This window comes from Cinclus cinclus, chromosome 6 (assembly GCF_963662255.1).
Source record: "Cinclus cinclus chromosome 6, bCinCin1.1, whole genome shotgun sequence".
In the NCBI taxonomy this organism is placed as follows: Eukaryota; Metazoa; Chordata; class Aves; order Passeriformes; family Cinclidae; genus Cinclus; species Cinclus cinclus.
The window spans coordinates 29,523,690-30,033,755 of NC_085051.1; the positions used below are offsets into that span (position 1 = coordinate 29,523,690).

A 510,066-nucleotide genomic window follows, 5' to 3' on the forward strand; every position below is an offset into this window, starting at 1 on the left:
ACAGCAGTGTGGCACAGTGCACAGCAGTGTGGTAAAATGCACAGCAGTGTGGTACAGTACACAGCAGTGTGGTACAATGCACAGCAGTGTGGTACAATGCACAGCAGTGTGGCACAGTACACAGCAGTGTGGTACAATGCACAGCAGTGTGGCACAGTGCACAGCAGTGTGGTACAGTACACAGCAGTGTGGTACAATGCACAGCAGTGTGGTACAATGCACAGCAGTGTGGCACAGTGCACAGCAGTGTGGTACAATGCACAGCAGTGTGGTACAGTGCACAGCAGTGTGGTACAGTACACAGCAGTGTGGTACAATGCACAGCAGTGTGGTACAGTACACAGCAGTGTGGCACAGTACACAGCAGTGTGGTACAGTGCACAGCAGTGTGGTACAATGCACAGCAGTGTGGTACAGTACACAGCAGTGTGGTACAATGCACAGCAGTGTGGTACAATGCACAGCAGTGTGGCACAGTACACAGCAGTGTGGTACAGTACACAGCAGTGTGGCACAGTGCACAGCAGTGTGGCACAGTACACAGCAGTGTGGTACAGTGCACAGCAGTGTGGTACAGTGCACAGCAGTGTGGTACAATGCACAGCAGTGTGGTACAGTACACAGCAGTGTGGTACAGTGCACAGCAGTGTGGCACAGTGCACAGCAGTGTGGTACAGTGCACAGCAGTGTGGTAAAATGCACAGCAGTGTGGTACAGTGCACAGCAGTGTGGTACAGTACACAGCAGTGTGGTACAATGCACAGCAGTGTGGTACAGTGCACAGCAGTGTGGTACAGTACACAGCAGTGTGGTACAGTACACAGCAGTTTGGTACAATGCACAGCAGTGTGGTACAGTACACAGCAGTGTGGTACAGTACACAGCAGTGTGGCACAGTACACAGCAGTGTGGTACAGTGCACAGCAGTGTGGTACAGTACACAGCAGTTTGGTACAATGCACAGCAGTGTGGTACAGTACACAGCAGTGTGGCACAGTGCACAGCAGTGTGGTACAATGCACAGCAGTGTGGTACAGTGCACAGCAGTGTGGCACAGTACACAGCAGTGTGGTACAGTGCACAGCAGTGTGGCACAGTACACAGCAGTGTGGCACAGTACACAGCAGTGTGGTACAATGCACAGCAGTGTGGTACAATGCACAGCAGTGTGGTACAGTGCACAGCAGTGTGGCACAGTACACAGCAGTGTGGCACAGTACACAGCAGTGTGGTACAGTACACAGCAGTGTGGCACAGTACACAGCAGTGTGGCACAGTGCACAGCAGTGTGGTACAATGCACAGCAGTGTGGTACAATGCACAGCAGTGTGGTACAGTGCACAGCAGTGTGGCACAGTACACAGCAGTGTGGCACAGTACACAGCAGTGTGGTACAGTACACAGCAGTGTGGCACAGTACACAGCAGTGTGGTACAGTGCACAGCAGTGTGGTACAGTACACAGCAGTGTGGTACAGTGCACGGCAGTGTGGTACAGTACACAGCAGTGTGGTACAGTGCACGGCAGTGTGGTACAGTACACAGCAGTGTGGCACAGTACACAGCAGTGTGGCACAGTGCACAGCAGTGTGGTACAGTGCACAGCAGTGTGGTACAGTGCACAGCAGTGTGGCACACCAGCTGGTGCCTGAGGTCTACACCTGGAGTACAACCACACTTGGATCTGCATCTCAAGGGTGACCAACATCTGATGCATGACTCCCAGCAATGTGAGGCAGCTGGTGCTTGAGGCAGGAGCAGCCATGGTTTGACTTCACTCTCCTCTGTGTATTTCTGCATCAGGCTTGGCTGCTGTCAGCCCTTTCCCATCCATACAAACCCTGTACGTACACAAAGTCTTATTAAGAAAGGATTGGTCTGAATGTTGACACATGTTTTGGGGGAGGGAAACCTTCATTTATCTGAACTCCTTCATCCACCTCTAGTGCCTCCTCTGCCCAAAAGAAAAGGCTGTTCTCATTCACTTCTTTCACTGCAGTTAATTAGTCCGAGCTGGCCGCCCTCTGGAGCTGGTAGTTCCTTTAATCTCTGTGTTGCTAGGGCATACTGACATGCACCACTGGTACCAGTTCCAGTGTGATGTGGGGGATTGTGGAAAGAAAGGGGGAAGGGCTGATCAAACAGAATCTGAGTAAAAAAAAAAGGAGAGAAAAAAAAGAAAGGAGCTCTTTTTTTGATGAGCCTGAGAAGTTTACAATGAGGGAAAGCACACAGTGAATCATAAGGCCTAAAGAAGCTCATTAAATTGAGGCAAGCTGAGCAGAGTTATCTTATTTCATTTTCTCCTGACACCCCCATGATGGAGAATTCTTTTATTGAAGCGGGGGCAGGAAGGCTCATTTCCTTGCAAAATGTTTGATAGAAATCAATGTATAATTGTTTTCCTAGGAGTTTTTTTTTTTTTTTTTTTTAGATCAACTCTTTAAACATCCATAAAGCAAACTGGAGCATCAGTAAAGGGGGGTGCTTGAGAGAAGTGTAGGCTCCAAGTGAAAGTGGTCCCATAGCCCATTACTCTTTCCTCCTCTCAGCTCATCTGCCTTCTGAGAAAGAGCAAGATAAAAGTTTAGTAAGACACATGGACTTCAGGGATATCAGAAGTCAAATATGAATGCAAATGTGAAATGTTTGCCTTGGAAGTAGTTTTGCTTACTTCATTTGATCTGCATTTACAAAACCAGAGCGAGCATGTGATTTGAGAAGATTCATGTATAGAAATAAAGTGCTGCCTGGCTAAACATTACAGTTATTTCTTTGGGATCTCTGGGAAGTGCCTTTCCTCTGACCATGGCCTGTGATCCTGGCTGCCTCAGGAGCAAGGAATTCCACCACAGCATGTCTCAGTGAGTACAGACATATTGAAGAGCTAGGGAATGCAGGAGACTGCAGGCTCATAAGGAAGCTTCCTAGGTCTGTGCTCAGCAGAAGAAACCAGGATAGGGCTTAATCCCTTGCTGGCAACACAGTGGGAGAGTGAAGTGATGGACAGTGCATTTATCCTTTCCATCTGAAAATTAGTCAGATTAGTAACCAGAGCTCCATTTTGAGAGTCCGCATAAAAGATGGACCACAAAACAGAAGTGAGCACCTGCCCCAAGCAGCCTCTTACTCAGAGTCATCAGATGAGCACTCACTTTCTTGTGGGGACAAAAGGGGTGGTGTGAATGCAGCCGTGTCAGCCAGAACAGCTCTGGGCAGTGTGGCAGCAGTGGCAAACAGCATTTTGTCTCTGCAAAACTCCACCAGACCTAGCACACATTTTTAAAGGATTTTTGATGATTTTACTTAGTCCTTTCTTTCATGGACTCTAAAGGAGGCTTTGGAAAGCCACCTCATAGTTCCTATTATAAAACAATCCATTACTGCAAATAAATATTTTAGCTTCCCTTGCCTGGAGGTCTTTCTCACGACCTTAGTACTACCCTCTGGCCAAGAATTCCACTCCTGCTATGCAGGTGATGACATGGACTGCTCACCTGTACTGAAAGGGATACATTTATCTATTTCCAAAGATAAGAGAAGCCTTTAAATGTGCAAATATGTTTTTATTAATATCTCCTTCTACTTTGAATAGTTTCCCCTCCCCTCCAGCCATAGGAGCACACAGGGACCCTTGTTGCATTGGAAAGTGCTGGGTTTTACAAGTGGCAGCTTGGCCTTAGTACAGCTTTACTGGTTTAATCTCCTTCAGGTATCAGTCCATCCTTCTGCAGGCTGTTTTAAGACAATCCTTTTATTTTTGCTGAGGGATTTCTTCTTAAGAGGGATCAGGTGTTCATCATCTAACACATCCCACTCTCCCTTCTTCATCCTCCAGTCTTTTTATCTCAAAAATTTTCAGCAGAACTGTAAAGGTATCACCAAAGGTATGATGAGACATGGTGGGGTGGGATGTCACTGTTATCCTTTACTTTCCCAGGCTGACCCATGTTAGCTAACAAGCTGATTTTGATAATAGAATCTGAGTCAGTAAATGCATTCATTTATGCTCACATAAACACAGGTTCAGCTAATGGGACATACTGGTAAGGAGAAACTTTTTAAGGACCTTTCATTAACGCTGATGTCATATACTCATGTGTATATGGGCACACAAATAGTAGAATGCTGCTCCTTCATTCACCCCACACATCTCCACTCATCTGGGGTCTCATGCAGAGCAGTCAAATACAAGTGCAGAGAGGCTTTGTTTGCTTAAAGGATTTGTAAAATAGAGATGGAAAGATAGGCCATTGTAGGCTTCTGTCAGTCTCATCGATTACACTATAGCACTGTCCGGTTTAATTCACCTTATACTAATTTTGTACCTGGTGTTAGCAGTGGTAACATGTACTGGACAGTGGAAAACTTGACTGTTGTTTGGGTTATTTAATGCCTACCTTTATCAGCTTGACACCCTTCTCTCCCTCCTTTCCAAGCATGGTGGCTTTTTACTTGTTTCTTGACAAATAGTCTCCAACAATCCTTTCTAAGATCTGGAATCATTGCTGTCATTCTCTCTTGCATTTTAGATGTGATTCATTAAGTACCTCTGTGTGTCAGGGTCTTTACACAAGAGTCACACAGGATTTTTGCATAATAATGTGAGGAAGAAGTAAGACAAATCAAAACAATATTCAGTGGCTGAAAGCACAACAAATTCACACCAGTAAGCAAATTAAGGGTGGCTGAACAGGGGATGATGCTGTGCTAATGGTGCAATTTGTCTAGGCTGAGAAGAAGAGGGAATTTTTCTGTCATGGAAAATTGTCATGATAAGATTGGGTAAGAACTCTGATAGAAGAGGGCAACACAGCCCTTATGGTTTGCTACTTCCAGTGTTAACCTGTAACAAAGCATAAATATTGTGCAAGTTTCCATACACTGCAGTTTATCAGCAGGGTGTTCTGTTACTTGATTTATGCTCTAGGTTGCTTTGGTTTAACAGCAGTTGATAGTAGTGAACATGTCCTGCAGTAGGGTCTGGGTGGTGCCTGGGGTCTGAGGCATAACTAAAACCCATGCAAGGCTGTCTTCTCCTCTCTGGCAGCTGGCTGACACTGCAAAACACACAGGAACCCTAAAAACAAAAGCAGCATAATGGGAAGGAAGGCGACTCACAGCTAGGCAAGGGGCCAGCTTTCTCTGCTTTTTCCTCTGAGCCTCACTTCTGGAAGTCCCTGTTTGCATGGCCTTACTATCAACTGATGTCTTAGCTGTTCATTTGTGGTGAATCATAACCAAAGGGAGCTGAAGCACTATCTGAAATTTGCTTTCTCTTGGGCAAGGACCAGATGAGCTCCTTCCCCTTTTGGCTTCTCAGGCTGCTCTTTTGTCAGAGCACCATTATAGAAGGGCAACACTGCTTTATTTACAGAATTGGTGGTACTGCTTCAGCTCCCTTGAGTGGGCACCTTTTGAGTGCATTTACTGGTGAGAAGAATATGTGACAGTGGAAGGTAAGTTAGAAATTCTGTGCAGGCATGACTTCAGTGGCATTACATTACCAGTGAATTCTTAATTTTTCATATGTATGAAAATAAAAACATATTCCCCTCTCCATCAACCTAGTCTATTCTGCCTTCAAACTTGGCAGGCCAGCTGAGGGAAACCAGCAAAAAAAAGTACCCAAATGAGAATATATGATTTTCTAATGAGCAGCTGAGATGAAGCTGAAGAATACTTCTAGCTGTAAACACTTCCAGCATTTGGGACTATGTAAAATTTTGATCTGGGTTAAAAAAATATTGTTATTTACACTCATCACTCATGGCAAGGACAGGAGGTTAAACAATATTTGACTAGCAGAGACTGAATGTTCTCTGGTAGAACTTAACAGTTGGTAAGAGATGGAAACAAGGATCAGGCTTCTGGTCTTTCCTAGACCAAGAAAACCAGTAGTGATTCCATTTAAATCACTTGCTCAGTAACTAAAGGCATGTAATTTTGGACTCTGGGCAAGGAAGAAGCTCTGGTTATGTAAAATGCACCTTGGAGAGAACAGGAATAAGCATCAGCTATCCAAAACCAGGAGAGTTCAGAGGAGATATAACAACAGATCCACTTTGAGAAATCATCCGCTCTGATTTGATCTCAGCCTTGAGGAAATGAGCATGCAGAAGCTGGGCTAGATATATGACAACAAAATCACAAAGGTCATGCAGCAAAATGGGAGCCAATTAGCAAAAGACTTTAAATGACAATTACTTTTCCCATCACTGTTTCAGCAGCACAGAAAGATGTAGGTGACTGAAAACATGCTGCCCATTGGGGAAGAAAGGCTCCAGACAGTTCCTGGCTAGAGTGCCAGGGAGCTTCATACCTTTTTTACATCTATTATCACTTCTGACAAACATTGCAATCAATGCCAATGACAGAGGGGGGGTGAGATCACAAAATTAAAACAAAGGCCAAATCAGAAGATCCTTCAGATAGTGTTGAAGTTGGTTGGGCCAGATGAATTTGATCCTCAGCTAATTGCTACAGCCAGTTAGTTATTTAACCAAAAAAGCTCTAAGTGTAACCTTGCCCAGCTCCTGGGATGTTTTATGGAGCTCAGAGATCATACTTGGAAGCCTGGAAAAGTGCAGACGTAGTTCCGGTCTTTAAAAGGGAAAAAAGGAGGAGCCAGGGATTACAGATTGTTCAGTTTGACTTCAATTCCCGGAAAAATACTGGAACAAACAATTAAACTTTGGTAAGCACCTAAAATAAAACAAAGAGATGAATAATGGCCAGCATAGATTTGTCAAAAACAAATTGTGTAAAACAGGTCAAATTTCCTTTCATGGCAGAATAAAGAACCCTCATTGATAAGGGACAAGCCATAGTATTCCTGCATTTTGATGGTGGTGAGGCTTTTGTCACAGTGTAATATGATACTCCAAAGCAAATTTAATTAGGGGAATCTGTGATAGATGGAGCTGGTCGGGGATGATGGAATGCTGGTTGAAAACTGCATGAAGAGAACTGTTGTTAGTTATACATTTAAAAGGGAAAGATGGATCAAGAAGAGTTGGTGGGAATCTATACTGATTCAGTCTGATTTAAGGGGATTATGAACAGCTTGGACAATGCAATAGAAAATACTACATTCTTGGCTACCACAAATCTGGAAGGGTACTATGGGTAATCTGAAATATAAAGCTACAATTAAAAAAATATTTAGACGAATAGCCTTGAAAATAGGATTAATTTCAGTAAGGACAGTCCCCAGTTTCTATGTTTGGGAATCACCAGGAATAATTAATTCTATTTATATAGGGCAGTGAATTTTTGTGTAAGTACCAACACTGCAGAAAAAGACCTGAGAGATGTTCCAGGTCCCAATCCAAATATGAGCTAATTGCTAATGCTAAAAGGACTAGTGCTTTACTAGGATGTGTGCTTAGAGGTGAACTCTACAAATAATAATTCTGCTCAGTTGTCTGTGAGCATTTGGAGCATAATGTCCATCTCTGGGTGCTGTGCTCAAGACAAGGTCCAGAGGACAAGTGAGGGACAATCAGAGGTCTTGAAAAACAGAGCTAGGAGGGAAGAATGAACAAATTTACTTTCTTAAGTCTAGAGAAGACTGGGGCAAGATAGGGTTGCTGCTGTCAAATATGTGAAAGGTGGGAAGAGTATGGGAAGAAAAGGGGATTAAATTGTTCACCATATAGATGATGGATAGGACAAGTAATGAGCTTAAATTACAGAAAAGAGATTGGGGTTGGATGTTAGAAGATGGCAAGCAGTAAGGATAATTACACACAGAAGTATCTGAGGACTGTGTGGAATTGCCAGCCTCCTTTGAGGAAGAGGTTAGACAAGCATTTGCCAAGTGTGACATAAGTATAATGATCCTGCCCTGGGACATGAATCTGGACTGAGTGATTTTCTGAGATTCCTCTCAGCCATATTCCTCCCAGCCTCTGATTCTCTCCTGGCTGCTGGAGGAAGCAAGGCTGATGTTGTGGAGCATTGCAAGTGCTCCATGTTTGTGGTTTGCAGTGATCTCATTTGTGAGTGAGAACCACGAGCAGGAGCTATGTGTGCTGCTTTCTGGTTCAGAGAAAAAAGGCTGCAGTGACAGGTAAAGTCATCAAAGACTCAGATGTCCTTGGATTGTGAGGATACAGTCCTGTATGTTTGATCTCTCATTTAAATGTCTCTTGTTCCCACCTGGTGATGATATGCGACACTAACCTTGACTGTCAGTACAAAATAGTGTGTTAAGATGAAACTTTGTCACTCTGACTGTTTCTAGGATTGCATGCTATGGCAGCTTCCTGTAGAGCCAACCACAGTAGCCTGTCCTTGATGTAATTCAGGACTCTTGCTTCCATCTTGGCTGGAACCAGAGGCCGGTTCAGCCTGCAGCCCTGCCAGCAGTGACACAGACTGGCATTTGGAGCCCTAAAGCTTCCACAGTGTCAGATGCTGGAGAACAGAAATGTGAGAAACTCTTTTTTTATCTGGAGTCCCTGCAGGCCATTAGGGACAGAGCTTGCTGAAGATGATTTTATGCAAGCATTTACAGAAGTTTATGTTTCTCTATGAACTTAATGGAAGATAAATGGAAAAAGATACAAGAAGGAAGGACACAAATATTTTTTTTTCAGTTTCCAAAGACAGCTTTTACAAATGCTAGTATATAAATAACAAAAAAAGAAAAAAAAAGCTTATTTTAAAGAGTTGGCTAACCCAAAGTTGCCTGAAAAAAATAGCAGAGAGAAAACACAGAAGTCCTTTAACTCTGTGTCATAATTTATAGCAGGTTTCCAATTGTGAAATCTCTCAGTGATGTGGGACAGATGTTATGGTGAGGAAAATAAAACAGACAACGGGATGGGAAATGCAGAGAAGATGAAATGACACCGTGTTGTAATCCTTATGGGAAATCTCTGTATGGCTTTCCAAAATACTGTGCTGGTGAGCAATTAGGAAATAGATGAGCTATATAAACAGAGCCACTAGAGGTCTGTAACTGTTCCATGCAGTTTCCACAGAAACTGTCAGTCTCAAGGGCAGCTTTGGGAGGGGACTATTCTGCCCACCATCTTCTAAATGATCCTTTTAATAATCTGTCCAGACCTATTTGTGTAAGAAATGGACAAAAATTGAAGTTTTCCAGTGCTTGTTCTGGTTCCTATGGCAGTAGATCAAAGGCAATAACAATACAGATTTAATTAATTCAGGAGAAGGAATTCCCACTTGCAGCGGTCTTAACCCAGCAGTGGAGGAAAGCTGTCAATCATAAGGGAAAAAGTGCCAAAACTGGCATGGATATATGGTTTGTTTTGTTTTGTTTTGTTTTGTTTTATTCTTCCTTCACACTAAGCAGACCAGGAGAAGAGTGAAACAGTAAATGTCACCTGAGCTTCAACAAAAGTAGGGGTTCACATATAATCAGTTTATATATAACATATATATAAGCTTTTATATAGTTTATATATAGTTTATATAGATATAGTTTATATATAACATATATATAAACTTGTAACAATTTACAGCTGTGTGTGAACCATCCAACTATAGGACATCTGGACAATAATTGGGCCTGTAGTCTTGTCAAAAGAAGCCTCTCTGAGGGAAATGTATTTCCTTGTCCAGGTCAAGTTTGTAGAATATCCATATCAGCCTTACTCCAAATGCCCATCTTCGTCATCAAAGACCAGCAGTATCCTTAAAGGCAGCAAAACCTGACAAACAAAAAACTGGGGAGGAACTCATCCCCATCTTCCAGCTTGGTGTAAATCACAGGAGCAGAAGGGATGAAATTATTAGAAAGAACCAAGAATAACTGACTTAGCCAAAGAGGAGTGCAGGCAAAAATCCTTGCACAAAGCTAACATCAAAGAAATGAAGAAAGGCCTTTTGGGACACTGAGTAGGGAGCTGGCCACCAGGGCTTTCTAGAATGCCTTAAAGACCAGAAGGAAAGAAGAGAGAGGAAGTTTGTTGATTTTACTTGAGCTAGAAATTAGTATGGTAGTAATCTGATGAAAATCTACAATGGGAGATCTTAAGGAGGCCAGCAGAGAATGGAAAAGTAGAAAGAATTTCTTTCCCATAAAAAAAAATATATTGTCTGAGTGGGAGTAATGTAAGAGAAAGGACCACACAGGGAGAAAAATATTGTATAATTCTGCTGATGTTAAATGAATTAATTTCTTTGAATGATGTTTCTAAAAAGACATTTTTTCTCCGACAAAGGTTCTAAAATAAACTTTCGCTCATACCTGTGACAAAGCTCCTGTTGCTTTCTCCTTTAAACAACTGCAGAATATCAAAGGTGAAGTCAGTTCAAGAACCTCTCCCCTGTGTGCCCCTGGTTTCCTTTGCATGCGCAGCTCATCTAACCTGGCCTGAGTTCCTTTCTCAACATGAGAGAAGTGACCCACATGACCCTTTGTGTGATTTGTGAAACACTGAGCAACAGACAGCACTGAGACAGCACCAGAACCCTGCTGCAGCTGATTTTAGAGCAAACATGTTGTACCCTGTGGCCAGTGTGTAGTTTGCTGCAAGGTGCCAAATACTTCGAGTGTTGTCTGCCTACCTGAAATTGCAATGAGGACATTTTTGCCTTGGGCAAAACAGGGATAGGGGCTCATACCCAGCTAGGGCAATCTGGTGATTTGTCTACCACTCTGTCAAACAGATATTAATTAGAAAAATTAGCTAAATAAAGACTCAGATCCAATTACTTGGTCTGCTGAAGATACCGCAATAGTCTTTACAGAAGTTCCCTGCACAAAATGATTTAGAAATTGTTTCCTACCTGCAGCCTGTTTTATCTTTGAACTCTGCCATCATCCTGGAGAAAAACTTTAGGGCTCTGACATACAAGAAAGGATCTTTACATTACAGCATCTTACAGCCAATCTGGTGGTTTTACCTGGAATCCTGCATGTGATTCCCAGCACTACACACAGTAAAACATTCTTACTACACAGAGACCTATGTGTGTCCATTCATTCAGACACATCATCTGTACCCACACTGGGGCTCTCACCAACCCACGTGTGTGTGTGTGTGTGTGTGTGTGTGTGTGTGTGTGTGTGTGTGTATGCTTTCTTGTCATGTGTGTTTTCACTGAAAAAGTAAGGTGAGGAACAATGGGTCTTTCAATTTCTAGGAAGGCACTGAACCATCATGTTGTATATGAATCTGGAAAAAGGAAGTGCTCCCATTTGGAGGAGAATTTAGGTGCTCTGAAGAGAATGACCTCTTCATGCTAGCACAATTTAATTTATCTGTTTACTGGATATTGCCCCATTAAACCACTTGCAGCACGACCAAGGTTAGGCTATATAAGACCTAATTGCACTCCCTTATGAAACTTGGTAAAAAACACTTCACACCTTTAGACTTTTTTTTTCTTTCAGGTTTATCAGGTATCATATGTTCTTATGTTACCTTGGGAGTTACATTTTTCAAGGTCTTTTGCAGAGTTCAGTCCCTTTGGTAAAACATTAGAGGAGCTTTCTCACACCCTAGTGGGCTAGACCCCAGAAGTGGTCAGTCTGATTTTCCCATTTATCATTCCCTTGTGTTGCAGGGGTTGGCAGAAGACTTGTCAGAGATCATAATAGAGTCAGTGGGTCACACAGAGCCAGTGTGCATGAGAGGACAACATAAAAGCTTCCATCAGGTAGGACCCATGTGCTGTAACAAAGGGTAATGGGGCAAGTTTCAGCCTCAAGGCATTTCCAGAAGGAGGTGAGGTGATGCCTGCTGATGACATGGCTTTTGAAACAGGAGATCTTAAAATTAGTTATTTTAAAAGTGTCATTTTTTTATATTTTATAGCCAGCAGGTTCTTTTGGCACAGAGGAGCCTCATCATTGCACTTTAGATGTTATTAAAATTTGCCACTACAGTTCTAGGGAGAGTCCTTGGGCTATTTGCTTCATAGCTGGAGTTTGGAGCCAGAATACTTACTGTAACCTGAGATTTAAAGGTTTTGCATGTTATTAAGAGAGCAAGCTGCAGCCTGCCCTCATCTCCATCCTTTCTTCAAGGTGGCTAAAGTACTGCATATACGACACATGCACACTGCCTTTTAGCTGACTTCACAAAAACATATCTACAATAGTGTGAATTTTATGTCAGTAACATGCGTGAAAAGAATGTCTGAAGCCCACGAAAGTATGCAGAGACTCATGCTAGTTCTGTGTTTAATGATAGTGAGATATGAGGCTGCCATATCACACTGAGGTGTGCAAAGTTCTGGGTCTCTGAGCCAGCCTTTAAGAAGAAGGCTGAAAAGCATTTGCCTCCTCTGTGCCATTTGTATTTTCAGGAATGTGCTAAAACCAAATCCCTGTATACTGGTAGGGATGACTGGAGCAGGCCCAGTCTCCATGTGAGTGAGATGAAGGCATTCTGCTTTTTCTGGTCCCTGATAATGTGGAAGTTTGTTATGGATGGCTTGGTTTTTTTTCTCGGGGATATAGTTGGGAAGAGCCAGCTGATACCTACATGTGAACTTCCATGTACATTAAAACATCAGGAATTCCTTTGATTTACCTTAAATTTGAATTTTCTGGGGAGGAAAAGAATAAAGGGTCCTGTTATAATTGTATTCTTAATGCATAAGTGCAGTATTTCAAGAAGCATTTTCCCCTGTAAGATAGTGATTAACTCTCAGGTAGAGAGTTCTTCAATTTAGAATATCTTTTCTTGAAATCAGTGCTTTTCCTCTGCCCTTACCATCCTCCTTTGCAACCCCAAAAAATGAAGGCTGGTACATTCCTGAAGGCTGCTCCAAAACAAACATCCAGCAATTGCCAACTTCTGCCTCAGCTGCGTTAGTGAACCCCTTTAAACCACCAGTGCAATGCAGTAGGTGATTATGAGAATGATATTCTACCATGGTCTGTGCTCCAGATACGGGGCTGGTTGTAAAGCAGGCAAATTTCCAAAGCTGGGATAGCGTTCCTGTTACCACTTTCCATGCCAGCTGTCTCAAGGAGTTGCTACAAGAGGTGCTAATCGGGTGCTTGAGAACAGCATTCAGTCCCTCCTTCCCCTCGAAGTGCTCTGGACATTGCTCCCAATGAGGAAAATGCTATTACAGTATGAGGTCATCTCGTTGCTTCCTGTTTTCTTGACTGATTCTCCTGTAGCTTGCTCTGCTGATTCTCAGGTCCCAGTGCACTGGGGTTATGGCTGTGTACAAAATAAAGGCAGAGGAATGAGTGGCTGCATCACAAAAGCGTATGACTGGATATTTTATTTTGCAAGACTGGTGAGACAATATGAATCACACTGTTCCTCCCACACAGAAATCCCCTTCTGCTATAGTTATGCCTTGCATACCTAATAGCTTAGTAACTGGCATAAAGAAACTTCTCTGCAAAGCTGGGAAAACCGTATCTCCCATGTGGCCAAATGCTACCCTCCTCAGCTTTGGTCTAATACTGACATCTCAGATATTGACAATGTGATAATCATTATGAGAAGTGCCATCAATGCAAAAAGTGCAATTACATCTCCCTTTGGCAGCAGTAAGTGGAATGTCCTTTAATATTTTGGTTACTCCACATGCTTACGCGTGAACCTGGCTGGTAGAACGGCAGCAACGTAACAAATGCAGAAGAGCTCGTAGGATTGTTCAAACCCCCCGGTGCTCCTTATGGGCTTGTTTGACCAGAGTGGCTCAGTACAGCTCCACTGTAGCTCATGCCTGACATTCACATTGATCTTTGCAGGTGAGTGAAGGCTTTCTGAAGCAGCCCAGGTGCTGGGAGGCTCAGAGTCCTCATGTCCCCCAAGCGCGTTCAAGGCACACAAAACGAGCACCATTTTGTTTAATGCCTGGTGGAGGCTTTCCAGAGTCCACATGCCATCAGTCACATGTGAAACCCTGGCACAGGCCATCACTTTGGGCAAATGCCTGGCAGGGAATGGGGCAGTGTGAACTGAGGAGAAGTCAGTGGTATCAGATGGGTGGGCAGCCAGGATCTGCCAGTCACTTTGTCCATGACTCATATCATGTGTTACAGTGTGCAGCAGAAGTTTCAGGTGCTGGTCAGCAGGGCAATATGGAACAAAGAAGGAAATTCAGCCAGCATATGGGAGAGATTTAGGCTGTAGGCAGGTAGGAAGACCTGTCTCAGGAAATTTCTTGTATGCAAGCTACTACAATGGGAAACTGCCACCCTTTCTCTTGTGTGTCTGGGAATACAGGGGCTGTGCATCCTGTAGTTCAAGTTTACAAGTTTAAAACACTGAATTCAATGCATTTTCATAGGGAAAGTCTTGCCCAGCAACTTCCAGGATGGTTTAACTGGGCCCAAGGCACTCATGAAGAACAGGAGGAACATTTCCAACAGCTCCTTGAAGGTAGGTAAAGCGGTGAGGTTGGTGTGGCCACAGCCTCAGGTATCGAACATGCTGGGGCTGCATGGGGACCGGTGGGAAGGGTGGCTGGTGGGGATGTTGCACATGTCTGTCCAGACTCGGTGAATTTTCTTTCCCTGGCTCCTGGTATCAGCTGTGTTCTGCCATTGCCATCCTGGCTCGCTGTCCCTGAACTGCAGGCCCTGCTGCCAGCCCACCCCCATCCTGCCCTGGGAGCACCCGCCCGGCACCCACCACTCCCAGCAGCGCCCGCCAGCTGCATCGTTTATTTTGGAAGCCCACAGCCATTCCCTCCTCCCTCATGCCCCTCCATTTACAGTACTGAGCCGCTTCCAGCCTGCCATAGCGCGGTGGCCGCCAGGTGACCCTGGCTCAGTGTAAATATTTTGCTTTCGCTGGAAGGAAATGTGACATACATTTGGGGTGGAAGTTATCCAGAGGCTGTGGCCTCAGGAGCCGAGCTGCTGGGAAGCCCCTGCCACAGCTCTCAAGGTACCATCAGTGTCAAACACACGAGGCGTGGGGACTGTGCACCAGCAAGGGCCAAACAGGTTTGCTTCTCAGTGGCACAGCAAGGGCAGCCAGGGGTCAGCGAGGAGTGAGGGTGGGTGCCCATGATGCCCAGGCACAGCATAGTAAGGCACAGCATGGCCTGTGTGCCCTGGCACAGCTCCCCATGGGCAGCTGAGCACTGCTATGGAAGAAGGGCATGGCAGAGGGAGACGAGCAGAGGCGCTTTCCAAACATCCATGTGAGTTTGGAGCAAAGGCGCCATAAAAAATGAAAGCATTACATGATGATTTGTGTTTCTTAAACCATGCGGCCATGTAAGCAGCCATGGGCAATGGGGCAGGTCCCAGACTCCTGCTAATAGGCTTTGTTCTACACTGAGGACAGCCCAGTTTAAGGCCTGGATGGGTTTCAAAAGCTGCCTCCAGCTGAGGGGTGTTTGCTACTGGTGACCCTTGAGATCACCTGCCTCAGCCTGACTGTCTGTAGATATGCTTAAAAAGGAATAGTAGTGCAATGCTTAACGGCATATTGTACCAAGTAGCTAGTGTCACATTTTACATCTGATAAATATTAATTAATGGCATTTCAAAGTACAAAAGGTGATGGGAACTCATGCATTGGCTGGATTGAAATAGATCTCCCATATTTAACTATAAGCTTGCTGAATTATACATTTGATTTGGCATAGCTGGTTACCCTGGAGTGGTGTCTGCTTGTTTGGCATCCCTCCCTGGCATACCAAGGTGCTGACTTCCCACAGGACAGCCCAGCAGCCTCCCCAGGGAATCAAAGAGCCAGATTATCCAGAATGGGCAAGCTGCACCAAGTCAAGGGTTTGGTTTTGGTAAGTATCCAGAAATTAAGGCTGTAACGTGTTGAGGTTTTAGGCCTAGCCTGGGCCCCATCTTTATCAACTGCTGTGAGCTTAATTACCAACCTTTGTTTCTCTAGACAGTCAAATTTGTTATGGAGAAAATGCATGTGTGTTCGATTCACTTGTGAAAGGCTTGATAGTAGATAATTTAAAATCAAATTACAGTCTGCCATTAAAACAAACCCAGAAAGTTCCATTTCACAGGACAATGCTCCTCATGCACTAAAATAAAAGCTGAAACAACTGCATGGTAATGCTCAGCTAACCCACAAAACAGTAGGGAGGTTCATTGACTTTTTAGGAAGATCCCCAGTGAATATTAAGCAGACCCTGATGTTCCTAGCACCGCTGCCTGAGATCAGCACTTCATTGCCCACTGTGTGCAGAGACATTTAAACAACTCTTGCAGCAACCACTGACACCATCATACTGAATCCTGCCTGGGAGACCTTAGAAATGAGTCATAGAGAGGAATTACCCTCTCTATTATCCCACTGCCAGCATGCTTAGCTGAAGAGCAGTGGAGAAGGAAGGAAATTAAATAAAAATTTTCAGAATTGGAAATTTTCATTGTGTCATTTCATAATTAGAAATGAACACATACATATACACACACATGCGTGTGTGTATGCATACAGCTACATATACATGCAGGCCAAAGAAAGCACTAGGAGAATGTTGCAACCAAAGCATGTGCCACACAATTCTAAGTAGGACGTTCTGTTCATAGTAGAACATAATGTAGCTCATGGAAGCTCAAGGATGAAGCAATAAAAGTTGTGTACTAGCCAGTTCAAGGTTACACAAAAATATTAAGCTCCTTCTTGTTTAGAAGACAGTGAAATGTGATACATGAACAAAAAAGAAGTAATGTCTTTGAATCTTAAAAAATAATAGCTGTTTTACTCTGTAGGGATCTATGGGATCCTCCACTCTGAGTGAAATAGAAGACCTTTTTCCCATCTGGAAGGAGGGACTCATTTTAGGTGGAAGCAGTATGCATGTGATATTCCTCATGTAGTAAATTAAGGGTAGGCTGGCCAGTCTATGGGCTGCTCGCCATCTCTGTTTAACATTCGGAGCTGTGCTGTAGCACTGAGCACTGAGGCTGTGGGACATCATGGGCACTCAAGCACTTTAGTGTGGGTCAGGCTACTCTTCCATCTCTATATTCAGACTGAGAACTGAAAGTCATGCCAGAGCTCTTGCCTCACGACTTCAGCTGACCTCCTAGCTCTTTGAAATCACCACCAGCAGCAGGTTAGCCACTGTTAGTGTCCTGCAAGGCACTTCTGTGCTTGTGTGAAACAGGACAGCAATGGAAAGGGATTTTTGGGTACCGCAGCCTTCGGGGGGTACTGTGCTACGTAGTGCATGTGCTGTGAGCTGCTGCTTCTCCTTAGAGCAGCCAGAAGAAAGGGGTCTGAGAGACAGTCCATGCCAGGCCAGCAAGGTGTTAGTCCATGAACTCGCTGCCACTATGGATATGAAATGCTGGGAAAGGGCAAAGGAGCTCCCAGTCATTACAGACAGGCTCGGTTCCCTGCCTGGACAATTACAGACCAATCTCCCATCACAGACTCTGTTTAACAACAGATTAACTGAATTCTTTTGAGCTTTTCTTGCGCTGAAAGGACATTGCCTAAAGCAGCTGAAAAGACAGCCCACGTATCCAATACTAGCAGCTCTTTTTGATCCACTTTTTCTTTGACATTGCCTGGGGTGCCCTCCCCCCACAGCCCTGCAATGTAAATTCACTTTTTACTGCAGTTGGCTTGGATTTGTGAGGAAAGTGCATACCCAGCCACCTAAAAGGCCAGTCAGAAGAACTGCCATCAAAAAGACCAGCTGGCAGAGAAGTGATTTAACCTGGTAAAAAAAAAGTGTTGAGACTAGTTTGATTATTTTGGGGGTGGAGGATGAGGGGAGGTGGTGGTGTTGGCACAAAGAAAGAGCTCTGGATGTGGTAGAAAGAACTAATTCAGCCAGGCACCAAAACTGGTGCCAGCTCTAGATAAACTTTGGTGTTCCTCTTGCAGTTTTAATCCAGACTTGTCCCAGTCAGCAGCTGGAACTGCCGACGGGTGCATCTCATCAATAAAAGCAGACGAGAAGAGACTTGTGATATGTTTCCTGTGTGTTTGCCTTGAACAAGGATGTATCTCAGACCCAGAGTCCCACTTTGCCGTGCCAGTTCCAAGAGCTGGCTTGGTATTTACACCATCCTAAATGGGAGCAGGGGCAGCCATCAGTCTGAGCAGCAGGAGGAAACCTCTCCGTTGTTCACAAGTGTTTACATCTGGGGTTTAGACTCATTATAGATGGTGCAGTAGGGTGTGCAGGGTGTGTGGGGTGTGTGGGGTATGTGTTGTCCTGGGAATTGAAGCTCTGGATGCAGCTTTCAGTGGTCACCTCCACTGCTGTGTAAACACCTGGGATGAAGCACATGGTCCATTTTCCATGCACAAAGCTGTCCCATAGAGAGATGTATTTCAAGAAGAGAAGAAAAAGATATATGCAGCATGTGCTTCTCAGCTAGAAAACATGAAAAGTTATGCCCAGCTAGAAAACATGAAAAGTTATGCCCAACAAGAAAACACAACTGAGAGGTAGCTGGGAGGGCTCTGTCCTTTCAATTTCTGTGTCTGTCAACAGAAGAGGTGCTTGAAAATTGCACCCATCATTTTCTTTTGCAGAGTAATAAGCAAGTAGGTTTTAGCCTGTTGCCTGCAGGGAAATGGTTTTGTAATGGAAGGAGCACTCTGAACTAAATCAACAAACAAGAGAATGGCTGTGTTTGTTTTTCCATGTATTGGAGGTGAGGGCTCAACCATGCTCGGATTTCTTTCACATCCTCTCCACTTGACACAGAGCAGGGGACAGGCACAGACACATGAAGAGCTGCACTTCTACACGGAGGGAGCACTGGAACAACAAAACTTGTGGTCTCTGCCTTCCCCCCCACATGTGCTATGCCCTTCCTGTCAGTGGAGTGGGAGATGTGGGTCTCTTGGCATGCCTGATGCTCTCCCTCTGGCTCTATTTTCATGAAAGTTTTAAGCCACCACTTGCCACTGACATGGGAGCTGCCTGGATGTCTCACTGCCCCTGGCTACTTGCTTCCTCCCCTCAGCTCTTGTGCAATCACACTGAAGTCCATCGGTGAGTTCAGCTGGACCACTACCAATCAATGACTACAAAAAGGATGCATGTTTTTAAATCCAGTGGCTCCCCACTCCACTCTCCTGCACTGGAAGTGAACCTCGTGTGCCTCTTCTGGCAGTGACGCTGATTTATTGGGAGAGACATTCGTGGCCCTCTGGCCTGGGGCAAGGGATGACCTGGGTGGGGAGGGCCCTGCTGGCCCCAGGGCAGCCCTGCCTGCCCGTGTGGGTGGCAGGAGAACTCAGCAAGTAAGCTGAACTAATCAACTAGAAGCTTCCATAGTGGTGGAAGTATCCTAGTTCACATGCATACATATACTCATAGAAATGCACTTTACTACAGCCAATTTCACATGAGACAGGTATTTTTGCTAATTGATTATGAATCCAGAACCACCAGTGTAGTCTTTTCCATGCTACATATGCTTTGTTGGTATGTCTGAGGGACGTGTGCCCAGCACAGGCATAGGCTAAGCATTAAGTTGGGAAAAGAGAGTTACCTAGCCAGACAGAGGCATTTTTTCCTCCTTTCAACTGCATTTCAAAGACAGACAATTATTTGGAAGTATCTTGTGTGTTTAATCAGTGCACTGGAAGCATTTGCAAAGGCAAGGGCAGCAGTGAGTGTATGCTTTTAATCCTGCCTCAGACAGAGCATTCCCCTTATTCATCTATTCCCAGCATTTCAACTGTTAGCTCAAAGGCAGGCCTACAGCTGGAATGAATAGCTTAAGATAGCCCTCTCCATGTCTAGGCCACTGGATGCCCATATGGCTTTATGTTTTGACTGTATATTCCCCATTGTCCCTCTTTTCTCCTAGCAGGTGAGAGATGTATTTCTGTGTGCTTCAGTGTCTTGTATGTGCCAGGCCAGGCAGTCCTGTGCCTGTACAAGTGCTTGTACGCACAAGCAGATATCGATGTGCCCATACAGACCCAGATGTGCCCAGACAGACCCACATTGCTACTCACGTTTACATCTGTCTATATCCATGCCTATTCTGCCTTGCAATCAACATAGACACAAGTTTGTTGAAACACGCCAATTTTTTTTTCTGTCCTGAATTGCCAAATGCTGGAAGCCGCAGGCTAGCTATTGTGGTTACCCTGATTACCAGGTTTCTCCTGCAGTTGGCAAGTAAGCAGCACTGCAAGTTTCCTAACAACTGGGATGAAGTTTTGTGTAAATCACCTTCCAGGCGTTAGACTTTTCCCAGCAAAAGAGGGGGTGGGTATTTGGAGGAGGGAGAATTGCTCTCTTTGATGTGGGGATTAGTTCACATGTCAGCATTATCCCTTTTTTTTTAATATGCTGTGATTTATAGAAGGGCAGCTATGAGAGATAGCCAAGGGGACACCCCACGTGGGGCTGACAGACATCACCTCCCAGAAAATACCTACAACTAAAGCAGCTGGCATCAACAGAAAGACTCCAACTGCAAAAAAAATGAAAGCATCATAAAAAAGCCCTATTTTGCCTAACAAATGCTTTTTAGAAATTAGGAGGTGCTTTACTGCTTATTGAGCAGAAACTGGTTTTCCCAGCAGCAGAGGGGGAGTCTTTCTGCACATCCATAAGAAAAAAAATATAAATGCTTTTTTTCTTCTTAAAAAAAAAAGTTTGTTTTGTATTCTCCCCTTAGAGCACACATCACTAGTGAGAATGAGTGCAGTTTCAAAAATGACTATGCTCGCTTGAAACATATTTAGCAATGTGACTGCTCCAGTCAGAGTTTCCACATTCTCCTGCATGAATATTTTATCAGTGCTTTAGAAAAACTTCACTTTTTGGTCAAAAGTTATGTGGTTGTTCTGCAATCCAATCTTAAGTCTATTAGTGTTGAAGGAAACTTTCCTGGTGTTTTTCATGGGAACTGGATAAGACTCTGACTTATTAGGCTATAAGCCATATTCAGAATAGCTTTGCTTAGCATATCTGAATTATTTGGGCTTACTGCTTTGTGGAGTGTATGACTGAGGGGCTGGCAAATGAGATAGTGGTAGACACAGTAAAACATTTAACTAACTTTTATAGTTCGTGTCAGTATTTTTTCACATTTCTGTCTGTTTTGGCCCTTTTCAGTTCTTAGTATTTTTATTTTTCCAGTTCTCTTGAATGAAACTTTGAGACATTCTAGTAAATCAAACTTTTATTTTGTAATTAAAAAACACAGTTTCATTTCCAGACGGATTTGTGGCTGGTCTTGTGTTGAAGGCAATGGAGGCGACAAGGTTGTGGCAGCCCAGACTTCCGAGTGAGCTGCTGCAAAACTCTACCCTAAATAAGCAGCTTTACCATATTTTTACCACAGAGATACCATGGGGGTCTTCCTTGGGTGTTTCTTTAAGTCCTCTCCCACCCAGAAACCCAAAGCCCTGCATTTATTTACCCTTGATGCTGCTTTGCCCGTGCTCCTTCCAGCACAGCAGAGGCAGCTCAGCGACTGCCTGGGCACCTTACCTTGAGGGACAGACAAAAGCCAAACCACTTCTTTGCTGCTGTTTCCAATGGTCTCCCGCAATTCTCTCCACTATTCTTTTAAGCATAAAGAGGTTATTGTGTCACCCCCCAGCAACCCATGACTGCCACTGACAACCAAAATGTGACGCGCGATGGGACGCGCCCCACACAAGCAGGCTTTGTACCCGGGGCGCTGCAGTGAAGTGGCCACGTTCAAGTGTGGCCTCACAGTGTGACTTCTCCCACCCCAGCTAGGGCTGCTCCATGTGCTCTGACCCAAATGCTAATCGAACTACTTAAACCCGCAGTGAAAGCACAGACAAAAGCTCCTCTGGCATTTCCCCAAGCGCAGCGCCCTGGCCCAGGGTTCCTGTGAAGGTGTGCTGCAGCACGCTCACAGACCAGCCTGGCTCTGGTGGAGAGAGATGCAGCTTTGGCTCTCAGGTGCCTATGCATGCCCCACCTCGGCTTGCTGCTCCTCTTTAGTGCTACTGTGAAGTGACTGCAAACACAAGCCTTCTAAAACGTGAACAGAATAATGTGTTATGTGCATATGCACCCCCTCCTCACAAACAGGTAAGAGCAGAGCAATTCAGAGCAATGGTTCCTTTCACCCCAGCCCGATGTGGGGATGGGGATGGTGTGTGGAGAGAGAAGGGGGACTTGGTGGACTGGAAATGATAACTGTTCCCATAGCCTGGGCAGCACACTGCATATGTCGCTGGCAAACAAGGGTATTTAAGAGACAGGGCACATGCTGCGCTACTTATTCTTCTTCACAAATGGCCCACTGGAGCCAAAAATCAAAACCATTTCCTCCTTATTTGTTCAAATTGTCAAAATATTTGACTGAATGAATATCAAGCGGTATCCTGAAGACAATACTTCATAGAAGGAAAGAGAATTTGGAGATTGCTGTGTTCTCGTATTTCATTACACTTTCCAGAAATGGAAAATCCTCCTTGCTGGTCTCCTGGCTGTTGTGGGGCAGGGTGGACAATGCCAGCTGTTTATAGCCACAGACATCACCAACTCACACGTTTTCTACATATGTTACCAGTTGGGTGCTCAGACCTGTCTCCATTGTCATTGGTAGTTAGAATCTCTCCCGAAGGGTTAAATAAGATTTCCTTTAAATAAAGAGACAGCACCAGCTGATTAAACCCCAGTACTTATGCATGTATTTTGCTAATGCTTTTGAGGGAAAAAAGTAATTCCTATATGATTCAGACATGCTCTCATCTAGGAAAAGCAGGATTTCTAAACTCCTGTTTGGACTGAGTTGGGAATACACAATTTAAGCAAATTTTGCTAAATGCCATATACACTAAGAAGTTAGACAAACCTTTTCAGTAGTTATGTTTGAGTGCAATTGAGACTAGAACTAATATTTTATGATTTTGATGGCTTGCAGTTAAGAATGAAACAATGTAATACAAAACAATAATCAAACAGCCAGTCAGCCAAAGCAGGACAGGCTTACACTTTTGAATACATGATAAAGCAGAGAATTAGAAAAACACTATCAGTCTGGGGGCTTTTTTTGTTTGTTTTTGAAAGTTATGTTGATAATGACAGAGCTTAGAACAATATAAACAGACTGCAACTTAAAACTTTTACCTGTTTTTTTCACTTAAACCCACAAAAACACAAGTATAGGCTGGAGTTCATAACAAGCTGGACCCTTCTCCTTCAAAAACAAAAACAAAAGAACCAAAACTGAAATCAAATGCTCAGCTTGATTATCCAACTGTTTGCCTCAAAAGTGCAACTGGCTTGTGTTTCTGTGGTCTGTACGAAACCCAGAACATTGGGCCCTGACTTCCAGACACAACTCCCATGCTTCCAAAAGCTGAGCATGAGTCATACACCACCATGTGTGAAATCCTACATGGAAACATCAGGTGGAGAACAAGAACTCTTCCCGCAGGAGATACTTGCCCTCCCTCATGTAACACTGATAGCAGGAAACTACTGTAACTGCTGATATGTCAGAAATATTCCCTTGAATATTTCTGCCTTTTATCCACATATAATAAAAGATCACTTCCATTTGAGATTCTCCAAAAGCAGATGTTTTTTTCTGATATGTCACATATAAGGGTGACACAAAAGTAAATATGTTACCACTTTCACAAGCTGTGTGATGAACTAAATACTTGCATCATCTAGAATTCGGTAATGGAAGGGCTGCATTTTCTTTTTGGTTCCCTAGTAACAGACATATTGTCAATGTCCAGAGAAAGTTAAAATTCTACTGGACCATAGCTGTGTACCTTGTATGCAGGCTTTGAGAAGCGATTTCCATACATGCTGAAGAAATTAGCCATTAGTACAGCAGTTAGGATAGAGCAAGTGAGCTGACTGAAACGTGCTTTTGGTAGGAAAGCAGCTCCAGGTCTAAATGGCAGCCTTGGCAGACATTCACCTGGTTCCACTGCTTGTATTTACAGCTCGGAGAGAGCTCAAAGACTCTGGAAATGCTGCAGCTAAATAGTCACCTTCTTATGACCCTGCTCAGTGCATAGCTTCCCCGGCACCCGATTTGGAAAACACTGCAGGGGATTCACAGGAACAGGGGCTGGGGTCAGGAGAAATCATTAAACCTTTGCGTGTAACTTTTCATGTGACTGGGCTGGCGGGCCAGTGACTGTGGGCTCCATTGGCAGGCAGTGGCTTGCGGAGACCTGGGAATTATTATATAGGATTGGGAGAGAATGCCAGCAATGCACATAGAGCACAGGGGGGAGGATGAAAGGCAAACGCCACGCAATGAATGAATTCAGAAATATGCATGCAATTTCTGAATGACTTCTTTCCCTTTGCTGAACTTGCACACCAGTTTCTACAGCCACCAGGGAAAGCCACATGTCTCATGGTTGGGAAGATCTGTGCCAACCCCCTCGGGTCTGCCAGCCCTTGTGCTGCTCTCCAGCACCTGCTGCTGCATGGGCACAGGCCACCTATGCTGTCAGCAGCAAGAAGAGCACGGTGTTGGTGTGCCACGAGTGAAGGTCCTTGCCAAGACACCAGTGAACCCCTAAACTCAGCTGCCCTCAGGTGGAAAGCGGGGTGTGGCTCTTCTGAATGTGGCAGCTCCCACTGGTGGTGGCAGCATTGTGGGGCCATGGTGAAACCCATAGCTGATGGCAAGGGGGAAAAATTCAGTGTTGCAGCTCCAGCAATCTGAACCAAGCAGTGCCACAACAGTCCATTGGCTGGGGGCAGAGCTCAGCTGGTGCCTCCTCCATTGTCACCATGGTGGTTGGGGACCCACCTGTCTTGTGGCTGGCCTTCCCAGGTGGCTGCAGTCAGATGGGGTCTGCAGGCACCGCCTTAGAAAGCACACTTAGGAACAGTAACTTGTTGCTTCCCCAAAGTGTATAATTTTGGAAAGATGGGAGGAGGGCCAGCTAGAAATGGTATCCCTGCAGCTCCTCACTTGGCATGGTAGAACCATCTTTTATTATCCTTTGGGGCTACAGCTGAAAACAAAAAATGCTTTCATTTCAGTTTGGCAGGAGCTCTGGTTGTGTGTGCTCTGGCTGCTTCCTTAATTACAGTGGTTGTTGACAACTTCTGATAGAGACCCTCTCTTTGAGCAGTCCCCCTACTCCCCCATTTTTTCTGCAGTCTGAACACATAACAAACCAGGACAACGTTCTGTAAAAATAAGCTCACTGTAACTCAGTGATTCCCATGCCACAGTTATGCTCTCTTCTGTCCTCTCAGTTTGTGCTGCTGCTGTTTATTTCCTCTTTCTGGCTATAAGACGTTTTATTTATTAGTGCTGGATTTCCTGTTGCCTGCAGCTGCCCGTTCTTTACTCTCCCCAGTGCATTTTGCCACTGGAAGCTGTCTGTAGGTTTGTTGTCCCACTGACTGAGGTACTCCTATCAAGTTTAGTTGGTTGTATTAAACAACACTTGACAGAAGGGGCTTGCATGGCAGCCTGAGCATACAAACAGCCCCCTTCTCCCCTCCCAAAATAAGCCAAAGGCTGGCATGGTAGAAGTCTCAGAGACAGAGGAAGGGTCCCTTTTTTATGACTTACTGATGCAGAGATTATGCTTTTTCAGATGGCAGGAACACTTCTTGTTTTGCTTGCACACACTGTACCACACAGTGGAAGTCAGCTCTTTGAGTGCATGTCTGCAGGGCAGACTGACAAGAAGTTAGGGGTTTGAAATTATTTTATTTCATGATGTGGGCCACATCATGGTAGAAACATCATGCAGATTTTACACACATGAGGTTCATGAATGAACCTCCCTGATCTTTTGTGGACATTCAACATCCTTGTCGTAAACAGAAAAACTGCTTATACAGAAAGTGAGATCATGAAGAGGAAAAAATGTTTTGCTGCTTTGAACATGATTTCCCTGCTGGAAGGAAGACAGCAGCAAAAACTCTTCATGCTCTGTGTATTTCCAACCAGCAAAGCCAGTTGGAAAAACTTATTCATCTACACTGGGGGGAAGTGCTTCATCTAAACTCTCTGCTATCCAATAGCTATCTGGTATTATTTCAAATGGCAGAGCATTGAAACAGCACCTAATGGTAATATTCTCCCTCTTGAGTTTTCTGTGTAAGGTTTAATTTTACTTCTCTTTCTGTTTGGAAAGGATTTGGGGCCCAAAAACTGAGTAATGAGTGTTAGGGGTGAAGTGAACCCCAAGGCATGGAGGTGCTTTTTATAACAGTGCAGCCGTGGTCCTGTCAGGATGTGATCCTTTCAGCTGTTGTTCATGGTGGGCAATTGCTGGCAGAGAAGCTCTGCAGGTGCAGTACTATTTAGACACTTTTTCCTTTGTGTCAGATGTTTGAGAGCTGCCCATGACCATTAAATAGGGAACAGTCCTCTGACATCTTCCAGGTAAAATGGAAATGGGAGATTCTGAGCATTTGAATTATGAAAGATCCCAGTGTGTTACCTGTAAGCCAGTGTTTTAATCCCAGTGTCTTGGCCAAATTCCAGCTCTGCTAATTACATCCTGCCCATGTGAAAATTCCCCTGCATTTGTACACTGCTTTCTTCCTTGCTTGTTTTCAGCAGCTGTGTGGAGTTGCCAGGTGCGGCAAAGTGCTTGCCATGTTCCACCTCAGGCCTGGCTGCCTTTCAGCAGGGAATGAAATGAGCACTGTGCACAGCATTTGCACTGAGTCTGGGCTCTCTGTAAGGAAGAGTGCTAGAGATGCAGTCAACCCAAGACCAGTGCTGGAGCCTTGTCACAAAAGGTAACAGTGTTAAGAGGCCAAAGGTTCTAGGGCTGGGGTACATCGTAAGGTCACAGGAGAGACAGGAGGACTGATTTTCCTCCCAATAACTCTCATCTACAAGGGCTGGAATATCTGGTACATACTGATCTGGTTTTGGTAGCTGACTGACTTCAGGTTTGTTTGCACAGTGGGAGAAGCTCTCAGTCCTGCTTACACTGATCACTGTCAATATACATTCAACTTTGCATGTCTGGTTATCTATCAGTGTGAACAAGGGAAGTTAAGGCGAAAATAATTTAAGAACTTAAAATCTATACATTTGTTTCCTTCACTTCCACTTCATAACTCAGGTGTACATTGCTTTTTGCTTGACCCTGACGGGAACAACACTCGTCAACTGACCATTAATCCCTCTGGTAAAACCTCACTCATACCATTGAAGAAGAACTGGCTGATGGATTACCCCTCTCTTCTGAAGAGGTGAAAGACATGTCTGCAGCTGTAGTTACAGGATGCTAATAATAAGAAGCAGTAGGAAATGCAGGTCACATACAGAAGGATAATGAAATTACATATAATCAATGCAGGAGTGACTTATTGGCTCATTTGTCCAATTTTCTTGTCAGCTGAGCTCTCTTGTTGATTATGGCATTTTTACCACAGTTCTGCCTGAATTTTATATGGAAGTACATACAAATGTCTTTGAGGTTTCTCCCAAAAGAACACTAACTCCACTGGCAGCAGTGGAGGCAGAACATGCCCAAGGCAGATAGAGCAGTGACTTGTTTTTTTTTATTCTCACTTCACATTCCTCTTTGATCTTTTCAACATCTTAATTCCACGGGACAGCAGTTGTGAGCAAGGGGGAAAAGCCAAGGTTGTCTCAAGGTGTGATGCCTGCATGTTTTCACTATATCCTAGGAAGGGAAACAGAGCAAGCCTTGGAAAGGGAGAGAATATGTGTTGTTCGTGGTATAAGACAGAAAGCTGTGACCCAAAAGACCCAAGTTCTCTTACCCTGCTGCCCCTGTGACTTCAGCAAAGCACAACTATTTTGGTTTCAGTAGCCCTGTCTTTAAACTGTACTTGCTTTATGGGGATGAAAAGAAGGTGATTAAGCTTTAATTCACTAATGTTTGTAAAACATTTTAGAACTTGATGGAAATTTTCCAGGTAGTGCAGAGAGCATTAAAAAGCTTATCTCCCTCTCCAACTCCAAATGGCTCTGCAATATGAGAGAAATGAGTAGAAACAGTGCTTGCATTCTGGTGTTTATAATAATGAAACCCTCCAGCTTCCCCTCTCAATCCTTCCATGTTGTTTTTTGAAACAGGGAGAGACAGCAATGAGAAATTTTAGTCTAAACAGAGTGCAGTTGCTCCCTGGAGACTTGAATGCAGCTCAGTGGAATTTTCCCTGCCTTCAGTCTTTTGTACTTCTTAAAGGTCCTGGAACCAGGCATGTGACTGTAAGAGCAAAAAACACTTCTCTGTCTGAGTGCTCTACCAAATATTTACAAGATACTCAGATAAAATGGCTACAAGCAAGTTCAGCAGGGTTTGAGTGGCTGGTAGTGCAGCACTGTCAAGAAAAAAATCTAAATCTTAGCTAAAACAAAATTAAAATTACACATTACAAAGGTCTCTTCAAAGCACAAAACTGGCTAACACTGAAGCCGGAAAACTGGTCTTCCCCAAGGTGAAATGTGTTACTTTTAGAAGTAGCTTATTGAAATGCAGTAGCTTCCCTGTTGTGATGAAAACTTCTTTGTTAAAGGAGAGCCCAAAGTTGTGTGAGCAGGTGCTCAGCAGCTGCAGAGATGCCCTCTCCATGCCATCCTCTCTGGCAGCTGGGAGTGATGCAACATCAGCTTCTACATCTCTGGCACTTCCACACTTAAGGTTGTGCAGTACTTTTTAGTAGGGTCCACGTGCTCCCAGAAACTCTCTCATCACCCCCAGACTGCCCAGCAAACAGGAGATGGTAACCTGCCTGCCTGGCTGCCTGAGGTGGCCTCACTGCAGCTCATTTCCTTGCTGGGTTACCTACAGCCATTCAGCAGTACTCCAGACTATTTCTGTACAGGTTACTCTGCTTTCCAAGAAGGTGCTCATGGAGGCTTTCCCTGTGGCAGTAGAGGACAGAACCAGCTTCTCTCAGGCCAATGGTGATGGTGCAGCTGGCACTAACTGAACCCATGTTCAAGTGTCCTAGCTTTCCTGTAGGCTTGAGAGCTGGGAACAACCAGATCCTGATCATAGCCAGTGATGCTTTGAGCGGCCTTGGGCAGGTCATACATTCTCTACGTCTGTAAGATGAGTAAATAGTTCTGTGGCTTGCAGTCATGTTGTGAATACTTTAAAAGTGCTTTGATGACAGAGAAGGCTGAGCAGCTGTAATACATCAATCTTCCTGCTGTTTAGATTGCTACCTGTTCTCCTAACATTCTGAACAGCCAGAGCCAAGCTATTTGTAACTCTTACAGCATCTCTGATGATTTCCAAGTGAGTTACTGGAATAAGTACTTACTGTACTATTGCTTCGTAATCAAGCCACTGATTATCATTCTTTAAAAAAAAAAAGAAGTGAACATTTCACTGTGTTTTGGGCTGTGGACACTCCTGTGCTTGGCCATTGGTTCCTCCAAATTGATGAGGTGGTGAGGTGAATTAGGAAGGCACGTGTGGCCTATGCTTCTACAGTAGCATGTATGCTGTTCAGAGGCTTTTATTATTAAGTCACTTAGATTAACTTAAACAAAAGACAGGTTTTTTGTAAGTTCAGAGTTAAGTATGGCCCCATACATACAAAGAACTGCACTTGGTTTTAAAGTTAGTCTTTGAAGGGACAAAAGAAGAAGAATGCTCAAGAAAATCTGCTTCACTGGATTTTTGAAGACCAATGTCATAATTCATTCAAGTCTTTGGGGAGTTTTCGTTTGTCCTTTCTATAGATTTGATGCATTTCTTGAAGTCTCACCAGTAGTGCTGGGTAAAGCAGCATCATGTAAAGTATCCTTCAAGGCAGTGTTCCTCACTCGTATGGGCTGCAGGGCAGGATTGGTTCCTTCCCAAACTAAATTTGTTGGATCCTTTCGGTCTGAAACACACAATAAAAACAAGACACTTCAATCACAGAATTTCTGAATGAGATTACAAAGTTGCCATTTCCTCCAGCAGACAACCACTTGGAAACCCATTTAATACACAAAAACAAATCAAGGTAATAAGTACACTATGAACTAATTTTACAGATTTGGTGAAAATGGATTGACATGCATGTAATGGTCCTCTTTTTTCTGCCTGTCTGGTTGTCCTTCTACTTACCAGTGTCCAAACTCCCCTTCTCATTGTGGCTAGAAAATTTTCCGATGTGCTCTAGAGCCAAACTTCTGACTAGTTGAGGGCCCTTTACCATTCTTTGCCAGAGCTCTCCAAAGGCCAGCATGTATTTGCTGAGAATACTGTACTTGCTAGGGTACTTTGCACCACACTAATTTTCCAATAAAACTTATTTTTGGTAGCTAGTACCTATGAACAGAGAATGGCAAAGTGCAAGAAGATGGACATTCAGCTCATACAGCTCATGTTCAACAATTTCTAGAGTCAAACAAAACATATCTTACAGCAATATATTTTCTAACTAACAGCAAATTGTCTTGGATTCAGAGAGAATATTATGGCTTCACTTTATATGCTTTATTAACACCTGGGCTGAGATCAGAGCCTGCTTCTCAATCAGTATAAGCTGCTCCTCTTCTAGTCCTAGTCCTCTGTCAATGCCAGGCTGTAAAGTGCTTTGGGATTAAGTTCTCTATGTAAATAAAGGACTGTGATTAGACACTTCATGTAGAAAATGGACTGTTGTTTGTGGGAGGAAATATTTAAAACCACAATGAAAGCCTTCCTAAGCAACCTGCAAGCTGATGAACACAAGCTGAAGAAACACACAGTTACCAGGTACTAATCATCAGTCATGTCACGTCCTCAGGTTTGTTGCTATTAACTGTGTGCAAGGCATTCCAGGCCTATTCAAATACGTATTTGTTTTCCAGTCTCTACAGCTGACCCACTGAAAGAAACTCCATCATAGCACAAAGAGCCCTCAGGTGCCTGAAGGACTCTGCAGAACAGCCAACTCATACTGGTCTGATTCCTACTGTGCTGTACCAAACCTTTGAAGAAAGTCAATAAACCTGAAAGGAGGAAAGTGAAAGGAAGGATATCTCACACTAACAAGCCATGATTAACAGAGGGGATATTGCAGAAGAAACCCAAGGCTTATTACACAGGTTGTCAGAGTAAGCTGTGTCTCAGTTTTCCTCTTCCTCTTTAGCCCTGTTTGTTAACTATACAAAAAGAAACTACACTAGAAAAGAGTTGCCCATGTAGCTGTCCTGGTATAACCATACTGACAATGAGGAAAACTCTCATTTCCCATATTCCTCAAGGGAAATATGCTACATTGACAAAACCACCTCTAAGATTGTTTAGAACAGCTTTGGTATTTACTGCAAGGCATCTACAGCATTACCCAACTGTACTTAATATTAATATAGAGCTGGCTTGACAACCTAAAAATGTAAAGGAAGTCCTTCTGTGAATTTACTGGGAGAGAATAAGTGAAGTTGTCTATAGTCCATCTAGCTTTGGGAGAGGGCTGACAGGAAATGTATCTGAAAACGTATTTCAATAAAAAGATAGGAAAGAGTAAGCAAGCAATTCTTTCCAAAGAAACAACTCAGAGTTGTTCACAACTCTGAAAAGTCTGTATTCTCATCCTATTAAAACAAACAAACAAACAAACAAACAAACAAATTCCCAAGCCCCACTCTCTAAGCAAGAGAACAGAAAGTACTACCTGTCTTCAAGAAGAATCCAGGCATTCCATAGTCATGATGTACTAGGCTTATGAACATTGTCATTCTCAGTGCATAAAAGATAATGAAAAATAGTTTTGTAGTGTCATATTAGCCAACTACATTTTTGAGCTTTAGATAACCCAGTAAATGTGCTTTTTCAATATGCTGTCTCTTCCGGCTTACTTGTTTGTTTCTGTTAAACCGTGATGTTTAAAACAAATCACGGGAATCTTGGAAGTTGGTTAACACCATTGCTTTTTGAACAGCATCACTCAGGAATTCCAGGCCAAATGACTCTCAGATTTTGTAAAGTCGATGACCATACTTTTTAACGACAAGAATACCATAGCTTTTTCCTAGTTTTCAGTAAGGTCCATTTTCTACCAAACAGGGTTTGTATAGGAAGCTATGTATGATACCACCCATCCACAATCACAAATTATAAAACATAACATAGGTTTTTTTCCACACTGTTTTTCTAGAATAAGTGCTGGTTATGAACAATTCTTGAACAGTTCCCATAGATTTTGTGTGGAATAGCAATACCCAGTTGTACCTGCACCTGAAGCAGGCCTATGCACTACATAAAACTGCTTAGATTTCTATACAGGCTCTGATTTGATCTTTTCTAATTTTCTCCGAGTGACTCAACTTAAGAGAACTGTCCTGATTATATACTCTTAAGTAAGGATATATAACACTTTTGTGGGGCAAGAACCATTGCAAAGTTTTTTTGTACTGTATGTATGCAAATCAGCTTCAGTTTGAGGTAGTCTAGGAGAAGTTTGAGGGGGATTTCCCTGCTTTATGTAATCATTGTTGCTTCTTAGCTTCCTCTATTCACATGGGCAGGATACACTGCTGGTAGTTTCTCAAACTCAATTTGAAAGCACAGGTAATGTGCTCAGTGACCTACAGCACTCTTGTGGCTTTCGGTAAATCCTCAGATGATGGTGCAATGATATCTGGAATGAAGGAGGCCTGAAGGAGCAGTATGGGAATAATGTTACAGACTTCACTTGCTGGCATACTTTGACAATGGTCAGCAGCCAGGAGGATCAGTGTGCTATCCCTCAGCTCCAGCTCTGGCCCACCCAGAGCCCTGATTTCTCAATTCTCAACCCACACAGAGCCATGCACCTCGTATGTGATGAGCGCTGTCAGTTCACTCCCCAGAGTGTGGGGCAGCTACAATGCCCCTGCACACCAGACTGCAAGCACACAGAATTAGCTGCCCTTACCTCCACATGTGGAAGTGAGCAACAACACTCATCTTACCACCTGCTCAGGTGTTTCCAGTCCCAACAAAGATATTCACTGAAATGACAAGATGGACAGGTAGAAGCTTCAAGGCAAGTAAGAGAAACCCTCTATCTCTTAGCAGCCCACAGAGAGCTCTGTGCTGCTCAGGTCACTCTGCTTCTGACAGCCAGCTAAGCCTGCTCAGGGCTCAGCTGAGTATGGCTCCCTACCCAGGGTATCATGCTGCACACATTGTGGTGTTATTATTCTAAACTGGAAGATTTATAATTCAGCAACTACCCAGATTCTGAGAAACATACTTACTGAAAACCACTGAGCTAAGGGAAATACAACAGGTGAAGTAAGCATGGTAGCACTGAGGAGGAAGGAAATCTCCCTGCAGCGTGCTGATAAGAGCATGCTTGATATATGCTGTGTTCAATCTGCACAATCCACAACTGGGAAAACACAGACTAGCTGAAGGAAATTCAGCTCGGGGGCCCTAGGGACTGAATTAGTCTGTTAAAATGCTTTGTTGCTTTTATTTATCACAACTTAATTAGGATGCTTGACCAACACACTGGAAAGATAGTAACTGTTAAATATTCAACAAGCTGACCTTTCAGTTACAATATTGCAATTCTGAATAAAGTTCATGGAAAGTTTGTCCTTCCTCGGTACTCCAACAAAGCCAAAGGGAACTAGACTAGGCCAAAAAAATAAAAAAGTAAGGAAAAAGTAGGGCAGTACTGTGGAGACCTGCTTAAAAATCCAAGTCTCACTATGGGCTCATTGAATGATCTCAGGCAAGTTGTTTCCTGCCCTGTGCTTCAATTTTTCCCATCTGTAAAAAGAGTACAACAATGTTGATCTTCCTTGTAAATCGCTGAGATTAATGGCTAAAAAAGCAGTAATATATTACCAATTACTTACTATTATTTCTGAGGAAGAAAAAGCAAAGAGAAGAAGTTACTGATTTTTCAGGGTCTTCTCAATCCTCATAAAAAATAAGAAAGCACAACAGAACGTGAATTTCACACAACAGAAACTTCTGGCAAATTACTTTTAAGAAGAAATGGTGGGTACACAATTAAAAGAAAGTTTGAAGTGAGCAGACACGCAGGAAAACGCTCCAGATGGTGAAACAAGTTAGGCTGCAGAGCAGGCTCCCACAGGAAGCGATGAAACCCCCATTGTTTGAGACATTTGAAACCAAATCCTTCAAAGTGCTGGTATATACAAATACAAGGAATCAGTCTACACTGTCTCAACGTATAGTGGCACTGTGATGACTTGAGAGAACTGCACCTTCCCTTTCTCCAATTTTAAGAGAGAAATTATTCTTTCTGACTATGGAGAGCTGTAGACTCTTATCAATATAGTACCACCGGTACAACATCTGCTGGGGACTAACTACACTGTTTTTGCAGGAGATGTATTCATCAACCCTTAACAGATATTTCATGTTTGTAATTCTGATGTCTGAACTTTGTATGTCGAAGAGGGGAAAGAAATCCCCTCAATTCTCTGAGAATTACAGTATGTATCCTACTTTTTATGTCCTTTATTACAATCTAAAGAGAAACTGGGTGATTGATTTTTACAGGGAGTGGTTTGCAGAAGGAATACCATTATTTTAATGGGAACCAAATGAGCAATCATTACATAAATGGCATTATGAGACACAGAACTAATGCTGAAATGTTAAATGATTGAAATGTTAAATGTTAAACTGAACTCATCAAGATGGGAACTGCCAGCAGTGTGCTGGAACACAGGGGTTTCTCCACACTCAAGATATGACTTCAAACATTTCCCAGTGCTGTTAATGCTAGTTCAGCTCCTCTGGAGGTAGTTCGGGAGGGCATTTGACTGCTTCTGTTGTTACTGTCTTAAAATCTTAAGACCATTTCTGAAATCGAAATTAAAGAGTTTTGGGCCAGTTCTATTGATAGATCTTGGTTACCTGGTTGGAGTGGGTAGAGCAAGAAAACTTTTTTTTAAAGAAGATGGAATTGGGAGTTTTAATACCTTCATTTCCTCTTGGTCTCATACCTGCTGGTACACAAAAACATGCTGTGAATTTATTCAGTTGGCAGATGAGCACTAGTGATCCTGATTTACTCTATTCATTAGGGCAGGGCAGTCATGGACTGCTCCTGATCCCTTCCCAGCTCCTTGGGCAGGAGAGCTGGTGCAAGGAGCAGCAGGATGTGCACCCCAGCATGCTCTGCCTGCTGCCTCTGCCAAGGAGGGTTGGCACTGCCTGCACTTCCCCCTGTTCCTGGCCAGAGACTCAGCAATTTCCTCAGGAATGAATCACAAACAAAAAACCAAACAACATCTATTTAAGAAGGTTTCGTCTCCCTCTGGAGCTGTCCTGAGCAGTATCATATTCCTGACAGTTTATTCTTCAAGAATTTAGTCATCTAAGGTTACAGTGACTCATGTGATGAACCTTCTGCCCATTTCCTGGAAAGAGTCTTGCGTGGTCCTCTACATCTTCTGCCATTTTCCTTGAGGGTTTCAGTTCTCACTTAATTTTTGCATAGTTCAGCTTTCCTTCAATTTTGGGGTAGAGGAATAAGGCAAAAATATCTTGAGAGCACCCAAATTTACAGTGTAACCAGAAAGCAGTGTGGTGAAAGAAACATTTGGAAAACAGAGATGGACGCTGAACCAGAGAATCTCTTTTGGAATTAGCTGTCTCTTGGGCTAAAATCTGATTAGAATAAAAGAAACTGCTCTATAAAGTGCTGTGTGGTCCAATATAGTCATGAATTTACCAGGGCTGTACCCTGTATAATCAAAATGTGAAAGATTTGAGGGCTCTCTCAGATCATTGCTTTGGTAGGTATGACTCACTCTAGGCAAATGCCACCGATGACAAGCACCCTGACAGAAAATATTGAATGAACTGTGCTGGATAGGAACCAAAGTAATCATTTTACATACTTGGGCCAATCTAAAAGAGACTTCTGTGCAGAAAACAACTGCTTCTTTTCCCTGATGCAAGTTCAAAAGCTGCTCACAAACAGCTTGAAGGATACTTCAGCAAACTCTGATCTAAGTGGGGTGGTGTTATGCCTACAGCAGACAGCTGCCTGGACATCAGTGATGCCCAGACCATCCCTTATAACCCACACACAGAAGTGATACTACTGCATGTTTATATTACAGTTAAAATGGGGAGTGGGAGGTTCATGTTCTTGTTAAAATATCCAGAAACGTGAGAGTGTGAGCACATCAGCTTCATTTCAAAGTGTGGAATAGCTCAGCAGCAGTAGTGCTGGTGCATGCTATAGATAACTCCTTCTGTGCATAAGTTGACAGATCCTGACTTACACTACTTTGCAGCAGAGATAGTTAAGGAATTTGCAGATCTGTCTGACAGGACCAACATGTCCAGTGTTCTTACAGGATGATTTAAGTGCTCAGTTATACCAGTGTAACTGGTATATACCAGTGTGTGTGTGTGTGTGTGTGTGTGTATATTTTTATATATATATATATATATATATACACACACATATACATATACATATACATATACATATACATATACATATACATATACATATACATATACATATACATATACATATGTCAGTACACATACACTGACATGCAGCAGAAGTCTGTTCCCTCTAAAGGGATATAGTACCAGACCAAAGCTGGCCTGACATTCTTCTTTTTTTAACAAAAGTAAACTTCTAAAAGTCCTGATTCAAACAGAAATGCTTCCATGATTTATTTTAAGAAAAGAACATTCCCCTGCAGTGCTCACCGCAACCCAAACATTGCAGCACTGTGCAAGAGCATGAGAATCAGAGAGGAAACTTAAGAATCTATTTTCACTGCTTCAGAAGAGAAATAAAAAGAGTAAACGAACAGGAAAAGCAGTGACAAATACATTTTGTTTTAGTAGTGGCTGTAGTGTTACCTGCTGTATAACTAAGGAGAGTAGATTTGAAGAGTGCAGGCTTTTCTAGTGATTTCTGCAAGACATGACTAAGTGTGTGACAGGCTCTTGTGGGAGCCATCTACACTCTAAGAAAGAGATTTATTTTTCTTTGGTTCACCCTGCCTTCTCCTCACACCTTGCCTTTCACATCTGAGAAACTGAACAGCAGACTAGAAGAAATTGCCTCACTGTTTTCAAATCTGGAAAATAATTGAAGCATGGGCAAGCTATGCAGAGAACAAATTTCTCATTGGTGGAAGAGCACTTAGGTACTTGAAAGTAATGGAAAGATCCCATTCCTCTAAATACCTGGAGCCCTCTGTTCTATAGAAAAAGGCACCAGCCCTCAGTGCTACTGTTTGTTTCTTTGCTCAAATTGGCAAAACCCAGCAAGCATTAGAAGGAAAAACAGGGGCATATGTTAAGAGAAAGAACTAATGAGCAAGTACAGTTTCCTGTCATAACTACTGACTGCAAGCACACACATGTGCATGCAGGTATGCACACACAGCACACCGTGCCTCAGTCTGAATGACCTGTGTACTGAAGACAGAAAAAAAAGGTGAGTGAAGCCTGACCAAAAGTGACCATAAAGACTGATCTTGTGGAAGATTAGTGGAAGCTGTAAACAGGAAATGGTTAAGTAAAAACAGGTGGAGCATGCTGATTGCAGGAACAATGCAGGAAATTGCTGAGCATCTGAATGGATGCAAAAAAAACTCTCCGAGCTCTTTTGCTCAGGACTTGGCAGTCACTGTACGCCCACTCCACCTTCTCCTGGTCCTCCCTCTCTACCTTTTTCTCCCCAAGCTATGGTCTTAAGGTCTGCAAACACCTTTGGCTTGAGTAATCTGCTCTCCTTGAATTTTGGAACCATTTCAGGAGAGTTAGGAGGTTCTGCTTGGAAGGCAAGAAACAAGAGGGACTCACCTAGTTCAACAAGAATGAGTCAGAAGTGCCCAGGAGTACCCACTGCCTGCCAGGAGTTTCAGGTCCGAGAAGCCAGAACAGCATCTCTGGCTACTGCCCCAAGTGCAGAATTCCCAAGTGTACTTAGCAGAATAGTCAATCAGAGAAACATTACTCCTATGGCCCGTTCCATTCAAGGGGGCTCCCAAGTTGCTAAACTGTAGGGATCATTCTCCATCTCCACTGAATCACAGTCCCTTCTGGGAAAGAGCACTGCAGCTGTTTAATAGCTCACAGCAACAGCACACAAGAAGATGGAAAAGAAAGTGAAATGTGCAAGAGGGATTTTTTCCACTTTCCTTCTACCTTTTCCTCTCTCCTCCTTGTCCACAGCTGTTTGTCCCAGTTCCAAAGTACTCCAGATGTGTCACCAGTCTGCAGAGGCTTGGCTCTGGAGACAGGGATCTGCTTGCCAATGTGCAGCCTTCTCAGTGCTTTCAGACCCAAGGGTCAAGTTCCTGCTGCTACACTCTCATCCCTGGCTGTGCTGCCAGATGTGCTGCAGGATGAAGGGCAAACATGCTGGTAAGGAACAATTCTGCTTTCTTATAGATGAGTATGGTGTTGATATAAAATTGCTTAACATAGGCAAGACACTCATACCTTCAAAGTATACTAAAAGTCACATTAATGCTGTGAGAAAACTTAAGGAAGTACATAAATTAGTTTGAATCATTTTGATCTTATCTGCATCTTAAGTATTGGATTGTAAAGCTCTATTGGCAAACTCTCTCCTAGATATTTCTTCTCCTCTCCTACACATACATTAAAAAAAACCCCAAACTGTTTCTTCTTACATTCTGAGCAAAGAATGACAAATGAACTACCATGGAGTTACAACTGCACAAACAAAAAGTTTTTTCCAGCAGAGAAATCTTGCAAGGAAATCCTGCTCTTTTTTGACATTGTTATTTTGGCAAAACTTACCAGGTGTTACTGGGAGTTCAAACTTTTACTGCCTTTTCTGTATCTTTTAAAACAGAGAGTTACTCTATACAACCTAACTCTTTTTAAGTTCAAACTCTTAAATCCTAGTCTAGACAGGGCCTTTGGGAGTAAGGTTTAAATTCACCCTGAGCAATCTCCCATATCCCACACTTATACTTTCCTGGGAGTGTCCTGAGAACAGCTGTGATCAGAGACCAGCTCTCTATATTGCTGCACCCATGGGAGGAAAGAGGTGGCACTGACAAGGAAAGGCTGGTATGACACCTTCTGCAAGTGCCACCCCACTTGTCTGAGATGCCATGGGATGTGAGTGGACAGAGCGGATGTGTGCCATCAGCTTCAGGTGGATGGCAGGCCAACTTCAGGTAGTTATACCTTGGCACTGACTTCTAGGAAACAGTCTGTGATTCATACAAATTTAAGAAACTGAGAGAAAATAATTGGAATGAGCTGAACAAAAATAAACAGGTGCCTCTTTCCTGCTCCTTTCACAGTTTCAGCATTCCTGCACCCTTACTCACTTTTTTTTTTTTTTGCACTTAAGTTGTTGAGAAAAATAGCAGGAATGAGGTTCCTGGTGTAATTACAGCTTGTTGAGAAAATCACAGCCCGCAGCAGTGATTCCTTTACTGCTAGAGATAGATGTTGCTGAAGTCTAATCACATTTTTCCCAGTAAGCAGGCCCTGAGTCTAATCTGTCATCAGCTGAGAGGCCGCTGGCTCCTGCCATGCGTGTGAACCCAAGCTGCTCAGTTTGTTCCTCACCCCTCATCCAGAGCCAGGCAGTGCCAGAAGGAGGAGAATGTTTCCATTCACTCCTTGCCCTCAGTTACAGTGATACCACAACTTCAATGTGCTGCTTATCTCTCCTCCATGCCTAGTATCAAAGCCTCGCTGGAAAGGGCTCAAGTAGTTGTTTTCAACTTACAGTGCCTAGTGACTGCAGCTCAAAAATATAATTTGAGATAAGCCAAAGGAGAGGCTTAGTAAGAATAGCCTGTAGCTAATTCGTCCTTCCAAAAGTATGGTATTTTCTGCTTCCTAAGAGGATAAGGCTGCACTCAGTGATGGGTCACATAACCTCCAGATGTTAATAACAGCAAGACCCAAAAGTGGATGAATGCTGATGAGCACAGAAGTAGGAGGAAGAGAGCAAAGCAGAGCTGGGCATATTGAGAAAAAAAAAAAGGAAAGAGCATACATGCAAGAGGGGACTGAACAAATCTCTCCTACTTGTTACACACAGATGACATTGCCACTAAATGTTTTGCGTCTGACATTCTAATAGCATTGGGTCACTAAGACAGCCAGGCCACATCTTGGAACTTCTCTGTTCTGGTGAATGAATCTCAAGAATCAGCCAACCCTATTAGTTCAGAAGTGCCCCTGTGCAGGCAAAAGTCACTGTGGTACTGGATTAATGTCTTTAGATTGGATTCTGCTCATGGAAGGAAATGGGCTGAAGGAGTCTGTTTCACAGACACATTACTGCAGTATACAGAATCAGTGAGAACTGGGAAAGTCCTTAAGCTGGGAAGGACTTTCAGCATCTGTAAATTTAGCAAGTGTCTTGAAGAAACAGGGGAGGTGCTAGGTGGGGAGGCATAGAATAAACAGCTGTGTTTTGCATAAGGAGCTCTTAAGCAAGGCATAAGGGAACTGAATTGGTCATCATTTCTAGTCAGAAGCAAAAGTGTATTAAATGAGCTGACTTTCTGAAGCAGCAACTCAGTTTCTTTGTATTTAGCTTTTTCTGAATCTGTACACGGTAGCTGGGTGCACACTACAATACTCACCAGTTCTCTGCAGTCAGGTGTGAAGAACAGCATTTCAGCCACTGACAGATCGAGGGAAACAAAGTGAAGCATAGTGTGTCAGAAAGGGGGAAGAAGTGATTCATATGGGAAGGAAAACAAGGCAAAGATGAACATAGAGCATAAGAGAAGTGGCAGACTGTTGGCTGTAAATCAGTTTTCTTCCACTCAGAAGGGTGGGTATTACAGTGAGAGAAGCTGTACTTGACAGTAATGGAAGTCCAAGGAAGTTTGATTAAGATTAAATGGCAGTCACATGCCAACACAGAAAAGAGGCTTTAAGACTAAAATCAAAGACAGGAAGTGATTAAGTAGGCCAGAAGCTGTGGGTAGTGAGCTGCATAGATTAAGTGGGACTTGGAGCAATTGAGTTAGGTCTGCTAAGTGATAATACAATGTCACCAAGTTTAACAAATCTGACTCTGAGATCACCTTCAAGGCCTTGATAGCAAATCAGAGATTGCTGAGTCCTAGCTGTATCTACATCAGGGCAGATACTGCATGCGTTTTAACAAGAGATCGGTTTTACAGTCACTTTTTGACCCTGCCAAGCTTCCTGTAAATAGAGTGCTGTTTTGTCTGAACAGGATTTCTTCTTGAGGAGCTGGGAAAAATGAACTGACTAATAGGAACCGTGAGACCGAGAAGGGCTGCTACTGCAGGCTGAAAAGACAAATGCAATGGAAAAACTTCTTTCCACTCCTCAATTCAGCAGTTCTTTGATTTGAGAGCTTTGTTTACATCCAGGGCAGCCGGAAGAGAACAGTCACCTTGCATTTTTGTACCTGATGAGAAAACTTCAGATTGTATGTGTGCATTGGGACAGTTCAATGTGTGTCTGTTCCAACTTCAAAGAGGCTTTCAGTGCTCTTTGAGATGTAGGGTGTGAGGAAGGGTGAGAACTGCTAAAGCTAGCCCCACTCTCATTAAATCTTTGCCCTCTCTGGAGCAAGCATGCAAGTGGAGAGAATAGATGATATGCATGAGCAACTGAGCATCTGTGATCTCATGACCTTTGACTGTTGTATTATGGGAAATGTATTCTCTGGTTGCTATGCTTTTCTAATTCATTTGTATTTTCCTTCAGTGACTCCCTTGTATTTTCTTGGTGCTCCTGTGTAATGGTTTCAAGGAACCACAGATATCTCCAAGTTAAGCATGCATACAATAGCTTTAATTAAATGTTTGTGGGTATCCCACAGTAAAGCAAGGGAAAGGGAAAGCAAACAGTTCTGTACTTACTCATACCTATCCCTTCTGAGGCTTGGGTGGAGGCATCTGCACCATTGCCATTCAAGCCTATTTCTAAGCTATTGTGAAATGAAGGGCATCAGGTCCTGCTGCTCTGCATGCAAGCACTTCAGGCATTTCACTCTCATTAAAAAGTTACAGGTCACCTGTGAAAGGTACAATGCTAAGATGCTTGAGACTAGGCTAGAAGACATAAAAAATAAACTAGGGGAGACACTTCTTTGCTCCACTTACAAAAATTGAAGACTAAGATTAAAAATATCCTTAATCATTTCTTTAAAAACACTAAGATGCTATTGGAAGAGTAGCACAAAAGCAAAGATTTTGGTCTTCTTCGAGATTCTGATATTAATATTTTCTGTTCTCTGTGCCATTGGTACAATCTCACTCTTGATGCCACCCTCCAGATTAAAATTATTATTATTATTATTATTATTATTATTATTGTCATTGTGATTATTTTATTTGGGAATCTTAGCTTCTTTTAAAAGTAGTTAACTACATTTTTATTATGTATAGAATAAAGCTGTGAAGAAATCTTTTTCCATTTCAGGCATTTAAAATAAATATACATGAGGCAAATGAAATTTGGAAGGGGAACTTTCATCATGCAAAGATGAAGGAATAAGAGACAGGATATAAAGGTTATTGATTCTTTCTTTGAGTCAAATACAACACAATTTTACAGCACATAATGTGCTTAGAGGAAGATTCTTTCTTTTAACACTGATTTTGGTTACTTCCCCACACTGAGACCAGAGGCATTGCCAGTTTTTGCAGTCTGACATGCTGGATTTGGGCAGAAGTTGAATAGAGCAGGGGCTGGGTTAGGTTTGCTAGATCTAGAGCTGCAGTGACTTTTTAGGAGTGAACAGAAAGCACGGGTTGTTTCCCTCATGTAGCAAGGCACAAACAACAACAGGGTTATCTGAGAAGGCTGAGAACTGCTGACATTAGAAACAGGAACTGGCATCTGCAAAGAGGAGTAGGAGTGGGATGAAAGCAGTCCTACAAAGCAAAGGAGGAAATGAGAAGATCTAAATGGGAAAGAAATGGGAAGATCTAAAATTGTGAGCAGCCAACAAATGCTGACAAATACTTCTTTCCTCAAGGGTATGATCCCTGAGCACATTCAGGCCAACTTGAAGATTCTTACCAGCATTTTTGAGATACTCTTAGTGAAGATTTCTACTCCTTGCCTCTCTCTTAAGCTGCAGTCTGCTTCCACTGCATCTTCAAAAATCTCTCAAAAATACACCTAGTTTTGATGATGATTGAGGTTACAAAAAATTTATTCTGAAAGTTGTATGAAAAAAGATCTACACTTCCCCTTCCTTCATCTCTGCCATGTATGTCTGATGCCTGTACTTCAGCCTGTCAGTTTGTATGGCCAGTGACTGTAGCAAGGATTCAGGGCAGTGGTGCATAGAAGGCACACAGCCTGGCCTTTTTTGGGTTTCCTAGTCTGACAATGGAGGGGTTTAATTTTCGTTGTTCAGTATTCTGAATTATTTACTCAAGCTGTCCTGAGCCCTCTACTCCATCTAAAACAAGACCTGGCAGGTTCTCAGATTTATTAGCTTCACTACTAATAAATTAGCTTAGTTTTTATTAATTGCCTTAGACTTTTCTGTATGCCACTTATATTTTTTGCTCAGTACTGTTTATGTCTCACCTGTCAGTCTTCACTGTTGCTTCTCTGTTTCCTACTATACTGTAGCTGCAAAACTCTCACATCAAAACCCAAGTTTCTCTTTTGTTTTCCATCCTATCAGGTACTCCAAGTACTACTTCTGCCCTTCTTCTGAAGTAGTAACAGCTTATTTGCATCAACAAGGCTAAGGCCAGGAAAATCGATGTCTGATTTTCTCCCAGCACCAAGTTTTTATGGACAGTAATTAGTTACTGCTTTTACCACACAGGTCCCAAGAATACCCATGCTAATTAAGGCCCTTAGGGATGTTGGCGCAGTAATTTTGGGCTATCGTGAGTACATTTAGTCTTCTCTGATTCATCAGGTCCTATTTCCATTTAGAAAGTTGTATCAACATTAATTCACCAAATAAGAGAAGAACTTGAAGTTAAAGATCAAAGTTCAGTGCAATCCCTCTACTCTGTGACCTAAGCGGTGCAGTTTACTGACAAATGCTCCTGCAAATTATTAGCGATAAGGAAAGGGAATTGAAAGATAAGAAAATAGTGACTGGTGATTTCTTTAGAACTTCTTTTAATTAGTTTATTTTAAACCAAACCAAAGTAGTTTGGTTCCCCCAACACACACAAAAAAAATCCTATCCCTGGCATAAAGCAGCTGTAAATGATGTAGCAGAGCTATCTGAATGCCGTGCTCACAATACCTGTCAGCCCATCAACACTGCAAACAGACTGGGAAGGAAGAGGAAAGGTTGCAAAATGAGTATAAATTCTCTGCATGGAGCCAGTAAGCAAAGTCACAGTGATGGAAAGGAGAATGTCAAAAGTTAATCCCAGGTGTAATACCTCAGAAGTCAGATGCACGTTGTGAGAAGTGTTATTCAGTTAACATTTATGTTTTGTTTTCACTCTGTGAACTTTAAGGCAGGCTTTAGCCAATGAAAGCTGAATTCTCTGTAGATGCCTTGCACTACCTGTTGTTGTCTTTCCAAGGTTCTTATTCAACAGCATGTTTTTTTCCCTTGTTTTCAAATGCTTGCTGGAATCTTAAGACATTTTAAACCTAACAATAAAACACCTGCATTTTATTAAGACTTGACTCTTAAGTTCCACCTCCCTCAATTTTACTGAAGTATTGCCATTAGTAAAGTTAACCCTTTCATAGTCAGTTTTGCTGTCAAAAAGAAGAAGTTACATGTCTGCTTCATATAGCCAAATTCCACATTACTAAACTATATTTGGAGGAAAAGAAACACAGCCCTGAGACACACCCAGAGAGCTCCAACCTGTGCTTTCTGGAAAAGGGTGCAGAACCTCTAAACCACAGCTGCAGAGGCTATGCTCTCCATAGAAGCACGAGAGCCCTGGAATAACATGTCTGCTGATAAAATTAAAAACTAAAATGTTCTTACCAACCATTTCGGTTTCAAGAGATTTTTGAGTTGTGTCACAGAAACTTCATTCAACTAAATGGGAAAACTTATGCTCTCTGTGTCCCTTCCCTTTCCTCATGCCAATGTCTTAAAGGAGAAACAGCAGCACTATACAGTGATTTTTGTGCCTGTATGTCCAAGAATGTTATTATTCCTATATTAAATTAGAAAAATGGCAGCATGTGAAGTAATTGCCTGAATTCATGCAGCAGTTTAGTAGAAGGGCTGATAAATTCAATTGTCATTGCACTGAGGAATTGTGTTGCTACCCAATTAATTTAACTTTCTGATAAGCAGTTATTTCTAAGTCCACACACATCACAGAAGCACTGCTGCACTGCAAGGAGCAACAACTCCTGGCTATTTTACCAAATATGATCAGTTCACTGAAGGCAGGAGAGAGCGTAACTTAATGCAACCAGACAGGAACTGAGGATCTGTACATCATGAGTTCTGATTCCATTTCTGTTGCTATTTATGTGTTTATGGGCATGTAACTTAAGTTCTTTATGACTCAGCTTCCCATCTATGCAAGAGGGAGAGTAACTCTCTACAGCCAGCAGGTGAATCAAGAGGTCATAGACTTCTGAGATGATTCTGAGTCAGTCATCTTAGGACTTCAGTGGCACACCTATGCAGGGCTAATTGTACTAATATGCATCAGACCTGCATGGAGATAACAGGTACATCACAGATTCAGAGGTTTGGAGATACTCAAATACCATGGCTACAGAGTCATACAAATTTCTAGGATAACCAGGTTAGTAAAGAGAAAATTATTAGTTGCTACCCTGTATATTTACCAGTATAATTCATTTAATTGGGGGTTATTATTTACACCATCTGATGTATTAGAAACTGTTCTGATTGATACCAATACATCCCTACAACACAGGTATAGTAAATATTATCACATACCTTGGCAGTCGTAAAGAGAAAAGTACAAAGTTTATGCTGACCTTGTAAACAAATAATTTCAATTCATTCATACCTACCAGTATATGATTTCAAGTCTGTGTAGGTATCATAAATCACTGGAAACGGCCTTTATCATCATGGCAGAGATAGTTTTAGGACAAAAGCCTATTGCTATTGAATAGAATGTCATATGATGTGGGGATCCAGTAGACTGGCACATGCAGCAGTGTGACATGAAAGTCATGTGCTGTGAGTGTAGCAGACAGCCCTATGCCCTCATGCTAGCTCTGACCATAGACCAGGAGAGTACACTTGTGCTCCCATTGAGGAGCACACCTTGCCTTGCCTTCTACTAGGGAAGACAAAGGCTGAGCATAACTTATAAAGGTAATCTAGATTGGAATTTTTCACATTTGAGTCATGACTCAGAAGATTTATACTTTTTCATTCAGTGTAAACATACATATATAATAATTCTGAATTGCTTTTAAATGTAGAGGTAAACAGCCTTTCAAAGTCTCTCTTAAACCAAATTGGTGTAAATCTCACATTTGTTTGAGTTTACACCCTTTAACTAGCATTAGGAAGCTGTGATTTATATTGCTGTGTAAATCACATCTGCTCATAAGCTGTGGTTTGAAAACACTGCACATCTGTGGTACCAAATGTGTGCAAATTAGAGAATTATATGACATTACCAGTCACTCACATGCAAATGTAAGCTTCATTTTTTTGTGTAGCATTTGAAGTCCTAGCATAAACTACAATTATCTACTCTCTACTTAGTCAGTAATCCAAACGGAAATTTGCAGTCCCTTTGCAATAATTTTCACAGAGCCATATATGCAGATACCCCATCACGAATGTAAGTTACAAACTGTTATGTGCCCTGAAGCATGCTTATGGCCCTTCTTTACAGGTGGCCTGGTCACCATACTCATTACTTTTGAGTAAATTAAGGACAGGGTTTCATATTTTGTAGTTGTGCTTGTTGACAAAAGGATCAGCAATCTGGGAAAACAGAAGTTTTTTGGCTTTACTTCTGTTGTGTAGTTGTGACTTTTTTTAGAAGTTACTACCATATTGACCACAGCCAGCACTTTCTAATCCCAGATCTAGAGGCAGCGGTGGGGAGCTGGTATAATCAATCTCTTTCAACACTGCGAAAGGGGCTGTCCCCTGTGCTGTATTTTTCTTCCTCTGTGTGTCTCAAAAGGCAGCATCAGCAAGATTTTCCTCCTTCTATTTAATAGAATTGCTCCTATTTTCACCTCTTTTTATGTAAGTAGCTTTAAAATCTAGTAATAGCAATGTTCAGCTTTAAATTACAAGTTTATTTCTTTTCAGTCTAGACTGCATTTTTCTTCAGAAAAATGCTTCTACAAAACTTTCATCAGGGATCTTAACATTACTTATAAGCGCCATTAATGAAGTCAAAGAAAACAATTATGCAAAAGTTGTTATCATCTTCATGTTTCATAATAAATCAGAGATAACTGAATACATGACTCAATCAAGGTCACACCGTGAATCAATGATAGCAGTTGGAAATGCAGCCTAGGAACTTTGACACCCACACTTCTGCTGAAACTATATGCCCTGAAAACACCAGGACTGTCTCAGACTCATTGTGCCCTACCAACATTTCTCTCATAAACTGAAACCTTTTTAGGCTTCAATGTGAAAATTAAAGAAAAGGAAAAAAAAGTAAATCAGTGACTGATAATACATTGTTTTCCTCTCTGAAACTAAAGGACTTTTTCTTGGTCTCTTTTTTTTCTTGCAGTAGATATTGGCAGGCTGAAAGTTGAAATAAAATAAGAAAAAATAACAAGCATATTTTGAGTGATTACTCAACTGGGGTCCTTTGTGACAGGAAATGCAGCTGCGTGACTAATGGGCCTGACTTTCTCTTGGCTTCCTTCCCCCTTCAAAGATCTTGTTTATTGCCCCAGCCAATTTTTTTTTTATATTGCTAGAAGCTAGAATTTTCCAGGAAAAAAAAAAAAATCCTTGCAAGAGGCAAAGGCAGTAAATCTTAAAAAGATCAAGGGCTGCAGAGCTCTCCCTCATCTACTCCTTTTAGCCTTCCAGGCTCTTGAGTCACGTCATATCTTCCCCTGTTCTGCTCCGAACATGTGTCTAGCAGATCTTTCTGCTTTGGTGAGGGGAGGGAGCATGTGAATCACATTTATAGCATTTAACCCTGGAATTCATAAAGGAAGGACTAATTCCATTTAGGAAACCAGGGGCCTCCTTAGCCTTTTGCATTTTGTCTTTTTTATTATTTTTCCTCGCTCTCTCCTTAGCAGTTGTGTGCCCATACTCCATAATGACATGGCTATTAAGTGTGAGCTATTGAGATTTGACACAGCACAGTCCCATTAGTAAGGGGCCATGGAGTTTTAAATGTTGTTTGCATTTGGCCTGCTTTGTAAGTCTGCTTTGTTGAGCTCCCTAGGTAACAGCAGATAGGCCAGGACCTGAACCTCCCCTGAACTGGAAGAGGACCTGTGTATCCAAGCTCCATGGCAGGCCCTTAACCCAGTAACTCAGTGCAAAGGCACCCTGAGCTCTGTCAGTACTGGATGATGCTGGGCACATGGCTGATAGAGTATCTCTGGGAGCAGGGTCCTGTCATCCTTTGGAGATGCCTACCCTGCAGAACAGTGGTACTGAGCCCTGGGGAGGGCACAATGGGCAAGCTGAGCTGTCTGAGCTGTGAAGTGCCCCCAGTTCCAATAAAACAAACATGGCACTTACTGGCCTGAGGGTGGGCACTGATACAGGACTCTGTGTGCTGGCAGCTGCAGTGCCAGCACCAGCCCTGCCACACGGGCAACAGGGAAAACTTCAGACTAGTAAGTGGTGGGTTTATTCCTGCTAAGAGGTTAAAACTCAACCAGACAGGTAAACAATAGCCTCAAAGAACATGATCTACAAGAAATGGGAGCCATTCTTTAGCCTTCTCTAAAGGCCCTTTTCTTTGGAAAGCTGGGGTATCAAGTCATTGAAGGAGAGTTTGAGGGCTGCTGTGTAATCTGCAGTGCTGGCATGGTTTCCTGTGCCTGTAGCAGAAGCTAAAAAAAGGAGGTGAATATACTCATTACCATAAACTGCACAGAGGAACCATGAGAATGGGTATGATTAAAAAAAGAGATGGAACCTTTGGTTATGAACAGACCTAAAAGAATTGAATACATGTGTACAGAGAGATCATTTTCCACTACCTACATGAGGAAAAATCTCTGGGGAAGTGGCTGATGCCAAATATTTTCTTATGCTTCATGTGTCAGCAAGGTCTGGCAGAATCCCTTCAAAAACAGAGCATGCATTTTGTGCAAATGGAGAATCACAATCCTAGTGATTTAGATTGTTTCACCAAACTAGAGACATTTTTCCAAAAATACAGCAGATGTTTGATGGTGTACCAAGTTTTCAGCATTTGCACAGATCAGATGATGTTAAGATCAGCAGAAAAAACCTAACAGAATAACACAGTAAAAGTCTTCAGATCTGTCCTGAAAAAAACGTAAACTAGGTTAGACAGAAAAAAAGTTAATTTATCACAACAGCTCTAAAATCCTGGCCAAGCTATACAGCAAAGTTACAGAGGAGGTAGACTGGGAGCTGAAATGGTGGTCACCAGGATTCATCGGAATGGGAGATGTGTGTGAAACCTGGCTTCACGACCTGAGAACGCCAAGGCACTACTGCAAAAATACTGGCAGTAGACTTTGACTTCAAAGTTTAACAATTCCAGGGACTGAAGGACAAAGGGGATGCAGCCCTGAGGTATCTTAAAATTACATGAGCTGTAATTGTAAGAGCTGTCCCCAAAAAAGAACTAGACTAACCCTCTTGAAACTATATGGTCAAAACTGGAGATCACTAATTTTTGTGCAATGAATGTTAACAAAAGCTGAGTGTCAGTGCATTCTGATAAAAAAGAAGAACTTAACACTTGTCCATAAACGTAAAAAGTTTCCTGTCCCCCTCTTAGGTCATTTATGAGAAGACTGTTTTAGAAAACTGACCATAACCCACTTATTGCAATTGCCAAAATGGCCTGACAGAGTCCCCTTTCCTCATGAATACATGGATTTATTTGCTTCAGTTATAAATTTATGATTTGCAGACTGGAAGGGATTTGGTATGTTCAAACCTAATCCCTTGACCATTTGATGAAAAAGCAATGATGCAAAGTCCAGAGCTAGATTTTGTATGTGATGATTTGCTTAAAAATATTTGCTTGTGATGGTGATAAGACCCAGTGGAAAGTATATGAACCTGTCACACAATATTCTCAGCCTTGTTGCTGACTTGTATGACTACTGTATCCTGGCTAGGAAAAAAAATTATATAACCTCTCTTGATGCTTATTTGTACTTTCCTGAGGTAATCTTACTACAACATAGTACAACTAAACAGGTGGCAGGATACACCAAGCTTATCACTACTACATATCCTGTACCTGCTAAGGTAAACAATATCTGACAATACAGCAGGAATAAGTGTGACATGTCTTAAGAAAAATGAAATTTAGCTCTACCACTCTAGTTCTATTACTCCTAATCAATGAGATAGTAGGAAGTAGTGCCAAAAAAGAAAGTGTAGAATTAGACTGTGTTCTGATTTTAGGTCTATTTTATTAATGTATCAAGGTGGAACATATGAAGTCAGTCAATCACTGACATTTTGCTAGACAAAAAAAACAAAACAAAACAAAAATGTAAACTATTTTCATTCTTTCAGCCTTTCAAGTCCCTGGCTTTTTCAAGGGTGTCATCCAAAATCATGTGGATCTTGAAGAAGAGTAAAGAAACAGCCAAGGCACAAAAAACTTAGAATAACATAACTTGCCTCCCTGACAACTGTAGCTGTGATATTCCAGTTCCAGAGATGTAAGAAAATTGCCCAGTCCTCAGGATTCACCAAGCATAGTTCTTGGGACGTTGGTTTTAACTGCTTGTAAGTGCATATCAGCACAACTTGCCTGAACTTTGGGAAGATTTAGTGACTTCAGGACTTCTGACACTAACAACTGCCCCTTCCAGTCCGAGAATCTGACTGAGGTGCTACAAAGTTCTCATTTTATTATGAACAGCTGGATGAAAACAGATGCGCAATAAAGCAAATCCTTCATAGCCAGCCTAAGCACTGGATGTGCAATGATGACAACTGCATTTCAGCCCAGAGGTGGCTGCATTTGAGCCATGGGGATATAATCAATTAATTAACAAACTTCTCAAGCACTTTGAGATGAAAACACTACACAGAATCAATTTAATTTTCTCTACTTATGTGACAAACTCATGTTATTCATGTCATTGTTTTCCTGGTTTTGCTATGCCAATCATACTGCAATTCCAAACGTCATCACTCTGTGCTAGAACAGCAGTCTGACATGTTCAAAAAAACTTGCAGAATAAAAAAAACTTATGATGGAAATTGCTCCCGTGTGTGCAGCCTTCTGATGCTAAGAAAGTGTTCATGTTCCATTTCTCTTTGTCTAGTCACCAAGTCACACAAGTATGGTTTTGAATTCTGGGTGTACTTTACCCATTAGTAACCTGCCTAGGCACTTTGTTCTGTAGCATGACAGTTGCCTTGCATTCACACTCCCAGCTGTCTTCATTTTCTGCTCTGATGCTCTCCTGACTCTGGAAAATCTCACCTCATCAGCAGAAACAACCAAACTATATCTCAACAGCTTCAAATTATGAGACAGTTTGGAGATTTTCTCTCCCCTTTTGTTGAATCCTGCAAAAATAACTAAAAGGAATGTGTTACCTAGGAGAACAAAAGGACTGGACTATCTTTGACCTGGGGAGTCTTAATGAAACTAGATGTCAGATGAGGTCTAAATTAAGCATCTGTTAACTGCATGATGTAGCTTCACCCAAAATGTAACTGTTGTTACATGCCGACCACATGGCCTCCTGTGCCTTTGTTTCTTCACCTGTAACATGCAGACAGAAGCACTCAGCCAGTGCAGTAAAGAGTATTTAGAGTTCATTGGCATTCCTGAAGACTTTGGAGATTCTTAGATAATAAACAGTGCAGTCTGAACAGAAACCAGGTGATACTGTATCTTTCTCTTGGTGACTCCCCCCTGCTGCTGGTATTGCGCTATCACATTCCTGAGTCAAGCTTTCTTGCAGGATTTGATTTTTATTGGACTTGAAATCTTCATCTCGTTCCTCAGAGAGGATGCCATAATACATGGTAAAGCACAGCAAATCTCACATATCTAGAAACTTCTCTCTCAAGGCCCCTGCTAACCACTTCCACCTGACCTTCCCCACTTTTTAAAATTTACTCAGCCAAGGATAGTGAGAACAATGTAATACATGCATGTTTTGCACACCCTGCAACCCTGTGCATTTTGAAGGTCAGACAGAGCATTCTCTGCCACCTCAAACGATTGTGTGTAGATGAGAAGCTTTGCTTTATAGAAAAGAACCTGTTACTGTGTGCCCATGTGTTTGCAGATTTACAAGAAAAAGCAGAATTTCTCTTGAAATTTTCTTGAGCTCTTGATAGTGAGGTATAGTCCCAAGCCTGGATACACATTTTGCTTCAGGAGCTCTATATCTATGTGCCTTCAAGAGGCCTTGTAAGTACAACATCATCTTTGTTCCTCTATCTCTAAAACTGGGATTATAATAATGTCCCATAATAGAGGGACTTAGAAATGTTAATTTCTAGAAGTTTTAACAAATATTAAATATCAGGTGTTTTGATTCTACTCCATTACAAAGAAGCCCTGCAATTCTTTCATCTTCTCCTGTTAAAAAGATTGACTTCTCTTGCAGCCTTTATATTGTTTAATTGAATTGTACAGGGAAGTTGCGTGAGCCAACCTCTTTTATATAACTCCTTTTTGTTGTTACAGAGTGAAGGAAGATGGGTATTAGACAGCAAGTAACTGTTTTGTGAGTAAAAGTGAGGGACATGCTGACAAAAAGTTTCTATAAATAACTCTTTGCCCTCTGTGCTCTCAGAGCAGCTTTGTCTGTGGTAGCTCCTCAACAGTGTGTCTAGCACAGAACAACTCACACTCAAAAAGTATCAGCAGGTGTGAAAAGCAAACCCACACAAGTGTCAGGTCCTCAAGCATAATCCATGTAGCTGTTGAATTTCCCACTTTGCAGCAATGATTCACCTTGGTGATGGCATTGTGAATGGCTCAGGAGAAGAATGACAGTAATACCAGTATTTGTAGCAGCAGGTCATTAATGATGACATTAATGAACATTTGCATTAAGGCGGCAAGTTTCAGGTCTAGTCTGTGGTTTTCCATAAGGATCTCTGTGCTAGAGCACCTCCTACACAGGGCACAGAACTTGAGGCTGGAGGATGGGGATATTTCTTGTGGAGTGGGGACTCAAAATGAGGCCAATGTACATCAGGCAGTGTCCAGAAGCTGAGGGCAGCTGGGAAGCCCCACTGGCTGCAGTAGCAAGAACTGGGGTCTGAGTTTGGCTGGAGGCATGGGCTTGTCCTGACAGCTTTGTCCTTCATCTGTCCCCTTGAAAGTCACACTCAGCCCACACATTACAGCTACTCAGAGAGACAGCATTTCCCTTCAACACACATGCTCACACATAGCTAATGGAACTGGAATTATGGCAGCAGTTTGGAAAAGGGAAAATGTATAATGCCAGGCTGGATAAAACATTAAGACACTGTCAGCTTGATGCGGGCAGAACTCGTGCCAGATGAAGCATTTGCACCTGGAAATCCATGAGGCAGAAGACTGGTGCTGGAGCATTTGTGTTGCTCTCGGTGATGCAGCAGCTCACTCACACGTACTCAGACTCCCAGGAGGCTGGGACTCAGGGCTCCTCAAGGAGGTCAGTTTTTTTATATAGTAAAGCAAACAGTTGAGCTAATCAAGAATTTCTTTTCTTTTCTTTTCTGAGGCTCTTGGCATCCAGCCCTGTTACTTGCAATCTTTAATTTGTACTGTGGCTTCCTTTTCCCTGCTGCCTTCTCACTCAGTCCAATTTTCCCACACACTTATTTCCTAACTCTACCTCTACCGATGTCTTCATTTAGTTTGGACCCAAATTTATCTCAATCCTACACAAAGTTGATGTTACCTCACCATTTATTTCTGCAAATGACTGTCATCAGAAATTCATAAGCCTGAAAAGTTTATGAAAAATACCAAAGCCATTTTCTGTGTTGTTATTTATAAAGTAACTTTATTAATATGCATTGATAGAAATGGATTGTGGATCAATTTAGACCTTCTTTTTGATTATACAGCTGAGCCTTAAAATTGGGGTTTTTAAAGGATCTGGGTATGTCCATTATAGGGGTGGGCTGAAATTTACACACACCACTCATAAACTGGCCATGAAAAACACTCTTACCAGAGGCCATGAAAAAGCTTCCACTATAAAGGAGCAGATTCTGATGAAACAAAGTAATATTTTGGCAGATTCTCCCTCCCACTTCAATAATACTATGAAAAGAATGAAATAGATAAAGGCATTTTTCTGTTTAGCACAGCAACACAGTCCAGAACACGTTATGTCATTTGTGTAACAAACCCATGAAGGTGACATCAGTGCAAATAAACATCTCAAGTAAAACCACAGCAAAACCCCAGTAAAAATATACAGCCATCTAGTTCTCAATCGGCATGGCAGAGGCTATGTTGTGCGAACAGCTGATGAGAGATGTAGAAATATGAACAAGAGTGGCTCACCTCATCACTAGGTTCTACCTCATGAAATCACCTTTGAATGGTCTGCTCTGAACAGCTGCACAGAACCCAAAGTGTTCCTTCAGTTTGCACACACTCTAGGAGCTGCAAGAGCACCATGTTGTAACAAAAGCACAGCCTGCACCACACATGTAGATCCAGCCAATCTCATATCATTTGAGGTAAATACTTTTCCTCCATCCTTGGTTGTTTTCAAACCCATTTCTACAGAACTCCTCTGCCTCTGAATGGAGCACAAGTTGGCAGGACAGGACTTTCTTAATTGTGATGCAAGCTGCAAACAGCTAACAAAGCCTGATGCACATTCCCCATATTTTCACTGTGACTGTTCTTCACAGCCACTTCCATGTGAGCATGGAAGGGTTTTTAATGAATTGCAGTGAAGAAGAGTCTAAAAGCACTGTGAGACACTGAGCTAGCAGGCAGTGGATGGGCTGTGTGTCCATCTTCCGCAACACAGTGGATCACAGGCCAGGGCCAGCAGACAGGACACAACAGGCATCGTTACTCACTGGCACCCCTCACAAAGAGGTCCCCCAGGCTGAGCAGAGCCACATATTAGAAAGCAGATGCTGACAAGTTGTGCACTGTGCACAGGCTGTGAGGCAGTTTGTTCAATGCTTCTCATTAATTTCAGAATCCACTACTGAAGAAAACTCTTTATAAGGTGGGACATGTTTTAAAAGAACAGTTGGTGCAGATTCAACTTGTATAAAGCTGCACAGCTCTATTAAATACCAAGTGGTGTTGCTGATTTATACCAGCTGAGAAGTTGGCCAATATCCTTTTGAAGCCATCAACTCCCCCATTGGTAAATGCCAGTAGAAACACTGGGAAATACAAGAAGAAATGAAAAATGGAGCACATTCATGTGAAAAACCTTCGATGCAAAACAAATGTCTGCTCACTGCACAAAAGCTGAAATAATACAGTTGGTATTGGAACTGTGCTACAGTAAAACAAGCTGGATGAGTCAACCAGAAGTGCATCTAATCTCCACTGGCTGCCTTTCTGGTCCCCAAGCTCTCCATCTATTTTTATCTCTGCTTTCTTCAATACGATTTTTGGTTTACAAGCAATAAATCTACAGCTCTTGGGTCCCCGGTGTGCACTCTTTTCGGCAGGCCACTCGGCATTTAGGATTTTACCCAGAGCATTTCAGTTATAAGATCACAGAATATGGAGGCTACAATTAAGATTCAAAAGCCACTGTGGCCCAGAGAGCACAGCAGAAGCATGGGGCATCACAAAGTTTTCTGCACTGAAGTAAGCAGGCACCATGCAGGGCCATCTGAGAAGCTTTAGCATGGACTTGCTTCCAGACTTGATGAAACACACACACACTGGGGTAGTGCTTTATTCAAGCTCCATGATGCAGCACAGGGCACATACAGAGCACGAGATGTGCTCAACGCAACAGCTAGAGGAAAAGCTAACACTAAAATGGCACTGGCAATCAGTGTTTGTTCCTGTGCCTATACAAAGAAAAATGTCATTCCCTCTTTTTCCATAGGTGGGTGAAATTTTTAGTGAAGCTGTTTGCAGCTGGTCTACCTTAGGACCCTACACATTACCCATTACAGAACATAATGTTTGGAAGATGAGAAAAGGATAAACCTGATTTCAGAATCATTGGGCAGGTGATGGGAACTGTGTTCATGAAGCAAAACTACTGTTTCGTGTTGGCTGGGTGTGGTAGCCCTTCCTTGAGACAAGTGTAGGTGAAATTTTGGAATCACAATACTCCTGCTTCATTTTTCTCTGGCAACCACATTATGATCCTGGAAACAGAGCAATTATTTTTCTAATTTTTCTCTGTTCTCTTTAATGGTTTCACTACAAAGACATTCAGCTAGTCACCTTGAGCTAATACATGCTGAGAAACACCTGAGAATTGAATGTTAAGATAGCCAGAGTGTAATAATGGATAGAAACTACTGGAATATGATGCTTGCTCAAAGCCTTCCCTTTCATTTCAAGAGTACGTGCTTCAGGGAACAAGGGAGAAGAGTATATGAATTTAATTTCAGACATTCACGTTTTAGGTGGCCCCAAGGGATGTACCCATTTCCTATATAAGGTTTGGTCTGTTTGCAATTAAGATCTCTTCTCTGCATATTTCCGGATAGATTAAAAATAGCAATCTCAGCTTATTCTTGGACTTCTGGAGATAAACAAAGCCACTGCTTCCAGGGCCTTTAAAGCACTGATCAGACTCAGATCCTGAAGGCCAAATTTGTCTGTGAATTTGGAATTTTTTTATGCTGGAAAAACTAGCAATTCCAAAGATAAGAGAAAAGGTAGGAGCACATTTCTACAAGTGGAGGCCTTTCAAAATAACTTAGCTTTTGCAGCCTTTCTTTTTAAACAAAGCTTGATGTTGATAAAGAGTTAAGTTGAATACTCTTTTTACGGAAAGCTCAAGACTGGCTCAAACCTCTCCCACCATTCTCACAACCAATGGATCAATTCCAGAGCTGAGAGGCTTGCTGAGCTCTGATTACAGTTTTCCTCTTATTCTTTTTCTGTTGGGATTACCATCATCAATCCATTTAATCCAAAATGTAAAGCTGTTTTTTGTGATGCATTCATCCATTCTCAAGGACCTTTACAGAAACAACTCATTTATAATGGTGCCTAAATTGCTATCAGATGGGATTGATTCCCATACATCCCTAACAGCCTGAGGTTGGACACATGATAGTGATCTGCAACTGATAATTTCTTCCCTACTAATGTTTAGCTTTGGTATTTGCAGAAATTACCTGGAACAGGGGCCATTTCCCAAAGAAGTGTCTGAACACCATATTGTGAATTTAAATCTCCTGGCAGTGTTTTTGTGTTTTTGTTTATCTTTTGTAGACTGCTTAGAAGTCAGTGGAGCCCTGATGGGACCATGGACAATGGGATTAAAATCACTAATATCGTGGTATTAACATTAGTTATTCCCACTCTTGTGTGCTGGCAACAAAACAAGGATTCAATCAAATATAACCAAAATTATTTGTTAGCTTTCCTAAAGACTAGAAAACACTTAGGACTACATTCAGCTCAGTAGTGGAAATAACTCCCACTGTCTTTCTAGGAACTATGCTAATTTCTTCTTGATTTTAATTTTACTACCAGTCTGAATTAAAGACTTAGATCAGCATTGAACTCTTTATCTTGAAAATTCGATCATGCCACACATGCACCTAATAATTATAATCTCTAATTCTGGTTGTGTTTGAGCTTCCTTATCCAAATAATCTGACCACTTCCCTACAATCAAATCTTTAGTGACTTCTAGTGCTTCTTACATTGTGAACACACAAGGGTAAAAAGCCAGTGAGAAAGTCCGTGATTCTGAAACAGTTTATTCTGACCTAAACTGTGACTACATCAACTCTTACCTCCTAAAGCTCCTGAATCACAGTCCTTCATCTCTTTTCCTGTGGTCCACTGGTGCTCATCCAGCCTTGCAAAAAATTCATCCAGGGGATGGTGAAAACTTACTTTTTGCAGTGTTAACTTTCAATCAGTTTAGCTCCCTGTACTATGCTATTCCAGGGTCAGATACAAACCATTGCTTGTATTCAGGAAACACTGGAGCATGGCTGGGCAATAGGTTAGTTAGAATGGATGTCAAATTGTACTTTAACTACTCTGTGGGCAGTGTTGTTTAAAACATTTGGGGCGACTTAACAAAAAGCTGCTTGCAGCAGTTCATTAGAGATTCTATTTCCAAAGCAGAACTTCCAGACCAGTAGTCAGTACAAGTAATTGTCAAATTCAGGGGATATTTTTAGAGCATCAGGTAAGGGTCTGACTGATGAAGGACTTGACAGTCTGACAGGGTAAATTGCATGGAGATTCTGGCAGGTATTTAGGCCTAGAAACAAGGACTGGGCACCAGTAGATTCAGGAAAGTGTGTGGAATGGGTACCAGCCTGATAGAGCACAAGGACTGGACAAACAAGTATACTGCAGCCTGGAACCAGGTTACATGAGTAGCAAAGCTGAGAACTCCAGACTGTAAGAGCAAGTCTAGCTAAGTCTGAGACAAACTGGTAGAACTACATTGTGGATGCTGCTCAGAGCCTGTCCATGCAATGCCTGGCTCTTACATGCCTTCTAGGCCCTCATTTTCCAAGTATGGCACTGCCCCAACAAAAATGAAGAATGATATTGAAACTGATGGTGCAGGAAGAAGAGAAGATTACAGCACCACAATAGCCACGAAAACAAGGAACACATTTACTGTTGAGTAGTACATACTTTGGAAAAATCCACATGACCATTAGTAGAGGGAAGGAAAGAGACATAATTAAGCAAGGTACTAATAAAGTGGTCCATACTATCAGGCTGCACTTTGTTCTTCTGCTGTGCAGTGGCATGGGAAAGACTGGTGGCCCATTCCATGCCTCCTGTGATGGCAGGAAGGTTCTTCCCTACCACATTTGAGTTCTAGGGCTCCACAAGGAGCAGTACTCAATACCACAAGTCCTTACAGACACAAACAGCCTTAAAGAAGTCAACAGGACTATTCACGAGAACTAATTATAAGAGCTCATATTGCAAAATGAGCCCCCTATTTTGGTAAAGAGAAACACAGTAATGTGTCCTATAGTTCTAGCAACATAAACACTATTCCTGAGGACCTAATAAAGTTTCTGCTGTGTGACAAGTGTCTGTGTCACAAACAGACCTTACAAAATAATACAGACCTTTGTAAAAGCAGGACAAAATGTGTAAAGTTTTTAAAATATATTTTTCAAAATGAAAGTGCTCTTGATCCACTGTGGCTCCCAGCAACATTAAGGACATGAGATCTTTCTGGTACCACAGCCTATAAAGACTCAAATCCCTGAGCTCATAAATGTGCTTCTGCATATTTCCAGGACATTTGTTAAAAAAAAAAAATAAAAATCCCAAACAACAGAATAACCTTCTGTCCATCAAGCAAGATTTCACAACAATTACAGTACCAGGCACAGAGAACTCTGCCTGTCTGGCCCACAGCCACACCGCGGGCAGCAAACTTTCTAGCTCTCACAAAGTAATTAGGCTTAGGTCAGGTATGTGACTGAGAGAACTCCAGGGAGAGTGGAGGGAGAAGCAGGAAGCAGTGCTGATGATTCAACCAGGGATCATCTTGAGAACAATTTTAAAGTTCTTCAGAAATAAGTTTTGGACGTGAAAGAAAAGTGATTTTATTTCTAAGAATACAGAAAGGGAAAACATTCTGGTACAAAAATGAAAGTGAGGACTCCTTTTAGTAAGTAAAGAAGCAATGGATGCATTAGTTAAAATTTTTATGGTGACAATTTATGGTGTCTAACAATGGAGTGGGACAGGTGACAAGAAGGCAAAGCCACTTTCATTTGCTATTATCAGCTCTCAAGATGATCTTTCTAGTAAGAAATTAGAGCTGCAAGGGAAATAATTTTGAAATGCCAGCAAAGCTTTCTGCACACATAAAGACAGTACACGAGTCTAATGTCTGCACATGCAATCAGAGGAATGAAAAAGACGCACTGCTGGGTTTTGTATTAGATGCTGCAAACTTTAGTAGTAGACATAACCTAGGGCTATGCAGGACTGCTTTGTACCATTCTACACTGTGAGGAGTGGCTGACATTTAGCACCTTTCTCCCAAAGCCATGAAATTACAAACTAAGGTTCACAGCAGCTACAAGCAATATGAGTACTGTTCCATCCAAACCCTCCCTATGGCTCCTCAAAAAGGCTGCTGCCAAGTTAAGGTAGTGCAGTGCCAAAGTACTCTCATATTCTCTATTTCTTAACATCCTCAAATCATAGCTTTGTGGGAATTCCCTAGGTCAAGTATAGGGCATTATGTTTAAAGCAGAGTGACCAGAGAAGAGTGTGTGGTTAGTGTTACACAGGTTCAGTAGTGTGTCTTTTCAATAATGTAATTCTGCCATCAGTAGATGGAAAAAATGTCGAAGTGAACAACATTCTATCTGGATAGAGCTCATCAGCCTTCAGGCGCAGTTTTTAGTTGACTGTTTGCTACATGACATGTAGCTGTAATGACTGGTGAAAGCAGCAACAGAAGCAACATGGCAGAGGTATGTCTTATTCCACCTGTGGATCTTACAGATATGTCAATATAAGCATGGAGAATCTCCTACTGTTTGCACTGAGCATCAGAATAAACCTTTTCACTTTCCAGCTGTACAGGGCTGGAATGGGTTACTCAAAGAAGTTGTGCAATCCCTATCCTTGCATGGTTTCATGACTTGGCTAGACAAAATCACAGCTGACCTGTTAAGTTCTGTCAACAGTTCTGCTTTTATCAAGATGTTGGAATAGATATCTCCAGAGGTCCCTCCTTAATCTACATTTCTATGATGCTACATCTCTTGGATCCCAGAGCTGAGCTGACAAACTATGTTTTGAAAGAACCTTGTAGGGTGAGAGGCCATGGCTGGTAACATCTACCAAGCTGGAATGGTTGGAATGGTTTATGTGGAGCAAACTAAGTGTCTGAGTGGAGGCCTCCCACACCTACATGTAAAGCCTCCTTTTGAACAGAGGCTGAATGGCAGAGATACTGTGAAATACTGCTTATGAGGTGGCAGTAATTACAGAACAGTGATGCTGCTCAATTTCCTTATGCAACCAAGGCTTCAGCCAAGAAAAGGTGTTAAGTCTCCTGCAGTGTTCTTGCTCCACTCTTTTGTAGCAGTGGTGAGAGAGCAATTGTGCTAGTGTTTGTTCACTGGCATGCTGAGGTGCTTCTCAGAGAGGGTAGGTTTGTGGCTGAGTTACAGGCTGGCATATGCCTCAACATTTTGTTTCCCGCTTTCAAGACAATTATATTTAGCTGCTTCTGACACTAAATAGACCAGAAGAGTCTGCACTCTTCCATTACATAGGGAGACAGATCTCAGACTGGACTGGCTGCAGGAACATGCTGAAGTAATGGAAAAGCTGATAATTCAGTGGGGACATTTCTCTACAGGCTAGCAGACATAGCAGAAATATGCACAGAACAGACAAAATCCTTTCCACAAAAACACCATTTGCACAGTTCTGCCACACTTTGTTCATCCATAGCTCTTTGCTGGTTTGTTCCTGGCACACACCTTTCTTCCCCCCAGTTCAGAACCAGCTCACTGACTGCTTCAATACCCTTATCTCTGCCATCCCTTTAATCCTTCTCGTAATCTCTGTACATTCCCTGCTTTTAGCACAGAGATGATGGAACCCAAGAAGTGCATGTACTAGCTGGACATAAGGAGAGCCAGGAGTATGCTGGCCCCAGGCAAGAGCTTCTCCATTAGCAAACACAAACTGAGATGTCTCTGAACTAATTATGTTCTCTAAAAACTGCCAGAACAACTGAACTTGAAGTGAACAAATGGAGCTTGGTCTAAGAATCACGGCATATCACCTGGAGCTACCAATGTGCTAAAGAAATTATTTTCCTTGAAAAAAACCCCTAACCACAGTTTATGTCAGTGTGACATGTACTGATGTGGACTTCCAAATGACTACAAATAACATTTCAGAGATTATTTTCTCTTGTATATTAGCTTGAATAAATATTGGGCAGCTGAGAAAGAGTCTGAATCTTAACATGAGGCCTTACACAGGCACAGAGAAATATTTAAAGAATGAGATAATTTTGAAAAATGCTGTGATGTTTTTAACAGGGGCTGTTTCTCAGAAACTTTGGTTGATATAGCCCTAACACCCGGACTACTAGTGAGTTCTGGGACCTCCATGAAACATGAACCAACTTCACCCCCCTTTAAGATGGCAGGATGCTTGAGAGTATCTAGAGCAGTACATCTTGGGATGTGCTATACACAATAATTATATTTATCTCCAATATGTTTGATAATCATAAATATATTAATCTCAGTTTTCTCCATAAAAAAACATAAATATATTTAGGAGATCTAAACAATGGAACTATGATGACAGTTAAATCACAGTCACACAAAACAGCAGGATGTATGCTCAAAAGGCCTCTTCATGCCAAGTCAATAGAGAGTAAAAGCTTCTCACACCCTACAAATACAAATAAAGATCTTTATCTACTTCCTAATAACAACATAGGGATAAACTCTGTTCACTCTTGAATATATATATAAGAAACCTCTCCATACAGCTCCTATGCAGGGGACTAGCTTCAGTTACAGTCTTTTGCACCCCTGTTCTGCTTCCTCCAAAACTGTCCATTCCATATTAATGCCTGTCTGCCAAATCATATTAATTCCACAGTTGTATCCCTGTCATAAACCATTAGTTCCACAGTCTTACTACACATAATACATACATTCCACATTCTTTTCCTTAATATGCAAACCATGGTCTCCTTTGTTTTGGTGTGTCTCAACCTACTGGAATATGTAGGAGGGCTCACAACCCACCAGAATACGTAGGAGGGCTCACAAACTGATCCTCTGGGATATACTCAAACACAACCAATATGTTCTTTGTGATTCATATGTAACAATGGGAGAGGTTTTGAAGTTCCCTCCCAACCTTCAATTGCTTAAGTATTGCCTGGATTCCTGATGCCTTTCATCTGCACCAGGTGGTTTACACTGGTCATTATGAATTTCCTTTCAAGGCTGCTAAGAGCTAAATTTGTTTACAGTAAAAAACTTTTCCAGTGGCTCAAAATAGTATTTTGAGTCAACAGCAAGGCTTAGATGAACAGCCACATTACTGCCACCATCTCCTGCTGTCAGAATCTCATCAGGACCTTACAGGACTCATGGCTGTGTATTGCATTCAATCAGTTAGAAATACTGTTTTAGGAAGAGTATCTCCTTGTTTTCATGCAAGTTGTCAGTCCTAACCAATCTTGCCTTTATTTTGTCCAACTCAATTCCCTTCAAAATCTGCAGCACTAACCTATTAAACAGTCATCAGAACATTTTAATTGGTCAGAAGTAAAGCAGAATAGAATAAGTGACATTGTGCCTTGACAAAATTCAGGATGTTTCACTTGCTTCAGCAAATTCTTTTGCATGATAAGGTTGAGGAACTCAAGACCTATACTCTGTTCCATTGACACAGCTGTAGAGAACAGATTCTTGGAACTGGGAAAATCCATGATAAAACTCTGAAGTTCTGGACACTACTAACAGTACAATTTCAGCCCTGGGGTGTGAAGCCAGATTTTGCCATTCATTTGGTATAAGGTACAAAGGAATTCTTCCAACAATTTTACCTATTCTCCTAGTTGTAATGGCTGGCACCATCTCCCTCTGAGCAGGGAGATGGCTGAGGAACAGCTGAGAACTTGGTCTTACCAGCCAGATTTATCATTACTCTTAATTTGCACACATGCTATGGTGACGTGTGCGTTACATATGCTTAGACTGCATGGCTGAATGCTCGCGCTGTATCAAGCTGTGGGTGATTTCAGAGCTGGCTCTGCTCCTTGAGCAGTGGGAGCAGCTCTTGTGCATTTCTGAAAGGCAAACTACAGCCAAGTAGCTGGAGCTGTAATTCTCCAGCCTGATCTCTCCCATCCCAACTACGGTGACTCCCTTGTGCCCTGACATTCTTTGCTGCTTTGTTTATGCTGTAGAAAACATCTGTGAGGGTATATGGCCAAGGTGAAAGATTTTGGCAAACAATTATTTTTCATAGCTCAGATTAAAGGGAAAATATGAAGACTGCCCCTCCTTCTCAGAGAAGAGGAAGGGTGGGGTTGAGAAATGAGATCCGACTGCAGCCGGGCCAAATAGCAGACTTGCTGTCCCACTAGCCCCTTTAAAGGAAAAGGGAATTGTTTTTTCAGTAGAATGAACTATGCTGCAGAAGAGAAAAGGTTTAACTGAAATAAACTGGATTAATTTTTAGAGTAATCATTTAGATAAATGTATCAGGAAAACTTTCAAAATGTTGGGATGTGTTAGGCTAAGTATAATATTTCCAGAAAATGCGTAAATCATGCTTCAGGGGTCATTCATAACCAGGCTGACATAACAGTAAAAATCTGTAGTAGAGAACACCCCCACACTACTAGGAGATGGACTCAATTACACTGCAGGTCTTTTTCAATGTTTGACTTCTATGACTCCTTATAGAATTGGGGCCCTGTAAGGGGAAGGAGAAAAAACGTTGGCTTATTACCTTTGTTGATTAACAGATCAACTTTCTGAAGCATTAAAGTACTTTATAAGCCTACAAAGTACAGACTGTAGGCAGAGAATTGCAGATTTCCCTGACAAGGTGTAGCTCATTACTGATATTCTGCAGTGGACCGGAGATGACAGCACATGCCACTTTCATTTACCTGCCTTTCTCAGGATGGCTTTGGAAGACTGGGAAGGAGAGATGAAAATTCCTGCTGGGAAATGAAGGACTTGTGGGATGACAAAGAGATTACAGATTTGCTTTAAGGACCTGTAAACAGGAAGGCACGCTTCAGTCCTCTGTGAATTGCAGCCACTTCTAGGTGAAACAGCAAAACTCATTACAAAACACAGGGACGTTTAGGATAGGAGGTGAGGAATGGTGTTTTATTGCTTAAAAGGAAATTGGAACAAAAAGTCAGGAATCACTCAGAACTACTGTGCTGCAATGATAAATGAAACGGTCCACCTGGAACTTAAGTCCTGCTCTGTCCCCAGTCACACTGAGGATATTCCTCTCTCTCACCATGAAGTCAGTCCCTGCTCACATACAAGGAAGCTCAGCTACTGCCAGATACACCCACTGGGACACAGTAGCTCCATTACCTCCAGGAGAGAGACAAACAAAGCTATCTCAGAGCTTGGAGCAGAAAGATGACACAGGCTGAGTACTTGGGATCCATCTATGATCTGTCATGAGCAGTTGCACAGCTGACCAGTGAGAGAGGGCACTGCTAGTGGGAGCATGCAGCCATGCAAGCAGCCACTGCCTCCTCCACCCACCTCTCCCTCTGTCTGCCCTTCATCCAAATCTACATAGGCTCCAAGTTAATTTTACAACCTGGAATGCTGTTAACACTATCAAATTACGGAATAAAAGCTCATCTTGAGAGAAGGCAAAAATCTTCATCAAAAATCCCCTCTCTGTCTCACAGCTGTCCCCTCCTCCTCACCATGTGTTCCTGAAACTTGGGGCTGTTCCAAGCACTAAATGCACTGGAAAGCATATCCTTGGGCCAGCTGTGATCTGATCATGGCACACTGGCTGCCGGTGAATAAGAAACCAACTGATAGGCCCAGGAACAATGCAGCCCCTTGTTAGGCTCCGAGAACAGCCATTGCCTTCAGCCTCTCCCATCCCTTCCGCAGCCAATCTTCAGCAGAGCGGGATGCCAGGACAGCTTCTGTAACATGTCCTGCATGATTCTTTCCCACCAACCCTGTGCTGAACTGCAGACTATTTTCTGGTTTGAATGAGACACTCCTGTGTTGTGAGAGACTCTGAGTAGGGACTTCTGCAGCCTCTTTGAAAGTGGGTGCACAGCAAGTGACAGGCTGACACTAATATTTATGCGCAAGCTGCCATGGGGCAGCCCCAGCAGCAGCACCTGGACCATGGTTCCCCTGGAATCCCAAGGGCTGGAAACCTCCAGAGAAGCTGCTTCTCATCACCCCATAGAGCACTCACTGGATTGCACAGATCCCAGGAGCCAGATTTTATCTGGCCTCACAACTTTGCCGATGTTTTGTAGGCTTTGTATGTTTATGACATTAAGTAAGCATTATGGAAATGAAGCAATGGCACAGAGCCAGAGCTCTCTGGTTCCCAGCCCTCCTCACAGCTAGGCTGTTGCAATTCTCAGGAGCAGATGCTGCAGGAAGGAGGTTAGTGGTGGGACAGGGCTCAGTCTTCTCCAAGGCAATATTCTGAGGGGGAACAGAGTGCTGTCTGGAGGGAGAATAAGTCATGACCAACACAGATTTGAGGCAGTTCACAAAAGAAGGCAGAGAAATTTAACCATGGTGCATTACCAAATCTCACATGTAATAGTTCCTTGCATTTTTATTGAATTACTGTGCCAAAGCACCAACCAGGATTGCCCAATGTTTGGCAGTACAGCCCCATCTTCAGGGTAAATATGCTTTGCCAATCAATTCCCACTGCAATTTTGATTAGGCACAATAATTTCCTTGCTTCCTGCCCTAAACACTTGCTATGTTGTACCACAGCTGCATTTCAACGGCACATAAAAGATCCAAATACATTGGTTCTAGCAAATTTCAGTGTAAATCTGGACCTGAAATTGGGATCTTTCCAATGAAAAAATACTGCACTAGTGCAAGACATTACTAATTGTTGATAAATTAAAAGTGCACTTTTGTCCTGTGTCTTTTGCCAGTCCCAACTGCTTTATAAGCTAAGAATACTACATAGCCTATATGGGAACTACTTATCATTACCAAAACAGTCATTTGCCTGCTGGGAAGCCCTTATGAGCATACCAGCACCAGCTCATGAAAGAAATACAGCAGAAAGTTAATTCTCCTGAAAATTGGTGTTGACTTGGACAGCTGTAATAAGTTTCTAATCACATCCAAACTGATTCTGCAGCTGTGGTTCAAATTTGTACATACTTTCCCACCCTACTGACTTTTGCTGTGGAACTTCTGCATTTTAGGCCAAAACACCCCTGAATCTGATCCTGATAAACCAGTGTACTACAGCTGCACCAGAAGTGAAATGTGCCTGGCTAGATCAGACCTTAATAATTGAAATGCACAGTGAGATGTGTACAGAGATTCAATATTTTATGAAATATGTAAGTCAGCAAGAACCATATATTGAGCCCTCACACCAATGAATATGGGGTACCGCAACTGAGTATAAAGCCAGCAAAAAATTAACATGAATAATATTTACTAAAGCTTAATCTGAATTCTACAAAGAAAACTATCAGGATTTTCTTGATACATTGAACTCAATAAATTGGGTTTGAATAGCTGTCTGTGAGTGTGACACAGAGAGAATTAGTCTGGAATGCTTTAAGGACATCAGCCAAGCTCCCAGCATCTGGAAAGCAGAAAGCAGAACTATATTTAGTGCACAATGACTTGCAATAATTTGGGGAGGGAGCATAGAGGAACAGAAAAGAACAAGAGAAAAGAACAAAAGTTGGCAGTTTTAGACAATTAAATTAATTATAAAGAGAAAAGAACAATGAGGCTGGGAGAAGGATAAATGAAACCCTGGGGTATATGTTATTATAAGAGCTTCTACAAGCAGAAATGTTGTATAGAGTTAGCAGACATATTTATAAACATGCTATAGATAATGCATACAACAGTATAAATGCCACCTCTAAGAATTTCTGTCACAGAACAGTTAGGACACTAACCTCTGCTATACATTAATTTCCTTTATGTGGCTGAAATAGCCTAAATATATTCCTTAGTTAGGCCTGGGAAATTTTTTCCATATGGTAACTGCATCTGCAAGAGTACTCCATGGTGTAACTGTACTCAGTTATGAATGTGTTATGAACTCTTTGCAAAGCATGTAGAGGTTACTATGTGTTCCCCTACACCTACTTGTGAACAGAACAAGCACCAAGTAAAAGGCTTACTTACACTGCTGCAGTACATTCAAAATAAAAATGATGTGACACTTTCTATGTTCCTTATTGCTATAATAAAAAACAAGGTCCTGAACAGTCACATTCTCCTTCTATCACTTACATAGTTTTTGTTTTATCGTTCATTTGACTTAAACATTCCATACAATACCTCTTCAGTATTACTCGTTTCCTGGCACTTTCTCAGACCTGAGATGCCACAATTCCAGAGCCTCCACCTTCAGCACTTTAAAGGAAATCTCAAATAACAAACAACCTGTTAAAACTAAGACACACACATCTCAGGCACACTGATGCTGTTTAAAGGATAACTAAGATGAAAGTAAACAGTATTACTGACAAAACAGTAAAAAGATGATTATATTCATAAATGTCAAAGTATTTTCTGGTGTTCAAACTAATCTAGCTTTCAGCTTCTAGGAAGCAATGTGCTGCCAAAAGATGATGCGTGGTCAAGAGAGAGATACCAAAAGTGCTGAGCAGAAGAGAGAGCAGAGTGTACCTTTGCACAGGCAGCAATTCCCTAACCTTGGTGAAAGACAGCAGAGATTTGGGGCCTGTGAGCTGACAGAAGAAGCTGGGTCTTGCCTGCAGCACTAGGCAAAGAGCAGAATATTGCCTTTGAAGCACAGTCCAGAGCAGCAGACATTTTGAGAAGAAGCAAGGAGTGCTTCTGTGGTTTGGCTGCTTTAGCCATCAGTCTGTACTTCACTTGTATTTACAAATAACAGCCAAAAAAAGAAAAAGGACTTCTTTCTGAAACAGGCAGTTTGGGAGAAAGTCAAAAACCAGCAGCCATTTTCCATCTGGCTTCAGGATCAGTTAACATTTGTAGGGACCTGTACAGCTTCTTATTTGTAAACTTCAAGTTGTGTGTCTCTCTAGATTAGTGCTCTCATGTGTCTTGTGTACAGGTACAGGCTGCTTTTGCGATATACTCTTGCCAGGTCTCCATGTATTACACGGCTTTATTACTTATATGTCCTACTGTGCCGTCCCTAAGGATAAAAGGAGAGACCTGCTCCTTGTTGTACTAAATATGTAGTTTCTAGACTAGACGCTGCTAATTAACGTACCAGCATTTGTGATATATGTGCATATGAGCTGGAGCTAGACCAAACCTACCCACAGGAACTGCAGAGCTGTAACTGAGGTACCTATTCTGCAGTCTCACATGATCTTCACCAGTTATACAATATACACGCATAATTTAAAACAATGAACAGCTTTTCAGTACAGTACAAGGGATGACACCAGCATTGTACCTCTTTTTAGACCCACAGATACCCAGCAACAGAAAGGATGTGGAGTAGGTACCTTTACTGCTTCGGAAGCAGAGTGGAAACAGGATAATGTAAGAGATATAAGCAGTATAAGGGATTCACAAAATAAGGAGACAAGGATGCTGAATAAAAAGAGGTGAGGATTGAGATAACTACAGAGAAACTGCAGCAATGCCTATAATACCATCTGCAAGGGCAATGTTAGAAACAGTAATGTAAATGATTGTATCAGTCCTTCAGTTGATATAGGAACTGGGGAAATAAGGACACTTAACTGGACAATGCAGACACTGGAGCACAGCTCTGTGATGGGATTTGACTTGTCCTACTAGGTGAGATCCCTAAGGAAAAAGACAAGAAAGCACTGCTGCTGTATCATCTGACATGGCATGGAGCTTTCTTTTCCTCACATTCCTCTCAAGCAGGGCACTCACACATCCTGTTTTCAAGGAAAAACATGTTTGGAGTATTATACATGAAAGCTGCTAAAGAAAACTGCTATTACAAATGAGTAGATTTTGATACGTGTTTTACATTCTTTGGGGTCTGAGATCCCACTGGAACCAGAACTGCTGTCTGCAAACACCCTGCTGAAGTCAGCAGAAGATGAGGATTTACTGTAATCACCACAGCACTTGGCAGCGAGCTAGGCTCATTCCTGAACAGTTTCCTAAGAGATGTTAACAGCCTCAGCTGGGTGCTCTTTGTAGTTCTGGCAGAGGTCAGCTCTGTCTCTAAGCTCAAATCAGAAAAGTAAATCTAGTCTAAACAATTCTCTGTACTGTTCCAGAAGCAATTAAAGGCACTTTGCTTTGTGTATTTCCCCCAGGTGTGAGCAGACACTTCCCACAGACAGTTTGCACAGCAAAGGCTCAGAAAGCATAAACTCTTTGCAGAGGAAAAGGCAAAAAACCCTCCTGCTTTATGCATGTAAGTCTGTACTGGACAAAACAGTGCAGGATTAGCTTATCCAGGCACTGCCTATGACCTGTACTTGGAGAAAAGTAATGGTAAAACAATTCCAGTTCAACTCTTCTAATTCCATTAGGCTCTTTATTAGCAAGGTTAATACCAACAGATTAAGTATTCGCTTCTCAATTTGGTATTATTTAGCTAGGAATGAAAATGTAATATGCTCCATCAACATGTCACCTACATTCATGACAGAGATAGTAGCACTCATGAAGCTAAAAATATCACTCATCCATGAGTTTTATAAAACCAGCAATGATGTGAAAAGTGTAGAAACAAGTGAGTACAAAGTTAACTCTCAGACATTTTAAAATTGCTAATTATAAATATTTAAATTATTATGTAACACTTCGTTAAAGTGTATTTGGCTGGTTCCTTATTCATGATTCTCCAAAAATGGAACAATAAATACAATTACTAATAAGTATTCATATAATATTAGGTATACTCACTATACCTAAAAATTCTCACTGGTTTTGCTAAAAGCTGGGACCAGCAGTCCCAGGAATTTAACACACTGTGTATGAATCTCCTGTGTATTATCACTGGCATAGTTATTTTTTTCAAAATAGAAATCTACCCACGTAACTGACATCATGATAGAAGGGATGAAACATGAGTAGCTTATGGAGTAAATATTTTTACATTTATTCTTTTATATTCCTTTTGAAAAAATCATAATTGGCACATTCATGCATGGTATACCTCTCCAGCCTTGATGCAGCACAGCTTTTATTCATCGCTGTGGCAGTGAATAAAAGAAACAAATTAATTCAGGGGTAGTTTGATTAGACAAAACCCATCCAAACCCCTACTGTTCCCAGACGTGGCTCACATCAGGATCACACAGATGTATGATTATAGCTTACACAGCAAAGTACCCAGGCAGAGGAGCAGGCAGAGCAGCAGTAACTGTAACAGTACAGCATGATGGAAATGTAACCTGAAATCCTGGCCTCAGCCCGCAGCTACAAACTTTATACCTGCTGATATTGACACAGCACCTTCTAACTGCACAAAATTCCCTGAAACAAACTCCCAAGGCACATATTTATAGTATTGATGGTGACTGGCAGAAAGCAGGAGTGGAGTACCCTTACTCTGGCACAGCTGACACCGTCTGCAGGCCAGGAAGCAAACCTGCTATTGTTAGGGGATGCCAGTAGCATGTGCTGGCACCAGACAGGATTTTGCTGTAGCCTTGCAGATTTCTGCTTCTGGTTTCTGAGCAGTGCCAAACACTGCTTGTCCCAGTCTACCCTTGAATGGAAAACCTTTTCACCAGTGGCTCATCTACACCCATTCCTAATTTTCACCAGCAACAGCCAGAGAGCTTCCTAATATGCAGAAGGTACAGAAGCATAAAAGGGGACAGTACTTTTATACTTGCAGAGATAACATTTTTTTACTGTTATTTGATGCTGCTGATCACTACTAGCACCAAAGAGTCCAACTTCATGGAGAGAAATATACATCTGGCAAGAGAAAGGAGAAACGCCTGTTGTTGTACCAAGAGGTTTGCATTAATCACTTCACCTTCTCAGTAAATTCTAAAATAAAAATCTCAGTGGTTTTGCATAGAAAGAAGCAAGTCCAGCTAGGGGCCTGGACTCGGTGAGGCTGCAGAGTAGGTTGTAGTCAAAGAGCTGAAGATACCAATCTAGAATGCTTTCAAAAAGCAAACCAAAACTTTTTTCCTCTGTCAGTGTCCCCTAGAACACCAGGCAACTCTCAATTCCATTGTCAGGCAGGTGATTTTACCATTTGATTACCTTTATTCATCATGGGAAACTAAGTGCACCCATTTAATTTGATGCAAACAATCTGCTCTGGGACGTCTGGAACCTGAAAGAAAGGTGTCATCCTTTCTTTATAAGGTGCAATAAAAGGAATTTCTGGCACATGAATTCAGACAGTATTCATATTCTAAGAAACAATGCACGCTGCAGCCCAAATTCCTCCCTGTGGATTATACCAGTGAAGAAGAGGGTCCCTAGATTCTATGATAGCATAATATCAGATTCTGGATCTATGTGGAACTGGCATGAGCTCTGTAATAACAGAGATTATTCAAATGTTTTTACTACAGTAAAAATGCCTTCTCTACTCTCTCTGACAGTGGGTTACAGGAGATTCTAGAGCACACAAAGACAAGCTATTTGCAGATATTTGCCCCTGAGGTTCCAAGCTACCCTTCATAACATGACTACCACAGAGTATTAATCCAGCAGAAGACAAAGCATACCTAGATTTATTTCAAATTGTTTTCTTACATACAACTACAAGGGAGGGGACGGGCAGGCGTCTGTTCTCATCAATGAAACCCTAAGCAGGAAGAATTCTTTACTAGGTAGCTGACTGTCCTAAGGCCATTTTAATCTTTCACATAGCTTAATAGACCTGAGAATTAGAATTGTTGGGGTTTCTTCAGCTAACAAATACTAAGTATTTTGGTTTCATTAACAGTATCCTTTTGAAGCTGTGAAAAGTCGTTTATGTATTTATGTATTGATTTCCATTCAGAATCCCAGCTGAAATGAAAGTCATGAAGGATCATGTTTACCTTCAGCTGCTATCATAAAATAATTGCAGAACACTGTTTAATTAACCCCTATTTTCAATAGCATTTAAAAATACATCCTGGCCTTGCCTGTCTTGACTAAACTTGAGGTGATCCAGCAGTCCTATGTGGGATTGCACACTAAAATTATCCAAATGTGTGCAGGCAGACTGAAGGTGCTTTGATTATGAGATTCAGGACCAAAAGCACAGGCAGGAGCTGCACCTTTGTTGTGAAATAGTAGGAACAGAGCTGTGAGGAAAAGTTTGCAGTGTACCTGGGAGTGTTACAGCTGCCTGGAGCTGGCACTCCCAGTTTTTCACTTTTCTGCCCACCAGACATGTCTAAATATCTTGAGAAAACAAGAAACAAAACAATAGGTGACTGTAGTGTGAATTATAAAAGCCTGGCTTCCCTGTTGGAACCTGACTGCTGCTCCTAAACTGCCCCAGCTGTGCTTTCACAGTCCAGGTTGTCAGCACAACACCTCCAATGAATCACTGCCTTGTGTTTCCTCACAAGGGCCATCTACAGCACCACTTTATATGCTGCATTGTAAAACTGGGGCAGGTTTCTGAGCCAGAAGGTCTGCACGACTGCCTCTCTACTCCAGAAAGATAGGTTCACTATGATACTATACCAGCAACAGCAAAAAGCCCCAGCAAACCAACCCGAGATGAAAATAATACTGCATATGGAATGCACTGAGTTGTCAGTAGTGTAGTGTTTTGTTCCCAGCAGGAACAGGTAGAGCAGACATTTGAACTACTCACTGACAGATCCTGAGGGATTCTCTGGCAGAGCAAAAAGTTTTCTAAATATATGATACACTGTGTGACTCTACGAGCTGACACAGAGGCAAGGGCCAAATTAGAAACTACATGGATTTCAGGCAGCTCCCGAAAACGAACGAGTCCCTACAATGAATGAAGTTTTTCTTTCACTATCAGCAGCCCTCATCTGTCTAAATAATTCCAAGATAATATTGGACTTTACTTACTGTGTGTTTTGATTTTTTTGAGAAGATGAAGAGCTACCATGCAACCATCTTAAGTAGTTTCTTTTGTAACTGCAGTCAGTTCTTCAAATGCTGGTGTGCTGTCCTGTTGCCAACTACAACAGCATAATCTTTGCTTTCCTCCTCTTGTTTCCAGTGACAGAAGAGCAAATCATGAGCCAGATGTGGCTGCTCCAGACTGTGTCTCAGTAGGTATCAGCTATCTGAAAAGGCATACCCTTCCCTTCGTGTCAGTGCAGTGTCCCCCAGTTACTACTTATCTTGGTTTTGGAATAGAAGAGTGAAATCACTACAGTACTTTTCATCAGGTTCAAATCTACTCAAAAATAGATACAGAAGGAAAAAGAAAAGATATATTCTTTGTTGATTTATCTATGAGTACTGGAGAGCAGTTGTATCACTGATGTTTTGGAGAAGGATCAGACACCTTTGTAGTCAAACAGCACCATCCAACATATGGCAGCAGATGAAGGCTGCATTTTGCCTCTCATATTCACTCTGAATCCTTCTAAATCACCCCTGCCAACACAATACAATCTTTTAAGATCATTAACAATCGTCAGAAGAGCAAATTCTCATTTATGTAATAGGTTAGGTTGCACCAAACAGCAGGTATGAAAAGTTTCCTGGGGGAAGACACCTGCAGAGTCTGTTCCTTGACCTTCAGCTCCACTGCTCCTACAGATGAATGATGTTTGATTCAGCACTGCATTAACAGTACGTATGCAAAGTATGTCTCAGGAACAAAACATCAGCTCTTTTGAAAAGGATCAATCTTATAATTTCATTTGTCACGTGATGCTTCCTTCCAATTTTGATCAAATGCAAAGCAATCCTGGTTAAAGTAAGAAACAATAAAATGCATTCCCCAACTCATTCTCTGTGTGAAAACACGTATCTTGGAGAGCAAAGCATTTAAACACAGATTGTTGTTGGAAGAATTTTTCTGTAAGAGGCCCTCAAACATTTAAACACATAAAAATATTCTATTAATGAGCTGAGGTTCCCTTAGCAGGGTCTAGAGCACACTGTATGTAACTCACATGTCACTGGTAAAACTCTTTTTTTTTTCTGACAGCAGTATATATTTCAGGTAAATGTAAACAGAATCAATGTAAAACTTACACCTAAATTTCTTTCTGATTTCCCAAACAAACAAATATGTGAATTCCCAAGGGAATATATACATATGGACTTTCTCACAAGCACAGAAAGATATTTAGTTCTTTAAAGAGAAATAAAAAGGAAGAAGCAGATGAGGAATTTCTAGTCTGTGTCAGGTAAAATGTTTGCCTGCTATAGAAGGAAGAAGTAGGCTATTGACGCCTGTATAGTAGCTCTCCTCACGTCCTTCAAGGTCCATCTGCTCAGTGTTATCAGGCACTGCTGTTATCCTTGGAGATACAGAGGCTGACTTGCCAACAAAGTGGAGAAAAGCCACTTGAAATCTTCTTATTCCTCATTATAGTACAGTCATACTGTCACAGAAAACAAATATTTACACAGTGCAACTCCCAAGTATGTATTTTCACTGGAAAGAAGTGAAGGATCTTTTACCTTTAAATAGTGCAGGGAAATTTTTCTTCTGCAGGCTCATTGTTGGGATGTACTTTGTTGGAGCACTGAGGTGCTATTTCATTACATGTAGATATTAGAAATTTTTAATTAATTTGCTCTTCTTCCAACCCACAGTTCATTTTCAACCAGTTCATAAAAGATCTGTTCTCGGTATTTGGAGAAAAGACAAGAGAGAGCCTGGCTGTGCTCACATTATGCACTGACTGATTTAAGTGGGAACTCATGGGACTGAAGGATTTGGCTCAAATATCCAGTAGTTCACAAGAAAATCCAAGATGTTAGGTGCCAGAAGATTTGGAACATGAGATACCTAGTTACTAGAGCATCTGCCGCTGCAGCAGGTGAAATCTGAAAGCAAAGAGGGAGGTTCTAGTTTGGAAGGAAGCAGATGGCACTGCATTATCAGTACAGTAGTAGACAGATACAGCTGGATTTCATCTGGATTGCAACTTTCTATGAATGCCAAGAAGAAGCTGTTTACAGACACAGCCACATCAGAGAGGGAAGAAAAACCCACATTATATTCAACCAGCCTGAGAGTAAATGGGATCTGTACTCTTGCTGTGGGAAAGCAGAGTCCTCACTAGGAGTAGAAAGAGAACTTCTACATGTAGTGATAACCCCTTGCTCAGCTCAAATCACCTTGAGTCAAGAATCCCTCTTGACTTTCCTAGTTACTCTGCCTCTGCATTCATTGTTTAACTCATTACTCTTGAGTTAAGGCCCAAATGTATTTTGTGAGTGAGCATATATATTTAATCTCTCCCAAATGTTCCATCTCAAAGTAACGGCATAATACCTGGCTCATTCTTTCAGCTCCACCAAACAATAACTGCCAGGAAAACAGCTTACTTCAGTCATTCCTAACAAAACACAGTTAGGTCTTTAACACACAGCCTTCTCTTTACTTGGGCTGCTGCTTTTTTCATGCAGTTCTTTGTAAATTCCTTTGGTTAATGCCAGCTGCATTCCTCCTCCAGAGAGCAACTTGTTTCTTGTAGAAACAAATACATTTACATTTGGAGAATTTTACAGCTGAAGCATTTCCTGTCCTTCCACATCTGACATTACCTTTATTCCTGACAGTCTGCAAGGCATCACCTGAAGGCAAGGTACTGGTCTTAGCTTTGTCTCTCAAAACTTTGACTTTTTGTGATGTCTTCAAGTGAATGTTAAAGTTGGAAAAGCCAAACAACTCTCTCTCTATGCTAAAATGGTGAAACTTGCCATACAAGCATACTTAAAATGGACTCAGAAACCAAACGACAGTAAATGACAGATTGTACTTCCCTGCCAGGTATGCTAGAGCACCACTATGGAAAGAGCTCAGTGGGCAGTATGTACATGCAAGGGCTTTGAAGCAGGAGGCTGAGGAGAAGCAGTTAGTGACACACAGAGACGTGGAAAGAGGGAGGAAAAGGTCTGAAAAATCCTTAAAAAAAGAATCTAGTGCACAAAGAAAAAGATTTCTCTAGCGCCAATCCTTCTTGGACCTTTTGTTCATTTAACTGTGGTGAACTGACTGTGGTGACTAAGACCCAGTGGATTCTGCCCAAGGACTATCTCTGCAATATGACAGCAAAGAGGCCATGGCAAGGAAAGGAAGCAAGAATCCATTGGAAGTATCATAAAAGGCTAACTGATTCCCCTTCATATAGTAGTTTCCACCAGACTCTGGGAGAACATTTGAAAAGCCCCACAGTATTTTCTTCTTCCTTAGAAGGGACCTGAACACTGTTTGTAGTCCCTCCTACAGACTTAAAAGTGAGACACTCACTGTCTGGTCACTTTCTGCCCAATGAAACAGGGTCTTTGTGAACTCTCCTGGGGCACTGTATGTGACAGGAGATAGTATACAACATGAGAGCCAACAGTTTACTGAATAAGACTGGATCATACAACATGTGGATTCAATTTCTGACTCTGGTACTGACTTCTGTAAGAGAAGATTTCACCAAGATACTCCTTCAATGATTTTGTTACATCCCTTCTGAGTAAGATAACAATAACACCCTCTCACCATGTATGAATACTTTACCATAGAGATATTAATTCCTATTTGTACTCAGTCCTGTACTAGGGAAGCAAACATGGCAAAGACAAGAATGTCTGCACCTGCACAGCTTAAGGAGACTGCAAGTCCCCTGAAGAATTCTGATATGCAATCCATTACACAATTATGCAATTGCTTTAGTGGCAAATACAGCCTTTCAAGGCTTCTGCAGTGTTGTAAACCTTACTTTCAGTGATCTTAGCTTTTACAGATTTTAAGTGATTAAGCAAAAGTGTTACAATGCACCTTCAAGTGGCCCTTAATAAATAGGTTTTGCTTTAGAAAGGGTTTGTTACTGAGTCTACCATGAAATATTTGCATGTGAAATTAAGAAATTTGAATTAAAACTGGTTTGTTTATTTTAGAACACACTAGAGCCACCCACTGCACAGCTGAGTTTCCAGCACACCAGCACTAAATGCCAAGGAGCTTCAGGGAAACAAGTAACAGAATGGGAAACTGAGCAGCTTAGTTTATTTTCACATTAGTTGCCAAAAGTGGGCAGCACCACTGAAATAATATTGTATAAAATCTCCTGTTAACTCAAGAAGCTTATTGTTTATTTCCTATCCAGTGCATAGGTCTGTGCATAGAAAACCCAAAGCATTGCTAACACTAATGCTAATTGCTAACATTACTAACGCAGAAAACAATACTAACTCTATGTTTATCCAGCAAACCAGAGGTATTCTTCATGAAAAGAATTAGTAGGTTTAGAATTAAGAAGAAGATGCGTATTATTATTGTACATCTTCATGTACTCCAGCAACATTTTTTTCTTGGAATGAAAAAGCAGCTCTTGAACAGCATGAGCATCGATGTAGCAATTAAAACAATACCATGCATATGTCTTGTACAGAAAGCTAGATCATCATCTTTCTACCTCAAATATAAGTAAAAGCCTTATGAAAAAGCATCCTTAACAAGCATGAGGAGATGAGGCCCTGGCTTAACACATCATCTGATGTAAGAGGCTGTGTGCTGCTGTGTTAACATCCTTCCAGGGAAGTGCTTTAATTCCAAATCAAGAAAGAACATCACCATCTCTTGAGTCATCAGCATCACTTCCTGCCTTTCAGTGTGCATGTTCATAGGAAATCTTTCATCTAATTTTTTTTTCAAAGCCAAATCCTACTTGGCTAGCAAGCTCAGGCAAGATCCAGCCAAAAACAGTATAGGCACAGCAAGTTTCAACAAAAATATTTGTTGCAAGAACACTCTTTGATTCATTTGCTCTTCCTTGGCTGAACCTGGACTACACCCATCCTGATGCACATTTGCGGAGCGCTGCTGCTATGTCAGAAGATCCAAGTTCAATTTCTGCATACCCTAGTGATTTCTTCTAGCTTTGAACACTATCCAGGTGGCTGCACAAGGGGCTACAGAAATTACAGGGAGATGGCAGAGTTGGTGAGAGTACTTGCCTGAGAAGCAAAGAAAGGGGAGATACCCACATTCTACCAGCCTGTCCCCATCCAATCTGCCCACAATATGCTGCTGTAAAGAGTTTGCAGTGAAGCTGGGGATTTGGCACTAACATGGTGTGGAATAATCATCAGATATTTAAAACAGAGCTGAGAGAACAAAGAAGGGCTTTGTAATGCAAGGCAGCACTGAAAACCCTGAACCTCTGCCAGCCGGCTTGCATGGAGTGTTTGCTAATGTACACAGTGGAGTGCATTCCTCGCATTTGATTACATGACAGTTTTATATACCAGGTACATGCAGAGGGTTTTTCTTAACTCTTTAAGTCCTCCCTCATTTATAAATTCTAAAGGCACTCACAGCTGTTTCACTTCTGCTGTCTTGTACATGCATGCAACTTCAGTCATGTGCTGTGAGCAACTGCTTGTCAATGTGTAACTACACTTACTGCTGTTGCTGTGAAGAGTAGAAGTTATTAAGCATGAAAGAATTAGAAAACTCGTTCTCTCCTTACTCATGCTATAGTCTTCTGCATCTCCCTTGATTTAAGCAGTGAGTATAAAGGGGCTTGTTTAAAGGACCACTACCATTGCCTGTCCATATTGTAAAATGGAGGATGCAGAGACTGCTATTAAAGCTCCCCCTTGTTAGACCAGGGAGAAGGGAGCCAGGAACCCCTGGCTGGCTAACGCTACATTCCACTATGTACTGTATTACATGGTGTCTACCATACAACGAGGATCATTGTATGTGCTCTTCTTGGTGAAGTTCTTTGAGAGCTCTGGCTAAAATGTGTTGCCTGTAACCAGGCAATGCTCCACACATTCAGGCAAAAGAACCTCTCATTTGTATGATGTGAGGAATACAGATGGAGTAAAGGACCAAGGCCTAAACTGCAGGGCTTGGATGCTTTATTGCCAAGTGGTTGAGAAGGGCAAAGTATAGCTACTTTCCTGTTCTGCTAATGCACAAAGTAAATTTTTTGTAATTTTAATAATACACAATTATATTTTCAGAAGATTTACTGTGGTGTCGTTCATAAACTCTAAGCTGCAGAACTATTAAGTTATAAAGTTAGAACATTAATGTCTGTTAATTAAGTTAAAAGAAAAAGTGAGGCACTGAAAGAGATATTTGTGGTTAAACTCTCCAGCACCCATACTGTTGCCTGTATTTTTAATGTTAGTAGCTCATAGGCAAGCATCTGATTAAACCCACAATCAACCAGAAATTATTTTTTCTGCTTAGTCACACAGGGAAACAATCAAGAGACGAATGTTAAAGCATCTTGACCAATATTTGGGTGTGAGGCTTATTACTCATGAAATTTCTACTCCCATACTTCAACTACTTAAAAACGCAGAATTTGTCTTGTAGGTGGACAGGAAGTGCTTGGTGTCTGGAATTAGATGGGCAGAGAGAAAGGAAAGTAAAAGGTGAAGGTTATTGCAATGGTGGGGAAAGTGTATACAATGGCAGATAAAGCTGGGGCAAGATGAGGGAGAATTAGGCCAGAATAAAGGGCAAACTAAGCTACCGACCTAAGTCTCTGTAAGTCATTTAAAGGTTCTTACCATAGTGAGAATGATTCCAAAATAGATCCTGAAATGGATGGGTATAAATAAAGGACTTACAACAGTGATGGGAGTACTACATTTTGTACACATGAGCAGGCAGACTCTTGCTGGAATATTTGTATGTGCAAATCAAAAACTGCATGATTAGATACCACAAGCACAGAGACACAGGCAAGATATCCTGTTTCCAAACTATAGGTATCTTCACTAAGTAATTACAGTAAAATTGCCATATTGGCAGAATTAGCTTACAAAAGGAAAGCACTTTTTGAAGTTTCCACTTAAACACTGATAGGTCTTTTAAACTATTATTAGCTGTGAGATCCTCATTTGGACAGCAGAAGAAAATGTTACATTTTTAAGGATAGAAGGGAACTGGAAGCATCACAGAAGTTCTTACGGGAAAGTCAATGTTTCATAAAGTATACTGCAGATGATACATTCAGACAAATATCTGCATCCAATTTATGAAACAGGACTGTTTCTGTGTTATTCATAACTACTTTTTCCTACTGTTAGATTGTGCAACTTGGAAATAATGTGACATTTATGGAAGAGAAATATTTTTTTTTCATATGGAAATTTATTTTTCACTAGGAGGACAGGGGTGGAAAGTACTCAGATAATAGCCTTTCTCAGCAATCTAGCTGTAATGATCACAAAATGCTGCGGCCTCTCTTTAACACTTAGCTGCACGTGAATGTAAAAGACCAAGACTCATCTCGCATTCCTTCTCCTCCCAAAGGGTCATGATACACTAACACACTTCTGCAACCACAGAGGCCCACATGGCTCAGTTATCTTTTCCACCTTACCATAAGACGTGTATAAATGTGTGACAGAAGCCACCCTTGGATGTCAGGGTGAGCATTTCTGACACCTAACTACATACTGCCTCCGCTTTACAACAGATAGCACTGTATCCCAGACATCAGGATTCCTCAGCTCAGAAAAAAAAAGCCAAAGAAAAACCCTGTTGCTTAGTCAACCATATAAAAACAGAGGTGATGTTGCCAGAAGAGGTGAAATTTATCCACACCAGCAATTATCATGCTCAAAGAACAGACTTCTGTCACAGTGGCACAGAACATCAAGATCTCATGATGTAGGATATGGAAACAACCATGACAGTCAAAAAACGCTGGTCTACACAGTGACTTAAGAAACATGGCCCCACTGTAGTCAAGACTGTAGACAAATGAGTGTACAGCACTGCGGACTGGAATCACAGTGTGATGGGCACTTTTATGGCCTCAAGTTTTACTTTCAGTAGGTACTGCATTTTCCCAAATGATATGAAGAGTTTTGATTTCACTTGCTATGCAGCATCTTGGTTAGCTAATCACAAGCCACCTCTTTTGGCACAAGTGACCTGTTCAGTTTAAGGCCTTCAGATTTTTTCAGGGAGATAATTATAAGAAATTTGACATTTAAAAGGGATGAATCTTCAAAACTCCCTCAGGAGAAGAGATAACAGTGGCCATAAATTTCAGTAGCTTCAGGAAACTCCTTTTCAATCCTCTACAATGCTTTTTATACAATAATAATATGGAAAATACAAAGCTGTACAGCTATCTCAAAGGAAAAAGAAGAAATTTGAATGAAAAATTAATTTGATTATTAAAATAGTGTGCTTTATATTGAGTCCAGAAAGAGAGACAGAACAGAGAAAAATGACCCTTGTGTAACATAATGTTACTTTATCAAGTTCACAGAGTATTAATAAGGGAATATAATGATTTTTCAAGCATATTCTACAGTTAAATATTAAACCTCCAGACCCATCCTGCACATGGCTGCAATTAACACATACAGCCTTCCTATAAAATAGCCTTCCTCTAACGTCACATGTGGCTTACACAACACTGAATCCTGCCAAAACGTCCCTGGTTATGCATCAATAAAGTAATGAATGCACAACTCTGGGAATGGTATTGGTTACGTTCTACATGAGAATCAGTAGAGGGAACAAATAACACTGTGGCTTTCTGTGTTCCACGAAATAATAGAAATGGCATCTATTTTCCCCTCTTCTCAGTGGAGTAATGGAACAGTAGATCAACTGTGAAAAACCACAGCTAAATATTTAGAACCCACAAAGAGAAAGTCCTTTGAACAAGTCAAGCTATTTCACTTGCAGACTGGAAAGGAAAAGAGAGATAGAAGGCTTGTTATTATTATTTCAGTTTTTAAATATGTATGAGATGCTCAGATACTACTATTTTGATAAGAGCTACATAGGCATCAAAAGACAGAAGGATAGGATTTTTTTCCATTGTGTTCTTATATTTTTATAATGGCAATCCAAGCTTCAGCCGTTAGCAGCACCTTTTCCAATCAAGACATCTGGAAATGCCTCAAAACCATTTCAAAAATCAGTGGAAATACTGCAATATAAAACATGACCTTCAGGCCATCTGGAGTTATGATGGGTATTCGGAATTCCCAGGGATTTCCTCCAAAATGACTATGTTCAGTATCTGCTCCTTGCCCACCATCACACAGCTGATGTTTTTCTTTGAGAATGCTCAAAGGCTCACAAGAAAAGTTTCTTAGAAGTTTTGAAGGATGTTTGAGTTAATTATGTAATTATTTTTTTTAATACTCTGTACCTCACTTTTCCCACCTTGAAAAGATTTTACTGTTAAAAGGCATCTACTTATCTCAGAGGATTATTAAGAAGCTAATGAGTATTTTAGAAATATTTATAGAAGGCTAAAGAAAAGCATGGAAAAAATGTGATTTGAAATAAAAAATATAAAAGGACAATGAGAAACATAAAGGGAAGGAATTGAAGGTTATCTATACATAACAGGACAGAAACTGGCAACATAGTATACACACAAATCCTGAATCTTATTCTTCATTATGCTTTGAAGTAAAACCCCCACAGATGAAGTGCATCTACAGTGAGAATGAGTACTTTCAATCAAGAGTGTTGCTCTTGATTTCATATTGATGAAGCCAATTCTGTAAGAAATTTAGTGTCCCCTCCTAAGAAGAAAAAAACCTATTTCTCAGAGATCCCAGGAGTTAAAGTGATAATCTAAATCACATTTTAAAAAAAGTATTTTAAAATACACTGCAAAAGAAGCAAAGATAATCAAGCCAGACATAAATGAAGATAAATCCCCTCAGTTCAGTGCCTGTGAGGACTAGACAGGTTGTCTTCATGCCTCAATGATAAGTCTATTAACCAGTGAGCATATACTCAGGCTTGCAGCTGAAAAATAATAAAATCTTTCCTAAATATTAATTCATTTACATTTCACAGTCCACCAATAAGATTTAACCACAACATTCTCCAGAAAAACTTTCATTGCTCACTTCCTCCAGTCACACCTCACTACAAATGCCTCAGTAGGGACTCAAGACACCTTGAAGTCTTCATCTGTTTTGGATCCAGCCTACTGCCTAGAACATAAATTTCTGTAAAACATGAGGAAGATGAATAAAAAAAAATAAAAGGACATTTTTGAAGTACTTCCTCCTGCATCTGGAAGCAGCTTTGCTCAGAAATGAGATTTGAAACAGTCCCACCACTTTGTGTTTAAGTATCTTTCACTGTGAGGTCTTTTTTACTTAGCTGACTGAGCTTTTAAACAACACTCAGGATTGTATCCCTGATCCTGTTTCATGCCCAGATATGTTCAGACAGAATGTACAATGAGTTAGCTGATTTTTGGGGGTTTATATAAAAAAAACACACTGGGATGAGGATTCAGGAGCCCTGCCTCCCACCCTGGCACCACCATGTGCACCACTAGCCAGCCACCATTCAGGGCTCTGGTGCTAGCTTAGCTTGTCTGGCCCAGTCATAATGAAAGGAAGAAAGGATTTTTCACTAGGAATTTGGAGTATTTTCTCATTATAACCAACCAGCATGACCAGAAAAAAAAGACTCCTGATGCAATCCGTGGGCCTAGTTCTCACTCCCCCGCTGGCAAGGCCTGAAAGACCGCTGGGGCCACAAGCCCCACTCCTCCAGGAGAGGGGAGGGAGAATGGGCTAAAACCAGATCCTGTCCGTCAGGTCTTGAATCCTTCCTTCAGCACTGCCCAGAGCTTCACGGTTCAGGGAAAAGCAAACAAACAAACAAAAAATCCCCGCTGCTTCCCCCTTCCAGCACCCGTGGCCTGCGGTGCGGTAACCAAGGAAGCGGCTCGTCCCATTACTGGCAGCCAGCCCTTCCAGGGATGAGGACTGGGCAAGGATAAACTCCAGCTGAAATCCCAACTCCACTCTTGTTCTTCAGACCAAAACTAGAAAATAGGGCAGGATGGGCAGAATTTGGTATCATAAGGGCCCTCATGGCTGGAAACAAGGGGCAGCTGAGCATGCTGTGGGGGGAAACCAGTGGCCTGGGGGAGGTCAGTGTACAGAGGGGTAACAGTGCTTTTCCAATGGCACTTCAGCAGGGTGCCCAGGGTGTTGATTTCTGCCCACCACAAAAGCAAGTCATTGGAGGGGGATTTTCTTCCCTCTCTCATAGTCACCCTTGACACTACAGCAGCAGCTGAGGGGTCATCTCCCGGAGAAGGCACGGCAGGAATAATCCCACAGGTCGAGAGGCAAGGGCAGAGACCGGAGGGCAGGGAAGGTGAGCACTAGGCTGGCATGTGGAGCTGATGTGGAGTTGCTGAAGCAGGCAGCAGATCTGTTTCTGGGTCCTCCAAACCCGGCTGCCAGAAACTTAAGATGCACTTTGGGAGAGCCAGGGCCAAGGCTCATGGTAACCTGCAGTAACAGACAGCTGATGGCATCTGTCCCAGGAGCAAGAGCAGGAGCGGGGAAAGGAAAGAGGTCAGCACTTTGTCCCTGCTGCTGGGACTGTGTGTTGTTCTGTTTGCAGCAGTGCAGCCTCAACGCACTCATGGTTTCTCGTGCAATGAGAGAGGGTGCAGAGAGAGAAAGAGAGAGAGAGAGAGAGAGAGAGAGAGAGAGAGAGAGAGAGGGTAGCTGCCAGCTGACGCAGTGCAAGGGACGTGAGAACGCTGTTCAGGCTTTGCTCACTGCAAAGTGTGGCTGCACCTTTTCCAATACAGATGAAAGAAATAATGCAATGCCACGCCACAACACAAATTTGAACCATGCCATTGGATGTCCTCAGCTGTGCGCTCTGCTCCTGCTCTGGACGTTCTTGGCTTAACACCTCTTTCACACACAGTCACAAGTCAGAGTGAATCTTCTGCTGTTGATGGAGTCACAGTCCTGTACAATGGTCACAAGAGACAACCAGACCTACTGTGTGACTCTGAGTCTCAGGTCTTACTGCTCCTGTAACAGAGATAAAGACCACCATGCTTGTCCACTCAGGCTGAAGGTGTGCTTCTGGCTCTCCTTGAGGCTTGTTGTGACCCTGAGAAGGTGCTGGGGGAACTAGTGGGGTCTGAGTGGTTTGTACCATCCTATACACAAACCAAGGCCTCAGACAGAAATAACCTATATTCTGCTTTCAACTCCAGTCCAACAAGTGGAATTTTCTCCTCTCTGTCACCAGATTTTCTTTTTCCTTTTCACTGAAACACAAATAACTGGAATTTAATTTTCCTGCATGGAATTTTTGTGATTACATGAGGTTGTGCAGAATAAGCACATAGCAGATTCCTTCCTCTCCCCTACCACCTATTCCTTCCATCAGGCTCATTCTTTGGCTTTGTCATCACTCTGGCATAGAATCTGCCTTTCACAATCTTGTGAGACTTTGGTCACAGTGAGACATGAGGCCTTCCTTACAGCTCCTACACAAGCCCATTATTGCTAGTAACTGAGCACAAGACAGTGGAGGCAGGCAGCATTTTAACTAAAGTCATGTAGGATCCACCCAGGAAGAGGGGCCAGGCAGACAATAACACAGGCTTCTTGTACCAGATCCTGCCAGTAGTCTGTTTCCTGCAAAAGTCAACTCATTCAGAAGAAAACAAGCAAATGTACTTAGCCAGTTGCAAAGCGAGTGTAAAGAAATATTCCCCTCTTTCCTTCCCTGGCAGGGCAGCCAAAGAAACATTTTAACATTGAGAATTTTTTTGCCTCCTTTTCCCCCCATATGATTTCATTTATCTCACCATGCTTTCTGGCTAGTAGCAGAAACAAGAATTTAATTTAAATATGTTTGAATCTGGAACCAAACTTTCTTAGAAAACAGGAATGTTTTGGTGAGTGCATTTTGATTTAACCCATTATTTTGCTGCATTAATCCAATTAGAAATCTGAATGTGTCTGACACTCACAGAAGTCAAAGCTCTGAATCTGTTGCTTCATCTTTTGCATAAAGACAAACAGAAACAAAATAAAAACAAGGATATGGGAATTAAAAAGGAAGTTGACAGAACACTTTTCTGAAGTCAACTGCTAAATTTCACAAATATGTGCTACCTGCAGATTTGGAATATCACCTTTCCACTTGAGATACTACAGGTCCTGGTTACCAGAGTGCTAATTTTCAGGATGCAAAACTGGCACTTAACAACTTCATTCCAAATATGCCACGCACACTGGGATTTTTCCTTATGATTTTTATCATCCTAAGAGAGAGAAATTCTCCTTCTTTCTGAAATTAACTCTTTGCCTCTGGTAAGGAAGTCCAAAGAAGCAAGTTGGCTGTAGAGGACTCAGAGGCTGCACAGACTGAAAGAAAAAAACATTAAGCACTATTTTTTCCTCCAAATGGGCACAGGCACTGCTTTTTTTGGGCATGGGTGATTTACGATTTGAAGCTATTTGCTGGCACGTATTTAATTGCTATGCTTTTTGCTAACTTCTCTGCATGATGGATGACGGGGTTTTTTTTGTTGAAATGAGGTCACTATGTTTTACCTTTTCCTCCCATGCTGGGACTGTTTGCTGTGTCAATTCATGTAGCTTAGCAAAACATATGCACATCCTCTGAGCTGCATCCTGGCACCATAAAGCAAAGCCAGTTTTGGCTTCTTTCACGTGGCAGTAGTGGAAGCTGGGAGCCTTTAGGTGCACAGATTGCCCTCCACTGTGCATGGACCTCTCCCAGGTCACAGGGGACATTGGGCAACTTTGGCCTTGAAAGTATGGGGTAATGACGTGCCTTGCCAGGACTGGCCTCTCAGACAGCCATCCCACACTGGGGAGTAAGAAGGAGCCTGGGCTCATCTCTCCTGTGCAATTTCAGGGAGAGGTTCTGGCCCTCTGCCTCTTATCATCACCACATGACAAACCCACTGCTCTTGTCATTTCTGTCATTCCTGCCACCCTCCATTGAGGAGTTATGCATGTGTGCTGAAAGCTACACTTACTGACCTCCTCTTTCCTTCCAGTTCTCCTCATCCTCTGCACAAATAACTCTACTGTTTCAACAGCAGTTCAAGTGAAACTAAGAATTTCAAGAGAGGGTGGACATTGTTGGTATACACCTGGCCCAAAACATGTCTGCCAAACTCTAGACCTATGAGCCAGCTGGTCTGGGTGGACAGGGAAGGAGTCCTATGCCAGTACACTGCCCAAATTTGATTCAGGAGAAAAAAGACTTTAATGTGACAACACACACAGGGCACCACTTCCCAGTTGCACACAACCAATGTCCCTGGACAGCTTTGATTCGTACGCTGTCTGGAATGTGTAAGGTTCAGTATATAGTGACTTCCGTCACTCAGCCTCCCAAGTCAGCTGTGGAAAAAAGGAGAAAACAAATGTAGCCAATTGCTCCTTTCCCCAGTTTGAACTTGAAACAGTTTACAGCTTTCCCCAAAGATGGACTGCTCTCTCGTCCCTGACCTTTGCTGCAAACTCTAGCATTGTCATTACCTTCATTAGAACCTTCTGAGTCGGTTCTATTGCCCTCTGAGCCTGGCACTGGCTAAGGACACACCAGACAGCACTCTGTTTACATGCAGGCTCTTTTCACATGGCAGAGACCCAACAACTCATCCACCTCCTTAAAAGCCATGAGAAGATACGGGAAGCAAGCAGAACAATGTTTATTCTGACCCCAAACCACTCTGGTTCCACAACAGCAACATGGTGAAGACATTTGATTAAAAAGTGGACTTCATTAAAGTAACTCATGTCCTTGCCAAACACTAATCTCAGTCCCTTTGGAAGGCTCTCCCTGGCGTTCCATAGTCATACTTGGACAAGTAGGATGTTCCACAGCTGAGTACTCTCTGTGCCTTGTCCTTGTGCTCTCCAGTCCCTTGCTTTTTGGGAATTAGAGCCTGGGGAGGTCAGAAGCCCCAATCACATCAAATGGAGCTGTGGCAGACAGCCCTAAATTATTAATGTCTTGAAATACTAAGTGCACTTGGGAACCAATTCAGCCTCCAGCACACAGGCTGTGCACCAACATGGTCCCAAAGGGCCACAGGAAAAAACCTCACTAAGGATTGTGAAGCAGCAGTTCTGTTTGCTTCGACACATTTGTCTCTCCCCTGGACAGAAGATACACACAGTCATGAATCACTCCATTTGTACCCATGTCCACACTTCTCTTGCTATTTCAGCCACTCCTAGTCCCTGGGAGACATACAGCAGTCCTAACCAAAGCTCCATTTTACTTACATCCAAGAAGGTAGTCTTGCAAGCTGCAAGATGACCTTTCAGTCATATAGCAAGAGATTCATACCTCCACATCTACAATTTTACTTGATTCTGTCACTGGAAAGACAGCAATTCATTAATGCATCTCTGCTATGCACAGTTTGATATTTCTGTTTAACCATGTCCCTTTAAAACTGACCTTATTAACAATTTACTTCTGTAAACTTCCATTTTGGTTTTGTTTTAACTTAATCCCCTTATGACATCCAACCTCTGGTACCTCACTACTACCACAACTGGTCTGCAGATAACAACTCTGACTTGGATTTTGTGTTTATTAACAGTTTGCTGTTTTCATGCAGTTTTAATTGTGTTTCAAGAGAAACTGATGCTGATTTTTACTCCTGTTTCAACATTTGGTAAATGCATGAAATTCTGCGTGTTGCAGGAAACAGGAAGAAAGCTTTCACTTCAACTGTTTAGAATGCACATGCACAAACAACACAATCAAAGTACATGTTCCTCCTGTTTACCTCCTCCACACCTCAATATTTCTGTTCTCTTTCTCAGCCCTTCTGGGAATGTATCTCTTTCACTTCTGCTCATCTCTCTCCCACACCCACAGGCATGCACTGATTTGTTATTGCTGGGTCACTTGTGATTAAAGCTCTGGATACACAAGTTTATTGCAGGGTTGTCCCTGGCTTCACAGGCTGTTTGCTGTTTTGTTATTATAGTGCTGAAGCCTCATTCTTGCAGTTTGCTGCCTTTCACACACACACAGACACGCACACACACACCCCCACCCCACCACCACAATTTATTTTGTTTGAAATGGCCAACACAAAAATTGACTCGGGGTTTGCAAACAGTTTGAAAGGAAAAGGGGGTTATAGATTCTGGAAATGCAGCCTCCCTGCCCCGCCTGACTTCTCTGAGTGTTTGCCATTTTTTTCTGTGGTACTGGAATAAAAAGCTTCAAGTGCCACAAAAGCTGCATGACTGTTTGCTTTGCTTGGCTGCAGAAACTCAGGCACAGCATATTCATCTAGGAAGCTGCTAGCTGGGGTTGGGGAAAAACGCTGGCCCTTTTGGCTATACAGACTTTGACAATAGCTTCAACAAGTTGGATTTGGCTTTCCCAGCAACAAGCAAGCAACACAAAGAACTGAAAACCTTTAAAAATTATTATGGATGTATTTACACTTATCAAATATTAGACCAAGCCCCTCTTCCTGAAACACGTTTCAGGCCCCTTTCAAAAAAAAAGGGGGGATTTCAGAAGCAAAGCTCATAGGAGACAGAATCTCCGTTCCATTTTGAAAAGCCCTGTGTATACCCCTACTACATTCCTCTTCTTCCCCCTCCCACAAAAAAAAAAAACCAAAACAAAACAAAAAACTTCTGGGCATAGCTTAAAAGCCACAAAACCTCTTCCATGTGTGTATTCTCCAGCTCCACTGCAGATACTTGGAGTTACATAAAACTGGGAAACTGGGCAGTTAGTGATTCTGGCAGCTGAAAAATTACAACGTTCAGGGGCTGAGGAGGGCGTGGGCCAAGTTGAAGTTTTCCAGAGAGCTGTACCAGATGGAGCAGAGAAAAAAATGCTTCTCTTTCGGCTCAGGAAGGTGGAGTTAAAAGCTCTGAACCTTAAACAAATTTCAGGGGATTTCTCGATTCCCTGTTCCCTGTGAACACTGGTATTGGTAGTGCTGGTTATCAAGGACGATTTTGACCAAAAAGCAATGAATGCCTTTCTGCACGTGGCAGTGAAATGCCTGTACAGTGACACAGCAGAGAATGATGTGCTCCAGTTAACCCCCTGTTAGCCAGAGCTGTGCAAGCCTTCTCCCTTATGAACCAGCAACATTTCCATTTCCAACTGGATGGTTAACACACAAAGAAGAAATCGAAGTGCATCATGTAATAAACTGTACTAGCTACGTGCTCCAAGTCAGCACATTTACACTAGAATATGGTTTTATGTTAGAACATATGTTTACTGGGATGATGCTAAATTTAACTGTTACATTTAAATTTTAATAACTCCTCAGATTTAGATTTAAAACTATCCAGGTAGGAAGAGTCATGCTTCTGATCTAAGTGCTAAATAGTGTGTTAGCTAGCACATGTTGCAAGATGTTGGAATTTTTCAGTGTGAGTAGTCCCAACTGCGTTTTAAAACAGCCTGGTGAGTCAGGCTTAATTTTCTACCTCTGGACACGGTTTTAAAATACTCTTTCAACTGTGACCAGCTGTGATCACACTAAGGGCAAAATAGCCTTTAACCAGCTGTTAGTCAACAAAGACTGGGATATTGTGTCCAGCTCACTGCATACACTGCAAGACAGACATTTGCAAGCTGAAGTGAAGTCCAGTGGGAGGACCCTAAAATGGTTATAGGGGCTGGTATATAAGAAAGGCTGGGAGAGCTCAAATTCTTCAGCCAAGAGAGGGCTAAGGCAGAAGAATTTGTATAAGAAAACAGAGTATTTGAACATTATTATTTTAATGAAAATTATTATTAGGAAGCAAAATTTAGATGCTTTTCAGATGATAATTTGTCTACTAGGGTCTGGAATAACTCACCTCATATTGAATGAAAACCAGTCATTTGATTTTTGATTATTTTTTCTTATATGCAAACCAGCCCAAATGACCTGGAGAGGAGACACTGTATATAACACATTACCAATTATGACAAGGAGCTGGTTCACATAGTATTAACAATGGAAATTTGTTTTAAAGACTGAATTTTCTGCTCGGTGTCATCAATTCTCAGTGAAATAGGCATGGCAAGGTCAACTCTGTTTACCTATTAACTATGAACTCAAAAGACAAACTTCTCTAGCTCAGCATGGAATCAGTCAGCTAACTAAATAAAGTAACTGCTTATGTGCAATGTGGTCTTGGTCAAGTCACTCAAAAGCTTACCACTGGAGATTATGGTTCTGCTGCAGTTGAAATTAAAATAACAGTTGGCTTATGTGGTACAGCTCTGGCTGTACATTCCCATTCCTCCCTTACACTCAACACTACACCTTTTACCAAGCTGTCTCCCTGATCTTGGTCAACCTAAAGCTCACCTAACAAAAACTAACATGGTCTTTGGTACTAAACAGGATCATAATAACAGCTAAAGCTATAGGCAAGAAATATTTCCCATTTCATTTTAGACAGCTGCAATTTTCCTCAGATTTGAGAGTTGCGGGGATTGTGACGCTTTGGAAGATTCAATAAAGTGATCGTTTTATATGCAAAATGAAATTTCAACATGCATTCTCTGTTACTGCCAGTTTACACTCCTTAGAAAATGCTCAAGTGAAAATTAATGAAATTCAGTGAATGTCTGCTGGAAAATGTTTTCTTTATAATGAAAATATAGGCATGACATAACAATACTTAGAACGGAATACACAAAGCATTTCAACTATTTTTTATAGTTTTAGAGAACATTATGTAATTTGTTACTTAGATGCCATTAAGCTAAAAAAGGGGAAAAAAAAAAGACTAGACATACCAAATAAAGATTAAAAATCCCCTTTCCCCCCCTTGTAGGATCCAGGGTTCTGACCCTGCTAAGACCCTCAGTCTGGCAAGTAACTATTGCAAGTTCCAGCTGCATTCTCCCTCTATGGTGGAGTCCCCTTGCGGGCTACAGAGATCTGTACAAGCCAATTTTTTTCCTCTCTGTCTGGGATCTGGCAATGGCCCCCTGCAACTTAACTGCTCTCCCCACCAGCCTTTTCTCCAGGCTCTGTGTTGACCTGGCAAATGCTCCTAGCTGTAAGGAGACGAAAATAAGGTAAGGAAAAAATGGGAAAAAAAGTGCAAGCCCTGCAGATGAAAGTCTGAGGCAGTGTTTTCCTTTCCAAAGTGCTGCTACATTCCCATAAGCTTGTGGTTTCCTGCATTCTGTTAGAGGGTTTTTTTTTTCTTTTTCTTTTTCCTTTTTTTTTAAAATCCTTCTGGTGATATCTGAAGAGGGAAAATGTCCAGCACTAACAGGAGGCCTTTTGTTCTATTCGTTTCTAAGTGGACTTTAACCCAGTTACTACAGACTGAGTCACTGTAGTAACAAATAAAATAAAAGCTCTCTGTTTTGTCCCTCTGGACAGGTCAGGGACATGTTAAGTTCTGTTCTCCCTTTCCTACTTTTTGGAAGCAGTACTAGACCTGGCATTGCGCTGCAATAATAATAAACCTAATTTATGGCTGTTCTTTTTTATATGTCCTGGCAACCCCTACAGAGCTGATATTCCAATAAAACTAGCATTTCATTAACAAAATAAACACACAAGGGGCATATCTTTGGGTAATGAAATGAAATTAAACAAGAGAAAGGCTGGCTACCAGGAACTGGTAAGATATGAGTAAGTGTGACACATATAGGTGCATATCTGAGCTATTTTGGTACTCTGTCAGATCTCAAATTTGTAATGACTCACAGCAAATAACTGCTTGTTTCTGACCATGACTGTAAGATTCACTCACTCTCAGGCTGAATTTTAAGCTGAATCTGAGGGTTGAATTTTAGTCATTTGTTGCAGTTGTGATTGCTATGACAAGTTATATCCTGTTACCATACATCAGTTCTAGGGTAAATCATTATCTATTTAGATTCCAACCACCTAAATTAAAGCATCTAAAAGAAAAGCATCCTAGGGCTTACTGATCTCTGGAGGCTGGGGAAAATCTGTGCACAGGAGCATTGCTCCTCCTCTTTTCCCCTTCTCTCATCAGCTGGCTTTCCCTGCAAATCTTTTTAACTCCTTAGTGTCCTCTTATTTATGAGCTCTTAGCTTCAGCCAAACACCTGCCTGTTGTGGATGGCAACTGCAGAAGCTGGAGATAAGCTTGCTTTCACCCCTCTTTTGTGCCCTTGCTACAGCTGGTTACACAGTTGCTTATCTAAAACCACAGTTTTTTTCCAACAGCCCTCTTACTGGTCCAGTTTGTTTTTAAAGTAGGGAAGTTTTATGCTGGGGAGAAGTTAGTAGGAGAAAGAAGTACTAGTAGGAAGTACTTAGTAGCAGTAGAAATATGTTTTTCAGATGGGCAATGGGTTGTCATGCAAAGCTAGGACAGAGAGAAACTGCAGCACTTAAGAGAGACGATTTTGTACAAGAACATGACCATGCAGTGCTGCACGGAGAAACAAACACAGGCAAAACCAAGACTGTTCTGGGCCATGGGTGTGAGTCAGTCGTTTCACATGTGGCTGGTATTGTACTAGGCATGGGACAGGGAGCACAGGGTCAGAGGACTGTACTGATGTCAGAACTGGGGTGCAGAGTCAGGACAGAGCTCAGTACCATGCCAGGCTTCCTGCTGCCCCCTTTTATCTCTTCTATTTCCCAGCAAAACTGTCATCTTACAGTCACAGAACTCTACCTGGCACAAATGGCATCTGTTCCCACACCTGCTCAGACCTGTGTGGAAATACTGCCCTAGGTGCTGAGGTTTGCTGGAGATGTACTTTGGTCATGCCTCCTTCTCCTGGTTTGATTTCTTGTGCCAGTTTTGATGTTCCTCAACTCTGAAACACTCCAGAAATGGTTGGTGAGCCTCTTGTGCTGTGCCAGAAGAGAGCTTATTTTAGCTTTTCACTCTTATTGAAAGAGTAAAATGCAAAGCAAATGAAAACTGAATTATGAAATGCTATGCTATTGACTTCTTAACACACTGCATTCTGTCTGCAGGAACTTACCAGTCTGCACAAGCCACAGCAAGAGCTCAGCAAGGCTCTGTGATCATGGTGCTACTTAATATCATTATTCTTACCTAACTTATCTTTTGATATATTTTGCAACAGCCATAAGAGACCAGAATATGGTCCAGTTTAGCACAATTTGGGAGTGCAGGTTGCTGCATTACTCTTTCCTTGTTAGAGTAAGAGCAAGGGAAACACAAATGGACTCTTCCTTTACCTTTTTTCTTCCTACTACACTATCAGCGTTTCACTGGGTTAGTCCTCACATCACTTGGGCTGATAGAAAAAATGCAGAAGAGATTCCAACCCAACTACAGATCTGGATGGGTTTCAGGGCTTGTCAAGAGCAAGTAAAGCAGCAGAACATTCTAAAGTTCACATAGCAGATTCTTTGGAACAGTTTCCAAGCAAATTTATGTTTATTTCTTGGCTAAATACTTGGCTAAATACTACTTGAAACAGAACCTAGAATGGTGAACATGGGGAGAAATTTGTGATCAGCAGAAGTGAAACATCTGTTTTACCAGAGACAACTGAGCTCCAGATGCTGTCAAAATCACATAATTCTAGAAGTGCCAATCTCTTTGTGGGCTGCTCTGAGAAAGGTCATGTCACTGAACTCTTGGTGACTGAATGGCTTTTGTCCTGGAAAATTCACTCCCAAATGTGCAGTGCATGCTGGAGTTTGATGCAATTTGCTTTGTTAACTTAGGCAGAGGAAGAAAGATATCATAAGGAGATACCCTACTTTATGAGAGTAAGCTAGTCTCATAGACCCTGCATGACTTGTGCTTGTTTTCATTCCTACTGAAACCTGTTGGACATGCTCACCGCTATAGGATGTTGTCTCAAGCTGTCAGTAAGATAATCAAATACCTTTACCTCAGCCTGGTCGGTTCACAGGAATGACACTCTTCAATATAGGTCCAGGTTAGAAATCAAAGTAAATGCTTACACTGTCTTTACGTTCCTCTGGAGGACATCATGCTGAGAGAAGTACTGACCTAGGTTGGTGTCAGAGCATTAGTCCATGCCAGCAAATAGCATAGACAGATGGAAAACATTTGAACCTCTTTTCAGTATAGAGTTCTTTCCCAGCTCTGGGCAGGAACAATAGGGGCTCCTCAGTCATTCTTTTGCCTCTTAACCTTTGAGTCCTTGACACCAACAAAATGCTGACCATCAATGTTATAAGTACTGTAATGCTCTCATCACTTGTCATTTGTTTCCCTTCTCTGTTTCACACATAGAGTCTGTAGGCTGTGTTTGTGCATGTGACAGAGGGAGGAGAGATAAATGACACATGATCCGGGGGTTACAGAGAGACTGCTATGTGCATATGCTTGGGGACACAACAGCATGGCACAAACGAGTGCAGTGACATGGAGGTACATGGCTGTGCATACCCACTGGGCAGCTCTGTGAAGATATCAGTGGAACTGATTTTTTTTTTTGTAAGAGCTGTTCTCCCTGACATATTTTTATTTTTTTGGTCAGAACTCTACTATTACTTTGCAGCATGATAAGAAATGAAATCTCAATGAAAGCTCTTTTCTTGACACTAGAGATACTAGGAGAGCCGAAGAATTTTCTGATGCGGAGTCAAAATGCACAGCAGTGACATGCAGCACATTATATATAAATTGATTAGAAAATGTGTTTAAGCAATAGAATAATATAACTTGCACCCATCTGTCATTCAAGAAGGGATACACAAAAGAGTCTGTCACTTAATTCAGCAGGGTGATCAGTGGGTCTGCCTGGGAACGTACTTATTTACAAAAGGACATATTATGGCTTTAGAGCTTGTTGGAGTGAAGCAGGCTTAAATGTGAGTGTGCATATGAATTGTTCTATTTTATAACTTGTAAATTCCTCTTTCTGATGTACTCCACCCTCCAGTGACCTTCTGCTCAGAAATTAACCTAATCCTCACAGAAACTGAGCTTCCCTGATTCATCACTATCACAACAGCTGTTTTCTACCTATTTGTCCTGAGCACAAAACATCAGTTACCCTTTTATTTTTATAGCTACTGAAGTCAGTTTATGATGAGTTTTACCAGTTGCTTACAGCAGGTTGCACTGCTTTTATTTAGTAGGTCATATGGTCAGGTACGAGGTCTAAAAAAATTTTGCAACAACAAGCAAAATAATAAAAAAGTACAGAAAGCAATTTGAGCAGAAGACTGAATTTCTGCTAAGACCTTTGACAGTAGATTCATTGGCTTCCAGCTGATGAGACAGACTTTCAGCTCCTTGCTGGCTTTATTCTCACGTGATCTGAAGGCATTTGGATAGTGCATTTTAAACCAATTGGTTGTTTTCTCAGAGTCCACACAGAGGTCGAGGAGAAAGGAGAGTATCTTTCTTGCTAATGTTAGCCAGACAATGGCAGCTTAACTGTAAAGCCCCCTAAAAGAGAATAAGCCTATTGTGTCCCCAGTGTGTTTCCCACATTTCAAAGGCCACTAAGTAGCACCAGCATCTTTGCCTCTGGGTTACTGAGAAGACAGACTCCTATGCTTATTAAATGATGTCTTTCCCTAATGATTTGAAACAAAAAAGGCACACATACAAAACCAGAGATGTGCACATTTAAGGCTTCTCCTGCCATAAGGTCAAACACATGAAAAGACACAAATAAGAGTTTGGCCCCAAGATATCAGAGTGGATCCACTTGCCCATCTCTCCCACACTGGCCCTTACTCTATTTTCTGCTGCGAGAGCCCCCGATTGCTGAACAATTAAGTGCGGCACCAATGGCATTTCTGCTGCTGCTCCTTCCACTTGGCTTCACTGCTGAGAAAGGAGCTTGTTCGGCGGGGAGGCGGGCACTGCTGCCTGAACAGTCTCTGAAGCATTCATTATCTCCTGCCTAATTACATGGCCCGGCATAGTGGTGGTGTTGTGGGAACATTGCATCACATTAATCAGCAAGGGGATGTGCCAAGATGAAAGGGTCCCCTTGTGTCTGCTCTCTGCTGTGGAAAATGGGCAGGAGGGTGGGGGAAGGAGCGGGGTATTTATCAAGTGGCAAGTAGGGAAGGCACAGCGGGTGCACCCCAGCTTGGCCTGGCCAGGCCGCCATCTTCCCAGGTCAGTGCTTTTGTAGCAAATACACCTTTTGTGTTCATGCATGTTGATTGATCAATAGCTCCAGAAGCTAAAATCCTTCACCACAGCACAAGTATGAGCAAGAGCTGTGAGGTAAGACACCACTTAGTTGCTCCAGGACAGAGTGAGAGCTGGTCCTCCATGGCCTGTCCTGCCCTTCGCCCACTGATTAAAACTGGATCACCTGTTTGAACAGCCTCAGATTCAGCAGTAGCTTGGCCACAAGGCTTCACAGAAAGTCACTGTCCCTCAAAACACTCTCCAAATGCATTTGTCTCCAACAGTCTCCAGATCAAATGTTAAATAGTAGCTGTGATGGGGCTCCTGAATTAAAGTTAAGCTGGTATACAAAAGCAAAAATTTCATTTCCCAAAGCCGGCTGGTGAGAAACCCAGTTCACCCATACAGTATAAAATTTAAATGGACTCTTGAAATCTGAGAAGAGATCTCATTTCCTCCTATCTTTGTCCCACTTGCAGGACATTTGAAAGGCTTTGTAAGGCTTTGCATAGATGCTCCTCTGTGTGTTGGGGCTGGGGGGAAGGGTTGAGGCATCCACACTGTGGTTGTTTGGCACCCTGCAAAATACTGGGTCAGACTAGAATACAAAATGACAGTCCTTGGCTGAGCTGCTTATTGCTGTGAGATGGAATAGCAGTGCTCTAGAGAGAATAAGGAAAGGTAATGGAAAATGAAGCGATTACAAGTGCAGTTCTTTGCATTCGTTAACCTCTCCCATTCCTTTGTGATTCAACCAGTTCACATCAACCCTCCTTAAAATCCTCCAAGGACAGGCAGCAGCTCATGCTCTACACTCTTCCCATTTGGCTTCCTGCAGGCCTTCTGTCCGTCACAGCTTTTCTACACTTGAACTGTGCTTCAGGTTGAATTCAATTGCTTGGAATGGAAGTGACTTGCCACCAAATCCCATTGTTTTTGTAATGCATCTGGGTTACTAACGCAGGCTATTAAAGCCACTTTGGAAGCAGATTTACTGAGATGCAGATAAGTTTATCTGCCACAAAGTAGGTGTGAATGCCAGTTACTCCTGCAGTGACTGTTGCCAAGTCCTTCCACTGGTATCTCATGCTGTTTTGTGGACAATTGGGGCAGCCTGCTTATCTGTGTGCCACCTGTTGTGCTGGAGTCGCCCTGACCCAGTGCCACCTTTCTATTCAAATACTGTTGCCTAGTCAGGTGGTGCTCTTGAGTTTCAGCACACAGGGGGCATCACTTATGTAATGCCAGGCCGACCTATACTAACAGATTTGACTTCATTGCCCTCTGGTGAGAGGAGCATATACAACAGGGCCTATATTATTTTCTTTAAGTTATTTTTTAAGGACAACAAATGGGACCTGCCTTGGTTACAAGTGACAGTCAAACTGAGGAAGGGGAAATTTCTGGTTATCTTGTCATGTATAACATCAACTGAGTTTATGGAGTAGGAGGGAACATTTAATACAGCTCAGATGCAGGTATCATCTCTCTGTCTTGGCCTTTTAATAATTACAGCATTAGTCTGGTTTCCCTCTGCTTCTTGATCTTTGAGCACAAGAAAAAAAGAATGTACACTCTGATACTTTAAATCCAGCATAGGGACTCCATGATCAAGGAGCTCACTTAGTTCCAACCACAATTCCTGTTAGACTCTGGTTTCAGTGCTGGAGACCATAGTAGCTAGAAGCATCTCAGCATAGTTTTCAGGTTTTGCCAGGTTTCAACAGAATCCTTCCTCTGCCATTTGGGCATAACATCCTTTAAACAAATGAAATTAGTGTATATTTACTTTCTAGCTTCTCTCCTCTGTTAAGTCTTTGATTGACCGCTCTGCTTTGATCACAAGACTCTTCATACTTAATCTTTTCCTCAAGTCACCAGGACAGTTGTGCCCTAGCTATCTCCTTCCCAACAGAGAGACAAAAATTCCATAAAATGGAGAACATTTTTCCAGACCCACACTCATTAAAGATTGATAAAAACCATAGCACTGGAATTCCAACCTCAAGACAAAGCACAGTTCTACCCCCAAGGGTATCAAGGCTACTATCTGAACAACAACTAGCTGTCCCTTTCATCTCACATTTGCCTGACAAAAGTGAGATACTAAACTTTGATCACTGCAATGTATCCTGCACTAAAACCGGCCAGTTTACATTGGAGGAAAAGAGCTTGAGAGATAACGTAGTGCAAAACTCAAGTCTCTAATCCAACAGACAGATAAAAAGACAGAAGCAGGGGGAAGAAATCCTACAACATGATACAAGGGAGATAATGACAGAGAAATGTGTCAGACTTTATAATTACTGTTAATGAGGTTAATCTAAGGGCAACTAATCCTGCAGGAGAATATGGTGGCTTTGTGATTAAGGCCTTTTCTGAAATACAAGAGTCTTCTGCAGTCCTCAATCCTAATGCCTTTCCCCTTCTAGGACACCCACTGTCCCCCAGCACAGAAATGTCTCCTTTTCTCATGGAGCCACCCCAGCGGTGTGCAGTTGTCAAGCCTACCCACAAAGGCAGAGGTTTATCACTGGCAACTTGCACCCCAAGCAAGGAACAGGTTTGTCCCCTGCTTGCGTTAGCTCCTGACCACACAGGCAGGAGCTTGTGTGTGCACTGCAGTTTGATTTGAAAAGTGCCTTTTGACTTGTGTTTTACCACCACTGCCAGTTATTCCAGGACTTGAGTCAAACCATGGGGAAGGCCAAATGCAGATGTAGCAGGTGAAGAGCCCTAGAAGAGGCCTAGAGTAAAAGCCAGTTCAGTTTCCATCTCCTGCTCTTTTTCATGTGCCCCACTCACTGCCATATTTATTGTGGCTATGCAGGACATTCCTACAGCAACTTCTGTGTAGTAAACACTGAGCAAATCATGGTGTTTATACCACTCTTGGGAACATAACTTTGAAACCACTCTTTTTCCTAGAGGCAGCAGAAAGGTGATGGTACAAAACAAACATGGGAACTGGTTGCTTTGACACAAAATTTCATTGGTTCTGAAGAGGAAAATTAACATCACAACCATTCCCCCTTCCAGCAGAGCGAAGGAAAATGGGACCAGTGAAATGTACGTCTGTCCAGAGGTTTACAGGTCGCTGGGACACATCTGCAAAGCCACAGCAAATTCCAACACAGTTAAGTTCTGTTTCACAGTTTCACCTCCACTCTTCATGTGACAGCTTTCTTTACAATCCCACAGTACCTCTTTCTCACCTGGAAACATAATCTCTGGCTGGTTTTTTTCCCCTTTGTCCTGGTCTCTAGTTTCCAATGGACTGTTAACTGAGAACCTCTTTTCTTCCTTGTATCTACCTTCCTGTTAACCCTGCTTTACAAATTCTATGACAAAAAATAAAATCAAACTTCAGCTGCATAAAAAAAGGACTCAAGCAATTTGATGGTAACTGCAGCATTTGTGCCTATCTCTCACGGGTGCCAAAGGTGATTGGAATATTAGCAATCCAACAGATAGATATGTGAGGTTATTTGATTTAGTATTTGGCTGTATCATGTCTCTAAAATACTCTGCAACTAAAAAATGTAAAGACCATGTGATATGCTTCTTCAGGGTGAATGAAACAACTACTTCCAAAGCAACATGCTCACTGCAGGTGTAATTATCATATTTTTAGCACTTTGCTGCGAGTTCCATTTAAACACAGTTCCTATCCAACAACTCTGTGGTGATTTCTAAGTAATTCCCCTCCCTCCACATGCCCACATTAATACCAACAGGGTTTACAAGGAAATCCCAACAGGCAGACTGTTATTCAGTGTATTTCTGCATTTCTAAGGCTCATCGACCTTTCTTTTGCCAGATAAAAGCTTCCCATCTCTTTAAGCCCTTCATTCTCGAAATAGTCCCACAGAAAAGTTGACATCCTTGGCAAGGAGAGTGAAAAGCAGATTGTCCTCCCTTCCCAATAGGCCAGGCTGGAGTTGTTTTAGCCTGTTTAAATCTCTCCCCTATTTATATGCTAATGCTCTGGTATCAGCAGAAAGTATAAACAGTGTTGTTTACAGCTCCCTATAGCATGTGAGCACTAAGCTGCCAGGAGAATACTGTGTACTAGGCAAAGAAATATATTTATCAAAATTAAAATGGCCACTTCTAAGACCATAAGAAATAAAACTGCAATACTGTAAAAATTCAGTGTCAGCCAATAATGTAACATACAAAACAGGACTGGCAAAAAGCCATTAGCCAGAGGGTTGGCCATAGGCTCTGGGGAGCTAAGAGGTTTCATATCTAACAGGGAGAGACCTGAGAACTTCAGCACAGAGACCTCCAAGAAAAGAGAGCAAGTTCCTTGGCAAGGCAGCTTACATGCTCCATTTGCTATTACTGCAGATTTTTGTTAGTGGATAATGGCTCAAAGTTTGGCTCATAGGTCTCCTAGATCCTGAAATTAATTAAACACTCCTAAGGAATACAGCATGGTCTAAAGCAGCAAGCACAGGAATTCTTGAGTTTAGATCTTGTCTCTTTAGTTTGTGGTGACTCTTCACCAGCAGAGCCCTGGGTCTTAACAGTAACAGCAAAACCAGGCAACAGTTAGGATGTATAACAAAGATGTTTGCGCAATGTCAAGCTCTCTGAACATTAGGGCACGGAGCTTGTGTCTTATTTACATTAGTCAACAAAATGTTGACAATTGCAATGACACTCCCTGTTAAAATCCAGGGAAATACCTGCTCCGATTAGCAATTCTTTATCTTCCATTAAATCAACATTTTAATTCTTTAAAAAAATCCTTGTTTTCCATAATGCCTGCTGTATGCAATTCTCACAGAAATGCAATTACTGAAAAAAGACACCAAACTGGTTGACCTCACAGCCTTATTGTATGGTTTTCTACTGAAAGTCAGAAAAAGATGTAGCAATTTAACTCATATTCTCCTACTGTATACATTTCAGTTTTCACCATGTGAGATCTAGCACTCTACTCTCAGGAGGAAAAATGCAGGGTACTTCAGTGAGGGCTTTTGTGAGTCCAGGCCACATGGGCCAGCCGAGACACATCCAGTGCGTGCTCTCTTTAGAGCGGGACTCCAGTGCCTGGACAACCAGTCCTACTTGTCTCTGTGATCCAAAGCCACATCACATCCACCAGTACCACTCACTCTCCAGCTGGGCTGTCTCAGACAAGGTACCAAGACAGGACTGAGTCTTTTTTTAGCCCTCACAGTCCTGCAAAATCAGTGCAGAGGCACCTGGGTAGGACAACATGTAACTGCTTGGCTGTTACTCCAGAAGTATTCATATACTGCAGATAAAAGGAAGACCTCTACTCAATAACTTTACAACAGCACCACTAGATTGCTGAAAGCGTAAAATGCCAAGAGGACCACTTGCAATGGCATTGTGCCTTGTCAGAGCAGCACCATCACATAAAGAGTTTCAGGTGGTGAACAATGAGAGTATTACACTGGAAAAGATGTGCTTTTCTTCCAGTGGGAATTCAGTTGCTAAGTGCATCAAGAAGATTTTCAGCAACTCTTTGCTGTAATAACTAAACATAGGCCTGCATGAAAATCCCACATTTGGCTATGGCACACTGGCTAAACTACTCTGTCTCCTTCTAGTTGTGTGTTCCCAAAGAAGGAAACAGTTCATTTCTGCTACTACAGTACATCTGAAATTAAGTAGTAGCCTGCCAAATTTTCCAAAGCAGAAAATTTCTCTGTCTTCTGAGTTAAAGTAATCTCCATGTGGTCTTGCACATATTACTTACGTCATCTTTTAAAGAAACTTAATCTAGCCAGTTTTGAGCTTTGAAGTTTTGCTGTACAATGGTAAAGGGTTAAGACTACCAGCCTACATCAGGTGCCCTGCACACATTATTTTGCAGGATTACAAGTGCTTATTAACAGCGCAAGTAAACCAGCTCAGTGCTTTTATTCTACTCAAGACTGTCTGAAATGTGTTCCTTTCTAATAACCAACAGCTAAGCCACTAGACTAGGTAGGGATGATGCTTGTTGGAGCCATTTTGAGCTCCAGCAGCGGTTTCTAAATTTTCTTCCATTACTTATTATTAATTACTCTTTGCTAAGTACCAGCAGTGAGACACAAATTCAGGCAGCTCCACAGCAAGGGGTTAACTTTTAAGTAAAAGGCGTGCTAGATTAAACCACAGTATGAACAGTGAGAGACATCTTAAATCTGAAGCCATGAGCAGAGATTGTATTTTTGGCATCTGCCTCTGAAAGATGACAAAAAGGCACATAAGTGTTTTTAAGAGTAGCTGGGTGTTTGGTCAAAGAGAAAGCTGACACATCTAAAACTAGGCAGAAGGAGCTGTAGCTGTACTTCTTAGAGATGCATCTACAGAAATAATAATAAAGAAGAGGCTAGAACATAGTCTTACATAATTCATTGCTGCTTGGACATGGGCTGGGAGGGAAGAATGGAAAAAACAGTCCATAAAGATGCCAATAGTTTCTAAGCAGAAACATCTGTTGAGTGCTTAAAAATGGTCAGGCTTGCAGCAAGCTCAGCAACAGGAAAGTCTGCAGTTGATCACTCCTACCCTCATCAGTCCCATGAGCTCCCACCCCTGGGACTGGATCGGAGCTTGGAAGATAGCTGACACCATGAATCAAACACAGCTCCTTTCTTAAAGGGGAAAAGGGGAGGAACAGAGAACCAGGATGGGTGTCTGGGGAAAACAAATTATTATTTGGAATGAAGAGTTACAAAAAAGTAAGGGAATGTGCAAAGGGAGACCCAGTAGCTTATCCACTCTGTCCCATGGGGTGCTCATACACTGAATTTCCATTGCTCTGTCCAGTCTAATTTTAAATGTCTCAAGTAAAAGGCCTCACTCCCCTTGGGAGGCGATTGCAAAATCTCACAAATCATCTTTGCCTTTTACATGACTACCTCTTCCTTTGCAATAGTTCATTTAACGTTGTTTTCCCTTGATATTCAACAGTGCCCCTAGACATACTAGTTCCAAACAGCAATTTCTTCTTCCTGAAAGCATTTGTCCCCCTTTGCAGTCTTCTCTCAAGAAAGAATTTATCTTTAAAAAATCTGTGGAGACTGTACTTTGTTCATTTCTGCAGGATCTGCATCTGCCAACAGGAAGGGAGCATGGTTCTGCTGGATCTTACAAGAATCAATAACTGGGGGCCTCAACTGCTACATTACAGGAGAAGTACACATTGGCAAAAGTTCTTATAAAGCAGGATTTGGAGCATTCTCTTTCCCATCTCTAATAATTTCAGAAGCCAATTCTGACTAATTGCTCATGCTAAAGCTTCTTACAGAATGTAAACATTTATTGACCAAGAAGGCCAAACTTCAATCAATGACAATAGAAGTTTTAACTACTGATCCTTAGGTGGAGGTTCCATTTTTGCTACAAATGCAAAAATCCATCAGCCTGCCATATCCATGGGAGTGGGCAGTAACCTAGCAGTGAACTTCTGAGTTTGCAAAGGATTCTACTTTAGAGTTAGTGGTGACTGAAATACCATGCAACCTATACTTAACTTCTCAAAAAAAAGAGTAGTATTTGAGTGCTTAGTACTCTGGAAGTATTGATGTTGTGCTTTTGAAAATCCAAGAAAAATCCTTATGCCCACTTAAACAAATCCCTAACATTTTCTATATAAGTTTAGACTGAAGGTTCAACATATGGCTTACTCTGGAACTCTTGCTGTGAAACTACCCATGCAGTCCACAACTAGCACCTCCTTAACAATAACAGAAATGAGCAGAGTAGTGGTCAAAGTGTTCAGACGTTCAAAAACAAACTCTGCAGTTCTCAGTATTCATCACTTTTCAGATTTTGACCTGCTCTAGACCTGCACTCCAAAATGGCACACTATGATTTGCTTCCCAGTGCCAAAGTTCCCAAGTTCTTACCACAGAACATCAAAGAAAGCTTGCTGCTGAAGGAATGTCTTCCAGCCTACCTGGCTCCCTGCTCTTCTTCCCCGCCTTTTGCCTTTTTTTCATTAGATTAGCAGCTTTGAACAAGAAACTATGGCACTATCTAAAGCTCCAAGGATCCATTTAATAATCTGTAAGATATTCTCCACCTTCATACTTGTTTTCTGGCTATGTCCATAAACATTGTATTAGGGGAGGACTTTGTGATAGTGAACTTGTTCATATTTCTAGCTGTGAAGTCAGCTGGATAACTTCTGTTAATGGTGGGACAAATAACATTACTAGAAGTAGTGGTGTTAAAGTTTTTCATGTCATGCAGCTCAAAATTACTGATCAAAAATCCTTATCAGTAGCTTGGCCTTCCTTTCAGGTGTGGAGCAAAGTTGTCACACTGCATGTGAGGCACTGGATGACTTCAAAGACTGAGAAACAAAAAGGCTTAGAAAGCGTCTTGCATCCCGCTATTGCTCCTGCAGATTTCTAACCAGTCTCAACCAGCTGCCTACATCCAACCTGGTCTCATGAAGCCCCAATTCCCTGCAGGTCCTCTGGCAGCACACAAGAAGGGAATGGTCTCCAACAATGCAGGAGTAAAAGGAACTTTTAACTCAATGTTAAGCCTCTTAAAAAATGAGCTGAGGTTCCTCTGAGATTTTATTAAATCTGCCAGCCTGTGAAATACTGCCCATTGGATCAAAGACACAATGCAGCCTTTCTTAGCTCGTGTTGAGCTCTTCATGGATCTCCAAAGGGCAGTAGGGCTGCAATGTCTCGTTAGGTCAGTCATTAAATACAAGGAACTGAAAAATTCACCAGAGACCAAGAGTCAGGATGGGAGTCTGCCATCCCTTCAGGAGCACAACGTCTGACCCTTTTAATTCATCTTCCCTCCCTTCTCCCCCAGTACACTGGGAACTTCTCACTGTTGCTGATGTATAAAACCCAGCCACGACAACTACTAAAAAAGGCAGCTCCATGCTGGCATTGATCCTGCCTTCATCTCACTGCATTCTTTGTCTAAGAGAACAGAGGCAGGATTAGAAGGCGGTTTAGAGTGCAACCAGGCAGTAAGATTAATAACTGCTCTTAGTTTCATTCATGATCAATTGAGTGTATGTGAATCTGAAGAGGACCTTCTCCAAACAATCAGTAGGGATGGTAGTGACAGTCATAGAACCAGAAATCCAAAGCAAATTTCAGTGACATAGCATTTCTTTAGAGAATAATTTTTTGCTATCTCTCGATCACTGAACACTGCTCTGCTTGTGTAGGTCTGCTAGTACTTACTCCCAAATCTGTTGTGCCCCCTATCATACTCCCTAGTCCCTAGAAAGTCTACTGACTCCAGTGGGCATACAGACAAGTCTTCTGTGAGGGAAAGTTTGCAATCAGGAGTGCTTTCAGCCACGCATTTGAAATCTGTCAGCTACTCTTTAAACAAATCAACCACCTTGAAGCCTAAAGGATAAAATGTTTGACCTCATTTACCAAAACTTGATCTCCCACAAGTAATGCAGATAAATCACATGATCTGGCTCCTTTTTTTTTGAAGGGGTTAGCACTTTCTTTATGAATATGTGAATACAAGATACAGCATGCACAGTGGTCAGAGAGGTGACCATCGAATGTGGCCAACACGTGATCAAAATTCATAGTTACTAGTGTAAAAGCAAAAGTGTAGTCACATGTGAATGAAAGGCGGCCATCTTTTACATCTATTATGCAATTCCATTAACATTACCAAACAAAGTATTTTTGTAGCACTTTGATCACTTGCTAAGACATGCAGTATACAGAGTGTCTCCAGACAGCGTGTGCACGCAAGGCACAGTGTGTGCTCCCACCACTCTGGTGGGAGCAAAACCCTGTGGGAAAGGCACGTGTAGGGGTTTGATTTCAGAATAGTGAACATCAGATAACTTTTTTTTTCAGACGCCCCTAATTTTAATCTGTACATCACTTTTTAATCTAAAAAATATCAACGTAGAGAGGCCCAAGCTACACAAAGGAATGCCTACATCCACAACTGAAATGGAGCTGTAGGCAGCAGTTAACCACATGGACAGCACTACACAACAGTTTAGGAAAAACATAAAAGTAAGTTTGCCTTTCTAATGGCCAGCAATACCTTGCAGGCATGTCTTTACTGACTTGGAATGCCTGGAGCCAGGTTTCAAAAATGTGGTACTGTCTAGGCATTTTGCTTGGCCTGACAAAGGGAAGGAAGGAGGGCACATGGTAGTTTTGCCCTTACTACACTTCCTAACACATCCTATAACATGTCCTGAAGGGCCAAAATTCTTACTCCAAATAATGGAGCGTTACCTGAATAGTCATCCCACAGTCTGCACACAGCAGCTGGCTGTATTCCCAAGCATTTAGAAATTTGCCATCCTTATTTAATTGAAACAGCAGGAGAATTTATGGAAGCACAATTGAATTCCCCTAACTGAGAGCTGAAAGATTAACTTCTGGAGGGAATGCCTTGAGATTTTCAATGACCACATATGATTAGGACATTGGCTTAATATATCATCTATCCACACTGTACTGACTAAAACAGAGTTGTGGCAGAAAAAAAAGAAGAAAATGAAAAAGAAAGAACATAGGCTGCTGCCATCTTAAATATGGTACAGAGAGGTCACAACTGCCCAAGGAGTTTCTTATTGATTAACAGCTCATACTGGCATCAGTGAGAAAGAGTTCAGGCAAAACAAAGCTGTGCCAGTGTGTTTTAAAACCAAAACAAAACAAAACAAAACAAAACAAAACAAAATACCACATCCCCTCCAAAGGCCCTTGTTTTTACTAGGCCAAGTGCCACTGACTTCTGCAGACCTCAACCAAGATCATTAGCTGTCAAATTTGGACTATATGGGACCACCATATGAGCCTTGTATTCACTCTGCACAGTATTTTTAAATTTTGTCTCCAATTCACAGTAACCTCTTACCTCCCCAGAAGCATTCATGAAAAATAAACACTGGCATTGAAGGGAGACTTTACATCCAATGTGATATACTGCAGCAGGGGATGGTGAAATCTCAAAATGGGCAGTGCAGTGAGGCTCTGCTTCTGCAGGTTCCCTTGCCCAGTCCACAGACACAAGATAGCTCAGTGTTTTTTCATGACAGGACTATATTACTCCACTGGATTATTTAGAATTAGATCCTGTTAAATGATGGCTCTTTGGCAGTTTTAGCCTAGAACTGAGCATGGAAATATCCTTTTTTGCTCATGTGAAAGGACTTTGCCTTAGGATTGAGGCACACAAGCCACAGCAGTAATGAGAACATGGAGCAAGCAGTAAACATCAGTCTTCAATGCTGTCATACCAACATTAAACTCACTTAAAAAAAAACAGTTGGGAGAGACAGATGGTAAGATATCTAAGAATGCTGACACTTCTGAGAAGGGGAGCAAGACATGGGTCATTTGTAAAAATAGCAGAAACCCTGTCTGTAAATTCAGCAACGTTCAATTTCTGTATTTAAAAGAGTCCTCTGAGGCTGCAGCTTTCACGCACATACCCTGGCTTTCACAGGGAGCATGGGAAAATCAGTTCATTGTGTCAGAAGGCCTTGAAAGGGAAAGAAGGCTTGCAGCAGGATGGGAGAAGGGGAGGAGCTATAGCACAGCTTGAAAACGCATGGAGAGAAATGGAAAACAAACATGTACCTACCCCCAACATGCACACGCAGACACATGCAAGCCCTAAACTCTGACTGAACTCTGAAATCAGAGACCGAGCTGCTTTGCAGGCCACTGCTAAATTTTCTTCTTATTTCCTTTTTTTCATTTGCTTTATTTTGGGTTTGGTTTGGGAGGTGGGGTTTTATTTTCTACCTTTCTAAGGAGGAAAAGAAAATCAGCAAATGTGTGTGCATGTGTGTATGTGTGTGTGTTGTTTCCTGGGTAGCTCAGGAAGAGCCAAGTTGTCGAAAGTCCACTCCAGCATCTTTCTTTCTTGCTCCTGGTGAGGATTTCATAAATATTTGGGAGGTTGCATGGGGCAGGGAGGGATAGCTGGGGGGAGTGCAGGCTGCAGGAGGGAGGCTAGATATCTTTTGGGCCCACATGGCACAGAAGTTTTGAAAGCCTGCTTTTCATTAGCATTGCCTAGCAACCAACTCATCTGCTGCAAATCTCATCACGCCCCTGCAAAGCATCTACGGCATGCTAATCTTTTCATTTAATAGAAAAGCTGCTGTAATCTTTCTTCCTTTTCCCTTCTAAAAAAGCAGACAATAATAATAATAAAAAAAATAATAATGATAAGAAAAGATTCCGTCCCTGGTCCTCCTGCTGCCCTGCACCCCCACCAGTGCTCTTGTTGATCCAACACTTTGCTGAGCTCCCATGGATGACCTACATGTGTGTGTTCTGGCTGATAGGTCCCAGCTGCAAAGGCAAGCTTGGGTCGGTTTTTGCTTTCTGTGCTGTGTGTGCTGGAAAGGGAGGGTGGCAAGGGGGAGTATTTTTCTGGCTGGGAGCTGAGAGAGGAAGGAGACAGGCAAGGCTACAGCACTCAAGAGTCCGAATGGGTCCAAATGGCTTAAATGAAATCTCTGGCTTCAGATACTGTAACTGAAACATCCCCAGCAGACAGGGAAGAACTGGTTTGTTCTGGTGTGTGCCTGCACAAATCCAAGTTCTCCCCATATCCGCAGGAGAAGAGCGAGTCTTGCTTTGTTGCTGATGAATTCCATGTCCAGCCAGCTGCAAACAAGCCGTGCTCTGGAATCTCCCTGGGCTCTGCCTGTCCTTTCACTCTGAAAATATCGCGCCTAAGGGTAGGGGAAGTGGTTTGGACAAAATAAGACTTAACCTAAGCATCTGCCCAGAACTGAAACCAAACGTCTGTCTCCCTGAATTTTTGGCTTTTCATAAAGCTCATATAATTTCTCTTGCCACCTGCCCATCTTCAAGCATGTCCGCGCTTTATGGTTCCACATGGAAACACTAATCTATCATGAAACAGGCCATGCATGCAGCTTCTGAGCTGGTGAGAAGCAGGAACCTGAAAACCTGCAGACAAACACATTCTCAAATATCCAGCCCTATTTTTACAGACACATACCCCCATGAGCAAGATGTGTGCCACCTTTCTCTTTGCTCTTTCCTCAGTCTCCTTCCCCTCTTTCTACTCTTTGTATTTCCTCTACCTTATTTGTACTTTTATGTGCTCCTGAGGATGTCTTGTCCTCCCCACTCAAGAAGTAGTCAACTCCTCCAGGGTGCAACCCTGGGGCCATTTCACATTCTGCTTAACAATCTGGGTCCTCTAACCTGTGAACCTTGAACACGATACACCTCACTTCTACCCACATGTGATGACTGAGAGTAGACTCCTTTACAAAGATGTTTCCTCTTCTCTACACATCCTGCTGGAAGCCAATAGAGAGGTGCTATAAAGATGACTGCAAGATCACAAGGCCCTAAAGCAAGTTAAGTCACTCTGGCCAATAACGTTATCACACCTGAGGAGTTGACAACGTGGCCATTGTGCAAGGGATCAGGTAGAGATAAGATACTTTGAATTTCCTAAGAAATCCATCCTCAAACTAGAGCAATATGAGGCCTGCAAAGCAGTAAATCTTATGTAAAGTTGGAAAGGATATCACGACTGTGGAAGATGTCATGCTGGTTTGCAATTTTCAGCAATACATGGTGAACAGTAATTTCCAGACCTACCCTCACAAAGTCCTAAAGGATAGATAGGCCCAGTAACAAAACTTCTGACAGTGTACCTGAAGGAATGACTCTAAGACCAGTGATCAGGACAGCAAGAAAGTTCAACCAATCTCAGCTTCAACTTCTGGCAACCATTTCAAAGGGTTTCACGGAGCAGAGTGTCCACAAGACGATGAAATGAGACCAGTCATGAACCATTTACTGCACTGGACTGGGAAGAATTGCCAGCTTTTGAAAAACACATCCACCTCCTCTCTCTTATCTTCTAAACAGCTCCAGTACTCTGCGGTACTCTACTCCAGCTTCAGCACTCTGTGCTGCAAAGCACTTCCAGAGTCATCAATCAGGTGAAAACCCTTTCCCCTATGCACACACTGGGCTTGAAACCATTATGGGCTGGCTCCGCTCCCACAGCCAGCTGGAGACAGAGGTGCTTCAAATGCATTCGACGGGAAAAGAAATAAAACCCCCACCTTTGCTGGCTTTTAATTAAAAAAGAAATCTCAAGCCTCATTGGTTCTCAGGAAAACATAGAGTTGGCTCATGTTTAAAGTGATAGTATGGAAATAAAATTAGTATTTTAACATATTCCATTCCCTATGTTAGCAAGACCTTTAACAAAAAGGCTGTTCAGGCTGTTCAAGACCTTTAATCAAAATCAGACTTTTTGGTCGCTGGAAGGCAGATACTTTAGAGTCAAAAGAACTCTACTAGAAGAAGCTACAAATTGCCTACTCTTTGGAATTTAGACCTATCTTTTCACAGACCTGCATTTCTTTGAAATCAATTCTAGGCCATTCCAGGGATGGTGAGCTCTGTTAGGCTGGATGAGAAGTAACAGATAGCAAAGCAATAGCACCAGATGGCAGAAGGAAGCAAGCGAGGAACCGAATGCCACTTACCCACATGGCAGATCATTTGCTGTGAACTACCATCACTGTTGTTATGGAAAAGGATAGATTCTTGTGAGTAGAAAATGAACTGGAATGGAGACAAGATTCCTTGGATCAGGTGCAAATGGTGATGATAATTTTTTTTTTTTGTAGCATCCCAGAGAGTAAAAATTAAATATGTGACAAGTCTCAGGCCTCTCTTGTCCTTGGTACCTATAGACACATTTCAAATACCCCAGCCTAACTAGCATTCTCATTATCAGAATGAGCTGAGAAGCCAAGAATTGAATGAACATCCTTCATGTCCCCAGATGATGAGGAAGGACTTAAAGGTTGGGGTTTTTTGATCAACCTAAAGGTAAGGAAACTATTTCAAGCTCCTCTTGTTAACACTTAATTCGAGTCTATGTGGATGTATGATCCTCATGTCCTCTGCTGGAGAAAAAAAATCTTAACCAAACAAAGAGCAGCAGCAAGTTATCTCAAATGATCCACTCTTGGGAAAGACTCAGGCCTAAGCAAACAGTAGATCTTTATAAGCATCAACCTTTTTTTTAATTTATTTTTTTAAAATTTTAGCAAGTTTTAACAGCTTCTTTCTAAGATATACTCTTGTTTTAGAGCAGTCATGTTCTTACAGCATTAATAAAATGACAGCTCCCAATGAATAGTGCATAGAAGACTTACAGTATTAGACAAGGCTGAGAAATGCTGGCTTTCATGGTGTTCTGCAGTTCAAAGTGAGGAAAGTTTGTCACTTTGGCAGAATATTAGCTGAGGGAAAGAAAAACGTGTGAAGGCAGTTAAATAAGGTTACACAGGTGCTGCTACTTCAGACTGGAAAAAAAACAAATTATAATACATGTGAAAGAAAATAATCTCTCTAACATTTGAGTCTTCTTACTGCAGGGATAAAACCACAAGTCTGCTTTAGGAGTGCTGCCCTCCTTAAACTCGTCAAACATCACACTGACATTCTTTAGTGACTTGTGGTTTGGAGAGACAGCCATATGTAAAACTGAGGTCTACATACTTCTTAGAACTAGAAACTATTTGAGCATGTTCTGTTAAACTTCAAGATGCAATCAAGCCAATTTTACATAGAACTCCATCTCATCATAAATGTTATAGTCTCTTAAAACAATTTTATCATTTAGGCCACTCCTTACCCCTCACAAATCAAGAGAGAGTTTCCAGTTTTGGGGAGGAAATGAGAAGGGCTTAAATGCTGTCAGTATCAAAACAGAGCATGTTCAGAACAGCCAGAGTTTTGAAGCAAGTTCTGTGACTGCTAGAAATAGGTCAAACTCAAATTACATTCACAAGCACTCCGGAAGTTTAAAGAAACTTAGGGAAAGAAAGTAAAAACTATGTCCTCACCATGAACTCATTTGTACTGAAGAAATAGCTAAAATTTCACCAAAGAGATTGTTAAAAATTCAAATTGTTATTTAGATAGAACTCTTGCCTTGTAGCTCAGCAAAAGTCCTGCTGGCTCTGGACAGAACTACTGAACTGCTTTCTTCAGAGGATTCATAAATGAGATGCCTTTAATGTTTTCACAGAGTGGATATCAGTGTTTGGACCTGTTGCCATATGTGGCATTTTGCCCCAAAATTTACTGAGTTTCAGTTGTATTAGACATCAAATCCTGGAGCAAAAATATCAGGTTTTGGTTTAGTGTTGTCAAACACTTATTAATTTAAAATGTCAAATTGCACTCCATTAGAGAAAAATGCTGGTGTTCCAGGGTTCAGGTAGCTTTAGATCAAAGGTGTACATTATTAACTGCACACACAAATAGGAAGCACACTGCTCTTTCTAAAGGTAAGAGGGAAATGAAGCAAATATCTTGTCAGCCAATGTGCTATGCAACAGAGAAATACAGCAAGATTCAAAACCCTCAGCATATATTTAAGGACTGAGAGTTCCTTTAAGCTATACCTTCCTACATGGATGTCCTCTTAAGCCACACCAATTTCAAGCCTCATCGTAGCTGTTACTTCCAGAGTCTCCTGCTTCAACAGGTTCCCAGCTCATCACTGCTATGATTCTAATGCTCTCTGCGTTCCATTCTGGTTCCTTCAAGACACCCAGATGGGTACTGTGAAACTGGAGACACATCTTGATTTCCTGTGTCCTAATACTGCCTTATAGTGATTCAAGAGTTCTTAAAGGTTAGAAAAAAGAATTTTCAAAGAAAATGGACTAAACCTTTTGCTGGAGCATACCTAGACTATGACTATTTGTGGTAAATTTTCATGTGAAAATAAAACTCCTCCCCTTTTTGTTCTCCTAATACCCCATTTGTCCATCAAAAATGTGCAATCTATGGCCAAAAATGGAGGCCATAGAGCTTCCTAAAAAAGAAGAATTGCTTTCAATCATTGTAAAACAACCACTTTCTTCATAACTCAATACAAACTTTTGGAATAAACTTTCTATCAAAACCATTCAGAAACAAGTCCCTCTTATTAGCCTTTTTGGCTCAAATGTTATAGTAAATTACAATTAGATGAAAGCAGGATTTTACAATGGAAGGTCTAAGACAACTGCAACAATCACAGGGTGACTAGCTCTGCCTGTCCACCAAAAATAAGGTGACAGCAATTCCAAATGTCCACATGACCAAACATTCAAAAATGAGCTTTAACTCCTTAACAGATCACTTAGGACACATTGATACACTGATACACCCAGAAGCTTCCTGCTCCCTAGATAACAGGGGCAATTCCATGCCTAGTTCTGCACTAGTCTTAATCCATGTACTTCCTTTGGAGGTCACTGCCTGGGCTTCCATGTGTCTGAACTTGTTGTAGGTGCTTTCTGGTACTGCAGGTGTAGTGGTGTGTGCTTCTGTGCTCACAAACATGGACATCCACTAACTCCTTATCACCCTCCTATGCCAGAGATTACTCAATAGATACAGAAAACAGAGTGAAAACAAACCAGGACTGCATGATCAAAGTTTTTTATTCTGTTCTGCCTGCAAATTAGTGTTGCTCAAAAATAAAAAGCCCAAAGAATGCTGGGATCTAACTACAAAACATATGTGAGAGACATGACCAGCAGCACAAGCTTCCCCACTGTCTGATCCTGCATGGTCACTCAGGCAGAAGAAGACTAAGGACAGGAATGATGTATTGCCTCTGACCATTCACTCTGGGACTTTTCTGCTGACATCAGTGACAAAGGTCTCAGGTGGTCTTCCCTAATTAACCTCAAGTTGGACCTCTGACCCGTATCGGAAAGACCAAAGAAGAAGGAGTATAGGTCGAGGTGCCATCCTAGATGTGCATGCTGCTCTGCAGTCCTGTATGTCAACATGGAGTAAGGATCCCTTATGGAGTGAATCAAGGTGATCAATTGCTGTCTCTTGGGAGGGAAAAGAGAAGATACTACAGCAATGAGAATTCTAATCCCTACTCTTACTAGAGACTTCTTCTGAAAGGCAAATGCCTTCAAACTGTCAGTTTACTGTTAGAGACAAAGTAGGCCCAATCTTATAAAATATCTCATATAAATCTGGAGACTTACACTATCCTATTGAAACCGAACTCTTCATGATGTTAAAGAGCCTATACAGCAATTAACTTAGTACTATTTTTTCAGTGGTTTTAAGGATACATATTAGTACATTTTTATGGAAGGTCCTGGCTGCATGAAGAGTTGCATTTGTAAGTCAGCTGTGAAACACAGGCCACCAAATTCAGAAACTGTCCTGGAAACAGCACCAGCTAGTGCTGTCTTATCTAACTGGAAAGCTTAGAGGAACCGATAAACGATTATCTAAAGATGCCATTCCACGACACCTTCAACCAATCTCAGCTGAGTGGCCTAAAAAATCCCCCAGATTGTTTTTCAGCAAGTTTAAGCCAGTTTGAGCAACTACTCAAGTCAGGAAAGTGCCAGAGCCAGAGGAAGAGGAGGGAGGTGGGAACTGAATGAGTAGGAGCACAGCAGGTTGAGCACTTTAAATTGCTATGAAGCTGAATCATTAAACTCTTTGATCTACTTTTCAGTCGCTACTGAATATAGCACATGAGCTCCTACCTCTTAATGCTAAAGCACTTTTTCAGATATTTATAAAAGACCTTCCCTGATTATCATAGAGGTAACTGGACCCTGCAGTACTTCCACTGAAGGCAGTGGAAAGAAAACAGGCTGCTTTCAGTCAACAATGGCAAACCAAGCAAGGAGTGAAACTGAAAAGCAGCTGTGCAAAAATATTCTACAATTAGAATTACAGACAGTAAAGAAACCCTGAAGAGAAATGGCAAGTGAAGCCCCTTTGGATTTTGAACTGAAATCTTCTCTCTTGAATATTCTGCACTAACTGGGAAATGCAAATGATTTAGAGCAGACAAATCTCTTGATGTCACACAGCTCAAATGTAGTGGATAGAAGTGGCACAGCAGTGAGTCAATGCTCCTTGACTCATAAATTCAATCAACTGTGAAGTCTTTAGTAAAGTGTGAATAAGCTGGTTGAAGGGACCCTAGCTTGTGTGGAAATTAGCTGATGGGGAGATGCTCACTCCCCAGCTACAGCTGTCCTAGTCTGAGAGACTTCTGCCCTCCAGCTCAGGGCTGCTGTCTGCCCAGCAGCTGGCAAAGGCACCCGCATGAGTGCTTCCAGGCAGGATTCATCACATCAATTTAAATGAGTGGTTTGAGCTAATGCACCTTTACCCGACACCCCAAAACATACTGGGGAGCACACACACAAACGCTGTCCACAGCTGAGCAGTTGGCAGTGGCCAACAGAGGACTGTGGTAAGTAACTGAGCTCAGCAACGCCTTCCAGCTGCATCCGGAGGAAGGGGCTTGTCCATCGGTTTTGACTTCACTCTTGTTTACATAGGGAAATTACACTGCTTTAAGTCAATGCAGTTTATATCCAATTCACCTGAACTATTGCAAACCCTTGTGCAAGCACTTAGTGAAATGCAGCTTAAACAGAGGAGGAACATGGGTGTGGCACAAGTTCCAGTAAACCTATTAAACTTACTTAAATAAAATCAGTGGGAATGCCCTGTGTTAACAAATCTTTTGCAACTCCGTAAGGGTAAATTCTCCATCATGTCTATATCCATGCAGGAATAAACATGTAAGCAGTAGGACTAAATAATTTCAGAATTTGGTTCTGCACTAAGCCCAGACCAAGTTTTGGATTGTAACCAATCCCAAGCACCAAATCACAGTAAACCTTGTATTCCTTTACTATCACATTCAGGGCAAACGCACTATGTGAAATGCTGGGAATATGAAGTTTTCCATCCTCATGATCCCTTTACCTGTTTTCCTTAGGCTCAGCTTTGTAAAGAAATGAGAAAGAGCCATGGTATCACAGTACATCAAAGACCAGAGGCCTTGTAAATCTTAATATCCTGCCTGCTCTGAAGAATGGAGCAGAGCTGGGTTTGAGTATGGGGGAGGAGAAAGGAAGTGCTCATAGGCCTGAATGCGACCAGCACATACAGTAGGTCTAATTCTTGTCCTATCAGCCTTGACGCAATGTGTCCTTTTCCTTCAGCTACTTTAGATAAACAGGAAAGGAAAAGAAAAAAAAAAATCAGTGCTGGAAAAAATACAAGTCACACTGGAAAGAAAACATTATTGTCAAATGTTCTAATAGCAATTTCAAACAATAGTGAGTACAGTATGTCATATGAAAAACAGGGCTATTGCTATGATAGTCAATCATACCAGAAACAGAAAAAACAGACTTAAAAAAAAATGGCGTTACAATAAGAACAGCTAGCGATTTGGATCATAAAGCACTACAGCTTATGAGCAACAAAGCCTGAAAAGTGATAATATTTTTACACCCATTTTTCTGACAGGGAAGGCTCTTTACAAATAGTTAAAGTGGTTTGTTGTGGTTTGCAAACAATTCCTGAGTGTACCTAGGCTGCTGCCTAGCAAAACCCTGAATAGCACTACCCTCCTCTAACCATTAAACTGTTCCAAGAAGTATTCTTTCACTAATGCCTTCGTACACAAAAACAGGTGAAAACTGGTTACACAGTAGGAGTAATCTGGTTTGGCACTCAATACTATTTCCAGAAGCCAAGTCAACTTTCTGGTATAACTGCAGGACCATTAATACCTCTGAAAGGGTTTAGTCTACAACCTAAGACTATAAAATATACTTGCACAATGATTTGGTACCTCTGGTGAAGAAATCCCTAATGAAAATAGACATAGGTTATGCCACTAGACCCTCTCACTTGGCAAGCTCTGTATTTATAAATTTTTCTTATAAAGACATTAGAACTACTAAAGAAAAACTTATACATGGGCATAGCTTCATGTCAATCAGTGTAAACTCAGTGATGTGATGGAAAAATTTGATTCAATCAGTTTAATCTGTTATTGGTGGGTTTTTATCATTTGCAGCATGGATATGAGGGGATCTGATGAGACACATTCATCTGCTTAGTTAATTTAACAGATCTCTTTTACACCATGCAGTATGATGCACTGCCACCATAACAGTGCATGGAAATAGGGAAATACGGAAATTGGTTATCTTAAAAATACTTTGCAGCTGCTTATTAATTATTCCATGTATTTTCACAAAGCAGTTCAATATTGCTAACTACTAGCTGAAACTCTTCACCAGTGTTATCCATTGTCCCTCAACAAGTCCAGAGCTGAGCAAACATTAGAATGGAGATCCTAGTTTCCAACAACACCTTTACCCATTAGACTATGCTGATTACTCACATTCTGAAGGAGTTGGCTGGGAGTAAGAATTGATGGCTATTTTTATCTCACTTACTGATCAAAAACCCCTTTATTCAGTGAATAGGCTGTATGGCATGGGCTTCTATTCTGGTTCTTATAGAATGTCTGTTCATAACACAAAAAACACCCTTGTTAAAACTACCCTTCAACAAGTCTCTAGAAGTGTTACGGATGGACTGGCCAGTGCTGACAATACTCTCCTTTGACCCCATTGTAGTTCTTCTGTGGAAGGGACTGTAACACATTATTAAAGCTAAGAGAAGAAAGATGCTCTGAAAGACATTTCTGGAGGATGCAGAGTTGCTGATGTAGGGTATGCCCTGGTCAGGTGACATGGTTCCAGCTCTCCAATCATTCAGCTCCTGCACTCCCTGTGATACTGTACATGACTCAGTCATGCTCTGCCGGCTGCCTGGGGTTGTTTTGTTCATCCATCTGTTCAAAAGTCAGGAGTCAATCAACACTTTCACCTTCCTCATGCTCTACTATAATACAACCACTGCTGGAATTCTTGACTCTCCCCCATATACCAGGGCATGATAGTTGATTTTTTCTACTTGCTGCCTCCTACTGACATTTTTCTCACGTACTTCTTGTTCTGCTTCTTCTTTCTTTTCTTTCTTTCTTTCTTTCTTTCCTTAAACCCAGCTGACAAGACTACCTTTTTAGGATGTGCCCTTTGACTGCAGGAGTAGTGAACTGTATTTCTAAAAAGAAGCCTCAAGCCCTAAAATGCAGGTCAAGTAAGTTAGCACTTCTGTGAACTAAGTATTCTCTTTTTATAATATTTTAAAAAGAGAACTTTTTCACAGAAGAACAAAGCACCAGAATGGTTTATAACTCCTAATAGAAACCATCTGCTTGAACATAAAGCTGAGAATGTATTGGTATTTTCAATTCAGGCTCAGGAGAGCTGGGAAAAAGAGCACTTATCTTTCTGTTAATGAAACAGTTTTTGCAAGACAAGTGTTACCATATCCTTAAAAAAAAACAAACAAAAAAATCAGAAAACCCCAGCATACTCTTTTATGAAGCTGAACATTTCTCTGTCACACTGCAGAGAAAAAGGACATGCAGCAACTCCACACAAAATACTGCTTGCCATTATAAATCAGAGGGAAAAGTTTAATCTGTAGTGGTTCTTTATTATGAATTTTTAACTGAAGTTATTTATTTAAATATCCAACACTGATATTCTACAAAACATCAACCCAACAAAACTCAAGCCTGTGAATTTTGACCATTGTGGGAATCTTTACTTCTCCCCTCTTGAAAATAACATGACCCATGGCCTATTTTTCAAGCCAGATTTCAATCCTCTCTAGCCAGCTGTCAGGAAACCACAGAAGGTGCTTGAAAGAGCACAAGAAATGGCTGGTTCTAATCTGAAGGGAAAAAAAAGTTGAGGAACAAGGCAGCTACTTGTGGCAGAATGTTATTTTTTCTTCAGTCTCTGCCTGCATATTTTCCCAACATGTGTACTCTGTTACCCCATCACTTCCATCTTTTCCTTGGGTAAATATCTCTGCTTTGGAATAAAAGAAGGCCCAGGGGTGCTACTTGTAAGGACCGCGCTGGCCTTGATATGTTGTTTTTGAACTGAACACATACAATGGGCACATTTCAAACTTGGACCTTTGCCATCATACATGTTGCTTTTAGTTTAACCTTCTCAGATGATGGGAGAAGGCTGGTAAGGAAGAGGCTGAGAGCGGGGTCATATACTCTATCCTTTACCAGATGTGGGATCTCATGGGAGCCAAGTGTAATAGCCCACACAAACCCCTCTAAGCACTCAACATAATGGAGAGAGAGAGAGAAATGCAAACTGACCCTCTCCAAGTGCCAATTCCTTGCAAAATCAAATCCAGAGGGTGACTAGGCCAGACCTTTGCCATCTAATTGCTTAGATAAAAAGGCTAGCATGATTATAATTTTTTTAAAAAAAGAATTATCTGTGTACAAGTTCTATGTGAGTAAGAGAATCAACTAAAATGAGATTTCTCCCCATTTTCATCCTGTAAACTGCATGCCCTACTAAATGACTGTGTTTCATGTATGTGATTCAACATGCCATTTGTAATCCAACAAATGGACTGAAGTAGATTAGACATCTGTTCTGGAGAAGAATCAGATATAGAATTTGGACCTAAGAAATTCTGGATTATACTGGCTCAAAGACTACCCTACACTCAAATACTAACCCAGCTCAGAACACTGGGCAAGACTCACTTTTCACCACCATTCTCATGCATCAAATGACAATGCAGTAACAGCTAGGGCAAGGACAAGAGTTGGCAATGTTACATGTGTAACTCATGCCAGGTTACTTCCAAGCCACATGTGAATGAAGCCTGAAGCCCTGGAAGTTGCCATGTGTACTAAGCAACTTGGAGATGGGACGAGCTGCCAGGGGGGATGAGGGTAGTGCTGAAGCAAAGCTAATTTGGAAACCAAACAAAGTATTGAGTAGTTGCTGGAAGGTGCTAGGGAGGTCACAAAGAGTTAAGAATTCTCTGTACTACACAGTATTGAGTCCAGTTCTGCAAAGTATTCTTGAATATGTATTTTACGTGCATGTACTCATTTAATTCAATAATATACCCAACCTAATTTGATCTCAAACCCAGCAACAGATCACCTGAAGAATCATACTTACATGTTTGGTCTGTAAAACTCATCTCTTCCTCCCTGGTCGCTCCGATTATCCTAATCTGATTCCTTCCTCATCTTCCAAAAATAATATCCCTACTAAGGTCTTACTTCCCCATCATTACATTGTAACTTCTTTCCCACAACTTCCCTTTTGAATGAATTATTTTCACCTTGATGTCCCTTACATATTTCACTAACCCAACACATAATTTCCCTGTCTACTTACTCACTCACTCACTGTGGGGCTCTCCTTTCTTTAGCCCTACAGCTCTTTGGAGTAACCAACCGCTTGTACAGAGCACAGATAAATCAGAAACCTTATGGCTGCACACATGGGTACTTTTCTCCCAGCAAATCCCATTCAAAGAATCATTTCTCTCTCTAAACCAGCAAGTAATTTGCCAACATGCAAACAAAAAGATTGGGCAGATATTTAATTTTGTATTTGCATCTTATGGGTGTGCTTCCATAGTCTTGGTATTAGATATCTGTAACTTTGATAACCACTAAAGATCCTTGAAAACTACATTGGCACACAGTAATTCTCATGTCACGTTCTAATCCTTTTCCAAACAGTGCACCTTGTCTAGAGCACGAGCAGTGACAGATAGTCAAGTGAGAAGTGTTGCAAGAAATGATATAAATGGGCATACACTGGAGCAATCACTACCCTGTAATATGTATACAGAGATTGAGCCAGTCTCTTGAATAGTCCTTAGATAAGAGGAATTAAAATCATCTTCATCATTTGCTTTTTACAGTGTAGAGGGATTTAGTGGACATACTCTAGTTTTTGTGCATCAAAACAGAAGTGAAAATAGAAAATCCAGTTGTTTGAGGAATCATTGTTTTTCTTGCTGCTCTGCTAAAAAAACCACAGAAATGAAAATAGCCCATAACCGGGAATCTATCAAGCTCTAGAGCATTTTACAGCCCAGAACCCTGGAAGTCCAAAATAGCTCCACAATGAACAATGTTTTACAGAAGTTGTGGATTTTTTAATATATACCCAACCCATCTGTGAAAACTCCAAGACAGTTTATTAATACAATAAACTTAAAATTTCTTTAGCTGCTTTACTAAACAACTGAACTAACTACATAATTTTTGTGTCAGGTTTTCATCTGCTAATATGCATACAAATGTGGAGCAAAACACAGCAGTCCTTTGTAGGAACCAAGCAGTGTTACACAGTGGCAAAAAACATCTAAAGAAATCTAGTAACATTACAGGTGGAGGATTTAGGTAAAGCAACACATAAGGTAAAGGAACATTAGATACTCTTTGGCATGGAAGGGCTAATGGGGTTTTCACCTACACCTGCTGTCTTGCCAGTGATACAGGAGACAGCTCTGTGCTGTGACAAATGGCTTTTCTCAGTCTAGTGAAACATAAGTCTTCTGTCCCACTGTGTACTCTTGGGAAAAGAAAGGAGTTACTATGGAAAGGCACAGAAAGCTGCCCAGAGTATGGGCAATTCAATCAGTATCCCTGCACAGTTGGCATCCTCTGGCACACACTGGACAGCTTATCAGGTGAAATGACAGCAGGCCCAAGGCTCCATTTCAGATGCTGCTGCTGCTCAGCCCAGAAGCTGGGTAGCAGTCTGAGTACTGCTAATTCTTCAGTGGAAAACTAAGTCTAAAAGGCTATGTAAGAAATGAAAAGGTGTAAGAATGGTCAAATCGCTAAACCTTGTAACATGATACAGCAATGGTATATGTGCAAGAAAACAGAGCAACACCATAGACAGATAAAAAAAAAGTGTTGCCATGACCTGGTAACTTCAGATAAAATTTTACAGGCTCTGCTGCTGCGTGCCCTGTAAAGAAAGAAGGGGCTCACATGTGCAACTCTTTACTAGATCCTTCCTCACTTTTACAGTTTTGACTCAAGTAACGTCACCCTGCAAAGCGGCAGAACTCCAAAGTCACCTAATGAACCTCTGAAATCCACCACTGCTTAACAAGGGGCCAAGATTTCAAGACATTCAAGGTAAAATGATTCCCAGTAGGTCCCCTAAGAACATCTTAATGTGTCTGTACTGAGTGGTATTTTCACACTGTTCCCTTCCTCTCTCCTTTGACTGGATAAAGAGCTCAGAGGAGAAAAAACCAAAAAACCTATGAATACAGATGTGCAGGGAACCCTCGTAAATTCACTTCCCGTGAGTCCAAGAAATGAGCTTCCCCTGAGAATTCATGAGAGAGAGCCTTCTCACAACAGCCTGATTATCAAAAGTCTGTTCTCTTGTTAAATACTCTAACCTCACAGGGAAAAGTAACATAATAATATGACAGTATCATAATAGCTTGAGCAGTATAAATTACTTCTGTAACTTGGGACGTGTGGGGCACATTTCCGGCAGGTTGTTTCCCAGTGATGCTGTTTGCCTCTCCATATCATTTGAGAATTATCCCAAGCATGAAAGATTTATGTGCTGTAAAAATTCAGTTTCAGAATAGAAATGCAATTCTCTACATATCAGATTTCAGGTGGTCACTGCATCCATCACAATTTTAGCAAGCTGGCTTTATCACTGCCTTGTTCTCCTCAGAAATATAATGTATATTACCTGCTACAGTCCTATCCAGTATCTCAAAAATGTTTTAGAAATAAGATGCTCATTGATTTTGTTCTTCAGGGCCTGCCATAAGTCTACAGTACTTGAGTACTGATGACATTTCTGTCAGTTTCCAGATTTGCCTTTCACAGTTTGTCTTGGATCTTTTCCATTTTTGCAGTTTTCAGATCTGTCCATGTTTTGCAGCTATTTGGGTGTGAAGGCATCCTACATAATAATCTGAGGAGTTACCTCCTGCGTTTGCTTTATTTCTTACCAGTCTCCCTAGAGTTTCTGAGGCAGTGCTTTTGCATGTCTGTACACTAAGATACCCTCATATTTATCCTTCTCCTAACCCTAAAAAAGAGACTGCTTTTACAGCCATGTTTCATTTCAGTTGTATCCGTAAAACCCCAAAGCCTGAGAAACCAGAATGAACTAGTGTAAATCAAACAGTGCTCTTACCACTTAGACCCGCCCTGCAACCCTTTCCAATCAGGGAATCTAAAATTACCATATTTACAGCATCTGCAGCAGAGCCAAGTACAAAACAAGATGAATAGCTGTGACGCACGAGGCAGAGTGTGGAAGTATGCAGCTGGGCCTGCAAACAATATAGGCACTCGGCAGTGAAGTCCATCTAATGCTTTTCACAGAGCAGAGTGACTAAAAGGGGAAGGAGGGGGAGGGAGAAGAAGAGAAATTCCAGGAAGATGAGTGAAAACACAGCAGAAATCCCAGGCTGCTTCACTAATGGGTAATTGAAATGACTCACAAAAGGTCTAGTAGGGAATTCAATTAATTAGGGACGTGACTGGGCAGAGAGGAGGAGGGAAAGAAAAGAATGCCGGTGATACAAGGAAATCACTCCTCTCCATTCACTTAGGAAAAGGCCTAGAAGAAAACCTCAAGGAAAGAAAAAGCCAAGTTTTTCAAGACAGGGCCTCTACCCCTTCTTATGCACAGAAAAGGACAAATAAGCACACCCCTATCGCTTGTCCTCCTTCCCCCAGATTTCTAATGAAAAGGAAGAAAAGAAAAAGAAATGCAATATATTAAATACATCAAGGCAACTGCGAAGGAGAAACTGTGAGGTCAAGACAGAGGAATGATGTAGAATAGATCAACTGGAGTGCTACTAATAGCACCCCCCTTTTCATACCACCACTGCTTATTCCATGTGACAATGAGGGGAGGGAGATAGGAAGCAGTAGGAAGATGAGTAATTAAAAATATGTGGGGATGTTTGAAGGAAAAAATATAATGCAGGAAATGGAGAGTAGGAAGAATAGGGGTATGTCAGAGTACTGGAATTGACAAGAGAAGAAGAGAAAAATGGAAAAGGAGTGGATGGAGGGAAGGTGGAGGGAAATAGCAAAGGTCATGGGTGAGAGAAACAGCAGGGAGAAAATCTGAAAAGGAGGAGAAGAGCAGATGCAAGGGTCAGGGAAGGAATGCTAAGTTTCACAATCAGTCAACAGTTAGGACTTGCCGCGATGGGTACTTGAGAACATCCATGTTGATCCAGAGACCATTTATTGACAAATACTGCTTCTGACCAAGCCTCAGAGACTAAATTTACACTAGTGCTAGTTTAGAAACTTCAAGAATGTGTGATCTAAACTTTCCAGGCCCACAACTGGTCATTCCTGCTAGTCGAACAACAGTAACGATACAGTCAATACAATGAGCAGGGGCAAGTGCTCATTCACGGGATGGAAAGTGGGATCTGCAGGCTTTCCTAATAAAGTTACCATAGCTTGAAACTCAGCTCTTGTTAATTCTGACTCAGAACTGTTATTGCCAGGCTGGCTGCTCAATAGCTTTACAAATAAAACTCAGGGTCATTTTTACCTTTGTGAATCATGAAGAGAGCTAACAAAATGTACTTCTTAGGCCTTATTGGGTTCAGCACTGAATGCCCTCTGAAGGCTCTCACACTCAAGGATCAAGATACTATCGGTGTAAAAGGCTGGCACAGTTTGCAATATGCTGCATGTTTGGGCAATTAGTTGAGTATTTCTGTTCCCAAGGCTGTCAGTCTGACATCTTAGCAAGAAAACATATAAATCAAACCATATACCTCTGCCAGTGAAGTGACCATTAACGTCAGCTCCACTAACAAATCACTTACAGAAAAACAAAGAGATTTTCATAAGCTTTTTATTTTCTGTGATAGAGCAAAGAAGATACAAAACTGCCCAATAAAACACTTAGTAGGCAGTTAAGACATACTGCATCAGAAGGAAAAATATACTATTTAGGTAACAAGAACCAGTATGAATGATACTAGTATCTTTTACTACTGCAAATACACTAGTGTCTAGACACAGAGATTGCACTACTGCAATTAAATCCAGGCTTCCACATTGTTTTAAATTACATTGATGAAAAAATGAATATGCAGAAATTGCCGGCTGATTCTGAACTGACCTTCCAACATGACATTAAAGAGTATTATGCTGTTGCAGGAATCATCTTTCAGAAGAGGTATAAAGTGGAAATTCATATTCCAGTGGGCTGGTCCAAAAAAAAAAAAAAACAACCAAAAACTCCTAGAAATTTTGCAAAGATATTATTGTTGGTGCTCTGGACAAATGCAAACATACTTCAACCAGCTGGGCTGGTATTTTCTATGGAAAAGGATTTCAAAGTGGGCATTCAGTGCCTAGGTACCTGTGCAACAATGTGATTGTCATACAAGAATTACAATACAGCTATAAAATGTCAGTAAAGTCAGGCAGCCCTCCAAAAACAATTTGAGCCGGGCAGCCAGAGCACTGCTTAACACAGTACTTTTTCCAGCTTCAAAGCTCCCTTCTTTCCAATTCTCTAACATGTCTGCTGAAACAGAGCAACGTGTTCTGAAGGTCCTCAGTTTCTAAACAGAGCACCTCCAAAATTTATCAGACCCTCGATTTCACGGCCAATATAATTTTGTCTTTTTACTGAGTCTTCATCAAGTTAAATTCATGAGAACTGCAGGCTCAGTCAACACATATCTCAAGGCTATCTGGATTCTGTTAAGTCAGGCTGACGCATTTTGTCCAGACCCTCCCCTCCTTCTCTTCAAAACACTCAACAGAAAATAAAAAAAAAATCTCCTATTTTGTACATAACTAAAATAATTAAAATAAATTCTTTTAATCTGTCTAATGAAGTACTATCCTGTATTTAGTCATTTGACAGCACCAAAGAATGATTTTTCTGTATTCCACAATGTCATCCCTCCTCCCTGGATCTATTCAAAGCCTCTTGTACATATTTAATCACTCCTAGCCAGGCCTAGCTAATGAAATGCAGGGCCTTGCCCTGACCTGACCTTGCTATTTCTATTTTGGCTCAGCACATCCTCTGCTAGTTGAGTAAAAAAAAAAAAAGTTGTTTCTTTCTCTTGGTCTTAAAGGTCCTGTTGCTGGGGGGGATGGGGGGAGGGGGGTATGGTCAAGGACACTGCTGAAAACACAACAAATGACTGCAGAAACTGCTTTGCAAAACTACTGCAAATCAAAAATGGACCACAGCAACCTAAGTGCAAAGTCTTTTCCCTCTTTTTCTTTGGTTGGCAAACACTGGTGGGCACTATTCATCTTCTGGGAATAGCTTATGACTAGATAACTGTAAGAAAAATGGACTGCTCAAGTTGTTTGCAGCAGTCATAATGCACTGGTATTTGTTTTGGGCACTTACTGCAACTAAATGTGTTGTTCTTGGTTTTCCCTACCTGTCCTTCCTATTTGCCAATATGGCAATTAAAAATATATTTTCCATTTCTGAGAGCATGTAAAGAAGCGTGATCCCATTTATGAGCATTTTGGAATCCTGGATGTTAGGTTATCCCTTTGTCACGTGATGTTGGTTGCAGGAATTTATCAACAGGCCAACAAAAGTCTGAAATGTTTTCAGTGTAAAACAGGACAACATTTACATGGCGATCCATGTGGACTTTTTAAGCTGCTCTTTGTTTTCAAGTGCTTTGTGAGTTTGTTGACCATTAGTCTTGGTGCTCAGTTTGACCCAGCAAGTTGCTGGATGAACCATAAACCATATTTGAAGTCAGCAAGGGCAAGGGCCATTATTTTATTCTTTGTGAGTGCACACTGCCTTACATTGTGGAGCTTTGGATGCTCAATAGGGGTCACAGATGCTATCACAAAACAACCAGTAACAGCATAAGGACCTTTAGGTACTCTGACTGTCAGAAAAATCAGGCTGAGCGGTTCAATCCACCATTGTTCCTCAATTACCTCTCAGTTGAGGCACATCAGAGAAAATGGTCCTGAATAGGATGAAGATGCCTTAACTAGCTGCCCCAAACTAATGTCCTACATCCCATGGAGTACTGTGAGCCTTAAAAGCTGCCTAAGGACCATGGATGTAGACCATATTTCTAACAGCCAAAGTCAGTTTAACACTTCCCTATTAGTCCTTCTGCATTTGCTGGAACAGATATAAGAAGAGTTAGACAAGCCCAGTCTTTTCTCAGGTCAAGCAAAACCAAACAGATTCAAGATGCAACCTTCAGATGAATTGAAACAGTAGGACATTTGACATTGCTTGAAGGAAGAAATGAGAAAATCGTGTTTGCAATCACTAAAGTCAAACAACACAGTTCTATCATTTTCCTTCCAATACTGTTTACCAGGTTCTTTTTTAGTCTGATTTTCTACACAGACAACACTTTTGCAATTGCATTCTGCACCCCACTAGCTTTTATCCCTGTAACTTTTTCAACCAAGTCTGACAAAGGATAGGCATTCTCAAACATAAGTGAGATTATAGAAATTCAGTGAAAAGCGATGAGCAGCTGTAAATATCCCTGGCTGGCTCATTAAGTTACCCATTATTAGATTCTATTAAATCCACAAAGAGGACTTCTGAGTACCAACCACAGGAAAGACTTGTAGATACAGTCAACCAACCACAAGGTACAGATCTGTACCAAGCCACATTTTATTAGTTTTTCCTACACTTATAGGTTTGCCACAGTTTACAAAAAAACCTTGAAGTTGCCTATTTCATAGGAAAAAGTGGAAACATACAGCTTTGTTGGGATTCTGCTATTAGTCTTTTCCATCACTGCAATGCAGCACCTGCAGCTGAGGGTATACTGTCCTGAAACAAGTAGCTTTACTTCATTGTCCCACATGGTTTGATACTGGAGCCAAATTGCTCTAACTGTGAATGGTTAACAGAAGACATGGCCCCATCTCTCTTTCCATGTCCTCCATCTCTCTCTCACCAGCCTTACCTGATTCCCTCACACTAGTGTTCATCTTACTCCACAAGAAATCAGTACAGGCAGCAAAGGTGGCAAAAGGCTAACCCACAAGTACAAAGCAAACAGATCACTTAGCTCCCACAGACAACTCACTGAGGGGCTTGTTGAGTACCAGAAGTGATACAGAAGTTGGTCTTGGTTTGGACACCTGTTGATGACCAGGAGATGAGAGATCAGCATTACTGCAACCTGAATCCTGGCTGTGGTCTCATGTGGGAGGTCACAGTCAAATATCTGCATCTGGTGACCCTCACTCAGAATGATTCCCTTGGGAAGAGAGCACGCAGTGCCACTCTGAGTGAGAAACAGATCTTTGTGAAAGTAAAGGCAAAGGCAACATTCAGATACTTTTCTTCCCTCTTCAAGCAGGACTGTGACCCACCTTGAGCCCCAGGGCCACTGCAGGTGTATAAAACAGAGCCAACCCTGCTGTGTAGAGCAAACACATTCACACTGACTGTGTGTGTCTTTGATTCCTTTGTGTCATAGTCTTCTGCAGGTGTTTTGTTGTAACTTTATACTACAGACATTAAGAGCATTGAGGGCTGAATCTCCCTTGCTTATGCTGTTCCTGATATTTGGCAGAGCTGGAGAATGCTACCTTGGGGTGCTCCTTCCCTCAGAGATCTGGTGGGATGTTGCAGTTAAGCCACATCCCCACAGTTTAAACCACAGAATGTAAAAACAGCTGTGAAATCCAACTGTCTGAGCTGCCTTGGTGTTTGGCTGGCTTCTGTGGGGCCAATTTTTTTTGGACTCAAAGTAAAAATAAGGTTTAGCATAATTCACAAGACTAGGCAAAAACATTTTTGGGAGGTTTGTTCCAACCTACTTGTAACAAACAAATTTGGGCAACCACCTATACATGCCAGAAAAAATGTTTATCCAGCTTAGCCAAAATTGAGCAAAATAGATTTGTTGGCACCATGGACAAAGCTTTAGGCTTTTTTTAAGGTCCCTTCCTAATTTCAATTTTCCATTCCCCACCCTTCAGAGTTTCTTAGATGATCCTTTCTCCTCAATGGCTTTTCAGTTTGGGCACTTTCCTTTAAATTTTTCAGCCTTATGGTTCTTTTATTTCCCTTAGTCTTCTTTTGCATTTGTTTTCTTTCTGTCCTTTCTCATGGAAACGTATTTTAAAAACCTCCTATCTCTAACATTCCTACCTTTTCTTTGCCCAGCTATTTTTCCCTGGCCAAAGATACATTCTTTGATATTCCTTGATTAAACTTCCAGTGAATTAAATGACAGAGAAACAGGAATCTTAACAGTTGCATAAGACCACTATTCCAAAAAAGAGAAGGAATTTTTATTTACATGCGTCTAACTAATGCAGATACTTAAATATAGATATATATATTTTAACATTCTTGCCAGCTCCTCAGAAAGTAGCACAGGGAAGATGTATGTAAGGAAAAATGGACTAAAGGAGAACTTTTGAGCAAGACAACTTCAGAAAGAGAGGAAAAATAGACAAATTCAATAGCTTAACATGGAAAATTGGAGTCTATGACTTCCAGGCACACCAGTCTTCCTTCTGAAATTACAAACTTCATACATTTCCCATGGAGTGGACCTCAAAACTCCTACTTTTTAGCATTAACTGCTTGAACCATTTATAAGATGGCCAAAAAAACAACAGAAAAATTCTCAGCATTCCAGTTAGAACTTTCTTTTAATTTTATTTGAATTTTTTAAATTGAAAGTCAGACTGAGTCTCCCTATTGTTCACAGTAAGCATCGCATAGTTTTGTGTGCATTCCCAAGGCTACTCAGACTAACCTATAAAAGCCTGAGTATTTTCTGCTGGATATGTTTCCTAAAAATTGTCTCACTATCTCCAGAGACTTGACATCACAATGGTAACCAGTTGTCTTGGGCATGACAAGAAGCAATTCTGCACAGGCAGTTATTCAAGAGAGCCTCCCCAGTGGATTCTTCTGAGAGTTAATATCTTCATGTTTTAGTAAGAGCCTCCAACCATTGCCTCAGACTCACTTTTTGGAACATATGAGCACTTGAAATTAGTTCATGCTAAACTTTCCAAGGGCTGATTTTATCACTTTTTAATTTAAAGCATCTCACTAAAAAAACAATTGCCGATGCTGAGGATGCAAAAGACTTGGGATGGATATGACAAGTCTTTCAAGCAACACTCAGTGTTCAAATGATGCTTAAAGGCTCAAAACACAATGCTACCCAGAAGAAGAGAAACTCTGCTTAGGCAGCCTTTAAGCATACTTCCCAGTCATGTCAGGACTGGCTCCCAAATAAAAAATACATGCACATGCCATGCTAGTAACCTATCAGTGTTTATCATTAGTCATCACAGGCTTAGAAAATAGAATGAAAAGCCAAATTACAACTAAAACCTTTTAATTCTCATGATCAATTGATCAACAGTTCAAGAAAGAAGACTGTTTCATTCTGATTTTTAGGAGTCCCACCAGAATCACTGATAGCATCTTCAGCAACAGCAAAGGTATTGTGTTGGACATGTATCCATAGCAGCTCTTGGCAGGTTCAGACAAGAAACAGGAAGACTGATATCACTTTGTTGCTGCATATGTTACTGTGAGATCCAAGTCCTTGCTGGGTCAGAATTCACATGGTGTACTAAGTGCTTAAGATTAATTATGGAGACTTAAACTCCTGTTTTGACCATTCATGATAAGCCATGGATTGAAATGTGCTACAGAAAAAATAAGTTTGATTATTCTGGGCATGGAGTAATAGAACTTCTTAATCAAGGAAAAAAGAATTAATTAATTTCAGTGGTAGATGTGCTTTCAGCATCCTTGTCAAGTAAGTCACATCATTACCTTGTTTCAGGAATCTGACAAAAAAAGGACAATATTAGGTATTTTATACTAAAGGAGAGTCTCTGCAGGGTTCTGTGTAATTCCATTTGTGTTGACAACTTCTACATTAATAGGCCAGGAATAATCTCCTCAATTAAAGAATGGAATGAAATACCTCTCTTAGGTTGGTTAGCAGTTCTTTTTTTTCTTCTTTCTGATGTAGCCCATATCTTAATGTAAACTGACTGTTAGGTGAGAACTCTGGTGTCCATTACCAATCAACATGTTTTCATCTTTGTATAGCCAATACAAACATATTTTTCCACTCAGGATAAAAAGTAGTAAATGCCAAAGTAATGTCCAAACCAATCCCCAGCTTTCAGAAAACTACACAATATGCATATGATCTCCTATACTCAGGTAATATCTTTTTCTAGTTGATCAGTGAGGACAGATTTCATATGTAGGGATGTAGGGATGCAATTTCAACATCAAATACATTCCAACTCCCTTATCTAATCTAACAAGCCATTTAACAGTTTATCTATCAGATCAAGTCTTTGAATCAGTTTTGTACCATGGGAATAAAAGTAATATTTCTTATTTAAATAGCCAGCTTTTTTGACAAAGGTGAACTTGATCGGTAATAAAGATTGTTTCCAATCAATGATCTTCAAAAGATCTCTTCCATTTCTTTCCAGATGACTATACAAAACATCATAGTACATAAAATACCTTGGTCAAATCCCCTGCCACTTATTTTCCTCTTTGTCATTATTTCTTAAGCTTTATGAAGTACTTTTGTAAATGTTTTGGACCTAGCGAAGGCATGCTCTTGCTTTTGTATAGAAACTGTAAGCGCTGTCACCCCTCCACTGCCAGAAGACACACATGCACACAGCTGGCACATTCTTCTAATCACAAAAGTAAAGGGAAAAAAAAAACAGCTGCAATATTAATAGCAAATATATTCTGGTTCATGTCTAGTTACACTCAGGTGAACACTGATAAGTCATGTGTGAGGTTCTCATATATAGCTCTGGCACTGCAACACCAATCCTAACATGCCTCCAGGCTCTCTTTAACATTGCTGTAGAGCACAAGTCTTGAAGAGATTCTTGCTGATCCACTTCTCTCCAGGGTTGATTTATTAAGAGTTGGCCATAGTTGGTCTTTACTTTTTATAGAAAAATAAATATATGGGCCTTCATCTTTCCTTAGAATCTGAGACTTCAGATAGGCAAGTAGGCCAAATTCTGTGGCAACACTTCCTCTAAATGACAATTTTCAGACATCATTCCTGAATGTTTACAGAATACATGACGAAAAATATCTGTCCTAGTTAAGCTGGTTCATGTGTCCTTGCAAATGCTTAACAAGTGTTCCAACAATGTATATAAAAATAAAATTAAAGTGCCACGTTAAAAAAAAACTGTCTATATCACGCAAATGTGTTCAAGATTAAAGTAGAGAGCTCTATAAGCACCATCTAGGCCACCTTGGGTCACACATAACCTGCCTGATTTCTGGCTGACCTGTATTGCATTTATAATGGGCAAATTGCTGTGGAAGGAACCCTGGTGCCATTTTTCAAATGCAGACAAGGTTTGCCCTTAATGCAATAACGCTGGGGCAAATTCCATTACTTTCCTTTCCAGCAGCCTTAGTATAACAGTTCTTCACTACTTGCAACACTCAGTGTTTATGGAAAGTCACTGAATACCTTGAAGAAGCAGGTGTCTTACCTACCCACAGCACTCACCTCCAAATGTGTGGTATTCCTGGCACAAAGCTAAATACTGGGACTAGCATGCCATGGCACTCACAGCAGGGCTTCACAGCACACTCACACAGCCCAGCACAACGTACCAAGAACAAAACAGTTCAGCAAGAAACACTGAAGAGCCCTGAGCAAATGGCGTGGTATCTTTGGACTGCCACCAAATCATCAGGTCTTCATAAAACAAAGTGATATGCATAAATAGAGCTTAACATAAACAGTAGGGATGGAAAAGCATTGCCAGACATTAATGAAATGCTAACTTTCCTAGCTTGGGAAAATTCATTCATCACTACAAAGACATTGCTTTGTAGCTTGGTTCAACAGCAGAGAAGGATGCCTATAGAATTATTTCTAGGTTGTAAGAATTTTATAGATTCTTTATACAAAAAAGTAATTTTTAAGCATATGAGGTTCAAGTCTAATGTGCAGCCCTATGAATGTCTAATCAGTTTTGCTTTCTTCTTCTTCTCACTTTCAAATTCTGGTCTCCTGGACAACCACACAGCAACAGAAAAAATTTCCAGCAGTTCAGGACATTTTTGCAATTACTTAAGTTGGCTTAAATGACATTATGGTAACATTATCATATATAATAATCAGCAACAGGGAAAAAGCTTTGGCCTTAATGATCAATATGCTTTCAAAAAGAATGAAGGAGATTGCTGTTTTTAAATGTCATCACTGTACAGACCTGTTTTAACTTTCTCTTCCCTGACCTGAGAGGGACTACATGAAATAAAAGGGCACAGCACAGCAGAACTGTGCTGCGAGATCTCATTCTTCCTCTAGGGTAATTAGGCTGCATCATGTCCTGTAACCCAGTACCTGTGATCAGGGCTTACAAGGGAAGCACACAGAGCAAGAGACAGCAGTGGGAATGCTATGCTATGCAACTCCCGACATATAAGTCAAGCTGAATTATAGAGACAGAATTGCAGACACTTAAAGATCCCCCAGATTCAGGGTTCACTCTTCTTACAGTACACATTAATGACTTAAAAGGATGCAGCTGCCTTCCCACATGCTACCATGGACCAAAATCAGCTGCCCATCCCAATGTGAGCAACAAAACTCAGGTACTTTGCCTCTGTTCCAGGCCCCTGTAACATGAGCAGTCTATGAGGGGATGGGGCACCACACTGGATGCTGCACTCAAAATACCTGTCCTCTCCTTCTGGCACAGAGAGAACCACTGTTCCTTTTAAAAAGCCCCTGCTCTTAGCAAGGTTTGTTTTTCTAACTGGTTCCCAGAAATCTCTAGGGCGTTCCAAGCCCAGGAAAGTAATTACTGCATTACTTTGGCCACAGACACAATATCAACCTTGTTAGACTTGGCCTGTGGAGAGAGCCAAACACCTGCTGCTGCAACACTTATTTGATAAGCTTCATGGTTCACTAACATAAACCTGATCCTGCTGACCTGCAGGAGGATGAAAAGAAGTCAGGGGGAAAGGGTGGGGCAGGTAGGCAATCTCACGGCCCTCTGGCCCAGCAGCTTACAGCCCTCTCTCCCAGCAAGTTCCCATTTCTCTTTGCTTTCTTGTTTCCTGGTGAGAGCTTCAGAGAATTGGTTTTCCCCCTGCAGTTATGCAGGCAGATGTGGATAGGGCTAGGATTCCCATGCCTTATGACGGATTAACTGACAAGTGCAGGATCAATACGGGAATTGTTCTAGCTCTGGCTGCATCTGCAGGCTTCCAAAGCAGACAGGATAGCTGCACACACTCTGGTTGGCATGGTGGTGCGTGCACTGAAAGGCTGGCTTAACACCAAAGTCCATTAGTTATCAGCAAGGAGGCTGGGGAAGAAGGGCTGCAAATCAGTCAAATCAATAGATGAAAGGTTGGAGAGAAAATCAGATATAGAAATAGAAAATTGATTTTTATTCTTCAAATGACATAGTTTTCTAGTCTAGTATTAAAAAGAAAAATAAATAGGAGTGTGAGGGAGAATAAATAAGGTTTTATCCCAAACAGAATAATTTCTTCCAGCAGCTACTGCCAAGCAATATCTGAGGAAAAAAACCACATGCCATGGGACTCAGCAGGAAGGAGAAAATAACCTTCCTGACTAGGTGCTCAGTATCAGGAAAGAAACTTATTCCATCTTTTTCTAGGCAGAGGAAATACAAAACAGACAATCTAGAACTAAGAAAGGACAATTCCATGTATTTGCTAGTTGTCACTTACATGGAAAAGTTTGACCTCAGGACAGTATGTTGTCTAGTGCACTTTATCATTCTTTACCTGAATGACACCTCTATCAGTGTATGTTGATAGTTCATCTTGGAGATACAAAGTGTGATTCACCCTCTTGGGAGACAATGGGAAGCAGATGAATCACTGTGGATTATATCAGAGCCAGACCAAACTTTTATATGAAACTTGGCAAAAATCTCAAGACTAATCCTCTGAACAAACGTGAAGTTCTCTACATGACCATCTTCCATCTTGTTTCACCTTCTTCCGTTGGCTCAGAGCTTCAGGAAATTTATTTCCTGGTGGATAACAAGACCTGCAAAAATTCAAATAATATGCCACAAGACATTTTCTGGATAGATCCCACCCAAATTAGAGCAAAAACCCCAAAAGAAAACTTCTCTTATGGAACCTCAAGCACAGTTTTACAGTTATGTGAAATTCAGATAATGAATGGTAAAGTTTTGGACTAGTACCAATATTCTACTTTTGTATTTATCCTTCACAGGCAGAAGGTACAGGACATACAGCAGTAAAGTAAAATGCTAACTAGACTCAGAAAACCATTGTGACTGGATTCTCAAAGCTCTACTCAAAACACTCAACTGTTCTTCAATTTCTGTTTTTATTGACTACACTGTTTCTCTCAGAACAGTATGAGAAAGATTTTTTAGAACTTGTAATTCAGGAAAAGAAACAAATAATCTGATACAACTGGAATACTTTTGTGGAAAGTGCTGCACAAAAGAAGACAGGAAGTGTAAGAGAATTTGAACTACACTGGGAAGCCCATATTACTTGGAAGTCTGAGTGTACCAAAGATCCACAAAGTAAGTGCTGTCCATTATGAAAATCTTGAAAGCAATGTACAGTACATCCAATTCATGGAAAATGCACCAGACTGAGCTATCTGAGTTTTGTTAAAAACTGATGATGACCAAAGCAAATAACTTCATTCTTCCTCCACCATTTTGCTTTAGGCTGTATGCCAATGTCCCCCAACACACTAAAAGCAAAATGAAAGAACTCCAAATGCATTGTTCACCCACCAGGCAGAAGTAATAAGGAAGAACCTGTGGCCTGTTCCTCAACAGGTGCTAGAGAAACCAGAAGCAAAACTCCCAAGCGAAGAACAATTTTATTTCTTGGAGCTCTCTAAACATAAATAAAGCCATCTCATTTCAGAAACTATTAAAGAGGATCCCAGTATGGCAATGACTACAAATATCCTCCAAATGGAATTTCTGTAAAAGCCCTATCATATTACAGGATGCTGATGTATATTATTCTGCCTTTTATTCTAAAGTTTAGTTTCAGACTGTGAGCGCGTGTACACTTTGTATAGCAGCTTCTGCCCATAGCTTCTCCAGATTACCACAGATGCAGAAGCTCCCCAGAGAATATACGTTTCATGGGAAAATACTAGTAGACTGTTACACTAGCAGGAATATTTTAAAGAAATTTGAACAGTTTGACAGGAGCCAGGGTGAACTACTCCTGGTTATCTGGGAAGTGGAAACCAAGGAGCTTGATCTGACACATCAGCAGAGTACTCTGAGACCATACTAAGTTTGGAGCCCAGCAGGGCAACGAGAAACAATGACAGCCACACAGCTCAAACAAAGCATCCCCAAGAGAGTAGCTCTATGCTTACAATGAACACTGCAGCCAAAAGGAACCAAGATCATACAACAACTTCTTAAAATAAATCGTCCCAGTGGGCCCTGCTTCCTGTCCTGTTACAGCCACCAGAGCAGAAGAGTGAAACTTAGTCTGAGTCATGTAAGTGCACGTGTGCTCGTGTGCACAGGAGCACTAAGCTCTGGGTGCCCTGGCACGTGTAGCTGCCCACATGCTTGTGCAGCCAGCTACAGGACCATGAGAAGAACATGAAAGCAGGATGTCTCTCTCTCCCCCTCTCTCCATTTTCTTCCTCTACGCAGAGAATTTTATGTAGTTGAAAACTGAAAAATATTTGAGATTTTTCATCTCTACAGGTAAAATGTGAGCAAATATTGCAGGCCCTTAACAGTGCACATGTGACTAGAGCTCAGCCTGGTAGTAACACATCATTTCTGCTGGGAGACTCCAGGATCAACACCTTACCAACTCTGTATGACAGCAAAGGATCAAATTGGACAGAGTCAGAGTAGAATATCAAGATAAAACTTTTTTCATGGTAACGGAATATCGTGCTCTCAAATATTTTCTCTCTTTTTCAAAAGTGCATTTCTAGCTTTACGGTTGTGATAACAACTTTTATGTTGGGAATCAAGAGTAAGTAATATAAGTAGCCCAAGTCTGCAAACACACTAAAATAGGTTTCTCAAAATTATGTCGTAGCTTGATGCCTTGAAATGACTGAGCCCCATCCTTCTCATAAGATTTTTGTTTGAACTATCTGGTTTCTTCAGGTTAGAATCAGTGAAAGAAAAATGGCTATGGCTTTTTGTTATGTCTTGGGTTAAAACCTATTGAAACTGGTCGCTCTAGCACTGCATTTCCTTTCAAGCTAAAGAAGGCTACAGTTAAATATTGCTCTGTTTAGTAATTGCTAAAAACAAAAGACTACAAAAAGACACAGGCTGTGTAGGATCTGGACCTCATAAGGCAAAGGGAATCATGGCAACAGATGCCACAAATGGGGAGATTAGGGCAATGAGAAGTGCAGCTCTGCTTCTTAAAGTGTTGGGGATGAATATGGTATCTTTGCTGACAGAGGAAGCATATCCTAGCATCTGAAGCTTACTGTAAGCCAATGTTACTTACACAATTTTTACTATATCAAACTACTGTAATTTTTTAGCTGTCACTCAAAGCATGTGGAATGGTAAAAGCATACAACTGTTTATTTTACTTTTCATTTTTGTTGGGGTGCGTGTTTACATGTAAAGAATACAAAAAACAGGTTTCTTCTTACAGAAGTCATCCAAAGCCATCCAAAATTAAGTTTACTCTCTCAGAATACTATTAGATTACTTCGAGTCTTAAAAAAATCTCTGCCCAAGTCCTAGATAGCTAATTATTCTAGTTATTTCTGAATAAACTTTTAACCACTTCTGTTGGAGTCATCCATATATAACAGGTTGGGGGTGAGGGTAGATCTGTCTGAGCATTAGACAAATAACAGACTTACTTACAGAATAAAAGAGGAAGAGCAAAAAGTAACCAAAATTCAGCAAACCAATTTGCTTCTAGAGGCATTTGAGGAAGGCCAAGGGCAAAAGTACAAAAGTGCATTACACCTTACAGTATCCAAAAGCCTTCAGGTCACTTTATTTCAACTACATCATGCCTTAAGTTTCAGAAAGAAGAAATATAGGCAGGAAATGCTAAGATTTTCAGTACATCAACTCAAACTTGATTTATCCTTAAAAAACTCCAGTCTAATTCCTGAAAGCTTTGCAGCAGCTCTGGCCTGTTCTCAGAGCACTGTGGCACACACGAGGGGAACTGGGTGCTGATGGGAGAGGTACAGTATGTGCTTAGGAAGAGGAAGGACTACAGGAGAATCCCATGGAAAAACCACGTCCTGCTCAACCTAGTCTCCTGATGACCTGTTATAAATGTGAGAAATTATTTGTCAAGCAAAGCATAAGGGATTCTCTCAGTATTTAAACCTTTGCTTGAACTGACTCATAAAGCAGGAAAGCCATGAAAATGCAAAATTCACTTTGGAAAAATACGCCCAGATAAGGACATATAAGGCTTCCTGGACAACTATGCAGTAACTGGATTATATGTATACAAAATGAAACACTAGAAATGGAGCATCATCTCTGTAAATTAGAAGACTAAAAACAGGACATGGTGAAATTCTTTTGTCCATTATTACACAAAACTGGCAAGAATTAGCAGCTGAAGCCAGATATCCCCAGACCTCAATCTTAAAACTGTATTTTCTTTGATGTTAGTCATTCCTAGGGCACACTTAATAGAGCAGCGAACAACTGGTGCTGATTGTTGTGGCTTATTAGCCAGTGACAGATTTGGGGCATGCATATACTCACTTCACATAACAAATATTTGCACATGGGACTGAAGCACTGGGAAGCCATACATGCACAGCTATTGTCTCAAGCCAATCCTTCCTTCTAAGGCCCAGTTCCTCTCCCTCCTCCATCTCAGTCCCTTCATTAATATCCCCATTTGCCTTCTAGTTTTGTTTAGATTACAAGTTATTGTCACTAAATACATGAAAACTGTAACCAAAGACAGTCTGGGCCTAACATAATTAATCAAGTAACTTTCAGCTAATGATTTACTGTTTGCTTCAGTTCTCCACCCACTGTCTGGCTTTTTTAGGGCACAGACATAACTTCTTGGATGTTGCTAGAGGACTACACACAGTAATGGGACTAAGAATGCAATAAAAAAGATTTAATGTCAAAGGGGATGAATAGAATCAATGAGTATTTTCCCTTTAGCAGGGAACAGTACATTGCTACTTCAGTGGCAAAGGCTCCTATGCCCAGAAGAAGCTCAGAACTGCCTTCTGTGAGTGCCATGCCAGTGGAAGCACTTTTGGCTTGACTTGTTTTGGCCCATGTGTCTGCTATTCTGATTCTTCAATGAGACAATTCACTGTCTGTTTCTGGGGACAGAATGAATGGAGAAGTTAGATTAATTATCTGAGAGTCTTCAGGATACACTCTGACAGATGATGAAAGGACTCTAATATGTAATTGAAATACCCTGTACCAAAATACTGGCATTAAACCTTGGCTGATTACACACAGGTCTGAGCTATCTCAGACCTTCAGAACAGGAACTGAGTTGTTTATCAGTGAAAGCCAAACTTCTAAAAAGCTGGCTGCCCACTACAGAGCCTTTGTGTTGGGTAAATTGGCTTCAGGAAGAGAATCAAAATGAATTAAAACCACATGGAGATCCTCTCCCTTTACCCCCCTTTCCCCTTTTCCTCTCGCTATATGAATCCCCTCACCAGGAGACAGAGGCCAGTTCAGTATAATTTAGTCCAGTGTTTTTGTTTCCTCAAGTCTCAGTCTTGGGCTGAGTCCATTAATAGGCTGCATCTGATTTTAATCTAGATGAACTCAAGACTTCTCTCTTCTTTGGTTTTAAAAAGATTACAAATTGTGTGTTATATAAATAGAAGGAAAAGGGAAAAAAGAACCAGAATGAGTAAAAAATCTGCTCTCCATTAGCTGACCTGCTGAACAAGACTGTGATTCAAATAAAGATGAGAAATGAGAGATGTGGGGAGAAAAATACACAACTAAAAGCTCTAGTGATAATGCACCCAGACACAGTGGTAAGAGGAGATGCAGTAATGTCTGAAGGCTATCATTACCATAGTAACAACACAGAAGAGATATTAATGGGACTCCAAAAGCAACAAACCAGATGCCTCAAAGACTGTTCTGATAGTTTGCAGCAACCCCTCCCCATTAAACATAAAATCACTTTGATTAGCAATTATGACCTCTTTGTATCTCAGGTCTCTCTGGTAGCTAGAGTGGAATAAGTTGGTCTCAGACTAGTTCCTTGTAGATACTCTAGAGTGTGAAAGAATGCCATGATACTCACATGGACTGATTCAGGTGGGACTTCAGGGTCAGAGATGCTGACTCTAGAGAAAGTTGTCTCAGATTGGTGCTGACATAATTTTGGGTGGGAATGGGATGGGCTTTTTTTTTTTTATGCCAACTTGAATTCTCTGTCTGCCTAATGTCAGTCTGGAACTCTACACACCGGATAGCTCAAGACTGCACAAATCCATGATTTTAAAAATAACTGCTATTGGCTACAAATATGACACTCATTTTTACTGATGCTCAATCTCTGTGCTGACATGTTCAAAGTCTCCATTTAGAAGACTCTCATGAACAGCTCATAGACAACTGCTCCATTTAAAAATGGCCACTGCAGCTGAGGAGTGAAGCCAAACAGGAAGGCACAATGAACAGCCCTGTAGTAGAATGTTAACTACTCACAGTACCCTACAGACAGGTGTCTCCTGGTAGAGAGCAACAGGATGGCTGCCATTTGGAAAAACAAGAGTTACAGAATTCTCTGTAACAGACTTCCGTTATTTAACTCTAGCTGAAAAGTGTAGGTAAAAGACTGTATTCAATCCACAAGAAAAACAAAATGTTTTTTATAGCCATGAGCAAGATGTTAAGTGAGCTGCATTCACAAAAGAAAGGTCCCAGAGAAGCTGGAGTCTCAACATCCTTATGATAACTTTAAAATCTCAAAGTAACATTTGATTCCACGTATTCCATTTCAGAAGTCCAGAAATGTTTTTCTCTGCTTGTTAATGCTCTCGTTTTGGGAACTGCACACATCTTTTTAACACAAAGAGCGTTTATACCTGTATAAAGTAAAAGTCACAGCTTTGCCATAAGAAGGAAACAAAATAGATGTAGTAAAAGTGCTAGTAAATCAATAGTAAATAGTAGATATGCAGAGAAACAGATGTCCAGATGACATCAGTAAGAGGAATCACATGGTCCTATCAGATTTACCTGAATACAACCCTTCCTACTAAGTTTCAATTGCAATTATAAACGTGCCTAGATTAAACACAGTAATTTTTCATTCCTTGCTAATGGGGCAAATGTAACTTGGAAGGAGTCTGTATGCAATCACTGGAGGTTTTATTTGTATAACTTTTCTGGAGGTTGACTATGACTATATTTGATTGCATGTGGGTGGCTGTGGGACAGGCAGACAGCTGGGTGAAAAACTATGACAAAAGGAATCTTGTCCCATTTCCTGCCTGTGCTTCATTCACTAATGAGCACTGCTCTGGGTCATTCTCAAGATTTCTTCATCTGTTGTTGTCTCGTCTGCAAAAGGGGCACCCCAGCAGTGGAGCTGTTGTCAGCTTGTCTTGAGAGCTTATTCTGCTGCTTCTCACCCTTGCAGCTGTATGGGATTTTAAGTGCCTGGCTGTAAACAACTCCATATTCTGCGCTTCTTTTTGGATCACTTGAAGGCCAATCTAAGGCCAGATGTGCTTGCTGGTGTAATCTGTTTCTCATTTCTTCTGATAAATGCATATCTCAACAACTAATAATAAAGTGAAATTGTGATTTATCTGTTGTCTTCTTCAGTTTGATTTCTATTGGAAAGAAAATGTTAATAAAAAATAGCTAAGTCCTCAGTCTCTCTTTTCTTCCTGGAGTGCTTGAAATGTACACTGAACATATCCCTACAAATAAACAACCAGGCTGGTGAATCTGATGCTATTAGACTCCTTATCTAGCAACCAATATCCCCCTTGCTAGCTTGTGGAAACAAAACTATTTTGCTTCTTTGAAAAACAGTTTTTCACTAGCACTGTATTCTTGTTTCTTTTGTCAGACCTTTATTCTTGTTTCTTTTGTCAGTTCACTTGATTTCTTCCTGGTAACACATTTACTCTTTTGAACAGGATTCTTTTATAAAAGGCTTCTACCTGTGCACAGGCAGGATTCAGCCTTCTCCTACAGCAAACTGTTCTGTTATCAAGTCTAGTCCATTGGTGAGAAAAGTCATCAATGGACTTGAGGAGTCATCTAATTATGTGCCTCAAATTAAAGGAGGCACATAAGGACTGCACCTCTCTCCTCATGTCCAGGGTCCAGTAAGTCTCTATGTAAGGAAAAGGAAGAAATCACACCCAGTTTCATTGTATCAAAGTGTTGTCTTTTGATTTGTTTTGCAAAATGGTATTGTATTAGCCTTCCCCTTCCAAACAGGTATATAAAGGTGAGGCAGTGGGAAGGGGAATGCTGCAACAGTTTAGCCTAGCCCCCTAGGCAAGACATGTATTGCTGCAGTGCAACACAGAACTCTGCTCTGATTTTCCTCTTCTTTCCAGTTAGATCATGGCCTTATGCACTGCTGCCCCTCCTATCTATTATAATGGGACCCTCACTCTCAATTAAAACCACGGCTTAAGTCTGTCAAAGATACTGGTCCAACAAAAAGCAGTTCCATTGGGCATGGCTTTGACAGCAGGCTTCCAATCCTCTTGTATCTGCTACATGGTTTTTTACATCCTCTTCAGGTTGAAATTATTATAGATAGCTACGGATGGTCATAAAAATAGTTTGTATAAAGCAAGTCATAAGGTTGTCCTTTACCCAAGAAGCCTTTAAGGTAAATTTTCTAGGTTCATCCCAAAGGAGTTTTTGCCAAGCCCTCTGGCCCTAAGATGGAAAGGAAACCCTTTCCACAGCGCTAAGCAGTTCTAATTACAGATGCATCAAACCAGCACCTATTTTATTGAAGCTAATTGTTCCCTGACAGTACTCACAAGCTCATCTGTTGTCTTCAACTGCACTAATGAATGGTAGTTACTCACTCAGCCTTGCTAGCTCTGTTCAGCAAAGGGGTCACCAAAAACCTACGTAAATTCTATTTCTTCCATGCTTCTTCAGATTTATTTTATCACCCAAGGACAAAAACTGTAACTGTATACATAAGCCACCATGACTGGCCTAACTGAAGACAACTGTTTAAACTGGCAAAGACACACTTTATTCTATTAAAACCACTCATGATGATATGTGAGAAGGAAAGAAGTCCTTTTAGTTTTTAAGAAACAAATAATTTCTAGGGTTAGTAATTAGAAAAACAAAACAAACACAAAACATTTGTATTTGTAAACTGAGTATACTTGCTGTGGCTTGACTAAAATGTGCTAAATTTAATCTTGGAATTTTTTTTCTTCAAAGAACCACCATACTTCAAGATGCTAGTAATGTAAGAACACTAAATACAGGCAGAGTCATTCCCCCACTGGCCCATCTGGATTTTCAGCATTTTACTGAGCTTTCATATCTATTACATGAAATAAAGACCAACTTGTTTTCAGAAGGCTGCTTTGGTGAGTGGTCTGAATTAATTTTATTTCTTAATTTAATTTCCCAGGACATTCAGAGTCTTTTTTTTCCATTTTCTGTGTTGAACTTAGTGCGTTTACAGAGCCACAATACCAACAATGGTATTTAGTGTGGTATTTATTTCTTCCTTTATCCAGCATAGTTTTACACACAAATTGATCATACCTCAAATACCTAATTTGAGCCTGTCCGTAATTCTCCTGCCTTCAATGGTATATAGTTGATGGTCTATGACACTTTAAATAATATTTCTTACACTTGACCATCTCAGTAGTTTCATGGGATTCTCCCCATTCTCTTTGCATTCTTACCAAATTCTTTTACACTGACAAATCACCAAGCCCTCAGATCACTTGCATTAAACAAAACAAGGCTATTTTATCTAATTAATGTTCCTTCTCTGTCTACAATAATGTTGGTAGAACCATCAAAAAACATACTGTTGTGAGAACAATTAGATTTTGGGAAAATGGAAACATACTCTAACGTCAACGTGTGGAAGTGTCATTTTGTACATCATGCACCGTGATAACCTTGAATTAACAGGACATCAATGCAGGGATGCACCTTGAATGGGAGATAAAGCTAATATGTATTTGTGGGCTTGAAATTTCTGTCCAGAAATTTCACAGCATCATATAAAAGGAATTAATTCTGCATATCAGAATCAAAATATAGACCTACATTTTTCAAACATCCCAACACCATAGCATTGCCTCTAATAGGATGCAAATCTGTTTCTCCAGTATCTCTTGGTATGCAGCTATGCAGTACGTGGACTAGACAAAGCCAGAATAAGACTAACACACAGGCACGCTAAGCAGAATTTAATGATTGCAGGGGTATCTTTAAATTGTAACCTGAGGTTAGCTGATGACACAGTCATTGCCTGATTCATCTGAAAATCTGAAACAATGGCTCTGAGCATGGTAAACTTTATCCCTAATCTGACAGTGTGTCATCCTCATGACTTGAAAGATGGGGAGAGGGACAGCAGGAATTCTGCCACTTCAGCAGACAAACCTATGGGTGGAGAAGGAACAGAAAAGTACAGTAAACCTGACTCAGTCTCTAGCAGACACATTCAACAACATGACTGAACTTTACACTAGGTGCCTGTCACATTCAACAAAGAAATGACACCTCTTACTGCTCCTATGGTGAGCAACAATGCACAGGAAGACTCAAATGGCAGAGAAGCAGCAAAGCAGAAGTAGCAGGGTTTAAAACCAGGTTTTTAAAACCTCACATGACCTAAATAAATACTAGCACTGACATACCTGATTTGGGGCTGTCATGAAAGGGAAGCCTAGTCTTTAGATAAACAGAGTGTCTGTCCTTAACCTCCTGAACTATCAATTCTCCTCATCTAATACTGCAGAAAGGTTATGTTTCAGTGCCCTGTGCTTCCTCACATTTAAAGTCAGGGTAGCCAAGGGCAACAAAGACTCCTTCCTCTCCAGCCTGATAGCAGAGCTCTTCCTTCCTTTTGTTCACATGAAGAACAAACACTGAGTTGAACAATAACAGTGGATGCTTCATTTTGATGCTCTCTTGGGCACCCAGCCCTGGTTAGCATTATCTTGCCCCTTGGTTTTGTTTTAAAGGAAACTGTGAATGGTCTTTTCAATTGCTGGTGTTTCATGATCAACATTACCTCTACTTCCTCTGTTTTCAAGTTTCCTTACTTTACCAACAATATGTGGCACTATGAAAAAAGCAAAAAAAAACAAAAAACAAAAAAAAAAAAAACAAAACAAAAAAAACCAAACAAACAAAAAAAAAAAAAAAAAAAAAAAACCAAACCAAAAAACCCACCCAACGAACTGAGAAAGCTTCCAGTCTGAGGCAAACAGTAACAGAAGGCCAGTTAAGTGAACTTTCCCTGTAAATTAATGCCATGCTGTTGGCTGCAGCCCTCAGTGGGCCAGCTCTCTTACCCTTTCTGCCAGAAGAGGTCCTGAGTTTGCAAATTCAGTTTGTGTATTAAGTCTTCCTGTGTCCTTAAGTGATAGAGCAGCAAATGGTGTCCTTCCTGAGCCCAGGCAGCTGGGACCAGCTCGAGGGACACCTTATTCCCTTTGTGCTCAGAGGTGACAGTGAAATTTAGTTCATTCTACACTAGAGTAATCAGGGCTTGCTCTGACTTTTACCCATTACTTAGGAATTTTTCCTAGGGCATGGCAAGTCTTCCAAATGAAAATCAAACTGTGACTCAGGTGGCTGCCCATCCTTGCTGCTGCTACCTTGTACTGCTAGCCAAATTGGCCCACTTGGCTATGGGTCGGTTGTGTGACCACTCATTCCCCAGTTCAGCCTAACACACATTTGAGAGAAAAAGAGGGAGAAAACCTGTTTCTCAAGGAAAATAAAGTACTCTGGATGAGTAAAAGTCACCTCTGCTAAACACTAATAAAGTCCTATCCAGTGTTACTCAGCCGGAAGGACTGCAGAGATGAAGCAAGGCAACAGAATTGTAGGGGAAGGCAGGCTGAAAGGCAAAGAAGAAACAACATACCTTTGAGCTCTGGTGTGCTCTGTGTGAGGCCCTGCCTCTGCATCAAACATGAAGGTGGCCAGGATCACATAACAGAACTATCAAAGTAATGCTTTAAGCATCCTGGTTTAGTGCTTTTGGCTTTTACTACCACATTAAAATACACTGGCTTGATTTTCAAGATAATGAGCACCTACAGGTCCCACTGCCTTTGGTGACAGCTGTGGCTCTAAAAACCAGTTTAAGATAGTTTGTATATTGAGAAGAACTTACGGAAAATAAAAGGCCTATTGTGTAGATATGAAGAGTTTAAACACTGCTGATTGGTGGTCTATGAGCCCCTTCCCTTTTCAAATGAATTTCACTTCATGTTTTGTTTGGTTTTCCTGTTGATGCATCCTGCACCCTCCAGTGCTAAGCTGGTGGGATCCCACATACTTTTCCTGGCATGTGGTGTTTAAAATAAGAGACCTCAGCAATCGGATATCCTCAGCATTTCCAGCTATTGAACACAATCATGAGTGCTGTGATCCAATTTCAGAGCAGGAGAGGAAAGATATAGAGTAATATTCTCCCTGTGCTGGTATGGGGCAGACAAAAGAAAACTAAACAAACAGGATGTTCTGCTCCTCTGTGGACTTCAGCAAATGCCATGGCAGACAGGATATGGTCTAGCTCACAGCTAGGACTCACAGCTGCAATGTATGTGCCTGGCTGCCCAATACCTTGTTTAGGGTAATTCACTCACAGCACAAATATAGCATAAAGAAAAGTAAAAGATGTGATGTGCAGTTCACACCTGTCTTGCCTCAAGACTGAAGTCCTTCATCAAGCATATGCAGTCCGCAGGAGGAAAGCAGTATTTATATATGCTACTAAGAAAGAATCTCATCCCATCCCTAAATTCACTCAGAACATCTTTACCAATGCAATACCTGGTGCTCACAACTTCTGATTTCAGCCTGCTTATCCACTGAATAGTAAGGCATATCTCAGCTGAGGTCTCCACAATAGCACACAGCACTCTGTTCAGACTATTCAGACTCTAATATTCCCCAGCATTTTCTAGAAACATCATTCCTCATGTCTCAGCTGCTACTTCTGGGAAGTGCACCTTCACAGAGCATTGGATTGTATGGGAGAATGTTTCTGTAGTTTGAAAACTAGGAAGTTTAAATGAAAATGAGATTCAGTGGACAATAAAGTAAAATCTTTTCAACAACATCTTTTGTTGAACTGTTAATTGTAGCATCCTTTGCCTTTGCCTTCTCTTCACCCCTGCAGGCTTGTGCTGCCTTGTCTATGTGCTCTAGACCCTCTAGGGATTTTCAGGTGGCAAACCAAGGAACAGCCTGGGCTGATACACCACACTATAGCAAACTGCTGACTAATCTTGTTGCCTCTCTTATCCCTGTAATGCTTCTTTAACTGAATCTGGCCCTGCAATTTAATCTCAAAAGTTTTTTAGGGGTCTTCACAGAACTGAATGACAAAGGACCAGGTTTGGTTTCCTTACAACATAAACACTGAGGAGCAGTGCTCAAGTTCAAAGGAACATTGCTGAAAATACTTTACAGTAACAGCCCAGTATTATGAATTTTAGGAAATGACTGTAAAGTGAAAAAGCATTTCAAGTAAACCACTATTTGCTGAGAAGTTTTATCACATGTGCCTGTTTCTAAGAAAAGTGCTATATATTCCTATTCCATCTTATCAATATAGATTTAAGATTATACAAGAAGATAATTTAAATCTGTGATGAAGCAAGTCAATACATCAGATGCAGAGATACATGAGGTTGTTTGGGGTGTGTTAATTCTCAAAACATGGAGAAAGTTTCAAAGAAAAGCCTTATTTGTAAAGCGTTATCTCTGTGCTATAAGCTTCTCCTCAGGCAAAGTCTTCTAGTTTAGATGAAGTGCTATTCAAGTGTGCTTGCCTACACAGAATTGCACTCTGGAGACTTCCCGAGTTTAGACTGTAGGTCTCTTGGATCTCCGCAGCAGACAGAACAATAAAATGTCCAGCATTTCTCTTTGGAAAACGGGCTGTGCACTTAGGGATTTTACAAGATTTTAGTAATATATAAATTCCTGTAGCTAAAGAAAAGTTGCATGTATTACCAAAGGTAAGTAATTTGGGTCATAGTCCTCTATTGCTAACTATATTTTCACAAGATCAAATGATAACAGTGATGGCATCACCAAACGTGTTAGTGGTGAAGCCACTACAGACATAAGCTTCTACAGCAAAAGGAACTTAGTTGTGCCTACATGAGAAAAGAAAATATCAGTGAGACTTAACTGTCTTTTAATTTCATATGCTGCAACACAAAAGCATGAGACTTTACTCTGGCTGGAAAACATGTTTTTGAAAAGACATTTATTTGGCTTCCTACTCATGAATGTGTTCACTTAAGAACATTAAGTCCATTTTAGGTACATTTGACCTTATTTTAGAAACCTGTAGCTTGAACAATGTAACATCTACATCAAATCCAGGCCATTACTAGTAAAGCCTTAGTCTTCCATGACAATGTTCAGTTCCCAGAACACTACACTGTCACAAATCACAGACACTACCTCTAATCAACAGACAATTACACTTCTTATGTTAAAAGCCTTTTGGAAAAAAGGCCATTTGCTTTAGCACTATGCTGAAAACCCAGGGGAGCAGTCCACTTTGATCAAGAATTCATTACAGAGAGCCTGGTAAGGTGATTTCTCTGAAGTGAGATCATTTTGTCCCAGGAAGCCTATGCCAGCCTGGAAAAGAGGGGAACAGACTTACACTCTTCAGCTCATTGTTTTGACAACACTGGATTAAAAGAAATTAGTTTTGATTCACACTTGTGTAAATGAGAACAGATTTGGCACACCACTTGCACAAAAGCTTTTTTTTGTATTACATTTAGTAGAACTTCAGACAAATTAAATGCTGGCGCTTCAGTTGAAATCTAGTAAAGCATTTAGGGACATGTTTGGCTTTCAGTGCATGACAGCAGTACTGTATCCTCAGGATCTTTACATGCATCTTCAGAAATAAGCGGGTAATTCAAAACCTTGTGCTAAACTGGATTTATCCAGCACAATATCCTCTCACAAGTTAAGCTCACAGGAAAAAGTATGGCCAGAAATTTTACCCACTGACTATCTACTATGTGAAATGTCATGTTTGCAGAGAGAAACATTTAATTTTATTGAAAAAAATAGTTTATTTGGTTTCTACTGGATCTAAACCCAAGATGCCTTTAGTCTTCCTTCACCATTAAAACATTTTCCTTCCATTCCTCATCATTAACGTTTTTAGTTGGTTTTGCATCTGCACTCTTGTCTCTCTGCCTTTCTTCATTTGACAGCCATGGAGTTTGGCAATTCCAGCAAGGCTTTGTCAGTGCTGCTGCAGAGCAGTAAAGCAATTCCCACAAATCCATCTAATGAGGACACTCTCACCAAAGCAAACACTATTCCCGGGCTAGGTTTAGTAACCCACTCCTCAAAATGCTGTGAATTGCCTGAATAAAAGGACAATTTCATTGACATTAGCTATATCTGCGTGGATCCCGTTTCTGGCACAAGGATGATGGCAGTCTTATTTTTTCTCATGCCTTACTCTCAGGATGGACTTAACATACAAACTGATAGTGCTTCTTCGCTCCCATTATTACAAACCTGTTGGAAATAGCATGAGACTTTCAGTGTCCTGTGGGGAATACAGCAAAAACAGTTCCACCCCACAGAGATCCTAACAATGATCAGTTCATCTTTATCCCTCCAATAGGGATGGAAATCACCAGTGGCACTGCAAATCTTTTACCATCTCAATAGCAATACACAACTCTATTCCCATTAATCTGTCTTCCACCCATTCACACATCAAGTACAACCCTGCTTCATTTTACAGATTATATCCATGTTGCTCCAGACAAAGGTCACTTTATAGTTACAGTTCTTCAATTGAATAAAAGCTTTTGATGCAGTAAATCATTGTCTTTCACTGTTCAAACCCACACAATACAATACAAATAATGCTGCCCTTTCAGAATTCCTTTTCTACCTCACTACTTGTTTCTTTACAAAATAAAATGAGGCACTTTTCACTTGCCTCAGCCATAGAAATTAGTTATAGCACTTTGGAGACAGTTTGCCATGCAGCTACAAACCCAGACTCTATCTGCTATTTTGAGATCAAAATGAGCCTCTTTCATTACCTTAGTGACAAATGAAACATAATGTACCAAGGTTTCCCTAGATTTAGCTGTTACTAGATCTTTTGCCTTACTGCTGTGAAACTTAAGACGCTCTTCCAAGTGCCACATGCTTTTGTTTTTACATATATAACTTATATAATAAGTTACCGGCCTCAATAGGACATTGCATGCAAGGTGAGCACGTTTGTGTTCAGACAGGTTGTGTGCAGTGGAAAAGAGGGCAGCAGAAACAGTGGAGTAATCAACTAATTATCCAGCCATGTGGCACAACCCCCAAACTCCTCCCTTTAGCAATATAAGGTATTCTATTCTTTCTTTGAGTAGTGAGGGGAGCCAGTCTGCAAGAGACAGAAAATTCTGAGGTTAAATTTCCAGGCAGTGATATCTCTCTTTCAAAAAGGAAGAGCAAAGCATAGCAAGATAAATCATAATGCCAAGTACACTCATGAAAAATGGCAAACATTTAACAGCAACACTTAACTGTTTAACACTGTTTAACGCCAAAGGTCATGACAAGAACTGAGGCCAACAGCTGAAGGCAGACAAACTATAATCTGAAATACAGAACAAGGGTTTTGAAAACACTGTCAAGGCAAACCAGGAACTCACGTTTCTTTATGTCTGCAAACAACAGTGATTATTTTTCTAGAAGAAATGATTCAGTGTAACACAGTTATCGGGTACCTGAAGGAAACATGTATGATGTATGGGAGGTTGGTTTGGACGAACTGATAATTCTATATACCTTTAAACCCTATGAAACTGAAAATATATCATTAATTAAAAGCAAGTCCTAGCTCACTAATATAATTTGCCTTATGTTTTCAGTGCTTCTGAGTTTTTTCCATGAAAAGCAATGTTAACCACTTAGTTAAAGCACGCAGTCCCAATAGACTCTTCAGCTAACAAACAGCCACCCTGTCCCTGTCTCTTTTTGCAGCACCATCCTCTTGGTAACAGAAGGCATTTGCTAAAGTAAGATGGAATGAGATTTCCACAAACAGCTGAGCTGTTGGTACGTAACAGCTAAGCTTGTTGCTAGCTTGTATTTACACCCCAGAACACTGCTGCTTTTAAAGCTAGGCTTGGATGATCACCCACAGAATACAGCTTCAAATCAGCTTCATTCAGCCTTTCTTGCATATATGTGTGCTAAATAGCATCTTCTAGTTCAGCTGGCCTAACCCACTGTGTGCTACATTCAACTTCAATGAAACTACAATTCGGCAAGAGCAGCTCAAAATTTCTTCTAACTGTTATACCAGAACAGAATTACCAGCTAGCAATTTCCAGGCAAAACAGAAATTATATCATAGCAATGAGAAAAATCATCTTACAACTTGCACTCTTAATCAAGTAGATCTGGAACTCTTTAAATTTTATTCTTTTTAATGGTATGACTTCACTCACTGCAGCTGGTATATTGAAACAGGGAAGAAACAGCAAGTTCTTAGAACAGCAAACACAAGCTGACAAGTAAAACTTCCAATATTTTACAGTGCTTAGATCCAGGTTTCCGCCTTTTTGTCTAAGATATCTACAAAATAGAGATTGGCTGTCAGACTGGATTCTGCACTGACAATTCATGTTCATCAAAGAATGACACTGTACATCGTGGCAGAACATAACGTGACATTGCATTGCAATGTAAAGGCAACTGAGGGTATTTCTGTGGTTGTAGTCCATTCCCTCTATAGCACAGAGCAATGTGAAGCAATGAAAGGAGGAGGCTGAAGACTTTTCGTGCTAAATTTCTGACTGTCCAATCTTACTTTTCAATCATAACATTTCATTTCTCTAGTCTGAAAGTGGAAATACAAAGAGTGCATAAATGGATTCTCTTCACCCCTGAACACTTCAAGTTTATAAAACCAAAGAAGTTTTCTCCAAGGGACCCTTGGGCAGCCTGGAGATCTCCTCTGACAATAAAAGAGAAGCAGTTCTGCCTTCACTAGGGTCTCCTCCAAAAACTTCTGTGCTTGCACTGTGGCCATGAGATGCAAAGATACCAGGGAAACAGAGCAGCAATTTACATTGACAAAGAGGATTTTGATACACTCCTCCGAATGGGGCAGCATTACCATCTTAATAGCCTTTTGCTCTCAGCCCTCTTCCTGAGGACGCTGGAGATTTTTTGCAAATGGAGAACAGTTCCGCTTTCCATTTTAAGTGCAACAATAGCAGAAGGGCTCCTTAAACTGCATCAAATAGCAGTCTGTGAAATCCCTAACTAGCCGCACTGCCTCTCCTGCCGTTTTATTATCCTCCAGCCCACAGAACAAAGCAGGGGGGGGGAGCTCCTCTTTTTTTTTTTTTTTTTAGCCTATTCCACACATCCTAATCCCTCAGAGGTGGCAATGGAAATTGCTTGTGGAACTGTTAAATCACACTTTCTCTCTGTCTTTCACTCCCCATTCACCCTCGCTAATCAGGGAGCTTCCAGCCACATTTTCTGATATCAATTTGTTTATGGCCTATTGGTTAATGGTCCCGGGATGGGACCCCCTGAGTAAAAAGAAAGAATCCTGGGCACTTCAGCCAGCTGCTGCTTCTCACCAGTTCTCACATCCATCCACTTGTTCCCATCAGCCACCCTGAATGTGCTCACCTCCTGACACCAAGGGAATTAAACAACAAAGCCTGAATGGGAGAGTCGCCTTTGGAATCAGGCTGTGGGACAGACTCCACTTGTTAGCTATGTGATGTCCCTCAAGCAGTCACCGGCTAGTTGCCTTACTGTCATCTTACCTTGCATCCAGCTTCCCTTTGGAAAGAAGCACCAAGAACAACTCTCAGAAAAACTCTAGCCTCTCCTGAACAAGGCAGCCAATTTCTGCATCTTATCCAAACCAGACATTTCCTGGTGATTTGCTCACTTCCTCTTTCCACAGAAATAATGATCACTGAAATGTGGGATGAGACCATGCAATATTTACTTTTACAAATCAGTGAGATGGTTCATCTGTAAGTGCATACAAGTCTCTGTTAAAGAATCTGGAGCCCATTATCAGGGGAACCATGCCCTTCCTTGCTACCCATCTTGGAGAAAAATATCAAAAATAGAAACATAATGATGTAGTCAGAAAGTAATAAAAGGCTCACACAGAGAAGACATCCAAGTTGCCTTTAAAAATGCACAAAGAATGTCTGATATCAAGACATCAATTACTTAAAGAAATCCAAACTGCTATTTTATCTGTTTGTGGCAAAATGGCAAACGATGTTTTAAATGTACACCCCATCAACATATGGGTATAGGGAAAAGAGCAAATGCCACATACAATGATATCCTCCTATCAGAGTGCTGCTCCATCATCATTAAGTGTAACCAGGCCCATTTGTTCTTTAAAGGAATGGTTCAGTCCTGGGAAAGCTATATTCATGGCTCACAGAAAAGAGCTGAAAAAATTAAGCACCTCTGAACAAACACTCCCTGTTTCTGAAATGGGAAAGTTTCAGAAAGTTTCACTACCTTAATGCCTGAGGACAGAGCAGGAAATTGTCTGCCTTTTTTAATAACGACCAGAAACATCTATGTAACTCAAGATATCCAAGATCGAAAAGTAGCTTATCATCTGCCCTATACTGAAATAAAATATGTCAAGACCAACTCTTGCAAGTAACCTCAGTTTAAATTAATAAAAATTGTTTCTAGTTCCTGTAGACTTTTAGAATTACTGACACCAAATAAAGCAGAACAAGTGCCCAAAAGACATTAACTCAACAAAACTGATCTATGAATGTTTGTCAAGAAGTATGTTTGTTGGGATATATAGGAAAAGAAGGGAAGAGTTGAACTTCCCTCTTTGCTCTGTCTAAAAGTCCATGATTCAGGACACAGCCATGAGGAATCCTGGTTCCCTGTCAGCATGGGAAAAACATCCAACTTTTCAGTGTAACACTTCATATCCTAGAGAATCTGAGGATAATTTAAGACCATAGGGCATTAGCATTAAAATGATCACAAAAATAGAAAACAGATATTAATTTCCTGTGTTTTTACTGATGCCAAGCTATTTGCTAAAGAAGAACCATTTATTATAGCAGGTTATTTATGATAGATGGGTATGTTTCCCCTGAAGAAACCTATCCCATAGGACCCCATGTTACCCAAACCATTCCACTTTACCTTAGAGGAAAACAGGGAACCTTTGGTAATAATTTCAGGGCCCATTTCTAGACCCACAGCAATATGCAAGAACTAATTTAATGTAATCTAAGAAAAAACAGGGAGTTCAGCAGACCACTCCCCTTGTTAACCAGAATGTTTAAATATGGGGGGATTTAATTCTGTAAAAACAGCACCATTTTCAACAGTAGTTGTTATCTACATTCAGTCTGCTTAAAAGACTAATTGAAAAGGTAAAACAACCAATGCTGTGGTCTTACCCTGAAGAATCAAGCCCGATTTCTCAATGGTGTAGAAAAAAGTGGAGAATGGAGCAATAGGGGATTTAGCAACCAGGAGCTGCAAAGCAAATGCATAATGTAAGTATGCATCTTTATAACATACTGATCAAAGCTGAAACCTGCAAAAACATCTCACCAGTTTAACTTCCAGAAGTAGCAAAGCATACTTCAGAAATAACATGTAGTTATTGATTGAGTCCTGTCACTTCTAAGTAGTTGAGATCTTCTCATAAACATGTATAGATCATGCTGCAACTTAAAAAGGATTTACAAGTCCCAGAAATGCACTGTCATGAAAGTAGTACATTTTGCTTGTTTTACTGGCATCCTGTTAAGCGTAACCATTCCTGCTGGTTCAGGCTTTTGCACTCAGAGACGATTTTGAACAAAACTGCTACTGCCATACACAGGCAATTTTTAATTGCAATTAGCCATTTCACAGATATGCCCCCTTGGTTTCTCCAAGAACTCCACCCACTGTCTTTATCCAGCCCCTGCAAGCATCATGTCCACTCATGGGTCATACACTGGGGATGGTAACATGCTATTGCAAGTATCTGGATGTTCTCCTCTGCAACACAGGTAAAGACCATGTCAAGCTTTATTCGAGGATCATGTCCTTCAAATATCAAAATAGGAACTGGAATTTCCTCGGGGTGGGTGTATAGCGTAACTGAATTTAGCTTGGCATTAGGGTGACGCCAGAAATAAACCAAGCTCCTTGGCTCCACTATGGTAGAACCATCCTCTGTGGAAGATGAGCTGCAGCAAAACTGCAGAGACAGTAATGGGCTTGTTAGCAGAGTAGGGAATGTGGGACCTACAGGTGGCAAACTCAAACAAATGTGCCAATTTTTATTGCTCGCCTGTTTGATTTTTGCTCATTGCCAAGGACTGTTCCTCCACACTTGCCTAAAATAACCCTCATTCTGTCACCTGCATGAAAGTGACATTTTATTGATGAATTTAATATGCTGTGCCCAAAATGTGATCAGCACAAACCCTGATCTGACAGTGCCCACGTGGCCCTGCAGACGTCATTGACAGCAGTGGCTGAAGCAGAAAGCATGCTGCTGCTCTGCCTCCAGCACAGAGCTGCTGAACAAACATGAAACATGGTTCTTGCTTTACCTCTTCCACAGACAGCAAAGGCTGGAATCTGAAAACCAGCCCTCCTAGTGGTAGCCATGTAGTCTGGGAGAGGCTTCCTGCCTTCCTGTTCCCTGAGGACATGGTTTGGGTGGATGGTTTCCCTTCAGTTCCTGCTGAGCTTCAGCAGGACTGGTCTGGCAGAGCCTGAGCTGTGAGGGCTGAGGACACAGAGCCCTCCTGCCACCTTCCTTTCAGTGCACTGATTCCATCCAAGCCCTCCGTGAGACCTGTCGGGCAGTGTGCTGTGGAACCTCACACACCTCAGTGCCTAAATCCCCAAAGCCCTGTCAGATACTGCACCCTCACAGCCCATGATAGGCAGCCTTCTGTCAGATACATCCAAATACAGATAAAAATCCCATTATTTCCAAAGGCCGTGTCCTAATTCTGTCAAACATTTGAGCACTTATAAGGGTCACTGCATATGAATTCTGGTTGGTGGTGCCTATCAGTCAGTGGGGAAGCAGTAAGCAGATTTTACCAAATCCAAGAGAGACTACGAGGAAAACAAGGACGTTCATGTTCACCAAAACTGCTCACATTTCTCTGCAAAGTCAGACAGTATTGAATAACATATGGGCATACAGAATTGGGACATTTATTCCTAAGTGTAAGAATAGCAGTATCAAGCACCAGAAGTTTGAGCTCTGCAGTGTCTTTGAGTATCCAAAAGATTTGACAGCAAAATCTGCTGCGGCATCAAGGCTCATGTGATTTTCTGTAGCAGTTTAAATGCTAAGGGTGTCTGTAGAGAAGTTAGCTTCATTTGTATTTGTATGTAATCTGCAGACAGGGCCATGCTTAGATGCTTAGTCTTGCGACTCTTCCTCATCTGATTCTGATTGAATTAAAAATGTCCCCATATCTGGTTCTTGAAACATAACCACCATTACCTACAGCTAGCAAACATTTTTATGGGCTTCAGCATTTAAAACAAACATAATCTCCCTTCTTCTTTGAAAGTGAAAAATAAAGGCAGGCACATAAAGACCACAAATACAGTTTGAGAACATCAGACCAGTCCAAATGTCAATATTTTCCTTTCTGTTTTATGAAGCTGGCAAAACCACCTCAGGATATGATACTATGAATACTTTGCAAATACTCCAAGTAGGAAAACTGCTGTAGTAGCACTTTCCCCTCTTCCATGTTAATTACCATTCTCTCTGGGATTATCTTCTGGAGAAAAGAGGGGCAAGTCATGTCCCACATGCCCAATGCACTCTAACAAAACCTGAATTCCCTTGCCTGTCATTATCACAGAATCACAGAATAAGCTGAGCTGGAAGGGATGCACAAGGATCATCGAGCCCAACTCCCAGCTCTGCACAGGACTATCCCCATGAGTCACACCATGTGCCTGAGGGAATTGTCCTGAATGCTTGTTGAACAGGCTTGGTGCTGTGACCATTGCCCTGCTGAGCCTGTTGCAGTGTCCAACCATCCTCTGCATGAAGAACCTTATTCCAATAGGCAACCTAAACCTTCCCTGACACACCTTCAGGCCATTTCCTCAGGTCCTGTCACTGTTTACCACAGAGACTGCAGGAGGAAGAGTGCCAGGAAGAGAAGAGTGAAGAGAAGCTGCCTCCAGGTGCTTTACACACTCCCTCAGCTCAGAAAACACAAGGGAGAGGATGGGGTGGAAAAACTGTGCAAACACTCAGGTAGAGCCTCCCACAGCAGCTAGCTGTTTAATTGGAAAGGCCTGAAGTGAAACAGTTAAAATTCTAACATCTAAGGTCAAATTTTTGGTATTCCATGCACTACTATGCACATAAATACTAACATATATACATGTGCACCAGGCACAGTTATACATGCACATGGATAGATGTTCAAATAACTCTATGTACATTCTGTTATGGCATTTTTATTCAGTTACAATATGCATGTAGCTATGTATAACAATGAAAAAATGTAATAAATCAAATCCTTCCAGCAGCACATTACAGGGCCTCTCTGAAAGGTGGCTGCTGCACAGCTACATCTGAGACTCCGAATTAGTTTCCTTTTCAGTGAAATGGAAACAGCTCAGAATATTCAAAGGTATTGCTCTTCATTTTGAATGTTTGCCCACTGAGAAAAAGAACATTTAAAGCACAACTGCATATTTCACAACCAGATAGAGTACATAGAATTCATTTTTATAATATCAAACTATAGTACTTATCATAACATTAAAAAATAAGTAAATATGTATTTAGATTTGTTTTTCAAGCAAAACAAAACAAAAAAAACCTGTAAAAGTTCATTGCAAACTATCCTCTATCTGGAACAGCCAACATAGAGTAGGTTCTTATATATAGAAAAGGAACCTATAAAGCATGGAAGGAAATACATATCAAAAAAAGAAAATGTTTTGAAGGCCAGGAAATGGAAGTATAAATCACAGATTACCAAAAATCAAGGTAATGTTGACTCTGGAAAGATTATTAACAATAGAAAAAAGGAAATAAAAGTTGAACTTATAATGAAATGACATTGAGATAGTGATTAAATATATTCCTAGATACCAGAGAAAAAATAATCGTTTTTCCTCAAGTAGGACAATACTGAAAAAGAAGAAACGGCAGGTAATAGGAGTTATCCATATCACATTGATGCAGAAATAACAACCATGTGGAATGAAAACTCCAGGAATTTAGCACATTTGGCAGAAGTAGATAATCTCTGTTGGATAACCATTCTAAGAAACAGCATGTGAATTTAGGTCTGATAGCTAATATTTGTCACTTTTCTATGAACTTGAAGATGATGCAACATAACTGAGAAGCAGCAAACTTAGTCCCCCTAAAAGAAGAGAAAAAAAAGGTAAACTAGTGAGTTGATGCTTGTAACCTGATAGTATCATGTTGGGCTTTAGAAGAAATTTTGAAGTGAAGAATATCACAACTTGGACGCAGGACTCAACAGCATAGTAAGTAAATTTTCTGGTGATACTAAATTGTGAGGAGCTGTTGACTCCCTCAGAGACAGGGAGGCCCTACAGAGAAACCTTGAAAATTTAGGGGACTGGGCAATCACCAAATTTAACAGCAGGAAGTGCCGGATTCTGCACCTGGGATGGGCAGCCCTGGATGTGTGGACAGACTGGGGAATGAGAGATTGGAGAGCCGTGCCACAGAAAGGGACCTGGGGGTCCTGGTCTGTGGCAAGTTGAACATGAGCCAGCAGTGCCCTGGCAGCCAGGAGGGCCAAGGGTGTGCTGGGGTTCATCAGGAACAGCATCACAGCCGGGCAAGGGAGGGGATTGTCCTGCTCTGCTCTGAGCTGGGGCAGCCTCACCTCCAGTGCTGGGGACAGGTTGGGGTGCCACAGTGTAAGAAGTATACAGAGCTATGAGAGGGTGCCCAAAGCAGGGCTAAAAGATTGTGAAGCACCTTGAGGGGATTACGTATGAGGAGCAGCTGAGGTCACTTGGTCTGTTCAGCCTGGAGGAGAGAGACTAAGGGGGATCCTCATTGCAGTTTACAACTTCCTCATGAGGGGAAGAGAGGGGCAGGTACCAATCTCTTCCCTCTGGTGACCAATGACAGGATGGAATGGCTGAAGTTGTGTCAGAAGAGGTTTTGGTCAGATATGATAACAAAATTCTCCACAGGGAGTGTGGTTGGGCATTGGAAGAGGCCCTCTAGAGAAGCGGTCACAGCAGCAGCCTGACAGAGAACCTGACAAGAAGCATTTGGGCAACGTTCTCAGGCACAGGGTGTGATCCTTGGGGTGTCCTGTGCAGGGCCATGAGCTGGACTCCATGATCCTTATGAGTTCCTTCCAACTTTCATGAACTAAAGTCTTGGAAAATGGGATAAAAGAAAACATAGATGTCATGCCAGACATACATTACATCCCTCTTTGATGTTTTCAGAAGTCTGATATAAATTTGAACTTATCTCTCTGGATCTCTGTAAAGCTTTTAACACTGCAAAATGGGAACTGGTAATGAAGAAAACAAGGATAGGCCCAGAAACTGTAAGACAAAAGGGGAAACAGTCAGTTATTGAAAGAAAACATTTCCTGAGTGTACCTGAGATATTAGTATCTCACTTAGATTGACCCATAAGGTGATGGAGTTGAGACAGCAGCAGCCTCAGTTGAACAGTGCACCACCACATGCACCTGGTAAAACCAGGGAGTGTTTCTGTACTGGGTGTTTCTGTACAAGAAACCAGCAAGGTTCAATCTGGGAGACCATGTACTGTACAGGTCACTTATGAACCCAAACTGCAAGAGATGGGCTGTATGCTGGCAGGGAGACTGGAGTGCTCATCTGAGATGGCACTAGAAAAACGTTAGTGAATCTGGCAAAAATGAAGGCTGACAGTGCCTGTGTGTGTGTGTAAGAATGGGGAGAGAGGAAATGAGAGAATGAAGCAGGAAGAAAGAGAAGAACTTCTCAGACTGACAACACTGGCAGAACAGATTTGCAGACATGAAGACATTTTAGCTAGATATTTTAAAGTTCATAGCTATCAATAAAGTGAGACTCTGGAAGAGCCTTCAACTCAAAGAGGCAAACTAAGAAGTTAATCTTTGTTTTTAGGATTCAAATTAAAATATTTATGAAAGGGATATGAAGCAGTGCCTAGGGAGCATTTCATGACCTATTAAGTCTCTTCAAGTCCCATGGGCTTCATGACAGCATTCGAAGCCCTGCCAACCCATGTTTTATGCTGACAGAACTGAGAGCTGGAACAACGCATACCAACAACGTCCTTTGATGCCCGACATGCAGCTAAGGATCTTTGTGGTGAATAAACCAAGAAGAAGCTGCTGGTTTTCAAATACAGAATCTGTAATTTAAAGATTTCTCATCTCTACCTTCTGGTGAGCACCTGCTCCTCTCCATAAGACTTCTAACAACCACCTGAGAATGTGGAGAACACATGGGATCTTCCAGAATAACTCAGAAGCAGACAGCACAGGCAGAATAGGAATTTATAAAACTCACATATATTCAAGTATATGTCTTGTTTCAATTCTAAACCACTCCTGTCTGAAAACTGGGGGAGAGTACAGAGATGTATTATCTGAACCTGGATCTGAATTCAGAAGTATTTAGTAACAAGCCAAAACGCAGATCTCTTTCCAGAATCTTACTTTAAAAAACTTAAGATCATGAACCTAAATTTTCAGTCCAACATAAAAGGTTTCCTCAGTTCCTTTTTCACTTCAGGAAAAGAAAGGAAAATAGAACTCCACTAATGTTCCTGATGTATGTAAAGAAATATATTGCACTGTTTCTGAGCCAGGTAAGTGAAAGACACACCTTTAGCGATAAGCTCTATTTAATCATAGAATTAAAAATTAATCTAGGCCCCACCAATTTTTTTTCCAGTAAACATTTCAGCACAGTTAAAATTGCACCAAAACTAGTACACATTTTGAGATGAGTAAACAGTAATGGTAGGTAATAGGCTGAGGAAATTAACAGGCATTTTGGTTACAAAACTTATTTTTAAAGGAGTGAAATTGATAGAAAACAGACATAGAAAAATGATGAAACAGTACTGAGTCTTTCTAATTCATTCTATGATACTTCCGAAATGCTCACCATGAGCTACCCATAAGCTTCTGGAATGGAATGTAAAATCCATCTGCAGTTATTCTTACACTGCTGTCCCTATAGAGTGCAAATGATAGAGATAGATGAGGGACTCAAAAACAAAAGCAATTTCAAGTTTTGCCAAGTCCAACCTCTACAAAATGGTAAAATCTTGGTTTCCTTTCTTTTCTTTCTAACATCACATTTCCCTATCAAGAGGTTTGTAATAAATATTTATTATTTGACAACAATGTAGAATAAATATTAAATGACTGAAAGATCATTTCTGCCATGAGGCATGCTAAGAACACAAATGTACTATGTAAGAGGAAATATATCACCTTGATGAAAAATGAATAGAAAATTGGATAGATGCCATTAGATAAAGGAAGATAAATATGAAGCAGAGCAGTTGAGAAACAAAAGGCTTAGAGAGAATTGATGATGACAGCAGAAATTTTGTATATTAACATTTGTTTTAGTTAAGGAAAACATTTTTAATAATACATTTTATTTTTTATAAGCTTTATGGAAGAGATGAATCACAGAATTGATTGCAGAAGCCCAGCAGAAAATAGTAATTGTTGGGAAAACACCTCCCGTCAATAGCAAAGAAAGTGATGAATTGGAAAATGTATTGGATGAACTTTCAGAAGGATTCTGACAATCAAGCCAATATCTTGATCAAAAAAAAAGGAATAAATATTATGAAGGTGGCAGTCTTATATCAAATTAGTTATCAAAATGCCAGGATGACAAACTACCTAACAGTGAAATAACAAGATGATTTTGACTGAGCTATCAGCTCTCACAACATTGAAAAATTCTGATTTTATAGTGGAAAGTTAATTATTTTAACAAAACTAATGGACTAAGATATTTCAATAAAATACTCGAGAAAATCAGCTGTCTTAACATTTAATCATTTAAATTTAGACTGGAAAGACAACCACTTTTGTCCCTATTTTTATGGAAACTTTTACAAGAAATCAGTTTTTAGCAATGACTGAGGAACATAAATAAAACTATTTGAAGCATCCTTTAGAGTATGTCAGTTTCCTACCACTGAACAAATTCTTCTCTTTTTATTTTATTCTATGTCAAGCTTTTTCTTACACTGCCTTTTCTCCAAGACTCATATTATTCTTGTCTATTGTACTGACAAAATGCATATACAGGCACTAGGGACAGAATGAAAAGCAAATGCACATTTACCGTCAATAAATATTTTGGAATTCAGGTCTACTGACTGAATACCAGAGACCTGTGAAAGGAGTCTGGCTCTCATTACACTTGTGGGCTTTACTGAAACAATGCTGGTTTGCTGGGACATTTTGCTAATTCATGTTGCTGTCCTATTGCAGTGAACAAGCTTTGCTAATAGCTGCTGCATTTCAGAACTCTTCAGTAACACCACATTCACTTGAAAGAGCATGAGAATTGAGAAGTCATCCTACACCACTGACAGGGTCACTCAACAGGGAGAACACTATCTCTCGAGGTTTGATTAGACTCACGTACTAATAAAATCAGTGCTAAGCTAAACAAATCTTTCCCATAATTGTGCCAAATTGACTGTGTGGACAATCTTCATGACAGAATTTCCCTTCTTATTGTAGATCAGGAGGGTTGTTTACTCAGCTGCAATAGAGCCCAGGAAAAAGTCAGGAAGGAAAACAACAAAGTTGACTTTGCATCAGATATCCCAGCAGACTTTGTAACTGTTTTTTCTGCCCTCCCTTCTGCTTCTTCTTAGGCCCAGTGTGCTGGAATTTGATATATTCTAGAAATGAAAGCAGCAGTCCTTATTCTGCAGATTGTTTACTTTTGAGCAGGAACTGCAACCCAGTTCCCAGAGCCAGCTCTGTTTCTCAGCCCCACAGCTCCAACTGCCTCCAGCCCACTGGAAAGGTACCCAAGGAGAGAACCAAGAGTTCCCTAAAGGGCACCGATACCATGGTGGCATTAAGGCTTCATAGAGTTGTTCCTCACTCCCTCTTTACATTGAAGCATCCTTTAGGGCAATGGGATGGCATTTATAACATAAGAGAAAAAACTGTTGTGTTTCCTGCCAGGCCTTACCAAACACCAATGCTTGTTGGACCTTGGAGCTCTCTGAGGCTTCTGTCCCACCATGGGTTCTGATTTGACTTGGGAGATAGCTGTCCCTTGTTGCATTAACAAAGAGTGACCCTAATGCCTTTCCAGTGTTATGGTGAGTAAAAAAAGTAGTTTAGGTCTCCTGCAATCATTTACTAAGCTCACGAGATATACCTATAAACAATAAACTGATGTCTGGTGGCAAATGATTCTTCAGATAACAACACTTTGTGCTTATTTGGTACTTAATCTATAGATTTTAAAAAGGGTGGGGAAAAATAACCCCATTATGCACTTGGGTAAATTGAAGCTCAGAAATTAAATACAGTCCTAAAGATTTTATAGCTGATATCAGTACCAAAATCTGAATAATGTTATTAAATGCTATTGCCTTCGTAATCAGACTTTATCAGGACCTTGCATTTTCTTACGGAAACAATTATGCCTTGTTTTGTATCTTCCTCCAAATCTACTGCCAGCAAAAGCTCTCTATGCACAAATTCTCCCTTTTAAAACAGAAGAAAGCTCAACCACTCTAGCTGTACTGTCTGCACCTGTATGATTGTCAGTAAGAAAGGCTACAGGCTGGGCAGGCTGTGCAATTATTGGGAATAAAGACGTAAACCAAACAGGCTGAGGAAAAAGAGATTTATGCAGCCATTCTTCAGTCTTCCCAAACACCAAGACCCCACACTTGTATTCTCCCTGTTTAGGGGAAAAAAAAAAAAGGTGGATTGAAACAGGGCATGCTTAAGATGTCCTGAGCACTAGACTGGGGCTACAAACATGCCCCAGTACTGGAAGTAGATGTGGAGTCCCTACTGCTTTGAAAAATGCAAAAAAAAAAGAAAAAAAAATTAAAACCAATCATAATTTGGATTAAAATTATTTAATATGAAACTATAATTTTATTTGTACATAGCACCTGGGAGATGTGGTTCTCTGAAGTCCAGCTGTTTGAAAAAACTTTCATCAAGGCCAGGTTAATGGGCCACAACTCAATAAAATTCTTTATAGAGCAGTTTAAATGGATTGTCTCTCCTCTTTCCCCACAAGAAAATCCCACCCAGAGGAAACTGTTTAGGACCAAGTTTCCTTTCTAGTACTTTATGGAAAAGCAACAATGGCAACTAGAAAGAGTTTATGAGAGGCATTCCATAAATCCAAACCAATTAGTGCAAGAAAAGTAGGCAAACAGAGTTTGTGTACATCCTAAAAATGTCCATTAGCACACATCTGGAAAAAACAGCAGAGTGAATGGACTCAAAAGGCAACTGACCATCCTGTTAACAGCAGAGTTAATGGACTCAAAAGGCAACTGACCATCCTGTTGTCATCTCAATCCCTCAAAATGCAGCAGAACATCTGTTTATTTTCTTTTATTACAATGCATACACATTTCATATATTAAAAACATCACTAAGAGTGCAAAGCCAAGAATTCCCTATTTATCATCTTAAGAAAAAGTGAGGGAGGGAGAAATGCAGATGCACTTAAGTTATTTTTACAGGGAAAACAGCAACCATGAGTGCTGATTTGAGTAAGAAAATTAATGAAGAGAAAGTCTTCAAAAGCTCAAGGAAAAACATGAAATGGATTCAGCATGACAGCAAGAACTCAAAGAAATCTCTATCCTGAAATAGCAGCATGACACTTACATTAACAAATGTAAATTAATATCAAAGAGATAAAACTTTCTCAGCCAAATTCCAACAGATTACATTTAATTATAAGAGCCAGTGCTAGTGCAAAGCAGAGCTTTTGAAATATTTAAAACAAATCTCTAGAAATCATGAAGCTATGTAAGAACAACTGAATTTCTGATAAATCACTTCTTGTCTTTTTGTTTCATCTTAGCAAAAACTTCTAGGATATGATCAAATACTCTTTTGCGTAAGCCTAGGCAGACCACTTTCCTCTCTGTGCTCCACTCTCAAAAGTGGTTAATTAATAAAAATTAATTCTACCTCTGTATTTCTTATGTGAAATTATTTAGGCTGCTTATATACCTATGTTCCAGCTTACATTTATTTATTTTAAGCATATGTTCCTAATTCAACTACCAATAGTTTTATTATTTATGCTAGATATTCATCTTAAAGAAGTACCAGGAATTCTGGGACATCATGGTCTTGCCCATGGTAACACAAATATGTGATAATGAAAAAAAAGTGAGGATTACTTATCCAGCGTGAAGGCTAGAAGTGCAAGTGAGATAGAAGCATTTTACAGTACTTTTTACTTGCCTTTTCTGATTCAGCATTTCCCCTCAGCAGACCTGGATTGGTGATGCTCTGGCTGTACACTCTACTATCCTAAAAGCACATAATGGCAGACAGTGACTGTGCTTGCACTTGTTGGAACCACAAATTCTTCCCCAAGCAGAGGTCAGTTGAGTTGCTTAGGTGGCAGAGAGGTGGATAGATGGTTGAAAAGCTGATCTAAGGAGACACCATGCAAAGAAGCTGAGGTGCTGAGATTCTGCTTTGCAACACCAGACACAACAGGACATTCAGGGTACTAGTACTAGTGTCTCAGCTCCCAACTCTCAATATCTTAATGATGGCAGTAGACAGTCTCAATAGGACAAAATAAGACTTTTTACAGAAGAAAAAAAAAGCTCTCAGAGCAGTTTGTTAGTGCAGTTCTTCCTACAGTAATGAATAACAGTCACAGGCAACGACTCCAATAAAAATAAACCATCATTGCATGCACATGTGGCTGGGCTTACTCCCACAGGAGACATTCAATACTTGCAAAGGAAAGAAATGGAAGGAAAACAAACAAAAGAAGGAGATAGAAATGAAAACCAAGAATCTTTTAAGAATAGAGGAGGAACAGAGAGGACAAGTCCAGGAAATAGGACACTGCAAATCTCAAGCCTGCTATACCTGTCTGGCTTCAGGTGTTCCTTATAAAAAACAATATATGTATAGAGCACTAATTCACAGTGCACATTGTCAGGAACTGGGAATCAGGATTCATGAGTATTCTTCCTAATTGTGTCACTGCTTTTTGAGCAACTAGGTGAAAATTGTATATGGACATAAGACATCTGTAGCAACTTTACTGTATTAATTTTCTGCCAGGTAGGCACAGCTCCAGAGGTACCCTACTTTCCTGTACCCAGATGCTACAATCCAGAAGGATCAATAAGCAACAGCTCTGCTATCTTTTTTCAGTGGGGTCAATTCCTCTGCCTCTCATAAAACCAGAACGAAAGCATGTGTTTTGGCTGAGCCTATCCAGGCAGTTGCTAGCAACAGATGACCAGTCTGCAAATTGTTTCAGTATTTGTGGTGTGCCAAACATTATATTTCAAGTGAGAGAGGTCAACATGAAATATGCAGTGCCATTTAGGCATGGTTTTAGCATCAAGCACTATAATGTGGAGCTCTGAGTATCCTTGGACTAAGTAAACATAACTCCAATGGAAGAAAATAATCAAAACCTCAAATGAGTTTCAAAGACAAACAGACAACAAAACCAAAACTTTCCAAGGTGAACTGTCCTGATGTGCTCTAGAGCAACAACTGCCCTGAATGCAATAGGCCAAAGCTAACAAAATGCTGCTTTTCCTTAGCTGTCCTTTCCCAGACTGCCAGCACATTCCTAAGCCCTTATATCCAGAGAGCCTTTTCTTGCCTGATGTACTTAACTTAACAATAACTTTAGTGGCAGGGAACTGCACTGCCCAGGCAAACAGCAAGTTTTAATTGGAAAAGAAAATGAAATCCCACATGTGTATTCAGATGGTGTCTGAACTGCAGCAGCATGGCCAGGGAACTGCACAAACACAGGCTTGCCTCCAGTTTACTTCAGAGACTTCTGGTGGAAGTTCCCCAGGGTAAAATACAGAGAGGGTATGCAGGATAGTCAGCTCCTTTCAGCTCATGAAACACCATATTCTATGAAATTCCTTTCCCCAGAAGCATTTTCTGTCTCTCTGCCACATGCCTTATTCCCTAGTTTGCAAAATGGGTTTTGTCACCTTTTCTGTTTCTGAGTGTCTCCTAATTTTCCCAATGGAGAGTCCACCATAGGCCAGGAAACTTCACAAGAACTTGGCCATGATGATATCCTATGCTATAATACATTTGAGGCTCAAAGCCCTGATAGTTGTCCAGTATGAAGGATAATTCAGGAGAAAATGCTTGTAGCTTTCATTAAGCAGGAAAACAGCCAGCCAGCAAGAGTGTCCTGATGACCACAATAAAACAGTGCCAAGGAAAGGGATCTGAGGATGGTGCTGTGGCTGGATAAAGTAGCTGGGCAACATAAACACAGACTCCTATGGGAATTCTCTTACATGGCAACTTGTGGTCACTCATGAGATTTACTACACCAATAGTGAGAAGAACAGAAAATAGTTTATGTAGCTTTTCAGAGGCTTGCATACTGTCCCATTTCACTCTAGTTCTGCCAATAAGAAAAAAGCTGAAGGATACAACACTTATTTATGACACATACTGGAACATTGCTTTATCCCAGAAATCTTGTGTCCCAAATTGTGAAGGACCCCTAAGGGAGTACCAGTACAATGGCACCAGAGCAGCTTTTTTCAGAATACATGGCTGATTCAACCCTGCCTGCCGACATGACTGGAAGAGATGGGACCAGCAGGGAGCACAGCTTGGAAGCCCAGGAGCTGCACACTTTCTTCTCCAGTGAGCCACAAGTTCAGACAGAGATGCCACTGGCTCCTCTGCCCATGTCACTGCATGGAGCAAATCAGCTCGGTGTAATTCAGCAGCACAACGTGAGGAATGTATGTAATTAGCATGTGAATTGCCATAATGATTTATTACTTTTATTATTCTTCTAATATCTATAATAATTTTACCAACATACTTACCTTCTACAGCTAAAAAAGTATCTGCTGTAAATCCAACTTCAATGCCTGCTTTTACTGTGTCTCAAATCTTTATTTAAGCAATACTCATTCCTTCTTTAAATCTCTTTTGGTTTTCTAAATTACGAAAAACACCATTATTATTTACAAATTGAAAGAAAATGAATCCATTAGCATCAGAAATAGCATCAGAAGTGGGCTCTTCCTGTTCTCCAGTCATAGGTTCTGAACATCAGCAAAAACAAGTGTCTTTCCTTGAGGTAAAGGCATAATCCTAAAATCCAAGACCTGGGCCAAAAAGCTTGGGATTCAACCAAGTTAAAGTCCTAGATCATAGCAAAAGTATTTTTTACCCTCACTAGTGACTGCAAAATGCCTTTGACATGAAACAAACAAAAGCCCTTTCCAACTCTTTTTGTGTGTTCACTTTGTTCTATTCCTAAAAGCAAAGTCCCTGGAGACAAGCTCACACAACACTGCTAATTTCACACGTGAGAGGCAGCAATATTATCTCATGCAAAGCCTCAGCAGAATGTATTTTAGAGTCCACTGGGCATCATGCAACAAGGACAAGAAAAAAAGTCATGCTAACAGACCTGTGAGCTAATATATAAAGATGTAATATGTGTGCTTTTGGAGTACTGTCACACTCTACTGATGTTAAAATAGGTGATAGAGTTAATCTAAAATTTAATTTCAACCTTTCTACAAGTGTCAGATTTTCTCTAGCAAGAACATTATTGGGAAAGAATTTACTAGTTAATTGGAAACCATTGACCTTATTAACATCATCTGTATTGCTGAATGTACAACCGCTAAATAACAAAATTCTAGAAAATTTTTTTTCTAACAAATATGAACTGTTCTAGAAGGCTTCATTGGCATTTCTACAGGGCAGTGGATACCCAAGAAGCCCCAGCAGACAAAGGCAAATATTCTTGTTCCAGTGCATGGCACAGATGCACTAAAGTCAGCCCTTTAAGACCTGAAATATTGCTTTATAACCTATCGGGTCTGCAATTTTTGATGACAACATGCCACAAACAACAATCAGTAGGTTAAGAAATCTTTTTATGTTTGGAGAAGAAACAGAAGCAACGATCATGTGTAATGATCACTGTTTTCACAAAATTGCTGGGATCAGCATTTATAGCTCTTAGATATTCACTTGCATGGGGATCATGCATAGGAAATTCAGACTTTACGGATCCTAGCTATATGTGAACTTCAGAAAAGTTTAGTCATGTTCAAAGGACAAAAATGTAGCTGTTACAAAGAAAATGCAAAACTGTAGGGAAAAAAATCTCAACCTATTCTTTCCTGCAGTGGCACCCAAATGGCAACCTGTAGTACATGTCTTACAGTAAGCTGTTTACCTTTCTTTTATATATTTAATATCAATTAAATATATCTGGTATTATCTTAGTAAGATTAGTAAGAAACTGTTTGATTTTTGTGCATATTTACACTTCTGTTTTCTCTTTTCTGCTTGCTCAGTTATTTCAAATGAGATGGCCATTATAAGATCACAGGCAAGAAGCAAGACAAAAACATATGAAAAAAGGAGAAAAAAGTAGTTTCCTCTTGTTTTTGATATGAATGTACCACATCCAGCTGTAAATATCAACACAAGAGAAGATTAGATGATTTTTTTATCTGTAGCTTGAGGTGACTGTGGGTACAGAGTTTTATATTACTGTTAGATAGATAAAGACTGATGCTAAAAGAAACAAGTTCAGTGACGTACAGTGAAAAACAAACATATCACTTGGACCAGAACCATCAATGTGCTGAAAAAAAGTCAGTGCTGGCTCAGACATGATAAGGTTTCACTGGCTCAGACTCCAACCTTCTCAACCACTGTCAGCTCTGCACAAGGCCAGTTCAAGTGTCCTGAAGTCCATAACTTCCTCTTCAATGCCAAGCAGTATGTAAACACCCTGAACTGCAGAAGATAACTGCACAGACAAATTAAATCCAATAGCATACAAAAATTAGACTGATTATTCACTCAGGACTAGTGCAAGAACTTCGGCCAGAGATTCCGGACTCACTTGTAGGAAATGACTGATAAGAGAGACCATGAACCATCACTGTTACGCAAATGTGAAAGGACCTTGGAAACCCAAGATAAGCCTAATGAGCTCTTTCCAGCGGAGAACTTCAGTAGTGACTCACACACCACTCTACAACATAAGTTTATCACTTTCTTTGACGAGACATGGGGATTTATTAACAAGTGACCTCAGTAGTAATTTCTAAGTTGGTGTTGCTCTAATATGAATACTCAAGGAAGAAGTAATTTATTAACTGAGCTGTACTTTACAGTACTTCTTACCAGTATTCAAAGAGTTGAAGCCACCCATCAATGACAAGTCTGTCAGAAACACTGAACTTCAACATGGATTGAGGAATTTATGGCTTTCTGTTAATATGCAGCCAAAGGACGTATCTCTCCCTAATTAAAGTACCTGTGAGAGCTGGAAGCAGGATGGCTCAGATAGCTGTTCATAATGCCTTTTACCTTTAGTCCCAAGTAGCTTCCAGTGTTTCCACCATGTGGGTAGAATACACTACCACCTCCTGCATACAACCTTTCCATTCCTGATTGAGCAGATATCCCAAACTCCCATGGTATTTTTCCAACAGTTACAACAATCAGTCCAAGGGAAGGTAATATTGTGAAAATTGTATATTTTATTACCTTCTTGATGCATTATGATGGGTAAATATGATAAAGTTGGCCAGGCAGCTCCCATTAAGTCTGCAACATTGGAGATAATCAAAACCCCCTGTGTTTTAAAGTGTAGTCCATCTCAGGCAGTGGTATGTCAAAATGGGTCTTATTCCTTAAAGTGGGTCAGTAGTCTGTATTCAGTTCCTAAGCAGTTAGGGAGGTTTTGTCCTTCTTCTGCCTGTTTTTACATCACAGCTAAAGGCACAGGAACTACAGAGATCAAAGATTAAAAAGTATACGTAGAGCAAACTCCTCTAGATTAATTGAACCTACCCAGGGTAGATATACTGATAAAACTGAACCAAAAAACCCCACATTGTTCTCTCTATAGTAGATTTTTAAAATCATCCACTGTCTGCCATTCTCCTGTGTTGTCAATCTAGAACAGTTAAAACAAGAAACAATTCAATATCCCAGATATACAAACTCCTGATATGACTCTCACCTAATATGTCCACAATCTTCCTTAATAAGTTCCCCTAATCATAAAGGTTCTATGCCTGAACATGAGAATCATGTCTGAACCCTAGCTTTTCACATAAGATGCCATGCATTTTGCCCACTGAAGTAAATATGTCAAAGTTTGTTTGGTTTTAAAACTTTACCTGAGATCTACTTTTTTACCAGTGATAGCTCAAACGTGTTGCTATAAATATATATATATATATATATATATTTACTCATAGTATATGTCAATATATATATTCTATCTAGCACAGACCTTGGCTGGGATGAAAGTAGATAGAGAAGAAAGTAGAAAGAAACTAGAACAAACATTTCCAGGCCACATACAGTATTCTAGAGACATCCCTGGTTCCTTTCCACAAGGGTACAAACTTTTCATTTGAAAACACCTTGCTTGATCTTTTCTAGGATACTCCACACCCTTTTCATGGTTACATTAGAGTGTTAAATTAGTCTTTCTGTGATAAACAAAACCACTCTAGGATTAGCTTCACTTTGAACTTGTCTGCTCCTTAAGTAAAACAGAAACTCATTTGTAATGCCCAATATTATTTTGCAAATTATTTCTATTATTTCTGATCTTATATTCCACTATATTTTCACTACTTGAGGTTGTCCAGTTCACTCACAATTATTTTCTGGTATTTTTGACTATTAAGAATGTCTTTAAGTATACTATATTCCAAGATAGACTCAGCAGAACTTTTCTGAATAATTAACCCTTATAGTTGAGGTAGGAATTGCTTCCCTCTGTTTTCAAATTTAAAAAGAAAAAGAAATTTAAAAAGAGGAAAAATGAGAATCTGGTAGAAGACAGGACGCAAGGGGATTTGCCACGTCATTCCAAGGATAAACAACTTTGGTCATTGCCACTCTTCAGGAGTGATGACATATCAATTATTGATGAGAGAATCTGCCCTAGGCTAATTCCTCTCTGTTTAGAGGGGAAAACTCACACAGAAGTCAAATCAAAATCAGAGAAGTGATTCTGTATAAATAGCATGGGAATTTGCATTAATTCCCTCTATGCAAAGGGACTTAAGCTTACAAACAGAACATTCTTCCAACAATTCAGACCAGAGCCTAAAAGTCCTATCTGATTCTTTCTCTCTCCCATTTTTATGCTGCTTAACTGTAAGCACAGTGTTTGTAAAGGGTGTTGGATTAATAGCAACACAGACAGAAGTTCTCTTTTGTATTCAGAGCAGATTTTGTTACAGTAATATTACACCTCCTATCCTAACCTTTAAGTGGCTCCCAATAAAGAACAGCAGGTATATTTCTGAAAATTTCTGAAAATTTCCATCTGATTAACATGAAGGTGCACAATTATCAATGAGACCAAGGCAAAAGGCCATCTCCTCCGTTACAGAACTGAGATAATATGTAAAATTAAAACAAGAGCTTCTCTGTGACTAAATAAGTTTCATCACGGTAACAATTCTATCTTCTGTGATGTGTTTGAAAGAGGGGAAAAAAAGGTATTGATAATACTAGAAATGCTGTATTAACCACTACTGGAGATAACAGGCCAGACAAGCATTTTAATAATTTAAAAATTTATGTGCTAGCTACCATCTTTGTTGGGTACTTGCAATTTAGAAGTTTTGATGTCTGCAAAGAGGAGAGACAGAGGAATACAAGGTGACTTCTAGAGCTGAGGGTTAGAAGAATCACCTCTGGTATCAACAGAAACTGGAAACAAGGAAATAGAGAAAGAGCTCTGCCATAAAGCTCCAGTCACAGTCCCAGTTTCATTAACCTTTTCTTATGAATAAAAGTTTACGGCATGCTGAGGAGAGAGATTCAAGACTGAACTCAGGGACCCAAGTGAACATCAGTCCAGCAGGTGAGTTAATCTACTGGGCAAGCTGGAGCAGGAAGCAGGAGTACCAGGAGATATAAAGACTTGTAAGTGCCTGAAACAAGGGCAATAAAGGTTAAGCAAGATCAAGCCTATTGGCACTCAATGGCAGTGAAGAGATTCCAGATCTGCTCCCAGCTGCAAAAGATTTACTAAGTCAGTTATGATTCAGTTTCCTCAGTTATGAGCACCTGGCAAGGGTATTGCAGAGATCAGTCTGCAAATGCTTTTGCATAGTAATTTGAAAATATAGCCTAATAGGATATGGTTAACTTGTAACTGGTGTAGGTTAGCAGCAACCAAGGAGCAGCCTCTTCTGAGTGGGCTTGTCTGTCAGTCAAAGATACCTACCAGAAAGAACCCACCTGTGCCACCAGCCTCAGGAGGAAGACTCAGTGTAACTTAATGACTGAATTTGCCTCTCTGCCTCAGACATGTCCCTGCTTCTCTATTTAGAATGCTTTGAACTACAGGTGAATGAGTTTGAAGCTTGTACAGCTGGTCCTACATTTTGTCTATCTGACAGCAGAATAATCGTCATTAGGAAAACTTGTAGTAGTTATTAAAGAAATGACAGAGAAGAGAACAGGATGAAGTATTTCAAGGTTTCTTCTGTTTTTTTTCTATTTGACCTAGAGCCATTTCATTTCTATTTAGATTCCTAGATAATAAATTAATTAGTGTTTTATAAGCACCTGAGTAAATGGATTCTTGTTCAAGAGTGATGGAAACATTTCTCCCTAAAAGTGTCCTGTTAAGAGGAGAGGGCCATAAATCCAGACCCATCTAATAAAGACAGGGCTCCAGGGACTGCTATATTGTATGACCACCTCCCAGAATTTCATTAAGAAGGAGGCTTGCTGCAAAGAGAGATATGAACAAACGCTCAAGTCAGGCAAATAAGTCACCTGGTGATGGTTGAGCTCCAAACACTTGTTAATGAACCATCACTATTTTTCTGTCATCTTTTCATTTGGCACTTTGCTGGATTAAGTCAGTACCGTACTATGTAGATAGCTACCTGCTTATGTTACAGTTGTGCCTTTGTGTCCAATTTCATACTGTTCTCATGCTATTCAAGATTATATTGCTGCTTATGCTTGTATATGATCCACGAATAAGCAAAAGACTTCTGTCACAAGGGTTATCAGTCAACAGCGTTTTAATCAGAAAAAAACCCATAAGCTTATTTAGGTATTTTTAAGGATGTGGTTTGTAAATATGCATGGAAATTTAAAGTCATTAAAACATGGTGTCCTGATTCAAAATATTCAGTCAATAGTTGAAGCGAGGCAAAAGTCTCTGAAGTAAACTGTGCAATCTAGGAAATAACACTTCTTTAAATGGAAGGCTTTACAGAATTTGAATATGTGCTTCTGCAGTCTTTTCATGGCTATTTTTTCAAAAGAAACATAATGGAGAACTGTAAAAAATTAATCTTGCCTGAAAAAAATCTGCTTTCCTGTAAAATTTTGTATTATTTTTTCCCTTGCATGACTCCACACCATCACTTTTATCCTAAAAAAATTTAAAAATATCGCTGTGTTTTTACAGAATTGACTTTCCATAAGAGAAGCATATTATATGAGAAGATGGAACAGAACAGATGTACGCTCTACAACACTTCCAATAGCCATCTCCAGGTGAAGTTACAGCCAAATATCTGTAGATTTTGAAAGAACTACTTTACTAATATGATAAAACATGTAAGGTAAATAATTGCAAATCTCATAAATATAAAACATCATCCTCACTCCCCTTGGCTCTCTTCCAGCCCTTCCCCCATCCAGCAAGTACCAGGGTTATTTCACCACCGTAATTTTGGAATGCTTATTCATATGATAGTAAGCAGAGCAAGATGAAACAGCTGGTCTGTAAACCAGGTCACAACAAAAGTTATGTCTGGCATTAGTCTGAACAAGATAAGAGGGTTTTGTTCTGTTTTGTTTTATTGTGAATGAGTCACCATGTACTTATGCATTTGAAACACACTACCTGCAAAGTTTAACATTTTACCAGGAAAATTCCTGCCCAACAGCTCACTTAGCACAGCTTGAAAGCTTCAGCCCATATCTCAATCCTAAAACCAGTTGTTGTCCAGATACTCAGACCCCTGATGTGGAAGACATGGATGGGGAGCAGAATGATGTCCCCATAACCCAAGGGGAAATGCCCAGTGACCTGCTTTGCCACCTAGACACACACAGGTCTGCAGGGCCATCTGGGATCCACCCGAGGGTACTGAGGGAGCTCAGTATCAGAAGAGCTCACTGAGCCACTGCCCATCAGTTACCTGCAGCCCGGGTCACCTGGGGAGGTCCCAGCTGACAGGAGCCTGGCAAGTGTGGCATCGTCTGCAAGGGCCACAGGAGGATCTGGGAACTACAGGTCTGTCATCCTGACCTTGGTGCTGGGGAAGCTCATGGAGCAGACCATCCTGAGCACCATCACACAACACATGCAGGACAACCAGGGCACCAGGCCCACACAGCATGGGTTTGTGAAAGGCAGGTCTTGCTTAACCATCCTCATTCCCTTCTATGACAAAGTGACCCGCTTTGTGGGTTAGGGAACATCTGTGGATGTCATCTACCTAGACTTTAGTAGAGTTTTCAACACTGTTTCCCACAGCATTCTCATGGAGAAATTGGCTTCCCATGGTGCAGACAGTTGTACTGGTTGCTAGGTGAAACACTGTGGGTGTCCAGGTCCAGAGAGTGGTGGTGAATGGTGCTACGTCCAGTTGGTGACCAGCCACCAGTGGCGCTCCCCAGGTTTCAGTATTAGGGCCAGACCTGTTTCATATCTTCATTAATTGTCTGGACAAGAGGATCAAGCACATCACCAGTCAATTTGCAGGTGACAGCAAGTTGGGCAGGAGTCTTGATCTACTGGAGGGTAGGAATGCTCTGCAAAGGGACCTGGACAGGCTGGATTGATGAATCAGTTAAATGGCATTCAATAAGGTGAAGTTCTGGGTTCTGCACTTGCATCACAACAACCCCAGGCAATGCTACAGAAGGGGAAAAAGTGGCTGGGGATGTTGGTTGACAACTAGCTGAATATGGCCAATGTCATCTTTGCCTGTATTAGGAACAGTGTGGCCAGCAGGACCAGGAAAGTAATCTTTCCTGCCCCCCCCAGCTCAGCATTAGTGAGGCTACACTACAAATCCTGTGTCCTCTTCTGGGCTCCTCTATACAAGAAGGACATTGAGGTGCTGGAGCATGTCCAGAGAAGGGCAACAGAGCTGGTGAAGGGTCTAGAGCACATGTCTGATGAAGAGTGTCTGAGAGAGCTGGACTTGTTCAGCCTGGAGAAAAGAAGATTCAGAGCAGACCCCATTGCTCTCTTCAACTTCCTGAAAGGAGGTTGTAGATGGGTATAGGTCAGCCTCTTCTCCCAGGTAACACATGAGAGAACAAGAGGAAATGGCCTCAAATTGTGCCAAGGGAGATTTAGATTGGGTATCAGGAAAAATGTCTTCACAGAAAGGGTTGTCAAGCATTGGGACAGGCTGCTCAGGGAAGTGATGAAGTTCCCATCCCTGGACATATTTAAAAGACATGTAGATGTGGCACTTGGGGACATGGTTTAGTGGTGGACTTGGCAATCCTGGGTTAATGGTGGCATTCAATGATCATAAAGGTTCCAACCTGTATGATTCTGTGACTCTAAATGCTCTTTCTTGAAAATACTACAGGAAAACACTGCCTTGTTATAAAATAACACTTCTATATGCATTTTTCCTCAGAGAATGTCAGAACACATCACAGAGATTAACACAATACTATGAGTCTCACAAATCCCTTGAAAATTATAAAATAAACCACGCCCATAGAAGTTGCCACAGCAGATCTGGGCAACGTCTCATTTAATCCAGCACCCTGCCTCCAATGGACAAGAACAAAACATTAAATATAGCATGGCAATGTATTTAACCCTACCAAAGACAGCTGAGAACACATTAAAAAAAGTAACTTTAAAGCCTGCTGACTCCAATTCAGGAAAGAAGGATAATTATATACAGAGGGATAACTGAGGAAACGTTTCTAGTGCAGCCCCATTGATTTTGGCCCAAACTCAAAGAGTCTGCATGTTTATGTATGCATTTCAGGAAAATAAATGTCATGGTTAACTACTTATAAGAGTGATTAGGGAGAACAAAGTATCAGCAAAGATAACTCCCTTCATGAAGGTATTTGTGTGAAACAATTAACTTTTCCCATGTTCTCATGCCACTGTGCTGATTTTGAAATTGTACAGCTCAGTCCCACCTCAGTAGCTAAAAGACTCCTGCTGTTGCCCATGCTTGTGGGTTTTGGTGACATAATGAATTTAAATGCAGACTGGAAATCTCTTTTGGCCCTCCCCCCAGTGGTATTGCTTCTGTCCTGGAGGAAACAAAAACCAGAACCCTGGCTTCTAGAAGGAAGCAAAAGAGCAAAGTTCATCTGTTTGTTCAGAAAGCTGCTCCTATCCTAGCAATAAAGCAAACCTAACTGATTTTCAGGCAGGCAGGACATCCCAGAAATTTCATTACTTTGCTGAACTGGCTGCTGTCTTATTAATGTTCACCAGACATAGGAAGGGTGGGGTGGAAAAACAGATAGTTGGCTGGAAAATATCTATTGGAGAAACAAAATAATTTTAAACTTAATATATAAAAAAAGTCCCAACTGTATAGGAATTCTACATTCAGTTTCCTCAGATTTGTTACGTACTTGCTCTGCCATCTGCTGCCCTGGCATTCCCCAAGGTTTCAGAACAGGAACCATGTCCATGAGTTTTCCCAGAAACAAATACTGCATGACTAAGAACAAGCATCTAGCAGCCCAGTGGGCTGTCCAGGAGATACCACAGCTCTAGAAAAATGCTTGCTTGAATCTTCCAGAACAATCACACTACTACTCCATATTTTGAAGGATACCACCCTTGGCCCAGTGCTTCTCAAGAGGTGCTTTTTCTCTTGATGGGTGGGATTCTGCAGCAAGGATTGGCACTCTGGATCTACTACCTTGGAAGTCAAATTAAGCAAGGGAGTCTCTCAGACTGTCACCACCACTCCAGCTTCCCCAGGGAAAGAAAGAGAGAAAGTAGATCCAGAAAGAGAATGTTCTGGAGAGCAAGTGACTGACTAAATAATGAATTCTACCTTTTGAAAACATAAATTACATCCACTGTAGAAGGAAAAGGGAGGTGTATGTCTGCTGGAAGCAAGGTCAGGTGCATGGGAAGAATACAGAAATGCTGTTGGCCATGGTAGGGGGAAAATTTGGGGGGGGTCAAAGCCCAATTGGAGATTAAGCAGGCCAGAACTGTGGGGGACAATAAAAAGAGATTTTTTTCAAATACGTTAATGGCAAAAGGCAGAGTAGAAATAACATCACCCCATTACAGGATTTGGATTGCCAACCACACAAACAGGGACGTAGACAAGGCAGGGGTGTTTAAATGCATTCTTTGCCTCTGTCTTCAACACAGATGACAGGCCACAGTGGCCTCTACCCCTGAGCTAGAGAACCATGACTGCAAGAATAATCAATTCCCAGATGACCCTGTCATGTGTGGGATCTGCTGGGATCTACTGCTTCAGCTATATTCCTAAGATTTATGGGGCCTGATGGGACTCATCTGAAGAGCTAGCTGATGTCACTACAAAGCCTCTCTCAGTGATTTTCAGCAGTCCTGGGAATCCTGAGAGGTCCCACCAGACAGGAAGTGGCAAACATTATCCTTATTTTCAAGAAGGCCAAGGAAGACCTCAGAAACTACAGGCCTGTCAGTCTCAATACAGTGCCTGGTAAAATCATGGAAAAGATTATTCTGGAAAGTACTGAAAAACACCTGGAAGATAATGCAGTCATTATCACAGCCAGCATGGCTCCATATGGGGAAAGTCCTGCTTGTTGAAACTGATTTCTTTCTACAACAGGGTAAACCACCTTAAAGACATAGAAAGCCAGCAAATGTGATCTTCCTGGACTTCTGTGAAGCTTTCAGTATCCTTTTAGACAAATTGTCCAGGCCACAGCTGGATAAACACATTATGTGCTGGGTGAGCAACTGGCTCACAGGTCAGGCACACAGAGTTCTAGTGAATGAAGTGACATCAGAGTGGGGACCTGGCACTAGTGGGGTCCTACAGGGCTCCATGCTTGGCCCTGTGCTCTTCAACATCTTCATTAATGACTGGGACACAGTATTCAAAGGGATATTGAGTAAGTTTGCCAGTGGCCCTAAACTGGGAGGAGCTGTTGACTCCCTCAAAGGCATGGAGGCCCTGCAGAGAGACTGTGATGAACTGGGGAGATGGGCAATCACCAACCATATGAAGTGTCTCCGATTCTATGGAAATGCAGCTTATTCCTTATACAGTATTGATTCTGTAAGGTCACAAATGTACAAAAGCAGGAAAAACTTGGGTTTGAAACTACTTTTCACTCAAATCTCTGGATCAACTGTGTGCTTTCAGTAATTTTGCTGGGGCAAAATTTCACTTTAAAACGAAGACTACAGATAATCATAGGTGGGGTTTTTTGTTTGTTTGGGGTTTTTTTGTTTGTTTGTTTGTTTGTTTCTTGGGGGAGTTTTGGGGGTTTTTTTTGTTGGTTTTGTTGGGTTTTTTTTAAATACAGTATGGTAATTTGTAAATGTGATTACTGACTTGGTAATTTCTGAATCTTCATGTTAAGTTTCCTTTAAAAGTGCTGGCTTTCAAAGCACTGATATCTAATACCTCCTGGCAGAACCACTTTACAGTGACTGAAATGGCATCTCACAAACTGAGGCACCTTTATTCACAGTTCATTTCTGAAAGTGGGTATAAAGCAATTATAAAGGAGCATATGTGTGTAAAATGATAGATCAATAGAGTGCGACAGGTAGGGTAACTCTAGATGCCTTCCTCGAACTGGAAACTGCATGTCTAGCTGAAAGATTTCTATGAATTTAAGAACCAATAATTTATCTGTAAAAGCAACACAGATACCAGCAACAGGAAAATACCTACAGGACATCATGGACATATCCCACTTCAGTCATGGATTTCACAGGTACATCACTATTGATACCGCACTTCTGTTTCTAATTACTTTGGTTTTAATAATATATACTAACATTTACTTTAAGGTTGTTTTTCTTCACTATAGTTTTAGTTCCTTTGCTGAATTAAAACAGAATGAACACACAGCTTCACTTGTAAGGTGATGCATGTGATAAATCCAGTCAGGAAGAGAGGAAGACTCTGCTAAGCAGACCATAATTTCAAAGGCTTGAACACAACTTTTCGTACATTCGTGATCTACTCCTTCTCAAACAAAATTAGGAAAAACTACATGTAATATCTGAATGTTCTTTAGAAAAGCTATCTCCCTTTTTCCACTACCAGAGGAATGTTCTTAATCTGTTTTAGCTGACTTTGTGCATCACGAAGTAGCACAGAGCCCAGTTTCTGCCCTTTACCCTCTGCCAACTCCACCTCTCATGTAACTCTGGAGAGATCCAGGAAATTTATTAAGAGCTTTGTGCTTTGTAGAACTTAGTATTTTTGTAGAAAAGGAGAACACATACAGACCAGAATAAGAACAGCAGTTAATTTCTATGCATAGCCTTTAGAAGTAAGTACAGAAGATGCCTTTTCTACCTGCATTTGACACACTTAACCTTCTACCTCAAAGTCCAGAGGACTACTGCTGCTTTGAAGTGCCCGCTACTTGAAGAAACAGAGGAGTACTACAACTATAATTTCATTTCTAATAAATAATTATCTAATAAAACTGGATGGCTTCCTTTCCTCTGGCTCTAAAGCCTGCAATCTAAAAGCAAAAAACTTTGTGTTGTGACAGTAAACCCAGGAGCACAAATCTGAATGCACATGGCTAGTAATGGTATAGAAGTAAGATGGTACAAATATCACGTAGCAATTTTTCTGACAGCTCTCTACTTTAACTGGCAGAAAATCAATAACATTAAGACTGAGGGTCACAGCCTTTGGAAGGATTTACATCAATGCAAAAACAGAACAGACAAAGCCAAAAGAGATTATAACCACAGATATCCCAAGGGACAGATGAAATCATGCATGATGATACTTTTTTTAAAAAAAGTCATTCCCTCATACCCCAAATGTCTTGTCTCCCAGTTTTTCAGAGGTGAGGTGAGGATTGCAGTAAAAGATGCTACTGTGTTCCACTTAAAAGCATAAAATCTCTCAGTGAAAAGGGTAACAGTTCTCCTACTTGCAGGTAGACTTCTGGGAAATTGGTACCATACTTACTGTTCCATGTTAACATTGCTGTTGCAGGCAGCAAGCTTTTACTCACAAACAGCAGTCAAAGAAAACAGAGTGCTCCCTGTCCTAACAGTCACAGCTGAAATTGTGCACAAGGAGTGGACAACATGACAGCAAAATAATCATGGCAGTGAAAAGACTATGTTTCTACTCCTGTCCTAAAATTCCTGTGCAGGAAAGCATTTCAAGGATTACCTTTCATCTTCACAATGTAAAAAGCACCAAAGGCTTAAGAAACTTGTATGTCTGTACCAACTGTGACTCAGAAAGGCCCATCCTAACACACAGAGGCACTGGAGTGCCGGTCATCCCTTAAAACCAAAGGACACTGACTGACCCCCACTCCAAATAAGCAATTGGGCTCTCAAGTGCCAACACATGTAGTATAACCAGAGAGGCTGAAGGACACAGCTCATCTGACCAAGCACTGCTGGTGTAGCTTTATTTAAATTCTCTTTGCTGTTAAGTTCTCACCTGTCTTGTTGGAAAGTCATAGTACTGTAGGATGAGCCTGGTGTTGACACTGTGACTCCACGTGTTGCCAAGGGCTGCTGTCACACAACCAGAATCCCTCTTTCCACTCACAGAGGATCCTGAAGATAAATAGGATAGAAACTGCATCAGGACTGTGGCACAGCAAAGGGTTCAGCATTGAAACTTCGTCAGTCATCTCAGATTATTCGTTAAACTAGGCAATTACAAATAGCACTTAGGAGATGGCACTGCTGCATTAATTTCCTGCTTTCTGATTTATTTATACAACTAGAGTGTGTTCTCCATCTCACCCTCTGATACCAACAAGAAGTGCCAAGAATTAAGGAGGTGTTGCAAAGTATTACCTACCTTCGGGAAACTTGCCTATTCTTCTTATCTACTATATCCCCATGCAGATCAGCTTTCTCTGGGCACAGAGGAGAGGGAAGCAGGCCAGCTGAGTCACAGTGTATAATGGCATAACAAAAAGGGAATCTAAAGGAGCAGAATGTGCTACCGCAATACACTAACCTAAAAGTCAGAATACTGATTCATGCCATCAGACATCCACACTTTTTCCAAGATTTGCAAAGAGAGCCCCTTAGCTGTAATTACCATTCTGCTGTCTCTGAAATCATCTGAACTTTATAGAACCCTGAAGGAAAATGGACTTTGCTGGAATCAGCAATGACAAAATAAAGAAGTGTTTCCAATAATGCCACATGATGCAGCTTGCTTAACCGCCATTGCACCCGAGCTTGCTTGGACTGAAACCAGAGACCCACACATGCACACATACAAATATACAGGCAGGTAGGTGCCTGAGACCTTCATCTTTACTCATCGTAAATTCTGTGTAAGGTGAACAGATTGATGGGTGACTTGTTTGCATTTCAAATGAAACTTCAAGAACAGAGCAAGACAGACTAACCCCTGAAATTCAGAAACAAAATTCCAGTTATTATGTGGGTATAAATGATCACGTGCAATTTGTAAATTGAACTGTTTGAGGTACACAGCCCATACTGGTACAAAGACATGAGTGAATAAGACACAGTTAGATTTGAAGTCAGGTAGCTTCCTGTCATCCATCAGGCAACAAACAAAATGGCTTTCCCAGGACAGTTGTGAAATCCTTGTCAAATAAGTCAATGAAAGTTAGACCAGACACTGCAATAAAGTGGTCTTACATTTCTGTTAAAAGGATCTGTAATGCAACAGTTAATGTTGAAATCTAAATCATAAGTACTAGCAAAACTGTATTGAGATAACAAAGTCATCTTGTAGCCCAGCAGAACTTCTGGAAGATTCAGGTTCAAAAGACTTCATTACTTTTACATCTGCAAGGAAGTGGGCTTTGTTACTTCCCCCGCTCACCACCTGCCCTTATAACTATTCAGAGCAAAAGCATAGTTTCCTGATTCGCTGAAGCTTTTATTTTGGAAAAATACTCACTAAAGAATAAGACCAAAAATGCTGGCATGTAATGATAATCATTATTTATATTACTGCTGGCAGCTGTAAGCAATGAGAAGGACACTATTAGATTGCATTAGGTGCAGGAGAGCAGCAGGCAGGAGAGAAGTGCCTGGAATGATTGCAGTGCCCTACAGGATTCAGCTGAAGGCCTCAAACCTTCCCCAAGTAATAAAAAGTTCCATTAACATCAACTGGATTTGGCTTAGGTCTTTAAAAGTTTAAGGTCTACAAAAGGAAGGAGTGAAGCACCAGATTCAAGCCAACAGTTTGACAAGAGTTTGGACTCTGTACTTGTCTGAATTACCTCCCACATCATAGGAGCTCACTGGGACTTGCACAGTACCTGCTTCTGCAAAACACTGTTCTAGTCTGATCAGTTGTGCTATCCAGATAGGATGGCTGCTTTTTTTGTACTTAAAGAAATATATTGATAAGCAGCAAACTTTCACCTGAATAACTCACCAGAGAAGCATCTAACTGGAATCTTCAGTATTGGAAATGCTATTCTGTTAATTAGTCTAGACCATCCCTGTTGGAAAGGTGGATGTGCTAACAAGAATAATTTATCTTCATCTATGTCTTGGATTTAATTTTCCAGCTGAAGGAGTGAACATGCTCAAGTGTTAAAACAGGGTGCTGGGAGGTCTGTGTTCCATTCCCTTAAAATGACTCAAAGCAAGTTACTTAAGTTCATTAAGTTCTACAAATTTTTGGGTTTGTGCTAGCACCACAAAAGTAAAATGCGATTACATTACAAACAGGATAATGGAGAATATAAGACACTAAAGCAGCTTTAAAGTTTTGCAAACCTTTCATGTGGAATAAGCTGCAGTCAACACAGCCCTTCTTTCCCCACCTTGTTAGAAATGGGTAAGAATCACAAAATGCAAGTGAGACCAGTAAATGTGAGTTCTGATGGGTGTGGAGGTGTTCCTCTCACAGCTGATGTAACTGTACCCCTGTTTAGAGCTGGGAGCCACCATTCCACACCACCAGCACCCCTGCTTGTGCACCCCTCACTACAAAGGGCCCAGGTGTTCCAGAAGTAGCTGGTGTTGGCATAAAACAGCCACAAAATTCACACCCAAACTTCCCTCAAATCATGTATCTGCTATTAGGTAACAGAAGGAGTAACATCTTGCTGTTGCAATCCTGAGTCAGGTGTTGAAATGGTTAAATGTCTGAAACCTGCTGCTATTACACTGTGGAGATACCACTCCACAGCAGTTCCTAATTCTGCATTCCTTCAGGCCTAAAACCTGTCCCAAAGTGAACAGAAATGGTATATGTGTAAGGTTTGTGGCAGAACGAGCTAGTTACTGCAATTTATTTTATTTTCTCATACAGGAGAAAGCACACTGTACCATACTGTGTCAGCCCCTATCTGAAGAGGGCAAAGCCTCTTCTGTGAAGTTATTAAAATTTATGACTTTGGTGCAAAGTAGTTAGTAAACCTGGACCAAATTTACAGCAAATACTTTTTGCAAGGGGGAAGGGAATGCCCCACTGGAAAGGTTTCCATTTTATAAGGGATCCTCCTGCAAACTGATGCATTAGGCAGATAGAGAGGTAAAGCAAGTGAAACAAACAGGAGGAAGCAGTGTCAGCTCTGCAAAGAAGTTCAAGGGCAGTGTCAACATATGCTTCATTCCTTCTTCTTGCTCTAAACACAAAATGATAGTAAATGTCTCAGAGGAAGGAAAGGGGATGTGTTAAGAAAACAGATTTATGTTGAAACATAGCCTTAAAAAAACCTTGGACTTATCTTTTCTCTTATTTCAACCACTACTTAGACATTAATGAACTGGACAAAGGAAGTGGATAAAAAAACACTGTTCAGAGAGGGCAATTTTTTTTCCAGCATGTATTGCCTTGTGCTTCCAAACCCTGATATTTTCATACTTAGAGATGGGAGTATCACACCAACATTGGCCCAAGAAGAAAACAGACTTATAAGACTTTGGTCTCTGCTCAGAGGTCCCCAGACTCTCCAACCTGAACCACTGCAGAGTGGTATGGAGTGCTTACTCACACTGTGGGGTGGATGCTTCCACAGCACCTGCATTGTGCAGTCACCTGATAGGCAGCAGTCCCAGTGTCTCCAGTGCCCTTAAAGCCTGTTCTTACTCCAGTCACTGCTGGCATCATGGTTTCTGTTCAAGTCACAGGTAATACAGGGTGTGCAGAGATTAGAAAAGGTAAGGAAATACAGCTGACATACAGATGAGAAAAAGGTGACATCTCGGTATATGTATGCAGTAAGGGAGTGGGTGTCCAGAAGCACAGAGATGGGATCCTAGCATAGGCAGGTGAAGGTGAATGTTAGAAGGCTGGAAGAAGATGTCCAGTGATTCCCTGCTTTCTGGATCAGGTTCACCTCTAGTAAAATGGGTGATTTCAAATCCTGTAAACACTCCCTCCTTCCTCACACAAAAAAAAATTGGCATGAAACTAATCTTCAAAGCAGACAGGCCAAGGACTGTGTGAGATTCCTGTTCAACTGTATCCTATGAAACTGAACTTCTCAGAGCACTGGCAGAGACACCAGCAGACACCGTATCTGTTCTGGACTGCAAACACAGAGGAGGAACTGGCTGCTTCACTCTCACTGAACAGCTGTCACAAGTGAAAATAAAGCTGCTTGTGGTCTGAGTCAAATGCAAAGTAAATGCCTCTCCACAACCAGGGAAAAAACAAAGAATAAAGAGTGACTTCAGCTGAGTCCTGCAGTGCTGCTTCCAAGCAGAAGAGGCTTGCTTGCACAGGGCTCTAATGACCAGGAAAGAGCTGTCAGTAGAACTTGGCCACAACACTTGGCCCTGCTTACACATGAGAACTAGATTGTTTCTCCCTATCAGTGTAATCAAAACAAACTTCCTATAAGTAACTTCCCTTTCACTGAGGGAATGACACATATAGGCAGGACAGAAAAAGTGGTTTTATTTTACCTTCCATTTTTCACTGGAGGGAAGAGCAGGATAAAAGCTACCCAGCTCGATACTGCTTCTGGAATTATTTTATTAAGTCCAGCCGGAGCACTGCAAGTACAGACCCAGTCTCCAAGACTTTCTTGTCCTTTGTGTATAAGGTGATACATTTTAGAGACTAAATCCACATGCAAACAAGTCCCAGTTGTTGCAAGTATGTTGGAAGGTGATTTAATCATAAAGACACTTCAGTTCCACTAGTTTCTTATCCCATGAAAGTTTTGGTAACTAGACCAGTATCTTAAATCAAATGAAAGAAACTTCTTAAAACAGGTTTTTTTTTTTTAAATTAAATGCAAGAAGTCCTTGCCAGCAGCAGCTATACTCTCAATTAAAAAACCCAACATGTTCCTTGTTGGTATAACTGCACAGAATAATTAGTTCCACCTTGTCCATATTCTCACATATTGATTTTTTCTTCCCAGATGGACATATCATTGCCTTTGGGCAGGTTCATCCCCAACACTGGGCTCTTTGCAATCTCTATCCCCTGGTAATTTGAAAATATTTTCTCATCAAATGTTAAAAATGGATTGATGAACTAAATGACAACAAAATAACAAAACAGTGAAGCAACAAGCCCCAAGATATTTAAAATCTTAACACCAAGCCATCTTGATAAAAGCCTGGCATATCAAAAAAGGGGGAAAAAACCCTCTGAAAGTACAAATAAAATATTTATAAAGAATTAAACTACTCAGCTTAACAGAAACAGCACACCATGCAATAAGAATGAAAGTACTTTGCCTCTCACTCGGGCTGTGCAGCTTTCCAGTTCACTGGCAGAGCTCAAAGACCACTGCTTTTTACCTGCATTGCATTTAGTCTGTATTTTTGGTGCAGATCTCTAACAATGAGACCAGAAGAAAAAGAAGAGAAGAATCCCCTTCGACCCCTCATCTATTTTTCCATCGTCACCTACTCTGAAAGTACAAGTATTAAAATATGCAATGGTGGAAAAACCCATCGCACAATAAAAAACAGCCCACAGGACAAACTCATCTGTGAAGTAACTAACCACAGCACTCTTCAAACTCCCACTGCTGGCTTCTGCCATTTTCAGCCTTTCTCCTCAGCTTTTTCTTAAGTCAAAAGATTCTTACTCTCTTAACCTACAGTGGTGACCATCTCACTCTCTGCACTGCCCAGCTAAGGTATGTCTCAAAGCACACTATTGACTTCATACAGTCTTTTATTATTTAGGACACATGGCAGGAAAAACAGTTGCTGCTGTAAGAAATCAAGCTCGGCCACAAAACTAGCCATGTGAAAATTCTAACTTCTAAAATGCTTATGCTCTCCCTTTTATTATGAGAGGGACTCTGGCAGTTTTCCTTCTAAAAACCTCCTAGTTCTAAATCTTTGCAAACTACCCCTCCCCTCCACTCCCCCAATTATTCCATCTTACTTCAAGTTTGGTTAAGTAGAATTATTTTATCTGGAAGTTGGAGTTGTTCAGTAATCAATGACATTTAATTTTAGTTTTCCTTTTCTTCATAGCACAGTTCATCAAAATATACTTAGCAAGCAAAGCAATTAAGTGTAAACCCCTACTAATCCCCAGTGAAAAAAAAAATCAAAACAAAACGTGTTATGTGCCCATTTGAGATTACACTAAACAGGCTGTTCAATTCAATGTCATCATCAAGAGACCAAAAAATGCCAGTTGTAGTCTACAGGTGCAAAGTTCTGATGGAGTCAGCAGTGAATGTGATAGAAAGGGAAAGAGGTCACTTCTCATTTTGGACAACAGAGTTTCTTTATTTCATATGTCCCAAGCAGATGAGTTTTCACACTTTTTTTTGTTTATCATATTTATATCTTTATGTGTACACACTCTGGGTGATTTTTACATGGTTAATCTGATATTAGATCAAGATTAAGGCCCTTTTTGCTGTTTTTTTTCCAGTCATTCATTATTTCCATTGCGAAAACTCCTAAAGCTCTCATCTTCAAGATGCAAGCCACTAGACAAATAGAGAACAAAAAGATAATTCCTGACCTAAAGATTTTCTTTTCATGAGAATTGCAGATTACTAGTCTCTTAGCTGCTGCTGATTATTCCCCACTCACAAAGAATCTTCCCTAAGGGATGAAAGAAAATACACCAAAATATGTGACAGGCCAGAAAAACTGTGTATAAATAAGGACTTTGAGTATGAAACATTAGAAGCTTTTTCAAATAAGTAATGTTAACCATTATTCTACCCCCCCAAAAAAAAAAAAAAAATCAGCAGGGGCCTTTATACAGCTCAAAATTTAGGAAGGGTCCGCCAGAGAACTGGTTTACTTTCAATCCCAGACCAGCATGCCTACTGTTACCAGTGTGTTTTACCCCAGAAGATCTCATTCCCTGATTGAACTCATTGCTAAGTTCATGTCGATTCTCTTCCGAGTTGAGAAACACACATATGCTGCCTGATGACCTCAAAAAGGAACTGATATTAAGAAATGAAAAAATGCAGCTGGTCTGATTTCTTGCCAGACAATCTACCCACCATGACCAAAACAATCAGGTCTCAGGAGATCTGTGGAGGTGGGAAGACAGCTGGTGGCTTACAGCACCTGAAACAGGGCCCAAATCAGGGAACTGTGGAGTTGAGAGCCTTGGGAACAGATATTTCTTTTTACTAATGAAAATGTTCTGCCTCTGTCACCTGACACCACATCACAAAGTGATGAGTATTCATCTCTCAATCATTGCTGCAGTGCTACTGCAAATGACAGAACAAGTAGTGATTTGGTAGGAGGGAAGGTGAAGAACAAGTAGAAGCAAGAAGTTAAGTCAATTCCTTTCTGCAACTGAGGATAGACTTTCTACCCCTCAGCTAAACCTCCTTCCCCCAATAGCAGTCTTAAAAATTCCCTCCTTTTCTAAAATCTAAAATTATACTAATTCACACCACTCTCTCGGTATCCAGACTTCTTTCCCACACTGCTCACCATTAAAACTTAAAGCAGCTTCTTCTTTTGAACCTGTCCTATGCAGTCACTTCTTCCTGTCCAAGACTAGAAAATAGAATCACAAACCATTGAGCTAAGGGAGGGGAAAAGCCACCCAAACAACCCAGATCTGGAATTTTGCCTGCCTGCACATAGAAAGGATGCATAGGCTGAAAAACAAAGCTTGCCCAGTCATGGCATCTGGCAATGCTAGGGCCCTGTGATCCAGAAAATGCTTTTAATTATCACTTCACCAATCATGCTACAAGTTATTGCTGTAATATTTTTTTGCTTAAGTTCCCTCAGGGAATTAAACAGATCATGATATTAATCAGAAGGTATGTAGGAGGGAGGGCGCAGAATGCTAGAATTACATGTATGTAGGTCCCATAAGGCTTGAATAAAGAAATGAGATTTAGAATCCCACTGTCAGAACAACTGAAGCCTTGCACGCTGCAAGCCTCAGTCCTCTGACCTACACAGCCATGGCTTTATCATATCTGATTTTCCCAGGATGGCTAATCTCAGCTGTTAAACTTTGTCAGTCTCTGCTAGTGTTTACCCATCATCTGGATTTGCCACTTCCAAACTTTCCAGACCAGAACTGAATAAACCCACTGTCACACTCACCCCTCCAACATAACAGCCTGAAGTCTGGAAGCCTAAATGGCTGAATCCCAGAAAGGCAGAACAAAAGCTAACACAGCTGAGGGGAGGAGAGTGAGATACAGCTCTGAAACTGCAGTGAGTTTCTGAAGGGAGTTCACAGCAATATGGTCCTGTTAGAATGCTGTGGTCTGAGAGGCAGATTATTCCCACAGTCTACTTTTTTTTTTTCATAAAAAGTGTCTTGGTAAAGAAACGGTCATAGCAATTTAGCTCTCATACCCAGGAAACTGTCACAGTGCAGGCAAAAGCAGCAGCAAATGAACCTTAAATTCAGAGTCACGGTGCAGAAGGATGATGGGGGTAGGAGGGAGGGAGAGTCCAGTTTCTGTTGCACAATGAGCTCTCCAGCAAAGTGGCCAATAAAAGCACCAATTAGTACTAATTTACCCAGGGTGTTTCTCACACAGCTGGCTGCCCATCTCCCGAGGAGTGGGCTGATAGTGTGTGCCTACATGGCAGACAGAAAAGGACAGTAGGTATATGCAAGCTAGTTTTCAATGGCACTAACCTATTCCTTGGTAAGTATATTCTGCTAAGAAGCCACAGAAAGCATTGTGCTGCTGCAGTGGGGTCAGTGCTAGCACCTGAGTTTGTTCACTTAACACTAGTGCTGACTGTCAGCCTACAATGGGGTGCATTTTCTCCATATACTCAGCATAAAATATCTATATTAATAACAATTTCTGATCATAGCCTAGTAACATGGCTTTGAACTTGTGAATTAAGTTATAGGTCCTCTCCACTCCTGAGCTCAGGAGTATTTTAGTAGTATCTTTAACAGTTTAACAACTTTTAGCAATTAACAATTTTAACTTTTAACAATTTTTAACTTTTAACAATTAACAACTTTTAACTTTCAACAATTACTTTGCAAGTAATTTTCAAATTTAGTGAGTGACAATTTCTTAACAGAGAGGGCTGAAAAGTGCAATAACTAAACTTCATGGTGATGCTGATAACCACAAGTACTATGTTTAAAAATCAGTGTTAAAAAATACTTCAGGTTGAGATTGCAATTCAAACTGAGCTCTGCATGATGACCATCATAATTTCTTTGAAAATTTAACCTTCTTCGTTCTTAACACTGGTCCCATACATTACAGTTGCAAGAATTCCCTCTAAATAAAAACAACAATCTTAGAGCTGTAAAGCTTGGATCATGAGCCAGAATTTTCAAAACTGAAATTCCAGAAGGAAGCAATCCTCTTTCAGCCTGCAACATGGAAACAGAGGTCAGCCAAACATTTGGGGGCTAGTGATGACTGTTTGCAAATTACAGCTGTTCACATCTGGAGTTCAGATTTGGCCAAATGCTTAATACTATCAATCACAAAAGCTGAACTGGAAGAATGTTTTGGTTGTATGACTAAGAACATAAAAGCTAGAAAATATTAAATTAAAAAAACCGCTATGTGCAATTTCAACCCCGCCTTTCAAACACAGAACAATGGACTCAATTATTTCGCACAATGAGTGTCACCACAGTTGACTGTGGTATTTCTTAACTGGTAATTAACCACAAGTCTGCACTTGCCAATATAGGTTTCTCTGGCTATATCTATTTCTTAGCACAGAGTGGCTCATGACACAAGATGAAGGATGCAACCTCTTCTTTGAGAAAATATCTTTTCTGCTGGCCCAGCAAACCCTACATATAGACATAGCAGACACATCTGAGTACTCAGAGCTCCTTCAAAGCACAGCTTGGAGTATCTTCTGAACATAAATTAATTGGGCACTTTCACTTTTTTTATTGCACAGCCAGTATACCCATGTATAAATGGGTATATTGAAAATGTGTTCCTTCTCACTGTAAGATGTATGACAATACATTTTAGTACACGCAGACACCACAGGGCTCACTGTTCAGAACTGACTCATCTCCAAAGATGAAAATACATACATATTTATGTACTCAGGCATACACACACACACACACACACACACACACAGAGGCAGTAAAAAACTTGCAGGATGTTAAAATGACTGATGAACACAGGGGTCTGGCTTCACTATCTAACTGACGCAGACTCTCCAGGAGTTTCCCAGCTAGTCAGTCCCTCTCTTCAAGCACAGTTGCCCATCCTGAAGCAGAGGAGGTATATGCTTTTTTCCTTCATCTCATTCTCAGAAAGCAATGACTTACTTTATCTGAATTAAGCAAATAAATTCAATTTTGGACAACAACCAAGACCGGAAAATTTCATCCTGATAAGCTTTTCTGAGTGAAGACAGAGGGTTAGAAGGGAAACAGTTATACAGCTAACTACAGGAGGTTTCTTCTGTTCCTGCTATAATGCAAAGTATTCCAAGATGTGCCAAATTTTCACAGTAATCTGCATCAGGCAGCGACAAGACACCAAAGTGCTCTGTGGAGACTAATGCATAAATCCAAAATGATCTTCTGACTGCAGTGACTCTTCTCTCCTGAGATGTATTACATTTTTTAAAGTCAGTGAAAAATAAAAAATTGCAAAAGACCACTTTCAGTCCTTAGACTACAAAATGGTTGAATCCTCCAGAGGCCAGTCAGGGCCAGAAACAATTTTTTTCCCAGATCTGGGGGGCAGGGGGAGGGCAAAGGGAAAGGGAGAGAGCAAAGAGTGGTTAGTTTCAAATAGCAACATTGTCCAAAAGGGTGAAAGGGAACAGATGGCCATGGAGAATGCAGCCTCAAAGCCCTAAAGAAAAGGGCTATTTTGACAGATCTCGCTGTTCCCTATTCAAGCATGAACACTCTGGCATGGAGAGTTAAGACGATACAAGGAACAACCTCTGTTCCCAGCAACTGACTATGGGCAACTGGCCTCTGAAGCTCTCTGAGAAAAACAACATGAGACAGACAAACAGATATGGCAGCAAGCCCAGATCCCAGCCACCAGGAAAGGGGGAAAAACAAAAATAAAAACAAAACAAAAACAAAACAAACAAACAAACAAACCTAAAAACAAAACAAAAAAAAAATCAGAAAGGCTAGAAACAGCTGCCTTTTCCTGGCTCCAGTGCTGAGCATTAGAAAGAGCCTGTCCAGCCTTTCTCATCTTCCTTTTCAGTAAGAACTTCTTGAAGGGGTCACCCTCAAGCTGTTGGTCTTTGCCCTGAGGGAAGGTGAAAAAGAGGACAGACCAGAGCTCAAGTCTGGCTCAATGAAACCTGCTTCCTTTAATCACAAAGACCTCCCTCCAGCAAACTATGAAGAACTCTAAATATAAAAACGCCTAATTAATGCTGGATTTTTGCATGCAAAAAAGCTGAGAAATTTAAAGTTGTGGCTCTCACAGTATCTGTAATTTGTTTGCATATAATACAGCAGAAAGCCATTATACTGAGGGCAGGGCAAATTGTACCTGCTGTGGGAAACACTGCTAATATGTTTCCTGACTTTTCTATTAATCTTACCAAGAGAGTGCATCAACAGCTTTTTCATTCACCAACTCTGGATATGTACTATCACACAGAGATTTCAGTTTTGAAGGACAGCTTCACATCCGCACCCAAAATTTAAAGAGGAACCTGAGCCATTAACTGTAACCAGACTTCACCATTTCCAAGGTCCACAGAACAAGGGATGAATCTCAGCTTGTGAATTTCTCCATGATTTCCTGCATAATTTTTACGCTTAAGGCAGAGCTTGAGGCAGTGCCTGTTTCCCAGCCAGAGCTCACCTATGGGCAGAAGCACTGAGCCATACCTTCCCCTTCCATTGCAGTGGGGACCAGAGCAATGGCAGTTTCATGCTACAGTTGCAGGGAGGGGAGGGGGTATATGGTATAAACATTAACTATCTTCACAATCCTTCCCTGAGGCAGGGAAGTGGCTATCATCTCCATTTTAATATCCTCCTTTTTAAAAATCATTGAAGGAAAAAGATAATAAGAAACCGTGAGTGCTCACATGCCAGAACTCCAAATGAAGAAATGTAAATGCTACATACTGATCCTATCTATGCCTTTGTTCCCTCATCTATGAAATAGCATTTGTTTACTTTAGTCATTAAGTAGTAAAAGTGTAGAAAAACAGACACTGGGAACAAACCACCTCAACACCCTTAGCAATTCAATTATTATTAAACCATAGTTTTCTACAATACGTAAATAATTTGTGGGGTTTTGTTGGTTTCACAAAGGATAGCCAATGCAGTCATTATTAGTTGTAATCATTAATTAGTAACTAAATAGATAGGATCTGACTAGTGGAAGTAGTCAAACAATAAATAAAATACCTTATTTTAGGCTAAATCAGATAAATTCTGTTTCTTTTCTCTTAACCATGAGCTTCCTAGGACTAACTGCTCCAGGCTACACTTATTAAGGGAAATTGAAATGTGGATTATTGGCTAAGTATTAAGAAGTATTTAACTTGTGGATTCTACTTTCTTCCCCATGTTTCCTTGAGTAAAGTCAACCTAGTACCCCAGAGTTTCCATTCCTCTTTACTTTTAATATATGAGTCCTTCTGTTCACTGCAGGAGTAACCAATAATGCTCACAAACTAATTCTGTCTTTCACATTGCAGGACAGGTGGTTCCTCAGTATATTCCCACACATTCCAAATATTTTAAGTGCTCCACATCTGTTGTCTAAAACATTTTTAGTTCCCTGCAAGAACAGTAGGAGATGAAAACAAGAAGTTATATATAACACAGCAACTGACCTTGTATGCCACATAAGCTCTCTGTCATTTCAACAAGATTTTAATTTCAAAAAAGAGCTCAATTTTAATTTGTTCTACTATACTGCTATATTGCAGAGAAGATAACTTGAGAATTAACTTATGACAGCTGTAATAGACCAGATGATAAAACTGAATCTAGAGATTACCTTCTCCCCCCTGCCAAGAATCTGCTGATCTGCAGAAAATTTTTAAAAATTAAAGAATTAAGGTGGTTCACACATTTTCTCACTATACAAACCCCTCTATCTGCTTTTAAAAAATCATCAAAACATCTCCTATATATGTACAAGGAAACTTGGTGGGATTTTTATAGGAGTTTAGTGTTGGCCTACAGCAGGTATGGAAACACTAGATGGGGTTTTTTTCCCCCTACAAGAATGAATCGAATCAATGTACTTTAAAAACATATGGCTGCAAGTATTTCTTCCTGCTAAACAGAGCCACTGGTCAAGATTTGAGGCCAAGAATTTCAAAGCACTAATTGCATCTTAACTCATAGAAGGCAGAAAATAACTGCCTGGGCTGTGCTTGGGAGAGGTGGAGAGGGTTGGCATTTCTGCTGTCACTCAAAGTGCTGTGAGATGGCAGCAGCTACCAGCAGCTGCAAGTCTGGTTTGCATCTTGGGCAGAAGCTGGCACATCTCACTGAACCAGCACTGCAGCTCCACTGGGCACTGGCCCGTTACAGGCTGTAACAGGAGACTGGTCCCTGTTGCAGGGCCAATGTCATTTCCAAAAAGGTAATGACATTCCTTCAAGTGCTTTGGCAGCACAACCACATGTGTCAGTTAGGAAAGCTAATGCCACATCATATGAGATCCTAGCCATACAAACATGACCTCCAAAACCATGCAACAGAAACAAGTGCTGTTGCTGCTGTTTTGTTTTATTTTTTTCAATTAAAAATAAACCTTCTAATCTGAGCTACACTGAAATGTTATAGGAGATCCCTGCGTAACAGACCCCAAGACCCTGCCTCATGGCAAAGGATGCCATTGTGACACCATGTTCAAATACTAGAACACATAGTAGATGTCTTAGAACATCACATGGAGTCAGGACTGAAACTCAGGAATTTAACCAAACTTGCCCCAATTAGCTTTGGAAGAGAGGCTGCCTTTGTCCAGCCCTAAACCAACAATGATGGCAAGGCACAGTTTCTCAAGAGTGCATAATGCCAACATGGTCCTGGTTATGAATGAGGATATAGACACCTTCACCAAAAGCACAACAGTATCTTAGTTACTGGAACAGACCCATGAAGAAGAGGATTTTAGAGGTTTTTGTAAAAGCAAAATACTCACTCATCATAAACTCCACACAGGTTCTGACATCCTCTTATCACTGCAAGAACTGGAAAGACGAGATAAAAGAAAGAGGGACAACTGTGCTGAGGATCATCACTAGATACCACAGCCGAAGCCAGAGAGATGAGAACTGTGGGAGTTTTCACTTAACTTTTAAAACCTACCTTTTGAAAAACATTTCTGAAGCAGAGATCTTAGCATGCTTAACTCTGCAAAACAAGAGGCTGCCAATGGCTGAAAGACCACTGAGAAGTTACAGTAAACTTGCCTTCAAAAGCTGCTGTGTTCATGTAAACAAAAGATTATAAAGATTTGCAGGAAGTACGGTGTCCCACCATCCTAGCCTGGAAATAAACAGTCCTATTGAAAACATAAAAATAGTACCATATGCCACGTTGAGGAAAACAATAGCCTGTTTTTTTACTTTCACCAAGGAATGGCTACTTGGCTGATGACTATGCCCATAGCACCCTGCAAGGACTGTTTCCTATGTTGTGCCACATTTCTATCCTTTCTATACTACTGTTGCTCTGAACTTCTGAATATTCACCCCACTCACAGAATTAGGCATGACTTGCTAAGTTGCACATCCAGTGATATGAAGTATATGTCTGTTCTCTAGCATAACCTAATTGCCAGAAAGTAAAGTAACTTTAGTCATTGACCAATTAGGTAATTCCAGGCATTTCTACTTCGCACCTTTAATCCACCCTCTCCAAAAAGCAGCACTGTGATTTCACTATCTGTCTTGGAATCAATGAAGCCAACTGACTTCTGCTTCTAGAAAGCAACACTATGGGCAAGTTCATTCAGCCTGATATGACAAACGAGAAGACCATCTAGTCCACATAGCAAAACCAAGCAACTGCTGTTTTCCCTTCTGTTCTGGAGCTGCCTATCCTACCTTAGGCATAAACTCCATGATTTGATTACATTACACTTTGAAACAATTCAAATCTCTTCACACTTAGGCTAGGAGTATGTAAAACAAATAACTTGAGTGCTGTGATTGAATACAATCCCTAGGGAATGCCACATGTGTTTTGCAAGCAGAACTTGTACCATGGAGCCCTTGACTTTGAAAAGCAAATGAACAAGAACAGTAATTAAAAAGTAGAATAATTATGAGATCAACTTTGTTGCCAAGTAACAATATGATTAAAGATAATACTCTTGTCATACACAAGAAAGGACTAAATATGGACTAAGCAGTGTGTTAGTGAATGTGGTTGAACAACTTGACCTTCTTGTGAAGCCAACTTTGAATTTTGCCCTTACATAAGCTCTCATAAAAGGTCTGCACTGGTAGAAAGTTTCTGTAACTGACAGAAGGCTACAGGTAGCCTAGGTGAATGGAATGTGAGATTCAGAGCTAACCCACAATAGCAAAGAGTCAATCTCACAGAGCCTTACATCAAAGCTCATGCATGAAATAAAATGTCTACAAAAAGCTGGAGGCCCTGATAATGTGGAAAGACTGTTTTCCCTGCTAAAACAGGGTTTGGCAAAGTGAAAAATCTATTTATTATCTGCACATTTTCAAGACAGGAGAAAAGGACAAAAGCATATGTAGAATTGCTCTTTGAGAATGCTGTTTGACAAAATACAACTAGCTTGACATCAAGGCACAGGAGACCTGGAAAGCACACAGTGACCATGACACTGGATTTGATTAGAAGAAAGCATTTTATAGATGCTGGATGGATGCAGGTTAGTGACAGTTTACAGAGCCTAGTTTGGTATCAGTCAGATATGCCATGAGTGTGCTCTACATATTCATTTGCCCTATGCATTACATAGTCAATTATTCTAAAGGGAACAAGATTCTTCATTTAATTATCATGCTACAATCATGATAAAAAGAAAACAGTTTAGCAAGTAGTAATTAGGAAAGTGCCTCGTGGATACTGTTGATTATCACAATACTCTATAACCTCCCCTACTGTCAATGGGGACGCACATGATGTGAGGCATCTTGCATGTTACTATCTACTTAGACAGGCAAAGCTTTCAGCCAGAAATAAGTAATGTCTAGATATTTGGCACCTACTGGAGACCAGCAATTCTCGAAACTTTTTTATGTTGGTTCAAAGCAATATGCCTTAGTTCTTCCAGCAAAGTAATTACTGGAAGAGATTGCTCAAACTAGGTAGCCAGGCTAGACTGTTCTTTCCCTTCTAACGTTTTTTTCCAGAGAGAAAAACTAATTTTCAAAACAAGTTGTAAAAAATCCTGAATGAAAATGAATCATATGAAATTAAATAATTGGTTCTGTAAAAGAGTAATAGGATTTCCATAATTTATTTTGGAACAATATGCAGGTATAAATGTTGATCTTGCTAGTATCAACTTAGGTAAAATAAAGTTTATAGTATATGGTCAGTTCAAAACTGAGGCCATGTAACTATATCATCATGTAGTTCTGAAGTCAGTCAATATCAAGCTGCTTTGGAAATACAGAAGAATTTGGTCAGAGTTTCACTTTTAAGATATTCACCTTTCCAACTTAGTTAAGCATGGTTGTTAAAATGGCAGCTCATGCACCAGAAGTCAGAAAATGGAAGCGCTCTCCTGTACTTGCTTACTTTTTGAATGCGAGATACTTGGATTCAAAGCTTTGTTACTAACTGCAGACTTATATTACAGATTTCTAATTTCCCCCCTAGGATAGCTACATGCACTCAGCTGCTCCTGCAGGCAGAAGGACTTTGCCACCTTTGGTGGCAAATTTGGGCCTAGTTTTATACCTGTAGTTTCCAGCCTTTGCTGGTGAACTGAAGCACATCTACAGCTTGCAGCCATGGCTAGCCTACATTCATCCCCACTGAATCAAATGAATAGCTTGTATATTCTACACTCCAATGCTGACTATGCTGGCAATATTTCTTGACCAGAGGCAGTAAAAAAAAAAAAATAACACCCCCATCCCAATTTTTAAAATCAATCAATCTGCTAAAGAATAAATGCCTTGTGAAAACCTGTACATGCCAGTAAATCTTCTGATAGACACAGGCCATGCTGATACCTGCCCAGCAGATTTCCTGCTGAACCTTGCTGCTTTCCAGCCCACTCTCTGGCAGCCTGTCCAAACAACAGCTTTGGATACCATGGTCCAAAAGACCTAGGACTGCCAAAGAAACAGCTTAGGCAGTGTAAAAATAGGGCATCCTATTTTTTGCCCCTGTGGAGGGCATCCACGTTCACAACTTTTTCAAAAAATATGTTGTAACTCCAAGTAGACACTTAAATACTTGTCTTTCAAATTAAAAGTATTTTCTGAAAACTCAGGAGTTATTGCACAACAAGGAATATCATTTACTGCCACTCCTATTACAAAGAACAACAGTCTTGATCCTTTACTGGAAAGCAGATCAACAGCCTTTCAATTGCCCTTCCCTTTTCCCTCCCTTCACTCCACTATTCATTCTTAACTGGAGCAGTACTGTAATCTAGGTCATCTGGCCAGTCTCCTACTCTAACATCCTGGTCATTGTTGGCTGGGACAGTGCATAAAGACTGTTCAGACTATAACCAAATTATTTTCAAGAAGGAAGAGGCAATTTGCAAGATCAATTTACATTATCAAAGGTCTGACAGAAATTGGGGAACAGAGGTTCATCTCTGATAAACTATCAACCCTTACATTTGCTTATATGCAGACATAAGGTACCCCTAGAATTCCTTAGGAAGAACTGGTAATTACTACTGATGAACTGGTACCTACTTACATGATACTTAAATGTGGACATAATATGTACATGGTATATGGGGGCAGCTGTGGCTCAAACACATTTGTTGCCATTCAGAGGTTACACTGGCAGAAACAGCATAAAGCTTAGGAAGAGGTGCCCAAATTCATAGGGGTACTAATAAACTTTATCACTTTTCCTGGCATGTCCCTAGTCAATGTTAATATAATCCTTCTCTTAAAGGCAAGCACTGCCAAAGAAAAACAAATTACTTGGCTGAGCTTGCATGATCAGGTTTTTGAATTTAGCCAAGACATGTTATATCCTATCTCTTGTAAGAAGTGCCACAGGAATTTCAATGAGTTCAAATGATGAAAATAACAGACTTGCGCTTCATGTGAAATACAGTGTTTCAGAAAAAAGAGTGCCTCTTTATGTCACTCCAGGTGACTGTCTCAATGCTAACCAAGGAGAAAATAGGATGCTTACTGAACAGTCAGCATTATTATTCTGTGCCCAACAAAAGCTTATCATGACCATTTCAGCCCAATCCTACTTTATTTACAAGACACCGCAAGATAAGAGCTAGAGGCAGCACAGTCATTTGTCTGTTAACACTCACAGCTGGCTATAGGAAAAACACATTCATGAAAAATTGAAATTAGTCATTCTCTATTGGCTTCTCTACACTTGCTTTTCAGATGCAGTGACTTATTTAAGCAATAACAACTGCAACTTTGGTGAAATTACAGAAGGTACAGAAACCGTTTTCAAACACCAGTAACATTTAATTGTATTAGTATGCCCTCCAAAGGGATTACTGTGGGGCTAAACCTACAATGATACAAAATTTTCTGCTTTGAGTTTATTGGTGGTAGTCTCTTCACAGAATGGAGGCTGGAACTGAAAGCCGTGGTCAGTGACAGGAGGCTGCCATCAGTGCAACACAACCCAGCTTCTGTCTTCCCCTTAACAACCAACACAGACCAGGAGTGCTGAGTTTGGCTAACACAGCCGGGTGGTATCTTGTCAGTTCAAACAGAGAGGGAAGAGTAAATAAGGCGCTGTAAAGGAATTTGACACACCATTAAGTGTCTTGTCATATCCAAAGCCAAATTCATGTAGCATATGAATCAGTTTAGAATATATTAAAAACTAAGGTATGTATCAGCTGCAAAAGAGCCAAATTGTTCTCATTCTAGCCATTATACTGTCTGAGCTCTTTTCCCTAGAGGAAAACATCCATGGAAATAAGAAAGAAAAGAAAGAGGCAGAATGTTTCTAGCCCTACCCTCATGCTCCTGGGCCATTGTTTAATTGTCTACAGCTTCAAGCTCATCACCTTCAGGAAGAGGCAAGGAGAAATGAACCCAGGTTCATTTACTGCACAGAACTCTGCAGTGAAATATATATGTAAAATTTTACCCATTCTCTTGTAAAACTGAGTGCTTTTCAGGCCAAATACAGCAACATATCAAACTTAGAACACATCAGTTAGTGCTAATATTTATATCAGTGTTGATAATGACTTCAGAATGGAAGAATTCAGTTCCTTTCCATCCTAAATTTGGTGTTGGCTTAAAAACCATATACATAAATTAGGTACATCAATGGAAAATATCAACTCTTGTTTGCTCCCACAACATAGCACTGGTATTTCCATCAGTGTTCTTGAATCTTAGTAATTATTTTCCAAAAAAGTCAGCCAAAAAACGATGTTTCTCTGTAAATGTGTTAATGTCTTACTGCTTTAAACATTAAGGTTGTTTTCAAATCAATGTCTTTCACAGCTCCATCTTTAATCTCATCTGTAAGCAGATAAATATTTCACATTTTAGGTACTCTGACTCAAACTTTATTTAAGAAAAAGAATTATGAACATAAAGCAAATCTGATCATATTTGCTGGAACAGTCCTTGCATGAAGTTCCTTTACACCCTCTATAGCACACAAGTCACTTCTTTTAATGGCTGTACTTGAGGCTGTCATTCAGTACCTGCTTAGCAGCTCCACAGCTGTACTGCTCAGCAGCTTAGGCTAAGAAGTGAATCAAACTGTATTCAGCAACTCATATCTACAAACCAGAAAAAAACCAGAATATATATATGTGCAGAACAATGTGTGAACTCTGTCCCAAGGGTGAATCATTACACTGAGTACCTATCCTAAAAATCAGCAGAAACTTTGTTATAACAAGACATTTATAACAATACAGAGTGATTATTAGACATCCATTATTAGACATTATTAGACAGGCTGTAACAGTCAGAAGCTTGGAGGGTTTAGGGGGTGAGTTATGTTTGGTTTGGTCTTTCTGGGGTTTGTTTTTGTTTGTTGTTTGTTTTTTGTTGTGCTGGGGTTTGGTGTGTTTTGTTTGTTTGTTTGTTTTATTAAGTGTGTAACTACAATGCAGAGCAATGTACTTGCCCCACAGTGTTGCTGTTTTCTGGATTTCGCTTTCAAAGTTACAGATGCACAACCATCCTGAAAAGCTTAAACCAAAGTTCTTTTCAAAAGTAGTTCCATCCAAATAGAATCATACAAAATAAAGCCATTAAGTCAGAGACTGCTCTAAGTACACTGTAATGAGCTCTCAGATTAACTGAGTCTGCAATGAATTTAAACACACAAATAAATTCTGTGAACCTTTTGGGTTTTCTGGCAACCAGATTGCACAGTCTTGGCTATTACCCATATGGGAGTTTTGCCACAATTATGGAATTAACATGCTGCCTTGTTTTGCTAGCATGAGCTCTTAAATGATTTTAAAGGTTCTTGTATTTCAGTTCTGGTTTCCATGTTAAAGATGGTGTATCTAGCAGCAGTGTGGAGGACATACACCATTTCAGCATTGGCTCAGGGGAATGCATTGCTTGGGATGTACAAGGTCTCCATTTGAGCAACCACCAGAATAAGTAACACTGAAATAAATATTTATCAACTCAGCTATAACTATTTCCTTTTCATACTGGACAGTACTGGACTACAGACAGAATGTTAATGACCTTACTATTCATTCTTTTTATATGCCTCATTTAATTGATTAAAATCACATCAAGTATATGCAGGTGGGACTTGTAAAGTGCGGCCTGCTCCAGCACAGTAAGGAAATCTGTTGCATGTGTTAACCTTCCCAGCAGAACATTACATCCCACCCTCTCTGCAAGATAAAGATCTAAATTTCTTTCAAGAATTATGATTTAGATTCTTTTTCCATAGCTGATTCCCAGAGGTAAATAAATTGCAGTATCAAGGGATCTGAAGCATGACTCTAAATTTTCTGACATTTGTAGTAGTATCTTTCCTCCCCCCCCCCCCCCTTCTGCATTTCTCCCACTCCCACCCAGGACAAGTCTAGTTTTTGTTAGCTTCAGTGAGATTCCACAATAAAGTAACACTTCTCAGCATCTACTAGAGCCCTCTGCTTGGTCCAATCAAACTTCTAATAAATCATCTTCACTATTACACAACAGCACAAGTTCTCTATGACATGGAAAGTAATAATGTGGTGGATATTCCCCTTAAGAGATTTTATCAGTGATGCAGTTTTCTAGTGCAAAACTGCTTCAGACATCTGGGGGAGGGGAGGGAGAGGGGGAGGGCAGGGTGCAAGGGGAGATAAATTGTCTGAGGTCAGCACCAAACCTTGCCTCATCTCCCAAGGGTGATGAATCACACACCCTGCTCAGAATAAACACGTCCTCATTGAAGGGAACTGTTGGATGGATTAAATGGAAAACACCCTAACGGGAGGATTTTGTTTGTGCGTAGATGCATAAATAAAAAAGAAAAATTAAGTTGCTCTCCCAAGTATATCTCAGGCCATCTCACTAAAAACAGGTTCATTTTTCCCCCTTTGTAATCTAGTTTTAAAAGTAGTGAGATTACCATTCAACTTTGCATTGTGAACATCTCATTGCTCTCCAAGGTATAGCTAACAGCCAGTTACTACCTAGGAATTAGTATTTTGCATAAAATTCCTCTTACTTTACTTTTGGATGGCTTAAGGAAGAAGATACACCAGTGGAAAGGGAAGGGAGAAGAGAGAACAAAAATTAGAGTGGGGAGCCAAGACTGAAACAGGGGCAGTGGCAGGAAATGGAGCAGGGTGGGGATGGCTGAGCCTGCGACAGCAGGGAATGGTTAAATGGTGGAGCTGGCAAAGTATCATGAGAAGGAGACAGGACAGCATAAAGCAATGAGCATGCTGCACTCCAGGTCATGTGAGGAAGTCATGGGAAAGACTTGCTAATGCTATTAAAGCAGTGTATTTTAAATATGTGAAAATTGGACTCAGATTGAATATCAGTATTGCAAATAATGAACTGAATACTGATCCACAAGGCATTGTAGCTCTTACCTCTCATCTGCTCAAAGTCCAGAGGTCTCTCAGGTGAGACTGCATAATTTATAGGCAGCTCTAAGCAACTCTAATGGTTTCCTTATGCTTGAATGTCAGCTGAAAAGCACAATAGGTAAAGACTCCACAAGACTCTTTCAAGGAAATTAACAGAGCAAACACATGTTTATGTACTGCACCCGTACTCCATGAACCACACTAATTTTTAAAAAGTTTCTGATAGTTTTTTATTACACTGTGTTGATCATATTCTGTAAAATTCACTGTGGAAGTTTTTGTAGTCTTCCTTCATCAGTTCTGAGTTCTTTAGGAGGATATTTTCACGCTTTAACAGGCATGTGGAGCTCAACTTGAAACACTGTTACTAAGTATCTCCATATTCACAGAAATACCTCTTCATACTAACAGGAGACCCTCGAGTGTCAAGACTTTTCTCCACTTTACCTCAAAAGCAAACAATAAAACCTTTCTCTTCAGACAGAGTGCACAAGACTTTCCACTGAAAGGTAGATGGTATAGCCATAGCAATTTGAAATCCCTATTAGCTGAGCTCTGTAAGTCCAGCTAGTAATGAATTTAAAATAATTGTGGTTTCTTGCCCTTTTTTCCCCACTTTCCTTTACTTCCGTTAGAGAGGTACATGCTTCATGTTCACAAGCAGTTTAATGAATTTCAAAAGTAGTGAAATAACTAGGTCCTTGCAGTGGCAGCATCACTTAGTGAAAGTTACTGTATTTCCATCATATGAAAAAAAAAAGCGCATTAGGTGTTCTGCTCAGGCAAGCAAAAAGGTTAAGTGATATATTCCAAAAGATGATACCTGTTGCACGAAGTTATGCAACAGCATTTGAGCAGTAGAAAGGGACATATTTACAGATATAATGGTGAAATTGGACAAATTACAATTCCATTACTGTGGCATCTTCTTTGCGAGTCCAGGGAAGATGAAAATATCAATGTTTGAAGAACTCAGAAAAATGTTATTTGTCTTAGAGATACCACCTCTCCTCCAGATCAAACTTTCAACTGTTGCACATCATCTACCAAAACTGAAGACATACAAACACATTTGTGCTTAATGCTGCATGCTAATTTCATGTATCCATCAGTGTTCTGTACCTGTCTGAGAGTAACTAATGATGGACACTTTTTATGAGACAGCAGGAAGACACACTTTTTCCAAAGACTGCCCATTCCCTCCTTTACAACAAAACTGTATTTTTCCCTAGAACTCCCTGTATCTCAGAGACCAAACTGTACATTACTGTGGAGTGTCTGCCAGTTGCCAAAGCAGTGCATTGGCCATTAAAATAAACTAAACACTGTGCTGAAGGCAATTTAACACTTGCTCTATCTCATGTATTTGAAAATTTAAAAAAAGTGGTTTATTTTCATCCAGATAGTGATAGAAAATGGATTTGCATACTGACCCCTCAGCTGTCCAGCTTATAAATGCGAAGTAGTCTCAAAGTCCAATTGCCTTGCCTGGAATCGTCTGATTTACTGTTTCTTTGTCTCACATTTTTGAGAAATTGGTTTTGAACTTTGCTCAAAATCATTCAGTGAAATACCTGCCATAGCATAAGATACTTGTTCTGTGAAGAAAAGCATGCAGTCGTGTATAGCTGAAATCTGAGTTTTGCATAACTGTTTCTTAGTGTACTTTGACGTCTTTCCCAGGCTGTGCTATGTTAAACAGATAACCTGAGTAAGCTAAGGAAAGAGAGGACAGGTCTCAGGGTTAAGCAGAAGGTTCACACCATGACCATTACAACATCCAGGGATGCTGGGGTGAAACATGAGGCTGAATGATGTTAAGGAGCCAAGAACTGCAACAGCCAAACAGACAAGTGAAAGATGGACTTTCTTTCCATTGGCTGAAGTAATACTGTACATGAAACACACAAAGCCTTAGCAGACCCAGACTACCAAAGCCATTTCCTAAGATAGGTCTGCACTGAATTTGAACAGGGCATCACAGAGAGCCCTTTGAATCAACTGTAGCAAGAAGCTGTTCTAAGCAAGGGGATGGAGAGTAGGAAAAACTTCATGACCAGCACAAACCTACCTTCCTAATCCAAGAACACAAGGTTTGGACAAGAAAGAACCACTGGAGTGCAAATTTTCTGCTGCATAGAAGACAGCTAAAATTTCCTTTTTCATATAGCAAGAAAGCTCTCCAGACTGAAGAAAGTGGCTCAAAGAGTAGGACTTTAAAGGATCAGGCAGATGACATGGCAGAAATGGTATCTCAATGGTAAAAGGATGGTATCAAAAGTGGTAGAAGGACCACTGCTCCAAACTCCTGCTCATTAAAATTTCATCAGTTTGTTCACTGTTCTTTTCTACTCATTATAGCAGGATAATAGAGAAGAAAAAGGTCTCAAATTTCCCCTCTGCTTGCAGATTCTGTGATGGGACAGTCCACTGCTTTGCCAAGGTGGCTGCTCTCACAGAGCTCTTGCGACATGCTCAGCCAGCAGCCATGCCCAAGCACAGCAACAGGCAGAGCTTGTGTTCAGCACAAGGGAGCTAAAGACAGCTGTCCCCCTCCTCTCCTTGCTTTCTGGGTTCAGTCTTTCTAACAACTGATGTTGACCAGATGGGCCCTAGATTTTAAAAGTTATTTGAAAAGAAGAAGGGATGTCTCCTGATGTGCTTGCACTGAACAGAAAACCCACCTCAGGATGTAACACGCCAAGAGTTGTCCATTCGAAAAACAAAACAAAAAACCTGGTTGCTTTATATTAATGGAAGCTACAGAGTAGTTCACACTGGAACTGTGCATGCACACAAACACACAACAGGCCTCACAGTGCAAATGAAGGGGCTTATTAGAGATGAAAGAAGGCCTCACATCATCCCTTGTAAGGGACCATTGTCTCCCTTTCTGCTACAGTGGTCTGTGAAGCTGTGGGAAACAAATGACCTCCGAGCCACAGCGCTGTGTGCAACTGCAAAAGAAAAGGAAGGGGGAGAGGGAGGGGGTTCCATGGGAGGGCCAGCATCCTCACTCTCCAGCCTTCCAACAACATCCTCACCACACCAGTGCACAGCATGAAGGTGTTTCACATGCCTCCATGCCCAGTCAGCAATAAAACTGAAATCTCAGCAGAGAGAGCAAGACACCCTTCCCCACCAGCACAGGGGGTTTTCCATCCGGCTGCCCCACTGGTTACTCAAGCTTAATGGTTGAAGGTGTGCTTCAGACCTTCTGCTTTTCATTTGTACTTCTTCATACCATTAATAAGGAACAAAATAAAGTCCTGTTTCACTTGGAAAAAGGGTAGACAGGAACAAACAAAAGAGAAACCAACAAGTGAATGAAGCACTGGGAAAAAGAGACAGAAAGAACTGTGTAGAAGACAAGTATCTATAGCCAATGCTTATCCCATGTCTTTTACTGAGTTTTTGATTATGAAAGATACTGGGAGATGCAAAGGTGAGTTATACAGTATGCAAGTACATGCACTCCCCATACTATTCTGAATACAAAACACACTCATTTATTCTTTCTGGTCTTGCTCCTCATAGCCTTTGATCAATCTTTAGTCTTTTACATCTAAACAGAAATCCATCCTCTATCGTCCTCCATTATATTCAACTCTGCTCTAAAGAATAAGACTATTATTTTTGATCAGGATAAATTCTACCAAGATGTGAAGTCCAGCACCTTTGGGAAGTCCAGTGGTCCAGGAATCTAAATTTCTCCTAACTCAGTTTTCCACTCAGCATCTGATTCAAGATTTCTGCCTTGACATTTGGATATCAGTCCACACTATGGCAGTAATCATCTCTGCAGAGCCAAAAGTCAGACCAGGCAGCCAGAGCTAAACAGGATGCTCCTGGCTGCACCATGGATGAAACTACCTCTCCGACAAAGAAATAGCAGCATGGATATAACTGTTCAGAGCTAAAGACAACATTCAACTTAGCTTTCATGGAATTTCTTCAAAACCTCTAACCACAACACCAGAAAGTTCATGGTTTGAAATAACCATCTTCTTTACAGGCTGAAAAAGAAAAGAGTATTATCACTAACCTTATTTCTGTATTTAAAGATTTAGCAGATGCTCAGACACTTGGGTAGTGCAAGGAGAAAAATGCATGTGCCAGGGGCTTCTTTCATAGACAACTATAAAATATATGATATTTATAATTTAAAAGTATACAGCTGCTTTACTGACAGCAACACTAACTGTAACATACTTTAAAAAACATGTTAATACACTTTTCCATGAAAAATTCTCTTTGGCTATTTTTGTTTAATAAAACTCAAGCTGAAGACAGACTTTTAAGCTCAGCACTACACTGTCTGACTTGCAAAGGCATTCAGGAAATACCCAGGGCTAAACAAAACTGTTCTTAATTATTTTAAATTTATAAAAACAGTTCTGTATAAGGTTCTGAATCCCTTTTTAGCTAATAGAACTGCCCCTACAGCTGGAACCTGGACTACAGCTCTAGCCACCTCTCTTTCCGACGTCAACAAAATTTTCCGCTTCTGTCACAAGATTTCGACAGTTCTTACAACATCAATGAATCAAGTCTTGTGGTCTCTCTAGAAAAGCTGCATTATCCACAGTGCACATAAAAGGGGAATCAGCAGAAAGACAGCTTTGGTGTAGTTATAACCCACAGGTTTCACTGCAGACAGAAAAATAGAGATAGGAGAGAAATGCTGCCCTTGTAACAGGTCAACAGCTAAACACATTCAAACCAAAACTTGAATTAAAAGTAGTAAAATGTATCCAGGACACAGAGTCATGTAGCAAGGAAAGTGAAAATCTGGAAGAGCCTTCAACAGCCCTAGCTCACAATCCATCAGGGGAGAGCAGAATCCACAAAGCAGCACAGATTTGTACTGACATTTGTTATTTCCCAGAACAGGATTATGCACTGTCCAATGTAAGTGTGTAAAAAAGCTCCACTTTCAAACTTTGTTTAAATCCTTCAGGAAGTTGATGGCAAAGCCATGTACAGAAGCCAGGTCTCCAGACGCCTAGTCCTGTAACTTCACAATACCTCTGAAAAGACTCGTGTGCATTTGAAAGCAATGCCTATATATAATAAATGCATAAGTGTCACTACATACATGGACTGCATCTGAGAGTTAAGAACGTAACCACAGTACAGAGGTATGAGCTAGCATCTGAGAAATAGGAAGTTAAACCTCTGTAGTAAAACTGGGCTTTACATACTGCTTTTCATGTTCCATATTCTTGGCAAACAACAATTACACAAGTGGTTTTCACTATCCATTCAGAATGAAAGGAAAAAAATCAAAGGAACAGAAAGTAGTGAACTAGTAAATAGGATTAAAAACAGCCTTTAGTAGTCTCAGGGAATTGTCTAATGTTTTCTGTTTATCTTGCTGATGGTCACTTCAATAAACACCTACACATAACGAAGTTAATTAAAATGATTGTGGAATAATATTTGCTAAGCACAGTAGCTACACAATGACATGGGAAAGACAGTCCATAACCTTCAGAATAACTAGTGCCAAAGAACACTAAAAAAGATTAAATATAAACATTGAAACACAGGAGACCACATCCCTGAGTACAGGATATAGTACAGTAGTAGTATACACTACGTATGTACTCTGCAGGTAGAAAAGAATGATAATAAAAATCAACAAAACCAGTCTAAGGAGAATTATTTAAGTGAAGTGAAGCCAGCATAAGGTCCCCAATGTCTTCCTCTTTCCCCAGCCCAAAGCAAACAAACTCACTAAAAAATGGAAAATAGGCAGCATTGACTGATTCCTGTATTTTCAAATCCTGTGAAACAAATTAAGATACTTTTGTTTTGCTCTAAGATTGATGGATCAGCTTGCATAAAAAATAATCAGAACAGAGTGAAGGTGATCTAAATTCATACACATTATATTCAGCATTTATTAACATGCATCCCAATTATTTTTCCCAAAGAAAATATTCCCAAATAGCTAGTAGGTTGTTTAGAATTCTGTCCTACAGCAGAAGTACCAATCTGGCTCTCATTTTTGTGTTCCAGGAAACAGCTGTTTGTGTTTACACTTACCAGCAAACAATTCAGTTTTTAATCAAACAAGAGCTGCTTGGGTGCCCTTGCCCATGGCTATGGGAATCAAATCACTCTGGAAAACAGATCTTTTACAACATTACTAAGAGGCCCTCAGCGGATGCAGGGGATTTGAGAGGCATACTTTTTGAGGAAACCGGATTTATAGTTTGCAGCATTCTCCATCCTGGGTCAATATACTGAGCTCAGTAACAAACTTCAAACTCAAAATGGCCCAGGGATCAGTTTTCTTTCTTCTTCTCTCTCCAAATTATGTTCTGTCTCATGTGCCTACATCCTCTAACTTTCTTCCCCACTGCATTTGCGGAAACATAATAAAATATTAGTTCAGATCACCTATAAAACAAAGTTGTGCATTCCAGAGAGGATGATGTTTTTCCAGCAATAGACTACATTTTTCCAGTATGAACATACAGTATGAACCATTTTTCCGGTATGAATACTTGTATGATGTACCTCTACTTGCTTAGAGGTTGAAGAGGATATGTGAGCTCCTCTCCATACTTCACTTTAACTTTGTAGCAACCTTTCCCTACTGTTGGCCTGCTTGGAGCTGCTCCTCACAACTGCAAGGTACGTACACATGCAATACATGCAATTGTTAGTTTGCCAAGACGAGACCAGTTCCTCATTTCCCTAGAAGTGATTTAAACACAAATACATCAATGGTGTGCTTCATAAGGAGTGAAAAATGAAATGTATACTGGCCAAGATTTCTGTTTCTTGCACTGCTATGTACATCAGCCTTTAAAGGAGAAGCAGGCAAGTTTAAATGCTGCGGCTCTAGACTTGGCAAAAAAGTGTATCTTAGTGAGAAGCAACTACCAAGCAGTTCTTCCTCTCAGTCATTGCCTAGCAGCATACTCACCTGTTGTATTTTGAAACAGAAACCTCTGAGCCACTTCAGCTTTTTTCCTTCACAGAAAGAGACACTTATGATACACTGTGCAATCTTTGCCACTCCTGTCCATAAAGCTTCCCTAAGAAATGGCTATGTAATCTATGAAAACAGAATTCTGACACAAAGTTTTTTCTCTTCTAGGAAAAACCAGTGCTTAAAAGAGATAATACACTAGAAAAACCCACTGGAAGTGATACAGCAGCAGGCATTGGAGACTTTTAGTCGACTTGAAAGGAGCACAGCCTTTTCTCTTGAAGACAGGTAACGTGAGGCAGTTTAGTTAATGAAGTCTTCCTCATTCCACCAGGAATTCCAGGAAAAATTTGAAGATTTATGTCTTCTGAAAAATTTTAGATAGTCTCACAGGCACTTTGCCAAACAAAAGAAAAGAGTGAAGGCCACAAAGGGAATGTAAACAAACTTGTACAGGTCTACAGACTGATGGAGGACACCAATGCAACAAACAAAAAAAATAGTATGACCATGAGCAGCTGGGTGCCAGACTCAAAGATTCCCTATGATTGTCCCACTAACAGGAAGATTCTCCATATTCTGTCATTGCAAGTGGTGCTGCAGATATTAAGAACCACTACAACTTTGTTCACAAGGTTACTTCAAGTAGGCCCCTGCTAAAAGACTCAGCAAGTGGCAACCTGGAGATATTGTGTTTTCATTTTATATGGTATCTGCTTCCTCTGGGATTCCCTAGCCAAGGTACTGCATAATCCTTTTCAATAAAGCAGCACTGTTCAGGCAATTCCCAAAACAGCAGCTAAAGGAAAAAATAATAACCCTTAGCAAAAAATACACAAACAATTACCTGCAATATAAAAGAAAAATCCACTTAGATACATACTAAACAGGAAACCAAAGTGTCTTGAGTTTAAATGAGGGGAAGTTGCAAATGAGTTCCGGCTCTCTAGAGAATAAAAGCATTTCAACCTTATGGCCACTATCAAAAAAAGATCTTTTTTATTCTATCTTCTCAAAACCTCAAGTCTATGATTTCTATCATGTGAGCATGAGGGAAGATTAATTCCCTCTTCGTTAACTTATTGGGTCTTTTGCCTTGAACAGAAGTTGAAAATTGCACACAGCACCCTTATAAAACAAGCAGTCCTTGGGTTTTATAATCTAGGTTATCCTTCCCAGGCAAATACAGTTTATTACATGGAGGAACGCCAAAAGTTAAGTGTGCAAGTTTATACAGACATACCACATTATTTGTATTGGATTGATTAAAAGCCCAGCAAATGAAAACAATAAAGAAAAGAATCTAAGAACAGAGCATTCTTTATATATTCGTAATTTTGGTTTCTAAACAGACACACTTTCAGGAGTTGACTATGTAATTATTTTCAAAACTTACAAAACTTCAAAAATGAGCAGCAATGAGCAAGACAGTTGGATAAAACATTCAAGCTGAACTTTATGTGCAACTTATATTCCATTTTAAATACCTGTCTTCCATGAATTTTTCAAATTTCTCTTACAGGAAAGCATCATAGTGATACTGATGTCAATATTTTGCATCATTGAACTCATAAAGGTTCAATATACAACTTAAATAATTAAAATAACACCACTTCCGTTGAAGTGAAAGTTGCAGTTATTATTGATGTAGAATGAGGAATGCATGACAGCACCTCCTGATCAGGTTCCAGTACATTCAACACTGAACTTTACTGTCCAAATTGCCTTCACCTTAAAAAAATGAAGAAATCCAAGCAACGAGAAGTAAATCTAATCACACTGTAATTACAAAAGTAGAAGAAATTAACCAAAAGAAAACTGATTAATAAAACAACATAGACAGTTTCTCCTTCGAATGTCAGTTATTCTTTCAAAATTACGAAGATGCAAATTCAAGAATTTTGTTCAGTGTCATTAACTAACATCTACAAACAGGAAACACAAACATAGCATGGCTGAGATAATCATAAAGTTAGCCCTCCTCTGAATGTTATTGAAAGGATATGCTCAAAATCAGAAGGATTAAACCACAGAATTAATATGAAGCACAGGTCTTTGAAGGATTTGCAGATATTTTAATGAATAGTTTCTGCATCATCACAAAGGCCTAGATAATTGCCTGCACTGTGAAAGTGTTTTTTCCCACTGAGCAGCTGAGGAAACTGAGACTCATGATCACAGTTCTTAACCAGCATTCTCCTTGTTCAGATGGAGACATATGTGACTTCACTCGGTTCTTTATCTCATCAAGTACTTGTGGCCAACAGTTAGAGATGTACCTGACTTTTTGGTTCCTGGTCCTCTTCATACACATGCTCCCTGTGAAACCCTGCAGATGCCCCACTGGAGCCACCCTAACTTTGGAGCAGCTCCCTCTTTCTCCTGTGGACATTCAGGTGAAGGTGAGGACAAAGGTCTCCAAGGTGAAAGAGAACCCCAAAGCAAACCCAAATGTGTAATAAAAAGAGCATTTAGTAAAGAACCAACTGCCATATCTTGCAGTTAAAAATAATTTCCCCATTATCAGTGGTAATCATTGACTTAGCACTGATGGGAAATTGGTAGATTTCTTTTTCCCCATCATTCTGACAAAAAAGCTTGTCACGCCCATGAAATCCTTCATGTTGTATAACTCTCTCTTTCTTCCATACTGTACTTCATCTACAGGATACAGGACCAAGCTTTAAATGCTCTACTCACAGGTAATCTCTCTGAATGAGCCAAAAAACTTCTGACCTCTATTTGGGTAAGTTGAAATTGAAGCACCTTAAAACCAATGTAAACTCATAAAACTTCCAAAATTATTCAAGTACTGATTATTCATCATAAGCTAAAACTCCTGGTGAGAGAATGAAGAGCAGATAAAGACAAACGATGAATGTGCTGATTCTTGGCTCCCAGACATAAAATTCATTAAGATATGGTCTGAAATGATGAAAAAATGATAATATATAGCTAAAATAAGCCAGTGTTATACTGGTATGTGATCATTCTCTTGCCCAAACATAGAAGAAAGAAAAACTTCAGCTTAGTGATGTGCCTCCAGCGTTCAGTGCTATCTGCTGCTACTTCTCAAGAACAGTGTACAACTTGTCCTCTTTCTTGAACATGTAATTACGCAAAATAGCTTGATGCTAGGTCTAGAGTTACAAAACCCACAACCCATGTTTTCTCCAAGGATGTCCAGCAAGAGCTCCTAACCCAGAAACCTAAACTTACATTGGCTATCATCAGACTTGAACTTTAAAAACAGCCCCCATAAAGTGAAGCCAGAAGCACATCTGAACATCATTGATCATCAGCACAACATGGATATTAGCTACATTAAAAAATTATGCCAGTTCTGGCTCCAGCATGGAACTGCCTGTATTTCTTTATTCTGGTAATATCAGCATGCAATTTGTTGGACAGATTCTGTAATCCACAGATGAAGGCAGTTGTAGGTTTTGATTTTATCCAGCATTAACAGCCCCTAATAGCCTAGTTCAGCATAGACATAACAAATGGAAATGGCTTTAAATTATCCTTCCCTTGAGACGTAATTTCATAAGAGAACAAACTCTATATGCACAAAGAGAGATTTCCAATGTAAACATGTGGTGGAAGCTAAAAGCTTCAGTTAGATTTAGGGCAAAGCAAGGGATTAAATTTCAAAGACACCCATTTCTTTCCAGTTCACAATATATATATTCTTTTCTGCTGACTTTTCTGTCCTTTGTGCTCAGAAGATCGTGTCTATTAAAGAAATCACTTTTTCAGACCTTGCTAAGCTTTGTCTCATTTTCCCCTTCACACAACAACTCTGGATGGAATAGAAAATCTACAGTTGTTATAGTGGGTAAAGCAAAAGCAGAACCAGAATCACTATCAGCATCTGTCTGTGAGCGTTTTAAATTATCCTTTACATTTTCAGGAGATGACTCTAGAATTTTGACTAACTTATTAACTGAACTGCAGCTCTGAAACTGTGAGGAAAAAAAGAAGAGATGTGTAATAACTCCAGTATCGAAGATTCTTCAGGGTTTTTTTCTTTCTCAGGATTAATGTAATATAAGCCCTGCTTTTGTATTTGAAAAGATGCCAAGTGGAGTCAGAAAGAAAAGTGCTTTACAGAGAGAAATCCAATGCTAGTGCTAGAAAAAAACTGTATTTATGAATATAATATTTTTTCCCTCTGACTTCTTAGTCCTCAGTATGAAGACATTATATGGCAACCATTACTATTTGAAGGTTTGACCTTACCACCTCTCATAAAAACACAAGATCAAATCTACATGCAACAGAAAACTTCCAGTCATTTTGCACTGGTTTTGACTTCTTTCAAAACTGAAGTTTAGATCCCTAAAGGTCAATCACTTCTGTTGCTTTGTCTTTTCTTTAAATACACTATTCTTAAACATTGCTAATATTCAGCGCTGAAACAGCATATGAAACAGTGCTGAAACAGAATACATTCATTATCTATTTGAAGATAATATGATATGGTGTTTTTTTGTGATTGCACACACTGAATCTGTTATAATCATACAGAATAAAATTTCTTCCCATCATCTGAGATCTACAGTTTCAGACAATTGTGTTTAAATAGAAAAAATCCAATATCTAAATAGTCCCCACGATAAACAAATTTAAGGATACAAAATTAAACAAAAACCAGGCAGGGGGAAAAAAAGCATGAAAATGGTAAATCTGGGAAGAACAGAGGGGTGCCTATACAAGCTAGTATTTGTATGCAAGCTTTAGGCAGCGTAAAGTGGCAGCAGGGTTATTATTACCAACATTTACAACCCAAGAGAGCAAAGAGTACCCTGCATGTACAAAGGACTAATTTTGTTAGTGATAAAGGTTTGTTTGGGATGCAGCTTTACATCTCTTATTTGAACAGTTTTGTGCTAATGTAATTCCAGCTTTGTCATTAGTCCTGATACTACACAGGGTAGTAAAAACAGACCTAATCATAGCAGAATTTTCCTTTAGAAGGTTTATTTTGATTTGCCTATTATTTAATATTATTTCTTTTTTTTAAAGAGAAGGATTAATACAATAAGGGAAATTATCCACCCTCCTCATATTCCTTAGGGTACACAAGTCACTCCTTCAGCAACATTTACCATGTATAATTTACCACCAACCACAATCTTGACCTTTTACTGTGTTGTGTTTTAGGAGGACACTGTTCCTCACACTTAATCCATAAAAATAAATTTCAAAGTTATCGAGTTTTTTGAGAACCAGGGCCTAGGAAGTTTTTTTATGATCTCAATAGAAAGTTATATGTTTTAATGCTAGAATTGGAAATATCACAAGAGGCAAGATGTGAAGTGTATGATGTGTTCAGCTAAAGAATTGATAGTGACTGAAATTTCCTAATTGACAACACTTACATACGCAAAATGTTTTACACATATTCTCACAGAATTATGACTAGCGTCTCCATCTTCAAATTCTGTCTTGGACAAATGCACCTGAAGCAACTGGTGCTTAGTTTTTGGCTCTAAAGACCATTTTGAGGTTTTCTGTGGTTTTGCTGGGTGTTTTGTTGTTGTTGTTTTAAATCAATGAGTGGTTGACCACAGACTAGTCTGTAATTTCCCAGAATTAAGTATTTCACTATTAGATGGAAAAAGATTTGATAATCATAACAATTCCAAAGAAAAACATAAAAGGAAATGACCATTCATCCAAATTGCCCCAATAGATCAACTGTAAAAGACTTAGTTTGCAGAGGTCTGTGTGGTTATCAAGTAATCTATCTACATGTGTATACAGATGCACAGGCACATAGATATCTCTCTCTTCTATTATATACTAAACCAGCTTTGTGTTTATTTAGGAGAGTTTGGTGGAATGTGAAAGTCACAACTGGATCAGACACTCATCTCCTGAAGAATATGCATTCTGAAAGGAAAGTATGCAGTAGTTTCTACTGTTTCTACAAACAATTCTAACTACAATTAGAATCTGATACTCCTGTCTTTTGAAGAACCCTAGTTTGAGCAAGTATGGAAATGGAATTTAAAATGTTTTTTAGATCAGCCAAAGCAGCTAAATAACAGGGCTTTACAAATGTAACTGAGAGTTTCCTTTAATTTTACTAAATAACTTCCCTATCCTTTTTTCTTTTTATTCTTCAACAGCCCCAGAACAGCAACAAAAAAAAATCATATTTGGAGAAACTATGTCTACTAAGCATTTTCTCTGAAAGTACATTAATATATTGTTCTGTGCTGCACGGCTTCATTCTCTGCAACTTCATCTCCTTGACTTCCTGAACAGATCCCTCAGGACAAAGATGATGGTTAATTCCTATACGGAATTTTGTTTACAGCAGGATCAGGTATAAACAAAGGTGAAATAATAATAGAACTGGACAGCACTTGCACTGCAGTCTGTAACCCAGTCAAGCTAGTAACTGAACATTTTAAACTATCCTTACAGACATGATGGAGAACACAGCATGCATTGGGAAACAATTCACCAATTTCAGTAATAACTGTGAAGATGAGCATGGAGTGCAGCAGTCAAATAGAACAGAAAGATACACTATCCTTTCAGTTGGAACTCAGTCAAAAGGAGGTTGAAACCACCACTTCACTATGAGATACTCAGGAGAGACAGTTATTTCTAAGGAAGTGAAGTTACACAAGAGCTCTGACAGATAACAGGAAGCCAATCGAAAAAATGAGATGCTAATTCACAGTAAGACACAAGCAACAGTCTCTGTTTGCTGACTCTCCTGCTTTCTTGCCAGATGTAGCAAGAACATGCCATTTGCAAGACAGATAACTTCTTTCTGATCACACAAACATCACAAAGCAAGGTCACTTTTAATCTAAATCCCATTTCCAAATATAGCAGGGTTTGGGTATGTTGGGGAAAGGAGTGCTGAGAAAGAAGTACCCAGTTCCTCTTCAGTGGACAGAGGAGAACTCCATCTCTTCTCATTTGTGATCCTTTAATTCTTCCTACCTGAGTAGGCTTGATCTAGAGTCTGAAGTATGAAGTACTTATCGGGAAAAAAAGAACAACCCACAATACCATAAGGCTTGATAAATAAGAAACTTGCCTCCCCAAAATCTTCATTCACAGAACATTTAAAAGATTACAATATTGTAGCTGTTTTTTGGTTCAGAAAATAAAAAAAAATACTCAAGCAGAAAGCTGTTCTTACACAAGTTAGAATGTACAAACACCTGTGCAGAGACCATAAGGACTTAGCTGAGCTTTCTGAGTAAACTGAATGAAGCAGCTTCAAAAATTTCCAGTCCTTTTTAGTACCTTCCATTAGGCACTATCTCATTAATCCAAACACATGAAATTTGGTGACCCAAAGGAAAGCCAAATCCAGAGGGTCTCTCCTGTGGTTTATCCTTGCCATCTTTTAATTTAGGGACTTCAGTGCTTCATTTGAAATTTTCACTTCTGTAATAGTCTTAGCTAAAGTTTTTATGAGCTATGGATTGCCAAGTGAGATCCTGAATACTCCTTCAGCTAATAAACCAGGATTCAAGGTTCATTTCTGTTGCTTTCAAAGGTTCCATGGTAAAAACATTTCTTGTCCTAACTTGACATAATATGGGAGAACACACAGATTTCTATTAGATACCTCCAAATTCCATCAAATGTCTTCATCCAGAAACCAACCTAATGTTCTACTTTTAAACAACCACAGCCAAGTCCTAAATGGAAACTTCAAAGAATAGGCCAATTTGTGAAATGTAGCACAACACATTCATCTATAGGTGTAAACCAGAGTTTATGTGTTCTGAGAGAAGTCTGAGCATTTGGGCTGTGTTCTCTGACTAGAAGGGCTTCACTTAGACCTAATGCTTTTCACCTTAAGCAGGGAACCTACAGTCCTTTGAGTACATACTGGTCAAGTTGCTTCCTCTTCTTCACCAGTTTACAATGTAGTTACTCTGTAGGCCACTGAGAGAACTTGGCCTACACAGGCAATTCCACAAACCACCATTCCTGGCATCAACAGGTCTTCCATCTATCCTCTGTCCATAACATAGTAAAGTAACTGGATATTACTTTACCATGTTAAAAATAGGGTTTTTTTTCCCCTGAATATCAACTTCCAGGCTGCCAGTTGACCATACTAGGGCACTGGGGACTCACACACCAGTAAATATTTCAAGAGCCATGGCTACAACAGCTGTTTTCTTCATCACTGCTTTTATTGTCAAGATATTTACAGCAACAACAATTTCTGCAAAGAAAAAATGATCTTGTCTTCTATAGGGAAGCCCAGACTATATATTCTTTGTCCTTCTGCTCCTGTAACTGATCAGGCTCTTGAGACTGATGAGGGATGCTGGACCATGCTCATAATTCACAAAATATCTACTGACATAGTTCTGTGATATGTAATGTGAGAGAAAATAATAAAATCCCACTTTATGTAAGTGGCTAATCTCATCAGGACCTGTTTCTGTACTGGATCATCACTTTTCACACCAATAATCTACATCTACCTATAGAGAAAACTATACAGAACAAGACAGCAAAGGGAAACTCACTTATAACTTGTGGAAGTCATTGATGGCCTCAGTACAATTCAGAAATCCTACTTGGTTGGAGGCAGGTATTTTTTGGACATATTTTTCATGCCTATAGATCACAAATGAACAGCTTTTATAATGGCAGTGACAGCAATCAACCACTTGAATATTCCCCTTAAAACAGGGCAGCAGTCACACCTTTACCACACATCTTGCAAATCTGACCTGTGGTTTTCATCTGAGCCCTCTGCATCCAGCACACTGGCAAACATTCAGAGCTTCCTGAAACATCCAGCATCTCAGTGAATGATTGTTTGTTTTGTAAATATTACTGGAGACAGCTCAAAGGAGCTTTTCTATGCTTTTGATCTCCACTACAAACACAAAGGACTGAGCAGCATGTGGCCAGGAAAAGCTGCATCCAGCAAGAGGCTATGAAAACTTCTGCCTGGAGAGTCAGTAAAAAAAAGAAGGGAATATCTTCCACAACAACTACTTATACAAAATTTCAACTTTATATATTCAGAAACTGTAATTTGCACCCATCCATCCTTTCTCAGAAACCGAGAAGTTCCATGAGTGTAAGTTTCAAAAGAACACATGGTTTGTGCACCTCACCAAGCTCACATGTCACTGCATGCAGAAACTAACAGTATACACACATGCTATCAGTGAGAAGGAATAAGTTACTCCTTAGGCATAATGCCTAGAAAAATGAAAGAAGAGTTTTCCATGAAAATATTCTATAAAAACTTCTAGAAAAATATATAAATATTATTAGTGAAGTGCAGAGTTACAAGCATGAACTTTACTTTATGCCTTAGGATGATTTCAGATCTTCATTTCTTCCACAGATGCATTTCTTTGCCAGGTTCTGACAAAACAGTTCAGAAACCCAATGATTACACTGCAAGAAAAGTTTTATGCATTCATCTATAAAATATAACAAATAGACTGCATTCAGCTGGTCTTTCATTTTCCAGTCTCATTTTCCCTGCCCCTTTCATGGGTGCACATATAGTCAGCAGAGTTTCCTGTGAGCATCTACCCTAGTCTAAACCTCAAAAAGATGGGTTGAGGACTCTTCCTATACAGATGTTCCATGTGGTCTCAAACGTATCAATAACTTGCATGTCAGCTTCACAGGTGAGCTGCTCCAAAGCTGTCACCCATACTGCTAGGAAGCTGTGTCATTCTAAGGCTGAAGTTTTACCACTTGTTCCAGCCACTGCATATTCATACACATGTGCTCACACAAGCAAGAAGACTGAACTGCCAAATAACAATTCCAAGCATAAGTACCACTGTACTCTCACACTGCCACCAGACTCCTAAAGCCTTTTATGCAAAAGACTTCTACAACTGGGTTGGGTTGGACAAGACACCTACAATGGCCTGTTTTTTTGTGGTCTCCTGCAGTAACTCTATATCCTGCTTAAATTCTGAGAATCAAAATAGAACACAAATTCCAGCAGAATTCTACCAGTCCTGGGTACAGAAATAAACAGCATTCCTCCTTTCTATTTGGAAATCGTGTTAAAGCATATCAGGAACCCATCAAGGAGCTCTTGGCCAGACCTGATTAGAAAGACAGCTTCTGCTGAGGAAGTTTCAACTCTTTTCCGACCCTGGGATAATCTCTGGATCATGGTTTAAGGCTGTTTCTTATGCTGTATGCACAAACTTGCATTCCTTCCCCTGATTTACACTGCCTTTACTTGGCTATAGTAGAGCTACACAGAATGATGGCTAATCTTGAAAAAGGAGGTAAAAACAAGACAAGGAGAGAAACTGAATAACCTATTAAATCATGAACATGTCCTATAAAAGTTGTGTGCAAGTATGCTGTGAGTCAAATAGGGGAAAGCCTTCTGTCCCATTGTCTATCTTGGAAATTGCCTGGGGAATCATCACATTGATGGAATGGATTTGGCAGCATTCCACAGAATTAAATTCACAACTGAAAAGTAATCTTCAAAATAGCTACTAGTTGCTGCTGGCATTTAGGAGGAAAGTGTCACTTCATTCTAGCATCCCAGCGCTCTTGTATGCACTATTATCTCCAATATTTTGGATATTTTGGGGAAAATGGACACACCCATTTTATTAACTGATTTTAGTCATATGCATTTACAGTAGTCTTCAGTACAGACTGAAACTTTCATTTTAGGGCAACAGATTGTATTCTGAAATGAAAACAGTCAAGAAGAGTGTAACACACGGACCTACCCTCTATGCTCTATCAGGTATTTATCTGTAAAGCCCAAGGGCCAAAGGCCAAACTTTAAGAACTATGTTACATTATCTTTTATTTGTTTCATTTTGCAACATTTGTTGCACAAGCATGAAGGTATAAACAGCATGATGCTTCCTTATCAGTGACCTGTCTCCCCCAAGATTTATCCAGAGGCCAGAAGTAGGTTCCCCAGCATCATCACTGACTGACCTTGCAGATACTGGATCACCCTATCAGTAAGCCTTCTGGGACAACAGTCTGGACAGGGAACAAAAGCCTTTGCTTACATACACATTCCTTCTTCACTACCAAGGAAATAACTCAAACTAATATAAGTATCAAGATTGCTTGCTATCAACACACCCATGCACACCTATATAAATCTATACACACACACACATACACACATATCATACACAGGCCCTTAAGCCTAGAACCACAGGGAACCTGCTCATGGAAAATGTTAGTAAGAGACAGTCAGAAAATCAGGTCTATCTGCCATTTTATGGCTGCAACTTCTCCGAGCTTTCTGTGCCCAAGTGCTTGAAGTTGAAAAAACTGTGGCCTATCAACTCTAGTTATCAGAATTTGTGACTCCGTCTTTGGCCATGGAATGAAATACAGGTCTCACTGCTGGGTCATTAGTTTGACCCAAGTCAAGAAAATAACTGGCTGTAGGAGAAATGTTTCACCTTTAGGTCACTGCTTTGCATCCATTTCAGGTCAGTAGTAGCTGAATGTCATAACCATCAGACAGTTGTTTACAATCTGATGCAAAATGAATTTGCCAACTTACCAGTTTCACTGCATACTGCAAGATCTACACCATCAATGACCTTCACAACAACTTTAGACATTCAGCAAAGGACTAAATGAGAGCCTGAGCTTCCATGCTAAGTGATGAGATGTGGAGCCTCCAAATTAAAGCTGAAATACACTGATAAGCCAGAACAGCTTGTGTCACCACTGCTTGTGTTCAACAGTCCAAGGAGAAGAGGAAAGAAACTGTGGTTTGCAGAGAGCTCAGCTTAGTGCTTTACAGTAACACTAAAATCTATTAAAAAGTACAGTCTGTTTTCAGCAAATATTTTCCTAACTACAGATGTAAGTAGAAGGCATAGTTGTTTTTGTCAATACTCTGAAAGTACCAAAATTCTTTTCATCTAGCCTATATTAGGTGCTAGGAAAATGTTAATGTTGACCACAAGGCGTGATTTAAAAGAGTCTCTTTAAACACACCTTGGTTACATCTGGTTAGTTACAGTAAGTTCATTGCTGATGTTACACCCAGTTACTTTTTCAAGGAATGTCAACGTTTGAGGGCTGTAACTTACTGGCAGTTTAGTGTTATCCTGGGATTAATATGAGAGGAGACAAGTGGGCTGTGAGTTACAAGAGTACTGCAAGACATTTGGCAGGCCAGAGCTCTCATTAGTCCAAAATTAGGGATGTCCTAGGTCTGTCTGTATGTTATTTATCACTACCTGGGGCTTACCAACAAAAGTAGTTTTTCCATTTAAAAATTCATTGCTCATTTCAAAAGGAAAAGAATTATCTTATCTGCAGAGTTCAAATTTGGGGAAAAACCACCAGAATTTCTTTAAGTTCTCTTAAAAAGATTCTAAAATCAGACAGGAGGCTTCAAAAGAGAAAGTAATTTTCTGCTCCTGTTTTCAAGCAGCACTATTCCATCTCAAAATTTACCAAGTATTTACTAACCTGAGTTGACAGAAAAGATAATCTTCCAACTATCAGCACATTCAACAGCATCAAAGTAAGTATAATTTTAATTAGGGAATTAGCTATTAGGAGAATTAAGATTCCTGTCTTTCGAAAGAGTCACAGTAAATGGATCTAGTATATATCAGAGATTTGTCAAAATGTGTAACCTTGTATATAAATCAATAAATAGGTACAACAAACAGCACAACAGAGAAGAGCATATATAGAAAATTACAGTAATAAAGAAAAGTACAGAACAGAAAAAAGTGTAGCATCATAAGCTCCAAGAATATTTCCAGCAGAAGAGACCTCAGGTCTCTCATCCCACCTCCTGTATCTGGGACAGCTATCTCACACCAGCTTACTCAGGTCTTTACCCATCCAGATTTTGAAACCCACTGATGATACAGACAGTACAACTACTCTGTGTAGTCCGTAGTGTTCAGAGTGTAAATAGAAGGAAAGAAACAGGCAGTCCAAAAAATGCAGTAGGAAACACAAAAGAACCTCAAAGTGATGGTAGGACTGCCATAGACAGAAAAAAGAAGGGTAAGGGAAGAAAGCACAGTTATTTTAAAAATAAGAAAACAAGTACAGGAAAACATTTTTAGTACTTCAATTTATCCAGAAGCTTAATGTGAAGGGTCTGATTCTTTAATCCTTGATTCTGCAAAATAAAATATCAATCCAAAAACAAAACAAAACAGAAAATGTTTAAGCCATCTCAGCATAGACTCCAGAACCTTAGGTATCTCAAATTTCCAGCTGCTTTCAAACAGGTAGGCTGCAGCAATCCTGCTGAGCTGTGTTTGATGTATTTCTGCCCAAACCTTGAGGATAAACAATGGATGATACTACTTTGTACATTGAACTTTGCAGTTCCAGCAGATACGAAGCTGGTCGTGAGCCCTCCAACTAAACACATTTACTATATGGCTGGTTTAATGTTTCCCATTTCAAGGAACTGGGAAATGGCAGGAAAGCATGGCAGGGCCATTTTTAGGGCTGGTGAATTGAGAGATTTAGATTAACATTTTAAGTTTTGTTTCCTGGCCTATTTGTTCTGTTTTCACAATTCTGATCATAGAACCTTCAAGCACAAGACAGCTTTAATGTTGTTGGAAATAGGGAAGAGGAAGATTACTTGCTATCAACAGGGAACAGGAATAATACTTGCTATCAACTCTGTTGTCACTAAATGGTAAGCCAGATAAAGACAAAAATAGAAGAACAAAATTACCACCACCTGGTCTATTAACTAATAGTAATGAGACACTCGGGGCTATTACAGCTCAGACACTGAAGGCATGAGGCCCTGGCTGGAAGAGTTTAAACTGACCACAACCAGTCAGGGCATCACAGGATTCTGTGAGACTAGGGGGTAAAAAATATTTTCTGTTCAGACCCTCCTACATTTTTTTTACTGGCATGACTTGATATCACTAAGTCATGATGTCTTGATTTAATGTTTGAAAGATCTGTGTGTCAGTAAGAGTGTGACTGCCTCAATAGTTGAATCAATATAGAATTGTGTCCCTGTAGATGGAGAATAGTCTGGAAAGGCAGCAGAGGCAGCTAATGAGACAAATAAGAGGTTTTCTTCTGAGGTTAACTATGAGGGAGTATATGCCATGTAATGTTTTGATTATCTCCATGCTATCTCCACAACAGACAGCACACCGAGATAACTGTAAAATCTATGCCTGTCCTCTTCTTAAGGTTCAGACAGTAATACCAAAGGCAGCAAGATTATTTTAGCATTCAAAGTAAGTAGTCAGGTGATGACAGGAAGCCACATCTGAGTGTCTGAACTAAGAAAACCCCACAGAGCTCCAAGCGCCCATGACGCAGTCTTTTCCAGTTGAGTGCAAATAGGACATGTCACCTCACCCAACACCCTGGTCCACAGTGTTTTGAAGGTAGCAAAGGAGGAAACCACACTGCAAAGAGGAAGCAACAAATGCAGTTTTAAAAAGCATGCAGGTTTAAACCAACTCTATCATAACCAGAAACAGCTATTAAATTCTGAAGCAGTAACACGTCATTAGTAATTAAACTGCTGGAACAGGAGAGCAATCTCTCAAGCATTTTCAATGGCACCATTGAGTATAGGAATTGCTCACCACTACATGCAAGGCAACCACTGGCAGTGTACTGCTTATCAGAGTGATTAGAATATGGCACACCACTACCACAGGTACCTGTGCAAAATGCAAGACAAACACAACATAATTTCATATGGAACTAAGAAGTGGGGACGACCAGGGAACAGTTTTGGTTTTGGTTTATTCTTCACTGGTTTAGCTGAAGTAAAACCTTTCAAAACAACCTATTTTTTAGTTTGAAGGGTGCAAGAATGGTGAGAGAAAAAAAAGAAACATCCAGAAAATAACCCAGATGTCATTTTGTGTAACATGTCTCTAGTTACAATCAAGAACCTCTGATTTGTCTGCTTTTTGTGTTCAATATTTTTATTTTACCAGCAAAAAACACATTTCCACAGAACATGCTACCGCCGATAAAACACCTTTTTGTTTTCATTCATATCACAGTTGTCACAAAAATTTTTAGCGCAATCAAAATAATTACTTTATCGTGTTGAAATCTGCTGAAAATCCACTATTTTACAGACACAGGACGTTGCAATCATAACTTTATTTATTTGTTTAAAATGCTTTCGATTCAAAACTGCACCATACCAAAATGCAGGTGACCTCCTACCACCTTAGAACCACCAAATCCTGGGGTGTAGATATAATAAAGTCAAAGTTGCCCTATATTGATGCATGGGCACATATTGCATACCACCAAACTTGCTTTCAATTACTGTTCAGCCTACAGAACACAAATACCTTGTTAGAGCAAGGGAGGAAAGAAAACAAGGTATCCCTAAGGAAAATCCACAGCTCATTAAAATAAGTAAGTTTTCCAAGTTCTTTACACTGTCAGAATGGCACTAAGGTGATAGAACCTCTTCTCACCCATAGGATCTTCTCATCCATGCGTTTCATTCTAGAAAAGGCAGATTCGTCTCATGTTCACTGTGTGTGGTAAATACTAGAAAGATTATGCTGTGCTGACCTCTCTGCCTCTGTGACTCATCTGCTGCTGGAACCCTCTGGATCCCAGCAGCTCATTTCACGCTAGCTCACATGACCACCACAGAGCTGACTAAGAAGCAGATGCACCCTCTGGAAAAGCAGAACTGGGCAGTTTTGGACAGTAAACCAAGACAACGACTTGGCCAAAAGCCAATAAGGACTTGACTTGTTGATTCCATGCTGGTCAGAGTTACCTCGTAATAACCTGGAGGAAAATAGTGTCACTAGTCTTTGCTAGTTTGCATGAGCCTCGTGCACAGTCAAAAGAACAAACTAAAGGCTCCATAAGGTTTTTGGCATTTTCAGCTGAATCCACGGTGAACTCTTCCTCTTGAGATTCAGATTCGGTCACTGACAGGCACTCTATTTGCTTAAAGGCACTAAAGTTTGTCCTAAACTTCATTCCTACCAAACATTAACAAAAAAAGATTTACAGAGTTCTGAAGCTCAAAAAACCCCTGCAGGCCCATCTTAGTCACTCATCCTTCAGTGGGTAGTAGTTTTCAGTGGGTAGCATAACTCTCAAACATGACAGGCCTTGTTTCAAGTCTTAAAACAAAACATCAACATTATCAGTTTGAAGTTAAAACAGAGGGGGCAGCAAGGGAGAAGTGAGTTGGATGGTATTTATGAAAGATCATTCAGCAGCAGATGCTGATGATGACTGGACCCAAGAATTTGCGACTTGAGGCAAATGTTTACTGCCACTGAGATGTGACTGTAGGCTAAAGGGAGAAAAAATGTCGTATTTCGTAGCATAAACAGCAGTAAATGAAAGACATGGAAGCTCAGGCTTCAGCACAAATAAGCTTGTCACATCCCATCAGCTAAGATTTGAACTGTTACCCTGCTGAAATGCCCAGTGATCAAGTATTACCTGAGCTCAGTAACCACAAGTCAGGCAACAGGCAAAACAGCTTATTATTAAAACCTCCCACTGATCTTTGGAAGTGGTCTATATTGCCTGACTCACACAAAAAAATGCAAGAGAAAACATTTCATATTTTTGTTTAAGAACCAAGTCCCCATTAGCGAGTAATTTGACACAGCAGTATCAGACACGCAAAAGAGTTGGTGTTGATCTCCCTCTAACTACCCTGTGAGTGCATCACTGTTCTGTTCCAAACTTTCTTGCTCTGTTCCCTGTGAGAATGTCCCTACTTTGGCTGTGGCTTGATGTCCAGCAACTGGCTTATATTCTTCTGCCTTTAGGATGGCTTTGAGTACTACTGGATAGCACAGAGCTAGTTAGCACCAAAATTTCTGGTTTAATTTCTTACAAAAGTTCTCTAGCTGGTGCATATCAAAGCAACCCCATGTAATGAACAAGCATGCAGCAAGCAAAGATCATTGAGGACTTGTTTCAAAACATCAGTGAAAATCTTCCACTGCAGATGCAGCCTGGAAGAAATTTGAGATACAAAACAAATCTTACTGGAGGAGCTGGTTGAACATAGGAGTTTTAATATTTTCAGTTTACTTGAAAAAATATAGGACCTCCTATACAGTACACATTTCCAGAATGCCTTAGAGCCAAAAACTTCAAACACTTGAAATAGAATTCTACATTCAGGTTGCTTATAATAAATTTTAATTATGCACCAACCTGCATAATTTACAGTTTTTTCATAGATCCAAATTACAAAATCCTGCCTTCTGTTTCGCTAAGCAAAACAAATAAACAATGAAATCTGACAAGTCAAAAATCTACTATTAAAAAAAAAGAAAGAAAATTGAAAGATAAGCAAGGGAAGCAAAAAAAAAAAATAATGGATGGAATCAGATATTTTAACAACTCAAGAATTGATTTATTTTGTGTGTAAGACATCAAAATTTTTTCCCCATTCCCTCAAAGCTACAGAAGCATAGTTGTTGAAGCCTGAAATTGTAGTTCTATACCCTTTTGCTTTTAAATTAAACAAATGATCTAAGTTATTGGAGCAGTTTTTGACTCCAGGGAAACTATGCTATAAAGAGAGTGCCAGAAACACATCTAATTGATGCGTGTCCCAAGAACAGCTCAAAAGAGGGCAGACATACCACATATAGATTTCAAGGAAATTACTGAAAAGCCACAGAGCTTCAACAGAATGTGATATGTGAAACATAGCATATGAAAGACTCACTATCAAAAGGGTAAATTCAGTTCGAGAGATATTAATCTGATTACGTAAGAGGTACTATGAATTGGATATGCTCCTTTGTGCACCAAATCCAACCTGGACAGATGGAGGAGACTTCATGCTCCATTTTCTGACATGCAATTAGTGTTTAATGGATGATCAAGTAACAGACACAAAGTTTCAAATAATTTTTTCTTTTTTACAGTGCATGTACAGTGAGATTTTCTGACCATTTACTTGAGTGGTTTACACAGTCCACAACTTGACTTTGCTGTTCGCATTTTCAGGCTAATGTTTTCTATGCACCCGCCTGGCAGAAAATCAGTCCAGCAACATTCTTAAACAAAGCACTCTGCATAGAGCTCTGAAACTAGACTTGTGCAGACTGAATTCTGGGCTAATTTTATGCAATGCAGGTTTTAATCCAAATCACAGGCAATTTTAATCTTTTTCTGCACCATACTCTCCTCTTCCCTTCTTGCCATCATTGGCAACTTTCAGAATCTGTTGACAAAATTGTAAGTAAAAATAAATCACCTGTTGCTGGCTCCTCCCCTTGTTGGATTTACAGAAAAATGCTACTGTCAAATTTCCATGCCTGCAAATTATTGAATCAATGGCCCTGGACTATCAGTTAGCTATTTAAATATTACTATTTTTCATTATGGTAATGAATGCTTTCAAAAAAACAAATTTAAAATCTATTTTTTATTTTGTTTATAAATGCCACTTAAAACTGTGGCAGAATATGGCTTAAAGATCAGATATCTAATTAGGGCAACTGTCTGTAACTAACTGTAACTGTCTGTAACTTGTCACTTTATGCTAAAAAGGCTGTTTGCATAGCTTATCAATCCCTTAGCCTTTGCAGGCTACACCTGCCATCACACAAGGCTCCCTTCTGTTTCTTCATCAGCATCCTACATCCATAAGACTGTGCTCATATGCACAGGTATATGAATAATAGAATTAGCTTCACAACATATAGGAGAAGGTTTACCCCGCCTCCACTAGCACTGCCCTATACAGCTTTTAATTACTTCAAACATAACATTTAATTATTTCAGCAGAGAGAGACAGACATCAATCCTTTCATCAAGGCAAGGAGCATTCAGGGAGAACGGTTTTGGAAAGGGTGGCTGGCGGCAGAAGTTGCAGCTGGTACCCATCCAGCAGCCGTGGCCGAGTCAGCGCGCCACGAGGGCGCCAGGGCTCGCTGCCAGCCAACTGACAGGGAAGTAAGATGGAGAAGAGAGTTCATGAAGAAAGACTGTGGCAGCGTGGGAGGACTATGACCTTTTGATCTCCGAGATGCTCCTGATGTACCAAAGTGACATGTCAGCTCTAATAAGCTGCACTCTCAGACTGGTGGCAGGGGCCTACAAATTGCTCTGAGATCTGAAGGCATTTGTTGTGATGATCCTGGCCTGGATGGGGCATATCAGCGCTCCCCCAGCAGGACTATCTGGCAGTCGACCCCAACCATTCCCAACCCGGAGGTTGTAACCTCCAGCGGGGTCACAGCCGCACAGAGTGGGGTCGCAAGTCTGACAGAGATGTGATTGTTTATGTTAGTCTTCAGGGTCGCAAGCTTGGCTGGGGTGAGTTCGCCACCAAAAACAGAGGCACAAACCCAAACCATTTGGGAACAGCTGGCCTAACAGATTTCGCACTCAGAAACAACTTCCGGATATTCAGCTAAAACGTGCCCAAACTACTGCCTTGTATATCCATGTGCCAGCCTGAAACAAGAACTCCCCTGCCAGGTATCAGACAGGCTCAAATTACTCCTAAAGAATCATGGCTGCATACTCAGTACGAGCATCTGGTTTGCTTTCTTTGTGACAAATTTTCTATTGTTAACAGTTCTGCTATTCATACTTGAGCCATTGTCTTTTCTACCCTTCCTGGTGTAAGTTAGGCATCAGCTCATGCAGGAATATTCTGTAGGCTGCCTGAGGGACTGGAGCCAACAGCAGGGCATTTTAGGAGAGCAGAAATTAGTAAAAACATAGCCTTCCTTTAGTCAAGTTCCAGGCTTTTCCTCTTTCTACCATTTCTTCACCCATCTTCCTGCACTGCACTGTGACCACTAGGGTTGCTCTCCTCTGAATGCTTCTTTTTTTATTATTTAGTGTAACTGATACTATGAGAAGGCTAGTAGAGTCTTGACTAGATTGATTTTGTTCATGTGAAGCATGCAAAATCCACTCATGCTCTCTTTTTTAATTAAATTCATAAATAAGGCACCAACTGAATACTGTCTTTCATTGTGTTATGTTTGGGTTTCAATGTAACATTTTAGGAGCAGACTGTCACTGCAAAGAAGTTCATTCGCATGACAGAGCACCCTGCTTCAATCTCCAAAAAAGACTAACAGGTTATAAACTTCCATCATTTAAGACAATAAATCATTATTGCAATAATAAAGCAGGAAATAGACACAAATTAAGCAGAAACACCAATGTGCTCTTTTTATGATTAAGGGGAAGCATCAATCATAGAAACTGCCTGAGATTAACAAGGAGCCACTTTTTTCAAACATCCTGCAGTAAACCCAGAGGAAACCCAGCTGGAACTGGAACTACAATATAAGCATGAGACTCTAAAATTATCATCTGTCACCTCACCCTAGCCTTCCCTTTTGATATAGCATTTGCACCTCAGGTCACTCTTAACTGCTTCAAGTTCTGCAGGTGAACTGTATGTTTCATGTAATGCCACAAGCCAAATGTAATTCCTATAGTGATGTTTTCCAGTGCATCAAAATCCTTCTGGTCCCTTCCAACTCCAACAGAAGAAAGATCCAGTGATGGTACTATAATGGAACCAAATGCTACTGATTGCTGAATATTTTTTCCCCAGTCTCTGTACAGATTTAAGGAAAACTCACAGTGAGTTAAGACACAATTTAATTGGCTAATGTGCACAGGGACAAGTGGTGTTTAGCTCTTTCCTACCCTTGAATTCATTTTTTTTAGAATGCAATTTGAAAGGTAAGTTCCACCAACACTGAGGTGCAACGTGTAGGGCTGCAGAAGGAACTCAAACCAAGCCAGGCCTCATGTTCCTGATTTAAACCACTGATTTGCAGGAACAGTAAAAAGTTCTATGTTCACCCACACTGAAATATGAGTTAATCTTACTTTTAAACATTTTTAGGGCATCAGGAAACGACCAATTGCAAATTCTTACAATACTTTACAGCTACATGCCATCAACTGAAATTCAGTGACTGACCCATGCATGCTCTCAAGCTTAATGCAGTTACTGGAACATGGGAGTAAGCTGATCTGTGCAGCAGGATTCATGGAAACCCATTCTACTTTGCATTGGAAGGTACAGCATGTACTTAGCTGCACTTTTTCTCAGTGGAGGTAAGATACTTAGCACTGAGAGGCAGCAACTTCTATCCACTCAACTATGACTGCAATCACTTCTGTTACTGTGCTTCTCATTATATAGATGAATGACTCCCAGCAAATTTACCTGAAGGGTTTTTGGATTACAAATCATTGATTAATGATTCTAAGTCACATCACATCTTCAGAAATAAACCACAACAAAGCAGTAGAACTTTGTATGCTCTCATCATAGCAATTAGGACTTGAGGAATGGAGATTCTGTTAAACTGATATACAGAGGTCTTTGAATGCTCCTGCTGACAATTTTCAACCTTTCTGTAGTTCCGATCAAGTAATTATGCATATGTCATTCAGCTTGGAACTTTCACAGACACATACAGTCTCTGCAACACTGTTTTACTGAGAGATTTATCTTTTGATTAAAAAGCCGTTAAAATTTGGCTGGATGTTATTATGTCACTACTTCCCACTTGGTGAAATACAGCATCAAAATTAGTACAGGCAAATATGGCAACGGTTATCATGAAATCTAACCACACCATACACCACCACAACCCTGCCTCATGCAGAAACAATCACAGTATCATTTCCCCTAATGGTTAATACAATTTGTTCCAAGCCCTGTAATGATGGTACACTTCCTTGCACTGTTCTCTACAACCAGAAGGGCTTTTTTCCTTCCACTGAAGAACAAGAGTGCAGACTCCACTACTGTTAAGAGCACAAGTTACAAGAAATATGAATATAGAGCAAACACAAGAATGAAATTCTATTTTGAGAAGGCTTGTTTCTCCCTACAGCATGTATTAATGACTTTTATCTAGGCTGTTCCTCTTTTTGGTGCCCTCTGTTTACCTACCCTGAAGTGGATATACTATGCTGTCTTCCAGCAGGTTAAGGAACATGAGCTCCTTCTCACCTTTGAGAGTATGTAAGGCTAATGATCTCTCATGAAAACTGGAGAAGTAACTCAAAGACAGAACAGACTGAAGGAATAAAAAGCTTCCCACAGAAATGTTAGCTGGTGAAGAAGATTACAGGGTCTCTGCTGGAGCAGATTCTTAAAATGCAGACAAGACATGAAGTCCAGCAGCAAAATAAAGAATTAAAAAGAAATTCCAGCTGTTTCATTACTGAGCTCACATGAACCAGTGACTTAAGCAACTCTCTCAGCTCTGAGACTGAAGTCAAAGATGCCCAAGGCTAAGACCTGGAGGCAAAATCCTGTGGCTCACTGAGCTCTCTTGTCCCATCATGGAAAGCTTTTTGATGTTTGGCCTAAATGCCAATCAAACTATCAGGTGAGAATAGTAATTCATATCAAAGCAAACACAGAGGCAAATCTCACTATGCTTCCCTATATCATCATGACTGTAGCAAAATCATGCAGCAAAAGCTATACTGCAGCACTTCCCTATCTCCATAAGCCATAAACCAAGAAGAGAACTTCATTAGAGAACCACAGAATCACAGAATGGGTAAGGCTGGAAGGGTCCACAGTGGATAATCTGGTCCAGCCTCCCTGCTCAAGTAGGGTCATGCTAGAGCACATGGCATAGGATTGCTTCCAGATACTTCCTCAATATCTCCAGTGAGGGAGACTCCACAATTTCTCTGGGCAATTTGTTCCAGTGCATGCTCACTCACACAATAAAGAAGCTCTTCCTCATGCTCAGGTGGAACTTTCTGTGTATCAGTTTCTGCCCACTGCCTCTTGTCCTGTTACGTGGCACCACCAATAAGAGCCTGACTCCATCCTCTTGGTACTCTCCCTTCAGATATTTATATACACTGATATGGTCCCCTCTTTACCTTTAGAGGAATAAGCTTTAATTTTTAGGGCCCACACCTGCACATTAGTCTCAGTTGGGAAATTTACTCTTCATTATGCACAGACATGGCCTAATTGTTGGAATTCACCTTCCTAACAATATGGAAATACCATCTGTGTTATTTGTACTCATTGCCTGTTTGTATATTTAAAATGCATTAAGTTTCACAGGGTCCATGTAGGGAGTAACAATCAAAAGACCTTTCTTACATCATGCCAGAAGGTTCTTGAGTTTCAACATGCTAGTAACCTCCATACAGGTTATACCACGATGGTAGAAAAATAAAGGGAGTTTAGTAACTATTCCCAAATACTTGGGTCTCAGAAAATCAGCGTGAATTAATATTTAAATGATATTATATTAATTTATAAACTGTTCTAGTAAAAAATGTATTATAATTAACTAACATACTGCTTCTATGATCCAATACAAACTAGCTTCTCTTTCAATCAATATGGTGTAAACCAGACTGCAATCAGTTTACAGAGCATTCACCTAAAATACTAAAGGCCTAAAACAGGCCAAACTGTTACGATATTTTCCAATGCATTTAAATTCCTGTCATTCTGGACAACTTCACAAAGACATGAAGTATTCTCCATTAGCTTTAAAACTACATGGAGGAAGTGTTTTTAGAAACTTGACTAACAGCTGCTTGATTCATAAGCTCACAGTTCCTGCAAAACAGCTATGTTTATGCTTCACAGAATATATTTTTTTTTATTTTAATTAAGTCACCTGTGGGTCCAACCCTAAGCATTAAGTATACACATAAATCAATAAATAAACAAACCTAAACCAACCAACAGCCTCTGATCTGTGGGGCCTCCTTGATAATTCCTTCAGTGTTTTCACTCCATTTGGCACCAGGACTGAAAAATGGAGATTTGAAGGGAGAGAAGTAATAACTATATAACTGATCTTACTGAGGTGAAGAGAAGGTCAATCCATTACTTCCCCCATAGGAATATCTTAAAATATTAGAAAAAGAAGTTGCAGAATAAAAATAAAGCCCCAAATTTTAGAGAAAGGTAAACTGAGACTGAAAGAATAAAACAATTTAACCACAATACATCAAGGGATCAAGGGCAAAGCAAGGAAGAAAAGCTGAATATTCCAGCTTCAAACTTTCTGCTCCTAAACTAAAGTAGGAAAATCCTGTGGGTGGGAGATATGGTAGCTTAGTGTTCTCCAGTCTCCACAACACAAAAGCCTACTTCTGCTCAACAGCTTAAAAGAATTCAAGATCAGAGCAACAAAGATGAAAAGGTCAGACTAAACTCATTGCTCACACTGTGCACTAAAAATATACAATGCTATGACAAACCACTTGATGAATACAAATGGCAGAAGACTGAGCACTGGCCTCCCCAGATCTAGTGCAAGTTTAGAGACAATTTTAAATACAAAATAATTCTGACTTTTTCAAACAAATACTTGAAAGTACTAGCTGAGACTGAAGAAGCCCAAGACAGCATTCCTTTTCTTTGCTTGACACTTTGTGCAGGCTGGGAGGAGGATACTGTCTTTGTTATACCAACACACCCCTGAATTTTTTCCAAAAAAATGGAGTTTGGCTTTGATGTCTGTGAGAGGAATTTAGAGCTTGCAGCTGGCAAATACATTAATAGCATAGGTACTGGTAGACTAGAAGGGACCTCAAGTAGGTCACCTTATCCTATCTCTTTGCAGCACACAAATGAAATACAAGTTTCCCTGTTCATGTAGTGCTAAAATACATAGGCTTAGAGTTACTTTCTAAAGACTTTTTATCTTAGGTAGAATTTAGTCATGTGAACTTTACAAAAATAGTACAGTCACAGACACAGGTAACTTGTATAAAAAAAATTATCAGTAATAAAAAATATTTCTACTGTTCATGAAGCCTAATGGAGCTTGAACTTTTTTTTTTCTCTTAATAAGATATTATTTTAATTGGGTAAGAACTATATTTTATATTTAAATGATAAAGCACTAGTTCTTAGTGTACTTCTGGGCTTGTCTGACCACCCCTGCAATGTAAAATAACTTTAGGTTTCTCCAAGGTGCCTTTGACTGAAATAACTAAACAGGCCATTCCACAAAGCAAGGATGGAAGTGAAACAGCAGTGTCCACCATCATCCTCCAGACTATCTCCTCTGATGACACCATTTCAGAGATGGCTATATAAAAATTGTGAGGAGCAAAATGAGTTTGGTTCCTAAGGAAGAAGTGACAGCATTACATGTCTGAGAATTTTAGAGGTAGAGAAAAGTATTATTAGTCCTAACTCCTTCAGTTGAAAATCTGACATGTACGTAAAGGCCAGATGAACTCAAGGTCTCAGACTATAAGTAGAGAAACTTTGGTATTTTATTCATCACTTAAATTTCTGGCAAACTCTGCAATTCTTCTGTCTATCTGGAAGCAGAAGTATGCACAGATCTGGGAATTCAGCTGGACATAACCATTTCCTACAAGAAATACCAACAAACAGTTCATGAATTCTTACACTGATACATAAGTGGTGGAATTTTACAGCCAGCACTGCTTTTATAAATCCACTGATGTTCTCATAAAAATCTAAGATATTTTTAGGGCACAAGTTTTCATGCACTAGATTACAACTTTACAGAAGACAAGCTCTGAGCCTGAAACAGCTTGACAATGTCCTTTCAGCTTGTTCATCAGATTAACTTTCTGTCACACATCAGATGAACAGCTCCCTCGGTTTCTTGCCTAATCCAACACATAACCCAAGCAATTCTCTTCTCAAGCACAATCAGAAGCAAAGACAAAGGACACTATAACATTCCACTTCTTTTGAATAGCACATTTAGTTTGAAATTTTCATTTCTACCTCTATCTAAGAAAGATTACCCTTTTAGCAAGCCATTTATAATGAAGGGACTCTGATTTCAGATAGGATTAAAGCAACATATTAAACATATACAAACCAAGCAGTCTGAGTTGCCGAGGACTAATAATGTGTTATGGGTCCTTTCACATCTAGGTCACTGGTTCAAATTCAGCTTTAGTTGGTGATGAGTGACAAGGAACAATGAGGTAAGAACCCAGCCACAAATCTGGCCTCTTATCCCTGACTCTGCAACATATACTCTTTATGCACATGGGCTACTCATCTAACTCCACTTTCCTGTAAATTCTACAACTGTAAAAGAGTAGTAAGTATTATTACTATCATACTAACTCTAGAAGACTAATTAATTTAGGGTTCTGGAAGTAAGAAAGATTATCAGAAGTTTATTGCTGCTTTCAGGCTGTTTAAGAGCTAACATCCAAATAAATTAAGGGGGAACTTTCTCAGGACAGGTCAATACCGTGATATTAAAAAGAACCCATCAAAACACACTGGCCACACCTGTGTCTTTTGATAGGAAGATAAACATGGAAATCAGATGCTGAATGAGCCTGAAATTCCACATTTGCTCACAGATACACAGCAGGGGTTAAAAAGTGATCAAAAATAGAAATCCAGAAGCAGCAGTTTCACAATTAAGATACGGGGGGGGGGGAAAGTATGTGGTGCGGAGACGCCCAGTGTTCTTCCATTATACAACACAGTAAGCAAATGACATATCAATGTTAGTCAAGAAAGGAGGGAAGGGAGAGAAGGAAAGGAGTTTATCAGCCCTAGATCCCTTGATAAAACTTGAATTTCCAAAAGAGCCTGCACTGTTGATGTCTGTACTGTTCTTGTCCTGTGGCAAGACAAACATTTCCATTTTCAACAAGTGTGATGCTGGCACATTTTACTACTTCAGATCTTTAATTGAAAACAAGGAATGAGAACAATAAAGGAATAAAACACAGAGCACCAATAAATTTAAACTCAAATTAAAAGGTGAAAAGCAGTGGCAGTAGTTTAGGAGCAACATGACAGATTCATTAATAACCTGTAACTGCTAGAAAAATCATTATGCCATCTCTTGTGTAGCCCTGATTTGAGAATATTCTTGAACTACAGCTCATACACAGCACTGAGAATCTTTTATATGTGCTGGGAAATTTAGAGACATTTCAACTATCCCATGTATTTTTCCTAAGTATCTTCAAATATTTTAACCACAGGAAAAAATATGTTTTACTGAAAACATATTTTTTATTACTCCTACTTCAGAGTCAGCTGTGTCTTTCTTTCCAGAGGAAGCTCATCCATAGCAATTCTAAAGGGCAAAGAGAAGCACAAGTAATTCGATCAAGGCAATTTAGGAAGACAGTGCACAACAACTTTGTGCCAAGAAGGAAATTATGAAGGTGAAAAACCATGCCTTTATCTTCCAAATCTAGTCACCAAATTTCAAAAATCTTTCTTCCAGAAGTAGGGAGCAGTATTAGAGCCATATACTTCAGAGATATTTTGGCAATGGGGTGGAGCCAATAAAAGCCAAAAGCACAGTTCCGAAATTATTTAAGGGGCCATGCTTTGCCAGACTCCTCTTGACAAAATTATGAAGTAAACACATCAATCAGTGTTAAAGCATTGCACTGAAGTTTCTTGCTACTCCCTGACATTCTGTTTAAATCTACCTTCAACCACTTTCTCCTGTCCACTGAAATGAGTTGCAGAAATAATGTCAGCTTTAACCACTGCTTAGTTATTTTGCCACAGAGCTGTACCTGTGTTAAGTCAGACAAGCTTGAGACAACTGTGTGTGATCAACCAGAACACAGAGAAGCTGATCAGAACCACCAGAAAGCACAGCAAGGAAACAAAGAGGGGAAATACCCATGTTATGCAAAGTGGAAAGTCTACACGCAGTTATTATCATGTCTTTGCAAGAAAAATAAGTGTTGCTTTGCATCATACATTTGGGTCTATGCATGAACTGAACACTAAATAACAAAGTTTTCTGCATTTGTCCCTCACAAGGGTACTCTGATTATTCTTTGCAAGTGGGGGAAACTAAAATTATTATATTACTTTGCAAATATTGATTCAGAATTATCTTTTCTTCTTAATACACTGAAGTTAAGTCCTCACTATTACTCAAAAAAGTGCTTTTCTCTAATTCTGTGCAAAAAACAGAAGCATGAAGATGTGAAGTAATATATGGCATTACAAAAATCCCCATATTACATTCACACAACAAAGAGATGCAGTCTGAGGCACTGTACTTGAAAACCAAACAAGTGTAATTCAAGGAATGGGATTGAGGATCTGTTTTCCTTCCTATGTGACCAGTTGTTTCTCTTTGGAAACACTGATAACCATTAGATAAGATGAAATTTGCAGACTAGCATGTGTATTTACTCTTGCAGCAGCTTCAGATGACTGACAAAAGAATGCCTTAAATGCATGTGAGTGACAGTACAATGCTGAGAATCTGACATGGCTCAAAAATTCATTCCAGCCTTTAGAAAGTGTCGGATCCTTTTAGCATACTTTCTTTTTAATTATAAATAGATTTTCAGAGAAATTTGAAAATCATTTTGTTTCAAAACGGTGTTAGGTTTGACTGGATGATTTGACTCTCTCAGCCCCCTGTATTTCAACAGAAGACTGCAAGTTACAGCGTGGATTTGTGTCCGTGTAAAGTTTCAGTTCTGATAGAAGGGATTTCCTACCTTCAGACAGGGACAAATCATCAGCTGGAGACACCAGGTCTGCCCGGATCCCAGGGCTGCTGCTCAGTGATGTGGTAATCTGATTCGTCAAGATAATCTGCAAACAGACAAGAGATGAATGGGATGGGAAATGAATTTTTATAGCTACTCAAAGGCAGAGAGAAGCCCAGGACTGGAACCCTCCAGGCATAGCATCAAGATGACCCTCTATTCTGATCTTCAGAAAATTCAACACTCAGAATATTTTGAACTACCTGCAGAAACTGAAAGAGTCAATTGCAAGAAGTGGAGGAAAAGGGATATTGTTAAAAATATTAAATACTGAACAACAGTATGTTGACACATACAGGCCCCTTAGATGAAACTACTGTTTTGAAGAGCTTCATCTTTTGCTCATCTTCCATGAACAATTAGGTATTCCTTACAAAACCCACCATTTTCTTCATAGGCAAATAGGAAATCTATTTTCCAAGTGATTTCCACACAATTTACTCACTTTCTTCCTTTGCCTGAAACACAATGCCATGGAGGAAGGTGTGGTAGGGGTACATCCCCATTGATCTAAAGCACAAAAGTACTAAATATTACAGGGCTATCTTTGCAAAAGGGAATCTCTGAGTCTTCTTCAGGACCACAGGATTTTGATAAACAAGACTATAGTACCCACAGTGCTCTCCTCTGACAGCATGAGCAATAGTCATGCTTACAAAAGATGAACAATTTCTTGCATCTTTGAACGCATACTGGTTTATAGTAAAAGAAAATATTAAGCAAACACTGCAAACACCACAGAGAGAAGAACATAACTGTAGCCACAGTTATCTCATAATGCTTTGGATCGCTAAGCAGCTGCACTTTTTGCAATAATGGTCTCCACTTTGCTGATTGACGTAAAATTTAAAAATTACTTTTTTTTTTAAAGAACCAAAATGCTTCTTCTTGCACCAAGAACAGACAAACTCCAAACAAACTCTCTTTCAAATTAATGGCCTGTCTTCAGCTGTATTTGACACAGGAGAAAGGAATCCTACAAAATACTTGGTGAATGCAGTTTCATGATGCCACTGGAATAAATTAACAAATTATCATTGATAAAAGGAGAAGGAATGTCTCTGCTCTTCCCTCCACTGCTTGTCCCTCCTTCTCATAATGGTTTCCTCCTGCTTTCTAACACTTTCAGCAGTAAGATATGGCACACTCTTCCCTTTCTTTTCCCATTGTGGGACCCCACATAAGCTGTGTCAGATCAACAGGATGTAACTGAAGTGGTTGTGCTGCAGGGTATTGTGTCTTCTTCAGCAGCGTGACATGAGGTGCCAGCAGTGTGATGGAGTATGTGACCTTTACAAGACTCATGCCAGCCCACCCTTCTCTGTGCTTGCAAGCAGGCATGATGGTGCCTGGGAGCTTTATGGACCATATCAACAGGACTAAACTGAGAAGTGTGTAAGTCAAATCTTTGCTTACTCAACAGGAGTTCAAAACCTTCAGAACTCCATAGGGATGCCCCTCCTGCTCATCTGCTATTGACTACAGGCTCTGAACAAACTTGAGCCTGCTGCGAGTAGTGACCAGAGTCAGACACGTAACACTCATAGAGTTATGGTGAATGCTCCACTTTATTATACAAGCTGTTGTCTTTTATAAAGTTCTGACATACGTGCATCCACTCATGCACCTAATACTAATATTTATTGGCTACAAGTAACTGTTCATGCCCTGCGACTACCCTACTAATTGGTTACAGCATTTTATGCTTATGTTCTACTTTCTTGCTCTTGTGATTAGCACATCCTGGCTTGTTTTCTCACTCTTGCCACCTGTTTATCTCCTATTCTCAGTCCAAGGTCAGGATGCCTTTGCTATCACTAAAATAGCCAAATTTATCCAAACACTGCAAAGCAAGCTCTCTGCGGCCTCACTGGCCCAAAACTCCTCCACATGAGCCAGCTGTGATCATTCTGCACAGCCTAACCACAGGATGTACCTTTTGGGACTGGGCATTTATGATCACTGCAGTGAACATGGACATGGTAGGTAACAGCCTTGCTTGGTCGTACACCTCTTGGAATACTTGCAATACTAACAGCAAACACACAAGAAACACTTACACCGTTCTGCTGTTTTCGCCCAGAGCTGCTGTGTACACCTATAAGCACCCAAAAGCAGAGAGCAAAGGGTCTTGTATTGACAACTCCTTGCTGCCACTGATGGCTGACTTTTTCACAGGATTAATTCAATTTATTAACAAAGAAAAAAAAAAAGGTCACTTTCCCGTTTTTTTGTTGCTAGGATACTCATTTTCCATTTTAGTGAGCTAGTTCATCCTTGTGATAGGATGGGCATTAAAACTGGTTCAAGGCAAATTAAAGGAGTAGGTAGCCAAGAGTCAGTAGGGATAAGGAAGGATAAGGAAGGATGTGAGACCTTTCCTTCTTGAAACCATTCTCACTTTGTTTCCACTGTGTCACAAAAGCCACAGACTCACATATCCATAGTATCCAGTACCAGAAAATGTGCTGAAACAGAACGTACTAACGTACTGGTGAGGTATGAAGTTTTCATTGGCACACTTTGCAATGAACACATTATTAACAAGCATCAAGCTTTCTAAGTGATTCAGTCACCCCAGACTCATGCCAAGATAATCTTTGTGCTGTGCATTTTATTATTTATGCTTAAGGAACATTTTTAATAGAAAAATATACCTAAGCATACTATATTTCATATTCCTTTCCTTCAAAGGAAACTAACTTTGAAGGCTTAAAAAAAAAACAAAAGAAAAATGAACAAGAAGAATAACGCAACTTTTTTTTTTTTAATCTTCCAGATCTCTCCTTAACCAGGAACTCCACAGCACTGTTAGCTGTAGGACTGAAAGTCATCTTAATCTTTTATGTTTAACTCAAGCTATGCTCCCGAACTTAGATTTAAATTTCTGATGTATCCTTCAGTAACTATTCAATACGAATATCCTAGATTCCCTGCTATATTATTTAAAAAATCAGTTCAAAAAAGTAAACTCCTACCCAAGGAAATGTTCCTCTCTGAATTGCTTTGAGGATGGGAATTAAGCATATTCTGAGTTCCATGACTTCACTCACGGTTATACACTTGCTTAAATACATGTCTAAACACTATCTTCAATAAGCACACTTCCTCTGAGATGAAGCCATATGCACATACAGAATACTTATTTTGGAATTAATTGAAAATTATTCCCCATTTCAACAAGCCTGCAGAACTGACATAGATGCAGTTCTCCCATAAGACGAGTTCAACCACAAGACGAAGCTGTTAGCTAAGCACTAAATTTGGTATCAAATTCCCTGTCACACTTCTGCAGCCTTGCCTACTGCAAAATTCTTTCATCAAGTATAGGTATTCCTATTATCAGGTATATATATATATACACACACATACACACATATATGTATTTTCATGTATCTTTGTGCAGGTCCCATATTACAGTTGGAACCTCACTTCAAGAATGTGCAGAGTACTCCAAACTCTCACTAGCTCAAACAAGCTGTGGGTCACTAACAAAAGAAATGAGCTCGTCCTTTGCTACAGTTATGAAAAAAAAAAAAAAAAAGGCACCCAGATTCAGCCAGCTCCTCTGGATAGATACAGCCATCTTCAAAACTTAACACCCTTAGCGGAAAGTGCCAAGTTTTATTTTTCCATTAGTAAAACTCTGGTCATGAATACTTTGGCAGTGAAAAGTGCCATTTAAATGAAACCATACATTTTCAGCAGTCACCAGTCCTTACAGGCATTCAACTTGAAGCTCTTAATACTGGTATCACATGATTCCAGTAGCACATTTAAAGAATTTATTAATTTATCCACAATGTCTCCTTCATGAATCTGGAAGACATGCTTACATTCCATTCTGCTGTCCTTCAAAATGGTTCAACAAATCCAGAGAGCTGCAAATAGGTGTTTGAAGGAAAAGTTAAACTTGTGTGTGATATGGAAAGAACACACAGGCAGACAAAGGAAATCTGGTGCGAAACTACTCTGACTTTCTGGTGAGGAATCACATTAGTGCATGGACAGCATCAGCTGAGTCTCACACATTGCTTCATACATGTGTGAACAGAACATAATACTATTTTTTATGTTAATTATGTTGTTTCTTACAAACGAAGGTTTGGGTTGGTCTGATAGGAGCCACACTTGAAAGAAACTACTGCTAAAAAGTTCTTGGATTAACAAGCCAGTCCAAGCAGACTGACTAGAGTGCTTTGCCCTGAACTAGCAATAATGCTTCTTCAAATTTTCATTGTAGATCTGCCATCAAGTTAACCTGTTTAGTACAGGAGACCTGACAAGTCCTCAGTCTAAGTAGGTAAGGAAAATTTGCCTCTGTTGGGGTTCCTTTGGACAGATACTGGACATCATTTCCAGCCGAGCACAGCTTCAAAGGCAGTCATATGTTTATTAACTTCCAGCAAAACACTCAACAGTGAGAATATTGATACCTGATATGTTGATGTTATTGTACTGAAACACACAGTATTTTAAAATATATTGTATTTTAAAATCACCCAGTATTTTAAGAGGAGCTCCTATTTGGAAATCAACTAATCATCAACTAATGGAACAAAATATTTTCAGTGTCACTAAGAGTCATAACTCTCCATACACAACTGTGTCATGACATGTGCAACAGGTAAGGAAGCTTTGCTACTGCTTTTCTCTTCTTGCTTTGTGATGAACAAAGGGTGTAGGACTTCTTCAGCCAGCAACTGTGCCTGAATGGAAAACACTCTTACTGCTAAAAGAGGGGGGAAAGGGTCAGCTAGACAGTTCAGTAACACTAGAAACATGCCTCAGTGCAGTCTCCCACGGAGTTCAACGAACCCCTGCCTTTAAGCCTTCAGCCTATTCCTTTGCCATTGTTTAAGACAGCTATTAAGTGAAAATTTACAGCCCTCAGCCTTCCAATTCTGTCAGAATTACCAACTCTTTGGAAATTCATGCAGATTCAGATTTCAAAATCCTTTCTGGGAAAAAGTCTACTACTTAAAATACCACACAAATGATAGACTACGCAATTTCCAAACATTTTACTTCAATTTTTACTGCAGCGTAGCTACTTCAGATTGTAAAATAACCCCATCTAACCATTAGAAGAATTATGACAGCAAGAAGATTTAGAAAACCCAGAGATAAACACAACAAGATAGTAGGAAGACTTTGGCAACTTCCTAATTTTAGACAGGTTAAAAAAACCCCACAACTTACTCCTCTGATTACCTTCTCGCTTTTTATGGGTGTCAATACCTGGAAAAAGCCAGACACAAGGATTTCTCAAGGAAAACAGTACTCAGGTTCCAGACAGATCATTGTTACTCCTGAGATTTAATCCAGCAGTCAACAATAGTTTTAATATGCTATTAAAATCTTTATATATTGTTGTGAAAACAGAGTCACCTCCCACTGATGCAATTTCTGAAGATGCTAGTTTTTGGAAGCATATTAAAAAAGTAAAATAAACCAATTATTTATTGTGCCTAAACTCACAACACCCCCATTTACTGGGAATAGCAAAGTTCCTGCCTATGCAGAAAATCCGTGCAGGTCCTGGAAGAGAGTTGGCCTAAGATCTTTACACAGAAGAATAAGCAAACTATTTTTTGTTTGGTTATTTATACAGTACAATTTTTCAAGTACTCCTCCTGCCTTTCCTAGACCACACTGAAACTACTAAATCTGACTTTGTCATCCCTGTAAATCCAGTTGAGTAAATAAGCCATTTTTTGTAAACTTGTGGTCTCAGCCTCCTTGTTAGTTTATTGCAAAATTAAAAGGAGCTCAGCACAGAACTATCAATCAGTAACCAGCAAAGGTAAAAAGTCTTCTGGAATGTACCAAAAGGCAAAAACCACACTGTTTCATGAAATGGCTGTTTGTTAAAAGAATGAAGCAGAAATCCCCATTTTGCATGCAACAATATTTAGGAAAATTCTTAAAGGCTTCCTGTAGAGCTGGGAGAGCAAGCACCAAACACTTGCAATTATCCCAAATTCCTCCACCCTTATTAGCCATTAATTTTGTGGTTTTCACTGTGCTCAAGAAACGTCACTAGAGAGCACCAAGTACAAGTGACAAGTCAGTGGGGCTGGGATGATGACTCTGCATGCTGGAGGAGAAGGAAAGGAAGTTTTACTGATCCCCAGCCAATCATACTTCTGATCCCTGAGAAGGCACCTCTCTCCTTTCCCTGAAGAACAGAGCTATTAATGAGTCATTCAAAACAATAAAGGACAGTGCACCAAGCAACACCACAGTTGGGGCTGGCAGCAACCCTGAAAACAGAAAAACAGTACAGTGAAAAAAATGGGTGAAAAACTGAGCTTCAAACAGCTGTGAGAACCACAGCCTTCTCCTTGGAAACCTGTTAAAGATCCTCAAGACTGGCATCAGTCTGCTCAAGGAAGATTCCTAAATTACCACCATCTGTGATAGTAACAGGGTATTTGTGATCTTCATCTATGCTACACACTGAATTGGCTTTGTCTTCAACTTCTGTTTCTTTGAGATTTTCTTCAGCATCAGTGGCCATTTGCCACAAAAGCTGTCAAGTTGTGAAAGACCTTAGCAGAACTTCTACATAATATTCACAAGGAATGCTTAAGACTGACCATTTTTTGGTGAAATCATGGCATTACAAACTGAAAAAGGAAAGGTCTGGATGCAATACCAAGAGCTTCGAACCAAAATACGAGTTTTCAAGAGAATGTCAAGTGCCCACAGCTACAGCAGTACTTGAAAGCCAGTTACTGCTCCATAGGGCCTCACCTCACAGGAGACTGGCTTTTAGTGAGAAAAGCCTCTGCAGAGTCAAGACAGCTCTGGGCTCCAAGGACCAAATTAAACATACTTATATCACAACTATTATAATGACAGGAGATTAAATATATATATACATATCTTCATTCTTAGAAAAAGCAAACTATTTTGGCTCACACAAACCAAATACAAAAGAAAAAACTCAACACTTTATCATCTCAAATGCAAGCAAATCACCAGACCCACCCAATACTTATCCCACTAGGTGTCTTGTATTCCTGAACTGAGCAACCACCAGCCCCAGCAGCTCAAGTTGCTGTGGGGAAGAATGTAAATAATGTCAAATACTCTATAAAGCCCAGACATCACAAGTAAAAAGGCACTCAAAAGTATCTTTATGTGTTTTACTGAAATGGTTGGAGCACAAACTGCTTCATTGCAAGCATGAGCAATACACAAATGCCCTCAGCTGTTTCTAACCCAAATCAGCTGAAGGACAAAGTATCCATTACACCATCTTGCCTACAGTACAGCAGAGGAACAGGCTGGTAACAATGACACACAGGCTAGAGGGAAGCAGACTCATATTTTCAGACATAGCATAGCAGCTACACTGACTGAAGGCAAAGCCAAGAGCTGTTAGAACTCACATCTCAACCAGTATTACCAGAATTTGGCATAATTCCCTGAATAACATATACACACATAAACCACTGGAAGCCTATTGAGAACCATTTCCTAATCCCATATGCAATGTATACTCCTACAAGAGCTGGACTTTCCTCAGAGGAATTTCAACTGCACCTATTTTCATCAGAATCCAGGAGGGAAAAAAAAAGGCAATTAAACAGCAGAGAAACAAGAAAGCACAATTCTCTGGAAGGCTCACCAACACTTTTTAAAAGATTAGAGATCTGTTGACCAGGACACATTGTTGGCTAGCTGCAACCTCATTAGAGCTCTTAGGAGAGAGAACTTCCAGCTCTTGTTTTGCAAAAGTATCTCTACCCAAACTTCTCCTCTTTCATCCCTCAGTAAGGCAATTCACAGCAGCACAGGTGATTTTGTAGTTAGTGGATTTCACGGGGTATAAATAAGACTTGGAAGAAACCAAGGTATCTTTCAGAGACTAGCCACTGTATTTACATCAGATTTATTCTATTTTGCATAGGAAAAGTACAAAGTTATGCAATTCTATTCCATAAGCCTTTTGAAGAAGCAGTGTCTATTCACATCTCTGCCAACTGCTTAAAAAGCATCACAATGAATTAAAACTTCCACCAGAAGAAAAAAAGAGAAACAAAGCAAAACAAAAGCATGCTGTTCTCAGGCAGCTACACGCCTTCAAGTTGAAATAGCTACCACCCAGCAATAGCCTGAGGTCTTCAGCCTTTCCTACTCCGTGAGCAAGGAATGCAGCCAACACAAACGTAACCTTCCCAATCCTCAGCGCAGCACCCTTGTGCCGTGCTGCCTGGGAGAAGGGTTTGTGTGCCTGCAAGGCCTTCACTTCCAGCAGCCTGCACAGACCTGTTTGCAGAGATGTGTCCCCCGAGAGGGATGGACACCCACCTTCGTGTCCTGCCAGGCACCCAGAGATCCTGCTATGCTTCCAGCAGACCTTCCTCTGCTCCACCCTCCCTTCCAGCCCCTGTTGAACTATGCCTTCCTGCACTGAGCTTTCTTGTGTGTGTAGCTAGTGATGTACCACAGCAAGAGACTGCTCTGACACTGGCCAAAGCAACACAAAGTATCTCACAGGAAATCACTGTAATCCACAGTCAACTTTTACAGCCAAAACCTGCAACACCCTAAAAGCAGTGAGCACTGCTGCTTAAGAGGGAGCTTTCTGATGAATGCCAAATTGTCTTGTAAAAGAAAATAAAATAAAATTACAAACTCACAGTTCACTCTTAGACTCCTTGCTGTTCACTGTAACAGCGTTTTTGGTTGGTTGAATGTTTCATTTTGAAGGATGGGGAAGAAACTGGATTGCTTGGAACACCAGCAAAGTAGTACAGAATTTCAGTTCTGCATCAGCATGCTCCAGATTGAGAGAGAGAGAGATCTCCTACACTCTCATAAGACCGCAGGGAAGTAAAAATTTCTGCTCATTTTTCTCCCAAAGAAAAATCTAGTTTAGTTTACTGGCACTGGTTAGTTGTCATTAGCAGATCAAAATAGACTGAAGGCTCTTTCCTTTCACTTGTTTCATTCAGACCTTCTGCCATACATCTACCCTGCTTCATACAGCACTTCAAATTTACCCAGACCTACACAAATTCTTTGACATTAAATTTCACTACCTTCTGGTGGAATAAATTTTTTGTTACTCCTATTGTAGAGACAAATGCACAGACACTAAGCAGACTGACTAAAGATACCACAAATGTTTCCTACCATTTCTAAACCCCAATTTCAAGAATAGAGTTAAAAGTTGGAAAGGCTCATACTCCCCCAAGCACTCTAGAACATCTCAGGACTATCTAGTATTTACCCAGAAAATTATATATTTATAATTATTTCCATATTTGGGGTTTGTTTTAGTTAGGTTTTTTTATACCTGTCTATATTTAGCTTTTTCCTAACAACTCAATAGGAATATGAAGTAATTGGAGAAGTGTCTATTATTTATTACTAAACTAAGGAAATACTCCTAACAAGGTCTACTTAGGGCTCATAGCCTATTTCAAGTTGTTAATTAGTGTACCAGCATTTTTACTTGATTTTGATGTTTTGACAAGCCCATCGGAAAGACCATTTATACTAATATACACATGCAGGTCTAAGGAGATACAGCATATAAAGTACAACTTCATGTCATTAATTCCTCAGATCCTTTCCAGTTAGTTCATTCAAGCCTTCAAGGCAGTGGGTCACAGGAGACTCACTGAATCTTGGATACAAACTGAAACAGCTCAATGGGCTACTGTAATTTACAGCTTTGCTGAACAGTTTTAAAAACACCTTCCCTAGCTCCACCTTATCCCACATCATGACCCTATGCCAACATTCTTAAAAGGAGGACAGTGTTAGTTTAGAGTGCTCCTTGATATCTCGTGGAAGCAGCAGAAAGCACTTCTAGGATGTGCTAGAGTATTTGCTCCCCTTGTCCATTCATTAAACTTTACAAGCAGGTTACTACTAGCACCATCACATGGCTTACTTTTTTTACACACAATATACTGTATCAGCACCACAGAAATAGAGCACAGCTTTTCCAGCCTATGGTTACATTAGAGAACACAGAATGTTTTATACCACACCCGTTAGAAAAGTTTTCTTACGTGTTATGGCCTTTCATTTAACACAATTCAAGACACAGGCTTTTCATGCTTGTCTAATGGCTATGCTCAGATCACCACATAGCTCCATTTCAGTGTATGTAACTGTCAGTAGGTCTGAAGTACAGGGTAACAGGAAATTTGGATATACAACTCCATCCTCCCAATTGCCCAAGCTATTTGGCAGGTCTGTAGAATATTAAGGTAGTAACTGATATTGCACAGAAGCCTCACAACCAATATATTGATAATTTTTACAAAACAAACTAGACACTGACAGCAGTATTTAGTGCAACTATGGCTGATTTACTGAATGCTGTGTTCCTGCTGATTTCAAAGTTCAGTTGTCTACCTCTAAAGCTGTAATGGCTGCAAAAAAAGTAGAAGACGTGCAGAAAACAAAATACCCAGATGCTGAAACAGCATCTATGATAACCTATTTTTTCTAAATCCTTTCCCTAGGAAATATAGTTAGTCTGTATTTCTCCAATAAAATCTACTTTTTATGTCACATTTAAAATTTTCTATTAAGCTATCCAACTTACTTGAATTGGGCGTGTATTTTTCTTGGAAATATGAATAATTTGACACCTCTTTGAAAGTTAGGACCTAGGATGGAAAAGGAACTCTGCAAAATGCAAGGAATCATTTTTGTGCTGAGACTGCAGCATGGCACACGCCCCCTCTGGATTGGTAATAACTGAGAATAGGTCCTCTAGTTCCACTGGAAATTACCTTGGGTCTACCAGTATCACTGTTCTGTGTTGTTGGCACATCACTTTTTTATGGAAATACTTGTAAACACTTAATAAAACAAACCCAAATAGCTTTATTCAGCTATTTGGGTATCTAGAATATTTACAGCTGTTAGCAGAACAACAGAAATTTTGAGAATTGCCATCAGGTGAATAAAAACAGGCCGTTGCACCTTCAGTAATCTTAAACTCTCAGAAAACCTTGGGAATGGTACAGGATTTCAGCTTTTTGACAATTAGAAAGCATCAGCTCTTTAGGAAGGAAACTTAAGTAAGTAATTTTTGCACCTCATTCAAACAACCTAAGTGCAACAAAGATTTAGTGTCCATCCTATCAGCCATATACACAGGCATCAGAGAAAAGCAGCTGGTGTCTTCTGGACAGCCAGCTGAAATTTTGCAGCAGCTCTAGATTAATTGTTCACTGTGGCTAGAAAATTTTAATTATCATTTCCTAGACTTGCTATTAAAATTCACAGGATCATTAATTTTATTTGTACTTCATTGAAACTACTTAATCTGAAGTCTTTCTTAAAAAAAAAAACAAACAGAAAACAACATATCAGAGTCTCCATTGCGGAGTTCCGCAAAAAATTGCAAATATAACAATTTAAAAAACTAATTACAATTATTTAATTTAGAGAGAACTTAAGAGAAGCAAATTATGCTTTAGTCAACAGATTATGTTGTCCCAGTAGGTTTTCTGCAGCCCCATGACTGAAACAGCTTCTTCCAGTGTGGAGTGAGTTACTTGAGCAAACACATAGGAAAGCTGGCCTAGATTAGAAATGCATTTCTGGATAGGACTGAAGTGTATGTGGAAACATTGTGGGAAATCAGGAGCAAAAAGACCAATAAGATGTTTCTGGTCAGGCAGGAAGTGCATCTTCAAATACACTAGGTGTGGGTCAGGAAGTAGCAGCTACAGATGCTGGGACACTGGGATTGGTGCTGACAGTGGAACAGTAGCCCAGCAGACTGTCTCAGGAAAAGACAGGACGTACTTGTAGAGTTTGTAAAACAAAAATTGAAATAATTCAAGGCAAGATACTTGAACTGAATTCAAACCAAGGTGCAGTAGCAGAGTAGTGTGTGTGACAAATTAAAGCTAACTGCTCAATTATATCTGAATCTCAGTGAAAATTCTTTCATGTTTAGCTGGATGCTAATTTTAAAAATATGTAGTGTGGTGGAGATGCACAACTTCTGGAGACAGAAGGGAATTTATGGCATGCACCCCTCCAGTTATGCTGATTTCTGTGATCATCAAAACGTACAGACTAGAAAAGTGTTTTCAATACTAGTGCTATCAATTCAATAGCTATTTTTTTCATTGGACATTCCTTGGGTCTAATTAAAGATAACTATAGCTCGTTTAACAATAAATTTCTCCTCAAAATGTTACTTATGGTTTTTCTATTTAAAACAATCCCTAATTGCTGTCACCAAGCCTTAAAATTCCATGCATGAAAGGAACATCATGTAATGGATAGATTATACTCTAGTTGCCTCTTAGACTTATCTCCTCCTCCAGAACATTAGCTATCTCCTTCATTGTAGAAACTAGCCTGACAAGGTAAGTTCTCATTTCGAATTTTATTAACACTACTCAGTTTTTATTCCAGACTACATAAGATTTATTGCAAGTCTAGCTTTATTGATCCCAAAGGAGTTACACCAAAGTGAAACATGATCAGGGACTTGTCTCTGTCCAGCTTCATCCTTACGTGCATAAATACATTCACAGAGAAACAACCAGTACAGACTTTTTGTCTTCTTCTTAACTCTTCACCTTGATTAATATTCAAGGGAGAACAGGAGGGAGTAGAAGTACAATTGCATGTTTTCTAATCCTGGTTCTGAGGCTAAGTAGCTGCAACAGCTTACAGATACAATAAATTCTTTGTACCCTATTTTCAAAGCAGGCCTAATGCCTACCCCATAAGAGTATTGTGGGATTCAGTATTTTGCTTTCCTAATGCTTTGAACTCCCTGCATGAAGCATGATTAAGATCACAGTGCACCACCACAAACCACCCTGTGTTCCCAGAGTCTTCCAATGTATAGCTGGGCAACATCTAAATACAATTCAGCAGTAATAGCTGACCTCTGTAGGTTCTATGTATGGGCTTGTTGGTCTTGTAACAAAACTCTTAAAACTTCCCTCCAGAAAACCCACTGGCTTTTTTCTTTCCTTTTGGCATTTTTGGTGGGAGAGTTGATGTGGTTTTTTTTTAAATCCTTTACCTTTGCTTGAGTTGGGAGTGAAAGCATCACTGGTTTGCACTGCAAGTTTGGGAAGGGCAAATCTGAAAAATTTCTCGTGGCTCAACTCCTGGTATGTTGTACAACATTCTATAAAGTATTAGCACTGTATTTAAAACAGATGGAAAGTAACAAATAGATGCCAGCTTATTATTTAAATGTTAGCTGCGAACTGTGTTCTTGGAAACAACTTTTGGTCTCTCTTGAGCTTTACTGAGAGTGTTTTAAAGAGCTGTTTAGTAGAGCAGGGAGTACTGAATAGTTCCAGAACAGCAAAGACAACAAAATAACAGCAATGCAGAATAGCTCCAAATCATCCCGGTACTAATTTATTTTCTGAACTGGGTAACTCAGATCATTCCTGTGCCAGTAAGAGGCAAATAAACAGTTACTCTTTAGAGTGTTACAAGATCAGCAAGTACAGACTTTGGACTACTTTTAGAACATGAGGCTTGATAAGGAGCTGTATATATCAGAATAACTGATGAAAAATTATTCTGTTCCTCTCTGCAAAAGCACAGGGTAAAACACACACACAAAGATTAGGTCAGTGCTGAAATAAAATACTCCATCTCAGATGTAAAAGCTGACTTTTTAACAGGCTGGAGAAAATATCACTGATTACCTAGATTTCAGTCCAGACTCCATCTGAATAGCCAAGAAAGAATTGCTGCTGAGGAAACTGCAGCCTGCAACAGTTCACCAAGAGCTGTGTCTGCACTGAAGTTTCAGAGAGAAAGAGAAAAAGGCACAAATAATTAAAGACAAGGCATGACTTATGGAAAATGAATACAAACTTCCTCCAGGAATTAACACTGCCTGGAATACCAGCAGCAAATATAAATGGGAGGTACAGAACTGGCACATCTAGAACACAGCAGGACACAGAGTCCTGAAATCTGCTGCTTTGGAGGCAAAGTGCCTGCTTCAAGTTTCAGGACACTTCAAAGAATGAGGCCATGAACAGAAAAGCCATTCTCACCAAGCAAGAAGCCATCCAATCTCGGCAGTACAGACTGAGAGCTGTACTTGCAATGACCATCACAAGAGTCACAATTCATTTTGCCACAGTTTCCATCCTCATCACAAACAGCAAAAGCCAGCCTCAAGAATAAATGCAGACCCACTGCAAAACAACAAATCTAAATACTTCTCAATTTGATAAAAATAACCAATGCCTAAATGGGTCACAGTAGCCCAAATCCCACAGATAGTACTAAACTACAAGCTTTGTACAACATATTTCTGAAATTCTGTGTGGATAGCATCAGATTTAGGTGATTAAAAGATAATCTAGACACAGATAGCTGCCAACTCCACCTAGCCAATGTGCAGCATTATTTTGGAGGGACCTGAAAACCAGGAAAACATTTTAGGCAAATGAACAAGGTCAAACAACGTCCATTCTTCATTTTCCTTAAAATTTGTAGTACTTTGAGGATATAAAGGAAGAGCCAATAAGAGCCTACTGTATAGGACTGTATTCTTACTTGCATTCTGGTTTGGGTCATAAGCAGATTGTCTCCATTCTTGGAATTTCTTTTTCTTAAGCTCATATAACATTGAAATAACTACTGTAACAGGAGTACATGAAACACCTCACAAAAGCATTATTGTGGGATTCACAGTGAAATCCTGAGAACTCATAACACAGAGTAGAAAAAAGATAACTAATAAGTCTGTTTGCACTACAACTCTAGTTTACCAAGAAATCTAGCCATGACAGTTCAATTTTGAAGCCTACAACCATAATTTTATAACACACACATACACACAGCATGTACATGCTCTTTGTCCCAGATCTGGATCATGTCAGAAGCTTGTTCAGGAACGATTACGCCTTTCCCAATTCCTCTGTCCCAGGTCAAACAATAACTCACAAAGTCCCCTGCCTTGCAGTGTGACATTGTAGGCTGGAGAAGGGCAATGCCACTCAGCTCTGTGCTAGCACAACAATTTCTTCCATCTTCCCTCTCAAACCAGGGACACAGCATTCAAACATAGGCAGCAGAATGCAGCAGAGTTATGCCTGTCCAGTAATGGAAGTATTTTGCAAAACCTGCCACTCTGCCTCCCTGCACAGCTGTTTCTTTGCCTGCATTTAAACTGGCTGTGCAAAAGATGGAAAAGTATAAATTGAGGCAGAAACCACCTTCAGACTGAATAAATACTCAACAGTATGAACACTGTAATACACCCTGTATATTCACACAAGCAGTTATTCAAATCACCTCTCTATATATGAGCCACACAACAAACACATATGTGACAATGCTTCCCAAAACAAAAAGCACAAACATAATAAAAAAGTGCCCTTGTATGACATTTTTCAGAAAAGACTCTCAAAATGCTACAAACAGATCCTGAATCTGAAAAAGAGATAGACAGGGGTGATACCTTGCATTTGACAGACCAGAAAATGAAGAAAAAAGTATGGGAGACTTTGTAAGCATTAAAGGGCATCAGCATCCAAGAGGTCCTTATAAACGACAATAAAAAGGCAGCAAATCTGAAGAAGTGAAGAATAGTTTAGGAAACAATAACTGCAGGTTTTAACAAAATTCCCACTGATCTATAGTACCTGAATTTTATAATGTACAAAGCATAGTTTTGCCATTACATTCTCTTTTCTAGGAAGAAAATAGGAAACTACACGAGTGCGTGTTAGAAAGTGAAAAAATAGGCTGAAAGATGGCATTTTAGCAGATGGCTTTAAAATTCAAATCTTCAGAGCAAGAAGTTCAGAGCCAGACTGCCCTAAATTATCCAGACTGTTGTCTAACAGCATCATATTTGGGACTATGTGGTTGTGCAGGAAAGGAGAATAGCAACTTCATTTACCAAAAAGACCAGGCAGAACATAGTATACTCTTACTTAAATCTTCAAAAAGAACTTTCGAATAGTAATTTCACATGACAGGAAGAATGATGGATCTGACTAAAAAATTACTTCTACACTTTCCTGATTTGATTTATTAACCACTCAAAGATAATGATAGCTTACCTGGAACTTTTGTAGCTGAGCACTCTGAAATAATTCCTATTCAAGGCCATGACAATTCTCAGTGTCAAACAGCTTTAAAAAAGAAATTTCAGACTGGCAAAAAACCAAACAGCTTTATATGTGTACTGTTACTATTTACACCACTGTTTCGCAAAGACAGGTGGATTTTGATTCACCCTTTTTGTTCATTATTATTGCAACTGAATGAACATTGAGAGATAATTCATATAACCAAATGGGTAATGAAGAGTGCATTAATACTATGTAAATATCTTATAGATATGTTGAAATTACAGTAGTACAGGCCTGTCTTAACACTTTCAGTTGACCAAGGAAAACAGTGGACATGGGGCTGAACAGAGAGGAAGTAATACCATCTGAGGCCATCAATGGGCCAACAAATCATCTCTAATAGGCAAAAAGTAAAAATATGTGTTATACAGTATATAAAAGCAAATCTGACATGTCTAGGACATTGAACATGCACTATGAGGTCTGGTACACAGTGTACTTATTTGTAAGTTAGCAGCTAAGACATCCTGCATGTCCCAATTTTTTCTCTTTTCCTTGAAGTTAGGAGGTTTCAAGTCAGAAAAAAAAAGACATGCTGGGGAAGACTCAGATAAAGCACATCCTTGAAGAAATTTTGCACCTCTCCACTCCCAGATGTATTTTAGTTGACTAAGAGTGGACACTGGAGAGACTGGAACAAGCTGATATGCAAAATTAGAAAGTTTTTCTAATTTTCACTGTATTTTTGTATTTTCAAGTATTTCTGTGTTGTTGGATCCAACCAAGTTTAAGTTATACACTGCCAGAAAAGCCATTGATAAGGAAATTGTAATAAATGCTCCAAGAGCTATAATCCAAAAGGGATGCATTTGTCTTCCTTTTCTTCTCCTTCTCCCAGCTGAACATCATGGTTTTGCACACCCACATTCCTGCAACTGTGTTTTGGGCCCTTATGGACTTTGTTTCCCATCAATCTTTCTTTTTACTTCACCTGTTTTCAGAAATATTATTGAAACAAACACAAAACACTTTAGAACACACAACTGGGATTGGAAGAATTCTTTTAATTACAATTGAGAAGTCAGTAAAGCATTTGTACATCTCTCTAAAGCAGACAAAGCCTACCTCCCTTCAGAAACATAAAAACAGTCTTTCTGTTTTGAAAGAGAAAGTTGTGAAGTTCACTAAAAGTAGCAGAAGACTAAGGAAAGTGTCTAATAAACTCTTTTAAAATTTCTTCTCAGTTCATTGGAGATAGTATAAAATGTTGGGCCCAGAAAGAGTTAATAGTACAGTAGTCACACATATTTCTAGAAAACAAAACATCACAAGGAAGAGAGAAAAGAACCTAGAAACAATCTGAATAAGTATTCCTACTCAAGGCAGCACTTAAGCATGTACTCAATTTAAAGTATATATACTTAAAACACTAATTAAAATATGTTTTAAGAGCTTTCCTGAGTTGATATCAAATAATTCAGTCAGACATTGATGTAAATTTGGCAGTATTGTAGCACTTTCTTTAATATTGGAATGCAAAAAAAGTTATTCAAAGACAAATAGGTGTATGAGGCAGAGGTTGTGTGTTCTTGCAAGGGTAAGTTACAGCCAACCTGGCTACTACAATCTGGAGTTGCAGTCATAAGAAACAGTACGTCAAAGTAAAAAAGCATTATAGGAAAACTGGAAGATGCAGAGAGATCACAGAAACAGGGCATTTTCAAGAAAGTTTCACGAAGTAAATATTTGAACTACACACTTTCAAAAAATAATATACATTTACCCCAACACTTTTAAAACCTTAAGGGAAATGGCATCAAACAAGATGATGTAGCAACAGAACAGGATTTAGGCAAACTATATATGTTAAAAAAAATAGAGGGTATGGAACAAAAATCAGTATCTGGCCACAGAGGAGGAACTAGGTTTCGAGTAGATCGCAGTAATATTTTAATGAATGAATAGCAAAGAATGTACCATATTGTTGAATCTTCCTTAAGACAAACCCAAGCTACAAAAATATAATGAGGTTACACATAGAGTTATATTTCTCTTCCATACATCAGAAGGACAACAAGCATAAAAGTTGAGATTAATAACACCAATACTCCTACTAACAATTAAGACAAAGAAGTCTATTAAGGTTATTGCTTTTAATTGCTTCATTTACAAGCTGTAATGAATGGTCAGCACTGAGCATTACCAGGAAATATCACAAACAATTTGACACAAGTACCCCCAAAACTGAAAACTTCAGATGCTAGCCTAGCAATGATAAATTCAGAAAAGAGAGATGAAGTTAAAAGCATTTCAGCTGAAAAGTAATCTTTAAAACCTGCAGTTTTTACAGAAGGACTACATCTCAGAAAACACAGACAGCCCTCATAAAAGATAGAGGGAAAGATTTAAACATAATTTTTGATAAACAGCTACACCTTAGAAAATGAACATTCAGACTAATACAGCTGATTGAGAGGAAAATAAACTATAGCAATCAATACACAATAATAAAATCTAGGGAGCTGTGATGAATTGAAAAAGCAAATAAATGAAGACGTAAAATCAAACAAATTCCTAAAGTATGTCTAAAGCTAGTAAACAAAGAATCTGCTGGCAAGAAAAAAGAGAAAGGGAGTAAGACCCACTTACAGAATCAATACAATTGTGTTAAGCTCTCAACAAAAAAAATCTTACACAAATACTTATCCTGAGCCCACAGCTATTTTCAAGTAACTGACATGAGGCATTTATAAGAACCAGGGGATCAAAAAAGATACTAAAGAGAAATACATCAACAGGGTAGCCTAGGGGGGGAGAAAAATGTGGAAAAGCTCATATTCAAGTGGATGCACTCCATAAAATTCTGCTGCAAAACAGCAGCATCACAACATGTACAAACATCCCCCAGTTCCTCTTCTCACTCCGCACAGGTACCATATTTTTTTGCCTATTTGTACACATATGCTCCAAAACATTACTTGTTTCACAACACAAAATAAATTTCTCTCATGAGCATTGGCATAAAGCCCCCACCTGCATCTCCCTTTTTCTCAGGTCTTCCTTGATCTCCACAAACTCACCACCTGATGCACCAAATGTGCAATGTGAGGTCATTTGGGCTGAGATGCCTGGAAGTTTTTTTCCTTCTCCTTCAGAATGTTGATTCGTATAATGCATTATTACAGAAGAACATCTCACATTTCAATACATACACTGTATAATAAAGATTATTTATGTAAGTTTGAGATCTGTCTAATTTGAGGTTTTGCCATCTGTGTGTAGGCTATTTTCAGCCATTGAAGATAGTATCAAATGCAATCTGAATAGATTTCTTTTTTCATATAACCCTTTTATACGTTTTAAAATAAGAATACATACTATTAGCACAACTACTGATTCTGAGTTCCCTTGGGGACATCTTTATTAGTACCCATTACAGGAAAACTCCCCACAGCTCTAATTTCTATGACTTCTGGTATCTTTTCTACAGAGAACAATCACTGTATGAGACTGTATTTTCACATATGTTTACATATATTTTAAATGGAGTAAGATGCAATTGAAATGAGAAGCTACTCCGCCCCCTCCTGTATCTCATTTCCATCCCTGAATTGCTGCCCATTCCATGCAGGCAGATGTTTCTGTGGATTTACACTGAACAGACCTAAACTTACGCAGTTGCCCAACTCAGATGGAAGGAGAATGGGAAGACTCCTTTCAGCTGCCATGCTGTGCTACTGTATGCACAGAATGTTTCCAGAATTACAGGATAAGAGTCTGCCCTAATGCAGAGGTCATGTCAGGGCCAAAAAAAAAAAAAAAAAAGAAAATAATATCCCACCACCACTATGATTTCAGACCTTCAAAGGAGAACAAAAATCATAATTGCCCTTATGTTAGGCTCTTTTCCATTGCTACAATGTGGGAAAAAAACATTTCATTACATCCTTGTTTCTGGTCCTGGTAATTCTCAAAAGTTTAGACCAGCTAGCTACAACTGAAGAACTGGCTATAGCCCAATGTATACCTCAAACTATCATCCTGTTTGAGAAAGGTGAAGGAAGCCATTACCTAACAGGCTGTCTATTTGTCCTATTTATTTTAAATGGTATTGTCTGGAGGTGTTCAGATTTTTGAATGCTATAACTTTTTCCCAGAGAGATGCAGATGAGAAAACCAAGGAGCTGCCAAACAGACCATGAGATATTAAATGCAATTCACAGCTGCAATCTCCACAAGACTCATCTTTCACACAGTCTTTAGGCTTTGATTGTTGAACAACTCTGGTCAAGATTTACTAGTAACTTCATGGGGAGCTTATTTCTTCAATGACGACAGCAAAACTGCTCATCAGAACAATGCATTTCATGGCAATATGCTTACATAGATGCTTTTCTCCAAAAAGAAAGGACTGTATCTATGTAATATTTACACAGATCCACTTATGCTGAAAATAGCATTTGCTACACTTTGATGGTGACTAACACACTGCCTGTTCTGCAACAGCAAGGCTCCACTTACAATCTCTTCAGAAACTTTCTGTTTAATAAGTATTTAACTATTCTACAGAAAAAAAAGCAAACAGATTAAAAACTGAAGAAAACCTTGTAGCACACAATTCCATGTGTTTGGGAATTGCCTGTTACATTCTGTTAAGACAGCTATTTAGACTAGCAATTGGTCACATCTCACATAGAGGCATCTGTTTTTCTCTCTAAATTCTTGAAAGAAAGTTGAGCATGCCAAGAAATCAACTTCTAGTGAAGTTATTCTGCCACCTGCTGTTGCATTTATGGACGTACTAGATATTTAAATCCAAATATCTTCCATTAAAAAAACAACTAATAAAAAAGGGAGATATTTCCTCACTGGATAAAAATCTGATTGTTAATTATGAACCATTAATATATTAGAGCCTTTTCCTCTTTTTGATTTCTCAAACATGTGACCCAAAATATGCTTATCATCAAGACAGAGGGGATCAGGGGATAGGAGGAGAGCCTTGTACAGGGGAAAAGCCCATGGTAAAAAAAAAAAAAAAAAAAAAAAAAAAAAAAAAAAAAAAAAAAACCACAGAGAGAGAGAAGGAAAGAATTACAAAACCTCATAAAACAAAGTATTTTTATGAGTCATAAAATTCACACAGGAATAATTGTCTAAAAGCTTTCTAGTCTGAAAACTGAAATTCTAAACACTGCTGGATTACTGTATCAAATCAAAGAACACATTAAATGAAATACTGAAATTCACCAGTTTCCACTCACTGTCTGAGTGGGGAAGAAACTAGAGCAAGTGGTATTGAAAAGGTAACTCCTCTTACACCTTCAGTTCTATCAGTAATACAGCTGATGTTTTAGCAAACTTGACAAAGTCCTGTTCCAAAAAGCAAGTGACAAGAAAGTATCCATCCCAGACAGCAGCACCCACCACTTACTTCGGGATATCAACAAGTGCCACCCCCTCATGTCAGGCCATTCACAACACCCTTCCACAGAACCAGAGTGGCTACATCATATGCTGCCCTTATGTTGCCCACTGCTTTGCACATGCTTAAATACTTGTCCACAGTGCATGCAGGTAGCAGTAGTATAGGAAGAGTTTGGGGAAAGGATGGAAAAAAGATGGGACATCCAAAAGAACTCCAGAGGGAAATCAGGGAAAGCAGAGTTACTTGCTAAAAATTGTTCTGCTCACTTGAAAAATGCTGTTGGATTTTTAATTATTGTAATTAATGAAAGATAAATCTCTAGATGTAACCTAAACTGCAGGACAAAACAAAAACAAAAACAAAATCCCTGACCAGAGAAGGAAACTTTGACTCCACAAAACAAATATTCATACAACACATCCCTACCCTATCCTGCAAAGGGCTCCTCATACTAATGGGACAGGAGATTTGCCTCTCATCCAAAGAGATTGGACTAAACTTGCTTAGCTCATGAGACTGGAGGGGGATCACAAGACAGCAGGGTTAACCACTCTTTGTATTAAACATATCTACTTGGTCTATTCTTCATTTGGAGCGCTACTAAAAGCTTGCTCTGCCTTGGCAGATGCCCACTGCCATTTACAATGAATGTTCAGTTGTTCCTTCAGGCTCTAGGCTTTGATATCCTATTGCCTGTTGCACATTACACAGGAGTACAGCCCCTGTTTGCAAGCAGTACCTGCATGACAGCCTCACACTCTTCCAAATGAAGCCTCCCAGCAATTTTTGTTTTGCCCCCGGTCAAGTACAGGAATTAGTTCTCCAGACAACAGCTCTACATTCCACCACTGATTCTTCTCAGGGAAGTGCTCCAGCAGCCCCTGAATGAAAGAGCATCTCTCCTGTGGCAGGGAACCCCACACAGCTGTGCTCTCTCCACTGTGGTGGGAAGGGGGGTAAGGACTTGTTGGCCAAGTTAGATGAGCTCAGCAGTGGTTTTGTCTCTTGCTTACCTGATTTCTTGTAGATTTATCTCATTGCTCAGCCCAGTGTGCAGAGCTGCAACATTAGTTACTGCTTTTCATTTCCAAGTGAAATTCTGTTTTTAATTTGCATATTACGGGAAGGAGACTTTAACCAGATCTTGAGGTATTTATATAAACCCGTCCACTTTCACCTCTCTATGTGTCAAATAATTTATATATGCTAAGCATTATTAGCTCTATTTTTTGAAGCAGAATGGCAAAAGAGACTAAGAGAGAAGCAACAAAAACCTGAAGCAGATCTAGTTCCTAATACAGATCATGGTCTGTCTTTCCCTTGTAATGAACACTAAATAAACCTGCAAAATAGCATATTCATACATAAAAATCAAGTTTTTAAAAGAAGTGTTTTTACTAGCTCTAGTTTCAGAGTTCTGTTTTCTGTACTAAAATGGAAGGTCATCCTGTACAAACTCAACTCAGTATTTATTTCTGTTCCTGAATTTTGTTATCCTTTGCTGCATGTGTATATGCAGTTGTTACATTAAGGTTTTATGTTGATGTTTTACCTTTTACAGTACGCTAATTCCCTTGTTTGTGCCATAGATGGAAGCCAACTAGCATTTCTTCAAGTCATTGCATTCTAACATGATGAATTCAATTTTTTCCCCCATAAGGAATTTTCCCATAGAATTTCCATAAGAAATGTTATTCCTTGCAGTGCCCTGTTCATATAAGTCTTGTCCCTTTCAACAAGGTAGATAATTAAGTACTGTTCCCCTGAAGCCAGATTATCTATTAATGAAACAAGATGTACTACCAAGGCCACACCCTATGATTTGATTAATTTGTTCTCTGACCTCTTTTAAATCACACTTGTGACTTCAGTTTTGTAGAGAAGCACACCTGGACAATGCACAAAAGGAGCGGTCAAGCAGATGACATCTCAAGCTGTATCATGGCTGGACTGCATTCCCCCCTTACAGAGATTTAAAACATTTATTTTCTTGCATTTGATATTGCAGAAGTCACACATGACACACTCTTATCAGAGCAAAGGCATTTTTGACACAGCCCTCATTCAACAGCATGTTAATAAATGACCACCAGAAGAAAGAAAAAAGAAAACCCAATCCAACTGTCCATTACCGAGTCAAATAAAATAATCCATAACACATCTGCAGCAGGAAGAAAATCATGATTTTCCCACCTTCCCTTTGATTTAGCCTCAAAGTTCAGAAGAAATGTTTCTCATAAAATCTGTTACCCATTACTTTATTAATTCTTTTATTTATATACTAAGAGATCCTAGTGAAGGTGCAGCAGAAGTGCTGTTGTCCAGTGCATTAAAAACAATCCAAAGACCATATAGAATCTGTGGAATAATTTCTCATAGTGAAAAATTGCATTATGCTGTATCAACTACCATACACTGCCAAGAAATTATTTATACTGCTGCTGAACTTCATGCATTGCTGTGACTATGAATGAGTCATTAAACTACAATACAGTACAATACATACGAATGGAAAAGCAAAAGTTCTTCTGTGAAGTCAAATCTCAAGATTATTTTAGGGAAGAAAACAGGGATGCTCCTTCAGGATTTACTTGGAACACTTAAGTCTCTATGCAAAGAATACTGGGTACTTTGGTGAGCACAAGACGTTGAAACCATGGGTTTTCATCTTATCAAGCATGCACCCTTTCCAGCAGTAACCTTTTACTCCAGGACACGGGCTCAGACCTGACTCAGAGGGAAGAACACTTCTAACCAAAAACTGCCAGCAACAGCCGCCGAGTACAGGTTTGTTACCCACACACCCACCCTTCACAGGGCAGTGGTCGCCCATCCAATTAATGTCCAGATTCAACCTTGCTTCATTTGCAAATTGTGACAAAAATCACAGCCTGAGGTGGTGCAGCTACATAACCCGTACATTATGCACCTTTCATTAAAGAATTTGTAAGTGCAGTAACCTATTAATAAATACATCTTGCAGGGCCTGAAAAATGTGAAAACAAACATTTCATAATACATATAAAAAGGCTTTCCAATTAACATCCTGTTTTGAATATGTGGCTGATCCACAGTAGCCCCTGGCAACAGTCTGCCAACATCTTAGCCCAGCATGCTTAGATACTTCTGGCTGCGCTTCCATTCCTCTACACATCAACCAGCCAGCTTATCCAGCTTACTTTATACATAGTGCAATGCAGCCAGGACCTCAAGCTATTTCCTTGAGATTTAATAAGTCAAGACATGAAAATGATTAACCAAAATGAAGAGGTTTAAAAGCTGCAAGAAAATTGCCATAAGTAAAGTCTCTGTAAAGCAAGGATTGCATCATTTGTAAAGCTGGGGCTTTCCACAGACTGATAATACTGGGGTGCTTTGCTATTTCTCTCTCAACATTGTGGTAAGAACAGTACGCAGATACACCAGGGTTATTTATCTCTGGTGCTACATTCAGCCCAAGAGATCTACAGGGCACAGCTGTATGACCTTTGGTAGGCAAACACAATCCTGCTGTGCCTGTGGTCCAAGCAGAATGGAAAACAAGTTAGTGCAATGCCAAGACCAAGCTAACATACAGCACATCTCGTCAGGCTTCAAAGCAAACCCACATCTACCAGCAACCCCAGATACTGACATGGTATGGAGGAAAATAGCAGGTAAATGCTGTAAATGAGACACAGTTACATTTGCTGCAATTGAGAGGCACCTTGCACCAGACTCTACTGCCCAGCTAAAAGGAAAATATAAGCAGCTAGGGAAGGTGCTGGTACCTGACTCCTGCGCCCACTGGAGCCTCCAGTAACTAAAGCATGGACTTAGCCAGTGTCAGAAAAAAAGGAAGCCAGTCATCATTCTAGTGCTCATCCATACAAATTACATGGCAGTATTCTAAGTATGAATGCTCTAAGGGAGATGTGGCAATCAAATGATGATCGATTTTACACTTAGTTTTTGTGTCTTAAACTGCAAAGATGTTATGGAGCATTGTATTATTTAAAGAGAAGAGAAAGAGACAAAGTCAAAAGTTTTGAGGGCTGGCACTCAGCTACTTTTTTTAAAGCAACACACTTAGGCACAAGTAAATAAAACTTAAAACAATTTGCTTCCCCTCAAAAAAAACATTATCTTCACTACAATAATAAGCTTTCAGTGCTCAGGACTTTTACTTGAAATTCCCCTCATTCTATCTTTTGCATATTTATCTATTTTTATATATACACATTAAAGTTAAAAACCATTTTTATATGTATAAACACATGTATAATTTATATATGGAATTTCTACTACTTTTGGATGAAATATATTGTTTCCAAATGCTGCCACTGTTATAGTCTTAGACAACAAGAGCTTCACACAGAGATTAATTACAGCAGGGACAGGGCAAAATATTTTTTCCATGCTATCTTATCAAAGAGCTGCTAAACTACCTCTAGCCAAATCCCTCCTCTGTAAACACTGAGTCCTCAAGTGCTGAATAAATGACAGTGCTTGTAACTTTTGCCAAAGATGTGCAACAAATTTCACACACATGAAAGAACAACTAGTTCTTTAGAACAACTAATTTCTGGGCACCTATCACCTGGCAGTAACCAGAGGAACATAGTTTACTATGTTTTGTCTGAGTGAACAGTCACTGATAAGACTCTTGATTTAAACTTGGGAAAATGAAATGTTTTTCTTGCCCACTCTTTGTTTCCTCCTTGCATCCTTCCAATTAGCTAGAGTTACAGTAGTCCTGTTTACTTAGCAAATCTCCTTACAATTACATTTGAAATAGCCAGGGGTCATCACCTTAACAAAATCCAAAATAGTACCTCCTAAAGACATTACAGGATCACCCTTTATGGCCTACAAAGGGTGGAGAGACTCAGACTTAAAAGTAGATTGGGAATATCAGTATATGTTTTTGGAGTATGGAACCTCCCACCAATAACACTGGACACTGTGATCACTCCTAAAGAAAAGGATACTCAGTGACTTTATGAAGTTACTTACTAACAGGAAAAAATCAGTGATCATTTTACTTAAACTGGGCCTGAAATCTTTCTCTTTAACAGCTGACCCTGATGAAAGAGTCTGCTTAGAGACTTCAAGAAATGCTGAATTTATCATGTAGGAGCTCCTGGCAGTTTTCATCACCTCAAATTACGCAGTGATTTCAAGCAGTGCAGAGGACCTAGAAGGATGAATTCTGCCCTGCTTTATTGACTCCAACTTCCCTCACAAGTTCCTGACACAGAACCAACAGTCAAAAAATTCTCTTCTTCCAAGATTACTTTAAATTCAGCAAAGGACAATCCCATCTCCTTTCCTTGTTAATGTTTGGATCCAAGCACACACATACATGACTTATATCCTGTATTTGGGAGAACAGGGTGATATGAGTCCCAGTAGTCGCCTTCAAATTTTTCTCTATGAACACACACAAGACACATAGGAGAAGTTGCAAGGTGTCTTGCATATCTTGCAATTTCTGTTTAGTTTCATGCAATCCTTCCAGACACAAATGAAAGCCAGCTTTAGATCATGTTGGATGATCTTAGCAAAACTAACACAAGAAGCAGCAGCTAGCCAACAGTCTGATGTCACCTTTTACCAGGGGTTCCTTCCCCCAGAGCAAAGTAGAGGATTGCATCCAAGCTTGGCTGGATTCAACACCAATCACAGGTTTATTAACTGCAACAGTACTCTCAACTAATTAAAGGCAACTTCTACTGTAACTATTCCTATCAGGCAAAGATGTTTCAAATTTTATCTGCATTTTAAACAGCTCCAGAGCACATCACTCAAGTTCCTTCTATATAGAAGTGATGATGAGACTAGCACAGCAACTATAATTATCAAATGGTCTTTTTGTAAGGCAAGTAAGACTAGCAAAAGTCACCATGTGCATGTGCCACACACTACACCTCCTCCTTTGGGGAGCATTTCAGAGCTTTGCCTTCAAGTTCAGAACACTCTATATTATCACTAGGACACACACAACTCCACAGTGTTAGAAAGTGTGAAGCTGCCACAAAGGTAAGGAAAAAGGACATACTGTTCTTTACAGAGGGCTTCTAGACAAAAATCTCAGGTCAATGTGAGCTTATCACACGCACTGCTCTTTCCTTCCATGCTTCCAACAAATTAAAATCCTTCATTTACAACAGTTCTAGTTGAACAGTAATAGTAGGAGAAAATTATTATTTGGAATAATTTCAAAATTTCACTTATTTTCATCTATTTTTGGCAAGCAACTCAACTCTCCCCTAAGAAATGTGAACTGCAAAAATTAGGGTGACTGAAATGTGTAAGGTTTATAATGCACCAGGTTTGTGTTAACTCTGATTCTCTATATTTTCTAGATTCAGACCAAATATAAAAAGGTCTTCCCAGAGCGCATGATTTAAAGAGACCTAAAGCATGGACACTTTAACCATATGTTAAGAGTGACTGAATTCAAAATGTGAGTCTTCCTGGATCAGCATTATCATCTACTTAAATGATCTTATCCAGCATGATTTTAGCCCTACTTTAGACATTTTGTTGACCTTGGACAGAAGTAGTACTTTGATAAACTTGCATATATTTTTAGTCAATTCATATTCATGTATTACACTAACAAAGTAAGATATGCGTGGCAAACTCTCAAAATACATTACTCAAACCCTCCTTTTTCAATATATTTTTTTATACAGCAACAGAGATATGTCCTCTCACTGGAGGTCTGAAAAGGTTTTTTTGAGGAATTTTTATTTGCTAGAACTCAGTCTGGGACAACATTATAATGTAACATTATAATGCAGCATTCCTTCAGGAAAGAGATGATTAACCAAAATTAACACCATATTTATGCAAACTTAGATAAGGACAATGCAATCTCATACCTCAGAATATAAACAGTTGCCACAGTTGTCATGGGAGTATTTGTCTACTCAACCCTTGACTGCAAGGACAGGGTGAGTAAGGCAAGAGAGTGCCTTACTCTGAGCTAAACAGAATAAATAAGAGACAGATCTGCTGTATTAAATCTTATGTTCCTTAGTCTTTGCCATCTGGCAAGTGATCCATGGCTCATGTGAAATGAGTGGGTGGTCATGGTCTGGTTTGTACTAGACATTTCTTGGGATCACAGAAAAAGAAAACAAAACACTGCAATTGGCACCAACCACTGCTCTTGTTAGTGGCTTTCAGCAGGCAAAGGACCAAACAAAACTGAAGACTAAACCTCACCCTCCTACAGAACTAGTCACAATTTCAAAAGTTGATAAAAGCAAGTTTGTGTAAGGGAGAGGGAAAGTTTGCAATGACTCTGGGTCTGTCAATCTGTTAAAAGTAAAGCAGAGATTCAGCCCTTGGGACAATCAGTGACTTTACCATCCCCACTCTGATAATTCACCCTCCTGTGAATATCAGCTCTGGAGCCTCAAAGGGCACATGAAACTTACAGCACTAATTTCTTTTTCTGGGTAGATCTGATCCTAAAATCTTAAACTGACATTATATAAAATTATTAGCCAAAACCAAAAATTAATCTTAGCATAATAGGCCCAACAGAGGGATGAAAGAAAACTACATGCAGGACCCAATCTAGGACACTGCTACCAGCCTTAAATTAGTTTTAATGAAAAGTCAAAGGGTTTTTAGATAAAACTTTATTAATAGATGAATAACAATGCTTAACAGCAGGTTTTCTACATTGAGGAATTATGTTTCAAAGGTTACCTTGATGAAAAAGAGCCAAACACTACAGCATATACACTGTTTCACATATAATACATGCAGACTTTTCAAGCACAAATACCTTTAAAGGAAGCCATAATGTAAAGGCAGACTCACTTTTCCTTAACAACCTCGAATGTTTTCATTCTGAACTTTAAGTTAAAAAAGGGTTCAGGACTGGATAGAAGAATCATAGAATATCCTGAGCTGGAAGGAACCCACAAGGATCATCAAAGTCAAATTCTTGGAACTATACCGGACACCCCAACAATCACACCCTGTGCCCAAGAGCATTGTCCAAACACTTCCTGAACTCTGTCAGGCTGGTGCTGTGACCACTTCCCTGGGGAGCCTGTTCCAGTGCCCAACCACCCTCTGCGTGAAGAATCTTTTCCTAAACCTCTCCTGACACGGCTTCAGGCCATTCCCTCAAGTCCTGCCACTGGTCAGAAGAGTGAAGAGATCAGTACCTGACACTTCCCCTCATGAGGATGATGGAGACCACAATGAGGTCTCCCCTCAGTCTCCTGCAGGCTGAGCAGACCAAGTGACCTCAGCCACTCCTCACTTGGCTTCCCCTCCAGACCCTTCACTATCCTCGTGGCCCTCCTTTGGACACTCTCTAATAGCTTAATACCTTTTTTTATATTGTGGTGCCCAAAACTGCCCCCAGCACTGGAGGTGAGGCTGCCCCAGCTCAGAGCAGAGCAGGACAATCCCCTCCCTTGCCCGGCTGTGATGCTGTTCCTGATGAACCCCAGCACACCCTTGGCCCTCCTGACTGCCAGGGCCCTGCTGACTCTTTTAATTTGCCACCAACCAGGACCCCCAAGGTACATTTTTATGGTACCACCATATATTCCTTTTATTGCAAGGAACACTCATTTAGCACAGAGTCATATTGTGAAATGGCACCATTAGAAATTTTGAATTCAATATACCAACCCATTCAGCAATTTTAAATCATATTTCACCTGTGGCTAAACAACAGAAGCAAAGCTAACTCCTGTCTGCACAAATAGCAGCACTAAGTATCCAGACAAAAATACTAATCTAACTAAATCTATATGAGATTAATTAAAGAAATAAAACTCACAAAGACAATCAGTCTGTTAAGGTCACATGGTTCAAAAGCAGCAGTTTTTCCTTTGACGCTATTAATTCCAAAGGAGAGGTAAAAAATATATTGCTAATGTCCTGAGAGATAATATATTTGTCTGATTTCATTGAAGAAAAAAATAGCATTCACATCTGCACTAAGTTTTTTGCTTGTAAAAATATTTTATAGTTTCTCCCTGGGCAGGATTAGAGGATGTCATGACTGATCAATCAGCCATGACCCTCAACATTTTAAAAAGCAACTTATATAAAAATATAAAAATATTTTATATAAAAATATATCACTTATATAAAAAACACAACTCAAGTTTGTTATGATGCATACAGCTTTTCTGAAGTTCTCAGACTTAGCTGCTACACAATTTTTAACCAGTGGACAAAGCAATATAGATATCATAAAACTTGGCAGGGTTCTGAAGAACAGGGTAAAAAAAACCCACCAAAACAACCGAGAAAATTCCCTCTAAAAAAAAAACCCCAGCAAGACCAAGCTGTTGAATCTCTGCCAATACACACATCCAGCACTGTTCTGTGACTGAAGGGTAGAGGAAGGTCACCGAACTGTTTTCTGCTGTCTGCCCTGTTCCGTGGGGCTTGTATATCCCTTAAAGCATATGTGCATAAATTAAGAATGGGTATCTCCTGATTTTAACAAACCACACATGCTATCTGTGGTTATTACAAACAGGGTAAGTCCAGGGTAATCATTGCCACCAGCTGGAAAGAGAGCACTTTCAAAAACTATTTTAGTATCTGAAGTTGCTTAAGTAGTAGTTAAGAAACTGCTTTGGATTAAAACACACAGCATGCCAAGAGCTGTTATTCTGATGTCTTAATTTCTAAAAGTCTTTCATTCAAAAAAAAAACAACAACTATACAACCTAGTTCCATAGGCTTTCTGTAGGATGGATTTCTACTAACATTTCACATGAGTGTAATGTGATGCTGATGTCAAATGGAAGATCAACAGTACTGTTCTCTTGAAGGCAGAGAAAACATGAGCACCTTGTGAAGAGAGAGAATGGCACTGATTTTTCCAGTAAAGATGTTCAATGAAAGACATTATGGAATGACAACCTAAAAAATAAATAGACATTTTGTTTTCTTTAACACCTGGATGTTATGACTCTGGAGTGTAAATGTAAGTTCTATAATCTCACTGAAGTATAGCCACACCTGATGACAGAAGAAAGCTGCTTTTCAAGAGCATATATGTTTCACAACTGCTTATCACAAAACACCAAAAGCCATGTCTTTTACAGCAGGGACTATAAAAGTAAAGAAAATTTAGCAACTTTAACAACAATCTGTGTTTAAAACCCCTAAAATAAATACTTTAACCATAGCAACTAGTCTGGGCCTTGGCTTCACTCTCCTTCATAAAAACTCCCTTTAAACCATGTAGTACTCTCTGAAACTCTATTCAAAGATCTACTGTTCCACCATACTTGCCTACCAAGTATTTCTGTGGAAATTGCTCTTCCAAACAGTGTCCCAGCTCCATTCACTCTCTCCTGGATTATTTGGCAAATTCATAACCTGAAACCCAGCAATGCTGGCATTTGTAGCACAAAGGAAGCTGTCTTCAAACAGCGAGCACACCCAGCCCCCAGGTATTCTGAAAAGGATAGTGACAACTTGATAGGAAAAAGTTCTAAAAGAAAGAAAAAAGTTTTAGTGACTGAAGAGAGTGATGAAAGATTTAAAGAAGTAACTGCAGAGCTTCTTTAAATGACAAAGCCTAGGAGGAGAGACAATAGACAGTAAAAGAGCGTAAAAAACCAAAATTATCTACAGAGAAATTATTTATTCTTCTACAATGAACTGCACTTCGAGATTTATTTTATCATTTATACTTACCTCCAAAAAACTGCCCAAAACCAACTGAATAAAGTTTACCAGCTGTCTTTTATGACAAAAAAACCAACAAAAAAACCCCCCAAAAAGTAACAAAACAAATGCCTCATGGTAACAGAGCATCAAGGTGAAGAAAAGCATTGATGAAAATTAAACAGTGGAGAGAGACCAGCAGATATTTAGGGCAATGGATAACTCCTATCTACAATAGAAGGACAGAGGATTAAGTTAACCCTGCCAGAATTTGAGTCTATAGAGTGGTTTTGAGTAATTTGAGTAGTTCTTGAGAAACAGGATTTAAAATGTAATGCATACAGTGTTATACTGGGCATGCTGACATACTCTTCTCAACAGCTTCTCAAAGCTAATCATATCACATTATAGAAATGTTTGGTTGGAATTTTGGAAACTAACAGGGAGAAGAAACATTTAGCAGCAGCTGAAATGTTTTCCTTGTCACTTTTTAATCACACTTTCTGAGAAGCACTAATAAAAACAAACTGATGGTTGCTTCTAGATTTTAGATCTTTCTATTTTGAAAAGGAATTTTTTTCTTAGCATGTAGTTCATACAAATAATGACATCCTTTCTATTTAACATAGTAAGACTGTAGCTCAACTCTCATGCAGGCCTATCTGTTTCCTAGGAAGTGTCTGAAACTGTTAAAACCAACTGCTATCAGAACTGCCAAATCAAAAATTCACTGAAACAACCATGAAAAATTTGGATAAGATCATGTGTACAGCAATACTTGAGTTCATACCCACAGTTGTCATGTGATATAGGATTAGAGACAATTTTTAAGTAACTGCTTGTGTAATACATAAATGTAGCAAGAACATTGTGCTTAATCAAATACTGTGCTCAAATGTATTACAAAACCAGAATGAGACAATGTGGTTTCTAGATTGTTCAGGCTGCTGCTAATTCCCTGTGGATCTCATTCAATGAATCCCAATCCAGCAGCAGGTACTGATCCCTGTGCGTGGCCCACAAGGCAGATGTCTGTCCCAGAAGCTGATTACAAGCATCTGCCTACATTAGGTGGACTCAAACATAAAATTCCCACTTCAAACTGTTCTCCTAGTAAAAATATGACTTAAAGATGTAATACAGATTCTCTAAGACCTTCTGTCCATTTCTGGCCTCCATTCCTCTTGAACATACACCAGCTGATATACAGATGTTAGTTACAAAAATGTCCATTTGCACAGAATACTGGTCTGAGCAGGATCTAGGACTGCTATTTCACAACAGCACTCTAAAGATTACAGACTCTTCCCTCTCAGGTTGACTTACATCTGCAGAAGATCTTGCTCCCATCACACTAACCCTTACAGAAGCCCAGTACCCAGATTTGTAGACCACCAATGTAATTTCTGTTATGTTAGTGCCCATAAACTCTATTCACAAATCAAGACTGTGCTGCACATCCTACACTGTACAACCCCAAAAGAACAGATGGTCAACACACCTGTCCTGATTCAAAAGACCTTCAGTGAACATTGATGCAGAGAGTTCCAATGCAATTCTGCCTACTGGATGCTGTGGATAAGTAGTCTCTCTTCACAGTCGGGTCAGAGCAATGGTTTATCTAATGCAGCACCCTGTCCCTGATAGTGGCAGCAGGAGAGCACATACTACTTTAGAAGGTGGCTGAGCTATTCCTCTTAAAATTCCTTACCAGCTACAGCCATTAACCTAGGGATGCTGGAGGGCATCTCTAGCTATTCCCTCTAGAATCTGTTAATGGCATGTGTTTCTGAAGATGCCTGACCTCACTTGCACCAACTGATTTCTGGACAGCATTTTCTTTAGGTTTTTTTCATTTTCAAAAATGGACAGAAAAATCTTGTTTTAAAGTTCTTCTGACACTTGCTGCTGGAATCAATATAAATACACTTTTCAGTCATCAGTAGCACAAATATTACACCGACTACACTTACATCTGCTTTTTCAAGCCATGCCCATTATTCACCAGCCTTAGGTAGACACATTATGCTAAAGAACTACATAAATGCAACCCATCTTAAGTAATCAGCCATCCATTCCTACCTAAAAAATGACCACTTCCATGTAGATAAGGACCAAAATATGTGGAGGGTAAAGCTTAAATTCACCTCAGCTAAGTAGTTCAGTAAACTGCATGGGCTTGGGATCTGTCCATTCCCAGGATCCCTTTTGAGTTACAGGGAAAGAGATGCAAGAGAACATTATTTTTTGGAGGAAACAGAGATATCAGGGGCTACTGTGTAGTCTTGTGAAGTCTGAAAGAAAAAAAGATGTGCCACACACAGACCCAATATAACATCCTGATTCATTAATTCTCTCCCCCTTTGGACTTGACAAACACATTAGAGCCTACAACAAAAAGGTACTTGTTGATGTTTACACTGCTCAAAGTCTCAATAACATTGCTCATTTTCTTAGGCTAACCCACAGGAAATATAAATTTCACGGACAAGGAAACTGCCACAAAATAAATATTCAGAAACAGCCAGAAGATGATTACCTGCTTTGTGACTCCAACCCAGAAGCTTGAAACCTGAGCAGAATTAAATTTACTCACTTTAATGAATTCCTTCTGCCATGCAACTAATTTCACAAATTTCCTCCTGCTCTGATTATTAAAAAGGAAAAGTAGCTAGTATAAACATCAGTGAGTGACACTATTGCAATTGTGTGACACTAGGGAGTTTTCCAAAGCTCTAGGTAAAAAATGACCAGTGAACTTTCTGCTCCCTTGGCAGGATTGGCACAAAAAACAACGTAATGCACTCACTAAAAGGTATTACTGAGATGTGATGAGATTTGGGAAGCTGGGGCTCAGTGGCACAGCACTATGATAACAGCTGGAGAGAAGTACCACACATCCACACCACCCTTCACAGGAGCACAACTCTGCTCCTGCTGCAGTGATAGAAACATCACCTCATCAAAATTTTTCCTTTATTTTCTAGTCCTTTGAAACCCTACATACACAAGCACATGTATCACAAATTCACTCAACTCAGTATTAATCCATGCTACTTCTAACAATAATGATGCTTCATTTTTATTTTTGGTATAGTATAGACTGCACTGAGGCTTGCAGCCTCCCAAAACCAACAAAGACCAGCAAATTCTGCCACAAAAATATTTGTGAACTGTTCTACTATTCATTTTACTCACCCACTTCCTCCCAGGCCAAAACTGATAACATGTAATAATCAGTAATATGAACTGGTCCTGGATTACACAAGAGTGACAAAAGTAGAAACACTTTTTTTGAATATTTGTTCTTACATAAATCCCCCAAAAATACAATACTATATTGAGACTTAAAATCTAAGCTACTGTCTTGGAAATGTTTTCCTAGGCCAGTGCCACAGAGAACTGCAGTGGTTAACAGTTCAGACCTTGAATTCCTGTCCTTCCAGAACACTTGATTCACTGCTATCAAACAGAAGAAAGCAGCTTCAGATGCAGGACAAACTTCCTAGGAGATTTAATTGGATTCAATCAATTTCTACATCAAAATTTCATGACCTGTATCTGCCATTTCTAAGGCTGAATGAGAAGAAATGAAAATGAAGAAAAAGCCCTTCTAGCTCCAGCGTCAAACAAAACCGAAGGCCTCACTGCAAATGCCGCATGCGCACACAGAGCTCTGGAGCAGCGCCCTCAGCAAGCTCTGAGGGCCTTAAAGCACAAATATTCACGTAGTAGCACCCTGAGTTAATCACAGCTCTGCCCATCTGCACCACTGCCTGAGCACTGTCATGATCTGACCCAAGTACGCTTGAAAGAAACCCTTTGAGAGACAAGCCAGGCTCCCAGCTCCGCGAGCCACCAGCCGCTCTCGCAGACGTACTTGCTGCAGGAGGATGTCCCAAGCTGCAGAGGAGCAGGTCACAAATCTGCAGCGAGAAGAAAGTGCCAGCCGTAAGCCGGTGGTGTACATTTCAAAATGACTGTGTGGCACTGTGTGCACTTGCGCTGACAGACACTGCTCCTGCGGCAGCGCACGGCTTTGCCCAGCTGGCGGCCGAGCTCAGCAGAGGCCATTGCAGTGGTAATTGGCCTCCTGTACACAAGACACGTTGGACAGCTGGAAAACGCTGCAAGTGTGGGAAAGCCACATGCCATTGCTTCGTGTGGAAGTCAGCCTACATCCCACAACCTAAAACCAACATCATCTAGTCAACAGCACGCAGCATTCATCTAGTGCTCCAGTGCTCTCAGGGCTGCACAGCCAAATGCACAAATTGCACAATCAAGATAACTTTTCTGTTCCACCCTACTGTCAGATGCTTTCCATCTGGGAAAAGAAAAAAAATCATTATTTTCTTAGCTACACCCTTTGAAGTCTCACTCTGCATTTAACAAGAGAAACTAAACAAGGAAATGTCAATCGCCATTCTCATTGGCATGAGACTGAGGGCTCACACTGTAGGCCACATCCAACAAAATGGACAAAATAAAGGTCAATTAGAATAACTATCATTTTCAACTTCAGCAGAGAGGCCTATAGGAAAAACCAGCCTATTTTTCTACTAATAAAGCACTGTCTTCTCTGCAGTATGTCTTCCAGTATACCTGGTTGTTTTTAAAAGTTCCAAATACAGAAACTTTTGCCAGCTTCAAGGAAAATTTACCACATCCTTTCACTAGTACTTGGATCTTCAACCAGTTACAGTCACACATACTAAACCGAGTCAGTAAGTCTTATACTACATATGCTTCATCCAATACAACTTATTTTTAGACCTAATGCCATAAATCCATTTGAAAAGTGTTAAGCTAGAAGAAAATATTCAAAGGAATTATTTCCATACACAAACATCTTTCTAAGGATCCCAAAGTCAGACTTCATTAATTTCAAATAAAAATGGAAATCAGGAGATATTAAAGTAGCTATATGTCTTGCTTCAGAAAACTAGGAAACCTGCAGACAGACAGACCATGGCTATTATTTAATTTACACAGAAAACATAGGGCAAAGCCAGGAACAAGGTCAAGCCTGCACAGTACCCTTATCTACTGATTACACTGAGGATTTTCAAACTCTAAGGTGGCAAAGTTTCAAGGGGCCATGACCATCCTTTCTTTATGATATATCAAGTGGGAAAGGAAAGGGAAAGGGAACACCATATGGAAAAATCTGAAAGAACCATTCAATTAAGCTGTATCTGGAGGAAGTGGCAAATAGTATGAAAATATTTCCAATGAAGATCAAGTGAATCATCAACAATTTAAGCAAAAAGTTTTCTATAAAAGCATCACATTGGCATTGCTTTATGCTTGGAAATGCTTCCCAGAACAAAGAGACTTTGTCACTGGTCTTTTTCCCCTTCTTAGTGGAAGCTTCTTGCAGAGGAAAAGAGAAAGAAGACATGAAAGCATACACACAGGTGAAACATCTGCCTTTTCTTCTTTTTGTTCTCACCTGTTTAGAAAAATGTAAGAAGAAAAAGGCAGCTATTTCTTTCAGAAGTCCCAACTGAAGTGGAAGACTTTTGAATCAACACAACTTACAGCTGTGCAGAGTGAACTGAATTTTAAGGACTCTACCAATAAGAAAATTGTGAATCACTTCTGAAGTCACAGTTGAGACAATATTCTGCTTTTGTCCACTCTTATACAGTGGATTAATGCTTAATGCTTTAAAAAAAATGGAAGTTTTACTTCTTTCTTTAAAGGTTTGCTGACTTTGCCCCTCTCGGCAAAGACTGATATGTAACTAGGCTGATCCTCCTTCCCCCCCAGAAATCACAGATGCAGTGGAAGTCAGAACATCTCTTCAATCATAAAATTTAATTTCAAAGTTCTCAGCCTTTACCACAAGTCTCTCAGTTGCAGTAAAGCCACAAGCGTTTTACCAGATCTAGCTACAGTGAAAACAACTCAATGGATATAAATATCATCACACATTTGCAGACACTGGGCACAACCCACAAATCTTTCTGCACAGCAGCCAGTGGGAGTTTCAGAGCCTGTAAGGCTTTGCAAAAGGAAACAATTTAGCCTCTTGTAACAAACGTGATGTCCCTAAAGAACAGTGCCATGGAAATCAGAGCACGTAGAAACAGGACTTTAAAAAATAACATGCTACAGTCCTAACCAGCTTTCCAAACAATCCCTTCAATGTAATTTTATACTGGGAAGTTATATTAAATGTAGAGAATTATTCCTCTCTTCACATCATTAAGTAAAGTAGGTGTACTTCTCAGAATCTAAAACTACTTCTTGGAAAAGATGGCTTGTCCCCTGTTGAGCCTAGCTGTATCTTAAAACTACTGTTTCTACCAGGAAAGTAAAGGGATAAGTAACAAGAGAAGGTTCCATCATTTTTTTCCTTTATGATTCCTGACTAACACACCCAATTTACAAATCCATGTATCAGGCAACCTTTTTAACTATCAGGTGTAAATTTTACGTGGAGTCGCATCTCTGACATCATACAAGTAATGAAACAATTTTTCACTTGAAAATGAAACACTAATTAATGAAAAAGAAATAGTCTGAATTTATTGCCTTCTTAAAGGTGCCCTTATCCCCCTGAACCAATCTACACAAAAGCTTATTTCTGTAAGTAGAACAAGCACGTCTGATTACCAAAATTATATATAAACTAATATCAATTTTAGTCCAATTTCTGGCCAAACCAACATTTCAAACACATCCACTTCCACAAAAAGAAAAGGGGGAGAGGGGGCGGGGGGGGGTGGGGGGGGGGAATTGAGTGTAAAAGGAAAAAAGGGATCAACGGTATTAGTTGAGCTAAATGGTTCAAATTAAGTTCCTATCCATATTGCAGTCATATGTATAAGGTAAAATGTTACTTGTCTATTTGCCACATTGTCATTGGCTGAAGAGGTTCACTCTGGGACATATATTCACTGAACAAGCTGAAGGGGTGTTACAAAACAACAAAGAACAAACTGAAGTACCACCCACCTCATGTATTTCCATACAGAACAGTTAGTACTGGACAAGCAAAGACATCAAATCCATTTACTGGCTTGTCATGCTTATCTATCACTAACATTTACAGGCACAAGTCTGTGAGCTGTCATTCTTCTCCTACGACACCAAAAGCCCCAACTTCACAGTTCTGAGGAGTATTTTGCATGCCAAAGAGTGACATTACACAGAAGCATAAGGAGAGTACTCACAGTTAGTTTTAACGCTTGAATAAGGCACTACAAAAGGGGCAGAATCAGACTCTAAATAAGCTAAAAATTAATAGAAGAAACAATTCATCTCCTGTGAACATCTGTTTAATTGTGCAAGTTTGAAGCAAGGCTGAGACCAATCCTCTAGATAAAGCGAGACTTTGTGGTTTTCTACTTCATCTTCTCTTTTTATGGAACAACTTCAAATAACTCAAATAATAAATGAATAGCCTATAAATATTGTTTTAACTTTCCCCTCTGTAACACAACACCTGCTTTTGGTTCTGTTCACACTTCCATTCAAGCATGAAGTATATGTACAAAGAGGGTTATTGTGTCATTGAGTAAACGAGTATCGAAATCAAATCAAAACTAGTAACCTCCAATATTAGTATTCTGCTCCCCATGCAAAGGCAATAACTTCTTTCTAGCTAACTCTACACACACATCTTAGTACTGAATTGCAAAATAAGAGTTATTTGCAAATCATTACTTCCCCCAGTATGAAAACTCTACCACCTAAAGGCAAGAAACACTGAACACATGGACTGCATTAAAGAGATCTGTTATTTGAGAAGCCAAACAGACAGAATTTCACTTATTGGCCTGCTCCACCTCTCTGCTCCCAGTGCTCTCTTATTTAACAGACTAAATGTACAGGACAATTCTCTTAAATGTTAATGATAATGAGTACCTTCCAAAAAGCACAAGCCACATCTTTTATTTATAAACATAAAGCTTTTATCTTTACTATCTCCAACAGTGAAGGTTGTGCTTGATTTGGTTATGGAAGACTCAATGAAAACTTATAATCTGCACTTCAGTGCAGATTTTCTTCCCAGAAATACCCCCTCAACACTGCAAATATATTATGTTAATGGACAGGGACAGATGGCATTAGGCACTTCTGCACCAGCACTGTACCACTGTACCACTCTTGCCTGGCTGATACTGTGGTCTCTTTGGGCCCTGCTGAGCAAAAAAGTATGTTTATACACTGATAATTTCTTTCCTGATGTGCTCCTACTTCTCTCTACTGTTCCTTACTGTCCATTTATTGTGGAAGTGACAGGGCCATGAAAGCCACAGTATGGTTACAGCTCTGGTGGAAATTTGTTTTACAATTTCAGGTTTAGGAATATCTGCTGGTTTCAGCTAGATTAGAGCTTATTTTCTTCAGAGTGGCTGGTACAGGACTATGTTGCAGATTTGTGCTGAACAGAGAGTTAATAACATAAAGATGTTTTTGTTATTGCTGAGCAGGGCTTACACAGAACCAAGACCTTCTCTGCTTTTCATACAGCCATACTGGTGAGGAATTTGGGGCTGCATGGGAGGCTGGGAGGTGACACAGCCAGGGCAGGTGACCCCAGCTGACCAGAGGGACATTTCAGACTGTATGACATCATGTTCAGTATATAAAGCTGGGGGAAGAAGGAAGGATGGGAGACATTTGGAGTGATGGTGTTTGTCTTCCCATTCACCATTACAGATGATGAAGGGGCCCTGCTCTCCCGGAGATGGCTGAACACCTGCCTGCCCATGGGAAGCACTGAATTAATTCCTTATTTTGCTTTGCTGGTGTGCACAGCTTCTGCTTTCCCTATTAAACTGTCTTTGTCTCAATGTGGGGGTTTTCTGGCTTTTACCCTTCCAATTCTCTCCCTAATCTGCTCGTGGGGGAGTGAGCGAGGCTGCTGGCTAGGGTTAAACCACCACACTGTCTTACACAGAAGTATGTATCAAGAGTATCTCCTAGACATCTGCTAAGACAAGTAGTATTACTTCCAAATAGATTATTTCTTTAAAAAACCCACCTTACATACAAAACAGAGTTAAGTCACACGAAACAGGTGTTGGTAACAGCATTCAGAAGCTTATTGACATTACATCATTTAATGCTCAGATATCACAAGAATAAAAAAATATAAGTATGAAGCAGGAGAGCATAATAATGTAGCTATTTCACATGACAGAAGCAACTTGTGGATGCCAGCTCCAACAGCAACTGCTACTGTATTTGATCTCCATTATTTTCTAAATTGAAAGCTTCATGTTTATTCTTCTAAACTGCAAGCATGATAAAATCATAGTTTTATTGCCTTACTTAATACAGAGCTACTCCGCTAATATATTCATGACACACTACAATGTACTCTGTCACTAGACCTCAATAGTGCTTGTTAGACTTAAAGGTCCTGAATATGTTTGGGATTTAGGTAGTGGAGTGAGTAACAGTTTAAGTAAGGGAGAGTAGAGGACACCCCAATTACAAGAAAACATAAACTCAGGAAAGCTACCTAAAGAAAAAAAAAAAAAGCCTGTTCAAGAAACTGTTACTCCCTTTCAGAGACAATTAAACTTAGGCAAGAGTACCACAAACCTGCAGAAGCAAACAAAGAGCTGGAAGCAACTAGGGAGGTACCAATGAACTTCTTAAGCTCTTCTTTGCTAGCAAAACAGAAAGCAAAACTAATAAAACCAACAAATACACTCTTCCAAATTTGAAACAGCCTAAGTAGGATTAATGCAACTCACAAGTACCACAAGAAACCAGCTCTCCTTTCTGCTTTTAAAAGGAAACAAGTTCTCCTTCATACTCTAACTGGCAACAGTAAGAGAAGATGCTAATAGCTTTTTCACCAGTAAGTTTTGTAATTGTGCAACTAATGGTTTTGGTTCTAAATGCAAGAAACATCAATCAGGAGAATTTTTTTTGCTTCCAAAATATCTTCTCCAACATATTACTGCCAGAAATTGTGCTGGTTTACGCAGACAGACCACATCATGCTCACATTAATTTGAGTAAGTATGACAAGCACTGCTCTCTGGCATTTCTTGAAGGATCACCTTAATAACTTCCTTTAATTCAAATACATTGTTTGTGTTTTTTCCCATAACTGCAGCCTAACCCTCTCAACATTGTATGCAATACCTTTTTCTCTTTGTCTGCCTACCACTATAAAAACAGTGTCAGTATTAAAACCATAATCAAGCCCTGTCTACGTGCCACAGGAGAAAAGCAACATGGCCACCAAATCAAGATTAGAAAGATTACACTCATGAAAGTAGTTATAGTGGTTAATCTCCTACTACACCTACATTAACTGGGTGTAGCTGTGCCCTTTCTGACAATGCCAAGGTTGTACTGATTAAGCCACCACACATGCAAAGACAAACAGTTTCTGGGACTGAAACCTACCTCAGCCTATTTAGACCACGTGAGTTCTCAGCAATGATTCAGAGCAGGAGAAGGCTGAGGTCACTCCACAGCCAGACATGACGACTTAGGACTAAAATATTTTAACTCCCTGTGAGTTGGCTTGCTTTTGTTTTGAAGCAGTGCCTCTGGCAAGCAGAAAGCAGCAATTCATTTTGTTTAATAGAAAAGAATGTGATTTCTAACCTTAACAGACTTTTCTTCATGAGACAGTTACTCACAACAAATGCATATCACAGCTGATTCAACTGGAACTGGAATAGTAATAAAGGCAATACTATTAAAAAAGTTCAGCTTCTAGAGGCTTAAGGTATTTTTACTTACTATTTCAATTAAAGGACATAATTTGCCATTTACTTATACACAATTGTCTCTAAAAATTGATCTGCATAAAAGTAATTTTGGGTTCTAAGAGACATGCAAGACACTTAACTGCAAGAGAAGTTCCTACACTCACAATCCCACCACAAGCTTATCTAAACTAGATGTAGAAATCTGACGTGGGAGTGGAAAGCAATTGAAAAAGCAGTACAATTTGCAATTAATATTAAATCAATGTTTCTATTTCATATAGTCTATGAATATCAACTGGGCATTGCACATTAAGTTATAGAAATGAAATATTAAGCACAGGTATTCAGCAACACACACTGACTCCAGAATCAGATACACACAAAATATTAATAGTTCTTACATAGAAAATACTAGAAAACAGCAATACTGAAAGGTTATTAGCAGTTCACAGAATTCTGATGCACAGCTTTATCCCATTTTAACACTATTAAGTTTTATTAAAATCTGTATTCAGAGATAGAAACCGTTTTTTTCTATCAAAAAAATGAAACTTTTCTCAGCCTTGCCTTTCCCCTGTATTGTTTCTTTTCTTCTAGTACTGCTAACAAATATTATGTGCATTGCTGAACAGCTGTACTTTGTATTTCAGCAATCCTGAGAGAAAAAAAATAAGCGCTCTCCAAGTGTGCTTTGGTTTCCTTGTGACGTAATGGCCTACAGACTGTTAACAATTTTCAGAATAATATGTTTAGTCAATCTTTACTATTTTAAACAAATCCACAGAAACAGTCATGAAACAAAGCTGAAGCCAATGCACTGCATATTTACAGTCACAAACATCACAGCACAGTTTGGGGCAGAAATTAGAATGCTACAAACACATGAAATTCTGAGAAAACACAGCAGGGAATGTCACTGTGGATTAAACACAATTAACACCCACGCTCATGGGAAACGTTACTTTTGCCAAGTGCGGAATTTGAACACAGAATAATTGCAGCACTTAAGGAACATGCTTTTTTAATTTAAAAAGCAATACAAAAGAATTACTTTTCAAATGTGAAAGAAGAGTTTTTAGTGAAAGTCTGTTTTTCCAGCCTAACAACTGAAATACTGAATTTCTGTCTGCTGTCTTTTAATTTCTGATCTGCTGGAGCAAACATTGTAGCACCTTCCAGTACCCAAAGGGGGCTACAAGAGAGCTGGAAAGAGACTTTTTATGAGAGCATGTAGTGACAGGACAAGGGGGAATGGCTTTAAACTGAGAGAGGGTAGGTTTAGATTGGATGAAAGGAAGAAGCTCTTTGCTGTGATGGTGGTGAGGCACTGGCACAGCTTGCCCAGAGAAGCTGTGGATGCTCCATCCCTGGAAGTGTTCAAGGCCAGGTTAGATGGGGCTTTAAGCAACCTGGTAACTTGCTCCTTTTCACTTGTTCACTGCTCCTTTTCCTGTGTCCAGTACACCCAAAGTCTGATGTCAAATGACTGTCCACATCAAATGGGGACATAAAACATGAGCGCCTGAGCTGCACATTACAGATTAAGATGTGGCTTGCTCAACACTTTCCAGTTCCTCTGTGTGTCCACATCATCATGCTAAAACATTCTTTAACAGAAAGCTTATGGTAGACCTAAGTAAAATCGGGTGCACAGCATTTTGGCTGCCAGAAAAATTTTAATATATTACAGGCAGTAAATGGCAAAAACACAGTTAAATAGACCAGTTTTACATGTATGCTTTTAATACTTCCAAGATTTAACATATCCTTCTAGCAATTTAGGACCTTCTCCTTTATCAAAGAATCCCAGAGGCTCAGGTAATGTTTCCAAAGATGCTTCCCTGTACAGCACTGACAACCAGAGCAGCTCACATCAGTACTACTTCTGCAGCACCCCATGTCAAGCTGGGATAGTAGTCAGAATTTAAATTAGCCCATCTTTTCTCCTTTCTACACAGGCTTTTAAGATTTGTCATGTTTCTTGACCCAGCTCACAGGTGGCTCCTGAGAGAGCCACACCAATCAAACTGAACCCACAAGGGGAGAAGTGCATCACAGAAGTGGCCTTTTAGATGACACAGTAAGCAGTGGATGAAGACACCACAAGGATTGCCACAGTCCTTTTGGCATTTACAGATGGGAATGATCACTGTCAGGGCAGTTACATAATGCTTCTGTTTCAGCAGCAAAGCAGGCTTAAAAAATCACCTGCCTTACTTACCTTCAGCTACACTTTATTGTCTCATGACAAGTTTTTTCAGAAGGTTATTTTTAGCCTTGATTATTTCAGTAAACTATTTTATAGCATGACACCACAAACCCTTAGGCTGGCATTGAAGGGGCTGTGAAGCACAGCACAGGGAAGGAAGCTAATATCCAGCTTTTTAATTAGTTCCACAACAAGTATCTATAGTTATTAATCTCTTAGGTTGCCACTACAAGTCATCCAAATTTTCTGACAGTGTCAGAAAAATGCCAGCAATAATGAAATTAAGATAGTATTATGCAAGATACCAAAAAGATACCATCTGGAAGATTATGCATTTCAAAACAGGACTGGACTTCTTGACTGCAGTATCAGTAAGTCCACTAAACTCACACAGGATAATGAAATCTCAAAATAGCATTTTTGATAGCAGCATCAACAGGCACATGAGGAATCAATTTCAACTTTCAGGGCTCTCTGAATGCTGGAGATCTTCCCATGATCCCCATCCAAATGTTTCCATTTGCTCATATTAACTTCTCTGCTCACTGAATCCTGCACTAAGCCATTTCAGCATGCTAATTCTACACAAAATTAAACTCTTGGTTTGCTACATGCACTTTCTTCTTGTGCTAGTGCATATAATGGCTCAGCAGAAGATCAGGTAAGTACTGAAGCCAGTGCAAAAGGGAGATGATGAGAAAACTGTCCAGGAATTTTATTCTAGGTACAGTGAACATAGAAGCTACAGAAAGGTAAGTCAGAGGAGCAGAGCACTAGGTGAAAGGATTAGTACACTATCCCCTTTTGCTCCTTGGAACTGCAGCCTAGGTACAACCAAGTTATCTTGAAACATTTTCATGGAAAATTTTAGAAAAGAAATTCACTGCACATGCAACAATAGACAAGAAGAACATGACTGTAAAGTCAAGTCAATTTGGAGTGCTTCAACACAGACTCAATTCCTGCTTCCAATATAGTCTCCAAGGCAAAATAGGCACCAAAAAACTTTCTTGTGTACACAAGAGACATGTAAATATATATATATATAATATTCCACTTTAAAATATTTTTTTAAATCACAAAGATAAAGCCTCACTCCCATATGATTAAGTATCCCTCAAAAGGTGTGAATTGCTTATCAGTTGTCAAGCATTGCTTTGTTAAGCAGGCAGCAGTATATTGCAAAGCACTGTGTGTACACAAAAAAAGACAAAGCAAGAGGCCCTAGTTTAAAGTCACCTTGGAAAGGAGACTCTTTTCAATAAAGATTAAAATAATTGAGAGAATTTGTGCATTCAAGATGATGGCTTTCACCATTTTCTGTCAGGGAGCACAACACAAATAGCCAGGCTTGTTGTTCTTGGGTTTCTTTGCCCTGACATGTCAGTACTTGCAAGGGGAGATACCAGTTACCTTCCTGCAGGGCTCAGCACACATTACACAAAGAGCAGAGCAATTCACCCAGTCCTCCTCTCCCTGCTGAGGGCAAGAAGGTTATCAGTCTGGAAGACAGGATTAGGGGTTTCTCAAGCAGGCTCTTAGCAAGAAACACTTGCACAAAACCAGTTTATTATGTTTCAAAGAAAAAAAGCAAAAAAGAAAAAAGAAAAAAGAAAAAAGCTTCCTCTGCATCCATGCCTTATGATTTAATTCTGCACTTGTTCTGATTCATAAAATCCTGATAAAATGCCAAAAGGAATTTCCTTAGAAGAGAGCAAACAAGGGACAATAAATGCATGACAAAGAGGTACAAACAAGCCATGGGAGTTAATTTTTGCCAAGGCTAAGTGTCTAATTTCTCTTTCACAATACTGGTCTGGCTGCCTGTGAACACACCCAGGTGAGTTTGAAGGTTCAAACACCGCTGAAAGGAAATGATACAATAGGAAAAGAATCCAGGAGGCATCCAGGAGGTCTCAAATCTCCCAAGCCCTTTGTCTTAGCCTGAGGCCAGCTCTACACAAGGGTAGGTGTATTTGTAATTCTGCTCACCCTCTCTCCTTCTCACCTACCCTTCTGAGAGCAGACAGCTACAAACAGGAATTTAATGCCCAGAGCCAACCCAACTTGAGAAGTGCCAGGCATTTTTTAGAAAAGGCTGAAAGAAGCAGGCAAGGCAGGAGGAAAGAAAAAGTTTCTTATATTTCATTCTGAAATAATGACCTGCAGGAAAAAATCCCCCAGGAGCATTAACCGATGGCAGAGACCATCTTTGACATTACCACTTGCTCTCTACCAAAGGATTCAATTTCATTCTAAGAGAGAACAACAGGAATGGGTGTTTCAAAGCCATCCTTGGGCCTGGAGAAAGAGATCAGCTCACCTGTGTATAGGGAAGTTACTAATTATATAGCATAGCTGTCAAATTTGCAAGACAGAGGCTGCATTCAGACCAGTAGAACAGCTGGGGGCTGATGCATCTGGCCATCTAGGAACTCCCATGGTCTTCGATGACACAGAATCCCTCTCTAAGCCAAATGCATCCTACAGACTTGGGCTCACTATCTTCCTAACATTTTGTCAATAACTCTGTAATGCTGAGTTCCAAACCATGGTCTGGAATTGGGCAGCGTTTGGCAAACAACATCAGGAACCACCATGAAGAGCAAATTCATTTCTTTTGGATGGCCTGTAACAAAGTCTGAGAGCTCACAGAGTTCTTTGCGGTAGAAGCCACTGCTTTTGTTATTTAATACACATTTAAACAATGACAGGAAGTGAACAACTTCCAGCACACAGTATCTGTGGCTAGTCTTTGAACATTAGCTGTAAGGCTATCTTAAAAGCTGCCTGGCTACCAAACAGACTTCTCTCCCCTACATACTTTCTTGCAATGACGTTGTCTATATTGACTACTAACAGTGCTGCAGCTGGAGGCACCAGCCCTTACATGACCAAATATTCTCTAACTTATTATTATTTTCCCAGTTGATCAGGAATAGTGTCTGCAATCTTAGGCACTGTCTGCAACAATGCAGCAAACCTCCAGCAGATTCTTCCAGTGAGTGTAAATGCAAGGGAGAAATACACAATTGTACATTGTATACCATAGTGTCTACATACTGAAAAGTACTGGAGAAAGAAGGCTATAGCTCAAACCAGAAGACTATCCTTCAGCAGTAATAAATTTAAACAGGGAACAAGAAAGAGACTCTGGTGCTTAAGGGGCATCCATTACTTCTGCTTGTATCTTCACAGAAGCAACTCTGTGTTTGACAGCAAGTGTTTCAGTTCGGCAGTAGTCTTTGAGTTGTCTTCAACTGATTACATCACACCACAGCCAAAAGGAGCAGCCCCTTACTGCCTCTGCCATTTACATTACCCTGTCTTTCTCTGTAACAGTAGCTGACCAGTGAGGGGGATGACAACACTATGAAAAGAGTTTTGCAACAAATGGTAGACTGAAAAATCCTCTCCAGTAAAAGACTTCAAATCAAAAACCTTGTAAGATCTCTACTTAGCCTGCCTGATGACCAAAGACTGGCACACAAGCCAGAAGTGATGCCTCTAATCCATAATCACACTGCAGAAAAAGCATTCATGATGCACATACTCAACTGGGCAGACTAGACTATCCCAAGACCAGACTAGACTATCCAAGACTACTCAAAATTTCAAATCCACAAGCAAGGAGTCATAATGGATAAATGGGTGCTGGAAACATCAATACTAATATCAAACTTATATCCAATTTACTACAAAGATCTCCTAAAACATGCTTTGGACCAGTATTGCAAGAAGAAGGTATTTAACAAAGCAGAAATAAATTGAAGCTCACCGGCAGAGCAAAGAACCCAGGACTGAAACATGGAGAGGCTCTGCACATGTAAACTCTGATATGCTGTCAAAATTCATCCAGAAAAATTTTCCTTTTTAACATCAAATTCCCATACAAAATACTTTGTACTGGCTGCTTGTCACTGATACACCTCATATCTTGCTTTTGTTCAATCTAAGAATATTTGAGGAAGTACATAAAATAAATGCTGCTCAACTGGGTGTAACACTTCAAAAATAATTTCTAAATTTTTTTTGCAATTATTACTATTACAGCTTCTTTTACTGTGTGCTTGTTGAACAGCCTGGTGTAAAGACTGATTTTAAAAAGCACACAGTACTGACTGATAATAAATTTGGCCCATATCAGTCTATTTATAGCTTAATGGATAGTTTGGATGACGCAGGAAGTTTGGCATTGGACTAGATGATCTCAAGAAGTCCTTTCCAGCCTAAATAATTCTGTATGAAAATGAATGTTGTTTAATGTGAATTCCTCTGCTGCTAGGTAGCAATGTTCCATTCAGTCCCCAGCAAATAACTTAGGAAAAGGAAACTAAACTTGAAATATACTTGTTCGGGTTTTTAAAAAGAAGAAAAACCCTTGAGAAATTACAACCTGCTACGTTGCATCATCTAAATTCCACATTTGAAATGGCATACAGAAGGTAGGACCAATGCACAAGAAGACAAACAAAGACAGCTGCAGATCAACATCTGACCTGTAAAGCAGCGACAACTCTTGGCTTTCGTGACTAATATTTCTTCCTGACCCTCAGCACCACAGAAATGGGATAACCCAGGCCACTGACCACCTAATCTGTGATCTTGCTTCTAGCAATGACCAGCACCTGAACTTTCACTGGTAGGACAGAAAGTTCACAGTAACCTGTGGCCTCTTATGTAGCACTGTATGCACAAACATTGAGTTTGGCAGTCTAATGCTCAGTACTGCTGGGTGATGAGAGTTGTCACACAGTTACCTTCATTCCTTTCTTAGGACTCACAGTCAATTGAAGAAACAGGCACTTCCTCTTTTCCCCTTTCCTCCCCAACTAGCAAAACACAAAATCCTCATTTAAACCAGTCTGCTACAGTTAGTCAATGTAAATCAGGCATTTTAAGCAGTAGTTTCCTACAACAATTCCCTATTTAAAAGATCTTAACACTTTCAGTAAAAACTTTTCAGAAGATACTGGTACACGTCTTGAGCACTGCCCTCTCTGCTTGAGATTTGACACATAATTCCCTATCACCAGACACAGATCAGTGATATATCTATGTGTGTTTCCAGAACTACTCAATAGTCTTAAGATAAAATCTCACTAGATATTTAAGCCAGATAAGGAAACACTTGTTCATGCATTTTAAACTCAGAAAACATTATTTGGAAAATGTACAGGACTGGAAGTCTGAAGCAACCTCCTATCAGTTACTCAGGTTTATGAGGCACTGAAGCAGTGCTTCTGCCTGTAGTCACGTTCACAACTGTCATTAGCAGTATGCTGACTGCTAGCAAGGGAAACATAAATAGCCCCTGGAACAGGGGAAAATGACACATCTACTCCAAACTATTGTCTAGAGAAGTTAATTCAAGTGACAAAACAAGTATGCATTTCAGTCTTAACTAGTTTGACACAGGTTTGCAAGAGCAAACCAACATATTTTTGGACAAAAGAGGAGAGTCTTTTATTAAAACTGCTAAAGGGGAATAAACCTAGACTTCAGACAGGGCACATTGACCTCTGTCTGACCTAACATAAATTTCAGAGAAGCATTCTAGTGATAAACACCAAAGACTTTAAAGGAGTATGTGGATGGCACCTCCGTGAGTCAGAAAAACTCAAATAGGGTGAAGTATTCTCTTTATTTGCAGTGTGCTTTACACAGCTCCCCAACACCACACACACACAAACACACACACACACACACACAAGCTCACATTCAGGGATGCTTGGGCAAAACAGACACAGCAGCACCAGTGAGAGTGTCAGCTTCCTTCACCCTCTGCATTACACAAGAGCCACCTGCATGATTACTGCTGACTTCTATTTAGCAGTGTACACAGTGTTGTTAGACAAAGACAATATATAATGCCTGATTTGAAGAGCAAGTGAGATATTTTGAGTATTACATTCTGGGAAGCAGTGGAAATGTCCTGTTTTGCTTTTGCTTTGACATATACATTGAATGATGTGGACAAATAGTGAAGCTATGGTTTCTTCGAGCTTTATACTTTTAGTTTAGAATTACATATAGAATCTTGTGATCTACAATATCCCCAAAATTCTTAGTTAAAAATAACACAGTCACACTTAAAATGCTGATGAATACAAGTATTGTAACTACTAAATACCTACATTTAAGTGAAATCCATCATTTAAAAATGCACATGACCTTATTTTCTGTATCTTCTGGCCCTACCATTTTCTAGAACAATTAGAAAATATTACTTCAGATAACATTTAGGAAGCAGAAGGCAATTCTGCATAAAGGGGAGTAGAAGGAAAAATTCAGGACAAGCAACATCAGTCCTAATTCCAAATACATTGTCTGTCTGGGAAGTGACTGAAAATGTCATACTGAAGAACCCCATGTTTTAATTGCTGTTCTCTCATGATTTACAGAATCTATTAATTCTTTTTTTAAAAAAGTGTGACTGGAAAAGAGAAGGTCAATACAACTTGCTAGTATCAAGGCAGCAAGACCTGAGAGCAAAAAAGTAATAACCAGCGGAATTAAAACAGATTTTTTTTGTTTCGTAAGTATGTCAAACACTAAGGGGGGGGGGGGAAGTAAATATTTCTGAAAAGAGTGGTAAAAAATTATGCTGGAACTTGAAAGAATAAAAATGCTAAATATCTATTAGAAAATATTAACAAAGTATGGTAATATATAAACATCTGTAAGAAAATGAAACAGTTTCATTAGGAAAAGAAATAATTAACTTATAAATCATCACAACAGATCTTCTCATTTTATGTTGAACCTTTGATGCTTGGCACTTTTCTTGATATGTGGATCCTGTTTGAATCATAACACTCATAACCTTAAATGCACAAGTAAAATGTGGAAAATACAAATGTCTAAAAATCTACAAAAAGGTGGCAAAATAAAAAAAATTAGAATAGAATAGTTTTTTCAATTTTTTAAAAGCAACTACTATTTTTAAGGCTTCTGCCCAAGTTTCTAAATGCTTAATGATTGCAATCTTTCTTTTCTATTTAGAAGTATAGCAAAGATCTGAGATGATTTATAGTAAAGGGTAATGTAAATGTACTGCCAAGAAAAATCCCAGAACCATTAACTTCATTACTTGGCTTATTTAATGCTGGGGAAAGGAATTGGCCGCTGCAGACAGTGCTTGACCATCTGCATCATCCTTCCAAGGACCAATTTAGTGGACAACTAATTTATGGATAGGTATCTCCCCTTTTAGAAGAAAGAAACTGACCACAGCCTTAGCACCTAAACTGAAGAATAAAACATACACAATATCTAATGATCAACTTGGCCACAAAATTTGAGAGCTATATTGGTGCTCTCAAATAACAATGCCTTGCTGTATGTTAGGCTGCTCAGACTTCTCTGCATTTTATTGTCTGCTTATAGAGGAAAGTGAAGCTTTATATAGCAAGGTGGCAGTGGTGGGGCTTTCACAGGTGTGGTGTTGGTACTTGTTTCAATAGACCAAAAAAAACCACAAAACTTACAGATCACAGAAAGGAATTAATTACCCTTGGATGGCAAACATCTAAATTATCTTGGAAGTCATGAGTAACTCTATGAAAGCAAAGCCATATGCATAGATGGAAGCTAAGAATGGACCTTTAAAAAACAAACTAAATTGAAAAAATATTTGAACTGTTCTACATTTCTACAAAACTCTACAAGAAAAAAAATATCAGTTCACTCATCTAATTAGATGGAAAATACACCTCGGAAAAACCCTATGTTTTGCAAATCGTGAAAATTACAGTGCTATTTCCCCTGTAACTAACATAGCATCACTGATTTCTGATGTGAGAGACTGTAAAACTGTTAGGTGGTGGAAAGAACAGTAAATTCTGGGTATTTTAGGATTTAAACAGAACTATTTCTGGTTTTATTAGGCATATCAAAATCATGGCTAAACCTCAGCCGTAGGCTTGTGCTTTTAGGAAAAACGTCATTAAATCAGTAAAAGTTTATATTTCTTGGCACACAGGCACCATCCTAACAAGTCTGTTTAAAAGTGAGTATCTCAGTGGAGGTAATATTTACTGTTTACTGTACTTCTGGTTGTTAGGGGTTACCAAAAAGGTTCTGTTTTTCCATGACATAAGCTGCATTCCAACAGAAATGTGTGCCCAGGAGTTTTAGTAATGACTGTAGCCTCCAACAGTTGAAACCTTGGCCGAAATCCTCTACACCTGCAGTCCAGCTGAGTAAAAAAAAAAAAAAAAAAAAAAAAATACAAAAGCCCACAAAGAATTTAACTGGAATTTTTCTGACTTAGCTCCTAGTAAAGAGAAATTATTATTTTTGTTCCTCAAATCTGTTTTTGAAAGTTGTTTGGACCAAATTGTATCTGCTAGTTGTTGTTTCTTGTTCAATTAATTTCTTGTCTCAAAGTCTCAACTCATTCTGTCAGAAGTGTAACACATTCCACCACAAATCTAACAGGTCAAAGGGATTTCAAAACAGGGTTCTCACATATTTCAAAATTAGTATGTCTTACCTGCCTTACATATCTCTCTGCTGTTTCTTTTTCTAAAATGCTGCTGACAATATGCCATTGCCATTGAAACATCATGAAAAGCCAACTATTGTGAAACATAGAGATCCTCTAGTCTTGGGTAAAATCCCATGAAGACAGGAACATCTCGAGAGGAGGCAAGACACTGAATGAAAACAAGTACAGAGCTACAATCTGAACACAGGAAAAGCCAGACCACCACAGCAGTGGTAGATAATCATCCTCTCTGTGGACAGCATTGGATGTGTAAATGACAACCACGGCCATACTGAGTAAAGTGTGCCTACCAACAGCAAAGTTGTTTTGGACTCTTTCCCATTCTGTGTATGCTACAGATCTAACAAATAGCTGTCTGACAAGTGGGCAGCCCCCAGTATCTACTCAAGAGAGCCTGCCCCTGCAGCTCACCCAGCTACCAAAACCTTGCTATGTAAAGCCAACACATCCACACAACCCTGTTATACAACCAGCACTATCCAAGGAGGTTTATTGAACCTGTGTCCCAAAAGAAAAAACATCATAATGACATGAGATTGAAGACTACAAAAGAGAACTAAGTTTCAGACTCACATTTTCATTAATATTATGTAATCACATTACTAGGGCAGGCAATTCCCAGTGCAAGGAGAAGAGCCAGTATCAGAACAAAAGGTGTGGGAGTGTTCATATTGTAACATGTACCAGTTCCTGACACTACTTCACACATGGCTATTTCAAGTTCTTATTAAGCATCACAACAAAGAGAAAACTGTTTTACAAGATAACTGGTAAAATCATTATTTTGTCATCAATAGGGAAAGAATTTTAAATCAAGCAGCTTAGCTCTGTTCATAATTCAGACCAGTTTCCCTTACTGAATTTTCTTTGCTGATAGAAGCCTACTACAATTCGTAACATGAAAAGAATCTCAAAGGCCCATACAATATCCTCTACAGAGCCTAATATTAATTTTGAGGGGGAAAACGCCCTATTGACAAAATTATTTATATCAGACACTTGTAGGCTAAAAAATCATGCCAAAAATTGCTATGTACTTAATAAAAATCTGTCAGAAATTATTCTCTCATTGGCAACACATTCACCTGTTATGTTTCTCTGATTTTGGTTTTCAGTCAGCACATGCTTTAAACAAAGGCTGTTCTTTCCATCTTTGTTTCCTTAAGTGTTTTTTTTTTTTTTAAGAACTCCAGTCTTTACTACTGAAAATTGCTATCACCTTAATTTTATATTATTGCATTTAGTTGTGTCTGCAGAATCTTAGGTGGAGCTGCACTGACTTCCTAAAGGAAGCATGCTCACTCCAACCAAAATACTACGAATGTGAAAAATGTAAGTGGCTCCAATTTTGCCAGTTAACACATCAGAAAGAACAATTACACTTAAGTGCTATCATTTTGCCCTAGCACTTAAGGTCTGCCAGACCTATGTTAATAGAAAGCAAGCTGTACTCTAGCAGTTCAGAAAGACTTAAGATTTGTTAAGATTTGTGAAAAAACTTAAGGGGACAGACTTTGTCTTCACTTTAACTGCTTTAAGAATTAAGGATAAAAGCTGCTTTAACTATATAAACAGGAGGCTTGGAGGTGTCAGCAATCCGTTAACTTTTGGCCAGTTCCACCCTTGCAATGCTCAAAATGGTATCTACAGGGCAGGTTCCTCTGAGGGAACTAAAAAATCACAAACCAGCCCCCACAAAGGTGTGCTCTAGGTTCCCAGACCACTACACCCATATCTCTTCATCACAGCCACCAGGGATGATGCAAGCTATTTTGACCAAGAATTGCCAGCAAATTTGGATTTGTGATGCTGAAGAAAATAGCACCAATGATTAAACACACAGCCTTTTGCAAGACTGTGTGTGGGAGACGAATTAAAATCCAGTATCATTGTGTACAAAGGCTTCCATGAACGGCTGGCAGAAACAAAAGTGCTGTCACTGTCTGTGTTAAATTCCAGGGATATTTGACCTCAGCTTATCTCAAAGTCTTGTGAAGCTTTAACTGTACAGTGGATAGTTGATGTTAGACATCCCACAGGCTTATGCAATGCTGTTCTGCTCACTCAAATGGCAGCTTTACTGCCCCCAGCAACTGGCTGCGTAGCACATTTTAAAAGAAGACACACAAAGCTTTTGCTATAAACCTGCCAGCCAATGACCTAAAATGTCCTGCAAGACCAAGGCAGCTCCCAGTCTGGGTTTGGCCTCTTCTGCACTCATGGGGCTCAGGCTTGATGCAAAGGAAAAGGCAAAGAAGAATCAGTTTATATACACATAAAGCAGGGGTGCTGAATAACACATTGGTCACAAGATGAGGCAGATTTGGACCACTAAGAGAGAAACTAAGATCTGAGGCTTTTTGAACAAGTCATTCTGTAATTAGGATAGGATACAATTTAACAAAACTCAGAGGAACGCCTGAGCATTGATGGATAATATCCTATTCAGTCATACATTTAGAAAGTATACAGTGAACTGTGATGTTAATTCAGTCACTATTTTGTATGTCAGGTAAGCAAAACTTTTCTGGCAGAAAAATGACAGATAATATACATGAAGGCCTGTATATTTATTACTAAGTTTAAAGAAGCCAAGATAAGTTTGCACAGATAGTATTGTCATTATTTCTTAATTAAACAGGGAAAAATTCTGGGGTGTAACAACCTACCAATATTCAGATCTTAGTGCTTAGGACCCTTAGACCCCATCACAGTACACAAAGAAACTACTGTACGAGCCATAAAGTGTATAATTAGTCACTTCCCTATGTTTTTCCACACTTCAGGATGTAAGCTCCATCAGCTCTGCTTCACCTCTGAAATGCAACTGTACCTGGGAAAGTAATTCTTTAGAAATCTAATGTAAAACATGATAAAATGAAGGAACTCTTCCATTGTTCCTCATACTACCAATTTATGTTGATGGATAAAAGATGTACATTTCTTGAAAGCACGAATCTTTAGGTCTGGGGAAAAAAAAAAACATCACCATGATCATCTGTGCTGAGAGTCTATAGCAATGAGATCCTCATTATTTCCTTCAGAAACACATCCTCAACACAGTAGCTAAGACTATAATATGACACTTATACTGTAGTATTTCTTCAATAGAAATTTTGATTATCTGGTCATCTTCTCTGCTGTACATTCAGAAACCAACTGTTCAGACTGTATCTGCTTTATTTTGCTCACAGTGTGTATTTAGAGAGTTATAAATTTGTTTTAAACTGGAACTAGAGCTAGTTTGCATGTACTTCAGACCTTTCACCAGATGATTTATTCACCATATGTACTCACAAAAGAATTCTATCCTTTGTCTGAAACAGAGGAGAGTGACAGGAAGTTAAAAGAAAAATACTGTCTGAATACCTAAATCCCTGCCTACTGCATTATTTGTTACTGGTTTTGGTGTCTCAGTTACCAGAATGCTGAAACCAAAAATACTTAACCTGACAAAAAAAAACTAACCACTGCAGTACCTTTTAAACATTGTTGTACACACACAGACAAAGCTCCATTATGTTGCCTAGATAATGGAAAACAACACTTAGGTCTTAGCTTCAACAAGGATGACATCAGATAAATGAAAAGATCTGTCATCTATCCAAGAAATTTCCACAAAGGTTGTCCATTATTTTAGAAATAATGATAAATAACCAGGCAGGAAAACAAAGAAAATAATCTTGGGTTCACAGAGACCACTGCAATTAGACCACTGAGAGCAGCTTATTCATCACTATGGACAGCAATTTTTCCACTGCAGAGGAACACAAACAAAAGCCATATACTTTATAAGCAGTGCTGTGATAAAATTACCTGTATTCACAGCCCACTGTCAGCACAACTCAAACAATCTGGATTACAGAGTAGACCTTAATATTGGCTATCACTGTCTTGTTTCACTAACTGATAAGGAAATATGACACACATGAACCAAAATGTAGAAGATAGTTCACTAATATTTGAGTATTTCTGATTTCAGATTTTAACTCTCCTTCAAATGTCCAAGCCTATTCACTTAAAAGGAAATTTCAGATCACCCTTTCCCCCTTAGTCTTAGGAAACTCAAATTTGAATCAGATTCCAGATCCAGTTTGGACAATTTCAATCTTATAGATGAAATAACACTCAAGAAATGTGACTTCACATTTTTGATCTTCTCCATTTTTCTCCTTTCCTCTCCAGGTTGCACACTAATTGGCTGAAGTCAACAACATTTTTTGGGGATGGGGTTAAGTACTCAGAAATTCAGAACTTCTGAGATCACAACAAATCTATGCATTATTTCTTTTGCAGCCGTACAGAAAAAAATGTTGATTCATTTTAAATTTAGTATTTATAGACATCCTTCATCATACATTACTGGTCTCAAGATCAGAAAGAAAATAAGCACACTAATGCAAGAGGGAAAAGTAGAGGGGACTTAAGCCAAACTAAAGCTGAGTTAGTGCCTCTCCATGCAGTTACGACAGAAGCTGTCAAGCCCAGCTGAACAAACAACTAACAGACAGAAATTCTGAATAGCAGCAGCAGCTTATTTTAAAGTGTAACACATTCATTTCAATCCCCATGGAAAAAGTAATCACCAATTGGCTTGAAACGGCACCAAGACTAGTTCAGCAGAACCATTTCCTTCAACAAACACACAGCTTGCTCTCAAGCACAGGAGGATAGAATACCACACAGTTCATTTGCTTTTGCTCTGCTCCCTCCACCTTCAAATATTTGTGTTTGGGGTAATGTTGACCAGTGGGACGTGTTACTATGCCTCAAATTCTGTTGAGCTGAAACTGTGTTCTTATCTTGCTCTACTTCCCTAAAGAGAAATTAATTACACAGAGGGTAAAAGTAAGAAGAGCAACTTTTGTTTCTGCCATGCCTTTCATGTCCAATGATCTGAAAACACACAGTACATCTGGAATTGAACACAGCAGCTCTTCTACACCTCACAGTAACAGCATACAACAGACTGGGTAAAAAGTAAATGAATGCAATTTCTTCTTACTCCATCCTATAGTTATGGTAATTCAAGGTTCAGCCTCTGGCTGTTTTTCCCCATTCATTGTTTTGCTCCTGACTGACTTCTGACCTAGATGTTAGGAAAATCCCATTCTTAAATCCTGCCAGAAGTCATAAATCTCAGAGTTGGAGCAATACAAGCTTTGCAGTGGTTTAGAACAATACTAAACAAAGCTGAAATGGGTCACAAGAATAAGTAAAACAAAGTAGAATTAAGGAAAATCAGGCAAGAAAAGAGTGAATTCACAATGGTCCTAGCAAAACACAAGTTACTGATGTACTGTGTATAATTTTTAAAGTGAACATGCACGGAAGTAGGAAAGGAACAGACAAAATAGTAACTGAATTCCAGGTATAAGATTGCTGAGAGGAAAGATCACACATTCAGCTACAAGAAGGACCTAAAAATGTCACCAAAACCCATCATGTCCATGTATTCTGTAGTATAAACAACCGTAACAATTGACAAGGAAAAGCTGTTATCATGTTCCGCTATTAAAAGCCAAAACTATAATACCATACTCTCATGGGCAAGCTTACAGAAAAGAGCACATGAAGCCTAGACATGGCCAGCAGGTAATTAATTACTTATTATATCCATTTTTCCCTGACACTTGAAAGAAAAGATACAAAGAAAACACTTTTTGAAGGTTCCCTGTCAGACAAAACACTTGCAAATCACTTTCTGAAATACAAGACGTTGCACTGCCGCAGTCAAACTGGACAACAATATGGGTCTTTTCAGGAGTTACAACTCTAAGTATCGGTCTGAACTATATTTTGGCATAGCACATCTTACAGCTTTCAGAAATCCACACTTCTGGTTGGGAATTAACCCCTTTAGGAATGAAAGATATTATAGAATCTCATATGGGAAGGAACATCTGAAGGCAACCAAGAGCTACACCACACTGAGGAGCAGAGGATTCTCCAGACATCAGATCAGCTCTGCAGCCCTGGACTTCAGATCAAGAATTAGAGATTAACTCTTTTCTAGCTATTTGGTTTCCCAGACTCATTCCGGAGATGTCTCATCAGCACATCTGTAATGCTGGGGAGGAGCCAGGTCAAGATTGCCAAGGATTTCAACACTGAACTGAGTCTGAGCTGTGCTACAAGGTCCAGGAATAGTTTCAGATTTGAGATGAAACAGAATAGGACAGACATAAAAGCTTCCAACCTGGAGAGAGCAGTTAAATTTAAAAGGGATGATACCACAAAAGCACAAAAAGGACATTGGAAAGGGTAGAGCCTTCAAGGATATGAGTACATAATAAAAAAAGCTAGAACAAGCCGCACAAAAAAAAAAGAAAATACCCCAAAACCTCATGCAGATGGTCTATAACGGTAACATTTAACCCAGGTGTCATTTAAATATATTGAAGGAAGTATATTTTTAAGTTAATACAAAGACTGAATGCTTAAAATTTCTCAAATTGTAACTTCCTTGTATTATAAGCTCTAAAAGAATTCCTTTTTATCAGCTAAGAAATGACCACTGTGTTTTTCACTGCATTCTTCCTTCCAAGTGAAACAAATTTTGCAAGCTCATATCACAGATGGCTATTCTGTCAGCATGAGAAAGGATCACTGGCAAGGAGGAGAAAAATTAAAACAAGATTAAAAGAGACAAACCAGTAATAGGCTGCTATTATTGCCAAGCCAGTGTTAAACACAAAAGAGTGGAAAACAATTTGGATTTTTTAAATGCGATTTTATTTTAATTTTACACTTCAGAAGAAGTAGTCAAAGGAAAAACGCTTGTTACCAAACAATTAAGTAACATACAGAGACTTTATTAATTTGAGAAAGGAAACTACACCACACAAGGTATCAAAGAACAAAGCAAATGCCAATTAAAAAAATATTTCTTTACAAGCTGTCAAATGTGTCTATTAAATGGGTTGGATACTCCCAACAAACACAGTAGAAATCACTGACATGAACTCGGCACAGTAGTGCTTGTCCTGAGAAACAAACTGAGGTCACTCCTGCCTCTTTTTACAAAATCCCATTAAATCTTTGGTTTGTACGCAAATTCTCCCCAGGGAACATCACAGTTTAATTTCAGCTGCATAAACAACAGTCCTTCTTCCAAATAACCTAAAAACAAATAAGCTGTGCCTTTCAAATATTAGTGACCTGTAAAAAGCAGTCAATAATTAAAGATATAATGTGGTTTTCAGTACTCAGGTTAAACTCTTATCCAGGAATTATTTCTAAGCTATTTTATAATAAAATGAGCTGTCCACAATTGGGAAAAGATCTCCTTTATAGGATGGGCCCACTCCAACAGGGCACAAAGCAATGAATGAGAGCAGAATTAGCTTTCACAGTGGTGGTCTACACTGTTCACAAGTCAGATATAGCCGAGGACGCACAGGTCAGTGTTGGATTAAGACAAAGACAAATCCTGTCTTTTGGAAAAAGGAAAGTGGTTTAACCTCTGTCAGTGGCTGTTACACCTCAAACACTGATTTAACAGATCAGGTGATGCAAGGGCTCCACATCTACTTCAGGGCAACCTCTCATTTAAGCCAGCCCAGATGACTTCCAGATGAATGGCCCAAAGACAATTTATGCAATCTGTTTGCCAACTTGGGGATAACAACAAGCAACACCAGGGGCAATTTCTTGCACTGGTACACCTAAATATGCAGCAAGCCTGCCCATAGCATAAAGATCTCACAGAAATAAATGGAAGATAAGGGAAACACAGTGACTGAGGAAAGCTAAAATGCTTCACTGGAAGTGATCAGGTTAACAGCAGCTTACATACAAACTTTTTCAATAACACTTTCAAAAAGCATGAAAACAGGAGATCTGGAGTCCTTTCCAATTCAACACCACAGAAAAGCAGGCAAATGGAGAGCTCTTCCTGGACTATGTAAAGGAGCAGCAGCCAGGGAAATCTGCTGCTCTGAATCACCTCAAAGCACTGATGTACAACTGCCCCAAACACGTAGAAATCCAGTCTGCTTCTTACTAAGTGTTTTTGGTATTCAGTTCATAAAAATTCAGTGTCCATTCTTGTACAGTGTCTCGAGAGCTTTAAAGTAAAAAGATGATGAAAGACCTCTAGTGAAACCACTCCTGTTTCCCTTTTCGACACTTCTCAGTAGGACAAAAAGTTGAGTTGACATTGTGCAATCTTTGCAACTTTAACAAACCTGAATGCTACATGACAAAACCATCTTTCTCCCCACCTGGGGGGTGGTGGTGTATGTCTCCCACAAGTGCAATATGATTTCAGATTAAGCTAAGGAAGACTCAGAGCTTAAGATGCTCTTCTTTAGTTGTTTATCCACTGTTTCCATGATTTTTCAAGATTTAACAAAGCTTCATAATAAATTTATAAAGCAGCTCATTTTATCTCGTCTATTACTCAAAGCATTCACAAGTAGTTAGGGGCTTCTATTTGAAGCAGCAGTGGAAAAATTAAATATATAAGGTATGAAAAAGACTATAGCAGACAGAGCAATATCTGTACCCATTTCTGTCTTCTGAACCTCTTTTCTCTCAAGGTCTGTTAAACTGAATTCAAGAATCCCTTTTCCTAAATTCACAGCCTAAAAAAAATACTAGTGTCCATCTACACCCTAGCTTGTTTACTGGCCTCAAAAGTTTGTTAAGTCCATCTCTGCTTATAAATTCAGTCATGGATCATCTCACACTATTAAGCCCTATGCTCATGCACATATTTTCTACAGAACAGTGCATGACATGCCAGTTCTGAACACAAGGCTGAAATATTCCTAAACTCTAGTCTCAGTCCTTACAGCACTGTACTGAAATCACTCTAGCCCACCACCAACTTCTCTGACAACTCTGGAAGTTAGGTAGTATCAACTTTAAAAATTGCCTAACTGCCAACACTGAATAATGTCTATTAGAAATCAATGTCCACTCACCCACACAAATATTTAAATTATCTTTTAAATGGAATCGGTGCTGAAGAATTGATCCATGACCTGAGGGAAAGCTGAGACATCATCTTAAGTCTCCAACAACAGCAGCAACATCAGCTATATCCTGGCAAAAACTCCAGTGTGACAAAGCCTCTTATGAGCAAAACCAGCCACTTTAGTTCTATTAGGCAGTTACACAGTACATGTGGTTTTGCCATTTTTCTACTTTGCCTATCTTGACCACTTAAACTATATTTTCCTTTGAGGTGTGGGCTCATTCATGCAAAATGTAAAACCATCCCAATCTTCAGGCTTCTATTCCATGGAACACATATAAGAACTATCTTGCCATGTGGTAAGAAGGACCAATCCTTTAAAGAACTATTGTCTTGGCTGACATTTAGGTTTTCAAAGGTAGAATCTCACACTCCATCTTTTATACGTGCTGATACCAAAGAACAGTTTTGGAGACCTTGGTCTATGTCCAGATAAAATTGAAAACTCAATTGGGAGCTTAGGTGATCTGAAAAGCAGAATGCAGTATCTCACTGCACATGAATAAAAAGATTTGACAAGGAAGAAGGCTGCTTTATCCTGTTACATAAAAATCTATATAAACAAGGAGTCATGTAGAATGAGTCATCTACACTGAGTTTATAGTCTAATCAGAAATAAAACATAATAAATAAGCATAACAGACAACATGCAGCAAGACAAAAACATAAGATAAAGCATGTTGACAAGATTATGTATGTATTTCCTTCAACTGTGCATCAGAGATTTTAATCACAGAGGTGCTGCAATAGCCAATGAACAGATAAAAGTATTGTCAGCATTTTCATTGACTGACTTAATCATCACACACTTCTCCCAAGCTGCAGCAAAATCCTGATGAACTGCAATACAGTCACAAGAAACTGTATCCTCCTCCACAGGAGCTGTCCTGTCACATCTGAGCTAAACAAACTTAATGAGCGTTCCACCTTTGTCATAATGCAATTGTTTCTATCAAGGATCACAGATAAATGTATATGCTTGGTATAAGGGCACACAGTTTGGTGGTTTTAAAAATAATTCTGCCTGCTCAACAGATCCTGCTAATTTTCCTCTCGAGGGTAACAGCTGGAGAATGTTCTGCAAGGGATTCATTAAAATCCCAACAAGTGTTCCTTCAGGTCAGACAGGCTGCTCCCGTTTTTCAGCTAACCTACCATGAAATATGCACAAGCCTTCAAAAGGAGAAGCCGCCAGAGATGACGAAAGACTCAAAGAAACATCCATTGATTATAAACTTCAGAAAGAAGGTTGAAAACTCCAGTATTAGTTTGTCACTAATGGACTGTCATAAGACTGGATTCTGTACTTAAAAGATTTAGCCTAAGTTGCCAGAGTTTTCTGTACCCTCTTCCTGGAGGTTACAGATTGATGTTGCTCTACTCAGCCACACAAGGCCATAAATAGCTGAAGAATTCAGCTCTTAAGAAGTGGCCAAGGTATTTAATTTGCACTATCTCACTGACTTAAAAAGATTTGGGGTTTCTGACCTGAATCACTTTTGAAAATTATATCTAGGCCATGAGCATCCAATTACCTTATGAAATCTGCAGCTATCCTTTTTGGTATTTTTCCATAGCATGTAGGGAGTCCTCCACCCAAGTACGCATTTGGTCTCCACCCAGATGCCCTGGATTTTCAACTACTACCATTTTGTTTCACTTCTGAAATCTGTCCTTGACTGAAAGCTTCCTAAAATGGCTACTAAGTTACATAAGAGTCAAGTGTAATCTGCATAAAGGTCGGATATGTTATTTTGATTTACAGCACATTGAGAGTTGTCTTGGTCTGACTGGGACTGGAAAGGTAAAATGTAGAACTGGTTGAAGCCTCATAGCCTTTTCCCACTACCGAACTTTGGTTTTCACATGTTTTTATGGAAGCGAAAACTTTATCCCATTGGTACATGTACACTCAACACAGAAAGCCATGTGCATGCTCCTTAGTTCTTCAATTTGATGGGCACAATCCCCTCCATCAATTTTCTAGTCATTAACACTCTATCCCCTCCCTGAATGATATTCAAAAGACAGTTTATAAAGAAAAACAGGCATGGCATTGCTCCCAGACACAACCACTGCTGTTCTCTTGCAGTACAACAGCTGTTACTAAAACATAAAAATAAATAAATCCCCCAAGTGAAATATTTGTCAACACAGAACTAAACCTGTTTTTATTGAAATAAACAAACTAGATTTCAGATGTCTACAACACATAATCTTTTAGACAGGAAAGGATGAGCATGAGAAAGATCTGTGATTGACTTGTCTAACTCAGAAGATGGGGTCGCTTCTCTTACTTGACTAGAGATGTTGATCAGAGAAATACTTATAACTCATTTAATATGAAACATACTACAGAAGAACTCTAGGACTTCAATGAAGAAAAGACAATTGTGATTCATTGTAACAAGAGTCACTGTAACAATTCCAGCTACAAAATATGAAAAATTGCAGCAATTCTCAAAAAAGGGAGCTTTGTGTACTGTGGAACCAGTCAGTTTAAATTCTGTGAAAAGTGGTTTTGCTTTATTAATTTTTTTTCATTTAAACATTCAAGTTTCAAACATGCCACATTCTTCTGTGTTAACAGGCATAACTTAGGATTGCTTAGCAAGGAAATGAAAGGGCCAACTTTAGCTATACCTCTTTTTTTCCCCACTCATTAGCATCCCTGTATATGCATCTTGCAAGCTCCAGCAAAGAAAGACACAGAGGCAGCCATTCAGTTGCCAAGAGCCCTAGTCATATTATTAATGTATATACTACTTCTGGACATTATTCATCAACCTCACTCAAAGTTGCTCAAGTGTCAGTTATATGCTTCCAATCAATGTGGTCCATGTGCTCCCTAACCTCATGCCATTGCTCCTGGCTTTCTTTAAAGTCCTGCATTCATGCCACACAGCAGCACGACAGTTAAAGATGTCACTGGAAGATGACTAGAAGATTTATTATCTCTTTAACTGCTTCACTCATCAATATTCTGCCATTCTGAAGATAAATTACAGGATACCAAGAAGAAAAAAAGAGATGCACAATCATTCATAAACCATTTTTTCAAAGCTGATCCACTGTGCTTTTTCTTTTTTGGACTGCTTGCCGCTCAAAGGAATGGCATCTTTATTTTTTCTAGAAAAGAGATTATTTTTGCACTGGAGAGAAAATTGAGTAGCAGCAGTTCTTTAGCATCACCTCACAAGTTGTTCAACGTGAAATTCTGAAAACATCTGATACTTTCATCTCAAATATCCAACCCACAAAGTTTTCATCCAGGAATCAAAGAAACAGAGATTTCAACTGTACCACGTGCATGAATTCAGACTGGAGTGGTGGCTGAGTGGACACAACCACTAGGGGGTTTCTTCAGTTAAAACAAACGAATGCTGAGAGATATTTAAGAACCTAAGTAAAAATTTGACAAAACAAATCAGAATATTAGAAAACTTTGCATCAAAATAATTACATGCTACAGGATATTGCCTTAACATCAGTAGCTCTGGAATCAGCTGGTAGATTTTGAAAAGTATCACCCTTATGATAATCAAATGCTTCTAAATGGAAGGTAAAAAGCTCCATTTTAGAATGGAAGCCCAGATTGTCAGTGTACCTCAGCTCCCATCTGCAGAGCCTGTATATTTTGCATTTCTACAGATCAATCAGTTATAGTTTAACTCTCAGTTTTGCCCCAGGAATTTTGGCTTTAGCAATTAATGACCTAAATTCCACCGTTCTTTTACAAAAATCACAGCTTATTAAAACTCTTTAAATTGTTTTCTATATATCAGATCTATGAGAACTTTTAGTAAGAAATGTCAGGGAAGTTACTGAATGCATCCTGCACTTGGTTTATTTAAGGGAACTGACCTCTCCAGTACTGATCCACCCTAATGCAAAAGTCTGGCAGGAATTAATAGCTGAGCTCTTAAATATGCAGCAGAGCCAAGTGCACATACATATGTTTGTGTGTTCAGTCTACTACTTTCAATCTTTCCATCTATTTACTGAACTTTCTTTTCCTGTTTTATTTACTTAGGCTCCAAAGACACATGGTAAATATTTCACAGGACAACCAGATAAGGCGACTTCACCAAGCTCAGCAATGATGGAAAAAACTGTAAAGCTGCTGCTTCTCTGTTCTCTTTTTAATGGAGTGCAGCTAAAATGCAGCTGGAAAACATCTGTCAGCTTTAATTTCCCAAATCTGCACTAAAATAACAACTACAGCTTGATCATATGATAATTGCCTCTGAATTAGAGCCCTGGGTTTGAGACATTACACACAACTAGAAATTAGCCAAGAGCCTGAGGATGACAATAAACACGAGGCTGAAAAGCTTGGGTTTTTGGACATACTCCTCTTCAGTATTTGTTAGTTCAGTGCATTCTTCTATTAGGTAAATATCTGAGGAACAACATTAATGCTTTGCTCTTCCTCAGCGTTTTTGAAATACTGTCCTCAAAAAAAAACCCTCTACAAATACCAGAACACTTCAATGTGAAGTAGGTATTTACATGAAAAGTGATCATCTGAAGCTAAAGAGAACCTTAGGATTCATTTTGAAAGGCAGTGAAATTCAGTTTCTAGTGGCTGGTTGTTTCACCTCTAGACACTACCGTTTTTTCAAGTAACTTATGAACAGAAAGCAGCTAACTTCCCCCAATTTTTCTACCTAATAAACTGCTTTGATGTAAAACATAATAAATGTGTTTGAGACAAAGATTTACTTAAAAATACTTTAAGAAAAGAAACTGTTTGTTGATTTTATGTAGTCTTTCTGCCCAGAGATAGAGATTTATCAATTAGACTTGAGAGAACACAAAAAAATATCAAATTATCTAAGTGAACTGTTTCACAAAATATCAATTTGGTCAGTCCATACAAGCTGACTACTGCAAAGTGTACCTGCACTTTTCTCAAAAGAAGGAAGCAAGATCTGCAACTCACTCTGTAAACTGAACATTTCTTCACATTCTTTGTAATCTTTTCCTGTAACCAGGTCATCTAGCATTACTTGCCACTTTATAACATATAAACATGACTAACTCCAGAAATCAGAGACAAAAAAAATACACCAAAAAGTACACAGTTTGCTCACCCAGTCTGACCATGACATCCACTAAACATCCCCAGCAAGGAATTTTAAAATTTTAAATATAATGAGTAAGCACAGCAGAAATGAGGTGACAATAACAAATTCTACATATTAATATAAATCACAACTGCATAAAAAATTTAGAAAAATAATTTTGAAATATTAATTAACATATTTTTGGCCGTTAAAATCTCAGCAAAATCTCCGTTAATATGCAAAAAACCACAAGTTTGATGGCCTCATAGCAAATGCATTATTGTATTACAAAATGCATTTAGCTATTTATATAACAGCTATTTAATAGCAGGGTTTGTTTAATAGGACACCAGTGTCCCATTTTACCCAAGATTAGAAAAAAAAAACCTCAAAGAAAGCATTTTGCACACCATCCTTTATCATGTAAACAAAACTTTTGGGGGAGAATGTAAGGGCAAGGACATGAGCTAATATAGTTCTTCATGTGGCAGTCAGCCATTATTCAAATACCCAATACACTGAGGTAGCTTTTTTATACATCAGAATACTTAAAAGACCATTATACTAATCCTGAATATGTCTCCTTTTAAAACAGGTGAGATGACAAAGAGGGGAAAAAAAAATATTTAGGAGATTGAGGAAAGCATTATTTACAAAAAGGTTTCTTTTTAACATAGAAAACCAAATATATTTGTGTTCTGTTTGTTTCAATGATACTGCTGTTTCAATTTAATTATTTCCCATTGTAAAAAGAAATTATTTCAAATACCTATGTCTAACTCCAACAGTTTAACATTCAGATACACTGATGTTACTCCACATTGTCAAAACAGATTTCTCGATTAAGCATCACACTTGTTCCTGCCCATCATAATGCCAGATTTATTACTGCCAGCTTCCAGCCAGTTCTTCTCCAACAGCTGTGCTGCACTACATTGATATGCAACACTGAAAATAATTCCAAATTTTCCCTGTGAGAATGATTGTGAAGAACTAATTTTCTCTGGATTTATAGTCAATATTCAATGCAAGCAATAATCTGAAACCAGTCACCTTTTTCACACCAATCTCTCAAGTGAAAACTAAAAAAGCAAAAAGCAAGTTTTCAAAAGAGGCAATTTACAGTAGCAGTTTGAACTGACAACAAAGAACAAAGGCCAGAGGAGAAACTTAAGAGTACAGGGCAAAAATAGTTTTTTTTTCAGAAAGCAAGAAGTGCCTAGAAGCAAACAGCATAATAAAGAGAAAATTACCCTAACACCTTTTGTACATTTTCCAAGAAATACAAAAACAAAGCCATTCATAAGCATGCACCTGGACTGGAGGGCTCTGACAGAAGAATTTTGCAGGGGGGTTTTCTCTATGCTGATATGGCCTAAGCTCTACAATGAACAGGTTTATGACTTGGAAATCTCATTAACAAGTAACTCCAGCAAAATTTTGAAGTCCACCACAAAAGCAGTGTAAGCCAGAATAAAACCAAAAAATGAAACAGTAAGAGTCCCTGAATTTGTTTCCTATGCTTAGGCAAAACACAAAGGCAAGTGGCAAAACCATACTAGGTCAAAAGGAGTTTGACAGACTGTAAGAGGAATTTCAGCTTCTGCCAGAATTGATGAAGAACTCAGCAACTCAGATGACCAAGCAAATTTAAAGCATCTGCTACGCAGAATAATAACCCATACCTTTACATAATTTTTTAATAGCTTAAAAAATTGGAAGATGTCAGAAAATAAGATTATTGACCTGAAGCTCTGCAAGGTGTATGCTTTCATGCTCATGAGATTCAGTCAGGCCACAAGAGCCATGTCTGATGAAACTCCCTAACCCTGAACACATGGCAGCAAGGGAGGTGGAAAGGATGGCATAAGTACACCGAATCAGCTGCACTCCCTTCAAGACCCCAAGTCCACAACTAAAATTAGCACTCAGGAGAGAAAACACAGGTCTAATCCTGAATTCGACCTTTACTTTGCTCTGAAAAGCCCATTGTTTAGATCCCAACAAACACTATTGTTCCTTGAGGATTACCTGATAAAAGCAGCAAACAGTCATAGTGCTACATTTTGCATAAAGAACAACTTTTATTCTTAGACTTAAAGAAGACATTTTTGTAAAAGACACAAAACTGCCACTGATAGTTACACAGGCTGATAGCAGAGTCAGGCCAGCAGAGAAGCCAAAGCCTCCCCTGGGGAATGTGTGTATTTTATGAACACTCTGCAGAGCCCACCTTTACATCAGGCTGTGTATCTTTGAAAACAGGGAAGTCTCTGTCTAGGCTCACTACTGAGACAAATGTATTCTGGTTCAGTTTAGAATCAAGTGTGGGAAAAGTTAAGCCCTACTCTTTCTCCATGCATGGACTTTAAGTCTTGATCAATATGTGGTAAATGTTTCTTCCTTGAAGGAAAACGTAAGTGAAATAGATAGGTAATGCTCTAATAATACAGTACAAAACAACACAGCCCCAGATCCAGCCCTACCGAGTACCTTTCACACGAGTAATCCCACACTAATGACAAAAGATGAGATTAGTGCATCTTAATTCATTTGTTTTGATGTTCTCTCTCTCAATTCATATGAATGAACATAAAACCCAACAATACTTACTAAGCAGGAAGTTTAAAAGCAAACAGTTGAATAATCCTTAAGGATCACCAGAGACAGTAAAACAATGCTGCAGGAAGAGCTCTAGTTTACCTGTTCTAAATGCACAACTCATACTTTTTGCTGGGCCTTTTGATATATTATGACACATACATTTTGTACAACAGCAGGACTCAGGAACATGGACCAAGTTTAAAATTCACATCTGAGGACAGCTCTTCCATGCCTGATGAACATCACAGAACTCCACTTTTTATCATCATAAAAACTAGTTTCCCACATTTACACAGCTGTTAAATTCACAGAGCAGACCTGACACGTTTTTGAACACTATTCTGAAGTTTTCTTGACTTCTGTGTTCTAACTCAGTCTTTCTACAGGCATCAAAAGACATGGTTAAAAGTCACAGCAATTTTCTTAACAAACATACTCCAAGAGTTATTGCTTCCCATTACAGAAGGCCAAGGGCCAGACATGTGGTTCCATTACAAGTACCCTACAGAAACATATAAAAACACTCACAAAAATGCATGTGTTTGTATGGCAAAGACATACAAATGAATACTCTACATAGAAACGACCACAATATTATTAGAGTTTATTCAACCTGCAAGAATTTTATCAAATCTTAAATCATGTTCCCTTCCTTCTTTCCTCCCCACATGCATCAATGGACTCTTGTGTTACGGTTTGCAAATATTTAAAGTGGTGTGTCAAGTCTTGCTGCAGAAGCCTGATGGTCATGCTATGCTATGAATAACAGACCGAAAGTAGGGAAAACAGTTCCTAAATCAAATTACAACTCTTGGGGATAAACACATTTCCAAATGATGTAATTATAACAATATGTCACACTCTGCTGAAGACCTCATATAATATTAAAATAAAGAATGAGTGGGTAGGAAATATAAGCAAAGGATGACATAACATTGGTCTGTGCCAGTTTCTGCCTGTTTTCAATCAGGCCAGATGTCAGAGAGTAACTTGGGAGGGGAGGTGGGGGGGAAGTCTCACTAACAATCAAGGGAATTTCTGTTCAAGTCCAAGGCCTGTGCACCAAGATCACATTTGACCTTGTAATATAAATAAAGTAACCTTAATGAAGTGTGTATAGAGCCTGGGAAAGACAAGTGCCCCTGCCTACCCCCTCATACTGCGTCCCAAATAAACACACCAATATGACTTAAGACATGCTTGCAGAAAAGTTTATTATTTTATTTTCACCTCTGTATATATCCCATGCCAGTAAAAACTGCTGCATCACAAGCTCTTAATTTAGTCCCTTTTAGACATAAGAGGAACTTGGATGGCTGATCCTAAACATGCCTGCACCAAATAACTCATAAATGAGCTGACAGAAAACATGTATCTTAACTCAGTTAAATGCTTTGTGTGCAAAAGTGAAACAAGTTGTATCTGGTTCAGACCTGAATCCTTGGTATGGTAGTAAATCACATTATCAGCCTATAAAGTGAAGTCACTCGATTCTATCAAAACTGAATAAACTCCATTGTGGCTTTGCTATAATCCCCTTTTGAGAACTGTGTGCATCATTATTTACCCAATTGTTATGTGGGTGGAAACAGGAGACATTCACCTCTGCCAAATATGTGTGGAACTTCTCTCAAGTCAATACAGTTACACCTGCTTCGACCAGCAATGAAGCTTGTCTCTGATGACAACAGAGATATTATGTAGAGGTAAAACAGTTCCTGTTTTGTCTGAAAAATTAAATACTCCAAACATGTCAAGTCACTTGCAAATACTGCCCATAAATGAAAGAGGAAAAATTTGGAAGTTTTAATTCCATAAAGCATGGAGCTTCTGGAGCCAGAAATCTTGAAGATATTCACATCTCCCTGCACTCCCCCTCTGCTAGTAATCTTGTATGACAGCTCTGGAGCCTGACATGCCATGGCTCTTTCTTGGACAACAACAGCATCCTTATTGGGAGCCCAGAAAAGCTCAGTACTAAAGACAAGTGCCAGAGAAAAAGTAGGCAGCTCTCTGCTTATTTACCAGCATCTTTCCAGGTGCTGTGAGGGAGCAGCAAGACAGAAGGAAAGTAACTGCTGACTAGAGAAGGAAGAGGAAAAGGGAGGGAAAGCAATGACAAACCAGCCAAGCACATTTCCTCTGCCAGACCTCCTTACAGAATCAGCCATTCACACACACCTCTTCCCTCAAACTCTCTTTTTCTCTATCAGTCTTAGCCTCATTAAAAAAATAATTTTTCTCTAACAAGCCTGAAGTTTCTCCCAAATCTGGCCATTTTCATACTAAAAAAAAATAAAATTAAAAACCACAAAAAACCCACCCAAAAAAACCATTAAAGTCACTTCACCTCATGCCATTACCCGCTTACTGCTATGATCACATTTGCTACATATTTCCTCTTCCTTTCACATGTCTGAGTTATTTTTCATAGTAGGGACTTCAAAACACCTAGCACACTTGGGAACACAATGATGTAATGATGTGTTTTAAGGATGACTACATTCAGGATTATAAAGACACCACAAAACCAAATTTCCCTTGAGTGAAATTCCTTCCTTCCAACCAGTTTATCAAAGGAATATGTTTCAAAGCTCCCACTGTCTTCTAATAAAGATGGCTGATCTACCAGAACTTTCCATTCATACAGAAATAGAAGCTGCCCTTTAAATGGGACCTGGCAATAAATACTGGAATTTCTACAGTTTTTCATCTTAAAATTACCAACTAAAAATTGAGTGAACTCATTCCACTGACATCATTGGCTTGTATTTCTGGGACTTGTCTCAATTTTAATGGAACACATACTCCAGTTTTAATTAACTGGCTGTCCAAAGAGTATATGATGGACCAAGATAGTCTGAAAGCCTTGCCCAGCTCATTCTGATTTGACACAGAGTGGGTGAGTGCCAGTAGCATGAAACAGCACATAATGAAATCTGCATGTAACATTTTCAGAAATACATGATAAATTTTTACTATTTTTATATGATAAATTATAATAGACACAAGCAGGCACCACTTTCCCTATGTAAGCCACGTTGCATCTGCAGAGAAATACAGCCAACTGCAACATGCAATTCCCAATTATTATGGGGGCCAGGTACACAAAGAGTTTAATTAGTTGCTGATATTGGAGCACAGATGTTTGGAGACAAGCACTCACTAAAACTTTGCCAAGACTGCATTCATCCTCCTCCCTCTACACAACATATAAAAACACCAATCTCTTCTTTGTGGTACCAGCAATAGGACCCAAGGGAGTGGCATGAAACTGAGCTGGTGGAAGTTTAGGTTGGATATTAGGAAAAGGTTCTTCACTCAGAGGGTGGTTGGGCACTGGAACAGGCTCCCCAGGGAGGCGGTCACAGCACCAAATCTGACAGAGGTCAAGCAGTGTTTGGACAATGCTCTCAGGTACAGGGTGTGACTCTTGGAGTGTCCAGTGCAGGGCCCAGAGTTGGACTCCGTGATCCTTGTGGGTCCCTTCCAACTCGAGTATTCTGTGATTCTGTAATATATCAAATAAAATACCTACAGTAAACACAGTGAATACAAATTCACTGCATCCCATGAAATTAGGCACAAGCAGTGAAAACAAGTCCCTAAAGATTAGTGACTGACAGAGCAGTCGATTAACGCCAGCTGGTCCTTAATCCTCAGAAAATTTCCTACAGTCAAGTGAATGCTGCCACAAAATTAACAATAAACTTTGATTATAAAATTACTATGCTTTGTTGCATTTTCTACACTATATCTAGATAGCATTCATGACAAGCAGTGAAGTTTACTTATAGCTGTATTCAACATCAGCCAAGCACTTGTTTTTTAGCAGTCTAAAACAAACAACACTACCTTTAATTCCTTAATATTTTTCAGGCCATTTCTTCACAAAGGTCTTTCTTTGCTTACAAGAAGCTCTACCCTGTACTTTAAGATACAAAGTTTCATATTATATCTAATTAGGCCGAAAAGAAAGCCTGTACAAACTAACAGGGTTTTAAACACTTGATTCTACATAAATATTGCAAGGTTCTTTATTTCCTCTTAAATGGTAATTATGTCACACGTACCATAGAAGCAAACAGAAAAATGTCTAAAAATTGTGCTTGCATGACTTAGAGAGGAGTACTTAATGTTACCCAGTGGCAACAAATCTTCAAAAGCTACAAAATGGTGTCTCTATGTGAATTTCTACAATCTAAATGTAGAGTAGTGGATCCCGCCATGTCCAAGTTTTACTTAACACCACTTGCTTTAAATCTCAGGCCCAAAAATTAAACTCAAAGTAACTAAATGACACAAGTCCAGCTTACAGTTCTAATTTGTTCTCAGTTGTAAGAAACCCAAATTTTGAAAAGCAGTTCAATGTCAAAGTATTTTGTCACTCAAGTCAATTGAAGTAGCTAATTCTGATTTTGTGAGTGAATTAAGTCACTTAGTGTCTATCTGGCATATGCACAAGTAACAGATCTGGAAAAAGAAAGAGTGAAAATTTTCTGAAACAGAAAAAAACTCCTTTTGAATTCCATGAAATGCAGTTGATCCATGCTAGCTGCTCTCTCTCTATTAATATTCTAAATGAAATGTTGTAGTGTCTCACTCTAATTTAATCATCTTTTGAAAGAAATAGGCTTTTCTCTGTGTATATAAAATCTACAAGCTCAAAAATTGTTTCTCATTTATGACTTATAGTTCAAGTATCTCCCCTGCAAAGGGCAAATTGTTTATGTTTTATTCCTTCAGATGCTTGTTGAGTTAACTGTCATACTTGGATCAAATGAGTTCTTCTTATTTGTTTGGCAGCTAATAGTGCAGGAAACCAAAAAACTTTTCCAGTTGATTGCGTCCCCTCAATAAGAGAGCTGGCACCAACTCACACAACTCCATTTAAGTGGAACAATAACAGTATCAGGCTACCTTCTAACAATAGCTCCAGTGTTATTTAGCATTGATGTCAAAATGTCTGTAGACGAAGACAAACATGTGACTTTATGGAGATCTCCCAATAATGTTTTCCCATTCAGAAAAAAAAAAAAATCCAAGAATAATAACAACAGTGGTGGGTTTGTTTTTTTTAAAATTTTTGGTATTCCTAAGAAATAATGGATTCTTACAAACACTCCTACCTTTAGAATTACTACTCTTCTACTACCAGACACTTAGGAATTGAGTGTTACCAACATTATCATTTCATAGCTGAAGATTCAAAAAGTAAAAGGATATAAACTTCAATAAAATTTGAATAAAGACTAAACTACAAGGAAGACATGACTTCACAACTCAGTTTTCAGACCCTTGCCACTGCATAGACTGTTCTAAGGATCTGGCCTAGTTTCAACTACTGCAGGATGTTCTTGTCTTCTGATGCCCAAGAGGAAGTTGAAGGGAGGAGAAGTGTAGTGTCAGTGAAGTGGGAAGATGATTTCTGAGCATCACAATCACCTTTTAGCTAGAGGCCTGAGAAAGCTGCAGTACCACACACTGGGGAAACAAAAAAAACCCAAAACATGCCTTGGCAACGTAAGTGCAACTGAAAACTACCCTCCCTGTGAATCCTTTTCTTCCTCTAAATTCAACTCATTTTGACAGTAAGATCTGGACTTAGATGGAAAACAGAAAATGTATTTTGTTAAGTTAAGATGAATTCTTCAAAACCACTGAAAGAGGGAAACAAAAACATTATTTCTGTATTATTCTGTATTGTTTCATTTTACCTCACTGATGTGTACAAAGTTCCTCACAACTGCCAGTATTTGTATTTGTCTCTTCACATCTAAAAGCCTTCTGACATTTTATTAGAGTCTTCACTCCTTAGCAGTTGTTACTCAGCATTGCTCCATTTCCTTCAAGCAAGTTAGAGTGATTTATACTGATATAACCAACAAAGGAGGTAGGAAACAGTAAGGATAAACAAGGCTGTTAGAAACATGTTCAAAATCTGTTTTTAACTTGTGCTGACCCCCATTTCTGAATGCAGACACATCCAAGATCTAGGAATGCTTTGTAAGATCAACAGCAAGAAGCTTAGCTCAAAAATGAATACATTCTAGGACAGGCTGCTTACAGCACAGTTCATTGCTCTTCCCATAGCTACATGCTACACAGATGTTGAAGAAAACAGTATCTCCTTCAGCCAACTTACACACTTTCAGGTTGAGAAACATCAGCTAAAAGCACAGCTTTTGAGCAAATACTAGCAGCATGGCCTGCTGTAGAAAACAGTAACAAACACATTGGCTCAGATACAACTCAGCCACACAAATGTGGCTTCTAACACAGTGTGTTACCCACACACTGCTAGTCAGCAGATGTTTCAAACAGTTGCCATTTGAACCAGAAAAACAATCTTGGATGGATGTTTGTTATTTTAAACTCCTACCAGGCATCCCAAACTACAAAAAAGGAACAACTGGTATTTCTTATATTTATGTAATTTGCTAATCTGCCTGTTACTCCAGAAACAGGTTAACTTATCAAGATAGTCCAAAGAAAGAAGAAAAAATAAAGCATAAGAGCAAACTTCCAGCAATTTACTAACACTGCTTAAAGGTGCCCAAATATATTTGTTCCATCAAGAGGCTGTTTGAAGCCTTGTTAATTGCTTTATCTGTTAATCTCCAAGTGTGACGTTTTAAGTCTTCAATGCAAGGAAGGACGTCTGGTCAAAATAGGTAGCGGCACCCACAGGAAGGTGCTCACATTCAAGCCAGGCCATTATAAATACAGAAGGCTAAAACAAAACACATGAAAAGCCTATATAGGGGTCCTCCTCCTCCTCCCTCACTCTCCCCCTAGCCTAGGAGGAGCAACCTCTTCCAAAAACGTGCTAAAGAGTTATTAAAGATGAGCTGTGAAGAGCACTGTGTGTTACATGTTTTGAGAGACATCAAAGGCACAACCAACACTTTCATATTATGAACACTTGAGGACTTCTTGTCCTCACTTCCTGACTTTCCTGATACAGACAGAGAAGCAAAGCAGCACTGAAGCAAATTAAAACAGAGGTTAGGTTGGAGAGTTTATAAAACCCAAACCAAGGAATATAACAATAGAAAGAAAAAAAATACCTGGTGGCTTCAAAACTGTTACACCAACAGCAAAAATTATATAAAGTACCCAAAAGATTCCAATCTGTGAAGTTCAAAAGTCATCACTGAAGAGGAATAAAAGGACAAAAGTGACACTAACATCTATCTTTCCCATTTTCATATTTTAATAAGAAACAACAAAAAGCCAGATGCCATTAGTTGAATGGTTCTTGGTTTTAGTTGCCCCCATGACTTCTAATGCTGCACACACAGAGCAGCCAAGGCTCAACTCTGAAGAAATTAAGGCATATCAGACACAGGAAAATATTAATATTAAAGAAAAATTCGAAAGTACCAGCAAGTAAACAGCTTACTGACATAACTGACAGACACAGATGCAAGAGCATCAGAACATTCTCAAAACATGTGAGAAGAAAGAAAATTGGAAACTTTAGGTATAGAAACATCTTTTCCCAGCTGCAGTACTTTGGATCCAAAGGGGTCTGAGACTATAAAACAAACACTCATTTTCCTTCACAGTGAAAATCCAGAGTTCAAATGAAATGCAAACAGAGTTGAAATTACACTTCCCAGGTCTTTTACAATCTTCTTTCTTTAGAGAGTGTAGCAAACTTACAGTTTTTTAAGTAGACTTCTGTAGGTATAATCCCTATTTCACAGCAGGGACCAGCTGCGACTTGTCTATAATAAGAACTAAGTCTAGGAAAAAGGCAGGAATAGATTTCTGACCTTGTGATTCCTACTCTTAGACCATCACCACAAAGCTACCTCTACTTTATGTCACTACAGCTATTACCTGTGAAATCCCCACAAAACTGTTGTTCTGAAGCAATATCTGAGCCTACCTCTAATCCAAGATTCAAGAAACTGAGACAAACTTCACAGGGTGTTCTGCTGTGGGACATGCATAGGCAGAAACATGAACAGTCAAAGAAGAGCTTTAGCAAACTACAGTCCACAGTTTCTCCAATGCAATGTAAGGAAGAATCATGCCCAACTAGGTATCAACAAGACAGCCACTGCAGGAAGAGATAACATTGCACTGCTGACATGCACAATTAACACTACATTGCTCGTTACTGATCATGCTCTGAGGCACTTGAACAAACCTGTGACTTCTGTGAGCTCTTTAAAAAAAGCTTTTACTGGAAGTCACACACAAAGGCTTGTTTCATATGTTTATGTTGATAATCATATAAACCTTTCAAGTACTCATCCTAAAAGATTATTTACCAGGCCATTTCATTTGTGTAAATGCTTACTGGGAATCACATAACTGAAGTATGGACATCCCTATACTTGAACATACAAGAAAACTAGTATTGTGATAATGAAAAGACAGGGTCTCAGCAGCAAGGCTACAATCCACAGCAGCAAGGCTACAATCCAGTATATTGCAGGCATAGCACTTGAACTAAAAATGTGGAGGATTAAGTTAAAATCCTGCTTAAGATAGTCAACAAAGGCATTTTTGCAACTTTAAAATGGAAATATGCAACTTCTTTGCTGTCCACAGACAAATCAAAGGTCAATAAAGAGCAGATTCTCTTGATACTTTTGTATCCTGCCAGTGAATAACACAAAATAAGCTCCCAAAAAATAGGAAAAAAAAGACTAAGCCTTGTCAGCAAGAGTTCCAGTCCTCCTCTCGCACATTGTGCAAAGGCAATCAACAGCACTGAGAATACCTGTTATTCAGATGAACTAAGGAACAGCAAGTCTCTGAGGTTTTCTACAAATTTTACTTCCAGCTTAAGTGCTCAAAGATAAATGCAACATACCCTACCCAGATAAATGCAATGTATATTGTAAATGAGTCTAAATGCATCCATTTTTTTTCGGAAAAGATAAAAAGTCTGTGCCTGCAGATGATTAAAGAATTCTGGATTACCTAAGGAGACAGGTATTTTATACTCCTTTGGTACAGTAACAGCACATGTAGCAGATCTCTGCTCTTGATCCCAGCCCAGGAAGAACTGGGGTATGAATGACTCTGCAAGGGCCAATGCCCCTACACATACACATGTGTCTCTGTTCTACCACAACACCCACAGTATCTGTGACTGAAACAACTGAACTAATTTCATAGAATGGTAGAATACTAGTAAATAAGAAATATAAACATATACATATATGTAAATATATAAAGTGTATAAATACTTTGAAAGCAAAAGGTTTTTCCTGTCTACCATCACATTTTTCAAAAAGTCAGTCATTCACCACACCAGTAGAAAGCAAATATTCCCAGTATATATAGTAATTAAAATGTTAGTAGCACTGAAATATTCTCTAGCCATTACTCTTCTCAGGTAGCCCCACATCTCTGAAGACACTGATTATTTTACAGACTGACACTGTGAAAGCTAGACCAATTTAAAGCAGTCAGATGATAATGCATGGTAAGAGGAACCCAGCTGAGTTGATGTGAGAGATTAACTGCTGCAGGAAAGAGGTCCCATACTCCCTACTCCTCTTAGCATTCCCCTTTCCAGCCACACATTCCTGAAGCTTCCTTGTACCTGCTATGATTCATGTAATCCTTCAGTAAGCCAATTCACTGGCAGAAGCTAATATATCCAGAACGAGCCTTCTGCAAGTTGATAACCTCAACCAACTTCCCAAGGGATCAGACAAACATCAGAACAAGCAAGGGAGGAAAAAGATGGACTGCTCCCAGCAGCAACAAAATGCTAAGTCTGCTTGGCTGTGCTCAAACCTGATCTTTAATCTCTCATGAATACAAGAGAGCAAAACAAAAATTTCACAATGAGTTAAGTTATTAGTGCATTTTGTTGCCTAAAAGGATCCCACACTATATTAGAATTCAGCTAGAGATTCTTGCAGCTGTTTGGTTCCCTCAGTGTTAGGAGAATGCCACATATTTACAATCTGTTATTCTTGCACATGTTAAACAGTACTTTTTTTTTTTTCTACAAGTAGAACCAGTGAAGATGGTAGAACATTTCAGAACGTGGTATAATTTCACAGAAAGGTATTATAATGTGGTTGCATTACAAAATGTGGATTCAGTAATGATCTCTCTCTAATATAACTGCTATTTAGTCTTTTCTACATAAAACACGGAACTGTAGAGTCATAATGCCATCATATAGAGAATGCAAAGGATACAGAAGAGCTGCTTGGTAATCTACAGGCAAAAACCTAGCTACTGAGTGCTATTTTTCTTGCAGTGTCTGTAATTCAATTATGATGAATTTGTCTTCAAGATAAATTAATCATTGTTCATCACGTCTCAATGTTGCCTCACCACTCAGTTTGGTTAACAACACATTATTTAAATTAATTCCCTGATTTGCTGCATACTTTCATCGCTAGCATTACTTTTCCCATGAGAAATTGATTTGCCTCTTTACATATACCTTAAGAACAATGTGGTAAGAAGTCATTCTTGCCAAGAAACGTTTATGTTTATGTATGCAAACACAACTCCCATTAATTAAAAGAAGTTATCAATGATGTAGTAAGATTTGAAAGAGCCTTTTGCATATTTTTATTTAATATCAGGGGAACTTTAAAAAAACAGCAAAAGTGTGTTGCTATTTAGAGAGAGAATTTGCATCATAATTCCTACCATAATAAACTTAAGACTATACAAAAATATTATCCTCAGTAACATAATTCATTATCTTTTCTTAGTTTTGTTATAAGAAAAATGCCATATTAATTTTTTTTGTGATTCATGTAACATAAAAACATGAATTTTGCCTTTCCGTAAGGCAGACCTCTGAACAGAAGCGTACTCAGTTTCTTGAATGGTCTCCCCAAAACTTCAAAGAAACAGTCTAAAGTTTTACAAGCTAGGAGTCTCTGTCTGAAGTCCACATATGGCTCCTCTCTCCAGGGGGCCTTGACACAGCATCTTAGCCCTGCTCACTGTACCAGGGTGCTGCCAGAGGGTTTTGCAAGCACATGCATCAAAGCAAATTACTAAAGAGTGAGGGAAGGACCTTTCGATTTAAGCCACTAAAAGGTTAATTTCAAACTATAAGCAAAGATTCTCAAAGAACACCTACTGCTTTTGAGTGTCACTGAACACTCCAGAGCTGCAGTGAGTTTTGCACAGTCAGCAGCATGCTTTTCACACTGTAAGTTCAGAGATAAGAGCCACAGCCACACTAATTCGTTACGTATAAATTGTAATTACACTTGAGCCCTCCATAGTTCATAAATTACATGCATACAGTTCCAAGAGTATGCCATTCTTCAGTAGAGACAGCATTATCAGTAACATCAATACTCCAAGAATAAGAGATCTGAGTTCAGAAGAATTCAAAGCAACCAAAAGGGGGTAATTTACAGACAAAATGCCAGCCTATTCTTTCACAAAGATGAAGAAATTATCAGGAAAAACAAACACTAAAGTTTCAGGATCAATGAGATCTTCAGTTATAAAAAAACCCAAACATCACCATCAAACAAAAACACCCCAAACAAAGAACCAACAAAAAAACATACATGCAGTGCCTCAAATAAAGCAATCCTTTGTGTTAGGGAAACATCAAACTACTGTTTATTTAATCTAGAGACTATTCTCAAAGCAGGACTCGATTGCACAATGTCAAAACTTCCATCTAGTTACAGGAATACACAGCCATTCCCCATACTTTCACCGTAGCCTGCCCTCTTAAATAAGCATTACTTCATTCAGCAAAGGAGCTCTGCTCCTCTTCTGCAGCAGCCCTGTGAAATACTGTACAGTGAAGTACGAGCTGCAACAGATCTGAACATTTGAGTCCTCAACTTGCCACAGTCTTCCACAAATGCATCTTAATTAGATGCAATGTCAGTACAGACCAACTGCATGCTGATGGCAGGAAATGTGGAACTAGGTCTCAGGTTTCATTTTAGCTACTTCTTGATTTACTATGTGATACCAGGCAAGTCACTTCCCATTATTTATTTACAAGTTACATCTAATTATCTAGGAAGCCTAATTAGCTCATCTGGAAAGTGATTTGAAATGCATAGATGAAAGATAATGTGTATTTCTCAACTCGTGTCATCTGTGGCAATAAAATACTTATTTCACAATAATTAGCTCTCACTCTATTTTTGATAGTTACTGCCTCATCCCTAGAAATTCCAGCTCTGGAAGTCACAAATAAAAAGACTCACTGGGATGCAATGCTAATGAAGTGGCATGTGAAACATCTATAGATAAGCTTAATATTCTAAAGACCTTTTGCAATCACTCAGCATGCAATGAAGCTTTCTTCCCAGTTGGGTTTCCCTCAAATGAAAACCAAGAGAACTATTTTTAAACTCTCATCAGTATCACAGTAAGCATTTCCAGCACAGGTCTGTGTCTGTCTGAAAAACAACCAAACAGGCCTAGGAAACTAAATCTAATCTTAAGATTGATTAAAATGTTCAAGAAAGCTTTAGCAAACATAAATTCATGTAGAGGCCCTACATTCACTTTCGGAAAATTTGCGAAATATTATTAGGACCCTCAGAACAGACAAAAAACTTAACCTTGGGGCAGGGGCTGGGTGAGATGGGCTGAAGTAAAATAGGAACAGAGTAGGCAGTCTGAAGCACTATGGGACTACACCTCCCATGCTCTGCCATGAGCCAGCCCCAAGGAGGGAATCCAACAGCCCACCAACAGGAGAGAGGCTCACTAAATCCTACTACTCTTTCTTACCAAGTCTAGTGTCCTGACTCTACAATAGATGGTATGGGATGTTTCAGCCAAAACCCTAAGAAATTATGTGGGAAACAGTTATGGAGTAATCAATTCAGCATGTGAATCTCTAGTTCAAGAAATCAGAGTGCATGTCCTAGAACACATATATCCATCTGTTAAGGTTTTCTACGTTCTAATCCTAACTATTCTTAACCAAGAATTTTTTCCTTCTCGGTATGAACTGGGATTTCCAAACAAGCCCATATTTCAATGTTCATTTTGACTGTAAGCATCCTGCAGTCCAAGGCACCTCATCTTGTGCATGTGTACACACATCAACCTAATGAGTTCTCAGCCTTATTCACATTCTACATACCACTGGAGTAAAGAACTTTCAATATAAAACTATATAGGATCAGTCTACTTGGCAAGAATTTTTTTTTAAGCCAAATTATTTTCAAAACACATACATCATTTTAAACAACACAAAATAGACTATTTTAAATAAAAAAATGGTGCAACTTTTAATACATCATAACCAAGACAAAAATCACATGGTTTACAATTTCCTCTACAGGAGCTCCCATCTCAATACTTCATTCACTCCTTCAGGTAACAGAAAAGAAAAAAAGTCTTTCGTCCATTTACTCTAGTTGCTTGTTGCTGCTGGTAAATGTATCTGCTGTCAGCTTCTTGGAAGAAGACTGAAAGATCCAAGACTCCTAACTCTTGTTCCCACACTTACCAGAATTCATCCAGGTATTTAAGATTAAACATGAGAGCAGTGCAGAAATTTAGAACACCTGCAGAAGCATTTGCTGGATCTAAGTCTAAAGGAGAAAAGTGGGGTTTTATTTGTGGCTATTCACAAAAGCTCACCTTGCAATGTTTTATACTGGGCTGAGTTACACTTTTCCCATCTGTAAACAAGGGAATAGAATCAATCTATAACAGAGGTACCACTTTAAAACTTAATTAAGTGGCATTAAATTGCTTTGAATTCTTCAGATTCAAAAGATGCTAGATAAGAGAGAAATAGTATTATTGCTGTTTTCAATTCTCTAGCAGACTTTAGTAGCAAATATTTCTTTCATCCTCATGCCCTGTATACACTAGAGATCTCTCAGCAAGGACCATACACAGCTACATACCGGGCTCTGGAGATGCTAAAATAGTACTTGGCCAGTACAGACAGATTTCACTGTATAATATTTGTTTTTTTCTTTTAAAAATCAATGCAGTTGGCAGATGTGCTAAGCTAGAACAATCTGTAACATGCTTAAATTCTTTCATACCTCAGTTTGGAAAGGTACATTAGCATCTTCTGGACATGAACAAATATTAAATCATATTTCATTATTTCATTAACAGTCTGAATGATAACCAATATTGACCAAATTCTTTTCTCTTTTAAAATTGCTTAAAAACAAACAAAAACCAAGCAAAAAACCCAGTCCAAAACTGTTTTTTACCAAGTGTCCAAAACAGTATTTGAATACCTAACGTTCACACATTTTATTCAGCTTTCTACATGAAGATTTAAGCACAAAAAAAACTTATTTCTCTAGTTAACCTTGCCCAACCTTGCTCCAAAGCAAGCAGCTGAAAGAGCAAAGCCAAATGCACAACCAGAAGGTCCCACCTCCTGGGATACACTGACATTCACACCATGGGTTGCAAGTACAGCCTTCATATGTGGTCCTTTCTTCCTCAAGAAAAACACAGCAGAATAAAAAGTTTCTCACGGATTTAGCCCATGAATGACCAGTTGGTACATAAATGTATAAATGTGAGTGCTTGAAGAAAAAGCCACACCCTTGAAAATGCCAAAATAACAAGAAAAAGATGACAAGGAAAAAAAGTTAAATATTTCATCATAATAAGCCTATGGTAAAAAACACAACTGAGTTTTTAACCGCTGTGAATAAAAACAAGATGCAATAATTTTCTATACTCACTAACATCAAAAGGAGTTTTTCTATATTTGATCAATGTTCTTACATTAATTACAAAGGCTCCAGTTATTCCACAGGTTTTTTCCCTGAAGCATAAAATCAGGTCTTCAAACAGAACTCCTAACTGTTTTCCCAAAGGTTTTAGAGCCAGAAGATGCTATTACTACACTCAGACTATTTTTCTCATTCATTTGCAATAGGTTAAGAGTTTTGATGACCTGTTGAATGTTCTCTCATGGTTACAGGCACATACAGTTTTTTGTCACCTTCTTACAGTGGTCATCTACTTTCACCACACTTGTAGGAAATTTTTTCAAATCTTCTGACAAATCTGGCTGAAACTGGCCAGAAGGTCAAAGGTAATTTTGCATGCCTATTCACGAGCACATGCACACACATACATGTGATCCAGTATCTCTGGCTACAGGAATAAATTATGAAGTTTAGCAAATGCAACTCATGGAAATAAATTTTAAAAAAAAGCAAAAACTTTTCCACCCATTCCAATGTTTGCTTACATTTTTTCACCCTCAGACAGTCAAGATAAAATTTTCATTTCTCTTACCACCATTCTGTTCATACAAAAAAAGTACACAGCACCACTAATTGGCATAGAACAATCTGCTAAATAATTCCAAATTCAAGTTTCAGCAAGCTAGTAATGAAATCAAACCCACTTTGCAGACAGACCTCTGTCTACAGGTGTGTCTCATATGTGGTTGGGTTTCTTCATTTCTTCTTCTCTTTTTCTGGTTAGCTCACTATTAGTAGGAAAAGAGCGTGTTTGTTCCCATTTTCAAAATCTTGTGCACATCACTAACCCAGCGTATTCAAAATGCTTTGAAAACATGTGCAAGCCTAAAGAGATTGACTTCACTGCTCAGAGTCTACATGTGTTCGCAAGTATTAATGATGAGTTGATCTACATAAGAATATTTACAGGCTCTGCAGAAAATTCATTCCAGTCTTTTGGCCATGAGAAATGCACCAAAAGACTACACATCTCCAAAAGCCAAAGTCCCCATCAGCTGCAGGGTGTGAATACACATCCAGAGATTGCCTGGCTGAGCTTTAAGATCTGTTCTGAATGGCAGGCACAATCTCCACATTGACAGATAACAAAGCATTGCTGCACATTGTGAACTTGGCTTTTGTCAGAGTTTTAAAAACAATTAAAAACAATCAAAATACTAAAGCACTTAATCCCTGGAAGGCCTTGTGATCACATTCCTTGACATGTTTGATAAATATGGAAAAATGTTCTGACTTGCTAAACTTGCAGTCTCTTTAGTACATTTCTTGGCCCCAACATGCACAGATTGCTGACTTGGCACACCCAGAGGACCTTTGCTCACCTTCCTCAACAGACCCACACTGATAAGCCTGAGTTTCTCCAAGAGCAGAACAAAGCAATGCTTATTAAAATGTTTACTGAATTCATAAAAGTAGAGCAGTGCTCTCATGAAAATAGGTATGTCAAAGCAAATCTCCATAGGCCCATGTATGCAACTGTAGACGATAGTAATTTAAATTCCAGTTTAATTTTTTCTTTCTTTAAAAACAGACTAGACTAAAACATCTTTAAGTTTTTATGAAACACTGACCTCTAAATAATATCACTTGCTTATTATGCACATTAATGAAAGAGAGTAAAGAAGCCAGACTGAATAAAATTTAACTTACAGCTATCATTTTTACCCTACTGTATAAATCACTAGTCATGGGTTCAAACAACAAAAACATGTCCAGGTAACTTAGAAATATACATGAATATATTTATCAGATTTAAGAATATTAAAGTATGCATGAGTTCTACACTACCTTTTACCTTGCTGCACTAATTTACTTTTTTATACTCAGCACAGTAGATTGTTTCAGCCACAGGAATAAAAGAATGTACTATAAAAGGAATTGGGGAGAAGACTCTAATGCCTACATACTACTGACTACTAATTATTAAAAAAAAACAAAAAACAAAAAACAATCAACCATAGATTATTGCCAGTTGTGCTCACTAAGCTGTTTTCCAAGGGAGGTGTCAAGATGGTTGATTGTGTCAGCCTGGCTTTCAACTGTTCTATTTGAAAACCAAAACATATTTATGACACTTATAAATAGGTGCTTTTAAAAAGTATATGACACATTCATAAGCACTTCAAAATGGAACGTTGTTTCCATCAGACAAGGTAATGTTAAAGGATTATGCACAATCAAATCACTTCCCCAGTGAATGTCTGAAAAATAAAATTTTAAGAAATTGAATTTGCACAGCTCTGTGTGGTGTCTCATTTACAAAATAAGAAAAAACACTATGCACATAATCCTAGAACCCAGATATCTGTCAGTCATTATAGCTAAGATTATGAGAGTAAAAAAATTTGAAATATAATAACTTATATTTACAGTCTGAATTATATCCTTAGACAAGTGGCGGTGGGGTAAGATACCAATCAAACTCGACTTAAGCCATCTTCTCAAGATATGCCAAATACTAGCATTCAGCCTTGCTCTTCTAGGAGTAGAAACTTCCTTCTTATTCAGCATATTTGTATTAAATTTTAAAATGTTATTGAAGCACAAACCCCCCCCACCCCGTGTGTTATCTTAAGCATTAATGCAGTTAAGCCAATTATTAATTAATGATTTTGGAACAAAATTTTGTATTAAAAGGATGGTTTATAGACAAAAAGTTGAAAACAGAAAGAATTTGCTAGAAGAATAAAAAAGCAAGACCATAGCCTGGTCTGGTTTAGAGATTATTAAAAAGTTATTTGCATTTTATTTATGTATTTTGCATAATTTTCCATAATTACTGACACTAATTTTAGGACATGTTAAGTAATCAGTGTAACCCAGACAATTTAAACTTTAAGTAGGTTGCACAGATACAAGTGAAAACAAGAACAATAGAAAATTTGCCCTGCAGTTAGTGCCTGGTGGTGCATAAATCCAAAGCAAGTACAGTGCATTCTGTGTTACTGGGGTGAAAAGAGGAGAACTTTGAATTCAAAAAGAAAAACTTGCTTATATTAAATCCCTAGAAGTACATTTTAGTTATATATCAGATGCCAGTGAATCTGATTATACTATTAACTTGGACACTAAGAAAAAGATATGTGAGCAAATATTCAGCAATGAACCGACAGAGCACAGGTAAATGCAAACACAAAAAGCTCTCAGAAGAGAGCAAACATTGAATACCAGCATAGTTAAAATAAACACAGAAAGAATAAACACAGAAGGAATAAAGAAGTAAGTTTAAAGACCAAGGACAAAAAAAAAAAAAACCACTAAGGAATACCCAATATAAATATAGAAAGCATCATCCAGAACTCCAGCAAAGATACAGGATACCATAAAAAAAACCAGAATTATTTATTAATAGATACATATTTAATGTAAAAATGAGCAACAAGAAACCCTTTTCATGCATACACCTCACAATTCACATAGTATCGAGTATTTATGAATGGTCTATGGGCAAATAAAAAAGCAGTATGTATCTAAGTGAAAAATAGAACTAAAAGAAAATAAAGAAGGAAAATACAGAGCATGGATGGACAAAGATGAGATCAAAAAATCTCCAGGTAATTGATTTTGAGACTGAGCTTAAAAAAAAATCACCAAAGAAAAGCTTTGCATTAAAAAACCCAAAAACTTTAGCCTTCAATTTACACATATTATAATACTTGTCAATCAGGGATACACAAGTAGACACTAACTGATTCATTGCCTTTTTTGCAGATATAGTTATGAAAGTTTTTTTCTTGAGGACACAGACTGCAAGGTGAATGCAACAGGATAGTCCCTTCAAAGCCCACCAAAATCAGGCTAGATCACTTGTAAGAATTGAGCAAATCCAAATAGATGTGGAGACTCTGAAGCAGTATAAAAATCTCTGCTTTACCTTCTCTTAGAAATTTCTCTACAACCTGAAAGCCAATTCAGCAAGTGAAAAACCCTACCACAAAGCAAACTTATGAAGAGTGATGAAGGGTATGGAGAACGAAAGTTGAAAGATTTGAAGCTTTCACTAACATTCAGAGCATTAACACTGATCCAGAAAACACAACTATGTTTTCACTAAAGGCTTCAAATGAAGAACCAAAAGCTGTTTAGATATGAAGTTATGAGACTGAGTTACAATCCGAAATGTTTCTTAAAAGAGCAATTAGACTGGCTGGAAAAAATACACGTAAGTAAAAAACACAACATTGCAAATGAGGCTTGAAATACATAAATGTTTTTTTATTAATTTTCTCTATGTGTGTAACTTCAAAGCACAAACAGACCATAAACACCGTCAAGGACCAGAGCACAGCCTTGAACACTGTCCCCAAGGAAACAAACAGCTGTATCAAGAAGTACATCTAGTGAATCCAAAATCCTACAAATTAATGGATGACACAGAGTACAGTGGTATGATTCACATTCCTAAAAATGAGACTGTTTGGTTTAAAAAGCACAGCTGTTCAGCAGAAATAATACTATGTCATATTACCAAATTACCATAGCTCCAGGAGCACAAGCAGGATTAAGAGCAAGATGAAAAATAATAGCAAAAAGAAGTCATGAATACTATTTGAAATTATTAACTGGTATCAAGACCACAGTTTAGTTTCAAATAGAAACAACGGGAAGCTGTGAACTTTGGTAAAGACTCCTCTGCAGAGCAAAATGTACATGATTGTAACATCTCATTCATATTCCAAACTATAAAATGTTGATATTAAGGAATAGACAGTTTAGCAATTAGCTGTAGAATCTTGAGAAGGTATCTGAAAAAAATGCCTAAGAACAGAAAGAGACAGCTAGAAGCAAAAAAAAACCAGTGAAACTAAACTACCCTCCCCTCCAAAAAAATGCAAACAAAAAACCAAAACAAAGAACAAAAACCCAAACTCAAGCTTAAGTATTGTCATCAAATTAATGACATTTTCCTAGCCAGCATAATTCCAAAACTTAATCTTTCATAAAATGTCAGTGGCAAATAGAAGGGCTTCCTGTCACAGGACTAGTGCACATATCAACCTCTTCCACTTTGTAAAGTTAAAATCTTTGAATTCCCTGACTGCCTAATACAAAAAGAAGATAACCAAAATAAAAGATCCACGCATCTTGTCCTACCCAATCCTATTACACCCTGAGGATCTAAAAGGATAACAAACACAGTAATTAGAACTCCCTTTGGTGACCAGATTATTTCAGACCTTAAGTAGACAATATAGAAACATAACATAAGTGCAGAAAGAGGAAAACTAATCAAATTTTCCCTTTACTGTAATACAGAACATTTAGTTTTTCTTCATTCTGAGCAAAACTGATATTCCACTGTATGGCATTTCTTCTCCGGACCAAAGAAATAGGAAGGGGCCAAGGAAAGGCCCCTGTTGAAAGGCACACAGAAAGACAAGTGTACTAATGACCTCCTGATGTGATGAAGCCGACTGGAGAAGAGGAGTAGATGAATTGCTGAGTGTTTTGCAAAAACACTGTTAGATCAACAGGATCAAAATTTACTGCTCCAGCAAGTACTTAAGATTAAGGGACTAAAGGTAGCACATGCCAGCACCTGCAGTCCTGCATGGACTTCCCTTTATGTAGCTCACACTTGTGTAGTGCAAAGATGATCAAATAGATCTAACAACATAATGCTACACTATACTCTCAGAGGGAAAGAAGAATACAGATGGTACACAACTCCACTTCCTGTGACACTACACTGATTGGTTTTATTGTGAAGTCTATTTATACAGCTGATTATAAATTCCTAGTGTGCTTTGATTAATGCAATAGCAGCTGGACTACTTCCTTTCTCTTAGCACTTAGCTGCAGTCTTGATTAGTGAGTGGTATATGAAAGCTTGAGAAACAAGTATAGGAAGATCAAACAAAAGCCATGATTTCCTTTTAGACCACTACATTACACTAAACCTGCCAACACCAGACCAGTCAGTCTCTGACCTGCAGCAGCTGGGAGTAGCCAGATTCCAGATGGTCCTAGAAAGCTGCTTTTGTATGGTCCTTGTCTTATTTGTACCAACCTAACACAGAAAGAAAAAAATCAGAGCAAGCTGTTTGGGCAACTCTGTGATAGATGAACATCTCCAAAAATTTCCAGTCATCCAGTATGTATATGATGTGTACAAGATCTATCAAATCCATCCCTACAGGAGTACCATCGCTATTGAAAGTCAAATCTACTTCCACTACACTAAAACATGCATATACAGTCTGCATGCCACTGGCATCTCAAGATAACAAACCATTACAAAATAGCTCTCACGTATCTCCTATCCCGGATCCTCAGCTTTCCAAAGAAAGAGGAAAGAAGAGAGGATTCAAATCATTGCTCTGAAGTTTATGTGTGCATGCCACAGTACATGATATTTGCAGTGCTAACCAGAAGAGCAAGCACAGACAGAAGTAAGACCTCATGCAATGTATTTTCAAACTTGACAGATTGGTGTCAAGTCACCTCTATATATGGCTCAGAATTATCTGAAATGTGTACATGTCTTTTCATAGTTTCTCTATGTTTCTCACAGTACTCTCTAATATTTAATTTTTCTCCTTTAAAAATCTGGTATTCAACAAACACAGTTTGCAACAGTTAGATTATTCTCCACTTAAAAACAAACAAACAAAAATCAACCAAGAAAAAAAAAAGCTGTTTTGCTATCTAAAGTAACTGTCTTGGGAAAAAAAGAAAAAATGTGTCATGCATATATATATATCTACTGAAATACTGACAAAAACAAGCAGAAAAAGAAATAATGTGTTCCTTGTAGAGCACGCTTCATGTAATACACACTGAATAAAAATTTAAAAATAAAAATAAAAAAATCTATCCATAATTCATAAGAAATAATATTTATGTAAAAACTACACTTGACTGACATTTAACTCTAAATTTTATTACCTTGGCTTCACCATAGGCTTGCTCCTTATATGTACTGACATAGTCACTTAATCAGTAAATTCTTGACAGTATGTCTTTTTTTCAGCTTCTATGCATATAATCCCAACCCAAGAATTAGAAACTTCAATCTATAAAAAAAATTTGTTTCCATTTGTATACCAGTGTACTTCCACAGAAATTCATCCTGCATGCTGTGATTGATGAGTTCAATCAGCAATCACTACGGTTGAATTTACTCGCTTACCAACATTGCAAACACACTTCAGGATATTAAAGTTCCTACAGCAATTCAAGAAAGTATTATGTATTTGTATTTTAACCAAAAACCAAATAATGACACATGATTACAGACACTTATGCAAAAGTGAAAAAGCTGGTCTTGTTTTACACATTGCATATGACACTATCATATTGCATTTCCTCTCACTGCTAACCCAAGATCAAAATCTTCTGATATTCCCAACACTTTCATCAATGCTGAGTCTGCCACTGATTCAACTTAAGTAATCTTTGAAGCAGTACTTTACACTCTCCACTTTTACTTACCTAGTTCTATATTAATTTATTTATATCAAAGAGAGTTTTAGAGAAACACTTCTTGCAATGTGCTTTGAGAATGTAATATAAAACACCTTAAACTTTAAAAATTTGAAGTCTTGCTTGGTCAGGACTTACATGGTATTCCTGTCAAAACAAGTTATAAATATAATCCCTAAATTTCACTAAACTCTGTAGGGAACAAAAATTAGGTACCAGAGTCCTGTAATCTGCATTACCTTTTGGTGCATCTCAGCAGATGTTGCAAGCAAACTTTGCTGTGGCCATACAAGGATCTGAAAGCTTGCTTGAAAACAACGTGGCATGCAATAGGCAAGAGTATCTCCAGGTGTCTGCATAGACAGACATGTTTGTTTACAGAGAATCAAGACTGCTCAAAACAATTGCTAAAATATTTAGCGTTTAAAACCTTCAGTGTCAAAGCTTTGAAAGAAACTTCATATTATTCTTGGCAAGAAGCTGTAGAAACTGGTAAGAAAATAGTCACGATACCTTTGTATGTAAGCTGGAATTCTTCACAGAAAAGTTTCTCTTGTAAATTTGTCCGCACCTAGCTTAATCAACAAAACTTGCAGCTGTTAACAGGTTGTGTTTCCAAATGCTACCCATTTTAAGTACTTTTCTTGGCACAGAAGCCTGTTTAGAGTCCAACTGTTTTAACTGGACTTGGTACCAAAAAAAGCGTAAATCATAAAGCTAACCATCAAAAGAAGTACAATAGCAAGTAACAAGCAGGTTACAGGAAAACTGCTTTTCTCTGACTTATCAATGTGTAAGCACAAGGGCAGTGGAGGTTATTTAGCTTTGCTCACATATAGACACAGCACAGACAACAGCTGCAATTTGGGTTTCCTGATCTCAGGAGAAATACACTTCCCCTCATCTAGTGCCAACTAATTGTGCCTACGGTGGATAGAGCACAGTTAAGATACTTTCAGCAAAACTAGAGGTAATTACTTAATCTTACTGGAATATTACTGCACAGTCCTAGAACATAAAACATTTCCATACAGGTTGCTATTTCAGCAAGTTGCTACTGATTACTTTAGAGGCTAAACTTCGTTATTTGAATTTCTCATTGCCTGCAACATCTACCCCATCTTTCAAAAACAGGAAGGGAAACAAATGTGCCTGTACAAATTTCTTAACTTTTTAGGAAGCTACATCTGTTTGAGGCCTGGATCATTCATCCAATTAGTTCCACCTCATTGTTTCAGACTAATTAGATAGAGGGTGGGTGCATGGGAGTATACATTGGTTTATTGTTTGCTTTCTACATTGCATTCGTTATTAATGTCCATTGTTAATTTTAAAGCAAAAGCAAATTGTTCATCAGACATTCAGATTTCAAATGCCCTACCACTGAGAATTTTGCACATTGGCCATACCTGTTCCTTGGCCATGCTCTATTACTCATGCTTACTGACGATTTGGTAAATTTTTGCTCCTGTAAGGACACACAATTTCCTTGGAGCAAAGTCCAAACCTGCATTCATAGCTTCGCTGTATTCATCAGAACTGTTACCATCTAATCCTCTTAAGTTCAGATTCTGTAGTCCCTTATACCTATTAGGACAAAAGAAGTAGTGAAAGGCTGTGGAGATTACTTTGTTTCTGTAACAGCCTTTCCTCATCAGCAACTAAGCAATTTACAAACACAACCTATACCCCAGCAATTTAAGATCCCCAGGAGTAGTAGCTTCATATGTTTTGCCCATGCTTGATTGGCATAGTTAGTAACAGGAGGGACAAGCCCTGATAGTAAATACCAAAGGCCTGACTAAATGACCTGCAGTGAAAATGAAGCCTCTGTTGGCTATGAACAGTCACATAGCCCAAGATAAGGAAATCTTAATTCTCATGAACAGCCAAAACAAATCCTCAAGGAGATAAGGACATTTGTATAAGAAACAACTGGAGATTTTAAAAGCAAAGGGGAGAAATAGAACAGGTTTTAGATTGTTAGTGTTGTTAATCAAACAAATTAGAGCATGCTGCAGAAAGGCATGAATTAGAATTTGAATCTTGAATTAAGGAAGTTAAGATAAGCTGGGGAGTGTGAAAAATTCACTGCCCTTAGGTGACCCACACAAATCAAAGAAGATAAGGACCATGAACACTGTCTAGGTGAGAAAAGTCTCCATGCTTAAATTGTTGATGGGCAGGTTTACTCGGAACCAGGAAATGTATTCACACAATCAGCTACCTAATTTATAATTTACAGGAGTCTCAGTGCTGTCACCATCCCACCATCCCAACGTGCCAAGAAAGGAGTAGGTAGAGAGTCCACTTAAAATGCAAGGTCTTCCTTTAAATACAGCCAATGTTTTTAAAGTATTTTCATCACCAAGTAACTTCAGCACCTTTCTTTTTTTTTTTTTTTTTTTTTTTTAGAAAATGCATCAGCAAAAAACAAGGACTGTTTATGCAACATTAGTTCTATGGTTTATCTTTAAATATGTAAAAGGACTGTCAGGAAACTTCAGACAGAATGATCCACCAACTGATCTCGTGCAGATAAAGCTGAAATAATTTCCATCAGAAAACTACCCATTTCCCTGACATTTCTCTTCTTCCAACTCTTCTTGAGAAATAAAAATTATAGGGCTGTTCTGCTAGAAACTGAAAATTAGCAAACAAATGGTCACTCCCCCTTATATCAAAATTATCCTTTTACACTGGCACACACCAGCAATGTTCTATAGCAGTCACATTGATACCACCATGAAAATGTAAAGCTCCTTACTCTCACGTGAGTAGCCAGGTAAGAGTCCTAACTTTCCAGGCTTCTATTCAACCAGTGAGACTTGGGGATGCATGAAACTCCTGACAACACATTAGTTTTAGTACCATATGGCTGCTGTTCTCAGAGCAAAGTCGTTTGAAAACCCTGAAGATATTTTGGCTGACAGACTGATTTCTAGAACAAATTCACTAGTAAGTGCCCTCTCTTATCCAGTGTTGTATCCGCGGGGGGGAAGAGAAGAAAAAGGAAAAAAAGAAAGGCATGTGTTTTCCTCATTCTACCCAATTTTTTATTCTGAATCAAGTACAGTTGCCTCATACTGTTGTGTTGCAGAGAAATGAAGGCCTTTTTACAGTAGTACTACATTTAAGAAATTCTTTGCAGAGGTAATTCTTCACTCCAGGTTTGCACATGCTCATTTAACAAAAGAGTTACTTTAAAAATCCGTTCCTTGGTAGAAGAAACAAGCCTACATATCTGAGAAAGCAAGTCTGAGGTTTCTCTAGAGTACACTAGCAGGGCGTAACAAGATTGGTGCTTGACAATGCACTTCTTCCAAAACCCCAGTGCTAAGGGCTTCCAAGCTACCATTTTAAAATTTATGCTACACTATTTCATTAGAGAAGCAAGGTACTACACAGAGCTCAAATCACTGAATTGTGTCTGTGTATATATTTGGTTTTTTTCTGCAGATCGAGGATGAATCTCCCAAAACATCTGCACTGCTCCCAACTTGAGACAAGCAGACACTCAGCACAGCATCACCAATAAAAGACGTTCCCACAAGATCTCCTGGAGTATAGAAGTAACCTTAATCTCTGCTGTACTTTTCTGTAAATGTCTTTAGCACACAGAACAACAACTGCAGTAACAGATATTTGTCCTCTGCTTAAAGTTTTAAAGGACATCACAGATGTGGCTGAGCTCATTCAACCCTATGGAGTCAGCAGTTCTGAAACAATGCCACAAATGCTACAAGGGTACTAAACACAGTGACCACATCATTAGGTGTTGCAATTGAAAAAATATTAGAGAAAACCAAAAAGGACAGATCTACGTGTTAGTTACAAGTCCAACAGGGATAGAGTACAGTTGTGTTAGACTTTTTGTTTTTTTAAAGGGAGCAGCCACAAATTCGTCAATACAAAGATGTTCAGAGTAGAGCTGGTGACAGCATAACAGTAAAACCATGCCTCTCTGACAACATCCATTTAATTATTTTCTTTATTGTAATTCTTTCAACTTTAAAACCGCTTGAACTTTGGGAGCTCCTGTTTTCTGTCATTTCACAACTTATAACCTGCAGGACTGCTCTATTTAGAATAACATGTTAGAAAAGTGATCAATAGTAAATCACTACACTCTGCACTTAAAAGTCTCATAAAGTGAAGAGCTGGAAAGCTGAGACAATTCACATAAAAACAGAGGGGGGGAGATAATTTGCTGCTTATGGCACAGGACTAAGTTAATACATCTGGGTTTCATTCCATACATTAAATGTGAATAACACCATGTGCTTTGCAGAAGTGAAACGAGGTTTTATTCGTCAGCATTTATAAAGTATTTTGAGACCCCAAGGTAAAATATTTTAGCAAAGCAGAAATTACTGTTACTTTACTTTGCAAATTATTTTACAGAGCAAAACAACAGCTTAACAAAAATACAGTACCTTACTCTCTCAAAGTCTATGAAAACTGGCAAGTATTTTCAGGTATTTATATTAAAAGTAACATTACAAAAAAAAAGCAGATACATAAATGTCATAATTTTGGTTTTTAAGTAGAGATCATATGTACAAGTCATGCACTCAGTCTCTTAATTCAATTACTGACACTAAGTATTGACACTCCTCAATTATGTTTTACAAAAGCAAAACACATGCTTCAGGTGGCTCACTAACATAACTCAGATGCCCAGAGAAAGTCATCTTTGCTTCAGATAATCAACAAGTTTTTCTTCTCAAGAATGCTAAAAATATTCCATGGCATGAATGCCAAGCACAAAGAAACTAGTCTGAAATTTACCCAAAATATTCTAATGACTCAACATTCAAATAGCAAAACGCATTTGTCTTTCTATTTATAACATCTGTTTTTTAAATTAATGGTCTAAAAGCCAATCCCTCTCCATTTCACCCTTTCGACTTTGGTAGTAGAATCCTGCCCCAAAACCTTTCCTCCAAAGTCCCACACAAATAAAATTTAAAGCTTAACAGTACGGTAATACTAATACAACATCAAATTACATCAAACACCATAGCTCAGCCTGACTAATCTTAGCTCTAATTATTTGCACACACTACTAGCAGGAAGGTGATGTATCCTTCCTAACATCCCAGTACAGTCATTTGGAGCTTCACTATGTCTACTGTCTCTTCAGTATGCTTACTGTTGCCTGGATGTTGACTGAGCAGTGGTGACTGACTGCTTTTGCATCACTTTTCATTCTTTTTTTTTTCCTCCCTTCACTTATTAAACTCTCTTCATCTCAACCCATACAATTTTCTTGGTTTGCTCTTCCAATTCTCTTCCCCATCCCTCTGAGGTGAAGGAAGCAAGCACTTGGTGGGTGTGTAGCTGCTGGGCTGGGTCAACTGACTAAAGAGCATCATCAAGAAAAGGCACAAAAACACATTTTATCAGTAAATTGGTGTCTGAGGAATATCCCATTTTGACTTCAACTGCTTTGACAAAAATAAGAAACAAGTCTTTTTGATATTTTTGAAAGCACTGAATAATTATATACAAAGATTTATGCCCTCACCATATTGCTTCCAAGCTTGACTCAAAGCTGTTTAATCTGAATGGAAATATCAAAAGATTACACACGAGGTCCTCGAGAACCTGATGTTCACAGAACAGAAGTTCTTGCGTACAGAGAACTTTCGGATAGCATTGAATACTCCTATCAAAAAAAAAAAAAAGTCTTAGTTTTATGTAGAGTTTAACCTGCTTATATTTTCTAGGCAGAATTTTTTTACACTTCCTGCTTTTCCAGCGAACTACCCAAGCAGAATCTAAATTCTGAACAATACAGATATCAAAAGGGACCCCAATAATAGGAGTATTTCAAATGTCATTCATGTTTGGCTTTATATTCTGTGTTTAAGCTTTTTTATAAAAACACAGGTATCATGCAAAGAAAGTCTAAAACCAATCACAGGCTTGTAAATGGTGCTCAAAATTAAAGATTTAGAAGAATCTAGGAATTAAAATGCCTTGCTGATAGCTGTTTCAAACAGGCACATCTATGTACTCCTGTGGAAGAAAATAACAGAAGCCAACAGAAAAGGAAGTTCCAGAAAATATCTAAAACTGCTAGAGAAAGAATTTTTGGGTTAAGTATTGACTGCTTCTAACTCTGAAATATTAGCAAAGAAATTATTTGTCTGTCTGATTCTGCTGGCACTCAGGCAGGAAAACAACTTACAAATAAGCAGCTGAACATCCAAAAAAAATGTGTCTCAATTTCTCCTCGCATGTGTATCAACCTGCAAGAACCCATGGTTTTGGCTAAAACAGTTATATCTTTGTCTATAAACAAACACATTCTAACTCTGTTTTACAAGGATATAACCTACTCTCAGACAACATCAGGCAGTGTTACTTATCTGTGACCTAGAAACTGCTCCTCAAATCTATACTATTAATACTATCATCCTTGAACTGCTGCAGAGATCTGGAATATAGGGAGAAGACACGGGTACATTCAGAACAGGAAATACAGCACAGTATGACAGATGAAGACCTGGCCTAGGACAATGTCCCTAAGCTTTCAGATCCATGACAGCGGGCTAGTATCCAAGAGGTGGGATATATACAGATTAACAAGTTTCTTGGGGACTGAACATTTTCCTTCTGAGTCCTTTCTGATAGCAGCTGCAATCTTTTCATTACATAGATAACCAAACATCACATTTAATTACGAAGCAAAAACACTTTACTTCCTGAGTATGAAGTAGTATTTTAAAGACTTCCTGTAACGCCCCCTTTATTAAAATACAACTTACATATCAAACAAGCTCAATTTAATTGACGTTAAGGCTATGGAAGAAGCTTACAATGGCCCAGGAGACACAGAGTCATAAAGATGCAGTTTCACCTCAAGTCACTATTTTTGGAACCTAATTTTTATTTCCAGACACAGGAATTAGGTGGTGCCAGCAGTTCCTTTTCCCTCTTTGTTTGCATCCATCAAAAAAAACCAAGAAATAAACACATTTAAGAGCATGAAAGTACACAACTCTAAACAGTCCAGAAGAAAAACAAGAGGTGGCCAAAAAGACAGATACACTGCAGATACACTGTATCCTTCAAAGGAAGAAGACCAGAACTTAGCTGTGAGATGGTTTTAACTTAAACAGCTATAGGTATTTCAATATATACTGAATGCTAATCCTGGCCATGTGATGCATTTGTAACATTAGGTACTATCAGGTAAAATTACTGTTGATTATAAAAGTTTCTGAGGCGCTATTTTGAAGTATAAGAAAGTAATCACAAAGTCATTCACAAGCAAGCAATTTATTCATAGGAGTGCTTGGATTTCGTTTCAGACTAATATATCCAAATGATATGCATGACAAGGGAGAAGTAGGTTTCCTAATTAGATATTAGGAAGAAATTATTTACTGTGAGGGTGGTGAGACACTGGAACAGGTTGCCCACATAGGCTGGGGACATCACATCCCTGGAAGCATTCAAGGCCAGGCTGGATGGGGCTTTGAGCAACCTGGTCTGGTGGAAAGTGCTCCTGCTCACAGCAGGGCAGTTGGAACTAGATGACCTTTCAAAGTCACCTTTCTATCATTCTGCTCAGCCACACCCTTTTTAAACAACCAGGCAGATAAGAAGACAGACTACACTCAGGTCTAGATATTTGGCACCACAACTCAATGGACTGCATGTCGTCTTCTACTCCAAATTATTGTCCATGTCACACATGCCCCTGTGAGAAGCTCGAAGATAGTCACCACCCAATTTGAAATTAGATATTAAAGAATTTTTTTTTTTTTAAATAAACTTAAAGCATTTTCTGGAAACCCCCAGAACTGCATAGCATAACCTTGGGAGGATGCAAGGAGTTCCAGGCAGCTGAGTTACAGATGTTTGAGATATTGCAGTGTTTGAACTTCACGTGTGGCCAGAGGATGGGGGTACTGGGGAAAGCACCTTAAAAGGAACAGATACACACAACACAGTAGTAAAACATGGCTGTCTTAATTCACACTCATGCCACTGCAGCCTGATTCAAAAAGCCTTTGCTGAGTGATTACCAGAGCCTTCTCTTCACTCACTGTACCTGTAACAAGCCAAGACTGAGATGTTAATTATTCAGCCATGTACGAGAAAAACAAAACAGAACATGCCTTCAGCAAAGACATGTGAAGCTCCAAGTGAATGAAGCCTTGCTTAAGATGAGATCTGGTTCATAGAAATTCCATTTCTATACTTGAGACACCTGGAGCATATTATTAAGGATATATTCAAGGTGGAAAATACCTAAAGGGAAGTCTGCTATCAGAGCTGGGATCTTTCCCATCCACCTTACCTGTGGTGACAGCAGTGAAGAGCATACTCACCAATGCCTGCAGAAAACAACATACAGTAACATTTACTTAGGAAGATAACCATGAGTTACCAGGCAATAAGACCCAAAGCAGATATCCCATCTACATAAATATATTATCACTGGATTAATTCCTCAAAGCCATACAGATCAGCAGGGCAAGACACAGTGGATATTGCAGAGAACCTCCTTAAAGGGAAGCCGTGGCCCTAAATATTTTCCTGGCTTTTACTGTGAACAGTATTTTATTCCATGAGTTTACTGGCACTAAATATCTGAGAGAAGGCACTCACTTTCTTCCTGGGAAATTAGGAGACGTATCAAGCAGGGCCACTTCCTGGATTAAGAACTCGCAGACTTCTTCCTTGGATGTTGTTATCCAAAATGTCAGGGGTTCCAAGAGTCTCATCATTTCCTGAAACAGCCTTATACTTATATTCGTGAGCCTCACTTATACTTGCGAGGTAATACTTGAATCCCAGTGAATTTGAAATGCAATTTTAGGACAAAGAATATCTTTCACGCAGGCTGCTAGCATGAAACAGAATAAACTGTACTGGACCAAGTCAGCATATGTCCATATAAGCTTTTGCAGGCAGATGACAAGGCTGTGCCCTTGTTCTATCAGCCCCCCCAGGCTGATACACAGCACCACATCTAAGCTAACAAATGCTCCGAAGTTACTTAAAAGCCAAATGCATCAAAAATGTTTCCTATCTGCCTGAAAACTTGAAGTAGCAAGCACATGAAAGTGACAAATACTACTTCCTTACAGTTCTACTGTGCTGCATATTTGCCAAATAATCAAAACTTCTTTTTCCCCAAGGAAGTCCAACAAATTTATTCAAATATATTTACTATATTTAATTTTTTTAAATTTAAGATTAAATAAATGAAACCAATAGTGTTTTAACCTTGGACTAAGCTAAAAAATAACCATATTTTGCTCAACATAGTGGTTGGTTAAAGGAACACCTATAAAATTAAATTTTTTATTAACCTGTTTGTTAAATTTACTCATTCTCTCATTGGACCCTCACTGATCTCTAGAAGTGAAATCCTTTGAGTTCCTTCTATATCCTCTAAACAAAGTACATCACTATCTAAGAGACTTCTTTTTAATAACTTCTAGACCAGGGATTTTCTATCTCAGGGCTAAACAGTAAATGCCAAATGTTTTTCTGTCTGTAGGCAGACATTACATTCTACCTTTTTTTTGGTAACCTTTCTGATTTACATTGAAATATTCAAGATCAAAAGCAATCTCGAAATAATATCTCATTTCTGAGATTCTCAGTATTAAAAGAAAACACGACAAACTAAGACTCCCCAAGCTCCAAAACATACCAGATTTATCAACATTTATACTAACCAGGAAGTCTGAAAAGTTTGAATGTCTTTTAATAAAAGGATTGTGTTTTATTACTTACTTGGCATTGCAGTTAGATTAGTACCTCATCTGGCAGAACATGACCAGAAATTTCAAACCAACAAAATTTCTCCAGTATATTGCGGCACACTTAAGCATAATAGCACCATAATGTCAAAACATGATCAGATGATCCTGATGTGGTCTGAGAAAGGTGTTGGGGTCATCTAAAAACTGATATTTTTTGTTCTCCCATCTCATTATTTCCAAATTTTTACTCACCCTATATTTTCCATTTCAGTGGAAAGCAAATGATTTTTTTTTTGTATGGATAATCTTATGGTCCAAGTTAAAATACTAATATGGATTTTGAAATATTACAAAATATTTGCATTGACTCATTAGTTGCTCTCCAACTTTAAAAGAAAAAAAACACGAAAAGTCATTGTTTACAAGTGCATCTCATGTCTATTTCAATGTTCTGTGATCTTATGCATTTTTGCAATGGGTACAAATCCTATATCACAATGCCTCATGTGAGGTGCATCTACCTGAGAGGTTCCAAAACTCAGCCAGACTAGATACCAACAACCATGATCATTTTTTTGACTGCACCCCTTTAAGAAGGGGTGACCAAAATACATTTACCTCGGAGAAAGTTTCTGATGGAAAGAACAACAGAATATATTTTAAACTTGTATTTAATACAATAGCAGTGCAATTTTTCTAAAATGACATCTAAGAGGCACATATGGGCAACAAAAGCCAGACACTTGTCCATTCAATGGTTCAGGTTTAAGCATATCAAATAATCCACGGAAGAAACAAAGCATTTATTTTTCCTTTCTTGGAGCCCTTTTCCTTTGGCAAAGATTTTGACAGCTGTCCTTATTTTTCTCAGAAGTTAAGAGATTATCTAAGAAAATACCATCTATTTTTATATACATATTCTAAAAAAAATGAAAGGAGCCTTGTATTCACTGATGCAGTAATCACTTTATTAGTAGAGAATATTCAAAAGACCTAGTACTTATTCCCTGAGGAAGGGGACTAAAGACTTCATCACAACCAAAAGCTTCCAGCTATCAAGCAGTGGAACAGGCTGCTTAGGGAACCTGTTGAGTCACCATCCCTGAAGGAATTGGAAAGACATGTACTTGTGGTGCTTAGGGACTTGGTTGAGTGGTGGACTTGGCAGTGCTGTGTTAATGGCTGGACTCGGTGACATCAAAGGTCATTTCCAGACTCAATGATTCTATGATTAATACCGCAGAAATCATAATCTGGCCATGTATTTTGTGTGTGTGCATGTATGATTTTTCAGGAAAAAAATCCCTGCTTAGTGTGATATACAATTCAAAAATATAAAACTACATAACACTTAAAAAGTTAATCAAAACTGCGAGCTATGAAAACTCTGTGCTGGAATGTATTTCCCTGTGTTCATTTCCAAAACAACAATTAATTAAAGCAGTTATTCTTTTACATAGACCGATGTTGAACCCTGCAAAGATATGAAGTCTGCTAAACTCTTCATTTATAGAAAATATAGACATACCTCCCATATCCTTCTGGTTTTGCCAAACTGGTTACAAGTTTAAATCTGCAGTACTCTAAGGACTATACTAAATGAACTGCTCATTATTTAAGCTACAGTCTTAGAGCCAGTCCAGCAAAGCCACTAGGGGGAAGACTTCTGGAATAAATAATTTCATATGGCAATATTCCTCACTGAGACAATAAAACACAGCCCCCAGATTTCCTCTGGGACTTTTGTGATCATGGAAAAAGTGCACATCTGTAAGGGTTTAATACTACATACACTCCATTTACATGAAGGCTTTTTACCAAGATGCTCTGGAGTGCTTAATCTACCGGACTATAACATTTTTCTTTTACCAGGTTACTATCATCTGCTGACCTACAAATCCTGTTGAATAACTACAAAAATACAAAAGTTTTAGCATGTATGAGGTTTTATATAGCAACAAAAAAGGACAACAGTAAATTCAGAACCATCAATTTGATGTACTATAGGTCAGTAAGGCAAAAAAACAAATGTATTTACATTCTTACACCAGCCATGACAAACAGAAACATAATTTATTACATTTCTTACCAAATAAACTGGAAACCTGATTTGTTACAAATACCCACTTATAGGTATTTAATAAAAACAGAACATTTGATGTGCCTGTGAGCTACCAAAACAACAAAACAAAGCAAGTTTTCCAGAAAACACAAAATCAAGGTAGGCAACTTCTCTCTCCAAATAAAGAGCATTAAGAAATACCTCTCTCTTGATGGACATGAAGCTGATAAATTATGTTTTGTTACGTTTATGTTAAGTTATGGAAAAAATTAGCACCCAAACTAGTTCCTGTACACTACAATCAGAACACACTAAACAACAGTGCAGCAGCAGGCCAAGCAAGATGCAGTTCCTTTTTCAATCTAATACTTGAGAAAAGCAATCATTCATCTCCCATACACAACATTAAGTTGGTTATAAATTGATTCTTTATGAGAAGTTTCTTTAAAGTTTTGGAGTTATCCTTAAGAACTGCATACAGACTTTCATTTTAGATATTTCTTCTTTTATTTTTGTATATCATGAGGTTGCCAATTGCATCATGCCCATTTCAACTCCATCAACACTACATACATTCCCCCTCACTCTTTTCAGTGAGAGGCTTATGCCAGTCTTACAGACAAAAGGTAACTGTCCAGAAGGGTGCTACAACTGAACTGGGTGCTGGGGGGAAGAATGGAGTAGAGGGAGAGGTGGGGAAAAAGCAATACTAAAAAGATTTCTGACAGTGATGTTACTGTATGTTGTTTTTCAGAAGAATGAAAGAACAGAAGCATCTCAGGTCCCCTGAAGACATTTGCAACCAGAACTTTAATTTTCTTTCTGTGGAAACAAATCCAAGAAAAGAAAAGCTACATGCAAACAATGATGAAACCCTCAAGACAAAAGTGAAAAGGTTTTATATAAGAAAACAACTTGAAGAAAAAAAAATTAACAATTGTGAGTGAAAGCAAGCCAATTAAGGTGAAAGCATAGTTGAAGCAAACAAATATAAATCTTATGGTAGCTCCTAACTTCTTAATACTGAATAATAAATGACAGACATAATAGTTAAGTAGAACTTAGAGATATTTGGAATTCTCCATTGAAGCAGAAGTGTGTGTGTGAATATGGACACGCAAAACTTCCTTTAAAGTAAATTCTAGCAAACTAGCATGTGGTAAATTACTGACAACATTATTCTGATTTTCCCATCCTACTTCATTAGTTGCCTGGTCTACTTCAACATTTTCACATTAAAAAAACCCTAAAAGTTGTTCACATTTCTAATTCTCCACTAGGTACCTTATTCTAGTTTTACTTGGGCCCTGACAGGAAAGCACTACCCTAATGTCGTTTATAAATATATGCAGCACATACAGAAGCATGAAAGCAAACAGCCACCCATCACCACCAGTGGAGTTGAAAACAGGGAAAGGTATTTGAACTGGCAAAACTCAGCACAATCCCTTAATAACAGAAGCATTCCCTATGATACTGCTGTTCCAGCTGACAGGCTTTTGGGTTTTTTACAGCAGAGAGAAACACTTTGAAAAAATGATTTACAGTCATAATTACAACAGACGGAGAAAAAGTAACAATTGGAGCCTACTCACAGCACTGTCAAACTTGACCCTAAGGTGCTGAGGGGTCAACAATACCCTTGTTATTTTTACAGTCTCAAGAATGATGTGTACCTTGTAACCAGTCTACCCACAACAGATTTTATGGCTTAAAAATAGCCTTCCATTACTTGAGCATTTATAAAATATGGCAACGACAGCTGAATATATGCTTGTTGCAATATAAAAAGCCTCAGATAATAACCAAGAAAGTATTGAAATTAAAAGAACAGTCACTACAAGCTAAGCTTTAGGGTCAAGTTAGCAGGGGGTGTCTCTTGAGCTAAGGAAGATGAATAATTTTCAACAGTTGAATGGTTAAAGGATCTGGTACCATCTACAGCAAAACCTTCATCTTGCTTTTTTGCTTTGACACTAAAAGGAAATTACATTGCCCTGTAACTTCAGAGTAGAAGTTACAGAAACTAAACTTAAACAGAAACTATACTGAAACAACAGCACAAGAGTAGTTTTATTTCTGAATATCCTATATTTAAATAAACTAATAGCCAAACATTTGTCTTGTACGTCCTTTTTCTCTCCACTTCCAGTTATTTTGTATTTTTAGAAAGAAACATATATGTTTCTTTTTATATGTTATTATAAAAATAATCATATATGAGGGCTGTCTCACAAACAGTACTTTTAGGAGATTAAACACTAATGATAAGCATCCAAACACATGTTTTAAAGAGACTTTGTTTCCTTGCACAGTGAGCACTCACAACCATTTTGCAAATTACTTGGCCAAGAAAGCTATGTTAAAGGAAATCTTGCTGGACAGACCACTGTTTCACTCAAGTATTATTCTCTGTGAAATACACACTGCTGCTTGAAATTCCCAAACTCACAACACCCATTAGTCAAACAGCAAAGTACCACTTAAACATGCAGGAAACCAGTGATGTTTACTTTGAGGTTCACCTTCAAATGAATAAAGAATCCATATACTATTTATACTGGTTATCTTTGTTATGAAACTTTCAGGTTTAGCCCACTGGGCATGTTGAAATGATAAATCATGTTTGGCTGTATAAAAAAACCTCACTCAGATTCAAATGCCCACAGGGAAAATAGCATCTACCTAAAGCAGCACAACATTTTAGACATTCCTTTAAGTTTCAGTCCTAGGCTGATTCTGCTTTAATAGCTGCAAATTCCACAACTTTGACAAGTAAATACACACTCCCTTTGTTTCCCACTCCTTTATTTATTCTTCTCAAACCTTCCACTCAGCCAGTCTGTCTTGAATATGAAAGACTAAGGGCACTTAACAAAATACTAGAAGATCTGCTCTGCAATGGAAAAAGTGGTACAGTGAGGGAGAATATGTAATGGTATGTTGTTATTGTTCTTAAATCTACCATTGGTGTTTGCATTTCAAAACAAGAATACATGATGCTTCAAAGTTAACAAAGCACTCCCATTGTCTTTGATTCCTTTTCCATTTAGTAGCTGATATCCAACTAGATTTACAAGCAAAATGTTGATACTCTATTAAATACTACAAAGGAATGACCTGCATCTCTCTGCTTCAAGTTTCAAATACTTAGACACTGTGGAACCACTGTTTCAATCCCTGTCAGGATGCAAATAAAAGCAAATGAGTTTACTGGATAAAGTTCTTTCAGATGAGGCTTTAAAAACTTAACTTTACTGCCTGGGCAACAATCTCACAGCATTTCTAACGAAATCAGCAGATGTGCCCAAGTTATCGGTTGCATTTTTGTGTGCACTGTTTGATTGCCATCTCACCTTAGAGATCTGACTGCACTACTGTAACTGAACTGTATGTGTATAAACTGGCCCATGTATGTGCAGCTAAGATCAAGTGGGTGGAGAAAACACACTTTTACCACTTAGCTTCAACAAGTTATTAGTATTCATAACGTAGTGAAGACAAGCAGCTGTTCACCTGCATCTTTCATTAGTAGAAAAGCTGCTCCTTTAACAACACTGAGGTACCCATGCTAGGCCTGATAAATCCAGCACGACAGAAACAAGCATAAACTGTTTGACACAGACAGTAGCTCTACTGCTGTAGCTCACCACAAATGCATCCAAGGACACTACTCTTCTCAAGGGATAAAACCAGGACTCCCTTTCCGTTAATAAAAAAAAAAAAAAAACAGACAGACAATTAGCTCCCCACCAAAATAACAACACTAGTGATAAATACTAGCTTACAAAGTGAAAGTGCATCCCAGGACCTAAGCTAACACATTTTGTTGAATGGCATGGGATTCAGTCCAGAGTAGCCATACCAAGCAAAGGCAAAAAATGGGAAAGCATGTTAACACCATGGCTATCAGGCAGAACCAGGGCTGGGAAAGAGCACCAGGACAAGGCAAAAAATAATCCTTCCAAAAAAACACACCAAAACCCACACCACCACCACATCTTTAGTGCCATGAAAAGGGAAACACTGAGTAATTCCTGGTTCTTCACAAACTCTGTCAACATCCTGCAAAAGAGGCTCTCTTCCATCCACTCAATCTTAAAGTTATACCTTTCATATGGGTTTAAAGATGTTTAAGATTTTGCTCATCTTAATTCTGATTATGTCCTCCCCATTCCCCCAAACCCACTGCAGTTACCTACATTAAACAAGTTTTGCACTTAATTTGCATGGTTCTAAGAGAATCTATGAAAGCTAAATTAAGCTGAGCGTTGTTTCCAAAACAGAATGCTTTAAAAATTATTGATCTCACATAAAATGTCTTCAAATGATTTAAAAACGTGTTTTGCTGACACAATTTACAAAATTCCATGTCACATCAAAAAAACTCCCATGTCTTTTTTTGAGGTGCCCTTGCCCACTGAATTCTACACTGCAGCATATTAATGAAACAAACTAATAGCCATCCAAGATTAGACAAAAATAGACAAATAACTGGGGAAACAGCTCATTCCTTAAATTAGTTTACATTTTCTTTTGTATTGTTGATTTTTTCCACAATAGACCAAACAGAGGCAACAGAACATTTTATATGTCACGCAAGAGAGATTAATCACTTTATCTAAAGAATATAAATTTCCCTTGTATTTGGAAAAATCAATTTTTTGAATCTCCACAATCACTCCGAATTCAGTCCAGACTTTGGGTCACATTAAAGTGATTTCTGGTCAAGGCATAGGAAAAGACCAATGGAACCATTTCTTAGTCTTGCTTTTTCAAAACCTAGAATGAAATTGACTCAGCAGCAATACTATAAACTTTTACTTTAACATCACCAGAAAAATACTGTTCTGCAGGTCTGTAAAAACAAAAATATCCAGTAATCAAGATAACTGTGTGTAACTTACAAAGGAGTGCTCCATCAACCTCCTCAGATCTAAAAGAGTGGCAGTGTTTTCCTATTTTCAATGTGTCAATAGAATTAACTTTATTTACAAGGTTGTGGGCTTTTCTACTTTACTTTTAATGCTTAGCATATAGAACAGTACATGCAATTAAGACCTTACAAAAGCCAAGCAGTCAAAATAAATTTTGCATTTCCATCTTGAAGTATTTACCATTCTTATTTCTCCCAGAAATTAAAGCCTTTAGTGAAGCTCCTGTTTAAGTCCCAACATTCTGCTTGCAAGTCTCTTCTCTCAGTGCTTTCTTCTAGAAAGCTTGTAAGACAATCAGAACCATACTCAGAGAAACTGTAGGTCCTTCAAGTACCTGGGGTCAAACCTGTGGGAAACTGCAAGATCAAAAGAGAAACAGTGAATAGAAATCTCAGACTGGAAAATTTTGTGGTTATATGCCTAAAAACCTCACACTATTACAGTCACCCATCCCTGTAGAACACAAGAGCAGAATCAATAGAGTCATGAGTATCTGGAACAGCCTTCTGAATGGAGGCTTTTTTTAAAGCTCCCACTATGATAGAATAGACAGCAGCACAAAATACTTACTCCTTTATCAAGGCTGAACCTGATCATACAGCTATTATCCTTACTTCTTGATTTCAAGTCATACTAGGGTGAATACAAGCCAGGCATGCTTTATCCTCTTCTCCAGTGCTGTGTTCGAAGATCTCTGGCCTAAGGGGATGCATTTCTATGAGCTCTCAGAGCTTTCTGAGAAAGGCTGGCACATCTATAAACAGTTTTATTTGAATGATAAAATATAAGGCAAGGCATAGTAGAAACTTCTTGCACCATGAAAAACTGGGAGGACTCTCAGCCTTTATCCCATCTTAAACCGTACTGCTTCCAACTCTCGGGCATTCACATATGACCATATACTCACTCACACTATCATTTGCACTTCAGATTACCAGAGATACTGAAAAAGCTGAGCCCAGTAAAATTATTTACTTCCTGCAAAACCATCCTACAACCTGCAGGACTGAAAATCTTTTAAAAGCAACAGTAAAGCATCACTGGCAGTACTAGGTAGAGATGACGAGATTCCTTTAGCAAGCAGACAGTCTAAAACAGTCTACGATAAACAGTTATTTTAATATGAAAGACAGGTAAAGATACAATTTTCTACTTATCTTGGAGCTTTTCAAATATTTTATTTGATTTAGAACCACATTCAAGAATTCCACCTCAGTGTCAGCTGTTGGGAGCCACTACATAAGAAGAACTTCAATGTGAATGACAAACCCCACTTGAAGCAGTTAGGAGTAATCAGAACTGTTGGAATAAATGTGTTTGTTATATCACAACACTTTAATGGCATATTGAATGCAGCCTAGAATTTGTAAAAAATACAATAGGGTATGCAATCTAAAAAAAGCCAAAACAGTATTCTTGCTAGTTATCACCTATTTCATTGCTGCTCTTCAAAATCTCAAGAAAGATCAGTTTTACTGGAAGCTGTCTTAACCACAAGAAAAAAAAAAATCTCTCTCAAAGGCAACTCCCACCACCTGAATCAAAGGCAAGGAGAATATAAAAGTTAGATTCAAGGTGTATAATCATATTTTTGAAATACTGAGTATCTGGTTGTCTCCACTTGTTCCTTAGTTCTGTTTGCTTGCTTAAAGGCTACAAAGACTTGCAGTTCCATTGTTTAAAGGAGAAAAATTTACCTGATGTATTTCAATATTTTCTGCTCTACCATGGAATCACCTAAGACTTGAACTGGTTTGGCTTTTCATTGTCATAATCAAAGCTAAGATGTACAATATCAGAGTAAATAGAGAATTACAAAAGCTAGATTCCACTACAATTGAGAAGAAATCCTACACAACTCCTATCTATTTCATTAATGCAAAATGCAACAGATGCAACTAGATCACCAAAGTAAAGAAACTCTCAAAAGGTATTTTTGTAATGCTGCTAGTAAAACAGCAGCTAGCTAAAATTCACCAATAAGGCAAAGTGCTAAATGAAGTCTCCTTCCATCCACCTACTAGTAATTCCAGTGGCCACAAGGCAGCTGCACTGGGGATTCTCAAGGACAGGAATAAAACAGAAAATATAAAACAGGCAGAATATAAAAGCTATCAGGAATATATACATGGTAGGAATTTAAAAAACAGGTAGCTATATCATTGATGAGGCAAATTATCATGGAAAAAACAGAAGCACAGTCTCCTCCACTTGAAGGAAAAAAAAAAAGAATGATTCATTGCCAAGTAGAGATCACAAGTATAGCATTAGCATTTTTGTGCACTGAACGGTAGTGGAAGCTCCAAAAGTTTTCTGCTTGTTTATAAAATATAAAAGGTTACATATCTGCTCAGAGACAAGAAAAGCTTAACAGCAACATAGCTTCAATGAACTTTTAAATATCCAACTTCTAGAAGCAAAGTTCAAATCTTGGTAATGTCAATATAAAGTTTTCTTTTTCTAAAGCAGATAGACCAGGTTCCTATACTATTTTCCACATTTGCCCAGCAGCTTTTCTGGCAGGAAATTTTTTTGGATAAGACTTCAAAAACTTGAAGTCTTATTTGGTTTATGCTAATATTAATGTTTTCATGACTTTTCTTCAAGAAATTATGTTGGCCTGATGCCTCCGATTTAAGTTGTCATTCTCTTTACAAAGTCTGTAGTTTCTTTCCATCAAAGATTACCTGCACAACAACCATAGACTATACTAATCAAAACCTGGTGGAAAAATAAAGAATATGCATCAGTAATACAGTCGCAGCAGACTTCTAGCATGCTTCATCATCCAAGTTGCAGATACAATATGAAAAATGTGCATGCAAATTCTATTTCTTAATCACAAAAGCAATATGATTATAAACTGAGGCATAGAACATATTCACACAGAAAAGGGGAATTCAGATGCCAAAGTAGGAGTAAAAAAAAAACACTTTCAAAGAAGAAAAAAATTGGCTAGTTCATCCAGCAAGGCAGAGAAGTGCAGGAAGCAGTTGGCAACAGTGACAAAGACAGCTCTTCCAGTAAATCAGAAGTCACATGGAAAGAGTGGGACTAATTCACAGTGCAGGAGATAATCTATTAAGATGCCTGAGGCAGATTTCTAAAACAATTCTCAACTACGTTCTAAAATGAATGTAAAGCTAGTGAAGACATTTGAGGATAAAGAATGTGACTGGGAGAAAAGAGGGAAGAATGGAAGAAAAGAGAGGGTGGGAGAGATGGAAACACTCCCAGTAGAAAATAGGAAGTAGGAGTGACAACCAAAACCTTTCCCAACAAAATAAAAAACAGAAAGCATAAACCATATTCTACATTGGTGCACAGGCTGAGAAGGAGAGGAATTAAGCAGTATACTGTGGCAGGTTGTTGATTCAAATCTTAAAATTTAAATCGAGTTACTAGATGAAAGGAAAACTAATTAAAACAAAACTCAAGTACAGGGTATGCAATTCCTCTCCTTAATTATGCTGACCATAAACCTCAGGGCTTCACTAAGTACTTCACATTAGCTCACTTCTTCCACAGCTGAGCTGCCCCAAAGGCAGCAGCAAAGGGATGGTTGCCTGGAATTAAAATGAAATGGCTCTAAGTTCCAGTATAGTCTTTGTAAGTGGATGTGGGTTTTCTCCAACTGGCAAAGCAAAAAGGCACCTCCTGCTAGGAAGACTCAATCAAAGAGGAAAATGCTGGCTTCTTGGAAGGAAAAAAAAAAAGATGACTAGCTGCTAAAAGGATTTTACTTTCTAACATTAATGGAGCACCCTGAATTAGGGACAGATGAAGCTACAACATCAGAGAATTTGTCCTAATCATGAAGTGAAGACACCATGCTAATAGACAGCTATAATAATTTATACCCTCAAATAAAATTCCCTACACTTCTCTATTAATTTTTATGTTTCTGTCCAGTACACATCCACAAAACCTGTCAGAAAGAGCAGTACAGAGAGATGAAACCCACTAGCAAATACTCAAGGAAAAATAAACCAAGATGTAAGCTCCTTGCAAAGTCGCACCGTTCAACCTCAGTGCCAGTTATCATCTACTTAACACACAGTGGTTTTTTTCTAAGACTAGTGACAAATCACATTAACATTGGTAGAGCACACATACATGTCTATACCAAGTGCACTCAGGCCCTTGAGCAAAAGCAATCCCACAGAGGCAATAATAACCCAGATCGTTTTCCCCAGCACGTTTTTAGCACGCATTACTGGAGTTTTAGCCACTTCTACAGTACACAAAAATTTTGCTTGGGCAAGGCCAGCGTGGCTGGCAGCTCATCTGGTGTTGCCTATCCAGGGGGCCTTGGTTAAATGTGTATCCCAGTGTTCAAAGGCCACACCACCCACTTAGTGCTCTTAGTGTAGTTTTTAATAGTCCATTATATCACTCCATCTTCCAGAGGCTGTTGCACAATAGGGACTGTGTTATTTATACCCACTCAATGCCATGTTCTTTGGCCCAAGTGTCTATGAAGCGCTTTTGGTGTTGTCTGATTCAATTCTTTCTGGAGTACTGTTGCCCTAACACTGGCTTTTCAAGGCCCAGTGTAATGTCCCATGTGGTGGCATGAGACAAGATATGTTCCCAGCCATCCTGTGGCTTCTTCCACGATTGTCGGCACATGGCACTTGCCATGACAGGTTTGAGAGAGTATGATAAAAATCAATCTGCCAGATGTCCCCATACCTACATTTCAGCCATCATAAAACCAAAGATGCTCTACCCACTTGGCCTGCTTTCCCAAGTAACCCTACTCCAAGAAGTGACAGGCCCAGAGCACCAAGGAGCTGCTGCAAGCCTCACACCACCCATGGGCTGCAACCTTGATCACAAGGACTTGGGTCCTGAGAGAGCATCACCAGGGAGGGGCAATCCTGCACTCCACATGTCCCATGCCCCACCACGGGGCAGGGATTCGGCACTGGGCTCATGGAGACACGGCATGGTGCAGGTTCTAGAAACCTCAGAGTCACTGAGATCTCTGCATTTTAAAAATATCAGTTAAATAAAATAAAAGTTAGAACTCTGTCCTCTAGTAAATAAACATCCACTTTTGGCTTTCAATTTTATGAACCCTAAAACCTGGAATTGCAAAGTGATAAAACAACATAGGAAGACAACACAAATAAAGCTAATTTCTAAGTCAAGATTGACAGCATTTTCATTAAAATAAGTATTATAAGAGCATCAGCAGAAATGCCAAAGAATGAATCATGGACTAAGTCAAACTAGACCTTCTTAACTCAGCAATAAACCTGAGTGCTGAATCATCGTTACAGGATATTGCTGGAGAAGTCCATACTGCCACACAAATTCTGAGGACTGTCAGTCAATTACCTAAATTAAAATGTTGAGAATCAACAAATGACCAAACAGTACTGTCTAAGGGTACATCACCAAACATAGCATAAGGTAACCACTTTGGAATACCTTAAATCAAATGTTTACACTACTACCAGCATATTCTTGGCCTTGGTTATCAAACTTAGCCACAGTAAGGAAGGTGGTACTCAAACTGTTCTGATAAGACAATACTGTAAAACATCCACTTTGTTAGCAGATTTTTATCTTTTACCTGCTATCAGAGGTCACATCAAAAATATTCTGTGGAAGGAAGCAAGACTAGAAAAAAACCCAAAGTACTTCTACTAGAGAATAAGCTGTAAACAACAGATTATGAAAACAAACACTGGCAACATGACTGAAGGGAACCTGGCACTATATATTTATGATTCAGATTGGTTATGATTCCTGCCCAGTTTTCTTTAAAAAACTCCAACAAACTCAAGGACTTAGAGATGGCTTGCTTGTACTGAAAAAAAAAATTATGCATGTTTTCCTTTTTTTCCTAGGACCATTTAACTGACAGCAAATCTTTGAAGCTGTTCTTTCAATGTGCCTATTGCTACAGCCAGCTAACTCTGTAACTGAGTTTGGCTTTCTTTCCTACATCATAAAATTAGTGACTCAAGTGCCATCTACTGTGTCTGCACTCAAGTGAAATGGAACACAGTGCCAAAACATCATACAGAAATAACTCAATTTTATGCCAAATTTGATATCACATCTTCAAGCATTGTCTTCCATGCAGATTAACATACACGTTATGTTCAGAAGACTAGACAGTCACCTTTGAGGTATGAAATTCAATATAATGGTCTAAAGCAGATCTTCATATTTTCAATTCAATTAAAAACAGAACAAAGAAAAAGCCACAAAGAATTAGTCTGGTTTTCCTCTCATCTTGATTATGCTCTTAAAACTTCCTGTTTTCTTTCAGAAGATCAAGAAATTCAGATATGGGGAGAGAAAAAACTTACAGCAAACACCAGAGAAACAGCATTTGTCCAGACTACCCAGATACCTGTCAGGAAAACAACACTGCATTTTGGTACACAAGGGCTTTAAACAGAAAACACATTATCACAAAAACCCCTGGATTACCAAACCTTTTAAGCGTACTGCTTTATTAGCAGAGAATTCCAACACTGGTCTTGGAAAAAAGCTCCTTATAGAAGGAAAACACAAGTAAAATATTACAGGAAAAAGTACAGCTAGGAGTTAGTTAAAAGGTGTGTGTTGTGTGACTATCTCACACAATGTCTTCCATTTCATGATGTACAGAACCTTGCATCAAAATTGCTTTGCTTCAACAGTCGAAATACTCAAGGCGCGTGTCCTTGCAATGCTACACTAAAGTTGGCTGGTGAATTACTCTCAGCTTTCAGTTACATCCTTTTTCATTACATTCTATTAAAAGAGAGCTCGTGGAAACTCACTCCTTTTTCTCCCCAAGCCCTTCAGCATGCAAAATTAAGATTTGGGGCTAGAATTACCCCCATGTATTATCAACTGTAGACCGTGGGAGTTCTGTTGGGATGTTAGGGGTAGATGGAACATTGGGAGGAGTAGCAAATCCTGATCTTATACTTGCTTATTCTGCTGTAAATGCAGACGCGTGGGAAGCAAACAAAATAAGGTCAGGGCTTCAGAGCTATAACCTCCTTCTGCAAACACAGCTCCCTTCATTTGTAATAGATGGAAGAAACAAGTATAAAAAGACTTTCCTCTAATGTTGCTCTTTCCAAAAGAGCTCCCCCTCCAGCTTCACTGGCAACAGATACACAATCCTTTAAAAACAAAATATCCACTCTATCACTGTCACCACAGTGAACCACAAACACCCAAGTTTAGGTGTCCAATGGAATCCAGCCCCAGAATGGATGAGAGGCTGCATTCAAATGCCATCTGTGTTCCAGCATTCCTTTAAATATCAACTTTTTAAAGTTCAAACGTATACATGGTTATCAAGTAACAGGGAAAATTCACCCAGACTAATAAAATATGAAAGGTTGCCTCCTACTTATTGGTTCCAAAATAAACACGACAATCAGCATGTGTGATTAAACTTTGCTTCCAAACTAAACACTCTGTCATACACACAATTCAGGGTTTAAAATGCCACAAATATTCTGAAGGGGTCACAAGGTATATAAAGGCAAACATAAGACCAATTTACAGCAGGAAATTTGTCAGAGAGGTACAAAGGGAGTGGTTGGGGGGAGGGGGTTGAAGGCTTGCTGTTCTGCAAGAAAAGAAAGTACAATATGGTGCACACCTGGTTCTCCTTCAGTCCTGATTACCACTGTAACTGGAAGCACACACAGCTAGAAGGAGGACCCTGCACAGATCTCAAAACCAAATTATTCTGATGTACTCCAATGTCTGTTTGTCAAAGCACCATGCTATGAATACTCAAGTGCTCAGTCTGAGCTGACAACAGCCCTTTTCCCCATCAGCTGTGTTTTGGATTTCACGCTCATCACCAGAGGGTTCACACAGCTGGGAATTACATACAGGTCATGTGAAAAACTCCTTTACAACAGTTCCGTTCTCAAGTCTTATTCTGCAATAGAGGGCACATTCTCAGTATTTGAGAACATATTCCAGCTGCCTCACTTCAACTGGATTCACCCTACAAAGAGACTATATACAAGAGAATGGCCAAGGCTATGCCAGTTACCCCTCTGCCCACTCCCTGAACTAAACTCCCTAAAGCACTGCACATTCTTCCACTTTCAGGCTGCTGCACAGTTCCAACAAGGTAACCTGAGCCTGGCAAAAAAAATGTTGCAATGCTAGGCGTGATTTTACTCTGGCAGCAAACACCCTCCCTGACCTGTACTACTTCAGTATTTCAGGGAGAGTCTTTTCATTTTTCAGCCAAAATGGCTCAATTTTGATTTCCAAGCCATTACCTTCCTGTTCTCTGAACTTCTGAGCATCACAGTCAGTTTGCAACCACAAAGGCTGGAAAGAACAGAGAATGATAGGGTTCACTCTCCATTAAGGGAGGAAAGGATACACTCAGCTCAGTATCTCAACTTCCCATTTCTCCCAAGCAACAGGCAGAAAGCCAACAAAACTTTGTAAAGAGAAGTTCCTCTCCCTTTAGGGTGATGAAAATGCACCACCTTGTGGATGTTGCTCTGTGTGAAAGGCTTCACCAACTGGTAGAAAAGATTCCAGTATAGCAAATTCCCAATTCTGTCAATAGGAGAATCAAAGACTTGTATCATGAAGAAATCACCACTGAATAACTAACACCAGAGTGGGTTTCAGCTAACAAAGCACTCTGCCTAACGCAAGTGGGTAATTAAGGCTTTGATGTGTTCAATCTCAAAAGTGAGTACTGAAGCTCTTCAGCTAAATCAACTATGTAAAAATCATATTAAGGGAAGGAATTTAACTTGCAACATACAAAACTAAGCTTCTCCACCACCCTACCTATATTTATTACTCTCCCGCAAGGACTTATTAGACACTTACTGCAAAAATCTAAATTGATAATTTATTTGATTGTAGAAATAGTAGCAGTTTTCCATAAGCCAAACAGCATAGTCAAAAGCAAATCAAGCCTGATGCAAAATACACACTCAATACCTCAGTCTGAAATAAACCTAGGACAGTACACTGGACATCCTAGTAGGAATACTGTACTTATTTCAGTCATTGAGCAAACATGATTTGTCACAAAGAACTCTTCATCCACAGGCCTTTTCATTAAAGGTTCTTTTTCCTGTGCATATCAAACTTGAGCCAGGGAAGATACAAAACAGCTAACACTATAATCCAAACAACTTCTAGTTTCAACATCTAGCTACTAGAATACATGCTTTCCTATCAAAAGGCCATAAATATCTTCTGAAAAGTGATCAACAGAACACAAAACTAAATACAGTGGGCTCATGCAATAAAAAAAAATAATAACAGAATGGAATCCAGAATACCTATATATTTGGTATTCAGAAAATACAGAAAACAAAAAATGCCCATGATCCATGTTTTAAAGGTTGTTGGCTCCTTTCTACATTATCTCTATACCCTACCAACATTGCCAGAGCATTTATGCAATTTACATAGAAGGAGCAAACAAAAAAATCCACACAAAAAAATCTGCTTGCAGCTTTTGAAAATGCTTCTATGATTATTTTAATGTAAATGCTAGTATTTTAGTGTCCAAAAATTTGAAGAAAATATGGACTGCAATGACTTCTAGAACAGAAGAATAGAATTATATCTAAGTTTGGGTAACTCAAAAAACAGTACCTATAGTTTCAGTATAATTAAAGAATCTTGTTGAAATTATTTCTTACAAGTCACCTGCCAAAATATAGATTTTGTCAATAAACACCTGAGAATAATGAGCCCATTTAAGTTTAGTCTTAAACCATATAGCTGAAAAACACATCTGTTGTCTAAATAGTGCTCTAACTGAAGAGAGAAGAATAAATAAACCACAGCAAAACATTCAATAGCACCAAAAATCCCCTGTACCCTTCCTGCAAAACACTTGCGCATCAGCATCACAAATGGAAGGAACCTAAGTAGGACAGGTTTAGCATTCAAGAAGGTGTCAAAAGATTGAAGAAATACTTGAAAAGATTTAAAAAAAAAGGCCAAGGAAGAGATGGAGTCAAGAAAGCAGAAGCTAATACAAGGATAACTAAATTTAAAAAAACCAAAAGAACAACATAGCAACACAGTTGTTCCTTTCAAAAGGGTGTAGGAACTATAGCAGAACACAAGTGAACAAGTCAAAAAGTATTGCATTTCTCATCCTGGTGAAAAATTATTCAGGAAGAAAAATTAAATATCTCATAAGATAAAGTGCATATTTGTATATGGTTATATATTTATGCATATACAGAAGTCCACAGTATTGTCAGCAAATGAGTGTTATTTCACCTTCAACCACATACATAAAATATTAGTGAGCCTAAATCTGATGAGTACAGCCTGAATTTTTCAGCCACACACATTTTCATCCTAACTGGCCAGGACAATGTGGTTGTGCTTAATTCAGAAAGCTAAAAAACCCCAAGACATTCAACCATGACTAAACAGGCACTGTAAACCAACAGCTGTTCTAAAGCATGTGGGGAACATCTCTTCAGCCTTGAAGAGATAAAATGAAGAATGTAAAGAAAGGAGTGGAAAACAAACTAGTGAACAAAATCACACAAAGGGGTTTAACTTTAATTTAGGCTGCCACTTTCACCACGTCCAAGAAAAACTCACTCTTGATTGAAATTAGATTTAATTTTGAGACTTGTATAAAAATGTGGTAGACTTAAAGGTGTTTAAACACCTTCATTAGAGGGGATGAGAGGCAGGATAAACAATAAAAGACATTCACCTACAAAACAGGAGAGGTACATACTGAAGGAATGGAAAAAGAAAACGTTTAGGAGAAAGATGTTCTCAGCTGCCATATACAATAGATGAAGCTCCATGGTGATGACAGCAAAAACTCAAGAGAAGTCTCAATGTGAGTTTTCACTTCCAATTGCTTTAAAATTTGTTGCAGGAAGTGGGGAAGAGGATCGGCTTTCTGCTTCCATTTCATTATTATCAAAAACTTTAAGCTACTTGCTCCATAAAATAACTTACAAGTATTTGTACTCAACAAAAACTCTACTGTTCATTCTTCTGACAAAACTTTCACATCCCTGAACTAGGAGAGTGGATCCAAAAAGGAATTTATTCATACCAAATGATTAAGCGTATCAGTAGTTTGCACTTTACTAGATCACTCATATTCAAAGGGATACAAATGACCACAAGCATTTGTTGTCTTACAGGGTATTAAAAACCTCCAATTTAAACACAAATGGACTCTCCAGATTAAAAGTCACAGCAAAAGCAGGAAAGCCTAATGTCTCTGCTCATCAGTAACTCCACAGAGTCTAAACTAGACAAAGGAATATTTACAGGCAGAAATACTCTTCCTTACTGGACTTCTTTACTGAGAAGCAGGTTTCCCCAAGCTCCTCTTTGGACTTCTAGTGAGCTCTCCCTTTTCCTGACTGCATCAATTGAGCTACTTAAAAAACCCCCAATCTTTCACACAGTTCCTATTGTTATTTCTTCACTTCACCTCATCAGTTACAACTCTGAATTGGGAAGGAGATTTATTGAAGCTGAGAAAAAAGCTGGAACAGTTGAAATACTCTGAGGTCAGAGACTGAGTTAGCACATGGATTACTGAAAAAACTCTAGCACTAATAAATAAGATTTTAACACTAGAATACCATCTATAATTTCTAACAGAAGCACATGACCGTAATTAAGTCTGTGTGTCTTTTTAGATTTCAGAAATACAACCTATATGACTTTTATCACTGATAACACAGCATCATGAAACAGGCATCTTTGTCTGGTACCACAGAAATTTTGTTTTGATTGAGTTTCTCATCACATTTAAAACTTAAATTATGTTCTGCCTCAAAGAAAAACAAAACAAATTACTTATATCATCCCTTAAACAACAGAATCTTCAATGTCAGTTATTGAGCTGCTAGAAAGAAGGCAGTTTGCTATGCCACTAGAGTCTATGTTGTCTATCCTTCAGATAAACAGGGGAAAGTGATTGATCATTCTTAATTGCCAGCATTTCTTCAGACATAATCAGTACTTCAGGAACATCAATTACAAAAATCCAAACTTACATAAGTAATACAGTTAGGTTTAACAAAATCAATTGTAGTGTTTGCATGACATGAATAGGCTTTGGGCCCGGCTACAAGTTCTTAGGTTTTCTGCTCCAAATTCCAGAAGGCTCTACAAGTGTAGCAGGGCTAGGTTCACATTTTTAAGCAGCATCTACCACCCAGGCTGTCTTCCAAACAAGATTCCAGGATTCCAAACAAGTTGGTGAAATGTACAGAGTTCCAATAGTTTACTGCACTCCAGTACCAGCAAATTAAGTAGTGTGATTGCTATACAGGCTCTCATTTCCTGGGTATTCACAGATCTCCCCTGCTTAGTATCTCCTTATGTTTAGAGAGCTCTGAGAAAAAAAGGCATTAACTAAGTCATTGTACCAATAATCCACGACACAATCACCAGTATGCAGACCTTACCTCTACTATTGAAAGACTCAGCTGCACTGACTAAGAAGAAAGACTGCAGCCTTCTGCACAGATTATTCAGCCTCGAAAGTAAAAACACAACTGTTACTCCTTCAGAAGGAAGGACTTCAAAGCCAACTACAAACCAGCAGAGCTTTAGGGCAAATAGAGCTCAAAGGAAAAATGAGCATTAAAATAACCAAAAATAAGATATTCTCTCAAACTAATCCCATTGATGAACATCCCAAAACCAGGGAAAAAGCCAAACAAAACAAAGGCCACTGAAGTACAACCCTAGTAACAGACCAATCTACTACCATTTAATGGCAGGTAACAAGTGGCCCCTGTCAGGAAAATAAGGCTTTGGGAATTAATGAACACTTAACTTGTGTTGTATTTCAACAGCCACCAATCTTAGACTGGCAAGAGAAGTCAGAGGTGCATGACTGGACCAAATACAAGTGGAATAGTCATGTATGCACAACGCAATTTTTTCCATACCACTTTTCTAAAAAGATGACAAATATTTCATTATATCACATCAGTAAACTCAGTGCTGTTCTAGGAGACACAAAAAAATATCTTTTAAATATACACAAGTATTATTACTTTATAATTGAAGACGTTACACATTTATGCTGACAGATTTTACCTGGCACCAAAAAATTAGAAAAGTTTGTATCTATTATGATTTACAAATTGTGGCACTTGGAATTTAACAGCACTGGAATTTTTAAGAAGCACATGCACACAGAAGACCACATAAATACTTCTGGAACTTCGCATCGCCAAGTAACTAGTATGAAACTATTTTGCTTTAGCAATAATCTGAACTGTTATTCTCCAGTAACTGTTTAGTATCAAGCACAAAGTACTTTGGCAATCTACATACATACTTTCTACATCAATAGATGTCTTTGCTGCAATCAAATTCATCTTCATCCACCTTTTAATAGAGGGTGTCAAAAAGCCCCACACATACTACCCACAGCCCCATTCAATTCAAATCAGACCTCACAACAGGGTCTGCTTTCAGCAGAACAAATCAGCAGCTGAAATTTGCACAAAATGGTCAAAAAAAGAACAAGATACAGGACTACAACAACTATGTACAGAACCACTAATGAAATGAAACAATCCACTATTACTTGAAACAACTGCAATCAATGCTGTCCAAACAAAAGAACATAAGAACAAAAAAAGTACCACATTCCAATTAAGTTAAATAAAGATCAGTGACTTTCACTCAAACCTACAGTCTTTGACAATTTAGCAAGTTCTCAGTAAAATTTCCTCTTACTCGCAGACAAAGAACAGGAGCTGGAGATAACTACATTATAGACTCTTCAAGCAGCAGCTGCAAAAACCTGGGTAATAATTTAGCCATAGCATACTGACAGATGGATATGAAACTATTAATAAGGAAGGAACGCAAGCATGTTATGAACCATACCAGCTATTTTATGGATTATTATACATGTTCTGTATTTTACCACAGGAAGAAATACTGCAGTTTGAAAATCTACCGTTCAGCATAATTTTTGAACCAAGCTATAATTCATTATGCATGGATATATTACAAATCCAAATAGCACACATTATGATGCATTTTAAAATCCAAATGTGCAGATTAAAACCAGGACACTGACCTAATAGTGCACAAAAGCCTTAAGCAGTGTAAGGATAGGTTACATACAACCAGGCATTGGTTCACCTTTAGTCCAAGTACAAAGCATTGTAAAAACGGTATGTTATACATGCCTTCCTAGAAAAGTCCTAAGTTTAAAGAATGTTTCAAGCTTTTTCTTTGCTTATTCTGAGTAATAATCCCTCTAGCATTTTTACTCATGCTATCCTTTCTAATGAAGATGCAGTTTTACATTCAAAATTTCTGCTGCTGCCAGAAACCACACACTCCTGCCTCTCCTTTCTGCCTACATTAGTGCCTGTTCAGCTGCATAATTGCCCACTACATTTTTTTCCCTGGTTTGCTTTTTCAGCTGGTTTACGTCCTTGTTCAGGCTTATAAGCAAGCACAAACCAGTTGCAAATATGACAGTGAAATGAATTACAAGGCAAGTAGGAAAGAATTTCTGCCACTTGTTTACCACCTCCTGATTTTGGATTACTCACACTTTCTGTAAGCAGGCTCAATTAACATACTACCCATGTGTCACTTGTGATTTGCACAGATAATTTATTCGGCTTGCAGCTTGTACCTGGTGTCTTCTTTCCTAGGGACAGCTTCAGAATGGCAGCTGCAGATCAGTAGATTTCCATACTACTAGTGGTGACTTCTGTGACTCCCTTAAGCCAGCTGAGAAAGGAGACACAGCAGTAAGTGCTGCTGCCAACCCCAAACAGCATCTCTACAGGAACTATTTCCTTTATTGTTGCAAATCTGCTCCTTGAAAACATGACAAGCAGGAGCAAGCTTCACAAAGTGTTTCAGCAGCCTCTCTTTGCTCCTAGCAGCTCCATTTTAGGGACATAACTGAGGCAGAACAAAACACATCTGCTCTAACACACAGCACTCTAGTTCTGTGCGTATGTTGTGTACCCAAGGGCTCCTCAGAAACTGTGCTCACTGCCTGGGTATGACTGTTTCCATTACAATTCAAGAAAGAACTGTGACAAAGCTCTTTCATGCAACCACAAGAAGTTATATAAGCCCAAAACATGCCAACCTTAGAAGATGCAAAAATTTAAGACTTACAGAGAAAGACACATCACCCTACATTGGACTTCTAGTTACCTAGCTGTAGCTTGCTAGTATTGTTCATAAGCTTCACAGGAAAATAACTTCAATTTGGTATTTCAAAGACTGCCAATATATGAAGCCATTTTGCTTAAATTAATGTTCTTGAGAAGTAAAGTACCTAGAACACCAGCATGCACCTGCAGCCTGTAGCAAAGCCCCCTTCTTCCCTAGGGGAGATCTTTATGAATTTACAAGAAGCATCTGAGCAGTAAACACTTCTAAAGCAATTTTCCTCTCAAGAGCAAAGTTCCAGTTGCACTTAAAAAATTCACATATTAGAATTAATCTTGCTGATCAGGACATAAATATAATACCATGGACCGCCAAGAATACAGTCAAGACCTCAGATATTGTTTAAAAGAAAAACACTCTTTGCCTAGGTCAAAAGATGGGAGATACAATAAATACAAAGGTAGTGTATGGAAAATACTGGAATCTAGAGACAAAGATATTAATTTTAATGCTAAGGTAGGCAATACAGCTTATCCAAATTGAAGTATAAAATGTTAAGACTACTGAGTTGCAAAGAGATACTGTTGTAACTAAAATTCAGATATAATCTCGCCAAGAAAAAACAGCAGCTCATTAATTCCTGTCTTGGCAGAAAACTGTTCAGCCCTATTCAATTAAAAAAAAAATCTTAAAATCTCATTTTGTTTACTTACTGTATTACAGCAGAAATGCTGTATTCTCATATGAGATATAGCAATGCATTTTAGAGAGAGGCAGCATGAGCATTTTGATGAGGTTGCTAAGATCATGCAGACTCAAAGGAATCTGTATTTGAAATAGCTCTGTCCATTTTACACTGAATTTCTGCCAAATAAATTAAAAGGCTATTAAAATGATGGGTTTTCTATTTTAAATAGAAAACTAGGGTGAAAAAAATCAACACATAGCTGAAACTTCAGACAATAATGACATAAAACATACTTGTTCTCAATAAAGAAGATGGAGTCTTCTTGGAGAAAAGTCAGAATGATGTTGCTCAGGAGACCTTATGTTATAGTGCTCAGATTCCAATTCCAAGCAAAACAGAGTAAGGAAACCAGAGCAAAACAAAGAACTCTTCTTATGCACAGGAGCCTCAAACAGCAGAAGAAAAAGTTCAGAGTAAAAAGCTTGTCCTGCAAATCTACATACTCCTATTTTCAAGGCAGCACAGGCTCATCAACCATCTAGCTACAATAGTTTAGTCTGGTTGTCTGTTATTACATGTGGAAAGAAGGAAATTTTGCAGACTGCAAAAGGCAGGTTCTGCAGTTAACAGTGGCAAGCAGACTGCATCACAGAGCTTCCAGACCAAACCTGATCAAAAAGCAGCCCCAGCAGCACACCTAATTCCACATGACTGCAAGGTTCTCACAAAGCAGTCCTGAAGACACAAAGAAGGAAGTGGTACCATCATTTCTATATAACCCCAGTTTCCAAGAAAGTAAAATTTTACTTTTGATCTCTAGGCACATTTGCATTATAAGAGACATATGCATTGCCCAATCTTAATTTTGTTTTATCCCCATCCCTTTATGCTTCAGGGGGCTGGTACAAAATTACATAGGAGTAACAATTGCAGAGCAGGTCCTCACTCCCAGGAGTCCTGGGGCTGAGTAACCAAAAAGGAAACTAACACTAGAGAATATGGAAATCAAATCAATGATTTGTCTACACTGAGCTCACACAGAAGCTCAAGATTCAACAAGGAGTTCAAGAACCCATCAAGATTTTTCTAACAACTTGCAATCTGGTCAGCTATTCTTGGCATTGCTATCCTGTCTAAAGACTAGAATCCCTTTTAGCTATAACTTATGCAAATGCAGAAATATTCCTAGAGAACTCACAGTTTAAATAAAATCAGAGGACATGGAAGAAGCACAAGAAAAAATGTAAAAAGCATTGAATACTCAAAACTTAAGTACCTCTCTGCAGAGTCACAAATAGATTATTGGCCCAGAGGTTCAGGCAGTTTTTCATACAGTCAAAACAGTCCATCTTATCAAACCCTAAACTCCCAAGACAAAGCATAAAAGCCCATCAGTACAATTAACTTGTTTTTTACAGCACATACAGAATAAAAAAAATGATAGGGCACAGGGAAAAAACCAAAACAGTGTTTTTATACAAATACTATTTTTATTTTAGAAGATCATAATATATAAGTACGTTACTAAAACTAGAGAACTATAACCTAGAACCTATAGCTAATCTCTACAAATTTTATTGTAAAATGACGCAGTTGTTATCAAAGGTGTTTAAAGGTCTCTCATTGACTAAAATGGTACAGTCTGCATGAAGTCTGGTTCTATCTAATAGCGAGACAAAACCTGTAACAACTGATTACTTCTTGCAAGAACAAGTAAGCAGGGAGAAGACTGCAAGCAAACCATGAGATTAGAATTCAAAATCATCTTGGTAAATCAGAAAAAATAACATTAGAAGGAGCAACTAGCTAAGCAACAAAGTCAGCAGATACAGATCCAAGATTTTAATAACTGGGAAGTAAACAGCATCAGGCTGTTGCAAAAAAGCAAACTGAGTAAAGACGCATAAACATGAGGATGTCCTGCAAGGCATGAGAAGAAATCCTTTTCCATACTTAAATTTTGCTAGCAATCAATGTGGAATATTGTCCACTTTTGGGCACCTCACTTTCAAGATTATGTCAATAACCTGAAGGTAACCCAGAGAAGTGAAAACCATGAGGGTTAGAAAACACAAGAAACTATTTACTTTAGAAGTCTTTCAGAAATTCAAGTCAAGGCAGATACCAGAGAAAGTGCCTGCCCTACTTTATAGCAAATATTGTGCATAATCATATAGCAGATCAAAAATAAACCTGGTAATAAAATCTGATTCCTCTCAACTCCCTCTCCTTCATGTTAATCCTGGTGCAATCCTTCTACATAATTTCATATGTGCAGAATGATAGGTTTTGGCAAAACCACTTGCACTGTAAAATGGAAAAAGCAATGAAGGGAATACCTTAAAAGTAACACAAACTCAATTCAAGTAACACAGAACTTTAAACTACATCCTTCACCACCACCACCACCACATGAAAACAGGAAACACGGCTCTACCATTTCACATTCCTCTTCCTCAGCAGTATAAAACATTTTATGGTATATAGTCCAAAAGGAACAGTGTCAGGCCATAAACTGCATAAACATATATGCTCCAGACAGTTAAAAAAGAACACAAATGGCAGCAATACTGAAGATAGTTATGATTACATTTTAAACAGCCATTTTAAATTAAAACAAAGCTGTGCACCTTCTGAGGATCATTTTTAACAGCCAAACAAGAAGACAAAGCCATCTACCTTTGCCACTCAACAATACTTAACAGTCAAATTTACCCTCTTTTATCAAAATTGGTTTCTGCTCAACACTGTGGAGAGGAGGAATAATTGAAACAAAGAGTCTGCCAATAAAAACTGAGTTTATGAAGTTTTGCAAGGGAAAGAAAGAACACTGTTCTGTAAGGCCCTTTTAACCATCTTGGTTTCCCAAGTAAACAACAACAAAAATTAAAATGCATGCCAAATCACACCTGACAAATAGCACTGTTCATATAAATGCAAAATTCTGACATTTACTTTTGAATCAGGCAGTTGTAAAAAAAAAAAAAAAAAAAAAAAAAAGAAAAGCTAACACTACAGTATTTAACTTAAAAATCCAAAGCTATAGACTCAGTTCTGGGCATGAAAGTACTGCTAAGTATAACATAGTAGGAAATCTTAACATCATAGAATGGTTTAGGTTGGAAGGAACCTTCAAGATCTCATCTAGTTCCAACTCCTCTGCCATGGGCAGGGAGCCCTCTGCCAGAAAAGGTTGCTTATCCAGCCTGGCCTTGAAAATGTCCAGGGATGCTACATTGCAACTTCGCTGGGCAACCTGTTCCAGTGCCTCACCACACTCATTTCACAAACTATTTGTTACTTAAACAAATGAAACACACTGAACAAGGTTAGGTGCTCCTCTTTATACAAAAAAAAAAAAAAAAATTGAAACCAAAAGTTCTGATACAGCTATCACAAATGCCATTTTCTAATTATGTTCAGTTCACCATTTAATGAGGACATGAACACCAACATGAATTTTGGTGCAAGGGAAGTGAAACACCTTGAAGAGAACAACGATTCATTTTTTTAGAAGTTGGTTTTGGAAGTGATCTTCCTGACTTAGTAGTTAATTTGTTTCCTGTTTTCCATGGCTCAAAACAAAAGCAGGTCTACTGAAAGATTCTTGGTTTCATAGACAAGAATGAAGTCAGAAAATGGTGCAGTATCTACATAATTCTAAGTATTTATGCTTCTGTGGATAATGTTCACAATAGGATTAGTGTAAGAAAGACACTGGGTCTTTTCATCCTACTGAGTTGATTGGAGAACTACTCAGTTTCTTCAAGAACCTGATGAATTATATTAATAAAATTCTGCAGGCTCAAATGTTCTACTGTGTCTTCTAATCAGTCACATGATGTTAACTTTCATGGTGCTACCTAGAGAAATACATAAACTCCCTAGAAAAAAGTATGAAAGCTACTCATATGAAGGGAAAGGAACAACACAAGTAGCAGCCCCAGACTGAAAAGGGGATGGGTCAAGAGTTCAGTGTGATTATGTAGAAATAGGAAGATGCTACTTTTAGCAGTTGGAAAGGGTATTCAAGTTCACATACAAAAAAACTAATATGCTTAAAATATATCAAAATATGCTTAAAACCTGAGTGACATAACATTACATATAAATATCAGCAGCTTAACAGAAAAAGATCCATATCTTCCATGGAATTCTCACCACTAGAAACAGTCTGAACCAGATCTGGCCTAAATATGGCTAGTTAAATTCTGGTAACTCAAGATGTTTTCTTCTGATAACATTAACTCCTCATTAAAGAAACACATGATGCAATGTGGTGTAACTTGTAAGAAATTTATCTTTCTAGAAAGCTTCAAAGTGGAACTAGTTCTAAGTTTCACAAGTAAAGTTTCTTCTAATTTTAAACCTGTAAAAATAATTAAATTACAGTTTCCATAACACTGCTATTACACATACTTTTTAATGGCAAAGTACAAAAACCAAGTTTGCATTTCAGCAGCTTTACAGTCCCAATATAATCAAAACAACCTGAAAGTCTAATCTATCCCCATAATTTAGGAAAAGTCATCATACACTGTTACTACACAATGCAACAGCAAATCAACTGTATTTTGACCAAACTCTTTACATATTTATTTCCAATTCAAAGAGAACTGTCATCTAAATCAACTTTTCTTCAGGAATCTTACTTCACAGTTTGTTTTGCATTCCATAAACTAATATTTTCAAATATCAGAACAGCAATAGCTCAAGTGCAGAGGAGGTAGCAAGCAACCATCCATGTGGAAACAGAATAAAAAGAAGTAAGACTGAGGCAAAATGGGAATACTTGATTATAAACAAAAAAACTAACAGCTTGAATATTCCCTCTGTGCCAACAGAAGCACTTCAGTTTTGAGACACTTTACTGCAGGAAGATGAGACAGTACAAGTAAACACACTTAATGAAAGACAGCAGACAAGGCACTGAAGATGTCAAGTAATTTCTCCATATGAAGTGATTTTGAGACAAAAAAGCTTGCTCAGCCTAAAAGTAAATATACATTTAGCTAAACATTTGGCTTTCTAAAGTAAATGAAAATGTTGGTTAAAAGCTTAAGGAGCATAATGCATAAGTGATCGTGAAGCACTGAAACTAAAATCTATGAGATCAGAGTGTGAAAAGAAAATTGACTGTGACAGACCTGTTGTCATATTACAAATATCAAGTGTATTTTAGTTTTTAAATGGAGCATGTCAGTCCTAAATGGGGAAACATATTACCTGTGGAACTTGTGGGCTTCTTGAACACCTGTTAATTTATTTAGCATAGAAAACAAAAGCATTGGAGAATAATTATGTAAGGTTTAGATTTCATTTTCTCTTAAAAAAAAATAAAAATCACACAAGATATTAAAGTCTCTCATCCTAAGTTACTTCATATTTTCAGAAAGAACAAATTAAAAAAAGAACAGACCATACATACATTTGCTGGTAGCAATAACCAACATATTGATTATAACAAAGGTTCACTTCACTGATCTAAGCACAAGACAAAAGCATAAAGGACACCAAACGTTGTCATTTCATTAGCCTTAGGGTTACAAAGGAAATGTCATCATCAGACTCAATTTCCCATTTAAAAGAATGCTTAGAGTAGTTTGGTTTTTTAACTGCCACTTCTGGAGTATTTTCTCAAGTATTAATGACTAGAAAATCAGTCTGCAAACAAAAAATTTATGAGGTATATATTTAAATCTCAACAACAATTTTAGTCATATTGGGGTTTAGTTTTAGCTCGTTACTGAAAAGGAGACATCTCTCAACCAGCACAAACACTGAATTACTTTCACCAAATACCATCTACTAATAATACAGTTTCCTGTGAACATGGAACAGAAGAAAGAAAATCCAAAGCGTATGCTACTTTCTTCCTTTTTCAGATGGCTAAGGAAGTCAGGTAGCTGAACAGGAGATATAAGTCTGAGTACTATTTGTTAAATATGTAATCTGTTACACAGCATCAACACACATTGTAACAGAAAACATTCAGATCCAAATATTCTCAGCTACAAGGTGCTCTATTAACAGATAAAGGTAATGTAAGTTTTTCATATGGATTTGTATATTTACTGGATTTCAAAAATAAAGGGTATTTTGTTTCATTGATAATCAGGCTGTCCTTCTCAGTTTCCAGGAATTGCTTTTGATCTGACTGGCTGGTTCCAACCAAACCTGGGAGGAAAAATAAGTATGTTTTAGCTACAGTTTTGTGCAGGAAAGTGAAAAAGGGACACTGCTACGTAGTGCCCCTTGGAGGCAAAAGCTTCAGAGACAGTTCAGTCATCAGTATGGCTGCCAGGTCACCTGTCAGTTGGCCATAAGTGACCCAAACCTTGTGTTTCCTCTTGCTCTGGCATCACTTCAAATGCCTAGAATGAACCTGGGCTTACTGCTAAGTTAAAAGGAAGAAAAGATTGAGAAACGAAATCAGGCACCATACTTCACTCATTGAGAAATTACTTAAGCTTTACTAATACCCATAATTTTTTTAAAAAAACTTCGCTTTTCTTTGTACTCTACAAACAACAACAAAAAGAAAAAAACCCTACAACAACAAAAAATTAAGTCAAGCAAATAATGACAATCATAAACCACTTTCACTAGCTTCATTCAGTGGCTAAGATGGTACCACCATTCAATCGTTTATTATTTTTTCTCATCTCAAGACATGGATTAAGTCTTCATTTACTACAACTGTTTTAAATTTTACAGTACGATGGCAAGTGCTACTTTCCAAGTAGCATCTATATATTGTTCTTGACTCAGTACAAGTTCCTCATCCCTAGTAATGACCCTATTCTCACAATATCCTCTCACTGAACAGTTCTGCTCCACTTTACAACCTGAAAACACAAGTGCAGAGAGGTTAATGAACAACCACCATCAGTTTTGGTATAATCAAGGTCAACTTTTTTCCAAATACTTCATACCATACAGAGCTACCTGAGTTTGAAATGGCTCCCTCTGACTTCAGTAGAAACTATGACCTCTAGCCACTTTTGTGCATCCAAGTCAACAACCTAACACCACAAACAATTATATACAGCTAGAGAGTTCATAATGCCAACAGAAATACCTGCACTAGAATCCTTTTAACTCTGGCATAACAATGTAGCACAGGGTTTCCACAAACTTAACCCTATTTGAACCCATTTCCTTTTAGGAAACAGAGGAAGAATGCCCACTTAAACATACTGATGATAAGCAGCTATTTATGTTCAGTAATGCATTCCAGTGATTCAGGTTCAACTATCAGCCTTAGAATGAGTCTCCCTAATTGTTGCCCAATTTAGCATTTAGTTGCCCAGTTTGTGCCATGAAGCATTACATTCACGCGTCCAATTTATCAGTGATCTAAATCACTTTGCAACCTTACTAAGGTCTTGAGTCACAAATTTATATTTATTATTTTCTAGGTAAGTAAAAACATCTGATATAATGCCAACAGTTATTTACAGTGAGAACCTCAGTCTGTAAGGGCAGTTAATGCAACACATGGAACAGCAAACTGATTTTGCAGTAGGCACCAACACTTGCAGATGCACAACACACTCCAACACTGTATTCTGCATGATAGCCAGGCAGCCCTGCCTAGGAATTCATATTTGCAAGAAGCCAAATCTCTAGCCCAATCGCTCTAGGAATTCTTAATTAGTAGGAGTTACTGAAGTTTATTTTGCAACAAGTTTTAAAGAATGCTCTAGAACCAACCAACAAGCAATGCTTGCTAATGATGATAAATGAAAAGAGTGGGTTTGCATTTAATAAACTGAAAAATCTAATCAATAGTTGCTTTAAAATCATACAAGCTTTCAGTTTGCATATTCACATGGATCTTCAAAAATTTTATTTAAAAGGTAAGACATCTCAGACCAATTCAAAAAGTCAAAGCTGTAATCAAAGCACAGGTTCCCACTAAAAATCCCAGAACTTCTTACTGTTCACAGTGAGAAACAATCTCAACATCAGGTACTGAAAGTGTTGCAAAACAAACCTGTCAGCTTTAACATAATGAAATCTCTAGATGTTAGAGCTTCATATTCTTCTTATGTAGGAAGAATTGGGATCACTCTTAAGCTACATCATACTGTCCAATTTAAGACTTTTACGCATATCAACACTGCTCTAATCAGGACAGCAGCCTGAAATGTCAGATGTTCAAATCCAGCTCAGCTTCACCATTTCTGTGAAGGTGGAGGGAAGGGGAGGGGCTGTCTAAAGGAGAAGAAAATGGAGAAACAGAAACAGTATCTTCTCATAAAACTTCACCCCTTTCTCAAAGGACTACATAATATTTTCTCAAAATATCAGTGTACATGCTTACACAATTCTTTCCTGGCTTTATACACAATCACTATAAACTTACTGGGTGCACTCACTGGGATGCTATCTTTTCTATATGAACTTTAAAGGCACCTAGGCAGAGTTTAATCTTCTCCATCAGAATCTTTAGAAGTCACACAGCAGAAGGAAATCCATTGCTCTTAAGTTACACCAGCCAATTCCACACTTCCTACTTCTGATGTAACCTCAGGAGCATCAGAGTGAAAAAGCACCCACCAGTCCTACTCACATTCTTGCCACAGCTCCTCTTACACTGGAGTGATGAGTAGGTTACCCATACCAAGAAATACTTCAAAGAGTTGAGTTTCAGTGAGATATTTTGAAATGACCCTTTGTGGATCACATAATAAACACATACACAAACACATATACACAGTTTACATCTTCTAAAACACCTTTCAATGTCTGCCCAGTCCTTGCACTCAGTGTCCATGTCTTCCTTTGCATTTTATGGGCAAGTCTGCAGACAAGGATTTGCTGAGCTGTTAGCTTCCCTTCTGCAGGAATTAGCACACATTATCAGCTACAAAAGGAATTTACACTGTTCTAGAGCATAAGCCTTTTTGAGATTCTATTAACTTAAGTAAGAGAAACAGAGGCAGAAAAAAATCTTCACTGACCCAAAGTATGGATTAAGTAGAGTGACAACACAGTACAAAGGAACCATCAGGATAAGCAATATTTAACGGCAAGAAAATGTAGGATTTAAGGGAAAAAAAAAAAAAAAAAAGCACTGAGACAGTTGAAGACTCCAGTAATTTCTTAAAGTCCCAAATCAATAAAAAATAAAAATAATTTCTAAGAATTTTTAAAAAAACAACAAAAATCACAGAAGAAACACACCAAGCAGAACCATTACTGTTCTTCTATTTCCCAACTGTATTTCAGCTTGTACCTGCTTGATTCACTGTCTGGTTACTGTGTTCCTGTCATTTTCCTTCTTCTCTATTACTCGATACTATAAGGTAAAGAATTAGAAAAGGAGAAAGAACTTACTGGTATTGAGAACTCCTCTGCCAAGTACTTCAACACTGATGCTCCTCTAGTCAAAAAATTACTTCTCTCTGCCAGATTGCCCTGGAGTTTTGTATCAAACTCCTTTCTAACAACTGAAGCAACAGAGTCAACTACTATAAGTTTAACTTTCTTTGAAATAATTTCTTCTTCCAAAGACATAATCCTAGAAAAAAAAAAAGTCACTGATAGCATTATTTGCACAACAGAACCATTATATAACACTGAAATCTTTAAAAAAAAGATCCCTTTAATAAGCTTAATCAGTCCCACTTTTTCTCTCATCATACAAGACCTGCATTAACATTTGCATGTATTAAAGATACTTGGAAAAGAATCTGAAGCTCAGTAGGCCCAAGGAAGGACTTCTCCACAAGAGAGTTTTGGGACACCTCCAACTAGTAACAATATGCTGTACAGCCCCTGAATGGCAGGCAGCAGGCAAAGTGGGCATTGAAACTGTGCCTCACTGTGGTTTTCCAGTACTTCAAGGGGATTTATAAATAAGAGGGAAAGGAACTTCCTACATGGGTATATAGTGATAGGACATGGGGAAAATGGCTTTAAACTACAAGAAGAGAGATTTAGATTAGAAGTCAGGAAGAAATACTTTACTCAGTGCATAGTGATGCACTGGCACAGGTGCCCAGAGAAGCTGTGGAAGCCCCATTCTTGATATGCTCAATGCCAAGTTGGATGGGGCCCTGAGCAACCTGACCAAGTGGGTGCTATCCCTGCCTATGATGAGAGTTTTGCAACTAGATGATCTTTAAGCTCTCTTCCAACTCAAGCCATTCCACATTTCTTTAATACACTACTAGCTGTTCTCTGATAAAGCTGCTATTTAGAAGAAAAAACTATTCGGATAATAACTCTCTCACTAACATAAAACATATGACATTATGCTAAAATATAACAATTAATTTTCATTGCAACATATGTTCACAAATTAATATAAGGTAACAACATGACAACACAACACTGCTCTCAGGCTAGTGACTGCTAAACAACTCTTCCCTCCCATGACTGGAGGGAAGTTTACTTCCTGAAAGTAAACTGCTTTGGAGGAAAAAACTTGAATTCACGGAAAATATAACTCTTATTCTATGTCTCACCACAATTGAAAAGAATACCTGTCCCATGAACAATCCTCTTTAAAGGTTTACAAGGATCAGATCACATAGAAATTGTCTATCAGAAATTAAAAAGCATCAAGTGTATTAGTCACATGCTATAAAATGAAAAGGGCAATTTCAATCTTTCTGTAGCAGTGTTACTTTGCTGGAAACCATGCTGGTATCCACATGAAAAGGTTTCAAATAAATTAATTGCTCTTCATAAAACTTTGATACAAAAAAAATATTGTTATAGACAAGCTAGTCAAAATTGTCTTTTCTTAAACTCTGAAAAAGAATACCTCTTCAGTACACTGCAACAGGTCAGCTCACGGTACAGGTGGATGCTATGGGTCATGCAGAGCAGCTTTTCATCTGAGTCAAAATAAGTAGGGAATCTGTTTGCTGCTATCTCAATCAACCTATTAAAAACAAAAACCAAAAAACAGAAGGAATAATACTGCAAAAAGAATAATACAAGACAATAAGGCATCAAGTATTCAAGCAAGTATTCAAGAAAGCAAATACAGCAAAGCTCTGAACCATAAGCAGATATCAACTAAGACTGGAAATCTTTTTAAAAGGAAAAGCATACTTTATCAGTCAGAATGAAACAGTGGAAGTTAGAATAATTATGTTCTCTTTGCAGTGATGCTGAGTCAGTGGTACACTAGGGAAGACATTGTGTCTGTATGCAAAGAAAGGGCATATCTCCTCTAGAAGGAAAGTCTACTAACTAAGTTCTTCAAGTTTTATACCAGAGATTCCACTCAATCACCAAGCATTTTCCTATTCTAATTACTTTATCTCTATGTTAATTTCATTTAAACAAAACTACTCTCCAACTCTAGCCATCTTCCTTTGCACCTCTGCCTTGCAGTGAAATCAGAGTGGGCTTTGTCACCACAAAAATTTAAGAAGCTGGTAAGAAACAGAAGATCTATTAGATAGGTTTTTCTTCCACAATGAAGACTTTAATTGTCAGTAACAAAAAAATACTTAATTGTTTATATTTTAAGCAGACATATCCCACCACCTATAGCTTGAGAAGAGTGGCATCTAGTGGATTATACTTGTGGGCACAACTTACTCATCTCCTTAAATTTTGGCTCCTTTCATTAAAACACAGTTAAAGTGATTTTTAGGAAAAACAAATTTAAAATCAATTTGGAAAGAGAACTCAAGACATTATAGGCAGCATCCTTTTAAAAAGTAGTGCCAGCTATGAAGTTGGAAAAAGTTATTTGAGTCTTTATTTATTTCAGAAGCCTTCAAGGATGGAGGCAGCACCACCTCTCTGGGCAAAACTTTTTCACACAAAGGCAGTTAGGAATTGTAAATATATCCATATATCAGCCCAAAAATGAAGCTCAGTGAAGCCAGCTGTCTCCCAGCACACAACCCTTCTGCCATCTCCTTCAGGCCTCCTCATTGGCAAGGGAAGGCTGCTGTTAGATTGCCCCAACACTTTCTCTCCGCTCAACTGAGCAAACCCTCAATATCTCCACAAACAGCAAATGCTCCAGCTCCCAACCACCTTGGGAAAAGGTGATATGCACCTCTCTGGCCCTGATGGTTCAGCTCCTTAGAGGATGCAACACAAAATATAACATATGGTCAGTCTGCTGAAATTGTGCTCATCATTTGCAATAATGCTAAATATTATTTAATACGTAAATATTTTCATCCTTAATATTATTTTGCCATGTTTCCTTTCTACATCCTATTCCATTTTCAGCAGTTTCCATTTCATCTGAAACTGCTTTCTTTTTCTTTAGCACTCATTTATAAGTGAAAGTCTTAATTTACTCTTTAGATCCTACCTTTTTTACTACTTAAATTTCAGGGACCTGAAATAAAATTTAGGTGGTATGTAAGGAGGAAGCACTATACTTTGCAGAGCCATTGCTTGAAGCTTTTTTTTCTTTCATACACTATACTTCAAACTTTTATGACAAAAAGCAGGGTTAGAAATCCCACCTTCTCATCCATAATAACTTGTAATGAATAAACAATGGAAATACATTTACTTTGATACTCCAGATTCATGCCATGGCTATAGCTACTAAACCATCTGAAATACATAAACTATTTCATTGGACCTCTTTCTGCCCATTTTTCCACACAAACAAGGATGAGACTACTGTACTTCTTGTCCTTCCCCAGATCCTTGGTAAATTTTGAACTTGCTCATTCCAACAAACAAAGAAATAGAAATCTCAAAAACATCAAAACCACAAAGTTTAGCAAAGTTGGTGGCTCAGTAAAATAAATTAGAGCTACACTTAATGAAACGCTGCATGATTATTTCAACAGTTAATCAGACTCTGGACATGGGAAGAGTGGCAACCAACATGTCTGACTCTCAAGCAATCCAGCATAGGATGTCTCCTGTCCATTCAGTATTCAAATACACTGAAGTGCAGAGCAGAGCCATTTGGGTTGCATGGGGCAAGCAGGAGACATTAGAACAACCAGAGATGCTCTAGAAGTCAGGTAATAGAGTACTGCACAACTGCTAAGGATAGAGGAGATGCAAGGTTACTGCAGAAGGGAATCGGAAATGCAGGAGGGCACGAGCCCCATTCATCAGAAACAGGATGGAAATCTGAAGGAAAACTGGCAACGTCAGTCCCACTGTTCACTGGAAAACCTCCACTGCCTTTGTAGTCAAAATGCTGGGCCTTTGCATCCTGCAGTTAACATCCTGTTAACTCCACCAATCAAACTGCAAAGCAAGATTTCAGGTACAGGACTGATAAGTCATTTAAAAATTAAAGATCATACCATCCACCTTGTTATACCAGAACTAGAATCTGCAAACTCATATAAATTAGGAAGGTGAGCAAACCACTTTATTAAATTAATTTCATTGTCTGTGGAATAACTGCATGCACCAGAGGAATGTTTAATAATTACCACCAGTATTTAAAAATGCACAATTATTGCTCAGAAAATAAATGAGGGCTCCAAGGTAAAAGGTGCTAAGAAGCTGTGTGTATTTTAGAATTTTGGATCTTACCTTTCAGCACTGAATGCAGACTCCGTGTCGATGTATATAACAGCCCCATCCAGTCCTCCCATGCTTACAGGCAGTGTAGCCAGGAGACTCAACATAATACAAAATTGAGTTTTGCCACAACCTGGTGGGCTAGTTATCTGAAAGGAAAAAGATTAGCAACATACCATTCATTTCACCATAATTCTGCTTTTATCTAAGTCCCATCAGTCAGTGTTCCCCCAGTTCTGCTCTTCCAGTTACCAAAGGAGACAACTGCCATGAAAAGACAGAACACAGTCCACAAAGACCAACTTGCAGTTAGTCTTGGACCTGTACCTTGCAGACAAAATCATACTCTGAAGAATAAAAAAAGCTTTTCAGACAGAGCATTATGCTTATATGTTATCTCTTTGATATCATTATTGCTTTTCAAATTGGAGGTCCCCTACTCTCCCCCTCACATCTTCCGTAGAGACAACAAGCTCTCTTCCATCTGTCCCTGAATTAAATTGACATTCACGTGTCATCAATACCTTTTAGAGCTGAAAGTCCAGAGCTAGTGAGTTCACAAACAGCTCCTTATAAATCATCATTACCTTGGTTAAACCAGGTCTCTCCTAGAAATCAACAAGGATAATTGCTTATATCCTATAAAGACTGAATGCTCAATATGAACCACATATATACATAAGACAGATTTTATCTGCCCCAGAGACTACACTCTGCACTATGTGTTTTCTCACTGGTGTTAACTCCCTATTACCACATTTCAACACCAATACCATTCAATGATCCAAACCAGTTTCCCAGTTCTAAGCTTCCACCTGTGCTCACTGAAGCAGCATTCAAATAGAGCATGCTCAGCTTGTATGAAAAGCTTCCACATGATTTTGAAGAGAAAAATCACTAGGATCCAGAAAACACATTGTTTGATGAGATCACCAGTTTCTGAGAGCAGTATTTTTCTACTAGAGATGGCAGTCTGCTGTCTTTTATTCAATACAAATCTTCTAGAGATTGTGTCTGAATGCCGGGCTCTGTGTTCAGATAATTGCAAGTTCATTACTACTACAGTGGGTCTTTAAATACAAGATCACAGTATCACGTTGTCACTGCTTCTGAAAAGAGAGATTATGAAACCCATAAGTACCAGGAGGGCCAGAAAACAGTAAAAATAAAGTCAAAGTGACCTTAGGCAGTGAAAACAGTGATAGGTTCAATGTTATGCTAGAAGCAAGCCTCTCCAGTGAAGCTGAACTGTAAAACAAAGCATGCTGTCTCAAAACACCTAGTACTGCCAGAACAAATGCCTAAACACAGAGCTATTGCTTTAAGTTTAAAAACAAACTTTACAATAGACAGACTCAAAATCAAACTGATTTGAGACTACAGGCACAATGGTTTGGCTTCAAGCAGAAACACTTTCACCACAAGATATTACAGTATTGCTATGGTTTTGCTTTAAGAAGTAGTAGCATGTCTTGAAGCACAGAAAAATTACAGGGAAACACTGAAGGATCACACTAGCCACAGTTAATGGTTAGTTAAAATCCCTTTAATCACCTTTGTCTTTAAGGAAGGCCTAAAAGCTATATCAATCAATCTGCTTGAAGCTTTAATGCAAGAGAAGCATTAAATGATTTTTGTTTAAAAGCACACACTGCATTTAGTGAATCACAGATCAGGAATCAGTCGTATTTATGCAATTATCTGTTCCCCTGCCAGTGTACTTAAATTATAAACTATCATATCAGCAATATCTGATACAATTTAATATGAACCCAAAGCATATATAAAAACTGCAGAAGCAATATACATTCTTTACACTGTGATAGCCAATGAATCTCACCAGTTGTTTCTTGTTAAAAAGACAACTTGAAATGAATGAAGGGAAGGCATCAATCCAGTTTGTTAAATTAAAATGTCTGGACAACTGTGAGGATATTCAAAAAACATTTGTAGTTTCAGCCTTGCCCAGGAGATACACTGGAACCAACATCCATTTCAGTGGCTGACACAGAAGCTAAGTCAGCAGAGATGCTATTAAAATGTCCAAAGATATGAGCATCATATCAGAGAAAATGAGGGAACTTTGCAGTACAAGGAAGCAAACCAATGGAGCAAGAAAGTATTTCTATTCCCAAAAACAACAATACTTCATGTTTAATCTGCATTCCTTTAGAGGGCCTTAAAACAGGTTTTTAAATAATCCAGTGAACAATTTTACACAACTGCAACATTTTATTGTAGTTACCACTGTTTTAGCAAGTGTTTAGAACAACAGAATCCTACTTGAAACTCCTCTAATAAATTCAAATTGAATGTCTGCAAAAAAATTGTTTGGTTTGTTTTACTCTAAATTTCCTCTGAAAAAAAAAAATCACCCAGAGAGAAATGTGAAAACCACAACAGTTTTCTAAAGCATATTTTATTAGGCAGAGATATTATTTTTCAACTATTTTCTCTGGCACATCTGTAGGGTTTGGATGAAATCACAAAGAGCTAGCTCCTCATCTACCACAAGATTAAACCCTTCAATATTCAAAGAAGGAACTATTTTAATTTTTCCTCATAAAACTTGGCCAAAAGCTCTAACCACAGAATTTCAGCTATGATTTAGACTCTAGTTTAAAATGTAATAGTGGCTTGGAAGAAAAAAAAAAAAAGGTCTGAGACAATAATGCAAAGCAAATCCCTCTGGCCCTCAAAAAGCAGTAGGATTTGGCTGGAGAAGATACCACAAGTCCTAATCCTTCTGATCAGGTACTCACCAGGTTTCCAGCCACCCTCACTGCTGGGTAAAGTAACAGAAAGAAAATTATTTAGCCCTACCAGTCAGGAAGTAAATGCAGCACTCAGGATAATTTAGACGATAACTTCTCTCAAACTTAAAGTATCTGTCTAATTCAAAAAAGCCAAAAAATCTGCTTGTCGGCTATGCTCCCATGAATTGCAAAAGAAAATTAAGACTGTTAAATCCTAAAAATCACTCAAAACAAAACAAAAAAAAAAACCCTGAAAGCGTTCACAAACCGCAGTAGAGCATAAAAGCAGCAGAAGCACAGCATCAAACCAGCAGCAGCAAATTGTTACCTTTCCACTGAAATTCCATCTAGCATTCCTGATGAACACTTACAGTACCACCAACCTTTAAAACTACTTCAGACCCTTGCAAAGGGTCCTCAAGACCCTTGCAAAAAAATGCTTTTTAAAATCCCTAGAACCAGCCTTTGAAAGAAAAGAAAATCAGTTTCCGCATTCATCGTTATCTGCCTTTTCATTTACTGAAAACCCCCTAATAGGTGCCCTAATTACTTTCCACACTTTGTACCTAAAAGGCAAATAAAAAGGAATAGGCTATCTTATTTTTTTGTTGGACACATCTAGTCTTTTGAGTTATTCATCACATTTCTGGATCCTATTTAGTTATCACTGTATTACTTTTGACTAAATAGTTATGGATGAATCATCAGCCAGGCTCAAGGGGCAGGTGGAAGGATGCAGTGCTTGCAGTTCTGGTCTCATCCACTACATGTCTTGCCCCATGGTGAGATGTCCCATTGTAAAAAACTGCACCAGGTCTTCTCATTTTAACCAAATATCTTAGAACACAAAAATATTAACAATCAAAAGCTTTTTTTCAGAAGGAAAAAAACCTTAAAAGTGCAATATTACCCTTCCTGGTGCTGTGCTTTTCATTTACATTCAGATAAAAGTTTGGCATATCTCTGAATATATTCATTCCTCCCCAACTAACTTTAAATACAATGATACATAGCAACATGACTACTCTTAAAATACAGTTAATCAACAGTTACTCAAGTTTTCTTATATTTAAAGGCTAAATATTGCAAGAAGACACTGTGGGGGAAAAATTAAGACTGAGTATTGTGATAATTAAGCAAGCTAAGAAGCGTTCAAAATACATAGCTCTGAAAATTAAACACTTAGATTCACTTCCTGTAGAGCATTATTTTATATCATCTCAGGAAAATTGCATTTGACAGCCATACTTTGAGAACAACTCCTTGCAGATCTTACTTTTAAATAAAATTTTAAACAAAAACAACAAATCCTTAAGGTCACCTAAACTCCCAGCATGTTAACCACTGCTTTTCCCCAGGTCCCTCCCACTGGAGCAATGCCAAGAAAATGGCAATCAGCAAGCCTGAATTCCATTACTGCTCTAGAGCCATTCTACCTGATCCTCAGGAAAGAACACATCAGACAGACTGCACTGATTGCTGAATGATAGCTCCATTTAGGATTACAAACAAAGAAATATTAATGACACTTATTAGCAGCCTTGTAAATTAACTATGTGGCTCTTAGGACCCAAAAGGATCACATCAACTTGTTGGGTTTTTTTAGCTGAAAAAAATGCATGTTCAATATTCCAAATATTTGGTCACCACTACTGAGCCAGTCACAAGCTCAAGGATAAATCATTCTATCATGGAAAAGACATCTTTATCCTACTTCTTCCTCCTGCCTCTGCAGCAGTGCTCCTACTACACAGGAACAGCTCTAGTTATAAGAAAACAGAATTCAGCAAATTGTTTATCCCAGAATTTAAAGACTTGCAGTATTCACCTTAAGTTCTTCTGATCTTAATTTCTTACAGAAAATTGGCAACAAAGCTAGGCCTAAATATGAAGAAAACATTCATTCTGATAGATCATTTTAAGTTCATGGATGCATTCTTAAACATTTTTATGGAAACCTGCATGGTGTATATTCTATTGTGTACAAAAAGAAATACTCAGAACCTTTAAAATCTGGCCCCTCATTATATGAGACCCTAGAGCAGAAACTGTTTAGTCTCAGGTCAGTGTTGCCTGAACCCTAGTATGTTTTAAATCACTGTTAGATTTCATAAGTCATTTCTATCAGAGTTCAAAATCAATCCAGCTTGATTATAGGGTGAAAAAAAACATATTTGCTTCAAAGTAAGACTGTCGTAATGTTTCATTTTTATTCCTCTACTATGACAATTTGCCACAGTAGACAAAGAAAAGCACTTGACAAGGACTGCTCTCATCCAAAAATTTGAATTTGAAGGACCTGACACAAGACAGTCCAACCTGTGACTTCTGATTTCTAGGTAGAATGCTCAACTAAAGTTAAATATTTAAAACAAGTTACCTCTGTGAGTGATCCACAAGGCACGCCACCATGCAGGACTCTATCCAAACTATGAAGCGTGGTAGATAAAAAGGCTGAAGAAGGGTTGACAGACTTTCTTAATTTCATTTCATATGCCTACAAAAGGAGGGGAAAATAGCAAAGCAAAACAAGCAAATCAGAAAATGCTTTTTAAAATGGAAATAGCAAAGCTGTATTTGCTTTCAACAACCTGGTATGACTCAACACTCAATGAGAGAAGTATTGTTATATTCAGCTATAGTCTGCCCTTAGCTCATCACCCTTCCTTGTATTTATATTCCATTCATACCTCACAGAGTAAAATTGTCTTTTTTCCTCTCCCTCATAACAATATTAAATAATAAGCCCTTAATCATGATGTGACAAAAGTTGTCTCTCCTCCTATTCAACAAGGTTTGTTTTCAACCTGTGAAACTCCCTGATCAATGCTCATTACCAATTTGCTAGCTTTAAATACCTTCAGTAAAAGTCATAATAATTCTTCTATTACTAACTTAATTGCAGCATATTAGTGGATTTAAAGTTTCACAGAATTACTGCTGTAATGACTATGCCAATTACACATTATTATGTTGGACACATTATCAACTTGGATTATTTTCATAAGAAATAAAAAGGGGATTGCATTGACTGAGGTCAGAACTGTCTGTATCTATCCTCTCTGTTCTAAAAGACATCTTTTCATATGAATTCAAAAAAGGAAAGAAAATGCCACCACTGCCTTGCAGCTAACATGTTTCCTTCTTGCACAGTTAGGCTACAGTAGCCTAAGGCACACTACAAATCATTTACATGGGTGGAATAAATCTTCAAGGAATTATTTTCAGGATCACTTCAATTCTTGGCACCACTTTTATATCTAAACCAAATTTATACTGAAATTCTTATTATTTTCTTTTAGTAAACAAAATTATTTTCTTAGCTGCAGGATACAAACTAGAAATCATTTTCACATGCTGGATTGGCAGAGACTTATTTCCCTACTGCACTCAGAATTGATGCTGCAAGCCTGAACAATCTCACAGGGCTATAATACCTAATAAATGTAACTGCATCAACCTAAAGTGCATCAGAGACCTACATTTAAAGATAAAAACATTATGTCATTGTGCAGTAAAACTGAGATACCACAGGCCTCCCAGCTAAAAAAAGATAAGCAACAATTTTCAGCTTTTTTGCGGTATCAACATATCAACACAAGCATACTTACTGTCTGCATTCTGGGAGCACAAGCTCGGCTGACTTTACAAAGAAGCTTCTGCACCTCATAGTAGCTCTGTCCTGTCACTTTCATTAGCTCCAGGAGGGAAAGACATAAGAAGTCCTGCAAGATGACAGCAATTCGGAGAGCTCAACCTTGAAATCCAGGTGGGGACTAAATTGATGCAATCTGTCCAAAATTACTAAGTGTTTGACAGGTTTAGCAACTCTCCCTTCAGATACTTTTACACATTGATGAGGTCCCCTCTCAAGTCCTTTCTTCATGAGGCTGACCAGGCCCAGTTCCCTCATCCTTTCCTCCTAAGAGAGATCCCAGTCCCCTCATCATCTTCATAGCCCTTCACTGGACCAGCTCCAGGAGCTCCCTGTCCCTCTTGTCCTGAGGAGCCCAGAACTGGACACACACTCCAGATGTGGCCTCACCAGGGCTGAGCACAGTGGCAGGATCCCCTCCCTTGACCTGCTGGCCATGCTCCTCCTAATGCAGCCCAGGATCCCATTGTCCTTCTTGCCCACAGGGACACACTGCTGGCTCATGGACAGTTTGTTGTCCACCAGCACCCCCAGGTCCTTCTCCACAGAGCTGCTTCTGCAACTTCCCTACCTCCACAGGGATAGTAAGTACATAAAAGTTTAAATGTTTTAGTTCAGAATCTGTCATTTTAAAGCTCAATTTTTACAAGGCAGCAGACCAGACAGAATCTGAAATGCTCCCTACTTTATAGAAAGTAAAGCTCCCTGTTTTAATTAAACTGCCAAAAAGTGAGCTTGACATGCACTAAAACACAGTCACACAAACAAAAAAATAAAACAAGCACCACAAAAAACCAAACCCACAACCCAAAAAACAACCAAACACAAAAAACAACCCCCCACAAACAAGATAACTCTTTCACCTGACAGGTAGTGATCTGATAGCGACTCAGCCTTTCACACATTTCCTGAGACAGCTGTGTTCTTCTTAGTTTCTTGGCAGCCATGCTTCCCAGTCTACAGGAAAGACCAGAAAAAGAAATGTTTGAAAGATTATTTTAATATGGCTGTGCAGACAATTTCACTAACTCCTTGCTAAAGAACAGGGAGGCATGCACATATACATGATGCAATGTGATACAGATTTTGTAATAAACAATTTCCCACACAGATCTGTGTCACATTAAATTATATAACCAGTCCAAATGCAGTTTTGTTAAATTACATCTGATATTTAACCATGTATGAGAACATACCAGTAAGAACAGAAGTGTCGACAGTGTCTATAGGATATCTGTTTCTGGGATGTAAGAAAGCTAGAAATTATGCAGCCACGAGCTGAACAAGAACTCCTCATGCCATACTACACTGTCAAGAAATAATTATCTTTGGATGCCTGAACATGAGTTGCAGAGCAATCACAGTGAGCATTAAGCCTAGAATATACACTGCTAGAATACAACACTCAGTTTTGGTGACACATGGACACTGAATGCCCAAACTGCCATGGGATGCTGCCCAGCCCAGCACAACCCAAAGCACATACATACATATGCTTGACCACGTCACTGTTTCACACATATTTAGGCAACATTCCTAGTATTGATTCATACAGATATTTAGGTAAAACAAACGTTTTTATAACGTGGTAAGAGCAAATATCGCAAACGCTTCCCGTAACACAAAACTGCTACAACTTTGCAGACGTACAGGCCTCCACTTCTTCACAAGATGGAAACTTTATTGCCTCCTCTACAAAACTTCCCTTAAACAGGAAGGAACCCCAAACTTTCAGGCTCCCTTCGCTACAGCGTGGGACACGTGGACGTGGATGCTCCGGTAGCCGTAGATCCCGCCCGGCCCCCTCTCGCCCCCGGTAGCGAAAACCGCGGGCACCGGACAAGCCGCTCCCGCCGCCAGGCGGCCCCGCGGCGGGGTCTCGGGCCGGGCGGGTCTCTGGCCGGGCCGGTCCGGCGGCGGGAGCGGGGCGGAGCCGCGCACCCAGCTCTGACGAGGCTCCCCGCGGCGCGCACCACGCAGCGGGGCCGCCGGGCAAGGCCTGCGCTCGCCCTGGGCCGCGCTGCCGCCAATCAACGAGCAGCGCTGCCGGCCGGCGGCGCGCGGGGCGTGCCGGGAGCCGTAGTTCGCGGCAGGGCGCGCCTGGGATGGCGGCGGCGCCGCCGGAGGTGGTGTCCGGCTGCCCGCACTCGGTCAGGAGACTGCTGTGGTCTGCGGAGACTGAGGGCCCGGACGGGCCTTCGGGGTTCCTTCTGCCCGTGAACGTGAGCGCCTCCCCAGTAGGCGGGAGCCTTGCACAGCGCTCTTGTGCTGTAATGAAAAAATTCCTTCCGTCCTCTGCACAAAAGCGTCTACAAAACCGGAAAGTCTCTGGCAGGGAGAGTGCTGTGCACGCGGTCAGTTGTTAGTAAAGAATATTGGAATGACGTCCTTTTCATGTTTAGGCCTCACAGACACCTGGTCTGCTGCCAGCTGTGAGAAAACTGCTCGATAAAGGGAATTACCGAATTTAGTCTGGAAAAGAGCTCTGGGGTAATCGAGTCCAACCTATGACCGAACACTACCTTGTCACATCCTGGCTCTAAGTCGGTCTTTGTGCAAAGAAATTCCTCCTAACATCCAACCTAGCCCTCTCCTCCATGCAGCTTAACTCTATGTAGTAATTATCTCAAGACAGACACAACTGGCACCATCACCAGTCCTTTACTAAAAACTTGTCATACCTTTTCTCAGGCAACTCTGACGCCTGTCCTCTCACTCACCTCCACACAGCACTGACTCCTTCTCTCTGCAAGTTTTCTTCCTTCTGCATGACTGGCTAACCCCAAGCTGTCCCTTACCCAGCCACCTAGCCCTGTCTGTCCCTCACATAGCATCTTCTTACCTTATCTGTCCCCTGCACAACCACAAGTCCCTTCCTCCTCACAGCACAGCCAGCAGACTCTGGATCTCCAACTTACTCTGCCTTACTCTAGCTGCCCCACTCTTTTGTAACACCCATCCTCAAAGGGCAGGCAAGGCTGTCTCCACTTCTCAGCAATCAGTAAAGCTGTAATTTATTGGGAAATATTGCCTTCTGCACTACCCTTACAAACTATCTTCCCACATATGTGCTCTTGTCCTGTTGGTTACTTGGGAGAGAAGGCATCACCCCACCTGTCTACAGCCTGTCTTCACGTAGTTGTGGAGAATGATAAGGCTCGGAGCTTCCTTTTTTCCAGGCTAAACAATCCCAGCTCCTTCAGCTGCTCCTCATTGAACTCAAGAGCCTTTACCACCTTTGTTGCCCTTCTCTGGACACCCTCCAGTACCTCAATGTAGTTCCTGAATTGAGGGCTTCAGAACTGGACCCAGTACTCAAGATGTGGTTTCATCAATGCCAAATACAGGAGAAGAATAGTTTTTCTAGTCCTGCTGGCCACACTACTGCTACTGATACAGGGGATTTCTGAATGTAACAGGCAGAAGCAGTCATCAAACATGACTGACATGAATGTCTATCGGGTGAGTTTTCCAACTCACTGTAGGTTTTACTAGGAAGTCTTGAACTTAGTATTGTATAGAAGTTATCTGCAAAATCCTTACAATATTTAAAAATAACACAACTGAAGAAAAAACAGGCCAAACTACATTGGACATCTAACTGAGAAACTGTGCATTGGGAACTGCATGGCTGGGCTTTTGTCTATTCTGAAAAACAAATGCCACAGTGAAGCTGCAAACTACAGATCACTTCAGCCACTCTTCCAAATGAGTGAACAGCAGAAGCAGAAAGAAGCTATCATAAAATGCTCAACAACTGTAGTGTAAAAAAGGGTCAGGGAATTAATGTTTCTTTATACCTTGAAGGGAACTTGCATGCTTAAAGAAGTCCAGAGAATCTAAGAAGCTGGGCAGGGTGTAAGCAGCACATACAAAAGCAGCTCAGAGCTGTAGTGAAAGGATAGCTGAACAGGGAGAGCTTCCATGGAGGAAGAGCTCCCCCTAGTGTAGTTGGCCTTTAAAAGTTTACTTGAAAAATGTGACTCACATTCGAGAAAAGCTGTCTAAGGAAAGGGAAAAGAAGCCTGTTGCTGCAGTTTAGTTTCAATGTAAAAAGGAGGACATGACCATAGTATAACTTGTCATGAATTACTGTCTCCTCCTCAGTACAGGGGTAGCAGAAGCCCTACCTTCCCACCAGAGGAAAGGAGAGCATCGCCTTGACAACTTTTCTTTCCTCCCACAAATGCATCAGGGGTTTCCCTTCACCTCCAGGACAACAGGCTTCCTTTCCACTTTCTACACAAACAAAATACCTGTATTAAACCAGAGAACTGTTTTGGGACATTGAGCTAGGGAAGAAAATCTTACATGCCAAGTATTTTAGAAAATCTGTAAGCAAAATCAATATTCTTTGAATCTCATTTCTCAGAGGTGTTGTGACTGTTCCCCAGTCTGCTTCTCAGATATGCAGATACACCTTCAAACCTACTGTCAAATAATTGTGCATTATCTTCTCCATGTAACTCGAGGGAGAGAACATTCAGAGGATAACCAGAGATGTGTTCACATATGCTTGGTCAATGTTCTCAAGTAGCAACACGGCAGGCAGCATCACAGCTTCCATATGTTTGACTAGGACAGTAGTCACTGGGGAATCAGGGCACACTGCAAACAGCTCTGCTCTGTGACCTTGGTCAAGCCCCTCAACAACAGGGTGTCTGTTTTCCATCTTGGCTTTGTTTTTGCCGATTTAGTCTGCAAACACAGGAATGAAGTAGTGCTGGTCCAACAGACTCATGTGTTGGGCATGATACAGCAGAGAACTGTGCTAGTCTAGGCCTTTTGCTGCTTCTGGAACTTATAATAAGAAAGCATAAATAAAGCCAAGAGATTATTACTTTATAAGAACTGAGTTTCACCACATGAACATAAGAAGGTCATTTAAACTGGCAACACTGGAAGAAGAGTCACAGAAAGGCAGAAGTGTAACATAACAAAAAAATGAGATCTCACAGAATCAAAAGGATCTAACATCAAGCACACCAATTAAAATAAGAAAGGGATTGGTGATTAGCTGTCTAAAGGGCAAGCAGAAAAGGGTCCAGTCTGATTTGAAGGACACATGATGAAATACTTATCAGCTCTTACCCAAATAAATACTCAGTAGTGAATAATTCTGCAAATCCCTAGAATTTAAAAGATAATGGTAAAATGTTTCCTTTCTGGAACAGATTCCACAGAAAAGTTTCTTCTTCAAGCCCAAGACAGCCTTTTGTGAGCATTTTCAGGTAATAGTTTGCATTCTGGAACATTTCAGATTTACATAATTACTAACAGAGTGTCAGCTCACTGATACTGACTGCAGTCCTCAGGTTTATTACTATTTTGCAACTGTGAATTCTTGCCTTAAAATTGGCAATGTTCCCCTACTCCTATGAAAATGTCTCCCCAAAAGAGTCTGCTCCAGGAGACAACAATTCTGACTCACAAGGGTAATCCAGATATTCAGAGCAATTCCCCACCTTGTGATTGCTGACTAGTGTCTAATTAGTCTAATATATTTTTATTCCTCAGGGTTACCTACTTGATGCCTATAACATTCATTAGAAAGAAATTACCCGTGAGCTCTGGAGACTGCAAAACAGTTATAGAATGGCACATGCTTTCCTGGGATTAAAGTCCCAAGAGCTCAATAACAGTGCACAAAGGAACCTCCAATGAGTTATTCTGTCTGTGTCGATCTTCCCAAAGGAGCTGGAGATTTAATTCCAATCCTCTGAGGTTTCCCCATCTCACAAAAAAGAAATTTAAATAACCTCATAAGGAGGCCTGCACCCTGGCTGAAAACACTTTATTTTTCATGCTGTCCACACCAGCACAGCTTTAGCAAAGCTACTTCAACTTGAGATTTTGCCAGATGCATCTGCTCCAGGGATGGAGTGAGGGGAAAGGAAACCACCTTTCTGTTGTTTCTAGAAGCTGCTCAGCATTATTGCCATTGGCTATAATAAACAAATCAAGAGACCTGTGAAAAAGTAACCCATCTTTTAATTTTGACTTATTCTTCCCCCCACGCCCCAGTCATCTGAACCATCTATGGGATGCATAAATGCTTCTCCCCAAACAATTAACCTTTTTCCTCCTGCTCAGGAAGGATTAAACCTAATTAATAATGAGTCCTCCTCAGGTATTAGTGAAGGCCTGTCTGACCATACACCTCTACACCAGGAAAAGAAATTTTTTTTTCCCCCTCAGGACAGGCAGAAGGCATCTCTCTGTTTTCTGCCTATTCACACATGCTGCTGTGAATCCACAATTATCTATACCTTCAATACTATTTCAGAAATATTCAGCAGTAATGTAGAGTTTTTTTGAAAGGGAGCATCTGTACCTTTTGCCTTTTTACAAAAAAAGCAGACTGGCCACATTCACTGCTATTGCAGGAAGAAGAACACTATCATGTTACAGCTTTGAAAAACTCATCTGCATTTGCTTTCTGCCCAAACTACAACAAACAAATTGAGAGACTTCAGGGATTATTCCACTTTTAGCCTGTACTCATCTAAGAAGATTACCCACCAAGATCAGCTTCCTCCTTCATTTAGCTTTTTCTGGTTAAAGGGACGGAGGAGTCATTCAAGTCTTTGGAGTTTTTATATTTCCCTGTTACATTTCTGTTAGATGAGAAGGCCATGAACTGATACAGCAGCAGCATAATAGTCTATATGAAGTTGTTGCTACAGAGCAGATCTTTACCTGTACATGCTAAACCAAATTTACCCTACATGAAACCAACCTGACATCCTCCTGCCTTTCTCCTGTGCCTTACCAGCAGACCTTTTTTTACTGCCTTTTCTTGACCTTCTGTTTACTGAAGTTGCTGTGGTTGTCCCAGTAGTGATGTCTGCAATCACCAGGCCTTGCCACTCTCAACACAGATTTTCCTGCAGCTTTCCCTGAGATGCTGAGATAGATGAAGAAGTGACAGCTATCACAGCAGGGGGCCTTTAGGACCACTGTGATCCTTCACAGCATCCAGCCTCTATTGAGAAGCTGCAATTAGGCTAGAAAAATCAAAGTACCTCCCAGTAGTGACCAGTAGTGAAAGTGCACTGTGTACACCTTGTCATCACACTTAAGAGTCAGACACCATGAAATTAGCACTGATGGTGCCTGGTTTTAGCAATTAGGGTAGGACATCTGTTGCTTTCAGGTACAGCCCTCGCTCCATCTGTAGAATTCTTCAGTGGAGAAAAGACAGAACAGGAACCAGTGGACTCAGCTGAGAGATGAGTTTTTTTGCTCAGAAAACGCCAGCAGAGAAGAGGAGATCTCAGACACTCATCTCTGTGCAGTTGCCAGAAATGGGGAAAAAGGAGTCTTCACTTTGTGGCGTTACAGATTGATTGCTCCAATAACCCAGCAGCTGATCTCAAACCAGTAGCACTTATTTCAAACAACAAACACACAAACCATAAAGAAAACAAAGCCTGGAACATTTCATTCCTTTAATTGTTTCAGTCTGGGGCATTTGGGTTTTGCATGGTTTTTATTCTACTTATTTTTAAATTAATGAATGAGATTCCTATGGCTGTAACTACAAAGGAAACTGTTCCAGATATCCTCACCATTCTCCCCTAGAAGATGTTGCTGAAGTGTTTCCAAAGGTGGCCGAGTTGCCTGGAAGACAGAACACACCACCAAACCTGGGCAGAGAAAGCAAAAGAATGTCTCCACTGCCACAGTATTTGTGCTTTACAGTTTTCTGCTTGCCTGTGAAAGAATGAGACATCTTCATGCCCTGCAATTGGATGTTACTCATGCTCACACACACCTACAAGGAACTCAGCAGTCTCAAGCAAGATCAAAACAGAGACACAGTGTCCTGTGTTGTAGCAGTGTTGGAGAAAAGGTAGAAGAGATCTCTTAGTGGATAATTACAGAAGATGTAACCACAGGGGAAAGAAGAGATCAGGTTAATTCTGTTATGATTATTTTTTTACTTTGAAGTGTGGCACTTTTTATCCATTTTACTGGGATGAGCACAAAGCAGTAATACATGCAAATGTCACCCCAGTACTCCAGCAGCACAAAGTAATTTACTATAGAGATCATCCAGGCAAGCATGTTTGTCTCTCAGTGTTTGGGTATAATGCTATAGCTATGATCACATTATCCTCACCCTACACTGACTGCCCATGACAAATTGATTTTACAGAACCATAGCTATTTTTTAAATAAATCACTACAGCAAATTGTATTAAATTAACTATGCAGCAAATTAAGCCTATACTTAATTGAAGTAAAATAGGACATTTGTATAGCAATAAGCTGAATGCATTATTAGGGTCCTATTAATTGTCTAATAACTGAACTTTTGGTCTTTAGGATAGAGGCTTATAAATCTGCATGAAGCATCAGAGTCCAATCCAGATCAGTCACTGAAGGAAGATTTTCCTGGACATCAGTTTTTACACCAAAGAGGGAAAGAGCATGAAATGAGAACACTCTCAGCCTTGCAAAATAAAATGCACCATAAGGAAAGGTGCCACTGAGCTGACAGAACACAGAGACATCCTGCATTCATCACTGACTTTCATCCACTGTGCTGTCATGGCCTCAATAGGGACAGGTGTGTCCTGGGCTGTGTGACTCAACAGCCTATGGTACCAAAAGTTTGATTCAGCTGGCTCTCATTCAGCTTCCACTGGGAGCTGTGTGTTTCCTTGACCTTGCAGTGGGAACTCACCAAGTCACATACAAAGGCCAAATGATATTTTAAAGCCTCTGATTTGAGCTGCCTTCATATTAGGGCTTCCAGCTTGAAATACTTTCCTCCCCAGGGGTGCACAGCTGACATACTTCTAACGGGAGCCATCTGAAGAAAATCAGGAGATAAATGTCCCAGTTTGGTAAAACTTGAGTTACTCTACATCTGTGGTCACTTTTCAAATATCTAGGCCTGAATGGTAAGATCAGGAACAAAGACAAGTCATCACAGCTGGGGAATGGGAAGATGAGCTAGATTACTTGTTTGTCTTAACTCTCAGTGTTATGTTTAAAATATGTCAGTATTTATATCACTTGACTTCTTCTTACATTGGTGAGGATTCAGAATGAGGTCTATGAAGTGAATAAAGTTACAGTAAATCAGGCTAAGAACAGAAACAGAGGTTTGGGTATTCAAAACATGGACCATAAACACACAGTTTTGATTGTTTCTTTCTCTCTGCCTTTAATCTCACTGGGACAAAATGAAGCTGGGAGGATGAATGAATGTCAGATGCAAAGGAAATCTTTGAGCTTTCAATTTCCTATTATAAATCAAGACTAGAATAGTAAAAGGCAGCAGAGGTCAGAAATGAGATAGAGTGAAAAAAACCCAGCATTCACCCTCTTATTCCAGGGATAATGGTTTCAATCTGCTGTGTATGAAAGAAGATACTGGGAGAGAAAATCCAGAAAGAGCAGAATGTTTTACAGGGCAAAAGAGGGATACCTCTTTTGGTACATAGACCTATGTACGCTTCACTTTGAGGTTTTGTAGCTGTAATTCTGCCGTCCTACGCCATAGTCTTGTACTTAAACCAGAGTGAGTGCCCAGGCCTTGCTTTGCCATCTGGGAGGAGTCAGAAGATTAAGAACAATTTTGGAGCCATCCAGAAGACAAGACTTCTGTCTCCATCCCAGCATACCCAAGAAGGGCAGATGTTTGGTTTCTGTTAGATTAAGCTTTTGGCTGGAGATTAAGCTTTGCTGTGGGTTAGCTGCTGATCCTAACTGGATAGCTTGCCTTTCTATCTGCCAAAAATGCCTAGAGTAACACATTGGCTCTTTATGTGCAGTCTGTCAATGATCAAAATAAACACATGATATCAAAAGTATGTATTTTAAATGAAATGCAAAAAAAAAAAATAGGTTGGTATGGGCAGGAATTCTCAGTCTTTCCTCCTCACTGCTAATTTCCTCTGCTTACAAATGCCTCCATTCCTCCTTCTGCCTGTTCAAAACTTGAAGAAAAAGGGAAATTGCTGACACCAATTCAGCCATGAAAGTTTGGGCACTGAGGGAATCCAAGAAGAGCAAGACTTTCTTATTATGCACCCAGGTGGGAAGACTGATTACTTGGTAAAATGAAATTTATTATCTACATGCAATCTCAGAAACACTTCCTGACATTTACCATTTCTGGCATCACTAACCTCTGTGCATGAGGGTGGGGAGAACGTAGTGGGGCAGTTCATGTTTTTAGGCCAGCTGCACTGCAAAGCCATACTGATGCCCCATATGGTTCTGCAGGTTTTGAGGGCACTGACTGAAACCAGTTCCTTTCTCTTGTGCAGATTTCAGCACTTGAGGTAAATCCTGGTTTCTTTGGTTAATGTCCTTTCCTTACTAAAACATGGAAATTTGAAGCAGCTTTGTCTGAGACAGGATTTAGTAGGTCCTTGTTCTCTTTGGTTCTTATCCAATATTATTGATTTCACCATTCAGTAAGCATAAAACATTCCCTCTGAAATTTAGTAGCATTTTACACAAAGCCTGCAAGCTATGAGCAAGAGCCTGCAAGCATGAGACACAGAATGACAAAGAAATTAGTCTAGACTAAGGACACCACCTTTTCCTTTTTTTCAGGAAGCAGTTGTAGGAAGGCCCATGTTTGTGCTGGTGCACAGAGCTGGGCTGGGCTGCACAGGCACTCCTTGTTAGGAGTGTCCAGTTCCAGCACCTGCCAGAACCTGGCTGAGTACCACTTGCCTGTGCTGGGCCAGGCTGGTCCCAGAGCCTACTGAGCACCCTGGCTATGAGCTGGCACCCTGAAGTGCCTGTATCTGCATTTGACTTGTTCTGATACTTACAGGTATTTCAGGACTGGATTTTAGAGGGGCTGGTGTCCAGGTTTGGATTGCTAAATCTCATGTCATTTCTTATTCTAGGAGGGTTTGCTCAGTTTTAATCCTTCAATATACAAAGCAGATGAATAGGGAGTAGGAAGATGGAGCATTTTTGTAAAACCTCATTTAAACATCTCTGTCTTGTCAGTGTGTACAGTAAGAACCCCATGAGGGTTCATTGCATCTTTGGACATAATTGTCTCCCTTGTATGGTCTTCTGAGCTGGCCAGCTAGTGATTTCCTTGGCCAAGATATCTGCATTTCAAAAACACCATACTGTGAAAAAGTGCCCATTTCTGCCTGCCTTTAGAGAAGCAGACATTTTTCCCACACACAAATAACCTTTTAAGAGTTCAATGAGTAACTGCTGCTGCTTCTCTGCTCAGGCTCAGCTCCAATACTTGAGCTGCAAGGTGGAGCAGCAATGGGGATATTTGATCAATGCTATTGTTGTAATAAAAGCTATCTCTGACAGAGCTGTAGGTAAAATATCTTTTGGGAACAGCATTTCTTGCTGACTCCATATAGAAGGCTTGGCAGAATGCCCTATGCTTTTCAGATATTTTTTGCTGGTAACAGAAAATTCCTCCTGCAGGGCTGTAGAGCCAGCCCCCTAAAGCCCTTGACCCTGAGTGTGTAATCTCCCTGGAGACCAAATGCACATGAAGAAATATAATCTTCTTGAAGCATCTGCTGTCTGTGTTGTGTTAAAATCTGACTGTGATGCAACTGTCGCATCTCCATCTCACTCATTGCAGAATCCTTTACAGGGCAATAAAAAATGCCATCTCTTTCTACTGCTTTAAGAAGGGATATTTTGTCATGGCTGCAGCCTGAGTGGTTTCTGTATCCAACAGACATTTCCCATGCTTTTGTGTCCTGGGAAGGTAATAGCACACAACAGATGGGAAATGGAGCCATTTTGCGAGGTCACGGTCATGGCATAACGTGCAAATCCTTTGCCCGCTGGGACCTCGTGGCACATGAGCTGTGCTGGGGAAGCCAGGAAGAGCTTTCCTGCTTGCACAGTGAAAATTGGCAAGGAGGCCTGGGGGGACAGTCTTGGCAAATGGATCAGTCTGACAGATCAGTTTTCCCACTGGGCCTGAAAGGGAAGGAGAGAGGTTTCTTTTCATAGAAGACACAAGAGAAAAGGAGTGTCTCCTGTTTTTTAGATTTGTTTATTTTTCTGAGCCAGTTGAGGACTTAGTCTCTGCTCTGAAGACATAGATGTAGGGAGCAGAAAAGAGTCCTTTAAATGCAGAACTAGCAATGAAAGAACAATCAATATGGCTTGCCAGTAATTCTCAGATCTGCTCATTTCAAGTTTTCTGTATTTTTTGTCAATGCTGTAAACTCATCTCCTTGACATCTGCCCTGCCCTTTCTCAGTCTCAGTCTTCCCTTCCCCCACTTCTTCCTTTAATACTGGTGTCCTCATTTCCCCTTTTGTATGTATGACCCTTTCACTATGCAGGGATTAGTATCTCACTCATAAATATGTGAAATAGATACGCAGATGATTTAATTTGCTGGGTTTTGTAGGGCTGGTGAGATAGACTGGCATGGGGAGAAGGGAATGTTCTAGCAGCTTGGCTGAAAAAAACATCTTGGGTACAGGATGAATAATGTGAAACACCAGCACCAGTCCAGGAGGGACACCTCAAGGGGCAGGGAGAAGGTAGTAAAACATAAAGGCTAGGCAAATATGGAAGAGCAGAAGACAAAGTCAAAGTGGCCTCTGTTTCTTCCATTTGTTATGTATCTTCCAGGGAGAAAGGACAAAAGTGAGGTACATGAGAAAAAAAATGGGACCAGAAATCCACCCTGGCTGCCATGGTTTGAGTTGTTGGTAACTCATTCAGGAAGAGATGCCAGAGAAGCCAAGAATAATGCTGGTCTAGTGAGATGGTGGCAAGCTAGGAGGGAAGCAGAGGTCTGGGACATAAGGAGGAGATGGCAGTAAAAGTTGTGTAACTGGATGGGGCTGCCCAGACTGGGGACACAGCTGATCTGAACAGGGATTCCTGTGGAGGGGGAGAGTGCCCATAAGGAGGTAACAACAAAGAGCTGGATATAACAATGCTGTGAAGCCCTGGCCAAGAAAAAAATTGTCAAATGGCAAGGATTAAGTCACCAGATCCAAAACAGGAAATAAAGATGAACACTATAGCCAAACAGGCAATAAGACCTTGCCAGGAGGCAGCAAGTGAGGCAGAGAGGAAGGACAGTATGGGCAATGGAAGATAAATCAGAGAAATAAGGTTTAATGAACCACACATGACAACAGTTAAGGGCCAGGTTTACTGCTGGCTTTGCCAGCAGCTGTAAGATTGCAGGCAGCCTTGCTGGGACAGTGTAACAGCACAAGCTTCATGCTGGGCACATGCCCAGAGGTCAGTGGCCATGACAACTGCAGCCTGTGATGTTGTTTGGAGATGCTTGTGCTACTTTCAGCAGTCATGCAGCACAAAGCCCCACCATAAGCACACAGCTGGGGGCCATGCTGCCCTTACTTCAAGATCAAAGGACAGCTGGGCTTTGTCATCACACTTGTCAACCAAAGTATCATTATCATTACTACGCTAACTCAAATCAGCCCCTGCTGAAGAGCCAGTTCACCATCCAGTGACATTAAAAGCTGTTTTGATGGAGAATCTGGCTACCAGCATCTGGCTAAGGTAGACAGACACCTGTGTGTCACCTGAAGAGGAGTCACAGAGAAGAGGCCCCTAGTGTGCCACAAGCCATGCTCCACTCTGGTGTTGCTGGCATGCTCAAACCATTATCAGGGATTTGCCTTCCTGTGTGGCAGACAGGGCTGGATGGAAAGGGACAAGAGGTACCTCTTGGATGTTTTAGTCAACCTTTTTCATTGGTGGAATAGAGCTGGGATGTTTAATCTTATCCTTGAAAATTTCAAGAAACTTTTTTCAATGCTTACTCCCTCTGATAACTTAGCATTTACAGATCTGGTTAGGGACATGCTTACACCAATGTGACAAGAAAAATACAAGGCCTGGCCTGGACCATTTGCAATGTCCAGATCCAATGACTGAGATTGGAGACAGCAGACAAATCCAGTGGCCAAAAGAGAGAGCAGCAGAACAGGACGTCTAGGATCGACACTGCAGCCTTCATGGGAGTACTTTTGGTTGATGCCTTACCTGAAAAAGAAGAGTGGATTGGATGCGTTTGACTTAGCAGGTTGCACACTGCTCTCCTAAGCAATAACAGAGTGCATACAGACTAGAAGCCAAACCCTATCAAAGGAACCAGAACATCCCCAGGTCATAACTCCCCTTTTTTTAAAGATGAAGCAGGATAGTATGGTATGTTTGCCTTAATCTGATTTAAACACCATATGTAAAACATGTTTGAAAAACCTAGGCCTAACTTCTGTCTGTGAGCTGACTGCTCATTGATTAGAGGCTTTCATCCTCTGACACATCTAACAGATTCCATACCAAAGCACACAAACATGCAGCTTGCAAGGAGGTCAAGAACATCCAACTTAGATCTTAACCTTCTTCATATGTATTTGGGCTTTATTTTGGGTATTCTCTGGGATTTCATCTGCTCAAGAAAGTGGCAGTGAATGGGCAGCTAAACAGGGAATGGCTCTTCTTTGCTGGTAGAAGTTACAATGCAGCCTTTATGCCATCAGCTATGTTTGTGTATCTGAAGACACTCATTATGTAGTTACAAATTTATGTTAAGGATGAGGTGAACTTACATATTAGTCTACATTTGCTGAAACTCAAAGAGATTGGCCAGAGAAGCTTTTTGCTGAATTTAGCCTTAAAAACCTATTGTGTACCATTGTGTGGAAAGTAGAGCAAACACACTGAACAGTAATTGCATACTTCCTGCTGTACTTGAGCCTGAAGGCAAGTGTGTAAAATGTTTTCTGCTTTTCAAAGCACTGACAACTGCAACTGTTGTGGGCTTCAATGGAAGGTACAGCTCATCGTCAGCAAATAATTAACACAGCATTTTTGTTCAACTGCCAAAGGTGGGGTTCAGACTTGTAGTAGGGAGGCTCGGTTACCTGTCACTGCAGCATGGGCTTGCAGTGGAGATAAAGCATGGAAAAAGACAGCATACCCCAAAGGAGCTGCTGGAGAAAGAGGAGCAGCAGGAAGAGCTGTGGTATCACATGAGCGGTCTGACAACAGAAATGGCATCACAGATAAGCTCTGCAGTAACTGCAACACAAGCTTATAGAACAGATGGTCACCTTAGTTCAGTATTTAACATAGCTTGTTGACCCTAGCAATATTTACCCAAAAGTACTCTACTGATGGAGATGGGATTATGTAGCAGACAGAAGGAATCAGTCCTATTTTATACAAGATACGGGGCTGCCTATCAGCTCTGACAGTCCCTTCATGTGCTGGCTTTGACTTGGGCAGACATGAAATGAAATGCACAACTACTTCTGGGACAGCTTCACATGGTGGAAACCAGGTAGCACTTCCCCAGTTTCCCAACTTTGTTGAAACGTTATTAACTCGCTCCACAAATCTGGAAACTTGGTTAAGAGGTAAAATTTTAAACTCCCTCTTCTCTTTCTGAAATGACCTTTTGGGAACTGTCAGGACATATTCATCAGCTCTTGATCAGTGCTATTTTGGGTTAATTCTGACCCACTTCAGTAATTCTTCAGAAGCAAAAATTATTTCATTAGTCTGTGAAAAGCACTTCAAAGATCCTCCAGTGAAACGTGAAAATACTATTATCCTAATTCTCAAACTACTAAAGTAAAGAACCACACTAAAATAGCAATACAGGAATGTTGCAAAGATGATTAACTACAATGGAAAGCAACACTCTTTACTGGAAAGTGTCCCATATTTGAAAGGCCAGACATACATAAGTATATGCATATCTCACCTATTTAAAAAATGTCTCAACTGCATGTTTATGTTTTTTTACTAAAGAGAAAATTGCTTGTATTTCCTTCTCTTTCTTCTGCATTATAGCATTAAGGCAGGACTGCATGCCAAACAACAGTATAAACAAATAGCATCATCAGGTACTTAAAGGTCTTTAGCTCCTAAATTGACTAAAGCATAAATACAAACTGACGTCAAACATTTGGGATTACCATTTAAAAATTGCTATTTTCTGAGACACTAATGAAGGCCATTCATATCAGAAAATTCAGTGCCTACAATAAGAGGAATGAACTGCCCAGACTCCAGAATAAGGAGTCAAAGAAATGGTCTGCATCTCTTAGAATAAAAAACCTGCCAATTTGCTTTAGACCTATGAGAAGTGCCAGATACAGAGAATATGAAGAGATTCTTTCAACCTAACTCTTGAAGATTTAGGAGTGTCACCACCAGTCCTTGCTCTGTCACCATTATCAGCAGTGTTTTTATCACCCCCTCTGCTCATCACAGTCCTTGTATGGTAGAAGCCCATCCTGGCTGTGCACTGGAGCTGCACAGCACACCCCATGCAATGCAGAGTACAGTTGTGTGATGATACTGACCTGCTCCAGAGCTGTAAAAGTCACCTTCCACATTCGATCTTCAGGATCTCCATTAAACAGCTGAAATCTTAAACAAGTAACAGCACAAGTAAGATAGGAAGCAGTGATAAAGCTTATATAGGATCTCTGTCTTTCTCCCTCTTAGGCATGGAATTAGAAGTACATTTTATAAAGCAAAATGAATTCCTGAGTAGGCGCTGGTACTATTTCAGGTCCTGAAGTGGTACAGCCAAATGGCAGCACACTCTGAGGTGTGTCTATTCTGCTTCTCAGCATGATTAACTCAGCAGGATGGAGCACAGCACCATATGACATTTAGGACCTATATTGGCTTAATAAGCATTAGCTTGCACATCCCAAGGTGACGTATTTTTCCACAAAATTGTAAGTTAGGAATCACCTAGAGAGAAAAAGGACTGGAGATTTTAAACACTCCTTCTAGTTTAGAGTAAGTTCAAGCAATCATACACTTTGGGGCAAGCAAGCATTTGTGTTTCCACAAGCAGTGAAGATTTCAGTGGGAAAGCACAGCTTTGTATTTGAAGATGTGGTGCCTTTGGTCACAAACTAACCAGTGCATCCCCAGCCCCCGCCTAGGACTTCTGTCAAAACAGCACCTTTTCCTTCCACATCTGTGCTCGCTGCTGAGGGGCCAAAAGCAGAGTAGGTACAGGGGGCACCACCTGCTTCTGTAACTTCCCTTCTTGTTCACAAAGCAATGTGACCAGTGGTCAAACCCTTGATGGAGCAAAACCTTGCCATCCTAGAAGATGTAAGCTACTCCACATGGTACAAATACACTATGAGGTATGTGGAAGCCTTGCTTGTGATGTGCCTGAAGTCCAGAGCCTTACAGCTCTTAAAAAAATCAAAGTTCCCATGCCCAGGTGGAGACAGACCTGTGTTAGCATAAAACCTTGCATGGTGCCAAGGCCCCTGAGCAGCTGCAGAGCTTGCTCCATTCTCTGGGACAGAAGGTGGAAGGAAGGGAATGTCCCTTCCCCAGAAGTTGGCTCAGGACACTCCACAAGTAAGGGAAGACAGGATCAAAGGGAGGCCATTTGCCAAAAAAGGACAATGCCATTTCTGTTCTCACCAGCTCTGTGACCCACAGTGGTCTTTAGGTGCCAAAGCAGCTGGGTAAGGTGACACACATTACTAACAGCTTCTGGTTTGGTAAGGAGCCATATGAGAAAAAAAACTTCATTCTACAACAGGGGATCGACCACAGAGGGATTTGGTGGCTACCAGTGTGCAGGTAACAAGGGGAAGAGAGTATTCTCCACCTCAGGTGGTTCATCTGCATTTTGTAGGCAGAAGTGAAGGAAAGGAGCTCAGGTCTGCAAGCCTCCCCCTTGAATACAGAATATACTGCATGTATTCAGAGCCTAGGATAAACTAAAATAAAAAATATTTCCTTCAGTTCACATATTGGTTGTGGCTCGTGTTTTGTTTACAGAAAGGGCAGAAGTTTCCATGAGTGAAAAAATTCCCTTTCTTTCTTTCTCTGCAGGTTTTAGAAAACCAGTCAGCAGCAGAGCAATGCTACTAAACTCAGGACTTCAGTCACCTGCTTCCTAATTCTCAAAGCAGCTAAAGCCCTGCAGTCTTTTTTTACCTTTTATAGTCACAGGACTAGTCAAGCAAAATCTTGATTGGATTATTCTGCTTTAATTACAAAATGCACTCAGACCAAAGGTGCAATAGTACCTGGTACGTATATATACATTTCTCTCAATTATAACACAAAAGACCAAAATGACATCTGGACCTGCTGTAGACCAAATATTCCCCACTGGCAACATCTCTGGAGTATGAACAGATACTACATAATGCCTGCAACATGAAATGCCTCTTGTGTGATGGACACACAAGACTCTGTATTTATTTATCACATATTTTGAGATACTTTAGAGTGGACTGTACATGAGATAAGCAAGAGAACAGAAGCAAAACTGGAACCTTGAGGAGTCCATATCCCACCACCCCCTGGAAAAGAAAGGCAGAGATCAGGGTCACTTTCTCTTTGCTGCAGTTAGGACAAAGTAGATAAATCACAAGTTTTTTTTATTGCTGGTGAACTCAAAACAGGCAACTTTAATCTACTGAGGAAGATACGCATACAAACAAATGTTAGGCCTTGTGCGTTTTTTTTTTCTTCTTAATGTAAATGTCTCTTCAACTTCAGTCCAGCTCCCAAGCTCTCACTGAGCTGCCACTGAGATCCTGGTAACATTCTCTGGGCAGTTCTGAAAGATGTTATAAGAAGTATCACATGTATTAAAAATGGAGATTTTGCAGAAAAGACAAAGCTCTGACAGCAGCCATGTTGCTCAGAAAGGAGAAGTCTGGCTAATCCTGCTGCATTAGGTATGCGGTATTATACATAATTAAATTATTTAAGAATTTGCCAGGTCCTTTTCTGTTTCTGGTGTGCAAGCTGCAAGTAAAGTGCACTTCTGGGTATAAATTACCACTCTATGAAGATGCAATAGCTGGGAGGTACACATCAGACACTAGTGGAAAGCAGACTACATCAGCTGTTTAAATGACACAGGCAATAAGAATAATGCCATAGGATACTAGATGCTGCTGGGAAACCCTTCCATATTTTGAGCAGTTAAATATTACATCACTCAGCAAAACACAAAAAAGTGTCATTTATATGGGACCTTCTTAAGTACAGACAATAACAGACACGACTGCTACTGCACTCCAGGTTAGATCTGTGGACAGCCAGTCCTCTACAGCACACTGCTAACTCCTTTTGACCTTTCCAAAGAGTTTTGTAACAGCTAAGGAGAAAGCAGGGATCCTAAGGATCTTTCTATAAAGCTGAGGGTTTTACATGATGTGGGGGTTGTGTAGGAGGTAGCGTAACACCACATTTAAGCTATGCTGTGAGAGGACAACCCAGCTTTAGACACTGCATTTGATGATCGAGACATGACCAGGGCCAAAATGGTGGGATCCCAACTCTCATCTGCACCTTGCAATTCTTGTTCTGCTCCAGTAGAGCTCATCTATATTATCCCACACAGAAAGCTCTTTTTTTCCCCTCCATGTACAGTTTCAGGTGACCATTTTGCCTGGGTCTATACTTCTGAGACCAACAAGGCTGATAAACTGCATACTGCTCCTCTGATTTCGTAACACTGGCACCACAGCATCAAAAGAAGTCTCTCTTCAGTGTTTGTTCTCTTTTAATTTAATGAACTATAAAAAAGGAACTCTAAATACCCACCTAAGTATTCTCAGTGATTCCGGGATACATCGCATACCCAGGGCAGATTTGATTAACCCCTTCCCACCACTGTTCTCATGTGTCCATTGCCAGCAATGGATGCCATGTGAAAAGGGGAAGGGGAAGAATAAATAATTGCTCTCCATGTAATAAAAGAAAGGATTAACACTGCCCTGTAAGAGCAGAACCAATAAACAATTATACTCACAGGGCCAGGAGCGCTTTTATTGTCAGAAATGGCTGTGCCAGGACAAGGAGCATGTTCATAGCTGAGCACCCCCTACCAGAGATTAGGGACATACACAGAAATGGCCCAACTATTTCCAAAGTAAGAATGGAATTCTACAACAGATTTGCATTTCAAGCCAAATTATCCTTGGTACAGCTCTGCTGACTGATGGAAGAACAAGAAAAATTAAGCTGGCCTTATGGGACAACTCTAGCAAACCTTCCACATAAATCAGTTCGGGAGTGAGACATCTGACAGCTGGAAGCTCCATACTTCTTGCTAACTTCAAAGGCCAAGACTAGACAGAGTGAATTACAAACTTGTGGCTGCCACCACTGAACAGCTTCCCTGCACCACAACTGTCCTTGTTCTCCATGAGTGCTCCCAATAGGCTAAATTTCAAACTGTCCCTAGTGCAGGTAGGTCTACAGTGAACCACAGCAATCCCTCCTGTTCCACCTCTCTACTGCTGCTCTCTCACCCTAACTCAAAGCCTCATTCAGGCAGAGTAGGAAGAAGTGAGTGCTTTTCCAAGATGGGTATTTTGTTTTTTGGGTTTTTTCTGTAAATGTACCAAACTACATGGTATATCTCTTGCTGCCTCCAATTACTGTCACAACAACATGCTTGTGGTTATTTAAAGCAGAATTTGAGAAGAAAAAGCAAATCCACTTGATACACTGAGCAGAACACTAGGCAGAACTGAGACAAGGCCTGCCAGTAGTGAAGGAACATGGGAGTCAGTGCCAGAGGACCAAATCCTGGGTCAGCCACATAAAGATTTTGACCTTCAAATACAATGGGCTGCAGCTAGACTAAGTCATCAACATCACCAAAAACAGAGGAATCCCTGAAAAGGAAGGCAGAAAAGTCTTGTGGGCTATATAGTCTCTACAAGATTTGCACAGCTGAGATGGGAGCTGGAATCTGCAGCAAGATCTGCTTTGGGGACACAAAGGAGATGGGAAGACTTGCACTATTTCTTGCGCCTTTTGCCAAGATTCAGATAGCACAGATTATGGTAAAATTCACTTGGCATAAAAGGGCTTTATTAGGAAAAAAAAAAATGTAAGAAAAAAAAGAAGAAAAAAAAAGGGAAAAAATTTCTAGTGAGTATCAGGAGTATCAGGACTTGGATTTCAAAAAGTACAAGATCTATATAAAGTCACCAAGATGTCCAGCACCAGATTATTTCATGGTGCAACAAAGAACCCAGGGAGAGGCCAATGGGACCTGGTGAGGGAACACCATCTACCTCCCCAGCAGACTGCCAGTCTTAGGTACTTCTCAACAGCAGATGGATTTTGCTTGTTCCTGCAGCATCTCAGGTCCCACGGGAGGTATTGGTTGCAAGCAAGCACCTGAATATTGCCTAATGGAGTAAGCCAATCATTAACTCAGCTGGCATGTCCATGCCCATCCACTGATTAGGTGGGGGTTTTTTGGATGCATTTCCGCTGTAGCATTTCTTTTTTCTTCTTTCTCCACTTCAAAGTGTAAGCAAAAGGACTGCTCTCATCAGTAATAAGTTAAAATCAGAAACAACCTAACTAACAAGTAACTGATATTGGTCCATGGAGCCCAAAGAGTAAAATCCATAGAAAATCTATTGGTTCCATTTTTTTCTGGTATATCCCATGCACACCCCCATTAGAAAAATGGGGTTTATGAATCTAATACAGCAAGGAGCAGTACCTCAGAGCCAGAGCTGACTGTCCAGAGTAGAGATCTGGGCTCTCTCAGGTTACTAAGTATGGCTTGAAGTCACTGCTCAATCTGTCTTCACGTGACCATTGGCCAAGGCAATGGGTGCAGTGGGAGCCCCAGGCTCGGCAGTCTCATCAAATCGTAAGCGCAGGGTGTTTCTGATCACCAGCTGCTCCATGATGAAAGAAGCACAAAACCATGGGATGGCATACTCCAGGGTGATCAGGCCCATGAAGTCAAAATCAAACTGGGAATAGTCCCATGGGCAGGCATTGAACTGGCGTAGGATGAGGCCAGTGGTGAACTCCCAGAGGTATGTCCACAGTGTGTAAATGAAGCAGCGCACTAAAATGTTACACTTGTCTTTGAGATACAGATACATCTTCTCCACAATGAGGATGGAGGTGCCATAGATGAAGAGTGCCCACACACTGGTAACACCTGGGAACTTCCAGTTGAAGTTGACCACAAATTCCCAGGCAGCTGTGAACATCACCTCACAGAAATAGCCGTGGATGGCGTAGAGGTACCATCGTGAAAAAGCGGTCAGAGGTTCTGCCGCAGCCATTCTTCTGCACTCACCCCAGCAGTGCTCTGAAAGGAAGAGGGAAAGAGAGGGAAAGAGGAGTCAACAAGAGGATGTCACAAGTCTATCCCCCAGATGGCAACACGCAAACCTGTAACAAAGGATAAATCTGAGAAAGAAGTGACTCTCATTTTCACCACAGCAGATTTTAAGTCCTGGGGAAAGATGGCACCTTACAGGGCTCCACGACTCAGGATGGGCCTGAACAACATACACTGTTCTGCCTGAAAAATGGAACCCTGCTGGTATTACATTGGCAATAAAGAGGGAGTTGATAAGTACAAGGGCTTTGCCAGGAGCAAGGTTGCTGAAGAATTTACTGGTTGCAAGTCGGCAGAAAAATACAGTCATCCCACAAGGAGCACACATCACCTGTTTGCTCTTTTCAAAACACAGCACTATGCCTTAGTTTTCTGATTCTACTGTGGAATAGGTTAGTTGAACACAGCATTGTAAAATTGGGCCTTTCCAGCTGTTGCCTACAGTCTCTATACACAAAATGTTTACTGTAGTCTAAAACTGAACTTGGATGTAAGCAACAGCAAGGGAACTGGAGGAAAAAATTCAGAGATTTTACACTTACAGACACCATACCTTGCACTCATTATTCAGCTGAACTTTTATTCTGCCCGTTGAAGAAATCATCCATTGTATGGCTAACATTTGTAAAATGATTTTCTTATAGTGTCAGACTTCCTGATACCAAGTCAAAAAGCACAAGAGAGCCACTGAAATCCATTCAGATTTGGCTTCAGGACAGCAAAGCACAAATGAGGAGAATAAAAAGGAACAGCTGAGCCTAGAGAGGGGTAGTTAGTCATGATAAATAGAATATGAGAACAAACTCTAATTGTCTATACACGAAGAAATTGGTGAAGAGTTTTTGAAAAGGCACAAGTTTCTTATCACTGAGCTGTTTCAGCACAATTAGCTTTTACACTTTCTGTAGAGATTCACAAGTCTGCCATGTTACAGTCAATGACATGAGGTGATTATAAGCATAATTTTACTGAAGCCTTGCAGATTTACACCACAGAATAAATGTGACCTCTTTCATTCTTAGAAACTTACTCTTTCAAGTTGAGTTTCTCTGGACTCTTTACCGAGCACTATTTAACTTCCTCTGCACTTGTCAGTTCCGTGGCACTATGTGCTAGGGAGAGGACCACACTAACTTTATGTACAGTCATTTTATGCCATCTAGAAGGAGGCTGTTCCTACCCTGCCCTGTAAACACAGTGCCTCTCTGATAAAAGTATTAACATGCAACTGACATTCTGATAGGAGAAAAGAGAAACTCCTATAAGGTAAAACAGACCTATAATAATAAACATGAAGAAGACATGCACAGGGAAGTATTGAAAGTGAAAAGGACAGAGCTGTATCCATGATCTGTTCACACTTCTCTTAACCAGACACACAAATAACCAAAGCCTTGATAGTTCATAAGATTTGGGTGCTTGAACAAAGACCTATTTTCTAATGGCAGAAAATGGAGAGAAAAGTAAAACTCAGGAGTTAAGATGAGCTTAATAATTGAAACAAAGTAAAATGCAATAATAAAATAATAATGTAATTAGCTCAGTTGGTTAGAGCATGATGCTAATAATGCCAAGGTTGTGGGTTTGATCCCTGTATGGGCCACTCACAAGTTGGACTTGATGATCCTTCTGGATCACTTCCAACTCAGAATATGCTGTGATGTTTCTGTAATATGTAATGTCATTATCCAGAGAAGAAAATTATTGTAAAGACTTTACTAAGTTGCCAAGGGATTGTATGGTTTTCCTCTTTTTTCTATAAGCCTAACTTTTTCACTTGTGATCCTTAGTCCTTGCACTTCTCTATACAGCTCTACACAAAATGTGTTTGAACTGTTAGCTGGGAACACCTTTGTGATTTTGCACATCTATTCACAAAGTTGGATCAAATGCACAGAGGGTCCTTCTCTCTCCCCCTCCATTTTCATTCCAAGGATCCCCTCACCAATTATTTCCATTGCCTTATACCTCCCTACAAAATCCAAAGACTCATAGAAACATATCCAGCAAGCCACCGCCTGTTCTACCCCACACTCTTTGTGCAGTGAAGATTTCTCTTTCCTGGTTCTATACAACAAACAATAAAAAACTATTTACTTTCTGTTTCTTTTTTACTTTTTGCAAAATATTTAGTCACTACACTAGAAGTCTAATAACTGAATCTAGATCAGGTCTTGGACATCTACAAGTTAACCCATTGCAAAGACCACTGTTGAGTTCTTTTGAATCACATGGCTTTCACCACAACTGCAAAAAGACAAACATCAATGCACTGGTATTGTCTCAATATTTGCCTTCTCTACTGTCATGTCTTCAGTGTGCCCAGCTTCAATGGAAACCTCCTTCTTACAATATGCTTGCAAGAGTCCTCACAGACTTCCTGCTGATTAGGACCACCACAAGACAGGGCAGATGCCAATGTGGCATAGCCCAAACATAACTGGTTCCACTGTCCTAGGCACTAAGCAAATCCACAATCACAGCTCCTCCTGCAAATGTAAAATATTTTATCCGAAATACAACAAAAAGTACATAGTAAGACAGAAAAGGAATGGAGGATACATTTAGGGGAGTTGTCAAAAGCCACAGCACATCACTGCACAAGCTGGGAATGTATAATGTAATGGTTACAAGTCACTTGAGCTTTTACAGAACAATTAAAACTGCAGCTTTTCCCAAGCATCTTCTTTCCCAGCCACACCAAATTATTTGGTGTCTGGTAATCAATATTACACAAGAAAGTCTCAAGAGGGACATAAAGGAGAAAAGTGTTGTTTTATTGGGCAGCAATTCATGATAAAAGAATCAAGCTGAAAAGCATGACATTAGTGCGAGAAACATCCAAACGGAAGGCCAAGACTGGATTCAATAAGAAATGCAGATTTGTGAAAAGCCTTAAGTAGATAATTGAACTTGGTGATGCAAAACTTTTAATGGAGTAACAGTAATACTGACCAAAAGGCTCTGAACGTATGGGAGCTATTCAGTCTCCTCAGGAAAACAAATAACATTAATCACTGAGGCACTTACAATGGGATGGGCAGCTGCTTCCTGAAAATCAGAAACACAGCTGCCAGCTATGCAATTGTCTCAGCAAAGAGCAAACAATGCATGGAGAGTGCTCATGGATGACCCATGCTTGCACTGAGGCTGCTCACACTGTGCTGTTTTGGGGAAAATAGGGAGCTTCTAAATTCAAAGTTTTGGAAATGCTTTCCGTCATCAGTAAATTGTATTTCAAGTAGTTCAAACAGAAATAGTTCCTCTAATACAATGTTATTAGGAAGCCTGAGCTAGGCCAGCACAAAATTTTTCCTTCTTTCTCTAGTAGGACCTTCTTTTCCAGCTTGCTGAGAAAACAAAAAAAAAAAAAAGGGAAGTCTGTGGAAACCACACATGGATCTCCAAGAAACACTCAGTGCTTTCCCTGACTGCCCTGCCTGTGTGCATAACTGCTGACAACAAAGGGGCCAAGAGCCCACTCCACCTACAGGAAAAAAGCACAGACCTAACAGGGGGAAGTATATGAAGGACTGAGTTTCTCTATAGAAATCTGGTTGCAGCAACAAGTTCACTGAGTTCACAAAGCTGGGAGGAGTGGCTGATACCTGCTAGCGCTTTGAAACCTTCAGAAGGATCTTGACAGGTTGGAGATGGGCAGAGAAAAACTGCCTGAAATTCAAGACAAGTGCAGGGTCCTGCACCTGAGGAAGAGTTAACTCCATGAAAGGACAAGAGGCAATGGGCAGAAACTGATGCAGGAAGTTCCACCTGAACATGAGGAAGAATTTCTTTACTCTCTGGGTGATTGAGCATTGGACAGTTTGCCCAGAGAGGTTGTGGAGTCTCCCTTACTGGAGATATTCAAGAACTGGATGCAATGCTCTGCCATGTGCTCTAGGATAGCACCGCTTGAGCTGGGAGTTCGGACCAGATGACCACTGTGGTCCCTCCCACATTCTGTAATCATTCAGTAGGACTCATTCTGTGATCAGGGCAGGACTTTGACTTATGGCTGCAAGAAAGCACCAATATTACACTTGAATATTTTATAATTTCAGCTCTGAAATGGATATTAATAAACCCCTAGGCTGAGGTAAGATACAGATAAAAGTGATGCACCAGGCCACGTAAGGAGAAAGGACTAACAGACTGCCCCACTTCACGTGAGACCCCTCTGTGAAAGAGCAGCACTTCCACACTCACATTCAGTTTTGCAGGTGATGCAGCCTTGGCAGGCAAGAGAGAACTGATCAGAAGATAGACTGATGGTAGACCAAGAAATAATGGTAGATTTATCTCACACAAGCACTGCAAGGGAGACCTCAGTGGATGCTGTATTCATGTCTGATTAAGTTCTTGAGCACTGCCTGGCTCATTTTCTTTCCAAAGCTCTCCTTTCCAGTGGCTTTCTGCCCATTTCCCCGCTACCAAGCCAAACTGTGCTTAAAAAAAGGCTCTTACAGATTGTCTTTATCCCCTTTAATCCAACAGAATTATTTATATGCCCCGGATGAGTGTAATGAGACCTCCTCAAGAAACTCTGAATTAACTCTGAAGTGTTAATAAAAGAAAATCACCAACAAAAACCTCCATGAGACAATTCCCCTAATGAATTGGGAGTCTATGAATTCTGTCAGCTAATTGATCCACCGCAGATGAACTTGAACTGCTGCAGCATGTTTCGTACTCATAGTGCCCAGTTATTTCTGCAAGTTAAAAAGTTACAGCACAGTATTATTTTACAAATTCATATGTTCTAATATTTAGTTCTATAACATGCATGTTCATATTTCTATAAAATGCCCTAGGGATCTATAATCCTATGTTATATATCATAATTACTCTTAAATTTGAAGAAGTGCAAAGGAGACCCACAGTGGGATACTTTAGTTTCTCCAAACCATAGACGATGAGTAGCAGACCAAGCTGAAGTAAAGGATACTTTCCTCTCCCTGCCCATGAGCTGTACTGCTAATGTCCTCCTTCCCCAGATCCTTATTACCCAAACAGTACTTATGTAAAAATGACTGTTTCTTGTTACTTTTTAATTACTTTCATTGGCATATCTTGTAGCTACTGTGGTCTTTTCTTCAGACTGGAAGAATCAGATGTATGTCTGCTTTTCTGCTTTAGCAAGGATTACAGTAGATACAAGAATGTTTTGGTGCAAATCAACATGCATTTTTAGGCAATACCTGGTTAAGTGTAATTCTTCTTATTTTGCATTTTCCCTGTGAGTAAACATCTAACAAGCATAGCTTTGTAACCACAGACAACATTCAATGACTATGCTGCAAGTCTGGCTTCAATATTTTCACAGAGGTCTCACACATCATTAGAAGTAAAGGTTTACAGAATACTACATGTGTACAGAACACTAGGTACTAGATTTGGCCCCAAGACATTAGTTCATCAGTGTTTAAAGATTTATACAGTAAAGTCTTAGTGGCACTTATGTGCTGAAGTCATAACTCTGAGGAGATATTCATCCTTCAGGTAACTGAGAGCCTCAATTAACTGTGGCTCAGAAAATAGGATTTCAACTGTACTGAAGTGTGGAAGAGCTCCAGCAGATCGATTAATCAAGCCCTGCAATGAAGCTAAAAGCATGCCACAGTCATCTCCAAATACAGACTCTCAGTGCTTTCAGGAAGGATCTGGAGCTCTTGGATTTTGGTCAGTTCTGAGTCATCTGTTTTTGCTGCTTCTTTGTCTGGACTCTGGTCCATCAGGATGCACACTGTCTCACTTCTACATACTTCAGGGTAAGAAAGCACAGTCTATTTCTTATCTGCGTTTTCCTTCAATTTTGTCTCTAGCTCATTTCCCATAGAAGGCACATCATTTCTCTGCCACTTCTTGTTTTATTGCTCCCTTGGCCAGTTCACTCTGTACCTGCTGTAGCCTCTGATCCCTGTCTATCTTTCAAAGCTGGTCCAAAGAGAATTGGGATACAGTAAAAAAAAGAATGACGACAAAAGGAGATTAAATGAATCCAATTACCAGACTAGCCCAAAGGGAAGGGGAAGTGCAGCTCTTAGCAGTAATGCCTCTGTGTGGGCTGCCCAGAAGGTACCATTTCACAACAGAAAGGAGAAAGGTAGGGTTTTCCTGGGAAGGAGTGTAGAGGGTGGTTGGCTTCTCAGAAGACAAAAGAGAAAATATGACAAAGAGCTTTCTGACTAAGGTGATCTCATGAATGGTACTAGAAGTGCAGAAAGTGGAGAATTTCCATGTCCTGCCACACACATAGCAGGAAACGTTACATTATGTGAACACACCTTAGCCCACAGTGACCACTCCAACTTGAGAAGAGATTAAGGCAGTAGCTCTTTACTTACAGTGACCAAGAGGAATATTTCCTTTGTACCTGACAGAAGTTAAGATCCCCAGGAGTCCTGCAAGTAGCACCCTTGAAAGACACCATGAAAAACGACTGCATCCAAACCTGACATTTACAAGTATTGAGCCCAAATCTCCCCTGCCTCTCCTTCAGGTAAGGTCATGTTCTTCTCCAAGCCTGCTGCTATTAAGGCTCTTGTGCCTTACCTGCTGTCTTCCCTGTCTGGCAAACCTGCCCTGAGTTCCAAACATTTGCTGATACTACAGCTCTCAAAACAAGCAAATGTCCAGCAAGAGCCCAAGTGCCCCTGATGTAGCTTCAGTACAAAGCAGAGACTTGGAAGTCAGGACTCTCCTACAGGAGCAGACAAAGCTTCCCATTAACACTGAGGAAGAGGGAACCAGCATTATGGAACATCTGTCCTCAAGGAGATGGCATGTCCAGGGGGCACGATCTGCTCCAAGAATCTATATCAGCCACCCTTCAGTTTTGGGTCCTTAGTCGCTGGATTCACCATTATCTTAACCCGGATAGTTGACTTCTTTCTCTGCAGCAAGAGCAGACCTGAGTTCTAAAAGCCAGTTTTCAAAAAGTGACACAGGTTCACACACTATGACTTCAGGCCTAGATCTGAGCACTTACAGCTCTCTGATTGGCAATTGCCTGACTCATAAACTCCTGTGACCTGGGCCATTTCACATCATACCGTGCATTCAAGTACAGTGGCAATCAAATTTATGTGTATTTTCAAAAGCTTGAGCTTAACACATGATATTAGCTGACTGAAGAAAATCTGACATTCAAAGAACACAATGCACATCATGTCTTACGAGCAACCCAAACCAGTGATGAATGGAGGGAGAGAATTTGTCCTGAAACACAAGAGTTATCCTTTCCACTGTCACTACACAACCAACACATGTAAAGAAAAGACAACATTATGGAAAGACATCATGTGTCACCCATCTTATGTGGTTTCTTACAGCTTTTTGGAAATTCAGACAGTTTGTTTTTGAAAAGGTGGGAGTTTTTTCTTTTCAGCGAATGCCTCATCTTTCCAAAGCAAAATGGAAAGCAAATAAACCATTCTGCTTCCACCTACAATAAAAAACTGGTCCACTCAAAAAGGTCAGTATCAGTAACAAATAAATACGCTTAGCCCAGCACTTCTGAACAATCTTCAGCAATAAGCCAGAATCAGGATGAAATGGATGAAAGCCAGATATACAGGGGAAAAAAAGGACAAAAAAGTTCAAACATTTTTCACACTGAAAATAAAGCTTGGCAGAGAAAAATCAAGCTGTTAAAGTATCTAAAATCCTAGCTTACTAACATACTGACATAATCCAAGTCACTTTATCATGGACAGATTCAAAGTAGTCTCTCCTCGCTTGCTACAGGTAAAGGTCAAAGCATCATTTCATAAAAATAGCTGCTTCTTTTATTAAAATTCTTGTTGCATACACACAACTATAAAGAATTGTTTCCCTCTCTTTTAATTACTCTACAGTGGTGCACAAGCCCTTAAAAATTCCCAGAATTCAACTGACAGTAGGTAACTGGACAGTTTAAATACCTGCAGTTTTAAATACCTGCAACTACAGTCACTCTTCATCTAGAAGGAACAGAACTGCTGCAGTTCATAAAGAAACATAACATCTTGGTCTAAGCTGAGTTAGTTTTAAATCCTGTAAGCAGAAGGTACTGCATAAAGTCAGATGAAATAGGAGGGAGAGCATACTTTCAAGCAGCTTCAGGTTCATAGCCCAAGACTGTCATATGAAGTCTCCTTCTCTCCTTCCCCTTTTGGAAATGTCTTGGTGGCAATTCTACAGCAAATAATTTTTTCTACACAGTATACAATTTTTTCCTTCCTAACACTAAACTATTTCTGAGATGTCAAAGAATCAGGCCTCCCAAGTGCTATCTGCTATTCACTAGGCTGTGACTCCTCAAGTTTCCTCCTAGCACCCCTCGTGTAAAACTTGAGCAGTCTCAGAGTACTAACTTATCCTTTTCCACCAAAGGAATCCTTGTGGACCGTCCAAGATTATCTCATCTACCTCATCTTCTTCATTTCACACATCCATCAGAGGTAGAAACATCCTGGAAAGGAAGGGTAGATAGAAGAGGATAAATGTCAGAGTTCTACTGAGCACCTCATCATGTCCAGCAAGATCCTCAAGTAGACAACCATGCCAACAACTGGTTGTTTCCTCTAAGCAGTTTCCCAAAGTTTTCCCACTAGTGTTCACCAATTACCATACCACAGGCATTAATCATGCTATCATTGGTTTGCAAAGTACATAATCAACAGTGGAAGTACATTGTATGCACAAATAAATTAGTGATGAGTTTTGTACTTTACTGGTCAGATTTATTTCAATTCAGCATCACTTAGGTAAATTTAACTTCATAGAATTGTCAAACTTCTCTGTACTGAATAACAAGTTAACAAAACCTTGGGTTTTAGTGCCTTGTTCCTATACAACAAACATACCCCTCCCACACACACTGTGCTGGGTACTTCTATTCCTATTTACATCTTTGCAAAAGCAGGGTGACATTTTTAGCACTGTTATTTCCTAAAGGTATCAGGAATCTTAGCATTCACGTTACAATCACAAAGACACCATCTTCATGTTTTATTGTTACCTGTCATTTTTCTCTTTTGTAAACCTGAAGCATGAGATTCCCCATAAACCTCTAATGTTCGGTGTTTATTACTCTCCTTCAAGTCATTCATTTGATTATATGTTGTGTATCCCAAGAAGGAAGCACAGGAGTTTTCCCACAGGAAAACATGACTGAAACTCAATCTTCTGAAAGGTGGCAAGTTGTGCTCTTTAAAAAAAAAAGAATAACTCTTGTGCCCAATGCAGAACTGGTATTTTATTTCTCCCTGCCATTCAAGGAAGCTCTTATATCTTCAGCCATCAATTTCTTCACTCAGAATTAGTCCATAAGCTTTTGCTGTTGCATCCTACAGCTTCCTCCTTTTCCAGTCAGTCAACTTATGAAGGTACTGTTCAAGCAGTGTTTCCCAGCACTATTCTTCCAAGTGAGACATGTGGTCCCAGCTGAAGCTTCATGCAACCTCAGCTCATGAGCCAGGAAGCTGGGTCATAAGGATGTCTCGTGTCTCCTCAGACTAGACCTCATGCCACCTTGGTTCTTTTCCTACTGTTTCCGAGGTTTCCTATTACCTCTCTCCTAAATCACAGAACACTGGACTGTTCTCTAGTTTGGACTGGACCACAGATACCTGCTTTAACGAAGGCAAATAAACCTGCTAAGTCTACATAAATTTGAATTCTACCTATGGCTGTATAGTTATATAAAGATATAGGGATGCCTTCACATATTGTCCTATTTTATTTGCTGATTTTCCCCTCTACTTGAAGGGGATGGATCTTTTTCCTTATAACTGCCGCGTCTGACTGTGTTCATTTTTGTGCTGAGGTGAGCTTTTGCAAACATTACAAACACTGCTATTGTATTTATCATACCTTCAACCTGCTAATCATTTATCACAGCTTTACAGAATGTGCTCACTTCAGCCTTTACAGAGCCACTCTGAAAATAAATCCATTTAATATTATGTTTATACCCTTCTTCCACACTTCCTTTTGTGACTGCTGTGTGTCCCAATGACAGTGTCCTACTGAACAGTCTCCCCAATAAAACTAACAGATTCATTGCTCCAATACTGGCAAAAAATTTTAAAATCTGTGTCTATTATTCAGTCAACCTAAGTGTAACACTATGGGTTCCTTAAGACAGAAAACTCTGTATGTATTTGCACAGGGCTTCTTTAGAATATTCTAAATGTCTGAAGTCCAGCAATTTACCTTTCATAGTACAGCAAGCCCAGATCATGAAATAAAGCAATACCATAGCTTCAGACTGCTTTACAGATCTATCAGTTTATGGTTGAGACCATACTCACATTCATCCCTTTTCTGAAATCTAATCTACACATTCAGCCTTCTGAAAAATTGTAAACCATCTTTTGTGACTAGCAGCTAACATGCACCTGCTTCAGGACTCATGGAATGTAACTGCATCGTGCTAATACCACATACTTCTACACATCTGAAAAAGGAATTAAGTTTCCACCTTAGAAAAGAAAATCCTTAAGAACTGTTAACTCTAATCCTAAACTCAGCAAGGATGTGAAAATACTACTCACCTCTTAACTGTCAGTCTGCACAGAAGACATTTTCCACTCTCAGCTGCAGAAAGATGGTATAGTTGCAAAAGGTTTAAAGCACAGTGATTACGGGGGACTTGAATTTGAGTCCACACACACAGCTACTGCAGAAGACAGAGCAATTTTCTTGCCTGTGTATTTGTATTTATTCTGTTTTACATGCTTCAAAAAAGAAAATGCTCCAAAACACACACAGCTCTTTCCTTATACATATTCATTTAATTCCCAGTGACTGACAAAACACAGGCACTAATTGGCCAAGATCTTTGGCCATCCCAGAAGAGAGACAAAATAACAACATGTTCTTTTATTTGCCTCTGGAAGATGCTCTTTCCAGAATAGATAACTCATTGTGATGCATAATGTAGAAAGTTCATGTTCTCACAACCAGAGCTTCTCTTTCCTTAACAAAAGCACTGATGTTTCCCTGGACAATCCAGACAGCACCTTTCACTGACCCTGAATTCCCTTTACCATTACAAAAGTATTTGTGATGATCATGCAGGTGCCTTAGGAACATGTGGAGGCACAAACGTGAAGAAGGAGGAGTTGGTGGTCCAGTGTGTCCATCCAGCTGGGGCTGTGATGTGCACAATCTTTCCCCATTGCAGGCTCCACAAGAAATGCTCATGCCAGGAAGAATTAGGTACTGCAGATCCAGACTATGTTTTCAGTAACTTTGATCTTACTACTTTGGTCAGATCAGAGACAGAAACATGATACTCAACTGCAAACAGCTTCAAGCCCAAAGATGGCCTCAAGTGTCTCTAATTTACTGGCCCCCTTCCACCTCCTTCTCAGTATCAGCTGACTCAGTAAAACCTACCACCTCTCCTTAGAAAAGGGAATATTGAGCTGAACAGATTTCACTTGGTTTCCAGAAAAGGCTTATTTTTGAAGTCTCATGGCAGCCTAGTAACTGACTGCTGTGAAACACAGGACACCCTCAGCTGAAACTGGAACAGCCATTTACACCAGACAGGACCATGTAAGAGGAAATAGTAAGACCACAACTTCCCAACCATGAGGTTCAGTTTGTTCTTAACACCTCCTATACTTAAGTTTCTCTCTTTGCAAAGTACCAGCTTGTCAGAGGAAGTTAACGGCACTCTGCACCTGGTTGGAAAGACTCCGTTTCCCCTGGCAAACACAACCAGAAAAGAAAACAACTACAGCAGTGTCATCCTCTGCAGCATGGAGGTAAACCTGCAATCCTGGAGTCTCATCCACAGGCAGTAGAAGCTTTTCAATGAATGGACAATTCAACTGGCTTCCTACCACTGAACTAACCTAAGGCTTTACATAGCTACCATGTAATTGTGCTTCTGTATTTAGATAGTGGAGACAAGAATGAAAGAATCTCAGAATAGTTTGGGTTGAGAGGGACACCAAAGATCTTCCAGTTCCAACCAGCCTGCCACATGCAGGGACAACTTCCTCTGGACCAGGTTGCTCAGGGCCCCATCCAACCTGGCCCTGAACACTTCCAGGGATGGAGCATCCACAGATTCTCTGGGCAACTTGTTCCAGTATCTTACTACTCTCACAGTAAAGAATGCCTTTCTATTATCCAACCTAAAACCTACTCTCAGTTCAAAGTCATCACTCCTTGGCCTATCACTACATACTTGTAAAAATTCACTCTCCCACTCTCTTTAGGTACTGGAAGGTGCTGTAAGGTTTCTCTCTCAGAACCTTCTGCTGCCCAGGCTGAACACCCCAGCTGTCTTAGCCTGTCTTCATAGGATAGGTGTTCCATCCCTTTAACTAACTTGGACTCATTCTAACATATGAATAATTCTCATAACTAACCAACCTCCCCTGGACTCACTCCAACAGGTTGATGTCCTTCCTGTGCTGGGGACCCCAGAGCTGTATCCAGCACTCCAAACAGAGTCTTATGAGGGCAGAGGGTCCCAGTACAGACCTCTGAGGAACACCATTTGTTCTTTGACATCCACTGGGACTCTTAGCTATTTGACCACACCCTTTGGATGCACCAGTCCAAATAATTCCTTATCCACTGGACAGTCTACCCATCAAATCCATGTCTCACCAATTTAGAGAGAAGGATGTCATGGGGGACCCTGTCAAAGGCTTCACAGAAGTCCAGATAAATGATGCTTGCATCCTTCCACTGATGGAGTCACTCTATCAGAGAAGGCCACTGGGTTCGTCAGGCAGAACTTGCCCTTGGTGAAGCTGTGCTGGCTGTCTTGAATCACACAAGTGTATCTTGCCCCATTGATTATTGCCCCTTCTAATTAAATTAATTAATTACATGACATGCTTTTACTAGCTCTTGAATTTCATATAAACATTTCATATACACATGCATACAGAGATCCAAATTAATTAATAAATTTCAGGCAGTTAACCAAGGTACCTCAGAAGCTTTGTTTCCCTACAGGCTCCTATTTGTAGTCACTAGAGCCTGTGAAGGCAGCTAGAAATGGGCACATTCTGAAGACAAAAGTGGAGTTTGATCATTCCTGTTATGCTAATCTTTCCATGGTATTTGATCATGTCATCTTTCCTGCATCTTTCCAGTACCTACTTAGAGGTGCTTAAAGCAAATACAACACTGATTTATTCACCTCTGTGAAATACTTGAGGTTACATAGGGTAATTTCAGGTCGTATCAAACAAGATTGTTTTCTTTATCTTGCTTTTCTTCTGGGCAGCAATAGGCATCTCATGCCTCTGAGCAGAATGTCAGTTTAACAAAGATGCCAATTCTCATCTGTGTGTTGGGAACACACACAGTCTTGTATTAAGACTGGAAAGAAATTCTTCAGGTTTAAGTAAAATGGTTTGATTCTGCTCACACTGGACACCAGAAATCATCTTCTTCAAAAGCCCCAAACCTTAAATTCTTTTTAAACCATCTTTAAAATCTGCTCAACAGAGCATCAGGTGACCCACAGCAAACAGAACCAAAGAGGCACCATATGTTTTCTTGTCCATGTTTATGTAAGATGCTTAAGAGCTGTCATTTTCATGCCTGAATTGCGCATCTACTATTGGCAGTACTGGAGACACACGCTCTGGTCAACTATCCATTCATTTTTAGATGTACAGAAACCTGCAGCATGCCAAGGCTTCTGTGACAATAACAAGATATTAAGCAATACACTGTTGGTAGAATGAGAAAGAATGTATGTTTTTGTCTCCTGCTAAAACAACCTAACTATCATTCCATAATATAACTAGTCTTGACACATGCAACAACAAATAACACATAGACCAAAGAGCACTATCTGCACAACAGTTCATAGCAATGCCAAGGTGTTCAGTGTTAACATTTTCAAGCGTGCTTATTTTGCACAGGCTTGTACTAACTTAGAAGCCAGACTGCACTCAGCTAAGCAACTTGCTTCACTGTAGTTTCACTGTCTCTAAGAGCTCCCACAGCTGTAAAGATATGCAAAATTAACATAAATATTACATATGCAAAGTAAACTTTAAATGAATGTGCCTCAGCCAAGGCAGTGCTGCATGTGCAGCACACAGATAAAAGTTCTAGCAGCGTACATCTGTACCTGAAAAGAAATGGAGGGTGATTTTGGCCACCCCTTGCTGAGAGCAGTTTTCTTGGGTATTACCTATGTCTAAGTCACTCTTAGTCACCTGCACTTAGATACTCTGGCAGCACAGTACAAGATGCAAAGTTTTGCACTGCATCCACAACAGTGACAGATCTTTCTTCCTTCTCCTGCTGAGTTTACAATGACCAGTATATAAAAGAATAAGGAGCATCTTCTTATGCATGGAAACTGCCCCCATTCAGCAGCCTCCCCTCACATTTTCCCTAGTACTACCATGGCATGTAAAAAGTTCCAAGAATCTGGTTAAGAGCAGATTGGACATTAGAGGATGCTGAAAAAAAAAGTGAAGCTCTTCTGCAGAGCTGCATGAAAGCTCAGCAGTCAAAAAGCAGGGGATGTTAGAGAACCACTCCAACTTTCATCCTGGGAGTACTAAAATTAAATATCCACTAGACTACAGTAGCTCTCCCAAAGCAATTCTAAAAGGCATTGAGACTGATAGATAATACAAAGAATAAAAAATGTTCAGTTCCCCTGAAGTTGCTAGATAGAATTTAAAAACTAACTAATGAAAAAAGATAAAAGAATGCAAAAGTATGCACACAGGATGATAAATGTAGCCAGAACCAGTGGATAAACAGAAAATTAGGAGTATACTAGGGGTTTTGGCAAGTTATGTAACAAGAAGCAACATGCATGCCCAAAGAGAAGTTCAAGGAATGGTCATATTGGGGTACTCAGTAACTACAATCAGAGACCTCTTTAGATAACCCTCCAGGACCATAAGAGACCTTCCAGTAGGAGGCAGATGAATGCAAATTAGTTCTAGGGAAAGTGATGTTTCTGTATTAGTTAGAAAGTACATTGTAATGAATGTGTATAATCACAACAGAATAAAAACCCTGTGGTAAAGTTTCAAGATATGCATTTGATTAGAGGAGATCTCCTCTGAAAGTGTCCAGCACTTTAATAAAGAATGCCCACTTTCTAATATTTCAAATTGTGCTAGAATGTTTATTTTCTGTCCTATTTTGGTATCGCTACAAGGAAGTGAAGCAAGTGGAAGATAGGAGTTAGATGGAGAAGCAAAACAACCTTCCTAAGTCAGTGCTAAGGCAGCTGTGTAAATGGGGTTGTTGAGCAGCTGTGCTGCCTCATGAAGCAATATGCAAAATGATGCAAGTCTTGTAATGAGCTATGCTGGCCCTAAGAGAGGTGCAAGGGGCAAACAGTGCAGTGAACTAACACAGGACTGATGAAACCTCTGCTTTATTACTAGGTTTGCCATGATCTGCAGTGTGACCTTGGACATGTCACTCCACCTCTCTGTGCCTCTCCCATCTGGCTGATTAGGCTAAACTATTTTGTGTGAGGGCTGCATCTAATCATAGATTGGGCTAGCAGGTAGAATGAAGAGTTACCCACACTGACAAAAGTCATCAGGAAAACTGAAATACCAAGAGCAACCGCATCCAGTCACTTGCAGAAGTGCCAAATTGAGGTGCAGACAAAAAGGCTGCACAACTAGGCAGCTCTTAGCACCAGTCTCATTTGCTCAGTCATCTGTGTCACACGGATTCCCAAGTTTGCCAAAATATTTCTTTCAGGGAGCCTGAAGGTGCATCTTTAAGCCAGATACAAGCATTTGTATTTAACAGCATATTCAATGAGCTTTTCTGTACAGCACTTAAGAGTGAGTAATTAAAGGAAATATTTCTGCAGTAGAGTTTCTCATTAGCAACCTAATTAGCCTTCTGAAAATAATTAACATTGCTTTCTTTAAAGGGAACAGATGACCCATTACATCCATTAGACAAGCAAAACAAATGCTGAAGGTAAGGCAGATTTATTCAGGGAGACAGCAAGAAAGCATCCGGCAGCAGTACAAGTGAAAAAGAAGATGAGGCACAAATGCCTGTGAACCAGAAGACTGGACAATGCAAGTGTGTGTGCAGGACTAGTATGTGCATAACTGCTTGATGTGTGCAGGCAACATTTACATTGAGCATTTTCCTTCCCCTGCCTCTAGGACCCACTGGTAATCTCACCACTGAGATGCTGAAAAACGCTACCTCCAACTTGTTTTGAAAGCCAGAATTAATCAACAATTCGCAGTCAAAAACAGCTCTCTCCACATGCAAAAATTCCCCACGGAATTTTTTGTATTGTGTGTATTTTGACTATTAAAATCCCAAAATGCCCATTAAAATAAAGCATGATTTAATATCAGATACAGGGACAAGTGAGTTGGTGTCTATGAACAGCATGAAGTTCACCTGTTTCACAGGGTGGTGTTTGGCCAGTTAGCATGCCCCAAAAGAGTTATGCATTATGTTTCCTGACCAGCGTATGCTTCAAATCAGTGTGGCTGCACAGTCACAGGCACCAGTGTTGTGGGATGTGTGTGTATATACAGATGACAGAAAGAAAAGGACAGAGGTCAATATAACATTGCCTAGTGTGTTCCAATGCAGAACAACAGATGAAGGAGAAATGAGCTGAGCTTCTAAACATCCACATATTCAGGTAACATGGCAAACACCACAATTCATGAAAATGCAGCTGCATTTTCAGCCAGTTCCATGTTTAATGATACTTACATTTCCCTGGCAGGAAAACTGAACACTGGTAGCTTTCAAGTGTGATTCCAGTGAGGGCAAAGCTCAGCCACACAAAAGCTTCCATAGCTACATCACTATGGAAACCACAAATCCATTGCATGTTCTGTTTGCCTACTTCTTTCACTGATGAAAAACAAAGGAGAGGTATGCTTCCAGTTTATCCCCTTTTCACTTTGGTCAAGGCCATAGGATGACAAACAAATTTTACCTTCTTCAGAAGCAGCCCTTCTTCCTTGACAGCTCTCTTTGTGAAACCTATCCAGCCTCTCCACCCAGCAGGGCAGTCATTCCCCTCAGCATGCTTCCACCACTTTTTTTAATGAGGACTCTTCAAACGCAGTCTGGGATTTTATCTTAGCCTCCACAGTTTCCCTCAGCATCTGGACTAGGACAACTCCAAAGGTGACTCACTCTAGGGCATATCCAGCTGGCTGACATAATGAGAAGCTGTTAACTGTTCTGAACACAAGCTACAGTGTCTTGTTTTGACAGAAGTAACTTTCCCTTCCTTTCCAAGAAGCTCTTTAAGAACATTTGAAGTGCTCTCAAAATGCAGTAGGGCACAATACAAGACAGCTATAAATGCAAAGGCTGAACATCTGCTTTAACACCATTATTTCTACAGCTCTTGCTAGCTACAGGTAGCTTTTTCCACACTAAAAATCAGAATACACCTCAGCAAAAGCCTAATAGCCAAGTGCAACTCTGAGAGATGCAGAAGGAAAATGGGGGAAAATGCTCAAAAATCTGCAATATAGCATAGCATGTACAGTGCAGCCTGGGTATGCGAAATGGCTGAAGGAATCTTCATACCAAACAGTGGGAAAAGTAAAAAAAGAAGTTAAAATTCCTCTGCATCTAGGTATGTGCATTTTATGCTGAAGAACAGCCTCTGAATAAACCTTCAGCAACACATTCCCTCACAGTGGGCATCTCTTACCTGAGCCCACAGCAGTTCAGGGAAGAGCTGGAGGAGAATCGAGCCTCTGCAGCTCTGGAAGTCTTCAGTGCCTCTTGAATTCAACTGCCAGCTGACAACCATTGCATAGACAATGGCTACTACTCAATAAGCTGAGAAAAACTATGTGTTACAGATGTTCCCAAACAGACATTTAAATATGCTCATCTCCACTAGAGCACTCTGCATGGACAGAGAAATCCTGCCTGTGCTCAAGGAACTTTCAACAGAGCACACTTTGGCTTCTCAGCAAGATGGAGCTAGGAACAAACTGACACAATCTAAGTTCTCTTACAAAAAACAAAGCAGTAGTACACAAAAGATGCAGCTCTTCCACCTCCCTTTTGCAAAATGGGCCAGAGCAGCCAGAGCTTTCATCCTGCTCCTAACTCATTGCCCTTACCTCACAGACAATTCCAGGCTGGCATTAGCTGATGTGTCCCAAGTTACTTGGTGTTACAAGTATTCTTACCAAGAGCCCAGGGGATGATAAGAGGTTACTTCTGTGTCCTCAAGGATGTCACAACAATGCCCAAGCCAGTTTAATGAAGGACAAGCTCAGGAGTGGTGATCACAGTCTGCAAGGTCTTGTCCCCATGGCTTTGAAAGCAGATCTGTCTGCACCTCCTACAGACAGCATCCTGAACAGCCTGAGTGGATGGAACCTGCAGGATGCATTGGAGGAATTAATTATTCATGGTCTTGTTCTGCTGCCAATGGATCTGTTTTCTTGTGCCCATACGGTGCTCAGTTTTTGTTTTAACAGTAATAAGAGACTTCTGTGCTACATTCAATGGTTCTTGAGGACAGGCAAGAAGCAGCATTTACTCTACTCGAAGCAATAGTACCACACACCAGAGCACTTGCCAGACACAGCTTTCTTCAGAAATACTCATGGCTGCCTCACTCACATAACAGCCAGACTCATACAAAGCTCAGTCCACTACCAGCTGCCTTCTCAGGAAGCAGCTGACACTTGCTTTGTTTTAACATTCCATCACTAGTCTGGACTTTGCCACTCAATAGACGACACTTGGTGACCAACTGAAGCCTTGTAATCAGCTACACAATGGGCATCAAAACCACAGCTGGAGCTCTAGGAAGGAGCTGACCCTGCTTACCCACACTGTTAGTACTGCCACAATTAAGTCTACTGCTTTCCTTCAGCAGTTAACTGGGTCTGTTCCCCATTCTCAGATAGGATCGGGGTATATCAGCAAGACTACCCAGAGGAGTGGGACAAAAGAACAGCCCAACACAGGATCCCCTGGACACTACAACTAGGAGAGGGTAATTAGACACCTGAAACAGGACAGACTGAGGGATGACGGTGCTACATGTATCTGAAGTTTACACATGGAGCATCTACATATTCAAAGTGAGTTCCCAGCTAGAAATAAAGTAGTGTGCACAACCTACCCAGGAAAGCTGATCCACAGTAAAGAAAACAATATTGTAGCCTGAACCATGCCACATACTGCAGACAGAAAGGGCGTGTCAAAAATGGTGCAGGGTGTGGAAATTTTTCTGGTCCTACAACGTCCACCCCACTAACCAGAATCAATATAAACTTTTGCTCTGGGATATAAATCACTCTTCCAAAGAGATAGCATTTTACATGCACTCTGTGGAAGTGTAACCGATTGCCACATCACACAGGAGAGTGACAAGATGAGGCTAAGAAGATTAGTGGAGTAACACACTGGTGAATCAGGTGCAGAGACTGCACTGCTTGTTAGGGCCAGGAATAGATTCCTCATCATCCAACTCACACCTGTGCTTTCACAGGAGAGAGCAACTCTCTGCTCTTTACCTACTGCTCTGGTTTAGCTCAGAGATACTGTTCCACTATCCTGATTGTTTTAACTGCCTAAGGCTATCAGAGTGTGAGGTTTTAAAGAGACAATAACACTGAAAAGTTTGGCTGTATAAATTAAAAGCAGTCAGAATGATGTGACTCACAGCAGACAGAAATCAAGGGTGACGTGTGCAAATGGCAATCTTGCACCTCTGGAAAACAACTTGCGGTTTAAACCGGTGGAAATAACTTTGCACTCTACATATTTAAATTTCATAGGTCCCATGTACAATGCAGTCAGCTCTGTACTCAGACAACTGCTGTGTTTTTCTGGTCTCCAAGTGCAGTCCCGCCAGTTTTACCCTCCAGACCTTACCTTTTCCGGGGAGGGATCCTGAAGCTCTCCCACTCTTTGGCCAGTTCCTAATTTACAACATCCGCAGGTAGACTAGGCTGCCTCCAGCAAGTCCAAGGGTTTTCAGATGCCAGTCCTTTTCAGCCCAGGTGTGCGTGACCACCAGCTAGAAGAGCAACCAGACAGCCTTCCTAAACCAAAAGTACATTTTAATCTTAATACAGCACGATACAAGAGAGGTTTTAAACTCTGAATGAGCTACTTGTATGGATAGCTTTAGCTCCAGTACACTGAGCCCTGAAAAAGCTGACTTCTTCAGAGCCCCCACACAGCACCTGCCCCTTGCCCAGGGCAGCACCCTGACAGCTGCCTCTCCTTGGGCGAGGCTGAGCCTTTCTGTTCTCCACTGTCCTTCTGGATCTCAGCCACAGCAAACACACAGAGCAACTTCACTGGAGTCAGTGACCAAAGGTTCACTGCTACCATCTCAGCCAAGGTCTCAGTGAACCCTTGGAGAGTCACCCAGAAATTATTTTACCTGTTTTCCCCATCAGTGTCTCATTTTTTTTAAGTAAGCTTCACTTCACTGCTGACACCTTTCCACCCGCATCCTATCTCTCCTAACATTGCCTCCTTATCTTCCCCAATCTCCTCTCCTCCTCACTTCTCCAATCACCACACTCTTCTTCTCTCCTCCCCATTCCAGGACAGTGTGGGGCCTTCATGTAAGCAGGCCCTTGCCTCTGCCACCCACCCAGCACCCCAGCCTGTTCCTGGGGGCACTGGCACTGATGTCCCTGCTCCAGTGATCTGACTCCTTTCACCTCCATGCTGGGCTCAGGCAGCACAGCTGAATGATCCAAGCAAGTGGAACACATGAGCTGGGGCTCTCCTCTTTGAATGGTGATATTTAGGATGCCTCAAGGTGACAGCTTCAACACACAAGTACCCAACACCTTATTTACATCAGCCTCACAGATCTTACAACCCAAGGGATTGTCCATACATAGCATTTTTCTTGATTAATTGCATATGAAGAAGCAAGACATTTATGTGTCACGCTGTGTAACAAATGGGTTCTTCATGTTTTTCTAATAAATCTCAGGATTTCTGAGCACCAGAATCCAGGAGGAATTTGAGAGACATGTTTTCCTTAATAAACAAAGCAAAACAAACCTACACTGTTTTTATTTAGATGACACTGAGCTACAAAACCACTCCAATTAAAAGTGCAGGTTAAATAACTAATCCTCCCCCCAAAAAATCTTCCCAATGAGATTAATGGAGCAATTAATAGCATAAATCCACTAATTAAATCAATGTAATATGGGTATTATTAAGAGGCATCTAACACCTTCTGCCCATGCACTGAAGCTTGCATCTACTTTAGAGTCTCTCTTATCATGAGAAATAGTTGCTATTTTACTAGCTACATATTTGGATATCAGACTGGGAAAGAACTTATTTGTTGTCTCATTGAAGAAAATCTTCATTATACATATGAGCAGAGCAGTAGAGCTGAAGAGAAAGATTTGACCTTAAGGCTCACATGATTAATACAAAGCTTAAGCTGTTCAGAAAAGGGGATTTGTTTCTTGTTTTGTATATAAATGGGCTTTCTGTGTCAAAATACTAATGATTTAAAATGTGTAGTGTTTGTAGTAAGGGTAAATCAAACACAAAACCAGTTAGAGTACGTAAACATCCACATGCATATAAAAAAATAGTCAAAAACTAAAATCTCAGACTTCACGAAACAGCGCTTCCTTCTCTGACTGTTCCTCTGACACAAACACCAACATTCCTGATGTCAGCAGGTTGGGGACTGCACGTGAGCATAACCCAGAAGCACTGCTCATCAAATGAGAATACAAAGAAAAGCAAACAAAAAAGAAAGCAAATTCCTAACTGTAAAGTGGTTAGTTGTGTATTCTTTCAACTGCCTATTTTAGTATTTACATCCCTTCATTACTTCTACGGTTCTCAACAAAGAAAGCTCAGGTCCATGCAACTGACCGGTGACAAGTTGTGCAACAGAAAAATCAAGTCACAACATTGCTCCGTGACTTATCTGGGATTCTCCTGGGAAGAAAGTGCCAAATTTGGAAACAGAATGTGAGTATGTGTCTCCTCAGAAACGCCCTGTTTTGGCAGGACTTACACAGAAGATGATGCAGATTTCTCTTTTAACTGAAGTCCCACCATGTGTCTTGATGAGAACTTCTGAACCTGTTCCTACACTGGACTGAAGTACTACAGAGGGACACACAGGACACAGTCCCTCATCTCCTGAAATGCAAATGCCTTCTGCTCCTTCCGGAACAACAACAACAAAAAAAAAATTGGAAAACCAACTCTGTAAAGAAACAACTTGCAGTTACCTGAAAATTTCTATCAGAGCCCTGAGAAGCACATTAGACCTCTGGAGTTTCAGATTTCTTCTAAAAGCCATGCCACCACCCAACAGCTAAAGAGGCTTGGGCAGATGCCTGCATCCCCACACAACTACAGTCTCTGCAAATGACTCCATGGCTATTTATTGCCAAAACAAAAAATGCATTTAAATAACTTCCAAGAGTCTTTATTTTTTGCTGTTGTTGTCTTGCAGTATCTTTGAAAAAGAAATTAAACTCAGGTTTTGAACAAACTCACAAATGAATTCCCTCATGAACTCTTCCATTATTAGACTATCACTTTTTCCTCTACGTACACTCATCCATGCTTATTTTCCTTCCATTCTGCTTCTGCTAAGGCAACGAAAATGAACCAGCTGGGTTTACATTCATATTTTCATGAATTACCATGGTTCTCAGTATTTTTGGGCCAAGGGGCCACTGTGAGTGTTTTAATACTTCTCACAACTTGCCATGTATTCTTGTCATCTACCTTTTAACATAAATCTCTCACCCATTTTCATAATTTTCATTTCATTTCAAGGATGAGCTCTGACCTACTTGTTGTAAGCTGTTGAACCATCAAACACCCACAGAGCCATTGCAGGGAATGGTTATTTACTAATATCAGCTCACATACTGTTCATTATCTTTGAGAGCTCATCTAACTTTGTTGTTGGTGATTTCAGGTTTGGTGAATACTCTTCTCCAAAACTGGGGCCAAATCTGACAATATGGCAGATTAAGCAGGAGATGAGTTCAAAAAGAGCAACTCTTACAAAACTCCACCTACACTTTCTTTATGAAGAAGTACAGAACCCATGTTATATCATGAGAGCACATTCACTGGCTTTTTGGTAATTGAAGGCAGGGTACTGTTGCTTGGCAACTTATCTGATTACCATTTTTTCCAGTATCACATGCACATTCAGATATGTTGCATAATAATGTCTACTTTTATGCAGCCTAACCCAGTGGGGGGAAAAAAAGAGGGGGATGGGGGCAGGAAAGCTACCAAAATTCATGTATTTCTTTTCTGGAAAAAAGTACAAGATAGTAGCTCAAAATCAGGTTGAAACATTAGTATTCCTGAATTTTATTCTTGCTTTTTCTGGCTTGCTTAACGTGCTTATACAAGCATTTTATTTTATCTACTTGTCTGCAAAATGACACTAATAATACCAGCCTCACAGAGACACAGTGAAAATTCATTAAGAACAGAGAGATTCTCAAATGAAAGATGCAGTGGAAGTGCTGGTGTTAGCACTTACAGCTTTTTAGTACTCCAAACGTTGCTAAGCCATGGTCCTTAAGAATAGCAAATGTTCATCATTGGCATATCATTGTCCAGTTCTTGTTTCTCAAACCAAGGAAACTACATTTCTCACATCAGAATGGGACACTTTCCCACTTCCTATGTCTAATACGTAGCTGGGCAAATAAAAAAATAAAAAAAACTACTCCCACTGCCCCACACACATGGCAGCATACCCCAACTTGGACTAAGAGAAGGACCTGAATGCTAGAAGTTGACCTTTTGTACATCCACAATTTAATAAGACAACATAATATAACAATGAATTGCCTTCTTCCTATATGCACCTTAGTATTCCACTGCACAGAAAATGGTTTAGCTGCTCAGGACACTCCTAAATACCATGCTAACCTCTGTCAGCTCAAGTGACTGAGGCTGATGGTTTGGAAAGTATCTCATCTCCACGGTAAAGTATTAAGCAACAAAGGAAAACTGAAAGAAACAGCAGCCAAGCTCAATACTGCTAAGGAATCATTACATTACCTTTGCAGCAGCTCTTCTCTCCCTGGTAAGACATCAAAACATTTTTATCAACTCTGCCCTGAATCCTGAAGCTCCTATACTAGTCCACTTCCACTTAAAAGCTTGATTGTGAGGTGTGCCTTGGAAAGAACTGGTGGACCAAAATAAACCAAATCACATGATATCTACCATACTACTAGGAGAAACTATACATATCTTAAAAATGCCAGAAATTACAAAAATAAATAGCTCTTCTTCTAGAACTTACCAGAAGCATCCTTACCATAAGCCTCTGCTGACACAAAATAGAAAGACAATATGTGGCTCAAAGTGCTCCATGGGTTAAGCAAGTCCAGCCTTGCTAGGTCAGTTAGCAGGAAGGGACACAGCCAAATATACCATTATCATCAGCAACATTCTTCTGCAAGCAGAGAGGAATGACTACCTAGAGCTCTGCATAGACACAGCCCCAGCCAAGATTTCTCAGTCCAGATTAGGCTGGTGGAGCCAAATGAATTGGATCATCATCTGTGCATGTACTCTGGATGAAAGAAATAAAAACAAAACAGACTCCCCATTCCCAGAAGGCACTTGGCAGTACACACAGCACTATGCTAGAGCTACCCACACTAAAGAAAGAGCTCCCCCCTTCAGAAGTACTTCATCAGGTTCCCAGCAGAATCGTGAAAATGGGACAGAGGTGCTCCACAGAAGTTCTTCATATATAGGCTCCATCCAATAAATGGCACACCTGAGAGCAAAGATCCAGCAAGGAAGAAGTCAAACAGCAGCTTCACCACACTATGCTATCAACACTCACCTAGTGACTACTAATGCTTGCATCTTATGCAATGAAAGCAAGACAGCATTTGTGGTAGGAAAGATTCCCTCAACCATTTAATCCAGCTTTGACAGAAGCATGTGAGGGCGGGGGAGTTTTGAAATAAGGTTGTGGTGAACTCTTGTGCACTGACACCAACAAAAATCCAGAACAAAAGAAAGGGTAACATAAAACACTTCCCTCTTTTATGCAATTATTAGACACCTCTGACCTAGTAACTGATAAGTGTGCTCATTCAGATATCCCTACAAACAAATCTCTAAAGCAGTCTAGCTCTTATTTCACCTCTGAGGATATGTTAACAAGCACCATGCACCTGCAAAGCCTTTTACACTCATTTTAGCTGGATTGCAAGGTGCATAAGCTCTGGCTCACAGTAGACTTTATTGGGTGTATCATTTACAACCAGGAATGTAGTGCTCTGACTAACCAGAAATAGAGTGTTGTTCTGAATTGGCACAGATGTTGGTAATCTGCTCCTGCAGAGTCAAAGCCTTTGACCAGTCTGGCTTTCTTTCAAGACTTTTTGTAGTTGCCTGCACAGCCACCTTACCGAGGAACTCGGGAACCATCTGGATACTCCTGCCTCACATATCATGACAGAAATGTGAAAAGCAGACCAGTGCATTTCTGACGTACATGGCTAACCAGCCCTCTGCTCCCTCACCCAGTCTGTACTGAGCCTGCAGAGCTAAAGCAAGCAGCACGGTCAGGTGATAAAGCCACCAGAGAATACTAAAACATATACATGAAGCAGATCTGAGAAGGGATTGTTTACAAACTTGTACCAAGCAAGCCACAAGCAGGTAATCTTTTATGTTGGAAAACATTAGCTAACTAGATGATCAAACTTCTTTCACAAGAAGCAAGGAAATATACTATACTTCTTCACCTTTCACATCAAGCAAATTTTGTTTCGAAACATAACTCCCACTTGTATTGTCCAACTCCATTTCTTTCACTCCAGAAACAACCCAAGAACAACACTGGACACTGCCTCATCTGCAGCTACACAGGAACATGCAGGACAGAAGTGACCACATATAAGTTTGCTCACGTGCCATTTTCCCATCTGAAGGACACGGCTCTGGCATCTGAAAGCTTAACAGGGTACTGTAACTGCTATGGAGGTAGGAAGTGCTTTCCACAAAAGGATGGAGAGGAGTGGAATAAAGGCTTCTCCTACCTCCGGCTGGCAAACAATTTCTTTAAGTAATTGACCCATTTTCTAGAGAATAATTAGCCCTAAGGAATGAAGCACTGCTGCCCTTTAATTAGCCATATTGTTACTTCTCCTCTTACCATGTAATAGCAGGCTGTCTGAGACTGAAAAAATAAACAAAACAACACAACAACTAATTTCATTTTCTTAAACATGGCATTTGTTGAAGGCAATCCAGAAACAAAGAATCCTAAGGTACAATTTGCAACAATAAAATTTTCCATCACTTCTGTGATTTCACCATCAGAACAAGGTCTCCTCCACACTACCACTCTTTAAGCCTCCTCAGTATATTTTCTCCTTTTTAAAAGCTTTTTCAGGATGCTTTCCCATAATCTTCCACAAGAAAAAACTTCTTTGTATTGTCAGACAGCTTAACAGAAAGGACTCTTTTGCCTAAAACCTAGTCAAATCTCCTGCAGATCATTTTATTAAAATTTCATGCAGTTTCTTGCAACACAGCTCAACAACTCAGATAAGGACAGAAGTTCTTTAGTCTAAGGAGTGTATATGTGCATACCATGAACAAGGAGCACAAGAAAGCACACCACAGCCAGCAAGGCAACTCCAAAACCTGCAAAGGACTCTTCAAAAAAGACTCACAGAGATGATACTTAGCATGGAATGCACCAATCCCATGCTGCAGAAGAAAAAAAGAAACATACAAAGCCTGGCCCCAGATTCTGTGATAAGTACAATTCTGAGGATACAAATGAGACTTACCATCAAAGCATGTGATGATAGCAAAAAGTTGGGGGTTTCCCCCGCCATTCTGGAAGAGTGCACAGTCTCCTCTCCTCCCCCTCATTCCCCCTCCAGACCTTCTTCTTCCTGGCATGCTCAGTCCCCAACTGCATTTCATCTCCAACACTTTGGAGGGAAGCAGAAACTATATTCATCTAATTACGCCATGAGAAGAAACTCCCCTCCTGGACACAATGCAGTGCATGCCAGCAGCCCTGAAACACCGGATCCAAGGACAGTTATTGTCTTAACCAAGCGAACAGGTATTAAGAGCACATTTACAATGCTGGAAAACAACCCCTCTCCCCATTTCCTGACGTGTGGGAATAAGTAAATCCACAAATTACAAGGCCAAAGGGATCCCTACATCTTCACTCCCTAGAACATCTTGAAGATGCTGAATAAAGTACAGATTATAAAAAGATACCTTAAAAGACTCCACATGCTGTTGAGTTCATCACCTTATCCAAAAACCTCTTCCTGCCTTACACTCTAAGCCAGAAACCTGCATCTCCCTTCAAGGTTAAATTTGCCTTTCACTGTTTAGCACCACATAATATTATGACATTGTCAGCAAAACTGCAGAGCTGCCACTACCAGGTACCATCTTCATATGGATGCAGACATCTAGGTTAACCTCAACCCACACATCTGTGCTATCTGTACCTCTTGTTTTAGACACCCTTTACCGCTTCCATATACTGCCATGGAATCTTGCCATAAGAATTCCAAGGTTTGAACTGTCCAAGGAAGCAGCTTGTTTTCTGCCTCCACCATCAGCCTCAGTAGAGTGGGAACAGCAATACTGACCAATACGGACATGCTGCCAGAGCCTCAGCAAGAAGTTACGCTGTAAGCAGTACTACCTCAACTTCTGCTTGTCCCTCCATTTCCTTTCCACCAGACTATACTACAGGCTTTTTCAATATTCCTGTGATCAAAGCATCTCAGAATGTTTCACACTAAATCAGCTGCTTCTAGCACTTTTGCTGAGCTTTGTTTAGGCAGCTGCTATAGCTACTTGTTAAACCAAATGATCTGGAGTGAAAACTTGTGTTTCAATTTGACCTGTGAAACGCCATTTTCCTGCACCTCAGTTTCCCCTTCTACAAACAGGGAGACACCCATGTTCTTCAGTGGCAGCCTCAACAGAGAAGTATGAAATTCTCAGATATACACATGGAGAGCATGTATTCCTCAGGTAGAAGATACCTACTTTCAAATTTAGTGAAAAATTTTAATTTATCCACAGTAGCTAGCTGCTGTCACCTGACAAAGGAAAACTGACATTTCTCCACGGAAGAAGTCATACCTTCTCACTGGGACAACGTCCTGGGATTCAGGAAGAACCTTCAGGATGTGTCACGGACACAAGAGGGTCCACGGATTTCCTACAGTTTTCCTCAGTGCTGGCTGAAAGCGCCTACAGGCATTATGGACTTCATGTCAGTAAGTCTTTTCTGTTTCCTAATAATTTACGGTAATTTTTGTTTTCATGACTTCCTATTTACCACCAAACAGTAGCTAGTCTCATCTCTAACTGATGTTGTACATACATTAATGCATTGTGCTCCTGGAAACCACAGAATGGAGCTCATTGGGCAATCTGTTCTTCTTGCAAATCCCCAATGCACACAGCTCTGGCAGTCACAGAGATGTTACTACCTTGCCTGTGAAAAAAATCAGCTCCTGCAGGGACTGTTTTTTTTCTCAGAAATAAGAGAAAACAGGAAAAACCTGTCAAATTAACAATGACAGAGAACAATACAAATTATTTCACGTAACACAGTTCTACTGCACCTGCTGTGTAATTATGAAGCTTAACAAGTTTGTACATCCCCAGCAGTTTTGGACCAGCAATGTTAAATGATCTCTAGAACTCCCAGTGTAATGGTCAAGCAGCCTCCCCAGAATCCCTGCTCCTAAGCATCCTAGAAACAATTTGCAAAACTCTACAGTAAATGAGTGAATAGGGGGTAGAAAGAATCAGATTTTTCATTTTGTAAAAATTCAGCTATTCTGAATATTTTTCCATACCAAAAATGGAACAAGAGCAAACATCTTGAGAATAATTTAATTTTTAAAAAATAGAAATGAAAGAACTCTCCTTTTCAGTTGACTGTAGTGTCCGCATCCCTGTCCTCTGGCTTTACACACAGGACTAAATCACAAGGTTGCAGAAAAGTCACTGAACGGACCAGAGCCAGCCCCCACCTCCCAGTTCTGCTCTGCAAACGCTATGCTCATTCAGAGTTATTTCCCCTTGCCTGGAATAAAGTTTTACAGAAATCAATACAAAAAAGATATTTCGAGACATTTCTCTCCTTTTTTGGGGGGGAGGAGAAGGGGGGGGGGGGGGGTTGGCACTGTCCAGTGAAAAGCAGCTCCGATTTCCCTTCCACCCCGCTTTCCCAGAGCCCCGAAAACTTCGCAGCAGGGGTCGGGAGCTCCCGAGCAAAACGCCCTCGGCACGCACCGCGCTGCCGCCGCGAGGAGCTGCGGCCCGGCCTGCGGGGGCTGCGCCTCTCCCCGGGAGGGGGCGACACACCGGTGCCCAGTGGCCCCGCGGGGCCCGCCGCTGGCGGGGAAGCTGCCGCTCGCTCGGCCGCCCGCCTTTGTCTCGCTCCGGCCGGCGCCGAAGCGGCACGGCCCTCCCGCCGCCAGAAAGCGAAACCAAGGGCGCCGGGCGCCATCCCCGCCCTCCGCCTCGGGCAGCGCATCCCCCGCGCCGCTGGGATGCGGGGAGGCCGCCGCGGGCCGCGCGCACCCCCGGCGGGGCGGCCGGGAGGGCAGCGGCCGCGGGCAGCTCCCGGTGCCGCCGCTCGGCCCCCCCGCCCGGCCGCGGCTCGTGTCCTCACCGGTGTCCATGGGTGCCCCGCGGGCGGCGGGAGGTGAAGTGTGCCAGTGACACTCGCCCGTAGTATGGATGCGGTTTCAATCTGCACATGCTCGCTCCCGACAGCCAGCCTGCCCCGCCACCTTCCCTTAACTCTTTCCGCACTGCCTCGCACTGCCTCCCCCGCCCCGCGGCTCCGGCCCCGTCCTCCCGCCGGCCTGCAGTCGCTTCCCCCGGCCCGCAGGCGGGGGGGCCGGCCCGGCGAGCCCTCCCGGGGCCACCTGAACGCGGCGGGGGAGCCCCAGGGGAGGGACCTGCCTCCCCCGAAGAACCGGACCCTGCCGGTGCGGGCTGGAGTGTGCTCAGGCGAGCGTCGGGAGCACCCTGCCCTACCCAAACGCCTGGAGTGTTGGCTCCGGCCGGGAACGCGATGTGGCACAGTGAGCCTTGGCTGGTGAGCCTGCGGTACGAGTTCTTCATATTTACTCTGCCAAAGAAATCCGTAACAAAAACAAACACACACACCCCGTTAGCTGAGGGATGTAACCCCCGTGCGCCTGTTGTTGGATCTAGACGCTGACAGGACATCCCTGCACTGCAGGAAATCAAACACAGCTACCAAAGGAAGTATTTATCTGCAGCTTCGGTATTAAAATAGGAAAACATAATCTCTGAAAAATGTGTTTTTTCCACCCAGAAGTATCTCTCCAGATTCAGAAAACTGCCCGAGGAAGAACAGTAAGAAAAAAAAATTGAAGCATAGGTAGTAAAAATAAAATCATTTCTCTGGCTACATTAACTCTTCGGCAGCACAAGAAAAAAGAAGTCTTTCTTTGGCATGAGAAATCAGGAAAGTGGAGTCCTGAACCAGGGCTTGCAAACAAACAAATGCCCCCTCCGTAGCTCTTGCTTCCCTCTGAAAAAATGGAGGTAACAGCAGTTCCCTGCACTTAGGTGTAGCTGGCTAGTGCCACTGAAGCACCTCAGAGTCTTCAGAAAAAAGTGAGCAAGGTTTCTAGTTCTGTCCCTTTATGGAGAGATACATTAACATATTCTGGGTTAAAACAGTAACCTGAAGTGACACAAACACAGAAATGGCAATTGATCTTGAACCCAGAGACCTGTCTTTAACCAGCACCCTGTTTTTCCTGATGGGTTACTGACTTAGGGCTCTTGTCTGATCATCCCTGGCCTCTGATGCAGTACACATTTTCTTTCTCACAGGCACAAGGATTCCTGGTCTCTCCTACCTTCTGTAGTACCAGAAATGATGAGCTAATGCTTTTAGCAAAGTAAGGATGTTTTTATGACCTCTGTTTAATGACTCAGTATTTCTGGTTTCAATAATAAATAGTCCCAATAATAATGAGGCAACATCGGGACTTTGCAGGCCCCGAAGCAATTCTAATGAAGGATTCTCAAGATGTCTGGCAGCAGTGACTCTGTTACAGGCAGGTGTTCTCTGGAGAGGCTGCTCCTTCAGCGCCAGCCGTGCAGGGCCAGCAGACGCTGCACACACCAGAGCGGCCGTGCATGGACAGCTCTGCCTACACCCGGAGCGCCCGGGCTGCTGCCTGGCGTTCCCTCTGCACTCGCCCGGGGAGCTCTGCGTGCAATCCTCTGTCGCTGCTCCGAGGATGCCACAATGCCGCAAACCAGCCTGTCACCGAGTCACCTGATTGCACAATCTCACTGAGAGAGCTGGAGATGCAGAAAGATGGAGCGGTTTAAAGGGGAAATGGAGAATAATGCACAGCTAGCTGTACCTCAGCAACCGAGCTGTGCAAGCTAGGGCAGCGCTGCCTGTGCTGGTGGCCTCAAGCTGGATGAAGAAACCCACAATTGCTTTGTATAAATTTCAACAGAGCTGAGAAGGAAAATGGTAAAATAACTAAATAATTTTTGATGTTCTAAGAAGCACCTTTAAAATACCATATCCAATTAGGCAGTTGGAGAAGACAGCAGCCTGAAGCAGTGCTTATGTATTTATTGTGAAATAGCATCCTTTAGAAAGAACTGAGGACTATGCTAGAGATATAGTCAAGAGAGCATGAGAGAGATCATTTCACAGTATGAGACAGCATGAATGTTTCACAGCATGAGAGAAGAGAATGCCTTAGAAGGAGCAGAGGAAAGGTCAAAGAGAAAGGAAGAAGAGAGCTGAGAGATACTCACCTACGAGAAGGAGAAATCAACAGCCAAAGATGGATCAGAAAAAATGAGAAGCACGTGTAGGGAATACAAAATCTGTATCCTCCTGTCTAGTCACATCATGCAGAGGGAGGAAGGAGGAGGTAAGGATAAAGGAGAGGGCTCCCAGAATGAGAATAAAGGAAGGAGGAGGCAATGAAGCAGAGTGAGGGGAATGAAGACACTGTACTGTGTTGAGGGGACAGGCAGGAGGGAGAAATGTCAGAGCAAGCACCTGATGGTGGTGCTGTACACCTGAGAGCTTGTTCAGCTTTCCCTAGCTGCATTAGTTGGTCTAGAAGAGCTGTTATTATTCTGTTCAGCCTTGTTTCTTTCAGCCTGAACTAGTAAAGAAAGAGGAAAAAAATGAAGTCGAGATTATAGTAGTGAAAGTGGGACTAGGATGAAGACTGGGGGAAAAGGCAAGATGATTTCTAGAACTGCCCTTTACAGGCATTCACAATGAATCTTGAGCTCTCCAAGGCCTGGTGCTGGGAGCAAGCACCATTCTCTGCAGAGCATCCAGGCTTGTGCGCAGGAAGCTGTATCCAAGATGAAAAGAATTTGTGGTGACATAAGGGTTCTCTAGTCTATCTGCAGTAAACAGGCACAGGGAATGCAGCTGATCTTATTAATGGTCTCATAATTCCTTCATGTGTGTGTTGCCTTTTTTCTGAAATAGCATAGATCATATATAATACCTGATCCAATATGTGTGCCCAAAACCAGATGTTTCAGATGTTTCTGCACCAACCTGTCTGGAAGGGTTTCTTCATTTGGGTCCAGCATAAGAACTTGACTGTATGGAAACATCTTGGAAGGTGGCATAATCATATTTGTTTGCTGCTATACTCCTGTATCTGGGCATGGTAAGGAGTGCAGTGCAACAATACCCAAGCTGGTTCCTCACTCATCCATTCCATGACAAGCACAGCTTAATCCCTCACTGTAATTTAAAAAAAAAAAAAAAAAAAAAAAGGCTTATGTCTTCAGGAACACTTTAATGTGGTCATTACATTGGTATTTGAATACATCACAAATATCACTGCCACTGTAGTCATTCCCAGTGAGATAAAATCTTGCTCTGCAGACTGGGCTTTGAAATTCAGACATGTTTCAGTTAAAAAGAATCCTAAATTTGAGATTCATAGCATCTCTCTTTCCCCAGAGAATTTAGGTTTATATGGCTCCTTTTATTTGAATTCCAGTTTAATCCTATGGATGCTCATCCCTTCTGTAAATACAGTCCTGGTCTTGAAAAAGAAGACTGGAAATTAGTCTTACTGGTTTAGTCCAAATGGGTTGTCTGACCCATTTGCTTAGGAACTAATGAGGAGTGGGTCTATATTTCCAGGTCAGGGTTTAACTGCTGGCCTTATTAATTCATCCTTAGCCTAATTTCTTGATTCACTTTCCACATGCTAATGGTTTCTGCAGCAAATTAAACTAAAAACTCACCTTTTAACACTCCCAATTCTCTACACAGCCCAGACAGTGCTTTGAAGGAAACACCTATCATGAAAAACTTCATCACAATTGTATAAAACCTATCAAGATGGAGTCAGGGTTTTTCCCTCCCTGGGGAAATTTGGCTTTTTCTCTCCTTTTTGGCTGAGGAGTTCCCAAAATTGGAAATTGGGAATTTCTTCTCCCTGTGTGTATAGAATAAAGAGTAGATGTTCTGTGTTTATTTAATACCCTCCCTCCCTCCCTCCCCCCCCCCCCCCCCCCCCTAGATGTACATACAAAATATGGGCTTCTCTGACTGAGGAACAAAGACTAATCTTTAAGCTTGAAAGGAAATTAAAGAAGGAACTAATTTTTTCTTTTTTCTTTTTTCTTTTTTTTTTTTTTTGCCTGAAAGGGCCCCAGCCACTGTGGTGATAAATGTTATTCAAATACTGAAGCAGGAAGCGGATTTTGAAGAATACCACGAGTCATGTACTGTCTCAGATCAGCTTGCATAAGTCTTCATGCAATACCATGGAAATTGCTTTCTTTGTCTCTTTTTCCATATGGTGTAGGTAGAAAAAATACAAGCCATGGATTTGCTGAGATTTTTGAAGAAAACAAAATTTTCAAACATGGTTCCTCCAAACTGGAGGAGACTCCCTGGAGTGATGGCTCGTCTCTTTCTTTTGCTTGTGTCAGGGACTTGGTTTTTTTCTGTGGCTCAGACACTAGCCACATACTCATCACTCCTGAGAAAATACTTGATTCACAAAGGCAGAAGTTGAGTCCATGAAGGCTCTTAACTTATCTGTGCACAAAACTGAAGCTGCTTAAACATTTGTTCTTCTAATGGTGCCTGTGCCAGTCTCTGTAGTAAGGTGCTGTCCTTGGGATCAGCTTCAAAACGTTGAAGGCTAGACAGCAATCACTAAGGAAGCCAGAGCTATTTTTGAAAACTCTAGGCTTTCTCTCTGGGGCTGCTGAAATAATTTCCTTACTCAGAACATTTTCTTTCCTTTAGATGTAGATCATAATAGTAAAGTTTGTATTAGTATCAGCTTTTCATTCTTTCAAAGCATTTTTCTGTAATAGATACTTGCCATGCCTTTTGGCTTGATAAGAGCTTGGCTCTGAAACTAAGCACTGCAAATAGGAAATTTTTACTCCTAAGAGGTGTGACTGAAGTGCCATGCAGCAAAGCATTTCCCTGTTTAGGAAGGCTCTCTCCATGGCCATTCCTATTCTAGGTATCCATGGGAAAAGATGTTAGTAACACATTATTTCATAGAGACTGTCAAAGCCTGTGAGTTTCCTCTGGGATGTTCAGGGATCACCTCTTTGAACAGACAGAAAAAATTCTCAGCAGAGAACTAGTGTCCTCCACTACTTTCTGTCACCTTTTCCTCCATGCGGATTAGATGTCAGACAGCTCCTTTGGAACAGAGCAACCTGAGATTTCTAGAACAAGAAGTTACCCTATATTTGCTTGAATTTTTAATGACAATAAGTAAAAAGACCCCTTCATGGTTTCTATTCTAGATTCAAGGACAGAAGAAAAGCAAATATTATATACATGGAAATTACAGAACCCGAAGGGTTTGGCAGCAACCCTGTTTTCTCTTGATTTGCAAGGTCCAGCAAAATGCAAACATAATTCTGGGGAGAGACAAGCCCCTTTACAAACCTGCACGTGTCCAGTCCAACTTGATCCAATAATCTGCTCTGGGAGATGTGTTTCCCATTAAAAATGGCAGGAGGCTGGAGGCTTAGGTTGTACTCACAGACGTGCTTCAGGCCTTCCCAATGCCCTCAAATTCACCTCTCTGCTTTTCTCTTCCCCCAGCTGAATAAGAGGGAACACATTTCCTTTGGTAGAAGGCTTTGAGACAAGCCAATAGAAAACAGGATATATGAAGAGGTGTTACATTTGAAGAGTTTCTAGAATGGCAAACAACCTGATGCTAGCACTTCACTGACACGTCTTGTAATTCTGAGCTAGCTAAGGAACTGAAACAGAGAAGAGAGTTCACACATAATTTGCCTAAAATTCTTTTGAATGTCAGTGCCAGAGATGGGATAATTATAATAAATAATTATTTTTCATAAAGTGTCTCTATTACATATTATACTGCAAAATATAACTGAGACACTAAATATTTTTGGAACAGTAGTTTTTATTTATACGATGCGACATGTGCAAAGTGCTCTGATCAACAGTAAAATGACAAGTGTCTGCTCCAAGTCACTTAAATACGTTTCTCAAACATCAGTCAAGTAGTGATAATAAACCAGGGATTAGAGGGGAATGGATAAGGAGAAGTGGTGGAAAAAACAGGGGTTACAATATAAAAACAAAGATAAATGAAGATAGTTGGCAGAAATTAGATAATAGGAATGAAAATTGAAAAAGTGTTCCTCTGGGATTTGAAATTATGTGGCAAGTGGATGTGTCAAAGGAATACATAAAATGATTCAGAGATGAAAATTGTGGTTTGACTCTCTACTTTCATGTTTCAAATATCCACAATGAGCTGCCCAAGAACATTCCACAGGCAGGGAGCTTTTTGAATAACAAAAACATCTGAGATGAATCCAGGTTACTTAGTTATCATAGGTGCATGTCACAGCCAAGGACATTTCTATAGAGAGAAACAAAGAAAGGGAAAGGAAGTCAAATTGTATTTCCTTTGTATTATGCTAATCCACCTGATAAAGGGACCATATACTGAAATATCTAAAGAGAGAAAGTCAGTAATGGACTGTTACAGTCCTCCAGTTTCCATTAACAGTTATCTTGGCAAATTAAATTCATCTTGTCATCAGTAAATTGTAGCACTTAAAGGTCCAAACAGAGAGAAAGTTGAATGGTTATCTGCTACATCTTGACATAATAATAAATAAATAAATATATATATCTTCTACAATGTAATGGATCTCAGGGATTACTATCACGTAGAATGACCTCTTAACTATTATAGACCATTAATTTTCATGGATATATTCCAGTATTAAAAGCCAGAACTCATTCTTGACAATTTGCAGTTGGCTGTAGGAAAATGAAAAATGTCCAATTTTTATGAAGACATAAGGAGATGAAGAATTCACATTAGCTTATTCTAGTTGTTCATAATTTTCTGTGTCTCATTCTTCACTTGAATTTGTCTGGCTTAATAGTTCATCCACTCAGTCCTCAGTATAACTTAGTCTGCTCAGAGCCCTTTCCTGCTAGTTTTTTATGCCTCCAACAGCACCAATTCATTAATCAAGCCATAAATCAAGTCATCTCCTTTTCAGTAAGTCATACAGGCTGGGCACTGAAAGGTTTCTACAATAAGGCATTTTCTTTAGATCTTGTATAATTACCCCTTGCACCTTCCCCAGCTTTTCAGCAGCCTTTGAAAATAAATATTCTGCATATGATTAGTCTAATGAGTGCCACAAAGGGAAGAACAGCAACCTGGTACTGGTACTCACTATTCCCATGTTTATGCATTCAAGGATTGATTTCACCCTTTTTGCCACAGTATCTCACTGGAGTGAAAATGCCCCATACTCTGATGATCCTGATCCTTTTCAGAGTACTTTTTTATCCAGGGCAGGGTTTCTGATTACACATGTCCTAATCTCCTATCTGGTTCCCACATGCATAATTTTGCATTTGGCTGTAGTAAAGGGCTTTTTGCTTGAACATGAAGGTGATCCTTCCTGCCCTATATAAATGCTTTCCCTTCATCATTGCTATTCCACCAGGTTTCCCAATACCTGCATATTTTGTCAGCAGTGAGTTTCTATTTACTTCTAGGGCAACAAGGAAACAGTGAATAGCAATGAATCTAAAATTCATCCTACTAGTTCCGTGGCTTTTGCAAAGCACAGGTGACATGGCTTTACTTTTTACTATGTCCAGCACACAAACTTGACTGGACTGTTTTCCCTCTAGTTCAACCATCCTGTGTCCTGTGTATTTCTCAGAGAATGAGAGTCATCCCATGTTGCTCCTGATCCTGATTCAGTGACAAAACAATTTAAGAAATAATATCAAACAGTATTCACAACCTGTACATGTATTCAGTCTTGTCCAGTCAGGACTTTCTGTTGGTTACCATATTATATCTTCATAGAATGCAGAAGGTTCTGTGGGCTAAGGGCTAGAAAGAAATTTTTGAGCATCTCTAGTCATTTTTGCTCATGGCAGGGGTTCTTAAATTATTCCTGCCTTTTTTTTTTCTTGATTTACTTTTTAATCAAGATTATTGTGATGCTGGAAGTACATCTCTTGATTTTCTTATTCTTTGTCAAAGAATTCTCTATCAGTTAATATTTTTTTCCACAATCTGCTGTTAGCCTTGCTAGTGCACATCTACTGTGATTATTGACTTTGCCAATTTTTTTAAAATATTGCTATAGACTAGATACTCCTTTAGTATTGTGCTACTTCCTTGCTGTTAGAGGATTTATGAAGTATCAGTATCAGCAGGCTAGAGATCAGTTAAATAAGCTCTATTAGTATGCCCATGTAAGCCATCCAGACCTGCTGATTTTAAAATATTTACCTCCAGTACATACTTTACATTCTTCCTGGTCACTAACAGAGTGGAAAATTTTTCATCAGCCCACGTGATACAACTGCATCATCTTTCTTCATCTTTCTTCTTTTCAAATGCAGAACAGAAATGTATCTGGAATATTTGCCTTTTCTGCAGCTTTATCATTTCCTCATCTGCATTGAGCAGCAGTATGTACCCTTGTTAAGATTTCTGTTGTTCTTAATATGCTCTTAACTCATTTTGTTGTCTTAAAGCCTGCCAGCCAACGATTTACCTCTGTTGTCTTTTTATTTTGTCTATTTTTATATTATGTAACTTCCCATTTATATTGATCACAAAATATTTCCCATTTTATCTATTTGCTTTGTAGGCTTTTTATTTTCTTACTATGCATTCACTTCATACATTGATCCAGGATGGCATTTTAAATAACAAAATTTGGACTTTTTAAAAATCCAGTGACTCTTACACAGCTTTCAGTTATCTGCCATATTTTTCTGTCTGAGTTTCTCTTCATCAGCTTTAATGTGTTTTGTCCTATTCTCTAGTCTGATTCAGTGGTCTCTGAGAGACTCTTCTTCTACAATGGTATCTTTTCTTTTGTTATTATTTAGTGCATTTTCCATTATACATTAAAGTACCTGCAGGTCTGAGTTACTAATAATTCCAAAATACTGGGAAGTTGTACCTAAGAGAGAGCATAACCTCTTTTTACACACTCCTTCTCATACTTGTTTTTTGCTTTTTAATTGGAAAAAAACGAAACCAAGTAATTTTGCTGTATAAATGGTTGCAGCCATTTCCAGAACACTGGTTCAATTAATTTTCTTCTTAACAATGAATGCAGGAATTACTTTCCTTAGAATTAACATCAATTAATATTATTCTTAACAATCAATATATGAGTGGTACAACAGTTTCACTAGCAAAAGAGTTGTTTTGCAGTCTTCACTGAATACAGTAGCTGATATTTCACTATTACCTTATTTTTGTTAGGTCACTTTCAGACTGCATCACATAGGAATATTTTTCCCATTCAGTCAGGTAGCCTCAGGCCTAAAGAAGTTTGAAGTTCATCACACAGGACTGAAGAATATCCAGAAGCCTGGACAAGCAGCCACCTAATTTCATCATGTATTTCAGCTGCCATATACATGTATATGATGAAGAACATGTTGATGTGATGCACAGAGAGGTTACTGCACTATTTAAAATGTAGCTGTTTCCTTCCTCTGTTTTCACATCTTGCCCCTGTCCTGGTAGCAGTCTCATGGTAAACACAAGAGCCCAACAAATGTCAGCAGGTTAGGTAGGGTGGGAGCTAAACAGCCTCAAATCTTTTTGATGACTAAGAAGAGTCAGATGAAAAAGTTTGACTCTCTACAGATATGCTAAATAAATAACTACTTCATTAAATATTCATCTATATATTACACAGCAAAGCTCCCCATCAATAGGTATTGCCCCAGCACAGATTGCATAGGGGTGGCCATAATACTGTCTAAAGAGTAAATCTTCATTTTGGAAAATTATTAAGAAGATTTTTTTTATAAAGAATTCAAGGAGATTAAGTAAATACATAATACTGTAGAATGTTTAGTTCTATGATATGTCCAAAAGAAATTAGATTTTCTGTAATATTGCAACTTACAATTATTGAATATTTTACACTGACTATGAATGCCTGCTTAACAATATTCAGTCCAGAGATCTACAGAATTTTCTATTCCTGAAGAGACCAGAAATTACATTCCAGATACCAAATAATCCCAGTCATCCTGCAAAACTCTCAGTTATAATTAGTAAAACTGATGCTGGTCATTAGAAATTGACCTCAGAAATACAAGCACAGAACAAAATCAAGTGAGCTGAAAGTGAGCAAAGGTCCTGCTGCACCTCTGAGGTCAGCTGTAAAAGTCATCTGCACAATTATTTGTGACTCTTTATGGACTTAACCACGTCTTAACAGTACGGCTGCAATTCACTGGTTCTTCACTCGTGAGAGCTGGACAATTCTGCATGATGATGCACTCCATCCTAAGGAGACTAATCAAGTTTTCCTATCCTCACTGATGATAGACAAAGCCAGATGAGTAGTTCTGGCTCATTTCTTGACTACTGGGTAGCTGAAGTCAGGCAAAATTATCCCAGAGTGATGGTCAAACTAGGTATATCCTGTTTCATAATATCCTGACAAACTACATGAGGCAGGTCCTAAACTGATCAAATGAGAGTCAGAAGGAAGCCCAAATTACACTCTGATTTATAAGATCTCACTTTCATAGCTTGACATCTGTCACACCTGTGCCACTAAATGTTTTCCGAACTTTTTCATAGTTGCCTTTTGCAAATGGGTACTAAATTACCTCTTTTATATCCTTCCAAAGTTAAAATACAAGCTAATAGAAGGGGAATTTGAGAATAAAAATGTCAGGACTGAATTTCACTTATTCAGAAAAAAAAATCCATAGTTGCTTTTTGGTTCAAAGCCATTTTAAATTTTGTTGCAGCATTGGGCATACTAGTAAGGAGAAATGTTCTACTATACTTTAACACAGCCAAAGATAATATCAGTTTATAAAATCCATTTGGAGTCAGCTACATTTTCAGTAGGCTTTTTTCTTAAGGGATGTCTCTCCTAATACAAGCAATTAAGGGTTCTTTATTAGCCCTTCTCAGAAGTACAGACTTCACCATCAATTGATGTTCTTCTCAACTCCCCTGATAAGACCAGAGGACAAAGAAATAGTACATCTTCCCCAAATTAGATGTTTCTCTAGCATAATCCCATGCATGAGCCAACACTAGTAAGTGTATTGCACTGACTATAAAACATTTATGTGCTCATAATTCTGTGAACATTTAGCTGTTACTTATTTGCAAACGTCACTGCACCATGAGTAAAACTTGGATAAACTAGGAAATCACAAACCCCACTTCCATAGTCAGAATGTGCTGTTGCTTGCTTTTCCCTTGCACTTCAACAGGTCTCTACAACTTTACCCCAATTTTTACAGTTCCTGTATTCTCACTGCCCTTGCTCCATGATCAGGATGAGGAAAAAAGACCAAAGCTCATTACCAAGTGGGCATCTCAGCAGTCAAATTAACACTTTCTGACAGAGCAACTTCACTAGACTTGTGCTGATTAACTTTTTTTAGGGACATTTTTGGCATAGCCAAACACTGTTTTCTGGAATTCCCAAGAAGTTTTGTTTAGAGTCAACCCTAAACGTCTAAAACTGATGAGCACACAACCAGTGAAAATATGCAGGTAGACAAGTCAATGTCCAAGCTGCTCCCACCTGCTGACAGCAAGCCTGTAACCCCAGGTGCAGCAGGCACTGCTGGGTTTCCTATATCCCTTTATCATAACCCATGAATATCAAACACTGTGACATCCAACACCTTTCTTTCCGAGAGAGGAAAAAATAGCACTGTCTGTTCCCTGAGGCTTGCAGATAGCCATATGAAAATTAGAGCCACTGGATACCCCCTGCCTTGTGCACAAGCAAATCAGGCATTCCCAGGGAACACTATAACCATTAACCCAATAGTTCACTGTTTGTGTCGATCTCCTCCCACCTGCTGGATGACAGGAGAGAAAATTACCTGAAGAATTTGTTTTTCAGTGTCTGAGCAGCTCTGTATAGTTCTTGTCCATGCTGATAACTAGGTATCCAGAGGTAATAATTTTGGAATTACGTGTTACCAACCTGAGTAACAAATACAAACTCTGTCACTGAGAGGAACTAATACAGATTTCTCCATGACAGTTAATAATTTCTAACAATCTTATCTGGAGGCAACCTCTACCAACTAGCCCTTATTCAGACTCCTTAGCTGGCTAAGCACATGGTCTTTTAGCTGGAATCTGAGGAAAACATAATGGTTCAGCAGAGCGGTCTGCATCCCCATGGAGCAAGTCAAGGGAAGTACTGATGTATGTTTCATAGGGGCACCCATTGATTTTGAAAAACCAAAACATGCTGGAATTACCTCTACAGATTTCAATCCCTGACTTCAGGGCTTTAAGGGCACTGGGATCTGAAAAATGAAGTTTGCTGGATATTATATTATGGGACCAAGCCCAATCCAATTTACAGCAATTCAGACTTGCAGTCTTAGGTTTATCTGAAAGCTTTTTGAGGAGAGGGTTTTTCCAAGGTTGCTTTATATTTGCCCACAGTTGTTGGAGTGTGCCATATGACAGTGGAGGTTTTCCTTTAAAGTTAGCACCAAAGCCATTTCAAGAAGGGGTTCTTTTGTTCACTTCAAAAGATAAAAAGACTTCCTTTAAAGAATGTGAACACATCGGTTGCACAACTGCACAATGTACAGAAAATTACAGAATTCTATATAACCACAAAATATTAGAATTCAAAGCAAATAGACCTATTTAGGGTCATCATACAGTCATCATTATTGTGAATAATGTTGCCATTGGGAGTAAGTTTGTGAGATGGAAATTAGGTCGAAGTTTCAAGGATAGTAAGTGAAACAGATTGTAACAAGCTTTCTTGAAAGGCTGAAAAAGAAAAAAAACTTTGCCTTGTCATTCTGTATATCCTGAGACTGCTCCTGGAAAGAGACTTGAATCCACGGACTACACTGTAAGGTGAGGAAAGTACTTGTAATAGCATAAAAAATGTTAGTAAGTGTAAACCCACATCCTTGAATTATCGTAATTAGTCAATGGCATTTATGGTGGGCAGAGCTGCATGTGTTATCTGGTGTATTTTTTATTCTAGTTAAGTACATTAATTTTGATGCTTTGTACAAGTAATTCTCCAGGCTATGTTTGGTTTAATTTCCTGAGTGTCACTTTTACTTGTACAGAGTGGCTCAGGTTTAACATACTGGGCTACTTTCCACTTGAAAAAAAAAAAAAAATCCACAGAAAGAGTCTTGAACTGCATTGCGCTTGATATGAAATGCTCTCCTCCTCTGTAGCTCCAGAATAGAAGGAGCTTGGTATTGTTAAACAGTAGCTAATTAGGATGGGATTTCATGTTGCTAAGAGCTTAGTCTTTGGTATGCAATAGAGCCAAACAGCAAGGGCAAAGTGTAACTATTTAAGGCTGAAGTTTGCTATTAAAAAGAAAGTGTTCATCCTTGCCCAAATGTTTGTTGCAGTCTGGAAAATGTTTCTGTTCTAATGAGAAGATGATGGGCTGTCAGGATCCTATCCAGTCAGTCCAGATCTAATGTGCTCAGAATATAAAGCAAGAGATTATTTTTTTCCAACCTGCCAGGATCAAAAGCACCATCTGTGATCGATTTTGTGATAATGGCGTAAGCAGCTACTGGAAATTCAGGACACTTCCCAGAGATTTTGGTCTCTAGGAGAACCAAATATGAGCTTTCAGGAGTGACACAGCTGCTGCTATCCAAAACGTGCTGTCTCTTCTGCAGAGGTGGTAAGACGTGAGCCAGTCCCAAATCCATGTGAGCATAACCTCTTGCAAGCAGGGGTGTGTTGCCTGAACCTGCACAGGAAAATTGGTGGAAGATGTCCTGAATCCTCTCTTCCTTTATGCCTACATGGTTACAATTCACAGAATACTTTTTATGGCAGCGGGCTTATCTTAAGCATAAATGTAAGCCCAGATAGAACATTGTGGACACTGATTTCAGACAAGAGTGTAGAAATCTGGAGTCAGTACCCTGCATTTCTGCATGGCCACACACTGCTTTGCAGAGGGAATGTAAACCTAGAGTTCAGGCTCTGAAGCTCTCCTAGATTTCAAAACAAAAGCAACCTTGCAGTAATGGTGGCATTACTTTGGCTCATTAGAAGAATGACATTGTAATTTTGATCCTGCACAAAAATATTTTGTTAAAATTCTTAAATTATAAAAGGTTTAATATATGGCTTTAAATTTCTGTGATGTCTTTGGAGAAGCTAAATAATCTTTGGGCAAATATAAATGTCAATGACTCATGTCAATTTGCTCTTATGAGAAAAAAATCAAGGCTGAGAGGAGACAAGTGGTTTCTACAGAAACATCAGGCTTGAATTTTGACCTGTTTTAAGAGTTGGAGTGGGTCCAACTTTAACGAATATCAGGGGAAAAAAGCCTTAAGGGTTTTGTGGATTTCCACCAAAGAGAAAATAATCAGTTGAACTAATGGCTGAACTGAACATAGCTAATGTATGCAATCATTGACTTAGGAACACTTTTTCCTACTCCCCTACACAGTCCCCTAAACAGTCCCATGTTTACCTAGCAAAACAATCTAATGCTTATGTCCTTTTCAGGAATAATTACCCAAGTGCCCACTGCATCAGGATTATATGTTTAGCATGTGCATCCAATGTCTCAGAGACATGGTTTGGGTAAGTCTTAGCACCCATCCAGCAGGAACCCTTAACAAATTATGGCCGTTCATACCACCTTTCTCCACGGAGAAAAAGACCCCTAGAGACGGCCTGGGGGTTTGCCTGTTCCAAGGTTTCTGCTTATTCCAGATGAGGAAACGCCTCTATCAATTTAATTAGGAGAGGTTGTGTTTATGTCTATGAGAGGGCGATGCCCGGGAAGTTTGTTTCCCTGGTAAGGCAGAAAGCAGCCAAAAGCGCCGCCCACTCTCAGGACGCTGTGTTTCCGGGAGTCCCCTCGGTAGCCCAGAGCCTGGAATCAGACCGGCCGTGCGGAGCGCCTCCCGCCGCCACGGGGCGGCGCCAGAGCACAGCGGCAGCGGGCGCGGGCCCCGCGGGGCGGAGCGGAGCCGTGTGCGGGGACGGGACGGCGCGGCCCGCGGGCAGCCCCCGGGCGTGCCGGGCGCGTAATTGCACACAGACGCCAACCCGGACGCAGAATAGTGGCAGTGTATTTTATAGTAGCTACAAATGGACAGACACTTCTGACAAAAAGTAAACCCCAAAAGGGAAAAGTTGAATTGAACGCTCCCCGCCCCTCCCCACCCCAGTTTAGATATCCAGTGCAAGCCCTCGGATGTGGGACGGGGTGGAGTGCCCATGCCTGCCTCGGGAGACACCTCCTGTGCAGCCAGGAAGATGTGCCAAGGTCTCTGGAGCAGAGAGGCCCCAAAGTGTTCTTGGTGGCTTTCTGGATGAGCTTCCTGTACTTCTTGTTCTCTTCCTCCTTGTGGTCCAGAAAAACAAAACAAAAAAACAACCAAACAAACAAAAAATTAAAAAAAAAAAAATCCCAGAGTTTCATTCATCTACTGTGCATGAAACTGTCGCTGTGGGACAAAACGCAAATCCCCCTCCTTCTCCTGCCCCTTGACTGGAGTTTCTAGTATGGCTGGAGAACTCGCACTTCACAGCCAACTGAGCATTTGCAGGCAGAGTTCTGACCTCCTGCTGTGTGCAATTAACATTAATTAAACCAATAAGTAAAAATTACTAATGACATCCTTTGCAGAAAGGCCTAACTCAGTTTTGTGTTGTAGCTGCTGGAGCTGTTTTAATTGGCTGTCTGTCTAGTGCTGCATCCTGGCATGGGCTTCTGAGGGAGCAAGGAGACAGAACACCTCCACACCAGGACTGAGGTTACAGGGCTGCCCCAGAGCAGGGGAGGCAATCGTGGACAGAGGGAGACGCTCGGCAGTGGCCTTGGCTTCAGAAGGTACCCTGGACTTACCAGGGTACCCTGGACTTACCCAGGACTCTGGGCAAGGGAGCACAGCATGAAGAAATGGGTGGGAGTCTCTTACATGCAGCAGTCAGAGCAATGAAAGCCAAGCACCATCTAAATCTACAGCTGAGGTGCCTTTTCTCTTACAAGGATTCCTGCTTCAGGCAGTGCATAGAGTGAAAGACAAGTTCTAGATCAATCTCTGAGCCTCCCAAGGAGAGCTAATCAATAGGAAATTACAAAATGAAAAAAAAATAAAGATAATATTTTCAAAATTGGCACCTTTTCCAGGTCACCCTGTTGCAGGCACCCTGGGGCTGGTTTTCAGAGAAACCCAACCCGTGAATTTCCCAGCACCTTTGAAACCAAGCCAAGAACATTTTGCCCAGAGGTGGAGGCACACAAAATTAGGTTTCCTTTTTAAGGTGTAGGTTGGCTGTGTTTGAAAGTCATATTATCCTTTATAATTTTTATCCCTCCCCTCCAGAATTTTCTGGAATCTTAAGCTGAATCACGAAAGCTATTCAGATCAGAAAACTACCCTTCAACCCATTCCCTCCATGTCCTTTCATCCTGGCAGCTGTGCTGTTAGGCAATTGTTCCTTCATGCAAAGGGGTAGGTGCGTATCAGGCAGGTACCTCCAAACTGCATGGGGAAGAGTGTGCTCAGTAACACTTGCTGCTTCTGTAATAAAGAAGAGGACAGGGTCAAACCTTGAGATCAGAGGACGAAATCTTGGTGGCATGGTACTGTGGTGGTAAGATTGAGTTTGTTCCTTGCCCATGAATAGTTTTCATCTATGACCAAGGATAAAAATTTGAGATTTTGTCCATGTGCTTTCAGACATAGCAGGAGAGAGGGCAGAGTGTAGGTTTTCTCCTTAAATTTACAGGTATGTCATACCTGTATGTGCTTGTATGCTGGACCATGTTGGGCTCCTCATCAGTGCTTCCCACTAATCCTAAGCAGTCAAAGTACTATCAGACACTGCTTTCTTGGGCTGCCTGCTGACATCATTTGCCAGTGTTATCCACAAAAAACAATTTTGCAATACCGTTTGAACCTGCTTATGGCAGCTTGCAACAACTGCGAGTGGGAGCTACTGCTTTGAGCCCTTTGGGGGAGGGTACAGAAATGCTTTCCTTACCAGCTCAGGAAGGGAGAGGGGCAAGCCCCAGGACTGACTCTAGAACTCAACTGACAGTATAAAAGTGGAGTTGTTACCCCCTCCCTAGGCACATGCACTATTTCTATTATTTGCCTTACCAAAGAGATCTGTGCTGGTTTTGTGGATCCTGCCAGAAACTGGAAACAAAAAATGGAAACTGCCAGAAACAGTCATGCCAGGGAAGCTCAACAACCAGTGTTCTGAAGGTGCATTGTCTGGGGATCTCATCTGTGTAGAGATGGAGCTCTCCCAAACACTGCTCACCCTGGGATGACCCCTCCAGAGAGAAGCAGACAGAGGGATCTCTGCAGGAGCTCTTGACATTTCCACCCTCCATATGGAAGTGAAATAATTCCTCCCTTTACACAATGCTTTGACAAGTCTGAAAGATCCCAGGGCAAAGATCACAAACATCTGGGAACTGTGTGCCTGGCTCTGACGTGAGACCAGGAAAAAAGCCAAAAACCTCTCCAGCTAACCCCTCCTGCACTCTCATGGAGAACAGCCTGCATGCTGTTTCAGCAACAAAAGCTCTGCAAGTAGGAGTCCTATGGCAGGGAATTGTGTTCTCCACACCCCATCCTGACATCTGGCAGCCATAGGCATAACTTCAGTGCAGTACTGGGAAGGCAGCCAAAACCCTTCCCACAGACTAGCCCCATCTCTTACTAGAGTCTTCTCTCCCCCACTGCCAGCCAGTACAGGCTACCCTACTGTTGTGGAAGGGCAGGGATCCTGCATCAGAGTCTGTCTTGTGCAGCGTCCCCTGCCTCTGACCACAAAGCTGCCCCAGGTGCCCATTCCAAAGTTCTTAGATCAGCACCCAAACAGGGCAGGCTGGGACCTACTTTGGTATTTACTAGAAGTATTGAATCTGGAAATAGTATTTACCCCCAGCTCTGCTATGGACAAGGACAACACCTTCTAGCCTACCCAAATTTCTCCAATCCAGCAACTCTTTTCACAAGTCTAGCAATGATCAGACATGGGTTCTCTCCCCATGATCTCTTGTGGTCTGAGTTGTTATGCTGAGAAGCTATTTTCAGTGATGGGTGGGTGCAGAACTGTAATGAACAACAGCAGTAATGGGGGTCTGTGTTCCATGGAGCTCCTCTGGCTACTTGCAGCACACACTACTGCGTCCTCAGCACTCACCCCTAATAAACATGCCGCTCAGACAGATGATGTTTAAGAATTGGGCTGAGATGACCAGTCTGTCCATACAGCTGTCACTGCTGCTGCTTGTCAGTGGTTATTTCTGACCAGAAATCTGACCAGTGGTTATTTCTTTTACTTGGCTTGAATTCAAACCAGTAATCTATAAATTAATTGGTTCTCTACTTCCCATGTCATTTAGATCTCTTTTTCTTGTGCAGCTTTTTGCACTGTGCTTCCAGAAACAGCTCTGTAAATAGGTATTTGCCTGGTATTTCACAGGGTACCTGGAAAGCAAAATTACCATAGGCTGTTGCCTACTTTGCCTGAGCTTCCCTCCCCCTGGGAGGAAAGACCTGTTCCTGCCATTTAAGGAAGGTCTGAGGAGTATGGATTTTCTATTGAAGCAGCAGACATGGCCCTCTCTCACAGCACTGGGGCTGCCAGAGCAGCAGGTCCAACTCTCCAGGGCTCTTCCTGATTCCTTCCAGAACCTTGTCATAGCCCCACCACCCTCTTTCTATGCCTCCTTCTCCTTGGCAGGAGCAGCCAGGCCTCTCATATTAAGGGCAGCAAAATTTGGTTTTTTGAGTGCTCTTGAGCCAGCTCTGTCTGTGAACTTGCAGCATCTTGATGGACACAGTTTACCTGTGACATGCATCATGTGCAGCACCACTTGCTAAGCAGCTACAGCTGTAACCTGTGGACTCAGAAACAGATTTTAATGTGGTGTGGTATGTGGGAACCTTTGGGGCTGCATACCAGCCAATGCCAGACACAAAAGACCACACAAAACAAATACACTTGTAAGGACTGTTTTCCTTCTCCACAGCTTGAAGACTCCCACATGCCATCCTCCTTTCTTCCTTGCTCTGAAAAGGGAGTTGAACAGGCACACACGAGCATGCTAACAACAATCCCAAACTGACTTTTTTAAGATCCAGTTGTTTAATTTATGATCTAGATAAATATATAGGAATACAAACATTAGAAAATATTAATTACTGTGAGAGATGTTATATCTGTGTATTTTTACAGAGGAGAAAGTTAAGTTTTTTATCACAGGTTACTTTATTGATAGTTGATGACTTCTTAATCTATTGGAAAAACACATAGTGAAATCTGGTACTTAGAAGCTGAAACTGGAGAAACGCAGAGATGAAACAAGGCAAGAACTATTAATATTGAGAATAACACTTGAGTTGCCCCTGGGATGACTTCCTAAGGAAAATGGGAATTCCCCACTGTTTTGCTCCATGCCAATCAAAACTGTATATATAAAACATATGTTCTTGCTCATGTTGTGGTTTGAACAGTACACACAAGTGTTTGTGTGTAGTGTGACGAGATGACCATAACATGATCAAAAACAGCTGACAGAGTACTGGAGGGCAATGTTTTCCTGGCCCTCCCACTGGGTCCTCCCACGAGCAATTGGTTTATGCAGCAAGGTGCTCCACAGCTGCCAGTCTCTTATTTTAATGCTGCATGAACTTGTCATTGCTGATTAGAGGTGAAGAAAGGCAGGGGTTGCAACTCTGTGTTGTGTCTGTCAGTGCACTGCAAATCCAGCAGGAAGAGAGTAAGGCACAAAGCCCATTTTCAACATTTTTAAGCCTCTAACACAGGTGGAATTTAGAGAACTACAATATGAAGCCTAAGCGGCTTGTGGAGAGCGACAAGTATCTCAAACAGGTGTTTCAAGGTACTGATTTGTTTTTGTGCAAGTTTTTTCCCCACACAGGATTGTGCCTTCAGTGGGGCTCTGACACATGAACTTTTGATCTGGCTGGTGTCCTTGCCTCTTTGGTAAGTTTTCAGTGGCACTGTGTCTGGAACACAATGCTCTCTCCCACCTGCAGAACTATGACAACTTTGCTTACTAAGAGAAAAAAGTTCATTCTGCTCTCATCTTCTGACCCCTCACTCTCATTTATCTCTTTGTCCTTCTATTTAGGTGTCTTGGATATGGTGCTCTGAACAAAGCAGTCTGTGCTTGTGTTGCGATAAGGATAGTCTAACAGTATAGTCTAACAGTGCCAAGCTAGTTCTCTTGGATCAGACGTAGAGTTTGTTTTGTCAATAAGGTATTTGCTGTTTATAGTAAATTTTACTTTTTGCTGAATGATTTGTCTGCATATTGGAAAGGCCTGACATACAGTGCTTGAGCAGTCATATTAAAGACAACTGCCAAGGGAAATAATTTAGAAACAATGAGATACTACTGGTTGTTCTTACAACCTTCTCCTTCTGAAGTCAAACTATTTTTTCATTTGCATCACTTAATGAAAATGATGACTTTTTTATTAATAATAATTTTGTTAAATTCTGTAACAGAAGTGACAGAAGATATAAGGAGGCACAGCTTTGAAGAATAATTGCATTAAATACATGGTGAACATTGTTATGTGAGTGCTGATGTGGTTCAGGGCCTCCAGGGGTTAAAGCAAGGTGTGCACAGGCAATTCTTAGGGAGGTACTTTGTATAAAGTTCAGTGGCTGAGGAATGTTCTGGCAGTCAAGCTTCATTGCCTGGGAAAAACACAAGGCCAGATATTGACATTTCAGTGGGTGATATGATCGGGTTGGCTTTACTGGTGCAAATGAGAGAACTTGACCAGTGCCTGTAAGGGCAGAATAAAAGTACCTTATAAAAGATTAAGAAATACTGTGCTTGCATGCTGTGGTTGAAAAGAGCAAGAATAGGATGGGTGCATGAAGGGTGCATGCTCCTTTCCTCACTTGGTCTTTGGCCAGCCTTAGTTCAGGAGTGGACTCTGTAAAGCATGAAGCTATATCTTGCCCTCTGAAATACCTATAGGGAGGCACAAATTGTGCTGTTTCTGGTTATTTATTATAATTCCTTGATCACTGGACATAATCATTAATACAGACTCGCACACAACATACAGACTGTAGGCAGCTGGAGTCCCTTCTGCTGGGAATTGCTGGATAAATCTCTTTGGGTGATACTGTCCTAAACAGTCAGCTCGGTCTCTGCCTGTATTCCTACCTGTCCCTGCTCAGCTGTCCAAATTGGAGAGCTCCTCAGCAGATGTCAGTTTCTTTTCAGCTCTTTGCTTATCTCCGCCTGGCTCTCCAGCCATCCCTGTGTAGTGCTATCCTGCTCTCTGCCTGAACCAGCTCTGTAACACATGCTTTGTCTCGCAGCTAGGAACAGGCATCTTCATTCAACCAAATTCCCATGGAACTGGAAACAGATGAGAAATCTGAAGCAAAACCATCTTTAGGGAACTGCAGGGTCCTCAGAGTTCTTTGGAAATCTGACTACTTATTTGGATAATGAGGTGTATATTTCAGAGTCTGCCTTTACTCACTCCAGTGTCCAAATCTTGACCTTATGTTTTTAGTTATATTTTTTATATTTCAACCACTTAATCACATCAGTCTTTTCATTTTTGCACGGTAAGTGATTTGGTACACAATGTTTCTCAGCTGAGACATCAGTGAAAGCACACTATGAATGTGAGGAAAAAGTTTACAATGAAAGTTTAATAAACAGCAGATCTTGAACCAGGCAATATCTGTATCTGTGAGCCAAATAACAACTCTTAAGGTCTTGTTTAACGATGTGTAGTGAATATTGTTCTTATTGTCCTGGGTGATAATTTTGTTCAGTTCTTCTGTGTGCTTCCTTGGTAGATTGTTGAAGCTTGTTTATTTCAGACTGCCCCATTTTGCCAGTATAGTCCCAACAGGTGCCAAAGTACAGTTTCAGAGCCTTCATGGATCTCTCATAACCACTCAAGCTGTCATCATTCTGCTGCAGCCTTTCCTCAACAAGCCAGACTCACTTTCTCAAGATGAGACCAACTTTCATGGAAGCAAAGTGACCCATATGAAAGGTCCATGGAAAATGGCTGGAAATACACGTCAGAATGACTGTTGTTATCTCCACTGAGGGGAGGTTAACACAGACAATTTTAAAGTATCTCTGATGGAAGTAATGTGCCTGATAATGGAATAAGTTACAAGTATTTGCTAAACCTGAACTAGAGCAAAGGGCCTTTTGCTTTGAAGCACACCGGTCAGAAGCCCACATCTCTGGGGGCATTTCATCCTGCCACCCCCATCTGTCTCCAGTCCTCCAGTCTCTTTTACTTCCATTTGCATGCTCTGGTCTGCTCAACACAAAGGGGAGAGAGCGTGGGCTTGGCCAGCCTGGGGTGTCAGGGAGCGGCCAGGGCAAAGGGCAGCAGCCAGCAGCACATGGTGTGTGCACACACTCGCTGCCAGTGTCCAGCCTCCCGAGGCAGTGAGATATCACCAGTTCTTGGTATAACACAGGCAAGGTACTCCTATACATCACCATGTATTCTTATAAGTATGTAAAGTAGCTCAGTAAGTGATGGCCTGATGCCTGAATGACAGATTTTGTGTGCTGACAGCTACCATTAGAAATGCTTGAGGCTCAGGACCAGTTTGTTTTAAGCCATTTTACGTGAGAAATAGCCAAAGTACATGGTGCAGGTTGGTGTGTCCTCTGGTCAGGAGACCATTACATTGGTTTTCATCTCTGTCATGGCACCAACCTCATGCCCTGGGGCTGCCTACAGCGAGGAAAGGTTGCTCCATCCGGAGCTTCGGACGAGTCGCCAGCCTCTCAGGGCTGCAGTGGCGGCAAGGGCAGCGTGCTTCTGTGAGCATCAGCTCTTTGCCCGGCTGCTCCACGGAAAATGCCCCTGCCTTGGCGGTCTGGGGAGGATTTGCGTCGCATTAGCTCTGAGGGCTGGGAGATGACTGCAAGGCAGATTTCAGGAAAGTCGGTGGCAGTCCCTGAGGGCGCAAGGTGGGGGGAGAAGGGGATGTCCCTGCCCGGGGCAGAGCGTAGCTGTCTCTCCGGTGCCCCGGCGCCCTGCGCTGCCCGCCCCACCTGCCTGGCCGCCGAGCCCGGGAAGGGGTTAAAAGCCCGGGGCGGCTGATGTCAGTTCCTGCGCTCCTCGGGAGGGCCGGCTCTGATATTTGAGCCGGGCTCTCCCGCCCGAAGGAAACCGGGGAGGGAATGGTAAAGTGCTGAATGGGACAGGAGCCGTGCCGGGCACCTGCCTGCCGCCCGGCACCGCGCAGCTGCCGGCGACGAGGGCCGGCCCCGCCGCGCCGCGGGTCGGGAGCCCCGGGACGCCGCCGGCTGCGCCCGCCCTGCCCCGCCGGGCAGAGACCCCCGCGCCGGCCAAGGTGAGCGCGGGCGGGGACGCGCCCCGGGCCCCCGGGGGGCGAGAGAGCGGCCGGGGGCTCTGGAGGGCCGGGCTGCGCGGGACTGGCTGGCACAGCTTTTCTGCCCCGGCTCGTCTTTCTTCGAAGGTGACCGTAAGGGGACTGGCGAGAGCATTCTGGTGGTGATGTTTTGTCATCTCTGTTAGCTGAGGTTTGCTTTCGGGTCTGAGACTTTGGCCCTGAAGAGGCATAGAAGAAGCGGAGGCAGGAATGGCCACACGAGGGGGGAGATGCGGCCCCAAGAAGTAAATGTGTGTAAGCTCTGCGATCTCTTCTGCCTTTCTGGCAAGGCTCGGTGTGTAGGGCGAGACCTCCGCAGGTGGAATGGCACAGCTAGGAGCCCTTCTTCCAGGCACTTTTACTAGCTGAGCCACCTGCGCGGATGTAGAGGGGAAATTATTCTCCGCTCCCTCCTGCCCCAGGCCCGCGACAGGCATTTTCCTTGCACTTTCCACAGCTTTTTGTGATATTTTCTCCCCCCACGCCCCTCCCCACCCATGCCCCTCCCCACCCATGCTCTGAGTATCCCAAGCCGCGCTCCTGAGCGGGAATTGACTTTGTGGCTGAAGAATTCCAATGGCCTCAGTGCTAAAAAGCTGAGGGCTGAGATGGGTATGAAGCGACAAGTGAGGTGGCTGAGGACAGGGTGTTGATTAGCACTACAGGATTTTCCCGCTGGGTTTTGATCATTCCCTGTACTGCTAACCCTCTTGATGTCGATTTAGTGACATGGGAAGAAATCTCTTCCCTTTTATGTGTTACATTTATCACTTTTCTACTGATTGCTTTTGTGGTAAGGTGGTAGCTGTAAGTTAGACCAGTATTCAGCTCTGGTGTTAGACAGGGTCTTGTGCTTTTTACGGGAAGGTGCTAAGAACTGCAGTCCCCCTGTGCTGTGAATCCCCTATGACAGCCCGTGTAAATCTGTTGCTGAGCTGACAGACACTTGCATCTGGAATATGGAAATAGTGCTTCACTTGTCTTTATTATTTGCACTGCATGAACAAAGCTGCAAGCACTTTACTTGCATTTGTATCTGCACCTGAAAGTATTCACATCGATTGGTTTTTTCAGGTGGAAGCGTGCAAAGTCTCCCAAGTGTTTTGATTTCTAGTTCTAGATCCACCTACATCTGCAACATCAGCTGGCTGTAGTCTAAAAACAAAGAAAAACCTCCAAACACGTGACATCTTGATTTAAATTTCAGCTTCATCGGAATTGCAACTGGATATGGACATTCCAAGTAAATGATTGTATTTATTTTGTGCATGGCATTTGGGGCCAGAACTGTCTCTGACATTGGTCAAAACTTACTAATATATGCATGAGACTTATAATTTTGACTGCATTTAGCAGGTGGTTGAGTAATTTTTTCCTCCACTGAGTTTTAAGGACTTTTTATCTGCCGTTATTGTCACTGACAGTTGTTGGATACTTAACACTGAAAATCAAGCTGCTCTTTAAATGCTGTATGCATTTAAGAATGAAATCTTGAAAATTTCAGCTTGTTTGAATAGAGTGGCTGTCTCCCATGTTCCAAGTCCCTAATATAAGTGTACTACCTCTGAAAATATCTGGCTCCCACCTTCTTCATATGTGTAAGGGGAAAAAAGAGGCAGTTTTATATAAATATATCCATATAAATTCTTTATCCCATGTGAAAAGAACTGATATCTGTGAGAGGAAGTGGAATCAAAGAATGTGCTGGAAAATTATGGTTAAGACTTGCAAAAAAAAAAGGACATCTGAAGTGGCAGATTCAATGGAAGTGTTTTAAAGTCAGTCTGTCAAAATGAAGTTGATACTGAAATTCAGAGTGCAGATGAACTGCTTATGTTCAGAAGAACAGGGGAGGAGGAGCAACGCATTCTAATGGTAAATGAAAATGCAGAAGAAATTTTGTAAATAAAGTTGTACTCTAGAAGTAAATATTAGGCATTGTGATACAATATATTTCTCTGAAAAAGTGTGAAGTTTTTGCTTAGGGGTGAAGCTATAATTGTAATCGCTAGCCTTCAGAATTTATTTGGTATGATGACACATGGGGAAGTTATTAGCTTAAGTGGAGGAGATGGGGATTAATAGAAGAATGGTAAAATAGACAAAGGACAAAATAGAATGTGTCAACACAGTGCTGAAGAGGGGGCGGTTATATGGTAGGTATTTTACTGGTAGAATTGACTGCTGACACAGGGGATTGATCTAATGACACAAAACAAAATCGCACATTGGATAGTAATAAAGTAGGCACAAAGCCTGGAAGAGCAGTCTTTAAAATTAGTAGAGGAGGAAAAGATTCAATTGCATAAACAGAAAGACTTCTTCCAGATACCCCAAAACAAACTGTACCTTTGAAATATTAACAATCCATAAAAATACTGCCTGTAATTAAAAATGTAACCTATAGTTATACTAATCAATCACAGGATAACCATGGGCATATTGAATTTTGCAGTCACAGAATGGTTCAGGGTGGAAGGGACCCCACAGTAGGTCATCTGGTCCAATGTCTATGTTCAAACAGGGCCATCGGAGAGCACATTGTACGGGATTGTATCCAGATGGTTCTTTAATATCTCCAATAAGGAGCCTCCCCAGCCTCTCTGGGCAAGCTGTTCCAGTGCTCAGTCACCTGCACAGTAAAGAAGTTCTTCCTTCTGTTCAAATGAAAGTTCCTGTTCCTCAGTTTCTGCCGGTTGCCTCGTCTTATTGTGTGGTACCACAATGGCCTGTAGTACAGAGAATTTGATCTTTTGGAGATCTGGCACAGATCTGAGCTGTATTAATCTGTTCCATTCCATTTGTAATTGCCCTTCTCCTCTGCCACATCTGCCAGTTTCAAAGGAAATGTCAGCTGAGATTCCTCTGTTCCAATTGTGTCAGTTTGTCTGTGAATGTCAACTGCCAGTGCAATGTGTTTGTAAAAAAAGCAAATGCAATCAGATGAGGCATTCCCTAGAACAGGAGAAAGTGCTAATTGCCTTTACACAAGGCTTTGCTGTGGGTGCATGCTGCCTTTCAGATGCATTTGTGGTCACCTATGGCTATGAAAGGGAGCGAGAAGAGAAGAACCAGCTCTTTTATATGATGTGCACTGAAGCTGGAACAGGTGCAGAGGGAGAGCAGGGAGCTTTTCTTATGAGGCTGAAGGAGCTCCTTGTCTCTAGCCTTGCAAATTGAGCTCCTCAAGGAGAAGATTTTGATATCTATAAGTATATCTAGGGGCTAAATATGAGGGAGGAAAAAACCCTAGTTAAACTGAGGGGCAATAATCTACAAGAATTAATAGATACAAGCTGGTTATGATTATGTTTATGCTGGTAATTGGAAGGCAGCTCATTAGGGATATGAGGTTCTAGAATAATAGGAATAGTGGGAGAACTGCCAGCATGGTTCTAGGGAAGGACAGTGTTCATTTATGAAAGGGATTATAAAATGCAGTTGTCTGTAGTGATAAAGAATGAAATGTAATCATTCAGGATGCCCATCTGATCCTAGACCCTCTATTTGGAACAAGGGTATTTTAGTTAAACTGGAAGTTATGGTCTGCACGGGAAAATTACTTTTGCTTTGTCATAAGTTGTTTGATACATCAGTTTCTTTTTGCTTTGAGTCATTAGAGTCCGTCCCATTCCTTTCTATGTCCTCCTTGGATTCAGATTTTTATGAATAAAGACTAAAAACTCCTTACACTTGTATGAAAGAAAACAGAATTTCATTTGAGAGTTGAATTATTATTTATGTCCAAAACAGAGTTAGCTGTAAACAAACTTAATAGTGTTGTAGGATCCTTCCGTGACTTAGTGCACTCTTTCAGCTTGGGAAGGACTGATAGCATTACCTTACAGGAAAACACTGCAGTGTTGGAAAGTGTACCAAAGGTAACCTGGTTAAATACCTGGAAAGGAGTTAAGGCTAGAGATTAGAGCAATGTTCTGGTTGGGCTGTGGAAAAGGATGGCCTCTATTTCTGTAAAGCAGTAAGTGTGCTGCTTGTTGGAAAGTGGTCTTCTTTCCTGTTGTGGAGTGTTTTCTGTGCTGCAGTACTACACGTGTACCTTTGTCTTGTTTTACTTAAACCTACCTTCTGGAATAGTATTTCACAAGTCATTGGAAAAGTAGGCAACTTGCTATCTGGGACAGTTCCTATTACCGAACAAAGCAACCTGAACATAAAAAAACTCACAGGTAGTGATTATAGCCAAAGGGTATAAAATGTGTATTTCTTAACTTGGAACATCAGACATATAGCTGGGTAGAGTGCATTGTTGTGTTACATATACTCACACTATTACGTACACTCTCAGTAATTTGAATCTCAAGTCTTACCTGGCTCATGTTTTGCATGTATCCTGACAAGTGGGTACAACTGCAGGGACATCTTAAACTTCTCCTCTCTGCAGAGAAAGGCAAGTGTCAGGGCAATGAGGCTGAGTGACTTTGTTGCTTTCTTGCAAATCCTGGATTGTTCCTTGGTGTGTCACTGTTTGGGACTTGTGAGGATCTGTGAGCTGGTGAGAAGCTCCTTTAACAAGTAAGGATTTAATTGTTCTGATGAATCTGAGCTAATGGCTGTTCTAGCTTTGTAAACATATGTTATTGTTTGATAGTACAGCTGGCTGCTGGACTACACACACTGAGTTGACCTTTTTGTTCACAGATACCTGAATTTGGTTAAGAGCATCTATTACCTAGATGTTTTGTGTCTTTTACTATAAGCTCAAAGTATCTGAAATGTCTAAACAGTTACTAAGTAGGAAAATGAAAGATCTTCAAAAAATACTCCTTTCTCCAGTTTCTGGGGCCATATATATCTCTTCATGTCTACAAGGACTTCAGTAAAGCAGCATGTTTTGTCTTTAGCCCCAAGTTATTCCTGTATGGATTCTCAGTGTACTAACAGAGCAGTTGTTTAGCTACCGGGGCACTTCCAATCTTACTATGTCAAGTAGTTAGGGGTTGGGAGCAGTTGCTTAATACATCACATCATCTTAATACAGACTGTGTGAGATAAAGCACTGGTGACCCAAGCTGAAAATGAGCGATACATGAGGCAGGAGGTTTTAGTGACTCAAGAGTTTACAGCCATACTGGAACAAAGGAGGCAGTAGTAAAAAATACTCCTAATTTGTGTAGAGACTGAGCAAGACTGTAAGGGTGGCAGTAAGGTTGTTTCTGGAATATATAGTATAATGCCTTAGTAAATAATTTACTCATTCTAAAGGTAAACGTTTATCCATTAAGAGTGACCTCTGGCAGAGAGCAAAATCAGTGACTCAGGTTGGTACCACTTCATCTTCTGCTTGGAGTAGAAATGGCCTTTGTTACCAGTTCTGTAAGAGGGGCCAAGCAAAACTAGGCACAGAGGTAGTAAATCTGTCCTTCTAAAATATATACTTTTTCCCCCTTTGATTCTGTAGGATTTTTAGAGCACCTCAGACGACATCCTAGATGGATGATTAACTTCACAATGGCAGAACTCACAGTGGAGAATGACAGCTGCATGGACTGGCAAAAGCGATGCCTTGTGTTGGAGTCCCAGCTCTTCAAATTTCGCTTGCAGGCAAGCAAGATCCGAGAGCTGTTAGCTGAGAAGGTGAGGCAGATGTGATTTCTTCTACTTTGCAATGAGTTGTGACACAAAAACAAAAAATCTAAATGCCAAGATACCCAATCTGTCTGTTACTTGCAGTGAGGATTTCTTCCTTCATTACAGTACATCTTTACTCTCTGCTTATCTGTTGAGGTGCAGAGATGTGCCTGTCATAGTGGTGTAAAGTGGCATAATAGAAATTAGCCTTGTTTACTACAAAACCACCAAGTATTTGGACTCTAGTGGAAAACACTGTAGCAGCAAGATTCTGGATATCTAAAGTGACTGAGACAACCGCAGAGCAAAGATGGATGTTTTGGATAAGAACAGCAGGATCAGGATTTGGCTGGCAACAGAAAAGCTTGGAGGAGTGCAAATTGTGCTATAATGTTAAAAGCCGAGACAGGGATAAGTGTATTGCCATAGTGTTAGAATAACATTTCATATCCAGTCAAAACACTCTGGGGATACTGAAGTGCAAGGCCAGATATTTTGAGATCTAGATGTTAGAAACTTACATGGCATCTGTGGTTTTAGAGACATCTTCTACTAATCCCTTTCACGTGCCCTTTGTTTGCAGTCTAGAGGAAAAAACTGGTAAAGATCTGAGGATTTTATTGGAGTTTTGGTTTTTTGCTTGTTTTTTTCATTGTATGAATGTTTTTGTTTGTTTTTTTTTTTACCTTAAATGGTGCTGATTTTCAATTAGAATTAAAGGTTTTGGCTAAATTTATATGAAGTCCAAATTTGTAGGTTGCTGTAGGGCTCCTTTTTTTCAAACCATGGTTTACATTATTACAGTTCAGTCCAAGATTGCTCAGATATTCAATTACTACAGGAAAGTACTAATTTACTAATGAAATTGAAATCAGTACAGCTGACTGCAGTTTACTATACCTGATGACAGATCTGTTCTAAACTCACTTTTGCTCCATTTTCTATTATGTAACTTCAGTGTGTATATTCTTGTTTGTTGGTTTTGGATGTAAAAACATCCAGATTGACAGCAACTTGAGAGAGGAGTAATTTTCATCCCTGCTTTCACTGTAATTGCATTTTCACTATTGCCATATACTGCATGAGACATTTTTTTCTACTCTTCATATTTTAAGGAATTGTGCAATTCTAAGCAACTTTTTCATCTCTCCAAATTAGTTTCTGAGGTGGACCTTAGTGGTTACTTACCTTGAAGAACATTGGATGTGGTTATAAAGTCAATTTAGAAAAAAGCACATTAAAAAAAATCATGTATGCATGTGGAACAGGTCTAGTAAAGACAACCAGTATTCATATGCAGTACTTGTAAGTTTGCTGCGTTATGAGATCTGTATCCTTGTGCTTTATTGATTTCTGCTTTGAGAAACTTCCTGACTACCCATACATGGGACAAGCCCACCTACCAGACTTCCTTATTAGAGAACATACTTGCCAGATATATTTTGACTATCTCTTTAGGGAAGTGTGTGGGTCATGGCAGAGAATTAAATTTTCATCTACTTCAGGGACCTGGCTACCATTTATCTAACCTTTTAGTCAAAGTGATGTTCCTCTGTTACGATTAAGGAGTAGATTGGTTCAGTGATCAGGTTATTCTGTAACTACTTGTGCAGTGGTGTTGTAGCTTTACTTGAAGGGTCAAAGAGCTAACAGGCTTACAATTCCCACCTCCAAATGTCATGTGGGAAGGGGAGAGCCTCAGCAGGGACTGTGGGGCAGCTCCAGCAGGCTCTCCTGCTGCAGGTGAACTCAGACACACAGTGCTTATGTAGCATACTCCTCTGAGTAGTGTCCTGGGCCTCAGGGTCCCAGCTGGTGTGTAATGACTTGCTCAGAGACCCTACTTCCCTTCTCCTTGGTGACCACAGGACACCCCATCAGTCACAGCAGCAGGGGTTCCTGCCTGCGCTGCATCCTTTTCACCCTCAGGTGGGTAGTGATGCAGGACTGAAGGAGGTGCTTGGTTTGTGTCTAGTGATGGCAGCTTCAGGGATTTTTGTGATAGATTTTTATAGCAACTGTGATTTTTAAGGTTTTTTCCCCTCATTATGAGAATGAAGAGATTCTGACTTACTGGAGAGTCCTGCATTTCAAGAAAGGCTTTTTGAGGCAGTGAGGGGGGATGATCTTGGAAAAATGTGAAGTCTGCACAGTTTGAAGCTGTGTGCCAACCTGTGGTAAACGTTTTCTTGATGTCCTTCCAATGTGGTATGCAGTAACAGGAAAATTGGTATTGGTAGTACAATGTGCTCTAACGGTTTGAATACTTGAGATTTTTAAAATCCGCTTAGGTTGAATAATCGAGATTGCTGCTCAGAGCATGAGGAATTTAAAACCCAGTGGTTTAGCTGCCAATGCCCTAGTTCACATGGTGTGAACCTTCACACTGATACCCGGGTCTCAACTATCAAACAGAGCTGCCCCAGCTGCACAGAGCCTGGCTGGGGGTTGGCATGGCAGAAGAGCCTTAGCCTCTGCTCTCCCAGAAAAAGCTCTGCCATCCTGCTGGACCCCACTGGGCACAAGTCCCTGGAGTCCTACCTCGTGGACATTAGCAGGGATGGCTTTGAAAACAGGCAATTGTTTTCACCCTGATTTTCTTGTATACATGCAAGGAAAAGGGATACTCCTCTGTTGGGGAGTGGCATAGCAGGCCTTTGCCTCGGCAGCAAGTTGACCTGGTTATGAGTGAGCTTTGCAACAGAACAGCAGGAGAAAAATGAAGGTGAGAGGTGTAGGAACCTTTTTCCACTCAATGTTATGTAGCTTCTTCTAAGCCATCAGGAGAGGGAAAGCCTGTGTGAATGGTAGATGGGAGGATCTTTTGCAGGTTTTAGAAGTGCCATCTGGGTAACTTAACCTGCTTCTGTCTTATTTCAATAAACAATGAACATTTGGAAAAAGGCTCTTTTGTCTCATACAAGCATGGCTATTCTGCTAGTCTTGTTTCTCCCATACAAGCAGTCTGGGCTAGTGTTTGAAAGAAAAGTTCCATGCATTTAGCTTGGTTACTAGGTTTTTTATGTGACCTGGGTCACATTGCTTTGTAGCATTTGTCAAATTATAAAGCCTTTTGAATGAAAGGACCCATGTAAATACCAAGCATTATTATTTATTCTTTGAGGGACTTGAAAGAGCCTTACAAGCATGTATGTATTAAATCTGAATGTGCTCCAGTGAGTGCTGACACTGGGGATGAGTGAAGTAATGATTTAATGTACATGAGGAACACAGCAGTTACTTAACAGTTCATAGTAGGACAACCAACAATGTAGTACAGGAAATTAAGAAAATTACAAGTTCATTTAAGGCTACAGAGGGAATTAGGGTGACAAAAGTGATTGATTTGGCTGGAACTTAGCCAGGTCACCCTGCTTGCACAAGTTTTATAACTTCTAAGTGATCAGGATTGGTCCCAACATAGATTCTCTGATCAAGAACCATAACTGCTAGCAATGCAAAGTAACTGCTGGGACAGCAAGGATTTCTTCAGTCAGAACAGTCTGTCTTCTTAAAATAGCCTGAGTCTTTCATGGAGATTGCTCACATTGTGGATGATCAAATTGTTAGTTTAAGAGGACAGCTTGGTAAAAAGCCCCAGAATTTCATCTGTTTTATGAATGTAGACCCTGTCAATTAATCAGAAAACTAGGAGAGACCATCAATTCTGAAGCTACTGTCTTAAACACTTTGTTTCATGAAGCGTATTATGTCTCCCCAATAGTTATGTTCAGCATCTCTCTTTAGCCAATATGTTTTGGTGCTACCTGTCTGTGGTGATGACTGTCCAGAGACTAATAGAAAAATGCATGGGTACATCACTGTTCTGAAGGGGCACATACTCATGTCACACAGATCACTGCTATTCATGTCAGATTGCCTTGAGCTCAGTCTTTGAGAAGACTGTTTGGTCAGAGCAGCTTTGTATGGCTGCAGTCTTCTGTGGCATCTCTCGGCTCCTCTGCCAAAGAAGCATCCTTGATTTGGATATTAAGTTAGAGACTGTTGTATTTGATTGTTCCAGTGAAAAAGTAAATGTGAGAGGTATCATGCTAAACATAGGTTTTGATCTCCATGGTTTTAATTTGTCATTGTTTTTTTAGTTACATGACTACTGAGGTGTCTATGTGTATGTGCCTTTTGATATGTGTGCTGGTAGAGGTCAGTCTGCTCCTGTATCAGTGAGCATGTATGGAAATAACAGTTGTCTAATTGCCATATGAAGGAAGGCAAATGGAAATGAGAATGCTGCCACGTCCATTCTGAGTGATCAACCCAAGAGGAATAAGTCTCATTTTTAGATATATTGGTTTGGTCCTGTTATTGACCAACCTGAATACTTGGCTCCAATGCTTTATCAGAAATGCACTGGAGAGCAAAGGAGCTCAGTTCCCTTTATAGTTTTTCTTCTTTAAGCATAATTCTTTTAATTTTCTGAAGAGTCTTCTATGTCATTATTTTCATAGTGAAACATAAGTAAGTGCTGCAAAATCTATGAAGCATTCCTCAGATTTCCTTGGTAAATAAAACTTAGTGTCCCTAGTTTGTATTAAGGGACTTAAATCTGAGACCCATTGAGAGACCCAAGCAGGCCAGGTGAGGACCTTGGCAAACATCAAATGAGATACTAGGTTGCTGTTTAAAGAAAAATTTAAAACAAAAACAAACAATTAAAGAAACACCCAAAAATCCCCCAAACCAACCACCACGCACCAAAAAAAGGGCTCTATTGGTGAATTATTAGAAGAACTCCAGGTACATCTGAATTTTATGAGAATGAAGTGACTTAAACATTTAGGATAAAATTCTATTCAGTGTCCTTTGACTTAGATAGCATGTTGAATCATATAATTGTCATTTTGCAGAGCTCTTTAAAATGGAAAGAAGCATAGGAAAATTAAGTTCATTTTTAATCTTGTCAGTTATGAGTCTATGATACTTTTGAAACCAAAGCAAAGTATTCAGTTGTTATAATGTGGCATCATGGAGAACCTGCTGTGAGCTTTCCAAGATTCATTCATTTTTATTTACCATGAATGAATCCTAGCTGAAATAAGATAGGAGAAGAATGGTGCACTGTAGACAGGCTCCTTGTAGGGACAGCCCATGGTGTATAAATTGTAGAGACGAGGTCAAGACTTTGTCACTGTTCCTTTGACCTGTGTAATGAATGATGAAGCTCACTAATGAGAAAATGGTTCCGGTGTATTCAAAGTAGGGCAAAAGACTGGAAGAGGTCAAAAGCTTTTTTTTTACCCTGGTCAAAGCTGTCCAGTTAACTCAAAATATGCCAAAGATCTGTAGGCTTGCACAAATTGTGAGTAAAATGTGACTTTCCAGGTGATGTTAATTTATTTTCTTTCTTTTTCTTTCTTCTTTCTTTTCTGTTTCTGAAGATGCAGGAATTGGAGCAGAGAGTGATAGAAGCAGAGCAAAGAGCTGAGGATGCAGAGAAACAGGTAAAAGATTTTCTGATGGTGGCTCTGGTACCAGTCCACTCTAAATTCCTTCCAGTCTAGCATACAGGCAGCAATCTGTAGTGCTATGCCCTGCTAGGGAAACACTGATTTACAATGGTGAATGGATTTTCTGTTCTACTTCCCAGTCTGTGAGCCTTAGCTGTGAACAGGTGCATGAATATGTTGAACCCTAAGTGAAAACAAGCACCTTACACCTTCCTGTCATCTACACAGCCTTTGCCCCCTCATCCATGAAAGGCATGCTTGGTTGTGGAAAAGGAAGGGGATGTTGTACCTCAGGATTAAATCACAAAGATAAGGTTGTTTGGCAGGTCATCAGGAAACAAATACTTAAGAATACTGGTGAGGACTTGTCTACAAGTAGAGAAGGTTCTGTGAAATAAGTAGGTTTTGCAGACACACCTTTATCACTTGTTTTGGACGTTTTAATATTTACTGCTCTGGCTCAGGAGCCCATGGAGAAAAACAGTAAGAGCTGGATTCATTGTCTGTTACTGTTCTCATCTAAAAATTAGGTATATTGTCTGAACTAGTTCTTCTATGCTTCTTGAATAATGGAGAGGGGGCAAGAGGCAGACTTCAGCTTGTGAACGGGCTATAGAGAATAATGGACCTTTGGGAAGCAGACATTCTGCACTCCAAGAAGTATTATGGAAACAAAAGAGCCAAAGGTGGGCCAGGTGGTCTGAGTTCTTGGATCACTGCTAAAGTAAAGTGAATCAGCTCCCTCCAGCTGGAAAAGAGCTTCCAAACTCAGCACTAAGTCAGGGGTTGAAGGGCATAAATAAAAGCCACACAGCCAAGAATGACTGTCAAAGATGATTTCAGAAGTGAAGGACTGAATAGGCAGTGTTGTAAGCACTGGGAGACTTATCATTTGGGAAGCAAGAACTTCAAGTACTTGGGAAGATATTCTGTCTGCAGATAGTATTTTTCTACACCAGCTTGATAACGACATCAAGATATTTTTACTGACCAGCTTAATTCTAGGAAAGATGCTGTATCTTGACTCGGTGCTGTTGTCTTCTATGCTAGACCAGCAACTACAAGTGAAGAACAAGAGTTGTTCTTGAGACTGGTATCAGTAAGTCCATACCCAATCAAGACAGGCAAAGGTAACACAGCAGAGGCAAAAGTAACAGCTGTGACAGCACCAGCAGGAAATAGTTACTGCCACTGGCTGGTGAAGGTTTCATACTAGCGGACTCCTCAATGACAGGAACAGAGTGCTCAGGATATGATAAATACAATGACAGCAAGGGACAGGATAAGGAACAAGTCAAATCCAGGTCCAAGAATGGGCAAGAAAGGGAGAACTTGGCTGAGAAGGTGTAGCAGAAGTGAGGGTTGCCTTCACTCACCTGCCACCAGCAGTTCTGTAGCCATATGTTGGCAGGTCCTAAAGACTAGCAACACTCAATGCCTTTCCAGCAGCTTTATCCACATCCAGAGATAAGTGTTCCTAGAGAAATGCTACATTGCTTCCTGACGGTCTGAAGAAGTGACAGCATAAGAGTAGGACTATTCTGTTCCACTAATGAGTACATTCACCATGAATGAGAGGCAGCCAGCAAATGAGAGGGCTCCACATCAAGTGCAAAATCCCTTGTTATCTTTCTTTCCAGGAGTCTGGGGGGTTGGATTTGTTAATTCAATGGACTCCCTGTAGCTGCCAACCTCAATTAAGGAAATCACATGTTTGCAGTCCCCTCACTGAGCCTCTAGTACAGAGTCAGCATTTGGGCATCAGACAGGAAGGAGGGGCCATTTCTTTTTACTATAATCACCCTAAACTCTAATGAAAGCTCATCCGACTCAGCAGGCTTAGTTTTCTGGCTCGGATGTTAGGTGCTTACCTTTCTGATTCAGTATGAGGAAGAGGCAGTTTGCTTCTCTGCCTAATACAGGCAGACAGGAGGACAAAACACAGCTTCGGCCAGTATGAAGTGTAGGCTGCTCAACAGAGTGTGACTAACCCTCTTGCACAGACTCTGTGAAGTGCTCAGATTGCTGCCTACATTCTGTCTTTCTGGTTCTAAATTCCTGCCAAATTTATGCTATTTGGAGTTGGTTTCTTTGCAGATTGAGCTTCTTTGAGATGTGTTGGAGCCAGAGATTTTCCCATCATCAAATGCTGCAATTAGTACATTTGAGTTATATTGAAGGGATTCCCTTTTTCTTTAGTAATGAAGTCTTAAAATCCATTGTAATAGAATGAGGTAATGATAAAATGGAGTGGCATTATTGAGAGACAGGTTTTGAAGAAAGCAAAGAGACTTTAAAAATTTGCTAAAACCTAAAATGCTTCAGTAGCCACTGGATTTTAGTGGATTGAAGCTTTGCCTGTAGTGAAGGAGCACTACAGTGATCTTTCTCTTGCTGAGATGAAGAAGTCTTGATCCTGGTGGGAGGTCAAAGAGGGGCAAATCTTTTGTAATATCTAACATTGTAACTCTTTAGTAGGTCTGGAGAAAAGACTTGGCAGAAAGATAGGAGTTGCCAAAACACTGTCTCAAGCTGGGGATAGGAGGATGAAGGACATCCATAGTACATTTTCCTATAGAAATCTCGATCTTAAGGAAATGGCCTGGGGTTTGTGGTATATACCTTGGTAGTGAATGAGGTAAAAAACTGGGTATGATATTGTAAAGGAGAAAGGTGGGATGTATAGTGTCTGTATGTGTATGGAGACTATGGTGCCTCTGTGGTCTCTTTGATTAATAATTTGATTGTAATATCTCACAATCCATGATGTGTTTATCTATTCATAGTTCAGTTTGCAGCTGTAACTGCTTCAGCATTACAAATGAATGGCCAATGTTCTTTTCGCAAATGTGGATATAAACTGTGACCTGAAGGGTGTTGTGGTTTTTGATGCTTTATTTTTCTTTTCCTGACTTGAAAAATAAGAAATTCTCAAATACTCTAGTTTATTTTCATTCTATTACCAATATGCAAGCAGGTCCTTGATTTGCATTGGTTTGTTTTGGTGTTTTTTGAGTTTATTTAATTTTCTTCTGATTACCATTACAGGTCAGAATTATGGAAGAGAAGATAAAACTAGCCAACATGAAGACTAGTGAATCAGACAGCACCCTGCACAGGAAATACCAGGAATTGTTGTGCACAGTGCAAGGAAAGGAGGATATGATCAACAAATTGGAGACACAGTTAGCAAAACAGGTAGGGTTTTTTTTCTACGGGAAGGCCTGTAGGTTTCATGAGTTGGAGGGATTCTGTAACGTATATTTCAAAGATAGGGATTATATCTCATTGCATGGTAGTCTTTCAGTTGCCTCCAGATCAGCTGTAAGATGATGCCCAGCCCAGTACAAGGTACTCTCTTTCCTTTTCAGACAAAACATCCCATCAGCTTCAACAGCCCGCATCTTTTCATTATTGGAGATCAGTCAATGTGCCTAAAAGGCTTTCTTATGTTAGTACTGAGACCCTACATTGTAATGCTACACCCTGGTCACAGTATTTCTCTGGCTTTTTGGCAGATTGATTGCTTTGCAAAACCATTGTGTAGCCTATTTCTGACTCTGTTCATGCTGCTTCTTGGGAAGGGTCTTTTCCCAGTCTACAGTAGTCCTTTAGCATAGTTCATTTCTTGTCAGATATCATTATAAAAGAGCAGCATTTTCTCAGTATGGATAGTTCTTAGTCTCTTCCTTTTTCAGTTGGTGGAAGGAAGGGCTGCAGCCCATCTACAGCAGGGCTTGTATTTCACTTCTAGTAAAGGCCTTGTCCTGTGGTTTTTATAACATGAGAAATGAGGTATTCTTACGTGTTGCTTAGTAAATAACTTAAACAGAAGTAGAATTGTACAAAAAAAATATTCAGCATTTGAGTTACATTGAACTAACTGCCACCTATTTCAAGGACTCTTACTAGAAATCTTGTTCCAGCAACAAGAGGCAAAATGAGTTTCTAGAAATGAAATCCAAAGCTTGGCAATTCCAGACAAGAAATACTCATTATCAGAGTCACTGGTTTAGGTTCAGAATGGGATGACTTGGTGGCAGGCTAGAAGGTTACTAAGGGTCCCTGTAAGGCATGCTATTTTTTTTTCACTGGGACAGGAAGAGCCATGGAGTTCAGAGCATCATTAAGGCAACACTAAGGTTGTGTGTGGACCACACAATACCATGGGACACAAAGAATCTCCAACTGCTTTTGGATCTTAAAACACAATAACTGCATCTATGGCTGCTGTGCCTGAGTGAATTGGTTCTGCTTAGAGGCAGGGCTTACTAAGTGTGGTGACAGTGCTGTCATCATGTCACTATTCTACTTTAGAGCCCTAAGTAAAATCTTGGCATTGCACTTCACCATGTAGTGTAATAATCGGAATCTTTTACCTCTTGGATCTTGTTCCAAGACAAGTCCAGGTCATTAGGGGATTCAAAGGCAGTTCCCATGTGATGGATATTCAGAGATGGTAGATGTACTAAATGTGCCAGATCTTTTCAGACCTGTAGGCACATATAGTATTCTAACTCTTGCAGAGGTTGAGACGTGATGATTAGGAACACACACAATCATATGAAAGGAAAAAATCTAAATAAATCTTCTTAAAGCATCTGATTTTATTGCTTTTATTTCATTATGTTCAACTGCAAATGTTACAGGTGCCTATAATGTTGCTAGGGCCTATTTTAAACTCAGCAAACATACTTGAGTAAGAGCCTCTAGATGTGCAGTTGTAGTGATAAATAGCATGTGGTGATTAAAAGTAATATGAAAATGTGGGGAATTTTGTGTGGTCTGTTTATCAGTGTGAAAAATTTAAAGTGGGGGGAAGGACTGACATTTTTTATATTTGTAATTACTGATATTTGTTTACTTCAGAAAAAACAATAAAAGGGAAACCACCAACTGCTACCAGAAGGCATTATTTTGCCCCTTAATTGGAGAAACCAAGGCTAATGTGCCATGCAGCATATTTTCCTCCGCCCTCCCTCCCTCTGTTGCTTCTGGAATTGATTTCTTCTTGCAGTTGTTTAAATCATTATGTAGATAGGGGAGTTTTCAGTGATGTTGCTTGTGATGAAGCCACACGGAAGATAAAGCAGAAAGCTTCAGATGATCATAGTTTAATTCAGCATCTTTCAAAAGAAATTTCCAGAAAAGTTAAAAAAACATCTGAGAAAACACAGCTGCAAAAGCAGTGTAGCAATATTACCCAGGCAGATACTTGAGGGAACAATGGTCATTGTGCAAATCAACAGTATTGCCATAACACCTTTCTGTGGACTAGAACCTGTTCTAATGAATATGTAAACATACAACCACTTAAAGCATCTGAAATCCTCCTAGCAGATCTTAGTGTTTTTCAAGGTCAGATTGTGGAGCTTTTTTTTTTAATTTACTTTCTCAGTAGAATGTTGTGTGTGTGTAAAATATGTTGTTATTTGCATCTTGTGCACCTTCAAAGATTCTGCTCTAGACTTGTGCTTACAGCAAAAATTGCTTTTGCTTGGAATGATTCATGTTTTATGAATCAGTTATAGACACTGCTTAATTCTTACTACCTTTGGCCAATAATGTGTGCATAGGCTGAGGGAACACTACAGATGCTCAATTGTTACCTGGCCTGGATTTTGCCATTCCACAGCAAACTTTTGATACAAGCCTCTGAATTTAACCTTAGCAACCATGTAAGACAACTTAGAGCTTGATGTTTTTTCAGAGGCCAGCTGAACAATTGTATCCAAGTAGCAGTCTTAAATCTTGTGTCTGGAATGGGACCTTCTGTGTTTAAGTCACTCCTGATTCAGTAACTCACTGAAAACAGTTAGTTGTACTCTCCTAATGCATCTAATGTTGGTTTTGGTTTCTTGGCACAGAAACAGCTGAGGACTGAGGAAGCCAAAATTGTTCAAGAGAAAGCTGCCAAGATCAAAGAGTGGGTAACATTTAAGCTCAGGGAGGTAAGTCTCTGGCTTTCTGCCAGGTTTCAAGGCATGTGAATAAGTACAGTGGCTGCTCTGCCAGGGGATTCTTATGTAGGACAACATTCTGGGGACAGTCTGTCTGCCACAGGGACACTCTGCTTGTTTGGCCCTGCTCATACTCCATTGTACGGCTGGGATCATCACTCATACCAAGGGCTGTTTACTGGGCAAACTATAAATGACTGTGAAGTCACCAGTGCCCAAAAGCAGTTTCTGAAGATGACTAGTCACAAGTGGCTTTCCTAGCTTTCCTTTTACCTGTCCTTCTTTTCTCTGGATGCAGTTTCTGTTCATTTCTGTTATGCAAACATGTCCTTTGCTCTTCTATAATTTGCCATTTCTGACTAATGCTTTTTCCCTACTGCCCAGTATTTTTTGTCTGACGTCTCTGTTCTATCCATCCTGTGGATTTATGCCTCTATCTGGGCCTGCCTCTAGAAAACAAAGACAGCAGTGGGTCAATATGCAGTTTCAAAGATGGAGTAGTAGTTTTCATCTGGGAGTGGGCTGTCTGGTCTTTTATTCCAGTTTAAAAACATGTATTTCCAAGTTTATGACAGGGAATTTGTTGGAGTTGGGAGAAGCAGTCTGTGTGGGCACTGGTTATGTTATGATGTGACTTTGTAATGCCATTAGATTGTGTAGATAGTCCACCAAGATGCTGTACTGCTTCTCTTGTCTGTGAGAAGGGAAGGTTTGGTGTGACCTGCTATGAATCCAGGACCATACACTCATACTGTGTCTTTGCTGGCAATGAGATTTGTGCCAGATGCTGATTCCAGGTGCATAGCATGCACAAGTGGATCGCTGCCAGTTGGAGAACTTGGCATCTGTGTTGCCAGTGGGTTACTCAAGACAGCACCATAGGTGATTGTTTCAAGAGGGAAGTCTGTCTGGGTGTACCACTGCTCTGTTTAAAAATGAATGTTGGGACTCTTCAAGAAAAGGTATAAGGCAAATTTGCAAAGGATCTCTCATACCCTTATTGGAAATGTAAATGCGCCCTTAAAATTGGTTTGCTTTTTGCTTTTTTCTTTGGTCCTTTGAATCCATGGAATCTCCTTTTACTACATACAGGGTGAGATGGAAAAAATGCTCCTTCTGGGTAATGTTTTTTGATTCTTTGTCACGAGCATTATTTCTGCAACTGGAGTAAATGGTAAGCCATAGCAGGGAAGTAAATTTAAAGACTTATTTGAGAAGTGCCAGTATTTCATGCAGAGGCTGTTTGCACAGCAAATTATTTTAAGTGGGCTGTCTAGTGATGCTGCTGATTAGAAGGACTTCAAGGTGACTGGTACACTCACCCATCTTTCTTTTCCTTGTTAAGAAACTTGAAAGTAATAAAGATGAAGACGTGTTCTGTGTAGTGGATCACACGTGCTCACAATGTTGCATTATTTTTCAGTTTTTATTATTCTTGTTTCATAGCTTGAGCTAGAAAATTACCACCTGAAAAACTGTAATCAAAGACTGATGGAGCAAATTGAAGCTCTTCAGGATACATTGCAAGGTAAATGTGTTCAGCTGGCACTGCAGCCTAGTAACCACCACAAGAGTGGAAGTAGGCATTCCTGGGTTGTATTCTTAACTTTGTCAGAAATTAAAACTTGTGGCAGCAGGCATTAGAGTTGCTCTTAGCCAGGTCCATTTTTAAGATGGGAATAATATGCTCACCTGCCTTAACTCTTGTTTTCCCAGCAACAATTATGTAAATTTTTTTGGTTTGGTTTGGGTTTTTTTTTTTTTTTAGAATCTGCATTTGCCATTAAAATTAGCAACTGAGTTCCTGAGTTAGAAGAATTCATTGTAATGCATAGTAGAACTCTCCATTCACTTCAGTACTGCAGGGGAGACTACATCCTGGGATGTATTATCCCTGATGTATTTCCATGTACCTCCACATGTGAATTATTCTCATCCCCACAGAACCTCTGTTGGCATAGCAGAGTGTGTGGTGAGCTGAATAACTGAATCAGCCAAGGCAGCAGCGCTTTGGTCTGCGTTTAGAAGCTGGGTTCCTCTGTGCTATTGGGTTGGAAAAAGCTGCTTATGGTGTTTTGGGGTTTTGCAGGTTCTTAGGTGGCTGAATGGGAAATTTTGATTTCCAGGCTTGAATGCAGCACCTTTTGTTGTAACATACTTTGAAAAATAAATTCTCTTTTAACGTGTTTTTTTTTTATTATTTTTTAATGAGCTTGGTTTGGTCAGAGTAAGGTGAGCTAGTTTCCAAAACTTCACTGGGCATGTGGACAGAGGACATTTCTTTCCTGTAGAAGTCTTTCTGGCATTCCTATTACTCCACAGCAAGGGAATAGGGCAAAATTCCTTCTAAATCCCACCACATTTCTAGTGAAATGCTTTATGACTGGGTTTTTCTCATCCCTTCTGGCTCTGACTATTCACAAAAAGAGAATGCCTGGTAAGCTGCGTTAATAATCTGGTATTAAGTGTTCTCTGGATCCCAGCTCTCTGGGCAGTAAACAGTACTGCCCTCTTTCCTTATCCCTCACTAGTCTCACTATGCCAGGCTGAAGTCAGAGGCCTCTGCAGAGAGATAAATCTCTTCTTGCTTGCTATGCTAATAGTAACAGCTTCTTCTTCCTAATCTCCTGTCACATCTAGGAAGCTGCAAAAATAACAGTAATATTTAAAATTAGTGGCTTCTTTTCTGTCTATGCTAATGATTTACCTTAGGGTCAGGGGAGAATATATGCTACAATTTGTGTGTGCCATTGCTATGTGTTAGCTTTCCTAACACTCTGTGCTTTGTGAATCAAGTGCCAAGATCATGCTCTCACGATTGTCTTTTTCTCAGCTGTTTCCAAGAGCAAGTTTCATCCTCTCTACTGTCAACAGTAATTTATTCTGCTGTTTGCTCTTCCCTCTGCAACTTTATGTTTTCAGTTTGTTTCTATTCCCTTGTAAATCCCTCGGGTGGTGAAGCAATACCCATAGAGTTTGATTTTCAGGCAGCATTTTCAGCAATAGCTGTGCAGAGTCATACTCACCCATATTTTGCAATTTATATAGCATCTAATGATTTGGTTCTTTTTCATTCAGGCTGAAATAAATGCCAAAGTCAATCAAACATCCTCTGCCATTCCAAGTTTAATGCCCACTTTCTCATATTCTAAAGCTGCTATTTGGTTGAAATTGTACCAACGGGGATAATCTTTAATAATTGTGGAAAGGAAGAAGGTATAATAAGTATAAAGTGTAGGTACTAAGTAGAAAAAGGATGATGGTGGCACTCTAGGATCTATCTTTTATGTCATCCTCTAACATAGCAACTGACATGACGGGGAAAGAACTTAAAAAAGGAAGATTTTACCACCAAATCATGTAAGTAACTATTATGAAACTTGGTGCCAAAGCACTGTATGGGTCATATAGCACAAAAGGACAGCAAAAAGCTCTAGAGCAATTCTTGAAAAGTGAGGAAACTCCCCTTTTGCTGCAATGTTTAAGGTCTCCATACCTTTGCTGGAAGCCCCATCTAGCTCCTGGGAATGGATGGAACATACTAGATTATTTGATAAGTTAAATCACTCTAGGTCTACTAAAGCCCAGAGCCATGCTAAGCAGTGTTCTGGCCACTTCTATGTATTTGACAAAGTGTTGTGGGGATAGGTGCACTTCCCTCTCATGTTTTAAGAGAGGAGGCATAATTATATAGGTAAAAATAAAAACTCCTATATTGCATTAGACTGAAAGCTTGCCTTGGCCAGCATCCCATCTCCTGGCTGGCTGTTCACATACAAAGTAATGCAAGTAAATCTGTCCTCTCCATATACATTTCCAGCTTCTGCTCTCAGTAGTTTAGGAAGTTCCTAGGCCAGAACTCCTGTACTACTAATACATTAGTTTTTTCTGGCCTGTAGTGTTCTCTTTGTTTTTGTTTTTTTATCTGGGGAAAAAAACCTACCTTCTGTAAATTTCAAATGTACTGCCTAATTTCATTAGGAACCTCTTAATTTCAGTTTTGTCAGAAACAGTGATTAATCTTTTCCTATTCATTTCTTCTATTCCCAATTATAAATGTATAGTAGTTTAGTTATAACTGTGTCCACCCATCTCCCTTCCATTCTGTATAGCCCTGAAAAGGCCAGGGTGCTATAGAAATACACCTGAATGTACATTAGGAAGCAACGTTGAAGACATTGAAGTGTTTGAATGCCTTAACCATATGTTCTCCTTCCTTGTAGATATGACCAGCATTCCTCCCTTTGAATCTCTTTGGAGCTGCGATTCCCTGAAGCCCCGAGCATCACACACCTCTTTTGCTGACAAGATAGACCAGAAATCTGTGCTCCTTGCACCTGGTTTCAGAAAGGTGTGTCCAACAGGACCTTCCAAACATGTCCTCTCTTCACCAAACATAGTCCTTGCCAATGACACCTTTACTGAAAATGGACAGGATAAATCTCTGCTTTCCCAGAGCATGCTGAAGCTCATGTCTGACCCATCAAGCTGGAATCTCTCGACAGAGAAAAATATGTTTCCAACCAGAAGTTCTGAACATGGTTTAGGGTGCTCTGGTCCCTTATCACTGGACCCTCCAGCTGAGACCACAAAAATTCTTGAGGCTTTGACCTTCCAATCATCTTTGGAAGGAAACTGTAGTGCTATGAGCACCTTGCAAGAAGTGAGTTTGGATGGCACCAGCTTCTCTGATGATCTGAGTGCCAGATTCCATTCCCACCGGGTGGACTCCTCTTCCTCGGGAGAAATAATGAACATGCTGGAGGGCCATCTCCAAACTGCTGAGCCACCTCTGGTTGTGTCAGCATCAGCTCTTACAGCACATTCCTTCTTTCCAGGGAGGGAACGCAGCCTTGGGAGTAGCGTGACCTTTCCAAAAATACAAACATCCAATACACCAAGAGACAGTATCCAGCTAGCTAAAAGACATCACAGCCAACCACAGTCAGGGGCTAATTCTTTCCATCATGTAATGCACTTAGAGACTAGCACTTTCCAGCCCATAACAGACCTTCCAGTTGACTGTGGGCGTGTGGAGGAGACAGACATTGATGATGATGGAGTAACAGAGAAGATGGAGACAGAATGTGACCTGCTGAGGGGAGAAGCTGGAACGTGTGAGGGAATGTACCACTTACCTGCAGTGCAAAAGGAAGCTGTGAGTTCTGAGGCTGGCACACTTGACCCAGGATGTAAACCTCCCACACCACCTCTGCACCGCTTCCCATCATGGGTAAGAAATGCAAGGACAGCAGTATGAGAAGTGCTGCTTGTCTTTGTGCCCAGTAGTTAGGCTACAACACTTCTTGATCTCAAGGAATTGTTACCTGTGGGTATCACAAGCTACATTCCTGAGCCACCAAGCTGGACAGTTCCAGATCATGGGGCATGCTGGTTCTGTTGACGGCTTTTTTTTACTCTTTATAAGGGGAAAATGATCCACTGAAAAAAACCCCATAGAATTATAGGAATAAAAATGAAAGTCAAAACGTACTGCATTGTGGTTTATCATTATATGGGTCATTAAGAGTTAATCCTTGGTTCTGTTGTCATGTGTTTAAGATAGGAAAAATGAATCATAAATGCAGTGGATTAGATCAGATAGCTCCAGAGTGAGAAAAAGTTGTGGATACTAGAACAGATACAGGGATTGGATCTCAGCATTCCTATCTCATGGTATGCTTCTGCTGTTAGGAACATTTTGTGAAAACCTTTGGTAAAGTGAATATACATGAATGTGAATGTCCTGTTGTTTTTTCTTACAGTTATTTGTGAGATCAAATGATGAATTGTTTTTTAGTCCAAGATTTGTTTAGGATAGAAAAATAAGCCTTCTTGTCTACTGAGCAGGTCACTTGTCATAGAAAGAGATCAGGTTGGTTAAGCAGGACCTGCCTTTCACAAACCCATGCTGTGTGGGCCTGGTGCCCTGGTTGTCCTGCATGTGTTGTGTGATGGTGCTCAGGATGGTCTGCTCCATGAGCTTCCCCGGCACCAAGGTCAGGATGACAGACCTGTAGTTCCCAGATCCTCCTGTGGCCCTTGCAGACGATGCCACACTTGCCAGGCTCCTGTCAGCTGGGACCTCCCCAGGTGACCCGGGCTGCAGGTAACTGATGGGCAGTGGCTCAGTGAGCTCTTCTGATACTGAGCTCCCTCAGTACCCTCGGGTGGATCCCAGATGGCCCTGCAGACCTGTGTGTGTCTAGGTGGCAAAGCAGGTCACTGGGCATTTCCCCTTGGGTTATGGGGACATCATTCTGCTCCCCATCCATGTCTTCCACATCAGGGGTCTGAGTATCTGGAGAACAACTGGTTTTACCAGTTGGTCAGGCAAAGAAGACCTTGAGTGCCTCTGCCTTTTCCTCATCCTTTCCTGCTGTTTCCCACATCCAATAAAGGATGGAGATTCTCTTTTTACTTCACATGTATTTATAGAAGTCTTTTATTGTCTTTTACTGCAGTAGTCAGGTGAAGATCTAGTTGCCTTTGCTCCTCTACTTTTTTCCCTGCATAACTTCATGGTGTGTTTGTAGCCCTCCTGAGTCACCTGCCCCTTCATCCAAAGGTCGCAAACTTTTGAGTTCAGCCAAAGCTCTCTGATCAGACAGGCAGGTCTTCTTCATTGTCTCATCTTTCAACACATGGGAATGACCTGCTCCTGCACCTTAAATATTTCCTTCTTGAAGAATGTTCAGTCTTGCTGGATTCTTTGTCCATCAGGACTGACTTCCAAGGGACTCCATCAACCAGGTCCCTAAAAAGGCCAAACTGACAAACCTGGGGGAAATCAATGTAGTATCAGAAGAGACAATTCTGTTTTCATTTGCTTTTTTAAAGGCATGGGCAAACAATTGATTTATTGAAACTCCAAAGTCAAGCACTCATTGTTAATTCTTATATATTATAAAATTTTTGGTGTACTTGACTTGGAATCTTAGAGTACTTTTATGTGTGTGTATTATGTATGTGTGTTATTTCATAGTGAATTTTGGTTGTATGTTTTAAGGAGTGCTAAGAGGTTTCCTAGCTTTGAGGCTTATCCATTTCACACTGGTTGATGTCTTAGTTGGGTTCCTCCTCTGGAATTTTTATCAATTCATGAAGCGCTTGGAGATCCTTTGAACTGAAAGCTCTGTGTGTTGTTGTAACTGATTCACAGGCTTATTGAGCTCATTCCAGGCATTTCTTTCATTCCCTTATGGAATGGGCATCCTTTGCAGCTGATGACTCAATGAATTGTTTTGGAATAGGGCTCTTCTTAAGTCATCTTAATGCATTGTTTATAATTTGGGAAAAAACCCATCTCTTTCCAAGCGGTGATGCAGTAATTTATTGGTAATTGTGTGTAGGTGTTTCAGTGTGTGGATAGCACCTCTGTAGCTGGGAATTAGCACACAGTAACATGCTTCTGTTAATGGTCATTCACAGAACAAATGGTATAATTCAGCTATCCTTCTTAGAGAGCCCCTCCTTCCTGCCCAGAAGTGTGACTGTGGTGTGATTCTGTGACATGGGCATTTTTGTCTGTAAGAATTACATTTTTGCCTGATCACCGTTGTTCATGGTGTTATTGTTCCAGGAGAGCAGAATCTATGCTGTGGCCAAGTCTGGCATGAGGCTGTCTGAAGTGGCCATGGTGAACGAGACTTCCAGCTGCTGTAAGTTCTGGACTAGATCCATCCTTAGAGGGAGTTCATAGTGACAGTGTAGGAACTGAGCTTCTGGCTGTTCACCTTTCTTAATTTCCTTGCCTGTTTTCAAAGTTAATTAGACTCATAGGTAGCTTCTATAAAGGAAGGGAGAAGATATATATCAGGTATATATGAATATATCTGATTTTGGGGATGGTTGGTGCTGGGCTGTTTGTGCCTCTTCAAACAGGGACATCTTCAGGGATTCTGTTATCTCCTCCATCAGTTTTGCAACCTGTCTTCTGCCTCTGCTTGTCCATGGCCTGTTTTTAGTCTTCTGAGTCACCATCACCTTTACCTGTTAGGGCTTTTTTTCTGTTTGTACAGGGTACACCAAATTGCCATTGTACCATGGGGAGCACAGAGTGGGTAAGGTGTCTTACAGGCTAAATGGAGGGAACATTGCAGCTCTCTCTGGGAATTATATGGCCTTAATAATGCATCTCCTGGCCTTTCTGAAGCCAGACAGTCCAGGATGGCAGTTCTCCATGTGCTTTTCCATTAAAACCTCCTCCTTTTCACCAGTTTGTATTATTTGCTCTCTTGCTTTCTCTCTGAATTTCCCCAGTTTCCAATTTCTCGTGTTCAACTTCTGGACCATTTACCTGTCTCATCTACAGAAATGTCACAGTGCCAGTCTACTCTACGCTGAAGGGGGTAAGGAGTTACCTCACTTTTCCTGTTGTGGAAAGCATGGTCCAGGGCTGCTAGTAATTTGAGACAAAACAGGATTGAACTGTGTGGTGAAGGAAAGAAAATTAGAGAGTGTCAGGAAGTACTAGACATCAAAAGAATGCAGAACGAGCAGCAAATTTTAAATATATTTAAGAACACAGAACATTGCAACAAGTTTTGGTCCAGAAAGTTGCAGTGTGCGCTATGAAACCTAGAGGTGATAGTGGGTGTAGCCTAAGGAATGAAATGGAACATAAAGATCATGGAAGAGTAGGAGGCCGTTACCAGTGGAGAGCCAAACAGATCAGATTAGAGAGTCCATCTTGGAAGTTCTCAGACTAGAAGGGGAGGAACTGAGGAACCCTGGGGCAGAAGTGGGCAAGGCAGTGTGACAATGGGGGGCATGGTTTGCTCTGTCTCCTGATTGAGGAGGGATTGTCCTGGGGAAGCTCTTCTCTCACACACTAACCGTACAGGTCTGTTTTTCCAGAAAGCCACACAGATCAGCAATGTGCCTTTCTTAGATGAGTCTTCAGGCTCTGATGATGACTGTGGCTCCCATGCCAGCTTCAGAACTTCTACTGCTGGATCTGAGAACAGGAAAGCTAGCATGCCAGGCAGCCCTCGTGCCGTGAAGAGAGGTAAAGTGAGAATATTGCTACATGAGCAGAATGAACTCTGTCATCAGAGTCAAGATGCCATGCACAGCATCGTCAGTGACAGGCAAATGCTCAGCCAAAGTGATGCTATCAAGGAGTTCTCCCAGAATGTGTGCAGACATCAACACCAGAAACAGCAGAACCCCATTCTTGTAGATGATTTTTACTGCCGATAGGTTTCCATTCAGGCAATTGCTAAACTAAGACTGGGAGGAGGATTGCCCTCCCAAATTCATCACATATCCAGTCGTCCATACCTTTGCTCTGACTTCTCCTTGGAAGCAAGCTGCTACTGACACAATACAGAAAATGTTTTTTAGTCTTTGTCATTGACTGGTAATTTCTTGACCAGTAAGTCCATCTCACCTATCTTTGAGAGACATGAGGTACTTTGAGTACTGATTAGGACTATTTTTCTTGCCTGCTGGGAGGGCTAAACTGGTTGTTGAATGGAATTTTTGTTACAGTTGGTTGTCTCTAAAATAGTTGTATTTCATGTAGTCTTAATTTCTGTTGTGCTGCATTGGCAGATTGTGCCTGTGCATTGCCATGTACCTGTGGTAAAAGATTCACAGAAAGCAAAGCCCCATTGCTAAGTGAAAAAACCTTTTCCTTAGTTGAAATCAGAGTGGGCTGAGACTTTATAATGGATGTTCCCAGATCAAAACAAGCTGTGTCTCCTTCAGATGACAAGTCTGTTGATTTTTTTATTGGATATATATTTTAATCTGGTTTTATTCAACAATAATTTTATTTCACTGTCAGTATCCAAAATTCATTTTTCACTACTTGTCTTCCTAGGGAAATAAAAAGAGCCCTTGGAAGTCACATTAGTGGGGTTTGAGTTTCCAAAGTCTGATCTGATTTGTCCTTCTTGAACCAAAAGAAAACATAATGGTGAATGCAGAAACTCTTTTGGAGTGTACAATATTCAGTTCATGCTTTTATCTAGCCATGACTCTCATTCCTTCCTTTATTTTGAACAGGTGTATCTGTGTCCTCACTGAGCTCTGAGAGTGACTATGCCATCCCTCCTGATGCCTACTCCTTGGATGGTGACTATTCAGAGCCAGAGCATAAGCTACAGCGAACATCTTCCTATTCCACTGATGGTGGAATCTGCACTGTAAGTCTTGCACTGTAACTGCTATGTTACATTTGCAAAGGGATGAAAACAGAGCCCAGGCCTTATGAGAAAAGTGTAACTACAATATATTGAGTAAACCCCCTGCAAGGTGATGCTCTAACAGACTGGGCTATTGGTCCAGCTAATTGGTATTTAAAGACACCACCTGGTGCTTCAGAAGAAGGTGCAATTTCTGTTATGTGGTTAGGTAAAAGTATAAGCATCAAGAGCTGTCATCTTTCCTGGTGACCTATGTTGGTTTCCTGTAGTTGTATTGTACTTTAATGAAGGCCTTACACTTTTGTGACAAAACAAATTTGGAAATTCAAAGGAAGGAAGGAGAAAGGAAAGAAACCTCAAAACAGGCAGTCTTAAAGTCTGTACTCTTCAATGTAAGAGATCAAACAGACAAGGAGCAGGGGTCTAGTCATGGTGTAGAGACAGCCTTCACTTTTATTTAGAAAATCAATGCCTCATAGGAAGAGAAATAAGTTTACAGTACATCAAACAGTCAGTGAAATGATCTTTGATGGGTGCTACTAAACAAAGCAGAAAATTATAGGAGATGCAGCAAATATCTGGGCTTGATTTCAGAACACTTTAATTTGTATTTTGAAAGGTGCATGATGAACTCTTCTCTTTGCTCTGTCCTCCAGGAACCCATGGAGAAATCAGGCTACTTGCTGAAAATGGGCAGCCAGGTAAAGACGTGGAAAAGACGATGGTTTGTTCTCAGAAACAGACAAATCATGTACTACAAGTCCCCGGTAAGTCACTGGGGTACCTTTCCTCCACTCTAGAGGCACAGAGAAATTTAATATAATGAAAATACACTTTTGGTTAGACGTCATTGTTTTGAAAAGCATTATGAACATTAGAAAGGCTCACTATATGCGTCAAATGAGAACAAAGTTATTATTAATAAATTTGTCACTTGACAAAGTTGTAGCTGAATCTTGAAAACTTCTGAAGGTGAAAATTCAGCCACTGTCTTTGTACCTATTGTGTGTTGTACTGCCTTCCCACTTAGAAAGGGTTTGGTTTTTTGGTGTTTGTTTGGGCTTGCTTTTGTTTTATTAATCATAATGTCCAATCTGAACTCTGTAAGACAGCATTTATTGTCACCGCCCTTGTTGTATTGTCTGCCACTTTTGAGGAGACTTTTGCAACGGGATCACACAGTCTAATATTTCACCTGGCAACCTTTGGCTGTCCTTTCCATCTCATGAATGCAGACTCCAACCTGCACGTGCATATCATGCTGTATTTAAGTAATCTAAGACCCATCTGAGCTTTCCTACTGAAAAAATTGTTTGCTTTTCTTTCCTCAGAGTGATGTTATCCGCAAACCACAGGGGCAGCTGGAGCTGAACTCTTCATGCCAAATTGTCAGGGGTGAAGGGTCCCAAACATTCCAGGTAGGCATTGCTTTTTTTTAACCTGCACATAACCATACACTTAGTAGCTGGCTGAAGGAGCACTTAATTCAGACTGAATGGTACTGTGTGTCTCAATTGATAGGAGCTAACTTTGGTCTCTGTTTCCTGGCACAAAATAGGAGGTTAAGTCTAATAATGAGGAAAGAGCTAAATTGTAACCCCAAAAAAAAGCCTTTGAAACTGAAAGAAATTTGTATTTGTTTTCATCCTGTTTTACACCATAACGCTTTCCTTTTCCTGCAGGAGTTAGAGCTTGAAATCTGTGGGGGAAGATGACTCTTATTACAATTAAAACCAGCTAGTACCTAGGATCTTTCTGAGAGACTTCTCTCAAAGATCTCAAACCTGTCTTTACATGTCTGGAGGATCTAAAGAAACATCTGAACAGTTTGATTCCTCTTAGAGTATGACTTCTAAAGTATTAGAACTTAGCCCATCACTGTGTTGGCTTTTAAGTCATGATTGACTTAATTAGGAAGGCAGCATTAAAGTTTCTTTCATATTTTGAAAGGTACATGACTTAGCTTATGAGCTACCTTCTGCTCTTATGGAACTGAAGTTCCTAAGGCCTAATGCTATTAGATTTTTAGTATCTTTCCTCTCTGTCACAGGGTAATGAAGGCAAAATGCAATATAAAGTGAAGGCAGCAAAACCCCACGTTGATGTCTTCACCTTTAAAATTAACAACTAGCAGCAGCACTGAGAAACCAGGATGAGAGAGGACACAAAGCCTCAGAAACAGCAAGAAAGCTTATGAGAATTTGATTCATCTGAGTTTAATTTTTTTCACTTGGGTTTTGAGGCTTAGCACCTTTTTTCTTACCCTCAAAAATATCTCTCCTGAATGACCAAAAAAAAATCTGTATGGGATAAAGAAACTCAGCAGCTGAAGAAAAGATTTTTTAGGTGTGCAGCTTTATACTTTCCTCACTCCTTTTCTTTCCAGCTTGTGACAGAAAAGAGAACCTATTTCCTGACAGCAGACTCTCCCAACCTCCTGGAGGAATGGATTCATGTCCTACAGAGTATCCTGAGAGTACAAGTGAGTGGTCCTGTTGGTGTTCCTCACGGTGATGCTAAACCTACTGTGAAAGGCTGGCTCACCAAGGTAAAATAATATTCCATGCTTTGTTTAACTCAGAATTGACAGTGTACCAGCTTCTTGGTTTGGACAGTAAATGTGAGCAATAAATTAGTATTTTAATATTCTCTGTAGGAGTAGGGAAAGAAGGAAAAGTGTTTTCAGAGTGAAACATTTATATTAGTGAAAAGGGATGGGACAAGCAAGGCTACTGAAAGGTACTGACTGTCAAGTAGTAAGTAATAACAAATATGTATTATGTATGCTTTTCTTCAGCAAAATTCGCAGCATGTCACAGTAAAAAACTTAAGTGTTGAATATCACATTTAATTGATCTTGGTGATATAGGAGACTTTAAAAAAAAGGCTTGTATTGTTCCAGGTTAGCGTTTAGTTCTGTCATAACAGACTGTAGGTACATTAGTACAAAGTACAATGGCTGAAAATTCTTACTCTTTACATCACTTCCATAGATTAGTTCAACATTGTGAGTTACTGTGACTATTTTAATATCATTCTTGTCAGGTCTAAGATGGCTAAAGACAACCTGCATATGAAGGTTATTAATCTGCAATAGGAATCAGCTGTCTAGACTATGGGCTGACTGATCTTTTCTTGATGAGATGAACTGATTTGTTTTTATAATCTTTAAAAGGTTATCCTTAATATTGTATTTCAGTATACAAAAATAAGTTATTATGAATGAGTAAAACACTTCACAAAATCTTAGACTCATTCTCATAAGCACCCATGTACTTGGGTGGAATGTACTTGCCTGTTTTTGGAAGGGGGGCCCTGTATGTTTAGAGAGGAGCTTATATTAGCGTAAAAGAAACAATATATGCAAAGTTTTAAGGGAAAGTTGAATTGAAAAATGAAGTCTAGAAAGTCATTCTGGCAATACTTCTGATATTAAAAACATGAATGTGTTCGTCCTTACAGGTCAAGCATGGTCACTCTAAGCTGGTCTGGTGTGCACTGATTGGAAAAACTTTCTACTACTATCGAAATCATGAGGATAAGGTAATTCCTTTAACTCCTTTTATTCCTGGACCTTCCCATTTCCTGTGAAGTTTTCTTTACAGTTCCTGCTTCTGTGTCTCGGGTTTCTTTCTTGGTTGTACTTCTCTTCTAACAGCACCTGTTCCACAAAGAGAATATTTTCCCTTATTCTTTTTTAAACTTAAATGACAGCAGACTTTAAAGGCAAGTGATTGCTCTTTCTCAGATGACTCTGTATCTTGTTCCTCATTTGCTCCATTTGTCTTGTGTAGCCTTCTGAGCAGATTTTTATACAGCAGCTGATAGATCCTGCATTATTGTCACGAAAACAGATAGCATCAACATTCTGGGAAGAAGGGAGGTAATCAGTGTAATGTGCTTCCATTTCTGGACACCTTGCCCAGTAGTCCATTACTTTGTCTTGGATGTCAAACCTCAAGTTTTAGAATATCAAAAAATACTGTGACTCATATTTGGGATTATAGCACAGCAGAGTTAGCACAGAGTTAGCACAGCAGGTGTCCTCTCTTTTGCCAGAATCTAACTACTTACCAAATTTTAAAAGTATTTCTTTTCCAGTAGCAAGTAGAAAGTCTGACTGGGGTCAGAAAACAGTGGCTCAAGATACTGACCCTCAAGTGTAATGGGAAGAAAGCAGTATCTTTTGGGAAAAAAAAATCTTTTTATTTGCACAGTCTCATTCTGACCTGTAGATGCTCTTCCAAGAAAAATAAAAGCAGTGACACACTTTTTAAGTTCTTTATAAAAGAAGAGATTCTCTAGAAGTGCAAGATTACGTTAGCTAAACATTGAATTATTTATTCCTTCCATTTCACAGAACTGTCATCATTTTTACTTGGCTTTTCTTTCCCAGTATTCCCTGTCCATACTGGGAGATGAGTTACATTTATCTAATGTGCTTCTGTTCCTCATAGTGTCCTTTAGGGCATCTGCCTCTGCGTGAGTCTAAGGTGGAAGAAGTAGACCGTTCCTGTGACTCTGATGAAGACTATGAAACCACTGGTGGAGGACTTCTCTCATCCCACTGTACACTGGTGATTCACCCACAGGACCAGAGTCCCACGTATTTACTTATCCGCACCAAACAGGAGAAGGTATAAAAAGCAGTCTTCCTCTGGAGAGGAAGAGTCACTTGGTCAATGAGCAAATGTGTCATACAGACTTAACCTGTTTGTAGAAAAGAGGTGTGAATTGACCCATCCTGTTTTCATCCTTATGCCTAGAACACCTGGCTGTACCATCTGACTGTTGCAGCTGGTAGCAGTAATGCCACAGTGGGCACGTCATACGAACAGCTCATTGGAAAACTATTGGATGCAGAGGGAGACCCTAGTAAGTAAGCACCACAAACTCTTCCATGGTAGCAAAGCATAAGGAAGAATAATTTCAATTCCTGGTTTAATCCAGTCGAAGGTGAGGGAAGGGGATTCTCAGTAGTACATCATATGGTACAGTGTCCTTCTCCCTTTGTTCTCTGCTACCTCAGATTCTCCTCTGTGGAAACATCCTATGCTGTGCTACAGTAAAGATGGGTTGCACACATCCCTCACTACTCTGCCATCAGAGGCTCTGCAGACTGAAGCCCTGAAACTTTTTAAGGTATTTAAAGGGACATTGCATGGTTTTCAGTTATTTTGCTCTGTTGTTGGGGCAGTAACATTGTTTGTTCATGTTGTACAACATTTACTGTCATTATGGGTTGCTTTAGACAGGCCTGCTGGTTAATTTAATTACAAGAGAACTGTTGGATTTTAAGTGTCATTCATTCCTTGGAGGTTTAACTTTTCTTGTGCAGAATCTGGGTTTAGGAGTAGTGTTCCCCACAGACTTTACACTTCAAAATTAGCTTTGTCTTCCTCTTTCCTCTCCAGTAGTTGGATTGAAGGAAACAGAAACAATTCACTGGCAAACTCAGTTGTGTCAGTAAGACCAGTGGTGAAGCCTCTGGAGATTACATTTTTGCATTCTCCAGGTGTAAGATCAGGAATGAGACCGGACAGTGTGAACAAGGTAAAACACAGGCATGGAAGGCAGGAAGCACATTTTCCCCTCAATTCCCTTGCTGACTTGTAAGTTCCTTAAACTGGGGGAGGTTCAGTAAATTTTCTAGTTGGAACTAAGGAAGGAGGAATAGGAATTAAGTATTGACTCTCTTGCCTTCTCTCAAGGTTATTTATTAACTGTCTGTGAGTTAATAAGCACATCTGGTGAGGCTGGCCTGGAAGGTACCAGAGAAAAGTTGCTGTCTTTGTGGCAGCAGCTCCCTTTGACTAACTTTGTGTGTGTGTGTGTGTCTTTGACTAACTTCTGCCCTTTCACAGTCCTGTCAGTTGTTCATCAACGTTCCTGTGGAGGCATCCTCTATTGATTACCATGTGTCACTTGCCCAGACGGCGCTGCAGGTGTGCTTGACACATACGGAGCTGCAGAATGAAATTTACTGTCAGCTTGTTAAACAGACCAGCTGCCGACAACCCCAGAACCACTCAGTCATTCAGGTCAGTTCCTCTTCATTTAGTGCCACTCTGCAAAAACTTTCCATTTAATCCCATGTTTTTAATTGGTAGCTATTGGACTGGTTCTCCTAAAATAGTGTTTATGCTAAAGGTGTGCTGGGGGAAGAAGAATCTCACCACTGATGTGCAAAGAAGAACGCTAAGAATATAACTCGGAAAATAAATTTTAGTTTAAATGTAATTGTTTATCACTTGCAAATGGTCTCTTCAAACCATATTCAGGATCAAAGTTCATAGCTTCTGTTGTCTTGCTATCACATGGCATTAATTGTAGATAATCAACAGCATGCAAGTCATGAATATTACTATTAAACATGAAATCTGAATCTTGCACTGTAATTGTTGGGTAAGAAAAATTAATAAGTTACAGCATGAATGTACATGCATGATTACAGTATTCCCAGCTCAAATGACACATTAAAATCATTAGATCCAATAATGGATCTAATCTAAAATAAAATTTCCCAGTGTTCTTTGGGTTATGATTTTCAGTTACATAGTATTAAGTCTTAATTGTTGACTCAGTTGTGGTTACACTAAAATTTTCAGAAGTCAAAGTGTTCAGAAGTAGCCAGTCATAAAGAGCACTTCTCAGAGTCCAGACTGAGATACTGAAGAGCAGTCTGTCTAACCATTACAGCCCTTTGAAACATCTTGAACTATGCATCCAAAAAGGGTCACTCCAAAAAGCACTAGTCACCATCCATTATTTTGGCTGTCGTAGCCTGTGAAAGACAACAAGTAAGAAGAACAGAACAAGAGTGATGTCCGGTTTTGTGTTCACAGTGCTGGCAGCTCCTGGCTTTATGTGCTCCTCTGTTCCTGCCTCAACATCACTTCCTCTGGTACGTCAAGCAGCACTTGCAGCGACATGCAGACCCCAGGTAAGGACTCATTTCATTCTGCTCAGCTGACTGCCTCTTGCACCCACTGCAGATCAAGAGGGAAGCAATTCTGCAACACATGCCTACAAATATGTATTGAGAAGTGGGAATAAAACTGTGCCCCTTTAGCCATTCACATTAATTTGTCAGTTAGATGAAGCTAATTCACAAACCTGAGTGACCTATACTAGGAAAATAATTTTTTATAGATTTAACTGGAGCTACATTGGGAAGTTTTTGCTTACAGAGATACTTTCTTTTATTGACAGAAAGACCAAAGTAATTACCTGAATTAAGTAATGAATGCAAATGAATTATTCAAATTGTAGGTGATTACATTCTGCTGTCAGGTTAGCAGGCAAAGTGACAGAACAAAAGTGAGGCATAAAACATCTCAGGGAATTGTAAAAAGTTAGAAAAACTAACAAACCTGAAACATAGGCTAGTACTGTTTTCTCTTACCTCTTTGTTGTGTAACTATGGAAACAGCAAGAAGTTGTTCTCCATTGCTCATGCTGTGCTCTTGCTTTGTTTCCACAGTGATCTCCTCTTCTGTGTATCTCACTGAGCCCTTAGCAGGGAGGTCACAGCTAGAGATTTCTAGCTGTCTGTTGCAAAAATATGCTGTTGTTAAGACAAAAAGTAAAAGCATAAAAACCTTTCAAACAGATATTCATATTTAATTAGTAAGCCTAAATCTGCCATGGAACTCAAGCTAAAAGTCTCCTGGTACTGCAAAGGAAACATGTACCCCTATCAAGTATTTTATTTTCTCAACTGTTGCCTCACATTTGCTATTTCTTCTCAAAAGCAAAAATACAGGTATTGGGCACTTCTTACTGTTCAGGTTCTCTCTCCATTTGCTAAGACAACATGTTAGGGATCTTTTGTCTAGTACTAGGAGCCATCTCTCAAACTTGTGCATTGCCAGCTCCCAGACAGGCCCACTCAACTCACTAGTGGAGCTGCTCTCCTGTTGGAGACTGTTGAATTTAGTAAGGATTTGCTGGGCCATGTGAAACTTACTTATCAAATCAGCTTCAAGCTCTACTGTGCTGATGATCTGCCCAAAAGCACCTTTGTGAACAAATATACTCCAGGCAGAAACAAAGAGGAAGTTTATTTATATGATCCAGCTATGAAATGATTATTAGGGCTAGAAAAAAACCCCAGAAATTACATGAAAATGTGCCAGTGTTCACCTGTAGTTTAGCTTAGATTTGGATCAGTTGCTAAATGGGATTTAGCATGGCTCCTTCTCCCTATCTCTAGGAGTGCTTTCCTCTCTTTGGATGGAGCAGATACAGCTGTTTCTTGACCAGTTAAGTACATAGACTTTCCCTGTTTCACACAGCAAGCAAGACTCTAGAATGTTTACACTGCATAATGGCTATGGTCTAGATCTATTCTAGGTATTAAAAGGTCTTAATTAGAAGAATTATAGGTCTTAATAATAGGTATTGTTTTTCGTGAAAGGTGATCTCAGCATAGATATCCAGTCTCTAGAGAAAGGAAGAGAAGTGGGGCAGAGTTCTAAGTGAGAAGTCACAGGGCTCAGGAGCATCTGGAAACCTGACATTAACAGCTTCTTGATGAAGCAAGATTATTTGAATATTGTCCAAGCTCATTACTGGGGAGGTGAGCAATATTTTGCTACAGTGAAAAGCCAGTGAAAAAACTCTGGACTTCCATCTTGCTTCTGGCAATTTAACTGGAGATTTAATCATGTACTGAGCTCCTGAAGGCATCTTGAATGAAATTATTTTCCCCTGCAAAGTGATAGCACAGTTACAAATCCATATAAATCCTACAGCTTCAGAACTTATCGAGTATATACATTCTTAACATTTTTGTGCAAGGTGCAGTTGACCATTCCTGCTTGACTTCAGAGACACTTGCATCTTTTGGATGCTGTTCAATGGAGCACTCTCTTCAGTAGACAGTAAACTGATCATCTTGATAATTGTCCCTTTACTGAACTGTCAGCAAATCTAAGCTTGCTTGGAATCTCTGTCAAGTGTCTTGGTTAGCATGTAGGGTTAATGGAAACTTAAAATTTGTACAACCATGTAAATTAATAAGCACAGCTTGTAATGCATTAGTCTCACAGGATTATACAGCTCAATATTTACCAGGATTTGACATGATAGTAAATAAATTCCACTGGCATGCCAGCAGGTTTGAGGGTGAATTGATAGATTCACTTGACAGATACTGTGATGGCAACAGGGTACAGAAGAGGATATGTGTCCAGTCCACCTCGAAGCAGGGAATACTCTTGTGTTTCCTAGAGACTGCATTGTCTGCCTTAGTTTACAGGTCCTTGGAGCTCAGGTCTGTGTTGTAGCTTTTCACGCGAGCTGTTAATGTGTTGAGATGAGCAGTGTATCTGCATAGAGACATATCTTTGCTTGCGCAAAAGCCTGAGGGGAGGAATGCATTGTCATGGCATGGGAAATTGAAGAGGACATGGCACTTGGAGCGTGTTTGTTCTCTCCCCCTCTGCTTAGGAGTGAGGTAGGCAAGTATGCCATCTACTGCCAGAGATCAGTAGACCGCACCGTGCAGGCTGGGGAGCGGGAAGCCAAGCCCTCCCGGATGGAGATCGTGTCCATCCTGCTGAGAAATCCCTACCACCACTCACTCCCCTTCAGCATCCCAGTGCACTTCATGAATGGAACGTACCAGGTGAGCCACCACAGCTGCCTTTCTTCTGGGCACTAGAGGACTGCACCATGACCAGCCTCCTTCATGTGGGTGGGTGGCACCATAGTATTTACACATATCAGGTATTGGGAGATAAACACTGCTTCTCCTCCTTGCTGTTTTAGCTGATTTTCCAAGAAAGTGAAAGGAATTCATCCCTAGTTCTACAAATCTTAGGAAGAAAAGGTAGCTGAGAAAAAGGAAGAGATGCTGGAAGTGTCTCAATATAGGAAAGAATGTGATATCAAGGGAGACGGTGCACAAGTGTTGTCACTGGAGCTGGCAGTTAATCCTGAGATGCTAATCAATAGGAAACCACCTTCATTAGCTGTGATACCTAGCAATGGTTACAATTTTTTTATCCTTAGTTAAGTCCTCTTTCATTGCAGGTTATAGGTTTTGATGGTTCCTCAACAGTTGATGAATTCATCCAGAGACTGAACCATGGAACAGGAATGAGGAAGCCATCCCATATGGGATTTTCTCTGTTCACAGATGATCCTTCTGGCAGGAATTTGGAGCATTGTTTGCCAGGCAACATGAAGGTATTTATTTTTCTCCTCTGCTACCTTTAATATACATCTTCAAAGGACTGCTAAATGGATAATAAATCTTAATTAATTAAGATCAAATAAGTGTGGATACTGTCTATCTAGATTAATATTCACAGATGAGATATTAATTTCTGCACTTGGGACACAACAACCCCATACAGCCCTACAGGCTGGGGGAAGAGTGCTGAAAAGAGGCTGGAAAGCTGCTCAGAGGAAAAGGATCTGAGGGTCTTGCTCATCTGAACATGATCCGGTAATGTAGCCAGGTGGCCAAGAAGGCCAATGACATCCTGGCCTGTATCAGCAATAGTGTGGCCAGCAGGACCAGAGAAGTGACTGTCTCCCTGTACTCAGCACTGCTTTTGGGCCCCTCACAGTGAGAAAGACATTGACGTGATGGAGTGGGTCCAGAGAAGGGCAACAAAGCTGGTGAAGGGTCTGAAGAGCAAGTCTGATGAGGAGCAGCTGAGGGAGCTGGGGTCCTTTAGCCTGGAGAAAAGGAGGCTCAAGGGGACCTTATTGCTCTCTACAACTGCCTAAAGTGAGGCTGTAGCCAGGTGGGGGGCAGGTTCTTCTCCCAGGTAACAAACAACAGGACAAGAGGAAGCAGCCGAGTTGTTCCAGGGGAGGTTTAGATTACCTATTAGGCAAAATTACTTCACTGAAAGGGTTTCTCAAGCATTGGAACAGGCTGCCCAGGGAAGTGATGGAGTCACTGCCTCTGGAGGTATTTAAAAGATCTGTAGATGTGTCACTTGGGGCCATGGTTTAGTGGTAGGTTTGGCAGTGATGGTTTGATGATTAGGCTTGCTGATCTTAAAGGTCTTTTTCAAACTAAGTGATTCTGTGATTCTATAATTAGCTAGCCTAACCTGATACAGTTCTTAATAGAAAAATCTATTTTAATAGGTAATAAATTGGTCAATTTTTAGAAAGTCTAACTCAGATCTTAGCACATATTAAAGTTTAATTTGTCTTGACTACAGAATTGAAACATGACTGAGCTAGCCAGCATGATCAGATATCATAACTAACATCAAATGTGACACTCCTAATTGAGACAAATTTATGTTAGGCTGTGAATCTTTTGGCATGTCTGTGAAAATTCCATCTGTTGGATTATGAAGTATCTCCTTCCTATCTCCAGATAACTCAGGCTTTCATTGTTGATAAGCATGCTTAGGGGAGAAAGCTCTACTGAGTATGGCTCCACATTAAGAAAGAGTGTGGTGCCTCAGAACAAGGGAAAAAGAAAGCAGATCAAGTGTTAGCGTCTGTGACTTTTGTATGGAGATTTTTCCCATGCTGCAGCTGAGTGACTGCCTTAATTGAGCAGGCTGGCTGCCATGAATGACAACTATCAGATTTTGGTACAAATCCGTGAGAATAATTTGTCATACAGCATTAATGGAGGAATAGTTGTAGTGACAACTTCTGAAGAGGTCCTGATACTTGTAGGGAACTTAAACGATCAGTTTTACACAGTGAAAAATTTCACATTAAGCAGCAGAGGGAGAAGATACCAATAACTTTGAAATTGGTAGTTTCCTTTCAAACTGTCTCAGACAGTGCTAAATTATGAAGTTTGTATCATGGCTTGATACAGATCAGGTAATCTGGAGCTTTGCTGGTAATTGGACCATCTGGAGAGATGAGGCATCAAAGTAAACAAAGGACCTTAAGAAAATCAAATCAATTTGCTTTAGCAAGTAAATAATAACCAGTAAATCTCAGTAGCTTAAGAGAGGTTTAGAGATCTGATTATGTATTTCATGTGGCTTCTTATGCTCACATTCCTTTCATGGAGATCCCATCAAAGGAGAAGTAGGGGCCTTCATCAGACCATTTATAAAAGGACTAGAAGGGGGAGCTGAATGGAACAAAAAAACCCCCCAACATTTCCCCCCCCCCCCACCCATGTTATTGTGAAAAATATGTGCGAGTTACAAAGTTGGAATCTAGGACCAAACATGCCCAAAATTTGGACATTCACAGCCAAGGGTTTGGTATAGCCATGCACATTCTGCTGCTGCTCAGAGGATGTGTTAGTGCTTTAGTTTGGCTCAGGAGGGCACTTTAGAAGTAAACCTACCAATCATTCCTATTAACCATGCTTTGACTCACATTAAGGAGTAACCTGTGAGCAGGAAATTGATTCTTTTTATATGAAACATGAACTGGAAGATGTCATCTAACATAGTAGTGGGCTTTCAGGTCACTTTGTTAGACTACTAGTGTGGGTGTGGAGACTTAGGAATGGGTATTTCTCTGTGCAGATCTGTTCCTCCTGAGCTTTGCTACTTGGTCATGTAGATATAGCCATGAGGGTTACTACCAGACCACAATTCATGTGTCCCCCTGCAGGTTAGAGCTGGAGTTTTCAGTTGGAATGCTTTAATTTTTACATATTGTGCCATAGAAAAAGGATGTGTTTTGTCACTTTGAGCTGTGTTTATGCCGATCCAGTGTTTATTTTCTGTGTTTCACACTATTTTGTTCACTTATTTTCCCCTCAAGCCTTGACTGTGTATTTCACTTCTGTCTGTGTCTCTCCTCTCTCCTTGATGTTTTTCAAAGATCTGTGATGTCATTTCTAAATGGGAACAAGCCTTAAAAGAATTGCATCCTGGGAAATATGAAGGTGGCACAAGAATTGTAAAGTTGACCTATAAGAACAGGTACTGTCCTCTGTTGGGTGGCCTTACTATTGCTGTTAATTAAACATTCTAGACTGCATAATATCTGTGTAGATGACCAGTAATTTATAGTATCACTAGTGCCACAACCATTTTAGCTAAGATTCAGTTAAATCCTATGGATGATGTGATGGTTTTTGTCTGATAAATTTACCAAAAATATGTGGCCTAGGGGTAAAGCCTGAACCACTTAGCAACAGCAGAATACACTTAAAAATGAGTTAACAACTACCTGTAGCACAATAAGACATACTTGGCACAGTTTCATTTGCCTAGATCCTAAAACATAGTTGAAGAATGTGTGTTAGGTGAGAGGAAGAGAGACCTAGAGGAAAAATCTCCAGTGAAAACAAGTATGCCGAAACTTGCAATTAAGTGAACGGTCACAAAGATGAAAAAGATACAAGAACAATGTTCTAAATCATTTGAGCTGTAGAATAGACATGTACTAGCAGTGCCCAAACTTTATAAAGAAAGAAATGTTAAAAGTTTGATGATGGAAGGTGGTAGAGAAGGGAAGTACAAGACAAAGATCTAAATCAAAAATTGGAATGAATTAATCACTTATAATACAGATAGGAATTCTGAATTACAGTAAATCAAGAGCTGTTTGAGGACAAGGAATGAATTCTCTTTGCAGGCGGAACAAAGGCTGCCCCAAAATTGAACAGAGAGTTCAATATTGAACATATGAAGAATTTGTTGACTGTAATGGTGGAAACAAATTTCTGTCAACTTTGTCAGTTGCTGTAATAGAGGTGAAAGCAGAAGTTATTGCTTTTGACCCAGAAGGCTGTATTTGTTTCAGGAGTGAAACTTTGCAGAATTATTTTTTGGGCTGGAATGTGCACTGGCTAGACAGCAAGGATGTTTTGATAAGGTCTTTCCAAGGCTGGACTGTTCTAACACCAAGGACTCTGATAAGACATTTGTAAGGTCAATATGGTCCTGATAGTGTAGTTAATCTCAAAGTGACATAAGAATAAATAAACTGATCCACAGGAATGAATATCTCATGTAGTGGAATTGTGGAATTTATAGCCATAGATGCAGCTTGAAATTAATATATGATTTAGTTGCTGTGGACTGTAAGTATGAGGAATGGTTCTGGGAAGCATTCCCCAAGCTGGTGTCTTCCCCAAGTAGTAATCTTGCTATACCATGTCAAAAAATTCCAAGTGTGAGTGGAATAAAAAACAGTAGGATGCTTAGATTTATGAGTATGTTTCCTTAAACAAAGTCTGCTAATTTAGTCTCCTATTTCCTACTGAAGCAAACTGAAGCAATTTTTAATAATTCTTCAGTGTAAGTGGTCAAATCCAAGCTGGCAAGTCTACAAGGCTATACACATAGAACAGAGGTAGCTCTCTCTTCTGTGATAAGCAGAGAAGGTCATAATTTAAATATTGCTTGTCTGTGCTTGATGATTAATGGACACTGATTTAGATGTATTTAATGAAGGTTCACTGTCTAGAAGTGGTTGGCTTACACAATTCAAATAGCTTCCAAAGCTGGAAAGCATGTTTTGAGCCTCCTTGCTCAAATCTTGTTCACAAGGGAAGCACCTCAGCTTCCAAATCTGTCTGGTACCCCATCAATGAAAAAAAAAAAGCCAAAAAAACAAACCCAAAACAAAACACACTTTTCTAATGCCTCACCTTGATTCAAATTCCCAAGCTGTACTTTCAGCTCAGAGTATCTCTTTACCTTCACAATTCTCTCTACTTTTTAGACTGTATTTTCGGAGCCAAGCCAAAGGTGAGACAGACCGTGAGCGGTTGCTGCTGGCCTTCCAAGTGAGCAATGAAATAGCCAATGGAAGATTTCCTGTCAATAAGGAATTGGCTCTGGAAATGGTGGCTCTAATGGCTCAGGTGGGTATGGCAGATAGCCTCTCTTTTGTCCTCCTTCAGCTGTACACTATGTTTGACTAAGAAGCTCCCTTTTCCATCAAGAGTGCATCAAACAGTCAGTGTGATGTATCTGACAAACTCACCATCAGCTGTACCATGACAAATACATTATAGTAACACATACATGTTACAACACCTTTTGCTGTAGGGAAATTTGCTGTAGCTGTGTCTCTCCTTTCCTTCTCAAGAAAAATATTGGAAAAAACAGAGTGGGGCTGGACTATTACCAGACCTGCTCCAATTAGTAGCTTAGCAGACATATGGAAATAGTACCACCACTAGAATTGCATCAGCAGTACCAACTTCCCCTCTTCCACTGTCAATACTCTCTTACTTTGGAAGAGCATCTTCTAAAATCCTCGATTAAGTCCCCAGGTTTGCATTTTGTATTTTATCACATAAAACACATATTGTGGGTTGTGGGCATAATAAGCAGTATAAGTTTTTTACTGACCTGAAACTGAGTATTGCATGTGCTAAAGCTGTGTAAACTGAGGTGAAAAAACTGGGTACATGGTCCAAACTATTTACAAATACGCTGTTGTTTTAGTTGGCCACTTGAAAATAAATCCCCAAAGCCTGGCTGTTCATACAGATGTGTCTCCTCATGACAAATACGTGGCTGAGATCATATTCCACTCTCTTAGATCAGTAGACAATTCCTTGGGTAGTCGTGTCCTCAGTGGTTGCTCCTTTGTATACATTTACTATGGTTAATGCTGTAGACAATGTTCCCCAGCCTGTGTCTTTTTGCATGACTAATAAAGACAGTAGTTATCAGTATGGGAATTCATGGAATGTTCTACTGCATAAAAAACCTCATAGTTCTGTTGCACTATAAACTATAATGTTATCTTAGGTAGAATATGGGGATTTGGATCGACCGGGATCTTCTAGTCCAGGGGGACCAGCACAAATGAAAATGCAGCATCTTCTTCACCAGGTTTTAGATAAATTCTACCCCAAACATTACAAGCAAAACATTAGTCCTGAGCAGCTCAGGTAAGTTGTTGGTTCTTCAGTACTTTGCACTGAAATCAGCTTTTATTTGCCAAATTGTCTTTACATAAGTTTCAAGGAGCCCTGTCAAGATTATTTGATGTAGAAACTCAAACAAAACAAAAGTGTCAAGAAAAGGTTCCCTTAAAAGAAAAAACAATATAAAAAGAGCCAAATCACCAACTAATTTTGCCATAGACAAGAAGTTTAGGCCTTTCACTTCCAAATTAGGCATCTCAGTTTTGACAAACTAACCCAAGCCTAAGATGAATTCTCTGAGTTTTCCACTTCCCCTAAGTGTCAGTTGAATCCAGATGCCTAACATTTGCAATGAGCCATAAAGCCAGCTTATATGGGTGGCTGCAGTAATTCTGGTAGGACATATTTTGTCAGGGTTTTTTTGTGTTCTGGCTTAGAAATTCTCACACACAATGCAGAGAGCTCAAGTACAAAATTCAGGTGTTGAATTAGATCTAAGATCTATGAGATTTAAAGTGAGAGAATGGTCTTCCTACAGATCCTAAGCCACTTTAGGGATGCAGTGGTGGAATTAACAGTTACCTCCTTTTGGAAGCAAATTCAATCTGCATGTAGCAAGGCAGCTGCTAAACCATCCCTAGTGAGCTAAATCAAGAGTTAATATATGTTGTCACTCCATATAGAGCATACTACAGGCAAGGTATGAGGAAGGTGAGAAAGTATGTAAAAGTAGAGGAAAGCTAAAATAAATTCAGGTTGTAGAATGGATAGTGCTAACAGCCCTGTCTGTAAGTGCTGTGTAGAACAGCCCTTTTGGAGTAAAGAGGTATTTTTATTAACTGTTCTAATGTTACACATCTTTCCCTGGAGGACATCAGTGCATAATAATGTCTTGTGTTTGGATTCCTAAAGGCAGCTGACAGACAGGCTGGCGACAAAGTGGATGGTGCTGCAGGGGTGCTCTCCACCAGAATGCATTCGAATTTATTTGACAGTGGCCCGGAAATGGCCTCTCTTTGGAACCAAAATATTTGCTGCTAAGGTAACTGGAGCACACTTGTTTTTCTGTTTCCAAGAGTGAATTATCTGAACAGAGACATACCTACAGTCTCTGGTAACACGGGTTGAAAATGCTTCTACTTCAGAAAGAGAAAAAATTGAACAACTCTGTTCTGAACAAACAGCCCTGGTACCATATAGGTTGAAAAAGAAGGCAGACAAGTATATTCAAACCACTAGGGGCTGCTAGTGTTCAGTAAATAAATACTGGAGGTTCCATGGCTGTGTCAATTGATCATGCTTGCTACCTGTCCTTACAAGCCTTGCCAAAGCTTTCTCAGGCAGGAATGTTCTTGGACATCAAGACTGCAGTGGTAGGACCTTGAGGGAGGTCTTCTTCATGGTTACATGTCTCTTGTTTTGAAGTCAAAGCTGCTCTGGTTACAGAAAAAAAAGTCTAATGATGAAAGGAACCTCTTGAGTAAATATACAAGAAGTTTTCAAAAGACAGTTATTTCTACTGCCAGGACTAAAAAAGGTTACTGTCAGAAGAGGTTACTGGTATTTAAGGTTACTGACAGAATATGTAATTGAGTATACTGAAGAATCAGAATATAGAATAGGTCCACCCACAGGAGAAATAATGTTGGTATTACTGATGATTAACATATTTTATAAGTTTTTAGCAGTTAAACAGCAAAGCCTATGGTATTAGCCATGCAATAGCAGATTCTCAGGGAAGATTTTGTTATTAGCCATAACAAGTCATCTTCAATACACAAGTGATGCACATTTACTGTAAGATTTGTAAGAAGCAAAATAACGAAGTGGCATTGATGTGATGGTACTGGGTGCACTGGTATAGAAACCAGCAGGTTTCACTGCCTTCCTGACAGATAGGAGCAGTATAAACACATGCTGAGCAGAGTTGCCATGCTGTTGCTCAGTCCTAGCATTTTGTTCAGTTTTAACTACACTGATGACATCTAATTATTTTCAAAGGCTTTGTTATCCTTGTATCTCTTGTACCACTACTCCAAAAAGTGTATGTAAATCTGAAAATGTTATTCCAAATTTTGGGAAAAGCTGTGTTAAAAATCATACCAGATCACACCAGTAAGCCTTTAGAATTTTTCGTCATCTTCACTTTAGCCTCAAATCTCAACAATTTATACCAGAAACATCATTCTGTGGTGGTCAAGAAATATCTGAATTAATAATTTTCTTTGTCTCTAGCCTATTTTGCCTTCCTTATTGGAAGACTGTCCAGTCTGGATAGCTGTGAATGAAGATGGTATCAGCATACTGGATTATAACACAATGGTATGTTGAGGAACACTGTTTAAGAGGAGTACCTTACCTAGCACAGAAAGACTGAGAAATTCCCCTGAGTCCAGTGAAGGTCACTAACAGTTTGTCTTTCACTTCAAATGGATCCAGAAGTTAGTTTGTAAAAGTCAGAGATGAGGGAAGTCAGTGTTACATTTGAACACTCCACAGACAAAGGAAAACTACAGCTGCAGTGTAAGGTAGGGCAGCAAACATGTTCATACATCTTGCAAAATCTCAGTGGTGTGTGCTTCACTACCACCATCTGGAATATAAGGAAATATGTACTGTGAAGTAGTGAGGCATCGAGCACACCAGGAGAAAACAGAAATGCAATTCTCACTTGAGCTTTTTCTGCTACCTCTTACCTATAGAGCCCTTCACTGCTGGAGACCTAGTGTTCTTGCAGGCAGTAGCAATATAAACTAATATATTAGCTTAAGGTAGACATTTGGAGTATTTTACAGAACTATGACTTTTTCAAACTCTCTGCCTGCAGCATTTGAAGATCTCTTATTCATATTCCTCTGTGCTGACCTTTGGAGGCTGTCGAGATGACTTCATGATTGTAGTCAGTCAGATGAAAGAAAGAAGTTCTGGAAAAAATAGCACTGAAAAACTCCTCTTCACAATGGCAGTTCCAAAGGTAATTGCAAATGAAAAGTGAGTTTCTTTCCAGCTGGCAGCATCAGGGCTGGGTGTTTTGTACAAGCTCTGGGGACTGCTACTTGTGGCTGCTGCACTAGCTATATATATTCAACAAATCCTTTACAAGCTGGAACCTTTCAACAAGAGACTTATTCTACCCAACTCTTAAAGACAGAGCTTCATTTTAAAACTGAACAATTCCACGAGAGAAAGCCATTTACAAAAGCTATGAGGTCAATAGATTCTAAAAATCAAAGGGCATTCTTACCTCTAGTTGACCTACAGTTAATAATTTTCTCTTTTCCCCAGATTGTTGAAGCAACACTTCTGATTGCCAGCTACATTAACTATCGCTCCACTCCTTCACTGCTGTCTTCCACACAGCCCTCACTAAGCAAAACATCTGCTAAGAAGCCCTGGGAGACTGAAAATCGGTGTTTTCTTCCTTCTGTGTCCCGAAGCACAAAGGGACCCACGCTGCTCTAAGGGCTTGTTCCACATGAGTTGATTTTGTTGGTTATATACCAGATTAATGCAGGCTCTGATTCTTTTTCAGTAATAATAGACAAAGTTCCTTAGAGGTGGAGGCAGTGTACTTTCTCTTAAAAAACAAACAAAGAAAACAAAAAAAAACCCAAAACAAACCAAAAAAAAAAAAAAAACTTAACTGGGGGGACTGTGCAGGAGATTCCTTTCCATGACACATTCCATCCAAAATACAATCCTCTGGTCATTACATTTGCACTCATTCTTCCATCTCCTACTGTACTGCCTTGCTTTGCAAGTACATAAATTTTCTTTGATCCCTCCCATTTTTCAGCTTTCAAAAGACAGAAACTTTTGTGTCCTTGCTCAGAAATGAAAGAAAGACATTGCTGAGAAGGAAGAGGAATAGGAATTAAATTCACGGGCGTAATTCTGATGCAAGTCAAGGGTGATTTCATACCTGAAATAGGGAGTATAGAATTAGAGTTCAGCAGTACTCAAGAGTATTTTCAACTTTAAGTAAAGGTGGAAGCCTAGGGTGTTTTCATGTTGAGTACTGAGAACAACTGGGTGTGGAACAGTGTCAGAGGATGCCCTGGCACCCACAGGACTGATGCATTTCCGAAACTGACGCTGTTCTATGCAATAGAAGAACATGAGATTGCTGCTGTAGGGCAGGGCTCCACTGTCAGACAAGCACTTTCAAAGACTTCCTGATAACCACTGTTGTAGATGTGTTTGGAACTGCATATTCTCTCAGACAAAGGAAGACAAGCAAATTTTGTACCTTTTCTGCCTTTCAGCAGCTAGGACATACCTTCCCAGACAAGCTCTGCCATTCTGACTTGACAGAAGCTGCTTCTTTCAAACTCCTGCTTCCTTCATGTACCATAAGCAAGGAGGAGGTAGTCAGCAACTGTGTACTCATGTTCTTCTGACTTTCCTAAAGAATGTTAGTAGGTTTGATTTTTTGGATCTCTTTCAAAGGGACTTCATTATGAGGTTTATTAAATTTTAAACAAATAAAAGAAAGATAGCAATTCTTCTTAAAAAAAATCTAAATCTACTTAGTTTAAGTTCAGCTATTTTGATAAGCATTCTAAAAAAGCTAAGGAAGAATGCACTTTGAAAAGTACCACGTCCAACTTCATAATAATTATGCATTCATGGGCAGCTTTCCTGAATTAGAAGTGTGAATCCAACTGCTACATGCAAGTCAGTACTAATGAGCCAGTTATTTGTAAATAAACAATCAGGGGTTTTTTACCAGTGCTTTTCTTCCCTAGTACCTGACACTGACCTTGACAAATCCAACTAATGCACACAGGGGAGCTGATTACATCAAGAAGGTTTTTTTTTTTTTGTGGGTGCAAAGCCACAAACTAAAAGAGAAGAGCAGGGGGCAGACAAAAATTGTTTTAAGCAATCCCTTATCAGCACCTTTGTAATACAAAAAAAAAAAAAAAAAAAAAAAAAAAAACACCCAACCACCAAACTATCCCAGGGTGAGTTACAGAAACAGTATGGCAGACCTAAGACAGGAAAAGGTCATATGAACAGTGACCTGATTTGCACATACTGTAAGGTGCCCACTTGTTATTAGTTTGAAGACCATCCCTTGAAGGTACAGAAAAGGGTAGAAACTTTCTGAGCCAAAAATAACTTCAAGAAGGTGTTTAGTCATTTTTCTTTTCCTTAGATACGTTCCAGTCTCTAATTATTCTGATAGTAGTTGGTATTTCCCCTCTCTCTCACAAGTGTCTTAGTACAGCTATGTCAGTTTGAATACACTAAGTGTTACTCTTCTTCACTCTATTACCTGTGCCTAACAATTTCTCCTGTATCTGAAGGTCTGTTTGACAGTTTGCTTTTGGTATCCCACCAGTAACAAAGCTGCTTCAGAATGGGCTGGAGCCCTCATCAGTACTGGAGATGCTCAAGGCATAGAGGTCTCCAGTTCACAGACTCTATTTCCTCACAATGCTAACACTCATGTCCTCAGGGACTTGAGGACACTTGTACCAGGGCAAACAGGAAGCTGAGATGTTAAAGAAACAGGAGCTCTCCTGACAGTCATTATTTTCTGCCACACTTGCACTTTAAATTGAGAAGCGTGATACACAAAACTTTCTTTCTTATTTCTTAAAAATATTCACCAATACTTGAGTGTTTCAGGGACCACCCCACTCGGATGAATGGACATAGCCCTCCTATTTATAGCTTACCTGTCTTCAAACACCCCACCCTGTGTAGATACCCACTTTGTATGATTCTTTGGTAGAGAAAATAATTTTTTATTTGAATTAATGCTTTTGGCAATGATTGTTAATGCACCATGGAATGAGATGACAAAAGCCTTTGTGTTCCTAACTACTGTGTGCAAGTAAAAGGCTGTCTGGAAGATACTGTGAGAGTTCTGTTTGTTCTTAATAAAATGCAGTTTGTGAATTAATAACCATT

The 510,066-nt window shown here is 40.0% G+C and overlaps 3 protein-coding genes across 3 annotated transcripts; 1 reads left to right on the top strand and 2 right to left on the bottom strand.

Moving 5' to 3' along the window:
- Window positions 1-29,529: 29,529 nt before the first annotated feature.
- RAD51B (RAD51 paralog B) lies at window positions 29,530-386,983 on the bottom strand. The gene is made up of 10 exons (XM_062494785.1): window positions 386,900-386,983; window positions 385,993-386,106; window positions 384,762-384,878; window positions 379,638-379,774; window positions 376,918-377,037; window positions 375,483-375,666; window positions 241,191-241,287; window positions 183,685-183,803; window positions 156,182-156,260; window positions 29,530-29,681 (listed from the first exon to the last, which is right to left on the bottom strand). The coding sequence occupies exons 1-10, from the start codon at window positions 386,981-386,983 to the stop codon at window positions 29,530-29,532; spliced, it is 1,203 nt and encodes a 400-aa protein (XP_062350769.1).
- A 20,634-nt stretch (window positions 386,984-407,617) lies between these two features.
- Window positions 407,618-408,145, bottom strand: TMEM229B (transmembrane protein 229B). Its single transcript, XM_062495587.1, has one exon. It carries the CDS (start codon window positions 408,119-408,121, stop codon window positions 407,618-407,620), a length of 504 nt encoding a protein of 167 aa, XP_062351571.1. The 5' UTR covers window positions 408,122-408,145.
- Window positions 408,146-466,640: 58,495 nt separating this feature from the next.
- Window positions 466,641-507,923, top strand: PLEKHH1 (pleckstrin homology, MyTH4 and FERM domain containing H1). Its single transcript, XM_062494493.1, has 28 exons — window positions 466,641-466,781; window positions 472,172-472,234; window positions 475,289-475,438; window positions 478,108-478,191; window positions 479,647-479,728; window positions 482,424-483,433; window positions 485,783-485,861; window positions 486,463-486,551; window positions 487,060-487,210; window positions 488,215-488,354; window positions 489,011-489,121; window positions 489,686-489,772; window positions 490,741-490,902; window positions 491,817-491,897; window positions 492,812-492,991; window positions 493,121-493,229; window positions 493,384-493,496; window positions 494,219-494,395; window positions 495,200-495,297; window positions 497,808-497,985; window positions 498,393-498,548; window positions 501,135-501,235; window positions 502,986-503,127; window positions 504,026-504,168; window positions 505,057-505,186; window positions 506,380-506,466; window positions 506,972-507,118; window positions 507,430-507,923. Exons 1-28 carry the CDS (start codon window positions 466,641-466,643, stop codon window positions 507,604-507,606), a joined length of 4,368 nt encoding a protein of 1,455 aa, XP_062350477.1. The 3' UTR covers window positions 507,607-507,923.
- The last annotated feature ends 2,143 nt before the right edge of the window (window positions 507,924-510,066 follow it).

Excerpts from the sequence above, each read along its gene's own strand:
- PLEKHH1 (XM_062494493.1), top strand. The coding sequence starts at position 466,641 with ATGATTAACTTCACAATGGCAGAACTCACAGTGGAGAATGACAGCTGC. Across the intron at positions 478,192-479,646 it reads TAACATTTAAGCTCAGGGAG|CTTGAGCTAGAAAATTACCA; the intron begins GTAAGTCTCTGG and ends CTTGTTTCATAG. Across the intron at positions 479,729-482,423 it reads TCTTCAGGATACATTGCAAG|ATATGACCAGCATTCCTCCC; the intron begins GTAAATGTGTTC and ends CCTTCCTTGTAG.
- TMEM229B (XM_062495587.1), bottom strand. The coding sequence starts at position 408,121 with ATGGCTGCGGCAGAACCTCTGACCGCTTTTTCACGATGGTACCTCTAC.
- RAD51B (XM_062494785.1), bottom strand. The coding sequence starts at position 386,983 with ATGGCTGCCAAGAAACTAAGAAGAACACAGCTGTCTCAGGAAATGTGT. Across the intron at positions 377,038-379,637 it reads TCTGCATTCAGTGCTGAAAG|GTTGATTGAGATAGCAGCAA; the intron begins GTAAGATCCAAA and ends TGTTTTTAATAG. Across the intron at positions 156,261-183,684 it reads ATGACTTTCCAACAAGACAG|CTCCTGGTTGCTAAATCCCC; the intron begins GTGAGAACTTAA and ends TTTGCTTTGCAG.